Source organism: Ptychodera flava, chromosome 1, assembly GCF_041260155.1.
Source record: "Ptychodera flava strain L36383 chromosome 1, AS_Pfla_20210202, whole genome shotgun sequence".
Classification (NCBI taxonomy): Eukaryota; Metazoa; Hemichordata; class Enteropneusta; family Ptychoderidae; genus Ptychodera; species Ptychodera flava.
In genome coordinates this window covers 49,229,026-49,805,741 of record NC_091928.1, presented here as the reverse complement: position 1 = coordinate 49,805,741, position 576,716 = coordinate 49,229,026, and the positions used below count along the sequence as shown (strand labels likewise).

The 576,716-nt window shown below is 38.3% G+C and overlaps 9 protein-coding genes, 1 long non-coding RNA gene and 1 other non-coding gene across 37 annotated transcripts; 5 read left to right on the top strand and 6 right to left on the bottom strand.

The window, feature by feature from the left end:
* Positions 1-4,311: 4,311 nt before the first annotated feature.
* LOC139145377 (zinc finger MYM-type protein 2-like) lies at positions 4,312-5,622 on the top strand. The gene has a single exon (XM_070716503.1). It carries the CDS (start codon positions 4,312-4,314, stop codon positions 5,620-5,622), a length of 1,311 nt encoding a protein of 436 aa, XP_070572604.1.
* A 35,885-nt stretch (positions 5,623-41,507) lies between these two features.
* Positions 41,508-89,564, top strand: LOC139145367 (perlucin-like protein). Its single transcript, XM_070716491.1, has 6 exons — positions 41,508-41,599; positions 61,487-61,599; positions 62,391-62,543; positions 62,937-63,022; positions 88,611-88,764; positions 89,551-89,564. Exons 2-6 carry the CDS (start codon positions 61,515-61,517, stop codon positions 89,562-89,564), a joined length of 492 nt encoding a protein of 163 aa, XP_070572592.1. The 5' UTR covers positions 41,508-41,599; positions 61,487-61,514.
* Positions 89,565-98,187: 8,623 nt separating this feature from the next.
* LOC139140352 (uncharacterized) lies at positions 98,188-119,178 on the top strand. Its single transcript, XR_011553983.1, has 3 exons — positions 98,188-98,388; positions 117,219-117,305; positions 117,627-119,178. It is a non-coding gene; the product is annotated as an uncharacterized lncRNA (long non-coding RNA).
* Positions 100,454-112,308, bottom strand: LOC139147526 (uncharacterized). The gene is made up of 11 exons (XM_070718679.1): positions 112,185-112,308; positions 109,586-109,837; positions 109,148-109,459; positions 106,470-106,561; positions 106,044-106,300; positions 105,641-105,889; positions 105,494-105,530; positions 103,987-104,385; positions 102,447-102,620; positions 101,998-102,092; positions 100,454-100,640 (listed from the first exon to the last, which is right to left on the bottom strand). The coding sequence occupies exons 1-11, from the start codon at positions 112,306-112,308 to the stop codon at positions 100,454-100,456; spliced, it is 2,178 nt and encodes a 725-aa protein (XP_070574780.1).
* Positions 119,179-140,162: 20,984 nt separating the features above from the next.
* On the top strand, positions 140,163-143,254 carry LOC139140351 (uncharacterized). Its single transcript, XM_070709525.1, has 6 exons — positions 140,163-140,462; positions 140,589-140,894; positions 141,103-141,194; positions 141,363-141,624; positions 141,779-142,026; positions 142,134-143,254. Exons 1-4 carry the CDS (start codon positions 140,420-140,422, stop codon positions 141,429-141,431), a joined length of 510 nt encoding a protein of 169 aa, XP_070565626.1. The 5' UTR covers positions 140,163-140,419; the 3' UTR covers positions 141,432-141,624; positions 141,779-142,026; positions 142,134-143,254.
* Positions 143,255-152,204: 8,950 nt separating this feature from the next.
* Positions 152,205-181,415, bottom strand: LOC139140343 (uncharacterized). Its single transcript, XM_070709510.1, has 11 exons — positions 181,282-181,415; positions 178,562-178,645; positions 176,663-177,453; positions 175,546-176,341; positions 173,085-173,294; positions 172,413-172,721; positions 172,059-172,153; positions 171,071-171,333; positions 156,388-156,636; positions 155,595-156,283; positions 152,205-154,689 (listed from the first exon to the last, which is right to left on the bottom strand). The coding sequence occupies exons 2-11, from the start codon at positions 178,614-178,616 to the stop codon at positions 154,673-154,675; spliced, it is 3,474 nt and encodes a 1,157-aa protein (XP_070565611.1). The 5' UTR covers positions 178,617-178,645; positions 181,282-181,415; the 3' UTR covers positions 152,205-154,672.
* Positions 181,416-188,192: 6,777 nt separating this feature from the next.
* Positions 188,193-572,643, bottom strand: LOC139140318 (uncharacterized). 5 transcript variants are annotated; one of them, XR_011553980.1, is made up of 6 exons: positions 572,585-572,643; positions 205,906-206,314; positions 205,089-205,209; positions 198,468-198,527; positions 189,829-189,989; positions 188,193-188,804 (listed from the first exon to the last, which is right to left on the bottom strand). XR_011553980.1 is itself a non-coding variant. In XM_070709480.1 (6 exons), exons 2-5 carry the CDS (start codon positions 206,055-206,057, stop codon positions 189,918-189,920), a joined length of 405 nt encoding a protein of 134 aa, XP_070565581.1. In that variant the 5' UTR covers positions 206,058-206,314; positions 206,654-206,738; the 3' UTR covers positions 188,193-188,804; positions 189,829-189,917. The 5 variants fall into 5 exon arrangements, 2 of the variants coding, with proteins under 2 accessions (XP_070565581.1, XP_070565589.1); XR_011553981.1 differs by having other exon boundaries at positions 572,578-572,628; XR_011553979.1 differs by lacking the exon at positions 572,585-572,643 and adding an exon at positions 210,027-210,169.
* On the bottom strand, positions 205,331-205,437 carry LOC139146516 (U6 spliceosomal RNA). Its single transcript, XR_011555268.1, has one exon. It is a non-coding gene; the product is annotated as a U6 spliceosomal RNA (small nuclear RNA).
* On the bottom strand, positions 214,049-226,277 carry LOC139140308 (soluble guanylate cyclase 88E-like). Its single transcript, XM_070709470.1, has 10 exons — positions 225,493-226,277; positions 223,561-223,658; positions 221,741-221,969; positions 221,098-221,218; positions 220,278-220,407; positions 219,670-219,816; positions 219,393-219,539; positions 217,555-217,711; positions 216,216-216,415; positions 214,049-215,178 (listed from the first exon to the last, which is right to left on the bottom strand). The coding sequence occupies exons 1-10, from the start codon at positions 226,175-226,177 to the stop codon at positions 214,606-214,608; spliced, it is 2,487 nt and encodes an 828-aa protein (XP_070565571.1). The 5' UTR covers positions 226,178-226,277; the 3' UTR covers positions 214,049-214,605.
* LOC139140299 (soluble guanylate cyclase 88E-like) lies at positions 227,517-241,729 on the bottom strand. The gene is made up of 11 exons (XM_070709459.1): positions 240,944-241,729; positions 239,303-239,400; positions 237,782-238,004; positions 237,363-237,480; positions 236,521-236,650; positions 236,164-236,310; positions 235,731-235,877; positions 234,956-235,112; positions 233,642-233,841; positions 232,279-233,281; positions 227,517-228,658 (listed from the first exon to the last, which is right to left on the bottom strand). The coding sequence occupies exons 1-10, from the start codon at positions 241,626-241,628 to the stop codon at positions 232,526-232,528; spliced, it is 2,661 nt and encodes an 886-aa protein (XP_070565560.1). The 5' UTR covers positions 241,629-241,729; the 3' UTR covers positions 227,517-228,658; positions 232,279-232,525.
* On the top strand, positions 361,944-460,714 carry LOC139140197 (uncharacterized). 23 transcript variants are annotated; one of them, XR_011553963.1, is made up of 32 exons: positions 361,944-362,100; positions 362,191-362,267; positions 362,495-362,552; positions 404,177-404,260; positions 407,637-407,878; positions 409,376-409,476; positions 410,080-410,189; positions 410,802-411,250; positions 412,505-412,574; positions 413,107-414,036; positions 414,645-414,829; positions 415,794-416,017; positions 416,945-417,052; positions 417,436-417,584; positions 418,286-418,484; positions 420,226-420,369; positions 420,924-421,004; positions 421,672-421,821; positions 422,032-422,136; positions 431,974-432,109; positions 432,661-432,836; positions 433,551-434,100; positions 434,584-434,604; positions 435,038-435,273; positions 436,317-436,454; positions 437,961-438,107; positions 441,669-441,803; positions 444,085-444,221; positions 447,153-447,179; positions 454,238-454,386; positions 455,014-455,934; positions 457,048-460,714. XR_011553963.1 is itself a non-coding variant. In XM_070709304.1 (32 exons), exons 1-31 carry the CDS (start codon positions 362,018-362,020, stop codon positions 455,920-455,922), a joined length of 5,436 nt encoding a protein of 1,811 aa, XP_070565405.1. In that variant the 5' UTR covers positions 361,944-362,017; the 3' UTR covers positions 455,923-455,934; positions 457,048-460,714. The 23 variants fall into 23 exon arrangements, 19 of the variants coding, with proteins under 19 accessions (XP_070565405.1, XP_070565416.1, XP_070565424.1 ...); XM_070709304.1 differs by having other exon boundaries at positions 455,888-455,934; XM_070709315.1 differs by having other exon boundaries at positions 455,014-455,065; positions 457,048-457,166.
* Positions 572,644-576,716: the final 4,073 nt, after the last annotated feature.

The following is a 576,716-nucleotide window of genomic DNA, read 5'->3' as shown; positions in this document are numbered from 1 at the left end:
GCTTAAAATAACTAAAACCCATACGTCAAATTTACCCGCATGGTTTGGATTTGAACTCCGGTACGCCGCGCACTTTATTCGTGTAGCAGAGATGCCAGTGCACAAACGTCTCAGCCACATCCATTGAAACGTCTGTTAATTAGGACGACTGTAAGGCAATTTTTAACTTCATTTCAATAGACAACTCATGTCCATGGACATTGTATAAAGTAAACCTTATTGGAGTGGTTTGCAAAAGGCAGCCCTCCGGTTAAGAGGGTCATGGGCCATTACGTAAAGTCAACTTTATTCTAGTGGGCCACCGGTACCACCGGTAAAGAGGGTCGATCATGGCTATTGCATAAAGTAGACTTTACTGGACAGGGCTGCTGAAGGCGCACGGCCATTAAGATTGCCGTGGGGTATTACATAAAGTCAATTTATTGGAGTGGGCCGCCGCAGGCGGCGCGCCGGTAAAGAGGGTGATCATGGCCATTGCATGAAGTAAACCTAATTGGAGTGGGCCGCCAAAGGTGTCTGCCTGTTAAGAGGGTCATGGGTAATAGATAATGTATATTTATTGTAGTGGGGCCGCTGAAGGCGGCCCGCCGGTAAAGAGGGTCGATCATGGCCATGGCATAAAGTGAACTTTATTGTTGGTATTATGTTTATGAAAATGTGGTGACCCCCCCTTTCTTACCAGTGAAAAAGCGATGACCCCCCCTTTGCGGATTCCAAATTCTGATGACCCCCCCCCCTGGATTTTGCCGCCCCCCCCCGGCCGTAAAAACTGAACGGTACCTTATTAGGGTTTAGCACTTCTATTGACAAAAAATAAGAATCTGAAAGTGTCTATAAGGTATGTTGCTACCTTAATTAAATGCTAGAAACAATGAAATTTTCATGCTTGTCTTTAATACAACATCATTAATCGAACGTTGCATTTAGCATGAATACTTCACCCAATACATTAATGTGCATTTAGAGGATACATTGTCTAAAATTCATTAACTCTAACATCTTATTATTTAGGATATCTCCTCGTTCACGGTGTATCACAGTCACTCCCTTTAAGGTTTATGCTATATATGCTTCAATCGCAACTGATGGAAGCTTAGCATAAACTGCGTATAGTCCTGTCAAAATTGGATTCAACCCAAAGCAAATCGCACCAGAATTTTTCTTTTAATACATTTTCGGGATACCCAGAACAATTTACTAAAGTTTAGGAATCTACTTTGGGGAAATATGTCTAACTTGCATAAATCAAATATGGCTGCCAACAGTCCGACATAAAAAACATAATTAATATATATCACATGTTAACACAAAAAAAACGACTAAGGGAACAAACTTTTGCCAAAATCCAGGGGCAATGACACATCCTGGCGTTCCCCTGAGGCCACTTGCGGACTTGAATGACCTCATGGGAGGGCAGCATGTTACCAGGGGATGCACATACTGCCATGGCGTGAGAGTCGAGGCATCATTAGCGGCCTAGAAGGCAGTAAAGGGTCCCTCACAGGATCCAATCGCAAATCGGGCAACGTGCTGCAAGACAACCACTTGGGCCCATGAGTGTAACCCCATGGAACTTTACTGAGTTTTAGTTTTCCAAATATGAAAACACAAAGTTACAGTTCTCAGCTGCTGCTACCCTGCGGCAACGTTACATCTGTGTTTCTGTCTTTTTTTTCTGGCCGCAGCATTGCATGGCACGGCAGATCAACATCTGAGAGATGTTGATGCTGAAGACCCCCAGCTTATTGTTTTTAGGTAACAGAGCAAGCGCATCAAAGGAAAATTTAGTGATCAAACGTTACAAATTTCAAGTCGCCAGTCTGGCGATTTCTTTGACCGTCTGAGTCGCCAATGAGTCAATCAATTAGCCATTTTACCGTCTGGTGAACGGTAGCGCGAACACTGTATAATAATTCACTATTAAAGCAATATCAGCTTAATATCTGTACTAATTTTCATGAAATTTGATGCAGTATTTGACATACCAGCCTATTACGAAAATTCAATAAATGACATGATACTGCTACATATAATGAGACAAATTAATGTGAACATGTATGACATAGTTCAATGTCCAATGTCCAATAAAATAGGTTGATACATGTCTGAGTTATAGCTCCGGACATGAAACTAGATATGAACTGTAATGCTCACGTGTTTCATTATATATTGCAGTTATGTGTAAATTTGAACCTTTGCCACATGTTTGCAACTTCATTGAAAGTATTATGATCAACATAATGAACAATATTCACCACAGATTAACTCTATAGGTCATTAAGTATTCAAATACGCAATTAGCTGAAATAGAAATAATTAATTTCTTTGACTGCTGTCATTGTATCACCTCTTTATATAGCAAGTGTAATTGCCTCTTGTCAAGTCCTTCAAACTATATATTCCAAACTTTGAAAGCTCACTAGATATGCAAACTATAAATAAGCTGACATGAAAACTTAAGTGCGAAATGACTTCCAATATTGGTATAACCTGGTATAATCATCAATGAACATAGGATGTTATGCCAAATTTGATCAAATAAATCCAAGTATATATCCCTAATTAGGAAAGTTAATTAAAGAGGCACTAATTAGGAATTGACTGAATCAAAAATGCTTAATGCCTTTCAATAATCTTAGCCTACATAATGGTATCTTTAATGTAAATAGCAAGTTTCATCAATGTTGGTCATGAAAATTCAAATATATAGCCCTAATTTCAAAAATTCATTAAATATGAAAATTCGGAGCTGCATGACGTAAAAATGCTTAATGACTTTCAATAACGTCGTATCATAGTATCTTTAATATTCATAGCCAGTTTCGTCAACTTTGGTCTAGTCAATACAGATAAATATCCCTGATTATGAAGTTCATTAAATATGCAAATAAGGAATGGCTTAAATTCAAATGCTTTATGACTTTCAATAATGTTCTATCATAGTATCTTTAATGTACATAGCAAGGTTCATCAATTTTGGTTATGTAAATTCAAATATACATCCTTAATTTCGAAAGGTCATTAATATGCAAATTACGATTTGGATAAAGTAAAAATGCTTAATGACTTTCAATAACGTCGTATCATAGTATCTTTAATATTCATAGCCAGTTTCGTCAACTTTGGTCTAGTCAATACAGATAAATATCCCTGATTATGAAGTTCATTAAATATGCAAATAAGGAATGGCTTAAATTCAAATGCTTTATGACTTTCGATAATGTTCTATCATAGTATCTTTAATGTACATAGCAAGGTTCATCAATTTTGGTTATGTAAATTCAAATATACATCCTTAATTTCGAAAGGTCATTAAATATGCAAATTACGATTTGGATAAAGTAAAAATGCTTAATGACTTTCAATAATGTTAAATCATAGTATCTTCAATATGGATACCAGATTCGTCAATTTTGATAGAGTAAATTCAGATATATACCCCTAATTAGGAAATTTCATTAAATATGCAAATTAGTAATTATCTTTCACGTCATCTCTTAATAACTTTCACAGCTGATATATCTTGATGCGATCAACATTTGTAGCAAATCTCATAAAATTGTGTGCAGTCCTCAATATATATGTTTTTTCTAAAATCATAAATTATGCAAATGAGCAAAAAGTATGCAAGCCATACCCACCAAAAACTAATCAGTCCTTGCCATTTGCAAACTTAATCTATGTACCAGATTCGATTCTGATCTGATGAGCCGGTTTTGAGATATTAAGCACACAGACAGACAGACAGACACACAGACAGACACACAGACACACAGACAGACAGACATCGCTGCGTGTGTGAACACGTGAGCAAAAAATCATAAAAAGTGGCCACCAGGCAGCCATATTTCACTAGATTGTGAAACCAATAGACATGCATATTTATGACATAATGAATGTATCAGGATTTTACCCACCTTTGCATGATTTCCTGCAAAATGATTTGTTACGAAGAAAAATAATTTTTCATTTTTTTCTCCTCATGAGCTTATGATACCTCTAATTTACATATTTGCCCTTTTATACATTTCAATTATTTTTATTGCAATTGTTGAAGTCTTTATTCAGAAAACATTATTATTACACCTCACGTATCATCCAGATGCTGTGATTGGCTGATTCTTACTCACGTGACATAGGAGAAAAAGTGATAAAACATGGTTTTGGTGATATAGCCCTGTCGCGTGCGTTGATATAGCCCGCTGGGTACGTCGCGTGCGCTGATATAGCCCGCTACTGCATTTGCGTACTGCGCATGCTTTCTGCGCATAACAAATTGTCGTTCGCTCCCAGCTGATCGTACCGGCAACTATGGCTTCAAAGCGACACGCTGAATTGACACCAGCTCAGCTGGATGACATTTTGCTTCAGATGGACAGTAAGCACACTAGAGTTGCGACAAACGGTGCAGTATCGGTTTTCCAAAATTACCTGAGTTCGAAGTATGGTTACAGTCCCAGGGAGATCGAGACGTTCACAGCGGCAACCCTCGACACAGCTCTGTGTACGTTTTATGCGGAAGTACGGACTCAGAAGGGCGAACTCTATACCAAAAAGTCCCTTCAATCTCTGAGATACGGCATTCAGAGATTTTTTAATCAGCCGCCAATGCGCCGAAACTTTGATATAGTTGATGGCGAAGATTTTTCCAACAGCCGAAAGATGTTTAGTGCTGTATGTAAGCAACTCAAGAGCCAGGGCAAGGGAAACGTTGTTCACAAACCAGCTATACTGCCCGGTGATCTCGCTAAGATAGCCACCTACTTCAGTAGCTCAAACTCGGACGCAAAAGTACTGCTGCACAAGGTATGGTTCAACATAATGTTGTATTTTTGTCGTCGTGGTAGGGAGGGACAACGTGATCTCCGTGCAGAAAACTTCGAGATAAAGACGGACGATTGCGGCAATAAGTATGTAATCCAAGTTGGTAGCGAAGTAACAAAAAATCACCAGTGCGACGACGATGGTGTATCGGGCGGTGTGATGTATGCCAATAATTCACCTCAGTGTCCCGTTCTTGCCTTCGAACTGTACCGTTCAAAGATGAATCGTCGTTGTGATGCCTTATTTCAAAGACCTCGTGATAACTACAACACCGAGGATGCTGTATGGTTCGACAATAAACCCATAGGCAAGAACACCTTGTCAACGATGATGGCAAGCATATCTACAGCAGCAGAATTGAGTCAACGCTATACCAACCATAGTATCCGGGCGACATCAATCACACTTCTGAGTGAAGCAGGCTTCAACAATAGGCACATCATGAGCGTTAGCCGTCATCGAAACGAAGGCAGCATCAGTTCGTATGTCAGGGATACATCGATCCAGCAAAAGAAGCAAATGGCGGAAACGTTATCATCTGCAATTGACACGACCGGCCAAGTTTCCATCAGCGAAAACTACACTCAGAGTTCATCCGTCCCGACTGCATCTGCTACTGCTAGCCATCTTCAACACAACCGCATGCCGTTATCATCCGTCACTTCTCAACCTGTGCCTGGTCAACAGTCCCAACCAAACATAAACATTGATGTTCCAAAATCTGCTGCAGCGTCTCTTTTCGCGGGTGCCATGATCACTGGCGGAAATTTTCACATTTTCCTTGGACAGCAACAGTAAATGCTGGAACGAGTTCTCCTTTTCATAGTTGTCCATTTGGACATTTAAAATATTTTCGGAAACCAAAGATTCAAATTATATAATTTGAATTTCTACATAAATTATATTTTGATTGAAATTAATGAATTCCCCAATGTTGAATGTTCAAACTGTTTTCTGCTGTTCAAATTAGGCCTACAAGAGAAATGCGCCTAAAAGTGTTCCTAAGTGAGTTGTAAATGTTTAAAAGTTCACTCACTTTTAGTTTGTCGGATGTTTGATCGAATATTTATTAGCCATTAAATTAATTAGTGATTTGAATCCATTTTTGTTGTGTGAGTGTCGTTATTTGGTGTGAATCTTCGGTGTAATAAAATAAATAACACATGATAGCGAGGGCAATATCACAATTTGTTGCCTGCCCTCGGGCTGGTGCTCATGACCGGAATATTGATGATGCCCTCGCCTTCGGCTCGGGCATCATCAATATTCCGGTCATGAGCACCATCCCTTGGGCAGGCAACAAATTGTGATATTGCCCTCGCAATCATGTGTTATTATTTAAATAGTATTTGCAGCAAACTTTTGCTCACTTTTTGTCAGTTTTCTAGTCATTTTTTAGTATGGTAAAAGCGTCACGGACACTACACATTCAGGAATATGTGTTTGAAACAAACTATTGTTTATTGTAACCAGTAAACCTGTAAAACAGTAAAATTATGACAAGAATTGGTTACAAACAAATCAAAAACATTTATTAAGGAAGTTTGACATAAAGAATATTTGTAGTACTGGTATTTTTCAACAACCAGAAATTTTTATCAGAAATATAACACTGAATGCAAAAATTCTTGAGATAACTGGTATGTAGACAATGATAACTGGTATGTAGAAAATGCTATACAATGCAAAACTGTCCTAGTAACACTATAAAGTGAACAATAAATGATTTACTGAATATTTGGTTTCCAAGATGTAATTGTGATCTGTATTTCAGTAGCGTCACGGACACTACACATTTGAATACCTAAAGGAGCAACCGCTTTATAAGTTTTAACAGACAATATTAAACACAAATTCTCCATATCAGAAGTCTAATTAAAGTCATGAAGAGTATAATGATATATTTTCTTGCCACAAATAGTGATATTTGAAGGTGACTTGAGTATTTTAAGTATATGGTCAGCATCTATTGTGTATAAGGGGGAAAGAGGTTGCAAATCTGACTATTTATGGTGGTACTGCAGTAGTGTGGGCTCCATTATGGATCTTTGTCAATAGTGATGTATATAAGGGGAGGATTTATGTCCCGTAATGTTATTTTTCTGTTTTATCCCCTTGTTTGCATTATAAGGTTGTATTATTTGTGTTTGATAAAATTTAAGTCGTGTGTTGTTTGTTTATGGAAAGCTATGGCGAGACATAGTCGGATCTAGCATGTGGTGTCTTTTGAATGCTGTGATCCTGAAATCAATGTTTCAAAACCCAAGTGTGTGGTTTCTCCTCGGTCGCAAAGTTCTGTCTTTTCCTAAGTTGATGTGCCAGATATTTTGATTTTTATATGCTTGTTCTTGTTGTCGTTTTCATGTGTTATTGGCTTAAAAAATAAAGCCAATATTTCCATATTTTTATCTTGTGTTGAGATATTTTGTGAATTTTTTTTGACAAGTGTGTCTTTTACGTATTTGTTTCTTTTGTAGGCTGTTATTGGAGGTTCAGGGAAAAGTGTTTTTAATATTTCGTCCTTTTCAAGTTCCTCCCAATATTTTGCAAGATTTTCTTTCAAGTCTTTTGTTTGAATGTATGGCCTATATGTTGTTGCGAAGATTAGATTATTTGTTCAAACTTGTTTCCTTCTTTATTTTTCTTGTACTTTTTGTTGATTTCAATTCCTGTGTTTGATTTCTGTTGTTCTCCGTGTATTCTCTGTAAATTAATTTGCTTGTAATGAAATCAACTATCTCCTTGAAATCGTTTGGGTCATTGGATGTACAGAAGTATCTGAGAATTTCACCTTCAATTAGTCCTTTAAAATTTGATTTGGGGAACATGATTCTCTGTGCAGGTATTGAAATATTCCAATTAGTTTTGTGTGGGTTTTAATATCCAAAATATTTTCTTGGTTGTGCCTTGGGCCCTTCCAAATTTTGACGTCGAAAAATGTTATTTTTTTCTAGTGATTTCTTAACTGTAATTCAAATGTTGGGTGCACTTTCTTTATTCTGTGGCCGAACTCTGCCGATTGGTTTTGTGTTCCAGTAAAAATTATGAAAATGTCATTTCTGAATCTTTTCCAAAAGTGAATCACATTTTGGTATTCAGAGATGATTTCCATTTCCAGTTTATGAAATGCAATCATGGCAATCCATAGCAATGCATTTCAGCCCATTAAACAGCCACATATTTGGCGGTAGAATTCATTGTTGAATAGCCCAAAGACTTGAAACAAAATCTTGCAAAATACTGGCAGGAACTTGAAAAGGACGAAACATTAAATCCTTTTCCCAAACCACCCAATAATAACCCACAAAAAGAAACAAGAACATAAAAGACACACTTGTCAAAACAAAGTTCACAAAAAGAGACAAAACGTTAACAAAAATCTCAACACAAGATAAAATATAGAAATATTGATGTTATTTGAAGCCAATAACACGTGAAAAAACATTAACATCAACAAGTATAACAAAAACAACAAAATATCTGACACAACAACTTAGGAAAGACAGAACTTTGCGACTGAGGAGAAACCACACACTTGGGTTTCGTTCAGGATCACAGCATTCAATAGACACCACAAGATAGATCCGACTATGTCTAACCACAGTTTTCCCTTAACAACCAACACACGATTGAAATTTCATCAAACACTTATAATACAGCCTTATAATGCAAACAAAGGCTTAAAACAGAAAAATAATTTTAAGGGATATAAACCCACCCCTTATATTACATCACTGTTGATATAGATCCGTAACGGAGCCAACTCTACTGCAGCACCATGATAAATAGTCAATTGTGCAAACACTTACACTTCTTATATATCGCCAAAGCTTTCCCTTAACAACCAACACATGATTGAAATTTCATCAAACACTAATAATACAGCCTTACAATGCAAACAAAGGGTTAAAACAGAAAAATAATTAGAAGGGACATAAACCCTCCCCTTATATGCATCACTGTTGATAGAGATCTGTACTGGGGCTAACACTACTGCAGCATCATCATAAATAGTCAGATTTGCAACCACTTTCCGCCCTTATATAATTCAAGAACACATTTTCTTTCGTTTTTAAAAGGATTTATTATGGTCTATGAAGATTACTTCAGATGTCAGGTGAATTTAAATGTAAATGCAGTAAAAAATGGTGAACCACTTGTCAGGTATAGTGTCCGTGACATGAAGCCAGTTTACAATGGAAAGTGGTTTAATGTGAAAGTAAATGAGTTTGTTCAGTGTTATGCCTTAATTTCACTAAAAATAACATTTCTATCTTAAAGATATATTGGGAAATAACTCATAACACTATTTCTGTTCCTTTTTTAACCCCTATACCGTTATTTCATAGGACACTTTTTTTAACATTACAATCTTAAAGGTAGAAAAACATCTTTCACTGGTTTAATGTATTTTATTTGATGTCTTACTCAAACACTAAGTTACTCTCTTATAAAAATGTAACTTCAGCTGGTAAACAATAGAATTTCCAGCTTAAATCACTGTAACAAGTAATGTATGGATTTGGTGTCAGGACACTACGGCTGTCACGGACACTACATTTGGCCCCTTTTTGATACACTGAAAATATACAAGTGGTAAATGGATTATATTTTTATAACACATAAGGAAGGCAAAGAGGGCCACTTTGGCTAATGACATCAGATCTCTACTATCTGAATATGACTGAAAGTTATGAGGGTCTTACGGACACTACAAAATTTGGGGACAAAAAATGTGGGCAACTTTCATGATTTGTCATTCATAATCAATACGTTGACCCTATTAACATTTAGTACCAACTATTCACAGTTGGTCTTGCAATCAAATAGATTTTTTAGGAAACATTCTAGGGTAATGTTTTCCAAGTGATAATAGAGAGATAAATCAATGCTGTTGTCAAAATATAAAAAGCGTAACGACACACCAATTTCACTTGTTATCACGCAATTTCCATTCAAATCCATGTATTAAGATGAAATAACTTGCAAAAGAAAGAAGAAATGCTATGTGATACTTTAAATATTCTGAATAATCGAAAAAATTAATCTAACAGTTTCAAAAAGTGAGTTTACAAAATGTGCTTTTTCAGATGAAACAGCGTATCGCCAATTTTGACCCATTTTGAGGGTACTTTTTTCACTACTCAGCTCAAAATCATCACAAAAACTCCATTTTTTCGATGGGGCCTGTTTGGTTCTACTGGTTGTTTCATATTAAGAACAATGTTTCATTAAATTTTGCTCAACATTTTTTTATATTAGAGCGTAACATGTCGAAATCTGTCTAGAGCACCCTGATTGTGACTGACCCGACACCATTCGGTCACCTCCTTCGTCCATATGTTGCCTAGATCCAATCCTACTAGGATTCGGAAGCAGCAAGAAATCCTACAGGTGTTTCTACCGTACATAAATTGGCTCTTCAATGACCCGGAGGTGATGGATTGTAACCTCTAAACTAAATACATTGTCAGGACATGGTATGATACTACATGCAAAAGTATCAGAAACAACAGCCATGCTGCTTTACAGAACGTTTTGTTTGGCGTCTCTATTCAGTCCATTCATTAGCAAAGAGAATACTATGGAATATTTTCACTCGGACTTTATTTTCTCTATTGTTCACTGAACTCGTTTTTGTGCTAAAATAAATACCGGAGAATACTCTTATTTTTAATTCTTTACACATAAACTGATAAGCAAGAGTGAAAATAAAATCACTGTGATGTCAAAAACTATTGTTTTCAGCAAAAATAGATTCCAGTGATAGTAAAGTATTCTAGAGTACATGTCAAACACCAACAAATGTTGAGCAAAAAACATTAAGTTTATGAATTTGAAGGGCTTTAGGGAAATCCGCCATAGTAGCCATGTCAAGTGACTTAAATATTACTAAAATGGCAAATTATCAGCTACACCGTGTGCCATTTTCCTTTGTCTTAACGGTCGCGGATTACCGACCACGTATCTTTGATAAACATGCGGAGATTATGTATATTCTTTACGGTATAGTGCGCATGCGCTGTCTTCGACGCAATGCTTAGCGTTCTCAACTCGGTCGGTATCGGTACGGCAAACTCTTCCAGCAGAGCAAAGCGAATGCTCAAGTTCAGTACCGTCGAAAACGCAAGTGAGGGCCACAAAAGAAAACCAAAAAAAGATGGCAACGTGCGCAAAGGTCAATGTAAATGTAAAACAGTCCGACCTAGTCACATACTGCAACAACGATCAAGACGTAGAGAAGAGACTGCCGAGTAACGCAGTCGTTTACGGAAACGTGCTCAGTTCAACAACAATAGAAAGTATTTGGCACGCTGCTTTTCGAAAATAGTAGGCTACACTGATTGTATACCTGAGTCCTAAAATTAGCCCGAGCAAGATGAAACTTCTCTTAGTTGCGATAACTAATTTTATCTCTCTGGCTGTATATGCTCAGTATTAGTATAGTGTTAATTTTGAAACTCTAAGCTTCATCTTTCTATCGTGCTGCCTTCCATGTCTGCTCAAGTACGATTCCACAAACATTGGGCTACACCCGTACCTAGCTGCAATAATTGTAGCCCTTGGTTGGTGGGGATTGGGCTTCTGTCGTGCGGCTCGCGCCTTGCCCAACCAGGGCTACAATTCTCCCAATACCTGCTCGTGTAAAAGCTGCAGTGCGGATCTACACTGCATGGTCCAGGCACACACGGGGCCGCATTATCAGAGAATCTCCCCTTACCGTGTGCAAATTTCACCATAATCCTGCTCCCAGATAATGTTAGAGCCCTTGTAACTCCTATCGATGGTCAACTTTACTCCTTGCGGCTGAAAAATGACAGTTTAATGACTCAGGCGCGAAGTCAATTCGAACCTGACCGCCGTCGTTGAACTCTGTACCCAGCCGACTTGTACCATTACATTTTAGGGGTGGCCGACAGGTGTGAGGGACTAATGAAAACGGTGGCACTAGCAGTAGCGCGCTAGTGGCAGTAGTTGTTATTTTAACGTTATCTTTTCGAAGGATTGTAAAAAGGTCATAGGACCGTTTGCTCCTTTTCAATTACTGCAAGAATACAACTATCGCTGAAAGCAAAGAGAGACCAGTGACCATTGAAGAACTTGCCATCTTTATTTCTGAAGAAGTGAAAGAGATATTCACGCCATGCAAAGTCTGTCGTCTGGTCTTTGTCATTTTATACAGATGCTCTGACAACAAGAGGACACCGCAATATAATTATAAGATATCCAATCGATATTTACGGCTACTATACTATACGATATAGATCTCTAAGGCTATAAAATCTTCGATATATATCGGATATTTACCCGCCTAATTAACAAACTCTAGTTTCATCTAGTAGCGAAGTTCGAACCAGACTAGCGCTTGGCCAGAGCTGTAAAGTGGTGAAATGTCTGACATATATTCGCGACTCTTTTTAATCTTGAAGCTTATAGTGGTACAATTTCCGACTGTTTCAAATGTGCTGAAATAGTTCCGATTCATAAGGGAGGCTCTAAGAGTGATGTCAACAACTATAGGCCTATCTCCCTCCTACCAGTTCTTCTACCTAAAATACTAGAAAAACATGTTTATATTATTTTTACAGTTTTATGCATTTAATCTTTTTGTCACAACTCACAATCATCAGACAACGTTAACATCACTCTTGTCACATTGCTTTAGTCAAGTTAACTGACCAGGGTCTATACTTTTACAGAATATGGATGAAGATTTACGTGAAGATTTTTTCATCGTTGATCATAACATTTGCTGAGCGAACTTTCTGTGTACAGGTTTTCTGACTTGTCACTGAAGTGGTTTCGATCATACCTTACAGGAAGAAGTCAATGTTAGTTTTAGGTGTACACGCTCATGTTTTGTCGATTGGTGTGGTGTATCTCAGGAGTCCATTTTTGGTCCACTTCTGTTTTTGATCATGTTATGTATGTCATTTTACCCCACACTCATCATGACATGACTGTAATTAGTCTGGAACATTCTCAACTTTGTGTAAAAATGGGAAGCTTAGATACTACTACTACTGTGACTACTACTACTACTACTACTACTACTACTACTACTACTACTACTAATAATAATAATAATAATAATAATAAAGGGACAAGTCTTCGTTGCGGTGCTTCAAATCTTATTAGATTTATTCAAAACTGTTGAGCTCAATATCAAAGCAGGTATGTAAACATGCTGATTACAAGGAATTTGTTACAAAGAGAAAGATGTGTCCATGAAAAAGCACAGACGTGAAAATGATGTAAAGAAATCCTCATACAACCCGGCCTACTACGTCATAAAGATGTATGTTGACAGACAAGAAAATGCCGAAATTTTAAACTGATAAACACTGCATTATTGAAGTAGTCATGAACAAACGGATGGAGGAATTCCATCTGATTAAAATCAAAGGTAGAGTACGGCGACGTCTTCTTATGCGTACGCGGTACTCTCTCGCTGTCGCGTAGTGAGAGGCGTACGCATAAGAAGACGTCGCTGTACTCTACATCTGATTTTAATCAGATTGGAGGAAGTCGTTCCTATATTGACCCTATTTCCATACTGAATTCATCATGCACACTGTAAAGTTCACTATGGTTCGAAGCGAGACTACATAAATGTCCTGTGAGAAAATTAACCTGGAATGTAATCCGCGTTTGTGTAATGAGTTTATTAAGATAAAAAATGTTACGACCGTACAAAAACAGTAAAATACCTACGTGTAGTATACAAATAGCAAAGTATTTTGCAAAGTATAAGTATAGTTAAACTATAAATAAATATCGGCAATTTCACAGACCCGGCGTGCCGTGGCACAAGGCTAGTCATTGTAGTATCATCTAGAGTCCGGAAATCGCCGATAAATATTCGGTAAGTATAGGCGATTTCACAGACGCAGCGTGCTGAGGCACAAGGCAAGTCATTCTCGTCCAGTGTCGATCGGCGATTTCACAGTAATCCCGAAATCGTCGATATGTCAAACTTTGATACTAGATGGTAAATATCCGATTAAAAAAAATTGTGCAAAGTCACGCCGTCATGGACAAGAATGCCGTTTTGGCACCCCACTTCACACATTGTGACCTTTTTAGTCGAACAGATTTTGCTTGGAACCACTCTTTCCACATTGAACAACAGCGGCATCTTGTTCATGTAGTTGTACCATGAAGGTGGATGGTTGAACTTAGTTGTGAAAGTTGAACTAGTTATGGAGTTTAACTTAGGCACGCTCTGAACAATGTGCATGGGCACTAAGCTCTCACTGCTTTAAATGACCCGTTCCCGTGTAGGATTTATTGAACTAGTACGTAATTTAATATTTGAGAAAGTTGGGAAGATACAGCAGAGGATTTATTGAACTAATTAAAATGCGTAGTTGAACTTCGGCAAAAGTATCTCTCTTTATTCACTAAGAGTTACATATTGTCATGAAAATTACCCATCCTTTCACTCCCATAAGCTAGTCCTACGAGTATGGCAAGAGTGTCCGGCTTTGGCTCCGGAGGCAGTGTAGGACTCGTAGGGCTACCCGTAAGCATGCTCATTCAGCTCCCTCACACCTGTCGGCCACCCCTAAAATGTAATGGTACAAGTCGGCTGGGTACAGAGTTCAACGACGGCGGTCAGGTTCGAATTGACTTCGCGCCTGAGTCATTAAACTGTCATTTTTCAGCCGCAAGGAGTAAAGTTGACCATCGATAGGAGTTACAAGGGCTCTAACATTATCTGGGAGCAGGATTATGGTGAAATTTGCACACGGTAAGGGGAGATTCTCTGATAATGCGGCCCCGTGTGTGCCTGGACCATGCAGTGTAGATCCGCACTGCAGCTTTTACACGAGCAGGTATTGGGAGAAATTGTAGCCCTGGTTGGGGCAAGGCGCGAGCCGCACGACAGAAGCCCAATCCCCACCAACCAAGGGCTACAATTATTGCAGCTACACCCGTACCCGGCAATACACGACATTTATATCAATGAGTTTCCAAGCGATTGCATGAGTTCATTCACATATTAATCTGGAATGCAGATTCACAGGAGCAAGTTCGCTGATTTGTGAATTTTAAAAACAAAAGGGAAATAACTTTTTACTTGTTGCCTTTTTGCGAGAGTTCAGAAATGATTTCTGTGGAAAGTTGTATTGTCTGAACTTGTCAGTAACCTGCAAATTCCAGCTAGACCTCAACCTGAAACATCACTAAAACAAACCAAAGTTTCGAAACGAGCAATTTTTGCTATGAGGTTGATTTCCCGCAAGGCAAACATATGCTCAGAAAATATTAGAACAGAAAAACACCGCAGCAAGCAGCTCAATAAGGCTTGCCGCCATCATATTGCCAGTATACACCTATCCATATTGTTCGATGCCACCGTCATCACCGTGCGTCTATTAGAAACCCCATTTATTAAATCCCGACGACAGCGAGCACACTGTCATTGACTGTGTGACCGACTCCGCAGCCTATGGTGTCCAATCCATGCCAAAATTACTACTTTGATTTTACAACACAACATGCCATTCCGAATTCTATTTTACAATTCAACATGCTATTTCACAACACAACATGCCATTCCGAATTCTATTTTACAATTCAACATGCTATTTCACAACACAACATGCCATTCCAAATCCTATTTTACAACTCAACATGCTCTTCCCAATTTCATTTGACAACACATCATGCACTTCCAAATCCTATTTTACAACTCAACATGCTCTTCCCAATTTCATTTGACAACACATCATGCACTTCCAAATCCTATTTTACAACTCAACATGCTCTTCCCAATTTCATTTGACAACACATCATGCACTTCCAAATCCTATTTTACAACTCAACATGCTCTTCCAATTTCATTTGACAACACATCATGCACTTCCAAATCCTATTTTACAACTCAACATGCTCTTCCCAATTTCATTTGACAACACATCATGCACTTCCAAATCCTATTTCACAATTCAACATCCCATTCTAAAGCTAGCTCTGCGGAGCAGGGCAGTGTTACTGGCTATCGAACAAGATTCAAAATGGCGGACGTGAAATGGTCCCCTCGCACAGAGAGAGAAATGCGAACTTTGCACAAGTCTAAAAACGCAGCTTAGCACATTGTGTATCTAAACAAGATGAGCGTGCTCGAAAACTAGGCGGAGCCGAGTCATAGATTGTCGGATATTGCAGATTGTATAGCTGTGATATCGCAGCGGTATGGTACCTCAATGACCCGAGCGCGTTCGATACACGCCACAAGTACCGCTGCGATATCACAGCTATGCAGATTGCAGCAAAGTGAAACTGAAGACAATAGATAGCTGTGAGCATATTGAAGAATGCTTGGAATTGAGATGATTTCGTCGTTTCTTAACAAAATAGGAGTTTAACGCTATAGTGCAGGTTACTCAGTTCTGAGATAATTAAATAATTTTGTTACACGCATAGCTGGTGCGGTCAGATAGTACAGATTGCTGCAAACTATTTTCGTGTCACAACTACACGCTACTGTAATCTTTTCAAGGTATTCTTGTGTCAACTTTTTTATCTCATAATTCGACGAGCAGCATCGAAAAGTTGGTATCTATTTGCGTCACAATGTATGTTGTACAATGGAGAGAATGAAATGAAAGCCGTGGAGGAGTTTTCTTTAATCTTCGAACACTTCCTTGACAAGTGTTCACAAAATAACTTTGGAAATTGCGAAAGTGACCTCTATTCGCAAATACTGTTAATTTTTAGAAATCTCATGATGTTTTTGTTGTAAATATTTGCTTAATCGCCATTGAGATAATTTTGACCCCCTTATCAAAATTGAAAATTAAGCTTGTGAACTTCATAAAGTGTCTGTCTGCCGAGCTTTAATAAAATATTAAAACTTTTTGCAGCGGAAAATATGTGTATAGCAACACCTTTTATATGGCTTTCAGCTGGCGTTTCCTGTCCTGTCAAAATGTTAGTCTTTTTCGTTTTATGTAAGCTTTGGAAACCACAAATAATAATAATAATAATAATAAAATAATGCAGGAAATCAGTACGGAAGAATTTCCTCTCTGCTTTTGACCGTAACGTACAACTTTTAAAATATCACTGATTAGGTATTTGGTTGTAGGAAAATATATAAATTCCTTTCAGGGGAAAGTTTTCTATTTGGCAACAGGGTTTTTCCTCAGCTTCCAAGGGTTGGTAAAGTAAAACAGAATTACAGTCAACTCGCACTTTTTCCAACCCGCCCAGAACCAACTCGCCCGATTCAAACTCGCCCGATACAAACTCGCCCGTTGTTTTGAGATAGGGTGTTGTAGATTCCATGTACGCTAACCCGATGGCCCGAGGCCACCTATTTTCATGTCATGCCAGGCCAGTAACTCGTGAAAGACGGTCCTGCTGTTCCTAAAGAAGTGAGCCAGTACGCAGTAACTATTCCTATACGTAAAGAAGCCAAACGAAATTTATTCTTTCAAGAGATTTGCAAAACGTGAAATTCGCAAATAAAAAGATTTCCGTGTTGGCACATATTTCAAGCCGCACCTGTGGTTCTCTATGTTAGAAATATTTGTTGTTAGAAATAAAACGTTTTATGCGTACCAGTTGCTGCGAAAACGAGCCCTGCCACTCTTTGATATGTTCTTCCACTCCAATGACCAAGCTACCCGAGTGGCAAAGGCTACCGATTCGCAGCAAGCGTACCAGTAGCTCTGCATGGCAGGGCTGTGTGTTTACCGGCGTTATACGGCCTCCGTATAACGCCGGTAAACACACAGCCCTGCCATGCAGACCTAGCGTACCAGGTACTCATAAAATTGCAAAATAATATCGGGCGAGTTGGTATCGGGCGAGTTGGAATCGGGCGAGTTGGAATCGGGCGAGTTGGTTCTGGGCGGGTTGGAAAAAGTGCGAGTTGACTGGTACCCCGTAAAACAAGGTTCTTTTACAAGGTAAAGCGAAAAAATCTTGTAGATTATATTGGCAATGTCTACTTAGCATGCGCAATGAACTATGAAAATTGTACGACCTGCTCCGTCACAGAACGGAGATAATGTCTGAGCTCGGAGGGAGGTCAGCGGATACTTGGGTGAATCTTGCCTGGTCTTTCACATGAGCCGCGCACACGATAAGCCTCCCACTCCCACGGTGCACAATAGACAAACTGCTGATTTGAACGCGCAGTTTCTTTTCCAAAAACAGCCAATTTTTAATTTAAAATCGTGATCGATCCTAGTTTTCGAGCACGCTCATCTTGTTTAGATACACAATGTGCTAAGCTGCGTTTTTAGACTTGTGCAAAGTTCGCATTTCTCTCTCTGTGCGAGGGGACCATTTCGCGTCCGCCATTTTGAATCTTGTTCGATAGCCAGTAACACTGCCCTGCTCCGCAGAGCTAGCTTTAGAATGGGATGTTGAATTGTGAAATAGGATTTGGAAGTGCATGATGTGTTGTCAAATGAATTGGGAAGAGCATGTTGAGTTGTAAAATAGGATTTGGAAGTGCATGATGTGTTGTCAATGAAATTGGGAAGAGCATGTTGAGTTGTAAAATAGGATTTGGAAGTGCATGATGTGTTGTCAAATGAAATTGGAAGAGCATGTTGAGTTGTAAAATAGGATTTGGAAGTGCACGATGTGTTGTCAAATGAAATTGGGAAGAGCATGTTGAGTTGTAAAATAGGATTTGGAATGGCATGTTGTGTTGTGAAATAGCATGTTGAGTTGTAAAATAGGATTTGGAATGGCATGTTGTGTTGTGAAATAGCATGTTGAGTTGTAAAATAGGATTTGGAATGGCATGTTGTGTTGTGAAATAGCATGTTGAATTGTAAAATAGGATTTGGAATGGCATGTTGTGTTGTGAAATAGCATGTTGAATTGTAAAATAGAATTCGGAATGGCATGTTGTGTTGTAAAATCAAAGTAGTAATTTTGGCATGGATTGGACACCATACCCAGCCCTCCCTCCCCAACACACAACCCCAGCGACAATCCGTATTGTTTTCTTCATAGACACTGTTGGTGTTCAGCGTCAGTTGCTGTTCCCAATTACGGAAAACCCTCCCTTCAGTTTCCGAATAGAGAAAATTATTGATAACATTGAAATTTGTCGTTTTTTTAGATTTTTTTGTTCACGAAACGGGTATATCAACACGTTCAAAAAAGTTAGTCCCGATAACGACATCGGTATCACGCCTTTTCAATAAAAAACATGACGTTTGATACGTTGCCCGTGTGTTTGTCTGTAGAAAACGTAGAAAACGTCAGTGGCGATAAAATGAAGTTAATCTTTTCAAATTGGGCTGGAATAGCCTCAGTTTGCTCCATTTGTCGTTCATTCAGCAGACTAAACATTAAGGAAAGTTGTCTGCTATCTTGACGGCGATGTATCAGAACAAGCTTACTTGCGATCGCAGCGAACTGCACCACGGCGTGGTGAAATATCAACGCTCAGCTGCAGATTTGTCATACTTGTACAGTATATTCCAATAGTCTCGGTTTTAATATATGTCAACAGAAAACTTTAAGTTCTATTCTGGGATGATAGGTTGGATTTTATGAAAAAAAATTGTCACTAGGTGAAATAGAAGGAAAAATTGATCCTGTAATGGCTTGAGAAAAAAATTGTCATAACTGACAGAAGTGAAAAAAATTGTCACAATGCACCTGAAATGAGCAACATTTGGAGACTTTATTCTCATGTATTATTTGCCGGCGTGCCGCCATAGGCAGCGCAAATGTTTTTTCCAGCACTTATGATGTAACATGCACTACATAGGTGTACTTTACACCTCAGTGCACGCAATGTTTTCCTTCCCTTTTCTGACCCAAGAAATATTTCAGGATTTCTGTTATAATATCTCAATGGCATAACAAAAGGGGACTATTTGATTCTGTAAATTGTGAAAATTTAAATTTAAATTTAAACACAAGACAGGAGTCAATAAACTATTGTTACAACTAATATATTATTCTCTCCATATAAATACGGTACGTTAGAAAGATGAACAAGTTGACAATGAAAATTTGAGGAACAACAAATATAATGAAATACAATGTGTGATTCTTGTCTCTGACCACAAAAGATGACTTCCCTGAGAACTTAAAAGGAATTGGCTGTTCTAAAGAAAAAGCAAAGTTAATTTTCTTAGAAAAGTGTTCTATAATATAAAGTTGTAAATATACTAAATTTCCATTTTGTTTTCATTTGTTGCAATGTAAAATTAATACATAGTACCATCCTGTGATATGTGAAACACTAGCTTTCTGATCAAGACACTGATGAATCTCAGTAAAATAACATAAATAAAACCAGCTATGGACTGAAAATGCTCATGTGTTTCATCATATATTGCAGTTATGTGGAAATTTGAACCTTTACCACATGCTTTCAATTCATTGAAAGTATTATGATCAACACAATGAACAATAATCACCGCCAATTAATTCCTAAAGGTCAAGAAGTATACAAATATGTAATTAGCTGAAATAAAAATATTAACGTTTTCTGACTGCTGTCATTGTATCACCACTTTATATAGCAAGTGTAATTACCGTTGGCGAAGTCCTTCAAGCAATATATGCCGAGCTGTGAAAGTCCATTAGATATGCAAATATTAAATTAGCTGACATGAAAATGTGAAACGACTTTCCATATTGTTTTAATCTGGTATAATCATCAAGGTACATAGCATGTTTTGCAAACTTTGATCAAGTAAATCGCAGTATATATCCCTGATAAGCAAAATTCATTAAATATGTAAATTAGAAATTGGCTTAAGTAAAAATGCTTAATGATTTTCAATAATGTTGTATCATGGTATGTGTAATATATGTAGCAAGTTTTGTCAACTTTGGTTCAGTAAATTCAGATATATGTCTCTAATTAGAAAAGTTCATTAAATATGCAAATTAGGAATTGGCTGAAGAGAAAATGCTTATTTACTTTCAATAATATTGCATTATAGTGTCTTTAATTTACATAGCAAGTTTCATCAATTTTGATCAAGTCAATTCAGATAATATCCCTAATTATGAAAATTCATTTAATATTAAAATTAGGTTTTGGCTGAAGTAAAAATGTCTTTTGACTTTCAATAATGTTATATCACAGTATCTTTGATGTATACAGCAAGTTTCAACAACTGCAATCAAGTTAATTCAGCTATATATCCCTAATTGGGAAATTTCATTAAATGTGCAAATTCGGAATTGGCTGAAGTAAAAATGCTTTGGTCCAGTCAATTCAAATATATCCTTAATTAGCAAAGTTCATGAAATATGCAAATTAGGAATTGGCTGAGGTTAAAACGCTTAATGACTTACAATAATGTTAAATCATAGTATCTTTAATATACATACCAAGTTTGGTCAATTTTGATCAAGTCAAATTAGACATATATCCCTAATTAGGAAAGTTTATTGAATAAGCAAACTAGCAGCTATCTTTCATGTCACCCCTTATTGTTCCCACTGCTGATATATCTTGGTGTGATCAACATTTGTAGCAAATCTCATCAAAAAGTGTTTTGTCGTTTTTAATGTATATCCGTTTTTTTCTAAAATCATTAATTATGCAAATGAGAAAAAGTATGCAAGCCACACCCACCAAAAACTAATCAGTTCTTGCCATTTGCTTACTGAATATATGTACCAGATTTGATTCTGATCTGATAAGCCCTTTTTTTAGATATAGAACCAACAGACAGACAGACAGACACAGACACAGACAGACAGACAGACAGACAGACAGACAGACAGACATCGCTGCAACATATACTCACGTGTGTAAGCACGTGAGCAAAAAATGAGTATTAAACGACAGCTATGAAACTTCTGTTCCTGGTACTACTATGATGGCTTAAAGAAAAGCAATTCACAGAGGTCAGAAGTACAGCACTCTCCAGATCATTTAGCTCCTCAGGGATATTTTACCAGTTACCGCTTGTACATAAAAAATTAAGTAGCAGAAGTATGGTTGGTAGACATCTTTCATACAAACTGCTAGTTCTTTCTACTTGCACAGAACAAGATATTAATAGGTACAGTTGTGAACCAGTGACGTGGTATAGTTATGAACAAAACTTTACAAACTTGATGACAAATTAAAAAAATAGTGTCAATGACACTGTCCTCCCATTTTGCAGCGATACTAACTACTAGTACACACATGACATTGCATTACTACAGGTTGATTAAGAAAATTCCATTGCAAGTCCAAATTAATCTTAAACCCCAGGAATATGAAATGCTCCATCTCATAATGACTTTTACAAGTCTGACAGAAAACAACCCTAGGATCAAGACTATCATGTTTTACAGCAATCCAACAAATACTTTGGGAGAAAATGATTTTTTGACAAAAAATGGGAAAAATTGCCCCAAAAATACAAATATGAAAATTTCACCACAATTTGATAAATCTGACAAAGTTACCCTAGGATCATACATACAAGTTTTCAAGGCAATAGGATGAGTGCTTTCAGAAAAGATTTTTTGACAAAAAAAATGGGAAAATCGCCCAAAAAATACAACTTTCAAAATTTCACCACAATTTGAAGAAATGTAACTTAAGTCACTATAAAGAGCCTGCATACCAGTTTCAACCAAATCTGGCCAGTGGTTACAAAGTTTAGCAATTTGCAGGATTTTTCCTTTTTCAACTTCATTTGCATATATTTGACTTTGACATGTTTATTTCGACAAATTCACATCACCACCCCTCGATGCACCTGTCCACCAAATACTAAGATGGTAGGTGCTTCGATTTAGGAGTTTTTAATGTTGACAGACATACATCCGCACATAATATCACATATAATCCCTGTACCTAAGAAAGAAATCCAAACCAGCTGAATGATTATAGACCAGTCGCATTGACATCAATCATTGCCAAATGTATGGAAAGATTAGTAGGTACTCAGCTCAAGGCGTCTGTGTCCGATCTCTTAGACCCTTTCCAATTTGCATACAAGCCCAAAAGAGGGGTAGAAGATGCGAGTTTAACTCTCATTAACCTGATTGCAAGCCATCTTGATAATTCCACAAATTACATTCGTATTCTCTTCATGGACTTTTCCTCAGCATTTAATACAATCCAGCCCCATCTGTTGATCAAGAGGCTTTAGATTTAGAGGTCAACCATACTATCGTGCTTTGGATAAGACAGTTTCTTAGCGATCGACCACAACGTGTTATTGTTAATGGTCACATGTCTGGTGAAGTAACGTTAAATACGGGCGCCCCACAGGGCTGTGTTCTTTCTCCCGTTTTGTTTTCAATTTACACGAATGATGTCATGCTTTCAAATAACCTGTTAACTTTGATAAAATTCGCCGACGACATGGCGTTAGTTGCCAGACTGAAAAATGAAGCTTCACTGTCTACCTACTTTTCTGAAATAGAACACTTATGTTGTTTGGTTTAAAGATAATTTCCTCACATTGAACATCACTAAAACGAAAGAGTTGGTTCTTGGTAATTGTAAATCAAATGAAATGACACCCATTCGTATTGACAGTCAAGATGTAGAAATTGTGACATCGTTCAAGTATTTGGGCTCACACTTAGATAAGGATCTCAGTTTCAGGTTAAACACCGATAACATCTACAAAAAGCTCAACAACGCATGTATCTTTTACGTAAACTTAAGAATTTCAATGTCAGCACTCATGTACAAGTTTCGGTTTATCGTTGTTGTATCGAGAGTGTGCTAACTTTTAATATTATCTCTTGGTTTGGCCATCTCTCCGTCAGAGATAAACGAGATTATCAAGACTTGTTAAGGTGAAGGACGACGAATTCGGACGCGCACACGCTTTAGAACGTTTCTGCGCAGATTTAACTCCAGCCTGCCGCAAATTGGTTATTTTGTAGCGCATGTATTTAACATCTCCTGTCATTGTTGAAATTGTGCTTTTACCTAATTTTTTGACCCAGTGTCTTCGAAATACATGTGACCTATAACCTTGTCATATTTTGACCCCCTAGGAAGCTGGTTTTTATTCAATATGAGCGAAAAATTAACATTTCTCTCCCATTTATATGGCGCAAATTACCCATTCACCTGGAGATATTGTAAAAAGTAGCGTGGTGACACCCTTTTATTAAAAGTGTAAACTAAATGGTATTATTTCAGGAGTTTATTCGCCAAGTTTGGTCAAAATGACACCATTCAAAGCGACAGGAAGAAAGTTCGAAAATTATGTAGTGATATAATTTCGATATCGTCATTTTGTAATCGATATTTATGTTAAAATTTCTTCACAAACATCATGAAAACTATACATTCGATAGATATGGATCTTAAGTCTTGGTATTTATTAAAATTAACTCATTTGCTAAGCGTTTTATGATTGCTTTCTTTAGTTTAAGTGAATTATATCATTTTTATTTATTTCTAACGACGCCATTTAACGTCCGTTTCCATGGAAACAAGCGTGGTGACCCCCATTTTTTATTTCATTTTTGCACTTGCACAACTTCCAAGAATATTTGTGCAAAGTTTCAAGAAAATGACACCACAACTTAATTTTGACGTAATTCGTAGTACTTCACCTTAATATCTGCAACAAACTAGTTTGGGAACGATTCAATGACCTGGAAAAAATGTACACACAGGCTCTTCGGAGGAAAAGCTTGTTGATTTTGAATGACAAATCTCACCCATTACATAGTCATTTCCAATATTTACCTTCGGGTCGCCGATTATTGGTGCCTAGAGCAAAGAAAAATGTTTTTAAGAAATCGTTCATCCCTTCTGCTGTTGCCATTTTAAATAAGAACATGTCAAAAGTATCGTCAGGAAGCAGAGCTTCCATTTTTAACAGAGGATTTTAGGATTGGCTTATGTGTAGTTTGTCGTTTTTGTGTAACTGTTCTTTATGCTTTTTAACGCCTGGTGCCAAAGATAATTTTCCACTTAGATTGGACAATAAAGTAAAGTAAAGTATTATTATAACTAACATACATACATACATACATACATACATACATACATACATACAGACAGACAGACAGACAGACAGACAGACAGACAGACAGACAGACCATAGAGCTTACAGCTTTTAACCTCCAACAGCTGACCAACTTGTCAATATTAGCTTGATTAACTTGATACTACTGCTTATAATAATATAAATGAGAGTTAATTACATTCTAATTAAAGTAAACAAGACTTGCTTATCAACATTTACGTCATTAAAAACAGCATATCTGTCAGGTTATAAAGAATCTTCAGCTGGTTATCTTTATCAGTATTTCATCCTATTAACCAAGCATATTTTAACTTTCAATTAACATTGCCGCAAGTTCTGTTGAATAAGTTGAGCCTGTAGGTACTCAGAGAAAGCACACAGAAGAGACAAATGTTTGCAACTTAAGAAGTTCAAGGTCATCAAAAGCATTATAAGGAATCATGTAACACTATCATCGCACTGTTTACACAGATTGCATAATTGCTATAAATAGCACGAGGAATCTTACAGTCCAGCTTTACCATAAAAACCCTATCACTTTGACCACTCTTTTAATTGATCACTCTATTTTTTCCTCAAAAAGTAATTTTATTTTATCCTTACCAAGTCAACCATAAATGGAAATTGGAACTTTCTCTATTTATTTGACCAACCTATCATGACAAACTATTAGGAGCAATTTCTTCAACATACAGAGCACAATATATGACGGTTCAGAATATTTCAAAGTTGGGATTCAGGAAAGTTTGCCTTTACATTTTAATCCTCCAAGATGGTAAGCATTTCACTATGAACTGTCAAAAAGTTGAACATTCTAATAATTCTACTCTAAAATTATTTTGGGCTTTGTTGATATCCTCATTAATTCAATTATTTAAAATCATATTAATTATTTTTTTCTGGGTGCATTGATAGGGTTTATACAGTACAAAAATTACATACAATGTAAGTCAAATTCAGTTAAAACATCAATTACCGTCTAACATTGCATCATTCCTATAAATAGCACCTCAGCCTGGAACAGCACAATCATAATCTGCTCATTCACACAGGCAGTACTTGACTTTGAATGAATGACCTACTACATTTCACCTATATAGACACTGTACCAAATTTGAAAGCATGACAAAAAGTACCACAAAATTTGCAAATTTCAGCTTGAGTTCACAGAGTCATCTTCAGGTCACTCCTAGAAACCTGCACGCCCAATTAGAAAGTAATGGCATACACAGTTTCAAAGAATATTTTTTTAACCAAAAATGGCAAAAATTGCCCCAAAATACAAATATGAAATTGTGCCATAATTTTGATGATTTCTATTTTGAGTTTTCACAAGGTACCTGCACGCCAAATTTTAAAGCAATCCAACCATTGGTTTAAGAGGAAAAGATTTTTTACTAAAAGGGCAAAAAAAGAAAAAAAATCATTGAAAATAGAAAGCATCAAATATTGACATCAAATCTATATGTTTAAATGATTGGGCCCAAGGTACCTAAAACCCAAATATGACACGATGTTAACCAACCCGTAAAATCCCTAATAAGTCCAGGGATTAGCATAATTAATTGTGTTGACTAATTAATTACAACATGTGTGTTTGAGAGATATACGTCCTTGTAATAGGGTGTAAAATAAATAAAGAGTCACAGAGGCTAGGTCAGGTTATATAACCATTTATTTTATTTACTCCGATCAGTCAGAGCGTGAAGAAGGGGAGAGAAATGATAGAGGAAATACTGTCAAAAACTCATTAATAGTTTTTGGGCCGCCTGTGGTTCAGTGTATAATTTCTGTCTATTTTCACACGATCTGCAATCCCAAAATTTACAAAACTGACGCTAAATGTTTAAACTAAGTACTAGTATAACAAAATTCGCAGAAAACAGCACGCGTTGGACTTCTTGGTTACAATGTGAGACGCATGGGTCGTTTACACAAAACGTCGATTTTCTCTGTTCCGTTTTTGGCAGTGCGTACAATATTCAAATAAGTACGAGTCAGCGGCGTCTGGACAGATTAGCCTGATTTTTCACCTGTGGAGAGTAATAGATATATCTGTAAGATTATGTCTCAGATTTCTGATAAAAGGCCTGGAAGTGAAGATATCAGTACAAATATTAACAAAACCCGACAATTAATGCAAAAATCGTCCAAGTTGACACTTTAAAGGCTCATTGTGCAAAAAGTAAAGTAAATTTTAAAAGTTCAGGGACACTTTTTTTGCCCAGTATAACCAGCCGTTGATTGCCGTATAGAGATCACCAATGCCCATTGGTGATTTAACTTACACTTTTTTGAGTAAAAAACAAAAAAACCACGCAGTTTTGAGTGAAACAACAGTTTGCACAGTGTTGTTGAAAAACTAACAAATTTTCTGAACTCTTCGGTGATCAAGCAGATAAAAAAGTACCACATGTTGGGTGTGTGACCCTTTCTTCTATGCGAAAATGCGGATTGAAAATATGTGTCAATGAGTCACATCCTAAGTGAGGTCACCCCAAGTAAACTGTCTATCAAATTCAAAGCAATAAATGTTACGGTTTCAGAGAAAAAGGCAATAGTTGATGGTCGATAAACGACGGACGACAGACGTAAAATCAGTCCATTTGATAAACTCCGCATTGCCGACAGTGGAGCTAAAAATATTTACTTGGAAGCAACCTGTGAGAGGAAAAGTGCTGACAGGGTGGGTAAAAATACTTGTCGCTATACCCATTTCCTCAAGCCCCCCCCCCCATCCCCCCTAAAAAATCAAATGGGCCACCCTTAAGGGCGACCATGGAATCAACAAGAAAATAGACAATCCTCCGCCTGGAAGTAAATTGACAAACCCTAACGCAACGATATATGCCGATAATCAACTCACCTTTTTATCAAATCCGCCTTTCTTCCGCCTTTCCACGGCATTTCAGCCATCTTTTAGTTGGTCGAAAGAATGCTTCTCGAGTGAAGAATATGCGAACTTTGTACCCGACCATCAACTTCGTCCAAGGTTACCGGGCCAGCTCTCGCAAGCATTGTCAAGCAAAGTGTGTACACAATAGAACACTGAGTCCAGTCCGCATTTGTGGATCATGAATATTCATGATTTTCTGAGGTAAACCCTGAACGGTGCTCTAAGACACATTTATTTCCCCAAGGTAGATTCCTAACTTGCAATTTGTTATTCTAGACTTGGTACCCCTCCACAATGTGCTCTGAAGAATTAAATTCTGTTGCAATTCGCGGTGGTTAATGGTTGGATTCCAAAATCTTACAAACTCACTTGCAGGCTGGACAAGCACTGCGTACACTGCACTGTAACCATGGAGGCACGGGGCCTCAATGCAGTAACACAGTGTAACCAAGGAGCGATTCTAACCGCCCTGTGGCGCGTTTTCTGCAAGGGAGGTCCATTTAAGCACTGTATGGCTCGTGTTGGACCCATAACATATTGTAAATGCCACATACCTGTAATACAAAGGTCTTTACCGATGATCAGTCGATTAATTTGACACAGAAATCACGTATAAAACCCCAGCTTCTCGTAGGCGCAGAACAAAATTCACGTGACGCAAAACCTGTCAGATTTCAGAACAGATAAGCTTAATCGTTCACTAATATTCCGTCGCATGTGGCGCACTACAGAAAAATGTGAAAAACACGAAATACAGGAGAGAGTTAAGAGACAGCCAAAAGGGCCATTATCCATTGTTCCCGGCTAAATGCTGGGAAAAATTGTCTCTGCAGAAGGGAAGAAAAAATTTGTTTCAGGGAAGGCTGCAATTTTCTGAGTTACCAGGCAAGCAGCTGCAGAGAAGATTTTTTGAAAACCAAACTAAAGAAAATGACAAAAGAAAATAATGAAAAATAGACATTGCAAGATATCAGCTCAAAAGTAAGCAACACAATGAGGTCTATCTAATATGCCATTCACATTTGCTAAAAAATACTAGGCCCTTGTCCTAGCCTTGTATCTGACCGACCTAAAAACGGGTATGATAAAGTAAACATAAATTCACTCAAGTGATACACACGAACCTCAACTCTGTACATGAACTGTTTCTTAAAATGTATGAAAATAAACAAAATATTTCAAGAACACCAAAGAAAAAAACAAAAAACTGACCTTTACAACCAAAGACTCACTATGCTATACATCAACATTCTCTATATGCAATCAAAAACAGGCATAGTACAGTGTTCTCCCCCAGAGGATCTGGTTGAGTGGCGACTAATTTACATAACGATAGTGTAATTGCTAAGGTAATGATTTCTCTTTAAAAAAATTGATAGGATCTGGGACATAACTGAATTGTTGTGAATCTTCTTTTATTTATATCACAGAAACGTATATTTTAATTGACTTCAGGTTTTCATTGGAAGCTTGCAGCTGGAGAAATGACACAAGAAGGTCACAGATTTTCCATTTCTGTATATTCTTTGGTCTTCAATCTCTGGTAAACTGAGAATTGTTTTTCACAAAATGTATTGTCATTGTTTGGTTGTTGAATATTGTGACTCAAACACTGATCATGCAACAATGTCATAAAAATACAGTGTTCAATATCATTTTCATACAATTTTATTGAATGCTAAATAAATTGAAACACCTCTCAGATTGCACCGTAAACAACGCAATTTCTCGAAATTTGCCATGCGAGAGGGGGGGACACCCCTGTCGTGATCTTCCCTTAGAGTGTTCTGACAGTTTTATTTAGTAAAATGCAAATCAAAAACACCCCTTAGATTGCACTATGCTGCACCATTGCACACATCAATTTCTCAAAATTTTCCACGCAATATTCCCCTCTGACACTTTTCCCCACAGTCTCTTGTGTGTTCTCCCCATGCACTTTCAAATTCTGCCCAGTCAGATATCTTAGTGAAAACCCTGTCATGATACTCATCCGAATGAAACAATATTAAAATGTTGGACACAAGTTTAGCTTGAGCTTTTATGTCTGTATTTTGTGGTCACTTTGAATTTCAATATGCTGGTTTCATCTTTTTCAACCGTCATGAGATAACAGATAATAATCTAGCAGGGTACAACAGGATTTGAAAAGTCTGTAGTATTGCTGTGTTTTTTTACAAATACATGTATCAGTATTTAACTCTTCTCAGTGAGGGGGGGGGGTTCGGTCAAAATTTCTGAGTTAGGGGGTACTTAAATTCATCATGGTTGGTAAGGTTAGGGGTTTACTCGAAATTTCGTAGTTTCCGATGAGATGCCTCTGACCTCCTTCGGCCGTAAATAATGACGGCTCCCTAAAACGGCTGATACTATTTAAAGAAACGAGACGAAAAGAGATTCTATGGCAAAACGAATCGAAAGGAAACGAAACATGCCTGGAAATGCGTCTACATCTACAAAATTTCCTTGGTCAATCGACGTGGTTGCTTCAGCGAAGCTGGGACAATATTACCCTGATACGACGCTGCGTGTGTTTTAGGGGGTCGTATAACGCCGGGAACAAACAGTATCGTAGGCAGGGCTAGGATAGCATCAACCGAACAAACACCGCAGAAAAAATGGTCATTTCAAGACTTACATTTTTTTCTTCAACAATGGTGTCGGCAAACTTTGTACTAACACAAAGAAAATGAGAAAACATTGTAAATGAATGTAATTTAAGAAATGGAGACAGTTTCTCTGAACCTTTGGATAAGAACCATATCGATGAAGCATGTCCTTTTTTGACTTGAGTTGTGACCGCATATATGATACATGTCATACTATTCCATCAAACTAGTAAATCATAAAATAAAAAATAATTATTATGTGCAGGGCTGTGGTGGGAGGCCGTATATTCTGTAGAACTCCGGAACACACAGCATCGTACGATGGGATGTACCATGGTAGCTCCATGGCTATACTCATTCCTACACCATCATGCCTACTCAGGAAGATTATTTTCGGCAATTCAGTGATCGTATCGCAAAACGCGTCTTCGATCATGTCGATACTGCCCTAGAAAATCCATTTGACATCAGTCTATTTTGAATTCTGTTTCAGTGTAGTATTTCCTTAACCCAAAGTAAATGGCAAATAGGTTTCTGTTATTTGAGACCACGAGCACTATTTTTACTATTGGCACATCGTTGAAATCCAGTAGTGCAGTACTGCTTTTCTAGTCATTTGCGTCTGTCACAGCCCGGGGGGGTAACTCCATGGCTAATAGTACGGGGGGGCTCCGCACGAACATGGAAACCCAAACTGTTGTGATACCAGTTTTGAGCGAAAAAACCTACCCTTTCTGATACCTAGTTGTCGAAACGCAGCTATCTCTTGGCGGGGGAGCGTGGGGTTGACCTTTGACCCGCATAGCAACTCACGCTACCCCGCCAACATACAATACCATACGTATACAGATACGACTCACTCGCCTCGCGTACCAGCACAGTTACGAGTGGAGTGATACGTACCGGCCGCCGCGTACTATGCGTATGCATAGTACGCGGCGGCCGGTACGTATCACTCCACTCGTAACTGTGCGTACCAGGGGTACCAACAGTCAAACCGACAGATCGGAAATATTGATGGTAGATCTGGGATGTAGATACATGGGTTTCCAGTGTTGACAGCATGATTTTTTAACAATTGTCAGTTTTTGTTTAAAACCGGACCCTTTCTCATACCAACACCTCGTGAAAAGTATACCCTTTCTGATACCAAACAGTGCAAAAAAACCACCCTTTCGCGCGGACCCTCCCCGTATAGCCATCTATGGGAGTTACCCCCCCGGGGTCACAGCCAGTCGATCCGTGACAAATGTTACAAGTGATTTACGGAAAGCGGACAATACGCATCTGTCTTTTCATTTACAACAGTGTGGAAAGGTCATCAGGCTTCGAAATTTTCGTCACCAGATAGTGAAAAATGAAAAAACTGCGTAGACAGACGAACGTCATTCCCGAGTACAGACAACTCTTGACGGCGATGTATCAGAACAAGCTTACTTGCGATCGCGGCGAACTGCGCCACGGCATGGTAAAATATCAATGCTCAGATTAGTCATACTTGTACAGTATATTCCAATAGTCTCAGTTTCAATATATGTCAACGGAAAAAATAAGTTCTATTCTGGGAGGATATGGAGGATTTTTAGAAAAAAATTGTCACAGGTGAAATAGAAGGGAAAAATTGATCCTGTAATGGCTTGAGAAAAAATTGTCATAACTGACAGAAGTGAAAAAAAAAATTGTCTTAATGCACCTGAAATGAGCAACATTTGGAAACTTTATTCTCATGTATTCTTTGCCGGCGTGCCGCCATAGGCAGCGCAAATGTTTTTTTACCATAAGGAATTCTTATGTTTTTCCAGCACTTATGATGTAAGCATGCACTACATAGGTGTACTTTAAACCTCAGTGCACGCAATGTTTTCCTTCCCTTTTCTGACCCAAGAAATATTTCAGGATTTCTGTTGCAATATCTCAATGGCATAGGCAATATCAAGACACTCATGAATCTCAGTAAAATAACTTAAATAAAAAAAATGAGTATTAAACCACAGCTATGAAACTTCTGGTTCCTGGTACTACTATGATGAGGAGTACAGCACTCTCCAGATCATTTAGCTCCTCAGGGATATTTTATCAGTTACCTCTTGTACATAAAAATTTAAGAACCAGAAGTATGGTTGGTAGACATCTTTCATACAAACTGCTAGTTCTTTCTATTTGCACAAAACAAGTTATTAATAGGTACAGTTGAGAACCAGTGACGTGGTATAGTTATGAACAACGCATTACAAACTTGATGACAAATTAAAAAAAAATACACTGCTACTCCATTTGAAAAAAAAAGATGCTCGTCTCCCAGTACAAAAAAAATGCTGTCACTCTGACTGGAAAAAAAAATTCCTCCCATACCCACTTCCTCCATACCCCTCCCAAGAAATCAAATGGTTCTCCCCTAACCAGATTGCAACCATTCAGACAACAGTATACAATTAATACGTTAGTTAACTTTCGACAAATGGATTAAACCATGAATTTCCCTTCTGTGTTTCTTGTGTAAATAGCACCCACTGCTGACATCAAGCATTTGTCAGTTCAGTGTATAATTTGTTTCTATTTTCACACGATCTGCAATCCCAAAATTTAGAAAATTGACGATAAACGTTTTAAACTAAGTACTATTGTAATAAAATTCGCAGAAAATAGTGCACGAGTTGGACTTCTTGGCTACAATGTGAGACGCACGGGTCGTTTACACAAAACGTCGATTTTCTCAGTTCCGTCTTTGGCAGTGCGTACAATACTCAAATAAGTACGAGTCGGCGGCGTCTGGACAGATTAGCCAGATTTTTCACCTGTGGAGAGTAAATGAATATATCTGAAAGATTGTGTCTCAGATTTCTGATAAAAGGCCTGGAAGTGAAGATATACTTACAAACATTAACAAACCCGACAATTTATGCAAAAATTGTCAAGTTGACACTTTGAAGGCTCATTGTGCAAAAGTAAAGTAAATTTTAAAAGTTCTGGGACTTTTTTTGCCCAGTATACCCAGCCGTTGATTGCCGTATACAGATCACCAATGCCATTGGGGATTTTAATTTACACTTTTTTGATTAAAAATAAAAAAACAAGCAGTTTTGAGTGAAACAACAGTTTGCGCAGAGTTTTTGATAAACTAACATATTTTCTGAACTCTTCGGTGATCAAGCAGATAAAAAAGTACCACATGTTGGGTGTGTGCCCTTTCTTCTATGCGAAAATGCGGATTGAAAATATGTGTCAATGAGTCACATCCTAAGTGAGGTCACCCCAAGTAAACTGTCTATCAAATTCAAAAGCAATCGGTGTTGTGGTTTCAGAGAAGAAGGCAATAGTTGATGGACGACAAACGACGGACGACAGACGTAAAATCAGTCCATTTGATAAACTCCGCATTGCCGACAGTGGAGCTAAAAATATATGCTTGGAAGCAACTTCTGAGGGAAAAATGTTGACAGGGTGGGTAAAAATAATTGTCGCTATACCCATTTCCTCAAGCCACCCCCCCCATCCCCCCCCAAAAAAAAAATTAAATGGAAAAAATCAAATGGGCCACCCTTAAGGGCGACCATGGAATCAACAAGGAAAATAGACAATCCTCCGGCCTCCCCCTGGAAGTAAATTCACAAATCCCTTACGCAACGACATATGCCGATAATCAACTCACCTTTTTATCAAATCCGCCTTTCTTCCGCCTTTCAATCCACGGCATTTCATCCATCTCTTTAGTTGATTGAAGAATGCTTCTCGAGTGAAGAATATGCGAACTTTGTACCCGGACCATCAACTTCGTCCAAAGTTACAGGGCCAGCTCTCGCAAGCATTGTCAAGCAAAGCGTGTAAACGATACAACACTGAGTCCAGTCCGCATTTGTGGATCATGAATATTCATGGTTTTCTGAGGTAAACCCTGAACGGTGCTATAAGACATATTTATTTCCCCAAGGTAGATTCCTAAACTTGCAATTTGTTATTCTGGACTTGGTACCCCTCCACAATGTGCTCTGAAGAATTAAATTCTGTTGCAATTCGCGGTGGTTAATGGTTGGATTCCAAAATCTTACAGACTGACTTGTAGGCTGGACAAGCACAGCGTACACTGCACTGTAACCATGGAGGCACGGGGCCTCAATGCTGTAACACAGTGTAACCAAGGAGCGATTCTACCCGCCCTGTGGCGCGTTTTCTGCAAGGGGAGGTCCATTTAAGCACTGTATGGCTCGTGTTGGACCCATAACATATTGTAAATGCCACATACCTGTAATACAAAGGTCTTTACCGATGCTCAGTCGATTATTTGACACAGAAATCACGCATAAAACCCCAGCTTCTCGTAGGCGCAGAACAAAATTCACGTGACGCAAAACCTGTCAGATTTCAGAACAGATAAGCTTAATCGTTCACTAATATTCCGTCGCATGTGGCGCACTACAGAAAAATGTGAAAAACACGAAATACAGGAGAGAGTTCAGAGACAGCCAACAGGTCCATTATCAAATATTTTACTGATGATAGGCTTTTCTACATGTAAATATACCATTCTAACGTGTGTATATATATATATATATATATATATATATATATATATATATATATATATATATATATATATATATATATAAGGGTATAAGGGCCTATCTGATTTCTCGGGGGTGGATATTCGGAAAAAAATTGTTGCCGGCTAAATGCTGGGAAAAATATTCTCTGCAGAAGGGAAGGAAAAATTTGTTTCATGGAAGGCTGCAAAAAATGTGCTGTGATGCCCCCTTGGGTGGTAGACCGGGATTCAGTGGTCTCTTGAGACTAAGATTTATAAAATTCCTGATGGGATTAAATAGACAATATATATTACTGTATTTAAATAAATATCAAGTATCAAACAATTAATGAACAATTAACTGTGTTATACTCAGACAATTTTACAAATGTTTTAACTGAAAATGTTTTACTACTTTTAAAGAAGGAAAAAATGAATGAATCATGTAAATCTTTGTGAAACATATTTCTAACAGCCCGTTGATATCTACCTGTAAGACTAATAACAAAATGTTGACTAAAATAATAAAAGTTGCCAAATATGTATGAGAAGGTTCTGAGATAGAACTTTTATATTTTGACCAAAATGACTAATTTTGCCACGATTTATATAAACCTGAAAAGAGAACATCCCTGTTCCATTAGCTGTATCTTCTGGCGATTTTTCCGTTAGTTTTGATTGAAATGACACTGGCTCATGTTGAAGAGTCTGTCAAATAACAGAGAATCGCATATTATTCGGAAACATTACGTGCCCGACAACTAAATAACATGTGATTTTACAACGAAAATTTCAATTTTTGTCCGGACAGAAATACAAACACTGTTGACACGCGGATTCCAACGTAGGCATTCTTCTGCACCTGCGCGAGCCATTTACAGCAATTTAAAAATAAATATTCATTACCTATGCCCGGTACTTACGTCGTAGTCCATTGTCCGAACACGTTGCGTAGCCAGATGTCTGGCAATCCACGACGCAATGTTGTTTTGATCCCGCAATAAAGGTGAACTTGTACATCTCGCGTGATCGCGGCGTCACCATATCTGCGTTCTCCCAAGCACACTGAGCATGCCAGACGCCAACAAACGAGCTCGGAAGGGCAACACGTTTGGACAAAAATTAGCAGTTTATGTGGCTATAACATCACTAATCATGTTTGTTTCTTCGTAAAATAACATTTTGCAACAAATATGAGCCTCCAACATGGAATTTTCCAAGGTAAAAAATGGTCAAAAGTTACAAATAATGGCCCTTTAAGCAATTTTCTGAGTTACCAGGCAAGCAGCTGCAGAGAAGATTTTTTGAAAACCAAACTAAAGAAAATGACAAAAGAAAATAATGAAAAATAGACATTGCAAGATATCAGCTCAAAAGTAAGCAACACATATGAGGTCTATCTAATATGCCATTCACATTGCTAAAAAAATACTAGGCCTTTGTCCTAGCCTTGTACGTGGCCGACCTAAAAAACAGGTGTGATAAAATAAAACATAAAATTCAACTCAAGTGATACACACGAACGTCAACTCAGTACATGAACTGTTACTTAAAATGTATGAAAATAGAACAAAATATTACAAGAACATGCAAAAAACAACAAACAAACTGACCTTTACAACCAAAGACTCAACTATGCTGTACATCAACATTCTCTATATGCGATCAAAACAGGCACAGAAGATCTGGTTGAGTGGCGACTAATCTACATAACAATAGTGTAATTGCTATGGTAATGATTTCTCTTTAAAAAAAGTTTGCTGCCAGGTCGGGTAAAAAATTGTCGGGATTCTATAACGAAACGAATCGAAAGGAAAGGAAACATGGCTGGAAATGCAGTTTGAACGGGAAAAAATAAATCGAAGGGGAGGGGGAGAGGGAGGGGAAGGGGGACACGAAGGGTTTTGGTATTATCATTGTAAATAGATAAAATTTGAAAGCACCATGCAAAAATGAAATATTGTCCTGACTTTGATAAAAATTTGCATCAGATATTATCCTCACGCTCAGGGGACATGTTCGTCGAAGAAGGACGGGAAGGGGGGTATGCGCAATGGAAAATATACAAGCACAAGCAGCAACCGGGGCCTATAACTAATACTGACACCATCAAAGGGATATGATATTCTCTATATTAGAAGAGAACACTTTAACTATAATATGCGAAAATGACAAATTGTCCTTACGTTTAAGGTACTTATCTTAATGAGAGCGCCGCCACTGTTTGGAGTATGTATGTATGTATGTATGTATGTATGTATGTATGTATGTATGTATGTAAGTATGTATGTATGTATGTATGTATGTATGTATGTATGTATGTATGTATGTATTGTGCCGTTCACACACGGGCCATTAAAACGCCTCTTGAACGACTCTGGTGTTATATTGGCTCAAAAGTCATATGTAGAAATTCCGAAGTGATTCTGAAACGTTTTGAGACGGTTTAGCCTGCCAGACGCGAGCCAATGTAGGGATTAACTAGCTTTATGGACGGACTGGGCCTCTTCAGAGCCGTTTTGAACTCCCTTACATGACAGGTATTGTAAAATATAACAAATAACAGTACAAAAGTTGTTGACAGCAACAGACATTATAAAAGTACGACAGCGTTCATATTAGTCATTATTTGTATACCAAAATTTCCAAATAACAGGGCAAACGTTTTCTAAGACAAAAGAATAAAGTCATATCTTCAACTCATAACACTCTTTACTCTAAATATCAAAGTTTACTTACATATATGAATGCATAGTCTGATAATTTTAGGTTGTTGTCCTCCTTGAGACAACATCCTGTAGTTCCTAATACAATCCCATGAATATGAAATAAGCATACCTCGCTCTTGTCATGAGAAGTAAGCACTCGTGTGTGTCCACCACTCTCTCATTAGAATACTAATGTTAACTTGGCGATCAGCGGTACTTCACAAAATTAAAACATGATGAAGAATCGAATCGGTCGGCAGAGCATTAAATCAGGGATATCATCAAACGATTACAATGAAATACATGCTAGCCATGCTAGAAATAATCTTAAAAAACAAGACATTTGAATTCAACAATGAATTTTACCATCAGATATGTGAGTGCAGTATGTATGCGATCTCCAGCTTCAGCGGAAATCGCCGAAATTTCGCTTTACGGGACGGAAATGAGAATAACATATCAACACACAGAGAAAATATCTCTCTAGCTGAAATTCAGAGACGATCTACTTCTTATTTTCATTGGAACTCAACACGAACTTAAAGAGTCAGTAAAGCTAACTTTTGATAATTTTTCACTATTTTTGTCTTGAATGTGACCAATAATACCTTGTTCTACGTAACTGCCCAAAGCATGTTGATATACAGTGTTAAGCTTGTCAACTCAGCCCGTACATGTGTAAACCGCATTATTGTTGAGAAGTGACTTCTGATCCGGACTAGAATTCAAGTGAACACAATAACAATGCAATTTACACATATACATTCTAAGTTTACAAGCGAAATAGCAGGTGTTTCAACATGCTTTGGGGAGTAGAATAAAAAGTAGCTATTGACATAAGCTTGCAAAAATAAAAATAATGAAAAAATCATCAAAAGTTAGCATTACTATAGAAATAACGGGCGACGCGCTGACCATTAACGTTTATTTGTGGGCAAGGGCGAGAGGAAAGCCAAAAATTAACGGGCGAGGCTTGCCGAGCCCGTTAATTTGGCTTTCCTCGAGCCCGCGACCACAAATAAATGTTAATGGTCAGAGCGGAGTCTGTTATTTCCATTATATTATCAGCTAACCCAAGAAACCGTAAAAATTTCCGAAAATTTCAGGAGCGAACAACAACTGGGCCCCAGAACTGAGCAATACGCGACGCACTGTTAGGCGTGCTGTAAAATGTTGGCAATCTGGAAATATTTTCAGAAAAAGGTATCTCAACTAGGCCCACAGGTGCTCCATTTTATTTTATGATTGATTATGATTTATGTTTGAGCTGTAAAGTTACGATACTTTGAGTTGTTAATCTTATTATTCATATTCACGGGCATATAAACAGACCATTACTGTGTATTTGTGGTCAGTCACGTGGTTCAGCACGACCAATCAAAATGCGACAGACAGGGCATGGTAATATAATAGCCCTTTAACGAATTCATATCAAACATCAATAAAAAAGCTATATTCAAGCAATCGTTTATTTACAAAACGCAAATGACCGAGGTATGAAATATATGTTGAGTTGTTTTCCGTTTATTACATTAAATAATGCACTCCAGTACTTTCAGGTCACAGCAAACAGAAGAGTGGTGAAGAAACATTAGCACGGACAAAAGGAGAGCGAAGAAACAACAGATCGAAATTTGAAACAGCAGAAATGAGAAGAAAGGGTGCAGCAGAGACAACAGAAGAGCAGAGAACATGGCAGAGAAATTTTAAACAGTCACTGAGAGCGGAGAACATATATCGTATCAGAGAACTTGTAATAAGAATGGGGTTTCGAAACGGTATCTTTGCCCTAAATAAATCTTCACAGTTGGATTCACAGTGACGTCACCAGAGTCGGAACATCTGTTTTGGAATGGGAAAGTATGTTCGCCTCAAGGCGATTTTGTCTAAAGAGTGTTCAAATTGATTAAATTACATCACTTGCCGTTATAAAACAAACACTCTATCCGCCGTTACTGATAAAAAGTAATGGTGTGACCTTTCGTCTTTAGATATTACGGGTTCAGTAATGAAATTATCACCTTTAAAGGTACACGGTCACCGTAAATTTGAATATTCCATATATGGTAAAGGGGCGGGGCTTAGCGTATTACCCCGTACCACCTGTAGCTGTCGGTCCTCCATATTTTGATACGTCAAAGGACATGCAGACGACGCTATATTCAAGCAATCGTTTATTTACAAAACGCAAATGACCGAGGTATGAAATATATGTTGAGTTGTTTTCCGTTTATTACATTAAATAATGCACTCCAGTACTTTCAGGTCACAGCAAACAGAAGAGTGGTGAAGAAACATTAGCACGGACAAAAGGAGAGCGAAGAAACAACAGATCGAAATTTGAAACAGCAGAAATGAGAAGAAAGGGTGCAGCAGAGACAACAGAAGAGCAGAGAACATGGCAGAGAAATTTTAAACAGTCACTGAGAGCGGAGAACATATATCGTATCAGAGAACTTGTAATAAAAATGGGGTTTCGAAACGGTATCTTTGCCCTAAATAAATCTTCACAGTTGGATTCACAGTGACGTCACCAGAGTCGGAACACCTGTTTTGGAATGGAAAAGTATGTTCGCCTCAAGGCGATTTTGTCTAAAGAGTGTTCAAAATTGATTAAAATTACATCACTTGCCGTTATAAAACAAACACTCTATCCGCCGTTACTGATAAAAAGTAATGGTGTGACCTTTCGTCTTTAGATATTACGGGTTCAGTAATGAAATTATCGCCTTTAAAGGTACACGGTCACCGTAAATTTGCATATTCCATATATGGTAAAGGGGCGGGGCTTAGCGTACTACCCCGTAACACCTGTAGCTGTCGGTCCTCCATATTTTGATACGTCAAAGGACATGCAGACGACGCTGCTAAGTATGCCATGGCTGGTCGTGTGGGGCGCCCTTTTTAAAAAGCGGCCACCCGCGTAAAATCTGTGATTGGCTAATAAAAACAGGTGACCGAATACCTTTAACCTTTGAGTGCTGTAATTTTTCTCTTCAAAATATTTCTGCCACATTTTGCCAATTATTATGAATTTTTTTGATAATTGTGGACAAATGGACATCATATGTTACTAGCTACAGTCATTTATCAAAACTTTGGCAAAAATCTGAGAAAAATTGAGTGGGATATAAAGGGGAGAAAAACTGACGTTGGCGCTCAAAGGGTTAATAGTATTTCGGCTCACCGTCTCCCTTCTCGGAATAGCCAGCGAGAGGACGTCGGGATACAGAAACAGTGTCGAGGCTCATAGTCTTCAAAAATGTTACATCCTGCCAGGAGTTGTCCCTTCTATTGTCTTCTGTCAACCTGCTCCCATCTACCTTCTGTGCCTGTGTAAGTAAATACACCTTCTGTATACAATCTGTTTCGTGGTTATTTACATACGCTTATCCACACTGCATAAGTGTCCCTCCCTACGTAACGACGTATTTATGACCAATGTTCATATCAATGGCCAATACCATGAACACCATAACAATTATTTACTCGTTTGATTTCTTACAGTCCGTATCGCCATCGCACATCGTTCACAAATCTGAACCTGATTATTGACCTATATGCAGAATTTATGTCAAAGTGAATGACCTCTGTATCAATAACATCGTCTTTTAAATACATTGCAAACTGTATTCCCTTGTCAATACAAAATGTTCAATAATTCACGTGAAATGTCACCTTACCCGATATAGTAAACACACTCACCGTGACAGTCTATGAAGGTAGTTCGCGCCTCGAAAATCAGTGACTTATGTTGAACAAAATTTCATCTTTTAAAATACTTAAAGTCGTTTAACATGAAGCCATGGCAATAGCATTGGGCGAGGAAAATATGAGTAAAATTTGCACGCCAAACTCAGATATAATCCAATTCGCCTTTTTCCAGGAAAGCCGGAAAACCCTGTAAAAACATTTAATCAGAGACTGCAAAGACGCATGCGTAGATTACACCCGGTCCTGTATTAAACCGTGTATCTTGTGTAGAAATATCATTGAAATTCCAGGCCAGCTGCGTCCCACGTCAAAGCAGAGCTTACTCTCATCGAAAGCTTGAACTTTTCCTCACAACGATCAGAAGTACACCTTCATACACCGTAAGTAATAATTGTCAACTCAGGTGCCATTTATGTGCAAATGTCTTTCCTCTAGCATGTTTTACGGAAGGAAACGAACGAGATTGTCAGCAAAAAGTCCAAACACCGATGCGTACCTCATGAATTAAGACTGCGTTCAGAACACTTTAGAGGTACTCCGGAAGCACCAGCCTTCTCAGATGCCAGTACTACTACCCACAGAAGTTATGTGGACCGGGTAGTTTGTGAAAGTGTAGTTTATGCTGTGAGTTTATGCTACGTTCTGACGTCACATGTAACCTTACCATCTGTCTGTCATCTGGCTACGTATGAGAACGTCGGAACGTAGCATAAACTCACAGCATAAACTACACTTTTACAAACTACCCGGTCCACATAACGCATGTGCTACTACCATCTGCAGTCTGCCATCAAGTTTGTAGGATTCTTATAAGATCTGTGTGATAACAATCCCAAGTGCCTCCTTCATGGCTTAAGAAGTGATCGTAGAAGTCTGAATAAAACTTGTGTCCCAGTGAGGTTATCGGATCTCAGGTCGTGCGTCCAGGCAATGCTGAATACCTTGGAAGCGTGTCAGGAAACGATATAGTATAAACCGAGTGATAATCTTATTGCCAATGACACCGTCCCTCCATTTGTGGAGGGACCGTGCCCATGACCGGCCCATGACTAGCGACAACGGGAGTTCTAGGCATCGGCCTAAAGCCCGAAGGCGCTCAAAGCAGTGAAGAGTCGACGCCAAATCCCATCCACCACACGTGCAGCGTGAGTAGTAAAATAAAGGTGGTCAACTATGATTAATAAGAATTTTACACCCCATTTTATTCATTTATCTACATGGAGCGAAGGAAAAATTAACCAACCATGTAACTAAAGTGTGATCCTGACCTATATACGAACTCACGCGCAGCAGTGCATTGTCCTGAACTAAGCAGGGAAATTCCCTGCTGAGACAGGTCCTGGACTTGCGCAATACACTCACTGATGCTGGGACATGTAGAAACTTGTTCTGTCTGACCTAAATACATAACATGTATAAACACGTTCCGAAGGTGTACGGGAAATTCCGTGTGAGTCATCACCATCAAACTAGCCTATATAAAGGACTTTTACCCGTGTTGTCAGTCAGTCGCGGAGTCTAGCTGATGTGAATTTTTTCTACTGCATGACTGAGGTCTGAATTTCCGGTAGGTTTTTTGAACACGAAGTTCCTATCGGTGCGAACTTGTTCACCTGATAGATAAAATTTAGTAATTTCCTCTGAACTTAAAATGTGACGGAAGACCATTACTTCAAATAATATGAGACGTTTCAGATGAATGGTACTGATATCTAAAGTGTTCACTCTTTTATCTCTACGTACAAATGTAGTTCCTAAGTCGTTCTCTATTCTATTCCCACCAACAAAACATTCAATACTCATTTCCCCTCCCCGATCTTTATCAATACTTATGATAATATCACAAGTTGTTCTGTTATCTGTTTTCATAGCGTAATATCCAACCAAATCGTCAAACTCGTCTCCCGTAGCTAACTTTACACATCTAATGAGAACTGTACCATGTTGAAGTATTTTCATATATCAGTCATCTGTTGATTTACAGTCTGTAAAGTTAATTCAGCTGCCTCATCACCGACACTTTTAAGACCCAGTTTCTTTAAAGTTGTGTCCCAAAATAATCTAACTGGAACTCCGCTAGCTGTATACGAGCAATAATTCTCCCCCTCGTTTATCCACCTTCTTAGTGTATTATCTGCCTTCATTATTGTATTAAGAGGACTAATTTTAAGATGAATTGGTATACCAAGAAGTGCAATGTATGGATTCGTAGGAGTAAGCCAACTACGAAAATCTAACAATTTATATTTGTTTACATTGCTATCAAAATAAATCACATTCGGAGTTCCTGGTGGTTCAGCAACTCCACCCGCAATTTCACTATCCAATATATCTAAGATGTTACGCGGCACATTATAAGGCATGAATTTCTGACTAGCCGAATCCCATGTCAGAGCAAAAGGAGTAGGATCATTCGAAGCCTTTGTGGCGTCAATTACAGTTTCATCAATGTCTTTAAGTTCGGAAAATTCTACAGCATGTTCGTGGGGTGGCGCCGCGGCATTGGCTAAAACGAAATATTTTTCGCGGTCTTTATAACGAAGGACGTAATCCTTATTATGATTAGCAGCCATCTTAGTATTATTGTTAACTTTAACATCACTCAGATCTTCAAGCTCAAGATTTTGCATACGAATTGTACCTAGACCGAAGCCACTTGGATCAGACATACTCCGTAGGGACCTATATACAGTGAAAATTAAAATAATACCTTGTAATATACACAATCATGGCTTCAGCTATAGGAATGACAGTTCTCGGTGCTGTATTAAATGCAACGGCATTCACAGGAGGAAATATTATCGGGCAAAAGCTTTCCGGTAATGGTGATGCTCTTATTGAAGAGAAGGTCCGACATGATAAAGCATTAGAAAAATTTGAACATGATCGCAACGTCTGGTCGAAAAAAGATTACTACAGGCTGATTGGGAAAGAGAAAATCAAGCAAAGGACGCACATGCTGCGGCAGAATTAAGAGATACAGATGCAGAAATCCTGGAAGAAGCAGAAGCGGTGCAAAGCAACTCTACGTCAAGTCCAGCGCAAGCGTTAGCGCAATTCTCAGATTATTATCAACCCAGTCCTGAGCAAAAGAAATATGAGATGATCTATATTGCTGGAGGATTGGTCGTGGGATGGTTATCTTCCGATAGGGTTCACCGGCCCCGCTTCGGGACTACAATAATTCAATACAAAAGCTAATTGGCCAGTTATTGAAATCGATCATGTTTCCATCCTGATCCGTTATCCAGATACGAATTGAATTCATGTAATCTCCCCCTTTTCTCAATGGCATAGAAATTGCTCCGTTTTTAAAATCGTAAGTAACCTTTTCACTTATTTCTCTCGTATCCCGGATGGGAAGTATTTGTAAACAGTTCGATACTTTCCCCTGTATGTATCCTCCGGAGGCACCCGAACCAAATGAAACATAATTTCCAGTAACATCGACTACATCTGAATGAACTATATATTTAGTGACTGTTAAGAAATCCACTTTCTTCGGACTCATAGTACTTTTTATAACTGGGTTGTTCTCAGGTTTATCTGAAAAGCCGACGACGTTGGCGAAGCTACCTGTGGCATTGAAATAGACTTTAATATCTTTAGCCAAAGTTAGATAAACATGGTTTGTCGGCAGATGTTTTTCAAAATTAATTTTTTGCTTCAACCCGATTGCTTTGTTTAACGTATCGATATTGTAGTTACCTGGACGTATTGATTTAGTCTTCTTTGGTTGGTCACCTTCTTGATATTTTATTACATTATTCGTCGATGTTATGTTATGCCATGAATTATATAGTCCGCACTCTAGCAGTCTTATCTTCGTAAACTGTGTCGTGTCAATACAAGGGTAAAAATTAACAGTAACAGGTTCACCTGTTTTGCTTTCAATCCAAATGATCATCGTTGTACGTTGTATGTATATATTACTAAGTATAAATGTTCGATGAATATTATTATTATTCCGAAGGTGCCCATTACGAAGTATAAGGTTCTGCAGGAATAATATTTTCTGTTCAAGGAGATCTTTGGTCGCAACCGCAGCAGCAGTAGCACCGCCTAATTTTGCCAATCGAGTCAAATTTGGACGACTTGGATCGCCAACCTCTATTTTCAGAAATTTGCTGGAGATCATAAGATATCCCATCGCAAGTCCTGCGATTACAATACCATCGTACATTGTGTTTACAACTGTTTTAATATCCATGATTGCTGACTAGTATATAAAATAAAAAATAAAAATAAAAAATATGGGGAGTTAATCCATCTCATACAATGTAGAGGAGCTGGAAACCTCTCCCTCCCCCTCCCCCTCCCCTGTCGGAACTGTTCCGGAGGGAGCTGCTACGTGCTCTGTTTTTTTCGCTTTCTGGGGAGGATCTTTCCGGGGAGGACAGGGGGTATGTCGAGCACGCCCCAATATAGTCCTAATGCAGTCAATGAAACTCCCACAATTCCTAAAACAAGATAACATTTATTATACCAGCGTGAATTATTATCACACTGTTCTTTCATTGTAGGCGGTAGGTCTGCTACCGCATCGCTATCCCCCCCCTCCCTCTCCATTGCTTTTAGTTTCTTCTCCTTGTTTTTCCTGTTCCATTCCGCTAATTTCTTGCCCGCAGCAACTCTCCCTGGATGCTTCGTCGGTAACGACACTTTCTCTATGTTGCGCTGTGTCGGAATCGTTTCCGTTTGCGGTGTGGGCTCCGTCGGCGGGGCTTCTGACGGAGTCGTTTGCTGAGTCGGCGAAGTTGAATCCATTTATTTCAGGTACTATATTAAACCCGATTTTTTTAAAATTTAAATGTTTACCCGTAATTAACCGGTGGAAATTAGAGCAATCAGGGGCCCCCACGTGTAAGCTATCCGTCCTGATAATCGTTTTATTTCACTGTTTAGAATAAAATCCTTTTTAAGATCAGTGGCATAGTTATCTCGATCATCGATTGGAACTACCTGACTGATTGCGCGGGCTCCTAGATCTATGAAACTTTGAGTGATGGTATCACTTATAAGAGAACTGTATTTCGCTTCATAGACTTTAAAGGCTCGTGTTATGAATTCATCTTTCCACGTTTCCACTTCTCTAACTGTAAACTCCTTACCAAAAATAACTTACTTTGACCACTTGCGATGACACAGAGTATTTTTTCACGTTTTGTCTCTATTATGGATTGAGCGTCAGAAGGCACCGAAGGCGCCGAAGCCCCTTCGGAATGCGCTGCCATATTTGCCGCTGCCGATGACTTTATTAAATTCTCCATTGTTTGCAGTATGTTATCTATTCTTAGTAAAAAATAAAAAATTCGTTTAAACCTGAATCCGAAATAAAGTATTAACATAGTCTGGAATGTTAGTACCCCTAACGTTCCGATAGGGATTCCAACAGGGATTCCGGGAAAATTCTCCTCCATTTAAATCTATATGTATATAGAAACACGAATAATGAGTACAGACTTATTCCCAGTTGCTTTTCAATTGAATAAGACGAGCATACCAACAGTACAGCATGCTGATATTCCTTCCAAACCGGACGGGGGAATAAAACCTATTCTCATGGACTTAGAAATATATGTAACGCCGACAGATAAATTTACTTTTCATCCACGGGATATATTTAAAGATAACGTAATCACTCATCGATCAGCGAAAGAAAGTAATGTCTGGCTGGGCGGTCCAAACATGAAATACTGGGACCAGCAATTAAATTTCGCTGTATGGTGCAGCACTACTGGTTGCGGTATATCATTCGCCCATCTCTTCGATAAGAAATTTCCACCACAAATACGATCATTCTGCCGTTTCCATGTTTACTTTACAGTACGTCGTATCCTTCATGAAATGGGCGTTGCACTTCCAGACGATACCCCCACCTTCAAAGCGGGCGACAATCCGTACAATCTCGTCCAATATGAACTTCTATGTACAGAATTTGGAAATATAAGCCCAACGAAGTCCGACTTTCGATATCGAAAAGGTCAAAATAAAGGTCTTGGTTATGGATATGAATATTACACTAATCGTGGCCCTTCGACAGCCAAAAGCGATATACAACGGTCGGGACTTTTTCCTCTCCGCCGACGGAGGCGTTTTCTATACACATACCATTTTTGGAAAGAAAAAACATGTACTGTCCGACAAAGAACGACCGCACTACTATTTCTTCCGAAATGATGGATCGGAGGGACAATATAATAGTTTCATCCCTCTGACAGGAGACTCCGGACTAACAAAGGCCGGTCTAGCTCGCCTCAACGAAAGCCTTGAAGCCTACGTATATTGCATACTCGGCGCACAAGCGAATATTCGCAGTACCATTGTGGGCGATACTGGCAGTGCAGAGCAAGTCCGAAAAGAATTCGGCGTTCTCCTCGAAGATGAAATTCGTAATACAGACAAAGTAATCAGTTATAGGCGATATCAAGACACAATAATGAATACTGGTGTCAAACTTGATATGGCAGTTTCGCCCAATTTACTTCTCTTGCCGTCTGAGATGGTCATTCTTTCGGGCCCAGCAATCTCAGGTTATAATAATGAATTGCAATACGCAACAGAATCTATGTCCTTCGGAGTGAATGGTGATATAAACACGGAAGTTCGAGAAAGTGCTGTACATGAGATGGAAGGAGGAGGGGAGGGGGGAGATCCTGTGAAGTGGCAGGACGAGCCCGGAGAGTCACCTCACAATGACACGACTCGGGGGCCTCCCCTCCCCTCCCAGAACGGGCAGCATCTGCAGACCCTATTCACGAATATGGTAAAATTGGTTTGTTATCTTTAGCAATATTCATTACTATTGTAGGTACTGGAATAAAGTCACTAAATATATAGATCCAGAGGAAATGTCAATATACGTAACCCCACCATTCAACATGATTATAACTGGACCGACATATTCTGGCAAAACAGAATTTATGTTGGACCTCCTCACCGGTCCGTACTTAAGGAAATTCGAATATGTGATATTCATTTGCCCAACATTCATGAATAATAAAGCGTATAATAGAAGATTCATTTTCACCGATGATAATGTGTTTATATTTCCAGTCGGACTCGATGCAGTGGATGATACATTACAACGTGCATAAAGAATGGGCTGGAACGAACACTTTAATAATCCTCGATGACTGCGCCTCGTCCAAAGATATGAAGAAGCGCAGTAACGTTTTAGTCCAACTTGGTTTCAGCGCAAGACATGACGGATTATCTGTCTGGGTTCTGACTCAACAATATACTAGTATTAGTAAACCATTTAGGGAAAACATACAGATGTTAGTACTATTTTACACACCGAACAAGATAGACAACAAAACTATTATAAAAGAATATGGAATGGAGGTGTCAGAACGGGAAGCCGTGGGCCTAATAAAGCAATTGAAAAGTAGGCCATTCAGTAAACTAGTATTTCGTTTACGGAATCCGTACGACATAAATTATTCGTATAATATAGCAATTATGGAAGCTGAAGGCTCTACCGATAGGAACACCAAAGGCGACACCCCCGAAGGCACTCTTAGAGAATATATTACAACCCGAAAACTGGTTTTGGAGGTGTACAAAAATTGTATGACGCACGCACGCTCCAGCGGGCTCCACGTTACTAAGAAAGAGGTACAGGAGTGGTTAAAAACTCAGCTTACTTATAATCTACATAAACCGGTACCTCGTTCTCGTGGGGGTGGTTCGGGCGGCCGGCGCGTTTTTGTAACATCGATAGACGCCCAGTGGGAAGCGGATCTCGTGGAATTCCCTCCCCCGTTCGCAAAAGAGAATCGTAACATTCGATACATGCTAACAGTAATCGATGTGCTAAGCAAATATGCATGGGCCAGGCCGATACAGTCAAAAACGGCTGATGATACGTTACAGGCACTACAAGATGTGATTAAGAAATCTGGGAGAAGGCCCGACAAACTTCAGACAGATGAGGGGCGGGAATTTACTAATCGAAAAATGCAGGGGTGGCTCCAGGAGGCGGGAATTCATTGGTTTCACACCTACAGTGACAAAAAAGCTAGCGTCGTTGAACGTTTTAATCGGACCCTCAAGACGATGATGTGGAAATACTTTACATATAAACAGACACGTTCCTGGCTTCCCATTCTACCACAACTTCTTGAGAATTACAACAACACCGTTCACGGAAGTATCAAAATGAAACCCAGGGACGTAACAGAGGAGAACGATTGGCAGGCATTTTATACACTATTCGGTCCTGAGTTGGCAGCCGGGGGAGTTGACCCTGAATTCAAGCCGGGAGAACGAGTCCGAATTACAAAATACAAGACCACTTTCAAGAAAGGATATTTACCAAATTGGACAGAGGAGATTTTCGTAGTTTCAAAAGTTGTGTACGCAGCTGGCTTGGGAACTCCACCAGTTTACAAAATAAAAGATCTGAATGGAGAGGAAATACTCGGCACTTTCTATTCCGATGAACTTCAGAGCGCCCTTTCGGAACGCGACGAGCTGTACAGAGTAGAACGAATTTTGAAGACGAAAAAAATTAGAGGAAAGAAATATTATCTGATAAAATGGAAAGGTTATCCAGAAAGTTTCAATAGTTGGGAGCCAGAGGAAAATGTTATTAGAACTTCGTAAGTTCCTGTGCTGGTACTTGTCAAGTACTACGTAAGTTCCTGTGTTGGTACTTACGAAGTACTAACGTAAGTATTTACGAAAGTTACTCAATAAGTACCATGGAGGAAGTCTTAATTTCTTGAAAGCCGAAAGTGTCAGTTTACCACCCCCTTCCACCCCCCACCTGGCCAAGTATTTATCATGTACTGTCGTAAGTAATGTTCACTTATTGCATCTTTTTCGGCCGTATGTGGATGAGGTGGTACCCCCTCAGTTCCTGAACATATTAAGTTTGCAAGATCTTCAAAACGACTGTGCATGTTACCACAGTCCGTTCTTTCGAGTCCCCCTTTTTCAGCTTTATCGATAAGTTCTGGTTGAAGTATAATGTACACAACTGACATAAGCCATAGACAAGTAACTTCAAAGTCCCCCCTTTTCATAATGTCAAGTGCTCGTAGGTCAAACGAAGCATTATAAGCACACACAGATTCACAAGCGTTAAGAAGTTTGTGTAGGTTCTTTAGTGACACTCGAGGTTGTTCTAGTTGTTCTTGACCAGGTGGGAAGTACGCTTTTTCAAGTTCCTCCTCCTTGAAACCGTCTATAAAAATCCCTGGCTGCCGCCGCTCCATGCAATTCCAAAGTCAAAAGCTTGTGGATATTCTACTGGCCCGACTGTCTCGGTATCAATTGTTGGATTAAGTATATTCTTGAGAACGAGGGGGGTAAGAGCGTCCGAATTACCAAACATGGAAGTCTGTAGTCGTGGCAAATTTCTAAGAAAGTCTGTTTGAACTTATTGTGAATCTCTTCTAGTTCTTCTACGGCAGCTATTTCATATTGTCTGGCTCGAGTCAACACATTCCGCCTGCAATAATCCCAAGGCATATCTTTGAATATGATAATGAAACTGGGTAAATGGTCAAATGCTCTAGAAACAATCTTTTTTTCTTCCGCTGCCACGCCCCGGATTCGAGAAAAAGTCAGATGTTGAATTATGGAAGAGTCACAAATAATGTAGTGTTCTGAAGGGGGGCCCCTCCCAGCCTGACATTGTAAACTAAGCGTATGTTCTATAAACTGGTTCTGAAAATCGGCAATCGAAACGTGGGTGACACGCCCATTATAAAAGTCGGCAATGTTGCTGGAAAAACTAGTGTCAAATTCTGGTACGTGATACGGATCCAAATTTATTGCATCGTAACTCTTACCACTTCCAGTTGGTCCATTTATGAATATGTATGACATTTTAGGATACTATATCATAGAAAAAATTTTTTTTAAATTATTTTTATTAAGATATATACGATAAGACAATGACAATCCTTTCTATTTCAACTGCAATAAAAATACTTGAAACCGGAGAAGAGAATATTCAAATCAGTGACGGCAAACTCATATTTGGTGAATCATTGGTAGATCCTTTCATATACGTAGACAGTGAGCTAGAAGTGGTTTTCCCCATCGGACCTAAGTACGGTTCTAGAGATCCTGCTACATGCGATGGGGTGTGTGTCCGTTGGCAACCGAGTCTTCAAAAGTTTACTGATTTAATAATATTCCGTACCCTAGGTGAAAGTTTCGATGCATCTACTGCTAAAAGTTATGCTCTAAGCCTGGCCGCTCACTCCAAGAATACTACTGGATTTTACAATCCATCTAAAGTGTATCAGAAGCGAGGGAGCGGGGCGCAGCCAGTTGCGTATTTTAAATTTCAGTTTAAAAGCGCTACATGTATTGATATGGTTCAAGAAATTGACTGCGGTTTTAAAACAGTGAGCCCATTGCCAGTCCGAGAAAATCCTGCTATTGTACCTCGTAATATCAGGAAAGGTAGTAAGATAGAATTCTTAGCATTTAAACCGCGCTTAAGTAAGCGTGCTCTTTCTTTCACTGTTGAGAGGTTATTTTGTGCTGCGCCTAATAAACCAGAAATTCAAGATGCGGAAGAAATAGTCGACTTAGAAAGATTAGGTGAGATATATAAACAAATAAATGCTGACAAAAATATTATAGTGGATTTTGATGACCTATCATAGAATAATTATTTTTCATTTTAAAAAATTTTTAGGATAGTATATATCATAAAGATGGCCAGTTACATACAGCATTCAAGGGAGCAGTTTTACAAAAAAAATTTCCTGAAGTCAAGCGAGTCAAGGATATCGGGGAGCTGGTGGATATTGAAGGTATGGTCAAAGGGGGAAAGATGTACTCTGTTTATACCGAAATGGAAGTCAAATTATCGGATCCGAAAACTGGTAATACACAACCGCGTACATTGTATGTTAAATTAAAAGATACATACACAAAAGATGAAGAGGGGCGGATGTGGGGCAACAATTAATAGATCGCTACGACCTTATGCTTGATACAATTGAAAATGTTGAGGGTTCTGGTCTCGTTCTCGAGGAGATACTTAATTTTGAAGTAATTCTAGTAGAAGTTTTACTCGGGGCTGGGGCTGGCGCAGTCCAACTTCCCGGATGGTTAAAAAATAAGCATTGTGTTAGCGATCTTATTCTACCGGTGGGGGCTGAGAACTGTTTTCAATACGCCATCGTAGCAAGTTTAAAGTTGACCGACCCCGAGTTTCGTGAAAAGAAATGTGGTCAGGTAAGGAGAAAATGGAATACGTACGCCCCATTTATGGCTGACTACTGTTGGGAAGGTATTCCCACGCCCACGCCCGCCGATATGACTGTATTCAGGCGCTTCGAGCAGCAAAATCCAGGGGTCAAACTTCAAGTATTTCAGATCTACGAAAATGATCCCACTCCCCCGTCCGACATAACTGTGTTATATAGTAGCGGAGCCCCTGTCGGAACGGATCAAATAGCAAATATCTTACTGATAATCGGTGAAGATGCGTCCCGAAGGTGCCACTATGTACCAATTACTGCGTTAAATCGCCTTCGTAATTCTCGTACTAATCGAAAGAATGAGCGCAGACAGAAGTGTATTTGTATGGTTTGTAAAAGAGGTTTTAAGTCAACAGAAGAATTAGAAATACATCAGGTGTACTGTGGAACAGACGACTCCCAGCCAGTTTTTCCTAAGGAAGTATGTCAATTTGAAGGACATCGGAAGAAGGTTCCTTCTCCCTACGTCGTCTATGCAGATACTGAGGCAATTATTGAGAAGGGGACCGGTCGACATATTCCAATTTGTCTTTCGTATGTTATGGTGGAACGGGGGTGGGGAGGATCGAATCCTTCGGAAGGGCGACCACCCACTGTTTATGGTAAAAGAACATTCACAGGTCTCTCCTGTGTTACAGACTTTCTGAAGGATATGAAAGAACGGGCCGAGTATTATTCGAAATCGTATTATTGGAAAATAATACCGATGAAAGATAGATCTAATTACCAGCGTGACGGATGTGATCCAGTCTGTATTGCATGTGGAGAGCCGGCAGGATACCGAGTAGTGAAGGAGGAGGCGACCTTCTATTGCGAGGGATGTCGCCCGTCGAGAACCATTCCTATCTACTTTCACAACCTCAAGGGATACGATGGTTCTTTTATTTTGAAAGAATTACATGAAATAGATGGAGGGGGACAAGAGCCAAATTTAATAGCTAAGACGGGTAATGGTGGAATTATGGGTCTCTCAAAAACATTTATTTTTAGTGGCTCAATTGTTGTCGATGGGAAGAGGGAGATAAAGAGACGTTTCTTTTCTATAAAGTTTATGGACAGTGCTCAGCTGATGATGGGGTCATTGGCGAAGTTGGCAAAAACTGTGCCGGAGCCCCACGGGTGGACGGCGGCGCCACTTTCGTACCCGGACATTCAAAGGGCGAAAGGTTTCTTCCCCTACGAATATTTAGACTCGGTTGACAGACTGGGAGAGAACCAGCTCCCGGAGAGGGGGGAATTTTATAGCGAATTGACGGAAGAGGGGATTTCAGAGTCCGATTACGAACATGCATTAAGAGTATGGGACGAAGTTGGATGTAAGACGATTCGTGATTATATGGAATTCTATTGTGAGACTGACGTTCTACTTCTTGCGAATATATTCGAAAATTTCCGTGACACATGTTTAGAAGCATACAAGTTAGATCCGGCCCATTACATGTCGGCGCCCGGCTTGACATGGGATGCTATGTTACTTTACACGGGTAATAAATTTGGGCTCATTCAGGATGCCGAGCAGATGAAATTCGTACAACGGGGAATTCGAGGTGGTATCAGCCAGTGTAATATTCATTATTTACAGACAAATCATCCTGCTTACGCTGGCGCGAATTACGATCCAGAGAAGCCGGTGACCGAAATAAAATATCTCGATGCAAACAATCTCTACGGCTGGGCAATGAGTCAACCAATGCCTACGGGCGGACTTCATTGGATGACGATGGAAGAGTGGGAGGAATGGGCCGCCGGCGGGGCCCGAGACGGCGGAGCTGGCGGAGCGTGGGGACCTGGTTCCACCTTTCCACCAAGTTTTCTAGAAGTAGACTTAGAATACCCAGCCGAATTACATGAAGAACACAGCGATTTGCCATTAGCGCCACATCACTATGAATTTCCGAGGCAGGGCGGTCGACTGATTACAAGTGTGATGGATAGAGAGAGATACGTCTTACACTACAAGTTGCTGGAATTCTATCTTCGGATGGGAATGAGATTGAAAAAGATTTATCGGGTGCTTGCTTTCGATGAAGCTCCATGTCTCGCGAAATATATTGACTTTAACACTAAAATGAGGGCAAAGGGGGGGACAGATTTCGAAAAGAATTTCTATAAGCTGATGAATAATGCAATGTTTGGTAAGACAATAGAAGATGTTCGAAAGTACAGAGACTTTAAATTTGTTTCGGACTGGAACGGTACGGATAGTGGACGTAAAAAGATTCAGAAGTATAATCCAAAGATGAAACATATAACTTTCATAACTTCCGAAGAGGATGGTGATTCCTGCGACAGTGCCCTACTGGAACTGAAAACGGATGAGCATAGATATGTAAAACCAGTTTTCATCGGCGCCGCAGTACTGGAACTTTCTAAGCTGCTATGTATGAGACGCATTACAATACTTTCGGGTCAAGTTCCTGGAATACGATTAGCCTACATGGATACTGACAGTTTTGTTTACAGTGTACCGATCCCGGATCCGGACGTAACTTTCAATGATATAGTCCGAGAAGATGTTGAAAAGAATGGTGAGAAGTCTATATATGATACTAGTGGGATGAGCTCCGCCCCCAACTTTCCGAAGATTAATAAAAAAGTGATAGGTAAATTTAAAGATGAGTTGAATGGTGAACCTATTCTTGATTTTGTCGGCATACGCTCGAAAGTGTATGCTTTTCGAACTCCAACTTCGGAGACGAAAAAAAATAAAGGGGTGAAAGATGTTTGTGTTAGAAAACATTTGAACTTTGAAGATTATAAAGATCTATTTGAAACTGGGAAGAAGCCGGAGCCGGCACAGTTTGTACAGTTTGTACGGAAAAAGGCTGGAGAAATCCGTAGTGAAAAGCGTAGTAAAATCATGATGGCGCCAAATGATATCAAACGTGTGCAGTTATACAATCTAGACACGGGCGAATGGCTGGCAGAAACATGGCCGATAGGACGGACGACGGGTCATGGTTTAAAATTGTAAAGACTTTAATCTACTATTTTCAACAGTGACCTGAGCATCACTGATAACATAAATGTGGGCAAATATATTATCATTGTGAGCGTCATCGCCACCCCACGAAGCATCTTTCTTCAGGATCTCAAGTTGAATTCCGTCCTTTGTGTTCATTACTTTTAAACCATTTCCATGAAACTCAATATCTTTAAAACTACGCAGATCGATAAACAGACAGAATTTATTCTTCAAATAATCGGCCTCATCTATATCAATTTCACACCAATCTTATCTTCAGCAAAATACCGTCGCACCTCTCGCCAAAATTGTCTTGGTATCATCTTCTGAGCGTACACTTTATTTGCAATGCCTTCGATTGATACAGACACAGATTCAATGGAGGGGTTAAAGAAAAGTTCACTGTTCATTTCTGTCTGATTCTGATTTTTAGTGAAGAGTATAGCGATACCTCTAATGCTACGTCGTGGTACATTTATATTTTCATTGATAACCGTGTCCGATTCTTTGAATGGGATTGTTCTAAAATAATGTATATGCTCGTAAAGGTAACTTTTCCACCGTTGTAATAACCAGCAGTTGACCTCGCGAGATCGAGGTCAGAAATTGTCTTGTATTCCATTGAATGTTTTTTAATTTATAATTGGTTGTAACAACCTGATTACTGACAAGTAATTGGGAGGCGGGTGCCAACGTAATTTCCCATTCGATATGACTCCCTAACGCTTTTGGATATGCAACTCCATGACCTGTTATTAGGGGATGAGTGAGACGAATAGCATATTTGTTTTATATGTATCGAAAAGTAACTTATCGCCCACGACGTTTTGATCTCCATCGGTCGAACCGCTTCTTAATTTTCTTAGATTTTCGTTCTGAATTCCGTACAGTGTCATGTTCGTTCTCTCCTTTTTATGTTTGAAGAGATCACGATAGCATTCAATAAAGTTATATTTACTCAAATCGGAAAGTGTCTGACCCTCAAATGTGAGTTTCATACGCTCCACCAAATTTTTTGCAACATTTTGTACTACTCGGTTATATTCATCTCCCGTTACTTCGAGATCAAAAACCAGGTCGAAAGTATCTGGAACTAAGAGTACTCCGCTTTCTAATTCGGACATCGTATGATAAGTGTCTGGCCTGGATCTGCCTCACTTGGATTATGAGCAATCACGTGATGAGTTCTTTCTGACTTTGTTCCATTCGGTATTCGGTTGGTGAAAGTCGGTGATAATGTTCTATCGTACCCCATTTTTCGTGTAATGTATATAGTAGAAGAAAAAAAAAAAAAAGAAAATAAATCACATCTTACATTTCACTTCGTGTATATAGTAACTTAGAAGGAAAAAATCACATCTTTACATAAATATTTCCGTCTGACTGAAAGATAAATCGATTGCCTGTGTCGCGAATCAATCGAAGGACCCAATATTCTTGGAGATGTTGGACTTCCATTTCATCATTGTCAATCTCCTGAAAGACGTTTATGAATTCTAGTCGCTTAAAGAAGTTAGTCTTTTGACATTCCTTCACGAAAGCTAATATGTTATGATAAAGATTATCATCTTTGAGTCGGACACCTGGATTTGCTCGAAGGATATGTCGATTTACCCGCCGAAGTTTGCACCATTCCAATTCGACAGAGAAACCAAACAGGTCTTTATTTTTAGAAAGAAACTTTGCAATATTCTTTTCACCAAACATGTTGATGCCGTAGGGGAGTGTGATATATTAATACATAATTTTATTTATAATGACTAATGTTAATCCAGTTAAAAATATCCATAGCTGTTCTCCGACAAATCCGACCACCGATCCTGCTGTTTTTAATAGAAAACTGACAAGGGAGCCGATTAAACCTGGTATTGCAGCAGCACTTTTTGCGGCCAAGGTTTTTAACCATTCACCAAATTGCTTTACAATTTCTTTCGCTTTTGTATATACTTTGGGCGGACCTGAACCTCCTGTGTTTGCTCCTGCTCCCCCTGCTCCTCCTCCTCTAGTCACAGCCAGGGCAATTGTTGATATTGTCATTCCAAGGGCAGTCAGTATTGCAGCGATTGTAATACCATTTCGTTTAAATAACTCTGTCAGCTTCAGCCTGAGTGACAATTCTGGATCGGAAATTACATCACGAAGAGACCTAGTCGTAGCTAGACTTTCACGTGCCTCACTGATCTTACCATGTTCGTATTCAATTCGATCAACAATTTTAGCTTCTCTTGTTATGAGTTCAGCTAGTAGTTTCTCGGCTTTTTCTTTTCCTTGGGTGCTCGTTTCAGGATCCTTTAACTGTTTTTCAGCTTCTTTTTTCTCTAGCGTTATTTTCTTTTTTTCATTGTTAAGCTCGCCACTGAGACGCATATTCGCAATCCTTAATTCATCATTAATAGCTTATATATTCGGGGTTTTCATTATTCCATTTTTCGATTTATTTTCGATAGTACGTATTTCATCGGCATTATCGCTAAAATTTTCTCGTAAATCTGTTATTCTATCTCTGAGTCGTCCAATGTCGTAGGGTTTGAGTTTATCGGCCGACCTTTTCAATAACATTTTTGCTTCATTATCAGTCAATTCTGATACAAAATCTGGATCTATTCCTAATATATCTTTTTTAAATTCTGCAGCTCCCTTACCTTTTATTGAGGAGGGCATTAAAGACTTCTTGCCTTTATTTGATGTCAGCCTGGCGTCTCGATAATACAGCTCTCCATCCCTAATACTAGTATTCGTATGCATTAATTCTCGTTTATGCGCATCAGTAATCCTATTACTATCTAAGTATTGGTTAGCCGTTATATCTGTAAGTTCTTCTCTCTGTCTATACAACGACTCACCTGCGGGTCTGTCGCTTGAGACGGCCTGGGAAGAATCGGCTTTTGCAAGGGTTTATCGTTGTTTATGAAGGATGTTTCAGCAGTAGCGTCATCATCATCATTTAAATTTGCATCAACGAAATCCTGGATTGGTATATCTTCTCCTCCTTCTGCCATATTGTATTTCTATATTACTACAATTATTTTTTATCATCCCTTACATATACAGTAAAAATGCACATCTCAGTTGTTGAAAGCGTTGAACAATTGGCTGATTACATAGAAAGAACAAGTGCTGCATATCGACGAAGTTACAAATTGATGGGTCGAATTGATATGGCTCTTAATATTACTAAGGGAATTCTTGTAAGTTCTGCTGTAATAGCAGCAATTCCGACAGTTCCGGTACTGTTAGCCTTAACTCCTATACCTGGCGTCGTTATTGATGTAATACAAGGAAAAACGGGTGTAGCAAAGAGACGAGAGAAATATAAACATTATTATGTTCAATATAAACAGCTGCTTACACAAATACAAGAAAAAGGTGCAACAACAGAGGCTCCGGGGTCAGAACTTATTCAGAACATATTTCATCAGGCGCTAGAAATACAAAAACAAGAAGGATTTAGTCCGCCGCTGGAGCGATATCTACGATATTATGGATTGAATGGATATGAAAGTTAGTTAACTTCAGCTAGACTCCGCGACCGGCCGGCCGGACTGACAACGGGGCTCCTTTATATAGGCTAGTTTGATGGTGATGACTCACACGGAATTTCCCGTACATGTATAAACATGCTCAGCAGGGAATTTCCCCGCTTAGTTCAGGACAATGCACTGCTGCGCGTGCGTGAGTTCGTATATAGGTCAGGGTCATACTTTAGTTACATGGATGGTTAATTTTTCCTTCACTTCATGTAGATAAATGAATAAAATGGGGTGTAAAATTCTTATTAATCATAGTTGACCACCTTTATTTTACTACTAGCGTGCAACCAAGAAACTAAACACCAGTCCTTCACGCTAAAATACGTACTTTTCATAAGATTAGTAAGATACCTGATTGAGTGTCTTTTGTTCAGAAACGACTTTGCTATTGTCAGGTCCGATGCCAATATAAGAATCAACTTATAAGGGTGACTTTAAGTGGGTGTCCATTCGTCGTCTGTAAACTTAGACATTTTGTAGAACTTCTGTTATAGAGGTCATTCACTTTGACGTTAACTTTGTTATATGCACGCTTGGAACATTTCGCCCCTACACTTGTTACCTTTAGCCTAGTGACCGAGAAGTCAAAAACTCATAAACAAAAGCATGGAATGAGAATGATATTGACGTAGCAGTATGAGGGGTTGTGAAGGCATAATCATGATAATGAGTTTACATTTTAATTGTTTACAAATTACCGTGTTATATTAGACGTAAGTTTACGGATACGGGCGAAAAACGGACAACACCTGGCAGTATGCATCCATATATTTAAGAAATGGTGTTATTTTTTAAAAGATTTGTCGCTCAATACTCTGTTTTTGAGCGGTTTTGACTGTAGTGTCACTCTAGGTGACTGTGTGCCACGCGCTGTGGGTTCGAACCCGATCGAAAACTTTTCTGTAACCCGGCGAGCTCTCGCTGGTCATTACCCGATTGGAGATCGGCGAGTGCTGTAATACTTCTTCTAACAAACTCTGGTCCACTTCTACGATTTTGGAATGTACATCCCTAGAGATACCTCGTGCATATTTGAATGTAAATGTTTGAGATTTCCTTTTCATTTATTTTAAGATGTTTTTCTTTGAAGCTAGCCATCGACTAGCTTTGAAAGTGACGTTTTTACTTTGTAGACATAAACATTTGTTCAAATCAGGATGTAATTCGTTGCATATATTAAGGTTTTAGGTCATCATATTTACTCAAAATTAGACTGCACATTCGCAAGAATGACATCATACTTTTTTCCAAATGATTTTGTAATTGCATATTAAGTATTTTGGCACCGTTTTTTATCATTTTTGATAAAAAACATATTTATCCTAAAAGTAAAAGAACTTGTCCAACTTTTATGCACAATTTTTGTATATGTTCTCGTTTTTTCGCTAAACTCCATCATTTCTATTTTTCAATATTCTGTATTTTTTATTCATGAGCATCAGAAAAAAATTGCCAATCATATTTCAGAAGAGTTTGTGTCCTCTACAGTGACTTTGTTTGCCGTATTTCTTATTTTTTTAGAGAAAACAAGAAAACTGATTCAAAAGTTTATTACGTTGGTGGACGAGTGCTGTTGTTCAAAAGTTTGGGTAAAAAGAGGCCGCTCCTACGTGGAAATGTTTTTTTAAATGATAACAGCTGTTTGCTGTGTGTCTCCAACGTTGTGTGTCGTAACTTAATTGTACATTCCAAAGGTTAGATTTGAGCATGCTTCGTATCAGTTTATACGAGACAGAATGAGAAAACAGCACCTGATTCGGCTGGTATGCTTCCTGTTGAAAACAAAGCTATCAGCAAAAATTTACAGCTATCAGCAGTGATTTTAAACACATTTGGGGTCATAGACTTGGCATAGATGTTGGAGGGAATGGTTTAAACTCGGAGGCATCGTTAGCTTGCACGGGTCCGTTACTTCGACTACTCTTGCCTATCGGCACACAATAGAGATACAAAATGAAGCTTAATGTGTCAGTATTCTTTCGGTAGCTCGATCTCAGTTGGACAACTGCATACATAAAGACTTGGTAAAACTTCGTTATTCTATAGTCTTAGAATACGCGCACGTCGGTATAGTTTGGTATATCTTGCCATGGATAATCTTGAAATGCATTGCATTGATTTTGTTCCGGGGAAAATAGAATATTAGACATCTTGTCTTTGTAATGCTAGTGGCAGTATGTAGTCAAACGTTTTCATGATGGTGATCGTTAGAATTAGCAATGTGTTTGATATTCAACAAACGAAAGTACAAGGGTGGATTATTTAAATATCTCATGCCCAGTGAGAGACAAACAGGAACAAGTACGGGCGTAGACATACTCTATATTTTGGATTGAGATTTTATATGAAACACAGAACATTAAATGTGTGAACCGCAAGATTTCTCTCGCGACTTAATTTTAAAAACATACGGCTATTATATTCGTGTTTATTACTTTCGTGACATCAAGCGCTTATACAAATGAATTTTCCTATCCACGGCTCTGATGTATTGGTCGATTAATTAGCTAGTTTATTCATTATTTATTTATATTTTAGATTAAAAGTCTTTGGTCTTTGGGATAAGATGGCAAAGAAATCCCCACCTTTCCATGCCTTGTTATTCGGTCTTCTGGTCATCTTTTGCGGAACCTATTGTGATGGCCGAATTGGTAAGTATTCTGTTAATTTTTGTAACGCTATCTGCCATGGCATACATGTGAATTGTGAACATCAAGAGCGGTGTTTTGCTGTTATTTGCATCAACAGGTCTATGTTTATAACTATTGTATTACGAATTTTGACCTAGTGTTGTCGGATTATCGATGGGTATGATTGCGATTATTTTGTATCTATATGGATATACCGTTGTCAGCTGTTGCACATCCTTGATAAATGCCGTTGGTCATAAGTGGGGATCTTAGCGAAAATGAAAGACGGAGTTTGTGAGAATGCCATGGCAACCTACAGTAAATGTGCGTGTAACAACTATGTTTGTGAAGAATCAAATCATTTGGCCTAATATTTCTATCATGGCTTGAAAATTGTTAAAAATAATCTATCTCTTGATGTGATTCCGGTATCTGCCCAAATTCATCGTTTCGATGTATTGGTCATTCCGTCTTTTTACCATCACAGGTCGCATAAATGGCATTGAGCAATGTTTTCTCCTTGACATTTGTCCTCTGGCATTCGTTTCTGTGATCATTTGAATGCTTACAAACACAAAGGCACAAATTAACCTTCTGAATTCATCTTTTTATTTAGTATTTTCATTTCAGCCAGAGTATATATTGGTATCTATTGTGCATATTGTTCATGATGTGGAACGTAAAACTTTCAATGAAGCTCAAAATTTATGTCAAAAGTTTTAATTTACAGACAACTGCAATGTATACAGAAACACGGGAGCATTTTCAGTTTATATATGGTGAATGTCTTTTATGTGTGTGGTTCATTACAGCCTGTGAGCCTGGTTGGAACTATTTCAAGGAGAAATGCTACCATTCCTACCAATTCCATCTGTACACATACTATGAAGCAAGGACTGTGTGTATTGCATTGGGTGGTACACTGGCCAAGATAAATAATCTTGAAGAAGACCTGTGGTTGAAAGGTGGGGCAATCTTGTACTTGGGTATGAATCGAGTTTGAATAGTAATTTAAATTGTGCCGGTTGGTGTGGGGTTAGAGAAAGTCATTTTTGTCTTAACGGATATAGTCAAATTTACTTCAAAGAGAACTGCTATACCAGAAAAAAGTTTGCATTGATATTAATCGGCATATCTCTATCCCGTTTCCTCTTACTAAGATTCGCTTTTAGACTAATGTTTACGTCGATTTGAATGTGATATCAAATTCATCCGTACACTTAATTTTACATATAATTGACAAAGTTTTATGTAAGCACTGGCATGCTGTCTAGACAGGTTCTAAAACTTCACGCCCCACCAAACTTACCCAGATCATTGATCGCACTTTGTGATAAATTCCCTCTCGTTAATATCAGGGTACACTGAAGGCAAGTTTCACTTGTGGCTCGGTGCTAACGATATCGAACAGGCGGGCGTTTGGAAGTGGGAAGATGGTTCCCCGGTAAGTATACACAGGCCCTATACATTCAATTCAGCACAAAGTTATGTTATACGGTTCCGCGAAAAATAAAACCCAACTCATATCCGATGACATCGAATGAGAAAAAAATACTTGGATTATATAGTAATCACATGAATATTCTCTATGCGTTTCGCTCGATAAAATTATCTTTGCACAGTGCAAAATTATTCACCCTATATGTGCTTATTTCACCTGGATTTCTTTCTTTCCAGAACACGATTGGAACCAATTTGGGATGATTGGATTTTCACATTTTTCAAATTTCTCAAAAGTGTTAGGTGCCGTATAGCTGAATGTTGCAATATAGCAAATTACTCATCAAAGCAAGGGTGTAATGTTAAAAAGAAAAGCAGATGAGATTACATTTGTAGATTAAATCGGCATTCTTTACCATCCAATTATCCCAAATTAGTTCGAATCGTGTTTCAGTGAGTCAAATGGCCCATAGCCCAGGCGATATGAACATGAATAAGAGAGTACTGACACGTGCAAAAACGAGTATCGCCTGAACAGTCAGGTGACACTAAATCCTGGCCCCTTATTGGTCAAAAGTGACAGGAGGCGCGGCATGTCTCAAGGATCAATTGCTTACATATTGGGGAGATCAGAGACTTGAACAACTGAAGTGAAATATTCACTTTGGAATAACAGAGCATGTCCACAGCCGAACATTACATAGCATAACTAAAAGTAAGATGTAATTTCTAAATTTATAGCAATAAAGCAGTAAAAAGAAAGTGAGGCACAGCTCAGAAACTCCAGGTTCCAATGAAACCAGTTTAAAATACTGAGCCAAGACAGATAGTCTAGCCACCAAAACAGTCCCTCTCTGGCTGATGGCTAGATTGAATTTCAATTCAGGTTTGTCAGAATCGATTCACGTCTCAAAAATAAAACCACAAAGTCTAAATAAAATTATACCACTCCAGGTCATGTGACCTATTGTTCTTGCCATCCATTTAACCCTGAAAACACGACTGACACCTATTGTTCTTATGCAAAATAAGTAATCAGTCATACTTTTATCCATATATAAATAAGTAATCACCACACTTTCATGAAAGAAAATCATTATCATATCAATAAAAGTGTAGTGATTACTTATTTAAATATGAAAAAAAGTATGACTGATTACTAATTTGCAAGAGAACAATAGGTCAAGTGGAGATTTCTAAAGCATTCACACACATTCAATAACAAAATGAAGACAGTTTGTTCAACTGATATGTTATAAAATCACATTTTATAATTCAATTTTAACTTTCTTTGGACCATGCTCAATGTAAGCAATATGATTTATTGATGAAGACTGTCTATCTTTAGATTCGGCGTCTTCTTAGGTTCGACCAATCTTGTCTGTTTTGTTACATTGTTTTGTCGTAACTTGAGAAACTGCTTTACTTACAGAATCCTCTGATTTAACACTAGATGGAGGTGGTAGTAATATATTCGACACATGCTTTTGTTGTGCAGTAGACATACATTTGAGGCGCGTAAACCGTCATCTGATCTGTGACCTGTTTGTTCTTTGATAAGCTGCTCATCGAATCCCTGATGGTACAGAGATGTTGCCGCATTCACCTGAAATTATCAAACACAAGACATATGTGACAAATATCATGGAAATAAGTACAGCTTTTTGTAACGTTTGTGGAAGTCGAAAGAAATTATGTGATACCGCCGCACGCACAACAAATTGTTTTGGTCAATGAATTTAATTTTATAACTTTACAGAATTCGTTTTGTGTATAAATATTTTAGTAAAAGAATAAATTACCTTGCCAGAATATCCAGTGTGCTGGCAGTCTGGCCAAGCCATCTTGCACATTTGCTTTGTGTAAAGACGTATATTTTCTGGCAGGAGAACTTGATTATCCCTTGGCAAGGGTCATCGATAGTACAATCCTGTCCGGTGTTATCTTCGCCAAGTACTTTTTTTGTAAGTTTAAGTACACATCGTGGATTTTATGCGCTCCGTAGTAGCGGCTGCTCTTATAGGGCAGTTTGCCCGTGTAAAATCCACTTTGATTGTTTTTACATGGCCGTCCATGGAACTCTAGGAAGTCTCTTGGGTCATCAGATCAGACAAGTTGACAAGGTCCATCTTGACCAGTCGAAAACACGAAAATGGTATTGAAAGCCTGATGCATCCACGAGGCAATCACATGCATCATATAGATTGAATTCCTTCTCGCTAGCCAATAGCCAACAAGATAGAGCGAGGCAAGCAATTTTATTTAACAATCAGACTAAAATAGTTTCCTTCTACACAGGTGCATTATACCACTCTGTAGCCCTTATTCAAATGCAGATTTGCAGTTGACCAGAGCCCTTATCCTACTTGTCTGGGATAGGTCATTCTCCCAAACTCGCATGCCAGGTACATAATGACCTCTGTGAACCTTTCGACGTACAATGGGTCACTCCATTCCATTGTGGGTGTTCAAATCAAAAGTAGACGATTTATTGACAGTAATTTTCATATTTTAGAGAAGATTGGCCTATTTTTCGTGGTATAAGTCGTTAATCGCACCTCGTAGGTGAGCTGTTGTAGTTGTAATCACCACACTTATGGTCAGGAACTTGTAAACATCACTCGGCCTTCGGCCTCGTGATGTTTACAAGTTCCTGACCATAATGTGGTGATTACAACTGTAACAGCACACCTACTCGTGCAATTAACTATACATATACACCCTATGCCATGCTATGTTTACAAGAATTTAAATTTCTGTTCGTTTGAGCGTAGCGAATTAGAACAGAAATGTTTTCTTATCGTTGACATGCAGTAGATTTTTCGTTCACACCTGTGATGCCTTGTATGCTAATGAGAGTATATAAAAGAGAGTGGATAGAAGATTGTCACATTCTCTCGGGCGTCTACACCGTACCTAGCTTGCTTCCCCTCAATTTTGTTCAGCCATGCAAAGTAGTTACGATAGTCATCTTCCTGGCATTTCACCAAATGGGGCGACTTCGCAGTACTCCCAGGATGAAGCCAGACCCCGCTCTCAGCCAGCGCAGCAGTCGCAATCTCTGGCAGACCTTCAAAACTCCTTAGCGCAGATAGTAAAGCAAAACTGTGAGCAACTTCGACTCCAAGTCCAACAAGACCTGAGTTCTTTCAAAGATGAAATGAGCGAGCAGCAAGATGACACACAGGACCGAATGGTCAAACGCATCAAGGCCGCAGATGAAAACTCGTTCAAGAAGAAGGGCAATGCTGAACAAGCCAAGTTCAACTCCAAATTGGCAGCCACGCTCGACAAGGCCAACACCAACCTTCAAAAGAACAAATTTCAACAGGTGGCCGCAGATCTTAAAGAAGGTATGGAAATACTTGAACATCGCCAGAAACTCATAAAAATGGCTGACTGTTCAGAATTTGGTTGGGCGGTGGTACAAGAGTACGAGGCGGACGAACTAGCTTCTGATAGTGGTGACGAAAGAAAAATCCGGAGAGCTGAATACCACGCTTTAAGGAGACGAATAAACTACCGGCGTGTTCGGCGTAACAAAAACTTTGGTCAAAGCCCAGACGACGGCAGGCAAGGAGACTCCAAAGCAGTTTTGTGTCTGGACGTCGCACACCAGGCCCCAATGACGTTTGTTTCTCATGTGGAAAACAAGGCCACTGGAGGCAGCAATGCAAACAACTCAACAGTAAATAATAAAGATAAGTATGTCGATATTTATAAGTCATTTGACGTACAAATTTATCAGATTTGTCAACGCAACATAGTGGACGAGACAGTTTTTCAATTGAAGGCAATAAGACTGTAGTATCGAATAGAGCAGTTGCTAGTCAAAGCACTGGTTTTCCCGATAGTTTTATTTCGGTCAGAGGCAGGCTTGCTAAACATTTACATTTTTGGCAGTCTATAGGTGCGCCACAAGATGTTCTTGATGTTATAACTGAAGGGTATAGAATTCCATTTGTCACCACGCCGTCTGCGAAGTCGTTTCAGAATAACCGTTCAGCCCGCATTAAAGCAGGTTTCGTAGAAAGCGAAATTTTGTCATTGCTAAGTAAAGGTTGCATTTCTCGGACTACTTGTCCTCTAGTTGTCAGTCCTTTGTCAGTAGCGACACAGAAGTCTGGGAAAATGCGTCTTATCCTAGATTTGAGATATGTGAACATGCATGTTTGGAAAGAATCTTTCAAAATGGAGGATTTGCGTACTGCCTTGTTATTCTTACAGAAAGATTCGTACATGTTTTCTTTTGACCTTAAATCTGGCTACCATCACATTGATATTTTCCCGGAACATAGAAAGTTTTTGTGTTTTGCTTGGCCGTTCGAAGGAGTGTTGCATTATTTTTGTTTCAATGTGCTGCCATTTGGCTTAACGTCTGCTCCACGTATCTTTACTAAAGTAGTCATGACCTCTGGTAACAAAATGGAGGGCAGAGGGCATACCCATGGTTTATTTGGACGATGGTTTAGGCAGTTAAGTTTCTCAAGAAAGTTGTCTGTATGCCAGTTATTCAGTGAAAGTGATATATTCGCGGCAGGTTTTGTGCCAAATGAAGAAAAATCCGTTTGGACACCACGTCAACATCTTACTTGGCTTGGCATGGATATAGATTTAATTAAAGGCATAATTTCAGCCCCGACATCTAAATTACATGGTATTCAGTCAGGAATTTCAGCTCTTCTTAACGCACGGACTGTTACAGCTAGGCAATTATCGGTAGAAATAGGGAAAATCATTGCCATTTCTCCAGCTTTTGGTTCTGTGACTCGGTTAAGGACTAGATTGTCATATGATTTCATTGCAAAGAAGTCTGGCTGGGACGTTCAAATGTCTTTTCCGACTGAAGTAGTAAAAGAATTGAGATTTTGGCTTCAAGATTTGTCAACGTTGAATGGCATGCCAATTAAACAAAATTTCGTTTTTAGCGAAATAGTTTACACGGATGCCAGTGACAAAGCAGCTGGCGGTTATATTGCGTCAATTGACGGTCAGATTTCTCATGTAATGTGGTCGCAGGATGAAGCGGAGAGAAGTTCCACTTGGCGGGAACTAGCAGCATTTCTATACACATTACGCTCCTTTGTTGGCCATTTGGCGGGGAAAAGAGTTAAATGGGTCACGGACAACCAAGCCTGCTGTTCTATTGTTAAGGCTGGGGGTTCTCGTTTGCATTTGCATGACCTGGCTCTCAGTATTGATGACATTTGTCGACAACATAGTATTTGCATTTTTCCACAGTGGGTTCCTAGAAGCAAAAACGAAAAGGCAGATGCAATAAGCAGAATTGTAGACTTGGATGATTGGTCTGTCGCACCTGAAGTTTTTCATCTACTAGAGAATAGATGGGGACCTCATTCAATTGACCGTTTTGCCTCGTATTATAATGCTAAACTGCCAAGATTTAATTCACGTTACTGGAACCCAGGCTCAGAAAACATTGACGCTTTTTCGGTCTCATGGGCGCAGGAAAATAATTGGCTTGTACCGCCCATCAGCTTGGTCGCACGTACTATTTTGCATTTGCGGGATAGTAGAGGCTTTGGCACCCTCATAGCCATATTGGAAATCAGCCCCGTTTTGGCCATTGGTTAACAACGTCAACCGTAACTTCATTGACGCTGTCAAAGACTTCATAATTTTTTGCAGGGAAGTAGTAAAGTTTTATTGGGGTTTGGGACAAATAAGAATTTTACACCCCATTTTATTCATTTATCTAAAGGGAGCGAAGGAAAAATTTAACCATCCATGTAACTAAAGTATGACCCTGACCTATATACGAACTCACGCGCAGCAGTGCATTGTCCTGAACTCAGCGGGGAAATTCCCTGCTGAGACTTGCGCAATACACTAGCTATGACTCACCCCCACTGAGCAAAACGGAACGACATTCTATTCTCTCTCTCATTTGTTAGATAGATTCTGACTGAGCCGTACCGGAGCCGGTCTGCTCTTCAACCCGTACCGGAACAGTTCCGAAAGTGCGGGTCTGTGAATTTTATCTGCTGGCTGGTCCCTTTTCACTATGTTGGAGTCGTCGGAACGAGCGGAACCATAGGGATGTTGCGCAATATCCCTATCGGAACACTGTTGTGCAATACCCCTATCGGTACGTTTTCAGGCAGGAACTTTCCAGCAGGGAATTTCGCAATACCGCTTTCGCAATACCGGGCTTCGAATGTTGCTTAGTAACTTGTGATGTCATGTTCAATGTCTGTCATTCTACAGTTTTCAGAAAATCGTTCCGATAGGTTTCTGTGGAATTTTTTCTGAACGACTCTAGTTAACTTGTTCACCCGATAGATAAAATTTTAGTAATTTCCTCTGAACTTAAAATATGTCGGAAGACCATTACTTCAAACAAAATGAGTCGTTTCAGATGAATGGTACTGATATCTAAAGTGTTCACTCTTTTATCTCTACGTACAAATGTAGTTCCTAAGTCGTTCTCTATTCTATTCCCACAACAAAACATTCAATACTCATTTCCCCTCCCGATCTTTATCAATACTTATAATAATATCACAAGTTGTTCTGTTATCTGTTTTCATAGCATAATATCCAACCAAATCGTCAAACTCGTCTCCGTAGCTAACTTTACACATCTAATGAGAACTGTACCATGTTGAAGTATTTTCATATTATCAGTCATCTGTTGATTTACAGTCTGTAAAGTGAGAACAGCTGCCTCATCACCGACACTTTTAAGACCCAGTTTCTTTAAAGTTGTGTCCCAAAATAATCTAACTGGAACTCCGCTAGCTGTATACGAGCAATAATTCTCCCCCTCGTTTATCCACCTTCTTAGTGTATTATCTGCCTTCATTATTGTATTAAGAGGACTAATTTTAAGGTGAATCGGTATACCAAGAAGTGCAATGTATGGATTCGTAGGAGTAAGCCAACTACGAAAATCTAGCAACTTGTATTTGTTTACATTGCTATCAAAATAAATCACATTCGGAGTTCCTGGTGGTTCAGCAACACCTCCTGCAATTTCACTATCCAATATATCTAAGATGTTACGCGGCACATTATAAGGCATGAATTTCTGACTATCCCCATCCCATGTCAGAGCAAAAGGAGTAGAATCATTCGAAGCCTTTGTGGCGTCAATTACAGTTTCATCAATGTCTTTAAGTCGGAAAATTCTACAGCATGCTCGTGGGATTGCACCGCGGCATTGGCTAAAACGAAATATTTTTCGCGGTCTTTATAACGAAGGACGTAATCCTTATTATGATTAGCAGCCATCTTAGTATTATTGTAACTTTAACATCACTCAGATCTTCAAGCTCAAGATTTTGCATACGAATTGTACCTAGACCGAAGCCACTTGGATCAGACATACTCCGTAGGGACCTATATACAGTGAAAATTAAAATAATACCTTGTAATATACACAATCATGGCTTCAGCTATAGGAATGACAGTTCTCGGTGCTGTATTAAATGCAACGGCATTCACAGGAGGAAATATTATCGGACAAAAGCTTTCTGGTAATGGTGATGCTCTTATTGAAGAGAAGTCCGACATGATAAAGCATTAGAAAAATTTGAACATGATCGCAACGTCTGGTCAGAAAAAGATTACTACAGGCTGACTGGGAAAGAGAAAATCAAGCAAAGGATGCACATGCTGCGGGCAGAATTAAGAGATACAGATGCAGAAATCCTGGAAGAAGCAGAAGCGGTGCAAAGTCGTTCCGAAGAGGCAGTTCAATTCTCAGATTATTATCAACCCAGTCCTGAGCAAAAGAAATATGAAATGATATATATTGCTGGAGGATTGGTCGTGGGATGGTTTATCTTCCTATAGGGTTACACCGGCCCCGCTTCTGGACTACAATAATTCAATACAAAAGCTAATTGGCCAGTTATTGAAATCGATCATGTTTCCATCCTGATCCGTTATCCAGATACGAATTGAATTCATGTAATCTCCCCCTTTTCTCAATGGCATAGAAATTGCTCCGTTTTTAAAATCGTAAGTAACCTTTTCACTTATTTCTCTCGTATCCCGGATGGGAAGTATTTGTAAACAGTCCGATACTTTCCCCTGTATGTATTCACCCGAACCAAATGAAACATAATTTCCAGTAACATCAACGACATCTGAATGAACTATGTATTTAGTGACTGTTAAGAAATCCACTTTCTTCGGACTCATAGTACTTTTATAACTGGGTTGTTCTCAGGTTTATCTGAAAAGCCGACGACGTTGGCGAAGCTACCTGTGGCATTGAAATAGACTTTAATATCTTTAGCCAAAGTTAGATAAACATGGTTTGTCGGCAGATGTTTTTCAAAATTAATTTTTTGCTTCAACCCGATTGCTTTGTTTAACGTATCGATATTGTAGTTACCTGGACGTATTGATTTAGTCTTCTTTGGTTGGTCACCTTCTTGATATTTTAGTACATTATTTGTCGATGTTATGTTATGCCATGAATTATATAGTCCACACTCTAGCAGTCTTATCTTCGTAAACTGTGTCGTGTCAATACAAGGGTAAAAATTAACAGTAACAGGTTCACCTGTTTGGCTTTCAATCCAAATGATCATTGTTGTACGTCGTATGTATATATTACTAAGTATAATTTTTTGATGAATAATATTCCGAAGGTGCCCATTACAAAGTATAAGGTTCTGCAGGAATAATATTCTTCTGTTCAAGGAGATCTTTAGTCGCAACCGCCGCAGCAGTCGCACCGCCTAATTTTGCCAAGCGAGTCAAATTTGGACGACTTGGATCGCCCATATCCATCTTCAAAAATTTGCTGGAGATCATAAGATATCCCATCGCAAGTCCTGCGATTACAATACCATCGTACATTGTGTTTACAACTGTTTTAATATCCATGATTGCTGACTAGTATATAAAATAAAAAATAAAAAATAAAATATGGGGAGTTAATCCATCTCATACAATGTAGAGGAGCTGGGTCCCCCCTCCCCCTCCCCTCCCCTCGGAACTGTTCTGGAGGGAGCTGCTACGGGCTCTGTTTTTTTCGCTTTCTGAAGCGGTTCATCTTTCCGAACGGGACAATTATGTCGAGCACGTCCCCAATATAGCCCTAATGCAGTCAATGAAACTCCCACAATTCCTAAAACAAGATAACATTTATTATACCATTTATTATCACACTGTTCTTTCATTGTAGGCGATAGGTCTATACAGTTTGCTTCAGTCGCTACCGCATCGCTCCCCTCCTCCCCCTTCATTATTTGGCGTTTCTTCTCCTTGTTTTTCCTGTTCCATTCCGCTAATTTCTTGCCTGCAGCAACTCTCCCTGGATGCTTCGTCGGTAACGAAATTTTCTCTATGTTGCGCTGTGGCGTAGGGAAGGTCGTCGTTTCCGTTTGCGGTGTGGGCTCCGTCGTCGTTTCCGTTTGCTGAGTAGGAACCGTTTGCGAAGTTGAATCCATTTATTTCAGGTACTATATTAAGCCCGATTTTTTTAAAATTTAAATGTTTACCCGTAATTAAACCGGTGGAAACTAGAGCAAGTATGGGCCCCCACGTGTACGCTATCCGTCCTGATAATCGTTTTATTTCACTGTTTAGAATAAAATCCTTTTTAAGATCAGTGGCATAGTTATCTCGATCATCGATTGGAACTACCTGACTTATTGCACGGGCTCCTAGATCTATGAAACTTTGAGTGATGTTATCACTTATAAGAGAACTGTATTTCGCTTCATAGACTTTAAAGGCTCGTGTTATGAATTCATCTTTCCACGTTTCCACTTCTCTAACTGTAATCTCCTTACCAAAAATAACTTGCTTTGACCACTTGCGATGACACAGAGTATTTTTTCACGTTTCGTCTCTATTATGGATCGATTATTGTCCGACGCTGCGGTTGGCCCTTCGGAATGCGCTGTCGTATTTGCCGCTGCCGATGACTTTATTAAATTCTCCATTGTTTGCAGTATGTTATCTATTCTTAGTAAAAAAATAAAATTCGTTTAAACCTGAATCCGAAATATAATATTAACATGGTCTGGAATGTTAGTACGATTCCGAAGTATGGAAAATTCTCCTCCATTAAAATCTATCTGTATATAGAAACACGAATCATGAGTACAGACTTATTCCCAGTTGCTCTTTCAATTGAATAAGACGAGCATACCGACAGTACAGCATGCTGATATTCTTCCAAACCGGATGGAGGAATAAAACCTATTCTCATGGACTTAGAAATATATGTAACGCCGACAGAAAAATTTACTTTTCATCCACGGGATATATTTAAAGATAACGTAATCACTCATCGATCAGCTAAAGAAAGTAATGTCTGGCTTGGCGGTCCGCACATGAAATACTGGGACCAGCAATTAAATTTCGCTGTATGGTGCAGCACTACTGGTTGTGGTATATCATTCGCCCATCTCTTTGGTTCCGAAGGGAAATTTCCGCCCCAAATACGATCATTCTGCCGTTTCCATGTATACTTTACAATACGTAGGATCCTTCACGAAATGGGTGTTGCACTTCCAGACGATACCCCCACCTTCAAAGCGGGCGACAATCCGTACAATCTCGTCCAATATGAACTTCTCTGTACAGAATTTGGAAATATAAGCCCAACGAAGTCCGACTTTCGTTATCGAAAAGGTCAAAATAAGGGTCTTGGTTATGGTTATGAATATTATACTAATCGTGGGCCCGTTAGACAGCCAAAAGCAATATACAACGGTCATGACTTTTTCCTCTCCGCAGCGACGGAGGCGTTTTCTATACACATACCATTTTTGGAAAGAAAAAACATGTACTGCCCGACAAAGACCGACCACACTATTATTTCTTCCGAAATGATGGATCGGAGGGACAATATAATAGTTTCATTCCTCTGAAGGGAGACTCGGGACTAACAAAGGCTGGCCTAGCCTGCCTCAATGAAAGCCTTGAAGCCTACGTATATTGCATACTCGGCGCACAAGCAAATATTCGCAGTACCATAGTGGGTGATACTGGCAGTGCAGAGCAAGTCCGAAAAGAATTCGGCGTTCTCCTCGAAGATGAAATTCGCAATACCGACAAAGTAATTAGTTATAGGCGATATCAAGACACAATAATGAATACTGGTGTAAAACTTGATATGGCAGTTTCACCCAATTTAACTTCTCTTACCGTCTGAGATGGTCATTCTTTCGGGCCCGGCAATCTCGGGTTATAATAATGAATTGCAATACGCTACAGAATCTATGTCCTTCGGGTGAAGGTGATATAAACACGGAAATTCGAGAAAGTGCTGTACATGAGATGGAAGGAGGGGGAGAGGGGGGGGATCCCGTGAAGTGGCAGGACGAGCCCGAAGCGTTCCGAAGGGGAGCGACTGATACGAGTCGGGGGGCGTCCCCTCCATCCCACCGCCTTCGGAACGGGCAGCATCTGCAGACCCTATTCACGAATTCGGCAAAATTGGTTTGTTATCTTTAGCAATATTCATTACTATTGTAGGTACTGGAATAAAGTCACTAAATATATAGATCCAGAGGAAATGTCAATATACGCTACCCCGCCATTCAACATGATTATAAATGGACGACAGATTCTGGCAAAACAGAATTTGTAATGGATCTCCTCACTGGTCCGTACTTAAGGAAATTCGAATATATAGTTTTCATTTGCCCAACATTCATGATTAATAAAACGTATAATAAAAGATTCATTTTCGCCGATGACAACGTATTCGTGTTTCCGGTCGGACCCGATGCTGTGAATGATACACTAATCTACGTACGGGACGAATGGGCCGGCACGAACACTTTAATAGTACTCGACGACTGCGCCTGGTCCAAAGATATGAAGAAGCGCAGTGATGTTTTAGTCCAACTTGGTTTCAACGCAAGACACTACGGACTATCTGTCTGGGTTCTGACTCAGCAATATACTAGTATTAGTAAACCATTCAGGGCAAACATAAAGATGTTAGTACTATTTTACACACCTAACAAGATAGACAACACAACTATTATAAAAGAACATGGAATGGAGATGTCAGAACGGGATGCCGTGGGCCTAATCAAGCAATTGAAAAGGATACAATTCAGTAAACTAGTATTTAATTTTCAGCATCCGTACGGCATAAAATTTTTCGTATAATATAGCAATTATGGAAGCTGAAGCCGAAGGTACTCTTAGAGAATTATATTACAACCCGAAAACTGGTTTTGGAGGTGTACAAAAATTGTATGACGCAGCACGAGCCAGCGGACTGAAAGTGACCAAGAAAGAGGTGCAGGAGTGGTTAAAAACTCAGCTAACTTATAATCTACATAAACCGGTCCCTCGTACTCGTGGCGCGTTCCGAAGGGGCCGGCGCGTTTTCGTAACATCGATAGACGCCCAGTGGGAAGCGGATCTCGTGGAATTCCCTTCATCATTCGCAAAAGAGAATAAAAACATTCGATACATGCTAACAGTAATCGATGTGCTCAGTAAATACGCATGGGCCAGGCCGATACAGTCAAAAACGGCTGATGATACGTTACAGGCGCTACAAGACGTGATTAAGAAATCCGGGAGAAGGCCCGACAAACTTCAGACAGATGAGGGGCGGGAATTTACTAATCGAAAAATGCAGGGGTGGCTCCAGGAGGCGGGAATTCACTGGTTTCACACCTACAGTGACAAAAAAGCTAGCGTTGTTGAACGTTTTAATCGAACTCTTAAGACGATGATGTGGAAATACTTTACATATAAACAGACACGAGAATGGCTTTCTATTCTACCAGAACTTCTTGAGAATTACAATAACACCGTTCACGGAAGTATCAAAATGAAACCCAGGGACGTAACAGAGGAGAACGATTGGCAGGCATTTTATACACTATTCGGTCCTGAGTTGGCAGCCGGGGGAGTTAACCCTGAATTCAAGCCGGGAGAACGGGTTCGAATTACAAAATACAAGACCACTTTTAAGAAAGGATATTTACCAAATTGGACAGAGGAGATTTTCGTGGTTTCAAAAGTTGTGTATGCGGCTGGACTGGGAACGCCGCCAGTTTACAAAATAAAAGATCTGAATGGAGAGGAAATACTCGGCACTTTCTATTCTGATGAACTTCAGAGCGCCCTTTCGGAAGGTGCCGACGAGCTGTACAGAGTAGAACGAATTTTGAAGACGAAAAAAATTAGGGGAAAGAAATATTATCTGATAAAATGGCGCGGTTATCCGGAAAGTTTCAATAGTTGGGAGCCAGAGGAAAATGTTATTAGTACTACGTAAGTACTTCGTAAGTTCCTGTCAAGTACTAACGTAAGTACTAACGTAAGTATTTACGAAAGTTATTCAATAAGTACCATGGAAAAAGTCTTAATTTCTTGAAAGAAGAAAGTGTCAGTTTACCACCTCGCTTCCACCCACCTGGCCAAGTATTTATCATGTACTGTCGTAAGTAATGTTCACTTATTGCATCTTTTTCGGCAGTATGTGGATGAGGTGGTACCTCAGTTCCTGAACATATTAAGTTTGCAAGATCTTCAAAGCGACTTCTCATGTTGCCACGGTCCGTTCTTTCCAATCCTCCTTGTTCAGCTTTATCGATAAGTTCTGGCTGAAGTATAATGTACACAACTGACATGAACCATAGACAAGTAACTCCAAAGTCCACCCTTTTCATCATATCAAGTGCTCGTAAGTCAAACGGAGCATTATAAGCACACACTGTTTCACAAGCATTAAGAAGTTTGTGTAGGTTCTCGAGTGAGACTCGAGGTTGTTCTAGTTGTTCTTGACCAGGTGGAAAGTAAGCTTTTTCAAGTTCCTCTCCTCGAAACCGTCTATTAAAAATCCCTGGCTACCGCCGGTCCATGCAATTCCAAAGTCAAAAGCTTGTGGAAAATCTACTGGTCCGACTGTCTCGGTATCAATTGTTGGATTAAGTATATTCTTGAGAACGAGGGGCGTAAGAGCGTTCCGAATTACCAACATGGAAGCCTGTAGTCGTGGCAAATTTCTAAGAAAGTCTGTTTGAACTTGTTGTGAATCTCTTCTAGTTCTTTTAAGGCGCCTATTTCGTACGACCTGGCTCGAGTCAACACATTCTGCCTGCAATAATCCCAAGGCATATCTTTGAATATGATAATGAAACTATGTAAATGGTCAAATGCTCTAGAAACAATCTTTTTTTCTTCCCACTCCGTGGAAACGCCCCGGATTCGAGAAAAAGTCAGATGTTGAATTATGGAAGAGTCACAAATAATGTAGCGTTCCGAAGGAGAGGCCCTCCCAGCCTGACATTGTAAACTAAGCGTATGTTCTATAAACTGGTTCTGAAAATCGGCAATCGAAACGTGGCGTCCATTATAAAAGTCGGCAATGTTGCTGGAAAAACTAGTGTCAAATTCTGGTACGTGATACGGATCCAAATTTACTGCATCGTAACTCTTACCACTTCCAGTTGGTCCATTTATGAATATGTATGACATTTTGGTGATACTATATCATAGAAATTTTTTAAAAAAAATTTTTTTATTAAGATATATACGATAAGACAATGACAATCCTTTCTATTTCAACTGCAATAAAAATACTTGAAACCGGAGAAGAGAATATTCAAATCAGTGACGGCAAACTCATATTGGTGAATCTTTGGTAGATCCTTTCATATACGTAGACAGTGAGCTAGAAGTGGTTTTCCCATCGGACCTAAGTACGGCTCTAGAGATCCTGCTACATGCGATGGGGTGTGTGTCCGTTGGCAACCGAGTCTTCAAAAGTTTACTGATTTAATAATATTCCGTACCCTAGGTGAAAGTTTCGATGCAAGCGGGGCTAAAAGTTATGCTGCAAGCCTGGCCGCTCACTCCAAGAATACTACCGGATTTTACAATCCATCTAAAGTGTATCAGAAGCGAGGGAGCGGGGCGCAGCCAGTGGCGTATTTTAAATTTCGGTTTAAAAGAGGGGACGATTTCGCTACATGTATTGATATGGTTCAAGAAATTGACTGTGCTTTTAAAGCAGTGAGCCCATTGCCAGTCCGAGAAAATCCTGCTATTGTACCTCGTAATATCAGGAAAGGTAGTAAGATAGAATTCTTAGCATTTAAACCGCGCTTAAATAAACGTGCCCTTTCTTTCACTGTTGAGAGGTTATTTTGTGCTGCGCCTAATAAACCAGAAATTCAAGATGCGGAAGAACTAGTCGACTTAGAAAGATTAGGCGAGATATATAAAAAATAAATGCTGCCAAAAATATTATAGTGGATTTTGATGACCTATCATAAAATAATTATTTTTCATTTTTAAAAAATTTTAGGATAGTATATATCATAAAGATTATTATGGCCCATCGATTACATGAAGCATTCAAGGGAGCAGTTTTACGAAAAGAATTTCCTGAAGTCAAGCGAGTCGAGGATATCGGGGAGCTGGTGGATATTGAAGGTATGGCCAAAGGGGGAAAGATGTACTCTGTTTATACTGAAATGGAAGTCAAATTATCGGATCCGAAAACTGATAATACACAAATTCGTACATTGCCTGTTAAATTAAAAAATACATACACAAAAGATGTAGAAGGGTCGGATGTGAAAGATTTATTAGTAAAACGCTACGACGATATGCTTGATACAATTCAAGCTGTTGAGGGTTCTGGCCTCGTTCTCGAGGAGATACTTAATTTTGAAGTAATTCTAGTAGAAGTTTTACTCGGTGCCGGGGCTGGCGCAGTCCAACTTCCCGGATGGTTAAAAAATAAGCATTGTGTTAGCGAAATTATTCTACCGGTGGGGTCTGAGAATTGTTTTCAGTATGCTGTCGTAGCAAGTATAAAGTTGAGCGATCCCGAGTTTCGCAAAAAGAAATGTGGTCAGGTAAGGAGAAAATGGAATACATTTTACAAATTTATTGCTGACTACTGTTGGGATGGAATACCATTTCCTACGCCCGCTGATCTGTCCGTGTTCGGGCGCTTCGAGCAGCAAAATCCAGGCACGAAACTTCAAGTGTTTCAGATCTATGAGTCCGATCCCGACCCGTCAGACATAACTATGTTATATAGCGGAGTCCCTGACGGCGGAGCGGATCGGGTAGCAAATATATTACTGATAGTTGGAGGGGAGGCGGGGGTCACTTCGTGCCAATTACTTCATTAAATCGTCTTCTTAATTCATATACTAATCGCAAGAATGAGCACAGAAGGAAGTGTATTTGCCCGGTTGTAAAAGAGGTTTTAAGTCAACAGAAGAATTAGAATTACATCAGGTGTACTGTGGAACAGACGACGCCCAGCCAGTTTTTCCTAAGGAAGTATGTCAATTCGAAGGACATCGGAAGAAGGTCCCCGCCCCCTACGTTATCTACGCAGATACTGAGGCAATTATTGAGAAGGGGACCGGCCGACACATTCCAATTTGTCTTTCGTATGTTATGGTGGAACGGGGGTGGACCCCTTCGGAACGGCGGCCCACCGTTTATGGTAAAAGAACATTCACAGGTCTCTCCTGTGTTACAGAATTTCTAAAAGATATGAAGGGGAGGGCTGAGAATTATTCGAAATCGTATTATTGGAAAATAAAACCGATGGGGGATCCTTCTAATTACGGCAATCCAGTCTGTATTGCATGTGGAGAGCCGCAGGATACCGAGTAGTGAAGGAGGAGGCGACTTTTTATTGCGAAGGATGCCGGCCGTCGAGAACCATTCCTATCTACTTTCACAACCTCAAGGGATACGATGGTTCTTTTATTTGAAAGAATTACATGAAATAGATGATGGTCCCGGACAAGAGCCAAATATCATAGCTAAGACGAGCAATGGAGGAATTATGGGTCTCTCGAAAACATTTATCTTTAGCGCCTCAGTTGTTGTCGGTGGAGAGTGGCCGAACCGGAAGAGGGAGATAAAGAAACGTTTCTTTTCTATAAAGTTTATGGACAGTGCTCAGTTGATGATGGGGTCGCTCGCGAAGTTGGCAACGACTGTGCCGGACCACGGATGGACGACGGTACCACTTTCGTACCCGGACATTCAAAGGGCGAAAGGTTTCTTCCCCTACGAATATTTAGACTCGGTTGACAGACTAGAAGAGGGGGAGCTCCCGGAGAGGGGGGAATTTTATAGCGAATTGACGGAAGAGGGGATTTCAGAATCTGATTATGAGCATGCATTGAAGGTGTGGGATGAAGTGGGATGTAAGACGATTAAAGATTATATGGAATTCTATTGTGAGACGGACGTTCTCCTTCTTGCAAATATATTCGAAAATTTCCGCGACACATGTTTAGAAGCGTACAAGTTAGATCCAGCCCACTATATGTCGGCGCCCGGTCTAACATGGGATGCTATGTTACTTTATACAGGTAATAAGTTTGGGCTCATTCAAGATGCTGAGCAGATGAATTTCGTACAGAGGGGGATTCGAGGCGGTATCAGCCAGTGTAATATTCATTACTTACAGACAAATCATCCTGCTTACGTCGCCGAAGGGGCTGGCGGGAATTACGACCCTGAGAAACCGTTAACCGAAATAAAATATCTCGATGCAAACAATCTCTACGGCTGGGCAATGAGTCAGGCAATGCCTACGGGCGGACTTCATTGGATGACGAAGGAAGAGTGGTTAGAATGTGGAGCAGGCTTGGGAGGGTGGGGACCCGGTTCCACCTTTCCACCAAGTTTTCTAGAAGTAGACTTAGAATATCCCCCCGAATTACATGAAGAACACAGCGATTTGCCATTAGCGCCACATCACTATGAATTTCCGAGGCAGGGCACTCGATTGATTACAAGTGTGTTGGACAGAGAGAGATACGTCTTACACTACAAGTTGCTGGAATTCTATCTTCGGATGGGAATGAGATTGAAAAAGATTTATCGGGTGCTTGCTTTCGATGAGGCGCCATGTCTTGCAGAATATATTGACTTTAACACTAAAATGAGGGCAAAGGGAAAGACAGATTTCGAAAAGAATTTCTATAAGCTGATGAATAATGCAATGTTCGGTAAGACAATAGAGGATGTTCGAAAGTACAGAGACTTTAAATTTGTTTCGGACTGGAACGGTACGGATAGCGGCCGTAAAAAGATTCAGAAGTATAATCCAAAGACGAAACATATAACTCTCATAACTTCCGAAGAGGATGGTGATTCCTGCGACAGTGCCCTACTGGAACTGAAAACGGATGAGCATAGATATGTAAAACCAGTTTTCATTGGCGCCGCAGTACTGGAACTTTCTAAGCTGCTTATGTATGAGACGCATTACAATTACTTTCGAAAGCGGTTCCCTGGAATACGATTAGCCTACATGGATACTGACAGTTTTGTTTACAGTGTACCGATCCCGGACCCGGACGTAACTTTCAATGATATAGTTCGGGAAGATGTGGAAAAGAATGGTAAGGAGTCGATCTACGATACTAGTGGCCTTCGGGATGAGATGGGAGTTCCGAAGATTAATAAAAAAGTGATAGGTAAATTTAAAGATGAGTTGAATGGTGTACCTATTCTTGATTTTGTCGGCATACGCTCGAAAGTGTATGCTTTTCGAACTCCAACTTCGGAGACGAAAAAAAATAAAGGGGTGAAAGATGTTTGTGTTAGAAAACATTTGAACTTTGAAGATTATAAGGTTCTGTTTAAAACTAGGAAGGAGCCCGAGCCGGCACAATTTGTACAGTTTGTACGGAAAAAGGCTGGAGAAATCCGTAGTGAAAGGCGCAGTAAAATCATGATGGCACCAAATGATATCAAACGTGTGCAGTTATACAATCCAGACACGGGCGAATGGCTGGCAGAAACACGGCCGATAGGAATGACGGGTCATGGTTAAAATTGTAAAGACTTTAATCTACTATTTTCAACAGATACCTGGGCATCGCTAATAACATAAACGTGGGCAAATATATTATCATTGTGAGCGTCATCACCACCCCACGAGGCATCTTTCTTCAGGATCTCAAGCTGTATTCCGTCCTTTGTGTTCATTACTCTAAGACCATTTCCATGAAATTCAATATCTTTAAAACTACGCAGATCGATAAACAGACAGAATTTATTCTTCAAATAATCGACCTCATCTATATCAATTTCACACCAATCTTTATCTTCAGCAAAATACCGTCGCACCTCTCGCCAAAATTGTCTTGGTATCATCTTCTGAGCGTACACTTTATTTGCAATGCCTTCGATTGATACAGACACAGATTCAATGGAGGGGTTAAAGAAAAGTTCACTGTTCAGTTCTGACTGATTCTGATTTTTAGTGAAGAGTATTGCGATACCTCTAATGCTACGTCGTGGTACATTTATATTTTCATTGATAACCGTGTCCGATTCTTTGAATGGGATTGTTCTAGAATAATGTATATGCTCGTAAAGGTAACTTTTTCCACCGTTGTAATAACCAGCAGTTGACCCCGCGAGTTCGGGGTCAGTTATTGTTTCGTATTCCATTTGAATGTTTTTTAATTTATAATTGGCTGTAACAACCTGATTACTAACAAGTAATTGGGAGGCAGGTGCCAACGTAATTTCCCATTCAATATGACTCCCTAACGCTTTTGGATATGCAACTCCATGACCTGTTATTAGGGGATGAGTGAGACGAATAGCATATTTTGTTTTATATGTGTCGAAAAGTAACTTATCGCCCACGACGGCAGCATCTGCATCGGTCGCACCGCTTCTTAATTTTCTTAGATTTTCGTTCTGAATTCCGTACAGTGTCATGTTCGATCTCTCCTTTTTATGTTTGAAGAGATCGCGATAACATTCAATGAGGTTATATTTGTTCAAATTGAAAAGTGGCTGACCCTCAAATTTGAGAACCATACGCTCCACCAAATTTTTTGCAACATTTTGAACTACTCGGTTATATTCATCTCCCATTACTTCGAGATCAAAACCAGGTCGAAAGTATCTGGAACTAGTACTACTCGCTTTCTAACTTTGGACATCGTATGATAAGTGTCTGGCCTGGATCTGCCACAGTTGGATTATGAGCAATCACATGATGAGTTCTTTCTGACTTCGTTCCCTTCGGTATTCGGTTGCTGAAAGTCGGTAATAATGATCTATCGTACCCCATTTTTCGTGTAATGTATATAGTAGAAGAAAAAAGAAAATTAATCACATCTTTACGTAAATATTTCCGTCTGCCTGAAAGATAAATCGATTGCCTGTGTCGCGAATCAATCGAAGAACCCAATATTCTTGGAGATGTTGGACTTCCATTTCATCATTGTCAATCTCCTGAAAGACGTTTATGAATTCTAGTCGCTTAAAGAAGTTAGTCTTTTGACATTCTTTAATGAAAGCTAAAATGTTATGATACAGATTATCATCTTTGAGTCGGACACCTGGATTTGCTCGAAGGATATGGCGATTTACCCGTCGAAGTTTGCACCATTCCAATTCGACAGAGAAACCAAACAGGTCTTTATTTTTAGAAAGAAACTTTGCAATATTCTTTTCACCAAACATGTCGATGCCGTAGGGGTGTCATATATTAATACATAATTTTATTTATAATGACTAATGTTAAACCAGTTAAAAATATCCATAGCTGTTCTCCGACAAATCCGACCACCGATCCTGCTGTTTTTAATAGAAAACTGACAAGGGAGCCGATTAAACCTGGTATTGCAGCAGCACTTTTTGCGGCCAATGTTTTTAACCATTCACCAAATTGCTTTACAATTTCTTTCGCTTTTGTATATACTTTGGGTGGACCTGAACCTCCTGCGTTTGCTCCAGTTCCTGCTCCCGCTCCTCCTCCCCCTCCTCTAGTCACAGCCAAGGCAATCGTTGATATTGTCATTCCAAGGGCAGTCAGTATTGCAGCGATTGTAATACCATTTCGTTTAAATAATTCTGTCAGCTTCAGCCTGAGTGACAATTCTGGATCAGAAATTACATCACGAAGAGACCTAGTCGACGCCAGTCTTTCACGTGCCCCACTGATCATATCATGTTGTACTTCAATTCGATTATTAATTTTAGCTAGTCTTGTTCTGAGTTCAGGTGTAAGTTCTGTCTGCTCTGACATAATTTTATCTCTTTCACTGTAAAGCTCATCAAGACGCATATTTGCCATCTTTAATTCATCAACAAAAGCTCTATATTCGGGTTTAGATTGTTCCATTGTTCGATTTTATTTTCAAAAGCTTGTATTTTGTGTGCATTACCAGAAGCATCTTGCCGTAACTCTGTCAGTTTATCTTTGTATATACCCATGTCTTTTGGTGTCATCTTCTCAGCTGGTATTTTATCTTTTCTCACATCTTCAGAATGCAATTCACGTCTCACATATTCGGGCTCTGCGCTAGAGCGACCTCCTAATACTTCTCTAATAAATGCATGTCCTCCTTCTTTACTATTAATGTGGAGAGCTTATAAAATCCACCTCCTCTATCTTTAGACAGCTTGAGGTCTTTATAATACAGCTTTCCATCCCTAATCTCAGATTCCGTAGCCAATACATTTAGTGCATCCGGATCAGTAATTTTATTTCATTTAAGAATTGATTAACCATACTTAATTTTTTATCTACTCTAAGTTTAGTCAAAAGATCCGCCTTCGGGCTATCCAGGAAAGGATCAGCTTCTGCAAGAGCATTATCGTCGTCTATGAAGTATGTTTCAGCAGTAGCATCATCATCGTCATTTACATTTGCATCATCGAAATCCTGGAGTGGTATATCTTCTCCTCCTTCTGCCATATTGTATTTCTATATTACTACAATTATTTTTTATCCCCCTTACATATACAGTAAAAAATGCACATCTCAGTGTTGAAAGCGTTGAACAATTGGCCGATTACTATATGAAAGAACAAGTGCTGCATATCGACGAAGTTACAAATTAATGGGCCGAATTGATATGGCTCTCAATATTACTAAGGGAATTCTTGTAAGCTCTGCTGTAATAGCGGCAATTCCTACAGTTCCGGTACTCATAGCTTTGACGCCTGTACCAGGTGTTATTATTGATGTAATACAAGGAAAACTGGAGTATCAAAAAGAAGAGAGAAGTATAAACATTATTATGTGCAATATAAGCAGTTGTTTACTCAAATACAAGAAAAAGGTGCAACAACAGAGGCTCGGGTCAGAACTTATTCAGAACATATTCAAACAGGCATTAGAAATACAAAAACAAGAAGGATTAGAACAAGAAGGATTAGTCCACCTCTGGAAAGATACCTAAGACATTAGGATTAAATGGATATGAAAGTTAGGTTCAGAAAAAATTCTGTAGAAAATGTTTCTGAAAACTGTAGACTTTCAGACCTCTGAAATCACATGACAGGTACGTTAAAGGTCGCTGCGCATAAATTACATGTGCACTGTAGAGGATGGGTCCACTGAAAAATTTCTTCTCTGTGGTCATCAAAATATAACAACAACTTTTTACCATTCTTGTTAAACCATTCAAAGCTTAATTTACAATGTAATATTTGTGGATAATGTTTGAAATCATTATAAAATTTTCTGAACTGGCTCGCGCGAACATGTTTTAGTCACAGTTCTCTTCAACCCAATCAATGAAATTCTCCTTTTCTTTTTCTTCTCGCTGAAATGACTGAAAGCTTTTTCCAACCACTGGCCGTACAAGTAGTTATCCTGTAACTTCTGTTGATCACGTGCTCTAAAACCATGGTAGAAATTCTTGAAACCAATCTTGAACTCTTCGAATGAATTCGTGATGATTGGTGGTTCCAGTATCTCGGGGATCACCACTCCTCTCTGGTAAGATCGCTTCAACTCATTGAAAATTTCATCGGGAGAAATCACTTTCTTGCGCTTTGGTTTTGGAGTTTGTTGAACTTCTAGTTGAGGCACCTCCGGTTCTGTTGCTGAAAATTGATGATTATTTCCAATAACTATATCACGATAAAATTTCACACAATGCCTAATTCGCTCATTCAGGGCTTCTGGATTATTTGCTGGGAAATATTTATACTCCAATCCATCTAGTAGTAACTCCTCTTCATCTGTAGAGCTTGTAAGTGATAACATATCCACGTCATTTGAATAGTTTCCATCCATTATTGAAATGTGACTGTTTCACAGCTTTTCGTCTGCTTAAATAGCCATACAGATGTTGAAATACCACAGTGAGTCATCTATAAACACTGACGTAAATGTCTATTATATGACAGTGAGTCATATAATAGTGTATTGCTAGTGTATTGCGCAAGTCCAGGACCTGACTCAGCAGGGAATTTCCCCGCTTAGTTCAGGACAATGCACTGCTGCGCAAGCTGTTAATATATAGGTCAGGGTCGCACTTTAGTTACATGGATGGTTAAATTTTCCTTCGCTCCATGTAGATAAATGAATAAAATGGGTGTAAAATTCTTACTGTATCCCAAACCCCAATAAAAACTTACTACTCAGGGATATAACTATTGCAGGCAGAGGAGGCCCTGCTCCTTTGACGGGTCACACTTTTACACGCTTTATAGCGTTAAGATTGAATTTCACAGAATTTTACGCCAATTGGCAGTGAGTGTCTAGAGCATGTATTTGAATGCAATGCTAATTTTCTTTTTCGTTAGATATATACAAAGTTGGCGTCTGGAGAGAACTTGGTAATGTCAAAGACGAATCCCTTCAAAGACAAAGTGCCAAACTACAGACATTTATCATGGCTTCCAGGCAACCATCCACAGTTACGAAGTACAAGCAGTCATTCACGCACTGGAAACAATGGGCTTCCTTGAAATCTGAAGTCAACATCCTCCCTGCCGAACCTTTGTACGTGGCACTCTACCTACAACACTTGTGCGAAGAGTATGGTTCTATTCATAAAGTTACCGGTGCTTTTTATGCTATCCAATGGGCACACAATATGGCTGGAATACCCTCTCCGACAGAACATATAACCGTGAAACTAACATTTGAAGCTGCTAAGCGCAAGTTGTCTAAACCGTCGACAAAAAAGGAACCGTTCACACCGGACCTCCTATCTTTGCTTGTTTCAAAATATGGAAGCAAGGAGGCAGACTTGTCTGATATCCGTTTTTGACGATGTGTTTGCTGTCATTTGCAGGTTTCTTTAGATATGACGAGTTATGTAACATTTTAAGGTCAGATATTATTTTCTATGAACGTTACATTTCAGTTTTCGTTAGGCAGTCTAAAACTGACGTTTATAGGGATGGTAAATCTGTAGTAATTGCAAAATCTGATAGTCCAACATGTCCAGTGGCAATGTTGGTATGTTACCTTGCATTTGCAAACATTCCAACCAACAGCCAGGATTTCATTTTCAGACCCCTTTGCAGGACTAGCAAAGGATTAAAGTTGCGTTCGGGAAAACTCTCGTACACGAGAGCAAGGGAAATACTTTTAGAAAAGCTCAAACCTGTAGTACCAAACCCAGAGTCGTTTTCTTTACATAGCTTAAGATCAGGGGGTGCTTCTACTGCAGCACAAATGGGGGTAGAGGATAGAATGTTCAAACGGCACGGACGATGGCGCAGCGAAAAAGCTAAAGATGGCTATGTCCAAGACAGTCTTGATGCACGCTTAAACGTGTCTCGTACATTAGGTCTATAAAATTCTTCTTACATTAGTATATCTTGTTTTCATTACCAAATTACGCCCGTTCTTTGTCATCTCGGGGGCTGTCGGGTAGACGCGCCACCCCAAGTGTAAAAAGGTGTTTTTTGTGTTTTCTTGGTCTTAGACCAGAATTTAAATTTCTGTTCGTTTGAGCGTAGCGAATTAGAACAGAAATGTTTTCTTATCGTTGACATGCAGTAGATTTTTCGTTCACACCTGTGATGCCTTGTATGCTAATGAGAGTATATAAAAGAGAGTGGATAGAAGATTGTCACATTCTCTCGGGCGTCTACACCGTACCCAGCTTGCTTCCCCTCAATTTTTTCCGAACTAGTGATACATATATGTATCACTTGTTCATTCACGAGAAGTATCATCAGAAAAGTAGATATTGATTCAAAGACTTGTCCAGGTACAACAGATTTATATCAAGATAAAAGTACATATTAGATATCATTCAACTCCTAATGAATTTTGGTTATATTATAACATGTACGTTATGGTTCTGTAAAATATTTCTTTATGAAGTCCATTAAATCGGGGGCTGTCGGGTAGACGCGCCACCCCAAGTGTAAAAAGGTGTTTTTGTGTTTTCTTGGTCTTAGACCAGAAATGTCTATCATCACACACGACAATGCTCTGCTCACTGAAAGGTTTTCTATTGATATGTAATTACTCAGCTAAAAATAAAATGGCGGTAAACATGACTCGAACAGTCTACTACAATCTTGTACTGAATCGGTCATCAAGTGACCTCAGATTTACAATGCATATTCTAATAATGACTAGACTGCTCAGGGTATAGATAGATAGATAGATAGATAGATAGATAGATGGATGGATGGATGGATAATGAAATATTAATATGAGAGAGAGAGAGAGAGGCAGACAGACTCTTAACTGCATATTACTGTCTGTTGTATAATTTATGAAAGATGTCATCAGCATGGGAATTGTTCTGAACAAACATTCGGGAAAATATGACAAAGAACACTGGTTAATCTCGTTGACTGCTTCTCTACAGTACGTACTAATGAATGGTTATTGAAATTCTGATATACGATAGATTACATATAGCAACTGGTACACTAACCAACCAGACAACCTTGCTAGACACCCTGATATTGCAGTTTGTCTGCATTTTTACAATGAATGGAATGCAAAATGGAACGATGCACCTTGCAGTCAAAGAAAGGGTTTCATCTGCGAAAAGAATATAAGTAAGTGTTACCCCTCCCCCTTTATTCCACTTGCCTAGTCTTGGTTACCAAGACTGCATTTCGTGGCTCTCGGTTACCCAAACTGCACTGCGGGGCTCTAATCGGGCAGGATGAGAGCCACGAAATGCAGCCTGGGTAACCGAGACGATCACATACCTGAATCATATGGATTGCTGTAACGAGGTTCAGAACTTACCATGGAGGAATCTAATGTAAATTCGGCCTAGGAAAAAAAATTACGTTTCCGTAACCCGACCCGACTCTGGCCTATAGTTCAAACTTTTCGACCCTAAACTTTTTTGTCCTTTTGAAGGTAATGTCCCGTGAAGTTCAATAAAAAGTTAAAATCACGCTTGGTTTCAATTATGCCACGCAAGCACATGTGATTACTTACATGTACTTGTACTAATTCAAGTGTTTTTCCCCAGACGGCTAGTGGATATTCAAACAAAGCATGCACGGCAAACGTTTTTCGACTACAGTTTTAATTAAGGCCAGGACGAATAAATAAATAGTTCATCAGAATCGACGCCTATACTTTCGGCAATTTTAATATTTCCTTTTTTCTTTTTGAAATTGCGGAAAACATATGCTTCCGAAATGCAAATTATAGAGCAGTTTTGTTGTGAATATTTTTAAAGATATTTTGTTTTCCTCTTGGAGCATGTGATAATGCTCATAATTTGGACTGTCAATACTGCATGCATACATACATACATACAATGCTTCTAATGCTTCTATAATAATAATGCTTCATAATGCTTCTATTTCTATTATTGTGGACAGTTCTTAAAATCTAGACTCCAAGTTATGCAGCAGTAACAATATAACAAGGGAGAGATTTTGCTGCTTGTCAAAAAAAAGTACTGGCCGCCTCTAATGAGCTGCTGCGTAAAACGTTCTTAGTATCCCTAAGTCAATGCCAAGAAATGTAAATTCAGCTTGTTCATTGCAACAGAAGTTCTTTGTCTGTCTCTGTCTGTCTGCCTGTCTGCCTGTCTGTCTGTCTGTCTGCCTGTCTGCCTGTCTGTCTGTCTGTCTGTCTGTCTCTCTCTCTCTCTCTCTCTCTCTCTCTCTCTCTCTCTCTCTCTCTCTCTCTCTCTCCATGATGGCTTTCGTTAACTTGTTTGTGAACAACTATGATGTACTTGTCTTTAAATCGATGCAGGTGACTCTTTTTGTGGTGCCGTCCCTGTCGGAATTGACAGCGGGGAAATACCAGACTCACAGATGACAGCGAGTAGTGTTCATAATTCGAATCATATGTCCCACCAAGGAAGACTGAACTACGTGGGTCCCGGATCACATGCCTGGTGTGCCAGACTGAATACTGTCGGTCAGTGGCTGCAGATCAATTTAGGCCGTGAAAGAACTATTACAAAGGTGGCAACACAGGTGAGAATATTACTATATCAAGCGTACAGACAGACTGTCAGATAACTAAAAAATGCAAAAATCGATAATTCGTTATGTATTATTATCACATTTCTGTATCCAGGGTCGAAATGATGCCGAACAATGGGTGAAGACGTTTTATTTGGCATACAACGATGGTCAAGACTGGAAGTACGTCCAGAACGATGGTCACTCTCAGAGGGTGCGAGACTTTTATTGTGCAATTATAATGCGACCGAAGAAATATTTTTATTTTTCACTTTTACAAATGCAATACTGCATTGAACGTCGATACTATACTGGTTTCGATTGAACGTCGATACTATACTGGTTTAGATTGAACTTGCAATACGTTTCGGTAGAGAGTCCGTCCTGTTAAAACTGTCCGAGTTACAAAGGGAAGTTGATTAATATAGTCGTGTATTTGCTTTTTGTACATGATGAAGGCATCTTGTGTTTGTCTTGCATTTGCAATGAAATATCGATCATTTAAAGTCTTGAGGAAGGTCTAATCGCATATTTTTTCATTTCAAGTATTTTGTATTTCAGCAAATAAAAACAAGTACCCCGATGTTCTGTGTAAAATTCACTGTTTCTCAATGACTTTCCTAGTAATCTTCCAAATCATAGCTCTGACCCCTTTTTTGTCTCTGATAATGTTCTCTTGCTTACCTTTTCAGATCTTTGAAGGAAACAGCGACAGGAACACTATAGTTTATCACGACTTAGTCACCGACGCCTTCACCACTCAGTATGTCCGGTTTTACCCCTTGACTTGGCAAGGACACATGTCCATGAGAGTAGAACTCTACGCTTGCACATAAACAGTATAGTGCAAGTATGTGGGTATAAAAAGCGCTTATCCGGGCGCAGTCGCCTTTCGAGTCGGATTTTCATGAACGGATGCTGAATTACATACAATCACAGCCTTAAATCGCATTCTTATGTTACGTTCCATGACAATTAATTACGATGAAATTTAATATCATGATTTCAGGGGCACACTTTATTTCGAAACAATATTTCTCATCAAAGATAGGATGGAAGCCCCTCATACTGTGGTTTCAAAAAGTAGAGAATCTAAAGTGAAGTAGCAAAAGTTCCACCCAAAGGATGAAGTGGTACTTATTTTGGGTAATAAATCTCAGTATTGTTATTATTGATGAAAATTCATTTTAGTCAAAATCTTGAAACTGCTTTATGAAATTTTATATCTGATTTGACGGTGGAGTTTATTTTGAGAAAAACTCGACATTTTGTTTTACATTGTCTATTCTCATTCTTAAATGGCAATAACTCTCATTCCAAATGTAAGAATGATGTTGCCAAACAATTGTTGTTTTGTTATACAGTGATTAAAGAATGAAATGTGAAAATTTCACAAAACTTGACCCTTTCAGAGTTACATGCTTTTGAAATGTTTGAAAACGGGAGAAAAGGAAGCCAGGAAATCAGGCAATTTGCAAACATTCGTACTTCTTTTTCACCAAATTTTGTTTGTCGCGCGAAAAGGTGTACCTGAAAATATTGTAATCTTGGGTTTATCAAGTTACTGAATGTTAAAGACACCTTTGCAAAACAAGTGATTTTAAGAAAAATACACCCCCTTAAGTAACATTTATATGTTGTAGCACACAGGTATCTAAATTTCGTCTGCAAAAACTGAATGGTTCTAAGAAAATCGTACACTTTTGTGTACAATCGTTGTGATAACAGTACCATGATTCGATCTCGACTGAATAATTGTCTCAATTTTGAGTAGGAAAAAGTGAACTGGGGACGAACTCGACAGCTTGCTCGATAAATATTTTCCGTTTCCCAATTTCGTAATTTTCTTTCTTTTATTGAAACTTATGTATCCGACAAATACGTTATGCATGACCATTATTAAAAGTGGAAATTACCACTGACATTTTCACACGTTTGCAATTTCCACGGTAACTATAACATGTATACTTTATAAGCGAAAATTGTCTCACATAACCTACAATTTGTTGGATTGCATGTCGTTGTTGTTGTTTTCTTGTTGATGAACGCAACTATAACTTCTTTATATTCTTTTCTTTTCGTAATAAATTGACCAAAATGCAAATGGAATTAATAAAATGTCTCTGCTTGATTTTTACATGACCGTACATTTGTTCTCGGATTACCAGTGACCAGCAGTCACGTGAAACTGTGATGAGCCCATACATAGAACGACTTGCGATGTTGCAACCCATAGATCGATGGCTCACTAATGGATCCTAAAGTTTTGCAAGTTTAGCGCTCTGGACTGCCACATATTCTGCTGCAATTTCCGTTTCTTTAAAGGCCCATCAGCTTACCTCCGGGTAATTTTGAAATCAAAATATCTTGCATTGTGTCAGAAATTCTTTATACATCACCCATTAGACGAAATTACCTTTTTGCTGCATTGCAACAACCTTTATCCGTGACAGAACGATTTTACGATTTTCACTTTAATTCTCCTACCATTTTCCAAAAACTGGTTATATTAAAAAATCACGCAATACAACACCGGAATGGGGAAAGTCAGTGTCATATGTTTCTATCACACGTATTTGCGTGGACCATGGCATATAGGTCTGCATCTTCGCTTGCCAAGGTCTCTTGTTCGGGCAGCTGGATGCTCCACGGAATCAGGTAAAGTATCACGTATGAATTTTTCAGCCAACAAGTAGCCCAACTGTGCTTGGACCCACTGCCGCAGTTGTACATTCGGCAGTTGGCCGGCGCCAACTTGGTCTCGTCAGGGGTCTTGTATGTGTTTGTAACATGTGTGACGCGTGCTGTGAAGTTGCAACCTACTTCATTCAAACGATGTAGACCTACTAGATTCATCACGCACGGGGTAGTTAGTGTGAAGACCTGTGCGAGCGGACGATGGTTTACGGTGGCCCAAAACTACCTGTTCTCCGCATTCAAAGTCTGCGTCGCATTCAATTGTTTTCTCTCACATATGTCTCCGCATTCAAAGTCTGCGTCGCATTCAATGTTTTTCTCTCACATATGTCTCCGCATTCAAAGTCTGCGTCGCAATCAAATGTTTTTCTCTCACATATGTCTCCGCATTCAAAGTCTGCGTCGCAATCAAATGTTTTTCTCTCACATATGTCTCCGCATTCCAAGTCTGCGTCGCATTCAATTGTTTTTCTCTCACATATGTCTCGAGGTATGCCTCAGTGTACGTTATTCCGCGAAGCATAATTTCTATCGAACAGCGCTCTCAGACGGTCGCTATTGACAACGACGAACATTGTATCAAGTTATTTTCAATAGATTATCGATCGAAAATTTGTTTGGACGCCGCTTGTGCCGGGCGCTCGTGTGTTGAGGTCACGTCATAAACATTTCCACAATAACCCATATATTGACTTATACACTTAAATATCAACATTGAAGGTATCCGTTGGTTTCCTGTACTGAAATTAAATCGACGACAATTTTTTAGTTTTGGTGATACTTTTACGTACGTTTCGGCACATTTTGGCGCACCTCGGCGTAGTTTGGCGCCATTGTGAACGGGGGGGGGGGACTACACGCGAGTGAGCGAGACAACAATGTATCAATTTCGGACAAAAGGATATCGATCGATAACGTTCACTGCACGATTACAGTGGAGACTCTACGCCCGTTCGCCTCTGTTCTGTGTTATTCTTGCAGTTTACTGGGATTTTCATAGTTAATATTCGCCAAAATTTGGTATAAATTACAACAACCTGACTGGTATTTGGTCTGTATAATTTAAGAGACGCTAACCGATTAAAATGGGTCAATATTAGACCCTGATTCTGCATATGCAAACGCTGTAAGATCGCCATTTTATTGAGGGCAAGAGCAAAAATTCAGCGATCGGAAAAATAAAATGCAACTAAAACAAGTTTCGTCAAGAAATTCAAAAAACTAAAACGACAGCAATTTTGTATATATATCAAGGAAACACCGTGCCACTTTTCACTATAATTGGTTCAGAATTGAGAAATTTGAACGAGCGATAGTTGTACGGTCTGTTCAGTACATTAAACGCAATTGTTTTCTATGGGAAATCGAGCAGAGTAGACACATCGTAAAATGAAAAATACATCTGAAAAAAACCGTTGGTTTAACTTTTTCATTTCGCTGTTATTTTTTATAATATTTGGTATGACACATATCATGAAGGGTAACTAAAACTCTATGGTTGACTCTCCGAACGCGCACTCCACGTAGTGCACTACGGCCCAAAGGCGCCCCATTTTGTACGGTATATAGCGTCCCGAATTTTTGCCACACATACGTGGAGTGCGCGTTCGGAGAGTCAATTTCACCTCCCGCGTCATGTTGAAAATTTCGCCGTATTTCCTTGCTGCACATCTAAATATTAATGAAAGAGCAACAGGTCCTATTTCCCGTATATGCTGCCCTTACAATTATAATATTTGGGAAGAATTTCACAAGGGAATTCCAAAAATACGTAAGCGATAAGAGACATATGCAAAATCAAGTAAAAACACAGTCAACAGCAAAACGATCTTCAACTCGTCATTTCATAAAAAAGAGGGAAACTAAAAAAAATAAAACCATAGAGTTTTAGTTACCCTTCATGATATGTGTCAGACCAAATATTATAAAAAATAACAGCGAAATGAAAAAGTTAAACCAACGGTTTTTTTCAGATGTATTTTCATTTTACGATGTGTCTACTCTGCTCGATTTCCATAGAAAACAATTGCGTTTAATGTACTGAACAGACCGTACAACTATCGCTCGTTCAAATTTCTCAATTCTGAACCAATTATAGTGAAAAGTGGCACGGTGTTTCCTTGATATATATACAAAATTGCTGTCGTTTTAGTTTTTTGAATTTCTCGACGAAACTTGTTTTAGTTGCATTTTATTTTTCCGATCGCTGAATTTTTGCTCTTGCCCTCAATAAAATGGCGATCTTACAGCGTTTGCATATGCAGAATTAGGGTCTAATATTGACCCATTTTAATCGGTTAGCGTCTCTTAAATTATACAGACCAAATACCAGTCAGGTTGTTGTAATTTATACCAAATTTTGGCGAATATTAACTGTGAAATCCCAGTAAACTGCAAGAATAACACAGAACAGAGGCGAACGGGCGTAGAGTCTCCACTGTAATCGTGCAGTGAACGTTATCGATCGATATCCTTTTGTCCGAAATTGATACATTGTTGTCTCGCTCACTCACGTGTAGTCCCCTCCCCCCGTTCACAATGGCGCCAAACTACGCCGAGGTGCGCCAAAATGTGCCGAAAACGTACGTAAAAAGTATCACCAAAACTAAAAAAATTGTCGTCGATTTAATTTCAGTACAGGAAACCAACGGATACCTTCAATGTTGATATTTAAGTGTATAAGTCAATATATGGGTTATTGTGGAAATGTTTATGACGTGACCTCAACACATGAGCGCCCGGCACAAGCGGCGTCCAAACAAATTTCGATCGATAATCTATTGAAAATAACTTGATACAATGTTCGTCGTTGTCAATAGCGACCGTCTGAGAGCGCTGTTCGATAGAAATTATGCTTCGCGGAATAACGTACACTGAGGCATACCTCGGAGACATATGTGAGAGAAAAACAATGAATGCGACGCAGACTTGGAATGCGGAGACATATGTGAGAGAAAAACATTTGATTGCGACGCAGACTTTGAATGCGGAGACATATGTGAGAGAAAAACATTTGATTGCGACGCAGACTTTGAATGCGGAGACATATGTGAGAGAAAAACATTTGATTGCGACGCAGACTTTGAATGCGGAGACATAAGCTTATGTGAGAGAAAAACATTTGATTGCGACGCAGACTTTGAATGCGGAGACATATGTGAGAGAAAAACAATTGAATGCGACGCAGACTTTGAATGCGGAGACATATGTGAGAGAAAAACAATTGAATGCGACGCAGACTTTGAATGCGGAGACATATGTGAGAGAAAAACATTTGATTGCGACGCAGACTTTGAATGCGGAGACATAAGCTTATGTGAGAGAAAAACATTTGATTGCGACGCAGACTTTGATTGCGACGCAGACTTTGAATGCGGAGACATATGTGAGAGAAAAACAATTGAATGCGACGCAGACTTTGAATGCGGAGACATATGTGAGAGAAAAACAATTGAATGCGACGCAGACTTTGAATGCGGAGAACAGGTAGTTTTGGGCCACCGTAATGATTGGTCTGGGGCATCCGCTAACCATTAATCTTGTTCCAATTCAGTCCGCGGTTCAGAAACCTGTTTATTCTTCCTTCGGTAAAACACGAACTTTCTTTTGAATTTCAAATCATGGAAATAATTTATCGTCCCCTTAAACCGGAAATCTTCTTCTCAAATCGTTTGGCAAGGCTGGCAAATGATGTATAACAAGCAAAGGCTACTATGCCATGCTCATGTTTGCCACCGTATGAGATGAAGAGAGGATGCACCATTCAAACGCCGTGTAAATGTCAATGTGAATGAGATGCCCAGCGCTAGCGTTTTTGGGTCTGATAACAATTAAAGATCGACGGTTTTATCGTCAGCTTGTTGGATGTTCTGGTTAATTACATGTTAACGTTACCAGCAACTGCTTCGTCTTCGGAAGAAGCTACTTTTTTGGTCCATATCTCATACTTGTATTCATACCTAAAATTTCTCGTCATTTTGAAAGGTCGCATACATAGCCATTACAATGTAATTGTTATGTCTCATCTCGTCGGTCTTGGAGTTTGCTCACTGCTGAGAGGTACGTTGAGATCTTGGACAGAGTAGAGATGTGGATGTCAATCGATGGTGCTTTATTGCTGAAGTGTAAGTTTACACATCAGAGATACCCAGCTACCTCCGAGTGAGGGAAGTGGGTGATCATCCCTTTTTTGTGAGAAATAGTAGCATCATAAGTAGATTAAATTAGTAAAGCCTCCAATCACTAATCAGCTAGTTTTACTTGATTGGCTAAATTAATTACAATATTCTTCCCTTCGAAGACTACATTACTAAACTTCCTCTGATTGGGCATCGATCATATCAAATTTTACATAATCTGCATCTGTTACATCATTTTTATATAACATACTCCTTATGTAATTGTCCCAGGGTCCTGTCTGGGATGTAGGTGCTAATGACACAGATTCACTTTCTGCTACCTTGACGTCACTGACGCAAATTCGTTTCTATTTCCTTGTTAATTAATTACAACGAAGTTTTGCTCAAGTTGAAGGAAAATTCGTGACGTTCATTAACCCTTAAACAGACTTGGACAGTTCAGCCGTCTCGTTCACTTACCTTTATACAGATTCCGAAATTACAAAACTATATCAAAAAGCCGAAGAAAATTTAGTCTGTCACACCATGAAAGTTATTCCACGCACCTCTCGCAACAGCTTGACGTCACAACGGCAAAGTTAGCCTGTGCATCTGTTTCAAGTTGTCCACACATGTACATGCTGCTACAGTGGCCCAACCTATAGGCCTACCGAAAACTTTTCTTGGTGCTATTTATCACTAGAAAAACTGAAATTTCATTCCCAGCTAGTTGTAAGTACTGATTTTTTTTCTCTCCGCCCACTGATTAGTTTTTAAATTTGCCTGCCCGCTGAAAAAAACTGAGCACGAACACCTTTTGTGCACGAAAAGCTTCGTTGGCGACATCTGGCCCGGAAAACGCTGCTAGCAGCTTTAATGCCTTTTACTCTTGAAATTCCTCACTTTTACTTTTCTTTATATCTGAAGAATTCAAAGAAATATTGTTGCCATATTATAATCTTATGGCAAGCAAACAGTTTGAATCGCTCTCCTTTTCATGGTTATTTTTTACAGTTCTTTTCCTGAAGTAGCCTAAAGCTAGCAAAAATGTTATTTCATGGGATAGCATGATATTTATTTTTAATCACTCACCCATGTACAAGTAGGTTGCAATGGGCTATGCTGCTGTGATCAAATCGCAATGCATTTCATTACAAATAGATTGTTGTAGAACGAGGTTGTGTAACTATGATGACGGTAGTGTGCAGAGTCCTTGGGGAGAAGGGCGGCAGAATGAAAGCTGGCTGGCAGTACTTGTAATCCCCGGTGAAATTCGCTCGGACGATTGAGTTCTGTCGTCCCCATTATTCATACGCGCGGTGGTTGTGGGTGATCAGAGACTAAACTGACTCGGCCTTACGTGCGATGGTGGAGCTAGGACGAGATATGCCCGACGATCGACTACGCTGACGGACCGTCTTGTGAGGTGAGTGGGATTGGAGGAGGGGGGGGGGGGGGGGCCATTTTGGCGGGAAATCCAACGACAATATTGCATTTGAAATCATATTTTCCGATGATTCTTTTGTGCATATTACTGTAAAGTTCTTTAATGAGCTGATGAAAGCTTATAACATGTAATTTTGAGATGACTTTTTGTCATCTTTTTATTGCAAAGTTTATCATTCTTGTAATTCTTTTGTTTTGTATTTCATTTCACTGTCACCATTTCTGCTATGTAGGCCTACCTCCATGCTGTCACGTATGTGTACACGGCTAAATAAATAAATAAATAAATAAATAATGCAGAGCGTCGGGATTTCGGTGTGACGTTTTTTTTTTGGCCTGTTGGGTTTCAACTTTCATAGTCGCCAGTGAGTGAGCCGGATCGAGTGAGTTTTCGAGTGTTTGTGGGGTCCTGCACGATCGGGGCGTGTGAAAAGTCTCCCCGCCAAGGCTGACTGGAAGTGGTGTGTAGTGGGGATTCCCCCGTGCGAAATGCGCGGCCTCATTTGCACACAGGGAGACTTTGACGCGTTTCTGCATCATGCTTCTGGTCTGTCGGCCTGTTTTCCAGGGTTGTCCTAGTCCCGGGCCCTTGCACAGTTTTATACTTGGAGTGTGTGACCACAGGCGTTTATGTGGACTGGGTTGTTTGTGAAAGACTTGTCTGGCCTGCAGGACGGGCAGTTTTATTTGCAGGCCAGACACGTCCGTTTCCAAGGCTACGAATCAGAACGTCGGAACGTAGCATACACAGCATTCACAAACTACCCAGTCCACATAACGCATGTGTGTTTGACAAGGCGACGAAGCCCGATAGTCCCAGAACTTGCAGAAGTGTGCTGAACAGAGCGCTGAAAAGTATCGTGGTGTACCCTATGGTACGGCGAGTGTAACGCCAGTGGAGATGTCGGCTGCAGACTTTAACACTTACAGAAATATCAGCCCGTGTTTTCAAGGCAATAGTTTGGCATGAAAACTCCGGGTAGGTCGGTTGGGCCACGGACCGTGGCTGGCCATGGTAGTGGTCGTTGGGAAACAATTAAATATGACCACAGTCCCTCTATTAATGGACTGTAATTTGACGCAACTTTTTTTTGGACAGTTGTAGATTTGGCGGGTAGTACTGAGTCACATGTGAGTGCGCGCTCGCGTCGAGAAAGTACGGGGTGTCCTGATCGAGGAATGCGAAAGAAGCATGCCACCCTCGTTCGCGGACGACGTTTCAAACACCTACAGTGCAGTGTACACAAGCCTATTCCGTGTATCCCGTACTGTAAGGTGCTCTATTCGACAAGAGGGAAATCTGAGAAATTTTGATTTGGGAGTTGAGTTGAAGTCGTGCAATTTCTTCACTTCATATGTTTTTACAGTGTGATTCTATGGATACAAAATACCAGACATAATATATATGGCAGACAAGAGGTTTACCTGTACAAGACATTTTACATTTTATAAATTAAATCAGAGATATCTGATTCGCAAGTTTAGTTAAAGTAGTGCAATTACTTTATTTTCTTATCTTTTTAAAGCCCCAATAGCTGTGAATGTGTAATAAACTGATCTCAAAATATACTCATTTTTCCAAGAGTTTTCTTTGAGTACGAACCGTTAAAGACTGAAAAAGTGTATAATGCTGTCATAAGTAGCATATAAATTCAAAAGTTTTAACGTTATTTTAGATTTCCCGCAATTTTCAAAAAACTAATGAGGTGACATATAAAATAAAGATTTAAAATAGGAATCATAAATATACATTGATATAAAGTATTGAAATCAAACAAGTTGGTACTCCACTGTACTTATGTTTGCCAATGGATGTAATGGATGTTATGTGATTGGCCCATTTATAATTGTTTGATTGATTTGTTGGGTTTTTGTTTTTGTTACTTTGTTTATCATGCCTTCTCTGTGCCCCAAGCTTCAAATGGGAGTACACAGGTGTTTGGGCAGAACAGGTTCCCCATGTGTTCTGCTTGTGGCTGCTGTCCCTAATAGCTACACTTGGTTACACTGGACCTTACTTGGTTTGTATTGCTTTTTTGTTGACTCTATACCAGCACTTTGCTGTCTCTGTCTCCTTTACCACTGGACCTTACTTTGAAAATTGATGGACCAGTTGGCTGCATTTGGACATCAGGAGCATAAGGAACCATGAGACAAACCGGCATTGTTGGTTGTGGCAGTAGAAGAGGTTGTGCTGCAGATCTTTGCTCAGCCTGCTGTGTTTTCTGGCTGCTGAAAAATGAATTGCAGAGAAGCTTGTGCTGTTTGAAGTGATGATAGCTGATCTTTGGCATCTGGAAGGCCAACAGATACAGATGCTGAAGGTCATGTTTACACTGTAAAAGAACAAACAAATTATAAATTTAAGCTACTTTGAAGATTTTACTTACATTAAAATTGAATTAAAAAGTCACGATATTTATTTTTAACCAAAATTGTGACAAATATGCCCCAAATTTAGGAATGGGAGAGGGTACTTTATTAATTATTGATAGTTTCTACTAATGTCAATTTTCTCAAACTTTGCTAAATAATAGCTTTTTTGTGAATTTTTCAAAACCACATTTTGTTAAGTAGGTCACTGAGCACGATTTTTCACAATTTTGCAAATTGTAACTAGGATTTATAGGTTCTGGCGATAAACCATGCTCTCCCGGATTTGTCGTGTGAGGGCGCTCTTCAAATGCTGCTGACCTGCAGTGGCCTTGTCCAGGCATGGTCATGATTCAAGCCTACCTGTAAACTTTACTGAGAGGGAAATGACGGAACAAAACAAAGACTTTCAGCTTCTTCTACTTTTTAGAGTCTATATATTAATACAGCATACAAAAAAATCACGTAATATTTATTGCCGTGACGCTTATTGGTGGGGATTAGGTTGACTTTGATGTAGGCTGAGTTGTCACACACTAAGTGGAGCCAGGAGCCGAGGCCATGAATCGTTTCCCCAATACACGATGACAATCGTAAGGCAAGCCCACAACTGACACAAGTGTCAAGATTTTCGGCTAGTACACTCAAATCGACAATGCGACGGCCATTCTTCCATTCTCCGGTAGGTCTACTAGTGACACTATCATTGGGATTATAATGCTCGTCTTTCTCATTGTCCACTACCTTCTCTTGTATAGCGAATCAGACGTCACACTTCTGACTTATGCTGTACAGGCTATGGTCATGTTGCATTTTTTGTATCTCTTCGATGAATTCTCGTACCTTCCAGCGTGTTTTGAGGGCACGCTGAACATTTTCTCGTCGTGATTTTTCTCCGTGAGATAGAAATTTTCCTTGACCTGCAGACGACATTTTGTACAACGCAAAAACGTTTGGAACGTCACTATGCGCGCGTGGTTACTATGGATACATTTCTGCACAGAAATCTGTGCAGTACGCTAATATTTTTCCGATCGTACATCCTTAAAAGGACCAATAGAAAATTAGTTCCAATAAATTGGCCAGATGCATATTAGTAACGGCACCCTTACCTTTTTCTCATGGTCACATCAAGTCTGTAAAGTACTGCCATTGCTTTCCTCATTGTATTTTTTGATGAGTTATACATATGTGAGTGATATTTGTGACTACATACCTTGGGGTTATCCACAGGCTAGTTGTTGTCAGTGTTGGTAGTGGTAGTTGTGTTAATAGCAGCAGGGGCTTCAGTAGACTTGCATACGTCAGCAGCTGAAAATAAAATGTAGAGAAAAATGACATTAGAGATGCAGTCTAAACCCTTAGTTCTGGCATTACTGTTGTTTGCTATATACATAATCTCACTCCTCGTCTTGTGTCCCAGTGGTATTTCTTTGGATGTGATTGTTCAGAGTATTTAAGACGGATCACAAAGTTGGCCCTTTGAAGGCTTGTCGCACTATTATCAGCTACATTATCAACTTGTCTTTGCCACAAAATGAACATTAACAAAGAAACAAACCAACCCTCCTGTGCTGGCCCCAGATTTGTTGTGTCACCCTCAGTGGGTGCAACTTTGCCCCATCACTAACTTCTTTCAATGTCAATAGGTTCCGCATCTCTCACAGGTTGCACAGGTGAAATAGATTGTGGTGGAAGCTCTTCAAAGCTGGGAGTCGGGTCCTGGAAAAAGTCGTTGGTGGATGCATCATTGTGAAGCTGGTCACTGTCATCCTCATTGACCACCTCAGTAGGCTCCAGTGCTGCCGCAGCTGGGCTGTCTGGATCTACTGTCAAATTCTGCAGGACCTCCCCAGTTTGTTGTTACATGTACTCTACACCAATCAACTCACCTAAAATACAATGTTGAAAAATTGTAGATCATATTGTCAGTATAATAAATCCGTCTTTTACCGGCAATGTGATACCTTAGTGCTTCTGTGGTGGCTGCTGAAACGGGTTGAACCCTCCTCCAAGTACCGGTACACTTGAAAGAACAAAATAAATAAACTAAATAAATGAACTGAATAAAAAAATAAATTCCCCCCTAAAACATTCCCTCTAAGGAGAGGCAGGACATTTTCATCATCCCCACCAGGACTTGAACCCAGATCTCTTATCACAAAGTGATAAGTGTGTTACATTACACCACAGGGATTTTTTTTTTGTCCACTATCTCCAGTCACAGGCGCTCATATTTAATGTACTAGTAAAACATATAACAGTAAATGCAAGGAAAAATCAGAAAAAATGAGAAAAAACATTGAAAAACAGTCTTTAGTCTTCTTCCTACAAAAGTATGCTTGTATCCTTGAATACCTGAAATATAAAAAACAATATGATTAGGAACATAATAGTAGACTGTTTGTACAACCTCTTTGACCTTTGAAGCTGTTGTCAGGTAATTAAGTACAAAAGGAAAGGTCATGTGTCAAAGGTCACACAAACAGTCTAGGTAGTGAAAATACATGAAAAGTAAAATGGAGTGTTTGGACAGCACTTACATATTAGCAATGATTACAGAAAGACTGACTGAATGACTGAAAAATGGCTGGATGTATGTACCAACATGGCATAGGCTGCTGCTACTCAGACGACAGAAGCTTTGACCGCCACATTGTGAAAATTATTCTAAATTATTCCATATATTATTCTAAATTATTCTAAAGTATTCTACATCTTATTCTAAATAATTCTAAATTATTTTAAATCTTATTCTAAATTATTCAAAATTATTCTACATCTTATTCTAAAATATTTTCAGTTATTCTAATTATTTTATCCCTGACACTTGCATCAAGTATTTTCTAAATTTGCATATTTTTTTATTGTTCTGTACAGCGCACTGTGACATATGAGTAATGTTTTTGTATTGTAACAATAATAACAATGTACCAACATGGCATAGGCTGCTGCTACTCAGACGACAGAAGCTTTGACCGCCACGTTGTAAGTGAGCTACCAATAAAAAACTAGAACAAAAACATACACAGAAATAAAATATTGCAAACCAACAAGCTGGTACTCCTGTGCATTTCTGTTTGCCAACTGTAATAAGGAGTACCAAACTAAATATGAAAACAACTAACCAAAAAAAAGTCAGTCAGCCAAACTAAGAATGTAATAAATAAAGGATATGAATAAATTGTGCTGCTGTCCCTTTAACCCTCCAGCCCTCATCCTCCTCCTGCTTCTTCCTCTTCCTGCTGGTGTATCCCTTAGCAACCATCTGTGCCCTCCATTCGTCAAATGTCACTGCACAGGTTGTGGGGCAGAACCAGTTCCCAAAGTACTGTTGGTGGCTGCTGTCCCTTGGCTGCTTACACTTCCCACACTTGGGTACACCAGACCTCGGCTTGTAACGCTTGGTTGATGGAATACCAGCATCTTCCCTCTGCTCTATCTGCTTGCGATACCATTTGGTACTTCTTGGGACAGATGGACCAGTAGGCTGCAGTTGTACACCTGCAGCACCAGGAAGCATGAAACAAACCGGCATTGGTTGAGGCGTTAGAGGAGGCGGTACTGGACGGATGTTTGCCTGGCCCGCTGTGTTCTCTGGTAGCTGGAAAATAAATGGTTGAGGAACTTGCGGTGTTGGTAGGGATGATGGCTTATCCTTGGCATCCGGTAGGGCAACTGAAGCTGATGCTGAAGGGGTAGGTACTTTAACACCCTGTTGTAGTACTCGTTGTTCACGAGACTTCTCTCGCTTGTTATTCCCCACGGACACCGTCCGGGGGACTTATAGGTTTGGTCATGTCCGTGCATGTGTGTGTGTGCGGTGCGTGCGTGCGTGCGTCCGTCCGTTCACGCAGATATCTCAGAGATGCCTGAAGCGATTTCATTCAAACTTGGTACAAGGATTACTTCATATGTCATACAGATGCACGTCGATTTGTTTTGTGATACGATCCAATATGGCTGCCAGGCGGCCTTTTATTACGATTTTTTCATGTACAGAGCCATAATTCAGGCATGTTTCAACTGATTTTATTCAAAGTTGGTACAAGGATATTGACCAATGTCATAGCTATGCACATCAATTGTTTTGTGATACAATCCAATATGGCCGCCAGGCGGCCATTTTGTTACGATTGTTTTATGTACAGAGCCATAACTCAGGCATATCTCAACCAATTTCATTCAAAATGGTACAAGGACATTGACCTATGTCATACATATGCACATTGATTTGTTTTGTGATATGATCCAATATGGCCGCCAGGCGGCCATTTTATTACGATTTTTTCATGTACAGAGCCATAACTCAGGCATGTTTCTACAGATTTTATTCAAAGTTGGTACAAGGACATTGACCAATGTCATAGCTATACACATCAATTTGTTTTGTGATACGATCCAATATGGCCGCCATGCGGCCATTTTGTTACGATTTTTTCATGTACAGAGCCATAACTCAGGCATATCTCAACCAATTGTATTCAAACTTGGTACAAGGACATTGACCTATGTCATACATATGCACATTGATTTGTTTTGTGATTCGATCCAATATGGCCACCATGTGGCCATTTTATTACGATTTTTTCATCTCCTGAACTACAACTCAGACATGTATCAAGCGAATTTATTCAAAAGTATTTTTATCACAGACCTAATGAAGAGGACTCTATCCTCTCTGAGGACCTGTAATCAAAGCACCCATTAACAAGTGGGGACTGTGTCATCAACGATGACTTGTTATACCTGAGAACAAAGTCAAAGCAAACATTGATTATAGAGGACAATAGTTAACATTTACACAGTTACCAATTGAAAGTCAACGATTAATATTTTTCCAAATATTTCAAACTTACCACTGTGACAGTGTATTCTGGTTGATGTCAACCAGTTGCAGTGATGTTTCCTGCATTACTGTTGGGTTGTCTACCACCTTCGCTCGGATGTTTTTGTACGCCCTACACACCAAGGTCCACCTCAAAGTTCTCTTCCCATCTATTCTTGTTGTTGTGGGATACAGATCACACAGCTTTGAAACCAGGCATTCCATATACCGATTGCAATCTGGCCATTGGGCTGGCCCAGAATTCTCTCCAAGAAAGCACCTGAAGAAAGCACAATAGTTGGAACTTGTTAAAACTGTTTAAATGTGCAAATAATGCAAATCTAGTAAATCCTAGCTCAACAAAACCTTTACTTTTTGAAAACTATCTGTGTGTCCATGCACTATCATTGTAAAGAAGTGGTGTAAAACCTCACCTTTTGGTGCTATCTAAACCTGGCACAACAGATGTTGTCTTTGATGCCTTGAATCTCCCCTTGATGAGTCTTGTCCTATGGCGTGGGGCAAACTGCGTAGGCTGGTGGTCATATGCATGTAGATGTTGCCACAGTGCAATGACCCTGGCTGCCTGTGCGTTGGTAAATGGTGCAGACACCTCTGCAAACTCCGCTAGGTAAGCAGCCAAAGCCTCCACATGCCCATACCCAGGAATGTTATCTGGGCCGACAGACTCCTAAATTAATAAAGTGAAAATATGTGAAATTACTGTAAATATGCCACGTCCATATTCATGACAAAATACTGAAGTTTTTCCACTGGCTCCCAAAAAGTCTGTTAAATACTGCCACATCTTTCCCTTGTGTATTTGGTTGAGTCATACAAATTTGAGGGACTATACATACTTGAGGGTTATCCAGAGGCACGCTGTTGTCATAGTCAGTTGGAGCTGTCTCGAGAGCAACAGGGGCTTCATTGGTGTTGTGTACCTCAGCATCTGAAAATAAAATGAACAGGAAAATGACATTAGAGATATGTTTTCAAACCCTATCTTCTGCAAGTAATGTTGTCGACTATTTACAGGGCTTATTTTTTGAAAATGGCAGGAGAGCTAAAATTCACTCTCCTGAAGCTATCCGGGCGAGTGGTAGGCGAGTGATTTAGCAGCTCCCCTGAAAATAGTCAGGCGAGTGAAAAAAAAATGTGTCATCTCTTGTGATTTGAATATGGCACTGCTTAAATTAGGAGAGTGACTGAACAGGTCCCCTGAAAACAGTATGGAGAGTGCATGAATAAAATTTATTATGAAAACAATATGCACTAGCTGTCTTTCTTATTGTTATGTAATAGAGAAGGGAGAAAATATGGCACAGTACAATAAATTACCCACAAGCATGTTTGCTTTGTACCAACGTCGTCAATTTTCTTATAACATTTTCAGTTCTACATAAAAGCAATAATATGCAGACTCAAGATAATTGATTAATTATATTTATTAAAAGTAAATTGAAATATTGTAGTATAAATTTAAAAGAAACTGTTAAATAACCATAAAAGTCACATTCTGCTGGTACTACAAATGTCACAGTTTTGGGAAGCAAGTTATGACCAACTGAAGGGGTCATTCTCTGAAAAAGATAGCATGTAAATTTCTTTCGTCTTTTCTATTTGGAAAAAATCAATATCCTTTTGTTTCATAAAACTGGTGCAACGAGTCTCACTACTTTCCATCACTTTATTCTGTATTGCTGAGGACAGTGACAATCAGTGGAAAATTTGCAAAAATGCTATCTCCTCTCTCAATCAAACACAATTTTTCTTATTCCTTTGTTTCTTTAAAGTACTCAGAATTTTTACAACTAGTCCAAGAATTTATCTACACATGGGAGACATGGTAGACTTCACAGGGGAATCTACGTTGGTACAAATCATGATGTATTATGGGCAATCTGTAGTACTGTGTATGGGTTATGTATTTTGATAGATGGAACAGGATAAGCAGTGTTCTCCCACCCAAATGTTCATAGCATATTGGCTAACTTTCAACATTTTTCGAACAATAAATATGCAGAAATGTGGCCTCTGTTGTATTCATGGACAAATAGATGAAGTTATACTTTTTAAAAGGACGTGTAACTTTTTCATGATTTTTTTCATACAAGCCTTTTAAAAATACCATATGGTATGCACATTAGATATATTGGCATTTAGACAAAAGCTACCAAGACAACAGTGCTGTCGTCAAACATGTTTGGTTTTGAATATGGAGGTATTTTTTTACCTCCATAGTTTGAGCTACGCCGAGTACGCGAACAGAACTAGATTTTACACTGAATCGTGCTACCAGCAGTCCACAGTCAAGTTATGTTTCATTTGTTTACGTTTGCGGCCCGCTGAAACATTCTGCATGCTCGTTGGTCTTCAACCAAAGTTAACTTGGCCGATTGTTACCGCGATATATCGAAGTGATCACAACTTTACATTTCACGAAACAAAACGAATTTATCATAACAGCCACGTCGAGGTACACGATCCGCGGTGTGTACACTCGAAGGCTTAGAGGGCCGAGGGCAAGAGGTACCATTTTACGACAGTCACAGAAAACTCCTATGCTGTACGCCAAAATGTCGCAAAAATGTACGTCTTTTAAAGTTTTACGGTAGAATGAACTCATGATCGTTTCGTGATCTTTTTTTTTAGAAGTATCGGGCATCTCTCCAACTTTTCAGAGTCAATTTAATTATTTTAAGCTTTCAAAGGACCAAGAGACCTAGCAGTCGCTCAGGCTAAACTGTTTAAATAGAGATTATGCATTTGTTTCCGCGAGTTGCGACGTGTAGTCCCAGTCATCATGTCGTAGACATTTTCTCCACGTTCAATATGATCCTCGTTTGTCACGCATATTTTTCCTATGAAATCTTGCTGCGGCAGGATAATCGTTTGTGTTTTGAACACTTCGAAAGAATATGGCAGCCAAGAAAACGGAGTTGGTTTGAGAATGTGAGAATGAAGGGCTGTACTTTGTACATTTGTGTACATGTAAATTCCGAACCGTAGTGGTGCTATATTGAAGTGCTATAGGCCCGCCGCCGTTACACTATCACTAGACGAGTAGAATTGTAATGCTGTATTACATTGTTGCACCTAAATCGATCCATTCCATTGCTAGAATGTGCTTGCCGAGAACGTAATTCATGCTGAAGTGAAGTGAACTGAATATTGAAAGCATAATTTTATTCGCTACACTGTGCTTCGCGCGTCGATCGGAGAAGATTAGAGTATGTTACATTTTGGATACAATGTGTATACATGTAGTGTGCCTTTGGTCTCCAAAACTTGAGTCCCAGCCGTGGCGCGAGCGGCTAATCGCTCTCGCGGAATTTGATTTGCGCGAGCGGTAGGCGAGCGGAGCGATCGCTCGCCTCAAAAGATAAGGTCTGTATTTAAATTGTGTCACCCATGTTGTTGACTCTCCCAGTGTTAGCCTGTATTCTGAGCAAAGACTTATGACAAAGGTATGTTGCACTATCAGCAGCAACATTAAATTGTTAACAACTGAAAATGAATGAAGACATAATCACACCTTCCTGTGCTGGCTCCAATGCTGGTGTGTCATCCGTCGTAACTTCATCACTGCGTTGAACGTCCATCGGAGTGACATCTACCACAGGTTCCACAGGTGATCTACGTTGAGGCGGAAGTTCTTCTAGGCAGATAGTTGGGTCCTGGAACAAGCTGTCGAGGGATGGACCGGTCTCAACATCAACATCATCCTCGTCCTCGTCCTCTGCAGTGGGCTCCAGTGCTGCCGCAGCTTGGCTGTCTGGATCCACGGTAAAATCCTGCAGGACCTCCCCAGTCTGTTGGTATAAATACTCAACACCAATCAACTCACCTAAAGATACAAAAATAAGAAACATTGTAAATTACAGTGCCAGCCTAATAAATTTATGCTTTACCTTTTATTTTATCTACAGCTTAAAATAAATATTTGTTATGAAATAAGCATACATAGACATACCTGTGTACTTCTGTGGGGGTTTGTAGGATGGACTGAACTCCATTCCCAGTACACTGCTGCCAAGTTGGTTCGCTGCATGCCGGAGTATAGCACTGTGGGAATATGGTTCCGGAACTTGGTCAGTGACAGCAGCTGCTGCCCTGTCCTCATTCCATCGCCGCAAACCTTCCAGGAGGTACGTCTGGAAATGCAGATCGCTAGCAGTTGTACCTGTGAACAAATAATAAATATGAATGTAAGGTTTAAGTATTTCTTTTCTCACAAATTAAAAATGTAAGCAATATATCACCGACTGATCACTGCAAATTGTGTTTTTGACTTAAAATTGGTGTTAAAATTGGTGTTTCCACAGCAAAATGTATTAACTACACAAGTATATATATATATATATATATATATATATATATATATATATATATATATATATATATATATATATATATATATATATATATATATATATATAACTGTACTCTCTGTGCCCAAGTTCAGAGGTTGCCATAAAGCCATTATGGTGATAACCGGGAGGGCACATTGTATACATTTTGTATATATATTTAAAAACTATCTACTGTTGATTGACCAATCAGAGTGCTCAATTTAGGGTGTTTTATTTACTCATAAAGCCTTGGTCACCAAATTCCAGAAACGAATGACAGCGCCATAGTAAAGTACTGTCCACTCAAAAGTGAACATGTCAGATTCTGTAGACATCTGGTACATTTTAATATTCAAATTTGGTAACACAGCGGAAACCAGCTGCAACACAAAATCTGCTGTGCCCTAGGGCATTTATATAATGTGCCCTAGGGCATTTATGGATGTTCCATTACATTGGAAAGCTATTTCACAAATAAAAGTTTTAATTCATATTCTAAACATGTTACATTGACAAAGGGGACGGTTGACGTAAACACATTGAAAACGAAAATATATCAGTTAGGGGCGATAGTTTTTAAGTCAGATAAAACCCTCGTACTCGGGCTCTTCTGGTATATAAAGTCCAACCCTACGATAAAATGTCTCGGCCTGCGGCCTTGACATTTTATCGTTGGGTTGGACTTTATATACCAGAAGAGCCCTCGTACTCGGGCTTTATCCTATACATACATATAATATATTATATATATATATATATATATATATATATATATATATATATATTATATATATATATATCACGTGGTCAACCCCCCTTTCAGCATGAACGTGGAAACAAACATCGGCAGGAAATTCTCCAACTTGTCGATAAATATTTTCCAAAGGGGTCTAAACTTCACAAGATCTTCAACAGAAACACAATTAAAGTGAGTTATAGCTGTATGAGGAATATGGCAAGTATAATCAAATCGCACAATAAGAGGGTAATCTCCGGAGAACAGCGTAAGGACCAACCAGCTGATTGCAATTGCCCCCTGAAGGGTAACTGTCAAGTCAAAGGCGTGGTGTACAAGGCCAACGTATCAACGGAGGACAACGGAGAGAGGGTTTATATTGGCCTCACTGATAACACCTTCAAGACGCGCTACGCTAATCACATGAAGTCGTTCCGCAACGAGAGATACAAAAACGACACCGAGTTATCAAAATATGTATGGAACTTAAGAAAAAAGGGACAAGACTGTGACATTTCATGGTCAATCATTGATAAAGCATTGAGCTACTCTAACATGAACAAGCGATGTAATCTTTGTATATCAGAAAAGCTGCACATTATCAATGCTGACAAATCTACACTGTTAAACAAACGCTCTGAGTTGGTTTCAAAATGTCGCCACCAAAACAAATATTATTTATCGAATTTTAACACTACCTACAAATAGAATGGTTCGTCCCAATCATATATGTAAGAGTGTCGAGCTAGTAATCCTTTCACTCTATCTGAGGATTGCAAGATGCATGAAACTTAAGTATTAGATTTCATTACTTTGTACTTGAAGTAATCTGTTTATTTATAACGCTCTGCTTTTTGCATTGAGCACTGTAATTTCCCTCAAGGACATCTGTATACTTCGATATATATATATATATATATATATATATATATATATATATATATATATATATATATATATATATATATATATATATATATATGTTTCAATAATAACAGTCAATTACCCTGTGATGAACTTTGTGCTGGCTTTTTATGCTTCAATGGCCGCCAAAATCTCAAGTAACTTAAACGCACAGTTGCTGTAAAAAAATACAAACAATATTATCAGTTCAATACCATTTTTCTGTAAATGACAGTGGTAAATTACTTACTGTGGTAGTTCACAATATAAATAATCTTTACATAGCAAGGGTATACCACTTCAATACAAAACAAAATCATTACCTGCTGTACATGCAGTTTTGCCCGTTGGAAAGAGGGAAGTCTTGGATGTCAAAGTGCTTTGCAGTGGTGCCATAGGTCCAGCTTGTTTCGTTTGGCGTTTCAGAGCAGTTGGATTGACAGCAGGTAGGCTTAGGCCGGGTCTTAGACAACCGCTCCTTGGATTTCAACGCAACAACTTCCCTTCCTTCATAAAAAACTAAAGATATCTCTTGAACTTGAATTTATTAATGCTCAAGGGAGCGTTGGTTGGTTTCTCACTATGCAGCTTGTCTACCAGCCACCCAGCATACCCAAGGCCGTTCTCCACCATCCAATGGAATGACTGCCCTCGAAACAAACTGAACTCTGCCTGTGTTGTGCAATCACCGCCTTTTTCCTTCATCTCGGTCACTGCACGTTTCATCACCACATCTGTAGACTGGCATGGAAACGGCTCTTTTACGATCTTGCACAGCCTTTGAGCCTCCTAACTGTAGCCCAGCTTGAACTCACAATGCGCCAGCCTTGGAAATGTTGGTTTGCAATCCATTTCTGTAAAAGTACAACAAATGTTAAGTGCACAAATAAACTTGCTGTGTCATGAGGTTCACACTACACACATTCCAATTTCAATAATAACAGTCAATTACCCTGTGATAAACTTTGGCTAGCTTCATATATGCTTCAATGGCGGCCAAAATCTCTGCATCTGTCAGGTCACTTAAACGCACAGTTGCTGTAAAAAAATACAAACAATATTATTAGTTCAGTACCATTTTTCTGTAAATGACAGTTGTAAATTACTTACTGTGGCAGTTCACAATACACATAATCTTTACATAGCAATGGTATACCACTTCAATACAAAACAAAATTAATATCTGCCCCACATGCAGTTTTGCCCGTTGGAAAGAGGGACATCTTGGATGTCAAAGTGCTTTGCAGTGGTGCCATAGGTCCAGCTTGTTTCATTTGGTGTTTCATTGCAGTTGGATTGACCGCAGGTAGCTTAGGCTGGGTCTTCACCAAAAAACTCAAGATATCTTTTGAACTTGAATTTATTAAGGCTCAAGGGCGTGTTGGTTGGTTTCTCACTATGCAGCTTGTCTACCAGCCACCCAGCATACCCAAGGCCGTTCTCCACCATCCAACGGAATGACTGCCCTCTGAACACACCGAACTCTAGCCTGTGTTGCCCAAGCACCACCAACTCATCTTTCCAATCACCGCCTTTCTCCTTCACCTCGGTCACTGCACGTTTCATCACCACATCTGTAGACTGGCATGGAAACGGCTCTTTTACGATCTTGCACAGCCTTTGAGCCTCCTCACTGTAGCCCAGCTTGAACTCACAATGCGCCAGCCTTGGAAATGTTGGTTTGCAATCCATTTCTGTAAAAGTACAACAAATGTTAAGTGCACAAATAAACTTGCTGTGTCATGAGGTTCACACTACACACATTCCAATTTCAATAACAACAGTCAATTACCCTGTGATAAACTTTGGCTAGCTTCATATATGCTTCAATGGCGGCCAAAATCTCTGCATCTGTCAGGTCACTTAAACGCACAGTTGCTGTAAAAAATACAAACAATATTATTAGTTCAGTACCATTTTACTGTAATTTGTAAATGACAGTTGTAAATTACTTACTGTGGCAGTTCACAATACACATAATCTTTACATAGCAACGGTATACCACTTCAATACAAAACAAAATTAATATCTGCCCCACATGCAGTTTTGCCCGTTGGAAAGAGGGACGTCTTGGATGTCAAAGTGCTTTGCAGTGGTGCCATAGGTCCAGCTTGTTTCATTTGGCGTTTCATAGCAGTTGGATTGACAGCAGGTAGCTTAGGCCGGGTCTTCACCAAATAACTCAAGATATCTTTTGAACTTGAATTTATAAATGCTCAAGGGCATGTTGGTTGGTTTCTCACTATGCAGCTTGTCTACCAGCCACCAAGCATACCCAAGGCCGCATTCTCCACCATCCAATGGAATGACTGCCCTCGAAACAAACCAAACTCTGCCTGTGTTGTTCAAGCACCAGCAACTCATCCTTCCAATCAATGCCTTTCTCCTTCACCTCGGTCACTGCACGTTTCATCACCACATCTGGAGACTGGCATGGACATGGCTCTTTTATGATCTTGCACAGCCTTTGAGCCTCCTCACTGTAGCCCAGCTTGAACTCGCCATTCCCAGCCTTGGTAATGTTGGTTTCCATTTCTGTAAAAGTACAACAAATCTTAAGTGCACAAATAAACTTACTATATCATGCAGGTTCGCACTACACACATTCCAATTTTCAGTTACACCTTTTTTTACATTCTTCTACAAATGTTCACACACAGGAATGGGTAAAACATTTACTGATATTTTATCTGCACTTGAATAAATTTAGCACTGCCACTACTAAATTGCTAACTGCAAAGTAACGAGAATTTCAGGGAAATTACTTGACCTGTGTAGCAAACCTTTGTAGCAGTGATTCAACCCTGTACATTTGGGAACGATTACTGCACAGTAACTTTTAAATTACTGTACAAATTTACAGCAATCCATTACCTAAGTCCAGTGTTTCATCCACAGTTGGATAGACAGGGCTGAATTTTCCCACTTGTCCAGGAAATTTAGGGGTAATTTCACAAGTTCATGGCTTATATACTTCAGTCTCTATAGTGTGACAGCCACAACGGTATTGGGGGGGGGGCTTGTGCCCCTTTGACAAATTACTAGGGGTTCCAACATGTAAACAAAGGGGGAATCCCCCGTAGCCCTGTCTAGATGAAACCCTGAAAGCCTGCCAAGCAATACCACCTTAAATTAGCAACAGTATTCCTGTCCACCTCCAAGAACCACCTTCAACACAATGAAACTCTACCTTTACATTTTTTTCACTAGAAATTTGGATAGCAATCTGTGTGATCATCTATCTGTGGGACCTATTAGCATCTAAGTAGATGCCATCCACAAGCCATGCACAATGGACGGTGAAGCAACAAATTTTCAACCCATATTTTGCATTTCTTTCAACTGCACAGTCTGCATACACTGTACTTGCCATCACCAACATATTACCGATTTTCAAATCCCATTTTTGTGGATCGAAATAAAAATTTGGGCATATCGACTCCTCCCTTCAACTACCAAAGTCAATACTTAAAATTCGCCCTATTTTGTGAGAAACAATTGAGATATTGTGACGTGAACTTACCAGATTCCTCGCTTGTGATGATATAAAGATGCACATTGCCAGTTTCTACAATGAGTCTTTGTGTGTCTATCGTTATAGATTATATATTTGCCGTTTTCGTCTTTCCCCAGAGAAATGTCACCCCATCCATCTGATGGTGCTAATTGCTTGTGCGGATACTGAATAGCTTTGTATTATTCAGGCAGAGTGTATTGAGCAAAGACGACGCAGAGTGAACTCCAAGCTTATCAGCTTTCAGCAAACCATTCTCATGTTTTGGTGTTATCAGCTTGGACTTGTTCGGCAAGTTTCCCTTTCCTGATGCCATAGGGTGTTGTTGTTTTGCTGCCAATGGATGGCGACTTGATGCAAATGCTTCATTACGGATAATACTAGCACAGTTGTCATTATCACACAACCACCTGTTGATTTGTTTTTGGTGGCTAATTGATATAGAGTCCGGCTTATAGTCTTTGCCTTTCTTCTTCGTGATGCCGGAAAAACAAAAATAAATGAGGAGGGGATCAAGATCAGCTACTTTGTCCATGAAGAAAATTACAAACCTCAGTTTCTCGCTTACGAACTTGAAGGGCATTCGCCTTCTGGTTTGATTGCCAAAATTTTGCTGTTTTCAACTTCCAAGGCCTGGTTTGTAGTTTTGTTTACGTTATTCACCTCATCTGGGTAATAAATTTCATTTTTAAGTGTTCAACGTACCGGTACATACCGTCCAGCTGTTCCATGAAGAACAAACTTTGCAGACGACAATACTTACAAACAGAAAGTAGTGCCCTGAAGACCTTGTTTATTAAAGTTTTTATAATTATAGTTTTGAAATGTGAATTATCTTTAAGTTATCTTAAAATACGGGAAAATGTTTTCAAGAAAGGGGAATTCTCAGCCTTAATTTTGCATGAGAGACATTTCCATTTAAATTTCTAATTATGAATCTTCACTGTCTGCAGACTTTGTTAGAATATCTTTTCATAGCAATATTTGTAATTCGCAGCATAGAACAGACACAGTGAAAGCTATCTGAGTCCAAAAAGTAATGGAAGCAACAAAACTATCATAATAAAGTAAAATTACGAGTTGACAGTGGTTGAATTAATAAAAAAAAGAATAAATTCTACAAGTGGTTGAATAATTAGAGATTAGAAAGGTGTGTGCTTTCAGGGTTCGAAATTTGTTTATTTGTTTGGTGGTCAAGTTTGACCATGAGATTCAAATTTTGGTGGTAAATTGCAAATTTTGGTGGTCAAAAAAATTAGTCATTATCAGAGTGTAATTCTTGTGGAGGTTGGGGTCCATAGGGGTGAATAGTGGGCTGACATCTTGTTCTGGAACCATTCCACCATGCAGTGCTGCACGTGTTGAGTTGGTTTTCATGCATGTTGGATGCCCAGTAAATCCAGTGGAAAATTTTCAGTATTTTCACAACAGATCAACTTTACTGCTGCATGAGTGACTGACTGACTGGTTATATGCAAAGGACTTGTGTTACAGATTTTAAGTTTTGACAGAATTACAAACTGTGTAATCAAGAAATGACAATTACTGCTGATAACATGACAATTACTGCATTTTTTGGACTATTATAAAGTTTTGTGCGAGTTTTGTATCTTGATCTGTGTCACTTTAATGACTAGACGAAATTTGCAAGGAGATGTTATGCAACGTTTGCAGACTTAATCACAATAATCATAGCAGTAAACAGTAAAACAAAGAGAGACATTGTCTATCCAAAGGAACACCTCACTTGAGTAGAGTGGAGTGGGGTTGAAGGACTGACATTGAACCACAGTGGAGGGACTGTGATTGAACAGACAAGACGTGTACTACATAACTGCTAAAATATCTATCTCTGAGGACAATATATTGTTTCTGGATACTCCTAGCAATAAACTGTGAGAGGCATGTAAGATTTACATCTCTGCAGTCCACTAGTGTGACCTCCGAAAACTTGGTGGTAAATCTTGATTGACCACCCAAAATAGAATCTGGTGGTCGAAATGAGATAATTGGTGGTCTTTTGACGCATGACCACCGGGTATTTGGAACCCTGGCTTTCTTGTATCAGGTTTTGTAACATTCAAATTCAGTTTCTCTGTAGGTTTGGCATCACTGTGCTCTTGATATCTCTGTACCAATGGTCGATTGATCAGAGAGCATGACACTCTGGAAAGGACAGGATACTTCTGTAAGTATATTGAGATCATTTATTCATTTATAGTTGATAAAAAAAAAATAGAGAAATTTAATGCACAGAATTGGCCTAAATGTACTTAAAAGCTATATTATCGATATCTTGAAATGAAACTCTTGGATTAACCCAAAGTTTGCTATCTGTGAAACCAAGAATTTTATTGATTACATTAATTTCATAAATCATAAGATGACAGATTATTCTACTTAATTTGCACTCATTTATTTTTGTTCTGCTGAAACTTAGAATTATACCATTTTATTTTTTTCATTCTTTGTGGCTCTATTGTTTTTTTGCCCTATTCGTAAATCTCAGGAAAATCCAAATAACACTGGTGGACAGGGACGTGAATGGACAACATTAGAAGCATTCATTATGGTTGTAGCCAGGCTGAGAAGAGGTCTGGAGATGGACCAACTTGCAGATACTTTGGTGTTTCAGCAACAACTGCCAGTCTCTACTGCAACAGTCCTGGATTGAGTCTTTGTCAAGAGAACTCTTTTTTCTTATCAAATGGCCCACACATCAGATACGAGATTCACTTCCTAAGTCTTCTAACCCTTTGAGTGCTGTAATTTTTCCCACCAAAATTTTAGTGTAATATTTTACCAATTTTTCTGTAATTTTTTTTATCATTTTGAACAAATGGTCATCGCATTTTATCGGCTGCAGTTTCTTACCTAAATTTTGGCAAAAATCTTTAAAAAATTGACTGGGATATATTTTTTAAAGGTGACAAAAATTGACTTTGGCGCTCAAAGGGTTTTTAATAAATTCAAAGAAACAGTTGCCATTATTGATTGTACAGAGGTTTTCGTTAAAAAGCTATCAATACCTTCATCACAGAGAATCACCTGGTCATCATACAAACATCATGACACTTTCAAAATTTTAGTTTCTGTATCTCCCAATTGTTCTTTTTCATTTGTATGTGATCTATGGCCTGGCTCAGTATCTGGTCAACGTTTAGTGCAAGAAAGTGGATTTCTTGATAACATTGATGTGTGTGATGATATAATGGCAGATAGGGGTTTCTTATCTGTGATTTATCAGCTCTTAGAGGAGCAACTCTCAAAATCCCTCCATTTGCCCTTGGAAGACAACTCTGTAGTGCAGCTGTAACAAAGACCAGGCGGATAGCTAGTGTACGTATTCATGTGTGTTAGCACGATAGACGAATTTTCAAAAAATTGTATTTATTACAAATTTCGGTGACGTCGAATGCAACTGACCGCACATGTGCTTGATGCAAAAAGTTTTCTGCTTGTTTTGCATGAAAGCCCGTTGTAAAGTTACGTCTTCTAAACCTTGAAAGTCAACCTCATTGAGAGTGCTCTGAACATCCTCGGACACGCCAACAATAACATGGAAATAACGTCTACTTGATAACATACCGATTAAGTCGATAATACAAACTACAGCAACAGATAGAATTCGAGAAAACATGGCAAAAATTTCCCTCATCTCATGAAAACATGTCTCATGGAATCACACTGAGATCATGCTGTCTGCCAGAGAGGGCGCTGTATTTAAATTTTGTCGCTCCAATGTGGAGAGATATGAATAAATAAGCAATGAATATTTACCGCATGTTATTGTTGTTTATTTAATACAATAGAAGGATAGATTATAGACATTACACTTGCAGCCAAGTTTTCCATGTAAATAAAAAGTGATATTGAATTACTACAAGAATCAAATGGCTTTTATTTTGAACTATCATTACAAACCACTTGATAACAGCAACTTGCAAATTGAATACTACATAAATAGAAAGGCATACCTATCATGCTATGACAATTAAAATGCATTGATATACAAGTGTCACAATAAAAAATTAAAAATTATTTTCAAAATTGCACTTTACCTTGTGCCACATACTCCAGGTCTAAAAATTAATTTTTTTCGAAGCTACCTTCTTGGTTGTCATCAGTTGGAGAACTTTTCGTAAATGCCAAATTTATCTGTCCACAAATGCTAGAAAATATTAGTACTGTCCATATATGACCTTAACAACATTGTATGGGCAGTCAAAACGTCAGTTCTCCTTTTTTAACAATAATTTCTGTAACTTGACAATTTTAAAATGACCCCATCCTGGGAAATGACACTTGACAGTTTTATTGATATTTTCATCAAAGGTTGGTACACATACAAAGAAACAAAGACAGTATCACAAGTCAGCTTCCACGTTTGTTGGAACATAATTTGCAATGATATGAATTGGGAAGCCTGTGACATTTACATCTAAATAATATGCTTCAGTGAAGTGATGGTTAATTTATCTTTTGGTGACCTTTTTACCTCGCGTGCGCATGCGCGCAGCGAGGTTATGGTTTAGGCGTTTCTCTGTGTGTGTGTGTGTGTGTGTGTGTCTGTCTGTTAGCACGATATCTCAAAAACGGCTTGGCAGATTCCGATCACATTTCGCACACAATTTGTTCTTCAAATTTGCAAGAACTGATTAGTTTTTGGTGGTTGTGCTTTGCGAATTTATCAAGTTATGAGTAAAAGAAAATTTGTGGCCTGTATAAGTCTATGGGAGGCTAAATAAGTATGTTTGAGGGCGCTATACTAAAACATTTTACACAAAGTGATTTCTGAATTCAGTCACTCGGCCGCGCTGATCGCTAATCTTGAGTTTTGACTGTTGATGCCGTCATGTCGACGTTTGACTTTAGAATCGTGTGGGTTACTCTGGACATAGCGAACCAAAAGCTAGATTATCGAAGGTAAGCGTCATAATATTTGATCAATGCATTTTTCTCTGAGAATGAGATGTAGAGTGACACTTTTCAATCTTGTGTGTGTGTCAGCGAATTTATATTCCGGCATGGTTCCGCTGAGGTCAGCATAATATTATGGCGACGTATTGACAGTCTGTGTCTTTTAAGTTGCTTTTCAAGATTGTATTAGCTACAGAACCAACAATGACAAATTTTCATGAGATTTCCATGTTGGCATTGATGTTAAATCAGCAGCAGTAGGCTAGCTCCTGCGTACAATAGGTCTGCGTTTCCCGGCGGTACGGTGGTAGGCCGACGGCTTGTACCACACTGTCCACAGGACACCACGTGGTAGAGGCCGTGTGCACAACCTGTACGCAGAGCTTCGAATACACTAGACAGAGTTCGTGTTTCCGTAAATTAGGCATTGAACTTGACAATATAGGCAATAACCAGAATCATCGACCATCGCCTGACAAGTGCACCATAGTCAGCTGTACATGAGTTGCGTGGCGTGGTGAGCAGGTTCCCATGGGTATTTATTTTTTGAAACGCGTACTTCAAAGGTCACGAACTCATTTTTTAAGCCGGGCATATGGAGCGCCCTCACACGGCTGTACTTTACATTCTATATTCATATTATAACTTTGAAACATTTTATCGTCCAACTATTCTAATTTTGAGAAATTCGGGAACAAATTTTGTCATCTATTGACACATTTTCCTTCTTCATAAAAGCCAATACCCCAAGAAGTACTTTACAAAATGTGCACGCGAGGCCATTCAGTTCATATCTGGTGACCTTTTTCAAATATTTCTGTAAAACCAAGCAATTTACATTCTGCAACCAAGGACTGATGAAGAAGTATCGTTTCCAAGTATAGCAGTAGTCACATGAATGAATGCATTAACCCTTTGAGCGCCAAAGTCAATTTTTGTCACCTTTATAAAACATACCCCAGTCAATTTTTTTTTTCAGATTTTTGACATAATTTTGATAAAAAATGGTAGCCAATGAAATATATCCATTTGATCCAAAATTATCAAAATAATTACAGAAAAATTTAAAAAATTGGTAAAATGTTGCACTAAAATTTTGGCGGGAAAAAATTACAGCACTCAAACGGTTAAAGTCAAACTCACAAGTCTGTCTGAACTAACAATGTTTTTCTCAGAGTTAAAACACTTCAATATATACTGGTGCATGCCTATATCTCAATCAGTCAGTCAGAAAGATAGTACATTCAGTATTATAACTTGTCTGAGGAGTGTAAATTTTGTTTTTGCGAGTATTCCTAGTTCTGCTTTGTACAGAAAAACTTTGTAATCACCCTGTCCATCATACCAACGTAAAACACACACCTACATGTATTTGCAGATCACTCTAACTGAGCTACGTGACTAGTATCCTTCACTAACTCTTTTCAGTGGTAGCTAAAAACTGAAAGTCGGTGTTCATGCTATCCTCGTTTAAATCTAGAACAGCCCTGTATTTCTTGTATTCTTTTAGGGTGTATCGCCGAATGTCAACAGGATGGGTAATTCGTCTAGTACTCAAAGGGTGGAAGTTCTCTGATGAAAATAATATTCCTGATATTTTTGTTTTAGCCATCAATCATACTTATTATTCTTCAGTTCATCAATTCAAATCAGGTCTAAACATAGAGGGATCTATTAAAGGTATACAGTCACCTATAATCTAAATATGCCCCTATATAGTCAAAGGGGCATTCTTTAGTATTCAAAATGCCCATATGAGGGCGCTTTTTTAAAAAGTGGCAGCCGCTTAAAATCTGTGATTGGTTAGATTTTCTCTTTCCATGGTAATTGTGGCAAAATTTGAACAGGTGACAGTATACCTTTAAAACACTAAATTAACTGCTACTTTGGAATTTTAGGGTTTATATTTTAGAAGGTGGTTTTGGCCAGGATGTTTAAATGCCTGTGATTATTTCTCTCTATATAAGCTTATGTATTTCTCATGCATGCTTTAGTTTCTTTCTTACGTCCCCACTGAACTGCAGGTAAATCATCAAGGGGAACAGGTGCTTGTCCCAGAATTCTGTCAACAGTCTTTGTGGGATCTGCTGCAGAATCCTTCTGATAAGTGTTGTTGCTCTACTTGTAACCTGTCTGAATATCGATGATGTTGAAGGTACCCTTCCTTATTGTGTACCATGCTCACATGGTCCTCAGACAGTGCTTATTTCAACGAAATCAACCTCTTTGCTGTAAGACAGATTTTCCAGGAACATGGTGATTAACTCATCTGTTGAAGCACATAGATTTTCAGGTAGATGGGTTTTCAGAGTGTGACATGACTTTGCAATCATACCAATTTCAGACATGTTTTATTTGGCTTTGTCTGAGCGTCCTTCTCCAAGTCAGATGGCGGCAGTAGCAATGTTACAGCTGCTGCTGTAGGAGCAATCTAAAATGTAAACTGTGGAACTGATTAATAAAGAAGTGCTCATATGCTTCAGAATCCAAAGAGTTGAATGAAAGTCACCTATCTGCTCAGCTGCTATACCTTGATGGTGATTATTTTATAACAATACTGTATGGTTTAAAATATGAGTTTATGTGAAGTAGTTCAAGCAATAGCATCTTCAAATCATATCACTACATCACATTCAGGTTTTCTGGTTATGACTAATCATTTACTTCATGAGTAAAATGAGTGATGAAAAACAATTTATGTCATATCAATGCTGAATTGCATTATTTTACCTTTGCAAGGACTTGAGCAAACTCCTGTTAATTGCTGTAGCTGTGTTAGTGGTGTCCTGTCCTCTGGGTGTCTTTGATCACACCATGTTCCTGGATAGGGCAGTATCTATGCTCTCAGTGTAGAGAGCGCCCTCAAGCGACGGATGTTTCAGTCTAAACCTGTTCCCTGTTGAGCTTTTGCTGCAGATGTGTCAACAGATCAGCCCTTGATGCTCTGCTGCCCTTGTGTCTTTTCTCTATGTGAGGAATTAGAAAGAAATCAAACCCTAGCAAATATATTGAAAATACGTAAATTTGACCCTATTTTTTGAAAACCAGCTTTCCTATGAAGAGAGATTGATAATAAGAAAATACATCTTGCTATCAGTCATAAAATTCCTGTGCCATGATTTCTAACATTAAAGAACTGTTTCTTTGACTTAATATAGCGTCATTGTGTGGACTAAAAATGTTACATTCACGAAGGGTTTCAATGTTTTTTGCATCTCAAATTTTGGCTACAATTCTGTTCACATTTTTATTTTAGGCAATATTTATTTATGTTGTTGACTTGTAATCATTTCTTCAGATATGCAATCATACAAAAGGTATCATATTCAAAGTTTTTGACAGCTTCGCACAACTTTAGATTTTAAAATTTACCTTCTGGATCATTATTTCCGTTAGTTGCCATCCCCTTCATTGCACTTTCTCTGATTGCAAGTGCTTGTTGTCGCATCTCGTGCTTCTTCTTGGACGCCACAGTATCACTGGTTGCACCGGCTACTTGGCTTTCAACGTATGTCAAAACTTCCTGACACAGTTGCTGCACCTCACTATACTGCTCTTCTGTACCTGATCTGAAATTTTCACATGTGAATTGTATGAATCAAGAAATAAAGTGTTCAACAATAAATGTTCAATTTAAAAGACAAACTAATCCCCAAGAGTATTACTTTTGAAAGAAGTCAATTATCAATAGTCACCAAATATTAATTTCAAAAGTCAAAATTGACTGTGAGTTTGATGAATAAGGAATACAGTCTCCATGTAGTGAAAGCAGGCGTTTTTTGATCAAGATTACAAAACAAGCGATCTAAATATCTATATCTCTATCATTTTGTTCACACTTACGTTTTCATTGCCTTCTTATCATTTTGTTTAAACTTCATCAACAATATATAGGTCAGCATGCTCCCTGACAGATCTCAATGTAAAACTTAGTCAACAATAGGTCAGCATGCTCCTTGACAGGTCTCTATGTAACTTTTGGTTTGTCATCACTCCAGCCCCAATGTGTCATCAAGGTGTTGACCACCCTGCTTGCCACTCTGATAACATACAATTCCTATCAGTTCTTCATCTAATCCAGGAATAATAAAGTTCAACACAGAGTCCATTGATGGTATATCGGGGATGTTTAATTCATCAAGGATAAACCATACAAATTTTCTTGTCTCACGAGACTGCAATAATAACAATAATAATAATAATTATAATTTTAATTATAACAATAAAAAATATATAAAGGTAGTATTAAAGTGTGTATATATATATATATATATATATATATATAATTCATCAAGGATAAACCATACAAATTTTCCTGTCTCACGAGACTGCAATAATAACAATAATGACAATAATTCCGCATAAAGTTTTGTTTACACATTATGTAAGAGACATCTGAGATATAAAAAATGTCTCGATATGAAAATATCGAAATTTTACCATCAGTTGGGTTCCAGAATGACATAATATGTACAGTAAGAAAAAATCTTTGTTGGGAATGGATACCATGGATTATCCGCACTTTGTTCAAAAATATCTTCTGATGTATCGTCATCAATATATGGTCCTGTGATATTAAAATCACACACACTGTAATCATCACTGTCACGAATGGAGGAAACTTGACAATCGGACGTTGGTGTCGCTGTACTGTTATCAGGTGTATCTCCCCACTGACCAAATCTTGGGTGCGTTTGATTATCTTACCTGGGGAGCCCTAATTGACGTCATGGGCCAAACTCGGGGCTCCCCGGGGAAGCGGTAAAATCGAACCCGATTTAGCGAACAACAAAATGGCTGACGATCACAACACATACGAACGAAATGCACAAAATTTGACGAACATTACGAATATTTTTTCCACGACTTTATATTTCAGCGTTGGTAATTCTATTCACTGTGGAATGACAGGCTTGGGTTTACGCAGAGAAAATATTCCAAGAATCCAGGGCTACACAGAGGAAGTTGTACCTCAGTACACAATGGATGACTTTAGAAGCCACTTTTGATTGCACAGATCTAGCTTTGAAATAATCTTGAACGTAAGTTACAAATAAAATGAACAGAGGTTGACTAACATATCCCTAAAAGTGAAATTATGCATATTTTCAGTTAAAAATTAATGCGATTATATTGGTTTTTTTACGTAAAATAATTATTAACAAAGAACATCTACATTTTACTTTTTCTTTCTTTCTTTCTTTCTTTCTCATGTTCTTTCTTTCTTTCTCTTGTTCTTCTTTCTTCATTCTTGGCTCTTTTTGCCCCATGCAAATTGAATCTTCAACATACTCGGTTTTTTTTTTTTCATTTTTTAATAATTATTTTAACTTAAATTTCACAATTTTAAATCACAACATTTGCATTTTCAGAGGAGTTTATTGAATCATGCTTTAATACAGAACAGCGATGATCGCAAATGATGTCATTTTTCTTTCATGAATATGCAAAAATAAATATGTCTGCATCTTGAAGAAAGATGAAAATATAACCTGATAGTGTTACAATGAATACTAAAGGTCACACTAATTCATAACTCAGACTACAAGCTGCAACAACAGCAACGCATGCAACAATAACATTTGTCTGAATTTTGTCCGATGTCACGCGCGACGACTATATTAATAACAAACCTGAAATCGTGATTATATTGCATTTTGTTTGTCAGTCATAATTGTTGATTGGTATTTTCAGATAATTTTGTACAAATTCAAAGGACTTATTGGACTCAAACTTATACAACTTTTTTCAGCTGAGTACTGGGGACAAAGTGTCCATCTTTGCATTAATTTGGTGATTTTTGTTTTATAAGAGTTGTCTACTGTCATACTGTCCTTAAATACATTATTTTAATACAATAATTAAGGAAAGATTAATCATTTTACTTTGTCCATTTTAAATTATCTTATATTATTATCTTTATTAGATCAAAACAGCTTCTTTATTCAAATTTTAAATAAAGACACTCTAATTATAGATTCTGATGGAGTATGATGAATTGCCTCAGCCTGGAGCTCCAAAATATCAGGGGAAAGCGCCCTCTACCTGCTGAGAAACAACTGCTGATGTTTCTGTGGTATTTAGGTAAGATTATGTGTACTTATATAACGTTCACCTATTATCATTACACTTGCTGTTATTCGTCTGCTGGAATACTGAGAAATAGTATTTTTTGGTTGCTTTCATTCTTATTCAATTATTCATATGTACAATTTCAAATCAATAATTGTTCACATTGTTTCATTTCTTTTCAAATTTTCATAGTATTTGACCATTTAAGGACTAAGCTCAAATAAAATTGCTGGTTTCCTGTGTTTACTTTAGAATTTATGTTGAACACTTCTATAATTGGGTGTATTATAGGTAACTTTAACCAAAGTGATTTTTACAGAATAATGAAACCTTGAGGTCAATTTCGGATCGCTTTAGAGTCTCATGATCAACAGTTCACTTGTGCTGGTCACGGATACTGAACATTGTCATTGAAAAGTTGGTGCCGCGATACATTGTATGGCCACGTGGTGAGGATGCCCAGTCCACTGTTGAAGGTTTCAGTCACATTTCACACTTGCCATCTGTGCTGGGGGCAGTGGATGGGATGCATGTGTGCATCAAGGCACCTTTTAGCCATTCAGATTCTTTACACAAACAGAAAAAAATTTCATTCAATAATTTTACAGGGGGTTGTAATTCTCCACTGCTTTTTACAAATGTTTATGCTGGATGACCTGGGAGTTGCCATGATGCGCGGGTTTGGAGGAACTCGCCACTCTACAGGGGACTAATGAAAATTGACAACCCAACACCCATCTTGTTGGTGATAGTGCCTATCCATTGACATTATTTCTTATGACACCCTTCAAAAACTATGGACACTTAACTATGGCACAAAGAATTTATAATATTGAACTAAGTAGAGCCAGGCAAGTAATTGAGAGGGCGTTTGGGCAACTAAAGGGGAGGTTCCGGAAACTGGGGGATTTCTTTGCAGACGATATAGAGCTAGTTGTCAAGGGAACAGTTAGTGCCTGTGTCATGCACAACATCTGCTTGATGAATGATGATGTTCCTCAATCAATAATCAATGGGATAGTACGATAGCAGCTTACTTGATTTTCTAGATGAGGATAATAAAAGGGCCAGTAGCTCTATGTACATGTAACTTCTGATATCCAGAACAAAGTGAAAAAAATTATCAAAAATTAATGCCACTGGGCATTTAATTCAGGTCCTGATATAATATATAGCATACAAGCCATGTACCATCCTTGGCAATAACAACAGTATCACAATAAATCTAGTATAAACATTCATTCTTCGCACTCAAACTAAAAATCACACAATAGTATTTGGTTAAGTATGTTTGTTTATTTAACAAGCAGGCCTGTATTTCTAAGATATCCAGTAACTTTAAAATTGAATTATCAAGTATGTAACAGTAATGTTTTCAATACTTGCATCTTTTCAGTAACCTTCAATTTTTCAGGAAATTTCTTTAAAAAGTGACAATTCTTAATTTGCTCATTACCTGTGCTCTGTTTTCAGCACAATATTTTGCCAGTATAGAAAAAATTAAATTGTCTACCTTGCAAGGCTACTTACATCTATATTAGAACATATCTATAACTTTGGGAACTGTGATATGTATGTCACATCTTTCTTCTACTTTCTTCTGCACTGTAATCATAGACCCTCGAGGGTCTATGCTGTAATAAAGTACTTTAAAACAAACATGTGTTTTTGGCAATTTTTTTTAACACTCATGGCTCCAAAATTGTTGCCCCTCAGTCTACATTATCTCCCTCAAGTAAGATAATACATATCTATAATTATAATTTCATAAAAGTTTAAACTTCATATATTTTAAATAGTATTACAATAACAGTCAACATCATATCAGTCTGAACAAGTATCTATAACTTGATTTCCAGAAATTTTGTTCCTGCTCTCTATCGGTCAACACAATTTCCCTCTGGTAAGATAACAAATATCTATAATTTGACCAAAGTTTAAACTATTATATATTTAAGGGTGATCAAGCCACTAAATTTTCACCAAAAATTTTCCTTATTTTTCTTTAACAGTAAGACATATGTGAAGAAGAGATTACAGCAAAAAATCAATATGTCACCGGATTAATTTGCAGCCAGAAGGATTTGAAATACACCCACTTAAAATCCCATTTGAATGACAGTAATTATGAATCCCCCGTATGCATTGCCCAACCTGATATTTACTTTCAGTTCCTTTCTTGAAATGCTGCACTTGTTTTATTTACATGTGAACCACATTGAATAATAAATGAAAGTTTTAGCTATTTTTCCACTGAAAATGTGTGTCAGAATTTAAATTATCACTTCTCAGGCCTTCCAAAACAACAGTTTAAGCTGTTGCAAACTTAAAAGTAATTACCACCCCATCCATTCTTTGTAAAATTATTTAGATTTCCAATCTAAGAATTTTGTTTATTTTCTTATAAATTATCGTTCAGATATTGCACATTATATGCATCAAATAAAAATATGGGGTCATCAGCCTATTTACAATGCTACATCGCTTAACATCACCCCCTCACCATATGTGAAAAGGGAAAAATCACTCTTTGATGAGAAATACGTCCTTTTCAGATTATTTTGTTGGGATTTTTAAATACGCTGTAAATATATCAACATTCAAACATTTAAAATAAGGCTAGTTTTCAATCGGGTTCGAACCCACAACATACGGCATCAGTCGCCTAGCGGAGAGGCCACAGAGAGAACCGCTCGGCTAAATCTCAACTCCCAAAAAAGAGTGGTTCAATAGCCGGCTAAGTTGTTACATTTTTCTGACTGAGACCGCTCCACACGTTGTAGAGTTTGTGAAGCACTCACGCACGCTCACTATCACACATCACACATACACACTTTATCGAAGCGAAGAAACGAATACATCACTTAACTGGGGCGAACGATAACCTCGGGGACAATTTAGTCCACCAGCAGAGCTATCAAACCAGGGTAGAAAATACTGCTAGTTTGTAAAACTTACAACTCGAAGATAATATACTGATCATTCAACCCGTCATAGAGTACGCATTCTATTGTTTGCAGATATGATGAAATAGCGACTCGATCACCCTAAAAAAAAGTACATGTATTACAATAACAGTCAACATCTTATCAACAGCTGAGCTAAAAATTCACAATTTATCAATTAGTTTTGACAGCAGCTCTTCGTTATCATTGTGCATCTGTCTGAGCACCCAATGACTTCTGCATTACTCTCCATTATCAATTCTTTCATTTCATCAATCATTCGTTTTCCCCGTTTCTTTTTAGGGGAGGGTTGTATTTCTGGTTTATTTTTGTGTATGACTGAAGAAACATTCTCTCTATTATCATCATCCCCATCATCATCAATTTCTGTCACTGTTACATTTTCACTGTCAGTGTGTGTACAAACAGAAACAGGATTCTTACTGCCATCAGTGAACAAAGGTCTGACAGACGGGTCATCTCCAATGACGGCAAAGAGTGCATCCTCATACATGAATTTATGTTTACCTGTACCTGTTTCATTTGAATATTACCGGTATCTCCGTACTTTTTTTCAGCAATTTCCATTTATCCATACCGGTACATTTCTCATGAGTTGTATTTATGGAAAATGCGTTATTAATTTCATTTGATATTTTTACCCATAATAGTTTCTTTTTTTGGCACAATCAAGATCTGTACTATTTTTCTTTACAAGATCAATGAGACAACGTATTTGGTCTTCTGACCAATCAAGTCTTTCCTCAGAGGGACTCTTTACATTGGTGTTTTCTGCTGCACTTGGCTGTGATTTGCTTGGCGTACCACTATGTTGTGCTGTTTGCTGCTCATGTTCTACACTCCTGACATTGACACTCTTCTCCAATTCAGTGCTCTGCTGGGCTATACTTTGTTGCTGCTGTAGTGTTGTACTGTGCTGATGTGATGGTTGCTGAGATGATAACAAGGTTCCTGATGCAGACTGCTGTGACCTTTCAGCCTCTGGTACGTCCACTCTCTACATGCAGATAGATTGGCTCTGTTACCGGCCCATCGGGCAATCCATCTGTAGTGTTCAAGTATGATCTAGCCTTATACTTTATGTGATTGTTATATGTATGACGTAATGCTACATACGGGTCATTAGAATAAAGTGTGATATCCGGGCTGAGGTTTTTTACCGCGAGGCCTTAAGACATGCCATACTCACTGTCTGAGTATAGTTATTTCTCTTATCTACCAACCCACTATTCTATATTGGCGACGAGGACGGGATAACATGGAAAGTGCCATCAATGCCAGTTTTCCCTGTTCATTCAGACCCAACGACCACAAGCACCAGATGGAAGAAATATCTGAGTCGGGTGGAAAACGCGTTCATCGCATTCAATATTACTGATGACAAGCGACAACGTGCATTACTACTGCACTGGGCTGGTGAGGAAGTTTCCGAACTCTTTGATACGTTACCAGAAACTGGAACTGATTTCGAAACAGCAAAATCAAAGCTCACATCATATTTTTCGCCAAAAATAACATAGAATATGAGTGATTTGTCTTCAGAGACACGATGCAAAACAGTGGCGAATCGATTGATGCGTATCATACTCGTCTGCAACGTCTTGCAAACACATGTGACTTCACAAACAAGGACCAAGAGGTCAAGTCGCAAATAATACGAGGGTGTACTTCAGCTCGCCTAAGACGTCGTGCCCTAAGGGAGGAGACGACACTTGAAAATTTACTTAGCATAGCTCGTTCATTTGAAGTGTCAGAAGTTCAAGCTAGTGGGATGGAAGAGAAATCAACAAAAAATACTGTAACCGACACAGCCACGGTAAACGCAGTAAGAAAACAGCGCCATCACGGTGGAAACCGAATAAACAAAAGCAAGTGCCAACGCCACCAATGAAGTCGTCAACTTGCTATAACTGTGGAGGCAGCTATCCACATGAATCGGTCTGCCCGGCAAAAGGCAAGTCATGCAGGAAATGTAGTAAACTTAACCATTTTTCCAGATGCTGCCGTTCAAAGGGTAAAACAAAGAAGTCAGACAAAGGGGAAAATGTCAAAGCTGTATACACACAAGTGGAGAGTTCAGAAGATGAGTACTGCTTCACTGTACAACAGACAAATGGAAATAGACCTAGAGTAATGATACACATAGGTGAAACAGAAGTAGGTTCTCTTATTGATACAGGGTCTACCGTAAACATTATGAGTATGGATACATACAATACCCTGAACAATAAGCCCAAGTTACAGAGAGACAACAGCAGCAACGTCTATGCCTACTGCAGCAGCAAACCATTGAACATAATGGGTTCTTTCCAAGCTAAAATAAAGTACAAACTTCATGACACTAAGGCTAAGTTTCTTGTTACTGACAAGCCAGCAGATACGCTACTAGATTACGATACAGCATCAAAACTAGGCTTGGTTTACATTGCAAACCAAATATCACCGGGCACTTCACGCTGTGATCGAATTGTAGCTGAGTACGAAGATAGGTTTCATGGCATTGGTAAGCTGAAAGAGATACAATGCAAACTACATGAAGACAAAACAGTACAACCTGTAGTACAACCACACCGGAGAGTCCCATTCCATGTTCATAAAAAGACTGAACAAGAATTGGAAAAACTACTGAAACTGGACATCATTGAGCGTGTTGGGGATGAACCAACCCCGTGGGTGTCACCAATAACAGTGGTTGAGAAACCAAACAAACCAGAAGAGATCAGAATATGCGTCGATATGCGCGCACCAAATAAGGCCATACAGAGGGAACGTCACATCACACCTACCTTAGATGATGTAATTGCTGACCTGAATGGGGCTACTGTATTTTCCAAGCTTGATTTGAATGCAGGCTATCACCAGATTGAGTTAGCACCAGAGTCTCGTCACTTAACTGTATTTTCAACACACAAAGGACTATACAGATACAAGAGATTGAATTTTGGCGTATGCTCAGCAGCGGAGAAATTCCAGAATATTATAAGCTCGACACTTCAGGGCCTGAATGGTGTGCTCAACATAAGTGATGACATCCTGGTCTATGGTCAAGGTCAAGAAAACCATGATACCAACCTTGAAGCATGTATGAAGCGAATACGTGAGAGAAACCTAACACTGAATCGGCAGAAATGTAAATTCAGCAAGAGCACTGTAGTGTTCTATGGCCATGTATTCGGAGGTGGAGGAGTGTCTCCAGATCCAAAGAAGGTTGAAGCACTGAAAGAAGCATCAGAACCACAGAGTGTAGCAGAAGTAAAGAGCCTACTTGGCATGGCCAACTACTGTGGGAGATTCATTCCGAATTTGGCAACTATATCAGAACCATTGCGTGAACTGACAAAGAAAGATACGCCTTGGCAATGGGGCAAACGCCAACAACAAGCACTCAAACAGATAAAAAAAGAGATCACAAGCAACTGTGAGATGGCATATTTTGATCCACAGAAATGCACAGAGCTACTGGTAGATGCCAGTCCAGTCGGACTTGGTGTAATCCTGACTCAACGGGATGGTAAGGGTGATGTTTCGGTAATCGCACTTGCAAGCCGATCACTGACAGAGGTAGAACAGCGCTACTCACAAATAGAACGTGAAGCTCTAGCAATAACATGGGGAATTCTTCATTTCCACCTATACCTGTATGGGCATAGCTTCAATGTTATATCAGATCACATGCCGCTGGTACCACTATTTAATACACCAACTGCAAAGCCACCAGCCAGAATAGAGCGTTGGATTCTCAAGTTGCAACAGTACAACTTCAAGGTGATATACCACCCTGGTAAATTCAATCCCGCAGACTACATGTCTCGCCATCCGTTATCATATACCAGACCCAGCAGTAGAGAAGAACGGGTTGCAGAAGAGCACATCAATGTTGTAGTACAGCACGCTACACCTAAAACTACACAGCAGAAGATGTACAAGAAGCAACAATGTGTGATCGTGTTCTACAGTCATGCATACAAGCCATACAGACTGGTAATTGGCACAAAGTAAAGTTACAAAGCATGAGCACTAAAGAAAGAAATGCTTTACACAGTCTCTACTTGGTACGAGATGAGCTCAGTGCGTTACCGTCACATGATCTAATACTTCGGGAAAGACGTATTATTATCCCTGAGTCACTACAGCAACAAATCATTGATATTGCACATGAGGGACACCAAGGCATTGTGAAAACAAAACAGCTCCTTAGAGAGAAAGTTTGGTTCCCCGGAATTGACAACTTGGTACAGAAAACAATTGATATGTGTATTCCTTGTCAGGCAACCACTGTGGAAAACAAGCGAGAACCACTACAAATGTCAGAATTACCAACTGGTCCATGGGAGGAGGTCAGTATCGACTTCAGTGACCTGCCAAATGGTAATATCTTCTTGTGATAACAGACGACTACAGTCGATATCCTGTTGTTGAAATCATCCACTCCACATCAGCAGCAGCAGTAATGCCTAAAGTGGACAGTATATTCGCACTATTTGGAATACCTAGAATTGTCCGTTCTGATAATGGTCCACCATTCTCAGGTAAAGAGTTCACAGCTTTTGCCAAAGACTTAGGCTTCAAGCATCGCAAAATAACACCCAGGTGGCCTCGCGCTAACGGGGAAGTAGAAAGATTCATGCGGACCATTAAGAAAATCTATCGTACATCACACGTCGAGGGAAGAGCATGGCGTCAGCAGCTTTATCGTTTTCTACGCAACTATAGGGCAACACCGCATTCCACGACAGGTGTACCACCAGCTACATTACTATTTGGTAGACCAATGAGAACAAGACTACCAGAATATACTACACAGCAGAAGGATGATAGAAATCTACGCCTTCGTGATAAAGAAAGAAAAGCAAGTATGAAGTGCTACGCAGATAATCGTGAAAACATCCAGAAGAATCCAGTTAATGTGGGTGACACGGTCCTAGTCAAGCGAGATGGACACGTTAAGAAAGAGGTAACTCCATACTTAACACAACCATACCGTGTAATGGATACCAAAAGCTCCATGGTAACCGCCTCGAAAGGAGACCATACAATAACTCGAAACTCATCTCAGTTTAAGATCCTAAAAGGAGAGCATAAGGTCAAAGCAGATGACACTGATCAAGTAGGAATCGCTGAAGACTTGGAACTTGGTGATGTAGACACATCTTCATCGTCACCTGATTCATTTATGAGTATTCAACACAGCAGCCGTCCACAACGTCATCGCAGATCACCCTCCTAACTAAATGATTATGTTAGATATGTACGGGTAGATGCTGAGGATCTACCTAAGGGGTGAAGTGCTAGTAACCTCTCCCCCTCATAGTGTTCATAGACAAGTTGTGTTTTTGGCACTTAATTTTTGTGTATTGATAACATATCAATGAGCCATATCATTTGAACACTTGTTTAAGACAGACACGTTTGGTTGATAGCTTATTCTTTATTCAAGATGTTTGTGTTTGAAATTGGCATTCCGGACATATGGCACCAGAGACAGTTTAAAATGAACAGTGACATGCTCTATCTATTTTCGTGGGAAGGGATGTAGTGTTCAAGTATGATCTAGCCTTATACTTTATGTGATTGTTATATGTATGATGTAATGCTACATACGGGTCATTAGAATAAAGTGTGATATCGAGGCTGACGTTTTTTACCACGAGGCCATAAGACGTGCCATACTTACTGTCTGAGTAGTCATTATTTCTCTACCTACCAACTCACTATTCTATACCATCTATTATGGTTTGTAACAACTTTGTATCTAATAAAAATGATAGTAAAAGAAATATAAAACCCATTAGGGAGCTGTCATTATTTATGGCCTGGGGGTTGGAGGAATCAGAGGGGGGTCACTCAAAACATTGAAAGCTAGAAAGGGGGTTGCTTAAAATGTGGAAAGAAAGAAGGGGTTACTCAAATTTTTGTGCAAAATGAATTGAAACCTCTAGCAGATTGCACACATCAATTTCTCAAAAATTTCAATGCAAGAGGGGGAACTCCCCCTATGGTGTTCTAACAGATTTACTCAGTAAAAATACAAATTGAAAACACCTCTCGAATTACACCAGACTGCACCATTGCACACATCAATTTCTAAAATTTTTCCACATAAGAGAGGGGACAATCCCCTCTGATACTTTCCCCCTCAGCCTCCCACATGTGCTCCCTCTTATACTTTCAAATTCTGCCCTGTCAGATATCTTAGTTAAAACCCTGTCATTATACCCATCCCAAAGTAAACAATACTATATGGTTGGATACTGGTTGCAGAATGAGCTTTTATATCTACATTTTGTTGTCACTTTGAATATCATTTTGTTGGTTTCACCTTTTTCAACTGTCATGAAATAACCAATGATAATCTAGCAGGGTACAGCAGGATTTGAAAGATCATTACTATTGCTGTATTTTTTTAAATTTTATAAATACATTTATCGATATACTTCTCTAAGTGGGTTACTCAAATTCATCATGGTTGGCAGGGGGGTTACTCGAAATTTCAAATTTTCCAATGAAATTCCTCTGACCCCCAGGCTGTAAATAATGATGGCTCCCTTAACAGCATTTATCAAGATGACCTTTCTGAGTGCCTTAGTTTACTCAGTCTACTTTTTGTTTCAAACATAAAGGGACAGAAGGGTCGAAGTAATTAATTTTTTTGTTTTGCATCCACTCAAACTTGTGAAAGGTAAACAGTGAAAAAACAAAAAATTTTATTTACTTGTTTCCACGTGTCAGTATTGCAATCATTTCCAAAACATATGCCACTGTATCCCCTACTAATTACTATACAATTTTAGGGCTCTGGGGGGACATCAGTGTTATCTCCAGAAGTCTCTGATTATCATATCAATGAAATGTTCCTCAGAATTGTTTCTTTCAATGTTTTTTTTTCCAGTGGTAGCCTATCATTTTATGGCGGCCATAATGATATTAGAATTTAAAAAATTGAATCCACCCAAGGACGAGAAACATTTTATTGACCTTATTTTAAATAAGGTCAATGAAATGTTTCTCGTCCTTGGGTGGATAAATTATGTGAAAAGTTTAAATTTACAATAAAACAATTTTGCGAAAGTAGAGGTATAAACGATGCAAAAAAAAACTCAATGAAGTTCAAATGTAGTTGTATATAACATGCACAGTAGCTAGCACTGTAGCTGCAGGACTACAGCCCATAGTATTTCTATTGCTAAAAAGTCGTCGGAAAAACTACGGTCTGCAGTCCTGCATCCGCTTGTACTTGTAGCATAGCACTTGCAAACGACAACAGGGACTAAATTTATATCATTACAGATGTATTCCACACGGAATTGACGGCAGTCCAACCTGAAAGATCAGCTTCTATTGCTGTACGTAAATGTGGGAAATGAAAACTGAGTAATCATGTAATTACGACATAAACATCATCAAAACTTCTTAAAAATTATGACATTTTACGCGAATACACGTACATCACACGTCTCGGTGTCCATTACCATTTGGCATCATTGGCCATTTTGCTTCGTTTTAGGGATGGAAACTTTCAACAAATAGGCCTATAGTATTCGATACGATAGTTACTCACTTTTCATAACCATTTCCAGCTTCGAAGCAGGTGTTACAAAAGTAATTTTTCGGCCTTTGTTGATCGCCGTAAAAGTTGTTGTTTTGTCTGCCATTTTTTCCCCGAGGAGCCCAGACCTTCACCTGCCTTGCTCGAGAGCAGGGGCAGAAAAACCTCCCGGATCCCCGAAGTACCCCGAAAATGACGTCATGGGACGGAACCGATGTTACCTCGGGTCACCCGAGGGCACCTCAAGGCGGATAATCGAACGCACCCACCGCTAGTAGGGTTCGATGCCTCTTACTCTGGATATGTCGCTGAAAATTCGACTCTTTGAATGTTTTAAAATGACAACTTCGACAATTGTAGACGCGATCTGGGTTCATCTATTCTCCAAATTTCCTACCAGCGTTCAATATGCAGATAATGACAAATAAAAACGCAGCAGACGACATATTAATGATGACGTATTTCACAGTACCGACCAATCCCATTATTTTTAGTTTCACTTCTTATCTACGCGCATCATATCACACATAGAGACTCATTTTTTTCTGAAGGTAGGTTATTTAAAATTTACACTTTTCAATACCTTTTTTTTAAAAAAATATTAGGCCTACATCGATATAAAATACCAAATTACATGCGAAATTAGCATCGGTATGGATTTTATGACATTGTGTGGAATACACTGTTTTGCAAACGTATAATAAAGTCGAGTCACGCGCAGATAAAAACTACATTTGTAATTTTCACACTCTTCTTCAAAATTCTTGGATGTGGTAAACGACATAAGTTTAAAAGTAGCAAAGCTTCGCGATTATTTCTATTGAAACTATTCATTGTACGCTTGGTTAACTGAATCAAGTGTTACTTTTTCAGTGCGCTGAATAAAATGTAGTTTTTTTGCGGTTTAAACGAATAACAGTGACTGTGACAATTCGCGCCATTATCAGCTGAAATAAGAATACGTGCGCAGGTGCATCCTCGAGCTCCAAATACGATACTTTGTAAAAATTATGATATAGATACTTTGTAAAAATTATGATATAGATATTAATTTAATTGTATTACGATCTCAAACTTTCGAATGGTAAGCAGTCATTAAAAAAAACAGAAGTTTTCCGAGCATCTTATTTTTTTATAGATAGATAGATAGATAACAATATTTATAGAGCGCCCAGTATCCATCAGGGATGCTCACTGGCGCTTAACAGAATTAATCACAATAAGCTCTCTTAAATAGTAAGGTTTTGATTTTAGACTTAAAGCAGTTGGAGCACAGGAAACTTCATCTGGAAGTTGGTTCCATAGAAGAGGAGCAGTGTACATAAATGACCGATCTCCATATGATTTATGCTTTGTTCTCGGGATTTTTAGTTTCAGTTTACAACTAGAGCGAAGAGATCTCCAATAGTTTATGTTGCTCAATAAGTTCTGTGATGTATGATGGGGCTAATCCATTGATGGCTTTATACGTCAGAAGCAAGACTTTGAATTGGATTCGGTAGGTTACTGAAAGCCGATGAAGTTGTTTCAAAATAGGTGTGATGTGATCAAATTTCCTAGAGCGAGTAACATGACGAGCGGCAAAATTTTGGTCTTTTTGCAAAAGTCTGAGTTGTGAACATGGTATTCCAATCAGAAGTGCATTGCAATAGTCTAATTTTGCTGATAACACAGAGTGAACTAGTTGAAGGCAGGTCTCTTCAGACAGGTATTTACGTATTTGACCAATTTTAGTGAGGCTATTATTTTTTTAAAATCACGATGTAAGTTTTCCAGCGGCATCAAAAACAAAAATATGAAATCATGTTTATGTCAACTGTATGTCAATTATTTAACGCTTATACACCATTTTCTATCATATACCTACATTCACGTGCCTATGTAAAGCTATGGGGGAAAGCGCCCTCATTTGTTGCAACGGAATGCCATGCATGTACCATCGACATCGGACAATTTGTCATCGTAGCTACCGTATCTCCCGAGATCTCGTACTAGTATGAGGGGAATCATCTTTTAGCTACAGTCATGTTTCCTCCCAAAGTTCCCTGTGAATTTGGAACGAAATTGGAACGGATTGACCAATCAGAGCCACGCTGGCGTTCCAAATCTTACCCACGCCGTTCCAAATGTTAACCAATATCAGCGGCCGTCGTTATGATGCAAAGGCTTTGAGACGATACAGTATAAAATAGGAACGTGTCGTCCGCCTGATTTATACCATCACAAGCGAGGAATCAGGTAAGTTGACGTCCTAATATCTCACTTGTTTCTCACAAAATAGTGATAAAAACCAGAGCGAATCTTATGTATTGAATTGGCAGTAGAAGAAAAGACTCAATATTCCCAGTTTTGTAATTGAACGGACAAAATTATAGGTGAAAATTGGCGGAATGTGGGACATAGCGAGACAGTATATTGCGGACCTTGCACCTTTAAAAATGCAAAATTATTAGTAGAAAATTTGTCGCTTCGCCTTCCAGTATTTGTGCCACTGTTGGGGCTAGATCGTCAAAAAATCACCCTCCAAAAGCAGGTAAGTTTTTTTGTCTAAAAGCACGACCGAGGGGCTCAAAAAAGAACTTGATGTAATCCTTGTCTGTTGAAAATTTCCGTGAACATGATGAAGGGGTAGCAGTGAAGCATGTTGTAAAGTTAGATAGATAGCCACTTATCCTTGTTTTAATGAATTATAAATATAGGGCAAATGATGTTCCTTTATGTCCAAACTATTTTGAGGTGTCCACCATGTAGATCTTGGGCGAATACATGTATTCTGCATTGTAAAATTTGTGGGCCATGTTTGAAAAATCTTTATAGTAGAAGGAAAGCTATCAATGTTGACATTGGTGGAAAGTTTTAGCACTGATCCTTTGTTGTACGTTTCTCCGATTGATATGCATTTATTCTGTCTGCAAACAAAGCTGAAAGTGTCAACAATTGTTTGTGTTTGGAACTAAGTTGAATAGGCTAGAGCAACCCCATTGTTTCGACGCCATTGTTCATGGGTTGGCTTTAGCTGTGATATCGCAGCGGTACTTGTGGCGTGTATCGAACGCGCGTGGGTCATTGGGGTCATTGACTGTGGCGATGGCCCCAAACCAATGACCCGAGCGCGTTCGATACACGCCACAAGTACCGCTGTGATATCACAGCTAGGGTTGGCTTGTGCATGTCATTTACTTTGGCACCATGTATCGGGGATAAGAAACATCCCTCTCCACATTTGTATTAGGCCAAAAAAATAAATTGTGCTGTTCCGATAAGATGGTTTTCAAAAATAGGGTAGGTTGGTCGGCAGGGATGGTATATATCATCAGTACGGTGGTAAAGTACAAGTATATTCCTTTGGTATATAAACAGTTTGTGTGTGCGTGCGGTGGACTCCGTTGATACTAAATGCTATATTTTAATAAGGCCAGACATGACCATGGCTATATGTTGATGTTATTATTCTGTGGGGTTTTTTTTAGTTTTCATAGTTCATCACATGTGCTGTTGAACAACCAATTGGCAGTTCTAAAATAACATTTGTTGTGCGTGATTTATTGCCGACAATTTTGTTTGTGCTGTACATTTATTTTACCAACAGAAATACAGAAATCTTACATTCATATTTATTATTTGTTCACAGGTACAACTGCTAGCGATCTGCATTTCCAGACGTACCTCCTGAAAGGTTTGCGGCGATGGAATGAGGACAGGGCAGCAGCAGCTGTCACTGACCGAGTTCCAGAGCCGTATTCCTACAGTGGTATACTCCCGCATGCAGCAAACCAACTTGGCAGCAGTGTACTGGGAATGGAGTTCAGTCCATCCTACAAACCCCCACAGAAGTACACAGGTATGTCTATGTATGCTTATTTCATAAGAAATATTTATTTTCAGATGTACATGAAATAATAGGTAAAGCATATATTTATTAGGCTGGCACTGTAATTTACAATGTTTCTTATTTTTGTATCTTTAGGTGAGTTGATTGGTGTTGAGTATTTATACCAACAGACTGGGGAGGTCCTGCAGGATTTTACCGTGGATCCAGACAGCCAAGCTGCGGCAGCACTGGAGCCCACTGCAGAGGACGAGGATGATGTTGATGTTGAGACCGGTCCATCCCTCGACAGCTTGTTCCAGGACCCAACTATCTGCCTAGAAGAACTTCCGCCTCAACGTAGATCACCTGTGGAACCTGTGGTAGATGTCGCTCCGATGGACGTTCAACGCAGTGATGAAGTTACGACGGATGACACACCAGCATTGGAGCCAGCACAGGAAGGTGTGATTATGTCTTCATTCATTTTCAGTTGTTAACAATTTAATGTTGCTGCTGATAGTGCAACATACCTTTGTCATAAGTCTTTGCTCAGAATACAGGCTAACACTGGGAGAGTCAACAACATGGGTGACACAATTTAAATAGTCGACAACATTACTTGCAGAAGATAGGGTTTGAAAACATATCTCTAATGTCATTTTATTTTCAGATGCTGAGGTACACAACACTACTGAAGCCCCTGTTGCTCTTGAGACAGCTCCAACTGACTATGACAACAGCGTGCCTCTGGATAACCCTCAAGTATGTATAGTCCCTCAAATTTGTATGACTCAACCAAATACACAAGGGAAAGATGTGGCAGTATTTAACAGACTTTTTGGGGGCCAGTGGAAAAACTTCAGTATTTTGTCATGAATATGTAGGTGGCATATTAAAGTAATTTCACATATTTTCACTTTCTTAATTTAGGAGTCTGTCGGCCCAGATAACATTCCTGGGTATGGGCATGTGGAGGGTTTGGCTGCATACTCATCCTAGCGCAGTTTGCAGAGGTGTCTGCACCATTTACCAATGCACAGGCAGCCAGGGTCATTGCACTGTGGCAACATCTCCATGCATACGACCACCAGCCTACACAGTTTGCCCCACGCCATAGGACAAGACTCATCAAGGGGAGATTCAAGGCATCAAAGACAACATCTGTTGTGCCAGGTTTAGATAGCACCAAAAGGTGAGGTTTTACACCACTTCTTTACAATGATAGTGCATGAACACACAGATAGTTTTCAAAAAGTAAAGGTTTTGTTAAGCTAGGATTTACTTGATTTGCATTATTTGCACATTTAAACAGTTTTAACAAGTTCCAACTATTGTGCTTTCTTCAGGTGCTTTCTGGGAGAGAATTCTGGGCCAGCCCAATGGCCAGACTGCAATAGGTATATGGAATGCCTGGTTTCAAAGCTGTGTGATCTGTATCCCACAACAACCCGAATAGATGGGAAGAGAACTTTGAGGTGGACCTTGGTGTGTAGGTCATACAGAAACATCCGAGCAAGGTGATAGACAACCCACCAGTAATGCAGGAAACATCACTGCAACTTATTGACATCAACCAGAGTACACTGTCACAGTGGTAAGTTTGAAATAGTTGGAAAAATATTGTAATGCTAGACTCATGTAACTGTACACATGTTTACTATTGGCCTCTATGATCAATGTTTGCTTTGCTTTTGTTCTCAGGTACAACAAGCGAGAGAAGTCTCAGGAGTACAACTGCAGCAGCCTACTGGTCCATCTATCCTGAGAAGTACCAAATGGTATCGGAAACAGATAGACCAGAAGGAAGATGCTGGTGTACCATCAAAAAGAAAGCGTTACAAGCCGAGGTCTGCTGTAGTGAAGTGTGGGAAGTGCAAGCAGCCAAGGGACAGCAGCCACAAGCAGTACTTTAGAAACTGGTTCTGCCCCACAACCTGTGCAGTGTCATTTGACGAATGGAGGGCAGAGATGGTTGCTAAGGGATACACCAGCAGGAAGAGGAAGAAACAGGAGGAGGATGATGAGGGCTGAGAGGGTGAAAGGGGACAGCAGCACAATTTATTCATATCCTTTATTTATTACATTCTTTGTTTGGCTGACTGACTTTTTTTTGGTTAGTTGTTTTCATATTTAGTTTGGTACTCCATTATTCAAGTTGGCAAACAGAAATGCAGTGGAGTACCAGCGTGTTGGTTTGCAATATTTTATTTCTGTGTATGTTTTTGTTCTATTTTGTTATTGGTAGCTCACTTACAACGTGGCGGTCAAAGCTTCTGTCGTCTGAGTAGCAGCAGCCTATGCCACGTTGATACATCAGGGTTAATTTCACAACGTGGCGGTCAAAGCTTCTGTCGTCTGAGTAGCAGCAGCCTATGCCATGTTGGTACATACATCCAGCCATTTTTCAGTCAGTCAGTCTTTCTGTCATCATTGCTTTATGTAAGTGCTGTCCCAACCCTCCATTTTACTTTTCATGTATTTTCACTACCTAGACTGTTTGTGTGACCTTTGACACATGACCTTTTCTTTTGTACTTAATTACCTGACAACACCTTCAAAGGTCATAGAGGTTGTGCAAACAGTCTACTATGATGTCTCTAACTTTTCTTTTTTTTTATTACAGGTATTAAAAGGTACAAGGAACCCACTTTTTGTGAGGAAGGCAGAAGATTTTTGAGCTATTCAATGTTTTTTTCTCATTTTTGATGTGATGTTTTTCCTGCATTTTTCAAATAAACATTTTGATGTTTTAAAAATAACTTGAGAAACATGTAAATGTGATGAAAATAAAATCTGAGTAACTGTGACAGGAGATAGTGGACAAAAAAAAATCCCTGTGGTGTAATGTAACACACTTATCACTTTGTGATCAGAGATCTGGGTTCAAGTCCTGGTGGGGATGATGAAAATGTCCTGCTTCTCCTTTGAGTGAATGTGTAGGTGTGTGCAAAGGAGGGGGATTCAATGAGTACTGCTATTGCACTACCAATACCATAATAACTCTTTTTGTTTAAAAGTCACAATGTCTCTTGTTTTGTTTGCTTCAGTCAGTCAGTCATTTAGTCATTTACTTTTTTTTTTCACTTCTTTCATTTCCTACATTTTCCACACATCTGGTCTTCTTATCTGTTATGAACAATGCCAGAGGGTAGCACCATGTTGTATTTGTAAAGATTCAAATATATACACGCACCATTTATGCTGTTTATCATATAAGTGTATGGAGGCGGCCATATTTGGGTGTGACACCCATTTATTATTTGTCTTACTGAAACCTCCCCATGCAGTTCCACTCAGTGAATTATCATACTTGAGTAAACATCTCTGAGTAAGAACATTTCTATGAACTAATTTTAACCTAAATATAAAATCATGAAAATAAATGTCAAAAGTTGCAGCTCATGTCCTTTATGATGTGTGAAAAAACCAGCATTTTTTGTATGTTTCTTTACAAGCACTCAAAAAACATGGCATAAGACCATTTACTAATTTCTCATTGGTCACCAGAGTAGTATTGAGCTCAGCAGCACGAATCCTCTTGACAGGTGTTAGGTCAATGTCAACTTGACTACTGATGAATTTTCCTGTGGGCAAGTCCACAGAAATTTTGAGTTAGTGATGAAAATAGCGCCCTCAGTGGTGGTTTTGCCAGGCTCATTGGTACAATTGCCATGGGCCTTATAACTCCATATATTACCACAGAATGCTACAGCCATCATTCACAACAGTCTGCATTTTGATTCAAGCAGGCAATTATCTTTAGAAAAATACTTCAAATTAAATTTCAAACCAAACAAGCATCCATGCAGGTATCAAAACTTAAAGGTCTGCACTATTTTTCACCCAAACTATCTGGATCGTTACCGGGAAGTGAATTAGTGGTCCTATTGTACATGGCAGCATCCATGAATTTAGTCGGGGACATTTGTGGTTACTCAAATAGTGTATTGAACCTGAGCATACGTACTCAGTTAGTCGCTGGCATGACTTTTAAAGCTTTCTTTAGATTTTCTTTTATATAATTATGATTGTCTTTCTGCTTCTCTGTACATTTGATTTTCTCTCTCAAATCTCGTATGAAACTTTTATATTTCTGTCTTTACTTGATTTAGATAGTATGTCTCTGTGATTTTCTACAGGCCCATTGCTGCTTTCACCAACATTAAAATTTAGTTATCTCTGCAGACCAATTATACAGTCGTGAAGTTAATTGCCTTTACCATTCGAATTTGTTCTCACACAATGAAAATGAAATTGATTTCTCAGTCTCCTTTGAGTCACTGATGTCTTGCAAAGTTTTTATATATAACCTTTGTGTGCTTTATCAGTCTCTGTCAAGTCAGGGATTTGTTAATGTTTTCATGTATAATCTTTCTTTATTTCTACGTCTATGAAGTTCTTGTTTTTCCCAAATGTTTTCATGTGTGACCTTTTTAACCCTTTGAGTGCTGCAATTTTTCCCACCAAAATTTTAGTGCAACATTTTGCAAATTTTTATGAATTTTTCTGTAAATTTTTTGATAATTTTGGACCAAATCGAAACCATATTATATTGGCTAAATTTTCTTATCAAAATTTTGGCAAAAATATAAAAAAAATTGACTGGGGTATATCTTTATATGAAGGTGACAAAAATTGACTTTGGCACCCAAAGGGTTAATCTCTCAAGAATCCGTTCCCTCATGCCTTGGTTTCCTTTTCTCGATTCCTCTTCCTCTTATGCAATCTGCATGAAGAGGTCAACTGTTTCACTACTTGCATTCATGCTCAGACCAAAAAAGATAAATTGTGCTGTTCCGATAACATGGTTTTCAAAAATAGGGTAGCTAGGTCGGCAGGAATTTTTTTTCCAAAATATTTTTATTTTTAAAAATGCATTTTTCAGGGGTTGGGGCCGGTCAAACACTGGCCACAACATTTCAAGAAAAATGTATCATACATATAAAAGGAATAAAAACATAAAAGACATGCTCATTCAAGCAAAAATCAAATGCCAAGTAATGAACGCATGATTTTACGGGTTTTTTCTTTTTTTTGTACTTCAGTGCTTACTTAGCTCTAAAAAGTTAAGGGTTGGCAGGTAAAAAATGGGGTAGGTTTGGTATCGGAACAGCACTTTTTTGTTCGGCCTTATGTGATTTGTCATAAATCTTTTGAATATTAATATATTTTGGCTTGACATGGCCTAGGGATTGAATATATAACACGATTGGAACTAATTTAGGATAATTGGATAGTGAATTAACGTCGGTTTAATCTGCAAATGTAAGCTCATCTCCTTTATTTTAAGTTACACACTTGTTTTTATGAGTAATTTGTACTATTGCAACATTCAGCCACACGCCACCTAACACTTTTGAGAAATTTGAACAATATGAAGATCCAATTCTCCCAAATTAGTTCAAATCGTGTTATACCGGTATGTTCTAGTCTCTGTTAAGCAGTTTTTTGCCGTAATAATTCAAAATAAAAAACAATTTCTTCAAATTTAATTGTTTCCTTTTTAATACTCATGTTCACCTTAATTGGTATATAGAATTTCAGACTTGAAAAAGTACTTGTATTTCTTCCATGTATAAAGGTTTACTTCACACAGCCAATCTCAATGTCACTTGTGAAATCAGTTATTCCATCTATGTCTCCATCACTCCCCTGGTTGGCATTGGTTATTCCAACCCATGACATTACCATCAGTGATAATACAAAGCTTGTGCTGGGTTAAACTTCAATTTTGCCAATGACAAATATTTAGCCATCCCGATCCCTTAAACCACCTCAGTGAGGTGTGGTACTGCAGCAGTCTTCTTTACAGAGTTGGAATGAGTTTCTTTACCTTCAAAGATTTCAGTTTTCACTGAGTGTAATTCCATAGAAATAACAGGGATCTGAGACATGTTCACTGAATAGATACCATGGCCAGCTGGCAGGAAATTGACTTCAAGAAATTTAACAGAGTAACTTAAATGATTACAACTCCCTGAATCAGCTATGGAATTACAACAATTCACACACTTTATTCCATTGTCAATGTCAATATTTCAATCGGCTGTTATTTGTCAAAAAAAAAAAAAAACTAGAAAAAATTTACTGCTTGCACACTTTTTTGTATGGTGAGATCTGACAGGCTTTATGTTTCTCAGCATAGTACAGGGTACGTAGAGGGTGCTAAAAAAATTCATGAAATCCAACTGTCACCACACACATACATAGATGAGTAGATCTCGATATATATGCATATCAGTACATGCACACATACAAACTAAATACAAACATACATACATGCATACTCACACACCTACATATAGAGACAGACAGATACATAAATATATACATGACATGAACATACATCTATACTAGTACACACACACATATCTACAAACAAACACATATACACACATACCCATAAGGCAGACATACATACTTACATACAAATACATACATACATACATTCATACAAACACACACACAGTAGCAGCACATTGTTCAGAGAAAATTGAAAGTACAAGCCCACTGAAAACGGAGCATAAAGAGTTTTAAAGCATGTAGACAGTTACACACTGAAAGAAATTTCACTTTCAAATTGATCAAACTCATCGTTTAGGAAAGTTAATAAAAGAGTTTCTGTAAACAGAAATAAACATTGAAGGTGATTTGGTTTGTTGTTGTTGTTCGTTTATTAAATAAAGAAATGATTACAGATCGTGTTCACTGTTAAAAAAAATAAGCTCTTTTTGGTATTTATATACATACCAAATATGAGCTAAAAATAGAATTACCTTTCTTATACAACGAAGAATTGCAGTTACATGATAAATAAATGGTTACCCAGCATCAATGAGACTTGTTCATTGTTGCAATTTCATGTGTGTTGGTTCAATGTCACGACTACAATCTAAACATCTATTATCTAATTTCAGCATGTAAATGACACCCCCTCCCCTGCTGTTCACCTTCTGTCAGGCAGAATGCTACAAACTTTGAAATTGTAGCTCGACACTTTACACAAATCAATATTCTATTCCTCCACTTTTTGTCCTCTCTTGTCTTTGGTCTTTCCCAAAATTCAAATGGTAAAACTCTAACTGTACGTAGGCCCTAATGCTTCTACAAACATGTTATCAGTGAGATTGAAACAAAACCAGACACCATGAGTCCGTAATTGACATGTATCATGAATGTTTCGTGCATCAACTTACCCTCCACGACATTCACAGTAGGCAATCATGATTTCGGAATGTTCCTTGTCTATCAGAAACCACAGATCGTATGTAGACTTTGTTCATATGTGTTCTCTCTTTCTAGGTAGGCTTTACCTTGCGTTTGAATCCACCTAGCGAACTGCTGTCTGATATGTGAATACTGCAGGGTATCGTACTATCTTAGTACACTTTGTAGTCTTCAATCCAGGGACAATCTAAAAACGCAGACTTGTACTTTCATGCCGTAGTCCTACCTATGCCATACCAAGTTGTTACTAATAAAAACATCGCAAAGCCCATTGAATGCAGCTTCAATATATAGTGTCTTCAATCGTTTTGAACCCACAATATACAACATCTAGCGGAGAAGCAACAGACAGAACCGATCGGCCAAATCCCAGCTCTCAAAAATCAGCAGTTAAAAACAAGTATCGTTTACAAACATTTCTATTGCACCTATAAGTTGTCATCGTAGCAACCGTATCTCACGAGATCTCGTACTGTGAGGGGAATCGTCGATTGGTCAATATCCGTTCCAATTTCACAGCGAAGCTCTCCGTCTATTGGTCGATCCGTTCCAAATTCGTTCCAATTTCACAGCGAACCGCTCCCCGTGGAAGTGGAACAATCTTCTCTGTTGAGACAAAGAAATTGGAACGGTGAATCAACGAAGCTTCGCTACATAGCTACGCAGGAGATTGTTCCCTTTTCGCAGAAAATGATGTGTAACAATCATTTTTGAAGAAAGATTTCAAAAGTATGCCCGCGAAGTGCCCTAAAAACAGGTTTGTTTAGGTAATTTAGCCGGATTATTTTGCCTCCGCAATGTGACATGACGCCTTGACGGTGATACAGTAATAAGCCCCTTTACAGTTCCATCCGCGGGCCAGCGTTCTATACCCATGATGCTTTGCGAAACTCGCGGCTTCCGAGGGTACCACTTTGAGCGTATCGCCTATTCTTTAACACAGGCCTGTTATAACCGAAATCATTTTTCGCGTGTTTTCACACTCATTCTGCAAGGAAATGTGAGCTACGCAGTCATCTTTTATATGTCGATGTATTTATAGCTTTTGATGCAACAGTTTGCCAATTGCTCAACAATTTTACGGAAATCTGGAAAAAATTTGTTGGATTCGCGTTTGTTTTAAATCTGCGGTCAGAGCAGATGAAGCAAGCATCCCTGATTTTGCAAAATTAGATTTGTGTAGATGCAACAAAACCTTTGTAGGAGACACCTTCCGGATATGTCTCATCCAACTAACGTGGGACTAGTGTATTTCTCTTCTCCGGTCTAATGATTGCCACTTTGTCGTATCAACTTTTACGTGTTTGTTTACATGAGCGGAGTCTCCCAGTTGTCTCCAAGTTATTTTTGTTTTCAATGGAGTTCGTCTGTGGATATTAAAATCACCAGCATTGTTTTTTAAACGTCCTCTTTACATGCTCAATGCTGCCTCTACGTTCAGTTTGACGGCAGTAATACTATTGTATACTTTCGCGTGAAATCCTTGTCAAAAGCAACAGCCGATTATTGTGATCAACATCCACAGGTGTAAATAAATTAAAACGACACAAATTTCTTCGTCATTTCTATAAAACTGCAAAAAATTGGCGAACTTTATATTCAACAGCTTTCAAAAAGACTTACACATGCAAAATGACTAATTAGCGTACTTTTTTTCGACAGAATAAAAGCAAAAAAAGATTCTGGATATAGCAGGCCTGTGTTAAAGAATAGGCGATACGCTCAAAGTGGTACCCTCGAAGCCGCAAGTTTTGTAAAGCATCATGGGTATACCACGCGGGTCCGCGGAACAGTGTAAAGAGGGGCTTATTCACGAGGCCTGGTTTCTCTGTTGCGTTACCGCGCCGACGTACAGTTGATGTAGTTGGTGAGCGCGCGTCTCGTATTTCTCGTATTCAGGCACAGGGCCCTCGAACTCCAATGATGATGGTGATGGTGATGATGATGATGGTGATTAAATATTTAAAAAATGAAGAAAAACAAAAATATATTTGGACTCCGTAAATTTGTTGTTGTTGTTATTATTGTTTTGTTAATTGTTGATAGTATTTGCAGAAAAGAACAGAGTAAGCTTATGCCCTACAATAATTCAATACAGCCTGATATTGAATTTTGCGGTTCATACTTTCTTTTCTGCAAATACTATCAACAACAACAACAACAATAATAATAATAACAACAACAAATTTACTAAGTCAAAATATATTTTTTATTTTTCTTCATTTTTTAAATATCTAATTAACATCATCATCATCATCATCATCATCATCGGAGATCGAGGGCCCCTTGATTCAGGTCCTTTTTTAAGATTTTGAATTCCATGTTTTTGCCAAAAAAAGAACTGGCACTGTGCTATTTGGTCGAAAAACTGTGATCGACCTGTTTCAGGAAGTGAAAGAAAATATTAACAGTAAAGATGTGAAAATACTCAAATTTTGTCAAAATTGTTTTGGCCTCAATTGCAGTCACTAATCAGCACTCAGCAATCGAAAAATGCACCATAAACACTTGTACATGCGGGTATTTGTGTGAATACCGTCCTTATAGTGTAATGGTTAGCACACTTGCACTTGTGGTGAGAGATCCAGCCACAGGGATACGGCATCATCATAGCGAGAGAGTAAAATAATAAATTTATGATTATGAATACTTTGGATAACCAGATATGAACTGTTTGCAACTTCATTGAAAGTTTACGATCAACATAATGAACAATATTCACCACAGATTAATTCTAAAGGTCATAAAGTTTACAAATATGTAATTAGCTGAAATAAAAATACTAATTCCTTTGACTGCATGCTGTCATTGTATGACCACTTTATATAGCAAGCATAATTGCCTTTGGTCAAGGCCTTCAAGCTCTATATGCCAAACTGTGAAAGCTCATTAGATATACAAATTATAAATCAGCTAACATGAAAATGCAAAATGACTTCCAATATTGGTATAATCTGGTATAATCATCAATGTACATAGCAAATTTTACCAACTTTGATAAAGTAAATCCCGATATATATCCCTAATTAGGAAAGTCCATTAAATATACTAATAAGGAATTTACAGTTGCATATTCAATGATATTATTTCTCAGAAACTATCTCATTAATGCAAAATTGGGATTTGGCTGAAGATAAAATGTTTAATGACTTTCAATAATGTTTTATCATAGTATCTTTAATGTACATAGCAAGTTTCGTCAACTTTGTTCATGTAAATTCAGATAAATATTCCCAATTAGAAAAGTTCATTATATATGCAAATTAGGAACTGGCTGGAGTAAAAATGCTAAAGGACTTTCAATAATGTTGTAGCATAGTATCTTTAATATATATGGCAAGTTTCATCAATTTTGGTTAGGTCAATTCAGATATATCCCTAGTAAGGAAAGTTAATTAAATATGCAAATAGGGAATTGGCTGAAGTAAAATTGCTTAATGCCTTTCATGTATGTTTAATCATAGTAACTGCAATACATGTAGCAAGATTCATCAACTATGGTCAAGTAAATTAAGATATATATCCCTAATTAGGAAAGTTCATTACATATGCAAACAAGGAATTGGGTGAAGATAATTTGCTTAATTAGTTTCAAGAATGTTGTATTACAGTTTCTTCAATATACATACCAAGTTTCATCAATTTTGGTCAAGTCAATTCAAATATATATTCACCTTTTCCTTAGTTTATTAAAAATGCAAATTATGACTTGGCTTAAGTAAAAATACCCAGCGACTTTCATGAATGTTGTATCATAGTAACTTTAATATATGTAGCAAATTTAAGTGACTTTGGTCCAGTCAATTCAGACATATATCCCTAATTAGAAAAGTTCATTAATTATGCAAACTAGCAATTGGCTTCACTTAAAATGCTTAATGACTTTCAATGAAGTTAGGTCATAGAACATTCAATATACATACAAAGTTTCGTCAATTTTGATCAGGTCAATTCAGATATATAGCCTTAATTAGGAAAGTTCATTACATATGCAAATTAGCAATTATCTTTCATCTCACCCCTTAATACCCTTCACGGCTGATATATCTTGGTGGGATCAACATTTGTAGCGAATCTCATCAAATTGTGTGCAGTCGTTCTCAGTGTATATACCTCTTTTTTCCAAAATCATTAATTATGCAAATAAGCTACACCCACCAAAACCTATTAAGTTCTTGCAATTTGCAAACTGAATGTATGTACCAAATTTGATTCTCATCTGATGAGCCGAGGGGTGGACCGATAAGTAGCATTTATTAGGTATGCTGACATCATTGACAGAACAGCCCATAACAGCTGAATCGTGTAGCCAATTCAGCGATTATTGGCCGTTCTACACAAACGTAGAATGTTGGTCTGTTTTCAGTAAATTGACATCTTATGACAATTTTCATGCACTTCAATTTGACTGGTGTTGTAGAAGAATCATTTGCAACCCAACATTGTCTGTGGAAATGATATATGTTGGAATATCACCTACTGGACGTGTCTGGACATCGGGTGACTTTTGACCTCAATAAGACAAGTCACACAACTGCTCAAATTGAATTAAAAGCAATTACTCTATCTTTCAATAAATACAAGTGTAACAGTGGGGTTAGGTGTGGCAGGACTATGACGTCAAAACAAATTCGATAATCCAAATCATACAAGGCAGTAAATATATTACCAGGCCCTTTAGACTAAAATATCGAAACAAAATATTTACAAGGTAATGAAGAACCCTCTTGAAACATAAATACAATCATAAGTGGTGGTACAAGGAAACAAAATTAATGGAAACTTAGTGAAGCTAGTGCTGCATATTGTAAGTTCAAAGTTGGGAATACTGTCAAATATCATTTGCATGAAAATGCTCGCTTTTTGCCGTGGAGTTATAGCATGTATTACAAACTGATTCTTTATTATCCACAGAAATATAATTTATGAGACACTGTGATGATATGGGACAATAATTTGTTGAATTGGTCGCTTTAATGACAGATTTTCTGAACAATGCTTGATTACATAATGAACACACATATTCTGGACCTTAAGAATAAGCCCTCTTGAAAAAGATCAACAGAGTCTTTAAAAGATTTACCTCCTTGATTGCCTTAACAAACCTTTTTTTCCCTAAGTTTGGGAAAATTCCTTAATCTACAATGGAAACTATTTTCATTCTCAAAACTGTGAATTACTGCTGATCTTTCATTGCAGTCTTTCTTCTTGACAATATCATATAGGGCTCAGCCCTTGGCGCCGCAACAGCTGGTAAAGAAAATTTATTTCCTTCTGAAAATGCACAGTCAACACTTACACTGTCAATAACAGTATTGATTCAAAATTAGTAACAAGAAAGAAAAAAATTGTTACATGCTATATACATTAGTAGGACCACTACACATTGCATAAACAATAAATTCAAACACCAAGTTTACCTTCTGATGATAACAGTTTACACATGCTTTGTGACACCATGATAATAACCAGTGTCACATCCAGTATGGCATCAACAGGGGGATTTACCCCTTTACCAGAAAATTTAGTCCATGCATTCTATTTCTACTTGTATCTCTAAGGTGTGAATGGCACCATTTCATGGGGGGAGGATTACAAAGAGGGTGCCGGGATGTCAGCAGAGGGGGAATCCCCCATCTTGTCTACATGAAAAATTGTAACAACCCTTTGTTTAATAAGAGATCTATTGTTCCATCATTATCGTTGAAATAGAAACTACTGCCAACCTTGATTTTGCAAGCTAAAAACCATCAGTCTGTCCAAGAACTGACAATATTTGCATCTAGATATTGACACTGGGGGCGCTCTTCTATATGTGAACGTTGATTATCTTCAAATTCAATCCCAGCATCCTTTGACTTCACACAGCCAATCTCAATGTCACTTGAAAAATCAATTATTCCATCTATAGTCACCATCACTCCCCTGGTTACCCCAACCCATGACACTACCATCAGTGATTAATACAAAGCTTGTACTGAGTAACACTTAAAGTTTGCCAATGACAAATATTAAGGCATCCCATCCCTTAAACCACCTCAGTAACGTGTCGTACTGTAGCAGTCTTCTTTACAGAGTGGGAACGAGTTTCTTTACCTTCAAAGATTTCAGTTTTCACTGAGTGTAATTCCATAGACATAACAGGGATCTGAGACATGTTTACTGAAAAGATATCACAGCTGGATGGCAGGAAATTGACTTCAAGAGATTTAACAGAATAATTTTAATGATTACAACTGCCTAAATCAGCTATGAAATGACAACAATTCAAACACTTTATTCCTTTGTCAATGTCAATATTTCAATGGGCTGTTACTTGTCAAAAAAACCTGGAAAAAATTTACTGCTTGCACACTTTTTTGAATGGAGATCTGACATGTTTCTTGTGTTACCCAGCATAGTACAGGGTACATAGAGGGTGCTAAAAAATTCACGAAATGCATTTCTAATCAATGCAAAGGTTCATTTTCCAATTGTCACCACACACACACATAGATGAGTAGATCTTGATATACATGCATATCAGTACATGCACACAATTACAAACTAAATACATACATTATCACACTTACACACCTACATATAGAGACAGATACATATATACATGACATGTACATGCGTATATACCAGTAGTACACACATACACACACACATATCTACAAACAAACGCATACATACCGTACATATACACACACTCAGACATACATACATACATACTCACAAAAACATACATACATACATTCATACGAACACACACATGGGAGATGCACATTGTTCAAAGAAATTTGAAAGAACAAGCCCACTGAAAACGGAGCATAAAGTGTTTTAAAGCATGTAACAGATTAAATACAAAGAAATTTCACTTTCAAAGTGATAAAACTTTCATCGTTTATGAAAATTAATAAAGGAGTTTCTTGAACAGAAATAGACAAAGGTTATTTGGCTTGTTGTTGAATTACTTGACGTCTTCACATCCTTGGTTTCTTCCTCAGTGTATCCTTGCTTTCCATTGCTTATTTAGAAGAGAAACCTGTGGGAAAAATGACAGTAAGTGACCTAATATTAGGCAGTTTAACTTGTCATTCTCAGGAGGCTGTTTGCATTTCAAGCTTTCAAGACATTGTGCCATGAAATTTACATTTGCATTGAATCGGCATAAAAGCAACATTAGCAACTTTGTCTTCTAGCACTGGGAAACAAAGTCAAGGTCATGCTGTATTAGAGGTCACACAAATAGCCTAGTTTGTGAAATAAGACATGTTCGGCAATGAGGGTTACAACAAGGGGAAGTTCACCAAGGATGTTTTTTACATATGTGCTAGCTTTGTGGTCACTTACCCCAGAAAATCTATTTTTGCCATTTATAACTCGTGCGATTTTTTACAAAAACCGATAGAAATTTTTTCACCCTTGTACTCCTGGTTGAGTTTGTATATCATTAATTTAAAACAATATCAAATAAACAAACAAACAAACAAACAACAAAATCTAACAAGAGCTTCTCCACGCCATACGTTTGCAAACTTGAATAATGCAATACAAAAGTAAGGTAATAAAGAAATAGTGTTAGAATCAATCAAAAAGTGCTTTAGAATGAAATATGAATGGCATTTAGCTGTTGTCTCTTCAAAAGCGCAGTTTACGGTTACAGGTTTGTTACTAAATATAGCTGTACAAGCATGACATTGGACACGCAGCTTGAAATGTGGACAAATTTTATCAATGCTGCATGCATGGCTGTTTTTGCAGCTTGTAGCTTGAGTCATAGATATCTTTTTCAGTATTCATTGTTTCACTAGCAGTCACCTACTAAGATGTATTTTTTTCATTGTTACATGTGTAATTTTCAAAAGCGTAAACTAAAAATGCGGACATATAATTATTTTTGCATATTAATGAGAGAACAACGATGTCAACTGTGAACATTTTCCCCACCTTTCTTCTTCCTGTTCTTGCGAGCGTATCCCCTAGCAACCATCTGTGCCCTCCAAGTTTCAAATGCCAATGGATTTGTCTTTGGGCAGAACCAGTTCCCAAAGTACTGCTTGTGGCTGCTGTCCCTAGCTTGCTTACACTTGTGGCACATCATTACACCAGACCTCGGCTTGTATTGCTTCCTTATTGATGCTCCCTGCTCTCTCTGCTTCCTGTACCACCGTGTACTTCTGGGTATTGATGACCGCTGGTGAGCTGGAGAGACAAAACCCTGGGAAGGCAGTCCTTGCTGTAGCACAACACACACTGGTGTCAGGGATGCTGCCGTCAGGGATGCTGTTGTCAGGGATGCTGTTGTCAGGGATGCTGTCGGCACGGATGCTGTCGTCAGGGATGCTGAGGCTTGTGGAGGCTGTGAGATCAATGTCAAACCCGTTGGTATTGGTTTCGGTAGCAGCTTTGGTGGCACTGCACCGTTCTTTTCCTGGCCGACGGTGTTGGCTGGAGGATCAGAAACACATGGCTGAGGAACTCTGGCGGCTGAAGGAGATGATGGCTTTTTCTTAGGCTTTTTCTTCGGCTTTTTCTCAGCATCTTTGCGGGCTGCAGATGCTGAGGCAGAAGATGCAGGCACTCTCACTCTTTTTTGTTTTGCTCTCTTTTCATGAGATCTATCAAGATTCTTGTACCTAGGGGAAAAGAAGACAGTAATTATACACAGGGAATTAGTCTGGCTTTATACTGTTTGCAAATGTCACTGATTATTATGTTAGCTGATCAACGTTCTACTTACCACTGTGTTAGGGTAGCATAGCTAATGTCGTAAAGTTCCATAGATGTGTTTCGCTTAATACTAGCATCATCTAGCACCTTTCCTCTGATGTTGTTGTATGCCCTACACACCAAGGTCCACCTCAAAGTTGTCTTGCCGCCGATTTTTCTTGATGATGGGTATAGATCACACAGCTTTGTCATAAGGCATTCCACGTAGCGGTTACAGTCAGGCCACTGGACACGCGAAGCGTTCTTACCTGGACAGCGCCTAAAAATCCACGCCAACACAAAAAAAAAAGAATTTGGTGTGTATTACACTGTACAATCCCCAACTTATGACATAAGGACAGGGCTTGACAATTTTTTTTCCAGTTCACTTGTCCGTTGGACAAGTGGATTTTCAATTTCACTTGTCCTCTCAAAAATTTTACTTGTCCTCCATTTGTAATAATCAAGACCAAAATACTTGCGACGAATTCCGTAGCGGCTTTCAGGGCTTTCTTATCTGGCAAGTAATTAATGAGATTTTGAACAAAAGTACCAGGAAACTTACTCCCTGTAAAATTAATTCGTCTGCACCCGATACCGCTATCTTGACAGATAGCACCGACATTGCAGATGAATTTAACAGGTTTTTTACAAACATTGGCCCAAGTCTTGCGTCTAGGTTTACTTCTGCCTTAGATTACAAACGATACCTCAGTGGGTGCTATCAGAATTCGTTCTTTTTTCGCCCTATTTCTGAACAGGAAGTCCTAAATGAAATAAACAATATAGATTACCGTAAAGCTGTTGGTTACGATAAAATTCACCCCAAACTAGTTGTCGATGCTGCTAGTATCATCTCCCGTCCCCTTGCGCACGTCATTAACTGTTCATTATCCCATGGTAAATTTCCCGATGCACTGAAAATAGCAAAGATAATTCCAGTTTTCAAAAAGGGGGCCGTCGAGGAAGTCAGTAACTATAGACCTATATCAATTCTCTCCATTCTCAGTAAAATCTTTGAATCAGCAGTCAATAAGCAGTTAATGAATTACCTCGAGACTAAAAATATTCTTTTAGACACACAATTTGGTTTTCGTAAAAAATTTAGTACAAAGCTAGCACTTGTAGACTTGGTCTCTGATATATCAAAGCATCTGGACAACAGTCATCCTACACTTGGTCTTTTTATTGACCTAAAAAAAGCTTTTGATACCATCGACCATACCATTCTGGTACATAAGTTGGAGCATTATGGTATCAGAGGAATTCCTTTACACTGCATGGTTTGAAAGTTATTTATCATGTCGAAAACAGTCTGTCAACATTGACAATGTGTCATCTTCATATAGGGAAATAAAATGTGGCATCCCACAAGGGTCTATTCTTGGCCCAATACTGTTTTTAATTTATATCAATGACATTGCAAACTGTAGCAGCTCTTTTCACTTCAGACTTTTTGCTGATGATACCAATCTATTTAAGTTTTTGGAAGGCAATGACCTCAATCTAGCGCACATAAATTCAGACTTCCAAAATGTCTGTGATTGGTGCCATGCTAACAAGCTGACTATCAGTGTTGAAAAGACAAACTTCATGATCTTTAAAACATCGAGAAGAAAGGTAAATGTGCATGGCAGGATGGAAATTGACGGATGTCCCATAGAAAGTGTTCAGTCAGCAATTTACCTTGGGTTTCATTTGATGAGAACCTTACATGGAAGTCTCATGTCCAAAAAGTTGTAAAGGCTATAGCCCCCAAAATTGGTCTAATTTCTCAGTTAAGGCATTATGTACCAAGACATATCCTTCTTTTGTTATATAATTCACTAATTCTACCACATATTACATACTGTATTGAAATATGGGGCAATACATTTACTTCGTATCTAGAGCCAATACTCTTGTTACAAAAGAAACTTGTCCGTCTGATTACATTTTCTGACTTCCGCGCTCCCTCTGCCATTTTATTCCAACAACTTCGAATCTTAGATGTTCATCAACTCTGTAAACTTCACACATGTTTGTTTGTATATGATCTGCGTAAAGATCATTTTGCCCATGATATACATCATTACCTAAATCCAATTCCCCATGATTACACCACCCGCTTCGCTTCTCTTGACAATTTCTCTATTCCTAAAGTTCATTTGACACAGAGTAAACACAACTTTACGTATGCTGCAACACTTCATTGGAACTCCCTACCAAATCATATCAAAAATATTTCAGAGAGAAGATTATTTGCAGCTGCTTTAAAGGCGTACCTGCTCATGTAATTTACTGTGTATTGTATTTTATTTTATTGAGTATTGTAATCTTCTTGATTTGCAGTTGACATTTAGTAAACTACTATTATGCTCGTTTAAAGGTTTCTCATACGGTTACACTTGAACTCGCTATAGTAAAATCACATTTGTTAGGGTCGTGGACTTGACTAGTTCAAATAGAACTATTTCCATGACCTCACCAGAAATACTTTTTGAGTTTACTCCTTTGCTATGTACGATGTTCGTGATTTTCTGGAGAAATAAATTACAATTACAATTACAATTATCTTGGTAATTTTCGCCGATGTTACCGCCAATTTTTTTCAAAAGTTTACATTGAAGTAGGCCTGCGTACGGTCTGTGTGTTTCCGGCGTCACACGGCCTCCACCACAAGAGGCCGTATAACGCCGGGAACTCACAGACCTGTACGCAGAGCTAACATTGAATTTGAAGGTATAGGTATATATCATACATCGGCTTCCCGTGTTTGGCAAGCATAAATGCCGTCGTAAAAACATTGGTCAGTTTCTATCGCTGGTCGTCGTCATTCGGTTCACGCATTGCGAGTGCATGCGATCGGATTGTTGCAAGTGAAACCGTACTATCGGGCTCAGCGGGACCCACAAAATTTCCACAATCATTGGTCCCCGTCACGATCTCATCTGCGATGCGCCAAACAGTCCAAATGCGGTTGACTAAACTCGTGAGACCTTATCGATTCAACGCGAAACATGTCGTATCTGTCAAGAAAAGCATTTCGCTTGGTTTGGTCATGGAGGTAGTCTCTTCCTACCTCCGCTCCATGCTTTGGCAATGGTGGGGTATTTGAGACACGACGTACTGAACATTTTGGAACCGTCATATTTCAACCAAGGCCACTGTGCTTTCCAAATTCCATTTCGGGAGATAACATCTACGGCGTTTTTCCTCATCATAACGCTTATGTTTAGATCTTTTGTCAGAAACATCGATCATCACATCGAGTCGTCGATTCTCAGACGATCCACTCACGCTGGCCCTCGTGGCGCCGTCGTAAATCATCACAATGTCGTTTCTCAGAGTTACACAATGCCCATCGTCGTAAACTACGTGCCTCTTTACGGCAACAACTTTGCTTGGTTTTTGGGTAGGTCTGCGGAGCGGAAATTACGCTCTGGCTCGCGAAAATGCACAATGCCTTGTTTGCATTAGTGGAAATATTACCGTAAAATACTCATATTTACAGCGATCACTCCACAAACTATCTGCCAACAATGTTCGTCTACCTCGCGAGGGCCGCATAAATGATTTTTAAGTACTGCACGGTCGATTGCCTACTATGGCATTGGGTTTTGCAATTTTTTACCTAATTTGTTGGGGCGGAGCAGTCAGCATACAACAAAGAAATGCTGTTTACGCCAAATTTTGAGCAACTTTTTAATTGGACGATGAAACAATTTCATGTCGATCATCGAAAAATTGCAACATTGTGTGAGTCGGCAAATGAATCGCAGAAGAACGTCACAATTGTATCTAAAAAAGTCAGTGATTGACATTTATTTTGTGTGAACGACAACGCAAATCGGGCGACACGTTCACAAATCGCAACTTAGGTTCGCGTTGATTGCACCAGAAGTTGTATAAACAACTTGTCCGGCGGGCGACCAGATTTTATTTTTGACTTGCCCGAACGTAAATTTCACTTGTCCCGGGCGTCGGGCGATAGGAATTGTCAAGCCCTGTAAGGAGACAATCCACATCTACAAAATATCAGCTGCTTTGCAAAGCTGGTCTGACAGAAAATGAAAATAAAAACGTTTTTGAAAAAATTAAAATTTTTTATGTTTATTCCTGTCTTTTCTTTGGCAGTGCAATGTACTTTTTCTGATTGGTGAAAGGAAAAATACCGTCAAGGACAGTGTGCTCACATTCAGTTTGAATTGGTCTATTCGAGAAATATTTAAACCAGGAAAAACAAGAATGACAAAAGCAAATAAGGTCTCCAACTTAGGTCCTGGACAAGCAGATCCTAAATACATAAGCAAATGTCAACAACAAAAAATAGACAGAGAAGGTTTGATAAAAAGAAAAGGTGGGAGTGGGTAAAAAAATGTAAAAGGGATCTGGTAAAAAGTAATGCTACCTCATCAATCTTCTAGACCCTACCCCCTCCTGAATATCAAATGTTCCATCCCTTAGTATTATATAACGCCAGATGACAGGAAATGTATTTACAACCTTGGGGAGTTTTTCATTAAAGCCCCCACTCAATTATCAGATTTATCTCATATAAATATTATTTCCTTGATAAAATATTCAATGGAAAACAAAAGAATGACAAACTGTTAATGGGCTGTTGACACATTTGCTAATGCGAGAACCAGGAATTGAGAAGGGCGCCTTTAATGAGATGAGTGTTTTCATTCTAATGTAAACAGCACCTCCATGCTTTGATGATTAATTTGAGAAAATTGGCCAAGTGCCAATTCCTCTGTGCTTTGAAATATTTGATACAAAGATTGTACCGCAGTGTTCTCCCCAGGCCATTTTAGCGTAGCGGTCCCGCTACGCTTTCGCCTCTCCCCGCTACGCTTTAAAATATTCCCGCCATCCTTTAGTTCACACGCTAGCGCTCTGCGTAGCTACCAGCTGTTGCATGCATTGTCTACACATTAGCGCTCACTGCAACTTTCAGCCTGGTGAAAGAGTGGAAGGTGTGAAGTATGGTATGCGTCCGATAAGTTGTCCGGAAGTGTTGAGAGGAACGTTAAAACAATAGAAGAATCGGCTGGGTTGTTCACAAATTTTCATTCTACAACGACTATTACGAGTACGACCAAATAAGACCTTTAGTCAGTATGCATCGCGGACAAGTATTGACAGAGTTAGGCGGTGTAGCACTAGCAGGGCCTTTGATCACATCCCCATGCTTTGATCAACAAAATGGACCGCAAAAGAAACAAGAGAAGCAGTTGACTGGTGAGGTTGATTGTGATTTTACAACGATGATCTTTTTTTTTGTCCGAGTACGATCACGATCGCGATCGAGTTCACATTGCATAAATTTCAATATGGCGGCGGCCATGTTGGCCGTCGTGTTTATCGTGTTGACATTGATCCTGGCGATGGCGTCGAGTGTGGTTCCACTCTGACACGTTCTCTGAGAGATTTTACACCTGATTTTCGAGTGATTCTAGTCGTACTTAGTTCATGTCTTGTGATTATCTTGGTGGTATTTTTTAAATCAAGAATCGAACGACGATGTTCAGTGGCAGTGGCAATGGTAGTTACGCGGGGGGGGGGGGGGGGGGGGATGGTCGAAATCGATCCCCGTGATGAAAAATTATTCGCGGTGTTTGTCGTTCGAAAATGATATAAAACTCAATTGCATTTGAATGGTGTAAAGCTTAAACTTGTCAATTTTCCTCTTTGTTGGCAATTTTTGACAATTTTATTTGCAATCTATGTTTAATGAAACTCCAATCAGACGAACCATTGCTTGCTTTCAATCTGAACTTGCTGTTACTGTTTGAATCTTCTGTTTTAATTGCAAAATACTGTGATGATTTATTTAAGTGTAATAAATAAAGAGTTTCCATGATGTTCAAACTGCATACTTGTGTGTTACCGTTGCATTTTGTAGTGAGTGTACATGAATGTGTGGGTGCATGTGCAAGCTTATATCCGTATGCAAATATAAATTAATGATATGCAAATGATTATGCAAATTAGCCGCTATGCTTTGGCTGGATCCTGGGGAGAACACTGTATCGAGTTTACATTACGAATGTGAAATATGGGGCTATCATGAAGCCAAAGTTGTTGAAAATGTCCATATCAAGTTCTGTAAATTGTTACTTTCTTCACATTCATCGTATATTCACGTAGCTGTGAGAGGGGAGCTAGGTCGCCCTACTCTAAGGTCTATACGTCTAGTGAGGATGATAAAGTATTGGCTGAGAATTTTGAAAATGAATGCTGATCGGTATGTTTTGCAGTGTTATCACCTCTAGTGTACTATGGTGGAGGCAAACAAGGAATGCTGGGTAAAAAATCTTAAGAGTTTTATTCACATATGGATTGCTGATACGTGGTATAATCCAGGGCGTTGGAGATGAAAATAGATTTATTTGTATTTTTTGCCAACGATGCTTGGACATTGATTTTCAAATTGGTGTGAAAAGGTAGTTTCACTGGACAGATTGTCTAGCTACCAATTGTTTAAAACTGATTTGGACTTAGAAACATACCTCACCATTGACATGAAACCTGTATTTTGTTCAGCATTACTTAAATTTAGAATTTCAGCTCATTCTCTTATGATTGAAAAGGGAAGACACTTGGGAATTCAAAGAATGGACAGAAAATGTCCGGTGTGTATGGATAGTATTGAAGATGAGTTTCATTCCTTTTCGTTTGTCCTCTTTATGTAGAACTCAGAAATCAATATATTCCAAGTTTTTTTACAGATCAGCCACTATCACAATATAAATTCATAAGAACTATGAACGCTATAAACCTAGTAGTTATAAGGAATTGTGCGAGATACTTGTTCTATGCTTTTGAAAAAAGAGCATTGTTTTTACAAGATTTATGATTGTAATGATTTTGCCTTTTTTATGACTGAAAATCTGTTTGGCAGTATCAGTTCATGGATACACCTTTGACTCTCTAAGTGTTGCTATGTATTGATTTGTAAGCTTGTACATTGGGCCGGTGGCCTGTAGTACTTACTGAATAAATACTACTACTACTACTAAACAGCACTTAAGTTAGTTACAGATAGTGAAATGCCTTCCTTTGTGGGCGGTGATTACAACATCTGGAATGATCCTGGATCCAAATTTCTCATCAGTTCTTGTATGTCTTACATAGAAAAGTTGCAAAATTGGTCCGCAATGAAAAAATTCAACTCAGCTTTGTTTTCTGGATCAAATTTTCCTACAAATTGATACCAAATATGACAACATTATGTTCACAGCCTTCAAAACTGTCTCACAACATATCCTGGGTTGGTGTAGGTCATTTAAGGTCACAAACTGAGAAAAATTACCAAAAATATACAAATTTGGGGGTTCCCAACACTTTGAGCAGAAAATTTATCTAATAACATCCCTCAGGGCTTTATACCAAATTACAAAGCTATCAAACAAGTAATTTTGAGAACAAGTTTTCTTGACCAACAAGTCATCATTATAGAAGAGTCCTTTCATTAATTTGGTCTGTGATAAAAATACTTTGATACAGATGGCGCTCAATGGCCAAGAATGAGTTCCATGGTGATGAAAACATAAAACCAATGTAGGCCACCATCCTGAACAGGGTTCTCAAAATTTTTTAAGTACACGGAAAATTCAGAAAAGTAGGCGGTTTAGCTTCTGTGTGCAACCAGGTTCCCTGGACGGGCGGAAAGGAGGGGGGAGACAGTTCTGAGCAATTTCATGCATTCTCATACAGTGTATAAAGGCTATTCCAACATACACACAGGGGGGAGGGTTTCAGGGAGGGGGTCCCCTCCGTGTGTGCAAGAAATTTTAAAATTTGAAGGCATTTTGTAGTAATTTCATGCATTATTGTACTGTATGAAAGACCATTTTAGCATAAGAGTGTTAAGGATTATTTTTAAATTTGAAGACATTTCTGAGCAATGTCATGCATTCTTATACGATGTGTAAACGCTATTTCAACATACACACAGGGGGAGGGTTTCTGGGACGGGGTCCCCCGTCCCGTGGGCAAAGACATTTTGGAGTAATTTTATGCATTCTTGTACAATATTAAAGACCATTTCTGCATACAGAATAATCATTATCATTGCCATTTACAACATGTAAACAAAGTCAGAAAAATTAATTTGATATCACTCGGGCCTGTCAACTGCATTCAGTTGACAAGGATAATAGCAAAATTTCACCAGAGTGTTGTGTAGAATTATGTTTAGCTCATGACTTGAACAAACATTTTGAAATACAACATAGAGTGGGGCATAGGGTTTTCACAACCCAGATAACGATCCGCCAGAATCCTGACCAGTCTGCTGTACAAAGTGTTTTCCTGATTTAAATAAACTTGATTGAAGATACAGTAAAATTAAACAATTTATTCAATTCAATGAATTATAGGAACACAATTTTCAGTGATTTTAATTCACTGTACTAATTTCACGAATCCGCGAGCTGATTATTGATTTTTTGCTGATGTTGAATATAATTGAAAAAGAGAGCTAAATTTCAGTGTTCATGTTGGATAAAACCTCAAACTAACGACACTGAACGCCAGCTTGTACTACACCGTGTGTGTACAAAGCACCGGTAGTCAATTGTAACACAGTACACACAACGCGATATTGGTCGACCTGAAATTTGACACTGTGATCGACGTAGCGTTTCAAAAGTACGAAAAGTGAGACCAAGTAATTTTTGTTTATTTAGATTTGATCTAAACCTCCCAAAACCAACAGGCAAAGTCAGAAAATTAAAGTTTTCAAGCGTCGACTTCTCTTCCGCGATGCACAAAACCACGGCCCCTCCACAAAACGCGATGTCGATCGACTTGAGTTGAATATTGACATCATGATCAACCATGCATGGATTGACGGTGCGTTTCGAAAGTATGAAAAATGAGACTCAGTAACTTGTGGTCGCTTATGATTTGATCAAAAACCTACCAAACCAATCAGTCAACTACCGTAAAATTCCCAATTGAGGCCGCACCTCTAATTGAAGCCGCACCCTGACTTCGAAACATTGTCTTGGCTCATTGTTAGCCCATTTTGGGTTTTTGAATTGTACCATTATAGAAGCCGCACCCCTTCTCTGAGCCCATCATGAAACAATGCATGCTGAAATTCACACCAGCTGGCTTGCGTCGCCTCATTGACTTGTGCTAATGATTGACAGGTGTCTTACTTACAGAAAAAATACCCAATAAAAAGTTCCTTTTTAACACTACTACCATTGTGCATTTTGTCATTGTAACAAAAGTACAAACAATGCCCCATGTATCGGCACGTTTGTGTGTATGTTTGAACACGGCCGAAGTTTTTGTCAGTGTGGTAAACACCGCCATAGTCAATTACCTGATGCAACAATTTTGAAGCAACGGTGTTTGTGTACAAGTTAAAATAGTTGAGAGATTGAGATACCATGTTTCAAATACGTAGTTTTCATTCAATACCCACGTACCCTTACCGATGCCTGACGTACAACAACACCACCTGCATCATATTGACATAATGAACTGCCTATACTGTACTGTGGCTGCTGAATGACCATGGTGGGTGCATATAAGCTTGTACACGTTCCGTTTTTGATCATGAGAAAATAAAATTTGACCACAAAACAGTTCACAAAAACATGCCAGTAAAGTTACCAAAGGTCATTCACTTGCCTTTATTGCACTATCCGAGTATGAGCCACCGGTTCGGCAACACAAGACAGCTGTAAATCAAGGGGACCCCCATCTGCCATGGACGCTTAATTTATGCTAATTTTATGCACGATTTTTTCAAAACCATTTGATCTTCTATCGCTTTCAAAATCGACTTACACGTCCAAAGAAATTGATTGTACAATCTCTGAATACAGAAGTGACATTTTTGTGAAATTTCAGCGTCCAAAAACCCCTAAACTTGAAACAAAGACATCATGCATGCTGCTGCCAGTGCTGGTCAACATGGCCGACCTTAGTGAGACTATTCTATTTAGGGGACGGGGGTCAGCAGGGTCAGAGAATCAAGAAAGTACTGGAAAAACGTGTCATTTTCCTTACGATGCTGTCAAGGGAACTCCAGTTTCCCATTGTTTTAACATCTTTTAATAGTTTCCTTATTATCTAAAAGGAATTTTACCAAGTTTAACGACCAAATACACTCTCCTAACGTTTCTATATTGGAGTTACACTAGGGTAGGGGCTTTTTATGTGGGTAATTTATTCACGCAGAATTCATTGGTACTAATTTGCATAACAATAGCGATTGCCCCTGCAATGCTTGATGAGCATTGAGAAAAATATCGAAACACAGGAAATGTACGTAATTGAAGCCGCACCCCGACTTCAGTGCGTGATCCCAGGGGTCCCTCAAAAATGTTTCTAATACAAGCCGCGGCTTCAATTGGGAATTTTACGGTAGGCCCTACTCTTACGCAGAAAACCAAAGCTCTCAAGCGTAGACTTTCTCTTCCGCGTTTGAGCGAAACAAAAGTTGGCTTCATTCGGAAATGGTCGGCTATTCGCGGGCATAACGTAATTGTATGTTAGTCCAATTTTCGGCTATACCCGATGTGAACGTTGGAATATCGGGCGAGCTAGGTTGACCTTGAGAGCGATTCCCAGTGTATAGTACAACACATTCGCTGATCGTGGTACTACAGTGATAGCAACAATTTAACCGCGTAAATTGCTAGACTACATATAGCCACATCGGCACTTCTAAAATATTATCTGCGGCTTGCAAGACCACCAAAAAATCTAATTATTGTTATCAAAACCAGAATTTCCGGGCCAGAGAGCGAAACAGAGCTGAAAAGTAGCCGGCCAAAATACGAAAGTAGCCGGTCAATTTGGCCGGCATCCGGCTAAAAATGAACACGCTGCTAAAGTTCATAAAATGAGTCAACTAGGAATTAATCAACAGGATGTTGCAAAACATTTTTGCATACAATCCTAACACTTAACAGATTTTCAATGGAGCCATATTTCATAAAGTTTGATGCAGTATTTACAACACTATGAGATCAACATCTGTATCAAGTCAAGTCATGTGTATTATTGAATGTTCTTTTAGCACGACCAAACATTTACATTACCTGAACTAGTAATGTTTCGCCTGTCCTCTTCGGCAGGCTTTGTCAAACTGTCTTTTTGTTGTCATACCGCTAGGTGGCGCCACCTCATACATACGGTATGTATAAATAAGTCAATGTTCTTGTACCAACTTTCAATAAATTTGCTTGATACATGTCTGAATTATGGTTCGGGACATGAAAAAATCGAAAAAAAAAATGGCCACACAGCGGCCATAGTGGATTGTATCACAAAACAAATCAATGTGCATATGTATGACAAAGGTCAATGTCCTTGAACTAAGTTTGAATAAAATCGGTGAATAAAATAAGTTGAGACGTGCCTAAGTTTTGGCTAAGGACACGAAAAAATTGTAACAAAATGGCTGCCATGCAGCCATATTGGATCATATCATGAAACAAATTGACGTACATATGTATGACATAGGTTAATGTCCTTGTACCAACTTTGAATAAAATCGGTTGAGATATGCCTGAGTATTATGGCTCTGTACATGAAATCGTAACAAAATGGCCACACGGCAGTCATATTAGATCGTATCAAATAACAAATTGACATGCATATGTATGACATTAGTCAATCTCCTTGTACCAACTTTGAATAAATTCACTTGATACATGTCTGAGTATTATGGCTCTGTACATGAAAACATCATAATAAAATGGCTGCCTAGCGGCCATATTGGATCGTATCACAAAACAAATCGACATACATATGTATGACATAGGTCAATATCCTTGTACCAACTTATAAAATCTGTTAAGATATGCCTGAGTTATGGCTCTGTACATGAAAAAATCGTAACAAAATGGCCACACGGCAGCCATATTGGATCGTATCACAAAACAAATGGACGCGCATATCTATGACATTGGTCAATGTCCTTGTACCAACTTTGAATAAAATCGGTTGAAACATGTCTGAGTTATGGCTCTGTACATGAAAAAATCATAATAAAATGGCTGCCTGGCGGCCATATTGATCATATCACAAAACAAATCAACGTACATCTATATGACATATGAAGTAATCCTTGTACCAAGTTTGAATGAAATCGCTTTTTGCATCTCTGAGATATCTGCGTGAACGGACGGGCCCATGCACACACGCACGGACGTAAGCACGGACGGACATGACCAAACCTATAAGTCCGATCGGACGGTGTCCGTTGGGACTAAAAATGACAATATTGTCTTAAAAATACAAATTTGTACATTTCAGGACAATTTCCACATATCTAACTATTGTCATCTCTGTATGTCTGTGTACCAAATATAAAAGCTGTCTGTCCAGGGGTTTAAAAAAGAAAATACTGTTTAAGATATTTTGACCAAATATGACAAATTTTCTCCAAATTAATAATTTTCCCAATTTTGTCATAATTTCAACAAATTAGAAGAGTAACACCCTTGCAAAGATCTCATTAGGGGACGTTTCCATCTAAAAAACAATGCATATTCAATGCACATTCACCCTTGAAATAGGGGTTTCAAGGGGTATGGAGCTCCTAATTAAAGTTATTTGCCATCTCGTAAGCTATTTGCAATATGTGATTAGAGATAGCGATTAAGTGGGTGTACAGGGAAGACATCTCTGCCTTACACACTTCACTCATACAGACAATCGTTCGCCTTGAACTTCTTTGAACATTGTACCCTAATTTTCACAGAATAGGACCTATAGATATACTACAAGCCATATGTTAGTTCAAATTAATAAAAGTAGGAACAAATTCCGATGTCCTGAAATGATAATACTGTTGTCAAGGTTTACACAAGACTGAGTTTGTGCCGCTTCACTGTGCAATACCTTGGCATAAAGTAGTACCGGCCAAGCTATTGGTATCTGAAGTTGTTGACTAAGCGTTATGTAATGTCTGATTATATCTGATATAACTACTTTAGATTGCATATTATCAGTGCAGAAAGAGACCAAAAAAGTGCACAGTTTTTTAGATGCAAGTGTCCCGTCATGTAACCCAAATTTGAGAGCGATTGGGCTGGCGGTTTCAGAGAAGAAGAATTTTTACTGAAAATGAGAAAAATCACCAAAAAATTCAGCAAAAATACAAAATTAAGGATATCTTCACAATATTCATAAAACTGTTAAGGTTCACCTAAGGTACTTGCACACAAATTTTCAAATCAATCAAAACAGCGGTTCTAGAGATATTAATTCTTGACCATTTTCACATTTTGTACGCTCATTTGCATAATTTTAGCAATGCAGACTTCATTTGAACAAAATCCCATCTATAGCCCAGGATGCATCCACATACCAAATACCAAGCTGAAATGTGCAGTGGTTTGCGTGTTTTTGATGTTGACGGACATACTGTACGTACATACATACATACATACATACACACACACATACATACATACACCATCGACTTCAGCTTATACGATAAACTCACATTGGTATAACCAAATGTGAGCTAAAAGGGAAAAAAGGTGAGATTGTCTTTAACATTTGTGAGGCAAAGAATATGGATCTTTGACCATTACTTCTCCATCTCAATGTCCTGATATATGATCAATGTGCCTGCTAAGCCAATTTGACGCAAGGGCAAACCCACCTGATGCAACTGACATTACAAGTAATCTGACGCATCACTGACACAGCCATAAAAAGCCTGCCAATGACAAGAAATTTTCAACAGATTCATGATTCACACAGATACCACATTTCCCAGTAGTTTTTCGTCAAAAAATATCTGAAAACGTCATTTCTGTAAGTCTCCGCATTGATACTACATGCCTATAGTAAACTTATCTTGCCGATAGATCAATGGGCAAGTAGGTAGCCATTGTCGTTTTCATTGTCTTCTCACTGACTCACACGAGAGTATCAGGAATTGAGGAATACATATGACCATAGAGGGCGCTGTACTTCTAACTGCTGACTTTTTAGTTATAACCTGTTCATGCATCCAGTGACGCACAGCATGTAAACTTTTCTTCAATTTGACTCAAAAATACTTTTCACCTCCCCTTAGAGAGCACACTGTACCGGTATATGATAATATTTATATTATAGCCCAAACATGGGACTATGTGTCCAAGGATAGGTGACCATTTGCCCAACATACAGTAAGGAGGGCATATGGTCTCCGGCCCCGAGGGTACATAGTCTATGATTGGGCTATAATGTTTTTATTACATGCTTCTATGACAAATTTTCTCTCCAAATTTTTTGGTTTACGTACAAATGACAATTAATGCTTTATTTCTATTTTAGATGAAAATCTGTTGAAATAATAGAACAATTTTTGTCATCGAATGGCGCATTGATATATTTAAATCACTGTTATTCTGTTTATTGATTTTTTTTGCATAATTTTGTAAAAAAAAATATTTCCTGAGTAAAAGATGTAATTTGATCATTTTTTAATCGTGAGAGTTGTCAAGTTGAAAATAGTTCCGGTTCACTTTCAGTCCAATGATGACTATGCAGCCCACAACATCATCAACGAGCTACCATTGAATCCTATGGAGCGTGCGACAGTCGATGTATGAGGCATGTAATAACAATGCATTTTGGCCAAAACAAAGGATGCATGGCCACGGTGGTAAATTGTTTAAATCTGTGTGTCGGGTTAATGCAAACCACAAATGTCTAAGATATTAATGGACAAGCAATCCATTGAAGGAATTACTCACCTTTTTGTACTTAAAAATTCTTTACCAGACACAACAGATGTTGACTTGGAAGCCTGGAGTCTCTCTTTAGTGAGTCTTGTCCTGTGGCGTGGGGGAAACTGTGTCGGCTGATGGTCATATGCATGGAGATTGTTCCAAAGTGCAATAACCCTGGCTGCCTGTTCATTTGTCAGTGGTGAAGATTTCTCGGCAAACTGCAACAAGTATTCTGCGAAAGCCTCCACCTGCCCATACCCGGGAACATTGTTGGGGACGACAGAGTCCTATAAAAAAGGGAAAAATCAGTTTGAATAGCAGTGGATACATACATGTAGTGACAACTCTTGCCATGCAGTTTGAATCGTTGTGGATACATAATGACAACTCTTGCCGTGCAGTTTGAATAGTAGTGGATAGTGACAACTGCTACCATGCAGTTTGAATAGTAGTGGATACATAGTGACAACTCCTACATGCAGTTTGAATAGTAGTGGATACATGAGTGACAACTCCTACCATGCAGTTTGAATAGTAGTGGATACATACATGTAGTGACAACTCTTGCCATGCAGTTTGAAAAGAAGTGGAAACATAGTGACAACTCCTACCATGCAGTTTGAATAGTAGTGGATACATAGTGACAACTCCTACCATGCAGTTTGAATAGTAGTGGATACATAGTGACAACTCCTACCATGCAGTTTGAATAGTAGTGGAAACATAGTGACAACTCCTATCATGCAGTTTGAATAGTAGTGGAGACATAGTGACAACTCCTACCATGCAGTTTGAATAGTAGTGGATACATAGTGACAACTCCTACCATGCAGTTTGAATAGTAGTGGATACATAGTGACAACTCCTACCATGCAGTTTGAATAGTAGTGGAGACATAGTGACAACTCCTACCATGCAGTTTCCCATTGTCTTACCAAGACTTTAATAAATGATGCTGCATTTGCTTTTCTTTATGTATCATTTGGTGATTTGTCTCTGATGGAATACTTACGTCAGTGCCATCCATAGACACATCATCATTTTTTTCTGCAGTTGGAGTTGTCTTATCAACAATAACAGCAGAGGCTTCAGTAGACTTGGGAGGTTCTGCAGCTGACAACAAAAGGGAAAGAAATATAACACTGAAGTAGCAGTCAAAAGTTCCAGATCTTGCGTTACTGCTTGTTTACACTTACTATTTACATGATAATAGTGCTGGGGTTTTTGAAACTTCCATCCATTTACTCAGATTGCTTTGTTAAAAACTGACTACAAAGCTGCCCCTTTGAAAAAGTCACATTCAATACTGTTAAGCTACATTAGCAAAATTATCATTGCTAAAAAACACAATTATACATAAACCAACCCTTCTGTGCTGACTCCGGTGTTGTTGTGTTGCCTTTGGGTATTACCACATTCTTATCAGATTGCTCAACATCCATAGATTCCACAGGTGACTCTGATGGGGTTAAGAGCTTTTCCACGAAGAAGGTTGGATCCTGGAAGAAGTCGTAAATGGCTCCATCATCCTGATGTTGTGCACCATCCTCCTCCTCCTCCTCCTCCTCCTCAGCAGGCAGTGGTATTGCAGCATCCAAGCAGTCTGGATCAATCGTCATATCCTTCAGGACTTCCCCGGTCTGTTGGTACAGATACTCCAGGCCAATCAGCTCCCCTGAATTTACCAGAACATTGAACAAAATTAGAGCAGAGTATGGGGGGATATTTGTCCTGTACCTCTATTAGTCACCAAGGACAATGTCTGAGGGGCGGGGACTTATACATTTGGTAATGTTTGTGAGTCTGAGTGTGCGTCCTTGCAACTGTCTGTACATCTGTTCAAATTTCTCTGAGATGCCTGGCACGTTATTTGGTCTATGGGTTACTCTTTACATCATACAGATGCATGTTGATTTTTTTTTATCCAAATAACCATCATTCCGTCAATGATTTGCAAATTCATTAACCAAGTGGAGACTATGTCATTGACAATGACATGTTTTAATAATTCTTTGAAAAATACCATACATTTGCATACCTGTGTATTTCCGTGGTACCTGGTGGGATGGGTGGAGCTCTGTTCCAAGGACAGTGCCACCGAGTTGGTTGACTACCTGTCTCAAGATACCACTGTATGAATGTGGTTCAGGAATTTTATCAGAGACAGGGGATGCCGCCCTGTCTTCATTCCAGCGAACCAAGCCTTCCAGGAGGTAGGCCTGAAACTGCAGTGTGCTAGCAGGTTTTCCTGTGAATTATGAATAAACATCAATTTAAAAAGTCTATTTACTGTAACAAGAAAATATCCAACACCAGATCCTTTTCATATACATGTATGTTTGCAATAAATTGTCCACAAATTGTATTCTGCACTACAAGCAGTGCATGAATGTCAAGTACTCAGCCAACATCCCATGTACCGCACAATATACCAATCTGATTTGAATCATACAGTTAGGCCAAGATAATTAAACTGTTTGTTTCTCATCCTCACATGCGTCAATTCAGACCCGCCGCGTCAAGGTTTTTTGCTCATAAAAAAATGAAATAAAAAAGTAGACGCAAAAATACATGACAGTAGTGCGTAACACAGTGCTGTATAAAACAATACTGTGAACAAAATTGACACTAACATTCCATCCAGAACTGTACACATGTCACTGTTATAGTACACTGTCAAAACTGTGCATTGCTGCACTAAAAGTCAAACCACAGAACTGTTGCTATACAAAAATACTAAAGCAACACTGCTGTGTATTTATCTCTGCGTGCATTCCTATGTTGTTTTCAAGTTTTTTCCGCGATCTTGATTGAAGAATACAAAAAATTGAAAGTAAAAAACCTGCAACACCGCATTATTTTTTGAAACGTCTAGGATGAGAAACAAACTTTTTATTTTTCTTGGCCTTACATTTCCACCTTTGCTAGTTCTTTGCTGTTCTCGTTAGCCAATATAGTCACATCACTACATCTGACGCTTGCTATAGAAGATCACATTCAAATCTTGCGATTTGCAGGAGCCAATCAGGACGCATTTTTTTATACAATGTTGCAATCCATGACAAGAGATGGTTGTAAACCTCTTTCTGATTGGTTGTCTTCTGGCTGATGGGCGAATGTGATCTTGTATGGCAGTGGGTCAGATGCAGTGATGCAACTATCAACCGACAAGAACAGCTAGCAAAGAACAAGCCAAGGTAGGAAACGGCACCATCTTCACATCTGAGATCAGATTGACAATATACAACAATCATGTTGAACAGTAATTTGGGATTTTATTTGGTATCCAGAGTTGACACAGCAAACACAAACATCAAAATATATAATACACAGCCGCTATACCTTACCAACAAACTAAGAATATACACCTGCAGACTCAGCATTTCATGAGTCCTGCAGGATATAGACTAAGATATTAGAATTGCTTTACACATGTTAGTATCACCTACCAGGGCTGTAGAAAATTTGTGTTACAGGTGGTTCAAGTAAAAGTAAAGGTGGTTAAGATTGAACATGTCTCGGGAACAGATATTCAGACTCTCAAATTCCTACAATTCTTTTCTGATCTACCACTCGTGGGGACTCATTTAAAGCTCTTGCGGACAAAAAACTTTTCACTGTGTTTAGAAAATCCGAAATTCACTTTTACCTTATAGAGTTAACTCAGGATTGGGGACCATTTTGAATTTCCGAAATCGCAAAATATCACATAATTTGTTTTCTTAGTTCCAAACTTTACATGGTGACCCCTGATTTTTATTGTTGATTTGGTAAGAGAAAGGTTGAAGGTTTCACTGAGGAAAGTTTGAGCAAAAGTTTACGTCTTTCACATTAGAGGAGCATGCTACATTAAGTATAATGTATGGGTACACAAAATTTGTGTAAAATGTCTGACAACCGATTGTTTTGCTGGCTGCTGGCAATATTTTCTATATCCCTGCCTACACTATAGCACTTGCTGGTATAAATGTGAAAAGTACATGAAGAGTGTATCAAAGTTTACCCATGCATTGTCCTCAGTATTTTAGTCCTGATCATCAAGTGAACACTACAATTTTCAAACAATAAAAAAAACACATAACTTTCAAGCTGCATTGTCCTGCATCAGTGACATAGACATTGACATCTGTCCTGCATTTTTTAACGGCTATTATATCACAGCTTTGTCAACTCCAGTGAAATTTGTGGCGTCATCACCACGATTATAACTGATAATGTATCTGATTATCCAGCATTGTGGCCTCATGTTTTCTACATCTGATCCACAAATTCACTTGCATTGCCAAAACTATAAGCTAATAACAAGAATGTACCCCTCCCGGCCCATGATGGACTCATGTAAAATTTGCACTCCATAATGTACTCGGCTTTGCCTCATATATTATAGATGTTGTGCAAAGTTTGCTTTTGTCCATTATGGGAAGGGAGGCAGTAAATTATTGCTGATTTAAAGTTTTGAAGGTGAAAAATAATGCAGGCCATCGTCATAGACCACTTACCTGGAATAAAGTGATGGAGATGCTTGTGGAAAGACTCTAACGATGTGGATCCTCTGGCACACCTGTACACCGGTAGCTGTATATCACCTTTCCTAACCTCACCAGTTTTGGTATAGAGTGGAAAATCTTCTGGATCTTGGATACACTCTATATGTTTCTTCTGGGACTTCCATATCTGCCATATGCGACTACTTTTGAGTAATGGAACACCATTGGTATCAAGTCCCTGCACACCATCAAAGGCCTTCAGCAGTTGGCATATGAGTCTCGTGGTCTCCTCTACACCCCTAGTCTGTCGTCGGCAGTGGTTACTCAGCTCCTGCTTGGTAATGCGCCGCTTGACGTCTTCATGGGAGGGGTTGGTGATGCCCTTTGAGACCATCTCTGCCCGCTTCGCGGCCTTCAGCCGTTCCAAATCCTCCTGATTCCACTCAAATATGCAGCTCGACAATTGCCTCAAAAATGTACGGTATAACTGATGAGACTTGGAAATGCAGCCTGTGGTAATTCTGCGCATGAACTGCCAGATGTCCAATCGGATCCTAATATCAGGCCAGTCAGTAAACATGGTCCTCAGCTTGGAAAGTACACCACAGCAGTCCCTGTCAACGTATAACAGACCTGGTGGCGGTACATTGGCACTGCGGTAACGCTGGACGATACCCTCAACCATTGGACCAATGCCACCTCCCTCTGTTGCTGTCAAGACCGACATCAGTACTTGACCATGCTCATTTCCAACAGTGATAGCCCAGGCTGCTGTACCACCGCTGTGACCGACGAATTTCCTGTCAACCTTTTGAAAAGATAACCAAGCAAAAAAAGAAGGCAAACAATGATCAAGACAGAGTTGCAAATACTATAAACAGCCTTATTCTGTAGTTTGTATCATTGACATTGGGAAATGGCCATTAGAACAAACCAAGTGGTCTGTTTGAATTTGACAGTTTTCAGGATTCACCTGAAACAATATTTTTTGTCTTAGTTGGTATTCTTTACCAGCACCACTGAGATGCAATTGGTAGCCTTGGTCTGCATAAGTCGATTAAAATTTACTGTGTTGACACACCTTGCATATGCCATTGGTGGCAAAGTACATGAGTGTGTCAAAACATACCTTTTTGGTAGAGTCAATTTTCAGTACTGTGCCAAACACTGATGTAATGGAAGCCTTGACCTCATCTAGTCGCTGCAAGATGTCATTGCCATAGACCAGTTGGAACCACTTGCATGTTGGAATTGGCACCAAGGGCGGTGGATCATCAAAAGACGGCAGAGTTACCAGTCCTCTGTTATGAGAATCCATAAAGTCTTTACAGTCTGTTAGGTAGTGAGCGGTCTTCTGCAGCCAGGCCTCATGGTGTTGCTTTATCACCTTGTTTCTCAGTTCACTTGCTCTGTTTCCCAGTCCACGTTGCAGCAAAACCCTGATTACACGAATATCACAGGCATACCTATACGTCAACAGAACAGGAAATTGCAAGCGGTGTCCCATGTCCAGTTGTCTTGTGATGACACCACTCCAACTGATGAACTTCTTCTTACAACGACGACACTCCAGATACTCTGCAGCAAGGCTGTAGTACCCGTCGACATCCAGAACCTGGCGCACACGTTGATAAATACCGGCAGATGTAAGCTCACACTGACAGTTGGGCTGAGGGCAGAGAAGACGGACTTGCCACAACGTTCTCGGCATCCACAGGAGTAATGGCTGAGCAAAGTAGTGGTCAGATCGCGGTGGTTGACAACAAACCAGAGACGGTTGTGGTGGAAACCACCAGAGCCGATCAACCCGTGCCACGTCGAGTTCTACCTTTCCCTTTGATGTCTTGAAGAGAGCCTTTGCAACCCACAGGTGGTCGGCTTTCGGCAGGGTCTGCTTCCAACCTTCAGGTAGGACAACATCTGCAGAATCAAGTCATAAAAGAAGAAAAATCAATCAAATCATGTGTGTGTATTCTAATTGTCACTGGAAAATCAATGGTAGAAAAACCTGGTCAAATTAGTACAGTGGTAAATTTAATAACAAAACAGTTAGTCCAAGAAAAAATAAAAAGTTTGTTTCTCATCCTCGCGCACGTCAATTCAGACCCAACATATAAACCTTTTTGTTATGCTCATGAGGAAATAAAATGACATAAAATAAACACAAAAATACATAACGATAGTGTATTACACACTGCTGTATAAAACAGAACTGTAAATAAAATAACTGACAATAACATTCCATTCAGAACTATACACATATGTCACTGTTATATTAAGCTGTCATAACTGTGCATTGCAGCACTAAAATTCAAACCACAGAACTGTTGCAATACAAAAATACTAAGGCAACACTGCTGTGCATTTATCTCTTCATGCATTCCTATGTTTTCATTGTTGCATACATGTATGTGTTCTTGTTGGTTGAAGACTATAAAAAATTCAGAAGGAAGAAAAACCTGCGTCGCGGCATCATGTTTGCAATATGTCCAGGATGAGAAACAAACATTTTATTTTTCTTGGCCTTATTAGTTGTACATAAAGCCAACACAGATCATGATACATTAAGACTTGCAGTTTGTTCCACATTGACAATAGTGTCATTGGCTGCTTGTAATGCATTCCTGGTTCTACATGTAACTGTAATGTAATTGTTTACAAGTACACGTCTAGGGCAAAAGCATTACTTTACACACTACTTTTTGCTTACAAATTAAAGGGAGGGGGTCTTCAAAATTGCACTCAAGGTCATATGGGACCAAAATGACCAATATAAACATTGCATCCAAAGTACATTTACGATTGATGAAAGTTAAAACATGTTTGTCATAATGTACATCATATAATTTAAATCCAGCCATTATGTTGGGTGAGTTTTTTCTTTGGTACCAAAATTTGCACTGTGACCCCTAATTTGCAGTCTTGATTTTGAAAGAGAATGTGTGAAAGTTTGCTTGAGGAAAATTTGAGCATATGTTTAATGTTTTTCATTTTTGAGACCCGAACTAGTACCTCAAAAGTTTATTACCTTGCGATGAACTCTGGCTAGCTGCACACTCCTTGACGGAAGCCAACATCACCATATCATCCACGTCAAGTGTACACAGAGTTGCTGTAAAACAGGATATACGATGATGATCAAATGAAAATACAAGAGAGAGTTCCCAATAACTCACACTAAGCAAATCACGATCAACAGAGTCTCACTAGTCACACTAAATCCTCAACTATTTCAATATCTGAAGAATCTTACCTGCTCTCCATGCACAATTGACTTTATTACATGTTGCATACATCAAATGTCGCTACATGTACATGGGATTTAATGGTAATTTGTTGATAATGTCGTGGGCTTTATATATAGTCATCATTTGATTTACAGTGAACCACAACTATCTATGACTTGACAACTTCTGGGTTTACAAATGATCAAATTACAAGTGTGTGTGTGTATGTATATATATTATATATATTATATATATATATATATATATATAATATATAATATAGTTCAGAGGTTGCCATAAAGTCATTATGGTGATAACCAGGAGGGCACATTGTATACATTTGTGTATTTCGCTCACTGCTTTAATAGTAGTTAGAGCACTCTGAGATTGTTGGGCAGCCTCTTGCGTAATAAGGGGCGTTCACTGTTGGCACTATGCTTCGCTCATGATACGTGTTGCCATTCGAGCACTCTGGCGAGTCCATATTTCAATCCTCAACAATGTGTAACCGTACTCTCTGTGCCCAAGTTCATATGCTTGAAACTCGAGTAATGGGTACCAAACGTACTTGAGTGTTCTCATATTTATTGTAATATTGCTCTGCATCCGTGCATCGAGCACTTTACACCTCTGAGAAGATACAAACAAGTTTTGGTAAATATATATATATATATATATATATATATATATATATATATATATATATATATTATATATATATAATATATGTACAGCTCATGTTGATTAGCTAAGACTTCTTGATCAATACTTGTCATATATATCCACACACACACACACACATATACACCACACATACATATACATGTATACCATTATGTTTTGATTGGCTAACACTGAAAGGAAAGGTGGTTTCAATTGCTATTTGACCAATTATGTAATTCCAGCGCTGCAAGATCTCATGGTGTACATGGGAATGAGGATTCTGGCATTTGCAGGAAACTGTAATACATTAGTATTCCTGGCCTAGATTACATGTCACTACAAATGGAGAGAAACTTTCTTAGGTCTGTCTCCAGTGGGTATTCCTCAGTGTTGCATATATACTGTAGAGTGGCAACGCCGCATATCGCCCTACTTGAGGTGACACATGTATAGAGAAAAGTATTCAAAGTGTTCAAACTATTAAGCATGAGGGTAGTCTAGCATCTTGACGTCTTTCAGCCTTCGTTCCATACCAAGTCTAGTCACATGATACACTTTTATCAACGTAGAATGCAAAAGTGCTCATTTAACCCTTTGAGTGCTATAATTTTTCCCTTCAAAATTTTAGTACAACATTTTACCAATTTTTATGAATTTTTCTGCAATAGTTATAATTTTGGAACAATCCAACATAATTTTTAATAGGCTACAGTTTTTTATAAATATTTTGGGGATAATCTGAAAACAAACTAGATTAAAAAAAAAAAATAGTCTGCACTATATTTTTTAAAAGTGGGAAAAATTGACTTTGGCACTCAAAGGGTTAATTGTGGATCAAAAAAACTAGAAGGAGTACAGTATGTGACCAAGTTAGACTTGCATCAAGTTTATGGGCATATAAATACCAAAATACAATAAATTGAAGGTATGAACTTTTAGCAAACTGTTGCGTTATTCCGAGGCTGTTGCAGAGATTGCAGGGGGAATGCATTGGCCAGCCAGAAACAGCTATTGAGAAAAGCGAAGTGACTGGAGGCAAGTCTGTGACAAGGGCCAAAAGAGTCTGAGATGCTTGACTAGCATGATGGTTGATGATCCCATAATCAAGACGTCCCTCTCTACCTTACATGTAAAACTTTTACAAACACAACAATGCTCATTGAGGGTTAGCTGAAAGATATACAATAAAAACATCTTATTTTTTTTACTGTTTGTTGTCTTTTCTATTTGTAGTCCTAGTTCATGACAATGTTCAGGAATAACATCATAAAGTTATTATCATTATCAATGTAAGAAAAGTACGACGGACAAAGAGACAGTAACCAAACCAATAGTCAGTAGAGGGCCCTGGAATTCCCCCTCAACTGTCTATAATCAAACTTTACACTGATGACAAGACTTGCACAAAGTTTGTGGGTATATAAATATTCAAACAAAATAAACTGAAGGGGTAAACTTTAGCAGACTCGTTACTGGTCGACTGTTGCGGAGATCGTGGGGTGAATGCGTGAAGACAAGACAGTAGAGGGGGCTAGTGTCTATGGAGTGACCAATGACCACAAAGAACGTTATCACTGTCAAGTTTTCAAACATGGCCGACACTCGTGCATTGTTGTCTTCACCCGCCGATCGACATAACCGTGCCAAACTTGAAGCTCAGAAAACTGATAAGACTAAAACAATGTAAAAACCATTTAATAACCAACTTCTTCACTACTATATCGATGTTATCGCAGAATCGATTCATTCGACAAGACGCTAGACGGTGATTTTTATACTTCCTGTTTTTGTCTTTCAGCTCGAAAGGTCGCTCTGGTATGTATGAGGAATAACTCACTGATTTTCGACATAAACTTACATGCTCCTTGTGAGTAGAGGAACTGTGATGTGTTACACTGGTTACAGCATGCAGCCTTGATTCCTGGTCTGTACCACAGTCCCTGCGGTAAGGGACTGTGTCTGTAGCTATCTTCAGATCCACCTATCCGATCCACAGGGTCAGTGTGTTTTACAATGTAACAGCAGCCTCTGATTGGTTCTTACAAACATTTGGAACCAATTTGGAACGCGCGCCATCCATGAAAGTCCAATTAGGCCTGCCGTCACGTTGCACATGTGGATGCTTGCATAGCATGCTTATGAATACGCATGTGCAGCTGCAGCGTTGGCCTAAGATAACGCTCAGGTCAAGGGTCATCACGTGTGACATTCTCAGATCCTCCGATGGTCGAATTTTGGTAGTATAAATAACACACTCGTTATAGTGAGGCTCGAGAAAGTAGATGAAAGGTACGTCGTTTTGCAAGAATAAAGGTAATTTTTAGTTTTGAAAATATTTAAATGATTTTCTGTAAAATAAGAATTGCATTTCCCCCACCACAGTCTGAAGGTCCGAAAGTTCGAACCTCGGGTGATATCATAGTAGCTACATAGACCCATAAGGAAAGGTATGTTCTGACTTGAAAAAAATCGGCGAGAAGTCAACTAACATATCAACCAACATATTAAAATATTACATAGGCCAGTATGAGATACATTAAAAAGTCAAATATTCACTAGAGGAACTGCATAGTCTCTGTTACCTAGACCACAAACCAGGATAAACAAACCAACAAACATACAAAACCCCCAAACCAACCAAAAAAAACAAAACACAACAAACAAGTACAAAGCCGACCTAACATAAACGAACAAACAAATAAACAACCAACCAATCATACTAACATGACATAAAAAAGAAATAACAAATAAATAAATGAATGAACAAACAACTCCCCAAAATATAATAGAGAAAAAAAATCGAAAAGAATGGGGATAAGAGACTGAACAAATATGGGGTCCACAGGTGATAAACTTAGAAGCTTTAAACTTAAACTCTAGTGTTGAAAAGACAAAAACAAAACTTTTGAAGTCAGTCCTGCAGGTCCACTGCAAAACAACTAACATTGCCGTCTTGTTGGAAGTGGATTGTTTACAATTGCAAGCTAAAATCGCACTTTCTATGTTAAAATATTGAGGGAAAATTATTTCAAGTCCTGAAACTAGTTTAATAAAAGAAACATACCAAAATGAAAGGAAGTCAGAAACTACTCAGAACTGGATGTTTACAGTACACAAATTATTGTCAAGCTTTGGCTTTGATAACAAAGAAAGAATACAAATCCTGCGTTTAAAAGACAAGAAACAAAGTTTAACTGAAACATTTATTGAAATAATGACAAACAATAACACAGCTGTTTCTTTGGCAAAATTTATTTATTGTTGTTTTGAAAAAGAGAAAATTTATATTATTTCTAAGTGAATTTGGAAGTTTTTCTCTTTCTTTCTGACTTGTTCAACTTGAAGTTGAATATCTTTATTGTATGTGCTAATATGCCAGATTGGCATACAGTTCAATAAAGATCAATTCTATTCTATTCAAAAAGTACGTCCAACATATTCAAGATGTGACGTCAGTGTCACATAAAGTTTAGGGTTAGTGATACTGGCATTGCATCTTATTACTTTGATTCTTATTCATTTTATTATTTTCTTATTCATTTTATTATTTAATTGGGTTCATTTGTGTATTTATTGTTTATTTATCTATTGCGTTTTGTTTTGGTGGTTATTTGTTAGTTTATTATTACTTATTTGTCTATTTGGTTGTTTTTTATTTAATTCTTATTCATTTTATCTCTTTGTGTATCCTGGTATCCCTGTGCCAAGGCTGCTCCTGCAGGGCGCTAATCCAGCCGCCAAAGGCACTGCACAGCACAGGGGCGGTTACCCAGACTGCTTTGCGTGGTTCTCGTCCAGTCGCCCCTGTGCTGTGCAGTGCCTAGGGGCTGCTGGGCGAGAACCACGCAAAGCAGTCTGGGTAACCGAGACTGTAACTGTATTTGACTCATCAAATCCACATTCACGTCGTCAGTCCACCATTTGGTATCATACTCTCACGCCCATAACTTTTTGCAAAATAAAATGTGTTTTGACTCTCCCCATCTACTGAAATTATTTCCCAGTCGACGTCCTAATTAGCTATATAGGTCTACTTAGGTAAGCGAATAAAAAATAGTTGTAGAAATGCTGCGTATTTCCAAAATATGTGGAGCTATAGTTATTTTCCGTTCGCTACGGTCAGAATAAAAATAATTAGTGGAGTTTGATATGCAAATGCCAACCCTATGATGAAATGGTTAGCATGCCTATAACTTGAATAGAAAATGCCGGTACAATTCCAAATGGAGAGATTTAGAAATGTTAACAAATAATTTTGAAATTTTAACTCTAGCACTACTTAAGTTAAAACTGTTGATTCCTGGAAAATTCACTCAGACAGTGTTTCCAGTTAAATAACAAAAAACAAACATGAAATCGCAGTTTAAGGATGTACGATCAGAAGAACTGACAGTATTGCCATACTTTTTCAATTATGGATTTTTTAAAATTTCAAAATATGTCAATAACCAAACACAGGAAAGAACAAAAATGATACCATCGTGCTTAATTTTTAAAAAGAGGACGATCAACATTCAATTTTTTGAAATTTAAAATTGAATATCAGTAAAACAAGCGATTCATTTCAAGTTAATACAGTGAATGAACTGTTGACATTCCCATCCTACAATGTCACAAAATTAAAACTTTGGACAGCAGGGATCTTATTTTGAAAGAGGGAAATGTGTAAATTCAATTTTTTACAAACTTTGCTACAATTACATCCAGAGTTTATGGGATTTAAACTTTTATTTGCCTGAGTAAAACAACATTCTAGTTTCGTCAATTTTGTCACACTTTTCAGATTTTTTGTTTTGTCTTATGGCATTTCAAAAACAAGTTGTTTTAAGCAAGTCATATGGCTCAGTTTGGCAAAACGTAGCCAGGAGTTCACATATTTTATTCTCTCTCTGTTTCTCTGTCTCTCTCTCTCTCTCTCAAATCTTGGGGCGCCCTTCTAAGTTCCGGTGGATGAGCTGATCTCATCATCAACCCTGCTGGCTTGGATTCTGTCTGTATCGGCCTTAAAGCTGGCCTAATGCATTAACGAATGACATAAAAAGGTGGAAACTCAACAGGAAAAAATGTTGAATTAATTTTAAGAACTTAAGTATAAGGATTTATCTGCTCTACAAACTTGAATCAGACGGTGCTGAAGTACCCCTAGCTAAACGGGTTACTTTCTGTTTTGATCTATTGATTCATACGCATAAACTTGTAAAGGTAGAATACACAGTACAATAAATTACCCACAATACTCTTTGATTTGTATCCTTGAAGGTTACTTTTCTAAAAACTTTTTCAGTTCTGCATGTAAGCACTAGTGTGCAGCATCAGAATAATTTTTAAATAATATCTAGTAAAAGTACGTTTAGATATTTCAGTGAAAGTTTGAAAATAACCACTAAACAACCATAAAAGTCACATTCTGCAGGTACTACAAATGCCATACTTTTTAGGCAGCAAGTTATGACGAACTGAAGGGGTCATTCTCTGAGAAAACTTAGCATGCAAATTTCTTTTGTCACTTCCATTGCAAAAAAATCAATATCCTTTTGTTTCATAAAACAGGTGCAACTAGTCTCCCTACTTTCCATCACATTATTCTGTATGGCTGAGGACACAATCTCTGGCAAATTTCACAAAAATGCTATTTCCTCTCTCAATTATGCATAATTTTCCAAATTATTTAAAATGAGAATTGAGAAGAATGGTGTGCATAAAAGTACGTTTTCAAAATTTTGATAAATAGTCTGTGAATTTGTCTACACATGGGAGACAAAGCAGACCACTCAGGTATCTCCGAGGATACAAATCGCAATGAATTATGGGAAATCTATAGTACCGTAGAATACACCTCGGGGACAGATATTCGGACTCTCAAAGTTAACAATTCTTTCCTGATCTGGGGGTTCTTTCAAAAGCTCTTGGAGTACGAAACATTTTCAGTCTTAGTTTTTCGAAAATCGAAAATTTCATTTGTCATGTGCTTTATAGGGATGGTGGCCACTTTGATTTTTAAATATCAGTAAATATCAGGTAATTTGTTTCTCTAGTACCAAAATTTGCACAGTGACCCCTAATTTTGATTCTTGATTTGATACGCGAATGGTTAAAGTTTCACTGAAGAAAGTTTGAGCAAAAGTTTAAATTGTTCACTTTCGAGGCGCACATATTTTCCTGAATTTAGCATGTTGTGACTTCTTTGATTTGTTCTAACAAGACAAATAAACAGAGAAAGTGCAATTATGTATCACTTTCTAATGGTGTCATACAGTGATATACACTTATAAATATATGAAAAGACAAATACAAACATACACACGCATCGATATGCAAGTGTATATTGGTTTGGGCAAACAACTGTCGCTTGCTAATATAGTTATTATTAGTTGAAAAATTTATATAATCTACATCAGAAAACCATGATCTAAAACTACAGCAACAAAGAATCATGTAATTCCACGACAAAACATATTCTAAAAAAAACAGACTTAAAGCAGCATTTGCTTTAAAGGGATATAGTCGTTGGAACTGCGCCTGTGCGAGTTTCTTGTTTACAAACAATGTATTTCGTGCACGATATCAAGATGCACCTCATCATCATAGCTGCAACATTTAAATTATACGATGATAGATTATGACACTTGTGTTTTAACTGTCATCAATCACCATTGTGCCTTGGATACATTGTTGCCATGGGTCGTATGGGTCCCATACGACCTTTGAGCGCAGTTCCGACGACCATATCCCTTTAATGATGAATAACAAATTGACACACATGAACTCCTAGGTCAAAGTGTCAATCAACTATATTCTGTCATAAAAAATATCACGGTAAGGTTACAGCTATCAAGAATTTTTTTAATGTGTAGAGACCTGATAATAAGATACACTGCTTCACAGTACATGTCAATATAGGGCACAAGGAAATATCTGTACAGAGATCTGGAAAATCATGCATGTAGTGACTGTAGAGAAGTAAGCGTTTTGAATTATTTACGGTAAAAAAGGAAGTTTTGACCAGTTGGATATACGCACTTGTGTACAAAGAATCACCTGTCAATTGTCACGCACGCACACACACACACACACACACACACACACACATACACACACCTGTACCTACACATAACACATACTACATACATATTGGCACACACAGATACATGTACATACTACATGATTGATACATAGATACACACATAACATTGATACATACATAAATACATGGATGCATAGATACCACATATACATAAGACACACAGTAGGACATTTGTCATCATCCCCACCAGAACTTGAACCAAGATCTTTTATAATAGGTGATAAGTTTATCAACCAATTTACATAATGGGGATATTTTTGTCCATTCATATATATAACACACTGACCTTGATAACAGTTAATCGGTAAACAATCAAAAACTAAATATTTTTCCAACTTTTCAGGGTCCAAATACTAGTATTACTTCATATCATAATCAAGTGATGAAATCCATCAATGCAGGCCAGCTGTATATAGTCCTATTGGTTCTCTTGGCTCGGCAAACTGGGGGCCAAAGACAGAATGACTTTGGTATATCTAGCTTGGCGAGACCGATTTGCAAGTGCGCCACCAACGGTAGATCTTCACGTTTCTGAAAATCTGGAGAGTGTAGAACAATATTTGCTGTAGCCTTCCTTAGTTGACTAACTAAAGTAATGCTTTCAAAGTTAGCCAAAATAGACAACACGTGGTCCTTATCTTATCACGTCAAGGAGGCTTTACATTGATCACATCAACAAATCAAAGAAATAGCCATTTTAAAATCTTCTTGAACCAGCTGATAACTTGGGCTTGAGATTGAGGTTCCATGGTCTATTCAGTCTATTTCAATGTCTAGCCTAGTTGGCATTATGTCAGAATGTATATATTGTCAATAAAATATCAACAGTGAAATACAAACACACTGTCAAAGATGAAACCTTTTACGGATCAAGAACAGACGATGTACCACAGAGTCCTTTAGTCAATCAAAAGAAAACATCAATAGTTGACTTCACTTCATATGTACCATGACATACATGAGACACTATGATGCTGTGGAAAATTAAAACATGCACACAGTAAATGCAATTTCTGTGTTGGGAGGCATTGCTGTATTCTGTGCAAAAAAATGCGCTATATGTTTTTATATTGCAACATCTCTCTACACTTTTTATGTATCACAAAATGTGTGCCATATTGTTTGAGGTGTACCAGGCCAGTGCAGCACTGGTCGCAGCTGAGTGCTACACCAGCATTCTTTTGAAATACATGTGGTTCGGTGCATGTGTAAAATAACATAGCAATAATATTACATAAACCCTTTCAATTCATTTCGTTCTATTGGATGCATCATTGTCAAGTTGGTGCTCAACAAAAATTGATTTTAGAGAGGGTATGCCTTGGGTGGTGGATGTGTATGCTTGATTTCATAACGATGTACTTACTGATTGTAGGTATGCTAGCTGATCCAGAATGAGGCTTGGTTGGATTTTTGCACTTTCAAACTTTCCTTTAGGAGAGGGGGAGGGGATTGAGGCCAAACGCAATTACTTGTGTTTACTGTGCGTGTGCTTTAATTATCCATGACCCCTTACAGGGATTTATCTTAAGGTGTGGGATTTATGTGCATAGCTTATCAATTCAAGGGTTTCTCTTAGAGTGGTTTGATGGGGTAACTTTTTAATGCTGGACGCTTCACGAGTTAAATCTGCAACTTGAATCAGGAACCCTATGGGCACCTCAAAAAATTGGGGGCAAAATCTGTTTGTTCTTGAAAAACTCCTTTATTAACAGAGAAGTTATACAATATACCCTGAGTTTTACATTAGAAAATTCTGTTTGATCTTAGACATGATCATGAAGATTTCAAGTTCTCCAGAACAAAGTAGTGAATTTTTGTCTCTTAAATTTTCGTTCCCTTTACATCATCTTAATCTGGGTTTGCCACTTCAAGACTTTGCTTGTTCACTGGACTCCAAGAACAAGTGTAACTTTGGTGGAATGCTGGCGAAAATGCAATCTGTCAGCTGAAATTGTTCAATTTTTGTACAAAATCACCGTTCCTGACCCATCCACTTTGTTTCCATGACAACAGGCCTCTTTACCCGATTCTGAGTCAATTTTACAGATAAACACAGGAATGGCTCCTTTACTTTTGCTCACGATAGAAATCGCTGTTTTCAGTTTGAAAGCAATCCCTCCTGTCACATCGTGTTGTAGAGAGGATGTTGCTATGGGAACAGTCATTGCTCCGTTTTGGTCAACATGCAAACACTGCAACAATGTAGCATCTTTCTCGTCAGGGGGCTTGTCGTAGATACCATCCACATCAGTCAAGAAAACTACCCTCTTTGGCTGCAACTGCTCACACAGAGTCTATGCAAGGAAAAGAAAACATGATCAATCTCTTACAATGTGTTGCACACCATGCACACATGAGATCAGTTGAAATGCTGAAAGCACTTGCTCTAGCACATGTAGCACTTTCATGATCACGATATTTACAATTATGGGCAAAGTAATTAAATTCTTTGTTTTGCGTCCCCACCCGCGTAGGTTTTTAAGGTTTTCATGAAAAACACACACAGTGTATTTGAATAGGAAATTTTAGGACATGACCGCTTAGCTTTTCTGAACTAAAATTTTGTTACAATTTTTTATTTGCTGCAATCAAATTACATTGTATTAATTTTCTTGTGTGTGTTTTTCAGCCGCTTAGACGCGTACCTTTTCCCATTTAGAGTGGACGCAAAACAAAGAATTTAATTACTTTGGCCTTATGGGCGTGAAGTACAGATAAAAATGGTGGACTGGCAATGAGAATGCATAGAATTGCTTGTCAGTGATTTTCTTGCCTAAAGTTGCAGTTACCAGAGTAAAGATATGAATCATTGAATGTTTGTATTCCTGACCAGCAAATGTAATTTTTGGTCACTGCATATATTTTTTCATTGATTTTGGACTTCCCGCCGATTTTTCATATGTCAGACCTTCCTTTCATATAGCATGGAGGTGGAAGCGTTTATTTAATTACTGCAATGCTTATAGCTCCTGACAAGGTTTGGCTTTAGGCCTAGCACTCTTGGCCTTCAATCGACTATCCAAGAACAACTGCAACCACCTAGTGTGCTTGCAAGTAGTAAAGAACAATACAGTAGCATGTTTTCAGAAATCTTATTGTATAATTCCAGATATAAAACTGCTAGCACTGCATAAATACAGATGGTACACCTTCAGACAAATAAACAAGAATGAATAATGATCTTCCAATTCTGCCAGACTCTGTTTAAGAAACATTCTGCACACATGGTTGCTTCTGAAGCTTGTCTCACTGAGATAATCTGCATCTGCATGACAACAACATCAACAATTATCATCTGTTCATGATAATGTTTCTCACCTCTATAATGGTATCGCCACTTAAAATGGTGCATCCCAGCTGGCTGTCTATGACACAGTCGCCATGCATTATGGGTACAAAGCCACTGTCTAACAGACTGTAAATTTGGTGAATACTGTAATTTCCACTTCTTTGTTGGCAGTTCTCCAACTGCCACATGCCTAGATGCAATATATTGAATGAAAATTAAGTGAATTGTTCTTATTTAGTTGTGCTGAAATGTTCTCTCTGTGCTTCAGAAATTAAATATGAAAGGTTTAATACTTCTTGTTATACTCTGTTATAAGGAGAAGGAGAAATGTAAATTCAGTCCTAAAGTCCTTCCTTTACAAGGGAGAGATGGAGGAAAAGCGATGCACACTGAAAGTTATTTATTTAAGTACAAGTAACTCACTACTCCTCAGGATTTCACTTTCATTACTTTTGATATATTGTCAAGGATTTCATAGTGTATGTGTATGAATGTGTATGTATGTATGTATGTATGTATGTGCATGTATGTATAAATGTTTGATGTACATATGTGTGTAATTATTTATATATGTATTCATGCATTTATGTATGTATTTACGTATGTATGAATGTGTGTGTTTATTTATGTACGTATGCATGCATTGCAGTGTGTCTGTATTGTGTCCGTCTGTCTGTCTGTATGTATGTATGTATGCATTTAGGAACTTGTCTTGATAATAAAATCCTAACTGTACTGCATATCTGATAATGCTGGGTGATGATAATGCTATTGTGTAATTGGGATCCATTAACCCTCTGAACCCCGTTCGGCACTAAACTGCCGCAAGATGACCTTTTGACCCCTGATTTTGCAATACGTTGACGTCAGGTCCTTTCCCGGCCTGAATAGCAATGCCAGCCATATAACACTGAGTCAGAAAGCTAGGGGGGCCTAATACGACTTTCTAAACAACCACATACTGTTTCACATACGAACAGCTTTATCAAGTTCGTGATATCTAAGCGGCGATCGTTAGCGAAAGTTGACAGGAATTTAAAAATGGCGGCCGACGACGGCTACACTTTGATCCGTTATAAGACGGGGGTGTTTTGGGGGATAGTTTTGACCAAAGCCGAGTAGAAATCCGCTCAGAAAGTGAACATCGCACATTAGACCAACGGGACATCGATGTCGATCAAAATGGCGTCCTATGACCACACCAACGGCGAAGAAATTCAGCCGCCAGTAGAGCAACTGGAAGTCCGACCTGTGCCTTCAAAGTAATACGGCACCGCGGCAGCGCAGAGTAAAAAAGGTAGGCTAGTTCCTCTTTATAATTGACAACTTGCAGTGCACAGTTAGATGTATGTATCGATGATGACACTTGGCATAGCTCGATGTTTATTAGTAAACATGACAGACCTCAAAGCAACAAGGCAAAGACAGAGCAACAACAGAGATGATAACAGACGTTGACAGATGCAAGATAGGGCATTTAGGGCATTGTTAGGTTTACTGTAGGACGTGTCCTACTGACTGTAGATGTGTATTGCAGGCGGAACTTACGTCTGTCTTTTGTATTACATATGGTTTTATATAAATATTCCTCATAATCTTATTGTTTTTTATTCATGGATACTAATGCCAAAGGTGAACTATTTAGCTGCTTGTTCAAATGTCAGGAGGATACAGATAGTGTGTGTAAGCATTGTACAAACTTATTATTTGTGGTATAAATTTTATCGAAGCAAATGGGTGCTAATACCTTGCAGATTTCCATCAAGAGTGTATTACATACTCTTATATTTTAGTATTTGCAATATGTAACTGCAACATGTTTGCACTACCCTGAGAGAGAGAGAGAGAGAGAGAGAGAGAGAGAGAGAGAGAGAGAGAGAGAGAGAGATGTGATAGTAATTCCTTAGTCCATATCAGCTTTGTTCTTCTTATTTATTGAATATGCCACCATGAAAAAGGCATGGCTTTGTACTTGGATTATCTTACTGAAACTTATTTGCACAAAATATATAACATTTTAAAAATTTTGTATTTGTTTATGTTTCAGGCAAAGAGAACCTAAAACCAGAAGGCAAGGAGTGTGAAGCAAGCTAGGCAAGGAATGTTTGATCTTATGCAGGGTTTACTAAATTTAGGCCATCATCTGAAGACAGACAACGTTTATACAAGTGTTAGGATAGCAAGACCTTTATCAACAGGACACATGGCTGAGTGGAACAGTCAAATTTAGTTCTGCTCTGCTAGACATGCTTACCTACGTTCAGAGGGAAATGATGTTATTGAGGATAGCTGGCCCTTCCTTGGATGATAGTAAGCCAGTCTGTTTTTCTGTCAACTATTCATTCACCAGAGGACGATGGTCCACCGGTGACTGTATGTCAGCATCAGATGATATATAGGACCGTGTAGATACTCAATTATTTTTGTCTCCAAGTATAACGTTTGGGGTCTGTAGTATTTATTTTGTACAGAGTAATTTGTTTGATAGTAAAAATAGTATCATATGACATTTTGTTACTGTATAGATACTCAATTGTTTTTGTCTTCAAGCATAATGCTTGGGGTTTATAGTCTTTTGTTCTCTTCAGAGTAATTTGTTTGATTGTAAAAGTGCAATTGAAAGTAGAATGAGATTTACTGTATGTGATTTATAATTGAGAAAACAAAATGAGAAAGTTTAGTAGGTTTCACACACAGTACTGTACTTTGAAAAGACAATATACTGTAGGTCTTTCTACATTTTTCTCTTCAATGTTACAGTTGGTAGATGGAAAGAGGAAGACTTACAGATTACATGCATAGCTCAGAATATGATAAAAGACAGTGATATCATCAATATTGATAGTGTTGTGTTCTAAGACCCAATTTTATTATACAAATGATGTACATGCCACAAAACCCACCTTGTCCAGATATGGTTCCTTGTGATATTTTTAGGGTTTTTGGTCTGGTTTATAGTGTGTTGCTACATTATTGTACTTGGGCCTCAGCCCAAGTACATTTGTTTTCATTCCGTGGGAAAAAACTGTAAGGTATAACCATTTCTGGCTGAGACCAGGGAGGGCAAAATGTATTGGCTTCATCTTTCTTGGCATAATAAATGGCGTAATGATGTTAACTGAATGGAAGTGCTGCTCTCAGCCAGTCTTGAATAAGTGAGATGTGAATATAAATGCTTCTCTATCTGAGTTTTGGCCACAAAATCTTCTGAATATAATCAAAATGTGCATCGAAATGCAACAATTAATGCACCCTCCGTTTCCTAGGTGATGGCACGACCCTTGCTACACCCACTGGACGAGCCAAAGTGGGAGGGGTAATTTCGGTTTGGTCGAACAGGAGGGCTCGAGACCAGAATTTAACATTTAAACTTGAAACATGTTTAATCACTGACAAGATGTGGATTAGTGGTAATCAAAGAGAAAGTTTGAAAAGGAAAGGTTTTATATCCCGGACACAATGAAAAAACATTACGACTGGAAACTGTACCCCGGTTGAGAATAGTAATGCCCACAGCGATGGAGAACACTTATCCTTGAGCTGAGAAAACCAGACCATCATTTCGAAATAGAGCTGCAGATTCGAGAAGCTCGTTAAAAATAGCTAGGTACACCCCAAAGGGGTGGTTTCGCGTCTTGAGGGCAAATTTCGCCCGTTCATTTAGAAATCGTACGTTTGTTTTTCCAGGGGAACACATCATTTGACACAAAATTTGCATGAAAAGGGGTCGCCAGTAAGCACGTGGTCAAATCTGGCATAAGAAACAATATGAAATGTTGGGTAAAGCCAGTCCAAAATAAACTGATTTGAACTTTTGTGTTTTGTAATTTATACCACTGCAGTAACATGACTTTTTTTTGACAACATCACACAATGTAATACGTTTTGAAACTGAATACTCCGACGTATTCTGTGTCTCCCTTTGCTAAAAAATACGGTATGCCGATTACCATGTAAGGAGATGATGACGTCAAGACAGATTTGTAGTGCGTTTGGTCTTGGATGGTGCACGAAGTTTTGTCGAGGTAGCTTGTGTATTTATTTTCTAAATGGGAGATATTAGGGTCGATCTAAAGAAGGCCGAAAAATGTTATGATACTCTAAGCGAGCTGAACTCCAATGCGAATGGTTGGATAATTTGGAGGATGTCAGACTGATCTCGTCTCATTAAGATTATTTGGCGGTCAGTATTGAATTTCAACTGCGTCACAAGTTTGCGTCGAACGGTCAACGAACGATATTTTAGAAATCTGGAGACATGGCACATCGCATTTTTATTTTAGTATTTTATATTTTACAAAAGATGTAAGAAGCAATGATTTTGTTGAAAATTCTGAAAAAAATATAGGAAGATTTGATCGCGAACACATTTTCACTTGGGGGTCAACTAGCCCTGCGTACGATGCTGTGTGTTCCGCTACAGCTAACCGCCCCGCTCACCACAGCCCTGCAAAGACCCGTACGTTGGGTCGGTGACTTCATATCCATTTTGGGACTTGACGTAAAAAGCCAAATTACTGCCGAAATTCAGCGTTCTTGGGCCCAAGTCGTATCCCAGCCTACCTCAGCTACTCGATCGCTTCCAAAAATGACAGTCTTTTATTCACTTCTCGTAAATAACCGTCGACGTCGGCAACTCTCTCGCTGGCCCTGCGTACGATGCTGTGTGTTAGCTGTAGCACATAGCATCGTACGCAGGGCTAGGGGTCAACATGGGGTCGCAGCCATGTTGCCTCAAAACTTATTTCTGTCTGCACTCAAAACTCAAAATGTCGCATATGAACCTGAAAAATCGATGTAATTTTGTCAAACTTCGGCGAAATTTCAGCCTATAGACAAATTTCATCTAGGTAAGGTAAATTTACTGAAATTTGATCGACAAATAATCCTGAGCTTGAACATGACAGCTCGCCTTCTCCGGGAAGTCATGCATCCGGCCAGCTGCCCATATGGCCGGGTGCATGAGATTGTTTTCAAGCGACGGCGGCAGACCGTACGGGGCTCTGGATATGAACCTACCGCCGGTGTAGCTGTAATAACTGTTGCGTTGTTTTTAATCACCACGGACGAAGTCCGAGGGGACTTATAGGTTTGGTCATGTCCGTGCGTCCGTTCACGCCTAGTACCCAACCCCATACAGATGCACGTCGATTTGTTTCACAATGCTTTCAAATTTGGCCGTGTTAGAGGACTTTTAGTTTACACCTCCATAGACTCCCATGTATAAGGCAGTTCTCCATAGATTCGCATGTATGATGCCAAGAAAAATAAAAATTTAGTTTCTCATCGTATTCATATTGCCTAAAGGATGCAGTGACACAGTTTTTTTGTCCCCACGGATAAAGTCCAGGGGGCTTATAGATTGGCTCATATCCGTCCGTGAGTCCATCATTGAGTCCATCGGTTCACGCAATAGCGCTGTTCACGGTTACAGTCTGTTACTAAATATAGCTGTACGCGCGCGACATCGGACACGCAGCTTGAAATGCGGACAAATTTTATCAATGTTGCATGCGTGGCTGTTTTTGCAGCTTGTACTCTGAGTCGTGAATATGTTTTTTAGTATTAACTGTTACACTAGCAGTCGCCCACTGAGATGTATTTACGTCGTTTTTGCATGCGTAATTTTCAAAAGCGTAATCTAAAAATGCGGACAAATATTTATTTTTGCATATTAATGAGAGAACAGTGACGTAAACTGTGAACGGCCCTATATCTCAGACATTTTGACAAAATATCATGTGACCTTGGTGACCTTTGACCTCAAATATACATTATTGTCCATAACTCAGTAACCACAAGTGCTAAACCTTTCATATTTGGTATGATGGGACACCTTATGACGCCACATATTGTACCCCATTAATTATGTGCATATCTAATTATGAGCGAACCAATAGAGCAAGAGGTCTGATAAACTTCACGTGACCTCAATGACCTTTGACCTCAAATATACATATTTGTCCACAACTCAGTAACACAAGTGCTACACCCTTCATATTTGGTATGAAAGGACACCTTATGACACCATATATTGTACCTCATTAATTATGTGCATATCTTATTTTGAGCGAGTCAATAGAGCTAGAGGTCTGATTTTTGATATATAGGAATAACTTAGCAATACAATTATTATGACAAAATGTGACGTGACCTCAATGACCTTTGACCTCAAATATATATATTTGTCCACAACTCAGTAACCACAAGTGCTACATCCTTCATATTTGGTATGATAAGACACCTTATGACACCACATATTGTACCTCATTAATTATGCGCATATATAATTTTGAGCGCGCCAATAGAGCTAGAGGTCTGATTTTTGGTATATAGTAATAACTTAACAATACAATTATTTTGACAAATGTCACGTGACCTCGATGACCTTTGACCTCAAATATATATATTTGTCCACAACTCAGTAAGCACAAGTGCTACACCTTCATAAATGGTATGATGGGACACCTTATGACACCACATATTGTACCTCATTAATTATACGCATATCTAATTCTGAGCAAGCCAATAGAGCTGGATGTCCGATTTTGGTATATAGGGATAACTATAGGGTAGAAATCTAAATATGCCCATCTAAATATTAGACATCTACCATCGAGAACAAAAGAAATTTGCTGTAATTTGAATATTTAAGGAGTTTAAGCAATTCCCGCTAAAATAAAGAACCCCTGCCTCAAACTCCACAAAAGTTGCTAGACATATTTTGCCGTTGTCATGCCATTGCTTCGTTTAATAACCAGTTAATCAAATGCCTCATTGACAGGAGGAAATTCAAGACCATATTTGAATAGTAGTATATATTGTCCTCAAAATTACTCTATCACGGCCCAAGTACTCATTGCCTTCAGCAATACTGCCTTGTTTTTACTTTTTTTACTAAAGAAAAAATATAATGTTGTTTTGGTTACAATGAAATTGTGTGTTCTTATGTTTTTGCATGCATATTGGATGAAATTTGCAAACTCGAATAATCAAAGTCTGCGTTTTGCAAAATGATTGTAACATTACTGTTCTCTGTGGTTTGAAAAAAGCTTGTATTGGATTCATAAAAATGATGTTCAAACATTTTCTTGGAATCATCAGTTGTAGAAAGCAGAATCTAATATACATTTAGACATAATTGAGTAATGGGAAGTGATAAATTCTTTAGAATGTCACCAGAAAGAGAAGCAAATATTTGAAAACCATTGTAAATTTAGAATACTGGTGGCCATTTTGAATATTTAATGAGGTCATGTGACCAGTATTTGCATATTTCCTGGCAATTGTTATTCTACAATTCAAAAAATTTTGATGAATTCAATAGTTAGATGTTATAAAATAGGATACTTGACCTGTCTGACCCCAATTCAAGGGCACAGTGTATAATTCTTCACTTACGAGTGAGGACAAGGACATCTGTGTAAGGTTTATCAAATCTGTGTAAAGTTTATCATAATGTATAAAGTTTACATCAAAGTTCATGGTCATGGGACTATAAAATGTGATTCAGCATTGGCATATGATACAATATTGATTATTTTTTACTGGAAAATTAGAAAACATGTAAAAATAATGATAAATTTCTATTGTTGGCGGCCATTTTGAATACTTAATTAGGTCACATGACTAGCATTTGCATATTTTTGGGACAAGTGTTTCATTGTCATTCAAAATACATCCTTACCATTTGAAATATTTCACAATATAAGATGCTGGATTTTATGTTACATTATGCTTTGACTGAACTAACCCTTATACAGGGCCTTTGTTTACATTACTCTTAGCAGGCCAAAACTATACAAAATATCAGTGTTTTTTCATAATTTTTGTCTCAATATTATATGAGTTCATGATGATGTGATAGAAAGCAATGGTTTGGTGATGAAAATGATAAATTAATGAGGATTTCCTATGAATATAAGAAATATGTTGAAAAATACAATATTTTATATGTTGGCGGCCATTTTGAATATTTAATAAGGTCACATGATCATAATTTGCATATTTTTGGGACAAGTATTTTATGGTGATTCCAAAAATATATTGGTATGGGGACAGTCTTTGCTAATTTAAGAAGTCAGACGTCATACTAGATGGTACTTCCAAATGTCAACTCAACCCCAGGGCCTTGGGGTGCAAAGGGTTAAATAACCTTTCACACTGTTAGTACGGGTACAATGTAATACAAGATGGAAATATTAAAAGTAACAATTGTTCAACCTGATTGCTTTATATAAGTTTGTTTTTTCTGAATGAGGTTACTGAGAAATTAGTGATAATAAAAGTATGGCATGTGTGTGATGAACATGAAAGTCTGTGACTGACTGATGTCTTAATTGGATCCATTGCATTTTAGCGTATCGATAAACTGATACAAACAACAGTAAAATCAAAATGGTACAACTCTATGAGGAAAGTGTATCATATTACACTGTCAGGTGCAATTATCAGCTAGGCGGTAATAGAGAATTCAACTCCGTCTGCAAAAGTCAGGCTATAAGTCAAAACAACACCACCCAATCAACAAACACCGGCAGTGGCGTCTGACCTCCTGCTGAACAATTTTTCACTTTTACTGTAACAGTTGTTCTCATCAGTTTTTCAATACACTAATATTCAAGTGGTTGTAATGATCACGTTACTGCAGAATAAAATATACAGTTACCGGTAATGACACCGCTGGTATTTGCAAGTCCACAAACTCCTTGGTGATTATGTGATTTAGCTGAAATATTAATACAAGACAAGAGAATATTACGAATATTACTAAAGATCATCCTTCTCTAGTTTGTTAAAAACTTGCAACAAATTTCAAATACAAAACAAAATTCTTCCTGTATCTAGACCACAACACTTCTTTAAATGAACAAACTTAGCTTATCAGGTTCTATTCCTCTCTTTGTTCATACCCGGGTCACTGCATGGCTTTTGAAAAATTTCTCACAGAGTTCCACAATCCAAACACTGGTGGCGCTCTTCAATCGTTTTCACTTTTCATACAACCACAGGAGCTTATTATGCATAATTTTTTGATAATAATTGAAATTGAAACTACAAGTTTCCTGAGAGAAAAACTGTATTTCCTAACAAAAGAGTCATGCTAAATGATAGTTTTAACGATAGTTTGTGTTACGTCTTCGTAGGAATTTTGTGAAGATTTTGTCATGGAGGAATGTCATGGTTTTGTGATATACTAAGTCGTCTGCGGCCGAAGTGATAGTGGGAATGATAGAGAGAGTGCCACTACTGTTTGGAATGTGAATGTACATACCTAAAATATAGACAATTGGGTAGGCATGGGTGAAACTTTCCTTTACACTGCCATATACACACATACACACACACACACACACTTACACACACACACAAATACCTGCACTCTTAGGAATTTTGGAGAGAATTTGTTTTTAGTAAGTCCATCATGTATCAATTATGACAGTTTGTTTTCCGTCTTGGCACTTGGGCATTCAGAAGTTATTGGCTGTTTCATGGTGCCTCCACCACGGATGGACTACGGCAGAAAACGCCAGTGTTATATAGGGAAACTCCACATGGCTATCTCCTTAGGTAAATAGGGCTTGTGAAATACTAGTACCTTGTATGTGTGCCTACTCTGCCATCATCATGTATTTCGGTCAAAATTGTATGCAGACTAAATTTACATGATCATTGATTCCATCATGATAACCGAGTGCAAGAATATCTCATGATTTCAGTTCATATGATGAGAAAATATGCCTATTGCCTGCAGGAAAGTCAGGCTTTGTTAATGTTATTTCATTTACTTGCTGTAATTTGTTCTCTTTTGTTTCCTATTTGAGGAACCAGTGAAATTTAAACCAGTATACATGACAAGTGATATGTACATGTAACTAACTCTAAGTAAACAGTACACAAGCAAAGGCAGATACTTTTCTTGGAAGTGAAAATTTGTCAAATTTTATGTCAGTGGCCCCATAAAATTTTACCATAAAAGTACGGGTAATGCATTTTACTCAAATAGCCATAAGGTGCAGAGATGGCAAAGGAACTGGGTTTAATTTACCAATAGTTATTTGTTATACTATGGATATTAAAAAAGAATTCAGTGTCTCTAAATTTACCCAAAGGAAGAAGAGGTTTCATCTGTGCTACTGAACTATATAGACTACAATTTTTGAATGTAAGCATACAAAACAGGCTGTGCTGCTAATGGATTATGGTAGGAAGAGTATTTGTTGATTTGATTTGCAAAATAGCATCTCTTAGTTCCGCTGTTTGATTTATTGCTTCAGAGATAACACAGCAGATCTGTCATGACTAATTACTGCACGTACTTTATACTAGCATGTTAACTTCTTAAATACAAGCAAAACATGTTGATAACCGAGACATAAAAAAACTGACGACTTATTTAGTCTCTTTACTTGTCAGGTGTTATTAACTGGCATCTACAGTGTTCTGGTATTAGTGATGTCTCTGCCAAGATCAGAGTCTCTGTTATGTTTTTCTTCCTAGTGACCAGTAGTGACATATCTTTTCATGGTCACTCCACTGACCGTGATCTTTTCCAGGACCATGGAGATATTAAAATGATTAAACAAGTAGGTTACTCTTATGCCTGGGTTAACTGTCAACACATTTTGTTTATACTTACTGAGAAGTAAACAAGTGTGCTGTACATGCGACTATAAACAGTGGTTTAAAATCTGCTGTATTTGTATATTGAGTGTGCATCTTTTACATGAAAGATTGCTGCCAGATTGATGAGATGAAGGCAGGTTTAATTTGGTGCACCTTTTAACCACCATGGTTTGGCCCAGAACCAGTGTTATCAATGGTAATTTTGGACCTGTTTACAGGGAATTGGGGTGAACAGGGTAAGCAAAACTGACGTACCACAGATCAAGTAAGTTCTCACTGGTGAGAAGAAATATTTCAAGTATTTTCTGTATTGATATAAAACCAAGGCCAAGAAATTCTCACACTGACTTTCAGAATTCATGTGTTAATAATATACAGAGGGAATGTTGGTTCAATGGCAGATACATATTTCTAAAATGATTTCAATCTTTCTGAACAACATATCTGATAAGTCATCGACTTGTGCAATTGGTGTTAAAACCTGACCCTAGTCTAGAACCTCTCCTTTGCTTCAGTGCCTACGATACATTACACTGCCCCTGAAACCGTGTCAACTTCAAGGGCAGCGTAGCGCTAGTGTACACTGAAGATAAGGAGGTATTCTACAATAATATGACCTCCGTGCTTTAAAAATACTGAAAGCATTTGAAACAGGATATAAATGTAAATTTACTGTGTTTACCAGAAATTCATGAACAAGGATTTCCTTGTTTGCTGGTTTACTCTATTTCTGTGATGTCTAGCCGTGGTGTCAAAGGTCAACGAGCCCTCTGACTGGACTCTGTGAATGATTTTTCTATAATTTGTGGAAATATTTTTGTAGCACTCCTTTACCTCTCATGTAATACCTCAAATTTCTAGTGAGAACAAGCCAGGAGTCAGTGGCGTGTCAGTTTGCCACTAGAGGGCGCACTACTCATGGACATACATATTTTTGAAGATCTTGGCCTCCGACTTCTCATGTATACGGTGGCCTGGAGCTGCTGCTCATAAAATTACGTCAAAGTTACTAGTGTGCTTTATGTTATATATTATTTTAAAAGTGATTTTTTAACAAAAGAATTCAAGTTAAATAAAGTAATATCGAAAAAAAAAAGAAAAACAATTGCAAATAAGACAAAATAAAGTTGAAAAAATCATGTTTTTTGTTTTTGAAAGAGGAAAAATCAAACTATGGAGTTTAGAAACAAAAATTGAATTGTTTCACGATTTTATTTTGATTGAAAAAGCAGGAACAGTTTATTTAAAACAATATTCTTGATGTTAGAAAAAAAAAATCATAATTTAAATGAAAAAAATTCAAAATGAAATAAAAGAAAAAATGCAAAGTTACATAAAAAAAAATAAAAATTGAAAATAAAAATTCAAATTCAAATTAAAATAAAAGTAAATTCAAAGTAAAATGAAAGCGAAACGAAATGCACTTCAACTATGGCAGACAGCTGCCGTAGTAGACCAGCATCTTTTTCGGTTTCAATAGAGCTACACGCAGTCGAATTGCAACCCTTGGCTGTTGTGTCACAAGGAAAAAATTTTCACAAAAAAAAATCACAATTTGGCAATTCCCTAGAACTGCACAGTGTATACCAGCATGCTTTTCGGGAATGAGATTCACAATGGCAATGGATATGAACGCTTCCCTTGCATAGAGAGAAAACTGGGCTTTGCGTAAGTTTAGAAGTGCAGCTGAGCACATCATGTGCCTAGGCAAGATGGTTGTGCTTGAAAATGCAGATCAAAGCAAGTTTTGGACTCAAAATTGGCTTTAAGTAGAGAAACCTTGGGCCATAAATCCAAGGTGCTGCCAGTGGCTTTGTCGATGTCAGTTGGCAGGGCTGTGGTGGGAGGCCGGTAACACACAGCCCTGCCATGCATAGCTGTGGGTCCATAAGCCCGTAAAGGCAGCAGGAATCCTGTCTGAAAACACCACAGGTATGGACTAACAGCTATGCCACAAAGAGCTATCGAACTAAACCACAGTACCAGAGTTTCTGATTATACATCACAGATCAGAAAAATTGTAACATTGTTTCCTTTTGAGGCACAGGTGGATTTGTCAGACTTTGTTGGGGAAAAGATAAGAAAAGGAAATTAAATGGTATTCTGCAACATCTTATTTGTCACTGTTTCTATGAGCTTCAACTCAAATATAAGCTTTAGTGAGTACTTAGGGGCCGTCGATAATAAAAGCTGACGCACAAGAAACGTAATTCCTTCGTTTTACTTGACACCCCCTCCCTTCCCCCTCAAAACGAAAATTCTTATGCGAAATCAATTTAGTAATTTCTGACAAACCCACCTACACGCACCTCTCCGATCTGCACGCCCATGAAAAAATACCGGAAGGGCACATTAATTAATAAACCTCCACTTTACGCATTTCACTTTGTAAGACAGAACATTTTGATGTATTTTGCACGTAGGAAAATGTTTCACATATATGTTTCAAGTTGAAAAAGCATACAAGTTTTTATTTCACATTCATGTCTTTTCGTCGTCTTTTCTGTCTCCGTATTTTGCACAGTCCCCTGTGGTCTATTCCGCTCTGCGTCTATGCGCCCCGTAGACGTGTGTACATATGCCTGAGAAAAACCGTTTTTTCTCAGGCATATGTACACACGTCTATGGGGCGCATAGACGCAGAGCAGATAGACCACAGGGGACTGTGGTATTTTGTGGTCATTCTGTTCTCGATGAACGCGAAGGTAGTTTTGCGTTCTCGCTGCAAAGTCGCACTTTGAAAACAATAGAAAATCCTTATGCGATTTTGACGCACACAAAACGAAATGAGCTTTTACCCCCTCCCCCCTAAACGAAAGAATTACGTTTGTCATGCGTCAGCTTTAATTATCGACGGTCCCTTAGTGGATATTTGTTACCTGTGGGTCCATAGCTGTGGTGTTTTCAGACGGGATTCCTGCCTTTACGGGCTAATTTTAACTTTTCGTGAAACACCACAGCCAGGGACCCACAGCTATGGGAGACAGGGTGTGTGTTACCGGCCTCCCACCACAGCCCTGCCGACTGACACTGACAAAGCCACTGGCAGCACCTCGGATTTGTGGCACAAGGTTTCTCCTCTGAAAGCCGATTCTGAGTCCAAAACTTTCTTTTCTTTCTTCCTCTTAAAATGCAACTGTCACGTTAGCAGCATTGCAATTAGAGACTTCAAATTTGGCACATAGGTAAAACTCCTCACAAGTACTTTTTGATCACATGACCATAACAATGGGTCTCATGACCTGGCGACCATTTTAAATTCAAAGTTTAAAATTGAGAATTAATCAATCAAAATTCTGTATTAAATTTTTGTAGACCATATAGCCAGGTGCCTTCACGCCAATTATCAAGGTAGCAGGCCCTGTTAATTTTGAGAAGATTTTTAAAGTATTATTTACCTGATTTTTATGATGGAGGACCTTATGATGTCACATCCTAAACCTCATTTATTATGCACATATCTAATTCTGGGCTAGCCAATAGAGCTGGAGGTCTGATTTTTGGTACACAGGGATAACTACGGGAAAAATTTTTTTTACAAAATGTCATGTGACCTCGATGACCTTTGACCTCAAATATACCTATTTGCCCATGAATGAGTAACCACTAGTGCTACACCCTTCATATTTGGGTTGATTGAAGACCTTAGGACGACCCATTCTGTGCCTCATTAATTATGCACATATATTATTCTGGGCTAGCCAATTGAGCTAGAGGTCTGATTTTTGGTACACAGGGATAACTATGGGATAATTTTTTTTTGACAACATGTCACGTGACTTCGATTACCTTGAACGACCTCATATATACATATATACCTATAAATCAATAACCACAAGAGTTACACCCTTCATATTCTGTATGATGGGGACCTTGTGATGCCACATCTTGTACCTAATTAATTCTGCACATATCTAATTCTTGGCTAACCGACAGAGCTAGAGGTCTGATTTTTGGTACACAGGGATAACTTTGGGATAGCAATATTTTGACAAAATCTGTGACCTCAATGACCTTGACCTCGATTTCACAAATATACCCATAGCTAATTTGTTATGTTCATATCTATTTCTCTTATTTCTCCTGTGCGCTTATATGTCTCGAAAGCCAGTCACTGCAGCTTTGCAGGTATATTTTTACTTTGAATTTACTTTTATTTTCATTTTACTTTGAATTTTTTCATTTAACTTTTAATCTTTTCATTTCGCTCTGAATTTTTTTCATTGTAATTTTACTTAATTTTATTTTATTTTCATTTAAATTATTATATATTTTGTTGCTTAAATCCAGAATTGTTTCAAATGAAAAGTTCCTGCTTTTTTTTATTCAAAATAAAATCATAAAACAAATTTTTGTTTCCAACCTCTACAGTTTGATTTTTCCTTTTCAAAAACTGAAAACAGTTTTTTTTCAAATTTACTTTGTCCGATTTGCAATCTTTTTCATTTTTGTTTCGATATTACTTTATTTAACATGAATTCTTTGTTAAAAAATCACTTTTAAAATAATATTTAACATAAACAAAACACATTTATTATTTTGACTTATTTTTATCGGCAGCAGCTCCTGGCCACCATAAGTGTGGGATACAAATTGGCAAATTTTTAAGAAAATGAGGGTATAACCTTGGTTATTTTCAAGTATAGTTAATTAAGATACAAACCATAGTCACAGATGTCCTTGTTTGACAAAATCCCATTTTTACTCTAGCTGCCTCATGGACTGTGCTGCCATGGAAACCATTGGAAACGCCATATTCCCGTGCTTGAAAATGACCGAATGACCTGTGAATAAAAGATCAAAGATCATTTTCAGCCCAGTCAGCTGTAGGCTTTAGTTATACCCACAGGATGGCATCGTATTGGGTCAAAAGTTGGCTGACAGGTAGCAGACCCAAAAATTTGCAAAAATATGGAACGCTTCACGAATTTGCGTGTCATCCTTGCGCAGGGGCCATGCTAATCTTCTCTGTATCGTTCCAATTTTAGTATATGTGCCGCCGAAGCGCGCACATTCAGAGGGGGAATGCGAGCTGTTAATAAAGAATCAAGTGGGTGCTACAACGGAACATGCAATTTTTGGAAAATAGGCACATTTCTGCTTTGTAGCAAGGGACAGACAGGCAGACAGACAGACAGTCAGCTGGCCAGACAGACTTAACATGTTTTGAAATTGGTTGGCATGCTGATAAAGGTATTACTTCATTCATTCTCTCAGTACAGTTAGATTTGCTACAATTACCTAAAATACACTAACATAGCACCATAATGACCAAAGCGACCTTAAAATCCGTTGAAAATGAGTATATTTATAGTATCTCCATTGCACTGCATTGTGGGGAAGATAGGGTATTTGAATTGTAAATATATGTAAATTAATGTTGCTTGTTGATGTTTACATATGTTCAAGTTGACTAACAATGTGTGTGGTGGTTCAAATTGATATGTGGTCTCATGATTGTGGGTTAGAAAGCAACTTACCCTGCCCCATGAACCACAACACATTTGCCATTAAGCTGTGCTATGATCTGTGCAGCATGGTGTATGGCTTCCTTCTTGCATGACTCGAATGAATTTTTATTTGTTATGGCACTTCCACCCAGTTTAACTATGCAATCGACGTGCGAGGGCATGGTGTGGTTTTGGCATGCGATAAAGAGTCTAAACCAAGCACTCGATCTCCAGATTTCCCGTCGTATCCCGATGGCAGAGTGTTCAACGCCAACAAGGAAGCCATACAAAAGACCGACGCTTTCAAAACGCCGGTTATTTAAGGCCAAAGGTCACTGACATCGACCCCCTAAGTTGGGAGGAATAATTACCACTGGACACCTCCAGCTCACGGTTATCAGGTACAGCCCAGCGATCGCTTCCGGCTTGTTCTTGTAGGCTGAAAATAAGACAAGAAAAATAAAAGTTCTTCCTTCTAAATATGGCCGGTTTTCTTGCAATATTTCTGAGACAAAGAAAACCTGTTCAACTTTTGAGACAAACTATAAACCACATGCAACAGGCGCGGCGTTGGTGAACTCAGCGCACGATCGAAAACGGTGTTGTGTTGTAATGTATTGTAGGCGGTAAAGTGTTGGTATCACATCATTTTAGCCAGACCGCAAAAAAAAAATAAACTTCACCATGTGAGAGATAATAATACATCGATCTATTGCTAGATACCACTAACGTTATTTGTGTGACTTTGATTCTCGCAAGGCCAAATTTACTACCCTACCTGGACTGAAAAACATCCCTTCCTTTCCTTGGGACGGCCGACGCGCGCTGGGGCTGTCACGTTCCCACGCCGAGTCGCAAATATAACCCACAGTTCAGTGCGCCAATATTGCAGTTCGACTTGACATGTGACTCCCCCCCCCCCCAATCTCTGTAATTAAATACTTAGAACATTGACGTTTATAAACTTCTGGTGACCTAGTTTCGTCTCAGTGATTACATCAGCTGTCTGAGAGGTAAAGCCAAGATTACTCTACCCGGGTTATCCCTATTGGATAGTAAGTGACCGCGTTATCCCTATTGGATAGTAAGTGACCGCGGGTACAAAATCGGATCGAATTTGGCATTTCACATAGTTCAGAGATTTAGCAGATCTCGGCTTCAAGTGGAACGCTGATGTGCGCGTACTGTAAAACTTTAAAAGTAGCGTCTCCGAAATAAACTGAAAATCACAGTCCCTCCATAAAAGTGTGGAGGGACCGTGTGAAAATTAATGAATGAAGAAGGCACAGTCCTTCCAACGCATAACATCCGTCCTCCTGAAGAGCGAACAAAAAGGTGTTGACCCTGAACTTAACTCCGGCCAGCGGGTAAAAGACGGATTGATCGATGCCAATTTCCTTTACCGTATACATTGAACTTTATTCGCTTCACGGTCCCTGTTCGTCTGATTGCATGCGTCTACGTGTCTGGCGTCCTTTCGTCTGTTCTGCAACGACACAACAACGGGCGACGTTCACCGACAATAATATCTCTGTGAGACCGCCTCCTCTGGCCACTGACTCAAACCCCACTTTCGACAAAATTCACACTCCACTGGCCGTGATTACAAAGGGAGACGGAATTCCAAATGGGAAGATGGTCTACAATCAATCATATTGAGACACTCAGTAGAATTTAATTACGACAAAGGGAAATTAGTTTCCCAAATGTGTATTTTGGAAACCTCTGCCTGGAATCTTTTCGTCCAAGATCACGAGTAGGTCTACATAGCAATGCCGTGGTCAAGTTAAACTATATAAATTGCGTTTTTAAATTGTAATAATAGGGCTGATGTACTGAACGTAATTTTGATGAGTTTCACACGAGAAAACGAGGGCGCACAACGTGTCGGGCTGCGAAGAATCACCTTGCCCCGCGATAACGATAAAATGTGAATAAAGTCCGCGATACAATTCATGTTGGCCTACATTGTGTGCGGTCGTAATACATGGCCACGCACTACTAGCACTGGCGCTAGGCTATGGTGAAGGCGCTGCAAAGGCTTCTCGATCTTCTCACTACAGGCCGGCACAACTGCAGTAACTGCGTTTGCAGTTAGAGACAAGACTAGCGAATTTGACTACCAGGAAACTCGCGTACTTTCAGCTGTTAGGTACCGAAGCAAACCTGGCATTAAACATGAAAGGGAAACGGCGGGCTGAAAAAATTATCGGAACTGGAGAACTTTTCGCTCTAGCTCAGGTGATGATCTTACGGTTTGAATTTGGTCAGTTTCTTTTTACAAGTCGCTTTTATCATGTAAATTTTCCTTTTGTGGGCTACACTTTCATTGTTTTAATCTATAAAGATACGTCAGTCTCTTTATGACAAATTACTTCAATAGTAGCCAACACAAACCTTTGGCAGATTGAAGTCAAAGCATACTGCTTTTCCGTCCATATCAATGCGATTGAGTACGCCACAGCACGTGTGTCACCGTGGAGAGGCGAGGGACGGAGTACAAGAGCCAGACGGAGTACAAGGGCTAGATGTACATATACCAGTTTGTACTTTACATTATCCTAAAGGGTAATGATTAGGGAACATGACTGGGCAGTAGTATAAATATAATCGATATTATATAGTACCGCTGTTGTACAGTCCACTAATGCTCTAGTCGCTAGGCGTTTGCCTAAAAAAATAGGATTCACCGAAGTCACTGGTACTTTTTGTGGTTGGTTCCCCGTTGCAAAAAAACTCCCTCTAGAGTTACAATTGACGATTAATTTATAATCATAAGAAACAAACCTGACGCTTTGATCGGGATTGTTTTCTTCTCTTGATATGATCTTGAACTTGGGTTGTAAAAGAGATATTTGCCGCCGCGCCATTCATGATTGGCACTGTACGTACGTGTGTCCCTCTGTCTGGACGATGGGTGCAACTTGCGATAATTTGACAGTCAACTAGAATGAAAGAGCAAATAAAGCAGGGACGTACTTTTTTATTTCGGTAAAGTAAATAAATATTGGGAGGAATATATTCGATGTCTATAGCCCTTGGATTGACTAGTTTGTAAATAATTCCTCAAGGTGGACAACCTAGACCCCGGCCCGGCCCCTCAACAGGTATAAAACGGTCAGCAAATTTATGGAACGGACGCACAAAACGCCTTAGGTCATCTTATAAGCCAAATGATAGAGATTAAATATTTTAAAACCAATAGGGTATTTTCTCCAAAAGTACTAGGCATCAAAATGCCTTTAGTCAGGCCCACGTCATACATAATGGTTGGACATTACCTGGACAGTGACTCCTCAACCAACCAGCCCGTTTTGCTCTCTGAACCGCGTGAACGTCGTCTGGTTATGGCAAAAAGTTTTCCCTCCAAATCCTCGAAGAAAATCATATTTTTTGGCAAATTGTATCAAGGAAATCACTGACGAAATTCCAGGGTTTAAGATATTATTACAGATTGGCTATTGATTTTTCGGTGATTGTAATGCAACTGTCATTTCTAATCATCATGATTTTGATGCATCAAGTTCCATAGCTTGCGCTTGTTTCGGAATTTATTTTACACGTTGTATAGACCGTATAGATAGTATAGGTTGTAAAATTTGGCGCGCGACCACTGCGGGGGGTCGGGGGTCCTGTTCTGACATTGCTGGCGTGGACATGAAGAATCGCCAAAACAGCACGGCCGGGGCCCCTCAGACACGAGTTCCGACCATCACAAAACAGAAGTGTCCGGACCAGCCTCCTCGTAAATCCCTGGCGCAAACAACGACGGTCAAGACCGAGCAAATCTCTCCAGATGTAAAACTAAACAATTGGCATCACAGTTCTCGGAGACCGCGGACATACCGCATAGAGGTAGCACACGTATAACATGCATAACAAACGGCGAAGGCAAACATGGCTATACTGCTATAATACGCTATCATACATGTTTTTGAATATCTCAGTTCACCATTGCAGTCGCAAGTCGCAAGAAGAAGATACATTTGCTCCCAAATCAAAGAGAAAACCAACTACCAGTAAATCTAACACTTCGAATTCGCATCTCTGACTGGGTCACGGCGCGGTAGCTCAATGAGAGTCAAAATAGTAAAGGACCGTTGCAGTGATTTATAGGCTCGCCTCTGACACTATGTGCAGCATATACTCACCAAAATTAAAGCTCGAAACTCGACTATGAATTTACTGATGCCAAGCACCCTGGGCTTGCGTTGCCTCTGGAAACGGGCGTGAAGTCGGATATCACAAAAAGATGCTGATAGGCGGTGTCGAACGGCCCACGGTCGCGGTCGGTCGGCGGACAAGTTAGGCCCTACACGAATTATCCCACTTTCGGTGGTTATAGTGTGTGTACGACGCGTCGCATGACACGCCTACTCGTGCAACAGGCATTCTAGGGGATGAACCATTATATTGGGGGGGGGCAGATTGATAGAATGCGAAAAAAAAATATTTTCTTATAAGGGGAGCAGTGCTTTCTCTGCATGTTCATTGAAAGGGGCACTTTCTGCCCATTCATTAAAATAAGGGGGGAGACTTGACATTTTAGGGACCGTTCAGTTTTTACGGCCGGGGGGGGGGCCCGGCAAAATCTTGTCGCCGGTGTTCAAAAAAATATAGACCCCCCTGCATTTTTCGCGAAAAAATGATGACCCCCCCTTTGTCAGACGAAAAAATTTGATGACCCCCCCCCCCCCGCAGAAAAATAACCAAAACCCATATGTCAAATTTACCCGTACGGTTTGCATTTGAACTCCGGTACGCGGCGCACTTTATTCGTGTAGCAGAGATGCCAGTGCACAAACTTCTCAGCCACATCCATGCAAACGTCTTTTAATAAGGACGACTGTAAGGCAATTTTTAACTTCATTTCCATAGACAACTTATGTCCATGGACATTTTATAAAGTAAACTTTATTGGAGTGGTTCGCCAAAGGCAGCCCTCCGGTTAAGAGGGTCATGGGCCATTACGTAATGTCAACTTTATTCTAGTGGGTAACCAAAGGTGGCCCGCTGGTAAAAAGAGGGTCGATCATGGCCATTGCACGAAGTAAACTTTACTGAACAGGGCCGCTGAAGGCGTCCGGCCGTAAAGATGGTCATGGGGTATTACAATAAAGTCAATTTATTGTAGTGGGCCGCCGCAGGCGGCCCGCCGGTAAAGAGGGTCGACCATGGCCATTGCATGAAGTAAACCTAATTGGAGTTGGCCGCCAAAGGCGTCTGCCCGTTAAGAGGGTCATGGGTAATACTTAAAGTATATTTATTGTAGTGGGCCGCCGAAGGTGGCCCGCCGGTAAAGAGGGTTGATCATGGCCATGGCATAAAGTGAACTTTATTGTAGGTATTATGTTTTTGAAAATGTGGTGACCCCCCCTTTCCTACCAGTGAAAAAGTGATGACCCCCCCTTCGGGGATTCCAAAATTATGATGACCCCCCCTGGATTTTGCCGGCCCCCCCGGCCGTAAAAACTGAACGGTCCCTTAGGGGCACTTCCTAGGAAGAGCTTCCTCGGTACCATTATGATCGTCACCTATACCAGTTGCGTCGTCTATGTCGCATGCAGATGTTTATCCACAGGGAACTTAGTAATCTTGTTGTTGTTGTTGTTGTTGTTGTTGTTGTTGTTGTTGATGGTGATGATGATGATGACGATAATAAAAAATATTAAAAACAATGTCTCATTCCTTGCTGTTGTTTGTCGATGTTGTAGATAATTGTAAAAGAAAACTGTAATCGTGACCAAAAAACGACGTAGGTCGCCCAACGTCACTCCCGTCCTATATACAACCCTCTTCACAAGATGATAAACCACAGGGAACTTAGTAATCTTGTTGGTGTTGTTGTTGTTGTTGTTGTTGTTGTTGTTGTTGATGGTGATGATGATGATGATGACGATAATAAAAAATATTAAAAAACAATGTGTCATTCCTTGCTGTTGTTTGTCGATGTTGTAGATAATTGTAAAAGAAAACTGTAATCGTGACCAAAAAACGACGTAGGTCGCCCAACGTCACTCCCGTCCTATTATACATAGGACGGGAGTGACGTTGGTCGTTTTTTGGTCACGATTACAGTTTTCTTTTACAATTATCTACAACATCGACAAACAACAGCAAGGAATGAGACATTGTTTTTAATATTTTTTATTATCGTCATCATCATCACCATCAACAACAACAACAACAACAACAACAACAACAACAACAACAAGATTACTAAGTTCCCTGTGCCCCTACCGCGATATATATATGCTAAATTGAAAGAAGCGATCGGTTATTTGCCGCAAAGTCGCACAAGCAAGATGTCAATAATTTGAACCTCATAATTTGAAATGCTCAACTTCACAACATCAAGAGGACAGATATATCGAATGTTGCTTCGAAGAAACCTTCGAAATTATGGTTACATTCGCATGTCTGATTTGCAGTAGTGTTGGTGTGAAGTTGATGGAAGAGCTGTAGTCAATTAATTAGTAGACTGTTTTTTACTTGCAATATGAAGGAAACATTTCTGTTTTTTCTAATATGACTTTCAGTGTTGGCCAGTGTCAGAGCCTAGCCCAGGAGCGCCTGGAGTGACCAGTGTAGGCACAGTCCGGACTTTGGTGTCACGCCACAAAATTTTGTGGAGTGACCGTAATGAACTTTATTGGTAGCATTGAACACTCAAAGCGCTTGTAATCTACGATATCGATAACAACTGAACTAGTGGTTTAATTACAAAGCCGTGGGCTAATGAACTCCGTAATTGATAGGGCGCGGATTATGTAATAATCTTTTTTGCATTTTTGAATCACGGTTACTCTACCCCATGGTGACTGTGATTAGATCGTGAGTTACTATAGATCCGCTGGGATTTCCAGATTCTGGGCAACATCACAAATCTGTTTAAAAATAGTTACTCTGAGCTTCAATACAGAATCGGATATATGGCAAGGGAAGAGACAAACGCCTCTTGAACTTAAAACTAAAAGTAAATTTGTCGACGCTATACCAGAAGTGTTGACACAAGAAACCAAGAAATCTGGTTGTTGTTGTTGTTGTTGTTTGTATTGATGGAACTTTGATCTTGATAAGAATTTTTAAATGCATTACGAAAACGAAAAAAATGTGTAGCCATAGTGATGTGCAAAACAAACGCCAGCCGCCCCCCCCCCCCTTCGAAAAAAGGAATGAAAGAAATTGATTCAGTGGAGCCACTGACTACATGAAATCTGCAGCTATGTAATACGACACTAACAATGTGTAAGACCTGATACAAACATGTGAATAAAACTATTGTAGCAGAATTATTGCACTGGAGTTATCGCGAGATTTCGGCTGAAACCTAAACGCAGCGCGTTCACCTCACACATGCGCCGAGGCCAGTCTTTTATACAAGGCAGTGTACGACTGTTATACAACTCCAGGTCAAGGTTTCACATGAAAAATAACGCTAATGCGTAACAACTTGCTGAAATAACTGCATTTTACAGAATCATCAAAGTGAAGTAAATCTAACTGTATATCGAAATTTCTTACAACAGACACAGAAACAAAATGGCAACGACTAAAAGCCGAATCGGCTGGATAATGTAGGCGCAAGTAATCTGCACCTCAATTGTTCTGGTGCGCTTGCGAAGCTTTGAATATAATTTCATATTGCCAGAAGAAATTACGGGGGCCTGACAGTCACACGGACTCTGTCAACCACAGGGACTGGTGAAAAGGGCAGACTTTACAATGAAACACTGAATTTTTTTTATTTGAGTACTGTCTGCACAACAAACCTGGAGGAATGTAATACGTTCACTTTCAGTAAAACGGTAAATGAAGTCAAACATGTACAAGTGATCACCTCTAATGGTCACCTTGTGGCAGTTCCCATAATCCTTTGTGTTCAAGGTCTCTACAGAACAACTCTCCTGTGTGGTCAATGGCAACATGTCATTACGCTAAGTTTGTACAAAACCTGTGTATAATGGGCAGCGTAATCAGAATCAGAATCTATAAATGGAGGTAAAAGGCTCTCATAGAACTTTGTCAAAAATATGTTTGGATTGAATGTCAATTGAAAGCAAGGAATCAAGTCTATTTTGACATCACATGTGTATCAGAAATAAAATACATGTATCATGATTTTCATAAGATTTATGATATTGAATTTTCATTGCTACTGATATCTTTTCCTAAATCCACTTCTCAGCGTACCGCCTACTATAGAGAAGTGCTGTCATCGACAGGTGAGTAATGCCACACCCGCCCTTTATAGGAAGGCCACCTCCATATAGGGCCTAGTGGTCACTTCTTCTTAGTCCCTTGTGTGACCAATGTACATAGATTTGAAGTCATGTAGTGGCAATGTACCAGTTGGTTATCATTATGTTAAAATTAAAGGTTAATTTCAAAAGTTTGGATCTACATTCAGACATTTCCTAATTGCATAGTAATCTTTTATATCGTATGATCATTTTGTTGGTTTGAAATGTCAATGTACTAAAATCAACCACGTTAAGTCAATTATGGTGACAGTTTTGATCCAATTGTCAATCGCCCAGTTCTTTCAATTGGAAAAAAATGCACATCGAACGGATTTCTTAGCTAGCCTCCAATATCATGATAACTTGAAATGATTATTAAGAAACGTAGAATTCTTGTTTATCGGTTCGGTGGGGAATGGTATTTTATATGGCTTCAACACAACACACTCGTTACTGGCAATAAAATGAAATTCGCCAGCTATCTCGGTCAGATCACAACACAGGTGACACTTTGCGCTCTGGGTAAGTTGGCGTTGGCACCTGCACTTGTGAGGCCAGCATTTGTCTCAGGAGACTTGGTTGCACTTTGCCCTGCACTGCCATCCACATCGGCCTTGTGAGGCTTCGCTGAGACTCTTCCATGTTGTTGTTTCGGCAATTCTTCACTCGTTACTTGAGTTACTTTTCCACCTGCGCCACCGAATCCTCTGCGGGCGCGCTCCACTTCTTCTTCCAGCTGGCGTGTTCGTTCTGCTAACGCCTGCACCATCTGCTCCATGTCCTCCATCGATGCTCCGTAACCCTTCACCTTTTCGTCGCGAGGGAAGTGAGCAGGCGAATGGACGGCAGACAACGGGATATCCGATCTGTACTCTTCTGAATCTCGAGATCGTCGTCGGACGCTTGCGTTGCTGGACCTGCCGTCTTGCACTACAAGTTCCCCGTTGGCTCCATGCACAGACGGAGATCGAGGCACTTTCGGTACAGCCATACCATCTTTATGAACGGCTAGCACGCCTGTCTTTTTCTCTAACCAGTATGTTTTCATTTCCCCTTTACCCTGCAAATAACCATGGATAGATGTGTTCAAACATGTACTTTTTAACGTCACGGTACCGTCCTTTGACGATGGGAATTCACGCGCTGAGTGAGTTTCCGCTTCGCCAGCCTTGTGCGAATCCTGGGGACGTGCATTTAATAGTTTGTGTTACGCTGCAGCGCCCCCTCTCCCCCCCCCCTCTCCCGGGAAAAAAAAAACTGGGGTGGGTCGAATGATTATGGGGAGCGCTCGCATTTTTTCGGAGGGGTCATATTAATTGGCATCATACTGGTCAAAAATTGCATCAAATAATTTCATCAACATGATGCGTTTTCGCGATCGCTGCACTCTTTGCGTACGATATTTTTAAAAGGAAGAAACTATCAAGTAATTACGCCAGAGTAATTTATTTAATAAATTTCCGTTTTGATCACCTGAGATTGGTCAAAGTACTGTAGCATGTTCGTTAGGTGATAACAACATTAAAGACAAACGGCTAGGAGACAGTGAAATGTGTCCTTCGGCGAACGTTGACGTATATCACAGAGAAAACTTTCTATCAATCATGAGTTTGTTTCTCCACAATATGCGATCATCTCCGTCAACCTTTCAACGGGCAATACCGACATGAATTTTTGAAAAACTTGGTACAAGATTTTTCAGTGTTACTAATCTTTATTTAATGTCAAGACCGAAAGGTTACTGTAAAACTTAAACGTTAGCTTGGACCATAGACCCTCGAGAAAAACTTGATAATTTACCAATATAATTTATGTTCACTGGAGAGGCTTGAAAACTTGTACCATTTTAGGGTGTAACGTTTTCTGGTGATAACATTCAAACTTAAAATGTGACAGGGATCCTTTCAAACTTGAGTTGTAAATGGAAAATTAATGTATTGCTGACTTAAACTGCGTCAGGGCTGCATGGAAAACGAAACAGCCACAGCGGATCAACAGTGTGACTTGTTCATTCGGCGTAAAAGATATACATAGTATTTAAAAGAGAGTGACCGTTATAGTCAACTGATAAGGAAACGAATTAATGTAGGCACGAACCTTGACTTGGAGCATTCCTCTCTCGGTAATTTCATAGGGACCGTCAGCCAGGTAATCTTTGGTGACTTGACTGATGTGTATCTTCATGGCTTCACCATTAGATTCCATCCTCGATGCAGTGTTGACGGTGTCTCCGAAGAGACAGTAGCGAGGCATCTTAATCCCGACGACGCCTGCAACTACCATTCCCGAATGTATTCCTGTGCCGGATGAAAAGCAGAAAGAATATCAACAATACAACGGCAGTCCTCTCCACTAGAGTAAAACTTCAAACTCGACACTGGGTACAATTCTGCTTTCCTTGCCCTGTAAGCTTATTAGCATTATTATGCGTTGATCCTTAACTATACTGTCACCTGTTCCAATTTTGCCACAGTTACCATGGAAAGAGAAAATCTAACCAATCACAGATTTTAAGCGGGTGGCTGCTTTTTAAAAACAGCGCCCCCGCAAGGGATTTTGAATACCAAGGAACGCCCCTTCGACCAAATATGGGCATATTTAGATTGCAGGAGACTGTATACCTTTAAAATTGACATTACATAAACATTACCTCGGAAAATTTGGATGTAAGTACACTGTGCGAACTTATGACGTATTTATATCACACAAAACGTAGGTGTCCAATGGGAAGTTTCATCAAAACTTCATAAGCTTTCATGTTACTGCTTTCAGTGAGCTTTTTACATCTTCATGGACACTACTGCTGTCAATAGTGTGCGCATGCGTGATTTTATTTAGATATTCTAAGGCGGGGTTCTTCGGAACTGCGCTCAAAGATCGTATGGGATCCATATGACCAATGTAAACACTGTATCTAAGGTACGTTGGCGATCGATGTTTGTCTTAAATTTACATTGTAAAATTTAAATGTTACAGCTATGTTGACGTGAAGCATCGAGATTTCGTGCATGGATTCGGAATACATTGTTTGCAATTAAACAAGAAACCAACACAGGCGCAGTTCTGACGACCCCCTCCCTTTAACGACTTGGCGCGAGTACGAAAATTGACTTTTCCATTTCAGATCGTTTAGGCAAATGGAAACTACAGTAAGTGTTCAACCTGACGGTCTCTACACGTCTTAATGCTGTCACTGTTTCAATAGACAATGCAGTGAGCTTTCAATGTACAAATAGATTGCCATTTAATCTGAGCGTTTCTCCTTATGCGATATTATTATCATTTCCAAACGCTTAAATGAAACAATGCTGCTGTTCTGTAGAGTCATTTCAGATTATAACAAAATTATAACCAAAGTCATGACAGTGGGGGTATTGATTGCCCTTGAGCATTGCTCCCCTTCAAATCACGCCAGCAACATCATGTTTAGACTGACCTATTCTTATTTTCATGGAGTCACCAGATGCAGGGTCTTTCTGACCACGCATACATTCGACCATATCGAAGGCCATGTCAGTGATGTTTTCTGCGTGGTACTTGGTCTTGGTTGGGGCGCCTGATACCACCATGTATGCATCCCCGATGGTCTCTACCTGCAGAAATAATGACAAGATCATATACTTCGGCTTATCAGTGAAAATCAGAGAATGGGGCCTGGGAAATCACCAGGGTATGGTAAATGGAATGTCTTTGATATTTGGACTTTATGAACGAGCTGCAAGTTGCCATTTGACATTTGATGATAAACCCTTCCAAGGTCAGTTCTGGCGGGTGAAACAAGAGAAGATGTAGTAACAGGGACTTAAGTATCTCTCGTTTTAATACCAGAAATGCTAGCGCCGTTCTCTCTCTCTCTCTCTCTCTCTCTCTCTCTCTCTCTCTCTCTCTCCTCTCTCTCTCTCTCTCTCTCTCTCTCTCTCTCTCTCTCTCTCTTGTGTCTTACTGACACAGCAGCCTAGGGGACATTAGCAATGCCGAGACGAGGTAAAAAAACTTATGTGATAACTGTTTGTCTTGTCAGAAAAAAAGATGGTCGCGAGGATACAGAGCACAATTCATTACCGTACGACTGCAGGCACAACGTCGACTAGTAGAATGTTAGTAAAATTTTTCTTGAAGAACTTTCTGATTGACTTATAACACTGACTGGCTAACAGTGCCACTGTTAAATTTCTATAAACGATAACTTTTAATGTGTGTGGTTTTTTTTTCTTTATTTGTTAAATCACAGTCCCTTCACACACGAGTGTGGAGGGACTGTTTTGCTCTACTCCCAGAAAACACCATGATGCTGAACTGTCTTGTGTTGAACTTGTCAATATAGCATTTGACTGTGTGTGCAGCGTCTAAAGTTATTGTTGACAACTAAATTTCAGTCCGGACCAGTCAGTATACAATCAGTAAACGATAACACGAGGCTATTCACAAAATACCGAAATTTATGTCCGAGTACATCGTACAGTGCAGTGGAGGCATTCATGTCCGAGATGCGAAGCGGTATATTAACGTCGAGGACACCTTATGTACACACGTCTATGGGACGCATAGTCCAAGAGTGGAACTTATACCGAAGCGTACGATGTACGAGGACATAATCCCAGTATTTTGTGAATAACCTCATTATGATATCCTCTTTTAGCTTAATTTTTACAGAAAAAGTTGTAATTATAGCGTTTTGAGGATGCCAGCCGTCACGCACTGTATCGCACGATCGCAAGCAGACTGGAGACGCGTTCAGCGCGTCCGCGGCGGCTCAGCGATCAGAACTAACTTGAAACTTCAACCCGCGCAGCGCAGTGCACATGGCAGAAATTGTGTTCAGCAGCAGGTTTTGGACTGATCATTATATTCTGAGTGACGTACGGACTGTTCAGATGTATATTTTTTGTAAAAATGTAAAATCTTCTCTTGTTTTACCCATCTGTTGACGTACAGGTGTTGGGAGGTCCAAGGTCGAATAGCGTCCAATCACACCGCGTCAAAGTTATCGGCTTCCGCGCCCTCTGATATCGAGCCTTGACTGTACGACGAAACTCCGTAGGTTTCAGACGCAGGTGTATAAAAAACAATGCATATTGTACATGGTGCATTGTGTTTGCATGGCAAATACTCTGTATTTGAACATACATTAGGGAGAAGGAAAGAAAACAAAACTATTACATGGAAATCTTATCAAAAGTAAATGTTGTCGTCCCTTTAAGACAAAAGAATGTGCACAGGTAATACAGGAGGACTTATTGTTAATTTGTGAATTTTCCTGGTGGTATATCTTACCTTGTAGACTCTATTTTTCTCCACGAGTTTATCAAACATACTGTACATACTGTTCAACATAGAAACCACTTGCATTGGTGTGATCATGGAACAGATTTTGGTGAATCCAACCACGTCACTGAACAAAATACTGACATCCTGGAATACCTACGTATGCAAATTACAGAAAACACATATTTTAAATAATAAACACTCTACCAAGTAGCTTTTCTTTCATACAAAGGAAGAGAATGGTATATTGTGATTTTCAGAATCGTTACTTGACCTTTGACCTCACCTCGCAAGTGTTCATGGCAGGTTCTCCTCTACGCAGTCTATCAGCAACTTGTCTTGGTATCATTTGGTACAGCAACGAATCTGTTTTCTTCATTTCCTCATCAAGTTTCTTCATGCTTTCCTCCAACTTTGCACTTTTTCGTTGTTCCTTACAGAGAAAAACCGAGGTTACAATCACAGGCGCTCGTTGGCTGGGTATCTGCTAAATACTCACTCGTGGGTATTTAGGTTGCAGTGGCGGGCATATCGACTACGAGATCTATAGATCGAGCCAAAAATCGATCTATTTAGCAGACTACCCAGCTAACGAGCGCCTGTGGTTACAAGTACAACTGGTCCGGCAAATTTCGCCATCGACTTACTTGTGTTTCCCGCATTGTGTTACTGTATCCATGGAGGTACCTCCATGGTGTATCGCATTGGCGGGCAAGGAAACTGCCCCAGAAGGCAATTTTGCGCAAATGACCGGTCTTGGAGGGCCTAAACCGAACCGGAGGCTTAAAACCATTGTTATCTTGTTTAGACAATGTGACCGAATGAAATCATCAGAACATTCACAGGATACACTACATAAACGTAAGGTTCTCCATCAGAAGGCCGGGAACTTACCTGGTCGAGCGCCATCTTGAGTTCTGCAGACTGTTGAGTTCCAACCAAGGCTAAATCACGACTTGAATCATGTAAGCTGAGATCATTGATGAAAAGTCCCGTACGAAAGAGAGCGTCCAAGTTTGGAATCCTTAAAGGAACAAATGTACAAACGAATGGTATTTTGTTAACGCAGTATTCGAGATGTGACAGAGTCTGTACTACTTTAAAAAAAGTTGCGGTTGATCCATTCTTATGTAGTGTTTGCATGACTGGAGGTTAATGTGTCAGATAACGGCGATGTAATTCCAAAACTCGAAACAGAGTGAAACGCCTTGAATACATTTTCGAATTAAAAAGCTATTCCCATTAGAAAACTTCAAGTCGGTATAACTGCCTTGCCTCCAAACTTCGCCGGCCAAGGGAGTTTCTCCGGGCAGGTACTACACTAAGCGATCTATCAAAGCCATGCGGACGGGACGACCTTCGGCTCTTAACTTCCTCTAATTTGTTTGTGGCGTGAGGACCACTTTCCACAATCTACTTGTTTGAATTACGGCATTGTTATCAGCATAAGCAATGCTGATACCTGCATATATTACTGTAATGTGCCCCAGCATACACAAATTTTCTTTATTTGATACCCAAAACTGCCCGTTCCCGTATTCAATCAGAGTCTTGGCAATGTTGTGTTTGTCACTAAATTTTCCTCCAGGTTATTGAGCGGAAGCTAATCTAATATCTCCCCACCCCGATTCTCTTTTCACGGGTACACACTCACAATTGATAACAATTGGGCTGGGCTAAACCACTTTGGGAAGAGTTGAGCAGGACAACTTACAAAGGTGAGCAAAGATACACCATACAGTTCCACTTGGCCATGTACTTCATTTGACCTTTGAGGTAAAGTCGGCGAGGTTTAGTTCCTCCGTCACCGTCGCCGCCGTCATCGCTACTGTTATCTATAATGAACAGACACACAATATCGACGGTCCCTCATGACGTCATGTGTTGGTTTGCTCAGTGACACACAAATATCATGACCGGACATAGTACATATCATGGGCATGTGCTGTGGGCATGATTTCGCCAGTAGATTTTTCCACAGCCGAGTGCCAAAAGCTGGAGCAACATTCGAATTTTCAACGCTAGGTTACCGAAGTTAACGGCCAAACCGGCACAAGCAAATGTCTAAAATCTGGAACGGACAGCGAAACCAAAGACTGAGGTATGCAGCAGCGCAAAATGGTCGACAAAACTCGTTCGCTAATCTCGAGTATCATATAATTATCATGAGTAAACGTTCGACTGTGCATTTTTATACTGTTCAGATACCAAAGCGAAAAGTTATCTTGATAGATAAAGTCATCAACCATACTATACTCAAGTACTTTGTGATCGTTTTCACTGTAACAACATGATCGGACTGCACTTTGCTGCAAGATTTTTCAAAAATTCAGATCAAAATTAAAATAATTTCTCACCATTTGCCTTATCCAGCTTGATCATTGGCCCTTTAACGCTGCCAGTACCAATATCTTTTTTATTCTTTGCCTGTCTCTGCTGTTTCACTTTATTTTGCAAGGCATCTATAGCAGTCTTTGCTTTGTCGTCTGATGGCGCTGCTTCCGTTTGGATGCGGGCTTTGACAGCTTCGGCCGTCACTCGATCGACCGAGGCAAGTTCAAAGACGTTGTTTGTGTTGATAATAATCTGGAAACGAATGTCTATTTTAAGTTGGCACCCTAATTAAGTGTCAAATTTTTGATGATTGTTTTCACTATTTTTGTTTTAATCACAAGTAAAGTTTGTTCTACTCCCCAAAGCATGTTGAGATTACACAGCATTTAGCTTGTCAACCCAGCCTGTACATGTGTAGACGGCATTGTTACTGTTGACTCACGGGAATTCTGGTCTGGACTGGAATTTAGATGTAAACAATAACATAACGTATTGACACTGTTGTAGCAAGCTAGGTAGGTGTTTATCATGCTCTGAGGAGTAACATGTGACTGACAAGCAAAACAAAATAGTTTAAAAGATCATTAAAACTGACAGCCACTGGCCTTTCAAAATCTTAACTCTTTTGCTTGCATCACAACGAGAAGGCACACCACGTGATGCCCAGTGTCAATCATTTTATGTACGAAATGTGGTACATTCTTCTTTTAAGGTTCAAAGACAAGAAATTGACCTTTTTAAGGTAACGATTCTCTAGTCATTAAGCTCAGAACCCCCGTGAATTATATATTTTCGGAAAGCCCAGATATAGAGGAACATTTTTGTTACCATAGTGTCACTATTGTTTACATAACTATCACGTGATATGTAATTTGCATAACCTTTCAAAAATTTGTTTTCCCTATGTTTTGTTTCAATGCTTTTAGATATGTGGCTGAAATTTGTGTGAGTGCAAGCTGTTGAAACGATCTTCCAAAGTGTGTCTCAGTTTTTTAAACCTTCTTAAACAATTTTTATGCCGGAAAAACTTCCAGAGCGGTGAATTTAACCCTAGTTACTTTCTTTAAAATTGTGCTTAAAAAATAAGCAAGATATAAAAATATCTGAGACACACTTTGGAAGAGCGTTGTGGCAGCCTGCATTCTAGCAAGTTTGAGCCAGATATTTCGAAGTATTGAGACAAAACATAGGGAAAACCGATTTTTCAAAGACTATGCAAATTACCTGTCACGTGACAGTTATGTAAACAATGGTGGTACTGTGGTAACCAAAATGTTCCCCATATCTAGGCTGTCAGAAAATGTATGATTTACGGGGGTTCTGAGCTTATTAACCACCAGAGAATTGTAAGCTTGAAAAGGTCAATCTCTTGTCTTGGAACCTTAACCAAGTGCCGAGCCTCGTTTCATCAAGTTAGTTTTTGGTAAGCTTATCTCACAAAATTCCTTATGCAAACATTGAAAGAAAAGTCTATTTTGCGTTTTTTGCTGAGTCATTAAACCTTAAAAAAGATTAAGGATAATAATGTGAAAAAACGTTTTAAGGGTATATTTGCTTGACTTATTTGTAGGTGTACCCGTGCTGCAACACATTTTTATTCTTTTCCTCTAACAATCACATTTTGACTGTGATGACTCAGCAAAAACTAAATGAGCGAAATCAAAAATACTCGAGCGGGTGTTATCAATAGTGACTGGGCATGCGCTCTATGAACGCAGAGTTGACCATTGAATTCGGTTGCTGTGATAGCTTTATTTTGTTCGTTGACGTGTTTTTCCTTTCCCACAAACACAAGCATTATATGTTGGAAGGGTAATCTGGCAGTTTGAGATATCTGACTTACGTCATCCCAGGTGAAATTAACGATGGGCCGTGTGAGGGTGAACACTTTCGTCAACTTCTTGCCAATAATGTTGGGTAGGATTACAGCGATCTTGGGCCCTGGCAAAAAAGACGTTGGAAAATTCACATCAGTACAATGTTGGAACTCATAGAATGCAATATTGAACAAGACGGCCTACTTGTCTTTTTGTTAAAATATATTCATGAAACATGGCTTTCCCTGAAGTCGCAATTTTCAAAGTAGAGTTTGTTTATTTACCTATGCTTTGCTTGTTTATTATAATAACTTAATACTTTTGCTTACATGTTGACGCACCGATCGTCATCAACAACAACACATTTCAAGGTCGGGGTCGACAGCTGAAAGTCGACTCCGGCACCCTCCGTATTGACATTATCACCAAAGGAGAAGACCATTTAATTTATTTAATGCACGGAACAAACATCGGAAAACGAATTAAGGCCAAATATTATTAACAAACTCTCTAGCAATATTAATCTTCTTTAATTTCCCTAGGTCAACAGCATGTTTAAGATCATCCTGCTTAACTAGCATATTTGCACTTTGGACTCCAATACCCGATCCAGTACAGTTATTCAAGTTTTGAGAATGCTCAATGGACGAATAAAACTATACCCTAGGGGAAAATTTAATACTATGCGGTACGTATGTCGCTATAATATCTCATTAGTTATTTTTTATTGCTTAATTGTGCATCTTGACAGTCGTTCAGAGCGAAAGGGGTAATTTGCCCTCACTATGGTTGGATAACCGTTCAGCTGTATCGTCACATTCTTCAAACGACAGACGTTCCCGGGTTACTCCCACGTTGCCATGACAGCTGACAGACGACAAATGATTCCCTTCGAATACTTACTCTCATCCCGGGCCATGTTGCATTTCCAAACCGTGCTTTCAATTTCAAGTCTTCAAGGTGCATTATTAAAGAGGGAGTTCAATAAGGCTAATTTGATGGTCCCTGCCATATCACCTGATAAAGCGCCAAGCTTGGCGCTTTTTTCCCATGATTCAAAATATATTGAGTTGATGAAGCCCTAAACTGAACTTCCGCCACTATGTTTATCCGTTTTTGCAAAAAATCGCGTTACGAACGGCGAAAATGGCTTTTCCGGAATAAGCGACCCCTAAGCTAACACATATGTAAAAATCAGCCTTGGTGAACTTCCCCTTTAAGTTTCTGAAAAGTTAGTTTTACTCTCGATTTACTTCGATCAGTCTGCGACAGAGACAAAACACATTTCCACCAATTTACATGTAAAGGCAAAACGGTAGCCTGTCTCTCGTGTCTTATTTGTCTATTAAAACATGTCCACTGTGGCAAGTGCCTTGTAATATGTTTTTCCGAAGGCTCGAGGGAGAGCGTCGAAGGCTCGAGGGCGAATGTCCAGCGAAATGTTCGAACTGCAGGCCACAGTGGCAGAGGTGGCTGTCGACAGTCCAGCAAAACGGCTGGAGTTTTTGATAATTCATTGCTCAAGTAAGCGCTCATCTTGTTGTCATCATCTCATGGAATATTTAATAAAGCGTATTCGATTGCACAAACAGCAATTTGTGTAAAACGACAAATTCTAGTTCGGAGTGAACTTCAACTGTCAATAACAGAACATTGAACATGGTACACACAGTCTGTGTTTGACAAGTTGAACTCAACTGCTTATCAGTTTTGTTGAGTTCCTCGTTTAGAGACTGTCTTGTTCCTTAAAGGCACAACTGTCTACCACGTCATCGCCGTTCGCCAGAGTGAACGTGTTTCTATGGGCTTTCAGTCCGTTTCTTATTAAAAATAAAGTTGCAAGCAAATCGATCATCCAAGCTCAGAATAATAAAAGAAGAAAAAGAGAGTGCTCCCATCGACAGCCAGATCTACCTGACCATGAACTTCAGAGTGTGTGATCTAAGAAACTTACTCACCTTGGTAACGGATTGTCATTTCTCCATCGAATACAAGACTGAAAGGAAATATTTCGAAGAAGTCGTCACTTCTCAAGTTCCAATTTTCCCGCGTTGTTAGAGTGGAACCAAACTCGTACTTGTATGCCCTGTTGTCGAAGTGGAGCCGAAACACTGCATGGAACGTTTTGTCATCTTTGGTCACCTCTGAGACGATTTGCACCTTGATATCCAAGTTGTAAAACAGCCTCCCGATTTCTCTCAGCACACCGACGACGTAATGAACGTATCCGTGTCTCCTGCTGCGGTAGTGAAGTTTTAGACCATTTCGCGTCTCCTCGGCGGCAAAGAAGCTCGGTGACTGCATCTTAGGGTAGCTCAAACGAAGATACTCGTGGACATGGTCCAGCCCGTTGAGGAAGTCCCTCATGTGACGGCCGAGAACTCGCAGTATACGGTCGTACTCGTACTGGCCCAAAAACCCGACGAAGTACGCGCCAAAACTTTGCAGCAGCTCTGGTGGGTTAACGTTGGTGATTTCGATGGCTGCGGCGGCGATCTTAGGAATAATCTGCTCATCGTAAACTACATGGGTTGAGAAACTGGCGTTGTGCAGCCCGGATTTCTCTAAGATCAAGGCCAGCGTGTCTTCCCCAAAGCGTTCTTTAAGGTAGTCGCAGACCCCTTCAATGACGAGCCCATACATCTTGTAAATTAGAAATCTTTATGTACTGTTCATAACAACGATAAAACGTATTATGCTAGACCACATTTTCCTCTCCCTGCAATAAACTACATATAATGGTCACTATGGTGACAAACTTAACACTGCCGCATATGCTATTTACAAGAAGTGTTGTTTTCTGAGAAAAGCCAAAAAATCTGCATAATAATTTTTCAATTTTTAACCAGCTATCTGATGAGGCCAATGACCTGGACAATTCCATGCCGATATGGGTAAGGTAGGGCTTGAAGGATGGGCTGGTGTTCATGAAACGGCTTTGAGTTGGTCTTTAAAATGAACGGTAGGTAAAAAAACAACCTTTACAGTAAACAGAACTCTGCCCTTATAGAAAATTGACACCTCCCTGACAAACGCGCTTGAGATCACTGTAAGGCCCAAAACCTTTTAATAGAGCAATTTACACATGCGTCAGCAGCGGAATAACATATTTGAACATCAAATTATTAATTATGTTTGATGATAAATGTCTCGGAATAGTGCAATATTATACGAGATCTTCTATTAGCCATTAGAACCAACAGGTCCCCACTTCTTTTCTTCTGTGTCTGTCAGTTAGCCACACACACGTATATATATATATAAGAGAGAGAGAGAGAGAGAGAGAGATAGATAGATATATATTTCGTCATGTCATTATAACTGAAATTTTGCACACACAGATATATATATATATGCAAAATTTCAGATTAAAATGACATATTGAAATTGACATTAAGGCAAACTTTACTCCTTTACAGTGTATGACTTGGATGCAAAAAAAATGTATTAAAATTTTGTTTGGCTGTTCACTTTCTAATCATGGCCACGCAGAGCAGTTTTCTATAATGCTATCAACAGTATTGTTCTAGCTTAATACTCCTCAATAATTCAAGAAACAGCTTATCTGAAGAGCAATTAATCATTTTAATCTTTCAAAGGAAAACAAATAAGTAACTATAACATTTACAATCTTGAATAATTGATATTGTGTTATTTCGCGCAAGCTTGATTGCTGGGGAAATTTGTTCCAATACTTTCTCTCCATCTGCAGGCAGGCTTTATGGTCATATTATGAGCGAATTTGGAGATATCTCTGTTCTTTGCACACGAGACTAAGTAAACATGTGGCAAAGTCATGCTCAACTAATGATATACTTCTACTTGATATGTTAATAGCATCGTAATTCACCTTAACCTTGGTCTCTCCTCTCTCTCTCTCTCTCTCTCTCTCTCTCTCTCTCTCTCTCTCTCTCTCTCTCTCTCTCTCTCTCTCTCTCCAACCTGCTCTGCCCTCACATTGAAATTTGATACTGAAAGTGTTAATAACCAATGGGCATGTTTTATTCAACTTTTCAACATTCTCCATGCTGTGCAGATACTTCTGGTCCTAGTTATCAACTGTTGAATACAAACTATGATACATATAAACTGGCCAAAGTATCGGTTAAGTTAAAAGTCTTAGAACAGTAAGCCATCAACAACATTAGAACCGTTCCATATGATGTCCTTTCGCTACACTACGGCGCTATAAATGTTTGTCCTATGATGTTTGAGAGATAACAGCAGTCAGTTAACAGTTTCTACAGACGTTTACAAGGCCAGTAGCTGTAACTTTTGACGATTTATGTCACTGTTTTCGTTTTATATTTCAATTAGTTCTTGTTCTACTCCCCAAAGCTTGCTGGCACATCAATTATAGCTAATCAACACAGCATAAATAGGTGTAAAATGCACCGATACTCTTTACCTTTCAAGACCTGACCAGAATTCATTTGTCGACAGTGATAACGATGCGGTCGACACATGTACAGGCTGAGTTGTCAAGTCTATCACTGTGTATCAGCATACTTTGTCAAATAAGAGAAAGAAACTATAATTTACAGCATACTAAAAAAAAACAAGTTATAATGCTAAATGTATACAATACATAACTTGTCTTTCGAATCTTGGTGATGAGTGATGCAACAGTAAAACAAATCTACAATTAGGCGGCAGGATACAAATGAACAAACACTGATTCGAAGGGGGAAAGGCGATAAATGCCAGCGGAAAACACGATAATAAAGGTTAAAATGTCTGAAAATCAATACAATCGAGAAAACAAGTGTAAAAATAACGTTACACTGCTCAGAGCCCTTTCATGAAGCAAAATCGGAGCACGTGACCAAAATGTCGTCTAAAATGTCCCGCAATGCTATAGTGCACTCTGTAAACTGTTCAGAGGCTATGTTATAACGTACGAAAATCGGTGACGCACTGAACCAAAGAACAAGTGAATTATTTAAGTCAACTTTACTCTTGCCAACGCTATGGCAGTCGTAACCTGTGAGGGCGTTTTACTTCGCACTCTACAAGAATTCATAAATTTGCAAAAAGGAGAAACTATCAGGGTGGCATTGGTAAAAAATGTCTGATAAATACATATTTTCTTTGGCAGGATGTATTCATGTAAGCAAATATATTCTTTAAGATAGTGACTCAGTTTCGTTGACACATATTTTCAATCAAAAGTTTCACATAGAAACAGGGTCTCACACCCAACATGTGGTACATTTTCTAATAGGTCTATATTTGAAGAAGGTAAAAATTTTGTTTAGTTGTCAAAACATGCATTGGTATGTTTGCTTAAGTCAAAAACATGTGATTTTGAATTTTTCACTTAAAAGAGTATAAGTAAGAATTGGCAGCACCCCTAAGTGATCTGTTAACGGCACTAGACAGCTGGATATACAGGGGGAAAAACCGTGTTTTGGATTTTTGAAATTCGCTTTTGTTTCTGCACAGTGAGCCTTCGAAGTGTGAACTGTCGGATTTTCGCGTAAATTATCGGCTTTTGTTCACGTTTGTCAAGTTATCGCCACTTCAGGGGGGGTTATCAAAAATCTAAGACACGGTTTTTCAGGTCTATTCATGAAGTGTTAGCATGCGAAGAATCGGGGAAATCCGCCCACGCGTCGCCGACTTACACTCATTTGAAGGTGCGTATACATAGCAAAAATCGGAACTGAGAAAATCGACGATTTGTGTAAACGTCCCATTTTTCACACAAAATCGCCGAAAAAAGTCGGATTTTTGTGCGTTTCAAAAAAAAATCATTCGATCTGGGTCTAGCTTAAATATTGGGCATCAGGTTAGAGAATTTCTGACAAGTCCTAAACATTAGTTCGCCTAAAAATGATGAAAATTGTGTGTAGAAACGTGAGGCTTGTCATCGTAAGCGGTGGGTACTATTTACACGATAAACACTAGAAAGATAATTCAGGGCATAATCTGTTTGTCAATACGTATCTAGCTTATAATTATATTAACTGTACACTGTTTGGTAACGGTTAGAGTCTGGTTGCAAGACAAGAAAAGTTTAAAAAAATCATACAGCCGGACTGGTTTACAGGTCTGCGTTCTGCCGACGACGCGCGCTCGCTTTCTCGCAAGCTTCCGGTCTCACAGCCCGTAATTTATGCACGTACCAAGTGTGAAATGGTTGCCTAGTTCATTTCAGTGCCGATTTTTGTGCCCATAGTACAAGGCGTCACTTGCTTGCTTGCTTTCGGAGATGAGACGACCAACTCTCGATGCTCAAAAAAATTCTGTAGTTGAGAAGTTCAAGGAATACGGGCAAGTCGCACTTGTTTACGTAGTTTTCACATGTGATCTGCTGCAGTCTTTTTGCTCACCATCAGGAATGATACCGGGTTTTTCGTGGGCTATTTCGCTTTCGACTGTGACATGTACTATTATGGTCCCGGGTATGAAACCAAAACCAACTTCAGTTACACGTAAAAGCGATTCTTCATGACATAAAAGAAACGACTGAGGCGATACTCGACAGATTCGCTGATTGTAAAATTGAAACGGCGACGTATCGCCTCACCCAGCGACACTCTCTTGACCACAGATAGAAACAGACCGGCACCGATCGTGAAGGGCATCGTGAAGCGACGTTTCGCGTAAGTTGCTGTGCTCTAAACCGACATAACAGTGTCGGATTGACAATTTAAATACTAAGTCCAAAAGATGGGCTGCTGTTTTAGAACGATATTTTCCAGTGAAGATTAAATAGAGTCTCGTGGGGCGGCAGTGTAATCTACAGTGCTGTACGTTCGCGTGTGTATGGAGTCCGGGTATGGAACTATAGCTCGCGATTGTGCAATACCTTAGTCCAAGCTTAGCCATGAAGCTTGGTCCCTCATGGTCCCTCTTTGTCTGCACAGCTGAAGAGTGCTGCTTGATCGACTGCATCACGACTTTATGAATGAACCGCTATATGACAAGTTTCTCGTTGACAAGGTTTAATACCGATGTACTGAATTATATCGAGTATAGCCATAAATGAGCCACGAAAATCCGGCTACACTTCTGAAAATACACGACAGCGAAGAGATGCACACACCACACTTTACGATTCATAGCGACTCAGAAAGTTCGTGATCCTGTTCCTTGTAAGTTTTTGACACAAATCATATTACTAGTAAAGATACTCCCAAGAAAGACAAAACTTAAATGTAGGTCGTTTAAACAAGTTTAGTCATCATATTTAGGTAAGCCAGTGACAAAAATATACGAGCAGACGATGTAAATATATTTGAAATGATTTATTCGTATATTGACAAAATGTATACACAGTATACAAGTTACGAAGAAGTACTGCACTCACTTCAAGTATTCCTAATCCGCTCACAAATTCCTTTCTAAGATGGTAAATTCAGCATATTGGGCGTGTAAGGAAGGGCATGGATCATTCTTGAAGATGAACTGACTGGCACAAGTAATATTAAATGTACATCCGCGTTGCACTCGTACATGCGGCCGTACAGATTTCTGTAGGTTTTCCTCCGGGAGCTGCGCGAGGTCGATTTTGACCGGATTTTTGGTGGGCCTCGTAACTTTCATGAAGGGCTGTGAGTATTTTTCAGAGCTGAAAAATTTCTCACTTTACACACTCCAGCCTATGTTTCACATTTAATGCGGTACTTCACATAAATATAAACATCCTTCAAATTATGGAAACCCGGATTGACATCTTTATAATTAAATTGTTTAATTTGAAATTTTACCACAACCACCCAGTGAAGTGAAATGGCCCAAAAGCGGAATAATATCAACAAGTGAAACGGTTGCCATCACTCCTTCGCAAACAACTTACTATATGAGTACAGCGCGAATAATGAATAAACAAGGCCTATTTCTGTCGATTTCCTCGCCAGGGAAATGGTAATAATATGTATGCATGTATGATAAAGGGGTTATTACACATAATGCGTCTGCATTTTGGGTACAACAGTCTAATTTTTACATCCATGCTCGAATACAACGCGATATCGACCAAACTGCGTGTCTGCCTTTTCCGGCCATACGTAACAGCTCCGTTGTTTGTCCTTAGGTGAAGGTTAAAATGCCAAGCTTCACTGAAGCTTAATCCCAGGTACGCTTGATTTAAGATTTGGCAATAACCCTGTTCCAAGCTTTGGAAAAAATCCTTATCTCAAGATTTGCAAACAAGATTGGATTAATCTTTATCGACATCAAGCTTGGCCGAAGAGCATTGGCAAACCTTCACCCAAGCTCAGAGTACCGCCAAGCTTGTAAGTTGTAGTAGTAGAAGGATAATCGCGTGCTCAACATGATCACGCGTGCAACCATGTTACTATAGTACCAACAAATGTTTCAATGGCAGTTGTGGTATGAGCTAAGTTCAGAAAGTTTCAAATCGGTCCCAACGCTCGCGTCCATCAGCTTTCCATTTTGCTTCTTTGGCCCCCGTTTACGTTTTCTACACCGCTAGCTGCCATGTTGGAATAGCGTCTTTATGAAGACGTGCGCGCATGCGCAACATAGTGCGTAAAATTTACATAATCTCCTTCAAGGTATAACGATAACGCTGACAGTAATCCGGACCGTTAAAACAAAAAGAAAATAATAACTCGCGCAGTGGTTAGAAGGCCGTGTTTTCACTAAAATTTCAGACCTTTTTTAGTATAATGTTACCTCACAGTTTTCTCTAATAAAAAAATCATATTTTAAGGGTTCAGAAGATGGAATAATCACAAAATTGCTAAAATTGACCAACAAACCTGAGTCACTACCTTAATAACACTGAATATAATTGATAAATGCTTCTACATGTATGTACATGTGTATACATATTGCACTGTTCAGGGTAACGTCCTTCACACAGAAGCGTCATTTTAATATCCCTAAATGTGATTTGAAACGGTAAAATGCTCCTAAATTTTGTATAATAGCTGTGCGTAGAAACGGCATCACACTGTGCCACGGTGGATTGTCGAAGTAGACTTTGAAATACTGTCAGCCGTTAGATCAGTCACTGTCTCAAATCACGACACAAGTAACGCTTTGCGATTTGGACGTGTTGCCTTTTGTCGCTGATGTCGGAACAGATGTAGTGTTGGCAGACCTGTCGACATCTTGTTTGGCATCCCCATCAATTTTAATTTGATCCATGCTCTGTGTGTTTCCCGCTTTTGCCGGCGAATTAGCGTGCTCCCCTCCATTTGTTGTGTTGTTGTGATTAATGGTGATGCTGTTGTGTTCAATCTGCTGCTCTGTCGGCAAATTCTTATTCGTCACGTGACCAGTTCCCGCCGCGGCCGAAGTGCCTGTCTTTGAAGGAACTTGATAGTAATCCAAGTCACTGTACGTCGGACCAAAGCCGCCAACATCGGAGCCGCTAGAGACAGTACCAGTACCGCCATCATCTGTGCGACCGAATCGCTTGCGGGCGCGCTCCACTTCATTTTCGAGCTCGCGCGTTCGTTCGGCTAATACTTGCACCATCAATTCCAATTCCTCCACGGTCGCTCCATGCCTCTCGACCTTTTTACCACCGGGGAAGTGAGCGGGCGAATGGACGGCAGACAACGGAATATCCACCCTATATTCGTCTGAATCATGAGATCGTCGGCGGACTCGTACATCAGCAGCGCTGCCACCTGCCACCAGGAGCTCATCGTTGGCGCCAATCACAGACGGCGATCTTGAGACGTTGGGTACAGCCATACCATCTTTAGAAACTGCTAGCACGCCTGTCTTTTGCTCTAACCAGTATGTCTTCATTTCCCCTTTACCCTGCAAATAACCACGGATAGATTTATTCTCTTTTAATGGCTAGTGTGGGAACTTATGAACCGCTTGATAAGTTAAGCCAGCAGCCCATACAAAACGAATGAATGCATGTGTTTCAACTGAAGATATCTTGAGGATAATATAGCACCATAGATTTTGGATGTGTCCTCAGAAAGTCCACAAAATGTGAAATATTCAAAAGCGAAATGTTGCTAACTTGCACGGCGTTGAGGCTACATGGAAAACAAGCGTCTAGTCACCAGTGTTGACTGGTTACTGCACCAGCTAAAGTTTCTTGTTCCTATAAATGATAGTACACACTTGCGCTGGTAGACCAACCAAACTGCCAGGAAACACACAAACCTTAACTTGGAGCATTCCTCTCTCGGTAATTTCATAGGGACCGCCAGCCAGGTAATCTTTGGTGACTTGACTGATGTGTATCTTCATGGCTTCACCGTTTGATTCCATCCTCGATGCAGTGTTGACGGTGTCTCCGAAGAGACAGTAGCGAGGCATCTTAATCCCGACGACGCCCGCAACTACCATTCCCGAATGAATTCCTGCCAGAGGATGTAGATGGAAAATTATCGGGGATAAGTTCATGATCAGACGTGTCTATCCCTGTCGTAAATGTTAGTGCAGTTACAAATACAACGCATATTAAACGGCGGGTAACTGTGAATGAATTTTTCACTATATTTTTTTTGTATGTCAATTGCCAATTCTTGCTCTACTCCTCAGAGCATGTTGAAATGCCAACTTAGTTTATTTAGCTTGTCAACATGTACACTGCAATGTTATCGTTCACATTTGAATTCTAGTTCAGACCAGATTTCACTTATCAACAACACCAAAACTTAATTTAACTTTAAAACTTAATCTAGAAGATAAACGAAAATCAAACTTTTTACACCTACAATTATTGGTCTGATTTTATGTCAGAATACTTCATGACATCGCTATGTCATTACTGTGTCGTAGGGCATTTAGAAAAGTGTTCTTCCAGTGTGTCTTGTTAGGAAGGACAATTCAGGCCTCGGAGTTATTTGCAGTCGTTTTTTCGTTTTCCAAAGTCGACAATTTTTCTTCACATTTTAAAAAGCTTTCATATAATCCCAGCCACTCCCCAAAAGACCTAGGTTTGCATACGTTTTCCCACCGTTCTTTATGTTAGTATTTTTTTAAATTGTGAGCAACGCTGCAGATAAAAAAACCCGTTTCTGACAAACATTTAGCCAAATTGCCAAAAGTTTGTCAGAGAGGGTTTATTAGAAATGGTCTTGAAAGAGTGAGAAAGGTTCTTGAACATCACAGTTCTTTTATCTTTACCAAGTTCATGATATTTAGCTGTAGGTAGTCTTTTGTATCAATGAACATACAATGAAAAGTTACCGTTTCGGCTATTGCTATTTTACAAGATTATGCTTGTAGTCTGCAGGCACTCTTCTTACAGATTATTCTAAAACTTTGAAACAACATGGTCGCTACTCTCTAAATATTTTCCGTATTTTTCGCCCTATAGGTATTGGAAAAGACGAAATTCATTTATTTCACTTTCCAATGGGATGTAATTCCGAGATTGTAACCAGATCATACTCAAAACTACATCAAAGCCACGTAAATGTATGTCTTGAATGTCGCCCTCTATCATATTAATATCGCGATTTGCCTCACCTATTCTTATTTTCATGGAGTCACCAGATGCAGGGTCTTTCTGACCACGCATACATTCGACCATATCGAAGGCCATGTCAGTGATGTTTTCTGCGTGGTACTTGGTCTTGGTTGGGGCGCCCGATACCACCATGTATGCATCCCCGATGGTCTCTACCTATAGTTGCGATAGTAACAGAGTTATGCAAATTATTAAAATATAATATTTTGTCGCTGCAAAACTAATCTTTTGGTTATCGAGTCACCACACTTGGCGATTGGAATGAGTTGTATTTGAGCACATGAGTACAGTTTCCGATGACATTTAATGCACAACAATAAATCTCCCTCCGTAGGACCACCCTCCATTGGAAATTAGTAATTTGGCAAGGTCAAAGGGTAAGGCCCCTATATTATTTGAACATTTCATGTATTTACAGAACTTGTTGCTTGTGCATTCAGTTTCTACCAACTATTGAACTTATGAACCCCAAAGTGGGAGAAAATGTAATTCAGTTATCAACGATGCTGTGGTGGCTAAATCAGGGTCTTAACTTGACAGCATTGGTCGGGAACTGGGACAGGACCTCCTACTAGAGGAAGTGATACAATTTGAACACTCAATAGTCTGAAAACCATGCATTCAAAAAGCTTTGGCGCCTACCGTCATTCCTGGCTCGACCACAGCATGGCCACACATCTTGAACGTACACTCGATTGTATAACAAATTCAGGGGCCTAGCTAACTGACAGATGCATCATGGGTAGTCGATAACTTTTACGCCGTACATCTTACCTTGTAGACTCTGTTTTTCTCCACGAGTTTATCAAACATACTGTACATACTGTTCAACATAGAAACCACTTGCATTGGTGTGATCATGGAACAGATCTTGGTGAATCCAACCACGTCACTGAACAAAATACTGACATCCTGGAATACCTACGTATGCAAATTACAGAAACCATGAGCCAAGCAATCATTGGATGCTCGATTGAAAACTGGGCGTGAATGCTATACTCATTAACAGTACAGGCAAGTTTTGGTGATTGAGATTTAAGAGGAGACATTTTGGTTTTTTTGAAAATACATGAGAGCATGAATGTTGTTTGATTGTGTACGTTAACTATTTCATGATAAACAGAGTTCAACATTATTATCCATGTATACATACATACATACATACATACATACATACAGACATACATAATTTGGCCTTTGACCTCACCTCGCAAGTGTTCATGGCAGGTTCTCCTCTACGCAGTCTATCAGCAACTTGTCGTGGTATCATTTGGTACAGCAACGAATCTGTTTTCTTCATTTCCTCATCAAGTTTCTTCATGCTTTCCTCCAACTTTGCACTTTTACGTTGTTCCTAATTGAGAAAATCACACCAAAACAAGATACTCCATTAGTTGAATTGTGGGTTATTCATTTGGTTTTATCTTTTGCTTAGACCAGTTTTAAACGATAACCATAATGTCAAATTCTGACTTTGTGGGCGAGCTAACTTCATAATTTCCCAGGCAAAGAAGTCGGGAATTTCACGATTGCACGAACATTAAGCTGCAGGTAAGGGATTTACCTGGTCGAGCGCCATCTTGAGTTCTGCCGACTGTTGAGTTCCAACCAAGGCTAAATCACGACTTGAATCATGTAAGCTGAGATCATTGATGAAAAGTCCCGTACGAAAGAGAGCTTCCAAGTTTGGAATCCTTTTAAGAAAGGCAAAAACGTCATACGTGAATATCACCTCCAGTACATGTTTATTGTATATTATTAGACGTCGTGAGTTCAGTTATGAATGCTTGCATGGGGATGAGTTGAAGATATGTAAGCTTTTATAACACAGCCATATCGAAACATAATTTACAATGCCAGTACTTTATAATTGTCAGCCGTCTGACATATGATGATTAAAGGAACTCGATCGTTAATTTCATCATGAAGTCACGTAAAAAGTACACCGCCAAAAACTGCCACTGTGTTACTTCTGTAACGTGGCTGACACGCGCAGGCGTCTTTTCCAGACATGCATGTTCCAAAATTTTGCTGTGATTAGCCAACTTGAACCTGTTCACCCCAATTCCCTGTGAACAGGTCCACACTCACCATTGATAACAATGCGCTTGGGACAAACCATGGCGGTGAAAGGGTTAAGGTAGAATGCGCCTCGGGAACAGATATTCCGACTCTCAGATTTGTTACAATTTTTTCTGATATACCACTCGTGGGGGCTCATTTTAAAGCTCTTGGAGTGAGAAAATTTTCTACCGCCTTAGTTTATGGAAATTCGAAAATTTTATTTTTTCCCACAGAGGGATGGCTGCCATTTTGAATTTCAAATACTGGTAAATGTTGGGTAATTTGTTTCTCTCGTACCAAAATTTGCATGTTGAACCCTGATTTTTTATCTCTCTAACTTACAGAGGTGAGCAAAGATACACCATACAGTTCCACTTGGCCATGTACTTCATTTGACCTTTGAGGTAAAGTCGGCGAGGTTTAGTTCTTCCGTCACCGCTCCCATCATCACTTTCGCTGTCTGTGAACGAGGATGTAGATTTGAAGGCGGGAAACGTGATTGACAAAAGTATAGTTTACAATCGTGGTTAAAACAGGTTAGCATAAGTAGATGTCGTTCAATGTGCACTTCACATCGTACAAAGGATTGATCGTCACTCGACCCCGAATATCAAGTAGAATTTTTGTCTTGTGTGGCCTATGCCAAATTATGGTGCCAATATTTCATTCGCCGCCATACATCAAACTATTAATCAAATTTAAATGAAGCACTCTGCGTAAGAAATACCAATGTCATCTCATGAACTGTTGTAATTTCTCACCATCTGCTTTGTCTTTGCTAACTTCTGAACCATTTGCGTTATTTACGACAGCTTTCTTTGTTTGTCGCGGATGTTTGTTCGGTAGATTGCCCTTCATGGCGCCGTCATTGGACTTTGCGTTGTCGTCCGATGTCGCTGTGTCGACGATGCGCGCTTGCACCGCCTCGGCTGTCACCCGATCGACTGAGGCAATTTCGAAGATATTGTTTGTGTTGATGATGATCTGTCAACCATAAAAATTAAAATCGTTATACTACGACCAAAATAACTAGTGATTATTTAAATTTCCACTGTCATGAAACATTTATTTTGTCGGTAGGACACTAATCATTGACAACAAAACAGAAAGAAAATCATCGTATTCCATGAATGGACAATCTGAGTACTGAAATTTCTGCAGTCATATTCGAGTATCTGCGCAATCTCACAAACAGCGCTCACGTATATTGCATAATTGTAGAGTCAGACTATCGGATCAGGTTTTCAAGTAAAACACCTTATAAAGTACACTTTGAGTGAGCGCAATGACACATAAATCACCATGGTGATAAACTGAGAGAGAGAATTGTTCTGATGTGATGATTTCATTACATCTTCCATTGTCGGTCAAGCTTGAAGTTACTCATAAACGTGTCAATTTCAACTAAACCTTACAACTTCAGTACAACATTACCCAAATTCTCAAAAAGGAGTCTGCGCTTGGGTGCTCGGAGGTTATTCTGGCCGTTGGTTTGGGAAGGAGGTTATTTTCCTGGGAATAGTTCAGGCCATCATTTTACCTTTAGAATGATCAGTCATAGGGAAATTTGAAAGCCCCACTAGCTGTATCTTTTAGCATTATTTTTAATTTAACTTTCAAACTAAAATAAGTTTGTAAGAACGTACTAATTTAGGTGTGAATACACTTATTGTTAACTACCCGTTGGGACTGTATGTGTAATTTTGAACAAGATAAAGATTACACTGCGATTCAATGTTCGCCCAAATATTAACCCGCAGCCCCATGCGGAAAAGCAAAAACCGTGAATACTGAGCATATCTGCCCTGAAATCTTCACATAAACTGCACAGAGTCGTCCAATGTAATGCATAGGGGTGAATGTTTTCAACTGTGACATTGTATGCTCTCTTGAATTCCTTTGTAATATTACCAATTGTTGAAAATGGCGGGAAATCAAACTGACCGTTAAAATTTGAATGTACTTGTCAAATGCTTTACAAAGGAACGGTTTTCTAATGCAGTAAATGCCCATATCCCTTCAAAGGGCAGAATTCAGAGAAGATCAGGAACGAATAGGAAGGTATTTTAGGTCAATAAATTTCAAGAGTTACAGCTAGTGGGACTTTAAAGATGTTTGCAAAGAATCGCGGAGAAAGATTGGAGTCTACATCCAAATATGGGTACCTGTCCGGGGCGTTATACGTTAAAACATGCACGGACGCGAGGGCGCCTTTTCCTATAGCTTTAGACGGTCACGTGAATCTACGCATATGATAAAGACACATGTTGGACCAGACTTACATTATCCCATGTGAAACTAATGATCGGCCGTGTGAGCGTGAACACTTTCGTCAACTTCTTGCCGATGATACTGGGCAGGATTACAGCAATCTTTGGCCCTGCGGCAGACCATAGAAACAAGTTAAAAACGTTCACGATGAAACTAACCAACTAAAATTACGATGTAAAGGAAAGAGTCAGCTTTGTCCTATTGTTGTCATAAACATGACTTTTTTCAAACGCGCGTGTAAATCCCACTCACTAAAGCCTAGTGCAGGGCCTGTAAACACTGTCTTGTATGGGCAACATGCATCACATTGTTCATGTCGCTGAAAATTCAAAAGTAAGTCGCGACTCAAATACAAACGAGTACAAAATGTGCATAATTTTGACTGTGTGAAGTTAATAAACCTATCAAGCGTTTGTGCTGTCCTTCTATTCCCTATAGCGTCATAGGTGTATGATTGTCCGTAAATATTTGCAACCAAATGACGCAACTATTGACATTATGTCGGCATTTCTGTTCCGCTTGTTAAAACACTTATGCCTTCTATTAAAATATGTTGGAATAGCCTGCAGTCATCGTGTCAACACTGCAGTTTTGCTGTGTTCGCAGAGTGGATTTATTTACGCGTAAGTTAATTCATGTACAATAACGACATTAGCGCGGTATTGGTGGAACTTGTCGACAAGCCAAAGTCCGCTGCATCATGGGTAGTAAATTAGCGTGTACTTGACTCAACGGAACTGTCGTAGATGCTAAAAAATGCATCTTCATGGTTTTACTGAGTTGTTTTAGAAAGATTTGACTTTCCAGACACTAGAGCCTCAGTAGTCTGTTTTTTTTGGTCGTCTAGCGTTAAACACATTTACACCTAACACAGTTGACGAAGCAACTCATATTTCTTGCTCGACCAAAAATGCCAAAATTATACGACAAACATATCAATGATGAAAAGTCTGCTTTCTGTTACCGATTGCTCATTCCTATCATCATAAAAATTGAGTATATGCCTCTGCAATTTGTTTTTATGGGGTGATTTATAATTTATTCAAGTATTATCCATTTATTATTACTATTAATATTACTATTTATCTATTTACCTACTTTCTATTTAGTAATTTTTTAGCGAGAGAATGGAGAGTAGATCCAAACTCGTTGAGTATTTGATGCAAAATGCAGAGCGATATAAACAATAACAAATTGCTCCAAGTGCGAAGTGACAATATAACAATATTCAGGGCGTTGTATATGTAGACTGCATGTCCCATTCTCTTGTTGATGTTAATGAAATATTAAAAAAATAAAGGTCAAAGAAAGCTCTCTCTCAGTCTACCTGTCTGTCTGTCTGTCTGTCTGTCTGTCTCTCTCTCTCTCTCTCTCTCTCTCTCTCTCTCTCTCTCTCTCTCTCTCTCTCTCTCTCTCTCTCTCTCTCCTCTCTCTCTCTCTCTCTCCTCTCTCTCTCTCTCTCTCTCCCTCCCCAGGTCATGTTAGTTTGAAAATGTTTCAACGAAGTCCATTGGTTAATTTTCACTCAGTAAGCTTGCAGACAAGTTGATAGTGTTTCGCGCAGAAAGAATCAAATGAAAAAGTGTTCTCACCGATATTCGAATCTACCTGACCATGAACTTCAAAGTGTGTGATATAAGAAACTTACTCACCTTGGTAACGGATTGTCATTTCTCCATCGAATACAAGACTGAAAGGAAATATCTCAAAGAAGTCGTCACTTCTCAAGTTCCAATTTTCCCGCGTTGTCAGAGTGGAACCAAACTCGTACTTGTATGCCCTGTTGTCGAAGTGGAGCCGAAACACTGCGTGGAACGTTTTGTCATCTTTGGTTACCTCTGAGATAACTTCAGCCTTGATGTCCAAGTTGTAAAACCGTCTGCCAACTTCTTTGAGCTGGCCGACGATGTACCGCACGAATCCCGTTCTCCTGCTGCGGTAGTGTAGCGTCAGGCCGTGTCGCGTCTCCTCGGTAGCGAAGAAACTCGGCGGCTGGATCGCGGGATAGCTGAAGCGAAGGTATTCATGCAGGTTGTCCAGCCCGTTGAGGAAGTCCCTCATGTGACGGCCGAGGACTCGAAGGATACGGTCGTACCCGTAGTCGCCCGTATAACCGACGAAGTACACACCGTAGCCTTCAAGCAGTTCCCGTGAGTCGACCTTTGTGATATCGACGGCCGCTGCGCTGAGCTTGGCGATGATGTTCTCGTCGTAGACCGCGTGGGCTGAGAAACTGGCGTTGTTGAGCCCCGACTTCTCAAGGATCAAAGCCAGTGTATCTTCCCCAAAGCGTTTCTTCAGGTAGTTGCAGACCCCTGCGATAAGAAGCCCATACATCTTGCACGACGTGTTACTTCGATTACTATTCACGACAATGGGATGTAAGAACCCTCGGGGTAGTTTCTCCCACGCAAGGAGAAACAACCGCGCGTAACTATGGGAACTAGCTGAACACACTCACTTCTTCCAGTTCATTTATTTAATGTTCTAAAAACTTTGGACTCAGCAATGTCAAGGTAGTAGTGAGAACGGAACATAACTATATTATTAATCATTTAAGAATTGAAAAATGACAAGCACTTGATAACGTCAATCATTTCCACAACGCCATGCCAACTACACGTGGGTGTTACGACAGTGTGCACTGTAGTGTATGATAGATGCATTCGAACGGTGCATGGTGCCACGGTAGGTGCTGTCCCTAAAAATATTAGTCTCTGTGTTTTCGATTTATTTCTCAGTAAGCTGACATCGTCACGGCCTCATGCCGTTGCGACAACGGTTCCTTGAATAGAAAGAATAGCATTGTGGAGAAAAATCTACGACCGTGCATTTCTGTTTGGCTGCCTTCAGTTCTTTATTGCTGCAAACTCGTCGTGAACTTTGACATAAAGGGAGACACTGTACAACACAAATGCCGTAATGAGAGCAGCAACCAGTCCATCTCGATAAATATCATGCAAGCAGTGTTTTACTTGTAAATATAATTACTATTCTGAGATATTTTGAACTAATTTAAAATTGACATTGGATGGATGAAGCTGTCGGAGATCGTCATACCTGCTACAATTCGGCAAAATTTCCCCGTCGGCCACTACTTTGCAGCTCTTCTTTGCAAGAACCCTCACAACGGGCAGAATGGCCTTCTCTTTTTGCGGCCACAGTAAACCCTCGTCAACAACCGATCAACAGCTCCTCTACCGTTCGTGTTAAATATAGAGATCCTGAAATTGAATTCAAACTGTATCGTCTTTAATCTAGACTCCGAGGTCAATAAAACTATTATCCCCGACTCAGACAGTAATTATCAGCCTTGAATTGACTGTGGCACTCTTGAAACTGTTAGAGTATTCGTTTTGTCTCCAAACGGCCTTTTAAAATCCATACAGTATACAGTTGGGAGTATTGTACCGCGCTAGAAGGAGTTTAGATAAGTTCCGTTTATGTTGTGATTTCATGACGGTCAAAAGAACAAACTAGCTGTAAGTGTTGATGTCTTTCCGTTATTTTTGGTGTTATACGCCAGTGGCCCACTTTCTTGTGTGTTCGGTAAACTGCCACTCCGGCTCCCTTTACTCGTCCCGAACCCATTGTCGACTTGAACTTTAGTTTTGCACACATTTCATTTTGTTTCGCTTTCTCCATGTAAGGACCTATTAATAGCCCTATTGATTTGTCAAAAGTACAAATAAACAAACAAACAAACGAATGAAAAAATGATTAGATGGATGAAGTGGAAGGTGGGTGGATGGCTGGTTGGGTAGATGGATGGATGGATGGATGGATGGATGGATGGATGGATGAAGGAAGAAAATAAAGAAGGATTGAATGAGGGAGCGAATGATGGACGAATTGATCGATGGACTGTTTTTGAGTGAATGACTGGACAGCAAGATAGATTGATGGTGATAGTTTATGGGTAACTACATTTGGTAGGAGCGACATTACACAGAGATGACAACGCGTGTATGTGTAATTTCTCAGTTTAATAATCCTCTTTCCATCAGGGACACACGACAGTTTGTCATAATCGGTTGGGGCTTTGGTAAAATGGAGATACGCGTTTTCTATTTTCGCTTCGTGTGGTTTGAGGAGTTTTACTCCTGGGTTCAGTATTTGTTTTCTACTCCCCAATCGTGTAAGTTTTCAAAAACTAACATGCCCGAATAACATATTAATCAATTAACAAACTCGAATGCAATTCTAACAGTGTACAAACTGATGACGCTGTTTTCTCATTGGACCGTCACATCTCGAAACCTAATGACCCCTCGCTGAGCGTACTTTGTACAATACATTGAAAATCACATTTCTAGGGAGCGGACATGGATTACAGGTTTCCGGGTGGGCAAGTCGACAGCGGAATCACATATTTAGTTTTTATGAAAAAGATTAGTAAATTGACATCATAATCACTATAGGAAATTGGTTAACTTTTGTATTGTCACGTGGTCTGAAATAAACACAATCCATGCGTCACCCGCAAAATGTGGCAAGTGACATTTTTTCTGCATCAAAGACAGCCTCAATAAATTATTCAAAGCTGCCCAGTCGTCAACATTGTAAAACACAAGTTTCGTATTTATCTTGTTACAACCGATGCGGAACTGCATTATTTGAAAGCACGTTTGATGGATTCATGGAGGCGTCGTTTCGATTAGTTCGTCACGTGTAAGGCAATTATCTTAAAGACAAGCCAATATGTATAAAACAAAACCGTAAAATTGACGAATTACGAGAACAACTCAAGTAAGTTAATGCATGGGTGTTTGTACCCATCAAGCCAAAAAGTAAAAATGAGCATCATTATCTTTAAAAACCACCAGATTTGATTGATATTTGGTCTAATTATTGGAATTATTAAATTCTTTTAAAAAATGTCTGCCTAAATCTTGACGAGTTGAGTCACGTGACCAAATCTGATATTTTCCCGCCAAAATTTACGTCTTTATTAATTTTAATATTCCAACCGTAAGCCGTTAAATTTTCTTGATTTTCTTTGCACTTTTGGAAACAACATCTATCGTATTCTTTCAAAAATACATGGCACTCATGCAACTCTATCTATATTTCTTTCTGATATTCAAAATATTCATGTAAAAACGTCAAAAATATTGTATTTGTTGTTTTTTGTGAAGAATGTTATTCAAAATTCAATAATTTTGCATCTGCCACTAGTTCTAACACAAGTTCCCATCCCATTTTACATTAATTAGTCATAATATTTTAAATATTTTGATGTTTAGCGGTTGGAATATTCAGTTATTTGCAATATACAATTTTGGCGGGAAAATAACAGATTATGGTCACGTGACCTGACTTACGTAATATATTATGATAAATTTCAACTTAATCAAATGCGAAACATATTTTTGGCAATTTTCACAATTTTCTGACCAGGTCTGATTAAAAAGTATGTTCAAACTGATTTTACATGTATGTAAGCCTATGCCCATGCATTAACATACCTGAGAAATTAGAATTTTTCTGACACAAGTTGGAGGCTTTCACGCATGTCAAAGACAAAGCAATGGTTTGTTTTCTTCGCACTGAGGAAAAACCATACCAAAAACTTACTGCAGTTGAAGGCCAGTAACTAGGTCCCAGAGTCCGCTAAACTCGTAAAAATTGTTAATTTTAGAACTAGTTTTGAAGGCATTATTCTGGCATGGCGACGCTGGTCAATCGTGAGGGTCACCCATTTCCCAGTTTTTTCTATTCATCGGCGGCTTCCTTCACAGAGTCGGTGTAACCATGGAGCACTTTTTTTAGCTCCATGGTGTGACCACAAAATTTGACCTAAGCGTCCTGGAGGTCAAATGAGCAGACACATCAGACATTGCATTGCAACTGTAAGGGCGCTGAAGGGACGAACCATTAGATCTTGGGAGGGGATGGTCACAATCAGATTGTGAATATCTGCTATTTACAATTGTAAATTTTTTGAACATATTTTTTTCCCTAGTGAGTCATGATGTGCTAATTTTTTTTCGAAGTAAAATGTCAGATTTATCATTTTTTGCGTTCTGATTTTATTTCGCAAACTAGTCAGAAGATTTATTTTTCTTAATTTTTTGCTTTGAATTTTTTTCTATTTATCACCACCCCTCTCAAGATCTAATGGTCCGTCCCAAAGCAGAGAACGCTCCACCTCTAAGTGCGCTGCGTGTGTGAAGACATCTTCTGATAAGGCGAGTTATTTTCACAGAAATTGAAGCAATTTTAAGTAGTTGATCAGATCAAGAAGCACTCATTTACATTGCCAATGTACCAACGAATATAAAAAAGGCCTTTCAGTACAAATTTACACCTTTTTAAAATGCGTTGTTGATTGTTCCTGTCAACGCGGCAGTGTAAAAATCGTTGTATTTAGGACTTACGTCTTGCGCATGCTCCATGTTGACGACATGCGCTCTCTGATTAATGTAATGTAGGCCACGTAAACCCCGTTGCAATTCCACTATATCCTAATTAGTATGTCACCTAATTTTTCACTCAAAATTTCTTAACAAAAAGAAGTCTGGATACTGTTCATGTCCTCGTTTACATTTACATCTAGGAGAAAACCCCCTAAGGTGCTGGTGTAAAATGTTGTTCATACGCAGTGCATCTGACTGAGGCAGGGAAATAGTTCACCCCTATCAGCAGGCAGGGGAATTTCTTTTATTGGCGGGAAACTCGTATGAGTCAAGAGGGCGGGCAACATGTACCGCTGTAAGCTTAAACATCTAATCGCGTGCGCAATGTGGGTTGGCATTCAGAGCTACATAGTGGGAGGGGGCGATTTGTATATGCACGTGTTTGGGGATGGTTTTGCGAAGGAGAGAGTCGGTGAGGGATGGGGACCTGCAGCTTGGAATCTAGTAGGCGGTATGGAATAATTTATGAATCTCTGCAGAATCTGCTTTCACTTTTACTACATTTTATTTCATAATACTTCAGAATGGACATTCACACGTTGAAAAACGTTTGGTATCTGACTTCCAGCAAATGTCCCTGAATCGGCAGGTTGGATGCCCGCGTCACTGTCATACGTAGCACTTGGACATTAAGCCAGTAGTTGTCGGGCAAAATGTGAGATTCCAACCTGACAGCTGGAACTGAAGTGAACATTCTGCGCTTGTCAGAGATGACAATTCTCTTGAATTCTCTTGATTTGCGATCCCGAAGACAAATCATTCAACATGCAATGGCCAATTTTGTAAAGAGCGTCTGATAACCCAAACGTAACTGGTAAATGCCAGCTTTGTCTGACAGAGAAACTACTTTTATAACTCTATGAAAACTCTATAAAAACTCTATGGAAAATCAAAACTCTCCTGGAAGCTTCTGAATAGGTTCGCAGATGCCGTCACGAGAATAAATTCTGACTTTCGACTTCCAAAGCACCTATTGCCAAAATTGGTATCAATTACCGCAAGTATACCCCACGGATATTGTTTTAAATATTGAAAAATTAAAGTCTGTCCGATGATCGCCCACGAGCGTGAAACTCGAGTGAATACTAAATGTGTTTTATGTTGTAGGGCCACTGTCATTCTACATGGAGTACTGTTCTCTCTTTGGTCGACACACTCAAGTCAGTTTAAGAGAGAGAGAGAGAGAGAGAGAGAGAGAGAGAGAGAGAGAGAGAGAGAGAGAGAGAGAACTGATGAAATACTTGTGCAGTATACACTAATTAGCTCACCTGACTCGAATGCCACGAAAACACAGAACTTACAAATATTTCAAAAACGCACACTCACACTGACAGTTTCCAAAACTCTGGCGCCATTGCCAATTTGATGTCATTGATAAGGCGATTTGTTTGAGTGTCTTTCAGAGTCATCTCGTGGTCGTGATGACATTATTATTCGCGCGGATTCAGAATATGTACAGTGTATAAAGTGTAGAGAATATAACACGTTCAAATTAATTACAAGCAGCCGGCTTAAATATGGAATTCATCCTGCAGGTAGAGTCTTTAAAAACGCTTCATTACATATGCCATTTATACTGCTACGAAAGACATATAAAAATGTGCAGTGCTTGATTGGAGTGGCTATTAGTCATTTTACATCGTCAAACAGAAGACGCGTAACGGTCGATTGTTGGCAAACCTGTTGATTCAGATTGTGCCCTACTTATCCATGTAATTTACGACCGTTTGAAGAGCTAATTGAACAGATGTGTCGACCTGAGAAGGCCAGAAATTTGACAAATATGTCCCTTGATGCCATCGGTTCTAATTATTGCTAATGAGTTTTTGTGTGGTTTGCTCATCATTATTAAGCAAGCATTGGAAGTATTCCACAATAACCTTGCACGTGTTTTTTAATAGATAGTAGACCATATACTATCTGACTGTAGTCTTTCACTATGTGCGTCTGTCGATGTCCCTTCCTTTCTGTCACGGTCTCTGTCCAGTGGTTTGTCTGCCTTTGCCACTTTGTCTCTCTGTTGGTTCTCTCCGTTGCCAACTGTTCCTCCTTATCTATCTCCGTCTCTCGTACTTTCTGTCTGTCCGTCTGTCTGTCTCTCATCCACTTTTGCTAAGGACAATTTGCAAAGACTAAGAAGATCATTTATCGTTTGGACAATAAACGATGTCATTTTCCGCGTATTCTTCATTCAGTTGTTAATTTTCCTTTGAATTTTTTTGTATCCGAGGAATTTTGTCAGGTATAGATACATGTACTTCTTCGGCACAAAGGACCATGACAGTATATACTTAATCAAAATTACGATGAAAATAACTAGCTGGAAACAACAACGCCGCATACAAAACTATTATCACCGTTGTTGTTGAACATGACTTCCATCGCTCTTTATTTCAAGCTATGAATTTTTAAAATTTTAATCATTTACATTCACACCTCTCGGTAATAATGTTGTATTTATATCTCTGCACAAATACCCCGAGGGTGTCGATGCTTTGTCTTGTTTTAACGATTAACAGGACACAAGCATTGATTACACCAGAATGAGACGAACCTAATCCATTTCTTTGTAATAATGATATGACGATGGAAAGGTACACTTAATTGTGGAACGTTTGGAGAAAATGATATCAAACAAAAAAGCAAGACAAAGGCGAAATAGAGTTGTTACAGTCGGATTCTTGGTCTCCAAGGCGACAAGTAAAACACACACTTGCCACGGCTGTGCTTGCTTCCTAATGCGTGACAGATGAAAGTTGTTCATCTCGGCAGCTGAGCTATCTCATTTGTAAATGCTCTGTCCTCTCGCTGCACCACACGGCGCTTTGCAATTAGCGGTTTGATTAATGGACGTTTTCGGAGGTGACAAATATAGTCGACCAGCCTCGTAACCGTCATTCTTATTTTTCAAGAGGTAAACGTGGAGTTTATCTTTAAAACACGCGAACAACACACTTGGTAATCTAAATACCTATCTTGCTAATGGACTGTTACATTTTTCATCAAAAGCAAGTACTTGTGTGTATGTTTGTCACATTTAACTTCATCTTCGAATTTCTGATGGTTAAAAAATGTGTGCTGGTAATTATTATATAATAAAGCAAGCCAAACAATATGCTACTGATACTCATGGGGTTGGAGAGAGAGAGAGAGAGAGAGAGAGAGAGAGAGAGAGAGAGAGAGAGAGAGAGAGAGAGAGAGAGGAGATACAGACAGGCAAAGATATAGAGACGGTGAGAAGTACAAGAAGAGGCGGATATTGAGTATATTGACCAGAGAGAGCTAGACATATATATAGACAGACAGTGACAGACAGACAGACAGTGACAGACAGACAGCGAATGACGGTTAGAAGCAAAAGGATGAGAGGGTGGATAATACAAATGAGGTTAAATAGTAAGCCATCGTTTGTCGATGAATCTATCAATGTCCCTCTTGTAAAAAAATTAAGCCGTTGACAGCTGGTCATGAAATGGATGAACCAATTTTAACAAGGAAAAGCACTATCACTTTGACCAACACTGATAGTGAACAGCAAAGATATAGCAAGGCCTCTGAATCACAAGACTCCAATCAATATCAGTATTTTTAGCTAGGTTACAATAAAATACATTTAAAAGCTATTAAAAGAATATAATTTGCACTGATGTCATGTTTGTGTTTAAGTCAATTTCAACGGAACAGGTGTCATTGAACTTCAAGCGGTCAATTTGGATTTTAACAACGTCTTCTAATTCAAGGAAACCTCAAAGGTATAAATCAATCGCCAAAAATTCATCACTGTTAGTGTATATGTACTTTGCATAATTTGTGTCCTCTACGTAAAATGGCTCTTTTGTTCGACTCCCAGGACCATGTCGAAATGCCTTGCGGGTCACGCTTTGATCATAGCCAGTATCGCGTCATTAGACTTGGTTCAAGTCTGTGAGTTGTGAATGTTTGAGTGGAGTGAACGCAATGATTTGTATTTTGCTTTCATGTGAAACGCGCGCGTGAGTGGAGTGGACGCGATGAGTCGGATGAACGCTACACAGGGGAGTTTCACCAGGAATCAGATCTGGCAGAAACAAACTCACTATACTGCGCAGATTCAAAGGTAACGCATTCAATCTCTGTGAAAACCTGGCCTACGCTATACGAAATAGGAGAGACACAAGAGAAACTATTATAAATTATTTTATTTTTTAAAAATTCACCGACTTGAACCAAGTCTATCGCGTCATGTCCAATAGAAGCTTTTTAAAGAAATGAAGTTCAGGCTAGCTTTAGAATTCATCTGTCCTAACAACAACCGACAACATGGTGTGTCAGCTTCAATCACTGAAAGCAGTACGATTCCAGACCGGTACCTCAACTCATGCACCGTATGAGAACAGACATAATCGATTATAATCTTTACGGCCCTGATACGGGTTTTGCGGACCGAGGTTGTACGGCGGAAGGGCCCGAGCGTGCGAGGGCCCGTACGCCGTACGACCGAGGTCCGCAAAATCCGTATCAGGGCCGTAAAGGTTTTATCATATACCTTATTATTACTGAATATCCAGGAAAATTATATATTTTTTCAATCTCTTATGGCTAAATTGAGCGGTTTTTTTTCATTTTTATGGCGAAATTAGACGTGACTCCGTGACATCGTCATTCCATCGGCGAAAGCCCAAGCCAAATCACTTTGCGCATTGATATAAGTATGATGTAATCTATTTACATGTAAACAAACTCGTTCTCAATCACAGCTGTCACTCGCAAACGTACAAACAAAAAAGGGAAGGAGACCTTTGTTAAAGTTACACAAATCCGAACGTTTAATAAACTTTTCAAATATGAACATTAAGTGCTTACAGATTAAAATTTTCTAATGATTGAAACGACTGAATGAGCACGGCAACGTACAATCGAAATAGACTTGAAGTTGAAACACAAGAACGCAACGACACGGACTTAGTCAACGTGCAACGTCAGCAACATCAAAAATCGAAAAACAAATGCAACAGTCAACAGACTGAATCACTGACTATCACTGTCAGATTCGATGACAAATGGACGGCTTCTCTTGACTTTCGGTGCGAGCTTGCTGCGAATCCGTAGCCTCTACCACTCGGGTAGGTTGGTCATTGGAGTGGTAGGGCTACGATGTGTAATACGCAAATATCGCACAGGATACGGCCTTGGCCAGAAATTTTCAAAGGCACAAATTTGACATAACTTTTCAAAAAGGACCGTGTCCGGTGTTCATATAACCTACCCGCTCAATAATTACTCGGTATTTGTCATTTTTCTCTCCTCCAAATGGATTTTTCGCAGCAGGACCGACGATCGCCTTGCATAACCGCCATCTTGAATTTAAAGCTGCTTGACCCATGACGTCATGCAAGTCTCGCAAGTTCCCGTTCCTACTTCATTTGCATTCAGATATCAACAAACAACACGTGCGCTGACTAGTATTGCTGTCTCATCATTGTCGGCTACGTTATGCGAATTTTCGCGTGGTAAAAAGTGAATGAATAGAAAGCAAATTACTTTTAACTTCAAAAATTGTGAATAAAATATGTAATAAGTTTATAAATAAAATAAATTGTTGAATGACACTAAACTTCTCCAACTATTATCCATCATGCAAATTATGTTAAATTCCCCAGAGAAATTTTACATTATAGATCATGATGTTCTCCATCACATGTAACACAAAATAAATGCAATGATCCTTTTATTTACCATATCGTAATATTAAACAAACTTGGTAGAGCTGATGTGTGGAGTTGCCCTTATTTTCCTTTACATCTTTCACATTTTCTGTTTTATGAATGTCTTCCAATGGAGACTTGTCTGTAACCTTTTGCTCTCTCCTCAAAGACTTCTCCACAGTTCATACATTTGACCTCCATAATGTTTCTGAACTTGAACTGAACCAACACCCTAACTTCTTACTAATTTCAAATGAAGGACCACTTATTATTATTATATCCTTTATTAATCCAATATAAAAAATTGAAATGTGTTGTGGTGTACACAGTCTAAAAAGAAATATTCCACAATAGATAAAATACAAAGAGATCACACAGATTAAAAAGCACAGTTCCAAATAACAGACAAAGCACTTGTCGATCAACAACAATACAATTTAAATAATTCTAACAGTAGCCATTAATGAGTTTGTTTTTTTTTTTTTTTTTTCACCTGTTAGAAAATTGGTTTAGAATTCTCACTGCTGAGGGTACAAAAGTATTTCTAAACCTGTTTGTGCGGCACCTTTACTGAATAGTATCTGGTACCAGACCTCATTTTAGTGAAATTACTATTCAGTTGATGCGTTTTGTCAGACAATGTAGTTGTAGATTTGTTTTTTCACTGATTTCATATACAAGTCATCAAAACTATACAATTGTACGCCTAGAATATTCCTAGCAGCTTTGATGATACGATTTATTGAACTTTATTAGAAGAGGAAATACTACCGCCCCAGCAAGAAATACAATAACAGATGATTGACTCAACCGTTGATCTGTAAAACATATGCAAAATGTTCCCGGATACACCAAATCTATGCACTTACGCAGAAAATACAATCTTGCTGACATTACGGTTAACATATTCACATGGTCATCCCAAGAAACCATGTTTGTAAGAAGGATCCCAAGATATCTATAACTATTTACCCTTCCAACCTCCTCACTTTGATTTTTAACGGAGGTGGACTGATTTTGTTTTTCCTGAAATCAATCATCATTTCTTTTGTTTTCTTTACATTCAAAAACAAGCTTAATTTATTATCATCACACCATGTAACCAATCTGTCCACTTCTTGCTTATAGATTGTGTCCTGATCTGCTGTAATGAGGCCAATTAAAGACTTGTCGTCATCATTACTGTCCGCATGTATGGGGGTACAATCAGATGTAAATATGGTAAATAATGACGGTGATATAACCGAGCCTTGAGGCGAGCCGGTATTTGTCAATCGCACATGCGATCGTATTGAATTTACCTTGACAAACTGTGGCCTCCCAACCAAAAAATCTGCAACCCAATAAATTAACTGCGTGTATACTGACATATTTTTCAATTTTCTGATTAATAAGTTTGGTGAAATAGTATTAAATGCATTTGAGAAGTCCACAAATAAAATTCGAACAGATGCATTGGAAGTATCAAGGTGTTGTGTGAGGGTATGTAGAAGACAGAGAACTGCGTCTTCCGTACTCCTGTGTTGGCGGTAAGCAAATTGCAGTGGGTCTTGGTACGGTAATTAGGAGGATTAATGACTTAAGATGTCGTTATGTGCGCCTGCATTATACAATTATTTTTATACAACTATTTTTATACAATTATGTTTATTTATAAAACAAAAGACTCTTTCATAATATGCATGTCAAGCCCCCTCCCCCTTCCAAATTTAAAAAAAATGAAAAAGTGCAAAAACACAACTCATTCCAAATTTCTTTTCTTTTATTCCTTTTATTTACGATATTTACATTTCCGTTTTTTTTTGCGAAAATACGCACAACGTTGCCGGCAATGCGAAGTGTGAAAGACGATGGTCGAGCGCACGTGTGGTCTGTTTACTTGAACGGGAACGTGCGAGACTTGCATGACGTCATGGGTCATGCAGCTAAAATTCAAGATGGCGCTGACTTCAAGGCGATCGCCGGTAACAGTTGGAAAAACCCGTTAAAAGTAGGTAAACTTGAGGAATACCGAGACATCTTCCGATGGATAGATGCTAAATGGACTTTGGACCAAGTCTATGGAAATTATTTCTGTAAAGATCGAAAATTGGCGTTCAAATTCGCGCCGTTCGAAATTCCGTGCGCATCGGCATAGTGCATGTGTAATACTATCCTGTGCGATATTTCAGTTCTTCACATCGCAGCCCCCACTCCCAGCAGAACACGTCAAGGAGTGGCAGGGCTCGTTTTCGCAGCAAGCTGCGAGCGTGATGTTAAATGTACAGTTATTCATTATCGTATGTGCATGGGCGAGCGCGTTTTCTGTCTTCGGTTGCAGCGGGGAGAGTGGTCTTTTCGCGATCGGTGAATTTGCGATGGGTTTCGCCGGGCACTCCGTCTTCACGCCTGTCACCGTGGCAGGCTCAGAACTATACCTCTGCTGATTGGCGACATCTGTCAGAATGCCTGAAATACGGCGGTGGTCATCGATGGAGACGGAGTCATAATGCTGGAGACTCGACACATTTTTATGGCCAGTGATCTTGATGATCTGCTGAGGCGGAACACCGGCTTTGCTTAATAGGGTTTGCACTGTTGTTTTGCGAACGGAGTGGTTTGTTTTGCGTCCAGCAAATGACATAGATTTTGCAGCCCGTTGCATGAAAGATCCAAGCTTGTTTTTACCCATCGGTCGCGGATAAAACCACAGCAAGGAGTTGATCTTATGAGACGGGATCGGTTGAGGTAAACGGACTATCATCGTTGCACGCGTCAATGGGTCTCCGATTGATGAACTCGCGGTAGATCGAAATCGGGTCACGGTCACTTCCGGGAGCTTCAAACACGCGAGGGGGGACGGAGCGACAATCCATATACTTTCCGTCTCTAGTCTTCGTGTCACGCTCGCGAAATTCTAGGAACAAGTGTCCGGAGTTGTCTCTCTGTAGTTTTATATCGCCGAAGGTCAGTTTTTTATGTTCGTCGCGACCGCGGAGTCCAAAGTTCTTCGTAAAGATATACCACAGCGTGAAGATGATAGTTTCACCGTCCTTCTTTCCAAGAACGCCAGACTTCCACATAGCCTTTTCTTCCTCGGGAGAAATTGCCTCAGATGCTTGAGGCTTTCCGCCCATCCCACGCTTCTTGAGTTGCATCCGCTTTGCCTTCAGTGCTTCGTTAGCCAGGTCGAATTGCTTATCATTTAGAGAAACGCCGTATCGCTTTTTCCGAAAAATACCTCTCAATGCTGTGTTTCACGGCCGAGATCGAATCAGGCTCGTAGTCACTCCCATCGTCTTTCTTCATATTGATGAAAAACGCCGCTAGGTATTCATTCAGGGCAGTTGCTGGGATGTCAGACAGCTCACGATGGTCATCATACCGAGTCTCGATAAATCGTCGTACTTTGTTTACATCTCTCTCGGTCGTTCTTACGGTACTGACCTTTCGCTGAGATTTTATGAAATTGTTCACGGAATCCATGTCTTCGTTTCCTATGGCGGATGCGCAGGTGTTTGTTGTTTCAGAGCCATCATCGATATCACCGAACAAGATACTGTTTAGATTTTCTGCGGGAATTTCCTGCAACCACTGCATTATTTCATCAGCTTGTGCCATGGTGTTTTGATCAGCACTGAGAACTGAAGAACGCAGACGACAATTTTTGAATCTCGCGCTGATTTGTTTACAAGTTGGGAAGTGTACAAATAGCAACGCGCATAGCAACCACACTGAAAGTAGTTCAGAACTGCGCGTGAATGTCCATATTTAGACAAAGTGTGCCGGTCCGTGATACGGCAACTTATTACACACCTGTAAGAGCGCCTTTTCCCATAGGTTTACATGGGTACGTGAATCTAGGTATATGATAACATCTCCTTCTCAATGTGCTCGTGTTGTGTTTTCTTGGCTAGTTTGAACGCACAAAGAATAAAAGGAAAATAAACTTGTTTCCGGGACAAAAATAATGATAAAATCAACACAGTTATAGCTTTTGTCCCTCAAGTTTCATAGCTTATCCTATACGGGGCGAACCAAATTATTAAAATCCGAAGCAAGATTACGCTTCATTTGCACGGCTGACGTCATCACTTTGCAGATGAGTGTTCTCATCAAAGGCAGCGTGTAGGCAGAGTTGATTAACGATCGGCTGAGATATTAAAACTATCTTTCCCCGTAAAATTATGCCACCGGGAAGAGTTGAAAGGTCAATTTGTGAGTATCATATACATCAATTCATAAATATCAAAAATATCAATATATCGATGAAGTAACATTGTCATGGACACGTAGTCAGTTACATTTCACAGCATGGATGATTTTTATTATTAATAAATACCTTCAGCATTCCGATCTCTACACCATTACACCAGTTATTTAGGTACTGACTATAGGCTCAGTGCACACTTCGCATTGCAAACACAGTTCCACCATTATAGGCACGGTGTCTGAAGTTTTGAAACGTCGTCGTCTTCATCATCATCATCATCATCATCATCATCATCATCGTCGTCGTCGTCGTCGTCGTCGTCGTCGTCAAACAAACGATGATGTAACAGGACAGCTTGTTTCCCTTCGAAAACGGTTCTCGTCCGCTTGTCGACATACGAGATCACTACCTTGATGGCATTTTGAAATTTCGAGGGACGGCGCCTTTGAAGCACGTGCTTATTATCGCCCTCTCATTCTCTGTCGAATACCAGAATGCATACTATCCACATATTCCTGAACAAATCAACAAACCAGGTATACTTTCGCCCCTCTATCCCCCATGACATTCATATATCTGAGAAGCAGTAAAAATACATTACGAAACATAACATGGGCGATAGCTGTATCTTTTGATATGGTTGTCGTAATTCTATTTAGAAACTATCTTATCTGACCCTTCTTGCTCTAAAATATGTTAAAATACAGTATTGGCCTTGCCAACACAATTTATTCTGTACAGTATATGAATGTTATTGTTCACAAATTAATTCTAGTGCGGACGAAAACTCAGTTATCAGGTTAATGATACATAATATCGGACATTTATACACACGAACAGGCCGTGTTGATATGGGGATAACTGGCCATTTTGACATAATTTTCTGAGTAGAACGGGAAACTGCACCCTGAAAACAGAAAGTAGGTAAGAAAAGAAAATAATCTTCAAAATTACATATAATGGAACATTAACTCAAAGCATTGCGAATTCACGAATTCAGAAAACAGATAAGAAATGGATTATAGACAGATGAGGAAAGTCTCATGCACGCGTAAGAAATGTAAAAATTGTGCAGAGAGATTGTTACGATTACGTGTTTTCTGCTGTGCTCTCTCCGGCTCGAAAAATCACGATGGTCCATTCAAATCAAATGATTGTCTCAGGCTTATCTCAGTGCCGGCACCTTTACGATTCACGAATGTCTTGTAGCCTCTGTTTTGATGTTTAAAATCGCAAGCCAAGTCGGACGTAAGCTTACGTACGGAGACTCACATTCTGGTCGAAGCCAATCACATATAGACACCGCCCTCACGCGTTCGTTATTTATTGAGCTTACACGAGATAGATTTGACTTCGCCTCGTAACTGAGCAAGCATGTGATGTGATTCGTAAAATAAGCCGCAACCTCGCAGAATAATACCATGATTCAATGTTCTCCTAACAAATCGAATCATTTGCTCCTAATAAATGTAAAATCAGCGTTCTACCCTGAAGCCGCAGCTTTCTACCGTGATAAAAAATATACCATATATTTCTGCTGGGTTTTAAAAATCAAACTCTGTAGAAGTGCATGAATGTCTAGCCTTCCATTCGTATACCTTACATCTCTATAATATCCATCAGTTGGACGAATACGCCATATCTGATTAATTGTCGTTATGATGAAAATAATTTCTTGGAATTCTCAGAGGATTATTTCATGGACTGCGGGCTCTGCATGACCTCAAAAACCCACTCCCTTCTACTCTCCAAAGGTTTGTAAATCCGAAAATACGATGACGACATTACCATTTAAACCATAGACCCTAGTTTTCTCTACAGTTACTGTATATGTTTAATCCAAATACAGTAGAAGCGAGGCTGTCTATGTTTAAACTTCCTCAGCAATGCGGCAATCACCGAAATGGATCGTTGGAAGTTAAAACTGGTTTACAGGGGCAAAGTCTTGAACAACAAACGTTTCAAGACAAATCAGAAAGGTTATTGGGTAACATCGATGTACATAGTTTCTACGTCGTAACCTTGGCACAGAGCAATGATTTTCGCACGAGAATGAAAAGTGATCTTAACCTCATTCCTTGTAACGAAATGACTTTGTCACGCGCCTCTGCACCTGATGCGTAGGCTTGAATGTCGAAATACGATATATTCACACCTATTACCAGCCAGGATAAACAAACAATAAAAACAAACAAACAAAATAAATATTACAGAAAACAATAAGTTGACTAAGAATTGAAATAACACAAGCAACACATTCAAGATGCGACATCAATATCATTACTCACCGATGTGATACTGACCACAGGTGCCAGGAATTGCCAGTGTAGTATACGTAGAATGTAGTATACAACTCTCTATGTATACCACACTGGCAATTCCAGGCACCTGTGATACTGACGTCGCACCCTCAATATGTCACGTGACGGTTGTATGCGTTGTTCCGCCTATTTCAATTCTCCCTCAATTCATTGTTTTCTCTTATATTTATTTATTTATGAAATTTATTTATTCCTATTTCTTTTTGGTTCGGTTTTGTTTGTTTGTCAGTTTATCCTACTTTCCCTGTGCTGTTATTTGCGTGTATAAGTGTAAAAGGTAAAGTGTAGAGCGAGCATGTCCCTGTTACGACGATGTCAGTGAAACGGAGACCCCTTTTTATGGTCTATGTATTCATTGTATTCATTATGATTCATATGGTTAAACACGAGCTTGGGGTCCGTTTTCTGCTTTGGAAAGTTCTTCGCCTCCGTTTTCATTGTCAAATTACCGCAGATTCGACATGTGCAACATGTAACAGGAATATTTGTATACGGCGGGGGTGGGGGTTGGGGCAGCTGATGAAGCTGTTCCCGTGGAAAGATGTTCGCAAGGGTTCGCTGGTTGAAGGGCATTTATTTTATGCTATCAATGAGCAGGGGAGGGGGTCACCTGTTTTATGTCAGTGGGCAGGGGAAATTTTGTTTTATTTTTATTTAAGAAGGGACTGTTGAATACTGTGCATTTTGATATGGTTTTTGGAGAAGAACAAGGAATGCTTTACAGTCATTACAAAATACCGGTAAATATATCACGGGTAATAGCTAATGGAGCTTTAAATGCTCCCCAGTTGCAGAGAAAATGCTTGAGTCTTGTCGGTGTTTTGCATGAATTATTTGAGATTTGTTCTATCTTATTGTGTACAAACCAAATATGAGGCCACAGAGCTTATAATTTGCCAGGTTCGCCACCATTCTCTACAATCACTGGTGCCGAATTCATTAGTGTCTGCAATAAATGGTTGTATTCTCCATATTATATGTGACTGCACTGGTAGATTCCTATATTGGCGAGTTGCAGTGCACTAACTCAAAATGTTGTTGACACGTTTGTTAAGGTCAAGAGAATAAAACAACTGAAGCCGTTAACAGTCCCTTTCCTGACATTGTTTCGAGGGTTGAGTTTCTCCATCAAAGTTGACAGTTGGAACATTTTATTGCTTGCTTCAAATCTCATCCAAAGGTGTTGAAAAAACACTACCTGAATATTTTCTTGCTTTTCTAAGTTGTCACTGATATTGTCTTAGTGTAACATCAACATAAATGACATTCACACTCTCTCAACTGTTCAGATCATTTTCAATCATAACAAAGACATGACCATTTGCCAAATTTATCACTTTATTGGAAAATAACAAAAACAACAAATATTACATGAGTCACTATCAAATCTCGTCAAAGAAGAGGTTTATCTATTTCTTTGTACAAACCTGATGATATACATATGCCCTCTGCCTTACATGTACTGAATTATATCATTGGAATGTAAGGCTGGACACAAGGATTTTAAGTACCAAACATACCGACTTTTACACTATAAAATCTGATACTGTCCTCTGCCAGATTATCAGTGTTCAATCAATCTCTGCCTGAATGAGAAAAGTTACAAATGAGAAAACTTATAAAAACAAAATACTGATGGTCAGAATTTTTGAAGTATAATCATGATTAATTACAAAGTTCGGGAAAATAGCGTAGTTAAATCATCATTAAAATTTCCTGTTTATGTAATTTCAGTTTCTATACTATATATGTGGTTTACGCTGAAAACTATGTCTTCCTATTTCAGTGTGATAGCTTTAAACTGAATCAGTAGCTCAAGCTCTGAAGTTTCTCTAGAATTTAATGTATGAACGAAAGTAGTTGAAATAATTCAACGTTGAGGGTGCTATACACCAAAGCCCTGGCGCTCCTCCTGTAGCGTCAGATTTCGCTCCTTTCAAAGGCGAAGTGACGTAAATGCCATTGTCACTATATTTCTGTCACTAAGCTAATGAGGAAAATCTTTACTAGACTTTAATACAACGCTTTAAAATTGATAAAAACTCCGAACTACATAAATGTTTGGACACTGGAAGATCTGCAAGCTGTCGGTCAACAAGAAATGCGGAGGGAAAGTTGCACGACTGGTTTCGATGCTAATTCAATCACCTTTTTGTCTCTGTAAAAACACTACAATCAAAACAAAATATCCAGAAAATTTATTCCCCAGCTGTGGAGCATTTCCCTCCAATCAGAGTGGAGGGACCGTGTCTCAGAGAGCGAGCTCTGGCGTGCTTTGTACACGCAACTCTCAAGATTCACCTAACGCGGAAAGTTACTCAGATATACGGAAGGAGTTTCAGGTATACGGAGCCACGCACATACAAAGACATGAGGTTTTGATAAAAATGAAAATTAGAACGATCTTGGTTTATTTGTCACGAATGAAAATTGTATACCTTCGATACTGACCTCCGTTTCTCAAAAATTATTTTCACTTTCACAGGGGAAATTAAATTATGTGCACTCTGAACAACCCTACCCAGCAACCCTAAACATTTTGTCGCAGTTTCAGAACTACCGTATGCATTTACTAAATTTTGACGGAGCCTATGCCTCTCATCGGTCATGCCGAAGAAATCCGGGCCCAGAAAACAAGGGTAAAGTTGTCCTTTAGAGTTGACCGATTACAGCCCCTCCACGTCCTATCGGAGTTATTAACATGAACGCAGAAAACACCGAATTGATAAATGATACTGAAAAAATGTTCTTGTGAGGATACGAATGTCAACATATGAATTAAACAACCGTTGAAAGCTGACTTTAAATCGTTCTTACTGCTCATTAGTAATTGTTGAAGAGTTCACCGATCACTCGTCTCCTTGTTCTCCATTACGCTGCGTTCACAAATAACGATTGGGGGAGGGGGGGGATGCTGTAGGAATCGCGATTGAAATCTTTTTTTTTCAGACCCCCCCTCAATACCCTAAAAAATTTTCAAATGCCCCCTCTATATGATCAAAATTTTTCAAGTCCCCCCTACTATCACGAGCACGCATATTTGTAAAGGATGTGCGCACAGACAAAATAAACACGTATTGCGCAATTCCGCTCGCAGATGTTAAACATTACCTGTTATTAGTACTTTGTAAAGTCATATTTCTAAGGCAAGTTTTTAAATTGATTCATTTTTAAATGCATCAGTGAACTTTTGGATTTACAGTATCAGTCTAAGCCAACTTGAGTCAATCTGTGTATGTGTACAATGCATTTGTATCACTGACAACTGACTGTCACTGATTAAATTATCACACCTAATACATATTTATATAACAGGTTTTGTCGACAAACTAATGTTGTGTGTTTGATTATGCTGTAGGGAGACAGCAAGAATTTTAGTTGATATATTACATAGAAATAAATGCATGAACTGGGGACCAGCGAATGACCAGCGAATTCTGTGCATATGCAGAAAGGGACTCGAGAGAAATTATAGGGAGGGAGGGCCAGTATTTTTCAAAATCACACTGCACGTAAATTTGTATCATTAAAAATTGATCAATCAAAATTCTGTACATTGATTTTGTAGACAATATGTTAAGGTTGCTATATTTGAAATATCTAGGTCCTATGGTGTCTATCGAACTGTTACTGGTATGGGCGTAAGCCTATTGACAGGTATCAATCAAAATATTGCAAACAGGTTTATTTTGTGGACAAGTCCACTATCCTGCCAAGTTGTATCAATCCAAATGTTACCAAAACACTGTCTTTCGCACGTGTGCAAGTAAACCACAGTCCCACCACAACACATAGGCTGCGGGCAGGCCTACCATGAACGCGATAGGCATACTCGTGTCAGGCCAGGTCAACATTGAGTTTTGAAACACGATACAGTCTTGGCCAGTCTTGGTGTCCTAATCACGGGCAAAAGACGACTCTCTCTTTATACCTCCATGCGTAAACAAATGCATTTCCAGTTAGCCACTGTGACGCTAACCAGAGACTTTCCTTTCTTGTTCAACGAATTTCAGGCTGGAACCACGGTCCCTCCACAAACGTACATGTGACTGAAGGGCCCACTATCGCATAACGGTGATAAAAGCCTGTCGATTCGATGCATTGTGCAGGATCAGGACTCTGCCTCAGCCGATTTTCAGTGCAGTGGCGTTCCAACGCATAGGGCGATACTATTCGTTAAGGGGCAGAAATCAGCACGTGTTGCAATAAAAAGCCGCTAAAATTAGAAATGTCATATGGACATTCCCATAGAACAAAGTGAATTTTCCCCACTCCAGACATGCCGCATATCAGATCTCGGGGAATACTGTTGTTGCAATTCAAACTGGATTAAGTAAACAAAGATAGAGTGCGTATCGTTAACTTCAGTTATCACAGTAAATACAGGGGAATGTTGATAACAACACCAAGCGGTCTTCCTACATGAATGCTGCTCTCTTCCCTTTCAGTCCATTGCACGTTATGGAATACGATTTTCATTATCTCTGGTTTGTGAGGCCGGAAATATTTCTACTCTATTTTTGTCTCGAGTAGACTATTTTGTGTTCTAAATTTTAGCATGGCTGGTAAGATTAGTGCTTGTGACAGAAAATCCATGGCTTCAAATAAAGCCATGCTGATGGTTTGTCAGTATTCCACAGAATATGCAGCGTTTTGTGACGCAACTCGCAACATTGCGCCAAAGGCGGGAAAATAGAGAAAAACTAAAATTATCAGCCAATAGTATTTCACTTTGTCTTTTCGTCATCGACTTTGAGTGTGAATTGCTTCCGACCTAGCGATCACGTGAACGTATGTCTCCATCTGTAGCCAACTTTTCTACCTACACGCTGTGTTATTACCGTAACATTTGTTGTTCCGCATTACTTCAATTTACTTTCTGGTAATGAAAACAATTACTGACACACCCTTTCCCAAATATCACTGTGATTCACCATCAGTTTGTCACAAGATCGCGAAGGTTTTGCGACAAAATGCACAATTGTACCAGTCTTTACATGCCAATAAGTTTCAATGAGAACACGGCCGTAGGCAAACTTCTCCGCTTTGCGACAACTCGGGTCCGAGACAAAGTCGGTCTCTCTGTATCTTGAGGTGTCAAAATTGGTCAAATCTAAAGACTTTATTCCATCTAATTAATTTCAATCCCCGACTTATGTAAGTTTGGCGAAACAAAGGTAGTGTTGAGATGGGTATTGTGGTGCTGCCTGAATATACTCTGGGCATGTATACACTAACGCAATTCCTAGATTCCGTATGCTCTGTTTAATTAGGCCCTCCCTCCCTCCCTCCCTATAATTTCTCACGAGTCCCTGGCATACGGCGCGTGGCACGCGGCACGTGAATTAGGCCTACCCATGGAGATCGCCATTTTGAATCTCGCTGCAGAGTCCCCAAGTTATCTCCATAGACCGTTGCAGGGCTGTGATGGAGGCCGTACAATGCCAGGAACACACATACCTGTACTCAAGGCTAACATGACTCATGTGTTGTGATGTTGACAAATCACCTTCGATTGCCATACACTTCTTGTCAAATTTCCTCGATTTTTTCACTGAAAATGTGTCCGAAATTATTAAATTTCATCATGTTCAAACTCTAGAGAAGTAGCGACAACAACTTTGAATATTTGTCCCCAGAATATTGGTTCTAAATGCAAGAAATCACCAATCATTAGTTTGGAGGTGATGTAAACAGTGCAGTTCGATTGTTTCATCACGCTTGAATGACGATTAAAATTAGTGCGTCAAAACGTTTGAACAAATTTCAATATTTTGATGAAAAATTCAGACACACATCATCTTGGTGTTTCTGTCTACTTAGAAATACATAGATTTCATTGCTGGCATATGTACAAACAGCAATTCTATCACCGTCAGCGGTCACTGCAATGTACCTGGGGTATCTCACTTCATGTTGGAAGAGATGACGTCTCCGCGTTTCATCTCCACTCCACATCGAAATCCTATCATTGCGTCGATCACAAACATAAACATGATCAGCACCATCAACGGCAATGCTGTGTGGGTTGTACAGCTGACTTTCGCCGTCACCGCGGTGACCGTATTGGTACAGGAAATTGAACTGAGCATCAAAACACTTGATGCAGTGATTCCAACAGTCAGACACCATGATGACATCCCTACTGTTGACAGTGACAAAGCGGGGGTGGTTGAATCGCGTCTGGCTATCATCTTGATGACCGCCAAACTCTGCAATGTAATGTCCAGCCTGGCTGTACTTCAGGATGCGGTGACCGTTGACCTCCGTAACAATAACAAACTCCTTCAAAAGAGCTATGCACCACGGATCTGAGCCTGTAGGTAGGGTAATTATTCTGATAACTTTATTATTTTGATCACAAACAACTATTTGCACATTACTGTCATCAAGGATGAAGTAGAGGTTGTCCTGAGAGACAGCTATGGACTGTGGCTGGAATGGCTTGGCAAACTGACCACTGAAACTGCCCAACTCCTTTTCACATGTGTAATCTTTGTTCAGTATGTGTACAATATTTTTGTCTCTGTCACACACCAAAAGTTTATCATTGTGGAATGCCAGACCTCTTAAACCATTGAACTTGTGTCCTTGATGACCAACAGAGTTCTTTTTGACCAACGTTCTGAAAGGTCAAAGGTCAAAGAGGACCATTAGAATGTGACATAGTAATACTATGACAGTAGGTTGTACTTGTGCTGGTATATCTTGAAAGTGAAATTGGATATAGACACAAATGATAGTAAACTACAAGGACAATGATTCAGCCAATCTTTTCAGTGCATCAACATCATCATATCTTAAATTTTGATACCTTATTACCATGGCTGTGTAAGCATTCGGTTCCACACATTGTTTGAGTAAGGCAAATGCTAAGCAAAATTTATCTACAGAGAATGGGGCCGGTTGGATCAGATTGACGCAGTTAATTTGGATGATAGAGGTCACTTGGGTAAGCATGGATGGAAATCACTCACAACACACACTTAGATGATCTTTTAAATTCTTGTATTGAAATAAAACAATAATCATGAAATTTGCTTAAGGACAATGAAAATGCTTGAACTCTTATGCAAGCCAACTTAAACTAGTAAATCTAAACGATTACCAGTCAGTACTTCGGATAATGATCAGTGTTGATAAAGTTTTACTTTTCGATCAGCAAGTGTAAGCACTTAGTGTTCTATTCCAGCTGATTTGTGTCCATTATTCAATCAGCCAGTCAAACGTTACTGATACACGCAGAACAGCCATGTACACTCTTCACTAGAAACTTCTTTAAAATGAAGTAATTCTCCACATGCAGCAGTAGAACATCCGACAGTTCTATCATACTGTGGTTCACAACCTACAACACTTCTTGTGTCTACATGCGTCATAGTGTTTTAGAATGCATCGAATCCGTATAACATAAGAAAACTCTGTATGGCCACTTCCATGTTTAGCGGATCCCCATGAAATGTACCGGTACTGAGCGTTTTCACATTTTTACTTCCACAAAACACTGGAAACACCTTTTGATCATTCTGGTCTTCAACAGTCTTGGAGTTTATATAGTAAACAGTGAACTGGTGGTGTAAATCTCAGTTCATTTATACCGGTAAATGTCAAATACGCACTGAGTTACGTCTTGCTCGAAAAGAGTCGAATTGTGGAGCCTCCGTCCTGATACTTCAGCTTTTAAACATGGATTGCCCTATGTAAACTGCTTACCACTGTCTCTGTGTTTGATAGCAGTAGACCGTCTCTTAATACAAGTGTTCGTGAATTGCTGAACCGATCATATAGCAAACACAGCGACTATGGGCGCCCTAGACAGTACACGTGATTTTCCTACCTCCTTGAATAAAATCGAGCGATACAGCCGTGATCTGTATTTGGTCTCTCTGTGGTCGATCCTCTACAATCTTGGAATGTTACTCTATAGAATTTTACTATCATATTGTAATCTGGAATGTTTCTTGTCTCAGGTACATTTGTTATGCTGCCAAAGCTCTGGACGGCCAAATTTCCACACTTCTCCCTTTCACTTACTTGCATATTAACACATTTAGTAGTGAAAGAAAATTGTTTTTCTCGAGGGTCTATGCTTTAAGTAAATACTGGTTGTTAACCACCGTGGTTTTATTTTACAGCCATGTGTACGTTACTCCATGGAGGTAAATGAGTTCTCTTCTACCTCCATGGTTAGTCGCTCGCTACCATGGCGGAGCCAGGAGCGGAGCTAGTACCTCAACTATATACGGCAAGCATTGTGGAATACCTTGGTCATAACATGCTCTGTGTTTTTGAGTGTCGTTACAAACAGCTATGCTAGGTCTACATAGTTTTCCCGGTTTGATGGACATTGGGTTTTATTTGAAGGAAATTTGTGAAAGCAACAAATTTGTCTTGCTATATTTGGAATCGTAGAGTAATCTTAATTTACTGCCCACACGCGGGGTTTTCAACCTGATGTAATAGTCATTCCCCAGATTTTCAATCGATAGAATGTGTGCGTAAACAAGAAAAGTAAACTCCATGAATGTTTAATAGACGACTGGTATGCATGGCCGATTGCCCAAAATAGGCCATACCCACCACGTCTAAATCTGTGTGGGAAAAGCTGTCATGATATACGGTACTATTATGATATAATAGCAATAAATCACACCCAGCGACGATATACCACTCACCGCTGCCTGCACTCGGTTTTGACCAGTTTATATATATGCACTGCTGTCACTTGTGCATATATATTGTGAACTGATCAAAATGTTGTGGTATGCCATCACTTGGTGTGCAATATTGCTTAAATATACAAGAATCTATATCAAGTATTTTACCTGGTGATTGTTAGTGTTACATGTAAAGTAGTTTGTGCCTCAAAATTGAAACTTAAACTTTTGCTTAACACCTCCTTCAAGCAAACCTTCAACCATTCTCTTTCAAATCAAGAATAAAATCCGAGACCAGTAAGCAATTTTGGTAGTAGGGAACAAATTGCCAAATATTCATCCATAATTGAAATTAAATAATTTAAAAATGACCACCATCCCTGTGTTATCTCTACGGGGAAAAATAAAATTCCCGATTTTCTCAAAACACAGCCGATGAAAACTTTACTCAGTTGAAGAGCTTCAATAAGCCCCAGCAAGTTTTTGAACAAAACAGAACCGTGAAATTTTAGGAGATTGAATAGGCGCATTTTACGTGAACATTGAACTTAGTATATATTTCCTTTCAAACTGGTAATGTTTAATTAGCTTTGTGTGCTAGCCTAATTACAGTACTGGTATGTAAATAAGAAGTTGTGTTGATATCACTCCCCAAAATTATGAAAAAGTGATGATACACTGAATATTTGATGGTGGTGCTGGCATACTAGCATTTATCTTGGTTTGCATTTAGGTTTCATCTGTACTCAAAGTTTGCAGAAGAACAAATGTAATGAAAAGCAATGTACACTACAGATTTCAGGGAAAGTCAGGTAGTACTGAGTACTTAATCTAGCTAATAAATAAATTAATTGATTAATTCATTAATTAATTTAGCTAGCTTGACATGTCTATGTGACATGACAATTAATCTGTCTACAGTATGATTCACATGGTCTGTCAGTTAATGTCAGTGAAATTGTCACACAGAGAAATATTTTGTTCAGAAAATTCATACATGAAAACAAAATTGGTATTATATAATAGCTGGGTAACTCATGGTGACACAGGCCGGAAGAGATCCTGTTAAATTTTATGAATAACTGATCCATTGATATATCTAGACTTACAGGTACTGCAAAAATCTTGCACTGACTGTGTCAACTAAGTGGAAATGACCAACCGAAGTTGGTCATCGTCTTTAAGGAGAATACATGTAAATTTCCTTTGTTACGTCCATTCAAAAGAGTAGCCATACTCTGTGTTGGCCATACTATTGAAACTGGTTTCTTCAATTTGGTACTATGGTAATCATAAAGCTGTCTTCAAGAACGTTTCAATATTTCTAAACATTGCCATCTTCTCCATAGTTTATTTAAAATATACAATGAAAATAATGGAGCCAAAAACTGCATCCTCAAAATTACTGAAAATTGTCTCTTACAGGTTTGTGAGGTACAAACAGTCATTGCACCACCCAGGCCTAATTTCAGACAATATTGTTTACTCTCAAATGATCTTTTTTGGTACAAAATCTTCTTTTCATGATATCTACTGTCCAGGTCACGTTGCATACGGTACAGTTTCGGTACAGTTAATGGTGCATGTACACATTTGGATCTTTACAAATACAACATGCTGCAACCCCCTGAAAGGATGGGAAAGGGATTCACTCTGCTTTGACAAAAAATTCTCGGTTTTTCATATAACATGGCAAGATTTTGAAAATGGCGAGAAATTTAAAATGAACAAAAATCTGTTCTATTTCTTGCCTATTCTGCCAGAAGCAAACGTTTTTGAGGCATAGTTAATGACTTTATTGTTCAATTTGCATATTTCAATGAATATCTGTGGAAATTGGAGGTTGGACAAATTTAGCAGAGTTGCAGCTCATGGGCCTTTAATTACCTGTGTGCTGGCCTTATTACAGTACTGATATGTAGAAATTGTATTGATCATTTTGATGTCACTTTCCAAATCTAAAATAAACTGAGTTCTTAGCCTGACAAAGAGGAGATTTAATACCTAGGACATTTACAAATACTCATCTTAGATGTGATCAATTTATAGCTGCCATGTTAACACATATGTGACCTAATATTCCATTGATCTAGCTGTTTTAATCTGTGTGTCTGTATGCCTGTGTTTCTTTCTGTCTGTCAAGAATAGCAGATAAGATTAGAATGAAATTTTGTATATAGATTTTGTTTGGGAAAGGCAAAGAGTTTAGTCTTTGGTGGGTGTGGCTTGCATAGTTTATGCTTATTTGTATTATTACTTTGGAAAAAAGCATATAATGGCAGTTTAAAATGTGATGAGATTTTCTACAAATGTAGACCACACAAAGATATATAAGCAAAGACAGAGGTTGAGATGAAATTTACTTGCATATTTGCATATTTGATGAACTTTCAAAGTTTTCACCAAAGTTGACAAAACTTCATACCTAGACGTATTGTTTGAAATTAGACAAAATACACTATATACTAAGCTGTATGACAAAAGAGACGATTTCAATTTTGAAATCATAAACTTTCCCTTTTTGTCGAGCAATATACCATCATCTCCAGCTTATGGTGTGTATATTTCACAACTCCTTAGATACAGTAGAGCATGCAATTCATATGAAGACTTTGGAGTTAGACACAGCCTATTAGCTCAAAAGTTAGTGAGGCAAGGATTCTCAGAAAGTAGATTAGTGAAATCATTTAAGAAGTTCTACGGTAGATACGGAGATGTTGTATCAAAATATGACTTGTCTGTTACTCAAATGATGAGTGACAGCATACCAAATTTTGACTCACAAAAGTAATTTGGTGAATTCACCAAATAACAATGGATTTGTCGCTTTGGGTCAATCTTGACGGGTGCAGCTAGCTGGCAGGGTACGCTTACCCGTTCCGGACACCTGGTACCACCACTATTTTGTGGTTCAAGATGACCCCATTGCCTTTGTCATTTTCAATATGTTCCTTGGACCTGGTAACTTTAATAATTTCTTAGTTACCCTGAATGATAACGATTATTGGACCTGATTTGATGTCTATTGCTATGTACATAACAGATACCATACACATTCATGGAAGTCATTTCAGTATTTCGAGATCAGCTAAGTACTAAATAAGTAAGTAATAAAGTACTATTTATTTACCAACTTAACGGACTTTGGCAAAGTTTCTGAAAATTACAGCTAATGAGACAATGATATTGTATCAGTGAAAGATGTTTGCATTTTCATGTCAGCTAAATGAACTGATAATTGGCATTTTTACAGAGTGAATTCCAAATTAGACACATTAAAACAAAAGGACTTGACGATGATGAAATTTGCTATGTCAAGTGATTGTGAATTTATACACTTAAACAAAGTTTTTTAAATAAGTGATTACTGAAGGGACTTATCCAAAAGTGATGACAGTACCATGTAAAATGATGATAAAGTTATATAATAGTAGTGAAAGACATTTTGCATTTTTGCTTCTGCTAATTTATAATTTACATATTGAATGAGCTTTTACAATTTGGCATATAAAGTTTGAAGTACATACCCGGGTACACCAACGGCAATTACACTTGCTAGGTAAGTGGTGATACAGTGACAGCAGTCAAAGAAATTTAAAGTGGCACTCCTACTTGGTAACATTTTTAAAACACTTTTGTTAATGCCAACGGTCGACTGCGCGCGGGTCGCGAGATATCGATAAAAAACATGTCCTCAAAAAAGTAAAAGTTTGAATTCCTGTGGCCCACCTAAATTCAGCTTCCGAACATCGAACGTTCGGCACTGGGGCCATTGTCAACTAAGCTATGGAGTACGAGTCTACGCTGACGCTGCTGTACATCACAGTACCACTCGCGTCGGTGATCGGTCATGCCCGATGGGAGAAAGCCAAGCCTTACTGACTCGGCAAAACAACGTAAAACAAAGTTTGCTGATTCCACCGGAATTCGCATAGGTGACTAGCACCGTTACATTTGGTTGATACATGGCGGGCCCAGCATGTTTTAAAAACTTACCTGAGGTAATGGTATAATTCTGTATATAAAATCTTTACAGGGGAGGTAAATTAATTGCATCATTCGAACTTATGGACTCCCTAGAATATCGTCCATCAGCACAACAACAAACCGTCGGGGTATTTCGGGTCATAATCAAAAACGATCGTAAAACTTCGGGATGTGAAAAATACATTCAGGAAATGACATGTTTTTATTGATATCTCGCGATCCGTGCGCAGTCGCCACGTCAAATATCGAATGTTGGCATTAAAAAAATGTGTTTTAAAAATGTTACCAAGTGGGAGTGCCACTTTAATATGTATATTTCAGGTGATAACATATTTGTATACTTGATTTATTTTTGGGTTTATCTATGGTGAATTCAGTGCAAGCATGCCGTATATACTCTGAGTATTTGCACAAGGGCTTGAGGTGTATTCTGTGGCCATCCCTGCCAGAGCAGTGGCATACACAACAAGCCTTAGTGGATTACTGTGAGAGCAATTTACCCTGAGTATACGACTCTCAGTCTTGCCATTGGGTTCTGCTAATTATACAACAACATTGTAAACACAATATTCCATGTTTCATTGTCTGAAGTTTGCAGAAAGATTTAATATATCTTTAGGTTAGGTGGTTAGGTATATTATACTTAACCACTTTTTAAGTCAGGTTTGATGTATGATGATGTCATCGGATTCTCATAAGTTAATTTCTCCCCTCCCCATCCTTAGATATACATAGGTTTATAAATAAATGCAAGGTACACCAGTTTGTCATTCTGATAAGATGAAAAGTCACACCAGATGTGGTAAAATAGTAATATACTAGTACTACCGGTAATATGGCATACTGATACTTAAAAATCAAAGGAAGTTAATTCTGAAAAAACGTGTTAACAATTGACACTGCTACTTACGAGGCATGGCTGTACTATCATCAGATTTCTCTTTATGTCCAAAGACACGCGTGGAGATCTTGCTGAAAATGCCACAGGAGCCGTTCTTCTCTGTAGATGAATAAGAAATTCCTTCATCAAAAGTAAGTTCTGTCCTATGATTTTTAACACACAATACTGATATTTATAAATGGGTTGAGATTGAGTATCTCTACAATTTGAGAAATTTCTTTTCCAGCAAATGTTAGATATAACTTCCCGCAGAGTGTAAGAAGTCCTGTCAGAGACTGTCGATTTGTTGGAATATTTTCTCGTATCTCTCTTTTTCTTGCAGAAATTGCAGTCAGTTGTATACTATATTATATAAAACCACTGATATCAATAATCTCCTTTGACTGATATCATTATTCTCACTCATTCACATAAACTGTTGTACTGAACATGCAACATAAAAGTTAAATTCTCACAGCTGTGCCTTTCACAATGTTACAATCTTTACTTTCAGATATATTTAGTCAAATTTGGCTGAGTGATAATATTCCTGATCCAACAATTCTGTCGAGAGGAATACTAAGAAAACCTCTTTGATGTCATGAGAGATTGCAGTCCCAGCTACTGCAAATATGGATGAATGATCTTTTTCTCCTTCAATGACCCTTTGCCAACTATGGTCTATTCGTTGATCTTCAATAACTACTGATCATTTCAGTTCTACTACAGTACAAAAATGTGTTGACATTCATTAGAATATTTTTATCAACATTTCTAATCTAAGAATTTGCATATTATAAAGTGACAAACAGTTGGCTAAATAAATATTTCGCATTGTGCATGTTCAGTGACTATCATGATACACTTGCTCCACTTCTTCAGTCAAATCAATGGATATTGCTTATCCTTGGCAATAAAAAAATAAAAGAAAAAGTGTTACTTTTCTGATGTTCTATTCCCATGGTAACGAGTCCTTCTTCATGGAAACTCTTTTCTGCAGCGTGTGCTTCAGGAATTATTGTTGTGTCTTTTCTGATACCCTCTCCCAGCGCCTGTGGTTGTGTTGGTTTGGCTGTCTCCATCTCACTTCCCTCCCTGACAGTCATCTCAGGTTGTGCCTTGTCTTCCTTGATGTAAGGTAGTTTTGTTTTTCTGTGAGCATCATCCAGTGTAGTGCCAATGACATCTAGATCTGAAAACAGGTTTAAAGAACAGATGTAAAGTCTAGAGTAATTTTTGTCTGAATTTTAATGGGCCAGTCAGTGTCTACAACCTTCGGTAATGTTTTGTTTTGAATGTTTATTTCAAGTTGTTGAAACACCCCTACTATTTAGCTTGTCAACACAGTATCTATTCATGTGATTCAGATTAAAGTGGCTTTCACTGATCCAAATTATCAACAGGTACATGTGTGTGTTGTTTCAATGCTGGATAAATCTTGGTCTGAAAGCTTTGACTTTACTCCATGTTCTTTTACATATCTTAAATAAGAAATCAATTTGGCTTTTTCTATCGATCATTAGTTTTATAGTCTTTTTGTCATTAATAGTAGGACAGACTCGAAAGGTCTTACCTTTTATTCCTCCCTCATATCCGGAATATTGACTTCCAACTTTATTTTGGGCTTTCCCTGTATTTTCATCTCAGGGAAAATCTCTTCCAGCCCTGACAGTTTTGCCTCTAGATCACTGATGATCTTTTCCTTCTCTTCCAGTTCAGATAAAATTTGTTATGCATTAAGACTCAATGCCAACATGTTTTGTCAATTCCTTTTCAGTCATGTCTATTGTCTGAGTTAATTTTCTAATGTGTTCTACCAAAGTCGCCTTTTCATGTTTAGCTTCTTCTAGTTGATGATTTAGAACTGACTTCTGAAGATCTATTTCACAATCTCTTTCACTTATTTGTGCTAACAGCTGCTTAACTATGTACTCTGTGATTTGGATCCGGCTAATTTGACATGGAAGTAAACTTCTAGCAAGTAAACTGACATTTTCATGTGATACTGGGAAAGTTTTAACTTTAGTGCCATCTCTGATGAGTCGTATCTCCATTGCTATAATGAAGGAAAAGAACAAATTTGGCAATGACAAACTAACATTACATGACTCATGAAGGCTGTCTTTTGCAAGCAGTGCCTATACATGCATTTATTGAAAGATCAAAATAGCAAATACTCTCTTAAATAGTGCTCAAAAGACACATTGCATTGTTTCCAAACAGACAGATTTGAAAAATAGCTTCAACCAGGCAAACATCCTCGAGGTTTTGAAAATGAAATATTGGCAGGCTCCCTTCAGTATTTTGATATGACATATACATTCTCATCATTCCATCATCAGGTAAAATGTAAAAGAGCTTCACCATCATGCAGATTAACTCAATATTCCACTTTTCACATCCCCTCATGCAACTTCATGATGTCCACTTACTGAAAATGGTTGACAGATTGCTTACACTCTTTTGCATCTATCATTGAACACTCAACTTCATGTGAATATTGATACATCTCATGAATTCATCAGTGTGTTTCCTTTGAAACTTCATGAGTTGATAAGGAACTTCCTAAGAAGTTCCAGACGCCGCCACGCTGGCGACAAGTTTATGTAAACATGTAGATACAGTGTAGCTGACTGTGTGCACCCAACCGAGCGACGTGAACGTCATATTCCGAGGTGCAGCTATTTTTTACATCCATGATTACATGTAATACGTACTGTTACATCAGCGATTTGTGTGATTCGTTCAAAAATAATGGGCAATATGATGCAGTGAGATTAAAACATAAGTTTCAGCCAAGTAAAATTTATGCGTGAATTCCAATACCACAACTGAAAAGCAAATATGGTACTTGATAACAACAGATCGCCGTTACAAAAATGGTTTTGGCGGCATAGTTGACACTTGCTGGGGCACACAACACGGGTGCCCTACATTTATTTTCGCTTACATGGAATGCACAGTGGTCACGGGAACGCTCCATGCTTTAGACTTTTGTTGGTTTGTACATAGACAAACAAAACTCATTGGTAACATGTACAAACTTTATACATGCTACCAATGAGTTTTGTACGTGAAAATGTCATCAGAATTTGTGTTTAATGTTCACTTCCAATACTATGGTGCAAAGATCTTTGTATCTGGTAAACAATATCAAAGTAAATCAAAGATTGGACACTTCTCGACCATCAGAAATCTCGTGTTCACGATCAACAAGTGTCAACTTCCAGTCCAGTTCTACTGCTATTTTTAGCCATACTGAAAGAAAATTTTAAGTCTGGTAACCAAGCAACTGCTGAAGGTCGCGTGCCTAAATATCATGCTCTGCACTGTGCTGTGCAGAGTCCTGGCCCACAAAGAAACGCTTTAAAATGTGTGAAATTGGAAACTAATATTCACATTTCAAGAGAGAAACAAAAATAGCAGTCGAACTTACATTTTGAGAGTCAACATCGCACTGATTCATTTTGAAAGTCAACATCGCGCTGGTTCATTTCCTCACGCCGGCACAAATGTACATGCGTGCCGATTATGAATGATGATGGTCCCATTTTCAAATGAAACCACATTCTCTCGCAAAGAAACGACAAGCACCGGGAGTAATGTTTGCTATGGCATTAGCAGTCGCTATAGTTCAGTGAACCTGTAGGCGAAATCTTGATGAGATCTCAGCTCGCTCTTTATATAGTTGAAACACGGCTCGCAAGCGTTGAACTGGGGATTTGGTGTCAGTCGAACTCCTTTCTCCTGCGATAGTCGTTGGAGATTTTGTTCAACATATCGCGCGTGGTGGAAACCGCAATTATCCATAATCACACAGTCACCGACGGCCAAACACGGATTTCCAAAATTTTCCGTAACTTGAACAGCCTCATCGAAAAAGATCAGTAGCTCCAACCTGTTTGATGTGCCAACGATCACATTGGAATGATTGACAACCGTACAGCTACCCGTAGCACTGACAAGGTTAGGTTGATCGTGTATGTAGCGTTCGATGCATGCCATTGTATTTCCATTCGCCGGTGTTCTGATTTCTGCGTGTCCAAAACGACGATTGCCTGTAGTTCGGATCACCGAAGCTCATCAAACCAATGAATTTGATTTATATTAGTCAGAGACAGTTTCTATGAACTCCAGTGTATATTGACTTGACTTGAAGTTTGGGGATCTACCTATCAGTCACACCTCAAAAGTATATTTTGTCTCAGAAAATGGCAGTTAGAACAATGACCTTTACCTTAGTAATATCGCAGACCACACGAATCCTCTATTCAATCAATTACACATTCTTGACATTTATAAGCTACACAAACTTCACATAGGTTGCTTTATGTATGATATGTATTGGTAATTTACCACATAATGTAACAAATTATTGCCAATTACCTATGCATCAATACAGTACACGTAATAAAAATGAAGGTAAATTCAATATACCACGTGTCAATACATCTATGGGAAAATTTACTATATCGTACACTGGCTCTACTTACTGGAATACCTTACCACAGCAAATCAAAGCTAAACCCAACAGAAAATCCTTTGGACACTCCCTCGCCAATGTGCTAATGTACGATTAGATTGTATGCAGCAGTTCTTGTAATTCTTGTTATTTTTTCTTGTCAGATATGCATAATTTCAATAGTATTTACATATCTTATATATCTCTACCTGATTTACACATGTAACTTTTACTGATCAGATCAGTTGTCTTCTTTACACATTGCCCTCAATGTTTTGTATCTTTTTTCTTTGTAGCTTACAATTCAAATGGCTGGGGAAACGGACCAGACTAGCTTTGCTATTTTTCCATTCCATCTACTCTTGCCTCTCAATTTACTGTACACGCATAATTTTCTGATGTGTAGAACTTACCATAATTGAGAGTTGAATTGAAAACATGAATTGAATATTGTTCGATAGCTGGAGATTCGGCGGCAAGACTTGATATTTTCTTTCGACTCATGCTCAGGTATTTGGTTATCGCTCGGTGAATTGCCGCTAGCGATGGCACGTTTTCGGCCGTAAATACGTTACCATCAAGAAGTTTTCTTCTGATTTCGTGTAAGTAAATACTTGGCTGCCGCCTTTAGTACAACTCGATGTTGGAGAACGTTGTCCACAACTCTGGCGCGTTCTCGCACTGGTCTATCACCGACTGCGTTCAGGGAGCCTGTTCTCTCGTACTTACAGCAGATACTGTGCGCTGTTGATTTAGACACTCCAGTTGTCGATGCAATTTCACCATAAGAAACACCTTTCAAGTGAAGTTCTAATCTAAGATGCGTCTTCGCTTAAGAAATGGTGTCGGAAAACTATGTTGCATTTTGTCGGTGGAAGTGTGTACTGTGCATGCAGACAGGCAGTCGTACAATGTTGCATTTTTATTTGTTGGCGCCGTTTTGTCTGGTGAGTTTGTAGCTATATATTTTATTACATGATTGAGATGGTGAACTCTCTGAGGAAGTTCCTTATTAACTCATGAAGTTTCGAAGGAAACACACTGATGATATCATGAGATGTATCAATATTCACATGAAGTTGAGCGTTCGATGATACATGCAAAAGAGTGTAATACAACTTGAGGAATATAGGTTGCCACACGTTACCTGTTATTGTATGGTATTTTGCAAACAACACTATAGTTATCTAATCCTGAATTTATCCTATGGGATTAATCATAAATTATTACCAATTATTACCTTGGGTATCCATGTCCTCAGGTGCTGCATCATTCAAGAGATACCTTGTAACACCCAGTAGTGCTAAGACATCCTGTCTACAGGATAGGATATGTTGAACTGTGTCTGTATTTGTTGTCAGTACTTGCAGCATATCACACTGCCTTCCTTTCAGTCTGATACACTTCTCAGCTTTGAACATTGTCTGTAGACTAGTCTCAGTGGATGACTTAATTTCCAGTGCTGGGTCAATCTCAAGTAGCAACAACTTTGATGGATCCTTTTCTGCATAAAAATTAATGCAACAGAGTAAGGTTGCAACTCATTTGAATACCACTAATTCAAAGTTTCATGGATGCTTGCCTCTTGATTTTGTTTCTGGTATTGGAATGTAATAGGAAAATGTATTATTTTGTTCTTCATGAAAATCAGTGAACTTTTTGTTACAAAATCAGCTTTCTGCTTACAAAGTCTAATTGTGTCTATAAGTTCAATGATGCAAGTACATCATACTATTGAATGCCCATGATGATATGTTTGATGACATCGGTATTACTGGTTAATGGATTTCACTCAAGTTATGTTTTTGTTGTATTTATTTGGATGAAGTATTGAAGAATTGGCTTGTGTGGTTCTTTTACTGTATTATTAAGATATTTTACTTCTTCAATGGGATTGATGATTTTTATTGTGACAAAGGTCAAAGTAATTACTACCTACCATGCCTACCATCATCCAAATTTTTCTCTTTGGAATTTTCTTCAACATATGTAGTTTCCTCAGCCTTCTGAAACACAAAGATAACTGCATTATCCTACATTTTCTTCCAAACTCTTCCCTTTTCGCTGATATTTCTTAATTTTGCCTCTTTTGATGGTCAAAACATGATTAATATCATAGAGGTAAGACCAACAACATGCAGTAACATTCCATGAGTCATATAAATTGTTAAGTTGAAATTTACATATTTTTCTCTGGACAATGATGGTATTATAGCATATTCCACTTATCTGGTATGTGGCGGCCTTTTGTAAAATATGTGCTTGGCCCTGCAGAATAGTGTAAATTGTTAGAAATCTAGTTGAACCTCTTTTGTCAGTGTTAGACAATGGAAGTCAAGTGGATGAATTTAAATGCTTGTTCAATCCCTTGGATTTAGACTTTTTTCATTAAGTACTGTGAGTAAACTTCCTTTCGTATAATGGCCAATAAGGCTCACAGGAAAAAGCTGACCTCTGAACTCCCATATGACTGGTATGTTTACAAGACCACTGATGTCAATTAAATAACATTTGAAATTACTATGAGTCAATGAATACTTTAAGTTTAGTTTTAACAAAATAAAACTAACTCAGAATTTTCTCCAAGCCATGCCATTTTCAGTACATATCATCCTATTTTTTCTCTGTCATTGCAGACAATCTCTAGCTCTCCAGATACAGGTAACATTGAATTATACTCACGCTAGAACCGATCTGCACCCATTCAAAACTGTCTTCTTCCATGTCATCAAGGATGGCAAGCGGTTGAACTCCACCACCGTCTCCTGCGGTAAAATATATCACAATCGTATTCATAGTCTTCTTAACAGTATTGAAACCAATGATAAGATTTCGGAAAAGCAATATCATACATAACAAATGATATTTATGATTCTCTAATTTCGCATCAACAAGTTGGGAGACAAAATATTTCTTACCGAGTTGAATATCTTATTGTTTTGCGATAGTTGTAAATATTCTTAGGTCCCTGATTTCCAAATTTAAATGAGTACAAAATGAGTTAGTAATCCAGGTACTCAATACTGTATCAATCAAAATAATCACCAGTGTTTTCTTCAGGTATCTCACAGTTGGGTAATGTCGTCAACTGCCTAAAAATTTAGGAGTGATTTGGTTCTGATTGAAGTGACCAATAAATTGTGCGAATTAAAATTATGCAAAGTAAAATTTTAAATAAGCAAATCAAAAGTCAATGAAAGACACTCCTGTTTCTTTCCTTTTCATTTATGTTGTGTAAATTATAAACCTATACAAAATACAAATCATTCACTTCATTCATTCAAGTTCAATAATAATTTTACAATCATGAGGCAAACTCTAATTGATAGTCTTTCAGTTTTTATAACCTCCATCTGTAGATAAGAAGCTTGTATGACATTACTGTGGCTACAGATAAAGGATTAAATAAACTATGTGATGTTACATCATAGTATGAAACCATTTTGCAAAATACCATTGCAATACTCCTTGCAATAGAGGGTGACATGCCACACACATGTGTGTGTTTTAGTGACAACTTTGATTAAATTGGCGGGGAATATCACAATCATGTACAATGGAAATTAACAATGACTACTGTAACGGTATTAATAAAATCATTCTCAATTATTCCAAAATATATTGGGCAGACTATATAAAGACATTAACACTAGTACTTACGATTGATGAAAAAGAGTTCAACTTCCTTGAATCTCTCTGGGTTGTATGTTGCCTTCAACTGCAGTTTGATTCCAACTTTGGAAGCAATCTCTCTCATTTCATCTGTTATCAGTAGTGGTTCAAATGCTTTGGCCAGACTTCCACATCTACAAGTCTGTTTTACTCTGTAGAGACTATAAAGGGTTAGTAACCTAAGCAAGATTCCCAAGGACCCAGCCGTTAATCTAGTTGGATCAACTTCATCACCAAGATTCCTCTTGAAGAGTTTCTTTACTTCTGGACATTCGTCTTCGTTGTCCACTACTTCTCCAACTCTGCGCTTCAGTGCCTGTTTACAGTCTCTCCATGCAGTCTTTAGGCTGTTCACCAGTTCCTCCATCTTTTCCTGTCTCTGATGTGGTGGAAGGGTTTTTATCTCTTCCTCAATTTTATTAATATGTTGGTCATATACATCTGTGTCTAAATCTATTTGTACATCTGCAGATTCTATAGAAATGAAGTGATAAACAGAATATTGAATTATTGAATCAATTTATGTATTATACCATATTGCCAAATAGTGAACCACTAATTAGTACTGGTGCTATCAAATTGTAGCTGTTTATAGTTCATCAATTACTCTTATAGCATCTGGATGTTGAATTTAAAATGGTCATCATAAAGTGGAGCGGACAATACCACTCGATATATCAAGTCTTTAATGGTTAAGGTAGCGACATACCTTATAGACACTTTCAGATATTTATTTTTTCTCAGTTATAGAAGTCCAAAACCCCAATAAAGTATATATTTTCTGAAAGCCCTGATATTCAGAAGTCCGACCGTGCACAGTGCACAGTCATTATTTGCATAATAGTCAGGTAACAAGCGTTTTGCTGAACCTTCCAAAAATCGGTTTACCTCCCTTTAGCGAAGACACTGCAAGATTTTCGGTTGAAATTTCTGCATTGACAAGCCTTAGCAATACCCTTTTAATCCGAGTCTGCATTTTTTCCCCCAAGTCTTCATTCAAATTATATGGCAAGACAGTAACGATTCCTTTAAAAGTACACCTTCAATAGTGCCTAACAAATTAAAAAGGCGTATAAAGGAAATACCAGACACAGAGTTGAAGGATTTTATCAAGGCTCATCAATGCACAAATTTCAAGCGAAAATCATGCAGTGTGTTTGTTAAAGGGAGGAAAAACTGATTTATGGAAGGTTCAGCAAAATGCTTGTCACATGACTGTGTACTGTGCACAGTTGGATTTCCCAATATCAGGACTTTTAGAAAATATATACTATATGAGGGGTTGGGACTTCTACAACTGAGAAAAAAATAAAAATCTGAAAGTGTCTATAAGGTATGTTGATACCTTAACCTACCGGTAGAAAGAATTGTAAGAATGATTTTGTGTTTAGAAATTTAAAAAAGAGTAGTGTAGACGAAGAAATTCTAAGTACATGTACAATGAATCGCATACCTTTCTCGTCTTTCCCCTGTCCATGATCTTTGCCGTCATCTTTAGTTTGCTGCTGGTCAGCAGTAGTTAACAGGGATGCAAATCTAGCATAACTTGTTGATATGACTTCCTTCTTAGCCAAATCTGTTTTCAGATCCTTTGCCTTCTCAAAAGCCAAAGGTGTGTCTAGTAGATGTTTTAGTATAGTCTCTGACATATTTTTTGCTGCATTAGTCACAACAGTACTATCAGCATGTTTTTTCAGGTATTTCATGACAAATTTCCCAAGATGAGAGAACTCACTAACAGCAGTTGGTAAACCAGATACCATTGCTTCCAAACCATAAAGGCTGTAATCCACATAACATGGAGCAGGCAAGCACAGGTGAGACTGTTGTATAGATCTGAGCAGGTATTTTGCAGAATGTCCATGATGCAGTGCGGGGTTGATGGGAGGACTTAACATTTTATCGCTTAGGAACTTTACTGTAGTCTTTTCTCTTTGTTTAGATACACCCTGTAATTTCCAAACAGGAGGATTTGCTTGAGTTGCTTTCAAGAGTTCAGCAGCTGCGGTTCCAATGGAAGCTGCTATGACATCACATTTTTCTATGGCTTCTTCTTTATCCAACTGACCACATGTCAGTATGTGGTGTTGTTGAATTTCCCCTTCTTGAGGATCCCTCCTCAAGTCACAGCTGACGGGTCTCGGGAGAATTTCTTCATGTGGAATCTCTGACAAGTATTTATCATTGACCTCAGCCCTGTATGCATTCTGAAAATACTGGTGGATTTTAGGTCCAATGGAAAATATCAGGTCTGCTTTACTTGCCATATGCAGCATCTTTTCTTCAAATTCGTGTAGCCCGTACTCTTCAGCTTGTAAGCAGTCAGCTTCCGGACAAGTATGGTTGAATAGAACTAACTTTGCTCTTGGAAACAGTTTTTCTCTTATATCAGCAGCCGGAAAACCTGTCATCGGAGCATAACCAATGACATATTTCACATTTGCTAATTCTTCCAGATGTGGGTAGTAGATTTGATGATAAAACAACAAATTCGACTCAGGCAGGCCATCTTTTGGGCCAGCCCATTCGTTAATCTGTGGTGGAATCAGGGTAACACCACAGCTTTCTGCATCTTTCTTCTGCTCATCACTGATTTTGACATCAAGCACAGTAGAGTAGGCTGTCACATCTTCTCCTGTCCTGGCCTTCCTTGCACAGAAATCTTGGATAAGAGCTCTGTGAAATCCTGTCAAACCCAACTCATCTTTATTCCAGGAATTGCCGACAAATAATGCTTCAGGTTTAGAAAACACCTTGTGAAGTTTAGCGTGAGGGAAGAGACTTTCATGTATTGCAGATGCAGCATTATGTGTCCTTTCATACAACCCAACCACATGTGTGATATCTTTTAACTTTGCTAATCTGGGATAGTAATTATTGTGATTGAGAAGCCAGTGTACTCCAGGTGGATCTTCAGCAGGATTTGACCACTTTGGTCTGGTAGCAGGAATCAAAGAAACTCTATGTCTTGCTGCCTCCTCCTGTTGTTCTTCACTCAAATTAACATCAAGGACAGTGCAGTGAATTGCTGAAAGTTCAGTGGGCTTCTTCTTCAGTGTCATTTCACAGAAATCGCTGATCAACTGCCAGGTTGTGGAACCTAGTGCGTCTTTGTTCCATGATGTTGATATGAGCAATGCTGCCATAGTTGCCATACGTTGTCACAGGTCACAGGTAGTATTTCAATATGCTGTATTATCTACCTGTACAATAGTCAAAGTCAAAGTCATAAGAGTTTCTTAACCGATTAAAGCTGCCATTGAATAAAAAGAAAAACTGTTTTTGTTTTTACAAAAGAAGGCCTGTATCAAAGACAAAAGGATAGCAATATACCTTTCTGTTGTAATGACAATATTTCTTGTATCTTAGGTTACTTGCTTTCAGTATTCTTTTTGATAAATTGCCAATACACCCCGACACATGATAAAAGATATAGTTTGTGTTATAATCCACTGAAAGATGTTAAGGTAGCTTTCCAACTTTGCGATGACTTATTTTCAAATGTGAATTTTGCAGTCAAGTTGTGTATTTTTACCCGAGTATTACATATCATCTCAAAGCTCTTTCCCCGAATGTTTTTTGTGTGAGGAAGAAAGTAATGGGCGATGAATTTTTAAGAAGATTTTAGTGAAAGTGTAAAGAAATTGGGTATACATGTAAAAAATATTTTAGGTCCGAGCAGGGGGATTGTTCTCTACGTGTCAACAAGTACTTGCACTTCAGAATACTGGCTACAAAAACCTCTGTCATCAGAATTTTTAAAAGGGCTTACTTTTTTCTCGGAGATGAATCAAACTTTATCAACTGATTAGTCTCACAAGAACGTCTAATTAAGCAGCAATAACCCGACTCTAAAATTGTAATAAAAAACTGAGACATGTGTTTAGAGACAACCTAGACAACCTAGACAAACATCTGTGAAAATCTGGTGAACTTCCGTTCACACAGTCTTGAGTTAAAACTTTTTTTAGCATGCTGCAATGTGATGAAATGCCTAAAGGGGATGAGGCCATTTTTTATTACTGACAATTTGTTAAGTTTTTCCTTTTTAATGACCATAAACAATATATTCGAAAAGAAAACAGTCCAAAACAAGATAGTGAAATCAACTATTCAACCCCAAAGTATATTTATTAAAATCATATTCTATTCATTAAAATTAGTGTCAATGGTTGAAATGAAGCTAAACGGTGATTTTCATAAGCGATGTACCCTTTCAGAGCGCAATCTACTTCAGTGGCTAATGACTAAATAACTGTGGGGATGCTGGGAAGGGATTATGCATTAAAATGTTTGACATATGAATTGTAGAATTTAGGGACTGTCAGCTTCTTTGGCCTGGGGGGGCCGGTGGATTATTTTTTGCCGACGTCAAAAAGTGGCTGACCCCCCCTATTCCAAATTTTGAAAACAGGGTGACCCCCCCTATTCCAAATTTCTAAAACAGGATGACCCCCCCCTCCGGGCGCGACAAAGGTAAAACAAAAGATGGACATAAATTATATATATATATATATATATATATATATATATATATATATATATATATATATATATATATATATATATCATATTTTACATTTTACATATATTTATATTTTAAATAGTCATTCTATGTTTTAGTGAAATTGTTGACATGTCAGTTGTAAGATAGGAATTTCAAAGTGTCAATCTTAAAGTTTAAATACAGTACATTTTGAATGAGCTGTATTTTGAATGAGCTGTGAATGTATTTCACACTTTGTCTGCTTAACCAGATGTCCTGAACTGTTGTACAGAAATGGATGTCAATCATTAATATCAAAGAGGAAAAAGCAGTGAATCAAAAACTTTGATGGGTGTTAAGACTTGCCAACCATCCAATTAAATCTACTGAGGAGCCACAGAGAGCTTTTTTAGCCTAATCTGATGTGTACAGTGTCTGAGAGGACCTTTTCTTGTGTAACATTGAAACCATAAAAGCACAGCTAATAATGACAAAAACTGCCTTTTTTAACTGTTATTTTGTTCATAAAAAAGCATCTTTCTACAGAAAACCTATGAAACAAAGGAAAATAATTGCATCAATGAGAAGGAAAGATATCTTGTCATTTTTCTATCTCTAAAATAAGTCACTGTATCAAATATATATTGTGAAATATTTGTGCATGTTGCTTTCTCATACTGAATTCTCACAGAGAGAACAGAAAAGTATCAGGAATTTGTCATCCTTTTCATATGAAATGCAGATTTCATAATGGTACACTTTCACTTAGCAAACATCAAGATATCTCTGAAAGTATGGCGCCCGAAGGGCGCGCCAAAAAATATGAAACATCCTGATATCTCTGATATATATGCCTTGTATATTAAAGTCATGCACCTGAAGGCATGCTGAAAGATGTATGATATATTAAAGTAATGAGCTTGAAGAGCACGCTGAAAAATATTGAACATACAGATATCTCTGATGTATGTATGCTTGATATGTTAAAGTTGGGCGTGCTGAAAAATATGACTGATTATTAAAGTTACGCGCCCGAAGGGCGCGCCGAAAAATACAACTGAATGATGAATTTTGTGGCTGACACTAGCATTTTAGGCAATGATGAGCCTGTGTCAAAATTCAAAAACACACTGACCCCCCCTATTGGGCATTTCAAAAACATGGTGACCCCCCCTATCACCAAAGTCAAAAACAGGGTGACCCCCCCCATGAATCCACCGGCCCCCCCAGGCTGAAGAAACTGACCAGTCCCTTAGATACTGTTCAACCTACAAGTAACTGTCAGGATTGCTAAGGCATCTCGGTGCCGTGTACATATCCGTAAATACATTGTCAATGTAATTTTATGTCAGCATTCAATCTCGGAAAGGCTTCACTGCTTCGGAAGGCTTTGATCATGCGATCCTGATTATGAGTTATATAGCAAATAGAATATTGGTTGACAACACAATAAAATATCTGCATTTGTAAGTACAGATATAGATTTAAATAATAATAATAATTTATTGTTTAAAGACCACTACACAAAACTGTCTCAGCGGTCTGTACAGTACAGTAAAATTAAAAATATTAATTAAAATAGTAAAATGAAAGTGTAACAATCAAATTAAAACGATTCAGAAAGAAATTAAGTAAAAAATTAAATTTAAGATCATAAGAAAAAATGTGAACTGGCATAAAAGACGAAAACCATACACTTTAAAAATCACACAGTCTAGTATAAGCAGTAGCAGTCGCGAAAATAAAAGTTTTCAAAGATTTCTTAAATAAAACAAATTCCTTGACGATCCGGAGCTCAATTGGCAGACTATTCACAAGTTTAGGTGCGTAAACGCTAAAAGCCCTGTCACCATATATTTTTGAAGGTTGCTTTCCATGATCTTTGATTGAAAACGGACAGAGTCTAACACCTGCACTGTTTCTTGTATTACGAACTGGACATTCAATACTTAAAAGTTCTGCTAGGTATGATGGCGCTGATTTACAATGAATTACTTTAAAAATAAGACACAAGATTTTAAAACGTACACGGTGTTCAATTGGAAGCCAGTGTAATTCCTTAAGTATGGGTGTAATATGACTGCTGAACTTCCGCCTGGTTACCAACGAGCAGCAGAATTCTGGATGTGTTGAAGTTTGCTTAATTTGTATGCAGGTACACCATAAAATAAGCTATTACAGTAATCTAACTTTGATGAAACAAATGCATGTACCAACTTTTCAGTAGAAGACTGGTCTAATATTTGCGAATCTTGCTTATCCTCCAAAGTGAATTAGATGTGACTTTACAAACATGACGAATATGTTCATCCATGAGTCCGAAAGAGTCTAGCATCACACCAAGATCACGCACAGTAGTTGATGGTGAAATCATGGCCTCACCTACACGTACATTCATGGAAGTGGACTGTAATCTAGCTGTGCTACTAGTAGTACGAGGTCTAAACCAAACCACCTCGGTTTTTCCATCATTCAGAGCTAACTTGTTAGCCATCATCCAATTACGAATTTCATCCACACAAGCCTCTACACGTGCAACAACGACAGAGCTGGCGAGGATGTCGCATGCATATACAACCCTGAATCGTCTGCATATATTACAGTATTTAGGCCATGACGTGTGATGATGTCTTCAATCGGAGTCATGTACAAAGCAAACAACACGGGACCAAGTACTGATCCCTGTGGAACCCCATACTTCAAAATACATTTATCCGACACTAGAGATTTTACAGACACTTGTTGCGTTCTACCTTTTATAAATGATTCAAACCAATTTAAAACAGTCCCTTGTATACCAAACCTAGAACGCAACCTGCCTAAAAGGATGTCATGATCAATAGTGTCAAAAGCGGCTGACAAATCCAACAAAACTAAAATAACACTGTGGTGTTTATCAAGATTTGCAGTGGCTGTGATCATGGAGATGACATAAGACCTCGAGTCCATGCTGTGATCCAGTGAGGGGCCATTTTTTCGAACTTTGTGCCCTGAAAACCAATGACACCACTCGACTGTTTTAGAAAATAGTTTGATTTGTTCTTTACATTTTGTGTTGAAGACCATAGAGTCAATCTGGCTTAAGTAAACCAATAGATGGTTGTCCCAAAAAATGTCTGTCATTAGTATTGTTACAAATGCTCTCACAGGATGTCAAATCATCGACAAATCAGCTTTAACATTTGGTTGTAGTATGATCCTTTATCTGACATTCGCAGTCGGTCTCTTGCAATTGTCGATATCAGTGCGTTGTTGTGGACTGTTGATGACCCTTTTTCATTTCTTTCCTTTCATGATGCCTTTATGTTCGCTATAACTAAGTTCTCAAGTGGAACGTACCATTTAGGTATACGGGACGGCCTCCCGAAAATATGTTGAACATTACCAAACATGTCCACTGCTCCGGGTGCTTTATTTCAGTAGCGCTGAATGTCTCAAATAAAATATTTGGTATTTGGCAAAAGCAACTACAAATATACTGCTCTCCCAGACGACTCGTTGGACTCGGATTTTGCTTGCAAATGCAGCCTTTTGGATTCTGATCAGAACTACTGTCCAGTCTGAGGAACAAAACTCAAAGGCAATTTCTTAAAAGCCACTTGACAGTGACTTTTTTACCAGTTTTATTGATAATAATGTTACTCATGCTTAGATGGTAGCACTAAATATATGCTGCTATTTGTATTCCGTACGTACTATTCTGGAATTGCTGTACCCATTTTGGCCAACTTGGATTGAATTAGTTTTTACAGTCTTTTTTTTTTATTTTTGAGGCAGATGACAGTGAAAACTTAATCTCGACAAATACCAGTATCTGCCCCATCAAGCTGCAGTACGGAGACAACATTGTGGCAAGGGGGCTGTCATCATATACGGCCTGAGGGTCAGAGGAATCACCTCTAAATCTGAAATAGTTGTGTAGGCCCCTATTTGTGGACATCTTGGACTGGAGACCCAAACATTGTCCAAAGTTGCCACAATATATGTCTGTGTGTGTGCCCCTCTCTCTGTCTGACTGTCCACAGAAAGATTTTGTTCAAGTCACTGCTTAAAACCAGAGGTCATGCAATTTGGTACATAGCATCATCATTGGAAGATCTAGATTTGATTAGAATTTTAGTGGATGTGGTCTGCATAATTAACAGTCATTTGCAAATTAATTTGTGCATTAGGCTATATCACCATCTGAAGAATTACTCAACCAAACTTAATGTAACTATGCAGGCACTCAACTGTGGTCGTACTATGCTAAATATTTGATGTTTCCTACAAATTGACTAATTTACATATTAAATGCATCTATTTGATTTGGCTCTATATCAATGAGTGCACCAATTATGAGGAGGCTCAAGGTAAATATTGATCATAATTAGGTCCGACTTTTGATGTAAGTCTATAAGCAAGACATACTAATTATTAGCTCATTTAATAGATTTTTGTAATTAGGCTAATAATCATTACTGAGACCACTGCTATTTTGATCATACATAGGTCTACCTCTGTTTTAATGTTTATGAACAATACTTTTTTTTATTAATATTTCTACACGTAATGAATTTCTGTAATTTGGCTGTACATCACTACTGAGTTATTTGATTATGACCAGACCTCTGCATTCCTTGATAATACATAGGTCCCCTATGTGTTATTTATTTATTTATTCATTTACACTTTTTATGAGCGACCAATATACTCTAATGAGTAATATTCTTCAGGGCTCACACCAATAAATACAGCAAACATAAGTTGACAGGATACAAAAAAAGCAAAACAATTCTTTTACAACGAAATGCGAGTCATAATAAAGTCTTTCAATAAACTTTTAAACTTATTTTCATTACATTGTAGTTTTAATCAGCACAACATTCTAATTATCAGCGTATTTGCATATTTAATGTATTTCTGGAATTAGGATATGTTAATATTTAGTGTACAAATTGCGACAGACCTCTGCTATTTATTAATCATACCTAAAGCCGATTTCTGTAATTAGGCTGTATATCAATATTGAATGCACTGATTTCACGTTTGACCTCTGCATTTTATTAATCATACCAAGTTGAATTTATAGTTAGTGTTTGATGGGAATGACATCCCAAGTAATTGCTCATTTGCATATTAATGAAATACTGTAATTAGTTTATATGTCAAAACTCAATGTCTACATCCGGTAGAACGTCTGGTATACATTCGCTATGCTTAGATTACAGTGCTAAACGTTTGATTTGTGTGATATTTCATATTTATCACAATTAGGACACGGGCCTGCATAGTTAATGAAATTAACTTTACTTCACCTACTCATATATCGTAACCGCGCAGGAACAAATAGTTCACGGTAAACGACGAGACAGGAACACAATACCCTCTGCTTGTCAGTGAATGTTTTAGACGTTATCGGCACCAGATGAGTGAGAATTTCAGAAATAGCAGCATTATATCCTTAACAAAGATGGTCTACAGCCATAGTTTGATTGTTACAGTAGGTTGACAATGCAAGAGATGTCTTTGACTTCAACTGTTCGTGATTAATTGATCAACTATTTCGTTTTGACCTAGTCACTTTCAAATTTGTAGTCGAGAAACAGTCATTTTGAAATGAACCAGACTGCGGTCTGACGTAAAGTATGTCAGAAACACCAACGTTGTCCAATAATTGATCGATGAGCGTGTTATTAGCTGATCAAGAGTGTGTCCAGACACGGGAGTTGGTTGATTTACATGCTGCTAAAGATTCTTTTAATTCAGTAGATGAATGAGTGTACCGTTGTCTGATTACTCTGGACCATTCATATGAAAATTGAAATCTCCGGTGATCAATAAGTGTCCAGGTAATGGAACGACGATTTCCAGTAGAGTTGAAAATTCTGATAGGAAATCGTTCTTTGAATTCGCGTTTTTCTTGGATTTCAATGGATGATAGATTATGATAAGACATAAGCATGTACAACCAGATCGTAGACAAACATGAAGCGATTCAAAGGAATTAAAGGCATGTATTGTTTTGTCAGCTACTGTCAAGTTAGACCGTAAAATAAGTACAACTCCTCCGCCTCGGCGATTGGATCGTGGCTGTTGATGGACAGTAAAGCCAGTAACAGAAGATAAATTCTGCAATAACAGGGTTTCCTTGTTCTTGAGCCATCATGTCTCAGTCACCATGAGTACATTTTAGCTCCGTTGTCAGCGACACAGAGCTTATCAAATAGGTTGATTTTCTGTCGTTGTTCGTCGTCCGTCGTCGTCCGTAAAAAATTGCCTTCTCCTCTGAAACCGCAAGTCAGATTGCTTTGAAATTTTATGTGCAGTTCACTTGGGGTGACCTCACTAAAGTTTGTTCAAATCGTGGTGAAATTTGCATTTTTTATTTTGGGGCATTTTTTGCTGTTTTTGGTAAAAAAATCTTCTTCTCTGAAACCGCTTGTCCGATTGTTTTGAAATCTAATATGCAGTTTATTTAGGGTGACTTCAGCTAGATCTGTTCAAATCGTGGTGAAATTTGCATATTTGTATTTTTTCAGGTAATTTTTGTCGTTTTTGGTAAACAAATCTTTAAAATCTTCTTCAAAACTACCAGTCAGATAGCTTTGATATTTGGTACATAGGTTCCTAGGGTGATCTATTTCAGATTTGTTCAAATTTTGCAGAAATATGCAAATTTGCATTTTTAGGGAATTTTTGCCATTTTTGTCAAAAATGTGTTTCTCAAAAGTACTGGTCTGATAGCTTTAAAAATTTGGTATACAGGTTTCTATTGATGAACTTAGTAATATATATTTAGTAACTGATGAAATCTGTAATTTTGTATTTTTGGGGCAATTTTTGCCATTTTTGGTCAAAAAATGTGTATTTCCAAAACTACTCATCTGATAGCTTTGAAATTTGGTATACAGGTTCCTACAGATGATCTTAATGATATTTATTGAAAAAATGATGAAATCTGCAATTTTGTATTTTTGGGGCATTTTTTTCCATTTTTGGTCAAAAAATGTGTTTCTCAAAAAGTACTGGTCTGATAGCTTTGAAATTTGATATGCAGGTTCCTACAGATGAACTAAATGTGGTATTTTGAAATTATGATGAAATCTGCAATTTTGTATTTTGGGGCAATTTTTGCCATTTTTGGTCAAAAAAAATGTTCTAAAAAACTGCAAATCTGATAGCTTTGATATTTGGTATATTAGGATCCAAGGGATTATTGTAATATATGATATATTGAAATTATGGTGAAATCTGCAATTTCTATTTTGGGGGACAATTTTTGCCATTTTTGGTCAGAAAATTTAATTCTCGTCAGATAGCTTTGGTTGACATGTTCTTAGGGATGATCCGATGTGATATATTCAAATTATGATGAAATCTTTAATTGTGTATTTTACCACCTATTTTAGTCACTTTTTTCTGGCCACTGAAATGAGCTTTCAAACATTTCCACCTTCTTCATCAACATGAGTCAAAAATAGTTATGCTCTACATAAACTCAGCGGAGCTATATCGGCCGTTAGGTTGCTTGTCTATTAATGTTGTAGCGATGCTACCAATCTTATCGGTCAATGAGCGTGCATTCCATAGAGCACCAGTCAATCTCAGTTTAGTTTCATTTGAAGAATTTCAGGGGATATTCATCGAATTGGAAAAATATTTCCTGATTAGCTTGATTTCTGCCTGAGTATTCAATACAATAATTTCAGTGGTCCATTTTGTACGATGCCGGCCTCCAGCTTTGGTTCCACGAGGATGAATTGTGTGTGTTGAATTTTTTGAGAGGCTTTGGCAGCCTGTTGTGTCACTCTGGTATTGTTCCATCTCATTGACAGCAAGGCACTACGTGACATCTTCAAAACACCAGAAGACTTGATGATGCCATGATGACCAACAACGAACACTAGGTCCAGAAACACAGTCAATATAACCAGCAATAAGCTCGACATGGACAACACAGATGGAGATGGAAATGATAAACGGTTGACGCAGTATGAAACAATACAGTAACTAAAACTGCTAAAAACAAGAAATTGAAGGATGGCAACACAACAAGTCTTTGCAACTGGGATCAGCACCCTCAATGCTGTCGATTATATGCTTCTACTGCTATATCGACCTACTTTAACATAATTCAAGGAATGTGTACGATATAAAAATAGCATCAATGACACTTGGCTCACATTTGGTTCGATGTGGCAGGCAAGAGAAAGCATGCTTAACTAAGTTTATCCCTGGAACATGCATACCAAGTTTCAAGGCAATCGGATGAGCAATTTCAGAGAAAAAAATTGACCATAGATAAGAAAAAAAATTCCCTAAAAATACAAAAATGAAATTTTACCATAATTTGAAGACACTAGGGTTGCCTCTAGGTACATGCATACCAAGTTTCAAAACAATTAGAATAGTTAATTCAGAGAAAATGTGTTTTTGACCAAAAATGGTAAAAATTGTCCCAAAAATACAAATATGAAAATTTCACAACAATTTGTACAAATCTGACGTAGGCCAACCCTAGCATCATGGATACTAAGTTTCAAGGCAATTGGACTAGCGCTTCCAGAGATATACAGTTTTTGACCAAAATCAGGAAAAATCACCACAAAACTACAACTGTCAAAATACCACCACAATATGAACAAATCTATCTAATGTCACCATCAAGAATCTGCACACCAAGTTTCAACGCAATTTGGTTGTGGTTACAGAGTTTTAGTAATTTGCTGGAATTTCCCTTTTTTACCCAATTCGTATATTTTTGACACTGACATGTTCGTTTGAAAAATCACATCATCACCCTCGGGTGCACCTGTACACCAAATACTTAGATAGTAGGTGCTGTGGTTTTGGAGTTTTGATGTGGAGGGGCATACATTAGCACATACTATAATCATACATATAAACATACAGATGCTGCTCGACCTACCATATGAACTCTCTTTGGTATACCGGTATATACATATACCAGAAATGACCTAAAAATAAGCAAGGTCACCTGTCAAGTGCCAGTCAAGAATAGGATTATAGTATACTTCCATGGCTTTGTCCAACATTTAATATTGTTTCGAAAATACACGTGATTCTATAAGTGCCCTTGTATGATTGTGATGATTATTTGCTTCCAATGCAAAGTTAAAAACTTTTACATAATTAAATGAATGTGTTTGCCTTCAAAAATGTGCCCGGTGACCTGCAAAGTGTCACTTACAGATAGCATAATGGTACAGTTCCACTGCTTTAGCGAACAGTTAGTAATGAATTGAAAAGAATACATGTGACGCCAAAAGTGCCCCAATGACCGCAAAGGTGTCCCTGGATAACTGCAGTGATCAGTATATAAGTTCCCACTTCTATACCAAAGTACTTTTCAGCAATTAAAGAAATGTGCTTGCCTTCAAATATGTGTAAGTTGATCTGCACAAGATCAATTAATAAAATGATTATGGTACACTTTGTTCGTTTTGCCAAACATTTAATAATGAATTAAGAAAATATAGAGGAGTCCAAAAGTGTCCTCATGACCTCAAAAGTATCCCTGGATAATTTGGAAGGTTATATGATGCCGCTGCTATATCAAACTACCCATATGCAATTTGAGGGATTTGCTTGACTTCAAAATATGTATGAAGTGACCTGTCAAATGTCAAAACTAATATGATTTGTCTAACATTTGGTATTGTATTGAAAAGAAAACATATGATTCCAAAAGTGTATCATAACTTCGAAGGTGTCTCCAGAAAATTCTGAAGATTTATAGCTACCTCTGCTGTAATGAACTTCTTTAGTAATTGAGGGATGTGTTTGGCTTCAAAAATGTGCCAGGTGACCTGTAAAGTAGCAGTTACTAATAGGACTGTTATACTCTTTGTTCGCTTTGTCCACCTTTTAGTACCAAATTAAGAAAATATATTTGACTTCAAATGTGTCAACAGAAAATTCAAACTTCAAAGGAATGTGTTTGACTTCAAAAGTGTGCAAGGTGACCTGTTCATTATGAGTTACAGGTAGGATTTCATTCACTTTGTCAAACGTTTAGAATTTAATTGAATAAACACCTTTGACTGCAAAAGTATCCCTTGACCTGAAAGGTGTCCATGGAACATTCTGATGATTATATGCTCCCTCTGCAACATTGAACAACTTATACATAATTTTTCAAGGAAAGTGTTTAGCTTCAAATATGTGCCAGGTGACCTGTAAAGTTTCAGTTATGAAAAATTTGCTGCCATGCTGTGCAGAAAAAAACATTGATATCCTCACAAACCACAATACCGGTAAATCAAATGGTTCTCCCGTCAGTTTCTAACACGATTGTAATCTGCTGACCTGTAAAAGAGATTGATGTCAGAGAAGTATCTCCCTAACGGAATGGTTTTGGCTTTATGTGTGTTTCTAGTTAGTTACACGCATGAAATAGCTATAAGTATAAACTACTGTATGAATTTGGACATGTATAGATGCTCTTTATTGTGGCTAAAAGTGAATCAGGAAATCACTTCAGCGTAAGCGATTTTGCCTTAAATTGCGATTGGTGCAGTTAGTAAATTCTTTCTCAACTTAAGCATAACAACCAGTATTCAGTCTGCAAACTCAGATATTGCTCAGTTATTATAATATCCAAGCTGGTCTCTATCTGAAGTCATGTAAAAATAATAATGTCTATATCAGAATCAGCAGCTTGATCAATTTTTGCTAATAATAATAACACAGAATAATGAAATGTTTGTTCTAAGATAATTGCTTGCATAATAATAATGCTCAAATCCTAGCATTTTAAAGACTCAACACTTCTTTGGAATTTACTTGCTTGAAGATCATACCAGTCATATAGTTAAGTATTTTCAACACAACAGCATACTGTATATACTTACTTGAAAATGTATCACATACAAAGTCTTGTCAGTTAAAAATTTTTGGTGTCGCTTTTCTGTCAAACTTTGCATATACAGAGAAATCTTGACTAATATTGCAGTAATTAACCAGGAGCTACTGAGAAACCTCAATTTATCAGACATTCAGTGACACACTGCATGGCGTGTATGTGGTTCAGAGCTGGACCAACGATATATACTTAATGGTATTTAGACCAAAGTCCAGTTTAAAGCCATAAATATGTAAGCCTGCAGTACCATTCGTATGGCTACTCCTCAACCTTGTTTATATATTAGTGTGTTTGTTAATTTTTAACATATTTTGGCACCAGTTCTTGCTCATATTGTCACGCCATACTTAATACTTCAAAGGCCACTGTTGTAATTTGAAAAACAAGTTCTATATTTCAATTATTTTCATACGAATTCAGTTTTGACTATCTGTAAAACTAAACAACCACTAAATCGGTCAGTCAGATAATTATAGTTTCATGGTGTTTATTTGCCCAAAAACTTCCTTTAGCATGACACTGAATCATCTACTCCTACATTCTCTTTCCTCAAGAAAAAGCTGTTCTTGTATCGTAATTGATTACTGAATGGAATCAGATTGGGTATGAAAGATTCTACTGTGACTGATCTAAAGAATGGCCCAAACAAATGAATCCAAAATGTTGGTATCTTGCATTTTGTATCAAGTGCCATGGTTGGTCGTTTTAAACTGCCTGACTCATTGTACCGTGTGCTATAAGATTATTAATATTCATACATGTCTGATATTGATTTCGCCCCTTGCACAGAATTAATTGAAGGTTTGTGTGATGATAAGCGATATTTGCTAATTATTATATTAAATCATACCAGATGTGAACTGAATAGGCTCACGTGTTTTACAACAGGTTCATTAATAGTAGTACGCTTCACAGAATAATCAGATATCTGTTACATCATTATACCGGTATGTAGCAGGTTCATCAACTTTCGCACAGTACTCTCAGAGTTAAATCACTAATTACAAAACTGTATTTAATATGCAAATGAGCTGTTTATTAACTTGACACTGCTCGATGCTTCATTGGACAATTAGATATCTATCAGATCAACACATGTAGCACGTTTCATCAAATTTAATGCTGTAATTTTGGAGTAATATCACTAATTATAAAGTTCATAAAATATGCAAATGAGCTATTTATTAACTTGACATTGCTCAATATTTCATCGTACGATTAGATATTTATCAGATCAATATCTGTAGCAGGTTTCACCAAATCTGGTGCCGTAATTTAAGAGTTATATATACCTAATTACAAAGTTCATTAAATATGTACATAAACCCTTAACTTCTTACTACTAAATGCTTTACAACACAGTCAGATATCTGTTGGATCAGTATCTGCAGCAGATTTCATCAAATTTGTGAAGTTATTTTGGAGTTATATAACTAATAACAAAATTTCATAAAATATGCAAATGAGCTATTTATTAACTTGACACTACCCAATGCTTCGCAGTACAATTAGATGTATATCAGTTTAATATTTGTTGCATGTTCCATCAAATTTTGTACATGAATTTCAGAGTTATGTCACTAATTACAAAAGTTCATTAAATATGCACAAGAGCAGATAATTGACATGACACTCACAGTATCATCATAATGTTGTCAGATTGTCATCTGTGACAATTTTCATGGAATTTTGTGCAGTATTCTTGATATATGTCGACACTGTCATTACTGCCTCCATATGGAAACCATTGTATGAAAAATAATACTTTCATTAATATGCAAGCCGCACTTACCAAAATCTAATCACTTATTGCAATTAGCATATGGTACTTGTCTACCAAATCTGACTAGAATCTGTTCAGGCGGTTTTTTTAGTTAATGTGTTAACAGACAGACAGACAGACAGACACAGACAGACAGACAGACATCGCTATAATATTAGCACACGTGTGTGAACACCGGAGCTAAAAATGGCCATCATATTTAAAAATTGCCACCTACTTAGATTACATCGCAATGTGACATAATTTTGTTGCTTTTGAATGTTGTAGACTTTGATTAATTGAATGTAACAGGAAGACATGTTTAAGGTTGTATTTGCCTCAAAAGTGACAGACTTACTTTTGCTCAAACTTTCCTAAATGAAACTTAATCATTCTCTTTCCAAATCAACTACAAAAATTGGGGGTGACCGGGCAAAGATTGGAACCTGTGAAACAAATTGCCCAACATTGAGTGATATTTGAATTTCAAAATGGCGCCATCCCTGTGTTAAGTCTATGCGGAAACATTAAATTTTGGATTTTTGAAAAACTAAGACAGTGAAAGTTCATCTTTCTCAAAGAGCTTTAAAATGAGCCCTATCAAATGGTAGATTAGAAAAGAATTGTAGAAATTTGCGTGTCTGAATATCTATCCCCGAGACGCATTCTACCTTTTTAACCTCTCGGTGTAGGAACAATTTTCACAAATTCTCCCCCCCCCCCCATAAAATTAACATAGTCAACGTCAATATCTGTAAATCTTGGGTAATTTGTTTATCAAGTAGCAAAGTTTGCACAGTGACTCCCGATTTCAAATTCTTGATTTGAAAGAGAATGGTTGATGATTCCTCGGGAACAATTTTTAGCAAAAGTTAAAGTGTTTCATTTTTGAAGCGCGTACTACCTTAAATTTAATTTTTGTCATTATGGCAAGAATCTTTGAACACTGGCAAGTTCTAATGCAACTTGCTTTAAGTCTTATTGCTCCACTCCGTAAACCAATATGTCCAAATTAATGTAGTATCATCAAGTCAACAAAGGCTTGATAATGTCCAATGTTTACACATGTAAGTGAAAACTAGAGTATGGTATTTTAACTCTTTAAGAAAGTGGAAAATGAAGCTGTCTTGAACAAAATTATTAACAAAGAAACCAGCATAAATTGATTTGGTGTCAAGATTACTGCATTCTTCTGTTACTATTGCATTTGGTGGACTTTGAGCAGTCAGAAGTACCATATAAATACAGACTCTGAGGCATTTGTTATCATTTGTGGATAATCCATCTAAGTTGTATTCCATTATTAGTTTTGATGCAAAAACATTCCAATTAAATAAATTCTGAAGGTTACTTTTCATGAATTTCATCTTCTGGTGTCAGCCACAGCTATGAACAATATGAGACATATCTCAACTGCCACACACTTCATCGCAAACTCTTTCTACTAATTGCTTTCAGTTCATCACATACTGAGCTACCCCTTTAATTTCCACGGGCATGGTTCATCTTAAATTGCTATAACCTATCAACTGTGTATAAAACAACTCTTACCAACAATTACTCATTAATTAAAATTTGTAGCTAGTAATATATGTTTGGTGGTCTGATAAATGCTACATGTATACTCTAAGACCTCAACATAAAGAAGTTCTGTTATATACTGGTACTTTGAAAATGTTGACAAGAATTTGGTCAAAATATTAGGTATAAATAACCATGGGATGTATAGTAAACCTACAGTAATTGGAAATAGAAGGATGTAGAAATGAGGACCTAAATCATTCTAGGATTAATTTAAATAATTTACCTTTGGTTGTGTTTTAAAGTATCCAATACATATGAACCCTTTCTAAAATTTCTGAAGGGAAAACATCTGAAAATCAAACAGACTTGCTGAATTTCACAAAGATTTGAAAAATGGTGGCAGGTCTGCCTCTTTGGTGGTCGAAGGTCCAATTGTCAGCTGACCAGTCTGTGTTCTCTACCATAATTTCTGTGGTTACATTGTAAATATTCAGTTTAATGGGCGTGACTAGTTTGCATCAGATAATTACATCATGAAATCTGAGGACTAAAACACTTATACAAATAGTTAAAAAATGTAAAGATGAATGTAATTATCAGAGCAATATGAACCCTGTTAGTCCTCTGTAGAGTAAAACGTATACATGTACAATGACATATATTGGCTTAATTTCAAAAGCATATACAATTCACCGTAATTTATGTGAAATAGCTCTGCCTCTCCTGGGTCAAGGATCTAACTGTCAAATGACCACCCACTTTGTACAATGATTTATGTGATGTCAGTTTAACATGGAGTGACTGATTTGAAAAGATAAAGAAAACATTGTAGGTATGGTGGTTCTAGCGTGACCTTATTGCTGTACCTATATGGCTCAGGTTAACACGGATATACCGGTGTATCACCTCCTTGACACCCCTTTCAAAATATCGGGGATCCCTATCAAAAATTTGTACATTTTCCAAATCCACGAAGTGGTCTGTTGATTCAGTGTGGATATGTTGGAAACCTCAGATGTCGTTGGACTGGAAGGAGGCGATATTATATCTGCCATCCCTTAATACAGACAGTGGAAGGAATAAATTACCAAAAGTCTATGACCAAATTGTTGTCCCATGTCCGAAGATCTCGACATTGATATTGGACTACTCTGCTGACGAATGCTGTAGTGACAGTAATCAACTATCAACACAGATGAATTTCCATCAACACAGATGAATTTTCATGCAAAAATGCCTATTTTTATTTATATTCACCCTCAGAGGCATACGTTTATATGTGAGGTTGGATATTTCACGGTCAGGTGAAGTTTTGAAAATCATGCCATTGTAGAAAAACATTAGTCGTGAGTTGCCATTCTCATTTGTATTTGATTTTCTGCATCATATACAAATAGGACACATGCCTACACCTTTTTCATATTTCTTTTGGATATGGTTTCCATAGATATATATGAACTAATTATTTACAATAAAAACCAATAATGGCAATGAATAGAGCATCATCAAAACCCCTAAGTCAGTGAAATGTTAACTAACACTGTAGGACTACTGGCATACTATTTGCTTAAGTAAAAAATGTACACTTTTATAGATGAGGCTTATACATGTTGCAATGAAAACAGGATTTCCCCATTTTCCAAACTATCAACTCTTTCAAACATTATCATTATGGTGTATATAAGCCAATTATGTTATATCTACCTCTTCAATGACGGTTTTTATGATAATAAATTTCTGACTTTTTACTGGAAATTTGCATGGTTACTGTGGTTACACAACTTTGTGATAAGAAAGATATCACTAATTTTCACATGTTGATTAAGACTACCTGTTGCATTTATCAGATTGACCTACCTAGCCCATGATATAATATATTAAGGACACTGGTTCTGCAAGATATTACTTGAAACTTTTCAGTTCAAACTAATTTTTCATGTTGAAATGTTTCAATATTGTTGAAAATTGACATAAAATTAAGGTTTTTACATTTTTGATGGAATTTAAATGTCAACAAATATTAAATTTTGTCTAAAATGGCAAAAAAAACCAGGCAAATTTAGAAAGTTTCATGACTGTATCTCTGGAACAAATGGACTGATTTCGAAAATTTAAAAAGCAAAATGTTTTCTCACAACAATATCATTCTATTTTAAAACACACTAAAATATTCCTGTTAAATTTTTGTTTGATTACCTTCCCCCACCCCAACCCCCACCCATGATAAGTATTCAGGTAAGTCATTTACAAAGTCATTTTACCTCACTGAAGATAATTTCAACTTTTCTATGTCATCATTAAATAAGTTTGTCTTGATCACTCTCAAGAGTCAAGAGATGCCTGGATGAAAAATATTTTGATCATGTTATTTGTGATGTGAAGCCTGAATGAATTTTAGCAAAATGAAAGACAACACTTTTAGTGAGATCAGAAAATTATCAATGTCAAAAGGTACTGACACATTAAAGAACCATACTTTTTTAACATATTCGGTTATTGTTTTATAGAAAACAAGAATGTTTTCTTCTTCTGCCCCTTAAAGTGTACCAGTGTAAAGTGTAGCCATCACCATCAAAATGTAACTTTTTTTACAAGTCTTACGTAGAAATCAATTCTGTGTTCAGCATCAACATTGGACAATTCCACACAAGCTGCACTTTTTCACTTCAACTGTGTTGACAATTTGAACATTTAGGCATTTCAATATAACTTGGGAGTAGAACAAAAATCTTGTTTACAGATATCATGAACATACCTTTTATCTTTATTAATTGATGGGGAATCAGTAAATTTAACAGTGTGACTAAAACCAAGAAATTGATCCATGGCAAATTATCATCACTTCTGTATTCGTCCGAAATGTTCCAAAACAAAGAGTTTTGATTCATCTAATCTCTCCTTTCTTTCCAGACATGTTGAAAGAGTCACTATCAAGAGTCACTATCAAGTACAATGCTATACCTGTCTTGCCATGCATTTTTTCTTCCCGATGATTCCAGAACGATCCAAAACTACATGATGGAGTCAGTGGTCACCATGGGTCAGTGGTCACCATGGGTCAATCTACCAACATTGTAGAGCTGTCACAGATATCAAATTGACTAAGGTACATCATTCATGCACTGTGCTGTAAAATGTCTGCAGCTGTGCATTTAGACTAGATGATGGAAGCCGCGCAAGCCACTAATCCTGATATAAATTCCATGAGTTATGTAGTCATCTTATACAACTTACGAACACTGACATTGCCGCTGGTACATATATTTCTCATCCTTAAGCTGGCAGTACAAGACATTGTCATCCTCCTCAAACAGACATCGATTTTTCGTTTCTTTTGCTGAAATTTAATCTGTCGAGAAATTTTACATGTCCTCTTTAGACGACTGGCAAATGTGGACAATGAAAAACAACTGTTAACACCCGTTAGGTTTTTATTTTAATCAATTGCATTAAAATGGCTAAAATTCATTTTCGATTTTTTTCCTTACTGATGGAGGGGATACCCTCCCTGCAACAGGTCACTCTCACTTTTCAGTTAAAGTTGATGCTATTGAAGCAATACTTAAAGAAATAATTACACGTAAAGCTAGTGGCTCTGACAATAGTTTATGTATTGTCTTAAAAAACTGTTGCAAAGAGATATCTGTGCCCCCTTTACATCATTTTCCAGATGAGTATCAACTCGGGAATTTTTTCTACCAAGTTTAAACATGCTTATAATACTATAACTGTGTTCAAGGGTGGTTATAAACATCTGGTCAATAATTATGGCCCAATTTCCCTTTTGTCACTTATGGGGAAAGTTTCTGAACGTATTCTTCACAACCCTTTTGTTGAAAGCTATGTAACTGCATTTCAACACGGATTTGTTAAGGGGCGATCAATTCAACTAATTTAGTTTCATATGTTGATTTTCTTTCTAAGTCGTTTGACTCCAAGACGCGAGTCCGCAGCATTGATATTGACTTTGCTAAGGCTTTTGACACTGTCAACCACAAGCTGCTTTGTCATAAGCTCAGTTCATTCGGCTCTGTTGGCCTACTTCAGAATGTTTACTTCTTATCTTACAGACAGATATCAAATTTTAGCACACATGTCCCATCAAGGGGTGCCTCAGGGTTTATCCTTTGTACCCTGACCCCCTGCTAACCTGCTGATTTTTAGCTCACGTGTGTAAACACGTGGGCTATTGTCATAGCGATGTCTGTCTGTCTGTCCGTGTGTGTGTTAGTGTGTGTGTGTGTGTCTGTCTGTCTGTCTGTTTACACGATAACTCAAAAACGCCTGAACGGATTCAAGTCAGATTTGGTACACAGGTACCATATGCTACTTGCAAGAACTGATTAGATTTTGGTTAGTGTGGCTTGCATATTAATGAAGTTATGCAATATCGTTTTTTTTTTCCATACAATGGTTTCCCTATGGAGATGGTAATGACAGTGTAGACATATATCAAGAAATACTGCACAAAATTTCATGAAACTTTTCACAGATGACAATCTAAGAACATTATGATGATACTGTGAGTGTCATGTCAATTATCTTCTCATTTGCATATTTAATGAACTTTTGTTATTAGTGACATAACTCTAAAATTCCTGCACCAAACTTGATGATACTTGCAACAAATATTGATCTGATATATATCTAATTATACTTAGAAGCATTAGGCAGTGTCAAGTTAATAAATACTCATTTGCATATTTCTTGAAGGTTTGTAATTAGTCATATAACTCCGATATAACTTCACCAAATGTGATGAATTCTGCTGCAGATACTGATCCGACTGATATCTAACTGTAGTGTAAAGCATTTAGTAGTGTTAAATTAATTAAGGGTTCATTTACATATTTAATGAACTTTGTAATTAGGTATATAACTCTGAAAATACGGCACCCAAGTCAGTGAAATTGGGTACAGATATTGTTTTGATAAATATCTAATTGTACTGAGAAGCATTTGGCAGTGTCAAGTTAACAAATAGGTCATTTGCATATTTTATGAAGTTTAGTAATTAGTGATATAACTCCAAAATAACTGCACCAAATGTGATGAAATCTGCTGCAGATACTGATCCGACAGATATCTAATTGTGGTGTAGAGCATTTAGTTGTGTGAAGTTATTAAGGGTTCATTTGCATATTTAATGAATTTTGTAATTAGTGATATTACTCCAAAATTAAAGCATTAAATTTGATGAAACTTGCTACAGATGTTGATCTGATAAATATCCAATTGTACTGAGAAGCATTGAGCAGTGTCAAGTTAATAATTAGCTCATTTGCATATTCCATGAAGTCTTATAATTAGTCATATAACTCCGAAATAACTGCATCAAATGTTATGAAACTGCTGCACATACTGATACGACAGATATCTAAATGTGTTGTAAAGCATTTAGTAGTATAAAGTTAATTAAGGGTTCATTTGCATATTTAATAAACTTTGTAATTAGGTATATAACTCTGAAATTTCGGCACTAAAATTTTGTGAAACGTGCTACAGATATTGATTTGATAAATATTTAATTGTGCTATGAATCATTGAACAGTGTCAAGTTAATGTAGGGTTTATTTGCATATTTAATGAACTTTGTAATAAGTGACATTACTCTAAAATTACAGCATTAAATTAAATAAAACGTGCTACAAATGTTGATCTGATGGATATCTAATTGTCCCATAAAGCATTGAGCAGTGTCAAGTTAATTGACAGCTCATTCGCATATTAAATAAAGTTTTGTAATTAGTGATTAAACTCTGAGAGTACTGTGTGAAGTTTTAAAAAAACCTGCTACATATAGTGATAACACATATCTCATTGTTCTGTTAAGCGCACTACTATTAATGAACGTGTTGTAAAACACGTGAGCATATTCAGTTCATATCTGGTTGTCTATGCATTAAAGACCTTCCCATGGTCTAGCCTTCACAGTCAGATAAGTGTGTATGATGACGACTCTAACTTCAAGGCTTCGCGAATTCACTCTATAGGTGATTGTATTAGACATGAAGATTTGTCAAAGGTTGCCAGGTGTACTTTAGGGAAGCTTTAACCTTAAGTTTGAATGAAAGCAATCTTCACCAACAAGAGCAATATTATTTTGTACGATTATTTTATCGATGGTTGTCTGTTAAAGAAATGTCTGAGATCAGAGACTTGGGTGCCAAGAAACAATCAAAGTGAATACATACGGTCAAACCTGTCCTTGCGGCTTACCCTAAGAGCGGCCACTCTTTATAGTGGTCACCTTGCAGCGGTCTCATGGCATTTTACATATGAAAGGCCTTCTACAGAACAGCCTAATCTGTCATGAGGCAGTTGCCACATATATTTGCTCCAATTTGCTACAAAACGTGTGTAAATAGTCTGCGTATTTGACTTTGATGACCTCAATAAAAAAAACGCTTTTAATGGAAAGTAAGAAAGGGTCTATATAAACTGATTTTATATGATTCATTCAGAAATTATGCATATTGAACTTCATTACTGCTGTTAAATACTCAGCACACCACACCACACTGTACGTAATGGCACAGCCACCCAATATAGAAAGACCACCTCATGTAGATGTCACATTTTCTTGGGTGACAACTATAAACACGTTGACTGTGTGTGATTTAGTTAGAATAATTGAACAGTTCCTCTGAATCGCTGCTTCAATTTTAGCCAGTTTGGAAATATTTTTGAAATTGTAGCACAGAAGTACTTCAGTAAAGCAACATTTAGGGAACATTGTTTTTTGTTGTCTTGTTGGAGCATGTGGAAATGCTCAGAATTTGCTGTGTCAACACTGCCTGTATATGTAATGCCTCTACTATTGTTGACAGTTTGTAAAATCTAGAATCCAAGTCATCTGTTTGGCATGACTTCTGACTTCTATAATCAAAGACTGTCCCCCATAAGGGACTGGACAGGAATTACAGGGGTCAGTGCTTTTGAAAATGACGCTGCGCGAAAAATAGTGACCCTTCAAAAGTGTTTGCAAGAAAAAAAAGAGACCCTCCCCAATTTTCATGCACAAAAAACCGGTAATCCTTCCCCCCTGCGTGTCACAGTCTATATTAATAATATCTTAATTGACAAATAGTTTGTCATTTGACCTCTGAAATTTTTAACCTTTAAAAATAATCACGAGTGAAATTCCAATATCATATTTTATGTTCACATCTGTTCTTTCAAACATCCTATGCTCATCACGTAAATTGATATCAATTGTCAAACATTTAAAAAAGCACAGATTTAGCTAAATTTGCATTGGAAAAAATTATTCATAGGTTCCTCACAGACTAAAATGTATAGGGAATCAACATTTCAGTGAAATTCCGAAGTCAATTTTTTGCACACACATGCACTTGTAACCATCCTAGTGTAAAAGTACATCAATATCAATTATCAAGTGTTTATTATGATATATACAAATATAGACTTGAGGGTATTTCAAGCAGTCTCATTCCAATTCGTTTGAATGAGATTGTAAGTAGCTTGTGAAATAGTTCCTGCCAGTCCATGATGTACTTTCCTCTGTGTGTGTGTGTGTGTGTGTGTGTGTGTGTGTGTGTGTGTGTGTGGATGCATGCATGCATGCATGCATGTATGCAACATTGCTAAAATCAGTTTAGCAGTTACTGAAATGTTTTTTCTGATCGCAAATATATGCTTATACAAAGACCTTAAATAACAACCTCGTGGCTGTATTTGACATAAAGAAAAGGAATCTTTAATCCGAGATAAACCTGATTACATTGGTACAACTGAATTGGATCCTAGCAAAACATTATATTAATCGTAATTGCCTACAAAAGAAATATGACAATACATAGTCTGCACTAATACGGATTAACTAAACAGTTGAAATAAAAAATATGTATATAAAGATCTTCTTGCTTATTAAAGATAAGTTCGACATTCAGATCATGATGTATTGGTATTCTAATAAAAATGATCTAAATTGACAGCAGAAGATCTTGAATCACTAGTGTTTTAGTTCATGTCCATTTCAGGGAGCTAAATCATTGGAAGGTAGTCTTTGTCCATTGGCAATATTCACGGAATTCACGTCATCAAAGTATGTAGATGTTACGTTCGTAAAAAGAGACCGTGCCAGTGTGAAGGTGAGGGTCGATCATGGCCATTGCATGAAGTAAACCTAATTGGAGTGGGCCGCCAAAGGCATCTGCCCGTTAAGAGGGTCATGGATAATACATAAAGTATATTATTGTAGTGGGCCACCAAAGGCGGCCCGCCAGTAAAGAGGGTCGATCATGGCCATGGCATAAAGTGAACTTTATTGTAGGTATTATTGTTTTTAAAAATGTGATGACCCCCCCTTTCCTACCAGTGAAAAGTGATGACCCCCCCTTCGCGGATTCCAAAATTATGATACCCCCCCTGGATTTTGCCCCCCCCCCCCGGCCGTAAAAACTGAACGGTCCCTTATAGACTTAGTCCTAATTTGTTTTTCACAAAATTTGCAGAATCATGACCTAACACTGCATATTTGTACATTTATAAACATTTCTGGTGTAAAAAAAACTTGTTGGATGATACGCGCATAACTGTGTCATAGATGTATAGCGTAAAAATGTATTCGTCGATGATATCTTGAAAATTTATCAAAGGTTCATGGAACTATACAGTTGCTCGATTTCATGAAAAGACAATGTTTACTTTAGAAGTCCCGGTTTGACTGTCAACAGAACAAATGTAAGTATCTTCGACAACACGTTTGTGGAGTAATCATTAATCACAATTGATGTACTATGTAGAATGCGCCTCGGGGACATATATTTGGACTCCTAAATTTTTGCAATTCTTTTCCGATCTACCTTTTGTAGGGGCTCATTTTAAAGCCCTTGGAGCAAGACAAATTTCAACAGTCGCATTTCACATTGAGTTTACACAGAGATCGCGGCCATTTTGAATTTTAACTACCGGTAAATGTTTAACATTACGCAATTTGTATCTGTATCACCATACTTGCACGGAGAACCCTGAATTTTTTACTTGATTTGGTGAGAAAACGGCTAAAACTTTCATTCACGAAAGTTTGGGTAAATTAAAATTTCAATCTTTCACTTTCGAGGCGAGTACTACATTTAAAGGATAAAGTGAACTTAACTGTAAAAAAGCTCTGTGCACACCCTTATTCACATATCACATAAATTTGTAACATTTAGCCTCAACATAATTGTTCTGCTATAGAACTGCTTATCACCAACTGAAATAGTAAAGGCTGTCTGACCTTTCCTTTTTGTTAAATATTTTTGATACTACTCCGGTCTAAGTTTTAATTCTTCAACTTTTGTTTGAAGAATTGTCAGGAAGAGGTCAATCGTATCAGCGTGACATCGAAAATGCACCAGACAGATCCGCAGACGAAATTTCCCAAGTATTCTTGTGGAGGAAATATATACCAAACCATCTTGTAAAATCTTGTCCAATAGACCACGATTGACCTTTTCGTTTGTCTCCTCGTTTCCGGTTTCGTAGTGAAATGTCACGACTGTCAGTTGAGGAACGCTTCCAACTGAAAAACCCGGGAGAGCTGAAAAGACAGTAAAGTGCAATAACAGAAGTCAACAAGTTAGCAGCAGCAAACAGCAGGCTTATGATATGAAAAAGGAGTCTGATTCCAAATTATTGCATGGTGCCTGACGGACACATCAGTTTAATAATTACATAACATATTAGGACATTTTCGTAAACAGTTCATATATATATATATATATATATACCCATGCCCATATTGCTACATTGTAGTGACGTTCAACGTAAAATGTCAGCCGTGATATTTCACGATAAACGTCGAGATATGCACGATGGACGTTATCAGTTTTAGAGTTTTCCCGAACTACATTAGCAGTTTGTTGGTAAACAACGTAAACAACAAAATGGCTGCCGCTCCCCGCCTGCGATGCGATGTCGCCGACGTAAAAACTTGAAGGGCTTCGAGGAACACGGGTATTTCTGGTTGCAAAATACGGAAATATCACGTTGAGTCTTGAAATGTTTTCCCATGGTATTTTTTTGGTCAAGTTCTAGCAAACATTCTGCCGTTCGCACGGCGCCGGCACTGTGCACGGTCTCCACCGAGCAGGTAGTGAGCGCGTGGCGTGACAGCGATGTCGCGCGCGCGACGACTGTTGACATGGCAACTCTAAAGGTAAGCTAACAAATGGCGTCCCCTCTCCGCCCCGGGGGGGGGGTAACTCCATGGCTAATAGTACGGGGGGGCTCCGCACGAACATGGAAACCCAAACTGTTGTGATACCAGTTTTGAGCAAAAAAACCTACCCTTTCTGATACCTAGTTGTGGAAACGCAGCTATCTCTTGGCGGGGTAGCGTGAGTTGCTATGTGAGTGGCGGGGTTGACCTTTGACCCGCATAGCAACTCACGCTACCCCGCCAACAGATAGCTGCGTTTCCACAGCTAGGCCGTGTTAATAAAATTCTTTGTTTGCCGTCCTTGGATTTTTAAAAACCTACCAGCCAGCCAGCAAAAAAAACAAACACAGAAAAAAAACACAACACAGATCAATCGCATAAACTCTAACTTTTCCATCGGTTTATGGGTCACAAGTATGAAAAAATCATCTGTTACATTTACAATGCAGTGTTTCTTATGCTCTTCATTAGCACGCTGAAAACAATGCGTGGAAACAAAGGTTATACTTGTGTAAATACAACAAGCATACTTAGAGTTAGGTGACTCTGAGTCTGAACAAAAATTCCATATAATAAACAATGGCAATAAACACTATACCAGAACATAATGTACAACATGTACAGTGTGATAGTAATCAACTGGTTGTGTTACGAAGATCTGCAGATTGTCTCTGACGGAGATTTATGCACTCAGTCTGGGTGGTCATAGGTGCCAGTAAAACTATTAATTAAAATAACAAGATCTCAAATATGAATAAAAAGCATATTTGCGACAAATGCAACTTACGTATACGAGGATGTTTACAAAGTTTTGAAGAAAACAAAATATATTTGAATTAACACCTAATGAAGGAACCTAAGAATTTCACGTAATGAGTTCAATTTTGCAACGTTTCTAAGTGACATTTGTATATTAATTATAACACGTAAATTTAAGATTGAGACCTGTATTGATGTTTACGATTGGACGTATATTTTTATCTTTAATTTATATCTACAATGATCAAAACCAAGCTTTAAACTTAGTTTAAAATCCCATTCTAAAATAATACGGGAAAGGACAAGAGAGAAAAATACAACAGACAGGGCAGGAGGACACAACGACCAAAGAGTAGTCCAGGGCATTTAGACAATTGGAGAAGCGTAGCTTGGACAGCACCTGTCAAGCTTGTCTACCGAGAAGTAAAGTCTATATAGTACCAACGAAACACTATTTCGAAATGTTGGGGTAAGCTTACAACAAAAAGGTTTCTTGCAAAACCTGAACATTCCACATATTAAACTGCAAAAGTTACTGAGTATAACAAAGTATAGATGTCACTCAGAAAACAAATGCTAAACATCTCGGTAAAAGGTGAAACTACTGTCTCTTCCATACAACACAGTCCCTCTATCCATAGTGGATAGAGGGACTGTGCATACAATTAGAATTTTTGCAGTAAGAAGAGTGGGTAGCTGAGCAAATCATAACAGCCTCGAGTACAAATCCTCCTTTTTAAGTGTCAAATAAATACAAGTCCTGAGCACTATTTCTGTTGAGTTAAATGCTCCATTAGCTATAACTTTAAAGGCTATTTAATCTGAATTTTGTGTATCAACTAGTCTTTTACCCGAATTCTAATAGCGCTGATCTCGGTGTCAGGTTTGTTACTATATATAGCTGCGCGCGCGACTTCGAACACCGCTGCCTGAAAATCGGACAAATTGTGTTACTGCATGGGCGGTCGAGGTCGTTGTTGCAACTTATAATCTGAGCCATAAATTCATATGAATTAGTGTGATTTTCTGTATGCATTATGACGCTAGCAGGTTTTGATTTCATCGTTCTTGCCGAAAATGCAGACAAATTTTTGCACATTAATGAAAGAAAAATGACGTTAAGTGATCAGCGCTATTGCATACTAAATGCTGAATATTCTGTTTGTCAAGACAGCAATGCCGAATGGCCATTACTATTTTTGAAAACTGAATTCTAATCCGGACTTATAAAATGACCACATCGTTTTTAGCACAAAAACAGTGTTCAAAGTGAAAGCAACTTATACTGCGTACGAACTATTTGGAGCATTCAACAACGAACATTTCACCGGCGGTAACTGCTTGCCCCACCACCGGGCTGCTTGCCCCCTCGTGATCAATCGCTGATCGCGCAGAAGCTGATGGAAATTCAGTTCCATTCCTTATTCGAAGCTAAACCAGTCAAGAATTGTTTTCGATCCGTCTTGTATGGAGACCAAGCCAATACAGCGCACTTCCGCCGATTTGGAAACTTTGAGGGAGAAATAAACTTGTGAAACGGTCGATCGATCTTCACTTACGGTATACTGCAGTCCACTACAACAGGAGGTGCATATGTACACTTTACGTACAGCGGTTGATGTACCCCTTTGCGATAGGTAATCTGATTTGTATCGAAACGATCGTACGACATTTGCGTTTTGAGACATTTGAGTAAGTTGCTGCGTCATTGCCAACAAAGGAAGGACACAACGCGTCGTATTTTCGAGCATACGATCTGTGTTTGTTTTTCATATTTCGTCCAAAAACCTACCCGCACGCGGACGGCAAACAAAGAATTTATTTTACGGCGCCCTATCTGATACCATACAATACCATATGTATACAGATACGACTCACTCGCCTTGCGTACCAGGGGTACCAACAGTCAAACCGACAGTCTACCGATGGTAGATCTGGGATGTAGATACATGGGTTTCCAGTGTTGACAGCATGATTTTTTAACAAATGTCAGTTTGTGTTTAAAACCGGACCCTTTCTCATACCAACACCTCGTGAAAAGTATACCCTTTCTGATACCAAACAGCACAAAAAAACGACCCCTTTCGCGCGGACCCTCCCCGTATAGCCATCTATGGGAGTTACCCCCCCGGGCTCTCCGCGCGAGCTCCGTATCAGATAATTTAAAGTTGAGCAGTTTTTGATCGGTTACAGTTGTAATAGCATATTGCACCTTAAAATGTTCCTTCTGTATGACAATTTTTGTATCCCGGTGTCTTTCTTCTTGGGTTTCATTGAGATATGGACGACTTGCAGCGATGTCGCGCGTGATGTTGACATCTTCGTCGTATACTTTATGAATGAAGCCTGTTCACATAAACATTCTGATATTTATGCGCAAGGCGTAATAAAGTAAAGCCTCAAAATTAAAGGTTTTTCGTTCTATTAGTAAAAATTCCCTAAAATTATGGGCATGGGTATATGATAAATCGGTTATTACCCAATATCGCCTGTTCCTTGTGTCGTATCAGCATTCGTGTCATTTGTGCTGCGTCAGACACTCGACTTCGTCTCGTGTCTGACGCAGCACAAATGACACTCATGCTGATACGACACAGGAACAGGCGATATGGGTAATAACACCTAAATATAGATATAATATATAATATAATATATATAATAAGATTAGATACGCATTGGATTATATAATACGTAGCTTGCGTGACGAGGAGCGTGTACATGCTCAGTTCGCTCGTACAATCTTGTATATATTCTCGATTATTTTCCGTCTGCAACCGCAATGGTGCTGTGTAAAGATTGTGGTACATCTCAGGGTGTTACTCTGTGCCAAGTTGACTTTGATTTGTGTGCGTCATGCAATAAAAAGCGATTTCATGCTGATCGAGTGGTGGAAGACGAAGTCTCACTAAACAATGGCGGTGCCGACGTGTGTTTCGACCCTTCCTTATCAAGTGGGATGACCAGGCGTCGGGTTTTGAGAAGTTCCAGCTTACAGCATGAGAAGGTTCATTCTGACGGTAATATAATAATTAACGAACTGTACTGTGCTTCGCAGCGAACAAAATGGACATACTGCCGTTTGAAGTCATTGTAAAGTTGTGTGTAGACGCATTTGATGATCGTGACATTGAAGCCGCCAAACAGTTACTATATGACATGTGTGGAGATTGTAGTTCGCATCGATTTAAACGTCGACAGGGTCTGAATAATCCCAGTCGAACGTACAAGACATATTGACTCTCTTACATGAGATTGAGCCAGAAAATATCCCATGTTTTGTTGCAAAGGACCTGTCAAAATTACCTCCTGTTAACTTTGATCATATTGACGTGTCTTCACTGTTGTCACAGATGAATCAAGTGAAGCTAGACATTGACAGTCTCAGGGCATTGACAGTATGTCAAGACTTTATTTGACTACATCTAACGATATACGCGAACTTAAAGCTAAAATGTGTGGTTTAAGTCCAGAAAAGTGTACGACGGCAGAATCAGGCAGACCAAAATCTGATCTCTCCGTGGATGATTCCGACATGTCCATTCAGAGTAAATCGCCCATTGTTGATGCTCCTGACGGCGATCAACCACCTGGTGATAGCATGTCTTCGGTTGTATGCGAGTATGGTGTTAATGAGCACGAAAACCCTGCATTGCAACAACAATTGAAATTGCCAACTGAAAGCAGTCAGGATCAGATGGCCTCTGCTAAGGAAATGCCTGAAGATGGTGATAATGATGGTTTCACAACCGTGACATATTCGCATCGAAGGCGCAGACACCAAAATGCAGATGTTGTTGTCAGCGTCAGAGTATCAACTCAGAGTCGTCTTTCACAATTGCCAGTGCACCTTCTTTATCAACAAGGAGAAACTTAATCGAGCCAGCACAACCAACGACCCAGGTAACAAGCCGTCGCAAGTATATGCTTGGAAAGAGAAAACACAGTGGTCTTATACCAGCTACACCACAAAAGAAACGTGTATTCGTGAGTAGACTGAGACCGGACACTAATGCTGAAAATCTCATCAGATATATTAAAGATACCATGCATGTCGATGTTGCTGATTGTGAGAGACTTCCGACAAAATACAACTCATACGCTTCTTTTTGCGTCTCTGTTGACTCAGCTACTTTTGTGTCATTGATGTCTCCCGATGTTTGGCCAGAAGGCGTGTTAATACGTAAGTTTTACCAACCTCGCAAATCCTAAATGGACGGTCTTCGTATTGTTTCATATAACTGTCGGTCAGTCAAGAACTCGCTAAAAACTGTTAGAGATCTGTGTGAATCTCACGATATTTGTTTGTTACAAGAGCATTGGTTAACCAGCGATAATATGTCTTATTTATCTACCATTCACAAAGATTTTGATTTTTACGGTGAGTCCCCTATAGATACTAGTGAAAAACTTTTGATTGGTCGACCATATGGGGGTGTTCTATGGCGTAAGTCAATTGGTCACGCTGTCAAGTAAGATCTTTTCACGACAGTAGAATCATTGGAATAGAAATCAATTATAGTAAGAGTAAAATGTTAATTCTTTGTGTATATCTACCAACTTGTAGTAGAGAAAACTACGATGAATTTACTGATTGCTTAGCAAAAATCCACTCGATTGTTCAAGCGAATGATTGCTACTGTAGTATGGTTATTGGTGATTTTAATTCAGATCACAATTCCTTATTTGGTTCGTCATTACATATTTCTGTAATGACTATAATTACTGTTTTTCCGACAAGCTCTTTTTGCCTGATTATTCCTTTACATATGTTAGTGATATGCATGGCTCCACGTCATGGTTAGATCATTGTATATCTACCTATAGCAGTCACCAATGTATAAAGTCTATGGAAATCTTGTATGACATGATGTTATCAGATCATTTTCCACTTAGTATTACATGCAATGTTGCTATCTTGCCATCGTGTGACTCTAGTAGCTCAGATATTCCCTATTGCAAACCAGGGTTGAATTTAAACTGGTCTAGGGTCAGCATCAAACAACGTGACTTGTACACTGCTGTCTCAGACAGACTTCTTGCTGATATTAATATTCCTACTGATTCACTATGCTGTAAAGATATTAACTGTAAAGACAAGAATCATGCTGACAGTATTTCTGATTTTTATGACAATATCATTAATAGTTTACATTTTGCTGGCACTCGAATTAGCTCAAGTACAGAAAATAGTAAAGGATGTGCAGTTGTTGGTTGGAATGACCATTTAAAAGAGATTCATGAATTGCCCGTGACGCATTTAAATTATGGCGTGAGTCTGGTAAACCCAAGCATGGTCCACTGTATGATTTTAAACGTTGTACTCATGCTCGCTTTAAGTATATGCGTTACGGGCGTGTCGAGCTTATGAAGAGCAAATGAAAGCAGATGCTATGGCCAAAATCTTTTTGGTGGAAATCTCAAAAAATTTTGGCACTCCATTAATAGTAAAAAAAGTGTTCGTCCAGGCCAAACAATGTGGGTGGCTGTACTGGCGAAGCTAATATTGCTGATATGTGGCGTAACCATTACTATGGCGTTTACAACTCAGTGAATACGACACATGACCAGAAGTTTGTGGTTAGATGTTGTTGAAAAGTGTACTCTCGAAAATGATTTCATTGTTTACCCCAGTGACATTAGTGATGCCATAGGGAAACTACAGGCTGGTAAATCTGTTGGCCCTGATCTCTCAGCTGAGCATTTTATGTATGCTAGCAGTAAAGTTTCCATTTTACTCAGTATGTGTTTTACGGCGATGTTTGTGCATAATGTTTGCCCTAGTCGCCTTTCCGATACTGTTTTAGTTCCCATCATAAAGGACAAAAACAACAATATCAATGACAAAAGTAACTATCGCGCGTCCGATTGCAGTTTCGACAGTTGCTTCTAAGCTTATGGAATTAATTTTACTTAGAAATATTGAATGTTCTCTTGAAACGTCACACTACCAGTTTGGTTTCAAATCAGGTCACTCGACCGATATGTGTGTCTTTGTACTTAAAGAAGTAATCAATTACTATATGTTATGTAGGTCATTCCCCCCACACTCATCATGACCTGAGTTCAATTAGTCTAGAACATTCTCAAGGTCACTGCCCTTGATGACCTCACAACCTTGAATTCAATTAGTCATGTTTGGAATGTTCTGGAAAGTTGATTAGTTGTGTAAGGGAGATAATTTTAGAACAGTAATTAGCATGTCAATAAAAGTTCTAGATTGTTCTTATATGCCTTTATAAAAGGGACGTGCACAGCTTCCAGTCAGACTTTTGGGATCGTGTCTCTTGTGTGTTACTAAACTCCAGCAGTAGTCATTCTCAAGACTTTTCAAGACCTTCACTGTCAACGCTGGATTTATACTGTGGACTTTGTGCAGCTTCAAGCCTGCAAGCCAAAGGACTGTTCATTCATCCGACTGACTGTTACAACTCTGAGACTGGAGCTTTGCCGCCCAGCTGAGATAAGTAGTCTGTACACTTTTAAAGCTTGTACTCTGTCCCTGACTTAGCAATTAGTTTTGTTTTCGTAATAAATTTTGTTTAAACGGAAACTGCTGAGTTTCACCCTTTTGTTCGTTTTCTCTGCACGTAACAAATTGGGGCTTGTCCGGGATACGAATATTTTGAGCCGTTTGACAACATTTTGCCTACCTTTTCAAAACTACTGTACACTGTGAACTCAGCGAAATTCAATCATGGCGGAATTCAAGCCAGACGAATTTATGGATGACCTTGATCAGGACACATTTAATTCCCTCAGAAAAGACAACCTCATAGCACTGGCCAATTTCCTTAAAGTAGATGTCAAAAGATCTATGCGCAAGCGAGAAATACAGTTCAAGATTGAAAACATTTAGTTAATTCTGGCCATTTTGAGGAGTCTGCCTTAAAAGATTATGAGCCTGAGTCTTCCTTCGAACTCAAAAAATTAGAATTGGAAATACAGGCAGATTTCGAGCTAAAAAAATTGGCATTAGAAAAGAAAAAGAATTACAAATGAAAGAAAAAGAATTACAAATGGAAAAGGAGAGACAGGCATTAGAAAAAGAAAAAATACAAATGCAGTTAGAAATGGAAGAAAGACAGAAGAGAGGGAATTGGAAATGAAAGAAAAAGAATTGCAAATGGAAGAAAGACAAAGGGAGAAAGAAAGAGAGGAAAAAGAAAAGGAAAGAGAATTAGCAGAACACCGACTGCAGTTAGAAATAAAACGTTTAGAGCTTGGACAGTCAGGAAAATTCTTCCCTTCAGACAAGTTTGACATCACTAAGCATTTCAGGTTAGTTCCCCCTTTCCAAGAAAAGGATGTTGATAAATATTTTCTCCATTTTGAGAAAATTGCTCAGAGTCTGAATTGGCCTAAGGAGTCCTGGTCTATGCTTTTGCAGAGTGCTTTGGTGGGTAAAGCCAGAGAAATTTACATTCAGTTGTCAGTAGAGCAGGCTTCAAATTATGATTCTGTGAAGGAATTAATTCTCAAGGGCTATGAGTTGGTGCCTGAAGCTTACCGTCAGAAATTTAGGGATTGTGAGAAGGTGAAGGATCAAACTTATGTTGAATTTGCTCGAACAAAAGAACAACTGTTTGATCGTTGGTGTTCTTCGGAAAAGGTCAGTCAGAATTATGACAAATTACGACAGCTTGTTTTGATTGAAGAATTTAAAAGGTGCATCCGGAGTGACATCAAGACGTTTATCAATGAACAAAAGGCAGATACATTGGAGGTTGCTGCACGTTTGGCCGATGATTATTCGTTGACCCACAAATCTTCATTTCTCAGCAAACCATCCCAGTCCTTTTCATACAGAAACAATGCAGGTAAATTTAACTCCTCCTTTTCATCTAAGAATTTCTCAAAGGACAGTAGAAAATCAAATGACAGCAGTTCACACAGTTCAAGTAACACTCCCACATCATCAGATCCCAAGTCTCAATCTCCTTCTGACAACAGTTCGGTACACTTTCTTGTAATTATTGTAAGAAGACGGCCATTTAATGTCAGATTGTTTCAAATTGAAAAGAAAACGTGAAGGTCAAAGTGGTCAAAGTGGATCTAAGCCAACCGGCTTTATTTCTTCATCAACTCAATTAGAGTCTAATAATGTGTGTAACACATTGTCTGAGGTTAAACCCCTCTTATCCCCAATTAATGAGGTCAAGGTCAATTCTTCTCAAGATAGCATTATGGGTATTTTCGAACCATTTATTCATAATGGTTTTATATCACTTTCTAGTGATTTTTCTTCCGCTACCCCTGTCAAAATTTTAAGAGATACCGGGGCTTCCCAGTCTCTTTTGTTGGCAGATACCCTGCCGTTTTCTGAAAAGTCATTTTCAGGTTCTAAAGTTCTTATTAAGGGGTAGATTGCAATGACTTTATTCCTGTTCCTCTCCATAATGTCTATTTGTCTTCGGACTTTGTTTCTGGACCTGTGGCTTTAGGTATTAGGCCTTTTTTGCCTTTTGAAGGGATTCACCTTCTTCTTGGAAACGACCTTGCTGGGGACAAGGTCATTACTAATCCACTTGTGACTGATAATCCTACTTTAGATCAGGATCCAGAGCCAATTGAACAAGAGATACCCGATTTATTTCCTTCATGTGCTATTACTCGAGCCATGTCAAAGAAAACTTCCGAGAATCAAAATACTCTCAAAATAATGTCACAGATGTTGACTTAAATGACACCTTTCTCAGTCAGTGTTTGACACGGACCATTCCGTTATCCCTCGTGGATTTGAAACTTCCAGTAAAACTTCTGCTGACCAAAGTCAGACATTTTCTAGATCAAATCTCATTGCAGAACAACACAAAGACCCAGATATTTTGTGTTTGTTTGACAGGGTAGATGATGAAGGTAAAACTTCAGATAGCTCTGTTTCCTATTATACAAAATCTGGTATTCTCATGCGTAAATGGAGACCTCCAGATGTTTTGGTTGATGACGATTGGGCTATAAAACATCAAATTGTGGTTCCAAAGCCCTACCGTGCTGAAATATTGCGCCTGGCCCATGAAACCCCCTGGGCTGGTCACTTAGGAGTCAGGAAAACTTATCATAAAATTCTCAGTCACTTTTATTGGCCTAATCTCAGGCAGGACGTAGCACATTTCTGTAAAACTTGTCACACATGTCAAATGGTAGGAAAGCCGAATCAGACCATTCCAAAGGCCCCTTTACAGCCAATTCCTGCATTTCAAGAACCATTTAGTAGGATACTAATAGACTGTGTTGGGCCCCTACCAAAAACAAGATCAGGAAATGAGTACATGTTGACAATAATGTGTACATCAACTCGGTTCCCCGAAGCCATACCACTGAGAAATATAAAGACAAAGACTATAGTGAGAGCTTTAGTCAAATTTTTCACTTTATTTGGCCTCCCTAAATGTGTCCAGTCCGATCAAGGCTCCAACTTTATGTCTGATTTTTCAACAAGTAATGGATCAGCTAGGCATTAAACAGTACAGGTCATCCGCCTATCATCCAGAAAGTCAGGGTGCTCTTGAGCGATTTCATCAAACTTTGAAAAACATGATTAGGACCTACTGTTTTGACACAGAGAAGCAGTGGGATGAAGGAATTCATTTTTTGCTCTTTGCTGTTAGAGAGTCAATTCAGGAGTCTCTTGGTTTTAGCCCATTTGAGCTTGTATTTGGACATACAGTCCGTGGCCCACTTAAGCTCGTTAAAGAGAAATTCTTATCAGACGATGATGATTGTCTGAATATTTTGCAATATGTGTCAGATTTTCGTACAAAACTCTCTAAAGCATGTGAATTAGCCAGAGAAAATCTGAGTCATCTCAGCAGTCAATGAAAACCAAATATGATAAAAGCACCTCAAAACGGAAGTTTGAACCAGGTCAAAAAGTTCTTGTTCTACTTCCAATTCCTGGCAAACCACTCCATGCTCGTTACTTTGGGCCATACCTAATTGATAAGAAATTGAGTGATTTAAATTACATCATAATAACACCTGACAGGCGAAAACAAAAACAGCTATGTCACATAAATATGCTTAAGCCATATTTTGATAGGGATAATCCTACTATAACTCAGCCTGTCAGTGCAGTCAGTTCAAGCCATTATGAAGATAGTGATACTGAAACTGACTTGAGTGAAAATACTCTAAACTCAAAGCTGGGCTCGGTCAAGCTTCAGAACTCAGAAATCCTGGAGAAGCTGGAGTCTACAAAGTTGGCACACCTCCAGCCAGAACAACAACAACAGGTGAAAGAACTGCTCCACGAATATAAACACCTGTTTCAAGATGTTCCAACGAGGACAAACGTCATCTATCACGACGTTGATGTTGGGGACAGTAAGCCTGTAAAACAGCATCCATACAGACTGAATCCAACAAAAGCGAAATATCTCCAGGAAGAAGTCAAATACCTGCTGGACAATGACTTTATTGAACCCAGTAAAAGTAACTGGAGTTCGCCGTGCATACTTGTTCCCAAATCAGATCACAGTTATCGTATGTGCACGGACTTTAGGAAGGTCAACACTTTAACAAAGACAGACACTTTCCCAATCCCGAGGATTGATGACTGCATCGACCGAGTGGGAAAAGCCAAGTATGTGACAAAATTTGACCTACTGAAGGGATTTTGGCAAGTCCCTCTGACGGATCGTGCTCGTGAAATATCCGCCTTTGTTACACCAGACGGATTGTTCCAGTACAAGGTGATGCCATTCGGAATGAAGAACTCTCCGGCAACGTTCCAACGGATGATCAACGACGTCATATCCGGGCTAGACGGGTGTGCAGCTTACGTTGACGACGTAGTCCTGTATAGTGACACCTGGGAGGAACACATCAAGCTCATGCGGAAGTTCTTTGAGAGACTGAGCAATGCAATGTTGACTGTCAACCTTGCCAAATCTGAGTTTGGTTGGGCTAGGGTAACTTACCTCGGACATACTGTAGGACAGGGTGAGGTAAAACCTGTTGATGCCAAAATCAGTGCCATTTCAAGTTTTCCCATACCAAACTGCAAACGACAACTGATGCGCTTTCTCGGTATGGCTGGTTACTACAGAAAATTCTGTCCAAATTTCTCCACAATTACTGAGCCTTTGACTAACTTACTTAAAAAGAAAGTAAAGTTTGTTTGGTCAGAGCAATGCCAACAGGCATTTGATACACTTAAAGCCATACTGCAAAGTGCCCCAGTGTTGTCTGCACCAGATTTCACTTTGCCATTCAAATTAGCTGTAGATGCTAGTGATACGGCTGCTGGTGCTGTTTTATTGCAAGAGGATAGTCATGGTGTAGATCATCCTGTTTGCTATTTTTCACGCAAATTTAACAAATCCCAGAGAAACTACTCTACAATTGAAAAGAGTGTTTATCTTTGATATTAGCTTTACAGCATTTTGAAGTTTATGTTACTTCTTCTAATCAGCCAATAGTGGTTTATATTGATCACAACCCTCTTTTTTTCTGCAGAAATTTAAAGGCAAAAATCAGAGATTGCTAAGATGGAGTTTAATGTTACAGGAGTTTAATCTTGATATTAGACATATCAAAGGCAGAGACAATTTAATTGCAGACTGTCTCTCTCGTATTTAGAGTTTATTGTTGTTTCACTTTCAAGAAATTTTACTTTAGAGAAAAAAAAAATTGAGTACTTAAATCTTTTTCAAGATTACATTTGCAAAAGAAAGATTTTTCTTTGAAAATTTTCTTTTTTTGAAGAGGGGGTGTGTTATGTAGGTCATTCCCCCCACACTCATCATGACCTGAGTTCAATTAGTCTAGAACATTCTCAAGGTCACTGCCCTTGATGACCTCACAACCTTGAATTCAATTAGTCATGTTTGGAATGTTCTGGAAAGTTGATTAGTTGTGTAAGGGAGATAATTTTAGAACAGTAATTAGCATGTCAATAAAAGTTCTAGATTGTTCTTATATGCCTTTATAAAAGGGACGTGCACAGCTTCCAGTCAGACTTTTGGGATCGTGTCTCTTGTGTGTTACTAAACTCCAGCAGTAGTCATTCTCAAGACTTTTCAAGACCTTCACTGTCAACGCTGGATTTATACTGTGGACTTTGTGCAGCTTCAAGCCTGCAAGCCAAAGGACTGTTCATTCATCCGACTGACTGTTACAACTCTGAGACTGGAGCTTTGCCGTCCCAGCTGAGATAAGTAGTCTGTACACTTTTAAAGCTTGTACTCTGTCCCTGACTTAGCAATTAGTTTTGTTTTCGTAATAAATTTTGTTTAAACGGAAACTGCTGAGTTCACCCTTTTGTTCGTTTTCTCTGCACGTAACATATAGAAAGCATGGTAGTAATGTCATTGTCACTTTCATGGACGCCTCCAAGGCATTTGACAGAGTCAACCACGGGTTCTCTTCAAAAGTTGATTGATCGCAAAGTACCAGTGTATTTTGTCAGATTTCTCCTGAGATGGTATCGAACTCAACAGAATTTTATTCGATGGGGCGCATGTACCTCCAGTGGTTTTACTGTCTCCAATGGTGTAAAGCAAGGTGGGATCTTGCCACCAAAGCTTTTTAATATCTATATTGATCATTTGAGCTTTATGCTGTCTAATTCCAAAACAGGTTGTAACATTGGAGGACTTTTCGTCAATCATTTAATGTATGCTGATGATATTTTTTTTATTTAATTTTTTTTTTATAATAATAATAATAATAATAATAACACTTTATTACCATATGTATAAAAACGAAAATACAATGGAATTCTGGGTGGATCTGCAGAGCTCAGGCTAGAAATAAAACAACAAATAACATAATATCACACAGACAAGTTTAACAAGACACCAAAAGTAACACTACATTCGTTTAAAAGTCGAACAGCTGTTGGATAAAAACTATTTTTGAAACGGTTGGTTTTTGTCCTAATAGATCTATATCGAGTGCCTGACGGTAGCAAATCAAATAATGTATGTGCTGGATGAGTAACGTCTCTAATTATGGAATTTGATTTCCTAATGGCGCGGGTCTTAAAAGCGACTCAAGCGACGGAAGATCATCACCGATGATTTTCGCAGCTGTCTTAACAATCCGATTTAGTTTGGCGCGATCCTTTTGAGTAGTACCACTATACCAAACCGTAATCGAAAAGGTAAGGACACTCTCGACAACAGCCCGGTAGAATTTCTTTAGTATAATTTGTTAACACCGAAGCTTTTCAAACGGCGAAGGAAATAGAGGCGTTGTTGTGCTTTTTTGACAATGTGATCGACATTATTATCCCACTTCAAGTCGTTGATAGCAGCGTGCCCAGGAATTTAAATGTGTGAACAATTTCAACATCTTTGCCAAGAATCCTCAATGGTAGATGATCGATTTTATTCTTCTTTCTAAAGTCAAATATCATCTCTTTTGTCTTGTTTACATTCAATTGCAAATTATTGTGATCGCACCAATCAACCATCTCGTCCACCTGGTCTCGTATGCTGCTTCATCATTATTGAGAATGAAACCCGCAGCAGTCGTGTCATCTGCGAATTTGACAATCAGAGAACTATCATTGGATGAGGCACAATCGTGCGTGACCAGCGAGTATAACATAGGGGATAGGACACGTCCTTGAGGGGCGCCTGTATTTAAAGTGATAGATTCCGAAAGAAACGACCCCATTTTGACCATTTGGGGCCGGTTAGACAAGAAATCTAAAATCCATTTACAGAGTGCATTATCAAGACCAAGGCAAAGTAACTTATTGTAAGGTTAACAGGTATTATAGTGTTAAAAGCCGAACTGTAATCGATAAAGAGCATTCTGGCATAAGAATTGGCCTTTTCAATATGACTGAGTACATGGTGAAGGGAAATAGAAACAGCATCTTCAACACAACGATTGCTGCGGTAGGCAAATTGATAAGGGTCCAATGAAGAAGGAAGAGCAGACTTAATGTACTGTAAAACCAGACGTTCAAATTCTTTCATGATGACAGAGGTTAATGCAACAGGTCTGTAGTTATTAAGCTGAGTGATGGTAGCTTTTTTAGGAACTGGTATGATGATTGACTTCTTAATATATTTGGGACCTTACAAATGTTTAAAGACCAATTAAAAATACCAGCAAAAACTTCCGAAAGTTGATCAGAACATGATCGTAATAGACGTGGTGATATGTTGTCTGGGCCACTCGCTTTCCTTACATTCATTTTCGAAAACACACGAGCAACATCTTGCACAGATATTGACAAAACAGTAGTGGCATTTGTATTAATATTACTGATTTCCCGTGTTCTCAGAGCGTGTTCTCAGTCCTTCTGTCAAGGGAACTCAGAAGTTAGTCAATATTTGTAGTGACTATGGTGATACTCATGATATTTTATTTAATAACAAAAAGACCAAATGTATGTGTGTGAGATGCGATTCTTCTATGATTCGTCACATTCCTTCTGTGTACCTCAATGGAGTTAAATTAGTATTTGTCACAAAGAAGACACATTTGGGTTTTGTTCTCAACGATCACTTTCGTGATGATGACGATATCGAGCGACAGATGAGATGCTTTTATATATCAGCTAATATGCTTATGAGAAAATTTTCTCGATGTACCTTTGAAGTCAAGAGTATTCTTTTCAAAACATATTGTTTTCAATTGTATGGCGGTCCAATTTGGATGAAATATTCTGTTAATATTATGAAGAAATTGAAAGTTGCTTACCATAATGCTGCTCGTCTTTTATTGGGTTATGATAAACGTAGTAGTGCAAGCTCTATGTTTATATCTAACAGAATCAATAACTTTGATGCCTTGCTAAGAAGGCAAATTTATGGTTCAAAGCAAAGACTTCTGAGAAGCAGTAATGAGATTGTACGATGTGTGTATGACTCATTATATTTAAACTCCGAAATGATAAAGTTATGGAACAAGCTTCTTTTTGTATAACTTAACCAAGCTAAAGACAAGTTTTTATTATATCCTCTCCCTACAAGACGTGGTCGGGCCCGGGCCGGACTTGCCCATTGGCTGCGGGCAAATCGGCTGGTCCTGGGAACTAACTTTCAATAGATTGCAGTGAAGAGACTGCTCTGCTACGTACGACACCCCGATCCACCCCTTGTCATCTGCAGGTGATTCGGCGCCCCTTCCACGGTGTAGTGACACTTGTCCCGTCAAGCGGTCGGCACTCCCTATCTCGGCGCTGGCAGTGTTCGGCGGTGACGGCACGAGCGGCCGGTTGGCCTATCTCGAACCTCCCCGACAGTGGCGCCATCGTGTTGTCGCGCATTACGTCTTTACAGTAAACCATCAAACACTTCCTCTTGTCTGAGCCAAAGGTATGGAATTAGTTTGGCCAATAGTGAAATTAAAACAATGAGAGATTGTAATATGAGTGTATGTACCTGCAAGTCTGGAGTGAAGATCCTGAGCTAACTGAATCTTCTCTTTAAGATTTTCTCGGAATGGTGTTACTCCATACAACTGTAGAGGCAGCCACATTCTGAGACCTCTGTCACAAAACAATAAGAGGAATGAATGTTATGGGAAGTCAGACCCGGAATACGAATGGACCACGGTACAAGCTAACGGTGCACGAAAACACGCTGAGAAGTACGTGTATTTCTGTACGCGTTTGTTCACATAGGTTCGTTTGTACCACCATCGCGTGATGTGTTGAGTGTACTGAGAGTGTAGAACACCGGACGTCCTTCAAAAGTTTCAATCCGGAGTAGAACCATTGGTAACTTGTTTGTTTGCTGAACGAGTCCCATTGAGCCTGTACGTCAACCTGTCTATTTTTTTCTCGAGCAATAAAATGATCAACAAGCAGTGGTTGGTCAAATAAACCATGTCACTGTACAATAAAGTTCAATAAAATGATTTGCCATTTCCTTAAATTAGATTCAGCGAACCCTAAGGGAAATGACACAGGACCAAAGATAGTAAGTCAAAGTTGTATCGAAACTGACCTAAAATGCTTTGTGAGTTCAAACGACAGATCTTTGGGAGATTCTTCGTCCTGGTATCTTTTGTGAACTTCTAAAAACATGCCTGGATCGTGTGTCGTGTTTGCGTTACGTAGTTTGTAACCATCTTTCACCACAAGTATACCTATCCCAAATGGTAGGCACAAACCTGCAGGGGCAACACAAAAGTGTTTATTACTAATGGTGCACAAGTGAAAACTGTAAGATTTTTATAGACATATAAAAACATCTCGTGATTACGATTTATGTTCTTATATGATGAAGTATCAGCCTTAGCATTAGGTTCTTCCCTGGAAGACGCATTTTGGAATCATCTAAATCTATTTTAACACATACAAAGTACCCCTTAAACTTATCGTAAGTCAGGTTAAGTACCAATCTGGGGATCCACGATCAAAGAGTCGACTCTGTGAACACCTTTGAAGAGGTGTTTGAATTCTTCTAGAATAACAAAGAATCCGCCATAGGCTGCATCGACGTGGAACCATAGATCGAACTCTTCGGCCACATCAGCTATTTCGTCTATGGGATCGACAGCTCCAACGTCAGTTGTGCCAAGAGTTGCTGATATCATAAAAGGTAACAAACCAGCCTGGTTGAAATATAAAAAAAACAAACAAATATTGAAGACAAGTAATCAATTAGAACATTAGACCAAATTCGATGCACTGGGTTCTATTGAGTTAATTCGTAGTTTTAAATGGTGCTATTGCGAGATAGACGGACAGACTGAATACTGTATGTATGTATGTATGTATGTATGTATGTATGTATGTATGTATGTATGTATGTATGTATGTATGTATGTATGTATGTATGTATGTACGTACGTGCTTATGAACGTACTTCGGTATAGACCTTTTCCCGGTTATCCCGAAATGCATTGCTTTTGCTGTATCAAACACCGTATATGCACTCAAAACAACAAAAACATACAGATTTGTGTTGTACAATGGATTGTTAAATAAAAATGACAGAAATTAGCAATGCCAAATACCCTGTGTATATTCTATCCAAGAGCAACGAAAATATCAGTCAGGGCGTAGTCTGCCGCAAAGTTCTATGAGTAACATACCCTGCGTGTACCCTACGGCTAAAATATTCTATGCGTAACGTACGCTTTGTATACCATACGCGCATTCAGTCGCGGAACCGTTAAAAAACTATATATACTGAAGCTCTCTCTCTCTCCTCTCTCTCTCTCTCTCTCTCTCTCTCTCTCTGTATATATATGGTATGTATTGCCGTTGGAGCACTCTGGTGAGTCCATATTTTCAATCCTCATAAATGTGTAACCGTACTCTCTGTGCCCAAGTTCAGAGGTTGCCATAAAGCCATTATGATGATAACCGGGAGGGTACATTGTATACATTTTGTGTATTTCGCTCACTGCTTTAATAGTAGTTAGAGCACTCTGAGATTGTTGGGCAGCCTCTTGCGTAATATAAGGGGCGTTCACTGTTGGCACTATGCTTCGCTCATGGTATGTATTGCCGTTAGAGCACTCTGGTGAGTCCATATTTTCAATCTTCAACAATGTGTAACCGTACGCTCTGTGCCCAAGTTCAGAGGTTGCCATAAAGCATAGTGATAACCGGGAGGGCACATTGTATACATTTTGTGTATTTCGCTCACTGCTTTAATAGTATTTAGAGCACTCTGAGACTGTTTGGGCAGCCTCTTGCGTAATATAAGGGGCGTTCACTGTTGGCACTATGCTTCGCTCATAGTATGTATTGCCGTTGGAGCACTCTGGTGAGTCCATATTTTCAATCCTCGTGTACCGTACTCTCTGTGCCAAAGTTCAGAGGTTGCCATAAAGTCATTATGGTGATAACCGGGAGGGCACATTGTATACATTTTGTATATATATATATATATATATATATATATATATATATATATATATATATATATATATATATAATTTTTTTTTTTATTTTTTTTATTTATTATTTATTTAAATCAGGCTCAAGGCCCATAGACGTTACATAAAAAAGGGAAAAAAATGGTAGCAGAAAGTACAATTGTTCACATTCAAAAACCGACAAAAATACTAGCTAGTATAAAATATTTCTCCAATGCCTGCACTGATATGAATCTATATATGTACAATTATAAATATTCTTGACGTAAAAATTGTGCATTGTTGTATTCTACTGATAAAATTATGAACACACTTACGCATTAACTCGCCAAATGATAACACAGAGAACGTAACAAACATAGTACTAGCACTACATCGCCTAGAGAGATTAAAAAGCCGTCTGAAACAGTTGTTATTGCAACACGAATTTTGTTGTATGAACTTAATTTAAAATTCGACCAAAGATGACAACAATATAGATTTGAACAGAAAGACTTGAATAACTTAACTTTAACTTGACTAGAGCAATATGCAAATTTTCTGAAAAGAAAGTTGCCACGGATATAAAGTAAACGAACTTGTCTGCTTATGTCATCGTCATCCATAAAACTACTTAGAATAAAAACACCAAGATACTTGTATGAATTTACAAAGTGAGATTCAACCCATTAAGATGAACAACGGGCACATTCAGAAGTTTAAACCCATTCGGAATAATCATCATATAATTTTTTTCTGATTATACAAGATATCGTGTTCACTAGCATAGATCTCACAGACATAGATAGTTTCTGCAAGCCTTTGCTTGAGGGACTAAAAATGATTAAATCATCAGCATAGCAAATATGATTTAAAATTCTACCGCTAAATAAACAACCAATTATACAAGTCGACAAACGAGAGCTCAGCTCATCAATATATACATTAAACAAAAGTGGCGAGAGAATGCCTCCTTGCCGAACACCGTTTAAAACATTAAAAACAGGGGATACAACAGATCCCCATTTAATACAAATTTGCTGATATCTGTACCAAAGGCAATTAGCCTTACAATGATAAGTGGAATTCCTCTTAAAATAAGTTTCTTAAAAAGTGTCCAATGGTGAACACGATCAAAAGCTTTAGAAGCATCCATGAAACACAAAAACATAGGACTCTTATGAGACTTATAAAACTGGATTACTTCCTTCAGAAGATAAATATACTGGTCTGTGGAATGTTTAGCTTTAAAGCCAAACTGATTATCTGACGTGTACAAGTAAGACTCAATATGTTTTAACAGAACATGTTCTAAAACCTTTGAGAAAACAGAGGATAGAGCGATAGGTCTATAGTTACTCTTGTCAGCCACATCACCAGCTTTATCTTTAATAATAGGCACCAAGACAGTAGAATCATACTTGGAGGCAGGTACCCATGTGTCGTACAAGCATTGAAAATAATCGTTAAAAGTACAGCAAGTCTATCACCAGCATATACAAGATGCTCAGATGAGATACCATCAAGTCCAAATGCCTTACCATTGTCCAGCTTTTCAATAGCACATTTGATATCCATACTGTAAACATACAATTAGATGGCTTAACATTCAATAAAGCGTCTTCTACAAATGTTTTATTGCACTCTGTCCTGACTGAAGAGAACAAATCTTTAAAGTGGTCATGCCACATGTACGCTATGTCTTTATGACCAGTGGCTCCCCCTACTGTGTTAGCAAGTGAGACACGACTAGAAGACTGTTGTTCAACATGCTTCCAAAACTGAATATCATTCTTATTAATCAAGTCAGCAGCAAGGGCGTCTGCCTGAGCTGTACGTTCATTATTTTTACACCAGCGCAAAGCATACTTAAAATAAGCTCTAGTAGTTTGCATTTTACGAAAAATGTGTCCTTGTCTTGGTTTTGAAAAACTAACCCACAGCTTAAAAGCACTTCTTGCTTCATCATGGGATGCTTTTACAGAATCATTCCAACCTGGAACATTAAATTGCTCTTCTTATTTGATTGAGGAATGTTCATGTCAGCTGCCTGAGAAAGGCTATGTACAATATTGTTATATAATAAATCGATATCATTACAGTGACTCGAATGCGTACAGTTTACATCACTACAGTGCAAAAGCTCATTTGGAATAACAAGATTGTTCAGCAAATCAGCACACTTTACACGATACGACTCAAGATGACTAGGTTTAGCTAGATGCCATTATACCGACCGACAAAAGTGTCATGATCAAGCTCAAAGTGTGGAAGGTTGTTCACATTTACAGAAACGCACAGAGGAAAGTGATCTGAGGTGTGGAAATCATGGAGAATTTTTACATCAGAAATGGCATTGTGCCCCTGAACTGTGGATAAACAGTGATCAATCCAAGATGTTGTGGTGTGAGAATCACTGAAAAAAGTAAAATGATTACCATCATCTAAAAGATTAACATCAGAGAGAACATACCCGTTATCACAACAAAAGGAATTGAGTTCATTACCAAAAAGACTGTTTTTGTTAACACTAGCATTCCAGTCCCCCAAAATGTAAACTAACGGCGCATCATAGTCAGTAACAATGGAATGTAGAAGACCTAGATGACTTAAAAAACATTCATAGTTTTCACCGTTACTTCTATCATCACATGGCATGTAAACGTTGAGGATAAGTAGTTTTTGATTGTTACATTCAATCAGTAGACCCATAATCCTGTCAGTATCATTATCAAATTTTAAAACTTTTACGCAGTTACCAAAAGTTTTCTCCATAAAATACCAAGGCCGCCATAGGGGCGACCAACGAGAATGCTCCCATCAACAGGCATAGCTGAGATACCATCAGCATAAAACGAGTTATCAATATTCTTTAGAAAACTGAGTTCGTCAGCAGCTAACCACGTTTCTTGAAGTAACACGATATCATAGGATTCACACAAAAGCTTAATTTCATATTCAGAACTTTTCACATTCTTACAATTAAAACTAGCAATTTTAAGACTTTCAGCCATTAAATGTTAAGAAAAGAACACGTAAAGCAAAAGAAAAAAAAAGTCTGTCAATCAAAAAAATTGCCTAACCAAAACGTGTTGCGGCCAAATAGCAGGTACTAACAACTTACTTTTATGTCTATCCTCGACAAGAATTCTGAACGATTTATAAGAATCATGTCTAGATTTTAATTCAATACATTTCACATGAATATTAGTTTTGTTAAACACGTAGTCTTGCAGGTCACCAATACTTGTTGTCGGCTGTAGTCTACTGATGAATATGCCGCCTCTTTCGCGCACAGTTGTATCACGACGAACACCACAGATTGTAGTTGCAGCACCGCTGTTGGTTCCGTATATAACATCATTACCACTACGGTCCGGATTTTGACGTCTTTCCTTGTACTTAAATCTTCTATCCCGTCTACGGTTGTGCACAATCTGGAACCCTTCGTTGTCATCTATACGAGACGCAACATCAGCATAAGATAGGCCGGAGCGAACACGAACAGGTTGCTCTTTATTGAAAAGGTGGTTATCTGATGGCCTTTTCAGCAAAGTCTGATCATCGCCACTTGAATCAGGCACAGATATATTTTCATCACAACTGACTGAGGTCTTAGTAATGTCAGCGGGGGATATCACAGATTTTACATTCTCGTTAGGATTTTCAACAGGCCTACTCGAAGTGACTTTTCTGAGAGTTTCCGCAACGTTAGCTGTAGCTCTATGTACTTCTTTGAGAGTTGTAATATCGGCTTTCATAGAAACAATGTCCTGTAGCATACTGGACATGTCCACATAGTCAATGGAGACAGGTGGAAGCTTAGATAAATCCCTGGCTACAAACACGGGTACTTTTGAACCCACCTCGTGAAACAAGGACATAATATCTGTCATATCTGCCAGTTTTTTATTTTGTCCCTTCCTGACAATATATCTTGGAAGCTTGTCGGTGACAGAACTACATAAGTTATAAAGCAGTTTCTTGCTTCGTCGATCAATTGCTTCTCGTAGAAGTCAACACAGATTTTCACGAGTACGTCATGTGCAATCAGGTCAATTTTGTTGGAAACAAAACAAAGCAGCTCGTTGGCGATAAGTTGCTCATGAACAGGAGTCGTTGCACATGTTTGACTTGCATGTTGTGAATCAATAGTGCTGGAATTCACATCACCACAGCCACCTGTTGAAAGACTGGCTTCAGTAGTGCATGTTGACCCACCTCCCTGGTGACGACGTGCACGTTGACGTTCATAAAACAATCTTGAAGAGGTAGGAAATCGCACATCCTCACAGTGTTTACACAGAAGTAAATCGCCCTGTGAAAGTTTAACCTCTGTACCAGTTGTGCCCAAGGGACACATGAGAGAACCATCGACAACATATCCTTCGCATACAGCCATGGATCTACGGTCCTTGGAACAATAGAAAAGTGTATCAGCCTGAATGGTCAGTAGACGGTTGGGGAAAAAAAACTCGCCTTGTTCTGGTGTGGAGGAATTCCAGTCCGATAAAACTGTTGCTAGATATGTTTGCACGATACTCAAAGTCAAAGGTACTCACTCAAACTATGTCAGCATTGGCAAAAAATCAGCAAATCAACAAGAAATTGCGGAGCTCAAAAGCAGCACGTCCGTACACGACAGTTACGTAAATCTATATATATATATATAATATATATATATATATATATATATATATATATATATATATATATATATATATATATATATATATATATATAGCATGCCTCCTACATCGAATCAAAGGCAACTTGTTGATGACGTCACGGGCCGCATACTTATCATTTGACTGAATGTGAATTCGAACCGGAAGTATTTTCAACTTGACAGCTTTGGGATTCAAAAATGATCAAATTACATATTTTACACAGGAAATAGTGTTTTTACAAAATTATGCATAAAAACTTGATAAACCACATAACAGTGATTCAAATATATTAATGTGCCGTTCGATGATGAAAATCGTTCTATTTTTCAACAGATTTTCGTCTAATATGGAAATAAAGCGTATGATTTCCATTTGTATATAAACCAAAAATTGGAAATGGAAACCGTGTAAGAGAGGCATGTAAAAAAGATTCTAGCCCAAACAAGGGACTATGTACCTGTTACCTATAGGATAGTGATGTTTAAAATCAACTACTTTATTAAGAGGTCCGTAACATTCACGGTAAATATGAACTATGTCTTTCGGGTCCCGTCAGACGTTTCGTGGAGATATTAAAAACAACGGTAAGGACAACTGTGGACACTGTGAATGCTACCTCACATTATCGCATACCTCCTTGTCTTTTCTGATCATATTCCGGAGTTGATCAGGATCCATACGATGTAGCTTATCCATTGGTACATGTCTTACAGTAGCATCAAATAAACCGATAACATTCATACTTTTTTGAAGATTCGTATTTCCTGTAGCGGTTGTGTACACTACGGTCCTAAAACACGGTTTAGAATGGAGGGTACAAGTTTAACTTTTCAAAATGATTTAATTCAGTAAATTTTCGATCGGATTCAAACTCACAACGTACCTTTTACCATTCCAGCCCAAATTCAATAAATCACATACGTCAACATTTCCATTGTTACTGTGAGTAGCCCTTACATCAGATGCGAATTTTAGTATACGTGTTTGCACACATGAGCTATTGTCATACTGCTGTCTGTCTGTTTGTCTGTCTGTCTTACTGTAGACGTGATATTCCAAGAACGGCCCATCTTATTTATAATGTATTTAATGTGTAATTAGTTAGGGATTATTCTTATGGTATATACCTTCCGTAATCATATCCTTTTAGTTCTTTACTATGCCGAGCCGTCAGAATTGCTAAAATTGTCGCTACTGTACACCCAGGGGCAAGATTACCAGCAAAACCCGCCGGGAAGTCAAAGAGATCGGCAACCCACGATATTAGCATATTTTCCATTCGAACTGCTCCGGGACTAGCATAGAATAAACCTTTGAAAAATAGAAGAACAATATTTCACTTTTGACATTTAGCATTTGAAAGGCTGTTAACACCATTCATGTTACAGAGCAAGCTAAGGCCATAGACAGTCTGGTCTGATTGTACTATATGCTCTTCATTGACTGATACTTAACTACAGCTAGTTTTTAATAACATTGTAGTGTGTTACCTTCTAGTAAGCACGCTTTTTAGCTAGGTTACATCTTGAAACCGTTTTTTTAAAGTAATGTATGCAGCCATATGACATTAATGAAAATATGAAATTTTCCTATGTAACATGAAATGAAGATAATTTAAACTTTGTGACTTTTACGAAGATGATGTTTACCGTCTCTGTCTCTGCATTGCATATAAGCTCCGCCATGCTATTTTCAAACTCTGACAGTCTACACCGCCCCTCCTCTTCCACTCTACACCGCTCATCCTCTTCCACAATCTTCTCCATCACACATGTGTTAGAGCAAAGGCAGTTTACATTATGAAACGCGTTACTCACCGGAGAATCTGTTCGTCACAGCGGCCAAGTAGTCTCCCAAGGCAGCGGGATATACGCCTCCTCCGGCCATGAAGCCAAGCTGACCGCCATGACCTTGCAAGATACCGCTTCCCAGTACACATTCTTCATACACCGCCAATATATTATCTATATTAAAAACAATACAGAAACTGAAGACAATTTTTCCTGGTTGATCATAAAAGAAATAGGCCATCCTTTCCTACAAGAATTTCCAATATTAGCAGAATTAAGATCTGCTGAAAGTCAGAAAATTGCTCTGCCATTTCTCAGCACTGTAAACTAAGTGACTGTATGCAGAGACAAAAAGAGAAGTCTTGAAATATAACTGATGGGTGTAACCATTTCCTAAAGTTCCCTTCATCAGCAAATCTTGCATAGCTGTTCATTTATTATCCACTCACCAAGGTCCTTAGGACTCTCTTCAATTGGAAATTCCAGTAGCCCGTCTGCAGAGTCTGATTTGCGGGAAAAGCATGGAATTCGTTTTTCTGCAACTTTATTGAGGTGTTCTTCTGCGAATGTTGTCACTTTATCCGTCAGCGTCCTTCGTCCGTCTGGACAAATTTCGAATGTTCGAGGTCCGAGCTCTCCGACTTGCTCCTCTATTTTGGATTCAGTTTGTCCTTTCGCGATGTAGGCTGTTGAAACTGATTCATCGAAGCAAATGAAAGTAGAAACGGGTAGGTATCAAAATTGGTGTGTAGTATAAGGTTTATCATTGGTGTTAAAACTCAATAGTTTCTCACCAATCGGCTTTAAAGCTCTATTGGCAGTAACTTCTAAAATGTTTCTTGTAGTTATATTTTGCCTGCAAAGGCGGTGGCTTGTTATGCTCCATGATTATGCCTTATGCCTAGAACTCACTTAGTCAATACATCTATGTATATAAAACAAGCTATTTTTAGTCCAAATCCGAATTCGTTTGTCAACATCAACAACAACAACAACAACAACAACAACAACAACGTAATATGTCATACATGCTGCGTTGTGTTGGCAACATTAGTGCTTTGATGTGTGAACAAAGTGTTGGAAGGAAAATTAGGAGAAATGTGCTTGCTTTACAGCAAAAAGTTATAAGGACTATTATGAAATTAAGTACTTTTGTAGACATAAGCGTGATTGAATGCTGTCTTTTGCTGATCTGCCGCTAGGCGCAGTCTTCCTTAACACCTTATGTGCAGTGATTGTCCAGTACAGAAAAATTTAGTCAGAATGAAACAATGCATTTTTAAGCATAGAGTGGAAGAGTGCAAATTTTATGAAGGAATGTGAAGGTGTACTGAAATTGTTCACTTTCAGTTGATGCTAGGGCATTCAAATCCGCATTTCGTCGCGGTCAGGATGAGAGTGTACCATCCTATATACAAAATCATACGTAAACCCTGTAACAGTCATTATTTGAAGTAAGTGAGTATTGCTGCACCCACCGTTACATTCGATGATTTTTTGTCGAAGAATCGACAGAAATAGGTCTATCGCATCTCTATGACAACGGAAATGCATTACACCGACTCGGAGGTAAAATTTCCCCAGGATTCTCGTGGAGGTCATATGAATCGAACCATCTTCCAGCATCTTTGTGAATAGTTCTTGATTCACTCTCTCATTATCTTCGTCATTGCCAGTTTCATAGTGAAATATGACAGCTGTAAGCTGTGAACAGCTTCCGACTACCAATCCTGGCATCTCTGCATAACAGAAAGCAAAGCATTCCTCTTATAGTCATTATAAGGTAGAATGCGCCTGGAGTAAATAAGGTTTTCACAGCCTTAGCTTTGGAAAAAAATTGAATTTTAATTACCTCTTTAGAGATAACACAAGGATGTCGGCCACTTCGAATTTTAGATATCGGTAAAAAGATGGTAATTTGTTTCTCTTGTACCAAAATATGCACGGTGACCCCTGATTTTGATTCTCGATTTTGAATTTTAAAGAGAATGGTTACAATTTTGCTTAAGAAAAGTTTAAGTTAACGTTAATGTCTATTATTTTCGAGGAGCGAACTACCTTAGGTCGACATTATTAAAATTGAAAGACATTTTGAGCCACTACTGGGATAATGAGTTTATTACATTGATGTAACTCATTACATATTCGTGGTTTCGTTAATATGAGGTGTCAGTATGAACACTAATCTTTTTATGAAGTCAACGTTTTCTTGAGCACACTCAAAGAGTTTGGCCAAGTGATGTAATGAAACGTTGGTTACTTCTCAAATGCTTAAAGATGAAAGTTTAGCTGCGTCATTTTCAGGACAATTAAAAGCAAACATCACCGACGATAAATCGTCATGTCACGATTCATAGACAAGGATAGGACGTCATATGAAAACAGAAAAATGTTCCATGTATTATTTCATTTGTACATATTTGCAAATAACAAGAGCAGATTGGTTTTTGTGGTGTGTTTTTGCATATTTTATGATTATTTGCATAATTGTAGAAATACGGATATAGATTGACAGCAGCTGCACACACTTTGATGTGAATTGCTACAATGTTGATTACACTAGAGTATATCAGCGGTGTAAGATACTGAGGGATGACATTTAAGTCACAAACTTCATGAATTTTGCTAATCAGTAATTTATATTTGAATTGACCAAATCGATATTGACGAAGCTTGCTAAGTATGTCGGAAATACTATAACATATTAGTTTTGGAAGTCATTTAACATTTTTTTCATGCCTAATTACTAATTTGCATATATATCGAACTTTCATAATTAGGGAAAATTAACTGGATTGACTTTATAGAAAATAATGAAACTAGCTATGTACTTTTGAGATTCTATATATTACATAAAACATTGTAGAAAGTAACTTAGCATTTTTACATCAGCTTATTACTAATGTGCATATTTAACAAAGTTTCTTAATTAGCTATATACATCTCAAACGACGTATTACAATATAACATTCATGAAAGTTTACATAATGAGATCAGCTAAGTACTAATTTGCAGATTTAATGAACCTTTCTAATTAGGGATGTATATCTGGATTGACTGCATCAAAGGTGACGAAATTTCCTATGTACATTGAAGATACTATAATATCACATTCATGAAAGTTGTGCTAGCTCTATTAGATAAACTATTAACTCATTTGCATATCTAATGAATTTTCATAATTGGGGATATATCTGAATTGACTTGATGAAAGTTGACAAAAAATACTGTGTGCAATGAAGATACAATTATTAAAGTCGCTTAGCATTTTTACACCAGCTAATCACTAATTTGCATATTTAACTAACTTTATGGAATAGGGAGATAAAACTGGAAGGACTCTACAAAAGTTTATGAAACTTACTTTGTATATTGATGAGACAATTACATTGTATTAGTGGAAGACATTTTGCATTATTATGTCAGATGTATAATTTGCATATCTAATGAGCTTTCACGGTTTGGTATATAAACAGCTGGAAGGAATTGACAAAAGGCAATTACACTTCTATAAAGTGGTGATACAATGCCAGTAATCAAAGAAAATTAGTATTTTTATTTCAGCTAATTACACATTTGTACACTCGATGCCCTTAGGAATTAATTTGTTGTGAAGATTGTTCATGAGATTGATCATAAAAATTTCATTTTGTGGCAGAGGTTTCAATTTAAAGTAACATTTTAAAGACAACTGCAATATATACTGAGACACGTGAGTATTTTCAATTCATATCTGGATTTTATACGGAGCACCCACGTAAGTATCACCCATTCTGACAAATATTACATACAAACGTCACATAACCTGATCCCTAGTTCGTCACAAACATCCAAGATACCATCGTTGTAAAATGTTCACTTTATTTATTTAGTTTGTTATATTATTAAATTAAAAGTGTCTCACCCGAAAGCTTCGAGTAAACATAGCGGGCTAGTCGAACTTTTTCTCTCAGGCACTCACGGAAAGCACCGACTCCATGCATCTGCAAGGGTAACCACATTCTGAGAGCCCTACCGGTATGGAAAGAACAAGAAACTCTATATATTGCTGAATTGATGTCGTAGAAAATTTACATGTGGGAAGGCATTGCAGGTTGCGAGATATAATCCAATAAAAAAGAAATACTGAACTCTTAATAAGGGATGTGTTTGGTTTCATATAACCTCGATAGGGAAGATACACTCGATGACTGATATTCCGACTCTCAAACTTTTACAATACTGCTTTGGTGTACCACTTGGAGCGGGCTCATTTTGAAGATCATGGTGAAGTTTTCAAGGCGCTTATTTTTCTGAAAGTCGAAAATTGAATTTTTCGCTACAGAGTTAACCCAGGGACAGCGGCCATTTTGAATTTCGAATGTAGGTAAATATTGAGTAATGTGTTTCTCTCTGGCAAAGTTTTGAAAGCTTCCTCACATAAAGTTTGAAAAAAAGTTTTAAGACTTTTAGTTTCGAGGCACGTACGACCTTAAAGCTTTGGCAGACAACAAAAAGGATTAGTATTTGCACACATTTAAATTGCCACATACAAGCAATAAAGTTGGCGTCACCGAGTGGAGTTGAAATCAACATTGCTTGTAACACGGACTTATACGTTTGTTAAGTTCACAAAGTAAAACCACTTCAGCCAGTATACCCACAACACATCTGAAGTGAACTTGTACTTCGTGAGAAGTGATAACCAACAATTTAGAATTCCTGTGACACAAAGTGACTGCAATACGTTCTATAATGGCGAACAACTTATCCAGTTTTTTTTTTCGGAACACAAAGCTTGAAAAAACTGAATTGTCGAACAATTTACAGAAAGCTATACGTTTTGAAACTAAAGTGCTTTAGCCATGTACATTCAATTTGTTTTTGGCTTCGAAATTCACGCAAACGATTTGAAATTCTCAACAACCGTAAAATGTCTATAGCATGGTCTTGGTCAACAGAGACGCAAAGCAAAATAAACTTAAAACAAGTCATCGTTGATGACACAGTCCCCACTTGTTAATGGGTACTTTGATTACCAGTCCTCAGAGAGAATAAAGTCCTGTTCATTAACAGGGTCTGTGATTAAATATATTGAGATACAGATAAGGCTTAACGGCTGAGAATGAGTTCCATGATGGTGGAAACGTAAAACCAATCTGGGCTACCACCCTAATTACAAAAGGTCATTAAAAAGGCAAATCAGTAATTAAACGACAGGATGTTGCAAAACATTTTTTGAATCCTATTTTTCTACAATTATGCAAATAACCATAAAATATATGCAAACCACACCCAAAAACCAATCCTATTGATGCAGTGCTTCTTGACATTCACCCTAAAAAAAACATTTGTTATGTATGCAAATGAGCAATTAATTTAAACGATACCGCTGAGTGTCACTGGATTGTATTACACACTGTAAAATAGCGGACGCTAGACGCGTCTTTACGCGTTCAAAATGTACATGTCAGTGTTCAAATTTGAACGGCTAGTGTTCACATTGTTAACACTAGTGTTCATATTATTAACAATGGTGTTCTAAACCTGAACACGTAGTGTTAACAACCATCTCCTTTAAGTGTTCAAAAACTCAGCATCACAGAAATTTAACAATACTGTTAAACAATTAACCATCCTTTCTGTTTTTCACTTTACAATGGCTATATTAACTTTACTACTGCCTCGCTGTCCGGCAAACGTACACGGATTTTGGTATGACAAATTTCACTCTAAGTGAAAAATATTTCCGGTCTACAATTGCTGAAAGCATGTTTTTTCTGAAAAAGGAAGTATAAAAAATAATTTTACACGTTTATTACGGGTTGAAATTTTGAAAATTTGAAAAGACAATCAAAAAACCACCATGAACGTTTAAATTTTAACATCGGCGTGCAAGAGGCGTTCTACTTCTAAACACTTGGTGTTCAAGTTTGGTGCCTTTTCTTATCCCATGATGCATCAAAACGGAAGTTGCGACATTTTTCTTCTAAGCGCACGCTGAAGTCGTGATCGTGCGGAAACAAGACCAGAAAGGGTACGTTTTCTCTCCAAAATAGTACAAGGTTTTAGATTTTGAAGCATCTGTATTATTATCCTTTGAAATTAATTGTATTGTACTTTGAAATAGCTTAACAACGTGAAGAAACCTTTTTTCTTTCAGTGGCTGGTATACCAACAACTAGCTGTGAATACGCAGTGGTACTTTTGGCTATGGCCTATCGATCGATCTTACTCGGCTCAAAGGTCATCGCAGCACACTGTAGCGATAACTCTTGACCCGTGCGCGATCGATACGCCTTGCATAGTACCACTGCGTAATCACAGCTAACACCAGGTGCAGCCAACGGAGCTATTCATCGAAAAAGCTATTCCGGAAGCAATTCTTGAGGGCAGGGAAAATTTTAACTTTGATAGGGTAGGGGACATATTTTTAGGTGGCAGGGGAACAAATTTTAGGTTTTTTTTGTCGGGCAGGGCAAATATTGGTTGATTGTCCTGGGGGCAGGGCTTGGCGAAAAACGAGGAGAGGAAAAGCTACTTTTAAAACGGGGACAGGGGAATTTCAGCCATTGTGTTTTCGGGGATGGGGACACCATGCAAGTACTTATACCTTTTAAAGGTTACCCAGACAACTTAGCCTATCGATTGACCCCACATCTCACTCTATGTACTGCGAGATGGAAACCAAATACAAGGCCACTGCAGTATGTGTCTGCATGGGAATGTTAATTTTCTGGGGACATTTTTTCTCAGGGCAAGGGAAAATCGACAGGTTTTTTTTTCATCACAGGGTAGGGTAGCTTCATGTCTGCAGGTGAAATGGAATGACAAAATTTTGAAGGGAATATTTCCAGGGCAAAACAGGCAAAAATATGTGGGGAGCGGGTAAAAATGAAGTTTGAGTGCGGCAGGGTAAGTCGAAAAATTTTCAGTGGGAGGCAAATTGTGAACAGCTAATTAATTACCCTCTTGACTTAAAATTAGTCAGTTCACATTACTTGTCATGTACAATATATCTTATCATAGTAAGGACCCCTTTAAAAGTGCATTGTTCGTTGGCTGCACCTGTAACACATGTCTTTTAGTAGACACAATCGCATGTAAAACATCAATTAAACATCGTAGAGTATACAGTGTATTGTTTCAGCACATGAGAGTTAGGCTTTTTTATTTTAATCAGTTGATGACAAGAAGAAGCAAATATTTTGTAACAGAATTGAAAAGAGGCTACCCTTTTCCTTAACTAATCAGCCCCTTGTCGTTCATAGAAAGTCTCATCTCGCCATATTACCTATTGTTGCATTATTTTCAGGATGTAAAAAATGGACTTAACTGAAAATCGAAGAGTTGTTACAGAAGAGGTAGCTGTCTGGAACCAAATTTGAGAACCCCAATTCATCTCCAATGTAGATTTAAACTTTCAAGGGTCAGTAACTGAATTTTGATAACTTTCTGTAATTTTGTTCTGAATCAATCTAAGCTTTGGTAGCATGCTATGATCAACTAAATGTTGCCGGAGAATAAGCTTTCACAGACGTGTAGTCTCCCTTATCAGATGCAAGGGTGGAATGAAAAATTAAAGCTGAAAGCGACAGAAAATTCAGAGTAAAAATGTCCACTCTGAATTACTGAATTTTCTGAAATTTTCACTCTGAATTTTCTGTCACTTTCTGCTTCAATTTTTCATTCCCCTTGCATCTGATGAAGGAGACTTCAGATCTTTGAAAGCTTATGCCCTGTAACAGTTAATTGATCGTAGCCTGCTATCAAACCTAAGATTATTTTGTATTGTAGCTCAACGCTTTTCTTGTTCTTAGCAACTGGTTTTTAGCTTTGCTGTCAACTAAATAAGTCGATGTGTAGCATTGTACTCAAATTTGTACATAACAAGGTTTTTCGTGAAAACGGTCTGTACGAATCCTCTAATATTTGGATTACAGGTTCCCAGGAATTACCCTTATCAGATATGTTTAAATTATGATGAAATATGAAAATTTATGTTTTTGAGGCTGATTTTGCTATTCTTTTGGTAAAAATCTTCTTCTCTTTTACTGACGTCTTCAATATTCGGTAAACATGTCCCTAATAATGACCTTTGTCAAATTTGTGCTAATTGTGATGAAATATTCAAATTTTTATATTTCATGGCAATTTTTGTCATTTTTGGTCAAGAAATCTTTAAAAAACTTCTTCAAACTGCTAATTTTTCAGCTTTGATATTAGGACATAGATCTCTACTGATAGCCTCTTTCAGATTGTTCAAATTATGGAGAAATTTGCAACTTTGTATTTTTAAGACATTAAAGACATTTCAGATATTTTAAGATATTAGGGACTACCAGAATGTGATATATTCAAGTTATGACGAAATCTACGTTTTCTTTTATTTTAATGGAGATTTTTACCATTTTTGGTAAAAAAAAATTGTATAAAAATTAATAGCAGGATACACCAGAATTTGAAAGGTCTTTACGAATATGTTTTTAATTTCTGAGAAATAGATTTTTGAAATGTCACCGATTTATTTCAGGGTTTATTTAAAGATATTACAAACAAACAAACTTTTTTGTTTATGAAGGACTTTGTTGGACAAGGAAATAGGTTTTACCCTGCCAAGGACCCATTTTCCCCACTTTCTGAATGTTGTGCCTTACTGTGACACTTTGACAACTTGACATGTTGTGTTTACTTTAGTGTGGACAACTATATACCATGTGCACGAGAGAAGCCTTGACTAACTTTTTTTTCTTCAAAATTTACAATTGTCTATACAAGGGGAAATGTCTTTAAGAAGCCATCTTATAAAAATGGAGTATGCATTTCATACATAAACGTGTTTTCAACACAATAAGTAAGCCAAATTGTGAGCTTTTTTCAGATGATTTTTGTACGTTTTAAACAAGTATGAACATAAAACGTAATCGACAATATTTAAGTAAAGCCTGTTTTGTCATTACTTTGTTCATATTTTTTAAAACGATCTGTAGTGTTAATAGGAATTTTTTATTGCTTATGTTGTTGATAGGAGGGTGTTAATACCGTCGGTAGTTTCTTCTGACAAACTTTACATACAAAGTGGCAATGTTTATTTGCCCATTTTACAGTAAATTATTGTATTTTACCGTATAAATATTTTGTGTATTTTTAGAATAAAATAATTTTACTGAATATCAGTGGTCTGTAATGTTATTTCAAGGCTTGAACACCCCCTGAACGCCCAAAATTAAAGGTGTTCAACAAGCGCGCATCATGTGTTCTAGCCTTTAACACACTTATCGTTGAACGGCGTCCATGCGTTCAAAAAGTGTTACAGCCCTTTGAACGCGTAAATGAGTTCAATTTTTTGAGCGGTCTCAGTCAGAAAAATGTAACAACTTAGCCGGCTATTGAACCACTCTTTTTGGGAGTGGAGATTTAGCCGAGTGGTTCTGTCTGTGGCCTCTCAGCTAGGCGACTGATGCCGTATGTTGTGGGTTCGAATCCGATTGAAAACTATCCGTAATTTGAACACATTTCATGTGCAGCGAGTGTTCTGATATGGAACACCATGGTGTTCAATATAATGTCTGACGAACACGTAGTGTTCAAAATCTGCGCACATGTGTTCAAAAATTGAACGTTGGTTGAACACGTAGTGTTAAATTTCTGAACGTCTAGACGCGTTCAAAAGTGTTACAAAAAGGCGTTTAATTGGTGTTCTATCCTTGAACACTTAACTTTACAGTGCAGCACTGTGAGATCAATATCTGTACCAAGTTTCATCAATTCGATGCAGTATTTCTGGACATATCACTCTTAACAGTAAAAGTTCATTGAATATGCAAATTAAAAATAATTAACATGACACTGATAAACTTTTTAAGAAATGGACGCACATATATTACATAGGGGAGTAATCCTTGTACCTAGTTTGAATGAAATCGCTTCAGGTATCTCCTAGAAATTTGCGTGAACAGACGGATGCACGAACATGGCCAGATATATAAGCGTCCCCCCGACGATGTCCATGTGGATTTAAAAAGAAAGACAGCCTGTTTGAAAGCGAGGACAATATTTGAAAATCACCTGAAGTGTTTCGACGTTTCAAATGACAGATCCTTGGGTGAAGTTTCATTCATCTTTAAGTTGTCATCTTGTTCGCATATGTCATCTTCAGTTATCGTGTTGGCATTTCTCAACTTCCAGCCTTCTCTCACTGTAATAATTCCAGATCCAAATGGTAGAAACAAACCTTGGAGAAGTAAATATTATGAAAAAGTTTAATTCAACACAACTGACGACAGTGCACTGAAGATGTAGATGGTGACATATTGGAAGTTATACTGAAACAAACTACAAAATAAGATAGAAATAACCTAATTGATAAAAATGTGAATATGGTGAACATACGAAGCACATGACGTGAGAGGAATAGGGTGTTTGTTTATCGTTAAGCAAGGTTGGAAAATTTAAACTTTTGAAAAGACCTTTGTGGGGATCCACGGTCAAAGAGTCGACTCTGTGAACACCACTGAAGAGGTGTTTGAATTCTTCTAGGAGAACAAAGAATCCGCCATAGGCTGCATCGACGTGGAACCACAGATCGAACTCTTCCGCTACATCAGCTATTTCGTCTATGGGGTCGACAGCGCCAACGTCAGTTGTGCCAAGAGTTGCTGATATCATAAAAGGTAACAAACCAGCCTGGTGAAAAAAAAATAAAATTTATAGACAGGGATTGTCGACGTCTCGTTAGTGTATAGTCCGGAAGGCAATCTGGCATCACCTATGATACAACCGCAAATGGCTGTATTAAAGAACACTGAAAAACATCATCAACCAAGCATTTTTCTACAAAAACGGTTCACGCCGTTACAAATATGTTGTATTAGGGTATAATTCTACATATTTTGTTAAAAATATAACTAACGCTAAAGTGTTTTATACCGAGAAAGACATTATCAGTATGCTTGATTTCCTCATTGACAACATATTTGTTGAATTTGGAGGACACATTTTCCAACAGTGTATAGGAATTCCCATGGGCACTAACTGTGCTCCCTTACTTGCCGACTTATTTCTGTTCTCATACGAGGCAGAATTTATCCAGAACCTTATCAAGCAGAAAAAGGTCTCTGTAGCTCGTACTTTCAACCTAACATTTAGATACATAGACGATGTTATTTCATTGAATAACTCTGAATTCAGTAAATATCTCGCTATGATTTATCCTCCAGAATGGGAGATTAAAGAGACTACAGAAACGGCCTCTTCTGCTTCATATCTGGACATTTTACTTGAATTTCACTCTAATGGTCACCTTTCTACTAGGCTATATGACAAGAGAGATGATTTCAACTTTAGTATAATTAATTTTCCACACCTCATCAGTAATATTCCACTCTCACCTGCTTATGGGGTATACATTTCCCAGCTTATACGATATGCAAGAGCATGCAGTTCATATGGTGATTTTGTAGAGAAACATGGCCATCTCTCTTCAAACTGTTAAATCAAGGTTACACCAGAGCAAGACTTGTCTCTACATTCAAACGCTTTTTGGCAGGTATCGCAAGCTGGTAGATAAATACAATATCTCTCTTCGATAAATGATCACTGATGGCATCGGTGACATTGGGCCTTAGTTAGTGACCACTACCTATCTGACTTACAGATTGATATATGGCGGGTGCCACATGTGGGGCAGGATGCGCTTACTATTTTCGAAACACCTGACATCACTTCTTGGTCTTTTGGCCAGAGGTCCATATATCTTTCTTTCATGAATTTGACTTTGTTTGTACCGTCTATTTACTGTCTGTTCTGTGCTGTTTTGTGTCTATGTTTACAACTATTGTCTTACAAATTTTGACCTAGTGTTATTGGATTATGGATTGGTATGATTGCGATTATGGCTGTATTACAAAGGGGTTAGAATATGAGCAACGAAAGACGCAATTTGTTTTGCATATATTTATGGTGGTAACTAGTACAGTCGTAATTTATTTAATTGTTGTATAAGGTGGATATCGTGAAATCACTAAAGATGGCGAGTTTTATCCTGCATATAATTGTCGAGACGTTCGCCAACAGGAAGAGGCAGTCACTGGTCTCTTTGGTCAAGCAGCGTGCTACGTCCATATAAAAACAAGTAGTGGAAGAGGAATGCCCACAAACGATCGGACGGTATATCGCAATTTGCCTTTTTCGAACCCTTGTGGTGAAACCTAAATATGCGTTATTAATTTCTAGGTTTGCACTCTGCAAGTCGACCAAAGGTCCCGTGTACTACCACGAGAACAGGCTCTGCAGGTTCACATCCTGCCACAAGTGTCAGGCGGTCGGACAGGTAACCGAGACTAGGTGATATCCAGCTCATACAATTACATATCTGAGTGTCAAGGAACAAAGTGGTGATGAGCAATGGAAATTCATCAACATTCACATAGTACTGATTAACCATCAGAGACGAACCACTGTAGGCCTTATGCGCAATAATCTTGACAAGAAACATGACTTAACATGCAGTATAATGTTATTTTAATCACAATCGACAGCGTACCTCTTGATCATGTGTGATCATTCTACGTAACTCTTTCGGGTCCATTCTGAAGTCGTTGTCCATTGGCACTCTCCGCATGATGCTTTCCCAGAGGCCGGTGGTATGCTGTGCCTTCTGCAGGCAGTAATGAGTCGCTTCGGTTGTGTACACAACGGATCTGGACACAGGAATGGAGAAACCAGAGGGTGAAGATGCTCAACAGCTTCAAGGCACGACATGGTTAATTTAACTTTCACTTGGAGCTTTGTTAGATCCCCTTATTCTGTGTTGGTTGTCGAATTCAAAAACAATGACGCGTCATCTCTTACCCATTTCCTATTGTAAAAGGTTTGTGTTATGGGCATGACAACAATTTGCGGAAATAAGCTTGACTTTATATACAATGATGTTATCATCAACGACAGCTCAACGTAATGGCTAATTATACACACCTATTGAAATCAACCGGTTTTAGTTGTTTACTGTGTATCGCCGTCGCCAAGGCCAAGACTGTTGCCATGGAGGCCCCGGATGTTAGACTGCCAGCATAGCCTGGTGGAAAGTCAAAGAGGCTAGCGACCCAAGATATCAACATATTTTCCATACGGACCGCACCAGGACAAGCTCTCGATTCCCCTAAATCATAGAAGGAAAGCCAAGAGTCTAAGGTCTTAATTCACGGGCGTGGAAGAAGTTCCATGACATTTAGGTTTCAAATGTACATACCGAGACATTTTGCACAATTGTTGGTAACAAATAAGCTGGCATACTTAATGTTTAACTCACAACGTACGGCACACAGTCACCCAGCGCAGACATCGCAGTCAAAACCGCTCAGCCAAATCCATACCCTTTAAAAAGAGTGTTTCAATAACACAGCAGAGGCCAACTTTGCCAACTTTGATCAAGTAAATCCCGATGTATATCCCTAATTAGGAAAGTTAATTAAATATGCAAATTAGTGATCGGCTGAAATAAAATGCTTAATGACTTTCAATAACGTTGTATCATAGTATCTTCAATGTACATAGCAAGTTACATCAACTTTGGTCAAGTAAATTCAGATAATATAATATCCCTAATTAGGAAAGTTCATTAAATATGCAAGTTAAGAATTGGTTGAAGTAAAAATGCCTAATGACTTTTAAAAATGGTCAACTTGTATCACAGTATCTTCAATATATTAGCAAGTTTCGTCAACTTTGGTCGAGTCCATTCAGATATGTATCCATAATCAGGAAAGTTAATGAAATACGCAAATTTAGACTTGGCTGAAAATGCTAAATGTCTTTCGAAAATGTTATATCATAGTATCTTTGTAATGTAAGTTTCATCAACTTTGGTCAAGTAAATTCACTTATACATCCTTAATTAGAAAGGTCATTAAATATGCAAATAATAAATTAACTGAAGTAAAAATGCTTTAAATAATGTTCAATCATAGGATCTTCAATGTATATTCAAAGTTTCGTCAATTTTGATCAAAGTCAATTCAGATATGTCCCTAACTAGGAACGTTCATTAAACATGCAAATTAGCAATTAACTATTATGTTACCTCCTTATATCTTTCACGGCTGATACATCTTGATGTGATCATCATCTGTAGAAAATCTGATCAAATTGTGTGTAGTCGTTCTCAATGTATATCCGTTTTTCTAAAATTATTTGTTATGCAAATTAGCAAAAAGTTAGCAAGCCACACCCTCCAAAACTAATTAGTTCTTGCCATTTGCAAACAAAATCTATGTGCCAGATTTGATTCTGATCTGATGAGCTATTTTTGGATATCGGGCCAACAGAGAGACAGACAGACAGACAGACAGACAGACAGACAGACATCGCTGCGACATTAGGTCACGTGTGTAAACATGAGCTAACATGATGACAGACGCAAAGAAATCCCGAGAAAGTACAGTAGAGGAAGACAACATTTGAAGATCAGAACACTCATAAGTATGCATGTCATGTAAGCAGCGAGTTAAATCATGGACCTAGATAAAAACTCGGGTCTATGGTTAAATTCGAAAATGTAGCGGCTCAAATCGGCCACTAATTAAATATATCTACGGCAATCACCGGGCTGTCGAATGAGACTGTGTAGCGTGAACACCATGTTTGAATTAACACAGCTACCTAGACGTATTTCATGTGCATGTGTATCTCCATGGAGGTATGTATAGCGATATAAGAATAGGAGCAGAATCACTTCTTGCTATGTCAATCAAAAGTTTATTTATGATGTTTTTGGTGAATTTCTTACATCACTGTAAATACAGTATTTTTAGCTCACGTGTTCACGCACGTGAGCTTATGTTGCAGCGATGTCTGTCTGTCTATCTATTAGTGTACCTGATATCTCAAGAATGGCTTATCGGATCAGATTAAATTATATATATATATATATATATATTATATATATATATATATATATATATATATATATATATATATATTTATATGTATATATATGTATATATATGTATATATATATATATATATATATATATATATATATATATAGTATGTATGTATGTATGTATGTATGTATGTATGTATGTATGTATGTATGTATGTATGTATGTATGTATATATAAATGGATTGAGACAACATGAAGTTGACAAAACTTGCAATTTGCATATATAACTAAATTTCCCAATTAGGGATATAAGACTGATAGGACCCTAAAAAGTATATGAATCTTGCTATGTATATTGATGAGACAGTTATGTTGCAGAGGTGAAAAATATTTTGCACTTTCATGTCACCTAATTTATACTTTGTATATCTCATGACCTTTTACAGTTTGGCATATATAGCTGGAGTGACTCTACCAAAGGCAATTACACCTGCTATATAAAGTGGTAATACAATGACATCAGTCAAAGAAATTTAGTATTTTCATTTCAGCTAATTACATATTGATACTTAATGACCTTGTAATTAATCTTGTTCATGACGTTGATCATAACACTTTTAGTGAAGTTGCAGACATGATGCAAAAGTTTGAATTCACCGACAACTGCAATATATAGTGAAACATGTGAGCATTTTCAGTTCATATCTGGTACTTTATGGCAGCCTTATTTCAATTCATTCAAAGTGAAAGGGTTGGTCATTTTCTATTTCCTTGAAAAAGTCGCATAACCGCATCATTTTTCGATCCACCCAAAGACAATAAACATTTCATTTACTTTGCTGGGCCAAGGTTGTTACAATTTTTCTGACTGCGACCCCTCCGCACGCTGTAGAGTTCGCACTCACACACCCACTATCACACATCGCACACAAACTTTATCAGAGCAACGAATACACTGCTTTCCTGGGCGAAAGACTGCCTCGGGGACAATTCTGTCCACAAGCAGAGCTATCAACCCAGGGTAGAAAATACAGTAGATTTCTGATCCCATTTGAACTCACAAAGTACGGCACCATTCACCTAGCGAAGACATCGCTGTCAAAACCGCTCGGCCAAATCCCAACCCTTTAAAATAGAGTGATTCAATAAGCGAGCGTAAGGTAGTACGCGCCTTGAAATGACTTACACTTTTGCTTAAACTTTCCATAAGGAAATTGAAACCATTCCTTTTCGAAATGAAGAGTAAAAATTGGCACTAAAGAAAGAAATTTAAACACTTGCAATTGGCAAAAGGGCCGCCATCTATGTGATAACTCCTATTGGGAAAATAAACATTTCGATTTTAAAACTATATTTGCTCCATTGGCTCCAATGGGCCCCCATAGGTGGTAGGATAAAAAGTGTTGTGAAGGTTTGAGAGCATGAAGATCTGTCCCCGAGGCGCATTCGACTTTTGAACTATACACAAGATATTTGAGAAATCATTGGCTTGCATTTTGACGTGACATTGGACGTCCTGAATACCTGCGATCTACTGGTGCATTTTCGCAAGTAATTAAATTCCATCAGGCCGCTGTACCCGGGTTTGGTGACTGGACTGTCAGTGGTTTGTTAAACATCAGGAGAGCGGTATTTATTAGTTCGAACTAACCTACATAACAGTTTGTGACTGCGGCGAGATAGTCCCCCATCGCTGCTGCGTAGATTCCACCTCCTGACATGAAAGCGATATGGCTGCCATTGCTGTGTTCAATACCACTGCCGATGACGTGTTCTTCGAATATCTCTAATAGCGTGTCTGTTGTGAAAAAGACCACAAGCAAGCTAATTCAAGCAAGCTGTCCCCTGTTCAGCTTTCTCAAAGTTAAGAAACATTTGTCTGTCAAATCCCTGTACAATCTGGTGAATAGTTTGCCTTTTTATCTACATACTGGTAATAATATGCGTTATTCTATCATCGACTTCATGTCAACTAGGCTGAGGGAACTGTTCAACAGGGCAAACCACAAAAAAGTCGCATCAAACAAAAAATTCCCCCTGCCACCATAGAGGGATTTTACCTTCAATACATAACCTCTTCAAACATTCACTTTCATTTATTCTCAAGAAGAAGACAATTTTCACAGGACATAGGAACAATATCGACCAAGCTGTTGACTGGCTACTAACTATAATATCTTAGGAATCTGAAATCTCACCCAAAGGAGCATCACGTCGTTACAAAATTAGATATTGAAATGCTCAGCATTCCCCTAGTGTGCCCTCACAAAAATGTCTCGGTCACAAAAACAAAATAAAGAGCAAGTGAGCAAACAAATAACAGGCGTTTTTACACTTAGCAAAAACTGATTCATGACGCGTACGTGTAGTCGTTTTAATGGTGACATTACTCTTAAGACGTCAGCAATATTTGTTCAGACATTGCAATGTGAACGCGTTATTCTGATCACGGTGGACGTTTAACCCTTTGAGAACTGTAATTTTGTCCTCCAAAATTTTATTGCACAATTTTACCAATGTTTTTAAAAAATTTCTGTAATTTCTTTGATACTTTTGGACCAAGTGTACATTGCATTTCATGGGCTACAGTTTTTTATCAAAATTTTGGCAAAATCTGAAAAAATTGACTGGGGCTATATTTTATAAAAGTGACAAAAATTGACTTTGGCGCTCAAAGGGTTAAAGCAACCTATCCCTATACGCCCAGGCAAGAAAGAGCCACTTTTCAAAGTCATTTCACGCTTCGTTCTCCTTGAAAAGAAAATCATATCCAACGTCACGCTAACTTGCTCGACCATTACCAAAGTACAGCGCGGGGACATTACTTTTAAATTATCGTGTTTCTCATCACTTTAGTCACAGTTGTATCGAATCGAAAAATATTTGGCATGTCTGTACTCGTTAAATTTTTGTGTTTTAAAAATTTCCAATGTTTTATATTTCAAAATGTAAAAATATCTATGACCGATCGCATGAGAATGATCCTCCCCGGGAGACGAAAATACCCCACGTCACGGCAACACCCAGAACGTCGTTCGTTTGTCTAGAATTTCTCTTTAGAATTTCTCTTTACTTCCTGTGTGGGTCACGACATAGGCGCACGGCCAATTTTAAAATCGCTTGTCTGTAATTATAACGATGAAACGTGCATTTCATTAATAACTGTGCAAACGCAATCAAGCGGGCAGTTTTTGAGCCATCCAGTGGACAGCGCCCATCAGTGCAGTGCACGGCTACTACTGTGTCTTATACACTCGGCAAATGTGTAATTTTAATTGTTAAACCATGTGTGCCAGACAGCCGAGCGGCCACAGCTCCACGCGCTGCTCATTTTATACCTCAAAGCTACAAGCATGATTTCCGTTTGCACAGTTGTTATTATTATTATTATTACTCCTTATTTATGGAGGATAATCTGCATGTCATTACCGATATCCTTTGGCCCATCTTCTATGCGGAGCGCCAACAACCCTGCTGCTCTATCAGCTTTCATGGCAAAGCAGGGAAGTTGCCCCTCTTTAACCTTCTGCGTATGTATTTCACAGTTATTAATAAAATTCATGATTCACCATTAAAATTACAGAAAAGTGATTTTAAAATCCGCCGAGTGTATAAGTAACAGTAGAGCTGAGCGTCCACAGCCGTGCACTGCACTGATGGGCACTGTTCACTGGATCTCTCAGAAGCTGCCCGCACGATTTCCGTTCGCACAGTTATTAATAAAATGCATGTTTCAACAATAAAAGTAAAGACAAGTGATTTTAAACTTCGCCGTGCGCCTATGGTCTGACATTCTCTTTGATTCTCGTTGATTATACTCATCCTTTAAAGCAGATCACGAACCCACTAGCGCATTTCTATATGTTCAAAGTGTATGTAAATGTCTTTACCGATATCCTTTGGCCCATCTTCTATGCGGAGCGCCAACAATCCTGCTGCTCTATCAGCTTTCATGGTAAAACAGGGAAGTCGCCCCTCTTCAACCTTCTGCATGTGTTTTTCAGCAAAATTTGCGATCTTCTTAGTTAACATTCTTCGAAGATCAGTCGGTATCTCCAGGCTGACAAGCCCAGAGTGTTGTACCCCACATTCCATAACAACGTCCTTTACGTATGGCACGAGCTGACCGTATAGATGACCCAGACGTTTGCAAAAGTGAAGGACCCTAAGGCTAAGGCGCTTTAAGTAAAATTCTTTGTTTGCCGTCCGCGTGATGGTAGGTTTTAAGAGAAAATTAAGAAAACAAACACATTTTTTACACTATTAGAAATAAAAAAAGTATTTTTCCAAAAGAAACCAACTAAAATTTTAACTTATGTTAATAGACTTGTGTTTTTTGTTTGTGCTTGTTTTTTTACCTAGCTGGCTGGTAGGTTTTCAAAAATTCAAGGACGGCAAACAAAGAATTTTCTTTTAATGACCTAATAGCTTCTTTACAAGGTTCCATGATGCAATGCGCGCTAAGTATACAAAGCGTACGTTACTCATATTTAAATATCATTACACCTCACTCATTCAGCGTGCGCTGCCATTGGTTAAACATGACTCACGTGACATGTAAAAGAACGTGATGATGCCCTCTGCGAATGTGATGATGCCCGCTGCGAACTTGATGATGCCCTCTGCATTTGATATAACATGGATGACGTCATGTTACTTACTGTGCATCCTTTCTGCGCAAAACAAATTGTCGTTCGCTTGTTGTACTTTGCAGTTGGCAACTTTAATGGCTGCGAAACGTCATGCAGAGCTGTCACCGGCACAGTTAGACGATATTTTGATGCAAGTAAACAGCAAACGAACGAAAATGGCGACAAGGAATGCAATTTTTGTGTTCAGCGACTATGCAAGCAACAAATTTGGATACGCCACCGAGGATATCGGCAAACTTTAGCGGCAACCCTAGACTCGGCACTGACAACATTTTACGCTGAGGTCCGGACTCAGAAGGCGAACTGTACTCGAAGAAGTCTTTGTGTTTTTGTTTCTTTGCATGTTTGCGTGTTCGGTGTAATAAAAATAATAACGCATGACAGCTAGGGCAATATCACGATTTTTTGCCTGCCCTCGGGCTGGTGGTCATTATCGAAATACTGATGATGCCCGAGCCGTAGGCAAGGGCATCATCAGTATTTCGATCATGACCACCATCCCTTGGGCAGGCAATAAATCGTCATATTGCCCTCCCTCTCATGTGTTATTATTTAAATAACACATGACAGTGAGGGCAATATTTAAGCAATAAAGCACACCCGGCGACGGTATACCACGAGATTTTGACCAGTTCACGAAATATATGCACGAGCGATAGCCCAAGTTGCATATATTTCGTGAACTGGTCAAAATCTAGTGGTGTACCGTCGCTGGGTGTGCTTTATTGCTATTATATCATAACAGAATGTTGAAATTCTGGCGCGTAACGTCAAAAAACGGATTTTTGCTGAAGCTGAGAGCTCGCACGTATGCCAGCCGTGTTATATCGCCAATATACCACGGTTCTTTTCGCGTCTCGACCAATCAGATCGCTGTATTTGCGCCATCAATATATTGGTATGATATAATATTATATTATTGCCTGAATATATGGGCTTATGCATAAGCCCAAGAGCTTGCGTGCATGCTTGAGGTCGCGCAAAGGCCACAGAATAAATCCAGCGTGGCATTGAAGGTCTTGAAAATCTTCACATTAATACTGCTGGAGTTTCCAAAGTCTTGAAGTAACACGCAAGTGACACAATGCCAAATGTCTGACTGGAAAACTGCGCGGTCCCCTATTTATACTCAAATGGTTTTGTAAGAGAATATAAGAACAATCTAGAAATTCTATTGATATGCTGATCACTGTTCAAAAAATATCTCCACTTACACGGCTAATTGAATTTCTAGAAGGTTCCAAACGTGACTAATTGATTCAAGGTCGTGAGGTCGTGGAGGACAGTGACCTTGATAATGTTCTAGACTAAGGTCATGAGAGTGGGGAGAAATGGCCTACATAACACATGTTATAACATGTTAAAAAGTTTAGATGATCCCGGTAGAGAAAGATAGGCAACTCAAATTAAAAAAATGCTTCATAGATATGGTTTTGGTATTGCCTGGATTGAACAACAAGTTGGAAATTCAGATATTTTCTTAAGTTTATTTACAAAGAGGATCAGATCAAAGAATGGCATCAAGAGATCACAAACTCATCGAAATAGACACTGTGTTGTAAATTTGAGTCTTTACTTGAACCCGTAAGATACCTGAATATTCTGAGCCAGAGGTATAAATTTGTACTGTCAAACTTTCATTGTTCTAACCACAAACTCAATCTTGAAACAAGGCGACATTTTAAATTCCATGTCAGGAAATGTTATGTATTCATTGCAAAAATGTAAAAAGATATCGAGCTGTCGAAGATGAATTCCATTTCGTATTTATCTGTCCACTTTATGAAGAAATTAGAGAAGAGTATATACCTAGGTCTATGAGATTAAAATCCATAAATTGGCAAGTTAATTGGATTTTTATCATCTCTAAACCCATAAATAATTTGTCAACTTTCTAAGTATTTATTGTCAGCCTTTAAACTTGGAGATGATACTGTTCCGGACCTATAGGTGTTATGCGATTTATAATAAATACCTATTACCTGGTCATGTGTAACCAGAAACACATCGCTATTCCCCAAGGCCGTAGGCCGAGGGGTATAGTGATGTGTTTCCAGTTAAAACGGCCACGAGGGGTAATATAAAAGGAGCTCTATAGCCCGAATAAAGACTAGGTTATAGGTGTTTTATAACACACCACACGCTCATGTTTTATTATGTTATAGTTTTAAATGTGTTTTGATATTTTGCACGGCAGCAATCCATTGTGACAAGTTTACTTGGCGATATTTCAACAAAGGTTGCAGTTGTATGTGGTACCAATTTCTTTCAAAAATATTCTAAGCATGCCAGCAACGTCTTTAGTTGCACTTGAATCTTTTTCGTCCATGAGCTGTTCAAGTTCCTACGTTGTTGGAATGTTGGAAAATCTATTTTAGATAGAGGCTCGTCGTTCATCCCGGACGCACATAACATTCTAGTCACCCGCCATTGTTGCAAAGCTGCAGACGACACTACGGTCACGTGACCAGGCACTTTTCCAAATTTGGTCATTGTCAGGTGTGCAAGTATTTACATCACATGACTAGAAAATTCACTTCATTGGCAGAATCTTGAAAAATAGCCTATTCTTGTCTGGTTAACGAAAAAAGGTATCACTGAACTAAAATATGCATGGGCTACCGGCCATTGTCATCGCGCTACCAACTTCAAAAAATTAAATTAAAAAGTTAATTTCGAGCCCTGATTGTAAATACTTTACAATGGACCGAGGCTCTGTGTTGAAATAAATAAACTAACACTAAAACTGAATCTGATTCACTATACACTGCAGTCTATGAGGAAACTATGAATGGCTTTATTACAATACAAAACTTGCTAAATCTGTGTATTTATAGACATTTGATAATTGATATTGATATTCTTGATTAGATTAAGGTGGTTACAAGGGCAGGTGTGTGCAAGAAATTCGATTGTGGAATTTCACTGAACATGTTGATTCACTATACATAGTAGTCTATGAGAAAACTACCAATTACGCATCGGTTATCATTTACCGAATTGTTATTCAAAGTTGTTTTGACCTCAACCTTCAAGCTGTTATTGATGACACTAAGCACTATTCTAAATAGTTTGTATTCTGTCAAAGTCCTCAAAAAATAAAAATGTACTTACGGCGACATGAACGTTTTACACTGACCTAGACTGAGAATTTTATCAAAAATCAGTTATCTTCCAAATTTTAATTGAAAGGTTAAGTTGAAAGTTTTAGACAAGATAGAGGACAGTCAGAGGGGTGAGTAAGTCGAAATCATGACAACCTAAGTCTTTTGCCTCAAGGTGGCTGCTTGAATCATCAATAAATTGTTTATATACCTTAAAAATTGCACCCGAAGGGCGCGCCGAAAATGGGAATGGCAGGAAATGAAAGTGTCAGAAGGTATTTGAAAAGGAATTAGGTATTCAATAAAGTTTCAAGTCCCTTCCCCTTTGTAATGTCAATTTTTTCAGACCCCCCTTGGCATGTTGTAAATGTTTTCAAGTCACCCCCGAAATCCCCCTGCAGAGGTCTTTGTGAATGCAGCCCTATATTAGAAGAAAATTATTTTTGTGTTGTATTTTTGGAGCATGTGGAAATGCTTATAATTTATTTTGCAAACACTGCCTGTATATTTTGCAAACACTGCCTATCCTATTGTGGACAGTTTGTAAAATATAGAATCCAAGTCGTCAGTAACGATGTAACTAGTCAGAGATTTTGCTTATAGATTCTTAAAAAGGAAACAAGTCGAAAATTTTGCCTGCAGCCTCTGTAGCTTTGGGAAAAAATCCCGAGGAACAATTTTTTTCTCTAGCTTTACCAGCATGTATGAAATTACTTCTATTCTTTGTCAGTTTGGTTTTTCTTTCCTCTAATCAATATTATAGATGAAGCATTGATTTCTGATAAAAGGTCAACCTCAGTAGCAAAGAGCAACATTAGAAGTAAAAAATGTTTTTGTACTTTGTTAAAAGGAATTTATGGAAATTTATGACAATGTAGAATTTATTTCACTTCTCCAAAACGTAAGTTGGAATAAAGTACATTAGTCCTGCAAACACTATTGTGTGCAATATACGATGTTATCATGTCCAAAGATATTCATCAGCTTGGCAGATTAAATGTAGAATGAAGTTTCTATAACACAATCAGTCAACGTTTTTCAGCGTATTGAGCTTTCGATCTGTCATGGACGACGATCTTCGTCAGAAATACAAAAAGAAATGAATAATTTATAGTTGACCACTAGATGGCGGTGTGATCAACTGATTGTAATATGTGGTATTTCAAGACCCCCATCTCTGTTTATTTGTGGATTGTGACGTCAAATGTTAATGGCTTCTCGGATCTTCCTTGGCAAGTCATACTGTGCTGAATCAATGATAGCAATGGAATTCCAATGGATATCTTGATGGAATTGCTGTGCATGTTGGAATAAGATGAAATTGTCTTACTAATATCTCAAACGGATTTCCGATGTGCGTCAATTCTTGTTTTAAGTTGTCTACCTGTCTCACCGATGTAAGTTTGGTCACAATCCTTACACGGTATCTGGCATATTGTACCACATCGCTGTTCCGGGGTTGTTTTGTCCTTTGGAAAAACAAGAAGGTGCCGCAAAGTTTGATTGGGTTTGAAAGCGACGGATATGCTGTGTTTCCTGTAAATTCTGCGGAGTTTCTCTGAGATACCTTGTGCATAAGGCAATGTTATCCTACCTTTCGTTGATTTTTTGACTTTTTGGCTATCCTCAGTTCGGGAGATAAAGCAATCATATGCCGATGTTGTTTTAGTGCCCATAATGGATAACCCACGCAAGAAAGAATAAAATGGTCATGACCATTTATTCATTCTCGCGTGGGTTTCATGTATCGTGTCTTAAACAGGGGTCGAATACATGAATGTCAAACAATATAAATAGTGTCTCGTATCAAACAAAATTCACGAAAAATGACCGACTTTGTTCCTTTAAAGGCTCCAGTTCAAGAAAAAAATGCTCGAGTTTTTCAATGTATTGTTTTAGATTGGTTCTATCTTATTGTGTACAAACCAAATAGACGAGTTGCAGTGCACTAACTCAAAATGTTGTTGACCCTATTGTGTAAGGTCAAGAGAATAAAACAACTAAGGCTGTTAACAGTCCAGTTCCTGACATTGTTTCAGGGATGGGGTTTCTCCATCAAAGTTGACAATTTGAACATTTTATTGCTTACTACAAGCCTCATCTAAAAGTGTTTGAAAAAAAAAACACAGCCTGAATATATTCCTGCTTTTCTATATTGTCACTGATATTGTCTTGGTGTAATATCAACATCAATGACATTTATACTCTTGCCACCGTTCAGATCATCTTCAATCATAACAAAGCAAGACATGGCAATTTGTCACATTTATTACTTGATTTGAAAATGAAAAAAAACCCCCAAATATTACATGAATCACTATCAAATTTCATCAAAGAGGAGATTTCTATTTCTCCAGATCTGTACAACCCTGATGATATGTAAATGTCCACTGCTGTACATGTACTGAAGTATTCATTGGAATGTAGTGCTGGACATAAGGATGTAAGTTACCAAACATAACAGCGTTTACACTATAAAAGCTGATACAGTTCTATGCCATATCATGAGTGTTCAATCAATCAATGCCTGAATAAGACAATGTGGAACCATAAAAAACAGAATACTGATGGTCAGAATTTTCAAAGTACAATCATAATTAATTACATAGTTCGGGATGATAGCATTGTTAAATCATCATTAAAATTTCCTATTTATGTAATTTCGTATTCTATACGACCTTATTTGTGATTTATTCTGAAAAACATGTCTTCCTATTGTAGTGTCATAGCTTTATAAACTGAATCAGTAACGCAACCTCTGAGGTTTCTGTAGGATTTAATGTATGAACGAAAGTAGTTAAAAGATTTCAACATTGGGGGCGCTATACACCAAAGCTCTCCTCAGCTGCAGCACAGTATATTAAAATGTACCTTCACATTTCGCTCACTTCAAAGGCAAATTGATACGAAAATGCAATTGTAACTTAGGCGATGAGGAAAATTTTTATATTTTTGGGGGGACTGTCCGAACTACATAAACGTTTGGAGACCGGAAGATCTGCAAGCTGTCGGCAAACAAGAAATATGGAAGGACAGTTGCACGACTATATCCATGCTAATTTAATCATCTTTTTTGTCATCAGTACTAACACCACACAAAATATCCAGAAAATTTAGTATCATTAGTTCCCCGTCTACGGGTCATTTCTCTTCAATCGCTGTGGAAGGACTGTCTCAGAAAGCGAGATCTAGGGTGCTCTGTACTCGCACTTTCAATTGGTTACAATTTCTTGTAATAGGTATTGGCTACCCCCAGTGACACGGTACCCGCAGTGACATCACCACATCTACGGCGCAGCGCAGGTGGTATACATATCGTGGGACTACAGATGGCTATCATTAACCTCTTAAACAAAACAAAACGAAAATCGACAAAAACCACAAAAAACAAACAAACAGTGAACTCTTACGTCGATTTGTTAAACGAACGTGACTGAAATGGTTGAGAAATACGCTTTAAATATCAGTTGTAATTCCTTCGTGTTCGACTGTCAACGTAGCCCCAACACTGCGAATGTGTAATAAACCGATCTCAAAATATCCTAAACTAAGAGTTTTTTTTAAATAAGACCTATTAGAGAATGAAAAAGTATAAGCTTAACACTGTCATAAGTGTCATGTAAATTCACTCGTTTTTAACATCTTTTTAGATTTCCCGCCATTTTCGAAAACTAATCACATGACAGAGAAAAGAGAGATTACAACAACAAAATGTTGGTCATTGTGTGTTGTGCATTCAAGTAAATGGTATTATGCTTGTTTCTTTTATGATCACGATGTGTATGCGCAGGAAATACTGCATTTTTGTACTTTTCTGTGGGGGCGTCATTTTATGAGTAAGGCGCCCTTTGTTACAACATATTAAAACGCGTAGGCATGGTCCAAATCAGCGTGCAGTGATACTTCTGTATATGTCATTCAGTTAGCACAGTTACACGAATCAACTTTGGTTTGAAAATAAAATAATGAAAATAATGCATACAATTCGCAGCTATTGGGGCTTAACAGGTATAAACACAGGGTACCCAGACATCTGGTTGTTGTTTGTATTGTTGTTTATGTCATAAGAAACGCTACAAGGACACTATCATTATTTGACAAGATACATGTCTCTGCAATGAAGAGAGTGTACTAGTACGTTAGCAGAGGGTTGTATCGGGTCAAATACTATGATAGTGTCCTTGTAGCGTTTCTTATGACATCTACAAAGCCAATTCTATAGTCAGGAATCATCACCACCCACTTTACAAGGAATTCAATATTTTACCATCTCGCCAGCGTTATAGGGTTCCAATAACTAGAACAAATAGATCAAAACATTCGTTCATTCCCACTGCAATTTCTGTACTGAATCAAAACAGAAACGACTAGTCATCTCTGCTTTTATATAATGTGTTTTAACGTCACTGACCTTTTTTAAATATAACATGTCTTATCTGTGTAACTTTTTGACTTGTCCGCTGTCGTACAAAGAATTGCCCATGTTTTGGGATAATAAAGAGCTATTGTAATTGTAATTGTACATTACGTTTAAAACAACAAAAATAACAACATAACAGTTATGTTCGTTGCATTTTATTGTCAACAACAACAACAACAACAACAACAACACGACTAATACACATTAACAACAATACAAACAACAACAACCAGATGTCTGGGTACCCTGTGGTATAATGACAGTTATCCAGATATACGAAACCGGGAGCTGTTCTAGTCGGGAGCACTAAAAACTGCTAGTATCAACTACGGTGGTGCCTGTGTTCGGGAGAAGAAAGAGAAAATTTGTTGGAGGGTAGGGCAGCTTTTCAAATCGTGATGGAAGGGCAGTTGCAAACAGCTTTTATTTTCTCCTCGAAACTTTTATGATGCCAAAAATTCATTTATACGTTATATTTAAACTTAAATAGAAGCACTGAAAACAACTATGGTTACAATTTCTTGAAATAGGTTGGTTGGCTGTATAATTTAAAGGGATAAAGTCGGCCATTTTCCATGAATTTTGTTTGATGCAAGATACCACTTACGTTGTTTGACATGTTGAAAGATACTGAAAGAACGAGTGACCATGCATATATTCGACCCTTGTTTTTAGAAAAATTAAATGAAACCATTGCGAAAATGAATTAATGGTCAAGACCATTAATTCATTTTCGCCATAGTTTAATGTATCGTGTCTAAAATCGGGGTTGAATATATGCATGGTATTCATTCATTATCTTTCAACGTGTCAAACAATATGAGTAGTATCTCGTGTCAAATAAAATTTATGAAAAATGGCCGACTTTTTCCCCCTTAAAAGATTATGTTCTCCGGGACGTCAAAGTAGATACAAGTGGTCAGACCAATGAGAGTGTGTTTCTGAAAGCAAAACGAGTTGGTAGTTATTGAAGCCACGGAAAATAAGTAGGTCAAAGTGAGCATGCAAAGACGCACAGTGTTGACAGTCGGTCCGACGTTCTCGAACTCAATAACTATTAACTGCCGACGAGACTGAAGAAAGTGTCATGTATCAACCATGACTGGTCGATGGTCTCATTCTCTTGTTTAAACTCATTAAAGCCAACTTATAGAAATTATTTAAAGTAATAATAAAAAAGGCATCAGCATTCTTGAGATCAAAGGAGCCATGTATACTGGTGCGAGCTTGAAAACTTTTAAAACAGTCCTTGCACTATTATTCTTTCACGAAGACTGACCCACATGACTTCAAGTAACCAATGGGATTGGGCGGTCACCTTGGTGTATCCTGAATGTGTACCTGTGAGGACTGGCTGTTCTTTCTATGGAGTAGACTCCCCACAAGTCACTTATGAAAACTGTATTGCAAAGTCGCCAATGCAGAAGTTTCCATGTTTTCTTTCTCTAATTTGTTACTATAATCAAAACATCTCACGCATATGTGCATGAAATCGACACTTTCGGCTAACCACCACGACGCCTTCTGAAAATCACAAACATGTTTGGGGTGGCACCTAATTGATTACTCTAATTGTCTGACACCAACGATGTACACAGGTTGTAGTTTACAAATATGGCGGAGAGACTAATCCACCAACCTCTCCCGGCTCCGTGGAACTTCGGCGTTTTAGCTGACGGGCGCATCTTTTTTATCAAGTAAGCAATTCGTTTGATAACCGGTAACTTCAATGATATCAAAGTTGTGAAACTTCGTCTTGACAAACTTTTCTTCTGTTCCGTTGGCAGCGACGAAACTCGGACGACAACATGGTTGCATCCAGTGACAGGCGAACCCCTTGCCACCGGAAACAAGCCCCGACGAGGTGAGATTCACAACTTACTTCAAAAATTAGTTAATCTTGCTGAACATGCAATCAAGCGACCCTGTCCCTTGCTGGTGAATTCTATATTTGGTATAATGTATGCGTGAACGCCAACACTGGATCTGTCAGAGTCAGGGCATGCCGCCGATCGAGTCGATCTCCGAGTTTTGGCACCGCGGGTATGCACTGTGCCAACTGAACTTTTGATTTCTCTGGTTCTTTGACAGATCTGCCCCGCGGATGGGAAGAGGCCGTGACCCCAGAAGGTGCGCCATACTTTGTGAAGTAAGTGGTGCCTATTAATTTTTGTGAGCACCCACACATATCATGCATATACAACACCAGACCGTTTCTTGTTTAGAAAGCAACGAGCTCATTTATATGACCCCGCTGTGTTTACAACGATTGGGTCGTCTGCGATATTCACCGCAACAGCTGTTTGTGAATAATAAACGTGATTGATTCAGCCGTTCAGCAGCTCCCCGAGTTTTGTTCACTCTCTCACCGGAACCACGGCTGGAGACGATAGATGACGTTAGTAGCCCTGTAACCTAGTCGTTTGTCATTCCAATTTTACAAAAGAAATCCTCGAGCCCGTTACTGATCATGTCTGTTCAGTCGATTACTGACCCATCATTGTAATCAACTGGAGGGCATATTGTCTCTTTGAAACCACTGTCAATTGCTATTCTTAGCAAACACAAAAGGCCGCAGTTGTGGCCTCTCTCAAGTATTAACGCTTTACGCTGTTTTTGTTTCAAAAAAGGTGTATAGTTAATAACAAGTCGTGGGCGTGTGTTCAACTGCTGTTTCTAATCTGTGGGTGTATCTATGTCTCACCGAACTTTGAATGTGAACTTGGCACAGGATTGTCAACCTTGATTTTGTCACTGTCACCAGTGACAGATACGGTGTGGTATTTCTCACCTGGCCCTGAATTTTTGTGGACATGGTCGTTCCCTGGGCAACACTTCATGCTCTCATGCATTTCGTATGAGCCATTTTATATTTTGTGAAAGACATCAACTAATTTTACAATATGACTCAGGAATCTGTTTCAGCCATAGGACAACAATCTTGAGTTCACAACTTTTGGTCATGCTGGTGTGAACATCTCAGACATTGTCAGGTAGTGTGTACCAGTTACACATTCCATACACAGTAGAACTGTATTTCGAAGCCTCATTCTATCGGCCCGGTCAGGAAGTCCCCCAATTTTTTATTCATCCTTGTTTTTGCCCTCCAGCGCCTTTGACTCACCTGAAAGGGTGGTGACCCATTAAACAGTTTACAGAAAGGTGTTGATGTCCTTTAGATCTGTTGACGCAAGCCGTCTAGCATGTTGACGTAGTTTAGTCAAATGAGATTGCATTATGAAGCAAAACACACCTTTACACTTCCGGAGTATAAAGCCCCTGACACTTCAGAACATTTCCTATCAGAATTAACATGACTCCATTGCATTAGAAACAGGGTGTTGCTTTCAATGAAAGTATCAACACCCCCAGCTCTTTCATCGGCAAGAAAGCTTTGTTGTTTTCTCTGGCAAAGGTGAAATTTTATAAGAGGACAACGTGGGCAGAATGGTTAAAGGGCTAACCTGCTGTGCCCTTGAGTGTCTTACATACTTTTTTTGCAGATAAGTTCCTCTATATGTTTGTTTTCAGATGTGGGGGAACTTTGCCAAAATCCTACCCCGTTTTTGAAATGTTACATGCCTACAACATGGTGCAAACAATTGGGCTATACCATTACACCATGATGGTAGGGTGTTAACAGCTTAATGTCGACAACAGTAATTGAATTCATCAACCATGGAAAAGCAGTATAATTATGATATTAATCAGAAGAAATTCATTTTCACATATGCTTCATGCATGCAGTGGTGATGTGTCTACCGTGATATTAATACTAATTACAGCCACTTTACAAGTCACAGTGTCCCTCAAAATTAACTCAATGAAAGTGACACATTATGCATTACTTACACATGATGAACATCTACGCCATTTCAATTCATAGAAGACTTGTGTACTTTCATTGACACCGGATGCTTCTGCATCTATTCCCAAGTCCGGTATCATTCTGGTTTTCAGGAAGTGTACTAAACCTTTCCACCCACATTTTCTTGAATGTGGACTCAAGCCACTTGTTCAGAAATGGAAATGTGTCAAAGTTTGTTAGCACACAGGTGACAGCTGACCTTGAGCTGTAGAATTGTAGTCCATGAAAAATACTATGTCAGACTGGGTATAAATTTTCCCAACATGTTCATTTATTTATGCTGCCTTGCTTATGATCCTATAGCTGATGAGCCAACCCTGTTAATTGACCTCTCTTGTTATGCATAGTGGTGCAATCATACCATAGAAAAACATATTGGTTTTACCAAATCTTAGTATGAAGTGTACGACTTGTCCCTCTTCAGACCTAAATGGTAAACTCCAATATAATCGGTATAGGAGTGTTTCCTGTAGATACTGTTTGCTTTGGGTTGCATCTCTGTGATAGTTAAAGAACTGACAATACATGCTTGTCTGGACAGCTGGTATTTAGGTAACCTATATTTCAACCAAAATTTCAGTTTTAATATTTGCTTTCATGACCCATATTGGCACGCAGTCCTTGATATAAATCCTTTGATGGACAGTCTGAAATGAGGTAATAAAGGCAATGCTTGGGGTCAATCACTGTGTGTTCAGTTTTAAAGAGTTGGGGCTTAAGTCACACACAAACCAAAGCCGTTGTTCTTTAATAGCTCAGTATATTCAATTGTAAACCACATTTCTTGTATTCTCAAACTTTAGTGATCTGTTAAAACCCATTAATTTTCTTTTATTAGGTACATATTATGATTATTAGGAATTTGAAATGGCCGTTGAATATAATGATACTGTATATTATCATACATGCTATGCCTGTATTGCCATTCTCCTATTGTTTAGACGCTACTAGTATGAACCCGTATTTTAACTAGTGAAAATACGAATTATATTTTCACTGTAACCGAACTACTCTCAGCTACGCGTACGCGTGACCTTCGCTGGGATGTTAACATACATGTAAAACTTAGACGTAGACTTGTGACACTTCGAAACGTCATTGTGAATGTGATTTATGGTCAAAATTTTGTTCTTTGCAGTCAGTTCATGGGCATCGCGCTTAGGTACAAGTAGTTGTACCAAAAACATACAAACGAACGCATTGAAAATGTAGATGTTTTGCCGACCCGACACTGTCATCGTTCACGGCCAATCCTATACGGTGGTGTTTTCGTCTACTTTGCGCTGCCGAAGATTACGATCTCGATTGACGGAACCGCTACATGAAAAGTTTCCTGTTTACGAGTTTAAGTATCTGAGTGATGAATTTCATCGTTTACAACCATAAATGAGCCATAAAAATGCAAACCGCACTGAAAATACTCACGACAGACACGTTAAATTTCCGATTGGTACCTGTCAGTGAGATTCACAGGTCATGATGGTGTCCGGTCCCACCGGTGCGGGTTTCGGAGACAATGTAAGATACTAGGGAAAGTACAACTTTTGTTTAGGTTGTTGTGAAAGAAACTTAGTTCTATTTAGGCAAGCCAGTGACGAAAGTATACGAGCAGGCGATGTAATTCGTACAGCAACAAAATCACGAGACGAGTTACGACGCTACGGCTTACAATGTACTCACTTCACGTTTTCCCTAATCCGCTCACAAATTCCTTTCTAAGATGGTAAATTCGGCATATTTGACGACTGAGGACATGTATAATTCTTGGAAATAAACTGACTGGTACGGCTATTATATCCACTGTGCATTCATAGATGATGTCGCAGAGCTGCTTGCTTTATGCTCTCAGCTGCTCGATCGACATGATCGAGTTTGAAATCGAACGTTGGCGCGGCGCGAGTATTTTGACCCAATTTTGGCCGGCCTCATAACTTTCGCGAAGGGATGAGTGTATGTTTCAAAACACGAAAACACACTCATTTTACACACTCCAGCCTATTTTTACATCCACCGCCATTTCAAGTAAAAAATAAATCTTTTTCAAAGTGTGAAAACCTGTGTCGACATCTTTATATTTAAATTGTTCGCTTTAAAAGTGTGCCATAAACCCTCCTTTGAAGTGGAATGGCCCAACAGCGGAATAATATCAAGAAGTGATACGGTTGTCATCACTCCTTAGCAACCAACTTTTTATCAGTACAGCGATGAGCAAGCAAGGTCGATTTCAGTTGATTTCGTCGCTAATTTCGGAACGTCTGTAGGAAAACAGTCATAACCAAAGCATGCATGTATGATAAAGGGGTTATTACACGAAGTTTGGGCGATACCGTGTCGTATTCTCGTGATGTGTCCGTATTTTGACTCGTTGCTGCGCAACTCGTCAAAATACGGACACATCACTCGAATACGACGCGGTATCGCCCAAACTTCGTGTAATAACCCCTAATTGTCATTTGACTCTAAGAATTTGATACATGTAGTGCAATATTCCCAGATCTACTTTTGAATCATTATTGAAGAAAAATTATTTGATACTAATGATTAGTCATTTTCACATTGTAACAAAAAAATGGTAATACCCTAGAATACTGAAACTTGAACTAAAGAAAGAAAAAATCCGTCTATTTTGGTCGATAAGTGCCATCTGACAATTTCATTTCCTTTCACTGAACGTAACTTAGAGGAAACTGTCAGGGTAATAAATCAAGCGATAATCAACAGACAGTGTGATTTCATGAATGCTGGATTGATGAGGAACAATGTTGTGCTTCTACAGTAGTGGTATATGCACATATAGAGAATGTATACATTGCAGTCATGGTATGGTACACAGTTCAATCTTTCATAGTTTCATGGTAATCAAACTATCAAATTTTACGAAAAAAAAGTAGTTTAAAAATTGTTTTGAAATGTGTGAAAAAGTGCCTCTTCACAGGGAATGAACTGTGTCATTTGATTAAAAAAAGTGTGAAAAGGTTTAGATGTGTATAAAAACTGCCTCTTTGAATTGTACATGGAACAGTGAGTCATATTGTACTTATTAGTCCCCACGGACACCGTCCGGGGGGACTTATAGGTTTGGTCATGTCCGTGCGTGTGTGCGTCCGTGCGTGCGTGTGTGCGTGCGTCCGTCCGTTCACGCAGATATCTCAGAGATGCAAGAAGCGATTTCATTCAAACTTGGTACAAGGATTACTTCATATGTCATACAGATGCACGTCAATTTGTTTTGTGATACGATCCAATATGGCCGCCAGGCGGCCATTTTATTACGATTTTTTCATGTACAGAGCCATAACTCAGACATGTTTCAACCGATTTTATTCAAAGTTGGTACAATGACATTGACCAATGTCATAGATATGCACGTCGATTTGTTTTGTGATACGATCCAATATGGCCGCCAGGCGGCCATTTTATTACGATTTTTTCATGTACAGAGCCATAACACAGACATGTTTCAACCAATTTTATTCAAAGTTGGTACAAGGACATTAACCAATGTCATAGATATGCACGTCATTTTGTTTTGTGATACGATCCAATATGGCCGCCAGGCGGCCATTTTATTACGATTTTTTCATGTACAGAGCCAGATCTCAGACATGTTGCAACCGATTTTATTCAAAGTTGGTACAAGGACATTGACCAATGTCATAGATATGCACGTCATTTTGTTTTGTGATACGATCCAATATGGCCGCCAGGCGGCCATTTTATTACGATTTTTTCATGTACAGAGCCATAACTCAGACATGTTTCAACCGATTTTATTCAAAGTTGGTACAAGGACATTGACCAATGTCATAGATATGCATGTCGATTTGTTTTGTGATATGATCCAATATGGCCGCCAGGCGGCCATTTTATTACAATATTTTCATATACAGTGCCATAACTCAGACATGTTTTAACCGATTTTATTCAAAGTTGGTACAAGGACATTGACCTATGTCTTACGTATGTACATCAATTTGTTATGTGATACGATCCAATATGGCCGCTAGGCAGCCATTTTATTACGATATTTTCATGTACAGAGCAATAACTCAGACATGTTTCAACGGATTTTATTCAAAGTTGGTACAAGGAGATTGACTAATGTCATACATATGCATGTCAATTTGTTATGTGATACGATCCAATATGGCTGCCTTGCGGCCATTTTATTACGATTTTTTCCTGTCGAGGGCCATAATACTCTAAGGCATATCTTAACCGATTTTATTCAAAGTTGGTACAAGGACATTAACCCATGTCATACATATGTATGTCAATTTGTTCTTGATATGATCCAATATGGCTGCATGGCAGCCATTTTGTTACAATTTTTTCGTGTCCTTAGCCAAAACTTGGGCATGTCTCAATTAATGAAGAGGACTCTATCCTCTTAGGACATGTAATCAAAGTACCCATTAACAAGTGGGGACTGTGTCATCAACGATGACTTATTTAGTGAATTCTTGAAATTTGCTAGGAGGTGAAATCAGCCCACTTAAGGTGAAAATATGTCAAAAATTCCAGGTATCTGATGTCATCGTCATGTCGAAATCTTTCAATTTGGAATAGCAAAATAAATGTGGCAAAATAAAGTCTCATTGAAAATTGTTTTATTTCTGCAAATATTACCATTTCTCCAATCCCATGAATTTGTCAGGATCTTAAAAGAGGACAGGAAGTGACCTTGCGCATGACCTTATCAATTTATCAGTGAACCAAAAACACAAACAGGGAAAATAGTTATGAGGTTAAATAAATAACCATCAACAAGGCTGTAGCACAACATTGCAGTCTTAAAGGAGGTTCTTAGCGGGAGTACCATGCAAACCTCAAGCGTATTTGTTTTATTTAGTGCCATATAAAACCCTGGTAATGGGAAAATAATAGCTTGAAACAGGCCACCTGTAATACAAGCGCACCCTGTGTGTACAGTTCACTGCTGTGCCCTTGAACAGGTGTAGTGGTACTGAGGTTACAGGGCCAATTTATCCCCCTTTCAATTATTTTTTTGAATCATAATTTTTGCTGAGAAAATATTGAACCCTTTTATCCTCATTCCCCCGTACAAATTCAAATGTAAAACCATAGGATCATAGGAAGTGAAAGTGTTGCACTAAGCAAAATCTTACGGTAAAAGAGTTAGAGATGAATTTGAAATGACTTTCTGTAAATATAAATGACTTTCTGTAAATATAAACAGAAGACCAATTTACCTGTTGGTGTGCTAGAATGGGGTGTTATATTTTCTAATTGTAAATACCGACAACTATAGATTTGTCTGTTAGACCAATAGATGATCTCTGACTTTGTTTTATATTAGTTTCATGCCAGTAATTCAAAAAAATAGATACAGATTTAAGTCTCAACTTACTGTCAAGGTCATGACCTTAGCCTTGCGTGGTTTTTCCATTCAAACCAAAAGGAATGCATACTTTGTTGGCTTGGTTCTTGGTATAGGGTATAGTACTGTAGGCTACTACATCATATCAGCTGTAAGTCTCTAGACAAATTTTACAAAATTAGTTCTAAAAAATTTCCATGTACACTTTCAGTACTGGAACTCACAGACATATGTGTCAATTTTTTCCATTGTATCATTTATAGGGCAGAACCATTTGATTTCAGGGGTGTTGGAGGTGGAGGAAATGGGAATTTGACAGCAATTTTTTTTCTGTCACTGTGACAGCAATTTTATTCTATTGTCAGTCTGTTTCTTTTCTCAAGCTATTACATGTACAGGAGCAAAGAATTTTTTTTACTCCTTCATGTGCCGTCAATTCTTTTCCCATAATCCTACACTCCACATCACCCAGAAATCAAATAGTTCTCCCGTTACAGGGATATCAACATACAAGTGTGATGTGAATTAGTGCAGGGCTGACTCAGAGACCATATCCTCATTTCATATTACTCCAGAAAATTAATAAAGACAAAAATCTAGAAGTTCCCTCGTACAACAAACAACAACAAAAAGAACAATGACAAAAACACTCAGCCTTGGAAGCAGTATCAGACATTTTGATATCAGAAGTTTTAAGTTTTGGCTTGAAACACATACATGGCATTCCCATAGTGTGAATTCAACACAAACTATGCATAGACTGGCATCAAAACAATAACTTGGGCAGACTTATGTCGTAAAATTTATAAAAAGAACCACTTAGTTTTTATGAGGTTATGGGTTCACATTATATTGAAAAGAGTGTCTGTGGGTGGTTTGCAGACTGGTGGATAGTGTATACAATTCTTGGTCTCTAGTTTGTAAAAGGATTATTTCCAGGTGTTCAATCAGTATAGAAACAGAATTTGGTCTGTTCTCTCTTTCTAAGCAAAGCTTAGGTACAAACAAATTTCTCATCAGGTAACAGAGATGTAGGTCTGTACATCATGAAGTAGTAGACAACGCACATAGTCAAACAACAAACAATCATTTTCTCTGGCACTGTCAAAAACCTGTGCATGTGTTCAGTTCATGTTTCTGTCTAAGAGATGTCCTGATCAGAAAGGTGACCCTAGGACAGGTTAAACTGGCTTTTTTGTTACAGTGTAACTTTGCCTTGCTTAGCATATGTATTGCATGATGAATATGGTCATTGAGCTAGAAACGTTTTGTCCATGTTGATGTTGTGAATGCTACAAATCTGTGATTGTAAATCTCTCTGCAGCTGATTATTGGAGGGGCAAACATGGCTCAGATATATGTGTAAATATTCACATCTAATAATCCCTGCATAATTACTGATACTAAGTGGTTAAAACAACAAAATAATGATAGCATTGATACAAGATAAACCCTACTCTAGTGTATAGGCTTTCAGTTACATCATGGAGCTCCATGGTTACATGCATATGTACAAATTCTGGCATTTTTCGGATGGGATTAAAGAGAAGGCAAGTTGTTTCCACCGATTTACAGTTCATTGGAATTTGAAACAACAACGCCAACATGTGCCCAATGTCACAGAATATGTCCGTTTAAACCTTCTCAGTCCCCAGTTCTCCTCAACAGTTGATGCGTGTGAAGTAAGTGTTCATTAACACTTTGTCAATCTTTGTTCTCCTCTGAAATCATTTATCAACTAAATAAATTTCCTGTCAGATAAATTTGATAATATAGAAGGAACCTTGAAGGCCAAGAAACTCTAGTATTCTCACGCTGCCCTGAAGTAGATTCACAAACCCGCCCATCTGATTTACACAACAAATGTCCCGCAGTGATCCTCCAAGCTATTTTGTCAACATTGTCCAAAGCAAGCTTTGCTTGCATGCCAAGGGCACGGCACTGACAGGGCTGGTCCAGCCAAGTGTAAATGTAAACAAACTTTTACCACTGTTACCATCTATTTAGATTGTTCAAAGTCCCTCATTGATTTCTGGTCAGCAGTAATTTTATTTGTGTCACGGAAAAAGCTGTGAACAACAGCTATACATGCCTGAGAAGTCGCAGTAAAGCTCGTTCTTCGTGGAAGTTTTTAAAAATAATTTCTAAGCATGAGTGCACATGCCATAAATTTGTTTGTAATGACCTTAGCGTGAACCCACAGGCCACCTGGATACCGCCATTGGGGAACTCAGCGTAGCCAAGTGAATAAAACTACAATTGTTTACTGGCTTGCTCAGAAATTTCATGAGTCCCCGAGGTCATAGCTACATGTAGCTGTTAGCAATCTACTAAGAGAGTTATAACTTCTGTGGGCTTCTTTGCCATGGAGACACATTCAGGTACAGTATCCACCACGAAAGTGAAATACTGATAAGTTTTGCTCCAGTTTACCTTAATGAAATTTTCAATCACTCTCTCACCTGATCAAGAATACTAGAGAAACAAATTATTTAATATTTACCAATATATAAAATTAAAATGGCCACCATTCCTGTGTTAAATCTATGAGGAAAATAATATTTTTGATTTTTAAAAACCTAAGACGCTGAAATTTTTCTTACTCCAAGATTTTTAAAATGAACCACCACAAGTGGTAGATCAGAAAAGAATTGTAAAAATGCGAGAGTCCAAATATCTGTTCCCAGGTGCATTCCACCTAAATTGGTGGTTTTACCTTACGTTTTGCAATGCATAAAATTCCAGCTAAAGCACTGTTTCATTCGTACGATTGTAATTCACTCAACAGATTGATTGTACAATGTACATGTGTAAAAGAAAATAGGCATTTCCAGAATGGCCGTAAAATATTTAGCTTCTTTCAGCTTCATTGGTACTGTAGATATAGAAATTTCAACCTGTATTTGATAGCCATAGCGTGTAAATTATTACTGTTACTGCTATAATATAATGTTATGAGTTGTAAACTTTAGTGGTTTCTACCGTTGTCCTGTTATACTGCTGTGTACATGAGAATGTACATGTACACTCAAACACCCTCAGTCTCTCAGTTCTCTCTGCAAAAATAACCATTTCCCTCAAATGGAAAGGTGTTATTGAAGGAAATATTAAACAAACACACAGGTTGTACAGGTCAGGTTGGGGTCACGACCCCTAACAAAGAGGTAGATCATCTTTCAACATTGCTATGTCTTAAACCTGAGTTCACAAAAGAATGTCTCCATTCTGTTCAAAATCATCTGAATATAAAAATCCTGAAAATATCCAAATATTTTCTTATGATGAAAATTAAAATTTGAGAAGGATTGTACCATGCAGTGTGGGAAGACTTTCAGACCTGAGAGATTTTGTTTTTGTTTTGAAAAGGACCTGATATTTGAAGAGAGATTTCTGTGAGACATGGCAGGAATGTGTTCATTGAATGAGATCTTTCAGACACTGGACTCTACTGTGTCCGGCAACGATGGCGCTGAACTGCTGGATTCCATGGCTATTTAACTGCATATCAAAATGAATGTGTTGTGACGCACTGCGCCAGAAATAGCCGCATATCTTGGACAAAATAGTTTGCATGTGAAAAAAAAAGAAAGGTAGCTCTCGCTGATTTGTACAGGGAACCATTTCGTCATAACAAGTGTGCATGTACTTAGCAGAAAAGTTCAGGCATCTTGCACAGTTGTTGAAAATTATCAAGATAACTTCCAGACATGGGGTAAGTTTGCTTCAGAAATCCAACTTGTTTACCTATTTAAGAAATAAAATGAATTTATAAGACAGTTGAATTATTTCAAAGAGAAAAGCTTTGTATGATACTGTAAGGTAGACTGCTATGTGAACACACATTGTAGGGACACGGTGACAGTGTTATAGAAAATTTCAACAAACTGGTGATATTTTATGAAAATCAATACAGGTATTAAATATTCATGTTCACAAGTAATGAAGTATCATTAAGGCCTATGCATTAATGAATGAATGAATGAAGTTTATTTTTCTAGAAGTGTAGTAGATAAGCAGATAATGAACAAAGGATACATTTGGATTAATGTACAGATAGATGTAAGAATATTAATATGCAGAGATATACTGAATTCTTTGTAAGTGGCGAGCCTGTCCCATTTTACAATTGAAACTTCTCATGCCAAGAATATTGCTGCGTTAGTATTTCTGGTTTTCGTTCCAGTGATCACATTGCCCGGATAATATCAAAACCACAGATATTTGAATCCATTATGACACTGTTCCCATGTAAGCGATCAGAGTCATATTGTGATGTTAATATGATGCATTGACCAGGTCTGTGGGGAACTATATGTCATTTAAGTTGACTGTGTAATGTAACATCTAATTTCTAATCATTGTTGTCCTCAGCCAAAATGATTTTATTTTGACAAATTTTTCATTAAATCAAGTTTACCATGGTACACTACAATGGGCTGATTGTTTTTAACATATCAGCTTATCACAAACAAGTTGAACACGCAGCACTAAATACAAACAATTTGAATGGATTCTGATTAAACGGCAGGTGTGATTTAGACTTTGAATGCCAACAGTTGTGATATTATTCAAACAGCTATTTTATTGACGTGTTCATTAAACATAATAAAATTCAAAGTTTCTTGCTTCAATGGAAATATTTGTCATTAGTGCATATTGGTGTTGGAGTGTACTGAGTCTGTATTTGGAGCAAAAGTATACTGTTTGACATTAATCTAACAATTTAAGTTTCTGCATTTTATAAATACATGTGATAATTTTGATTTGAGAGTGTGTTTAAAAAGCTTGAGTTCGGTAAACTCCCCACATTGATCACTGTAATCTCATGGTCAATAAATTTACTACGTTATAAGTAGGATGTGGTTGTGGTTGGATACTGATAAAGAGTTATACTAGACGATTGCGGTGGGCGGATGACGCTTGTAGGCAGTGTAACATTCCTCTGCAGTTACCGAACTCAGGAAACAAAAGACCTTTATACCATACAAACGTGGTAAACAATGTTTTTGGGTCAATTCATGTAGGGTTGAATTTCGTGTAGTGTCAGTGGTTCCAGCGTGTCAGTATTTCAGTGTAATTGAGGAAGGGAGGTGTTTCAGTGTGTTGTAGAAAGAGACAGTAATTGAAACCTCATTTGTTGAGGGTTTTGTTTGGTGAAAAGTTGTTTAAGTTTCGTATTAATGATGATGATGATGATGTCAGCAATTGCATGTCTTTCTGGTGTGTATCATTAGTATTGTCCATCCATATGCCTGTCTTAACCCCTTTACCACCTTGGTTTGGCCCGTTAACATTACAGATTGGTGATTGCGGATCTATTCACTGGGGTTTGAGGTGAACAGGTTAAATGGTGTGCCCCACCCTTCATCATGTCTAATTGTCTACATTGACCAGCCTTCAAGTGGACATTGCTCAAATCAACTTGTTTTTTTACTATCAGGGGATCATATCAATGAAACATAAAAAATGTGTAAAAAGTTTAGGTTTGGCAAATTCTTTGCTTTCACAATGCCTTTATTGAACAAGTTGAATTTTAGTGAGTGTTACATTTGTGCTAAGGACATCACCAGTAAAATTCATGTCCAGAATATAAAATAAAAAATTTGTAATTTTGATATTTTCAAGAATACATATGGAAAGATGACTTGTATGTACGTCATCAAATGAAACATGGAAGATATGTAGTTGAATCGCAAATTCATTGAAAATTGAGCATTCTTTTGTTATTTGTAAAATTCAGTCCAGTAATTGTGACCGGTAACCATTTAACAGACAAAGTATAATATATATTATAGCCCAAACATGGAACTATGTGCCCGAGGGTAGGTGACCATTTGCCCGACGTAAAGGAGGGCAAATGGTCTCCTGCCCCGAGGGTACATAGTCCCTTGTTTGGGCTATAATGTTTTTATTACATGCCTCTCTTACAGACATTTTTCTCTCAAAATATTTAGGGTTATTGGTAAATGATAATCAAATGCTTTTATTTCCATCTTAGGTGAAAAACCGTTAAAAATGGAACGATTTTCACCATGGAATGGCGCATTGATATACTTAAACTACTGTTATGGGATTTATCAATTTTTTCCGCAAAATTTTCAAAAAATCCGATTTCCTATGCAAAACATGAAATTTCAACATTTTTACATCAAAAAGTTTTCAAGTTGAGAATAGTTCCGGTTCACTTTCAGTCCAGTGATGACTATGCGGCCTGCGACGTCATCAACGATTTACCATTGAATCCTATGGAGGGCGCGACATTCAATATATGAGGCATGTAATAATCATTATTTTTAACCCCTCTGCACACAATCTTGAAGAAACACATAATGCTAAGGCTGGCAATCTGTTACTCAGGCATGATGTAGCATACATACTATACATGTTCAATGTAAAGTTATTGTATAACCCCCTAATCTTTACCATGGTTTGGTTTAGCCCTTTTGTTTTCAGTGGTTGAGTTCGAGCATTTCATTTGTAAATAGGGGTGTTAAGGATTAGGCTAATGAGTCACTTAAGCTTTAGTACTCAAGCTATTCTATCAAGTGACAGTAATGCTGTGCAACATGGCTGTGCAAACAGTTCTCCTCTCCTAATCCTGCCAAATACCCTATTGTGAGAAAATCTAGTTTGTTGTGATGAACGTTGCTGGAATTCACACTTGAGTGAACAGAGACGACAGTGACAGTCGTCATTGAAACCAATGCTCTGAATTCTTTTCAGAAACTTCCACTAGCATTTAAAAAGAGGTTGGGTTTTAGTTTCAGGGGATTAAGACACAAAGCGTGATTGTTTTCCATTTGTGTGATTTGAATGGAAATTTCTTCTGGCTATGTTCTTTTGTAGTTAGTCACAATTTCTGTGATTACGTTTGCCTGATATTCAGTCTGTCATAAAAGAGAAGTTAAGCACTGTTACATAAATGGCCATTACAATCCCAAGGTGCCATTTGATGTCATCACTGGCATTCAATAAAAGTTGTATTCCAATGTATCCAACTGAGACTGCATGGTGACCTTTGACCTTAGCTCACAGTGCAAGACTGACTTCAGGCCATCTGTTGCTTAGAAATGGCTTCAGTTTAAAACTCAGCTCACATTGGGTCATTCATTAATTATTATGTTTTGTACATTGCCCAGCTAAACAAGAAACACCAAACTGTAATATTGGATGCCAGCTAAGCTTTCAATTTAACCATTCAATTACTATTGGTATAATAAAATTTGATCAATTTCTGTGTAGTAGTGGGGGCCTGTCTACTGCTGGTACTGGGATAAGATGCAACAGATGTCAATTGAGAATCCCATGGCGTACTGTACATACAGCCTCCCTGATAAATAATGTACTTTCTGAGTGGCAATCTGCTGACAGGTAAAATGGATAAACCATGTTATTTTGTGGTGCCATCTGTTGGCTTGGACAAAAATCTGATTTAACTGCAAAGGTCAGGCTTTATCATCTCACATGGCAAACATCTTTGCAAATATTCTTGTAATAGCACCGACAGCGATTTCAGACACATGTACGCGACATCAGACACTACTGCTTGAAATTTGGATAAATTTTATAGTTGCATGCGAGGCTGTTGTTGCAGCTTGTAGTCTGAGCCATTAATTAATGTGAATTAGTATCCATTGTAAAACTGCTAGGTTTCATTTCCGTCGTTATTGCAGAAAATATGTACGAATAATATATAATTGATGTAGTCTGAATAGTCTGGCATAGTAGATATGAAGTGAATATTTAAATTCAATTTCACAAATACAAACTTGTCTGTTTGTTCCAAGTTCATGAAAATACTTATAAATTAATGGAAAAACAATTAAGTCTGGATCTGAGGAATTTCTGTGGGCAGTAATTTACAATTTGATTTGCCATATTTGCACAAGTTAAAAGAATTCCAAACATTCAATACTCGTACATTAGTTAGTTTAATATTAGACCAAGAGTTGTGGTCCATGAATGGTGTACAGTGTACATGTATGTGTTCCACTGATATTGCTTCAGGACAAGAAACACACACATACACAAGTGCCTACATAGGTCTACAATGTAGGTGTATTGAGTTTGTCTTTCAATACAGGGATCCTTCTCTGTAGCAATGGTGAAATTAGGTGAAATTCTAAGTTAAATACATGTGTGTAACTTTTAGCTTGAAAAAATCTGTCCTTATAATATTTGGAGAAGTGAACTGATAGAGAGCTGTATATGGTACATGTTAGGCTGACTATCTGTGTACACTATTGAGCAGAGTGACCTTATAGTAGGTGCATACCTTTACCATAGTGTAGGGTGGGCCATCTCTTTTCATCTTTGAAAGTAATCAGGAATGTTTGGCATGGCTGACCTCTGTTGTGTCAAAGGTCAAAGCTTTTTGTTGTTGTTTTGCTCAAAATTTTCCCAGCCATGCCCTGTCAAGCGTCGGGTCAGCTGTATTAAGGTACAATACAAGAGGAACTGCCTATATGTGTATGATGTAGTGTTGAGTGCATATCTTGTACCAACTGTGCTGTCCTCACAAGGCCACAAACAATCCTTGTCCTGTTTATGGCAGACTTTATGACTCTGAGGAGTTGTAAAACTCAAGGGTACCTTGTCTTCATAATGCGATGATTGTTCTTGAAGTAGACAGTAGTCATGTGTTCATCCCTCTATTAAATCAAGTTTATAGGAAATAAGTGCCAAATAAGCAATTTGAAAGCAATGACATTAAAGGGATATAGTCGTCGGAACTGCGCCTGTGCGAGTTTCCTGTTGACAAACAATGTATTTCGTGCACGATATCAAGATGCACCTCATCATCATAGCTGCAATATTTAGTCCCCACGGACACCGTCCGGGGGGACTTATAGGTTTGGTCATGTCCGTGCGTGCGTGCGTGCGTCCGTCCGTCCGTGCGTCCGTCCGTTCACGCAGATATCTCAGAGACGCCTGGAGCGATTTCGTTCAAACTTGGTACAAGGATAGTACCATACCTCATACAGATGCACGTCGATTTGTTTCACAATGCGATCAAATTTGGCCGTGGTAGAGGACTTTTTAGTTTTCACCTCCATAGACTCCCATGTATAAGGCAGACCATAGACTCCCATGTATAAGGCAGACCATAGACTCCCATGTATAAGGCAGACCATAGACTCCCATGTATAAGGCAGACCATAGACTCCCATGTATAAGGCAGTCCATAGACTCCCATGTATAAGGCAACCATAGACTCCCATGTATAAGGCAGTCCATAGACTCCCATGTATAAGGCAGTCCATAGACTCCCATGTATAAGGAAGTCCATAGACTCCCATGTATAAGGCAGTCCATAGACTCCCATGTATAAGGCAGTACATAGGCTCCCAAGATAAATAAAAATTTAGTTTCTCATCGTATTCATATTGCAAAAAGGATGCAGTGACACAGTTTTTAGTCCCCACAGATAAAGTCCAGGGGGCTCATAGATTGGGTCATGTCAGTCCGTGAGTCCATCCGTTCACGCAGATATCTCAGACATTTTGACAAAATGTCACGTGACCTTGGTGACCTTTAACCTCAAATATACATATTTGTCCATAACTCAGTAATCACTAATGCTACACCCTTCATATTTGGTATGATGGGACACCTTATGACGCCACATATTGTACCTCATTAATTATGTGCATATCTAATTTTGAGCGAGCCAATAGAGCCAGAGGTCTGATTTTTGGTATGTAGGGATAACTTAGCAATACAATTTTTTTGACAAAATGTCAAGTGATGTCAATGACCTTTGACCTCAAATATACATATTTGTGCATAACTCAGTAACCAAAGTGCTACACTCTTCATATTTGGTATGATGGGACACCTTATGACGCCACATATTGTACCTCATTAATTATGTGCATGTGTAATTTTGAGCGAGCCAAAAGAGCTAGAGGTGATTTTTGGTATATAGGGATAACTTAGCAATACAATTTTTTTGACAAAATGTCACGTGACCTCGGTGACCTTTGACCCCAAATATACACATTTGTCCATAACTCAGGAACCACAAGTGCTACACCCTTCATATTTGGTATGATGGGACACCTTATGACGCCACATATTGTACCTCATTAATTAGGCACATATCTATTTTGAGTGAGCGAATAGAGCTAGAGGTATGATTTTTGGTATATAGGATAACTTAGCAATACAATTTTTTGACAAAATGTCACGTGACCTTGGTGACCCTTGACCTCAAATATACATATTTGTCCATTACTCAGTAACCACAAGTGCTACACCCTTCATATATGGTATGATGGGACACCTTATGACGCCACATATTGTTCCTCATTAATTATGTGCATACTAATTTTGAGCGAGCCAATAGAGCTAGAGGTCTGATTTTTGGTATGTAGGGATAACTTAGCAATACAATTTTTTTGACAAAATGTCACGTGACCTCGGTGACCTTTGACCCCAAATATACACATTTGTCCATAACTCAGGAACCACAAGTGCTACACCCTTCATATTTGGTATGATGGGACACCTTATGACGCCACATATTGTACCTCATTCATTATGTGCATATCTAATTTTGAACAAGCCAATAGAGGTAAATGTATGATTTTTAGTATATAGGGATAGACTATAGGATAGAAATTTTTTTTGACAAATGTCATGTGACCTCGATAACCTTTTACCTAAAATACACGATTATGTCAATAAATAAGTAACCACAAGTGCTATGTCCTTTATATTTAGTAGGATGGGAGACCTTATGACAACACATGCTTTACCTCGTTAATTATGCCCATATATAATTGTGGGCAAGCCAATAGAGCTAGAGGTCTGAATTTTGGCATATATGGATTAATTAGCAATACAATGTTTTTTTTCAAAATGTCACGTGACCTTGATGACCTTTGACCTTGAATATGCATATATATGCATAACTCAGTAATCACAAGTTCTTTACGCTTCAATTTTGATAGGATAATAGACCTTAAGATGTCACATCTTGTACTTCATTTATTATGCACATATGTATTTCTTGGCTGGCCAATACAGCTAGAGGTTTGATTTTTTTCCCGATTTAGAACCATAACTTAGACATGCCTCTTGTTTCAAATTGGGAACAATGACATAGACCTATGTGTCCATAGATCTGAACATATACACTTTAGTGATACTTCTTAATGACCTCATTTCCCTGCCCCCTAAAGACTAATACTCCTATTACAAGTGGGGACTATGTCATTGTCAATGACTTGTTAAATTATATGATGATAGATTATGACAGACATGTTTTAACTGTCATCAATCACCATTGTGCCTTGGGTACATTGTTGCCATTGGTCGTATGGGTCCCATACGACCTTTGAGCGCAGTTCTGACGACTACAGTATATCCCTTTAACCCTTTCACCACCATAGTTTGACCCAAATCCATTGTTTTCTATGGTAAAGTTGGACCTGTACACAGGGAACTGGGGGTGAAAGGGTTAAGGTAGAATGTGCCTCAGGGACAGATATTGGGACTTTCAAACTTTTGTAATTGTTTTTGGTCTACTGCTTGGGGAGGCTTACATGTATTGTGAAGTTTTTGGAGTAAACAAACTTCTTACTGGCTTAATATTTTTGTAATGAATTGAAAATTGAAAGTTTTCCTCACAGAGTTGAATACAAGGCTGGCTGCCATTTTGAATGTCAAGTGTTGGAAAATGATGAATTATTTGTAAAATACATGTATTTTTTAGCTTCATCAGTCATTCTTACTGAACTTTGAGTGAATTCTAAAATGAAAGTTTACAAAACTACACTTTGCATGTACAAATAAATGTGTGATAATGATAATCTTCTGTATAAATTATTTTGAGGTCTTTAATGTGATCTTTGAGTGGAGGGAATTTATTTATTAGGCTTTATGGCTACTTAAATAATACCAAGTACATGTACTGGGACTTAACCATCTTTAGCTGCAATATAAATATGTACATGTACTTAAGATAAAGGAGATTTACTGAAAACAGTTAGAATGGGTCATGAATTGCACACATTTATACAAACCTTGAGTTGAGCTGTAAATGGTACAGAATTTCATTTCTGAAATAATCTGCAAAAACACTCATATTTATCAGCATACAAATCTGCATGTACATGTTAGGAGTTTGCAAATTTCCTTGTGTGTGTGTGTGTGTGATTTGTACAGTTTAGTCCTGGATAGTGGTTGTCCAACGCTTGTTGGTTTTGAAATCAAGAGAGGGACTGTGTGTTGTATGGTTTAGTGTACTGTGTGTGGCGTGTCAAGTGTAGGAACTTGACTGATTTGTGGAGTAATTTGATAGTAGTTGGTTGTTTTGGTGTAAGCCGAAGATTATTTTGTGAATTGTTGCATGTAGTTGATGTGACATTTCCAGCATGGCATGGATTTCAGAATGTTATGGTTCATTTACATGTAGAATCTGGTGTGTATGTTAAAAATAAATGAAAAAAATATAGTTTATGCAACTCCTGTTTCTGTAATTAATCTGAATCACACCCTCCACCCCCTCGGTTCCAAGTACAGTGGTCCGACTCAACCCAACCAATCGTGAGAACTGGGTCAGACCAGACTGTAGTGTTATGGTATCAGAGGGTTGATGTGCTACTACTGTGAAATACTGTCCTCTCCTCCTATGTCTAGGAGCTGTACAGTGTATCTTGGAAGAATTCTAGACTAGGGTTTTACATATTTTACTGATTGTCACAGGTCACAACTTTCATATTATTTTAGGTAATTCAAGTGATGAGAAGTTTGATGCTGTTTATATTTTGAAAGTAAACAGTTCGTGGCGTCTGACACAGTCACACTCCACCCATGACTCCATCATTTAGGTTTCACATGAAAAAAGTATAACATTGAAAATAAATATCAGAATTTTCAAAAGTCAAATTTCTTCCAATACTATTGCTGTGTACATGTACATGTACATTGTGTGTCTAAAGACTTGTACACAATTTGATGTGCCAGACAATTTAACATAAATAGTACATGTACATGCTGTGGTTATGTAAGTGTTAAATATTATAGTGTGCAATCAATTGTGTATTGAATATTAATTGTCAAGACCAGGGTTCCGAAATAGATTATCAAATTTGAATAAATTACAATGCAGTTCATGTTTAATCATCTTTGTTAAGTGCTTTTAAACCATATGTGTGTCTGGGTTTTTCACAGGTGGAAATTAAATTACATGTCTGGATTGTACTATTGCATAGACCCTGGAGTGAGACTCTGCTCTGTTGAATACACAAATAGGATGTGGATAGTGTTTTTGTCATACTGGCTGTTTAATAATGATGATAGATGCTCGATGTATACAGTTCATAGAATTGTAAAATCTCCAATTACAGCCTTCATATGCTGTACATGTGTGCGTGCATAAACCCATCATTGAAAAATTTATCTGGGACCCATGTCCATTGTAAAACTCTTCTCACCTCAGGGATCGGATGGAGTGGGGTGGTAGGGGAGTAAGGTCATCAAAGTAATTGATTGTAGTGATAAACTATTACAGAAAAGGAGTGAATTTTGTGACAGACCACATCTGTTAAGTTTTTTCAGTCAATATTTGGAAAGAAAAAACTATAAAATCAGCACAATAAATTCAGCACTTGTCCCATTGCAAGTGTTGATGACATATTTGTTTTACAGTTTTCAGTAAGTTCACTGTTACAATTTGGAAACTACACGCAAATGGTGTTTGCAAGTTAAGGAGCAGTTTACAGGGTCAAGATGTCACAAACTTCTGACACCTTCATATACAGTGTACAATGGAATTTCATTAAGTTTTAAATGCAATACTTCATTCTGGCAAAGTACAATGGACACATTTTCTGTGTGTATGACATCAAAGTACAGTGCAATGGAATGTGTCAAATCACTGTCTTGCACTGGGAAAACAGCGGCGTTGGACCACAGCGCAGAGTTGAGAGTCCACCATCCCAGATATTGTCTATGCACATTTCACAGGTTCGTGGCATTTCATAGCGTCTTGAACAAAGTAGCCCACTCTCACACAGAAAAATACCACACATAGTTTTATTTCACCAAGACAAATGATAGTGTTCAGTGATGTCAGCCAACAGTATCAACAAGTGTGTACAGAACAATAGACAAACCTAGATGATGTCATGCCAGTATAAATGTAATCAACACTTGAACAAATCTAGATAAGATTTCTTTAGTATTTTTTCCTGTCTATTTGACAGTCTTTCACAATATATATATTGTTAGCATGATGTGATTACAGAATATAACAGAACAATTATAATTTTATTCTGCTTAATGTTATCAAAACAACAGAAAGAGTTTCCCTGTGCCGTGTCAGAATGTGATGTTTGGCTTTTCAAAATATTTATTGTGCCTGTGCTTATGACGTCTGACCATGGTGGGCTAATCCGTACATTGTACTATAGACATTAGAAGTCTCGCTGCTACTGTCTACCAGTATGATTGTACCTGTATGGTCCATGCAAGTGTAAATGTGGGACATTGTCTTGATTGAACTGAACATGTGCCACAGCTAGGCTCCTACAGTGTAGATGAAGTTTTACTGGCACAAAAAGGATTTCCAGAAGTAAACTGCAAAAAGGAATTTACAAAAGCATCAATGAATCAGAGATGTCTTTGACTGTCTCACACTTTCCCAGTCCTCTCTTCCCACGCCACACACCCCAAGTTTATTTTCTTCTGTGCTTTTAAAAAAACACAGCAATATACATAATCATGGCTGAATGGAAGTTTGTTTCATTTTCAGGAGACGAGCCTGACAAATATAAATGTTAAGAGGTACATTAAGTACATGTATAATTTGAAGTTTTACTCCATGTACTGTATACTGTATGACTTTTCTCATAGCTGATAAAAGTGGAAGAACTGTGAATTCTTTATCAAGGAGAGATGTACAAATGTATGTGTGGATGTTGTGGTTCAATTTTAAGGACAGTTTTGCTAGTATGAAGTGTAGGTCCAATGATTGGCCCTATGGGAAAGACCTACAGTGTCTGTAACAGGTTAAGAAAAATAAACGCCTGACTAGCACTGAGTTCTTAACATCATCAGTCACTAACCTAACGCTTAACATATGCATCCTGCTGATGTAAATACTTGCTTTTCCATATGCTTTTTGCATGCACAATTTGCAGTGAGTGAAATGTCAGGGAAGAAAGTGAAATATGATGAACTAGATAAGACAGATAATCTTTAATTAACCCTTTTAGTGCCATAGTCAACTTTTGTCTCATGTATAAAAAGTAACCCACATAAATTTTTTCAGATTTTTTCCAAAATTTTGATCAAAAACTGTAGCCAATGAAAAGTGATGTCCATCTAGTCCAAAATTGTCCAAAAAATTACAGAGAAATTCATAAAAGTTGGTAAAATTTTACACTAAAATTTTGGTGGGAAAATTTACAGTGCTCAAAGGGTTAACTGTTTTGGTAAAGTGCAAATGCTTGTACATACATAAGGGTTTCATTATTCATATTATTTGCTTTGACTACATGTATATAAAATGTTCACTGGAGAAAGGAGAAAATATCATAGCCATTTTAATTATTTATTTTGTTTACAGTTGCAAGCACTTTGTTAAGACAAGCTACATGTAGATGATACCCCACAACATGTTCTCACGAAAGCCATGAAAATTGGTAGCAACAACTTTAAATATACACATACAGAAGCCCTCTAGCCACAAAGGTCAGAGGTCAAGATGACAGTAGACAGATTATGTTACCACTGATGATGGATGGGACTGGGGAAACAGTAATTGCTGGTTTTAAACTGATTTATGTGGAAATCCCACATTGGCAGAACTGTCAAAGAAAAGATGTGTAAGCTATGTGCTTCCTTTGTGCATACTGGCAGTAATAAATCTATGTCTCAGAGGTTCTCATTGGAAAATTCACGGTGCTGAAGATAAATATTACCACAAGATGAAAACATAACATAAGCACATTTGTAGAAAAAACTTATATAGTTTTGATATGTCAGTAATTATTTCTGTTGACAGGTGAAAGTTGATGCAAATGTAATGTCCATATTCTTGGTTTTAATCGATTGAGTGCTGTAATTTTTCCCACCAAAATTTTAGCGCACTACCTTACCGATTTTTATGATTTCTGTAATTTTTTGACCTAATACTGTATGCTTCACTTTTCATCAGCAACAGTTTTAGATCAAAATTTTGGGAAAAATTTGAAAGGAGTTGAGGAGACAAAAATCGACTTTGGCATTCAAAGGGTTACACGTAAATCTTGCAGAAGTGAAAATCCATGGTGTATCCTACTGAGATGCATGCATGCATTGTAACTGGTATCTGTATGACGCCATGGAAATGGCAAACCATTGAAATAAATTGCATTCAGTACATCACAGAAACCTACAGAAACTGTCCAATTCTCCCAAGATTCACACCACATTCAATCACACTGTCAAACTCCTGGAATTTCTTGAAAAGCGTCCAGTCTGCATCAAGATTAATTGCGACAATGCATTCTTTGTTGAAAACTGAAACAAAACAAAACAATGAAACGATTCCAGCCTTTCTTTCATCGGAAGACAAGAGATGTGACTTATTCCCGGACAATTGATTCAGTTGAATCAAGCAATCTCACGGTTTGACCCATGTACACGTAATCAGACTCAAAAAGCAAAGAAAACTGTTACTTTGTCCGATAATCCTGTACAGATGTGCAGTGTCTGGCTAATGTGGAAAAATAGCTGGAAGGCAGGAAGAGACTGAAAGGTCTTTTAAATAGACTTGCTAAAGATCAGGAAAATAGACTCTTTCATATTCATTGGTCAAGTATAAAGTGTGAATTGCTAGTGTACGGAACATGTACATGCCTACCAGGGACTTCTCACTTTTAATACTGGGCTGAAAATACAAGTGCATCTCTTTCGCAGTTTTGGTTAAAACTTGCAGTAAAATGGCAGGGTCTTTGCATAATTCTGCATGTACTGCTTTTAATTACTACCACTGATATTGTATAAAAAATATACATTTGAATTCAGTGTGGCTGTGCAGAGTCTAAGGAAGATCTAGTGAAATGCCAGTTAGTCTGACAAAATCACACAGATGGTTACACTACAGCCCGTTTCTTGATAATATGGATGTTTTCTAGATTTTTTGACAAGGTTACTGTAGAAATTATAAGATTCTGCAGTTCAGTGTGAAAAAAGGGTTTAATTTTGGTTCTTTAGTGAGAAAATGATTGACTTTATGAACACATGTCTGTCAAAATTGTTCAGACTCATAGGACATGCCAAGGCAAATATCTAATTTACATGTTACTGAGCAAGCAAGTTTATTATGGACTCAAGCCACAGACCTAATTGCATACTGCTAATTAAACTGCTAATTATACTAATTGTATTGAATAACTTTGTCAGTGAGAGGCAATTTACCCCAGCCTAGGACACCAGTCTGTCATCTTTCACAAATCATGCTGTGTTATGTCAGCCTTCATTCCACACTAAGTGGTGATTCCACAGTGACATTCTGTTGGCCTGATCCATGGTTGCGATAAGAGACAGTCAGAATATCTTGATTGCATTGTTTTAGACAAGTGTCTAATTAGGTTTGCTAATCAAATTACTCACTTTGAGAAGAGACAGGATCACAATTCTCAATTTGTTGACAAACCTAATATCAATGAAATGTTCTCTGAAGTGGATTTGGTCAGTTCGTGGACAACAAAAGGTAAGGTACCACTCTGAGGGAGGTTTGTTTTCTTTCCAAAGGCTTGTATTAGCTACACTATTTGATTAATGAGGAATTCTGTCTCTGTCTAAAAGCTGTATCAAATGACACTTTCAAGCATTTCCTGTCTTGTCATCATAATTGCATGTTTGTGGATGACCTGGTGTGTGACAGTATTTCGACTCAAAACATTTAGAAAGGGGATACTTGGAGGGAGTATGATTCGATCTGCGTTCAGTGTGGACTTTAGAACTCATAGAATTCTTTCATACTGTAATTCCTAGATATTGTTTGCGGACTAATACACAGTGTAATATACGGTTGTGTTAGACATGCTGTGTTAAAGGGACAAAGTTGGCCATTTTTCATGAATTTTGTTTGATACGAAATACTACTTATATTGTTTGACATGTTGAAAGATACTGAATAAATGGGTGACCATGTATATATTCGATCCCGGTTTTAGACACGATACATGAAACCATCGCAAAAATGAATTAATGGTCATGACCATTAATTCATTATCACGATGGTTTCATTTGTCTAAAACCGGGGTCAAATATATGCATTTTTTCCACTTATTTTCAGATGAAATGGGCCAGATTGATTTCGCAGTTTTTCAGAAAAAATAGCAAAACCATTGCATTTCTATGTATGAGAAATTACTACAGGTACCATATGATGTTCATGTATTATAACACCAGTACTGTATGTCCATATGCCAAGTTTATAGCTTGGCTGTAAGGAAGTGTTTAATTTACTGTAAATCTTGACAGCCTGTCATAGATCCTCTCTAATGCCAGCATAAATTCACTTGAATGTACTTGAGTTTGTCGCCCTGGCTATAAATCAACTCTACTAGTACCAGTTGAAGTTTGTTTATGTCTATGTATAATACTCATAAAAATTGCTGAGCTATTAAACCAAGCACAACAGTGTTCCCATGACCTGTATTACAGATACGTATAATTATATGGCACCATTTTTGATGATTCTATTGTGGATAAATATGCATATAGGTAATGTGAACCTCAATTTTCCGATGAAATTTGTCTGTAAACTGTAAACTATAAATGAACGCGAGGTATCTGTTTTACAATGACTGATTTTTAAGACCAAACGTTTCAAATTGACTACATCTTCAACTGTCTATGACAGACAACTCTTACAATGCTGTTATTACAAACTGTCCATTACAGGCAGGTTTCAGCAAAATATTTGGACGTGTTTAGATGACTACGACCCTCTTGCAGTTTCATGGTCTGATGGAGTAGAGAATTACCCAATGTTACATGTGTGATATTTCTGCTCGCTCTAAATCACGTATAAAAAGATAAACAAATCACTCTGTTTTAGAATTGAATATGTATTTCTGTTGGCATGGGGTGGAGTGGCTGATCTGATCAGTTAGTGTGAAACTTGCCCAGAACAGAAAAATTCATTAAAGAGGGAGGTGTCATATTACCAGATAAGCGAAGAAATTCTGTTTGAGTCGGACTTCAATTATAATTTACACACTTGATGTGTTTGCTGAAATTTCAACAATTGGTCATGGACCAGTAATTCATCATATTGTACATCGGTAGACATTTCTTTCTCATTTTGTTTTGGTCATTGTCATGGTACAGTACTGAAGTGTGGTACTCTGTGTACACCTGTGTCTTTGTTCAACGTTTATAGATTGTGCTGCGGGCTATAGACATTGTCCTGTATGGTGTGACTGTAGCTGTTCTGTGTACAGCCGGAGTCCACTTGTGTGCTGTTGGCCAAATCTATTTATGTTAAAGCTCCATTGCTCCATTGGATGGGCTTTCTAGCATCGTTCTATTTATAAAATGCAGTTTATCATTCCACTCCCAAAATGTACATGTAGGTCTGTAAACTTCATCAGCTGCTAGTCATACCATTGAAAAATGTGCAAATGTGCAAAAAAATTACCATGAGCAAGTGGGTTAAAGACAAACAAAAACAAACACCAAACAAAACAAAGCAAAAAAAGTCTCCTTCTTGTTTCCCCATAGAAGTTTTCCTAAAAATCTGATTCTGAGTTCCAATATTTACTCTATCTTCTTGGCCCCTCATTGCCGTGGAAGCTCTATAGTTTTAATTTACAGTTATTTTGAAGGTCAACGGAACAAATGTATTGACATAAAGAAATACTTGTTTTCTTCAATTTTGATAACCAATAACAACAATGTCAACAACATCAACAACAACAAATAATAATAATAAACATCAGATGACTCTGTTTGCTGTTGTTTACAGCTTGTAACAGTTGGTTGAACAACCTGTCTGCAATATTGTAGGGGAGGGTTTTTCGTACGATAAAACTTGTTGATTTTTTTGAAAACAAATACAGAAGTTGTACAGAAAAATCTTGTCAGTGCCAGACTGCCCTGTCTCAAGGGATAGATTTTCCAGTGTACAGGTCCATCTGAAATCTAAATACTTTTTACTTGAGGTTACTCGTATTATATCCAGTGCATACATGGACAGCTGTCTGTCTATACTACAACTAAAGTGAGTAAATTTCAGTGTCAAAAGAGGTGTGACTTGCAGTCTCAAATGTTGACATTCACCCAGTGTAATAGCAAAACTCATGACTTGTTCATTGAAAATAAATATGTGGCAATTCTTAGAAAGATGACTCACGGGTAACTGTGTTTTTAAAAGATCTCAGTTTGATAAAATTTGAAATGCATTCCATTTGTACCAGTTTGAATCCGTCTAGTGTCTTTGTTTACAGTCTTGAAGTTGTCACACTGCTATTTGTTGCATTCAGAGGTTGGTACAGTGCTGTTCATGTCTCTTCGCTCACATACCATCTGTGTTTACACAGCGTCCACTTGATGAAGGGTATTGTTTATTTTTGTCATCAAACTGTGTCAGCTTCAGGGCAAGACAGTGTGAAGTCTGACTCTCTCTGTCAATGGGTTCCATCAGTTATCTCACCTATGGACTTGTATCTGTGAGATGTAATGAACTGTCAGGTACTGTACATGTGTACCAGCTAGTTTGTTATGATTTCCAGTAGAGACATAAAAAATGCTGGTATTGCCACCCATTTGAGAGTATCATCTGGGCATTTGTACATACATAAAAGTGATGAAAAATAACCATCCCGGTGAATGTTAGATTATTGTAATTTATTTCTGCAGCAGTTGTTACTGTCAGCAGTGTGTGAGCTAGAAAAGTATTGGTAAGTTGAGTGTGTAACACAGTATTACAAAAAATTACCTTTTTATTTGCTGTTTGAAATTTTTTTTCTCCCAGGAAATGAAAAAGTACAAAGTAGTACATCATGTAAAATATAAGATGACATCTTTCCTCTTCATGACAAAAAGGGCAAGTAGCCGTAAAGTTTGATGACTTTTGAAGCACCTTAGTCACAGTAATAGCTTGTCAACTCAGCGACAATATGTGCATAATATGCTGTTATTGTTTATGTTTACATTCTAGTGTACCAGAATTCACTTGTCAACAATAACAACACTTGTACATACTGAGTTGACAGGCTTAACTGTGGATCTGAATATGCCGTAAGGAGCAGAACAAGAAACTGATTTACAGTAAAAAGGAAAAAAGTAAAAAAAAATGATCCAAATTTTCAGCTACTGGCTCTTTAACAATCATGTCGTTGAATCGGGGAAGGATTAAGCATCAATTGCCCTCATTTCTTTTCTGTGTATGGATAGAGAACATTGAGAAAACCATTTCCTCAGACTTGCACATCATATACAAACACTGGAAAGTGTTTTATTGGACATAAATACTGTATGTATGCTAGCTTTGGCAGTATTGCTGGCTATGAATATAAATGTTTGCCAACTGTATACATGGATGCACCTAAAGATCTTGGTAATATTTTGTTTTTCAACTTGACATTGACAAATGCAGTCAGTAGCTTGTTCTGTACAAAGTTCACAGTCCAAGTTGAAAGTTCAATCAATGTTTTCTTTACCATCAGATCATGCCAGAGAGCAATAATTCATCCTGATTGACCCATGAAGTACGTGTAGCTGGTACAGAGGTACAGTTTAGACAGAGCAGTCTGAGATAATGCATGTAGATGCAAAACTGATTTTGCATCTACTGATACGTACTGGCAGTAGTTGCTTTTGAGCAATAAAAGTCACCAACAAGTACTGCTAGGTCTCACAGTTTTGCTTTACCAGTGCAGGCTTTTGCTGTAAACGTGAAATCATAGACTTTTAATGCTTTTGTTTGTTTTATACAATGATGTTATCGATACAGTTCACAAATAAAATTGCTATTATATAAATAAATAATTGTATAATTTATGGACCATAAAACTTTAAGTGTTCTCCACATCAGAAAGCAGTGCTGTACTTTCAACTGCCTTGCAATGAGCTGTGTGTTTGAGATATGGTCAGTCATAGTCAGATTCTGACCAATGACATCATAACCTGGAGTCCTTTTTGAGGAAAGTTGGGCACCGTATACAGAAAAAAAAATGTCAATTTTGAATAAATTGAGAAGTATGTTGAATTGTCAGTGAAATATTTAACTGGTTGTAAGTTTTCATATAACTGTTTGTAAGTTTTCGTATAACTATAATGTAATTTTTTCAAAGTTACAATTAGAAGTTGTAGTTTTATAAGTAGTATATTGTATTTCTACGCTAAAATTCAGTTGTCAACGATAACATTGAATGGACTAGTATGGTGACAAGTTGAACACTAAACTAGGGTCTTAGATATAACGAGGGCATTTCTAGGTGAATTTTAGGATAGCATGAAATTGTGTATATTACAAACAGAATAAAAGTAATTGCAAATGCATGAAAAGCTGCAGCATATGGTGTTTTCAAAAAGTGTTCTAACTGTATTAATGAGAATTTTATCAGAACATGTACAGTATCTTGTAAACATAGTGCATGTGGTTTACTACATGTTTGCTTTGACAGATTAATGCATATTTGTTCTATTAAGATAACTGATTGGATTGTAAGCCGAAAAGAAAGATCTTCACAGCAGGGCTTTTGTCCACTGTCAAGTCCAAGTCTGTTACACGTCCTTATCTCATTTGCAGCTGATAATGACAAGACAACAGTGTTGCCATCTTAAGATAGACTCAGGGCAGGGTCAGAGGTTAACGTTTTCACTGATAAACTTTCATGCAACCCTGTTGTTCTCTGTTGTGAAGTTGGGCCACTGCATTGTGAAATGGGGATGCAAGGGTGTAACCCATCACTCCTGAAGCAGAGTACGTCCATTTTACTTCCCCTGGAATTGGACCTTTTCGTACCCACATGCACATTTAATATACTAAAGTAAACAGTGAACAATAACCTGTCATGGCATTTTCCTGATCTAACTTAGACATACACAGCAATAAAGTCAACTATCAGTTTTAGATGACATACATGTATACCAGTTTTGAGTTATTTATCTTCCTAAATGTTTTCACACTCTGATGGCTTTTCCAGCTGATGTTTAAGTCATCGCTCTTCATACATGTATGAAAATGAGCGTGCAGTATCCACAAGAATTATAAAAAATCTGGTTTCAGCGTCACTGATTTCATTTGACTTTATGGCCTGTGCATTTAACTGTGTGGAATTTAACTAAACTGTTTGGGATGTTATGCTGTATCATTTGTCATTCAGAAGAAAACGATTGAATAGGTCATCTTATGAACCTTATGATTATAGTATCAAGCACTTTATAACTCAGTCAAGCCTGACAAATGTACTAGAGAATGGTTTATGACTTGATTTCAGAGCTGGAGGAGCAATGCATTTGGTGTGCTATGTGAAACACTTTTTTCTTGCATTTCTTGTAAATAAAAAGTAAGCAAACAACAGAAAAACCAGATAAAAATTGAAAAATATAATAATGAAATTACCAAAATTACCATTTTTTGTCCTATACGTTTTCCCTGAAAATCACTTTTTGTACCATTGTAGGTTTATCAGAACAATCTGCTTTGTACTTACTAAAAATGCATGAGTACATGTACAGTACAGTGTACAATGAAAATGTTACAGAGGTATACATACCATATATCATTGGACATTCCTCTTGCTGATAAATTCATTGGTCTGGCATTCATTGATGTGCCATACCAAGTGTGTCACTATTTTATACATGTACCAGTTTACGCTGCTGTTATACCATTGTTTTTACCATACACATATTTGTCACACAGATATTTGACTGTTACAGAATAATACAGAATGGATGGTGGCTACAAGAATATATAGCTGTAAATAATCAATTACTACTGCCGTGTAAAAAATGTGTCTAAAACTTTTATTTGTAAACCATTCACGTCACTGTGATTAGAGTGCCACTAGGGTCGTCCATCATCGATGTTGGATTCAGCTGAGACTAATGCAAGGAATATGAATGTTGGGAGGTATTTGAGATGAAAGTGTCGGGTTTCACCGGGTCAGATCAAATAGACCATTAGTGATTCATGGGACTGCAATCAGCCTGCTTATAACAGTTGTGAAAGTTGAATTGTCAGCATAACTGTGTTAGACCCTCAGCCCTCAAGGATCCGTCTGGCCACATGGAATTCTTCCGTTCGTTTCCGTATAGCAGGAAGTTATGATTCTGCTCCAGTACTTTGCCGGTATTGATTGTAGATAATCAGATTGAAATGTTTGGAAAGTACAAGGTCCAGTGTGACATAGGGTAGGTGTATTATTTCTGGGAAGTTTTTAGAATCAGTGGCTGATTTCTTCATTTGGGTGCATACATGTACAACTTAATGGTTACTTTATCACCTCTCTTGACATCATTGCTTATTCATCTACATGTTCTGTCATAGCTTATATCATTTAGAAAGAAAATTGGCATTTTAGTGAAAAATTTAGCCTTTGAGTCATGCAGTGCCTCAAGTTCAAATATCTTGGTCAGATTTAAGTTCTATTGATATGTCGGTACAATACATGCATGGTGTGTGAAATTCACATGTGTAATATTACACGTGTGTGCAAGATACAATGAGCCTTTAGTTTGAGACACAGTGTGACATCATTGAGATTTTATCTTAGTGCACACAAAAAAAAATGTTAGTTCTGTGAAAAACATTTCTTGATATGAGAAATTGCAAGTATAAAATCAGTAAATGTTGGCATATGTATTTTTGTTCTTAATTACATATACATGTACATCGAACAGACTGGGATATTCATATTGCTGACATTTTACCCAGTGTCTGTGTCAACAGCATGTTTGATTTATAGTGCAGTCTTTCACCGTCTAAGCTTTCCTCCAGTTATTAATGAAACAAGGTTGATTTGGTAAACATTGAGAATGCAAGTCGTTGACCCATTTTCATCATAATTCAGAATTGATATCTGCAGCGTCTTGTTTTAAAATTATTGTATGCTGACTAAGCTATTGCTTTGGCTTGGGAAATTAAAGTCCCTTCTACAACTGTAACTTTCGACACATTTACCAATGTGTTTGTTCTTTTTGTAAGATACAGTTTCCACTCTCAAAATTCTGTCAAATGTTCACTCATCAATACAACCAGTGTAATGTTCAAAGTTATCCTTGACAACTGAGATCAAGTCCGAGACCAGAATTTATTTGTCAACAATAACATTGCATACTGTATGTGTTGTGTTTGCAAGGCCAACACTCAATGTATTTCTACAAAACCAACGGAGAAAATGCAGAAGAAGAAAGCAGCATTTTGAAAATTTTGCCAGAGGTTTTAGTCATTTTAAATGTCCTGTCAACTCAAGCCTTATGAGTCTGTAACATTTGCAAAGGCTAGTTTTGCTGCTATAATAATTCATATAACTTATATACCAACACTGTGACAGTTCCATGCAAATTCGTATTGTATTGTATTTTTTTGACCTTTTGTTCACTGAAAAAAAAAGCTTTTAGTTGATTGACATGAACTTAAATATAAAATAATTCCAATATACATGTATGGGCTATGGATGTTGTCTTGCTTTCATACAGTGACCCAGCTCACACTAAACCACATATATGTACATTAACATGTTTGAAATATTATATTGCGATTTATCCTTGAAGCTATTTTTAGTGAATTTTTCCATCTGTTCAGAAATATTCATGGTGATACTTGTATTTCTAAATGTGTGTAATGGCGGCCATCATATTTGTTGTCCTTTTACGTCGGGTCTGAATGCTTTTTCTGAAGTCTTTTTTTGTGACAAATTTGTGACGTTTCTTTTTTCACTCTATATACATACACACACTACCAATACATAAAGACTTGCAAGCTGGTTCATTCGCTGAAAAAGTCACCTCTATTCAGCCTTTACACTGTGAATTGTGTGGCAGCCTAAAGCTACTGTTGTCCTCGTTTGCTGTGTGTGTTGAGGTCGTGGGTCAAAGGTCGTCCACGATAATGAAAAAGCTGATACGCGCACAAACACTGTCATAATGTGATATTATTGTTGGCCTGCATCCATCATTGGAGGGACATTTTAGACTTGAATTGGAGGGATATTTTGACTTCAAGTGGACGGTTACTTTTGTTTGAATAGAAGAAATTTTTTCAGGAAACTGAACGCTGTTCACGGTGAAGTTACTATGCTGTATTGTTGTCAGGTTTGTGTACTATCTTTATCACCTTTTGAAAAACAATATCCTTAGTGGTACTCTTTATTTGATTGTTAAACACGTTATGGCACATATTATCGGTTCAAACTGGAAATTTTACAGTCAGTGCTAATGGTTTTGTAATCTGTGAAATAGTTACTTTTTGCATGTACATGTACAGTGGGAGTTGAGAATCCTGCCCCCACACTCTCTCAGTGCCTGGTATGCATGTATCACCAAGACCAACATGTGACACCAACAAGCAAAAATCGCTATGCACATGCATATTGCTAATGCTATTATTCACCTTTTGTGTTCAGTGTGTGAATTCTATGCTGAAAACAACCTGGATTATCAGAGTGTTTGGTTCTTACATTGAATTCACTCCAAATATTGCTAGACTGCTGATATTTTACATGTACGTGATATTTTTGAATGAGAAAAAAAAGCCAGTTTCCTCCTTAACGTTATTGATTCATTGTCTGAGGTCTATTTCAATTTAATTTGTTTGAAGTAGAGGTCAAAATGAGGTCACAATAAATATCTAAAACAAAGACACATAATGCATATACATGTATGAAGTGTACGGCCATGTATATTTAATTTTTATAGCGATACAGTTACTTCAGACAATTGATCAGCCTTTCCCTGCCCTATCGGTATACCCTGCCAAATAATTACAGGTATGACTGCTATGTATGCATTTCAATCAGTTATTGTCATTCACATATTACAAATATATCAGAACTTGTAATTATCGCAATTGATAACACATTATTGGTACGTTGACTCTGTGCCATGTAAAACCGACATGTTGTCCCGTAGCGTGACCTCATCAAATTTCTAGGCGTATTCTACAAGTACATTCACCATTCATCCTAGTACGTGTAGAGAATTTTTCCATTTCAAATATAATGTACATGCCTTTTATAACTTTAAGTTTTCACTCCCAAATGAGGACTTAAAATGCAAAACATGAAATTAAAGTAAACAAAGTGAAAATCATTCCAGCGGCTTTGAGCAGTTTTACCGTACTTTCCTGGTTTTATTTATGCATTAACTGATATTTTCATAACATGACTGTGGTTTTCAGGGATTGAAACTAAACCTGCTGATAGTGACAGCATGGAAAGTATAATTCTTGGCATGGCTCATAGCTTATACAGTATCGGTTGCATACATGTATCCGTTTGTATCGGCATGTATAGGGAAATGTTACTCATATCATGTTCAAAGGTCCATCAACTTAGCTTTACACCTTGGGGGAAAAATAAACAATTATTGTAAATATTCTTTGTCCAGTGACCATTGACCTTGAATACCATAAAATATTTGTCAAATTTTTTTCAGTCAACATATTGTGATCAAATTGGTTGCAGTGTCTGTTTGCACTGTATATCCTACTTCATAATGTACTTGTATAAAAGATTTTAAATTCAAGTGTTCTGAATTTACACTGGTACTAATTTTAAAGTCATATTTTTCGACATGAATGGAAATACTTTGTTTAAATAATTCTTGTCTCCTGACAATAAAAATTTAGTGTGCTGATATTTTATGTTTTTAAATCATGAATTTTCGAGAGGTTTCCTAAATAATTTGCTTGTAATGAGGGTCATGTGACTTTAATATCTGTTCCTGCTCAGTCAGACATAGAACAAATAATTTGTCACATATATAAATTCTCTTTGAAATAGCATTCACAGCTAGAAAGTACATGTACAATGTAAACCAGCACTACGGATACTATAATCGTTTGACCAAAAATCTGATCAAAAAAGTGTCATGGCTGCTTCTTCCAATGTGATAAGCTTCAAATGTCTGTCTGTGTTGTTTGAAGTGTGGTTGCATTGAGTGTTGACACTATCAGTAGAGTGTACAAGTAGGTTTATGAATTGATTTTGCTAAAAGAGAGAAATTGGTTCACTTTATGGTAAATACTGACGCATTCACATAACTATGAAGTTCCGAATAGGCATCTCGCAAAACTTGAATCGAACGCTAATGTGATAATTAACTTTCACTACCATGTAATGAGTTAACTCTTCTGAGATATGTTCAATCAGGAAATAAGCTTTCATAGAATTGATTTCAGATTTAATTTTTGACGATGTGTGGGATAAAAGATGGCAAAGGATCAACAATGCTTGACCTAATTTAATCAGGCAGCGCATCAGAGTTGCTATTCAAATAGCAAGTTCTATTCAAATGAAAAGATTATTCAGTACTGTGCTCATCAGATTTGGAATGCGTTATGGCTTATTGTGTTGATAGTACTGCGTACGATAAAAAGTGCCTTTTGTATGATAAATAATGTTGATAATACCGGTAGTGCATCAGGATTGCGCAGTTGGAAAAATGGTAAACGTTTAATGTTGCAAATTCCTTTGACGCATATACTCTAAATTAGAATATATCATTTAGTGATTTATCAAACTCAGCATTCTAGTATTTTCAAATTTGTAATAAATTGTGATTGCACCCAATGACACGATACAATGGTGGTTGATTGTACAGAATGTATTTTTTCAAACTTTGGTTGCGAGACATTCCCCTTAAAGATGTTGATAGCAATGATATAAACAATAAAAACAAGAAAATACACCAAAACAATAACAACATTGATGATAATACAATGTAGTGATAGCAATGCATCAATAAGTGTTCATATATTCTAATTTGCATAAAATGGTAATTTGACATATTTCCAAACAGATAGATTAGAAACAACCCATGATGTAATTAATCTACTGCATGGGTCATTGTGCACTAGTTTGCATTTTCAACTATATTTAGATGTATTTTTACAAGGACACAATGACCTTCAAACATTTTCGTCCAGTCTTTTGAAAATGGAGATTGTCAGTGCCAATTTTTTTAGAGTCATACATGCATGTTATCTATAAAAATGACAGTAGGAAGGATCAGTTATTGTGTATTCCGACATTTGTTGACAACAGTTGATCTCCCAAACCATGTGCCATCCAATATTTTAGATAAAATATGCATGATGTGTAAACAGTTATAAATATCCATCAGGAAAATCCATACTGAGTATCCATGACTAGAAAACATGGATGGCATTCCGGTTTGTGAAACGCTTGTCATTTGTTATTTTTACTTTCACAAAGTTGCATGCTTGTCATTGCTTTCGATGTGATCATAAAAAGATTTTGTAGTTCATGGTATGATAGAGTCAGAGAGTGAACTACAAGAGGTCACTGACCTCTTGTGGGTTCAAAGGTCAATGAAAGAGCTGACTTCACATTTCTCTGATGATAGCATTTCTGCTAAAAATACTGTGAAGATTTCCATGAATGTTGGCTTGTCGACAGAAACTGCAGTAAAAAGTAGCGTGTCTACGGCATTTCTGTCCCAAGTTCTCTGAGATGCTTTTGTACTGTATGTACAGTGACATGTCATGCATTAATCAGTAGATGAATATACCAACTTGAAAAGTCAGGGCTATAGAATTTTAATATTTCATTAGACTGAGTTGAGTAGAAATTAAACCATATGCCACCATGTCTGGATTAATAAATGACTTTCTGGTAATTTCTAAAGATAGGTTTTGTATTTATAGGCACAGTGCATCCTTGTGAATCTACGGCTATACATGCACATGTCATGTGTGTGCAAATGTGAAAAAAACTTGAAAATTGGATCTTTCAAATGCATTTGCGCTGTTGGTATTTAATTAATATTTTTAATTGATACAATGATTTGTTGTATGGTTCAAATTGAACTGTTATTGAAATAATCAGTTTAATGAGGATATTGTTTGAACACCAATAAAGACATTGTGGTGATTTTCATATTTTTGGACTCCTTTTGAAAATTTAATTTAGCAACTTTGCTCCTTATTCTATCAGATATCTGGGATCAAGCATATTGTAGCTGAATGTTGTTCTGTAGGTCCCTAAAGTGCATGTTTACCTGCCATTACGTTGTGGTACCAGTAATTCCACATGAAATGATAAGGGTATACATTTACATGCCCCAGGCTACCAATGATAAAATTCCCAATGGGAAACAGATGGAGGAATATGGATTGTATTTCAGTATGGTCAATTCAGCAATGTCGTCAGTGTAACTGTGCATTTGCTGTGTGTCCTGTACATGAAATTACACCATGGATATTTCAATTTTGCACGGTAAATTTGATCTCAGAAATAATTTTCTTTTACATGTATACGGGGCACATACATGTTTTGGACAACTGAATACAAAACATGATGTCCTTAAACTTATGAATGTCTTGCAGTCTCTTAAATCAATTTGGTGTGGTTATATCTTTGCATTAAATGTAAACAAAACAGCTTCATGTACTTAAAATGACAGGTGTTTTAGTCAACAAGCAATAACACATACATACCAGTGTTCTCCCTGAATAAGGTAACAGGGGCGTGCGCCCTCTTGTAATTCCGAGCGCCCCCTTGCCAGAAATGAAAAAGATTTATTTTTTTTGAAAAATAAAACAATAAAATGTACGGGGAAAAAAAGTTGACAGTGATTTACAAGCAAAATGCGAGCGTGAGCGTCGATCCTGCAGACTGCAAACGTAATTCTCATCGATCTTGCAAATCTCGCGAGTTTGTGATGTCATCCGAGATCATAAGCCCATGTGCAACTCATCGAAGGCAGCCATATTTGCATGGCTCAGTCCGTAACGTTACGTTAGCCACGGTCCTATAGGGACCGTGCATTAGGTAACCGACTTAGCTGAGTAAACATGGCAAGGAGCTGGAGGGTAACCAAGGACAGCAGAGTACACTGAAGTTTTTGTAGGAGGTTAGAATTTCGTTTGTGTATTCCTTCCCAAAGCAAAACAACCTAATTTTAGGCTCGATCGGACGTGTATCAGGATGAGAACACGTGAGTGTTATGGTGATAACTTTGACATCGATGAATAAATGTATGTCTCTAGACGTACTCGCTATGTTTTCTTTTTCAAAAAATGTAATCTTCATTGAAATCCGTGAACTGTAATAAAAGTTATGGAACACTGTTTCAGATCTCTTTTCCTTTGAGTTTTTTATACGAAAAAAATCTGAAAAAATGCTCCCCAAGCCTGAGTTTATGGTCACCGTGATCATTTTGACATCAATGAATAAATGTATGTCTCTGGGTCCTACTAATTACTGCCCGTCACTGCCCGTCAGGAAATTAGCCTTCCAATTACTGTAATCATCGATATTTCAATACCAAAGACCACTACTCTTTGTAAAAAACGAACGAAATAATATTCCAAGATCCGAAAAATGTTGATTTTCGAACGAGTAGCAACGCTAATCGTGTGATCGTACATGCATCACCATTGGCCATACATACTGCCCGTCGACGTCCGACCACTGCCCGTCACTGCCGTCGGGAAATTTACCTTTCAACGACTGTAATCAGTTGATATCTCATATCAAAAACATTACTTACTATACAACCAAACAAAATTGTCGTCCCAGACCCCAACAACGTTGATTTGCGAACGAGTGGCAACGCTGATCGTAATCGATTTCCGAACACTGCCTATCATCACTGCCTGTCGAGTAGAGTTAACCATGGCTACCTCCATGAGTTAACTTAGCGCTCCAATATTCACGTTAGTTCTGAGACAGGACCCGGGCATTTGGAGTAAAACAGACTCTTATTTTGTAGCTTTCTATTATATAAGTGGTCTTTGGTATTGAAATATCGACTGATTACAGTACATGGAAGGTTAATTGCCTGACGGGCAGTCGACGGGCAGTGACGGGCAGCAACGGGCAGCGACGGGCAGTAATTAGTAGGACCGTATGTCTCTCGCTATGTTTTCGTTTTCAAAAAATGTAATCTTCATAATTGAAATCAGTGAACTGTAATAAAAGTTATGAAACACTGTCTCAGATCTCCTTTCCTTTGAATTTTTTATACGAAAAAAATCTGAAAAAAATACTCCCCAAGTGCCACCAAATAACACCATTTTAATCTCTGTTTTTCAAAAGCTCCAATGGCAGGAGGGGGGACACCCCCTCCTGACCTCCCCCCGCGACCGCTAAAGCGGTCGCTTGTGGTGCTTCGCACCACGTCTTCGCCCTCTTCTAAAAAAATCCTGGGGAGAACACTGCATACTCTGCTACTGTACAGTTCAGCATTTCATATAATTTATATTAAGTCGTATTCTATCACTGGCGTTCTGATTAAAGAGCTGTTTGTCTGGGCACCATCCAGTGTTGTCAGGGTTCTACTTCAACCAAAATATGATAATTAACCCACAGCTATGATAGACATTGTGGCATGTACATGTATTTGTATACAAATTCATACAGGCACCTTTTCCATCAGCTTCTAAAAATAAATTCTGTTGCCGGAAGGCCAAAGTATGCTTTGTGAATAAATTATTGCCAACTTTGCGATGCATTATTAATGATACAAGTGTTTTAATTGAATTGAAATCAAATATGACAGCAGTTTTGAGTGCTGTTTATTTGTAGATACATAAACAAATCTAGCTTACTGTAAATCATAGAGGAATTTTTCATACATTCATCCTGCACTCTAACAATGGTATCGTTTATTGATAGAAACTGGTGTTCTTTGTTGTTCTATGGCCTTTATATATGTAAACACATAAAGTGTGATTATAGAAATAAGTACTGTTCAATCATGATGCACATACCAAGGTCAATATTGCTATTTTTAACAAGTCATAGAGAAGGTATTTGATTAAATAACATAAATAGACTTTTTCTAGGGTCTGTGATTTCACATGCTGCCGACATCACAAAAGATGGCTGACCATATACATGTGCACTGTACATCTGATTGTATTTTTGAAATTCCTCTTTCAAAGTTTTATTGTTTTTCATTTCAATAAACACGTAACAAGTATGGCATGTACATATACATGTTTATGTTCTGTCTTTCATCGTAAGGCAGCGTTCTTAATTTTCACAGCTCTACATGTCATTGGATGACACCATGTCATGACCATATCATACAAATTTCTTTGTAATGCATGCATTCCACATGATGAACACAGTGTCCTATAGAAGGCAGAGATGTACTGTAATGTTTTTCAGTTGATTTTATTTTCTGTTCAGGATGGGCATTCTTGTACTGGAGGGATATTTGTGTCTGTTGATGTAGTTTGGCTGTCATTCTGTGGTTGTGGTTAAAATGTTCTCTGTTGATATGTTTGGTCACATTACACCGCAGTATGAACATGAGAAAGCTCTGTGTGTCATTTTACAGTTCATCCATGGTACCGTTCACCGTTGTTCACATTTGTTAATCATAATGTGTAACTAAATTCTACCTGTATGATAGTAAAAAGTCAGTAGCAGTATAACTTTTGATAACTTTTTTCACTATTTTTGTTTTGTATGTCAGTTGCAAGATCTTGTTCTAGTCTCCAAAACATGTTGAAACACTTTTACCTGTTAACACAGTCAGTACATGTAAAATACACTGTTATTGTTTACACTGGAATTCTAGTCCAGACCAGAATTCACTTGTCAACAATAACAATACAGTCTACATATCATGCAGAGTTGACAAGCAGAATACTGTGTATCTCACCATGATTCAAGGGAGAGGAGAACAAGAAATTGTAGTTAATATTACAAATCAAAAATTGAAAAAATAATCAAAAGTTACAGTTTCTGGCCCATTTAGCGTCTCATTATATCAGCACTATCGTCTATTTTAAACACATGTACCAGTAGATATATTGCTATGTGTTTTTTGGTAAGGTTGTTGTCCTTGAATAACCTTGAAAACTAGTTTGATTAATTGCAATTACAGTACTGGTGTTCCAGTATGCTGTCCTATGCATCTCTGGTTATGAATACCATAGTTCATAATTAACTGACACTCATATTTTGTTCCATATGGCAATATTACAAACAACATTTACGCCCATGCAGTCTGAGTCGTATATGAACCAGATTTCTAACTGTTACAAAATTTTAGCATTACTGAATGCTAAAAGTGTACCATAGATGTATGAACTGTATGTACATGTACAACAGTATGATATTGTTTTTTTGTCACAATAATCTTGCAGGCAAAAATTATCAGGTGTAAAACTACCATGAGGATGAGTTGTTTGCATACAACACACATATATGTGTCATTCACTGAAATACGGAAATTAAATTTCCTGCTCAGCGAAGTATTCATCTCTTTATGGTCTTGTGAAAAAAATAAATTTAACAAGACTCATACCAACTAGAGCATTTTCTACTGGTACAAGAACCTTTAAATGATTGTCTACTGGACATCAGTGTTAACCAAAATTTATTTGTTTTTGTTTATTTGTTTATAGTCATAATGAGAGGAAGACAACTTTCAGTAATCCAAATACTGGTAAACCAGAAATTGCTGATGATTATCACTACCTGGTAGAGAAGTAAGTACACATGGCATTTCTTATTGGACATCTTTCATAGTGTGTATGCCTGTACCGGGTATGTTCCTGAAAGTTAAGGAATTAGTCCTGGAAGTGTATATCACTGGATTCCTGGAATCGGTCCCGGAAAAAAGGAATTATTTACTTCTGAAGACTCCTGGGAATGTTGATAAGTCACCTGTGATTTGTAAAGAAATCTCACTGTCTTGAATGTCAATCTGTCCTTGAAAAGAGTCTTGCCACAGTGGGAGCTCTATTATAGTATGTTGGCAATCCAATATTACAAACTTCTGAAAAATGATATGTTCGACCTCAAACATTTTGGAAATTGGATTAAAAGGCCCTCTAATGTCAAGGAATTTACATTAACTTTGATTGTATCAACTCTGTATAGTGTTTCTATTGGTGATGGTATTATTTTACAAGTTTGAATGAAAAGGAAATGTTAAATTATGTCAATGCCAAGTCATTGTCCCTGATAAAATTAGTAATCAAGAAATCAATTAATTAATTACTTGCTCAGCTTTCTCTTTATAAGACTGTTAAATCTGGTAACCAAATACAAATCAACAGAATTACACTGATGATCATTTTCAAAGAAATTTTGGTGATTTACACTTGAAGAATGGTCTTTCCATGTGCGATTTCTTTCACATCACACCACAAACGCTCCTATCCGTAGAAAACTTGAAGCGTAAATCAACAAATGAATGCCAGCTATGCATGGCAGCTTAATGTCAATAGCTGAGTCATGAGATTTCAGTCGTTGAAAACAAAGATATGACATTCTGAATGTCAGATATCTCACACTGAGATGTGACCAGCCACACTGCAGTGGTTTCTGTAATTGAAGAAACTGGGACGGTGTTGGTTTCTGTGGTCAGAACGTTTTGTAGCATTTAATGTAAGGTCAGGTCAAGAAACAGAATCCAGTTATTGATATCCTTCATTCTGAATGTTTTCTGTTTTGATGTTTTGTGGGGTCAGGTGTATGTATACATGTGTTGACAATTTGAAACACACCTGTAATTCAATTGTTACAATGTAACTTTCTAATTCTGTGATTGTTAATATGATTGGCCAGTGCTCGTTGTTGGTTTCATCGGGAGCCAATCAGAAGCATTCTTATAATGTACCGTAGCTGTCACCTTAGGTACAGTAACGACACTTTCGATTGATCACAAAATTACACTTGTCAGCGTGCAAATATTCCTGAAAAATAGGCACCCCATGCATAGAGTTGTCTTTCGTCCTCAAAATATCATCTTTTTGTAAAAGTATGTACACAGGGTACAATAACTTGATATAGTCAGCACGAATATTTGAAACTGACTCATCTTTCATGCATACATGTACATACATTTGCATAATTGACTATGATGGCCATATGCAAATTTTAAGGCATTAATTCATGTGACCTTCAACTCCATGCTGATTGGCCCATTTAATTGTTATAGAAATCAGTCATAACAATTCGACTTCAAAAACTCATGGTCACTGCTTTTAATTTTAGCTCAGACATGTACAGGTATTTATAGTATGACTTAACCCTTTTACCACCATAGTTTTACCCAAACCCATTGTTATCAATGGTGATTGTGGACCTGTTTACTAGGAATTGGGGTGCACAGGTAAATCAAAGAGGGAATACAATTAATGGACAAAAAAATCTGGTTACCTTGGCTAAAACAAATGACAACAAAAAACTTAAGAATGCTGGAAATTTGTCCTAGGGGGTTCATGTACTCGTACTGTACAAGTGCATTAATGTTTTCTTCAAATGGCTCCCTTACACAGGACAAAATTAAATTACTTCCATGAGAATTATCAGGCCTACCGTTCTGCTGGTGCACCGAACTGTATCAAGCTATTTTGCCAACAGCATAATATCTTGTGAAAAAGTTGTTGAAAATAAATTTTGAAAAAAATATAAGTACCTGTCGTGTGTATGTTACTGACACATATCATTAGAAAAAATTGTTTACAGAGCAATAACTAACTGAAAAAGCAATTGAGTACATCAACCAATCAGAAGCTGTCACAAAAAATACATTTGCATATATAACGTTAATTGACTTCAGTCAATTGAAAAGTATTGCCAGGAATAGCGATGGTTACATGCATGTAAAACATCCAAGTGCAATGTAATATTATTCATGTATGCATATTGTTGTTTAGCATATTTTAACAATGCAAAATGAATGGTTATAGCTTGGGAGTATAGTCCATGTACCTTGGTCTTGCACTATATGCTACTCTGTAAACATATACCGGTACACATACTAGAACAGCAGTGTTGAAATATGCTGGGAGAACAGTGGATTTTTTGATCAGGTTTGAACGTCATGACATGCCTTCACATACACACTAAGATCTTGAAGGACAAATTTCAACTGTTTCGTGAACAGCTTGGTATTCACCCATAGTAACCGAGTTAAAACGACCCCCTAGTGTGTGTCTGACATAATACTACCACGACATCTCAATGCCATAGTGTCTAGTTTTTTCTTCCCCACTGAGAACAGTTCAGTCTTTGTGTATATAGAGCCCAGAAAACAATCCCAGTGTTTCGTCTCATATGTGTATACTTCAAATACAACAAATTCTCCTCAGTCAACACAAATTCATTTACTTAACTTTAAAAAATTTTCTCACAATATTTTTTTTACAAAAATTCAAAAAGTTTCAATCATTATGTTTCATTGTAGATAACTTTCAAGTTACGATGTTGGTTTTCTTAGTGTATATGAATATGTATTTAAATGTCTAATTTACAGACAAGAATTACATGTACACAAATTTATGAGAGTGCTTTCACATTGCTGTGTATGTTGTTTTTTCTGTGTTCATCTTTAACGAAATGAATAACACATTAAGTTTTAGAAATATACAGAGGAAGTTGTGGACAATATTTGAGTAGAAAACAAAAACATATGTACAGCATCATGGCAATATAAATTGGACTACATGTACTTGTGCTAAATCATACTATTACACTATCCTTTGTACACATCATTTAAATTCAACTTTAGCCATATAGCGACATATCAAGTGACCAAGTTTTGATAAATTAGGATAAAATCAAATATTTGATTTCTAGCTATAATGAGAAATTTATGCCTTTTCTTCCAAAAATAAGAGAAATTTGTAATTTTTCACAATCTTTGCACTTCTCTCTTAGAATTCCAGTTTGCTTGATCGCTCTTGGCTGTTATTTGAATTTAAAGCGGGAACTGAAGAAGATTGAAATCATACATCAGAGGCATTAAAGAATTTAATGAATAAAGTTGTCCATGCGTCAAGGAATTTAAGAGCCAAAGAAAACATTTATTTTTATCATTTTTGACATCAATTTCCATTTCTGTTATTTTTCCAGAACTCCCAAGAAGGATCAGCTGAGCACCGTTGGCTCTGTCTCATCATCCAACACTGAAAACATGGAAAAGCCAAACTTTGTGAATAAAACCGTGTCCAAGAAAAGCGTGCCCACTGTGAGGAGAAGTAACAGGTCCACCATCACTCTGAGTGGCTGGTTAAATAAACAGGACAGCAGTGGACTGAAAGGATGGAAACGACGGTGGTGTGTTCTATCAGATTTCTGTCTATTCATCTATAAATGTAAGTACTTGATAGATTTTGTCATAAAAAAAGAATGGACAATAAATAATTGTAACTGTAGCAAATGAAAGCAGATGTTTCACAGTGTGTCGTATATTACTCTTTGTTTATTGTCCCGTGATCGTGTCGATTCACATGAGAATTTGATAACATTAGGCATATCAGCATCTTGTAAACGTCTCATTTAAATCTCAATTTTATCACCCAAAACAAGTTTCACGTAGCGTGAGAAAATATTTTCTTGTCTATTGTTAGAAGTGAATACAATATGTCAGATACACATTGCAAGAGGTTATTGTGTGAAAACTTTGTCTTTGTCTTGTACCTTTAGCCTTTGAATTGTGTGTTTAATTCCCTCAACAGTTACATGGCACACACACATATAAATACACATACACAATGAGGATTTCCTCCAGTCACAGTTTCTGATTCATGTCAGCTGTTGCCTGACAGTTGTGAGGATTTTCAACCAAGCTTGGCCTGTTTTTTTTTAAAAACAAAAGTATCACATGCATGTATACAGATACAGATAAATTGGTTTCTTGTTCGACTAAGCTGTCAACACAGAATATTTGGATGAAAATGTCCCATGTTATTGTTGACAACAATTTTGGTCCTTACGCTGGAAAACACAATCATTGTTCCTTGGATTTTTTGATAAAGCTACAGAGGCGGAGAGTGATACATGTATCTTCCAAATTTTTTCACGGACCAACATAATCTCCCATACATCGCTACTGCTGACTTGAAGTCTAGATTTTACAAATTGTCCACAATAGTGGAGGCATTACATCTACAGTCAGTGTTGATAGAACAAATTCTTAGCATTTCCACATGCTCCTCAAAGGAATCAAAAACACCATCACCAACAGCACTAAAATTATTGCAGTGCAGAAGTATATGTTCACATCAATTTCTAAAACAAAAATTCAAATTTGCTATAAAGTTGATTTGATTATTCATCCTGGCTAGAGTAGAATTTATCGCCGGTAAGATTGATGTTTTGTATTTTAGCATAGATAAAGAAGAAAAGGTAATTGTGCTTGTTTCTAGAACAAATTGATGTAAATATTATCACAAGTTACAGCGATTATTCCCTTCAACCATCGCCATTTCTTTGTTCAAATAAAACTGACATCAATGCAGAGTGTATCAGCTATCTTTCTAATCAAAGAACCAGTTACAGCATGTCTCTAACATGTCACTTCTTTCAGTAACTTGCAATTTCCTTTTGTTTCAAAATACACAACTCCTTTTCAATTAGCTCTGTTTGTAATTTCAATGTATATTTGTTGTTCATGTATACCCATAACATCACAATTTTCTCATGGTTTTATCAGAAAAATTGTGTAAACAAAAGGTTTAGTGAATACAATAATCAAACCTTTGTTTTACATCGCATTTTCATTGTTTAGTGAATGTTGACGATTTTTCTATTTCTAGCTTTGTGTTCATTTACACAACTTTAATTGTGGTTCTTGTTGTTGTTATTTACAGCTCCAGATGATGAAAGCATTTTGAGTTCAGTACTGCTTCCAAGTTATCAAATCAGTCAGGTGACAGCTGAGGATAAAATACACAAGAAAAATGCATTCAAGGTGAGTACATCAAATCAAAAGGTCAAATCAAGATCTCCTCTTCCTGTCTGTCTGTCTGTCTGTCTGTCCCCCTTTCTGTCTGTATGTTTGTCTGTCTGTGTCGAAATCTGTCCCTCCTGTCTGTCTGTACAAAATCTCATCCTTTCCCTTCTGTGTCTCTCTCTATCTCTTTTTCTCTGTCAAGATCTCCCTCTATCTTTTGTCTGTCTTTCTGTCTGCCAGTCTCCTCTCCTGTCTGTCTCCCCTTCTGTTTGTCTGTCTGTTCCCCCACTGTGTCCCTGTTCATCCGCCCGTCTTTCTTTCTGTCTTTTTGTTTCTCTCTCCCCTTCCCTTCTTCCCTTCTCTCCTTGACAATTGCTGAAAGTACAACCTATGTTAAAAATGGCATTTTGTTCATATGAAAAATTACTCAAAAGTATGTGAATCACTAACAGGTACATGTATACTATGGTTTATTCTTCGCTGGTTGACAAAAACTTGAGTGGAGCACTGTGTTAATGCATGTAGACCAGTACTGAATTGTGAAAACAGGTTTTGATTTACCTCTTGTAATCATCGCTTGACATTGACATTTCCTTGTCAACTCTCCTGATATCTTACCAGTGTGTGCATGCTAATATGAGGACATATTACTTCTATGCTGATACTGAAGACGACATGAGGAAATGGATTGAAAAGTTGAAACTAGCTACAGTACTACAGAGGGAAGGAGGGTAAGAAATCTTATAATTCCTCATCTAAGATTAATGTTTTGAATAACAGGGAAAGTGATTTATCAATTGCTTTAGCATACCTACATCTGTCCCATAATCCTTTCACCACTATGGTTTGGCCCAAATCTATTGTTATCAATGGTGATTGTGGACCTATTTACAGGGAATTAGGGGTGAACCGGTTAAAACTGAGATGAAAAAGCACTTTTCACGTTCTGCTTTTTGATGAAAATCAAGCGTTTAACCTTCCCATGGAGTTAAAGAGACAGTCATTTTGAATTAAAATGTTAGCTGTATGATTTACTTCTCATTTTGACCGCAGGTTTTTGAACGTGATAGAAAGACAGGACAGTTTAAGTTACAGATCACCAATTGTTAAAACTTTCGTTTTTGGGCTGTTTTGCAAAAAATGACCAACTTAAAACAGTGTTGTGATTATGGGTTAACTACTGACAACTGTGTAGACAATAGGGTGGGGTGATGTGGTGTGGAGTGGGGATAGTTAAATAACCAACATAAAGCGTTTGGCTTAAATAATCTGAATCATCACTTTGACCCCTTTGCTTGATGCATACTTCTCTGATGTAACCAATATTTCAATCTGATTTGCAGGGATGATGGCGGGGACAGTAGAACACCTACAGAGAATGGCAGTCTGAAACGTTTCTTTGAAGATGAGGATGACGCCGGCTTCAAGTCGCACCGCTCACCTCGCATGTATGATAATGCAGGCTTCAGAACGCAGCCTAGATCTGCGTCAGATAGATATGATGATCATCCCAGATACAGGTCACCCGCGGGAGACCAAAGGATTACTGGAAATGAATACCGACAATCCCACTTTGATGATCGCCGACCGCGACCAGAAGACGACGATGATGATGCTGGGTTTAAGTCATTTTCATCAAGAGGTAGTCGCGACACACCGACAAATCGCCGACCTAGGTCAGCTCAGGATCACACTGACTCTCCACATACACCGTCTCATTATCAGACAATGGAGCCACTATATGATCGCCCGGGCAGCCGTACGCCGAATCCATACCCATCAAGACAGTCAGGTAGATGCTTGCTATTATCAGATTGAAAAACATTTTGCATAATTAGCTTGATAGAGGTGAGCAATATAGTGAATTAAGATATGAGGCTATCAATTGATGTGGCAAGACTGATGGAGATTGGGTTCACACTTGACAATTTTAAAATTAATGTAATCCTAGGGGGTCTACTTGCTTGATAATGCTGTGGAAGTCCACCTCCCCTAGAAAACCCCATTGTTTTCGAAATGACGGTTTTGCACTATGTTCTTAAGTTAAATTTGATATAATCCTAGGGGGTTTAGTTGCTACAAAATGCCATGGAAGGCCCCCTAGAAAACCCATTGTTTTCCAAATGATGGTTTTTCACAATGTTCTTCAGTTGTTCAACGTATTAATTTGATATAATCATAGGGGGGATTTAGTTGCTACAAAATGCTGTTGAAGCCCCCCAAGAAAACCCCATTGTTTTCTAAATGATGGGTTTGCATGTAATGTTCTTCAGGTGTTCATCCTATTAATCTAACAATCCTAGGGGGTTTAGATGCTACAAAATGCTGTTGAAGACTCCCTAGAAAACCCCATTGTTTTTCTAAATGATGGGTTTGCATGTAATGTTCTTCAGGTGTTCATCCTATTAATCTAACAATCCTAGGGGGTTTAGATGCTGCAAAATGCTGTTGAAGACTCCCTAGAAAACCCCATTGTTGTAAAAGTAAAGATTTAACCCAGTGCTCTTCCCATGTTCCTCTTATACACTGCAACTGGTGAATTTGCTGTAAAAAAAGCCTGATACATTTGTGAAGGCCGGTACAGATTTGTTACAGTGAATAGACACTGAACCATGTGTATGTGACGCATGATCAGTAATTACTTCAAGTCTGGTCGTGAGATATCTGAATTCAAAGAGAGTCATCTCATCCCTGTCCTGAACTGAAAATGATACATGAGAACTATCCAGCATTGTTATCCAGTGGCTATAATCATCATCCCGTACTATGGATACTATGAAAGATAAATCTTTGCATCATCTTATTAAAGTTACCTCTCATAGGTTTTCATATCATACATTTATAAATTTATGTCTGCCAATTCTTGCTAGCTATGATCAGGCAATTTAATAATCGTGTGTCTCTGCCCTTGGTGTATTCATATAATATATAGCAATATTCATCAGTATAGATCTCAGTCATATAACATTATGCATGAAGAAATTAAATATTGTAGAAAGTTCCGTGTAGAAACTTCTCTGTATTATTTTTTCTCATCTCATTGTAGGAGCATCTCAGAGCAGAGACACTGCAAGACCAGATCAACTGAGAAGAGTTCAAGAATGGCATAACCCAAGGTAATTACTGTAGGCTGTCCTACCCCCTAAGGAAATGGTACAAACCATGCATGCAACCAGGCAGGGAATGTCACCATTCAGAAATTACAGTTGATGCAAAACTGTTGGGGAAAGTGTCACTTCCTTTGAGAAAAGTGAAGGGGATTTTGGCAACATCTGATATATACAAAACACGATGCACGTGATATGTGCAAGTGAAACACATGAGTCATTGATTGGATACGTCTTTGACGTGCCGGAGACGATACGGTTTCTAATCCAGCAAATATTGGTGGAGTATCTTTCAGACACGCTGTGAATTTGTAAACTGAAAAAAATTACCCTCTTCTTCACATCTCCCAGAGACCTTTTATTGAAGTGTGAATCATCACATCAATTTTTTCAGTTTTGTTGAACTTACGTACGCTCTTTCAATCCTAGTTTCCATAAATGTTTGTGCAGTGATACCAATTGGTTCATGAAGGATTTGACTGAATTGCAGTGGAGACGACCATCTCTTCAACATTAAAATTTTGCACTGTTCTGCCTACAGGCATAGTTTGGACTCGGGCAACAGTGGAACCACAAGCTCATCCATGCCACACAATGATGTGCGCCCTCACAGTCGAAGCCATACCCTGCCAGCCCACATGCCAAGTCCAGGACTACGCCTGGAGAGGTACGATACTCCGCCTCATAACACCACTGTAAATGTACCACCATCTCAACGACACCATCCATCTCCGTCAGGACAATATCCATCTGACAGGTACAGCACAATGCCAACTCACGCATCACAGCATGTGCAGCGGGAACGACACTACCAGCAACAGCACCAGCCCACGTCGCCGAGAGCGGCATCGGATAGATACAGCACCTTGCCTCCTCATGTTTCTCCACAAGTTCACAGCCACCCACAACAACAGCAGCAGCAACGGCAAGAGCATAGGTACGCAGCAAGGCATGAGTCGGACAAATACCATACCCTGCCGTCGCGGCCGCCACAGCAGTACGCCCCAAGGTCTCCCGAACCATTGGATCCGCAAGAACTCAAGCGTCAGGAATCACTGAGACAGCTTCAGGAGTGGCACCAAAGGGAACAGGAAAAAGAATCGATGAGATCATCAAATTCTGAAGCACTGAGGACTTCCACACAATCTCTGCCCATTGAAAGAACTCCTTATCATCTGTATGATAGCCACACACCGAGAGGTGTGCCAACTCCAAAGAGACCCCCACCCCCCAGCAACTACCCGTCGGAACACGCACACAGGAGGAAACCTGTGGAACCACTTGTCTTCAAATTCCCAGAAAACAACAACAACTTGCCCGTCGGGAAATCTCCGGAGCAGAGGTCATTCTTACAAAGTCCAATTGGAGTCGACAGTGAACAAAGGTCTATTTTACAGAGCCCCTATCCATATAACATAGTGCCTGGCCAGCATCCCTTGCATAATGCCGCAGCACTTCAACAAAGTCAAAGGTCAGTGTGGTACAACTAGATAGCATACCCTAACGGCACCCAGAGTGGTTTCCTCTCATCATCTGTACTGTGTCTACATACCACTGTGTAGATGTGGTGAAAAAAGTTACTCGGTCGCCCCAATTTTTAATATGAGCAGGTCTTACTAGGATGTGTAGCATGTACAATGATATATTGTAAAAATGTTATATGGAAGATGATATTTTGGATGTAAAAAAGGTGTTTGAAGATTGGCATAAAAGTCCTTTAAAGTCCTTGAATTTAACCCTTTGAGTGTTGTACCTTTTCCCACCAAAATTTTAGTGCAACATTTTGCCAATCTTTATGAATTTTTCTATATCCGTTTTGATAATTTTTGATCAAATGGACATCACATTTAATTAGCTATAATTTTTAAACAAAAATCTGACAAAATTTGACTGGGGTATATTTTGTAAAGGCGACATAAATTGACTTTGGCACTCAAAGGGTTAAGTGACTTTGAGTGTCAGGACCCTGTACTTATTATTGGAAAGACTGTGCTATTGAGGGCCATGCTATCAGTGAATTTAATGAAAGGACGTTATTGCTTTTCCATAGTTTCACAACTGTGCATTTGTCTCTTTAAGGTCTGGATACTACTCAGACACGGATGCACTGCCACAATCTCAAAAACGACATTACTACGACAACCATCCATCGCCACGGGACAGGCAATATCCAGTACCGGAGAGGGACGTGTATCCAGACCAGCCTAGAGTTATAGAGAACAGAAATCTGTACACACACCCTGAGGAGTCTCCCAGTGGACTCAGTAAGTTTAATATTATTTTGACAAAAAATAATTTACCCTTTTTGGGGATACCCAGAAACTGTAGTGTCGGGGCCACTATTCTGCTAAGTCAATGCAATTCAGGTTTGTCTACATGTAAAAGCAAGCCAATCCAAGTGATACACAGCGTGTTGAGGTGAGTTTACAGGAGAACTCAAACTGCAAAGCTGAGCACAAGTATACATGTATCTTATATTCTTGTATGGGAGACATGCTAATTGGTAATAGTTTTGTTTCTTTGGTGCCTTACACCAACTTAGCATGATGGCAGACCATTGGCCCAGCAAGATATGTGTCAACACAGTGTGTTCTGGTAAACCCATTTAGTCGGTGAATGTTACTGTGATCCCTGGGCCCATGTCAGTATTAATCAAGTTCTCCATTGTGTGTTTAAGGTAGTATGCACCTCGAAAGTGAAAGACTTAAACTTTTTCTCTAACTTTCCTTAATGAATCTTTCAATCATTCTCTTCCAAATCAAGAACAAAAATAGGGGGTCACCGTGCAAATTTTGGTACTAGAGAAACAAATTACCCAAGATTTACCAATATTAGAAATTCAAAATGGCCGCCATCCCTGTGTTAACTCTATGGAGAAAATAAAAAATATTTGAATTTTGAAAAACTAAGCCGTTGAAAAGTTTTCTTTCACCAAGAGCTTTAAAATGAACCCCCACATGTGGTATATCAGAAGAGATTGTAAAAGTTTGAGAGTCAGAATGTCTGTCGCCGAGGTGCGTTCTACCTTAAACAGTGTTGTAGTATGAACAAATGGCATTAAGGTTATCAGTGTTTGCAAACCTTTACACAACACTGAGATAGGTACTATTAATCCTTTGAACCTGGCTCAGACAAAAATGTCTGCATGATGTCATAGGTCACCAGGGGGTCAGGGTGCAAAGGGTAAAGGAAAAAACTGACCAAATGGATATTCCATTCTTTCTTCAGGTTTAGAGAGATCACCTAGATCACCGGGCATGCAACACTCACGATCTCTGAGTCGCACTCCGGACACCAGAGACGCCCCTCTGTATCACGGTTCCAACACAAGACACCTGACAGATGTCATGGACTTAGAAACAGGGCATTCTGAACATCCGTCAGGACCGCAGCAAAAGAGGAACGAAGCTGAGGCACTGGTCGATAAAATGATGCAAAAGATGGAGAGAAAGGTAAGCTGAAAAGAAGAAAAATCATTGAACGGGTACATGCTATCCTACCTGTACATTGCTGAGATTTGGTACAGTCCAATTGTACTGAGCAGTACCATTGTTGTTAAAAGGTAGATGATTGGTTTTGAATATTGGCAAGTTCATCATCATACTGAATCCTGTCGTAGTGTATGATCTAGAAGATAGCCAGAGATAATTGTTATTCTCATTGCAATTTATTCAGTTTATTGTTCTTGGTCCTCAGAATCAGCACAGTGTAACCTTGAGCTAGGCACGCAACTTACTGTCTCACATGATATTTATTAAAGGGACATTGGCTGTAACTTTTGACTAATTTTTCACTGCTCTGTTTCAATGTATCAACTACAGAATTTTACTATAATCCGATCATCATGACCAATGCCCGGTGTCTTGCTTGCCAACACAGCCTGTATATGTGAAATGACCATGATTGTTATTGTTGATAAATGTATTCTGGTCCGGACCTGAATATAAAATTTGAACAATAACAATGCAGATTAAACTCATATGGGGTATATTTATGAGCTAAATATTAGGAATTTCTTCCTGGCTCAGGGATTCAAACCAGAAACTGCAGATGATACACAGAACAAACAAAATGAAAAATATGACCAAAGTTACAGCTAATGGATCTGTAATGGGCACCTTATTCTGACGTTGAGCTTCCAACTGTTGGGTGATAGCAGGAATGAATAAAAAAATTAAATAAATGTCACCGATGCAAAAAATTATTCTAACATTTAGGGCAGGTTTTCATAATATTACCCTTGAGTGTTGTTCCAAAGGGAAGAATGATACAAATCTTCAAGTCTGCAAGCATTCAATATTTCCAGCTTGATTGTCCACTAGATACACCCATCCTAACTGTGAATACAAGATAAAGAATATGCTTTCTTTGTTATGCAGCCTCAAGGAAAACAGAAGAAATGGCCGCGGAAGCAACCAGAGCTGATGACAATGAATGGACACAGACTACGACTGAGTATATCAGCCGGTGATCTCATGGGTAAAACAGTAAGTACTGATACTCTACAACACTCCCCCTGTCGATTTTATTTTATATGACTCTAAACCATGATTGTGAAAGGGTAAATACTGTTAGTTTAGCCTGCTGGAGCGTTTCCATGGTTATTGCTCTCTTGCAGATTGTGCAACATCATATTTGTTGATTTTAAATTTGATTTGTGATCATAAATGAGTCATTCTGATCAATTGATTTTGATCGTTAATTTTGACGTTATTCACTGAAAATGATACAGTTGGTAATTGATCAGTGGCAAATGATTGATATAGGTGACTGTTTACTTTTGATCAGTGTTCAATAATCGGATGAATCCAAAAAGTGATAGATCCATTGACTGATATTAGTAATGAGTTGATTTGTCTTTCTTTGCCAGCATGAGGAGCTGGTCTTGCTGTTGATTCAACTCCGGCGCAACTATGCCCTGACGGAAAAGAACCTGGATGCAATTAGAAGACAGCTGGAACTGGAGAAGGATTTCTTAGCGTATCCCGACATGCTCCCAGGGCAGTCCATAAGAAAACAGTGAGTATGGTATAATAATCAGTGTTGGAAATTGTCAAAGTTAATGACCAGACATCCAGGCCAGTAGCTTTGTAAAAGTTGCCTCCTGGAGAAAAACAGTAATTGCCCTAATACTTATATCACATATACTATTATGGTATACCTGATAAACCTCACCTCTATCACATTGCCAAAAAGTTGACCTGCCCTAGTCAGATATTTCCTATTCTGCTTAAATGTTGAAGATTTTTCAAATGAAAAAGGTGCTTTAGGCAAATTCACATTAGTACTGTTATACTTCTAAATGGAAATTTTCCTTCACTGTGTTCAAACTTCAAACAGAGAGTTTTTGATGAAGCAATGACGGTTTGATTTATTTTATCTCCTGTGGCAATCAAGTTATTATAGGTTTGAGTTACAAGATTTTTGATATTTTACTCACAGCTGTGTTTTAAGTAAAATGAAATATTATTGCCAGCTGTAATTCTTTCAACCCCTATTTCCCCATGCAGTGGTCCAACTTGTCATATAAAACAATGGAATTGGACCAAACCATTGTTCATGAAAGGGTTACAGAAGACAGTGCTGTGATTGAGTCACTAAGCAGTTACTGTACTCTCTTTCTTGTGACAGAATCAAATTACAGTTTGAGAAATACATGTTGTTCTGTCAACAGTGTTTGTAGGAAATAATTGAAGTTCAATGTTTTGTGTTGTCTGTAGACATAGTGACCACTTCCAACGGTCACGGCAGGAACTATTTGAACACCAACGCAAGTATGAAGAGCTGAAAGAACAGAATGATGATCTTGAATCAAGACTTGACGTCACTCGTCCACTCATCAATCTCGTGGACAACCTAGTCAAGATGGGTAACCTGTATGGCGGTGAGAACGCAATGGTTGTACAGGAACTCTATAAGGTAGGGACTTTGCAAATTGTGACACTAGGTGGCGCTGTTTCAGGTGTATGCCAGATTCAGCACAGTAGCTGTGACTGGTGATAGTGGATTTCTATCCTAGCCCAGTGCTGGCATAGAATTCAATCAGGATTGTGCTTTGTATGTTTTGTGTCGCATTGTCAATGTGTTTTATGAGCTTACACATTCATAAATCATACAATCTAGTCTATGGTGAACTGAAGGATGTTCCTTCCTGCTGTATGGATACTAGATGGTGCTGTACACTAACGTATACATGAGGTATGCTGTTGGTTGGTGGTTATTTCAGAAATTTTCGATATTGCATGTCTCTGAAAAATATTGCTGTCAGAAATCAGGGAAGTTGCACAGTACTGTCAGGATGATATATAATTTCGTTATTTCTGATAACTTTGCTTTGTATGGAATGGTAGACTTGGAGGACACTCATTGAATATCAATGAGTCCACACCACTGAACGATGACAATGCATGGAGTAAAAACAATATTTCTATGTAGTAGCCTGATTGCAGTGGTGTTGCTGTTTCCCAACACAATAGTCCTGTGCTTTAGACAACCCTTCATTGAAACTTGTACAGTAATGTTGGAAACTGAAAGTTATAGACTGCTGGAATTGACATTTCCAGAGAGGATGCTGTTTGGGGTTTAACTCTGGATGTTGTAGAATGTCAACCAAGATCCAGCATGCCTTGCATGATATACCACCCCAAAGTCCTGCATATGTAGTTGAACATGAAAAAGATGTCTGTTGGAGCCCCTTCTGTAGCTTTGAAAATAATTTGAATAATTAGATTTCCAGATTAAGTATTCATTCTCTCTACAGGTTGCATTCCTTTTGTCAGAAAGAGAGAGAAAGATATCTATACATCACACTAAAATGAATGAATGAATGAATGGAAAAAAAATGGGATTTATACCATTCATACTTCAGAACACCCGTTCTAATTAAAGTGGTGAAGTCCAATTTCACATATCACAGTGTGAACCAGTGTAGAGAGTCACTTTTTTATGACAGGTACATATTTATGTGGGTAAGCAAGGGGTTTTAACCTTAGCTGCTGTCTTCAATTGAATTTTTAATTAGCTCACATTTGGCATACCAATGTGAGGTTATCTTTTTTTAACCCACGACAGCAGTACATTGCCGTTGTTTTTAAAAGGTTGGCTGCGCCAAGGTGTAGAAAAATGGGTTAAAATGGCTATGCTAACATGGTGATGGTGTCTTCACGCCAAAGTCTCTTCAATGCTTTGCAATGCAGTGTCTTTCATACATCTAATACTTACAAACTGCTATCATGGAGCAAAACACATTTAGTCTGCATGTACGTTGCTTTGCAGCTTCCATATTTTAACACCATTAACCTGAACGTCAGGCTGTCCCTCTACCTGCTTTGTCATCCAAATTCTAATCTTGCCTTTTTTGTTTTGAAAAATTATTTAAAGTAATAAATTAACAATTACGCATGTTGTTTTTGTTATTGTTTCATAGCTATTCACTTGTCGTGTTTCTTGAGAACGTCGTTGAGGTCATAAAGTACAATGGAGGGCGATGGTGTCTTTGCATGATTTAAACTGATTGATCATCCTACAGATGGAATTCTGGCCTCACCATCCCTTCTTTCCCAAGAGAAAACATCCCTTTTTGTGCAATGGGACCTATAATTTGCCAAGCAGTTGTTTTTTGTTTATACATATCCGGTTTTTCTTTTCTTATACTTTTTAGTATCAATATCAATTGCGAGGCGACCAGTTTACCCCTCCTAAGAAACTAATAGAATTTTCCAGAAAACTCCAAGAAGATAAACTGGCGCTTGATCACGAAGCTGAGCTTAAAAAATTGGAAACTAAAGATGATAAGGACCTGGAGGTAACTGCACTAATGGTCAAATAATGCACTGCACTGAATCATGGGAAATTTTATTTGGCAAAAAATTGCGTAAGAAAAGAGCATGCTAGTTGTAATCATTTAAACATTTTGAGAATGTGGATAAAAGAGTGAGCAATGTACACTTTACTCTGCCAAGACAATGCTAATTATAAAAACAAATGGCTCAATATAATATTGCCACTGAGGGCGCTAGTCAGCGCTCAACTTGCTGCCAATCCTGCAGTAACTAGAATGGCTCTAGTTTCAGTGTTATCAACTCTTGCAATAATATCTTCATATGCTGACAGCATTGCAGTGTAGAAATCATTTTGTGTGAATGTTTGAATCATATCATCACCGTTCTCTGTGCAACACAAGATTAGTGAATGCAACATTTCACTTTCATGATACATTAGGAAAAAACATAAAAGCAAAATATACTGTACATCTTTTTTTTTCCTGCAGTCCTCCTGATACTGCACATATATGGCGTGATTTTCGGAAGTGTGAAATGTTCTCATTCTGAATTTTGATTGAATTTTTCTTTTCCTCAGGAGAAACTTCAAAGGTTATATGAGCTTGACGTTAAACTCCAAGATTGTTCTACATATGTGAATGGTTTGAGGGATGATATGGTGAGTAAACTTTCCCTACCATTTTGGCAATCATGGGAATCCTGCATAGTGGATGATTCCATCAGTGAACTCAAAGAAAGACGACATTGACGTTTCTGCAGTCTGAACGTTTCATGACTAAATAGTTGCCATAGAGGGCAGGCTTTTCAGCCCCATCCCCATTTCAATTTTACCAGTGCATCCCCTATAGTACAGGAGGGTTGCCAAACTACAGTGATGTCACATGTGACAATTGTTGTTTCTCTGCCAAACCATCTAGATAGGTCCTTTTCTTTCCCTTGTAGAATATAAAGTTAGATTTGAATGTGATGCACTCATTATTTTTGTCATTCTCAGTTGTTATTGAATCTGAGTTCTGAAGCAAAGGCTAACAATAATTTTTCTGAAAAGGCTTTTTTTAATAACAACCACTTTTTCTGTGTTATTGAACCACTCTTTTATTGAGAGTGGGGATTTAGCCGAGCGGTTCTGTCTGTTGCCTCTCTGCTAGGCGACTGATGTCGTATGTTGTGAGTCGAGTTCGAACCCGATTGAAAACTAGCCGTAGTTTCTCTCTGTCAACACTTCATGTTGGTTTCATACTGTCACTGTGTACATACAATCTGGCAAACATTTCCAGTAATGTCACTGTTTTAACCATAATGATGATTTGTTTTTTCCTAACCAGGACAAGATAGAGAAGGCCCTTGACAGGGTCAACAGACATCTAAGACAGTACAGTGACAATCCAAAGGAGTTTCATGAAATCGACTGGCAAAGACAAAACCTTGAAAGAGATCTTGTCAAAGTGAGAGCACAGCTGGCTGAAGGGAGCAAGGTAAGATTGATAGAATTGCCATTTCCCTTATGACCTGAGGCAGGTACCAGTACTTGTAAGTTAAAAGTCTGTCTATTGCAATTTCTCTGTGCATAATCTGATTGGCTAATCACTGAACAGAACTATGGAAAGTCTTGATGGCTATCAGCAGGATTGATATTCACTTCATTTCCATGCCATGTAAAGAGTGATGTAACTGTTTTGTTGCAGGAACTGGAGAACATAACGGCAGAGAATGCTAAACTAGAACATGAAATAATTCTACTCAGAACAAAGATACAGGAAGAGGCTGCACAGAACAGAAACAAATCACCAGTGAGTTTGCACTCTTTTACATATTTGCCAACCCTCTCACCACCTCGCTTTGGTTTATTCCCATTGTTATCGGTAGTGTGGGTGGAACCATATTTATGCTGATGGGGTTAGAGGGTTAGGTTTGTCATAGTATGTGCTAGTTTTTCAGCCACACCATTCAACAGCCTGTCACATGACAAGGTCAGCGAATCACAAGCCAGTAAGGAGGATGAGAACTTATGAAAAGATTTCAAAGGAAGATTTGATTTTTTTTGAAAGATTTTAATCTTTGTCACTGATGGTAAGATTCCGTAAATTAACAATATGATTCAAACAATTGCTTGTTCTACCTTTGTGTTAAACTCATAGAAGAATGAGAACAATGATATAATTATGGTAATAGATGAATACTGTCTGTTCTTAAAAGATTCCAAAGTGATATGATCTGTCATATTGCCATGGATATACAGTACCAGAATCACATAACTTGTAACCGCATTTTGCGGTACGCGGCAAACATGCGGTAACTGTGCGGTAGCATTGTTCTCTCCCGCAAGGTCTGCGGTATCTATTGTTTCATGCCCACTTCTCATTGTTTTATTGCCGCAAACACTGCGGCAACGCGTTTGCGGGAACTCACTGATGCCTCAAAACATGCGGAACAGCAGTGCGGCAACACACTGGCAACTCAAATGCTGCGGTAACACCTAGTTGCGATCGCATTCTATTGTTCTAAATGTTGAAACTTGTGCGGCAACTGAATGATTGACAGCTTCAAAACCACAGCTGAAGAAATTGCGACTCTGTAGGCCTACTACAAACCAAATATAAATGCAAATTTGAACTTCACGGAGTGGTCAGCTGTAGGCCTACACAGCAAGACAGGAAAGGTGGCAACTTAGCATGCTATTCACAGTAATTGAGCACCAAATCGCCAAAATTGTAAAGGGAAATATAAATCACGTCTTTCTCTTTGGTACACAACAAAATAAATAGCCTATCACTGTAAAATATTTCTCTGGCTGGGTGGGCCGGGTGCGGTATGTTGCGAGTTTGAATCCGATCGATAATTTAATAAATTTCTTAAATAAAGATGACATCGCTGATCTGAGAGAGACATGATGTCGAAGAGAAATTTATTCGATGATTGTGACCATCAGGTGAGTCACGGTCCGGTGGTAAGTTGACGCCACAACACATCGCAGAAGACATGTTTTCTATTTTTCAATGCAAGAAGTGAATGCCGTTGAACTCGGAACTGATCACTGATCTGTACCAGTCATTTCAACTTTAGTGGTTGGTATATGCTCAAATACAGTTTTAAAATTTCCACAAGTACGATCCACGACTAAAATGCAGAATTTTTGTTGAAATAAAGCTTTCCTCATTTTCACTCATAAATTATCGTCAACCGATCATGACATCCGTTCCATAGCTTCATGTTTGTATCATGCGAGGAGGTGAAAAATGACCATGTACTCCCTTGTGACCGCGTCAAAGTTTGTAGAGATAATGTAGGATTAGTGCTATAAAGCCTTCAATGACAGTAAATTGCGAACAATAATTCTACAGACGCATTTATTTCTCTTCGGACGGGTGAAACCTCAGGCACCCATGCGCTGCGTAATCTGCTTGATCGATCGTGAAACCATGGAGTAGAAGCTTCCTACCTCCATGGTGAAACTAACAGGGAGTCTGTAAATACAACTGGTCATCAGTGTAGTTCTCATGACTTTCCTATTTTACATTGTTTGTCCTAACTTTTGTCACTGTCATTCAACAATCTGTGGAGAGACTGTGCTCTAATACTATAGAAATATACTGCCATGGTAATATTTAGAACTGTCGTATCTCCTTATGTTTCCCGGTCGGACAAAGCCGCCTCTATGACAGTACGGTCAGATAAGTCCCCGCAACCTAGTATAGAAAGAATTGTAGTCTATACACAACGATGTGCGCTGTGGCATAGGCAGTTACCCATGTTTGCGCTTTGAAATGCCCGATCGGACAGGTTTCGCAGTTTACGGTATCAAGACCATCTTTGTTCATAGACCTTAAAAACGGATCCGTTTTTTAAAGTCTATGCTTTGTTACTATTGGAAATAGATATTTTGGCAATTTTACTGTGAATAAGTGGCGACTTTTACCTGTATGCAATAGACCTTGTGTGTTCCGTTAACGGCAATCGAGAGCTGGGCCCGGGGAGCTGGGTACATACTGAGCCAAAAAAAAGCAGTCTTGGATTTTAAATCGCTTTTGTTTTCGCACAACGAGCCTTCAAAGCGTCAACTTGACGAGTTTTGCATAAATTATCAGCCTTGTTCACGCTTGTCAAGCTGCAAGCTGTATCTTCACTTCCAGGCTTTTTACCGGAAGTTAAACTGGCAACTGCATAGCTGGCCAAGCCAGGCGATCATCCCGCGATCATCCCAACTGCCCTACAACTTAGCCCGACGGTCTACTGATATTTAGTCCTTCAATTTACTATATGTTTTGATATGCCCACAGACTTGGAGCCGGTTTGACTGGAAGTTTGAGAAACGGTCTTTCAGACTAAATATATTCATTACAGGTGAAAAATCCTGCACCAGAATTGAAAAGTTAGTGTTACTTTCGCCGAATAACAGTGTACACGACCCATATCTCCTTGTAATAACCCCACATCAGTTGAATTTTTTTGGATTGTTTGTCTTTTTTCGAGATTAAATTCAAACTGTAATTTCTTAGAACTACGTTTTCTTCACCCCAGAATTGCATACGTTCTTTGAATTCGGGCTTGTAAACCCTGAAGATCTCTGCGTCGAATATTTAAGCTAATGCTAAGCAGACTTAGAAATAATAGTTTAATGGCCGGTCTGTACGCTTCTTTACAACGATTATCGTGAACTCACCAAATATTGCAAAGTCAGCCGTGATTCCAGTCTCATCTGTCCCGTGTGAATGGGGGTTCAGTACCCAAAACACGATTAAAAACATCGAAACGTAATTATCTGAGTGAAGATGCCGTAAATGATCTGATAGTTATAACCATGGAAGGCCCAAAACTTTACGCATTTGACTTCAGAGCAGCGACGATAGAGTTCAGGCAGCAAAGAGATCGTCGGAAGTTGTAATCTAAATGTAATTAGTCAGAAACGAATACCGTCGTCAGAGAATAGAACAGAAGAGTATTAAAGATTGTAAAACTCGTCCAAAAAAATTGTCACTGCTGATGTTTATTGAACACTTTATTCATTGACTTTTGAACTAGTTTTCGATATGGCGTATACAGCTGTTTTATAAGTGCTTACATGTACGCATTTTTGATACATTTTACGCGAATAATAAAAACATTTGCGTACAGCCTTACGCAGGTTTGAATATCCTAACGGAAGCTCTGTAGAAACCATTTATTATCCCTCGTAGAATTAATAGGAAATAACACAGCAAAAATAATTTACTAAATTACTGATCGATTTTATGGAAGACAATTCACGCGAGACAGTTTGCTGCTTGGAGACTGCTTCAAAGCACAGGTAGATTTGAAATTTTCTAGGGTCCCGACATCGTCAAAAGTTCACTCCTAAGCTGTTCAATGCTGTATATCACTAATACATGTAAAATACTCAAACAAGTCGGACTTTACTCATGTGAAAATCACTGTCAAAGTGGCCGGGATTACATGCGATAAGTGACATGTCCACATCGCGACCAGCCGCTCGATAAAACGCGCCTGGGAAGTTGACTTGCATGTTTCCTAAAAAGTAGTCTTTGCACACATCGGGAACCGGCTGGGGATATTCATCGTCGTAATAAATGTGCCTCTTTACGGCAGTAGCTCAGCGCTACCCGTTTTGGCGTAGGTCAGCGGAGCAGAAATTATGCTGTGGCTCGCGAGAATGGGGATATGGCGATTTGACGAAGTAGCTACAGGCCCAGTCTGGCATGTTTATGGAAACATCGTGTGGGCATGGCACTTAGAAATCTACGTGGACATTCATGCCACGCTGCTTATTACAGTGAACAAGGAAAGACAAGATTTTACAGTCATAGTCTTTTCGAAATTGTTTCAGAGCGGTCGGGTCGCCGATTACACATCGCTATGTACATGTTACATAAGTGAACAACTCACATACCAGACTTGTTGCAAAGCATCCGGCCCTGACTATCTTTCAGAGCGAACGTTCACTTTATCTCATAATAATAATTAAAGAATGAAAAATATGGACAAGGTCTGGTCTTTTCAAGTTTAGTTTAGAACTGATCAAAATCCTATGAATTGCATTGTCACTGCGATTTGCGGTTGAATTTCTTTGTGACTTGGCAACGACATTTTTGCATACCCCTGCTTTTTACCACTTCGTGAAAATGGTATCACCCATCCAACGCTATATGTACGTATATCGATCATTATACAAAGAGAACGCATAGAAAAAAACGACGCTCGCGGTCATGGGTTCAAGGACATTCACAAGGAGACATCCTCTTCGAGTCTGTCACGGATATTTTACTAGTTTTGAAAACTTATAAAAGCCAGTGTTCGAAATTCGTGCGCATTGCAACCACCCACCAGGACAGGTAACTTGAAAAGTTGTCTTCCCGGGTAAAACTAACTCGTTCTGAGATGATTATACCTCGCAGATCAAATGTAGTAAAATTTAAAATACAAAACAAATAAAACTACCAGCAACAGACACTGTGCTCTCCATCGGTTTAATGTTCTGTTAGAAAAATTACAAATTTGGGTAAAAAATAAACAGTGAGCACCAAATAAATCCAAGAGAATGGTGCCCCGTCAATTTATTACATTTTAAACCACGTGTCCTTTATACTCAGGTCTTGAACGGGAGCGCTATAGCGACAAGGAAATGAGAATCAACTTACATCTCAATAAAATTTGTTTGAAAACCTAGAACTTGCATGTTTTCCTTTACTTTTTTCACGTACGACTTTGCTCCTATGTCAACGTGATGGTACGCTAGTTTATATCTTATATCACGGGTGGAGGGACTGTGGTTATATGAGTCCGTACCAGCTAAGTCAACGGTAACAATGTTGTAGAAAATTGCAAGTGATTTCATCAGCGAACTGTTTTGCTTATAATTCAGTTTTATTTGTCTGTGAAAAGATCTGACTTGATGTTTCCGAGGTAGCCGAATTGGCGTACTATCTTACCGAGGCGCGAAGGCCAAGCTTGTCTGTCCAGTGTCCGTTTTTAAAATTATCTGAGCGCTCACGCATGCACTGTGTTCAGAGAAGTATTACACAGTGGAACTAAACTGGTCACTAAAACGCTGGATATTCATTCTCTGTGTGGAACAAAAAACTAAATAATTAAATTTAACAACCGACATGTCATTATGTTGAAAAATCCAGTTCCGAAAATGAGCAATATCGCGGAAGTATTGATACCGTCATCAACTACGCAACCTGTCAGATCGGGCATTTATAGAAGCAAACATGGCTGCTACGCTCAGAAGTAAGCTTATTAGCTTGTGTCTACCGGTATTTCGTTGCCGCTACGCAAGACGCAGCAGTGTAAAATACAATTATGGGCTTCGGCAAACGGAGGCAGGTGTATGATCGTGCTGCCGTAAGGTGACTCTATCCGACCGGGGAAAGATCACGAGATACGACAGTTTTAATATTACAATCGAGGTACACCTCTATTATATTACGAAGCACCGTTGCGTCTCTCTCCATGTGTTCGTGAAGGACGGTATGTCAATATTAGTTCAAAGTAAAGAAATTCTAGTATGAGAAAGTCATATCGATGCGATGTGCAGTGATGTTTTTAAAGACCTATACCGAGCAAGCTCCAGAAATAAATCTAAGATTAATTGCGCCCCTGAAGTATGTACGATTGCGTCGTTGTGTGCATTGTTACGTTGTACATGATTTTTGTGTATTCGTTTGGAATTATCAAAGTCGGGAATGGAATATGCATGGTCATGAATGTCCGAGGCAGCTCATGAATGTGCACTTATAAAAGTACATGAACATTTGTTCTCCCAATCACATGAAGGCGCGACTTTGCACAATTTTTAAATATCGGATATTTACAATCTAGTACCAAAGTTTGACATATCGACGTTTTCAGGACTGCGGTGAGATTTCACCACCTCACAGTTCTGGCCAAACCCGACTTCCAAAGACTGACTCTAGCTTCGATACTAGACGATACTAGATTCTGTCAAATCGCAAGTAAATATCCGATATATATCGGAGATTTAAGCCCTTTATAGATCTAGCTAAGCCAATCTAACTTCGATATTGTATAGTCTAGTAGCCGTAAATATAGGATATCATATAAAAGTGCAATGCCGCGGTCGCGGTGTCCTCCCCATCAATCTAATTGTTTAACAGCATGTACAATACTGCATTACCAGTAGAATTACGACATTGTCTTCCCTGTAACGTTTGCCGACAGTGACAAGGATAAGTTATCTCCGTCCGAGTGTAAGAGCACTATGTCATTGTCACGTACTGTAAAGTGACAATGACATGATACATGTCAAGCAACTGACAAGGTAACCTTTTCAGAATACATTCCTCTACAAAATTCAGAGTATGTTGCGTCACCACTGAAAGCGTTGTTGACAGCCAACACGAGAGTACATATCCATCGAAATTGCCTTGGTTAAAATCGAACAGCAAAGTGGCGTAAAACCTACCTATGGTTGATTCCGCCAAAGGTAAATTTCGTTAACGTTCACATTACAATGAAATGCTTCTGTCATGATCTCAAACAAGGGAAAAGGAAGAAGATTTAAACCTCTTTTGGTGAGTCATTTTTAGCGGATTCATTTTAGAAGAAATATTTATCACTGCAGTTATTTTCGAAATTACTTTAATCACGGTCCTCCACAAGTTGTGGAGGGACCGTGCTTTAATCGACATATTGCCACTTTTATGACAACGTTATGTGATCAAGGTCATGCAGAGTCCAAAGGTCATGGGGGCCATGCTTTTGCAATGACGATGCAATCTACACTTTCTCGATAATTTCGCGGGTTATTTATCTTACTTCTCGCCAATGTTTTCGACCTAACACGGTCCCTCCACGTGGAGGGACCGTGGACCTAACCATATGACATGCATTGCATTTACAACTATCGCGTTATTTTACTCGAATGAGAATGAAATCGTTGGGTTTTTAACAATACCGTAGCCGCTACGTGCTACTTCTCTCCATATGGTGCGGAATAAATGTGACTGTGAGACCGTATTTAGTATCGATTCGGCCCCTTGACAATCATCTGCTCGACAATTAAGCCGCGAACGAGTAACAACTTACAACTGCGTAGATATGGGTTTTTTTTTCGTAAAACGAACTCATCAACTAATCACTCCGTTTTATTGTGTGGTGTTTATCTGAGGCATAACGCAACTTCGGAATGATTATAAAGAAAGGAAAGACGAAAAATACAAGATCTGGGTTTTCGTAATTGATTTTATTCCCATGATAGCTGTTATTTCTTGGTCTTTTCATTATATGCCTGTGTAAAAAGGACGAAAGTGGTTAAAACAATAATACAGTGATCGAATAATAATGTATTTAATAAAAGTTTGTTGCCAGACTTCGAACTCGCATTTGTTATTTCATTCAGAATTAACAACGCAACTCTGAAATTGCCGAGCCATTCCCTCTATGTTTGGAAGTTCCCTTTTAAACATTTCGTTGGTATTGCAATCAATGATAAAGAAGACGTAAAATGTCGTTTGCGGACATGACATGCTCATCGAAATTGCAGGAAAGCTGGGTAAAGCCTGCCTATGGTTGATTTCCGCCAGAGCAGAGGTAAATTTCGATTGGATTCAAACATGAATTCCATTTATACCTGTCCGGTTATTGTACTCAAATGGGAATTAAATCGTTACGTTTTTAACAATAGCTGATACATGTAACCTCTCCGAACGGTGCGGGATAAACGTGAGACCGTATTTAGTATCGAGTCGGCCCCTTTACCATCATCTGCTTGACATCTATGCCACGAACGAGAAACACTTACAACTGCGTAGACATGAGTTTTTCGTAACAACGTACTCATCAACTAATCACTTGTTTATTGTGTAGCGTTCATCTAACGCATGACGCAACCTCAGAACATCATGAAAAAAGGAAAAGACGAAAAATAAAAGATCTGGGTTTTCGTAGTAAATTTTATTTCCTATGCGAGCTGTCGTTTCTTGGTGTTTTTTTTAATCCTATGCCTATGTAAAAAGGACGCAAGGGTGAAACAGTAATACAGTAATCGGGCAATAATACATATGCATACAGTGTAATAAAACAGATTGTTGTCAAACTGAAAGCTCGCAGATACATGAATGAACAGTGTTTCTGTTCATTTTGTCAACAATACCACAACTGTACATGCTACTTCTGCTACTTCGGTATTAGCAATTACTTCGTGGCATCGGGCCAGACCATTCGATAATGATTTTCTCGTGGACATGCACAGTGAACAACGCATGGTCAACTCGATATCGATAATGCAATGAGTTTAGCTGGGCAGTTTTGGAGCAACAACATATAATCAATCGCTCTTTTCTCTAAATGTTTGCACTATTAAACATTGACTGGGCAAAAAGTTGCTACATTTTATGATAGTAGACGAAAGGAATTGGAGCGTCAAGAACGTGACAAAAACGCGAGGTAATAGGAGTATTGTATGTACATTACGAATGGCACTTTTGACAATCTTTCCATTGTGAGATGAGCTGCAAGGGTCGTGTTTTCAACGCGTCTCGGACGCGTCTCGATGCGTCTTGAACGCGTCTAAATGCTATCAAAAACCAGCCGAGTCTGAATGCAAGTTTTGCTGTATACTGTACATTACCGTACACTTACAAAGAGTACAAAGGAAAAAAATGCAAGAAATGCTTTCAGGTACCCAACTTTGCCGAGATCGCTATGGTGAAAACTTGTGATCGTGATCGTAAACTCAGAGGGCGGGGCAAAAGCAAACCTTCACAAGAGGTCTGTGCGGCAACCAACTTGGGGTCATTAACACCTCGTCAATTGCCGCAATACCGCACGTTCTTTTGTTGTACTTGTCGCAACTGCTGCGGGAACTATTGTTCACTTACCGCATTTACGGCAATCGAGGACAAAGAAAATCAACAGCTAACAAAAGAGGTGTTACCGCGAAGTTACCGCACCAGCAGGTAGGCCAACAGCGCGGCAAAAGCTACAAGTTATGTGATTCTGGTACTGTAGTGATAGTATGTAAATCACAGATAAGTTTGTAGCACAGTAGCTTTTATGCAAACCTTTTCTGTACTTGAACCACAGAGATATGTTACATTCATATAACTGAAAAGAAATATTTCCAACTTTCTCCTTCTTATCACATGAACTGGCTCGAATCACCACCTGTGTGACGTAGAACAGGACGGATAAGAAATCCGAATTACCCTGTTGTACGTCATCAACCGGAACTTTTTTCGTGCATGGTACCATTCATACATGCAGGTGTCGCAACACAGACAGATTTGTCGTGATCGATGCCATGCTAGCTCTCACAACATTTTTACCAAAAGGTGACCCGATAAATCCAGACATAAGGCATATTTGTCCAACCAAACTTTGAGTCGCTAAAACTATAGCTTTTCCCGAGAATTGAATGGAGATACCGTCGACCGTTTTATTTTAATGGCTCAGTAACTTCGCGGCATGAGTCGAGTCGTGTAGGCTCAATGTGGACGTCGTACCTGGCGATCCCGGTACTCGTGTTTTTGCGGAGCCGCACAACTTCTCGCCTTCAGCTCGAATTTGTACGGCTCCGCAAAAATCACGCGTATACGATGACATCAAACAGAGAAAAATACCATGGATTATATATAATTACATCCAACGTTGTTCTCTTCAACCCCCAGTCTCAGGATACATTGAAGACCAGGATGAAGATGGAGAGAGAACTGAACAGAGTTCAAATCGTTATCGATGACCTGGCAAGACAGAGAGATGCGCTGCGATCAGAAATGGATAAAGTCAGGGAGATGGCTGCAGATGGTGAGTTTTACCTGTGTATATTCATACTGTCACCATGTCCAACTCTTGAATACTCTGTCTATAAAGTACGTCTCCTCATTATCTTAAAGTTTGAATTTTAAAGTTTGAAATTTTTTATGACCTTTGAAGGGCAACACCAGTAAGTTTCGTGATCTTTTCATTACTTTGTACCAAAAAACCCCACAAGACTTTTCAATTTATTGAACTTTGGTCAATAAAAATCTCGGGCTAATGTGCAGCGTTGAATAAGCTGCTATTCATTGGGTAGCTGAATCTTACCAATATAATTAAAACAATACAAATAGAATCCCTAAGTCGCCGTGAATAGTGACAATGGACCAATCAGAAAAAGAGCTCATTCAATGCTGCACATTAGCAGAAAATCTCAGGGGGTAAGTATGCATCAAAGATAAATGTAATTTTCTTCTAATATGACGTCTTTACACATATTTGAGACCCTTTAACTTGCAAATACAACATTGTCACTATAGTAAGATCATTCATACTTCAAGTGAGTGCATAAAGTTTTGTGAAATGGAACTCTGTTTCAGACGCTAAAACCAAAGAGTTGAAAGAGAAGATAGAGAAAACGCCAGTGGCAGTTCGTCACCACGCGCCTGGTCCGTACATGGTGACTGATTTGGACACAATGCAATCTGCAGATATCAAAGACACAAAATCAACAACTACTTCACCTCAGAGGACAGATAGTGTTCCTAGAGTACAGGTAGGTAAAAGCTGAACTTCTTATTGCAGCCACCAAAAAAATTCATACACCAAATTGATAAGTGTCTGTCAGTATCAAATGCAATGCTCCAATCTCTGAAGGAAAATGGCAGGGAATTTTCACATTGGTGTTAACATTGAACAATCGTGGTGCCTGCTTTGTACTATATATAATGAGTTTTCCTTAACTTGCCACTTCATGGACAAAACCATTTTTCACAGCGACAGTGGGTGACAGTTATTTTATTGTAAATGTTGTTCTGTCATATCATACATAGAATTTTGAGACAGACAACTTATCATTGGGATGGACCACTTGATTTTTGTAACAGATCTCTGATGCCTGAACCCATTCTCCTTGAGGCCTCATGCCATGTCTTACCTAAAATGGAATGGTTTCATGCATCATACTTGATCAGTACACTGAACATACCTTGCACAGAAGGAACATTGGCTCTCTATAATGTAAAGAAACAATTGAAGTTCCGTGCTGTTTTTATAGAAAGATTGAACATTGCAGGGGGTTTAGTGGAACCTATCAACTTTGGCATACAGACTTTTTTTGGCGCCTGTAGTAAACAGATGTTTTGACGAATCAGTGTCATCTATTTTGTCATATGATGGACTTCAACCAATGAAAATTTCTTCAAAAGTTCACCTTACCTTCAACATGTAGCCATGTGTTATAATATCAGGTAATTTTTCTTGTCAACAGAAAATGAAAGAACAAGTGCAACAGTCTCCAGCCGTGTCGGCAACACCGCAACAAAATTTGTCAACATCTGTGCCAGCTGCAGTCTTGCCTGAACCGCCAGCACCCTCGTCAGTCTCTACCAGCAGCAGCAAACAAAAACCAGTGCAAGCCATTTCTCCGATGCAACAGCCGCCGCGTCCACCGCCACCAAGCTACTACGACCTCATGACAACAGTCACGTCCTCGACGCCTTTGGGCAGCGAACAGCGCAGCGCCACCTTGCCTGTCAGCACCCCTCAGCAGTCCACGTGGTCGGCTCCCAGCCGTCCTCGCGCAATCAGCACCGGTGACAAATCAAAGAACACCGTCAGAGTCATCAAACGGGAATCGGAGAGACGGAGCAGAGAGAAAGAGAGGAAGAAAGAGAACGATGATGTGTTCCGTGGACAATCGTTACCTACAGATAGGAGAGCAACCGATCCATCGCAGAAGTCGATGACCTTACCAGCTAGAGGTTTCAGCTCTGTGCCAAGATCACCCAATGGAAAAAGTTACTCTCTTGGAGGAAGATGTAAGTAAACATTTTTTGCAATCTCTGCACTTCTATCACCCTAATATCTTCATAACCAAATGCTTCACACCTATTAGCTGAACTCATCTTCTGCAGAACTTGAAGGAGTTATACCATTGTTTTGCATGTCATGAAATATAGCCCAAGTTATTTTTGCCATGGTAAAATGTAAGAAAATGCCAGAATTCACTTCAATCAGCCTTCCAAGTGTATTTTACAAATCATCAAGCTACTTTGGTGCATAGAATGATGTCCCAATGGTCACAGAATGGTCAAGAAAATATATAGTAAAGAAAATAAATGAGTATAGCATGGATTTGTAAGCATTTACTAATATACATATGTATGTGTATGCAATAATGTATGCACATGATGTAGATCTCTGTCTGTCAAAACTCTATATTAACCCTGGAAGCGTAGACTCTCACTGTCCATTCTAATCATACTAATCAATTGTTCCATTGTTGCAAACTATGGATCCAGACTTTGATGACTGGGACCAAGGTTAGTGGCTTAACTAACTCACAGAGTTGACCATTGTGAATATCTTGTTTGTGTAATCATCAAAGGTCATCAAGAAATATTTTTGGTGAAAATTCATATGGGAATATAGGTTGTCATTTATTCATTATGGAATGCATACAATCTTTATTTTGTCATTAGTTTGGTTACAAGTTTTTTGCTGTGTTTCTGTAAGGTTGTAAGGTTACCATAATTTTCCTTTACAATAGTGTGGTTTGGCAGATAATCTGTATTATTATGAAATTTGATTAAGGATTGACTTGCAATAAGTAAATTGATCTGTTACCATGGATACTTAGACAAGAAGATCATCAGTTGAGGGCAAGTCATACTTTGTTTCAGATTATAAAGTCCACAAATATCTTGTTTAAATACACAGTTGATTTACAATTGTCAATTTTTATGAAAATGACAGATGGTGCCTATCCGAGGTTCACAGACCAACTGAGAACCACCGGCAGACCCATGAGTGCAAACGCTTTGTTGAATACATCAGAAAGCACTACGCCAACACAGAGAACAGCGCCAGCCGGAGAAGAGTCGTATATAACCACCAGTGCAGCAGCGTCATTGCAAACAGCGCCCCCTAGTGGTGAGTACAAGACTCCAACTGGCAGACCGATGGGACTGCGAGCTACAGATGGAGTGCAGGTCAGTGTAATAGTTGTTATTTACCATGGTTATGCATAATAATACATCATATTTTTAAATATTATATAAGTATTCATTCATTCAGTTGATAGCTTTTACTTACATTTGAGAATTTCTTCCCCAATGAATTTTCTTTTCAGCATTTCTTGTTTGTAGAATTTTCAGCAGTTACTTGACTACATCACAGAGAAATATGATAATCACCAAAGTTAAGATTTTACTTTTGCTTTTTCAAAAATCATGACAGATAGCATTCTGCCTGAATGATGTTGCATTAAAGTGTTAAATTATGCAGACGTGGTAGAAAAATCAAACTGTATATGTGTCAAAGCATGTTTCGTGTCAAAGCACAGTATTTGTAACCATAACAAATTAAAACAACTTGTTTTGAATGTCCACTTGTATTTTAATGCTGCACAAATAATTTATTGTTATTGTAAACTGTACCTGTATTGTTTGTATGAGTTTTATATATCAGAAACAAGGTCTTCAGCATTCAATATTTTACGGCTGAAATAATCACAGAGTGTCAGTGATGTTCAAAGACACTGATCCAGCTTTTACTTGTCTCTGAAAATGACAAATACAGCACAAATTCTAGATTGGAGACACATCTCCGTGATTTTCATCCTTTGCACCAAATATATCTATATAACTCAGAATCCAAAAACACAAACACTGATTGGGCAGGACCAAAAATTTACCAAGTTGAGGCACAGCTTGTTGCCTGAATTTGACAGTCAATGTATTTTCCTGTAATGGTTTCCTCGCTGATTTGCTGTTTCATTTTAAGGCATAAATTTCTGTTGACCTGTTTATGATTAAAATGTCACTCTTCTGTGATTTCAGCGGTATTGCTGTATTGTTTTCTGACACAACACATCAGGCTCTTGATTCCGAAACATGGATGCTTGAAATTCATAAGTGTTTGTCCATTAATTAAAAACAATGATATTAAATGCTTTTTCCCAGTTGCTATGTGAGGCATGTGATTAAGTTGTGTATTTTTTATGTTTCTCCACTCACTGAATTTTCACCTGCAGCCCAAAAAGCGTTCAAAGAGCGCCAGTGAGCGACTCTTTCGTACTAACCGTCCCAAAACGTTACCAGGAGGTTTAGACTATGCATCAACACAGGATCCGTCTTCCCCTGTCTGGACCACTGATCTGGATCACAAGAAGGCATGTTGTGAATAACAAAGAGTTTGTTGTAGTTTTTTTGTGTGACGTTGCTCGTACTAACACTGCTTTTGACCAGTCCATCCCCCTTCTCTTGTGTGGTATAGCCCTTCAGATTGTTAAAAAATGATGAGAGGGCCATACCACATCGGAAATGTAGGGATGGTGGAGTTTACGCTCAGTTTAATCATGCCTGCCCAGACTGACCCACCCCCTACTTTTATGTGGTATAGCCCTTCAGATTGTTCAAAAACAATGAGAGGGTCATACCAAACAGGAAATGTAGGGGTGGTGTAGTTCAGTTCAGTTTAATTGTGCCTGCCTTGTAGTTTCATACTAACATATTATTTTTTCCCATCTTAGATTATAACTTTATGTGTGTGCTGTTATTCATTTTATCATTCAGACCCCAACACATGCAATTATCTCTGTCCTGTCAAAACATAACAACTAAGATCAGATGTATCCTCAATACACACATCATTACAAGTTTTAAAAACTTGGCAAATCGGCCAGCAATCGAATGCTTTCTCTACTTGTGTGATTAGCAGACCAATGACACTGACTGTCCACTAACCTGAGTTCTATAATCACTTTTAATACTATCCTATAAGCATTCATCTTCTACCACTGTGATATTGCTAGTCAAAGTGAACCATACACTCATCCTAAAATTGTGCTTAAAATTCAGTTGTTGAGTTAGGCATGTTGTGTACCAGTTTACAAGTTAGGCATGTTGTTTGTCTACATGAACTCATCCCAATTGATGCAGACATACCTTATCTCCAAATTTGCCATCAGACATTTTCAGTCAATTTAAACAGGGATTTCAAACAGGGTTTCAAGTTTTATATCATATACAAAATCTCACTAGACTCAACCTCAGCACATGTTTATAAACCTAGTTTACCTTATCATGATAGTAAGTTGCTAGAGTATTGTTTACCAAATGTAGTTTCTCAAATGCGTAGGTTTTAGTGAGCCATAGATTACTTATACTTAGAGATATCTCTATTGTAATATAAAGTTAGTTCAACTTCCGATTGTATCAACATTTTGCTGGTCATAGTGTATGTAGTTCGTGTAATGTCTAGATTTTATGACCCTCTCATTAGAATTATTTGTACCAGTAAATGTTAGTCCCTCTTTCTATTTAGTTCCAGACTTAAATAGCTTCTCTTTGGCTTTTTTTAGAATAATTCATAAGTTTGCTATTGTCTATTTACCACTTTATAGATATCCAAAACCATATTATCTCTCTTCACTAAAACCTGTCCATAATCCCATGAATTAAAGCTTTTGAAGTAAAATATGTGTGACACAGAAGGAGTATAGTAATTTCTTTAAGCCCTGCCACTTTACAAAGTTGCAATGACGATAACAATTTCATATTATTCCATATTCTGTTAAATAGCATTTTATTCATATATTACAGTTCTAATACCTGGAAGTGTCAGGTCTGATTTCACACTCACATACTCAAGACATTCATTTCCTCTTCTTTCACAGAAAGCTCGTGATGATCTAGCTATCTTGGAAATTGAGAGGGCTATGAAATCACTTGACCTACCCCCTGGATCTGGAGATGTTGCACCTGACTATGTCATAGGTGAAAACAAAGGTGTTGAGAAAGATGAGGCCACTGGGTTTGGACTGGTAAGTTTGTGTTCACACCATCATGTTTAGTGGTTCTCTTTCATCAGTGTCAGGATGGAATCATTAAATACTGTGTTTAAAGGTTGTAAGTGGTCATTGAATGTAGCAAATACTGTGTTTTAGGGGTTGTAATTGGTCATTGAATGTTGCGAACATGTGAACGTACCTGTACGTGCATTATATGTACATAACATACCTAGTATGTGAGTTCATACGTACATAGGAAGATACCATGTATTACAACAATACACATGTATCCTCCTTCAATATATATGGAATAAATGTATACACACATATATATGTACATAAGTACATAGATACATGCATAGATACATAGATACATAGATACATACATACACACACACACACTTACACACACACACACACACAGGTCTTTAAGGTTGACTGTTCACACTTGCATATTCATCACACACATTTTCTTCAAAGTACACACAGAATGTGTTGACAACCTAGACATTAAAGTTGCCGACTCATTTAACCACTGGCTTGGAAAACATGAAAGTCTCTGGGGTCTTACCAAAGCGGTATCTCAAAATTGCAAGAAAAGCATACCAGGGGTTATATATGGTCTTGGCAGAGACAGAACACTAATTGCCAGAACACAGGGTGCCAGTTTATGACCTCTTTCACGTAAACAGAAAGACAATTGACTGCACTTACACATACAAATTGACCACTCATACACAACAATTAAATGAGTCAGCACCGTTAATGTCTGGCTTATCAACAAAGTCTGTGTATGCTTTACCGTAGAAGAAAATGTGTGTGATGAACATGCAAGTGTAAACGGTCAACCTGAAAGACCTGTACATATATACATACAGACAGACAGACAGACATATACAATTGAACATAGAACTCATAAGGAGCCATGTACAGAAAACACCAGTGAACAGTGTGTTGAATCTGAAGCTTTAAAAAATTCACCTCATTGGTCATTTCGTTGTTCAGTGGGTTTCAGTGTGTACCGTATCCAGTCTGTGACATTTCATCCACTTGTTCAGTATGCATTTGAATCTCTAGTCTGGATTGCAGTGTATTATCAATAGACTGATGACTGTGTCATCTGCATGTATCACATTTCCAATGTTGTGTACTTCTCTGTCACAGGTAATAATATGTTTTCTGTTTTCATTCCTGTCGTAATGTGTTTGCTGCCAACGGTAGACAGTGGTAATTATAGATGGGTGGCATTAATACTTTTCATTCATTCCCTCCGTGTCTTCTTTTCAAGATCCTGTTCTAGTCTCATGAAAAATCTGAATAGCATGTTTTGTAGTTTTTTCTGACTTCTCTGTGACTTTCCCCTATGTCTTGTATGATCTTTCTTCAGTCAAATCAGATTCTGTCTTTCCAAACCTATTACGCTCTTGTGCATGACTTTTCAAAACTTCCGTTTCTCCCCTACGACAAAAGTAAATGGAAATACAATAAATGCTCTGCACAAAGAATATAAATTGATGAGCTGATAGCTGCAATGTTTTATCATATTATTCTTGTTTGCTCTGGAAAATAAAGTCGTTTTTACTTGTCCCTTAAATATGTTGGGACCAAGATGCTTTGTGTACAATGTGCTGTACCGGTATCATCGTTGACATATGAATTCCAGGCTGGACCAAATTCAGTCATCAACACCAATGTTAACACTGGATGTACACACATACAGGTTGTTTTAACAAAGTGTACACTGTACATTTTGACATGATTTGGGGAATGGAACAAAACATTGTATTACACAAACAGAACAAATTATTGAAAATACATCAACAGTTACAGGTACATGTAAAGGAGCTTTGAAAACACCTCTCTCAAAAATTAGTTCACTGTGACTTCTGTAATATTAGATTAGGCAGAGAGAAAACAAAGAATACACATGTAACATTGTACAGGAAAGGTTCAAATATTTTACAAATTTGTTCTCATCTCCTCTCATACCAGTGATATTGATGCTGCATGTTCTAGAAAGTTATAGATTTCAGCAATTGTCCAGATTTCAAACTTTGTCAGCATGAACTCTTCCACACTTCTATCCTTGTCAGTTTATTTTCATTCACATTTCAAGAGGAAATTTTAATTTTATAAATTGCCTTGTGACACTTATTAAGTTAACTGATCTGGAAGAGCTGTCTTTCTTTAAAAATAAAAGTTACACAATTTGCATATTTGTGCTCCTGACAATGGTTTGCAACATTGTTGCCATTTTTGCTAAACTTACATATTGTCCATAATTATTATGCATGGTCATATAATGTCCATTGCCAGGCTGGTTAAACTGAAAGTTTTCAACTATTGCTCATACTTTCCACAGTGAATATTTGAACATATTCATAATCAAGAATATAAATCAGGAGCTACTGCGCAAATTTTGTACTGAAGAAAAAAAAATTACCTAAATTTTACCAATATTGAAATTAAAAATGGCCGCTTTCCCCGTGTAAACTATGGAAAGTAACTAATTTTTCATTTTCTCAAAAAACCATGGTAAACATTCATTTGCCTCACAAGCTTCTTAATGAATCCCAACAAGCTTCAGTTGTAAAATTTGAGAGTCCAAATATCTGTCTATGAGGTGCATTCTACCATACATAAATCCTCAATATTCTAATATGTAAAATGAAATTTTACAGTATTTAGTTAATAATAAAGATTTATTAGTATTGTTTAAGCATACAAATCAGCCGGTGACTAATTATCAGTGGAACAAATTTGTATATCTTGGATAGTGTGCTATGTAAGCTGTGATCCCAAACTCATAAATGACCAAAAATAGAGTCTTGGAAAGTTGAATATATTAGTAGGAAAGAACCATCATATCACCATGGTGTGGCGGTAGTAGGTGTCCTTAGTCTTAATGATTCAATTTTGAGTTTATAGGCAAAATATAATGGAACTTGAAGCACAAAATTGGACATTTATTTAAAGAAATATCCTTGCACAAACAAGGTTATGACAAGAGAAATCTTAATTGAATAAAATGATATATTTACGGTACAACACCTATTTAATTTAACAGCGAGTTTTTTTGACTGTAGCCACTTGCATTTCAAGTGTATGACTCACCAATAAAAATACTGCAGTTGAATTTCACAACTTTACATAGTTAGATTAAGTTCAATGTCAATAAAAGTGCCATCAATGAAGTATGTGATGCTATGGGAGTGTGTGTACACAATTGACTGCCTTGCTTTATAAAAAGGCAAACAAAAATAAAGGCCAAAGTGTAATATGCATTAAGAAAATCCAAAACAAGTGATAATTCCAGAGCACCACACATTTGACAAGGTACAATGACAACAGTTTTTAAAATTTCAATTTCTTCATGGTAAAAATATCATTTGCTATACATCTTTCTCTTTCTTGCATCATCATCATTCTTCTTACACAATATTCTCCTATACAGACTAACTGTACATATTTCTTTCTCTTCTTTTCCTATTTCTGTTTCCTGTCCGTCTGTCTTTTCTCACTGTTTTTCTCGTCCTTGTCTTTTGTCATTGCGTCATTTGTCATCTATGCTATCCATTTGACCCCCCTACCCAGTGGGCGTTATCCGTCGACAACAACAACCTAGCGCCCTCACCAGACAGTGGCGAGCCATTGAGTCCCAGTGCGTACCTCCACGCCAAGAAAAAATACCTCCGCGACCAGTTCTTCGGGGCTGATCCCTTTGATAAGGTGCTTATAGATTTCTGCTCAACTTTGACCCAGTCACCGCCATTTCAATGCACATAGTTCCATCTGTTGAAAGCAATGGGGTTTTGTCAACTTTTGGTAATTGAGGGTGTATGGGTTAAAGTTAGCATACTTTGTTGGTGGATTTTTACTGGCACGTATTTTAGCTGGACTCTTGCTTTGCTATCACCTTCTTTGTCAGTGTTCTATTGCACAAGATTGCTTCAAATATTCCATTTGTAATTTTATTAAGGTTGTTTGTAGATTCTGATTAAAATGCATTCAGGCAAAGCCCTGACTTTGCATTATTTTCAGAGTCTGCACCGACCACCTTCACCTACAAAGTGAATAAGGTTCAGTCTTGATAGTGTGGCATTCATAACAGCACATTTGCAGTATGAATATGCAAATTTCTTTAAATATGGTGAAGGGTGAACTGTCGGCCATCTTGTAGAGTAATAGTAGCTCCCATTTAAAAAAAATTTGTTTCACATCGCAATATTGCTGTTGGTGTTTTTATTTTGCTGCCATTTTGTTTACTCGCAATAAAGATATGATATTGAAATGGTTATTTATCCACACACATTCTGGAAAAATCTCTCCGGTCACAAAGCCCCATAATCAGACATTATTGCTTGGTGTCACTCTTGTGTAGCCAGTTAAAATGTGCAAATCTAAGATGGGGTTTTCCCCTTTAGATGGAGGTCTTCCAAGGAAATATCTAAGAATGTTTAACTCAGAAGTTACTGATTGAACTACCTTGAAATACAAAAAATCTCTCATCTAACTCATCTCTGTGAACAAAGTAATATTTCATTTATGTATTTGAAATGTTTTTTAGTGCTGAGTATCAACATTGACATTGTGTGAATTGTCAATACATCACAGCAGAAGTCAATCAATATCTGATATTTCCTATAACCCACTCTTATCCTCTGTCGAGTATTTTGAAGTGTGTTTGATCTTCTACTCCCGGTGTTGTTCCTGAAATCCATCAAGGGCCTAAAATACTTCTGAGTGTATTTGTTATCCTACCTTACACTCTTACTGTGTATGCTGAAGATGTTCCTGTGTACACACATGCAATTCTTTTTCACTTGTGTTTGCTTTGTGAGATTGAATTATAATATCCAGAAGAATGCCGTTTTCCCATAATTCCCGGTGTGCTAACCCCTCAAGACCCTGCTCATTGACAGTGTCTTCCTCCGCCCTTTTGCTCCATCATGCGACTCACTTTTCATCTCAGAATTGCCACAGACATGAATTCGCAACTGGGCATGTATACTCTGGTTTTACACCATATTTTACTTTAATTTATCAAAGATTGTGACCTTGCATTGCTTTTCTTGAAGCATTTTATCTTTATTGGCCATGTGTGCAACAAGCAGTTGAATATCCGTACTGGTGTAGGAATTGAGTAATACATGGAAATTGAGTTGCTACATTTCAATTAACTAAAACATTTTCTAAATGATGTAATATTTATGAACTTATAAAACAGTATATGAAAGCTTTTCTTTACCCAGCTAGACCTAAACCCTATACAGAGGATTGGTTCATGCACTGTATGTTTTCAGAAAGCCAGCCCTTAAACACTTAAGTTGCTGCTTTTTTCTGAACAAAAAGAGAAAATTTGGTGTTTTGTAAAGTATCAGTGTGAACAGCACACGTTTCATTTGATCAACATAGACACTCTACTGAACAAACTAAGTTGCATTTTCTAAATTAGTTTCATATTTAACCCATTGAGCGCCAAAGTCAATTTTTTTCACCTTTAGAAAATATGCTTAAGTCAATTTTTTTTCATTTTTTTGTGAAAATTTTGATAACAAACTGTAGCCAATGAAATGTGACGGTCATTGTGTTCAAAATTATCAAAAAAATTTCAGAAAAATTTATAAAAATTTGAAAAATGTGGCAGTAAAATTTTGGTGGGAAAAATTACAGCGCTCCGAGGGTTAAAAAATATCTTTATTATGCTGCATCTGATATGGTGTTGAACCGAGTAGAGAAATTTATAAAACATTTTGCAAGATGCAAACTTACTTACAAAAACCATTGCATCATTTTATATGATCATACTTGTTTGGACCAAAAGAGAAATTTGTAATTTTAATTTGTCATGATCTTGAGTAAGACTCAGATATGTAGGGTGGCAATCACTGTGCTAAAGTTTAAATTATGAAAATAAAGCAAAGCTATATAACAGAAAAGAAAGGAAGGCAAACCTTGTCCAAACATTGCATAGCATATCTGAATCTTTTGTCACTCTTTTCATGTTTAGCTTGGTCTGCCTCCGAAAGTTCTGATTCCAGAAAGGTATGTCCCAGAAACGGAAGAAGATGACAAAGTATCACCGGAAGAAGCTGCCAAGAAGGAAGCAAGGGTTGAACATCTCAAAAAGATGTTGTCAAACCATAGGTACGGTTATATCTTCTCATTCTTTGTAGAATTTCAGCTCTCCTGTACCCTGATTTTGACATCAGTAAAACTGGCTTGATGAGCACAGCATGTTTTCCCGGTTTGATGAGCTGCTGGTTTTTCTTCCTGTACCATACCAGTAAGTGTGTGTGCTTAGTTCCATTAATACACAACCATAACTGGTCAACTGGCAACTACTGCCAACATATTGTATGTACCATATTTCATGTGTAGTAATATCTGTTTGTCAGTAGAACAAAACTTCAGTGCTGTTTAGTTCTGATTTCGGTCTTCACTTTCCCATTCTTCTCATAGAAACTGATGGGAAATATCATATTCCTGGGATTATAAGATGTTGAACTATGTTCAAAAAAAATTTCAATGAACATTTCCTGAAAACATTTTAGTCTCTGTGACTTTTTAAAGATACCATTGTTTCTGTGATGGGTATCACAAATAGGAAATAAACATTTGTCTGATACAACTTGTCAGGTATTGGTTGCTGACAATTATAATATTGTATTTTCAATCGGTTAATGTTTCTCAAACACCCTTATACATTTTCAACACAAAACCTATTCTTTGAAGCGTACTTTGATATAGCAGACATAGTCGGCATATGATCAGCTTGCTGCCTGCAAATCAGTCATCCATACAAAGTGAACAAAATTCACCTTTTCTCTTTATTTCACCTTATCTTCCCTTCATTTCCAGTTTGCAATACATACTGCCAACTGAGGCATGTTGATAAATGAAATGAAATATTAGACTTGTGATTGGTGCAGGGCCATACAAATGTGATTCTTGAATGCCTGTATAATTGCAAACTTAGTTTCCAAGCTCCACTTTCAATTCATGTCAGAAAAATAAGTTTATAATTGGGAATTGTGAAAAAAATAGTAGTTAATTTTTTCAAACAATAACTAAATGGTAAAAAAGGCATTTCTTTGGTGGTGAAATGGAAAAAATTAGCATTGCTACAGACAATTTTTGTATCTGATAATAACAGGAATTTCATATGAAAAAAACAATGTTTAAAATAATTCTGAATAAGGGTATTTTATGATTGATTGATCATTGATAGATAGATCAGTGATATAACATCAATCATGATAAAAACCTAGTGAGAAGAGAATCGCTGACAATGACACTTTGTAGTGTGTCGTAGAGTTGGTTCAGTACTTGTCACCCTGATAGAAATGAAGGTCTCTTACCTGTGTTAAATTTGTATCAGCCAGTTACAATAGTTCATGTTGAAACTTGAGTCTTAGGGAAAGTTTTAAAGAACTAAACAACGAAAGTAATAATAAACATGAAGTAAAGAATATAAGGCAGTGTTTTGTTTCAGCTGGAGAATTAAGGGCATGCAGTAACAAAAGATCCAATTTGTACCAATGGCTTGTATATACTCTTGTAACATCTTGTTCACTTTTCTTTCAAATGAAATAATATAAAAAGTATGCACACAATACGTATTTTAGGCATCCATACACTGAAAAGTTGGTTGTTCAAACAATGAAATGTTGGTGTTTCCAGATTTCTAAACTTAGGAATTGATATGCACAGATTAGTATCCAATACGTGATATATTAAGTTTGATATTTTGATGGTAGTTAATCCTCTTTCTACCAGGCTCCGTAGCCAAACCATAGAAATAAATACTACGTGGGAGAAAGAGGATAAAATGTCTCACTCCCACGAGACACAACTTGTCAATCATCATTGATTTCAACTGGTAAATGAACACATCATGTTATAATGAATTAAGGTCTTGGGTTGCAAATAACTGAAGACAACAAACTTAAAGGGGCAGTCCCTAATCCCTTGTTCTCCCATTAGTTCTTGTTGACATTAAGTATTTATATGGTGTTAGCCCTTTGTTTTCCATTGAAATATTTATCAAAGTTATCAATTTGCATTTAGATATGGCTGACAAATAACCTGCCCCTTTAAGTAGTTTTTGAAATGTTTACCCCTGAAAACAGACAGGGGCTGTAGGGACCACTTGAACAGGAAGTATGTTATAGACTGCTCTAAAAGACCGTAACTATGTATGCATGGTTTCTGTTGTGGAATGTTTTGAAGTCTTGTTTTTGTGTGCTATATGTCATATAATTGCATGTGTTATTGTGATCCCCATCTGCACCTTGTCATTTTTTAAGGCTACGTAAAGCCTCTTACCTCATTTGTACTTATCATTACTTATCATATTATCATTACTTATCATTACTTACCATGTTATCATGACCATCAATGAATGTATTTGACATCTGAATGCACCACTGTCTTCCAACAGGTCAATCCATTTTGGAATGTCAAATGCAAAGAGCAAAGCCACTTGAAAACTCTTCCAAAAATCAAGGAATAAAGATAGACTTTCTAGCACAATTCAAGCTATCAAGCTATTATTAAGAATGCCTGGCCAGTAGTTTTGATGTTCCAAATAGTATGAAGTAATTATTATGTGATAGTAGTATATTTACAATACAAATGTATTCTGATGGACTTATGCACAAGAAGTGATCAAAGTATCTTTTCAAAGAAGCAAATAGACTGTTATCTCTAACAGGAAATTAAAGTTTGAAATGAGTGATAAAAACTTGTTTAGACCAGTAGCTATCATGTGTGATACCATGTAATATTAATACATATTTATGCGTAGTTCTGTCTATATGAACTGCATGCTGTACCCTACACATTGATAAATTATGCAAATTTATCAATTATGCAAATTTATCAATGCAAAAGTCGACCTGTTGGAACAGAAACCTGCTACCCTTCCCATATCATGTGTGTCTCTGTATAATTCTGCCTTTGTCTCTTGTTCTCTGTATTCATCTTTATGCATGTTGTTTGTGGAACATCTGTCATGTCTCTTGTTTCTCTTTTTTTGTCTCTTTTTCGGTTGTGCCGTATTTTCCTCTCTTGTAGTCTACAAGACTGGCACCCCAGGGAATTGTAAGTAACGGCCTAACTCCACACACTCCATGTGTAGATTTAGTCAGAGAAGACAGAAGTTTGTGTCAATATCTCACCTCTTCTCACAAAATTAATATATGTAGTCACATCTGTTACTAAGTCTGAAACACCAATCCCCGTGACAACCACAGCAATTTTTTTCCTTTCATGTTTTGTCTTATTCTTTGATTTGTAGCGTTTTTGTTTTTTTGTTTTTAGTATGCACATATAAATGTTGCATTGTAATAGGAGTTGCCTAGTCACTATGAAGCATTTTGGTTTTGTCTAAACACACCAATAGTTGCTTAACTAGACCATAGCTGTAGGATAAATTAAATGTCTTTGCAGTAATAAAAGTTAAAACTAACATGGATTTTGTGTTAATAGTGATCATAAGTATAGTTTTGTATTGAATAGATAGATCTGTTATGAAACTGTTTTCCAAATGGGCATGTGTTTGCTATGAAACAGTATCATGAAAATCATAGTGAGTCATGCAAATACTAACTGTCTTATCCTTTCTGAAAACCAATGAATGTAGGACATTTGGCTGGAAACTCAGTAGTATCTATTTATTTGATGTTTCAGATATTGCTTTTTCACAAAATAATATTTTTTGGTTTCTTTTAGCATAATTATAATCAGGAATACATAATTATAATCAAGAGTTACTTTTTTGAAAACCACCATTTTCTGTTTCAGTAATCAATGATGGTTCCTTCACAGAAATACTTTGGTCATCTATTGACATATTTACTTATTTTGCATTTGCCTTTCTTGTATTTTGCATTCTTTATATTGGTCTTGTACACAGCCATGTGACACAATGGTGTATTTTCCCTATGCATGGTAATATTCATAGATTCCAGGCACACTGCTTTATGAACTTGCCCACCACAAGAACTTGCTATTAATCTGGACACCATCTGGCATCCCCCTTTGCGTGGAGCCCCTCTACTCAAAGCTTTAAGCTGATCTGAACGTACAATTTTAAATGGTATACAGTCTGAAGCTATTGCTCTCAGATAAAAGTTGTCCTTTAAGAATCTTTGTAGGATTTAATCCAACAATCATGGTTATGATTGCTCACAACATTTCATTTTAATATTATTTACCCTTTACCGGCAGCGCCCTCTATTATCGATCATATATGATCGAAATTGCGTGTACGTCGGCTTTCCCGCTGTTCCTATAGCCGTTCTGACGATGAATGAGCTGATTCACCATATATGGCAAGGGTTTACCCTAATAAGGCAATATTCGTTTGAATGATGTCATTTTTTTCGAATAAACATGAGCCGAGGCTCTCCGAAGTTAGCGTGGGTTATCATGTATACGATCTTGAGTGTAGACTTCCAACGCAGATTTCTGCGTGATATAAAGAATTCGCACAGATCGAATTTCTTCTAAATCACTGTAAAAATGAGCGACACTGACGACAGCAGCGACTACCCTAGCAAAAGTTCACCCGAGGAATCTGAATATGACGATGGTTTTCGAGCAGGATGATAAATAAGGTGAGTTTCAGTGATTTATTGCCGCAGCGTATTGAATTGAACGTGAAAAAAATTCAAATTGACGGATCCACCTACTGACATAACGGACATTTTGGAAAAAACTGCATTTGCGATTGAAAAAAGAATGAAATGTCAAATTCTAAAAACGCATATTGTTTCAAAATATTATGATCTCATTATTTTGGTGACTTTTATTGGCGTTTGTAATTTCTGTGGGATTTTGCGAAGTTTTCAAAGCCGTTACTCAACTGACAGTAGCAGGTCAGCGTAACAGAAAGGTCAATTTGTGTGACGCCATTTTGTGTTCACTGCTGCATTAGCAAGCGATTCCGCTTTTGATGAGTACATGAATTGTGATCGGCCTGTTCATTATAATTTACCGTTTTGAAGGATATTTTACTGTTTGGAGTATTTAGTGAGCTTGGTATGTTTTTTTAATCCGCTTTTACGTCTCCCCGCCGTACCACAGGCGAGGTACATGTACGTACGTGATGTAATTGTAAACAACATGAGCACGTGGCGATCCGTCGCATTGAGCATGAAGGTCACTGACAAAATGTATTGAGGTTGGCAGCTTATTGCTTTTTGGGTCGTTTCGTTCAAATTTCAGAGAAACAGTCGTCCGCCTTGTAAGTTTTTACTAGTTACTGGCAAATTCCAGACTGGTGCTGGTTACATCTGCACTCGATCAATAAACAGCAAACCCGGAAGTTGTACCACTGTTTACAAATTGAAATAAAAGACCTGAGAATCTCAATAGGCGATTACAGAAATTCACTGTGGGGCAGATATTCGCATAATAATAGAACACAAAATTGTCTATCAGTTTGATGTTGTAGTGTTCGATATCATCCATTTTATTATTTCTTTTCTGATCATTTCTTTCCTAATCTTTTCAAATTTCCAGAGTGTATCTAAGATATGGATATTCCGGCCATGGTGATTTAGACCCAAGTCTGTGGGGATCAATCTACGGCATCTTACCAGACAGGGAATCCATCATCTGACACATGCTATCAATTTTTTAAAGTTATTCTTTACATTGGAATTGATTGGCCAGATTGTGAGTACACAAATATAGATGCTCATCACCATGTGCAAACCAGGCAAAGTTATGGGGAACCTGATGGAAGCTGGACTGACCTTACACCAGATGAATGGTACAAGTTTATCGGCCTTCTAATATAGGACTAAATCAAAAGTTACAGCTACTGTGCCTTTCAATCAATAATAAGAGACAATCAGATCAGGGGGTGATTCAGAAAGTACAATATAAATTTGAAAGTGTGATTTTGCCCATCCCTGTACTTGCGTCCATGTTCAGATGTGCTGTAGGTGGTTGATGTGATACCTATATATATTTTGATATAGTTTCAAACTTCATTGCATGATATGAGTCAAGTTGACTTACAAATCACAAAATATATTTGATATAGTTTCAGACTTCATTGTATGATACATAGACTCTCGCCAGTCGCTTGCACCGCTTGGTTTCGCGTATTGGCGTAGCTTCGGTATTTGCTGGTACGTACAAGCGACTGTTACGCCTCACGCAATCCCCCTTGCTATTACATATTCATGAGGTATCGCATCATAGTAATGGGTGGGGTAATTATACCATATTTGGATAGTGGAAGGTCATCCTTCAGGTCATACATTCATGTGGAGTATAGTATAAGTTGAGGTTTCCAGTTTCTGCCGTGATCGTAAAAGACTAGAACTTACTGAATAGAATGAATCAATTTTCAAACTTTTAAAACTGATTTTTAGCATTGTATTTGTAGTCAAAACAATTGGGGTTCGGCCGTCCCTGGATTCCGTCTAAGTGTCGTCGGGCCGCGGGCCGTCGACCGTGCTAAGCCATACGGATAAAGTAAAGTGCTGTGAACAGAGGGAGACTGCCGTTGTTTGTAACGCCTTGTCGCGATCGTCGCGTTGCTCGTGTATTGCTCTTGCCCGTCATATACATGTATCCAGGCATACTGTGCCTGAAAACCTAACCCAACAAGTTTCTATGTCAGTAAAACAACTTTTTGATTCCATGATCCCCACTAGCTGGGCCCTTCCTTTACCACAGCCGCGCTGTGTTTTCATGTCAACAATCATTGTCTGGGAAGCGCGTACAATCGAGGAATAGCGCTGCAGTTTAAGCCCACCCTTTCCATGTCACTCGTTGTGACGTCACCGTCGCTTTTTTCATACGGTTCTATGAGGGCGCATACAAGGTATAACAGTCCTATTGCCTTTGGCACTCGATCTCGCGCCTTCGGCACTCGGCCTCGCGCCTTCGGTGCTCGATCGCCTACGTTGGATTGCTACCGCACTTTAATAAAGTGAATCCGGTCAAAGAAGGCACGAGGGACTGTCGACAGTCTATATGATACAAGTCAAACTGACTTACGAAACAATTATATTTTGATACAGTTTCAAACTTCATTGTATGATAAAAGTCAAACTGACTTACGAAACAAATATATTTTGATATAGTTTCAAACTTCATTGTATGATACAAGTCAAACTGACTTACGTAACAAATACATTTTGATATAGTTTCAAACTTCATTGTATGATACAAGTCAAACTGACTTACGAAACAAATATATTTTGATAGTTTCAAACTTCATTGTAAAACTCACCTGCTGTAATGCCCTACCTTTTGCTGCTGCTCATCTGTATAAGGTCATAGTTTGTTAGATTGACATGATTGAGCCAGGCTGACTAACAAATCATAAAGGCAAAATTTATGAAATGTATTTTGATGTAATTTCGAACTTCATTGTATAATTCATTTGGTGTAAGGTCAATGTTCATCTGTCATGATGTGACATGACTCAAGTTGACTTACAAATGAGAGGTCATGGAATGAAATATATTTTCGTATAAGTTCAAACTTCATTGTACAATTTATCTGGTGTAAGGTCATGGTTGATTTGCAGAATGTGACGAGACTCAAGTAGAATTTTGAAATTTTTTTTTTTTTTTGAAATTCCAATTTACTGCCAGTCATGTGGTCAGTTTTTATTTCATCAGTTCAAGGTTATATGTATATATTAGTCTAGGGTAATTCATTTGTAGTGTAGCAAACTGAGCAACATGAGCAATGTCTGCAATATGGCTTTGTCCATTCTTTCTGACAAGTGTCTGAACTTGAGATAGAAATGTGGATGTAAAAGTTACAGTTTTCTGAATCTTTAGCAAGGGACTGATGTATGTGCTCTTATTTACCCTTATGTTCTCATTTGCATTTGTTATCATGTACATCATTCTGTTCAGTGTTCACTTTCAATTGTGAATAAGAATTTACATTTGTATTATCAATATAAGATTGGATCAGTACTGTTTTTATCTGGTTGCAAAGATACAATCATGTACCGTATTTGTACACGAAAGCATTGACAAAACTAGCATTGCCACAGTATGTGACCAGAGTTCAGGTCATTGTAAGCACTGCCATTTACTCTTCTGAAATATTTCATGCTAAAACTGGAACAAGATAGAGTTAGAAAATGTATGTGTTCATTATCAACTATAATGTTATCTATGCGGAAAATAAATTCCAATGTGTTGTCACGGCTATGTTTGTTGCTTGCAATTTTTAGTTAGAGACTATCATATCCTAAGGGAACAAGGAAGGAAGGCTTACAAGGAAGTGTTGTAAAGCTTTATTTCCTGTATTCAGAATTTGTTCAGAATTCATTCAAGTGTGATGTACACACATTATACTTGTATAGTGAAATAAAAAGGTTTGGTTCACTCATACATATAGTGACTGTGTGTACTGATATGTTTGCAAGATTGTTAGCTGACATGCTTGGGCCGGGGATTTTTGAAGTCTTCAGTCATTGTAGGTAACACATATGATCCCAATTGTGACCTTACATCCTGATATTGTTGGTGGTTTGAGTCTACTGATTTGAAATTACACCAGCCAATTTGAAACTACACCAGCCAAGCTGGACATTTCTACATGTGTAGTCTCTCATGCTAGAAGCAAAAGGATTCATTTTTCTCCACTACTGAAATGAGAATTTCTGAATATTGAATGATGCAAACCAACAAATAATACCGGGAGTAGGATCACCTAGGTCATAGTAGATATGGAAAAATATCAGCACATAACAAGTATGCAGTCTTTATTTACCTCTTTGAGTTTGACAACTCCACAATTGCCCATTTTGAAAGTTTGCTTTCATGAAAACCGAAACCCTGTACAGTCTCCCCCGTCCCTGGGATATATTATCTTGGTCCTCATATCTTGCATATATAAGGAAGATTTACATATAATTTGCATATAAATGATCAAAATGAGAATAATATTGGTAAGAATATTGGTATTTGTTCAGAGCTATATGATAAAAATTCAAAAAGGACAACATGGAACATGAATATAAATTATGACCAATCAAAATCGTTCTTCAGTTGACCTGCCTTGCCTAGCAGTTGTATGCATACAGGTTATCACGCGACTTGTTAAATCAACTGTAACTTTTTCATTTTTCACTATTTTCTAATGGAATTTTTTTCTGGTAATCCATTGAAGTGCACATATTTCATCACCAAAAGTGATTCAGATAATAGTGAAATAATGGTATTTTTCTCAAAAATTGGGTTTTTATGGCGGCCATATTGGATAATTTGCATATAATCTGCATGTAATTAGCATATTTTTTGGTCTTTCAAATATATATTTTGACTGCTTGCGACAAGACCAACTTGATGATACCTCATAACCCCACAGGTATCATGTCAAAATTTTATCAGTAAGTAGGTGTTTTGGGCATACACATTTCCCATGCTTAACCATTGGGCTGCTAAAGGGTTAAAGGTATCTAAATGTCTTAGACTTGTGTATTATGACTAACCCTTTCAATGAATGATTGTTTGTAGCATAATTAGAGCGCTGTAGTCACTGTAGTTATATTATTTTTTCCTAGTTGCACACATGCACACAATTGTTACATTAGAAAAAAGCACAATATAGCTTGATCGTTCAGTTCTTAGTGATGCAGTGTTGTCAAAGATTATATCAAGATAGAGAATAAAATGATGTTGTTCCACAGCTAAAATACAGTTGGCATGATAAATGCTGTGTTCTTTGCAATGAAATCTGAAAATGTGAAAGCAATAATATTTCTGTAACCCTCAGACTCCACGCACAAAAATTTATTGAACAAAGACTAACCAAATATACACTTGGTACACTGCTATAAAGATTTCCAACTAATCCCATCAACTTTGATTATCTGACTCATTCATAAAAATAATTTTTTTTCACTGAGTATCATAATACTATAAAAAGTACCTTCTAATATGAATAAGAAGGTTTTCAAAGGGCCCTTTATTGATGAACTCTGTCCCTAATCTAAATGCAAATGTCTCCTTAGGTTACTAGTGATTAAACAATAAATGCTTCTGTCTGCTTATCATTGTACATGCCAATAATTGTACCAACTCTGGCTTCTGTATCCTGTGTGGCGGTCATTTACATGTATACATGGAGGCCTGACATGAAGTAAACCAACATCTGACTTTCTTTCTCAGTATGTCCGACTGGTACAAGATGGATCCGGAGGCTGAAGTGGAGGGTGTCAAAGAGAAAATTGAGGAGGAGAAACACCGGAGGGAAGAATTGTTGACAGTCAGAGCTGCCTTGGCAAAAGAAGTGAAAGAAGCAACCAAAGCAATGGCAGGTAAGGATTCATTTTAATCCTGTACTTAATGAATTATATTATTATTGCCACATTGTTTAAAAACTTGTTCATTAACAATGTTTCTATAAATCACAGGTGTATAATAAAGCATGTTTACAAAACAAAACATGATTTTATTGCAGCTACTGAATATGTTTCACTCATGAAAAATTTGGAAATGTGCATAGAGATTAATTGTAGTGCATTACCTTCTAGTTGTGTACCTTGTTAGGGAAAGTGACTTAAAGGGGTTTGTTGTCAATTTAACTTTACAAAATAGCTTCAAATCACAGTATTTTTGTATATTCTGACTACTAACTGTCTTTCATTTTATTGAAGAAGAGTTTATTTGCAGAACTGAGCAAGATTCCATGTGTCAGTACACTGCTGGTACTTGTCATCATCTTATGACAACAAATTAATCATAAAGCATTCACAGAAATACATGTGTAATGAAACAATAAAGCTTACATAATTTACAGGACTGTTCTACAATAAGAAAGATTTAATGTTACAGCACTAAATCATAGACCATATAAATAGAGTGTGTGAATGTTTGGAATGATAATTGAAATCATAATTGCTTGTCGATATATTGTCATATTTGTTTTCATCATTTTCTTCTAGTTGTAAAAGACCAAGACAATTAAGAATGTTCTTAGACAGAACAAACAACTAAGTATGACAAACTTGTCAATTCGCCGGGCGCTACTTCATTGCTGATAATAGAAATCATTACCATTTCATTCCATTTCCAATACATTCAATATTATTATTAGACACTCTAGCATTGCAACCATATGTGATCTGAAAAAAGGTGGCTTGCAAACAGTGATGTATCTTTTTTAAGTCAAAGCTAGGGATCACATTCCTGAATTATGATTATCTATAAAACTTCTCACTTATCTATAAAAATTTGTACTTGGCCGAGCAGCAAAAAGTTGAAACGTAAAAAGTTGTGGTTGAAGCTTAAAAACTCAAGCTTGATTTTCAACAAAGAGTGTGCCAGCATCATTAAGATTTTGACTGGGTATCAGACGTTGCTCCAAATAAAGAGATAGACCCATTTATTTTCAGAATTGCTAACTAGAAAGATCATATCTTATTGCAGAGAAATATTGGTAATTGAAAGTGCCTTTTTATGCATATTTTTCATAAGAAAATTGATATTTGATATGTATGTCATGTAGATTAAAACAAAAGTGAGGCAGATTTTCACAAAGTAGCTTTCTTGGCATATATTGAGTAACAAAGATTGAGGTAGTGAAGGGGTTTAATGTAATTTCTTAAGTATAGTTTTGTTTTTAATTTTACTGGCATATTTGAATAAGATGGTTTACATGTTCAGAAGTACATGTCTACTTTATACAGAAATTTGAAGAATAGTTAGTTTACACAGAAAAGAAATTCTGAGAAAGATTGTCATAGTGTTAAAGACAGACTTCCTAAAAAGAACTATATGGATGGTTGTCAGTTTATGGGATTACCTCTTTACCAGCAGCATCTGCATCAGGGACATCCCAGCATGCTGTATGAGCCAAGAATAGGGTAAGCTGAAGGGCTTACTGTCCTATCGTGTTGAGGGAACCTTGTTTGCTAAGCACTCTAACAGTTTTGCATGTCTGGGCAGTGGCAATGCTCATACTGTTTTCTCACCACTAGCTGCAGTCAGCATGGAATGGGAAAGTGGATAATAACCTTCTGTCGCTGCACATGATCTCTGAAACACAAATTTAATCAGTAATAGAAATATCATCATCACTGTTCTGTTCTTTCATTTATCATTCAGAATGATTTAGGTTATGGGAAGCTATGTGCTGACGCTTGTGGAGCTCATTGAAAAGCAGCCTGAATTCTTGCATATATTGCATGCCTGAATTTATGCATGTACTAAACTAGTCAATTAGCCTTCACTACACCAGGATGCCAGTGTAGGCTACGTCATGTTACTTTGGTTACAAACCAATATCTACAGTGCATGGGCAAACTTTCCAAACACTTTATTGCATCCTGTCCAACACAGATGTGCCATCTGGCAGCTTACGTCAATGACAAGGACTTTTGTCTTTCTGTCACAGCACTTTTGACAAAGTGATACTCTACTTATCCAAATAAAGAAAAGTGTGATATGCAATTTCTTTAAAGTGTGGCATTCAGACACCCTGTCTGAAGTTATGGTGATTTTTGTATTGAATAAATGAAACAATGTTTATTACACCTTGCCTACATGGCTGTGTGTTGTATAGGTTTCACCTCGTATGGTAAACAATGAGTAAAGAAATGTTATGTTCATAGAAAAAGCAAAATCTTATGCTGTGATGACTCAAAGCTACTATTCATGCAAAATGCTCAATAAAAATGCTGCTTTTCATAAGTGGCTGTATATGGTACTGTTATTTGTAGAAAAGTGCAGTACTTTCATAGAAGTTCAAATTCACTGCTGACTGTGCCTTAGAGTAATTCGCATCACACCAGACAGTATTATTGTTTTTATCACAGTTTGTCAGATCAATGTCGGTCTCATCATCAGTGCTACAGTGGACATGCGCCTGTTTCAGACAAAATCACCATTGCGCATCTTCTAGTGTTGTAGAGCACTCAATTACCGGGGACAATGAACCTGATGTGAAAATTAACAAAAATATTTTCTCCTTTCCTCAGCCAAACACCAACCTAAAGCAACCACAGACTGGCAGGTGCATACGCACATTACTACGACGACAACGAGTTCATCGGAGCCAGTTGCTAATGGTGATTACTACTCGCCGCACCAATCAGAAGAAAAATATGCAAATCTTTGATTTGAACCAAAGCATCCTATTTTGAAGATGTTACAACTCTTCCATATTTGGAGTCTGGAAATTTATATTAGCAGGGAAGCAGTGATTGATATGTTGGTTTTTGAGGAGTGAATAAGAACTTGTTATCACAGAGTGTACCCAACTGTCAATTTAAGATTTTGTGCCAGTTTGCATGATGTCATATGCTGTTAATATGTTCCCATGATGGCAAACAGCATACACATAAAATATGGAGTACTACTGATATTTTTCAATAAGTAATTTTAGAAGTAGATGAAACAGGTTTATGGATTTTAGTTATTTCAGAAAATTACAAAGTCTAGCATTCTACATCTTGCAAATTACCAGATTTTTGCAGTAAACTGGAAAATGACATTGACAGTGAAAATGTAACTCCTGCTGATTGTCAAATAAATGCACTATAATTATAAAAACAGACATTCTTCTTTCATGACGCTAGACAGTAATGAACTGCTCAGAAATGTCTTTACACAGAATTAATTGTACAAAGACAGTGTTTGTCAATGATCAGCTAAGTGCATTATGACTCTATGGACAAGAGGCGACAGTGACTATCAAAAATTTTGAAAGCTTTCATGTAAGGGGTTTATTACAATTTTACTGCTTTGGGGAAATGTCAGATTAATAAAATATGTAGAAAAGTATTGAAAAACAATGGTAGTTTTATTTTTCACAAATTTTTTGATATTTATACATTGTGTTGATTCCTTGTATTCTGTTTCTTTAGGTCACTGCCAGTTACTGTATTTCTCAATGCTTACCTTAATTTGGTTTACCTCTGTAAATAATGCTAAGATTTTGCAGAAACGTTTGCCTATGTGGAATTTTGAAATTTGCAGCATTCTTAGTCAGATGTTTTGTACAATATTAAAATTTGTGCAGTTCTTTCATATTTTAGGTCAGTAAATAGCAAAATAGGAAACAAAGATTAAATGGCAATATGATTTCAATACTGCGGTCTGATTTTTTGATATATTTTCGTAAAATGTATGTTTTAGATGTACGAGATTTGAGGTGAACATTCATTGTTGTTATTCTTTCCTCACAAGGTCTAGCTAATCACATGTTAACTTGTGTCTGTGTCAGCAAAATAAAGGTATTCCGAGGAAAGATGCCCCTCTTGCTTGGAAGAATCCACAAAGTTATTTGGCTTCTTAAAGAAGGCAATGCCATCACTTGGTAATTTTTGTATATTTATTCAATCAAACAGATAGTTATTGTTATGGATAGAGTTTGAGCAAGTTTTTTAGTGATGTTTGAATAATGCTGCTAGATCTCTTTTGAAAAGATTTCCTTCAACAGTTGACATTTTCATACAAGAAAAACTGGACTTTTTTGAATGAGGACATTTGAAAAAGATGAAGTCCTTGTACATAAGTGAATTTTATTTGTTTTACATTAGCTTGAAAATTATGCAGAAAAAGTTTTATAATAGTAAAAAGAAGGAGGGTAAAACTTTCAAATGTATAGACAGTAGTTGTAGAGATTTTGTTTTGGCATATAAGTAATGTAGATAGTTTACTAGAACAATTAGTTATTTCTGTACAGATTTTCTCTGACCTTTTTTCCTTTTCATTTACAGTACAATTTTCAGACTTCTATTTTACACAGTTTTGTCCTTTGCATATCAATAGACTATATGGCTTTGCAAACTGTTAGTGCAATTTTGGACCTGTCCTTTTGACATGAAATATAGGGATGGTGGTTCTGATACAGACTTCTAGATGTGCCTTGTAGAAACTGTCTTCCAACTGCAAGTGATGCATAACTTTTTATATTTGATACTCAGCTGTTCTCTGATCCAATTCTATCAATTCTCTGTAACACCGAGCGTTGAATGGCAATGAGGAAACTACATTCATGTAATTTTTGATGATGAATGCTGCATATGCAATTAAGTAATTTGCAATTGTACCAGGCTTTAGCATTTTAAGTCGATGGGCTGGAAATTACACTGAAAAATCCGTTGTTCTAGGGCACTCTAATCACTCATGGGTGGGGGTGGTGTCGAGAGCCTTCAAATGACAGATATTTCAGTTTACGTGAAAAGCTGCTGTTTTTATTTTTGTGAGTACATTATTAAATGGATCAAATGTACACGTCAAGGAATTTGATCAGCACTTTACATAATGTTGAATCTATTTTTGAAATGTGATATGAAACAAGGTTTCGATGGCAAGATGGCAATGCATCACTGGGTCATTTTTTCAAGAATAGATTAATAAGGAACTTTCATTAAAGTCTTCAGAATTTGAGAAAAGTAGCAGCTGTGTCATGCTTTATTTGAATTAAGAATTATGTTGGCAAGATATGCAATAATGCAAATATGATTGGTACACAACTTTTTGAGCATTTTAATCATTATATCGTCTTTATTGCAATGCTTTTCAGTTGGTTTGAAAATGTGTGATGCAGTCTGTTCGTTGTTGACACAGTTAGACATTTTGTTGTTAAACATTGATGAATACTTTAATGAATAGGAATGTGAAATGAGATGAGGAATCAGCAAAAGTACCCTACAACTCTTACAGAGAAGCCAAAGTATTCTGAGATGGCTCTGGGCAGTGCACTGTTGAGGTCCTAAACTAGAATTTTTTGAAAGAAAGTTCCTTGTTTATTATGAATTGATAAATACATTGTGTCAAACAATGGACACTTTGTATATAAATCTCATGTTCTCATGAATTGATTTCTTAGTGTCCATGCTACTTGGTACATGATTAGGTCAGGCAGTGCATGGTCATCTTATGTTTGCTGCAACAGACTGCTTTAATTGCTCCTAATGCACTCATATTCAGCTAAAGACCCATATACTATCTGGATGAATGTGCTATAGCAAACCAATAAAAGTCTCAATAACAGATTTTTACAGCTATAGGACCAGACAATCTTGCATGAATTTTCCAAGTTTCTTTCTGCAGAAATGTGAAATATTTACTCGTTTACGATTGTTTTGTTGAAAAGCAGCTTGGAGATTGTTGTACATAGCAATTGCTTTTCATGGTTAATGATTACTTGTGCAGTAAAAGGAATCGTTTGCTTACGAATGCAGGGTTCTTCACTCTCTGAAATGTGTTTTAAAGCTATCATATAATATACTATATTAACTTATATAAAATCTTCAATTTTCTCTTTCAAATAATGTATGGCGAGAAACTCTTTAAGTAGTTCTACCTTACTGCAAGATTTGTTTATTTTTTACTTTATGTAGTTCCAAATAGTAAACCCCTTTTGGGGAATGGAAATGATTTTATAGGACTTATTTGTAGACATGGCAAGCAGTTGTATTTAATGAGTAAATTTTATATTTGCTTGGACCCTTTCACCTCCAATTCCCCTTTACTGTGGTCCAACTTTTTAAAAGGAAACTATAGCGTTGTACCAAAGTGCAGTGGTGAAAGGGTTGTCTGTGAGAAATAATTGAAATAGATGTATGGAATTGTGAGAAGAATTTAATACCATAAGTGCCCTTGAAAGCAATAAAAAAGCCTGTTATTTCTTCTTAATTGTTGATGTTTTTATTTTTGTGTATCAGACCATGCTTTGTTTGCATTTCCGAAGTTTTGGAACTTTAAGGTATGCATTTTGAGTATGCTCTTCGACTGGCGAATACGATTGGGTGAAGCACAAACCCCCTGAATCAGGGGGTCAGAGAGAAGTTACCTTCAGGAAAATTGCATAAACCGTGGCCTTTGTGAGAATTCATTTTGTGATTTAAAAATATGGCAGCACTTTGGCGCTCCCATTTGAGTTATTGAATATTTGATATTCATAAATGCAAATTTCACCATTGTATATGAACCAAATCTGAATCATACCAGCATGAAATCACACACCTTGGCATATAAAAAATCTAAAAGAAAATTGGGTCGCTAAAAAATCCCAGAGAACCAAAAGATGCATCTTCTTTGCCTTTTCTGTGTAGTTCATCCTGATCTTGTGAAAATCTTTGTAGGCTGTATAATGATTAGTGTTATCTTCATATTGTATAAATTCTCACTTTCTAATCTACTGAAAAAGCCATCATATGCTTAATAAGCACCTGGTAATCAACGTATATATTTACACGATTCGCTGATTAAGTTAAGAAAGAAAAAACAGACATATCAGTAAGCAAGTAAGCCATGCGTTGACTATATCTACTTAAAACAACAGTATCCACAGACCAATATATTGGCAGGTGATAATAGGCGACTAGAAAGCTTTACTCTGACTTATCAACTCAAAAGTGACGGTGATATTGACTCAGACATTAAAAGATGCACATAGCAGAAATACTTAAGAATGAAATATTAGCTAGGGCTTTCGAGTGTCCCCCATAAATCTATTGGACGGTCACATATTGCGAAAACAATTCTCCTAAACCAATGGCCTTAACAGTTTACATGTGGAGATTATGCAGTCATATATTATGTGTAAATAAAGTCAGCTTAGGAAGTTGGGTAGGGAGTTTGGAAGTGTCAGAGAAGTGTTTAGTGAAAATTTTGCATTGACTAGAAGTTCGCCATAAAGGATCACATGCTCACTATGGGGCAGTAGATTTTGCCTGGCCTCGTACACATTTTTTCAGCCTACTTTCTAATCTAGTGAAAAAGCCAAATATTTCAGACATACATTCGCCTTTGGAGTGGGGTCCTCTGTAACCAGGTGTCTTGCCCCTGAGTTAGCCTTGCACAATTTTAATATATTGCACTGTTTCTCACCTATCTAATTAATTCGATGTGCTTATGCACGTTAAAATCCAATGCACTTGCGGAAGGTTTTAGTTAAATGGGCCGTGCACAGGTCAGCAATAGCTGTAAGCATGTATATTAAAAAGTCTCTGCCTGGAGGCCATATGGGATCGCATCTCAAAATTAGTAAAATTGAACATTGATGTTATATATGTGACCTCAAACATGCACATCATACAATCGACAGTCAATAACATTGGCATAAAATATGAAAGTTTATTGTGCTTGTGTAAAGTTTACAATAATTGGCTGAGAGAATCGTTTAAGAAATGACTCCAAATATAAAACAGTAATAAAATGTCAACCTTTTAGTCACTTATTATCATAAAATCTAATAAAATGTTATGCATATTTGTAGCACACATTCTACACCCAACTTTTGAAATGATACTATCATGCATTTTCTTGAAAGCAAATATTCTTTATTAATGAATTTGCTGCTATACTAAATCTCAACAAATTCTCCAGCTTCTAGAAAATTACAAGTCTACAATGTTCTTCTATTATCTGCTACTGTTTGAACTTCATTTGAACTGCTGGAATTTATCATGGATACAATGAAGTTGCAGTTCTTACAACAATCTTCCTTATTTTATGAGAAAAACCGTATTGTGTGACTTAAATTTTCCAAAGTAGAACTTGAAAATGAATTAGAATCACTTTAGAGAACAATCTCGAATATTGTGTGCATTTACTTGAAATATATTCATATGATATAGTGTGCAAATAACGTTTGAAATCCGTTATTTGAAAATGCAAGAGTAACATTTGCAGTATTTTACGTTGATGGCCCCGAATAAAAATAATACACAGGATATACTTCAACTATATTTGAATTAAGCTATTAATATAACATAGGACTCCCAACAAAACTTGAATATGCAAACCATAGTGATATATTTTATGTCACATAAAAGCTACTGCAACATCTTTTTTGATAAGGATCAGATCTGGCAGTTGTAGTGGGAGGTGAACTCTCACACAGAAATCCACGGATTCAAATTTCCTTAAAAGGATAACAAGTTTCAGTTGTAGAGTCTACAGACATATGAATGAATTCATATTATTTACAATAACGGCATGCAAACTATATTTTCCTTTTTGATCACAAATATAAATCTGCAAACACATCCTGCTTTTCGCCCGCTTATATTATATCAAATTTATGATACAGTAATGTAGGCCCTAGGTATTGCCCTTTTTCCTTTAACTCAAAATATAAATGTTATTTCCCAATCATACTTTAAAATATCAGTTTAATTGGATCAATTTCGCTCACAAGAAACAGGAACAAGGGGATAAGTTTAGAGTAACTGTCTAGGAGTACATGTCCGTAGGATAATGATCCCTGAATTCTGATGTAATTTGCCAAGTGGTGTTTGAAAAGTGGCCATTCGCAATTGCACTTTTCATCACATCCATATGTTACAAGTATTTTTGAAGGCGAAGCCATCTACTTCAATTGCCATGTTATCAGTATTTTGATTAAATTAATACAAATTACAATGACAAGCATGAAAATGTTTTAAAAAGCAATTTGTATTGATACAAATTGGCATACTTACTAAACGCATATTCTAAAGCTTTAACAATCATTGTGTGAAAATCACACTTTGAATGTGGCTTCTGAAATCGCTGGCATATTTGTAATATTTTATTTTCTATGACTGATTATGACAAAAATGTAGCTCATTATTGCATACGTACATAGCTCAATAGCACTTCTTGTATTTGAACGACAGAATGCGGTGAATTCTGCTCCCCTATAGGGACGCCCGCAGAACACATCGCAAGCCCTCCTGCAAATATTGTACTCCGAGTACAACATACTTACACCCTATCGCCAAGGGACTCTGTTAAATTGTGCTAATTACACAGGAGGACTGTGAGGTATAAATATCATGATCACTCAAATGGGAGATGAAGATTATGATTGTCCCAATTATAATAAGGGTTTTCATGTGTTTAATGTGTATGCCGGAGTAGACATTGCGTTCTTAATTACAAATAATAAAAGTATTTGACATATCTGACATACAGTGGTAACAACACTTTATCTTTACATGTAACCTCTGCGTCAAAAGGTCTGAATTTCAGTCGTGCATATTATATGTTGAGAGTAAATAGCTCTTCTGAATTCCTTACAACTTTCCCTACATTGATTGTAGTTCATAGCATGAGTACTTGTGATACCGATAATATGTGTACCGGTATGTTCATCACAAGTGATTTCGCTAGAAAAATAACCACTTGTTATGTTTTGAGACATTTAAAACATTATTCTCCAAGATAGTTAAATTTTGCCTTACAATGTTTAGGATAATGACAAAATGATTTTCTGTAGTTTGTTTTGAATGATAAACATAATCTGGATACATCCTGTGTTTGAAAAGCTATACTAAGGTTACTTATGGTATTCAAGGTTTGAAGGTGACAAGCAAAAAACTGGCCCCTGTTTGACTGTAATTAAGATATGCACAGACTGTGTACATGTTGCTTACAGTAAGAATGCTGCAGAAACATTATGCAACATTAATGCCGAGATCACAAAAGCCAGAGTCAGACCAATGCATCTTATACGATGTAGCTCCAAGGCCACATTATCTTCAATTTTATTACTTTGGTGTCACAGATGTTATGTAAGCTTACTTTCCAGAACCATGAAAAATCAAGGCTTTCTTACATTTATTTTCTCCGCGTTTGCAAGAGGGTTGATTTCTGTATCTATATATGATATAACATTTGAAGTTTTTGTGGCTTATCAATCTGACAAAGAACCTGGCGATCGCATTACAAAGAAAACCGCCTATTAAGGAACCGACAGGTGGTACTACAATTGGTACAGGAATTATAGCCCGACCAAGCATCGCTCCTCCTACAGATCCGACAACAGCACATACAAAGCCTGACCCTGCAGTGCATTTCCTGACAAAGACTTCCCTAAGCTCATTCGTTTACAGTCTAACTCTGTTAGTGATCCCTTTCGGCTTCTTAAGCTCATAAAGTAGGAATGCACCTTCTACAATGACAGAAGCTACTTCGACTAAAATACCTGTAGTTCCAATACTAAGTGAAGGGGGAGCGATATGAATCGGAATTTTTAACAACCTTTTGCTAACAGTCTTTAAAAAGGGGCGAGCAACCATTGCAACACTAGAACATGATGATGACTTTATCGAAGCAATGATGGGTAGCCCTTGCTTTGAAATATCCACCACAATTCTACCAAGAATCAGTTTCTCTAACTGCTGACTTTTGCTTTTCCCGGTTTTGCATTGGGTTACAAGATGCTCACAGTTGTTTCACACAAGAGAATACCGTTTTTCACCTAGCCTTTTTTGCACTGTCTATGGTAATTTCCGTCTTGTTGCACTCTACATATTTTACTCGAAAACAATACATCCTGTGCAGGGTCGAATTCTTTCTTCTCCTCAGTGACTTCTGCCAAAGAACCGGATTTTATAGTTGACTTGTAGTGGATTACTCGCACTGTGTTGTCTTCAGAACCATTTTCAACAGCCAAATAGTGATGGTAAAACACACCTTTGAAACGTTCTATCATGAAATGGTCGCCCCTACGAATATCAGGTATATGAAAGATACGTTCCCCGACATTTGCATTAACAAGGCTCCATGACACAAATCTTTCACAGGTGTTTTCGCGAAAAGAATATTTACTATTCCATAATTGACTTCTTGCCTTTTTGATAGCCTTGTTGAGATCGTGACTGGCATCAAAATCCTCATGAACTTCTCTAAAGATCTTTACAGTACCCCTAGACAAATCTTCGTCATTCACTTTCGGATTCTCTTCAATCACTCTTCGTGTTAGACGTTCGTACAAAATGTGAGTAATGACTCTTTGAACATCAGTGACGACTAAATATTGCGTGTTGCTATCATCTTGTACCATGAGATAATCGCCGGTTTGTAAATGTAATTCGTGATTAATAAGCCCTTCTTCCCATTCTCCATACTTAGTGTCCCCTCTCCTACCGAGGCATGTTTGCTTAAACCGTTCAAAGTTATGATCAGTCTCGCTACCGACCAAACTCATGGCGTTTGATATGATTTCATCTGGTTCAATGCCGGGAGCAACCAAACGATAAACCGCTTTCCTTGTCAGGTCGCGATGTTCTTCTTCTTTGATACTCGCATCATTTTTTCCTTTGAATGTGACAGCCTTTATACTAAATACAGTTATCTGCAGAGAATGATGACGAATATGTTTGGCATCGATCAGAATGTGATCACCAGTACCTATGGCTTTAGTGATATAGATCTGCTCCCACCTTGGTGTGATCGCTCTACACCACTTAACAAAGTCTTCGGCGGTATTTTTGGTTTTCAATGAAAACTTTGCCTTTCTGATTTGCTTTCTTGCTTTGTTAGTAATCTCTTCGATTAGATTGATTGTGCTTTTATTGGCACTACCGTATCCAGCCTCACTGCTGTCATCTAGGCAGTGCATATGGTTACCGCCGCCGCTTGCATATTCTTCGTGATGACCCCCTTCGTTAATAGACAGATCACAACTTAGGTGCTCTTCTGTAATTTCCCTGAATATATTTTGCCTTTTTGGATCAAGTTCAACGTCTTCTTCGCAAACTTCCTTCTTATTGTAGTGAATTACCCATAGCTTTTTACCGTCTTCCCTTTTAGTAAGTGCTAGGAAATGTTTCTCTGAGGTGCGGAATTTTCCATGCGATTTCAAAATAATATGATCGGTCGGACCAATTTCTTCAAGACTTCCAATGCGTTCTTGATAACCTTCTTTGGACTTGCACCAATTCACAAAGTGCTCAGAATTGTTACTATCCTTTGAATATTTAGCCAAACCAGTTTGAGTGCGTGCCTTTGCTATTATTGCATCCCTGTTCTTGATCACGACATGGTTATGATCACCATGATCATCATCATCATCATTGGCATCACCACCACTGCCATCATGATCATCATGATCATCATGATCATGGCATCAGCATCAGCATCATCATCATCATCATCATCATCATCACTTACTACATGATGCACGTCATCATCATCATCAACATTGGCATCACCAGCTAGATATACTTTTTCTGTCGACAGGTCTACTTCAAGATTTTCTTCAACAACTTTTCCTTTTCGGTATCGAATAACTCTAATCTCTTTTTTTAACCTACTGTTGTCAGTAACGAGCATGTGTCGTGAATGTAGTCTTGTCACTTGAACAAGGTGATCAGTTTTTTTAACAGTATCAAAATTCATTAAACGCTCTCCACAAACTACTTTCTTCTTGCAAACCTGCGTGAACCAATAACAATCATTTCTCGTTCTATGAAACTTTTTCTGATTCAGAAAACGTTTCGCTTTTTCTGTTGTTTCCTTTGGACTATTAAACATCTCTTCACTACTTATTCTGGATGCATTACTAATACAGCGCCAGATATATAACTTTTGTATTTCACACGATGGTAAAGTTTTCATTTTGACACTACGCATGGAGTATTCGATTATTTTCAACCTTTCAGATGCAGAGTAATCCTCTGCGACTAATGCATGGTGGTCATGAAGACGAACATGGAACATAATATGGTCTCCTTCTTTCAATTTGTGCAAGTCTTTTACCATTTCAATTCTGGGTGATTCATTCATACAACAGTGAACAAAATCTTCACAGTCTGAGACGTTTTCGTCTCGAACTTTCTTTTCATATAGGTGACGTTCGGTCTTCTCATTAGTGCAATCCCTTTTTTGTCGAGATCCTTGACATTCATGTCGGAAGACTTCCTTACTCTTGAGAGACTGTATAGGAATCTTGGCTTTGCCCAATAGTCCAGACTGTCCGTAATGTATTGCCTGGAATTCGTCACTTTCCTCACTATCTCCAGCCACCAAATATTGATGATAATGGCCAACCAATCTATCCTTGAAGACTATATGATCACCGACCTTTAATTGTCTTAAGTCAGGTATAAATGTATATTCCTCATTGCCGCTTTTACACCAGGAAACAAATGTTTCGGAATTATTGTTGCCAAGTGTAAATTTGGCGTTACCTCTAACACTTTCAGCTCGTCTGATAACGGCTTCAATGCAATCTGTAGATTCGTCGACACATTTAAAAAAATGTCCATATTTTAATTGTAATTCCCTTTCAATCACACCGCCAGAATAGTAGATTGATTTTATGAGTACGTTTCCGCTCGTATCTCCCGCCCCGCTATTTGAAGGCTGCCTAACATTTGCGACTAGTAAATGTCTAGGGCTGCTTATCCCTTCCTTCAAAATGAGATGGTCCCCTCGTTTTATGTCAAGCAACTTTGTGACGCACTCAGTGTATCCCGTTTTTCGTCTGCACCATTTAATGAAACCTTCATTGTTATTAGCGTCAAGACAATACTTCTTTTGACCAATCTGACTCATGGCTTTCCTAACCATATCATCGACACTGTTGCATTTAAGATCATTTTCAGGACGCACCATTATCTCAAATAGCCCGTGTTTTGCTGTCACCAAAATTGTACAAGTTTTAACTTCACCTTTCTGGTAGCATATAACTTTGGCATCATTGCCAACATGACAGTCTTCAAGAACTAGGTAATGTTCTGTCGAATTCTTTATTAAGTGATCACCTTTAGATAACATATCTCCCTCAGAAACATTTTTGCTGTATTCGGTTTCACGATAACACCATTCTACAAAGTGTTCAGAGTTAATTCTTTCTTGACAGTATTTTTTACAACCAACTTTACTTTTTGCCTTTTTTAAAGCTTTTTGAATTATGTGTGAAATTGTAGACTTGGATTCTAAATCATCACCATGTAAATTTTCTTTGTCAGCTTGTACTTGACGAATACGGATGACATCTTTGCCATCGACACTTGTGAGTTTTCCCTCTATGACTCCCTTCTTTCCTGCAAGTGATGTGTAATGGACGTATTCGATCCCCTTATCGGTAACTTCAGTAACCAAAACATGATGTAGATGCATACCCATCATTACCTTGAAAATGAGAATGTCGCAGGTAGTATTTCACTTATGGGACGCAATAACACATCTTTCTTCCATATGTGTTCTCTTTAAAAATGATTGTTGACTTAAAGAAGTACCAAAAAAGATAAAACAAATGAAAGAGTTTAAAGATGATGTGGATTCTAACTTAATACCATGTTCCTAAAAATAAACGCAAATATATGTTGTACATACATACATACATACATACATGCATGCATGCATGCATACATACATACATACATACATACATAAATACATACATACATACATACATACATACATACATACATACATACATACATACATCTACATACATACATACATACTACATACATACATACATACATACATACATACATACATACATACATACATACATACATACATACCTACATACATACATACATACATACATACATACATAAGTAGTATGCAGAGTACACCACCACCCTAGTGTAGGACTCTTAAATCGACAAAAAGAGGCTCCCACCCCAAAAAGTGTAAAATCAAGGGTCACTTTGGAAAAGCCTAGGAGCCTTTCTTTACCAAGTTAAAAAAATGGCTCTTTTTAAAAAGTGCCTATCCCCTTAAATTGGTAAATTGAAGCTCCCCCCCCCCCCTAAAACAGCCCCGGTTTGGACCAACTTTAGAGGATAAATGAGTTCACTTCCCTCAGTATATTTATGACATGATAAACCTGTAAACAACCTAACAAACTCATAAACAACCTCGCTAACAAATAAGCAGCCTGACGAAGTAACAAGCATCCTTGCTGACAGAATTTCTGAGATGTGAACAAATTAACAGACTTGTGCAGGATGGGCAGCTGCAGTAGTGGCTCAACCTACATGAACACTGTTGCCTAACTCTGACAAGTGAATGCAGACATGAACACTGTTGCCTAATTCGAAAAGGAATGCGATGGGTGGCCGACAGAACTTGTTCAGAATCGCTCTTATTTCTACCAGCAGGAAAATCGTGCGGGGCAAACACCTCTGTAGCCTTCGGAGATATATCTGGTAAGATGAAGGGCAAAGACGAGTGCAAGTGGATACTATTGGGATCTGTCATTACGTACAGCCAGAGCTGTAGGGACGAATATTGCTACATTCACCGAGCCAGGTTGCAGAAGGACAGTGTCACGACAGCATGCCTAGGTTGGTTAGGAGTATGGAATAGGCTTCTTTTTGTAGGGGGTGTGGGTATGAAAAGGAAAAAAGTCAAAGTCAAGTATAGGAATCGAAGCAGGGTGGCAAGGGAGAAAAGGCAGGATATGAATGACTTGAAGAACGAGTTGCCATTTTGGCTGCTTCCCCTTAAAAAGGTCTTCTCCAATCGGATCAAACTGTTTGCACAAAGAAATAAAATATATATTGGGACCCCCTCAATAAGCGATTGATACCAAGGAGGTGTGGGAGACTGGCAGGGGCAAGGTAGAAGTGGCACTGTGCAGCTCTGTCGAAAAGATTGGACACATCGCTGGCAAGCAGGTCCGGGTGTGGGGCTTTGCCGCAAAGCAAAGATAATGAGAGCTGTGAGGCCTTTGGATCGAGCTGCGGCTCCTCTCGCTGCACATCCCAGACTCTGCAACTGTGTGCTGCAATTGGGTGCCAAAGGCATTGCGCGATCCAGAAGGACACATGCTGAGCCTTCCAGCAAGAAGGCCCTTAGAAAAACAATCACTACCACTAATGGCTGCCAGTGAGCGATGATACCCAGATGCACTTCGAGATTGACAACAGCGAGGCCTTCTGCAACAGAGAGGGGACAGCAGGTGTATGGATAGCAGATCACAAGGCTCTTCGTTTTTTGACAAAATGTACACCTGATTCATTAGTTTCAGCAATGTGGTGCCTCATCCCGTTTTATTAATTTTCCTGGACTTCTATGACTATCATTTCGTGTGAAGACATTTAACGGGTAATCATCAGTCTCTTCTTCTGTGTTAGCCTCGCCTCGTTGAGGGTAGGTGTTACGGATATATTTTATCTCACACAAAGGTTAATGAACTAGCGGTCATTCACACCGGTAAAATAGTTAATTAAAAAAAAGATCTTAATAATAAGTTGATATGCATACAAACCGTATTTGCGACAAATGTACATACGTTTGAATGATGAAAATAGTCAACATACCATGAAGGAATGTGAGAATTTATGTGATGGTTTTGCAATGTGTCAGAGTGACGTTTGCATGTTGATGGTAACATGTCAATATAAGATCAAGAGCTGTATTGATGTTTATGATTGGATGTATCGTTTTATCTTTAATTCATGTCTATCGTATGATCAAAGCCACACCTTAAAGACAACGTTTAAAATCCCATTCAAAAACATACAACGAAGATAGTTGCTTGAGGGACAGGAACACAGCGGACCCAGGACATTTAGACAATTTGAAAAAGCATATCTTGGGCGAAGGCAACTGTCAAGCTTGTCTATGTAGTACCAAAGAACTCTGACGTCTCGTGTAGTCGATACACTGAAGATCCCTAGGTACCTCTCAGCAGGCCAAAGCGAGTCCATGAGAAAAAAACAAAGTATTCCCATTTAAGAAACGTGTAGTAACATAGGCAATACAGTGCTTTACCAACATTGCTGCCGCCTTGTGCGTTTCAGCTCAGATTCAGCAATCATGTTGTTCGAGGATTTCTTTCGATGACGACTGCATTTACTATAACAGTGATGTGGATTTGATAGCATAATATTCTAACCACCGTGTGAAGAAGCCAAAGTCACTTGAAGGTAGTACTATTGATTTGTCTAGACTTTGTGTCAATGTTGGTGATTCAGACAGTGTGCATTTTCAGCCTATGATTGAATCCATAGAAATATTTAACTCAACTGTTGGCAACGGAAACAGTCAAACCTACAGTTTGCGGTGGTCTGATACCAATGTTGCTGAACTTTTCATGATTTTAAGTTAAGTCAATCCAAGAAGAAGAAATTAAAGGATGCTACACTCAGAAATAATCCTGAGAATTTACAGGTTAACGATAGAACATAATTCAATATTGATGGTTTGGTGAAAAAGATACTGTGCGACGCACTACAAATATAGAGTTGTAGTAGATCCACCAGTGTTTCCAGTGTTCCTGATCGTACCCAGTACCACATTTAACAAAGAGATCGATAGTGAACAGATGTCAACTATTGCTGTTTCCATCTATAACAGGGGAACAGTTATGGTCTAAGGTAGTGCAGCTCATCTTCGACTGAGGATCAGATCATTTGATACTCTAAGGTCGATTGATTGTACAGACTGCAATGAATTTGATTCAGCTACTGAACCGTTATTAGTAGTTACCGCTGCTGATGATGACGACGTTATTGATGACCCTAGAGGTGAGCAGATAGCTGCCATTAGAGATATACATCATCCATCATCATTGAGGAGAGTACACATGACTAGACTTCATCTTGCAATGATGATATTCACTTGCAAATCTGATGTTACCATTCTACCTGATGTCACCTCAACATTCAAGGAAGAATCTGTTACAAGATCGTCTGAAAAAGAGAAAAGCCACTCAAGCTTCACACTCAAGGGACCCAGTTGCAGATTTAGACAATGAGTGGTCATCATATAGTGATGACTTGCACGTTCCTGGAAAGCCAGTCTTTAATGCTTCCAAAATTCTCAAAACCAACTCTTTAAGTGATAAACGTAATAACTCCGTGATGGTCGTCGTAATATTATTGAGGTATGTTTTAAGATTTTCAATAAGTCTTGTATCTGTATTGCAAGATCTTTCTCAGACCAAAGAAGACTACAGGGATGGAATGGCTCGTTTTACAAATAAGTTATAAGCGAAAAAGGAGAGACTTGATGATGAAGAAAAATTTTCTCAATTGAAGAAGAGTGTTTGTTGAGTGAAATTGATATGCTTCGAAAAGAAGTAAAATCCTCAGAGTTGATATGTAATGTATGAAAGTCGATCTCCTTATAAAGTGTAATGATGCTGGTAAAGTCAGTAGAGTTTGCCATATAGATAAGGCTAACATAGCAGTCTAGTCAGATACTAAATAAATAGTACTGATACTAGTGTTGGTACAAATGTTGATGTTGCCACACAAAAAGTGTATGAAGTAATGTTCGAAATATTTGTAATGGTATTGATATGCTGTTCAGCCTAATTTTGTGAGTGACTTGTCACATAGTCATGATGTAGTAGATGTAAGTACATCTAACAGATATGGTGTCCTACCTCAAATGAATGATTCAGATTTACAAGGAGGCTGCCAACCTAAACCAGCCAAGCAGAATGCTATTCGTCCTAGTACTTATAGTGACAAACAGGGGTCTGCTCATTCCAAAGCTAGCAACCGTAATATGAAGTCAGTATTGTTGATTTCTGATTCAACTGGGAAGTTATTGATCCCAGTCGTATCTTACCAGGCTCTTGTAAAGAGAAAGCTTTCAATTTCAAAGAAGTGAAGTCTGTCCTGTATTACCAATAAGATTGTAACAGATGTTGTTATCAATGTGGGTATGAATGATGTCTCTGATTTCCATCCTGGTGATTGTAAGAGTAACTTCAATGACATGATTGATACTTGTAGATATCACTTTCCTACATCAAGAATCTATCTTCATTAATAGTATTTTCCCAGACATGATGTCGAGATTCTACGTGTATTGTGTGAATTGAACAACCACAGACAGATGTATGTAGTAAGGTCTATCGATTGAAATTCACTGATACTTTTGAGGTTTTCAAAGTTGCAACAGGAATCTGTTCAATCGCGCTGGTGTACATTTGAACGGTAAGGCACTGCCTGACTTAGCAATGTCCAATAGGAATGCAGTTTATGGTAGGAGCAGTCATAAAATTAAGAAAAGAAGATTGTTCAGTAGTAATAAGAGTCGTTTTGAAAGTAAAATAAAAATGTAATTGGATGGTTGTAATCATACCGATTGTTGCAATACAGTAGACTACGGTCTTGCTAGTCATGATGCCTTAGATCATTGTCAATATTTATCCAAGTCATCTGTCAGATCATTGCACGATTTCATGGGCTTTAAGTTACCTCATTGTGTTGTTACAAGAGAGTAATTGTATTCGGAATGAACTTCCCCATTCTTATCTTTGGTCAAATCCTAATCACTTCATGCAAGGATTAAATAAGCCAGTTGGTAAGAACTGTCTTAATTCTCGAACAAGCAGAAAATATGATACTGATATATGTAGCATTAATATGCTGGTCAGTGACTTTGCGAACATTATTCAATCTGTATGTAAGAATCTCAAAAAGAGAATTCACAGAAAGAGGAAAATTAGCAAGCATGGCATGACCATACATGTCACAAATTAAAAAGGGAGATTAGTAAGTTAGGAAAAGAATTACACAAAACCCTAGATGACCCAATTTACGAGGCTTATTCATCCAGTATACTGGTATTTTTAGTAAGTATCGCCATTCTCTCAGTCAAACACCTGATTTTAGCCTTATTAGCTATTTCTCAAACTGTTTTTTGTCACATATGTGTTTTGTGGACTCGCCACACTGCTCCTTCCGGCGTCCAGTATGCTATCAGACGTAGCATGCCTCTTGAGATAGTCTCTATCTGCCTATCAGCTCCTTCTCTGCACACGGCACACAGCCTCAGTCGTCCTCTGTTCATGCCACGTTTCATTAATTCAGTTTTTGTTTTTGCTGTGTGTAGACTGCCGTCAATTAGTCACTAATTCTGATGCTTATTCACATCTTCAAGTCGAAGACCAGTGGTATATTTCCGTGCGTACATGAATGAACATACATGCTATTGCCGGGCAAAGGATGACGCTCACAAAGGCTCCAGCGACTTTGGAACGTCCTCGAGTTCAACCATAAGTCACCGACCTCTTTTATTTTGCTATAAATCTCTGGAAAATTCCCGCTCGTCTAGCGTCTGTACTAATTAGAACATACTACCGTACGTTGGAAAAAGCTGCAGGCTGACTACTGACCAAGGAGGTGGAGTAAGACTTTGGCACATCTTCGAGTTCAACAGTAAGGCATCGGACTCTTTACTCTGCCTAATCTCTGACAAAATCCAGCTCGTCTGTACGTTGGACAAGTTGCAGGCTGACTACGAGTAATTGACTTTGTTGGCCATATACCCCCATGGCGATGGTTTTCCTGCCCTATGTTGAGCCAAGCTCTTCTGTCACATTCGACCACTCAATCAGACCTATCGTACCCATCCAGCCCCCGCAAGAATTTCATAACCAATATTCAGATGCCTTCGAATCAACAGGACACAAACCGCCAGACGCCGTCAAGAAGCGAAGGTAACGACGGTCATAGTATACCACATTGATGCCAGACTCGGTCGACCTGCCTGTTTTTGGTGGTGGCGGGCCAAGAAACCTCCTCAAACCTGTTAGATGTCAACAGTTCCCATCGCGTACATCATATCACGCAAAACCAATGTCCAGCAAGAATCGACAAGAGGATTATTGACTTACCGACTCTATCAGTTTTCCGAATTCAGAATAGTTATTTGTCATGCATAGTATTGTCCGGCCCGTCATAGGACAGCTGCACAAAAACAGGGGGCAACAACGGACTTTGACATTGTGACGTCACGTCCTGGTATACGTCAAATCGCAAAACAAACTCAGTCTAAGGACCAAAGATGGTGGCCGCCATGGTGTCAAGTTGCCACAGCGTCACTCAACTTTATGTCGAGCAAATATCACAGGCGACCAAAGTAATATCTGCATGATTTCAAGCCTACTAACGAGTCATTCCTACCAGCAGTTCACAATGATCTACACACGGCTTCACTTCCTGTTTGACTGGAAAACTAAAACAAGGTACAGTTTCAAGACTGCGAAGCGAACAGTTCGATTCGTATCAACATGACATCGCAGACATAATTGGACGCATGTTACTCCTGTTTACGCGGTCAATCAACAATGACTAGCAATTTCTCCGAGCATGTAAATATGCGGTAGCTCAAGGCTACCTCTACGTGATGCACTTTTCAGACTGCTAAGCGAAGAGTTAGATGCGTATCAACATGACACTCCTGCATTCGCGGACAATCAAGTCAGACTAGCAAATAATTTCAGAGCATATACATATGCGGAAGCTGAAGGCTAACTCGCTGTAAAACATCCTATCTGTGGCCTACTGAACAGTTGTCTCACCAATTGGACGTAACCTACTCCCAGCTACCTATTGGATATTACAGACCAGTTTTAACCTGTCAGTTAATGTGTCACCAAGCGCAGCTGCTGGATGTCACCCGATGATTTCCCTTACTTCTACCCTTGATTACGCTACTGTGCCACAAGAAAGAACCAACAAACTACAGCTGGAGATCGAGAACGACCGGTCATTCTATAATGGCTTTCAGACTGATGTTTGCCATCTCATTTGCATGTTCTGTCTGCAGGGGTTGACTTTGCAATGAATCTTGCCTTCTTTCTTTATTCCCATGCTTTCATCTTTTATCATTCCTACATGTAACATCTGTTTCCACTTGGGCTCATACAGCTTACCTGTCCCCAGGATCCCTCCCCTTAGCCGTATCACCACTATGGCGATCCCTTGGCTGCGAGACACCCGTCTTCGTACAATTCATGTTTCCACCTTGTCTCGCACAGTTTACCTGTCCCCAAGGCTCCAAGCCGTATCACACACATGGTAATCCCTTGGGCGCGAGACACCCTGTTTTCATTCCATCCATGTTTCCACCTTGGCTCGCACTGTTCACCTGTCCCCAGGACTCCCTCCCCCAAGCCGTATCACCAACATGGTGATCCCTTGGGCGTGAGATCCCGTCTTCATCCATCCATGTTTCTACCTGGGCTTGTACAGTTTACTGTCCCCCAGGACCCCCTCCCCACAAGCTCTATCACCACTATGGCGATCCCTTGGGTGTGAGACACCCTGTCTTCGTACCATTCATGTTTCCACCTGGGCTCGTACAGTTTACCTGTCCCCAAGGACCCCTCCCGAAGCCGTATCACCACCGAGGTGATCCCTTGGGCACGAGAACCCAATCTTCGTTCCATCCATGGTTCCACCTGGGCTCGTACAGTTTACCTGTCCCCCAGGACCCCCTACCCCCAAGCTTCTATATCCAGGATAACTGCGTGGCGTTTAACTTAAGCACGGGTGTTGTTACAAAAATCATAAACAGATCGTGTAGTTCTCTTATAAATATGTCATGATCGTTGGTTTCATCATTGCTCATTTTTTATTGTAGGTTAGTTGGCTACTTGTATTTGATTATTTTTGTATTGTCAATTTGATAGTACCTAGCCCTTTTTGCTTGAGATCTGCTAAGGGCAACTTTACCTTTGCAACTTTCTAGTTCTATGCCCTTTATGCTATAGATTTGCCTTTTCATTTTGTGCTTTCATTTATAACTTTATCGGTGTTTCTGTTTTTCTTTTTGCAGCAAAGCCTCTTCTCTTTCCCTCAACTTAGTGGTGGTGTGTTCACAGGGTGGAATCTGTGTTTTAGCACAGATGTGTTTTGCGATTACACCTAGCTATCTGCCTACCCTACATCTTCACCTCCGTTCCCCTAGCCAATCAGCTCTCATACCTGTGACTGTTATAAATTTTCCTTCCTGGTCAATCAGCCACTTTTGCACACGACACTGCATCATCAAGCCTGTGTCTCATCGCTCCCATTCATTCATTCATTCAGCCGCTGGATTCAGTCACACCAGCTCGGTCAATCCTACCGCCATGCCCTTTCTCCTCCACTACACCCGTATCCTTCTGATACCATCCCGTGCATGGTAGCCACCTATCAACACTCAATCTGTTACCTTTCATGTTTCCACCATACCCTCTTTCTGCAGTCACTTCGGTCATTCTTCCCTCGCTTTGGCATCGGATTCCATCTTAATCCCCATTCATCAGGAATTCTGCTATTTCCCACACTTTTGGCCTCGCAGGATGGATCAAAACTTTGTGCAGTTGTCTGACCTTAGCTCCAGGTCATCAACTGCCCCCACCTTTCACTCCGCTTGCCTGACTGAAGGGGCCCTCGCCAAGTTTTGAAGTGTTCAAATTGTGTAGTGTTTATGTACTGTATTTACTTTGTTTTTTAGCATTTTTGAGTTGTAGCATTTTCTTGAGAGTTTGAATTTTCCTGTATGTACACAAAGTTTTCCGCAGGTTCCTTTCATTTGTAATAAATACTGTTAGTTATCACAATGCAGTGGTGGCGTGTCTCACAAATCCACAAAGTGGTCTGGTGATTCAATGAGGATATGTTGGGAAACCTCCAATGTTGTAGAGCTGGGACGCCGGTGTTAAAAAAATATGGTTTTTAGAGATCTCTCCATTTCACCGTTCTTCTCCGTTTTGTCCTTGGATACACCCAGTAACTGGCGTAGCGTTTGAGTAGGTTTAAAACAAACCATTATGCCGTAGAAGTTAAAAGTCCGTTTCAGGGCCTCAGAAAGCCTTCACATACGGTATAAATTACCAAAAGTCTATGACCAGATTTGATGTCACGTGTCCGAAAGGTCACGACATTGAGATCGGGTTATTCTACTGATGAGGGTTGTAGTGGTGCAATCGAAAATTTTAGTGAATAAATCTAGCATGTTGAGATAAAAAGTTCAACTGACTGTAACTGGCTACCTACACAGATGAATTTCCATGCAAAAAGTTATCATCTCGTTAGACCAATTCATTTCTTTCTCATGTTGGTATGAGGAGAGTTTGTAATCTCAGCCCCGCTTGTTTAATTTATTTTTCAATGATTTACAAGCTTCACTTCATAACAAATGTATTGATACTCCTTTTTGCCTATTTGAAAACTGCCAATGCTTATGACTGCAGGTGACATTTTATTGCTATCAACCTGAGGGTATGGTTTGCAGCACTCACTCAGGTTGCTTGAATGCTTTTGTAATATTGGACCAGTTTAATGTCATATGGCAGCTATTAATAATTCTTAAGAAAACAAAGATCATTGTCTTCAATGCAAACTTTAATCCATATAAATATAGTGTTTACATTCGGATAAGAGACTAGATATGTTTACTCGTATACTTACTTAAGTATCACTTTTATCCCATCTGGAAATTTTAAAAAGGCAAGCTTTCTCTAAAAAATTAAAGCTATGCGTTCTCTATTTGTTTTTATGAAAACCTTTCACTCTAAAAATTTGACACTACCTCGTTTGACTCTCTAGTGAAACCAGTGTTATTGTGTGGGTCAGAGGTTTGAGGGAGTTTTTTATTTAGACAAGTAAGTTCAAAAAAGTTTAGTGATTCATTTCTGAAATCTAATAGTAATTTGAGATTGTTTAGATGAAGGCATGCAGACACATTTTTGGTGTCAATAAAAGTGCATGCATGCCTTTTTGGGAGAATTTGGGCGTCTTCCACATTTTATAAAATGTAACTTTGAGAAGGCCTTTTTTCACCTCTTTCTTGTGAAGCTTTTTCCAATCATGTCATTCTTTTGTTTTGTATTTTATTTTATGCCAATGTCCCGTATGTGTACAAGGCTAAAATATATAAATAAATACCTGGGCGGCCATACAGATTCACCCCCTCCATATCCTAGAAACCCTTTCGCCCCCGTATCCTAGAAACTTCCAGCATTGCGAGGCCCTGCATATAGGTGAAGAGTGTATTTTAATTGTTAGGTAAAAGAGTGGCAAGTTGGGCCAGGAGAGTGGGGGAAACGAGTCATGGTAGTTTACCAGCTCGTTTGGTATGAAATAAGTCTAAGAGGGATTGCCAGCTGGACTACTTCAGAAATGATTAAATTTGTTACCTGCTGGATGATCGTGACTTCATTACCCTCAGCCAGAGGGGGTGCAGATAGAGCTTTGAAAGGTTCTGTAGACACAAGTCGCCAGTGAAAGAGTTCAGTCTACTTTTCTGGGTCAGGAAAATTTTGTAAGCACAATTTATTCTTAGGGAACTGGCACCTCTGTAGAACACATAATAGACGTCATACGTTTTACCCCAGGTTGCCTAGAGAAACAAACACAAGGAACAACAAGTTAGGTGCTATTGTAGTGCCTTCATCAACAAGGATATCGAAGTAACTTATCCAAGCACCAGGCTCTTGTCCAACCACTGGCCTCAAAGCCATCATACCCCAGACTCGTCTTGATAAGCAAGGCTGAAGGCCTCCTATGGTTCTTTTCTGTTTGCCCTCTCCATGCCCTGACGTCCGGGTGAGAGCATTATTCTGAGGATCACAGATGTTGTCTCCATGCCAGCGCCTATCTATATGGAGACACAACATCTTGTATTTCTTCATCTTTCAGAAGAAGTGGGAAGTATTTTGCGTCCAGAAGGATGATTTTCTTGTGGGTCATCTTGCTGGTATTGACCCTTAGTGTGCACGTTTCAGGTCTTTTCACTTAATTTGTCCAGTCTCATTACCAAATAAGTCAACACGAAAATCAGTACCAACAAATCTGATGGCAACACCAACCTAGTATTTGTTCATTGCTTTAAGCAAAACTTCCGCCAGTAATTGATCAAACTCGTTTTCGGTGCTCAGCTTGATGCAATCGATGAGAAGTGTCCCGCCAGTGATGTATGATAGTGTTTCGATCATTCCTTGCTTAGCTATTTGCAGGTGGAGGGTTGGTTCACCTGCTGATTTCAAATCTAACATCGCGTTGCATCATTAAATAGATCGGCCATGCTATATAACTACTATATAGCAGTAGCCACTGTTGATAATGCACCTTAGTTCATTGTTCGAATTCACCATTTTTTTTTGTCTGGAGTCAATTTCTTTGTAGAGGTATATGAGTGAGAAGGCGGCGAACCTCTGGACTAGGTCTTGGCAAGTATGTTCGGAGATCCTACAGCTTGAACAACTTATCAATGTTGTCATATATCAAGATCTTAGGCATACTTGGCGGGATTTCCGGTGGAAAATCCTCCACTGGGGTACCCATAAGATCCAGCAGACTGGTAGCAATATCGTACAGCACAAACTTTTCAGTTGTCCTGCTGAAGCTTAAGGCAAAGGGGTTGAGTCTCCAGCAGTCTGCCAAGTCTCGACCGAGTCAGCGACACCGGACAGGTCCGTTAAAGCAGTCTGATGGTACTTGACACGCTGCTATGCTGCTGGACAGTGGCTGGGGCGAAGATAAATGACTGGCTGGCATGCCCGTATTGCAAGACAAAGTCTCCATGTTGTTATTTTGGGCATTCTGCAGGCTTCCCATGCTGATATCTATATCTAATGTTATCAAGCTCAGACGTTTCAAGGGCGACAACTGTCACCCAAGCCTGTAGGTGCTTGCAATGTTTATATATATATATATATATATATATATATTATATATACGATATATATATCTATATATATATATATATATATATATATATAATATATATATATTATATATATATATATATATATATAGATGAAAGTCCGGAGCTGGATTGTAAGATTAAAACATTTATTCGCTACTCAGAGTTGCAGTCATCAGGCAACTGCCAATACAAACCAATACATTCTAGAGAAATGAGAAAATAGAACAAAGGCATTCTGAATGGAACATATCGTGATGCGCGTATTTACGCGCGCGTATACGTGTTTAATTTATGTGGATAGCATAAATCTTTTAGAGTGCCTGCAGCAAGAAATTAGCTCATTTCTTTTGTTGAGCGTTGCCATGGTTGGTCTACATATGATAAAAAACGTTTCCCACAAACCCAAGTTGCACTTCTTGTTGGTATTGGAGTATGGCTTAGCTTGTTTTACCTTTCTCCATTTGATTTCATATTCAATGTTCTGGTCTTTTAAGTTCCAAATATATTTACTTAACTCAGTTGCATTTTTATAGCGTTGGTTTTTGAACGAGCAAATATGGTTTCTATATCTAAATTTAAATGTTGTATCACATAGTCCGATGTAAGTTTGTTTTGTGTCCGATGTAATGACTTCCGCTTGGTATACTATGTGTTCATCATTGCAACTACCATTCATCGGGCATTTATTATTGCAGTTGCAGTTTGTCTTATTCTCTTCACTGGGGTTTAAGTTGTTTAATTTAGCCTTGTTGTTGTTTGTTATTATTGTACCAATATTACTCATGCAACTATAACTAATTTTTAGTGTATTTCTCGAAAAGATTTTGTGCAAAGGATTTGATTTGGTGAAATGCTTATCGATCAGACTAAGGAAGCATTTTCCTATATTAGTATCCACGCTTTTTCTGTATGGGGGTTGTACCACGTAATGTTTCTTTGTCTATTTCTTTTCCTTTTAGGTGGTTCTTCTTTTATTGTATGTAAGATTGTAATCATCCCCTCTTATCCAAGGCATCCTGTTATGCAGATTTGGTGTTGTCGAAAGATTCTTTGTCAGATGATATTTTAGACAGTCTCCTGTTGATCGATTCAGGATATTTTTCAGGATGGATGGTGGATGATTAGATTTGCGGTGTACATACAATGGCACATTACCCAGTTTCATGTATGGCGTGTGCTTACCACTCTTCAGGTCTAGCGTCACATCCAGGAAATTGACAATGGTTGGTTAGCCTCAACTGTGATCTTTAAACAGTTGTTGTGGAAGATTTCGCAGATTCCTTTCTTGACGTTTTCAATCTATTGCGGTTTTCCCTTGAAAGCTGCTAACCTGTTGTCCCTATAAAGCCCGACATTTTGGCCGTACTTTTCAGTGAGTAGAGACAGTATATAGCAACCGACCAATTCACATATTTCCGCGAATGAAGCCATGGTCACATCGCATTGGTCAGATGACGATTTCTTCTCCCATGGTATGTTGGTTTCGAATAACAATGAGCGCCTGGCCTGCATGATGATGTCACGTTCTTGGTTACGATGTCATCCCTAGACACAGGAATTTTGCTCTGAGTATATGCTGGCGGAAGCCTAATCAAGTTATTTTCCTCTAGGTTAGTGCACTAAAGGCCTTTGATGATATGGCTATCAATCCTGTTTTCCCTGTAATGGTATGCAGGTTTACTGCAGTCTTCTTTCCAACAACATTAAACTGTAGTTTGACTTTCTCTGTACAAAATACAGTGTCACTTCCGTTGTCCAAAACTGCATATGTCTGAACACTTAGTCCTGTGGCTTTACATTTCAATTTGACTAGTGTTACCATTGGTTTATAAGTATGCCGTCGTGGCTGTACAGTTCGACATGTAGCATCAACCATCCTTATTGTTGTCGTTATGGCCCACTCATTCTAACCACTACTGTCAGAATAATGCAATACAGTGGGATGTTTTCTTTGACAAGTCTCACAAGTTAAATTGTTTGTACAATCCTCAACAAGATGTTTGCATATCTGAGACAGCCAAAGCACAGGCCCTTGGATCTCAACAACTGTTGCCTTTTTTAGCAAAGACCTTGCAATTCTGTATTTTATGGTCTGTATCCTTGCAGCATGAACACTTCAAATTATCGCTGGTCTTCGGTTCTATCTGCAGCAGTTTTGTTTCTGTACTTACAGCCAATGTAGACTTTGTAACCACCTTGTCATTTGTAGAAGTATTGGTCAGGTCACCATACAGCTCTTGGGTCACTATCTTGGCTTTCCTGTATACAAATTCTACCGAGTCCTTGAACATACTAGTCTGCTATGTAGTATATCAAATGTTTTTGTGCGTCATCGTTCCGGCAGCATATATGGCAACTTGTAGACCAACATCTGCAGGTTCCTGTTGTGGTCAAGCTCTCTCAGATGAGGCTCTCCTTTCAATGTGTTGTCACATTTTGTCAAGAACAAAGCCTACTCCATGACAGCAGATTTGTCTTCAGATTTCACTTCAGGCCAAGCTTAAGCTTGTTTAGTGTAAGCTTTTGCCATCACATATAGATTCCAATACTCATCCTTTACAATTGTCTTGCATGTTCATAGCCTTCTTTTGGGTTCATGTGTATACAGCTGCTTACAATCTCTTTAGGTCCGCCTTCTGTAAACTGTTCAAGATAAGAGAGACGGTCATCTGGTGCCTCAGTGTTCACTTCTATACCATGTCGAAATGCACATATAAAAGCCGTATACTTCAACGGATCACCAGTGACACGCTCTATCTTCTCTGGTGGGAGTGCTGCGCATTTGTTGTGCTCTATAAATAGTTTCTTTACAGCAGAGATGTTATGATCACTGTTGAAAGCACAGGCATAGTAGTTTACGCCCGATGTTGGTTCAGGATTCTGTCCAACTGTACCACTGTCATTAAGCTGCAGATTTGTATTTCCTGTGTATATTTTCATTGTAGTTACTTGCCCTTTGCAAGGTATTGTTGACCGGACTTGCACTGGTTTCATCAACACCAGTCTTACTGTCATATGTATGGTAGCTGCCCACATTATAACCATTGTATAGCTTCTATGCTCCACATGTATATCACCATTTACATTTAAATAGGCGTCTTGAATAATTCTGGTAAGCCCAAATCCCAAGACTTTCTTCATCATTGCTTTCAAAGTGACGATAACTTCCACCTTGGCATTCTGTTCTGCGATTTCTGTTTTTATTTTCAGTAATTCCTACTGTTTCCGTATTTCATGTTGATCTTTTTCTTGTTTCATCTTTATTTGTGTTTCACATTCCTCAGAGATTGTAATGCTGCTATTCGTGCCATAAGCTCAGCTCGTTTTGCAGCAGCTGCTATTATTGAAGCATTGCTCTGTGTGCTGGAAGTGTGCGAAGATGTTACACTTGACCTCGATGACCTTCTAACATTCACCTGAGAAATGCTATCTTCAGCTTTCACAGTTTCTGCAAACATATTCTCACGAAGACCATTTTCCATGAGCCATGCATTCATTTTCTGCAAAAATCATCATAAGCAGTCATACGAGGCAATGACCAGCTGTTATAATCGGTTTGACTTTCATCCTGATTGAGTACACAACGGTTTTCCTGGTCAACTTGTTTGAAGTTTTCATATGTTCTTCTGAGTTCTTCAAATTTGTTCTTTACTAATACTCCATTTACTTTATCTTTCAATAATTCCGTTATCTGATTAATCATACACATCTGATCTAGTAGCCTTTGATCTATTTCGTTCGTCTTCTTTAAATCTTTCAGTCTTAACAGAGACACGTTTTTCATTGACTGTGTTTGCCGTTAACTGCTGTTTACCTTCTGGTGCTATCGCTGCTTCCATTTTGGCATTAGTATTCAATGTTGTAGACATTGCCGAGCTCTCATTTGTAAACTGTGACATCAGCAAGTACCCCAGAATACAGAAAATAAACAATGTGTCTGTCAAGCATGAGAACAGAAGCGATAACTCTCAGTAAAATCCGAAGTGGAAACTGCCTTAATTCGAGTATGTTCATCTAACATGTGCACACGCATATATTTTGTTTTCTTTGACACCATGTAGTCCGGCAGCCAAATCCACTTTTTGGCCTGAACCTTTTTTTAGGGTCTTAAGTTTTTTAAAACCGGATTTTGCTCGTCAAGATAACCTAAGTGAAAAAAATAATTACTGGATCTCTGTCAGTATTGAGCAGTTTTAGATAATGAGCATAAACAAAATGGCTGCCAAATTATCACAAATTACCAATGGAAGCAATAGAAATAGGCCTTACATTGTTAAAGTCTGCTGGTAAAAGCACATTTCTGTTAGTCCTTCAATAAAAAAATAGGTTAGTAATCATAAATGAATAAATTTAAATACTAATTTGCGTAAATTAATACATAAACCATATTTTATAGGAAAGCTTGAACTGTACCAAAGTAGATTGATTATAACCCAATTCTACAAAGAATGCTAAATGAATTGGTGCGGCAGTAAAAAAGGGAAGGCAGCTCCACACACCATACTATTTTTGTTGATGTTCAGTGTTTTCCTATGTTCTCTTAATGTTTAATATTTTTGTCTTCTATAATTTTGGACACAATGTTGGGACACTATGGCCAAACAAAAAGTCTACAACTAGGTTAAAGTAGGCTCCTTGCCCTATACGGCTCTCTCAAAAATATACACAACAAGAAGAAGCACTCTGTCGTCTCATTTGAACCGGAATAACACCAAAAAGTCTACAAATATGGGTAAAAGCTTGCGTCCCAGGTTTATCTTTTTGTGGTAGTGACTGTACGACTATTTTGTCGACTTCTGACCAAACTGGTTTCAAATCACATGCCCGAACACAAATATAACCGCCCAATAACTGGCAAACAAAGCTACCAGAAAAGTCTTACAAGGATACAAGCTCTAACAGAAAGAAACCAAATACAACAAGCAAAGAAGCTCCTCGAACGTTTCGAAGAAGAAGTCAAATAACAACTTACACATAAACTCAAAAATAAGTTGTACGTCCAAAAAGAAAAACTTCTCCAAACCAAACAAAGGGCCCTATTTCAGAGCCACCAAATTTTTCAGGCAAAGAACTAACATTGAAATACGATGGCCAGGCCATCACACTCAAAATACACACACAGAAAATTCAACACATTGAGGAAATCTTCTCTAATAATGGAATCAAAAGACAAGAAAAGAGTTCAATAAAGAAAGAAACAAAAAATAAGATGCAAACAGGAATACCAAATACAAATACCTGAGATGGACCGTGACGGCAAACGAATTTCGCTTGTGCTGGTGGCTTTATGTGAATTTTTGGAGTAGATACTGCGTTTGTGTGGTCCCTTTATTAAAATATCTCTCAGAACACAAACTATTAACTCCTGAAATAACATCATTGAATAGAGGTTTAAATTTATTCCTACATAGAAAGCCCTAATATAAAACATCTCATAAAAGACACAAATGATTACATTCGCAGAATGCGAATAAAATTTATCATCCGGCACAAACTATCGATCAGTCACCCATTCAAAGTGAAATCACAAACAACAAAAATCCCACAACTAGAGAACTACTTCGAGAGGACAAAACTTCCAAAGTCCGAATTCATTTCAACACGACCAAATCTAACATAACATAGGCAGGAAAAATGCCGTTAAAACACTCTCAAATTGATCCATGATATTAACATAAAACCATTAGACCACAGAAGCAGAATTTCCTTTTGGAAACGATTCAGAGATCATGTTTATATGATCTATACGGGAACAGAAACTGAGCTGAATCTAAAAATATGGCTAACATCAATAAGTTAAACTGAACTTTCAAATTTACGATAGAGTATTCTCCTCAACGTGTCATTAATGATTTACAAAGGTCAACGACCCAATAAAGGGATAATTCTTGGCACAAAAACTCACACCAAAACGTACCATTTCAATATATAGCCAGAAACACGTGCAACCCGAAAAGGTACTTTTACTGGTTTATATAAGGTGAACTGCTGAAATATGCCCGTACAAGTAATAATAATCAAGACTTTGACAAAAAAGTTGAATTTTTAACACAAAAATTTCAAAAACGAGGTTATAAGACTACAGAAATCGCACAATCAAAAAGAGAAGTTTGACACACAAACCACGAATTGTACCTCAAACAAGAGAAAATCAATAATAACTAAAAACTAACATATATTATACATATACAACCAAATACAGTCAAAAATTAGAACAAACGATATAAAACCAGCACTAACAATGAAATGGACATTATTGAAAGCAATGAACGTCTTCACTTCTTGTTCTCTGAAAAACCAACAATAGCATACAAGAGAAACAACACTTAAAAGATGAATTTCTCGTAGTAAGAGCCAAAATCAACGTAAAGGACAACGAAAAAGAGAAAAAACAAACAAATAAACACATAAGTATAGAACAAAATAATTCAACAACATCCAGATGAAAACAAGCCATACACAGACATTACAAATATACAATCTCACACAGGATTGGATTCAGATCCCAATATATCAATACAAGTTTCGTTAGTTAGTGAACAAATGTAATTCTAGAGGTCATACACGAACAAAGTTGGGATAACAATATTAAAAGATTATGAAGAACTCACATTTAAGTGTTTCGAAATGCACTCTTACATGGATCACAAATTATTTCTGACGCTACAGACATAACGGCGAATCATCGTAGTACAACACTACTGTGTCCAAAAATTAATTAAACATAAAAATACACATATTAAGAGTAACATACGAAAAAAACTGAACATTCTCAAAATAAGTATGGTGTGTGGAGCCACCTTCCCCTTTTTACCTTTAAAGAACCCGAGTAACTTTGGCAATATCTGTACTCCTGACCTAAAGTCTTTTCTGAAGATACACAAGTATGACTTATCATGGATTAAATGTGACTACAGCAGATTTCATATCAACTTCAAAAATAATGTGTGAATCAAAACGTTTTCTTCTTAAATGTACATATAATGGATTGATAGTCGAGGTAAAAAAGCTCCCGCCTTACTTAATCATTGGTTCGGTTAGAAATCACAATTAAGGTTGGTTTTAGCAAAGTTATATTGATTCCTAACTTACTAAGAAACATAACAGAGGCTCTGTTCTGGCAAAGTGAGACACAATTACCAGAACACTGTCAGCATCAGTTTATATCTTTTTACAAGTAAACAGACAAATACTTGACAAGTACTTGGGCGAAGGCTAAAGTAGTCGGCTGACTAGTCGGCTGCTTACATGTCTGATTATCAAAATTAAATTTGCAATGGAAAAATATGTTTATGTACGTGCAACTATTAAAACAGGGATGTGAAATATACTGTGTAAAAATAATTGCACAAAGTACAGTAAATGATAACAATGTATAGAGTTACACTTCACAAAGTAATGTTAACCGGTGGCCGCCATCTTGAAATTTTTGCAAATCAGCATGTCATTCAAAAATATATGCCAACATTTATCTTCCAGTTTGCCGTTAGCAGCAGCTTGGTTATGAAATGATAAAAACAAAGTTACAGTATGTATAAAACCATTTGAGTCTTCTTTCTCAGACAAAGTAAAATAAGTTGGCGGCCATTTTGATTATGCTAATTTTCTCAAATTTCTCAATGCTGACAGAGGGCCAGTGGTTATATTTCTTTTTTGTGGTGGTCTTGACAAACGAAATCCACTAAGAAAAAAACTTAAAAACCACAAAGCAAGGTTTACCCCACTGGCTGCCGGACTAATGTGCTCGCAGTTCAACTTTCAATGTCTTTTGCCAGAACTTTCAGAACTGTCCTATCACCGTTCTGCCAATAAAAGTAACAGTTTTTACCATATAGACGTAGGAGACCCTTTACATGGCACTGAATGTTTCCTCCACGACTATAGATTCGAATTTATAGTTGATAACAAGAGTTCCGTTTATTCACATGGGTTGACGCACACCAGCCAATATCAAACGTTCTGACCAGTAGAAATGTATAGATGTCAAATACCTTTAGCGAACTGCACCATTTATTCCACAACGCTGATCTCAAACACTTAAACTGGAAGTAACATAGACACTGTAAGCTTTTACACATCTCCTTAATTTCGTGAAGTCGTGAACCAAAGTGTCTTCAGTGGTCGACGCTATGCTTCTAGCCTCAATGTCAATAAACTAGCCCCATATGGCCGATGGGGCGCAAACTCAAACGTGGATAAATTTTGTTGAGACGTCCTGACAGGAATTTACTCCTTATGTCGATGGCAGTTGTGTAAATTCGTTTTTCTTTCACCTAGTCACGGAACAGGATGTTTTCATAAGTAACCAAGTCCTTAGAGCCATGTAAAGCGATTGGGCTAACATCATACACTCTAAACTAGTTGTGCATGCCACACCCTCCATTGTCACCCTCTGGCTCATGTTATCAACGTTTCATTAAGCAAAGGAATCGTTCCTCGTGAACTGAACACAACCAAAGTTATTCCCGTTTATAAAAAGGGGTCTCTCGAAGATGATAGCATGGTAAATATAGACCCATCTCAATCCTCTGTACTTTCAGTAAAATTTTTGAAACCATTAACTCAGTATCTTGAAGCAAAACACATTCTTAATAAACCATGTTCCGAACCGCGCGAGACATTCCGAGATATCGCGAGAATATGTGGTTCGCAGTGGACGTGTTCTCGCAACAAAGGACAAACTGCGTAAAACAGGACAAGTCGCTAATTACGTTAAACACTGCATAAAATATATGAAGTTGCAATCTTTACTCAGTTCTGCACTTTTTCTAGTTCCATACAAAGTTGGACTGTATTACTAAGCTGGAATCCTGTTTCTACGGGCATGTATTAAAGTCTCGCGAGATCTCGCAATCAGCGGAACATCGTCTATTGATACATAGTTTGGGTTCCGTAAAAAATATAACGGAAACCATAGACAGTAGGTCCCCCCCTCTACTGGCTTGCATAAACTCAGCCCTTGTTGATTTGCTCTTCTACATCAGTGACTGTTTAGATAATGGTTACTTTGCATTTGGCATTTTCAATGATTTTAAGAAAGCTTTTGACGCTCTCGATCATGTTATATTGGTTCATAAATTACAACACTATAGTGTTTGAGGTATGCCATTGCAGTGGTTTACAGACTACTGGTTGAGCTGTCAGCAATCTGTTACTATTAATAGTGTTTCTTCTCCCATATTCATAAATACACTGTTGTGTCCCTCGGACAAATCTTGTTCGCAATTTACATCTTGCAACTATATTGTAAACTTCACTGGTGCCTTCTGTTTTGTCTTTTGCAGATGACACAAATTTATTTTTCATTGGCAACGTATTGACTGAGTCAAGTTAACTCTGACTTTCGCAATGTCTGTGATTGGTGCCGGGCAAAGAAACTGACCATCAATATTGAGAAAACCAATTACATGGTAGTAAAAACTTGCCGAAGGAATGTGATCATCGATGAGAGTCAAGAAATTGATGGTTATAAATTGCATCGGGTTTCTTCAGCAACATACCTTGGTATTGATCTTGACGACGACATTAATTGGAAAGCCCATATCAAACCATTGCCCCTAAATTTAGTATCATATTACAACTTCGCCGTTTTGTTCCTAAGTCGATAACTGACTCCTTCTCTGGGTTCAGACAGAGAATGTCTACCAGGATATGATCTGGGGCCTCTACACATGTGTGACTACCTGGGACAGCACTTCTTCCACGGCCAGGAAAACAAGAAGGTGCTGGGCAAGATGGAGGTCAAGTGCGCTTGGTATCTCATCGCCGAGCACAAGGGCCAGGAACACCAGATGTACTTGATCCTGGAAGCACGGGGAGTGGTCATAAAGGAGGCCAATGGCGTGAAAAAGAGCATGCACTGCATAAAAACCCTATAATACTTACTGTATTAACACGGATTATTGCCTGTATTTTAGCTCAAGAGTGCATATACAGATGAATACAGTCAGGAATCCACTTTTTGTATTCAGCAAGCCTGTATTCATGTGGATTTATGTGAATTCACGTGTATTATACTATAATACAGGTAACTCATTAATGTGAATTTATCTGAATTATTGGGTTTTCATGCAGTGATGGTGATGCGGCTCATCTGCCATAAACAGTACAAAGAGGCCTTCTTCAGCTGGAGGACCTTCTGCCATGGCAAGGAGGTGCTGTGCTCCGTGGGCGACCATATCTATGGACAGCACCTGAACAAGGGTTCTGTGTCACCCTTCAATTGCAAGCGCTGGATCACTGAAAATGAGGTGCACACCCTCACCTAGGCACCAAAAAGGAGGCTAGCACACCTTGGATTGTAGGACTGGCCAAGAGTTGTTCCTCACTTTGCAATTCTTCTTTTCTCCATTTAAAGGCAGGGGGAGCCTATAAATACCCCCTATCTCCCTGGGCATTCATAATCTAACATGAGTGGCACATGGGAACAGCGTCAACGAATGCTCCCGAAAATCTGGAGCTTTCAACAACCATGGTGTAAATTAAAACACTGTTCCAGCATATTACGTTTTGTGAATACTTGTGGCATCACCTTGTTGGCGAAATTCTCTCATTTTATTCCATTTTAAGTTGATTTTTGATGCCAAAACTGCTTCGATGCCGTGTTCGAAGCGTCCAACAAACAATAGATGAAAGCATTCAAACAGCTGCCAATCACAAGGGGACGCGCAAAGGTGCAAACGATCAAACATTTGTTGTGTACATCGGATCGATTACGATGTCAACAATGAATAAACGATTCTTACTACTGAACGAAAAAACTTGACCAACGGTTACTGAACACGAGTCTCAGATGAGTTGAGACACAAACGGACTACTTCATTGTTCCAAGCAGATTGCCTCTCCCTATTTGTTTGTTGATCTGTGTACCTGTAAGCCTATGAATGGGTGATGTGTCTTATGTGTATGTTGACCTGCAGTACGATATTTTACTATAGATCTCTGTTGGAGGTATGTTGTGGCCTACCCTGCGTACGATGTCGTGTGTTCCCGGCGTTATATGGCCTCCCACCACAGCTCTGCTGATTGCCATGGACAAAACCGGCAACATGCGGATCTAATTTGGACGGAGCACGAAAAACTACTTTTCGAACTGTTTTCGGCCGAAATCAACTCAATTCCGATCTATGCAGCCTACCCCAAATCACTCAACCACTCACAGACTGCGAAAACAATGCTCTCGTGACGTCCCAAACCGTTGTTTGCTGACGATGCACGGTCAATGGCCTATGCAGTTGAAAGCCATTGCATACGTTCATGCCACGATTATACATGTGCCCATGAACTGCATTATTTCCTGTTAGTCTAGTCGGAAGGTAGGGTTCCCATGCACCCAATGGATGTATTTTTAACCTACATTTTTGTAATCCTTAGGGTCTATATTTAATGAACTTTGATGTTCCCAAAATCAAATAGTGTCCCATGGGGTTCATTTGGCGCCATCTTTGCCGCCATCTTTGCCGCCATCTTGGATTTCAACAATGGAGTAGGGGTCACGTATTTACCGCTCGACGGAAACAGAAACAATAAAATACTATAAACGTTACATTTTTAGATAGCCAAGATCATGGACTTTTCATTGATATATAACTTAATAGGGATAAATTAATATTCGAACGACGATTAGACTTATATCGGCCATTAACCGTAAATCGTAAAATTTGCTAAATTTAACACCCAATAATTAAGTTCCCGTTCCTTTAAACAATTTTTCATAAGGTATTTATTTATTTTTTGGAAGAACTCGGTGCAATAAACAAGAAAAACAATATTAAAAGTATTTGTCGTGAGATTTAGTGGGTGCATGAGCTCCTTTTACGTATTACGCGGTATGCTATATATCCGTATGAAACATAAGGGGTAGGGGTAATGTTTACCTTTCTGTTTCGAATCATGAATGATGAAACCATACAAATGTTACACTTTTGAAAGTGCTGCATCAGACCTTTCTGAAAATATATAGATTTATAGGGAAAAATTGCATATTTAAAAGTTACAAAGCTTAAACCTTTCAGTTTGTGTCGATTTTAAGTGATTTTTTAAGAACGAAATTACAACATATGGGGTAGGGGTAATGTTTCCCTTTCTGCCTCAAACCATGAACTATGAAACCATATAAATGTTATACTGTTTGAATGCTTTGAAAGAGGTCTTTCCAAACACGTATAGTTTTATTGGGAAAAGATGCATATTTGAAAGTTACAAAGCTTAAGGCTTTCAGTTTGTGTCAATTTTAAGTGATTTTTTTGAACAATATGCACAAAACAGTTAGTCCGTTGCCAGGTCTCGAAATCACCCCTCAAGGCATTTTACCCACTATGATTTTCTGTTAACTAGTATTCTCAGCTGTCATAATCTGCTTATATTCCATTTAAATGATGGTGGGTAAGAGTGTAACGACTTATTTTGTAGAGGGCTGTCACGCCCTCAGTAGTAGAATAGGAATGGGTTAGGGGTAACATATTTACCCCCAGTCGAAAAGAAAAACAATAAATTACAATAAACTATACATTCTTAGAAAGCCCGATAATCCCTTACCATTGGTATACAGCTTAATGGGGATAAATCAACATTCAAACATCGATTATGTTTTATATCCTCCATGAAATGTAAATTGTAAAATTTGCTTAATTTCAAACCCAATAATTAAGTTCTTGTTCCTCCAAACAATTTTACAAGGCATTATATATTGTTTTAAAACACTTAATGCAATAAAGAAGAAAAACAATGTTGAAAGTGTGTATCTTGGGATTTAGGAGCTTGCAGAATATGTAGTATGTCACATACCTCTCTGTAATAGACTTATGGTTTGTTATGCGTTGAGGAAGAGAATCCTAATAAGAGTAAACCGTAGCTTCTGGCTAATTTTTGTGTCTTGTGCTTTCTGCGTTGTTTGTGGAGGTCATGAGACTTGTGTTTGAATTTTTTTTTTGAGTTTTTTCGTGGTATTATGTATCGGAGTCTCATTCTCAGTATGAATTCATTTGTGTCTTCTAGGACATTGATTCTTTTTGGACCTTTTGATGTTTGAATAATTTCAAACCTTTGCAAAGAGCGTTAATTTCTATAATTGTTTGATTTGTGTGAAGAAAGATTCTTAGTAAATCCATTTTTTGTTGGTCGCTGTGTTTCGTTTTTGTTTGATGAGGACTTGTGTTTGAATTTATTTTTCTGAGTTTTTTCGTGGTATTATGTATCGGAGTCTCATTCTCAGTATGAATTCATTTGTGTCTTCTAGGACATTGATTTTTTTGGACCTTTTGATGTTGGAATTAATTTCAAGCCTTTGCAAAGAGCATTCATTTCTATGATTGTTTGATTTGTGTGAAGAAAGATTCTTAGTAAATCCATTTTTTGTTGGTCACTGTGTTTCGTTTTTGTTGGTATGTTGTAATATTGTGTTTGAGATATTTTGTTTGTCATTTGTGCATATATTTTTGCTTTTTTAGTTTTTATTACGCCTTTTGTTTCTGAGTTTTTACACAATTTCGTGTGTGATCATGTTTTGCCATTGTCTTTCGGTAGTGCTATTTAAACCGATGTGTGGGGTATAAAAGGCCCCTAACTTATTGAAAATTCATAATGACGCTTGAGTGACAACTGGCAATAGCTAGGTAGACCGCTCCCTTAAAATCAGCCTAAACGATTCTGAAACAATAATTATTAGCAAACACCTAGGCCATACATGTATCCGCAAAGTTCACAAAGTTTTTAAAACTACGACGACTTGGGGAGAAATCGCTTCTGAACAAAGGGAATGGCCCTCAAAAGGCAGTTGTTCCATGATTCAAACAATTGTCACTCATTCGGTGACGCGCAGAGGTGTAAACTGGTCAAACATTGGGCCGACTCGCAGCGATTTCGAAGCTGTTATCCAATTGGGTGGCTGAATCTTACCAATATAATGAAAACAATACAAATAGACTCCCTAAGTGGCTGTGAATAGTGACAATCGACCAATCAGATATAACCTTGCAATCACGCTGCGAGTCAGCCGCAAACATTTGCTGTGCACGGCATACGAGAACAATTACGATGTAAACAAACCATAAGTATGCTTAGAGTTATATCAGCGGGCAAAATGAAAACTTTGTGTAAATGTCATAAACTCTTTCGCTAGCATTTATGGTGCAATGACATCACGAAAGTGAACTATTTTCAGACATGACTTAGCAAGAGGACTATACTGGTAGTACGATGTATTCTTGCGAAAAGCGCGTAAACTTTTTAAAACAAAACTGTAGGCAGAGTCTGTAGTTTACACCGAGAATGACATCAAAAAACAACCTTCAAATCATGATGGTAGCCTCCATGATCAATTTAATTATAGTCAGTCGAAGAGATCCACGTATTTAACAACTTCCAAATCTACAGTCGACCTCGACGGAACCAAACAGTTGGTTTGGATGTATATGCTGGCCACGAAAACGGTCGTTTTTACACGTGGAAGTGACATGTCGTTTTCGGAAAGCTGGTAAGGGTTTGATATACCAATTGCTACGGAAATAAACATAACTCGTGATGAGTTGTCGATGTCACCCGCCGACCGTTATCGCTATTACAGGTATCGTGGTACGCGAGATTCAAGAAAGTATAGACCCGTACGTAATGTTGTGAACTTCCTTTATTTTCTGATTTTAATAGCGATCGGTCATGACGTCGACGTCGCCGTTTACTGATTTCCTACCATTTTCCTGACATGTTCCTCCTTCCATGCTCAGGTGGATACAGTTTAGTCAACATTCATCAGTAATTCACCATACCAAATTGCCAATTTCGGATTATTTGTAATTTTTCTATAAGTTTTTTATTTTTTTTGTTAATTATTCGACTTTAGACGGCGCCAATATTCCGTATGTACAGTAGCTGAATCATTCACATAATGAACGTTGATATGTTATGAAACTTCGGTAAATTCATTCAAGCAAACTCTTGTTTAATTAAGGTAATAGTTTTCCTTTCTTTCTTATTTCGAGTATTTGCCATGGCATAACTGGAACGAACCAAGAAACGAAGGCTGTACGTATCTATATTAGTCCGAGCCTGAGCGTGATCTAAGAGCAAACAGATCCGCAGATAATGCGAACGATCGCAACCGTTACCAACAGACTCATTATGCAGAGCCATGCCCCAAAACGCTCAACTTAACTTGGCACTAATCATGATTTCAGTCCATTTCCAGCCGGGCTTTAAGGGAAGTGCGGTGGTACCATAGTATAGGAAGGAAACCGACCTATCGTCGTTGCTGTGAATGTTTGTGTTGTTTTTAGCCTCTTTTTTGCGGTGGTACCGTAGTATAGGAAGGAAACCCGACCTATCGTCGTTGCTGTGAATGTTTGTGTTGTTTTTAGCCTCTTTTTTGCCTATTTGAAGAATCATCTTTGCAGCCTTCCATCCTGCGTTCTGTGTAGCGAGTGTCTTCGATCGCGCTCTTAAGTTTGTGATGTACAACTGTCTTGAGTCCCGGTGCTTTATTGGGTGTCGAGGTAAATAGTTAGAGATCAGGGTGATAAATTGGTTGCCGTAGTGTCTTTCCAGGTGTTGCCTTTTGAAGGAATTCAGCAACTCGGTATTTTAGCCTGGTAAGTATTCTTTAAGGTGTACCTGTAGGCTACATGGTACTGAATAGGGGCCACTTATAGATTTCAACACATTCGATACTCTTGGCTTTCGCTTATTCCCCGTTGTATGAATAACTGGGATCGGAAATGGGAAAGGCTTAATTAATATCCATCTTGATTACACTTGATTCAGCATGACTAATATTTTGCATTTGCCATGCAACTAGCCATGCCCGTCCCTGGGATCGCGAACAATGCCTTTAACGAAGCTTTTGAACGTTTTTTGTGAATTGTGTAAGAATATCCTCTCTGTGGAGTATAATGTGTGAAGCCGTTGTCTAGCTCTCTCGACTCTGATGATTATGTTGACTTTTTTTTTTTCAGCTGGTGGTGGCTGATCTAACTCGAAAGTTAAATCAATCTATCTAGTCTCTCTGATTCGATCACGCTGGTGGGAATGGTATCTTCAAGCATTGACCCTAAAACAACCGTTTTTAGGGTCTTTGCTTTAAAGACGTCAGGGTCTAACATTTGTTAAATGTCATCCATGATAAGAAACTAATGATAGATTCACTCACAAGGCATTTTAAACATTGAGGTGTCAATGGGAATACAGTGTTTGTTCGCCTTCTTTTTACTATTTAGTTGCGTAATTTAAATGTGTTCTGTGACATTTGGCTTTTCGGGTTTTAGTTCCAGAATTATTTTGCTATTGAATTTTAGTACCCAGTCGAAAATGTAATCCTCATTGGGAGTATATAGTGTTCTGCGTCGTAAAAATATTTCGAAAAATGGTTATGATCTCTTGTTTTCTGGTAAGGAAGGTAAAGTTTGGTCGATCCATCTTATCTTACTATGGAGAAGCTATATTGTGGATTATTGGTGCAGATTGGTTTTGAGCAATAACAGATTCTCTCGTGTTCCCGTGTGGTATTAAAAGTAACACTATTAATAGTGAGCTCTGATTTGCCCAGACGGTCACGTGACTGTGCATATATTTACGATATACTGTAAAGTTGGCCATTCCTATCTCCAAAGTGGGTTTCTTTCACATTGTTTTTATTTTCATCACAAGTTTCAATATACTGATATAATATAGCGATAAACAACCCCTATAAGTTGGGTACACCACTCGAGCTCGGTTTTGACCATTTCACTCCTTATACACACGAGTGAAGTTCGTGCGTATATGTTGTTTACCGGTCGAAACCGTGTGGTATCCTTTCCAAGTGGTGCTTTATTGCTTGTATATCTCTTGCGATACAATTAAAGACAAGGGATTGATTGTTGCTGATGTCATATCAACTTACCATGACGACTATGACATCAAATTCAGTTTTGTGGGTTTGAAATATATAATTTTTTGACTTATCATAGCTGTTAACTTTCTTTCACTAATTTGAGTTATTGAAATGAGTAAAACGTCTTTTATTTACCACCATTTTCACTTTTTAGTGCTATATAATGCCCTATAGAGTATTTTTCTATGTTCCTTTTAACAAGTAAATGTCAGTAAAGTAACACAAACTTTTGAATTAGGCGCTGTCACTGCATAATTTTTGAGTTTACCCCATCGAGCCATATCTTCTTGGAAAAACAACTGCGTTAGTGTTTCAGAGATATTATATTTATGTGGCTTCCTTATTCGCTGCGTTTGGTAGGAGAGGAAACATTATCCATACCCCTATCCCTTAAATGTATATTATAGAGGGATGTACGACATACCATATATTAGGAAAACAATCGACGCATCCCATAAATCTCAAGATACACGCTTTTAATTTTTTTTACTTCTCTATTGCATTAAGTCCTTTCAAATAATATATATATAAATACCTCATAGAAATTGTTTGGAGGAACAAGAACTTAATTATTGGGTCAACGGACTAACTGTTTTGTGCATATTGTTCAAAAAAATCACTTAAAATTGACACAAACTGAAAGCCTTAAGCTTTGTAACTTTCAAATATGCAACTTTTCCCAATAAAACTATACATGTTTGGAAAGGCCTATTTCAGAGCTTTCAAACAGTATAACATTTATATGGTTTCATAATTCATGTTTCAAGGCAGAACGGGAAACATTACCCCTACCCCTTATATTATAATTTTGTTTAAAAAAATCACTTAAAATTGACACAAACTGAAAGGCATAAGCTTTGTAACTTTCAAATATGCGACTTTTCCCAATAAAACTATACATGTTTGGAAAGGCCTATTTCAGAGCTTTCAAACAGTATAACATTTATATGGTTTCATAATTCATGGTTCGAGGCAGAAAGGGAAACATTACCCCTACCCCATATGTTGTAATTTCGTTCTTAAAAAATCACTTAAAATCGACACAAACTGAAAGGTTTAAGCTTTGTAACTTTTAAATATGCAATTTTTCCCCATAAATCTATATATTTTTAGAAAGGTCTGATGCAGCACTTTAAAAAAATGTAACATTTGTATGGTTTCATCATTCATGATTCGAAACAGAAAGGTAAACATTACCCCTACCCCTTATGTTTCACACGGATAAAACAGAACCTGCATTGATATGATGCCGTCAGCCACATTTTGAGATTGCTTGGTCTTCGTGATCTCTGCCCAAACAATGTAAACAGACAAAAAAATCGGGCAAGTAAGTTTGTTCCTCTGGCAAGTAAAATTTCTGGAAACTTGCCCGCAGGGCAAGTCAGTAAAAAGTTAAGTTCGAGTCCTGCAATTGTTCGATGCAGGTGCAGAATTAGGCCGGGTTGGATTTTTGCACTTCCAAACTTATTTAGGGAGGGTGTGAGGACACACGCATTTAGTTTTATGCGCATGTTTTAATTATCAAAAGCCCCTAAGTTGTTAAAGATACATATACTTCTAATGTAATAAGTTAAAGGTGCTAATTCTCTTCAAATTTTTATTTCAGAATCTTCAAAGTGATGGCTATCAATAAAGTGTACCGGTACATTGCCACGACATTTTGAGCTCAAGAGTTGATTTGTTTACATTGCCGAGGAATTTGAAGCTGATGTGTTCAATGAAGTACAGGTTTTGTTCACTAATGTACATTGCCACGACATTTGTAGCTGAAGCGTGCAATGAAGTACAGCTCTTGTTGACTATTGTACATTGCTGGGACATTCGCAGCTGTGGTGTTCAATGAAGTGCAGCTTTTGTTGACTAGTGTACATTGCCACGACATATGTAGCTACAGCTTTGTTGACTAATGTACACTGCCACGACATTTGTACTTGAAGTGTTCTATGAAGTACAACTGTTGTTGAGTAATTTACAATCCCACGACATATGTAGCTGTAGTATATCTGTTCAGTGAAGCAGAGCTCTTGACGTTTGTAGCTTAGGTATGTGTTCAGTGAAGTAGAGCTTTTTTGACTAGTGTAGACTGCCATGACATTTGTTGAGGCAGTGTTCAATGAAGTACAGCTTTTGTCAACTAGTGTACATTGTCACGACGTTTGTAGCTGAAGTGTAAATGTTCAGTGAAGTACAGCTCTTGTTGACCGGTGTACGATGCCACGACATGTGTAGCTGAAGTGTTCAGTGAATTGCAATTGTTGTTGAGTAATGTACAATCCTACGACATATGTAGCTGTAGTGTATGTGTTCAGAAGCAGAGCTCTTGGTGACTTTGGTATTGCCACGACGTTTGTAGCGTAGGTGAATATGTTGAGTGAAGTACAGGTCTTGTTGACCATTGTACTCTGCCAGGACATGTGTAGCTGAAGTGTTATATGAAGTGCAAATGCTGTTTAGTAATGTATAATCAAAAGACATATGTAGCTTTAGAGTATGTATTCAGTGAAGTAGAGTGGTTGGTTATTCATGTAATTGCCACGACGTTTGTAGCTGAAGTGTAAAGTTTCAGCGAAGTAGAGTTCTTTTGACTAGTGTACACTGCCACGACATTTGTAGCTGAAGTGTTCAATGAAGTGCAACTGTTGTTGAGTAATGTACAATCCCACGACATATGTCGTGACACTTCATTGTCACAACATTTGTAGCTGTAGTGATTACTGAAGTAGAACTCTTGTTTACTAGTTTACTATGCCATGACATTTGTAGCTGGTGTCGATGGAGTACAGCTGCTGTTGACTAGTGCACATTACCATTACCACGACTTTTGTAGCTGAAGTGTTCAATGAAGTACAGCTTTTGTCAACTTTTACAATAAAGTTTACTACTTTTCACGAAAAATCTGATTGTGTGTCTTAAATTTTCCACATTAGAACTGGAAAATATGAATTAGAATCTGTTATATATGGCATACCGCGTAATAAGAAAACGAGCTCATGCACCCACTAAATCTCACGACACATACTTTTAATATTGTTTTTCTTGTTTATTGCACCGAGTTCTTCCAAAAAATAAATAAATACCTTATGAAAAATTGTTTGGAGGAACGGGAACTTAATTATTGGGTGTTAAATTTAGCAAATTTTACGATTTACGGTTAATGGCCGATATAAAGTCTAATCGTCGTTCGAATATTAATTTTTCCCTATTAAGTTATATATCAATGAAAAGGCCATGATCTTGGCTTTCTAAAAAGTAACGTTTATAGTATTTTATTGTTTCTGTTTCCGTCGATGGCGGCCAAGATGGCGGCAAAGATGGCGCCAAATGAACCCCATGGGACACTATTTGATTTTGGGAACATCAAAATTCATTAAATATAGACCCTAAGGATTACAAAAATGTAGGTTAAAAAATACATCCATGGGGTGCATGGGAACCCTACCGTCCGACCCGACTATGTCGGGTTGGGGCAATTTAACTAAATCGCGATTGATTCATCTCTGTCGGATTTGACAAAAAAGAGACACTTGCCATAGATTATAGCAGCAAATGTTGACCGTTCAGACTGAAATATGATGAAAGGTCTGAAGATCGCCGTGATGTCGTTCTTCTCTATACGTTTTTCTTAGCTTGGTTTTTACTAAATTGCTCTAATATTATCTGACTTTTTTTTGAAATCTTAATCAACTTTTCTTTCCCAACCAGGGCACAACATTACCTTTTTTACTTTCATAGTAACCTAGGATTCATTTAATTCGCAGATTAATATACTCTTATGTTCTTCCTCGATTGTCTGTGACTGATTTTGCTATCCCGATATCGATATTGCGTTCGCACTCAGGTGACTTGAAACTCACGTCATTCACTGAAATAGTGTGAACTGATTCTTTGTTTGTAAAAATCGTCAGAAATGGTCCAATGACCGTGTTAAAATAGACACAGATGTAAAACCATTGCGAGGAAAATAGTAAGAACTTCACGTTGCAATATTTGCTGTCGTATTTCTCAGCAGGAATAATCATTTTTTACATGTTGTGTTTAAGAACAGCAAGCAGGTGTTCGGCGGTCAATTGCTTCTATCATTATGATCTTGATCGCAGCTATTTGGCGAGAAGACAGCGGGTACTTATAATCTCGCAAAATTATTGATATCATGTCTTTGTATAGAAAATTTTCGATCGGAGGCAGCTCAAATCAACAGCCGTGGTATATTGGGAATCGTGTTCTCACTGGACACCGAACTACCTGCTATCAACAGTACGTTATGTATCATTAATCTTGTCTAATTCTGCCCCGCCTCTTGAAAGTTCAAAACTAGATTGTTTTACCCTGACAAATAATACAGCGACCTTGCACACTAATGATCATTCCACTGTTTCTGTTGGGAATTGTTGGTTTTTTAATTTGCTCCGTGGCCCCAGTAAGATTTTTTCAATACGATACACAGTTTGAATATTTTGAAGAAAAATTTAGTGTATTCCCATTTTGTGGGGTAAAGTTGTCTGGAGTGAAAGTTTGAGTTGACGCTGATAGAGTAGACGTCGAGCCCGGCACAGTTGACTGAGATCCGGTCGGTTTGGGGTCGTTTAGTCCAGAAACCTGCAGAGTTCTGTATGATCACCGTTCGGCATTTGGGTGAATTTTTTTAGGTCAAAGTCATTCAGTAACAATATACGCCAGATTCCTTGTGTTGTTTTTGTCACTGTTATACGCGACGTATACGGATGGTTTTCGATTAAAAACGGTAAAAATATCCAGTGCTCATAAATGCGTGCAAAGTTTATTCAGTGACTATTTACGCAGCAGTCGTAAATACGACTAGGATTTACCACCACGTAACAACTGTAAACACCGCATCAACAGTCCATACGAAAACTTTGTGTTGAATCGAGGGAGATAACAATTGCGGTAGGAAAGGTCAATCCACCATCCGTCAAAGTTGTTGATCGGAAAAATCTTCACTGTACACCAATTACATTAGTGGCTGTTATAGTTGTACACGTAGTTCCATGAGCTTTCCCCTGTCCCTTGTTACGAGCTATGTTCAAAGTGCGTCAAGCTACGAATATTTTCATGTATGGAGTTATAGACATCGGTGAAGTACCGGGTACATTGATTTTGTTCAAAACCACTGCCTGTTTGTTCCTCATGTTGTTTTTTGTGTCCCTAACGTCGACTGGCTCTACGTGCGTACAAACATAGCAGTCGGGATTAAGATTTCCTGGATAAATAGATACACTCATAGTTTATTCCGCCTCTGACGCAAAGATACACACTGTTTTACATGTGCCACTCCTAGGCCCTGGGATCGATTTTCATACCTTTAAGGAGGGCGCTGCACCCAACACAGTGTATTTTGCTCAAAAATCACTGTTTGCAAATATTCATTCAATTTTTATTAATTTGTTAACCCAAGATTAAAATATTGGTAGGGTTCACCTCTTAGCTTGTCAAGCAGTTGTAAGTTGCATGATACATAAGTGTTAATTTATGCAAATGTATGCAAATTGGCCTCTTCTCAGGCCAATTTCAAAATTACCAAAGAATTTAACTCCACTATGGCTGGTTCAAATTTTCTGAAATTTTCACATTATGTTCTTTAAATGCTACATAACAAAACGACTATTTTGTTTGGCAATAAAGTTCTTAAATTTTGAGTAAGAGGCATTTTAATTTTGCTAATCATGATTTTAATCCTTTTTTTCAATGTCAGTCTTTCAACCCTTGCCATTTTAGAATGAGGATAGATAATGCAAAACAAAATAGTTGTTTTTTACTACATATACTCTTCTTTCTAATGAAATATTACATTTCAGAAAATAGTGTCAAGTTTTTGACTTAAATTAATTTTTATCATTAATACCAAAATTGAGGTTTTTTACCCCAAATATACACCCACTTCATCCTACGAGTAAACTACTGCTACCAAAATAAACTTTATATTCTTTGCTTGACTTTAGATTCTCTGCTTTTTGAAAATATATAGTTTGAGGGGATTTCCTTGTCATCTTTGATGAGAAATATAGCTTTGAAAAAAACTGTGTTGGCAACATGCAGCTCCACCTTAAAAGACAAAGGCAAGTACGTACCAAATCAAACACTTAGTCAAGCAGCAGTCAGACAGTTTGTCAGGCAGCAGTCAGCAGCAAGTCAGAAAAAGGTGGCAGAAAGTAAGGGGAAAATTGGTGTCAGGTCAGCAACAAGTGACAAAAGTACAGCCTTGAGAAATACATTCATATGCCTTCAAGCCAGCAGGCATGTGACTTGCCCTAGTCAAAGGACCACAGGGCCATCAACCAGGCCTGTTGTGGCAAAGGGCAATCCCATTTTTGACCAGCTCTCAGTGTGTATTACTTATGAAACTTGGGTTTATCAGCCATAAGAATGGGTCATGCCCTCATCTCTTCCACAAAGAGCAGCAAGTCCTCATCCGTGATAGTCATCTCTCTCTGCCCGTGTTCCTCGCTCTGTGTATGTCTTTCCATTTTTGCATCAGTTGCGTCTGCTCTATGTATGCCTCTCTGTCCATATTGAATTTCCCCAGCAGCCTATCATTCCTTTTTCTCTGTGCTTTGAAGGCTTCCCCAGGGTATACAGTTATTAGGCAAGTACATTGCCACTGTGAAGGAGGTTGCATTGATTATCATCCAAAATGCCATCATCAAGAATGTCCCTGCCATGCTTTGTGCTCAAAAGAGTTGAGTCTTTAGGAATAATGTCTTTTTGCTCGAGTAAGGCTTTCACTGCAATAGCCCGTACGAAAGATCAAAACTTGCTACATATTAGTACATATATGTTACAAATTTGATACACACTTTAATTGAACATGTGAAATATGCACCAAGTTTGTACTAGTTTGGTACACACTATGGGATTTTCACCATGGTAGTTGTGAAGTTTGTACCAAGCTTGTAGATATATGTGAAATACATATCAAGTTTGGTACGAACTTCAGATTTTTTTAGCTGTCCCACGTGGCACTGTTTTGTCACAGAATTGATGATCGAACTACGTACCCTGTGTTCATTGTACAAAATGACAAATTAATTCTCTTTTATTCAAAAAAATTTTAAATACTCTCGGTCGTTAAACACATATGAATTAGGTTACGCGTAGAATGCACAAATTTATCAAACCATGGAGGTAGCTACCTCCATGATTAAACCATTGCAACATCATGAATGAAAAACATAAAAAGTCAACTAAATCTTAGTTCATCTGCCATTTTTTCAAACAATTTCCTTGGACATATTTTAAATGATTACGATCCAAAAATGGTACTCGAATTCCAGTTAAAGACTTTTTTGTTCAGTTTACAAGTCGTAACCACTGAAAGTACCTGTCATGTGTCCGCCAAAACACATTCACACTGTCATACCAGTATGCTCAGAGCAGGGAAAAGTCATTGCCAAGGCTATAAATCATGATCGTAACTTGCATTATTACACATGTCCAAAGACCATGGATCCCAGCTGACACCAAATGTCTTCAAATGATTGATTTCAAGTGCATAAAAGTTGGTCAAAAAGTAATATACTCTCCCATTTCTCGAGAAACTGATGTTTCAGATAAATGAGAGCATCGAGGTCACAGGTCACACAGATTATAATTATGTATTTGAACTTCGACCTTACAAGATCACATGTCGTGAAGAGAGACACTTGATTGGCTCATTTTGCCAACACCAGCATTTGAACTCCAATACCATAGCAAGTCATGCATTGCTTCAGCTGTCAAATTTACAACATTTTTACCCGCCGTTTTGGGGAGAAATTGTGGATTATTTCTGTCATCGGACGATTACAGGAACAAAGAAGAGATTTGTTGTTTGAAGGACAATGCCTGCGTTCGACACCGAGAGTTCATGTAAGTTAAACACATTCAGTGACAGTGGATCATGGATGTCCGTTATACACTCAAATGGCCTTGGACAATTCCGCGGGTTTTCAGTGAGGTTTCAAGCAAGAGTTTGCTGCTTTGAGTTTTACACTTTCCATGCCACAGAGGACTATTTCAAACCAACCACTGTTCTTTGAGAACATCATGACGACAAGAAGTGAGACTGTCCGTATCGATCATTGCATTGGTACTTATGATAGAAACTCCACTGCATGCTTTGCTGCGGACAAATCGGACATGGCAGAGTTATTTTCGTCACAGTTGTCGGTACCTACGGTGGAAGAAATATTTTTGGACTCGGCAGAACTAATCTATCATCCAAGTGATGTAGAATTTTATGGGAATTTGGTTGTGTTTAGTTGTTTGCTTTTTGAAGTTGGACTGAGCACTAAGTGTCTGTTCAAATATCACTGTTAAGTCAAGGTCATCACATACTCCATGGAAGTTTTTATTTTTTGTAGCTATGGACATTTTTTTCCATGATTTTGCGTTTTGATTTGAACATGTAATAATACAACATTAAGTTAAAACTCTCATGTTTTCCATGTACATTCCATCGGAAAGGTATTTTGAAATGTTTAAAGTGAATTTTATTCGTCAACAAAAGTATATGTCACAAAAATTACAAAATTTTTTGAATAAGTTTTCCATAGTTAACTATCTATGAGACTTTAACATAATATTTTTTCACCATTCAGTTTTTGGTACACATTTAAAAAATTGTGATCTGTAGATCTTCTTCAAAGAGACAGAATTTACCATTTTTCAATCTAAATTCCATGGTCAGGGAATGTTTTGAATATAGTGTAATGTACATATATGCCAAAAAGAATATATTTTACAGCTCATTTTAAAGTACAAAGATTGTATGTTTATTATAGAGAGATACTGTTTTATTCTACAGTAATATATTGTGTTTTTTAGTTAACAAAATTTATTGTCTGAGAAGTTTTTTCTTTTTTACAGCTAGTTGAATGTGTTGTAGGGTGAGTGCGTGTTGGATGTAGTAATATCCTCTCAACTTTTTCATAGATGTTCAATCTAGCATCTGGATACATGACTTGAAGGTGAATTTAGAATCTGCTGCTCACATGGTAAACATATCTAAAGAGTGTACATTTATATTAAAAAGAATCATTTGTATACAATACAATGGGGAGTAGCAGCACGATGATGTCATGTACCACATGTTGTGTGAGCATTACTTTGAAAAAGACGCTGTCAGGAATTACAATCATCTAAATCCCTGAAATGTTACCTGGGCAACAGTATGTCTGCTGTTGCTAAGGCAACAGATACCACGCCCCAGATATCAAATTCCCCCCCCCCTCGCATCTACAAGCTTGGTGCACACTCACACAAACAAAAAACAAAATGACCTCTACATTCTCTGTACAAACTTGGTGCAATGTTCATCACACTCTCCACACATACTTGCTGCAAACTTAGCCTATTTTTGAATCAAAGTGTATATAACTGACTAGCAAGATTGGTGCTTGTTTGGATGTCAGAATTTGTATCAAGTTTGTAACAAATAAGGAATGCAAACTTGTGGCAAATTTTGATCTTTCGTAAGGGAGCCGCTCGAGGACCCTTTTCAAAGTAGGTCTCCCAGGGTCGTCTATCTCTCATAGAGTAGACTACAGTCAGTCCTGCTAGCGCAGACTCATCGTACACAATTTTGACAAGGACCTTGTTGTCCATGGTGACATAAAAAGACAAACATAAAAATAATGTAGGAATTTTCCCTGCCTGCCTCAAAGGCCAGTGGTGCATAAATTATTCCATTTTGTGAAGAAAAATTCTGCGGATCAGGAGGAGAAGGGCCTAACTTCTTCCTTTTCTGATCGCCCAGAGCCCTTCTCGTTTCTTGGAAGCATGACCTCCTTCACCTTCACAGTTTCTGCAGGGCAATCGTCACTGCTCGTTATCTCTGATGAGGCCACCTCCATCTATGCTATTACCAAGACTCTTTTGCCCCAAGTTTTTATGTAGACGTATTTGGCTTTGATCAGGCCAGTTCTGATGCCAGCGACAACGGGCCCCTGGCATAAACCAAGGCCCTGAGCTTATTCAGCTCACTTCTGACAAGGAAATTGTCGCTCCAATTTCTGAGACACCCCCTCCAAGCTGTCGATTGGCAGCAAGCAGCATATGCCCTTACTAGCTAAAGAATGAGGTTCTTGATGACATTCTTGCTCATGATACCATAGGCAATGACCCCCTCAAGTCATAGTGGGATGACCCACGAATAGGTGATGATAGACGATTTTAACTACTGACTTTTGCTTTTGGGGTGATTACGCTATTAAAGTAATCCAAGGGTTTTGATTGTATTTTGATGTAGTATTTAGACCTTAGATTTCATGATTTCTGTACGAAAGCTCTTTTATTTATAACTATTGACCTTTTTGCTGATAGAAGGGTTAAATCAGTTCAATGAAAGGAGACGCGCATGTATTTCACCCAAAGTTTGGCGGGTGTAATACGGCAAAGGAAACTTGATCATGAAAAACTTTGAATATGGCCGGTGTCGATAAGGTCGACGTGAGTGGAAGTCTCTACAAAATCCGAACCATCAGCGGAATCGCGTGATGAAATCGCATTCGAAGGGGACGCGAGGGAAGCTGGATGTTAACTGACATTATTTGAGCTTGTCTTCGTGAGATCCCGGCGTGTGAAGTGGTATTTCTATGACCCAATTGAATGTCAAGTCTGCTGTACTTGACCGAAGCGTGGGTGCTCGCCGAAATCGAACACTTCTTTGGAGACACTGACGGCAGATATCCGACGATTAAGGATGCTTGCACAGGTTTCTCAACGCTGATGCTACACGTCTTAGAAGCTGATGTAAGTACGATTCGATCGATACAAGTCGCATGAAAATCAGACTCAATTTGATAACGTTACGGCCATTTGAAGTTCTCTGAACTGGGCGTGAGGAATGCAACGACCCGCATAACTCAACGCCAACGGATAAACTGTCGACGGATCATCTTACGAGCATATGATTAATCGACCATATAAGTGATTTTTCATTCGCAGAACTGATCGGTGCTTTGTTGTTGAGTTCAACTTCACGTTTGAAGGAACTCGGAGCATTGTCGACGAACGAATTTCCCAGTGGAACTCATATTCAACGAATTAGCGTAACGTTCATGGGTTATAACTGAGACGTGCGTTGCTGACTCTTATGCCCATTTACACGCTACTGAGAGCTGTTTGCGGGACGACGCCCTCATCGGTGAAAGCCGACGTTGGTTCTCGCTTTTGTTTATGAACTTTTGAGCTACGATTGAAGTGACTCTTGGCAGGCGAAGATACGCTCGTTTTCTCCAGGAACGTGTACCTGCGATGGAATGCTAATGAGTTACTGTGTTGTCAACGTTACCACATAGGCGATTGGACAATTAAAGCAACGGATACTGTACTGTTGTTTGTTTGACAAGTTCAGAGCCTTTGCCCTGATTTGTCCGCCAAGTGAAAAGCAACGAGTTGCAACAGCTGAACATTGTCACTATGAGTGTTACATGTTCTCGACGTCACATGTTTTCGATATCATTTTGCACTTCTGAATCAATGTCTTTTATTTTTATAGCATTTAGACACATCAAGTGCTGAATCGATTTAGGGATAGCACGTTTCTTTTGTTAACGATATTGTAATTTGATATTTTTGCTCGGTACCGGTACATTTGAATTTTATTGGATCGTTATTCATTATATTTTGTTTATTATTCTTTTATTTTACTTGTGTCTGTGTCATTTGTCCAGTCCCTGCACTCGTCTTGGTTTACACCTACTTGCGACGCAACTGCATTTTCCACGAATTCCGCGACCCAACTCACATGAACGAATTTGGTGATTGCCCTTGTTGAGTTTGCTCCTAAGCAGCTAGCCCGTGAATAACACCGAAATAAAGCAAGGGTAACACTCACATGGGCATTGAATGCCGTCTCATAGATGGGGTAGTGTATGCTGACGAGCTCAGGCTTCATTTTCTCAATGGATTCTTGGATGAAAGCACGTCTTTGCCCTGGCCACTGGCAAACACTCAATGCAAGCACTGCCTTTTCCTTTCTTCTGAGTCTTCTTCCTTTCCTAAATAGGTTAGGCCGCTTGGTAGCCTGCTCCATTCAACACATCCTGCATGTTTTCAACCATCGCTTCTATCCTTTATCATGCAGGTATAAATTTTCTGTTTTATTTGTCACAAAGTTTGACATAAATTGGCAATTTTCACAATTTAATGAGGTACGTGTTGTGCCACCTTTATTGTTGCAATAGCAACTGTACTGCTCAACTAACTGTTGCAAGCTGAAAACCAGCATCACAATTAAAACTAACAATGTTTGACATAGAGGGAGCACGAATAGTGGAGTGTTTTGATCACGTTATGTGAATTTTTCTTATATCATTTTATTTTTCGTTTTATAGTTTTGATCTGTTATTGTGTTGAAAGATAGTTTTCACTTATTGCTACCACTTTTCCTGTCTGTATCCGCAGATGTACACCCTATGGAATCTAATAGTATAAATATTAGGGCTACAACTCGACTTGTTCACAAGAGCTACATTGTGGTCCCCACTAGGAATACCTGCTAAATTATAGAACATGAATTTAGCAATCTTACCGATTTATCTATCTTCATTTTTCCATGTGATTTTTGAGTAAATATAAGTTTATATGGCTAGCGCCCAGGTTTATATTCTCAATAGGAAGACCTCCACGCTTCGAACATTTTTGAGCTGGCGAAAATTTTTAACTCAAGCTTGAGAGCTCAAAGCGCCACAGTGTTGAACAAGTGTAAAGCTTGAGATTGATTTTGATTGTTACCGTATGTATGGATTAACTGTGCATGCACACGTTCTGAAATATTCTTTTTAGAGTTTGTGTTCATCCTGGGTGCCTGAACCCTTGTTCCAGCCTCGGTCCTAAATAGTGAAATTACCCATTTGTATTTAACTTTTGCCTATCATAATGAGGTTATAAAAGGTGCGCTCGGGTATTTGGCTGCAGATATGAGACCTTTTCGGTGAAAATTAGCATATTTGGTTAAATTATCTGATCGCTTCGCTCGGTGATTATTTCCCGCCAAATATGCTAGTTTTCATTCCGGAGTTCTTATATCCGTAACAAAATACCCTCGCTTGCCGTTTATAACCTCTAATTGTAGCCATAACGCGTGTGATGTATGCAGCTCACTGCTGTACCCTATGACACTTCTAGTGATTATCATAACCTTGCATCGGCCCGGTTCCACAAGGGTCCGTTCTTGGCCCTATACTATTTAATGTATATACATCTCCTTTGGGGAAATTAGTTGCAAGTCATGGTTGCCTGTATAGTTTTTATGCAGATGATTCATCATTATATATGTCTTTTAAGATCAATGAAGCTTCTGTGACAGCCAGCAATCTTGAACTTTGTATTTCACAAGTTAGGTCCTGGATGTCTGCTAATTTCCTTTGTTTGAATGATGGTAAAACTGAATTTGTAACTTTCTCTGCATCTTCCAGTAATGCTTCAGATGATAGAATACAGGGATACGGGTCGTGACACCCTGATTCCTGCTCAAAGTCAGGCAAAAAGTCTTGGAGTTATCCTGGATTCTGGTCTTATGATGTACCCTCATGTCAACAATATCTGCTGCTCAGCTATTTTTCACTTAGGACGCATTGCAAATATTCACAAATATCTTTCTAGATCAGGGGACCGTGCGTTCAGTATTGCCGCCCCCTTTTTATGGAACAATCTTCCAATTGAGGTTCGTCGCTCCCCAAGCCTGACAAGTTTTAAATCAAGTCTTAAAACATTTCTTTTTAATTCTGCTTTTAACTGAACTTATCCATTGTATTTTTTTATGTTTTTGTTTTGTTTTTAATTTTTGTAACCTTTTTTAAAAAATTGATTGTATTTTACCCAGCGTCTCTGATCACACTATTTGTGTGGATTTAGTCGCTTTATAAATGAATAAATTATTATTATTATTATTATTAAAAGCAGAGCTGGCAAAACCATTACTTCTGCTTTGCAGCATCAATCTGTAGCTAGTGACTGTGTCTTGGTTGGCGATCCCATCTTCAAGGAGCTCACATAGCACCTTCTGCACCTGTTTTTAGCCTCCACCACCACCAACGATGATGCTTCTTATGCGAGCTTGAGCCCCCCCCCCCCCCCGTACACAGTAAACATAGGCCTTGATACTTTCTTTGCATCTGGTTGTGCATCAGACTGCTGCCAGTGCCCCCACTGACATGCGCAGGGACAAACAAGTCGCATTGCCCTTCAACTGGCCCCATCGTTTCTGAAGTAATTGTAGAGGACCTTCTCGCTGTCTGGATTCTTAGGTGTCTTTCTGCCCGAAGAGTTCCCTTGTGTAGAAATATTTGTCATGGCAGATTAAAAAGTCCTGGCCATTTAACTTTGCATCTTTCCTTAGTTAGAGGCCTCTGTGGGTGACATACATGTAGGCATTGCCAGACTCCTTTCACCTCGTCTTGTTATCACTAATACTGATCTCCCAGTAGAGAGCTTCATAACTAACCGTGTCATAGAGGTTGTTGCAAACTTACTTAAAAGTGCCATTGTCAGGCAGTGCATCCTCCATCTCATGGAGAATGTGCCTGGTGGTGAAATACACGTGGGAAACAAAAGAGAATCTGATCTGGGGATTGGGGGTGCAGGAAGGAGACCAACAAGTGGTCTTGAAAAGTTACATCACAACCTGTCTTGGCTCACTAAACAGTCAGGTTTAACTGCCGGGGCCAGTACTGGGTTTCAGGTTGAGCAATGAAGCCTTTGCCTCCTTTGCGTTCCAGTGGGCAAAGATGTTGCTCTTAAATATGACTCTGAAGTGGGTGACGAACTTTTCTGTCCTGGTCATGTAGATTTTAAGCCTGGTAAGCAGCACCTGGAGATCACCCACAGACGGTGACTTGGCCTCTTCCACTGCTTGGGCCACTGGGCGCAGATCCTAGTTGATCTTGAAACTGTCAGGGTAGCCGACCATCTTCCTGATATATTTTGAACATGTTTGTTGCTTTGAAACTGTCAGGGTAGCCAACTCTTCACTATATAGCCATTAAGCCATACTTCTGAATATACCTTTCCAGACGGGGCAAAGCTCTACAGATATATTTGATATCAGCTGAGTATGGCCGTCCGTCCACTTGCTGGCTGGAGCACTGTGTGTCTTATTTCTTTGAGCAGCTGCTTGTAAAGGGTGTAGTTCAGTTTGTGCCTTTATCTTTTCCCACCCACGTTTGTACTCATCTGGATGGCCTCAACGACAACACCAGAGAGGGCTTTGCCCATACAGCCACTGGTAGGGCAGGAACAAAAAGTAGCCAGCGTGCTGCTGATGAGCATGCCTTTTGTGATGTTCAGGCCCACATTGATTTGGCCCATCAACTTGTAACTGCGCCAGTAAGCAGCAGCTGTTCTTTGAACATAATCAGCCAGCTTGGTGGCATCTGTAAAGACTGAGACATGCACCATGGTTCTATAATTTTACAAGCAAATCAACATGCTTTTTGTGTAATGGATCAGCTTCGTACCCGATATTCATGTACAAAATATTGCTCTTCAATGTCCTCTGGATCTTGAAACACATCTATGAAGTCCACCCCATTAAAAAGGTTGGCGTTTTGGCAGTCAAGCAGAAAACTGAGAATGTTGTAGTATACGAGCTAGCTGGTGAGCCTTTTGCCAGGATTGCTTGGAGGACATGTCACCATTTTAGATCAATGAACCAGCCGAAGACTTCTCTGTGCTTTTGAAGAAACTATTGGATATTCCTTGCACTGGATATCCTCGCTATGAGTCTATTCACCTTATAGAAAAAAGTGCCGTAATGAAAATCAACAGCTGTTGACCCATGAAGCCCGCTACGTTGCCAGCAGTTTTAAGGTCGAAACTGACGATGGTGCCGTTCAATCCTGGGATAGGTCCAGCACATTTAGTTGTTTGACTGCTTCTTTTACCATGCTTTGCCGAAGGGGCCCTTGCCCGCGTCACAATGGCCTCTAACACCTCGCAAACCACTGACACTTTGTAGACAACAGAGTTAGCAGTGCTTTGATACTGAGCCCTTTCTATTTCAGCAGCCCTTTTGACTTTGTTTTCAGCTGGATCATTGAAAACTTCTTTCAATGGCCTTGTTTGAGCCATTAACCCATAGAGTTCCTGATATTTACCATGTAGCACCTCGATAAGATGGTTGATTTTGGAAGATTTGGCTTGAAGCTCAGGTGTCAGCTCAGGGCATTCCACCAGAGAGGCAACGGCTTAGTATTATGTCTCTCTTGGCCAGATACTTAGTTGTTAGGGTAAACTCACTTTGCAGTTTTACCTATTTGGTGTTGAGGTGATTAAATTCGGCAATCCTGTCCTCTATTGCCTGTAATCGTCTCTTTATTGCTGCTGGCAACGATTTTGAGATCAATAAGGTGATCTCGCAACTAACAAATGTCTTCAGTGGTGAGTCTTTGGGTCTCTAAGCTCCAAGAGCCAAGTGAAAACTTGACAGATGTTAGGGTCTGTAATTGAAGTCAAAGGACCTCACAATTACTTGGTCAAAATAGGGTCCATGAGTAAACTGGTTCATACAGATCATATGGTGAAAACCTATGAAGAATGTGAACCATATAAAAGAACCACTGTTAAGTGAGTCAAAATTGTGCGTGAGGAATTTCAGTACACTGCCAGTAAGGGAAATGCTTAGAGTAGCTCCAACTGAAAAATCCAGCGTATTAAAACCTGAAGAAAATACTGCCGGTAATGATAAACGTAATTATGGCAAATAACGCCAAGTCAGAATACATAATGAGAAAACTTTGCATATCCAAAGCAAAATGGATGATTCAACATGCAAAATCAGTTAAGTTGCAATTGTGCAAGGGTAAAAACCCTCGAGGCAGCTTCCAACAAACACTCTCCTCGTCGGGGTAATAATAATAATAATAATAATAATAATAATAATAATAATCATAATAATAATAATAATAATAATAATAATATCCAGTATGTGTGAACACAGCCTTGTTGCATTTTCTTTATTTTCATGCTTTGTAATATGGTACGTTTCTTTAGTATGACTCTAGCGTGGAAAAGCCTAACAGGACAAGCATGGCAGCCTACTTGCACGGATCCTTTTTCTCATTCGGTAGACATCCGAACTGTCGCTTTATGTCCCTCACTGTAAAATGCTGCTTTTGGGTATCATTTAACAATATTGCCATGATTTTGTTGGATTGATTTACATAATAATTTTGAAGTTTAATTGACACTTACCTTAAAGTTTTCTCGAAGTTATATAGCAACGAAACCTTCCAGGTATGATTTAAAATGATTTTGGTCTTCAAATTGGCAGACTGAGGACAAACGCTTGTGACGTTCCGTGTGAAATGCTGATTTGCAGGAAATAATAATAATAATAATAATGATAATAATAATAATAAAATTTTATTGCTTGCATATATGTAAAATATGTAAAGGGGAATATATAGATCACTGAGCAAGTCCCCCCATGTAATCAACAACATTATCATTGGTTACATTCTGATATGTCATCGTTCATTAATGATTTGATTGTTCGGTTAAGAGTATTAAATAGAGCCCGTTATAAGCGATGTCACGTTCGAATTCCTTGAAAAGGTCAAGATGCCAAGGTAGGCACGGGTAATCATTTATATAATAGCACGAACATACTAAAACTCACGCTACATACAAAAACTGAACATGTTTTAAAGCAAATGTTGAACTTCATTCCACGAGTTTAAGAAGGTATCTGATAAATAAAGTCCTTTGAAGGCGTTGAAGGCATTTTATTGCCATTGAGGACCAAAGTAAAGAAACAGGCTAGACCAGTCCAGTAAATTATATGCCAACAAAAGGCGCAAACAATTCTATATATCTTCATTCTCGAATATTAATCAGATTGCTCACTTGAGTCACGAAAGGTTTCGTGTAATGCTTGATTTTCTAAATACAATTTTTTAGACAAATTGTTGTCGTAAAATGGTATTTTTCCTAGTTTCTGGCCGTCAGCTTTACTGCAGTATGTAAACTTCTCTTTCTATTTTGTGGGGTGACAGTCTCAGACTCTTTGCAAAGCTAGTTTTGTCGATGATCATTCGCGGTATCAGGCCATGGGGCAATCAGGCCCCAACAGCTAGTGTAGAACATATTTAGCTGCCGTAACTTTGAATTAAGTGTACTACCGTGTATGTAGTTTTTAAGAATTTCCACTGCGAGCTCTGTTCATTGGCGTATATGGTGTGATGTTATACTATTCTATTTGTTAAATGCATCGACTAAACACTAATTTCAAAAATTCTTCATGAAAAAATTAACACATTTTGTAGCTTTCAGCGAGGCATTTTCTTATCGTATATCCGACTCACAAAACTATCATGTTGCATGTGAATAGATTGTTTTTTGGGAGGGGAAGTAATAGTGCGACATTGCATTAGTATGTGGCTTTTCAACGACCTGTGTAGGATTGAAACTACGTTCCCTTACTTCAGGTAGGATGTATGCATACGGAGATAATGTATAAGTTCAAGTAGGTTGACATGCACCGTCATGTTTACCCCTTCTTCTCCGAACAAGATGTCAGATTTTGCACAGTTTAATATCCCTAACTGCATAAATTAAATATCACCATATTATGGCACGTTTCTCCATTGTAATCGTAGCATTGAAAAGCCTAACATGAGAGCGCACAAGAACCTACTATGTAACGCCCACTCTTGTAAATGTTTTTATCCCTCACGTAGTCAAGGCATTTAAAAGGTTGGTTCAAGATACTATGAGGAGACAGTAGGTAGTGTGAGATGTTTAATTGATACAAGAAATGATACAAAGACAAAGGTTTGGCAAAAATCCATGGATGATGGCACACCCAGGCGTCGTCACCACCTTCGTACCGAGTCCATTCCTAGATTTGAATGGTCTTGGGGTAGGGGCAGCATGTAACCAGGATGCACGTTCTGACACAGCGGGGGCAGCAAGATGTTGTGGCAGCCTGAACAGGGGTCCGTCATGGGATCCAACATCAGTCAGCGTGCTGCTGGGCACGCACTAGTCAGGCCAATGACAGTAACCCCATGGAACTTTATTGAGCTTTAAAGATCCACTAGCTGTATCTTTTAGCATTATTTTATTAATTTTACTTTCAAGCTAAGTAAGTTCGTGAGAATGTACTAATGTATATGTGTGTATACACTTATTATTTAGTACCCGCTGGGACTATATATGCAATTTCGAACAAGATAACGATTGCACTGCCATTGGATGTTTGCCCAAACATTAAATAGCAGCCCATGCGGAAAAGCAAAAACCGTGGATAAAGTGCATATCTGCACTGATATAACTGCACAGAGTAGTCCAATGTAATACATTTGGATGAATGTTCTCAACTGTGACATTGCATGTTCTGTTTCCTTTGCAATATTACTAAGTTTTAAGAAAAGCAGGAAATCAAAAAGACCTTTAGAATTTGAATTTACTTGGCAAACGTTTACAAAGGAATGGTTGCAAAATGCAGCAAAAGCCCATATACCTTCAGAGGGCAGAATTCAGAGAAAACCAGGAGAGAATAGGAAGATATATTGAGGTCGACACATCTCAAGAGTTAGAGCTACCAAGGCTTTAAGTTATCCATTATAAGAATAAAGTTTAGTTCCTTTTATTTATGAGCTGCTGCCCTACAGTGAAATTACATTTTTATGGTGGAGGGTAGGTGGGAGTTTTACGATGTAAACTTAGGCATGGAAAAAGGTAAAATGGCCGGTTTGTGATATTGACTTGTGATACGTGCATGGGTAATGACTCAGCAGAGATGACGCATGTAGTTTAGCAATGATTGAAGGAAGGAAGCAGCAGATTACGTTACGCCTACATTACATATAAAAAGTGATAAAAGGCAAAGCAGTGTGTGGTTGCCTGCACAGATCAGGGGTCTTGACCTTTGCCTCTTATCCCTTTCGAAAATTAACCATCATTATAGCAAAGGCATAATCACCCATTAACGTGAAGAAACGACACAGAGGCAAACGTTTGGCCAAAATCTAGAGGTGATGGCACATCAAGGCGTCGTCACCACCTTCTCCCGAGGCCACTCGCAGATTTGAATGACGTTAGGGAGGGCAGAGTGCTACTAGGATGCACCTACTGCCACAGCAGGGGCGTCAAAGAATAAAAGCTGCAAGGACGGCAGTACAGGGTACCAATCGCACATCGGACACAATCCTAAAGTGCACCCTACAGGCCCATGAGAGCAACCCCCGACATTATTGGCAAACCGCAGGCACAACTGGCTGAGGAGCAGCAGCACAATGCAGCTCCCCCTGGGCTGGTGAGATGATCACGTGCCACTGCATGATGCCTGGTAAAGTATGTCCGTTGTTCCTAATATTTCATATTTCTACAGTTCACATTTGTACTGTTGCACCATTTGCAGGGAATGCTGAAAATCAAATCTTGCGCCGAGTTATTGGAGTGTCATTTTCCTTGTTGCGAGTGCCTTCGGTGCAACATCGAGAGTCTCTCGCGGTGTTTTGATGTAGATCTGGTACTTGTCACTCCTCGGTCTGCTTAGTATCTCGATGAGCCAGTCAGGAAGGCCGGCTTTTGTGGCAGTTGTAGTGGCATTGCTGCGGAAACAATATATGGCATATAGCCTAGCGTTGGCAATCTCTGCCAGTGTTAGCAGTTCCCACAGGCACTGATTCAATCTTTTCAGCAAATCAGAATGCTGGTCCCAATATAAATTTGGGTGAAATTCATTCATTAAATGACTGGACGTGCAAGTGGGATATTGCAACATATTACCTTAGCCACTGCTACAAGAACTGCGTATTTTTGTCAATATTAGAACATCATCAAAGAGTTATGCTTTGCAAACTTTCTATGAAATTTACAAAATAAACAATTATCACGTTTTTCGAAATTAGCAAATGCATGTTTAATATTTGACTAAGAAATGAGCTTGTCAAAATATAATGAACTTTTGGCTCTGACCATCTCAACAATCGTCATGAGTACGAGCAACGAGTGTCTCTATGCTCAGGTGATGGAAGTTCAACAATAGGGTACAATTCAGGAAACTTACATGGTGCATAACATGCCATGCATGGACAATACAATAAATTGCTCTATTAAATGTCCTGAACATTTTGAACGATTATCACTCTTGAAGAATAAAATGACCTTTCACGACATGTATGTCTCAAGTCCGGAGTATTGTCATTGCTGAATGACGAACGAATGTTCTTCTTCCTTGGCTTGACTTGTTGACAGCTCCAGCAGCATTGACGTGGTTTTGAACTTGAAACCCGTCAATGTTTCCTAAGAAGACATCCCTGTTGGTGAAGGGATGATTGGTACTCGTCTTGGGTTATCCACTATGCTTAGCCTTTACATGTTCTTTGATGTTCATCGACAGACGCTCTTTCGAGGAAGACAACAAGCACGATTGGAAACTAAATGGGATAATTTGATTGGCACATTTCTCTAAAATTTAAGGAATTTGTTAAATATTACACCATATTTACTAACCATCTTTAAAAGTTTATTCAAAATTTGCGATGTTGTGCTCATATTATGAGTAAGAATCATTGTATGACTGCATCTAATGCAATATCGTTCAATACTTATGAACATTATTTATATTTGTATGAAAATATGCGAACTTGTCTATACTTTCTTTGGTAGTGAAATACTACTTTTAATCTCAATTTGTTACTTTTCCCCAACCAAAATAAAGTTTTCGATCGATTTACGGTTTAGTTAGTCAGGGTCATTTCAAAAGTGCCCTGACTACATTTAGTGTTTTTTAAGCCCCAAATCGACGAAAAAGTAAGGGACATTTTAAAAATGCCCCGGCTCAAAGTCATTATTAAACACATTTTGTGCATTTTGTCTCTTTTTGTATGACATTTACACAAAAATACCACCTTTTCATAGAAGTGAATACGATTGAAGGGATATACAATAATTGACGTGTTTTGTTGTTTTGTTCGATGAAAACAATATTTTAATTTTTACAGTATTCTATCATTTTGTAAAATTTAAGCTGTAAAAATTCAATTTCATCAAACCTTTGTTAAAATTACTCTCATCCAATTATCCCAATTTAGTTCAAATCGTGTTAACACAAAAACGTCTGCAACATAACACATTAGCAGCATCACGTATTTTGGTCAGTGGACAGTATTTTCTATTTTATTGGCCTTTACAATGTCAATGAAGACCCGAACACCATTTCTCAAAGTTGGAAGAACTTTCGAAGAGCATTTGAAGGGAACGGACTCTGAACCTTGAAGTGTCCTTTTTACCGCGAGAAACTGATCATTTAGATTGCCATCATTAAAAAATGATGGCACTTCGTTTACTGATACATCATGTTTTCGCAGGCCGTAAAATACTGCCAATCGATCAATCTGCTCGATAGTGTAGCTGTGTTCATCGTCATCTTGGTACTGACTCATATAAAAACGCGATCCAGATAGCTCAGTATATCTTATGTGTATATCAGTATATCTTATAGACTTGTTATCAAATGTGTTCTGACCGACATTCTGACTTTGCTGTATGCAGTCACGTTTGCAGCACGCCAGTATATGTGAGTTGAATTCTGTGAAACGTGCCATAATCCTGCTCGAACTCCTGTTTGAACTGTCTTTCAGTATTACCAGATATTGGTTGAAGGAGAAAGTTGCAAGTGTCGATATTGTCGTATTTACATTTTGCTTTATTTGGTACAAATTGAAACCCTCCCTCTGAAATACTAAGTTTAACCTATCTATAACTGGTAGAACATCAGTTAAAGAGTAGGTCATAGCGACAAATGAATACGGTGTGATCAATTGTAACAAACCATCAGCAGTTAGTTTTAATCTTGCGTCTTCATAAAGCTCTAGCACCAGTGCAGGCCAATTACTTTCCATTGACTTTTCAGTTCGCGGTAAGGAAGCCATCTCACGGAACACATTTTTAAGACTAATAAAATCACTGGAGTCCCAAGAGCTTTATTCAGTTCAAGCAATCGTTCGTAACAAGTGGAGCAGTATCCAAGTAGTTATCGATCGAATTGACCGCATTTTTGTATTTGCTGACCTGGTTGATGCTTTTAGCATCCGATGACACAAGCGTGACTATGTGGGCGGCACGGTGAACCTGAATGAGAGATGGGCTGTATACGCCTACACAATTGTGACACACAATCATGACAGATACTCTGTCTGATCAAAGTCCGACGACCTTGTACTTATATATTTTGCTCAACTTGTCTACTTTTCTTTGGTGGCAGCGTCACTGCTGCCAACAGCAATGGTTACATTTCCAGAGAAAATGATTTTACTAAAATCGTTCTTTACGATCTGGATAAGTAAGACAAGTTTTTTATTTACTGTTATGTTAACATTTTCTTCAACGATTACAGATATGACTGGATTATCGGCAATTTCCTTACTAAGCCGTATGTCCAAAACTTTCGCATTTATCTCACACTGTGGTGTTTGTACAGGGCACCATCAAACACCAATTGTACCGGACAACCATTTTTGTGCTGCAACTCCAGAATTGACAAAATGTATCATCTGCATGGCCAAGCGAGCCAGCAACTTTAAAAAATCACTGGCCGTAAAGGAAATCAACTGGTCCGATCCTCAGGTCAAATCCAAGCGTAGTGCAAATTTTTGACCCGCGCTCTGGGGCCTAGAACATTTGATTGAAAAAATACACCACTGCATCATCATCAAACTGTTTTGTACCTTTTAATTCTTTTATAGGAAAACAAATGACAATAACAATCAAAACCAAAAGTTTGGGCAATGATCTCAGTGCCAAAAAAATTAGAAATCAGAGAAAGCTTAAGCACAAACACAAAAACTGTTTCTATTTCTTAAAACAGCCTTTCACAACAAATATTTCTAAAATTGAGAAACGAGCAAAAGCGTGGGCCTGAAATATGTCCCAAACACGAAAAAGCTAAGCGCTTGGAACTCCAGTCATTGATGGGTTAGTTTTGGCACCTCAAAAACCGGATCACACAAAAGTGGAGTCATTAAACAGTTGACTCCTTCAAAAACGATCTGGCTTCTCGAGGGAAGATGACTATCATCAAATCCCAGGAAGGGAATACAAAAAATTAGGGCAACTGATGGACAGAAAAAATACTGAATTGATAAAATCGACGTCAAAAGACAAATCAAAAATGTTATCTTTACAGGTGACCAAGGCAAATGGCCATAACGGAAAATCACAATCGAAGAGTGATTTTGCACATTGTTGAAATATCGGACATTGACTTTCCAGTATCGACGTTTGACGTCCAAAACATTTCTGTCAAACATAACAATCTATATATCGACTGTAATATCGATACTAGACAATACGGGAAAGACTTGCCTTCTGTCGCGGAATGCAGGGTTTGCGAAATTGCAGATATACCTCAGGCTGATACATATCGGCGATTTGGGGACTCTAATAATCGATACTAGACAATTCTAGAATGACTTGCATTGTGTCTCGACACGCCAGATCTGTGAAATCACAGATATTTACTTGATATTTATCGGCGATTGGGATTCTAATATCGATACTAGAGTAGAGTGACTTGCCTTGTGTCTCGGGCAACAATTGACATTAGAATGCCAAAACGTTTTGATGATTTTGTCATTGGACAGGGATAACTGAATAATTCAGATAGTGAGTTTTTATCATTGTTATTGTTGAACTGAACGAAAATGATGATACAACTCACTCTTAAACACTCTGACAAACTGATGAATCACAGCAGTTCTTCAACAGCGTTCAATTGTTTGTGGTTATTCAGTTTATTCAGAAACATATCAATGGTCTAAAAAAGGAGGAATGTAGTTTCCTGAATTCTACGGACCCTTGACCTGGTTTTATCCAGGAAACCGTTCGATGTTGTGGCTGTTTTTCTTAATCATGCATTCACATGGATAAAACATTGTAATCTGATAACACAATGTGCATTATTGCCTATCAAGGCAAATGTTATAAATACCCTCCCACTTTTGCGTTTCAGGAATCTAAAAATCATTCTTAACAGCAGATTTTGTTTATAGTCCGGGTCCCATATCAACATACGAGGAATATGGATTCATTGTCGTCATATACCTATAGTGTGACGTCATACTATTTGGATAGCTGGGCCCACGAAGAAATAGAAAAGTATATAACTTTGTGGAGAACTTACACTGACAATTGTAATTAAAAACCTGGAATGCCACATTAGCATCTCGTAATAAAGACTTTAAAGTGGTGCATACAATCAACATATCTGTGTGCCAGCTTCATTTACTGAAAGCATTACGATCCAGTCTGGTACCACAACTCGTATTCTCCAAACTACGAGCACAACAAATTATTGGAGTCTCCGGAGTAGCTGAAGCAGCATTACTATATGATACTGAGGACCGGTAGCATAGTCAATGAGCGACAAGAACAAGAATTGGATGAACCAGCTGACGTACCACTGAGCCATCAGAACAAACGACTCTATGGTTAAATGTTATATTTTAAATCGAAGATAGATTTTGGCGGATGGAGTTGAACCATGACCGAGAGAGGTGAATTCGAAGGTGGGTTGCTGACATGGACGTTCGACGAAGACAATATAACACTTCTAATGTTGGCGCTAACGTCATGCCTCGAAGATAACACGTGGACGAAAGCTCAAGAGTGGTTTTTACAGAAATAGATGAAGAGGTTTGAATGTGTGTAAGCCTAGAACAAGTAGGACATGCCAACGTCAGCGATGTTTGTGGCCCACCTTCCAGTTATGTATAATTCACGGACTGATGACAAATAAACTTACCATTATAAGAATCAGTATTTCGGAATACAGAAAATGTCGATATCGACATGGAAAGCATACAAAATTGATAAAATGGCAACGATACGACGTTACACATAGGAACTGGAAGAGACAGCTCTGGGAAGTTTGAAGTCTTATCCAGTCCCGATTATAGGGAACCCACTTATAAGGTCCGACGACGACGAAAATAAGGTTTAAAAGATTTTCAAGTTTTGGTGAATCTTTTTACTGATACTTCAGAAAGTACCCTTTTTAAAGGTTAATATTCTGAACGTGTATGTAAACGAGGCATCTCTCTTTTTTTAAGTTGTTGTTTATTGATGGAATGTTCTTGTATTTTGTTGTTATATGATTAGGTACACTTACAGACGTTTGGTTCTTTTGTTGTTTCTCTCATCAGTTGGCTAGTATTGCCAATGCTAGTGATCCGTAAGTGATACAAAGGCCCTGTTCGATTTATTTTTGGTGTTTATTTTGAAGTTGCTTGTTTAATGATATTTTATTTGGTGTTTTTTTTGTAGTTTTTGGATGAAGACTTTTGGAGATAGAAAGAACCTCGCATTTTGGAACAGGAATTGATATGACTGCAGTCTAGTGATGCCAATCGATCGTTGCTATGGTGACCGTAGGCCATTGACACCTTTGACGATGGTATCAGGATACACCAAACAAAATTACATTACACTTATCAACGTCCAGCTTCAAATATATCCTAACTTTCACACAAATTCAAAATATCTCATTAATGATATACCTTTCATTATCTAACGATTTGCTAGGTATAGTCTAATTTCATCTTTACCGAACACACAACTTTCCTCTGAAGGGAAGAAAAGCGTTACAAAAACAAACTTAATGAGGAAGTTACTCAAAGAAACAGAAACAGAGTAACAAAGTAAAAATAAGGAAATATTCATACAAAAACAATAGAATGAATAATCTCATCACGATAGCGAGAAAATAATGATGATTTCATTCCTGATAAGTGCTCCATTCGCAAATTCATACATGTAGATATGTTCTCTGCTATAGGAATTGATATGGTAGTATTTTTCATAAAGAATTCAAATTTGTTAGGCATATCATAAAATGTTTTGTTATATTTTGCAGCTCCAGTAAACGAGAGATTTCTTTTGTTGGTGTAAAATTTGCAAGAAATGATGAAATATTGTTCATCTTCTAAACATTTAGTGTTACAGCGTCGGACGGCTCTTTCATGTACCGCCGTTTTATTGTGGTGTCCTGTTTCGAATTTAATGCATGACTACTTAAGACGCTGCACCCAACACAGCGTATTTACTCAAAAATCACCTTTTTCCAAATATTCATTAAGTTCTTATTAATTTGTATTTGAATTAGAATTAGAATTTGAATTAGAGGCATTTTAATATTGATCATTATGATTTTAATTACTTTTTCTGAGTGTCTGTCTTTTAACACATTCCATTTTCGAATATGGATAGATGCAAAATAAAGTAGTCATTTTTTTCCACATAAACTCTTCCATCAAGCTAAATATTAAGTTTAGAAAATCACGTCAAGTTTTTGACTTAAATCAATTTTTATCAGCAATACAAAAATCGAGGTTTTTTAACAAAAATATACACCCACTTCATCTTTCAAGTAAACTACTACTGTAACGCCCCTCCATGTTGAGATTTTATCTCGAAGCGTCCGTAACGTGGCCAAGCCATGTGAAGTTCATCGATTCAGATCGTACGAGAAGCAGATAAGAGATAGTGTGATAGTTTAATTAATTATTTGTTAAGATTTCAATGAGAACAATCGACAACGGGATATTCCATGGTGTGATCTTATTGAATCTTAAGAAACGATCAAAGACTGACGGGAAAATTACCACATGATAACTTTTGTAATTATATAAGTTTGAAGATGTATTTAACTTTGTAGAGAGCTTAGACTAGAGACATTTAGAGAACAGGGCTGAGACCGGGAATGGCACGGTCGCCATCTTGCAATAAAGTACAAGGTTGTGTTAAAATCTGCATCTTGATGTGTCAGCTTCAGTTACTGAAGCATAACGATCCAGACAGGTACCTCAACTCGTAATTCCCCAAACTACGAGCGCGACAAGTTGGTGTGAGAATCTGGAGTATACAGAAGCAGGACGAATATATGGTTCTTAGATCTGGTAAAATAACGGGGAACAAGAACCAGGCATGGCAGAACAAGCAAAAATAGACTGAACCAGCAGCATGATCAGCGATATGATAACCACCTCCAGCAGCGCATCGGAGAGTTGCTTGAACAGGTGCAGGGTTTGCAAAACCGAGGGCGAGAAGACTGAGAAGCCGAAATGGATGCTCTAGGTAGGCATGTTGACAATTTGAGTATTGGTGCAAATATCATGCCTCCTCGGTATACTGGGCGAGAGAGCGACTGTCCTCAGAAATGGATGAGGAGTTTGAGCTGTACGTGAACTTGAGTCAATTACGGCCAAACAACATCCGTGATGTCTTTGGTTTGCTGCTGACTGATGAGGCTGAGCGTTGCCTTAACTCACAGACAGGGAAGTCTTGGGAGATTGGGAGGCCCTTAGAAATACTTTCGTAAGCGTTTTACCCAACAGACACCAAGGTGGCGTAATGACAAAGAAATTTGCAGCATTCGCCAGGGGCCAAACGAATCTGTGGAGATTTATGCAGGTCGCCTGAAAGACAAGCATGATCGGTATGGTCGAACCAAATTCCTCCAGAGATTGCGGCCAAAGCTGAAGAAGTTTGTCGCTGGACGGGACCCCAAGGACTTCAGGTCGGCTTTCACATCCACAAAGACTGGGGAGTTAATGGTTGATCTGCCCGAAGACAATGGTTCTTTGACATCGGAACTGACAAAGATCGTCATGATGCTGGCAGAATAGAATAGAAGGCTTGTGGAAGAAAAGAAGGCCACCGTACCGCAGGTTGCAGTGACAAGTGGGATTTCACCAGCACCAGTACAAGTAGATATGGTACGTTCCAATTTTAGTGATAATTATGACCAGAAACAGAACACAACGGAACAATGGCCAACATATCGTTTCTGTTTCGACATCGCAGAGTCAACGCCTAACTAAACTGAATGTATTTCCTATCCCAAACCTTACAGAGTCCTTTGAAATGATCGGTGATCGAAATCCCCAGTACTTTTCGACGTTAGACATGATGTCCGGTTTCTGGCAAATTGCCATTGACTAACGAGACACACACAAAACGGCCTTTGTCTGTCATCATGTTTGATATGAATTAAATCGACTTCCCCAAGGTATGAGAAATTCGGCTGATTCTTTTCAACATACTATGCAGTTTATTTTCAGGGATATGTTATGGCATTATGTGTTGGTGTATTGATGATTTGATTGTCTTCACAAGGACGCTTGAAGAACACTTGCAACATCTCGACGTGGTTTTGTCTGGCGTCTTTGAGGCTGGATTGAAACTTCGTCCTCAGAAGTGTTCTTTTAGTAAGAAACAGGTGAAATTTCTTGGTCATATCCTCAACAAAGATGGAATTTGTGTTGATTCGAAAAAGGTGAGTGCTGTTCGAGATTTCCCTGTCCCCAAGAATGTTTCCGAAATACATGCCTTTTTAGGATGTGTTGGCTTTTATCGTCGTTTTATCAAAGATTTTGCAAAGATTGCTAGTCCCCTTTACAAATTGTTAAAGAAGGAGGTTAAATTTTATAGGAATAATAAATGTCAGGAAGCGTTTGATACTTTTAAACAAGCCCTTATTACTCCCCCAGTTTTAGGATTTCCACGTTTCGGCCAACCTTTCAAGTTATACACAGATGCATCGGCCTATAGCATTGGTTTTGTATTGACACAAGACAAAGTTGGAGTAGAGAGACCTGTTGTTTATGGTGGGCGTTCCCTCAGCACAGCACAATAGTGATACACGACTACAGAAAGGGAGGCTATCGCAGTTATACATGGTTTGGTCCAATGCGAACCTTACTTGCATTCAACGAAATTTCAAATTATTACAGATCACGCAAATCTTCCTTATTTGTTCAAAGTCAAGAAACCTTCGGGTAGAATCGCTCGTTTGACACTTAAGGTACAGGGTTATGATTTTGAAATTGTTCATAAACCAGAGAAGTCTATCGCGCATGTAGAAGGGCTGTCTTGTGGGAAATACTCAGAAGTTTGTGACAATAGTTGCAATTTCAGCGGTAGAGATTTCATTGATGATGAGAAATCGGAAGTAGATATTGATTTCAACGCGACAAAATCAAAGGAAGATAACAATACAGGTATGTCTACGGAAATTCAAAGTAGCGAATCAGTAGTCCTAGTAAATAAAATAGGTATTCCGTGCGATGATGATGTTGTAACGGATGTACGACAATTGGATGTACGACAATTGTATACGGAGACTCAATCCAAAACAGGCGCAGAATTACAATCTAGTGACGACGTTGACGATGGAAATCTAGATATTAGACGCTGTGATTAAATAAATTACTGATTAAATACTAGAGGAAGAGGCGTTGACACGGATTAAGAATTTGCAGAGAAAAGATAGTCAGTTAAAAAATTGGTTTAATTTTATCGAGAAAGGCATATTACCGAATGACGATAAATTGGCGCGATACATAACATGCAATAGCGACAACTATGCAATCATTGACGATGTGTTATACCATTACTGGAATACGACAGGTAAGGCTGCAAATAACGAGAAATGCGTTAGACAGGTTGTGGTTCCCCAATCATTGCAACTTTATATCCTTCAGAGGATGCATGATGACATTACAGCTGGTCATCAAGGTGTACGCCGTACTTTGGAGACAACAAGGTTGCGTTATTTCTTGAAAACAATGATCAAGTATGTTACTGATTACGTAAATTCATGTGTGAAATGTCACTCGCGCAAGCGAGGTCCTCAAAGTAAAGCGCCTTTGCTCCCCATCCCCGTGTCCTCGGTTATGCAACGAGTTGGTATTGGTTTTCTAGGTCCCTTGGAAGAAACAAAACAAGGCAATAAGTATGTTTTGTTGTTTACGGGATATTTGACAAAATTTAGTTTGGCATTTGCAACCCCTGATATTAAAGCTGAGACAGTTGCTAAGATTATGTTTGAGTAAATCCTTTGCATGTTTGGTTTCCCCAGTATTTTAATCTCAGATCAAGGACGGCATTTATGTCACAAATTGTCAAAGAAGTTTGTCATTATTTTGAAATTACAAAGCGATTCGCAAGCCTTACAACCATTCATCTAACGGGGCCGTGGAGCATTTGAACTCTAGTCTTCTGAGTATGTGGTCCATGTATGTTTCAGAAAGAGAAGCTGATTGGGACCAATATTTGGCTTCCATTATGTTTGCGTATTGATCAAGTCCACATGACACGACTGGAGTCAGTCCTTTCATGGCAATGTTCGGATATGAAGCGAGACTTCCGGTAGCTGTAGAAATCTTACCACAACAGTCAAGATCAAAGAATATAGATATCCATTTCAAAGACATAGCACAGAAAAGAAATTTAGCGGTTTGGTTAGCCAAGGAAAACATACAAAGAGCGCAAAATCTTATGAAGGAAAGACACGACTGGAAATTCAGCAAGACTCTGAAGTTTAAAGTAGGTCTATTTACACACTCCAGCAGTGGCAGTTGGAAAAAGTCCAAAGATCGCCCATCCCTATCAAGGCCCATACACAATTAGCGGGAAAGTCTCCCTAGTAAACTACCGTTTACAACCAATAGGAAATCTAAAGCCGTACAAAAATGTTGTTCACGTTAATCGATTGAAACACGCTTATTTGAGACCACGCCGACTGTTAGATTCGCCATCGAGTCAGTACAGCACTGATGATTGTGAGACAAACGACGACGTACACAACATGCCACACCCAGCAACTGTAGATTGCCACTTAGAGTTAGATACCGAGATACCGAGATTTACTTCAGTGCCAGTGAAACGCCCCTCGCTTCATCTGAAAATAATCAATGAAACAAACAACGTCGCCGCGAAATTCGCGCCAAAGAACGATTGAGCAAGCTTTCTGTATCACAAACTGATGATGAGTGTGATGATAATGATAAGAATAAGTACTTTGGTACAGAGAAAATTGAAAAATGTAGATATCACAATGGAAAGCACGAATATATGATAAAATGGTATGGATACGACATGAAACATAACACGTCGGAACCAGAGGAGAATCTTAATAATGCAGCTTTGGAATGTTTGAAGTCAAATTCAGTCCCCACTATGGGTAAACCCACTCATAAGGTCCGACAGCAACGCAAATAAGCATGCATGACTTTTTTGTTTTTGGTGAGTTTCTGGCATTTTGGAAACCACTGTTTTATTAGGATAATACTCTGGACTTCTATGCAAACGAGGCACCTTTCTTTTTGGAGTGTTGTTTTGTTTTTTGTTTTTTGATGAGTTTTGATGTTTTGTTGTGTATCTCGTGATAGGTAGTGATCCGTAGGTGATGCAATAGTCCTTAGATTTGACCAAATGGCCTGAAGAATTGAGATTTTGGAGATGAAGCCATAGTGAGGTTTATCACGTTTAGTTTTGGAGATTTTGAAGCTGTTTGATGATGTTTTGTGTCGATGTTTTGCTTTTGTTGTTTTATGTTTTATGAAGATTTTTGGAGATAGAAAGAAACCGGCATTTTGGCACAGAAGTTGCTATTTGCTACAGTCTAGTAATGCCTTACGGTCGTTTCTATGGTTACCTAAATCTTTGACCGTGATATCAGAATTCACCAAGCAAAATTATGTCACCCTTTTAATGCCCACCCCTTTTCAGTTCACTCACCTTTCACATAGATTAAAGAAAATTTTCACTGATACATAGCACGATTTCGAATGATTTTAGACGATTTCCTGTCTTTCATGTAGAAAAGTTGAACTTTGAGTTTGTAATTAGATGTATATTCAGTGATTTTATTAATATTTCTGTAAGTATTTTAGATGCATTAATGTTGGTCTGTAATTTTCTAGGTGCACGAATGATGACTTCATGCTAACTTGTAAAATATGTGATTTTTGCGTATTTTAACCACACTGCCTTACAATTAATGTATTTTTATTTTAAAGGGACATTATTTGTATCTTTTGACTTTTTTTCATTTTTTCGATGACTGAAATCCCTGGTCAAATCAATAGGAGACCTAAATTGTGACTATGGACGGCTTCAAGGATATGTAAAACCACCTTCTTGCTCTTTACGGCAAGGTTCAATGTTGGTAAGGGCGTCCGCGCGATTTGAACCAACCGCCATTATTGAACCCAAGCACATGACCAATATTACTACGCACACGTCAACCATCAAAGTACAGCTGGAACGTGAACGGCCTGTGACCTACACACCAACTTCAGCACAATGGATATCGAGGAGCACACGGCGCATAAACAAATGCACGTCTCACAAACTACTGTCAAATAGTGAAACAAAGCAGGGAATTTGCTTGTAAGTTTGATTTTAGTATCGATGACACAGACTGTGAACAAATAAAACCATAGACGCAATTGGGTCAATGGTAAAACTAAAACTATAGTGAAAGTTGGTACAGAGTAATGCATTTTCTGTGCATTTGATCGTTAGCAAATCTTCGTCAACTTTTAAGATTTTTAGGGCATTTCATTGCCATCATTACGTTGGTCCGTTTTACAAAAACGAAATGATCACTTGTTGAACTTGGAAACATCGCGCTCGGACTGAACAATCAATCAATCACTTAATCAATCTTTGTTGTACTCGACACATACTGACAGAGAGTATGGTATGGTATATCAAGATGTGTTACAAATGCAAGTGAACAATACAAGAGAAAGAAAAACAACAATTCAACTCAAAAACATGCAATAATTACATTCATTGCAGCTGCTTGAGCTCAGAACAGTGCACGGTGTAGCATCGGTGACATCGTGACACCGTGCCGGGCGAGTACTGTCATTGATACTGTTTGCGATTGGAGTCACCTCTCGACACACAAGATATGTTTGAATGTTGTTATTCTCTGTGCATCGTGTAATTATTTGTATCAGTTGTATCGCATTTCGAACCAAAAGTGAATACATCACACTGACAGTTGTTGAGACCCTATACGTCGCTTAGGGACTGGTCAGTTTCTTTCAGCCTGTTGGGGCCGGTGGATTTTATTTTGCTGACGTCAAAAAGTGGCTGACCCCCCCTATGCCAAATTTTGAAAACAGGGTGACCCCCCTATTCCAAATTTCGAAAACAGGGTGACCCCCCCGGCGCGCGACATAGGTAAAACAAAAGGTGGACATAAATTATATATATATATATATATATATATATATATATATATATATAATATATATATATATATATATATATATATATATTATATTTTACATTTTACATATATTTATATTTTAAATAGTCATTCTATGTTTTAATGAAATTGTTGACATGTCAGTTGTAAGATAGGATTTCCAAAGTGTCAATCTTAAAGTTTGAATACAGTACATTTTGAATGAGCTGTATTTTGAATGAGCTGTGAATGTATTTCACACTTTCTATGCTTAACCAGATGTCCTGAACTGTTGTACAGAAATGGATGTCAATCATTAATATCAAAGAGGAAAAAGCAGTGAATCAAAAACTTTGATGGGTGTTAAGACTTGCCAACCATCCAATTAAATCTCCTTAGGAGCCATAGAGAGCTTTTTTAGCCAAATCTGATGTGTACAGTGTCTGAGAGGACCTTTTCTTGTAACATTGAAACCATAAAAGCACAGCTAATAATGACAAAAACTGCCTTTTTTGACTGTTATTTTGTTCATAAAAAAGCATCTTTCTTCAGAAAACCTGTGACACAAGGGAAAATAATTGCATCAATGAGAAGGACAGATATCTTGTCATTTTTCTATCTCTAAAATAAGTCACTGTATCAATTATATATTGTGAAATATTTGTGCATGTTGCTTTCTCATACTGAATTCTCATAGAGAGAACTGAAAAGTATCAGGAATCTGTCATCATTTTCATATGAAATGCAGATTTCATAATGGTATACTTTCACTTAGCAAACATCAAGATGTCTCTGATTTATTAAAGTATGGCGCCCGAAGGACGCGCCGAAAAATATGAAACATCCTGATATCTCTGATATATATGCCTTGTATATTAAAGTCATGCACCTAAAGGGCATGCTGAAAAATGTCTGATATATTATAAAGTAATGAGCTTGAAGAGCACGCTGAAAAATCCTGAACATACAGATATCTCTGATGTATGTATGCTAAAAATTGATATGTTAAAGTTGGGCGTGCTGAAAATTATGACTGATTATTAAAGTTACGCGCCCGAACGGCGCGCCGAAAAATACAACTGAATGATGGAATTTGTGGCTGACACTAGCATTTTAGGCAATGATAAGCCTGTGTCAAAATTCAAAAACACACTGACCCCCCTATTGGGCATTTCAAAAACATGGTGGCCCCCCCCTATCACGAAAGTCAAAAACAGGGTGGCACCCCCATGAATCCACCGCCCCCCCCCGACTGAAGAAACTGACCAGTCCCTTACGGCCTACGTGTCTCCGACCCACTCCCAAAAGTGGGCTTTGCGAACGTTTAGAAGCGCAGCTGAGCACATCGTTAGCCCTGCGTACAGGTCTGTGTGTTCCCAGCGTTATACGGCCTCCACGCCGTATAACGCTGGGAACACACACCAGTACAGAGGGCTGATCGTGTACCCAGGCGAGGTGGGTGTGCTCGAAAACAAAACTCAATGCAAGCTTGGGATTAAAAATGGGTTGTTTTTGGTGGAGAAACTGCACGCCGCAACTGAGGTGCTGCCAGCGATTTGGCACAGTCCTGACATGCAGAACTGGCTTTCACCCAACAATATACATGATGTACGTGTCAGTCGCCAAAGTACATTGCTTCAATTTCGCGATCACCTCGACAATAACGTGACTGTCTACTGACGTTTATTCCTTCATTTTATTGTATTTTCACATTTCTATGCCCACAGGCTTTGGGCTAGTCTACATATGCATATGGAGGAACAAACGAGACGAAAAAAATTCGTCATTACAGGCCTTGTAGTCGGCTTCTTGCAGCTTGTAGGCATTTGAAATGCCCATTATAAAATGTGCTCTTTAGCAGCCAAGAATAGTGCATCTATACAGAATTGGCCGTCAAGAGCTCCATGAAAAACTGACCGTCAAAATGTAACTGAGCAAACAGCATCGGTAATAGGGAATCCCGAAACTGCAAGACTTTCACTTCGCGTGGTTTATTTTTTTTACACGCGGATGCTGAGATAGCAGTTAGCAGTGTGGTCTGATCGCAGGTCAACCTTGCCATCTCTGAGGTTAAAAGTAGCCCACCATAAACCTCAGACCCATGGTTTTTCTATACAGTGTACGCGAACAGGATGGAAGTTGTCTATATTCGACCGTTTTTTAGACATCTTTCAGTAAGTCGAACAACATTATCAACTGCTCGTTTGCAACAATATAAGGTCAAAAGATACAAATAATGCCCCTTTAAGTAGTAATTGTTAGCTATCGCCAAGCTTCTTCACTCGTGCTGACCAGAGAGGACGCTGGTTATAAAAAAGGTGGGAGAGTGTAACGCCCCTCCATGTAGAGATTTTATCTCGATGCGTCCCTCATGTGGCCAAGGCGTGTAGTTCATTGACTGAGATCGTACGAGAAGCTATGAAAGCCCATAAGGGACATGTTTGAAAGCAAAAATTAAAAAATTATCTTGTGCTCACGAGAAACTATCTCGTGATCACAAGATCTTTTCTTGTGAGCACGAGATCTTTTCTTGTGATCACAAGATCTTTTCTTGTGCTCTCAAGATCTTTTCTTGTGATCACAAGATCTTTTCTTGTGCGCACGAGATCTTTTCTTGTGATCACAAGATCTTTTCTTGTGCTCTCAAGATCTTTTCTTGTGATCACAAGATCTTTTCTTGTGCTCACAAGATCTTTTCTTGTGCTCTCAAGATCTTTTCTTGTGCGCACGAGATCTTTTCTTGTGATCACAAGAAAGATCTTGTGATCACAAGATAGTTTCTCGTGATCACAAGATCTTTTCTTGTGAGCACGAGATCTTTCTCGTGAGCACGAGAAACTATCTCGTGAGCACAAGAAAAGATCTTGTGAGCACGAGATAGTTTCTCGTGAGCACAGATAGTATCTTGCGATCTCGAGAAACTATCTCGTGAGCACAAGATAGTTTCTTGTGAGCACAAGATAATTTATCGTGCTTTTGTGGTTGGCCTAGGGAGTAAAATTCAAGGCCTTGCATTTTGCGGCCATACAGTTAAAAAATTATGTATTGAAGCTCAGAGGCAGTATATGACACTACAATTTCAAATCTCATGCCAACTATATAATAACGGAATCAGGGATGCTTTAATGATCTAATTTATACTCAAACTTGTCCAAAATTAGGTTGAATGGCTTCTAAATTCGACTGCAGAGGTCAACTATAATGGTTTATCAATCACACAGTGAAGTACACTGACTGTTATAAGTTAACAGTACTCTATTCTGTAATATAATGTGCTACCAGTATTTGTATATTACTTTTACTTTGATCAATGTCAACTTTAAATTGTATATGTTCATTTTTACACAATGTTAACTGATCTTATCGTATAGTGAACATTGAAAGTGTGATCAAATTTAGCATTTATTTGTAATCCATAACTTTCAGGAAATGAATAATTCAATATTCAAGTTTATAAATGTCAACATTTTCATGGCCTAAGTTTTAACTTATCCAAGATCCATCAACTAAGTGACTAGCTATTTCTTTAAAAGCCAATTTTCATTGTGTAAAATATTACAATAGATTGATACTACAAGATCTTTTCTTGTGCGCACAAGATCTTTTCTTGTGCTCTCAAGATCTTTTCTTGTGCTCTTAAGATCTTTTCTTGTGCTCTCAAGATCTTTTCTTGTGATCACAAGATCTTTTCTTGTGCTCTCAAGATCTTTTCTTGTGCTCTCAAGATCTTTTCTTGTGATCACGAGATATTTTCTTGTGCTCTCAAGATCTTTTCTTGTGCTCTCAAGATCTTTTCTTGTGATCACAAGATCTTTTCTTGTGCTCTCAAGATCTTTTCTTGTGCTCTCAAGATCTTTTCTTGTGATCACAAGATATTTTCTTGTGATCACGAGATCTTTTCTTGTGCTCTCAAGATCTTTTCTTGTGCGCACAAGATCTTTTCTTGTGATCACAAGATCTTTTCTTGTGCTCTCAAGATCTTTTCTTGTGATCACAAGATCTTTTCTTGTGCTCTCAAGTTCTTGTGCTCTCAAGATCTTTTCTTGTGATCACAAGATCTTTTCTTGTGCTCTCAAGATCTTTTCTTGTGATCACAAGATCTTTTCTTGTGCGCACAAGATCTTTTCTTGTGATCACGAGATATTTTCTTGTGCTCTCAAGATCTTTTCTTGTGCTCTCAAGATCTTTTCTTGTGATCACAAGATCTTTTCTTGTGCTCTCAAGATCTTTTCTTGTGATCACAAGATCTTTTCTTGTGCGCACGAGATCTTTTCTTGTGCTCTCAAGATCTTTTCATGTGATCACAAGATCTTTTCTTGTGATCACAAGATCTTTTCTTGTGATCACAAGATCTTTTCTTGTGCTCTCAAGATCTTTTCTTGTGCTCTCAAGATCTTTTCTTGTGATCACAAGATCTTTTCTTGTGCTCTCAAGTTCTTGTGCTCTCAAGATCTTTTCTTGTGATCACAAGATATTTTCTTGTGCTCTCAAGATCTTTTCTTGTGCTCTCAAGATCTTTTCTTGTGATCACAAGATCTTTTCTTGTGCTCTCAAGATCTTTTCTTGTGATCACAAGATCTTTTCTTGTGCGCACGAGATCTTTCTTGTGCTCTCAAGATCTTTTCATGTGATCACAAGATCTTTTCTTGTGCGCACAAGATCTTTTCTTGTGATCACAAGATCTTTTCTTGTGCTCTCAAGATCTTTTCTTGTGATCACAAGATCTTTTCTTGTGCTCTCAAGTTCTTGTGCTCTCAAGATCTTTTCTTGTGATCACAAGATCTTTTCTTGTGCTCTCAAGATCTTTTCTTGTGCTCTCAAGATCTTTTCTTGTGCTCTCAAGATCTTTTCTTGTGATCACAAGATCTTTTCTTGTGCTCTCAAGATCTTTTCTTGTGATCACAAGATCTTTTCTTGTGCGCACGAGATCTTTTCTTGTGCTCTCAAGATCTTTTCATGTGATCACAAGATCTTTTCTTGTGCGCACAAGATCTTTTCTTGTGATCACAAGATCTTTTCTTGTGCTCTCAAGATCTTTTCTTGTGCTCTCAAGATCTTTTCTTGTGATCACAAGATCTTTTCTTGTGCTCTCAAGTTCTTGTGCTCTCAAGATCTTTTCTTGTGATCACAAGATCTTTTCTTGTGCTCTCAAGATCTTTTCTTGTGCTCTCAAGATCTTTTCTGTGATCACAAGATCTTTTCTTGTGATCACGAGATCTTTTCTTGTGCTCTCAAGATCTTTTCTTGTGCGCACAAGATCTTTTCTTGTGATCACAAGATCTTTTCTTGTGCTCTCAAGATCTTTTCTTGTGATCACAAGATCTTTTCTTGTGCTCTCAAGTTCTTGTGCTCTCAAGATCTTTTCTTGTGATCACAAGATCTTTTCTTGTACTCTCAAGATCTTTTCTTGTGATCACGAGATATTTTCTTGTGCGCACAAGATCTTTTCTTGTGATCACGAGATATTTTCTTGTGCTCTCAAGATCTTTTCTTGTGCTCTCAAGATCTTTTCTTGTGATCACAAGATCTTTTCTTGTGCTCTCAAGATCTTTTCTTGTGATCACAAGATCTTTTCTTGTGCGCACGAGATCTTTCTTGTGCTCTCAAGATCTTTTCATGTGATCACAAGATCTTTTCTTGGCGCACAAGATCTTTTCTTGTGATCACAACATCTTTTCTTGTGCTCTCAAGATCTTTCTTGTGATCACAAGATCTTTTCTTGTGCTCTCAAGTTCTTGTGCTCTCAAGATCTTTTCTTGTGATCACAAGATCTTTTCTTGTGCTCTCAAGATCTTTTCTTGTGCTCTCAAGATCTTTTCTTGTGCTCTCAAGATCTTTTCTTGTGATCACAAGATCTTTTCTTGTGCTCTCAAGATCTTTTCTTGTGATCACAAGATCTTTTCTTGTGCGCACGAGATCTTTTCTTGTGCTCTCAAGATCTTTTCATGTGATCACAAGATCTTTTCTTGTGCGCACAAGATCTTTTCTTGTGATCACAAGATCTTTTCTTGTGCTCTCAAGATCTTTTCTTGTGCTCTCAAGATCTTTTCTTGTGATCACAAGATCTTTTCTTGTGCTCTCAAGTTCTTGTGCTCTCAAGATCTATTCTTGTGATCACAAGATCTTTTCTTGTGCTCTCAAGATCTTTTCTTGTGCTCTCAAGATCTTTTCTTGTGATCACAAGATCTTTTCTTGTGATCACGAGATATTTTCTTGTGCTCTCAAGATCTTTTCTTGTGCGCACAAGATCTTTTCTTGTGATCACAAGATCTTTTCTTGTGCTCTCAAGATCTTTTCTTGTGATCACAAGATCTTTTCTTGTGCTCTCAAGTTCTTGTGCTCTCAAGATCTTTTCTTGTGATCACAAGATCTTTTCTTGTACTCTCAAGATCTTTTCTTGTGATCACGAGATATTTTCTTGTGCGCACAAGATCTTTTCTTGTGATCACGAGATATTTTCTTGTGCTCTCAAGATCTTTTCTTGTGCTCTCAAGATCTTTTCTTGTGATCACAAGATCTTTTCTTGTGCTCTCAAGATCTTTTCTTGTGATCACAAGATCTTTTCTTGTGCGCACGAGATCTTTTCTTGTGCTCTCAAGATCTTTTCATGTGATCACAAGATCTTTTCTTGTGCGCACAAGATCTTTTCTTGTGATCACAAGATCTTTTCTTGTGCTCTCAAGATCTTTTCTTGTGATCACAAGATCTTTTCTTGTGATCACAAGATCTTTTCTTGTGCTCTCAAGTTCTTGTGCTCTCAAGATCTTTTCTTGTGATCACAAGATCTTTTCTTGTGCTCTCAAGATCTTGTGCTCACGAGATAGTTTCTCGTGAGCACAAGAAAAGATCTTGAGAGCACAAGAAAAGATCTTGTGCTCACGAGATAGTTTCTCGTGAGCACAAGAAAAGATCTTGAGAGCACAAGAAAAGATCTTGTGCTCACGAGATAATTTTATCTTTTCTTCATGTAAATTGAAAATCGACAAATAACCATAATGGAGATTAAATTTGTTTGAGAGACAATTTTTACCAAAATGTATCCTTCTCACAGCAGTATCAACCTATTCTAATATTTTACTGAAATTTGAAAGTTTGATTTTACATACAAAAAGCTAATCATCAAGTTGATGGATTAGTGATGAAGTAAAACTTAGGCTACGAAAATTTTGACCTTTATTTATTATAATTTATTATTTGTTTATTTCGGACAGCATTCGTCCATATAAATTACACAAAGGAAATACAGATACTGTGATAAAAAAATGGTGTTGCATATACTATCCATACATAAATTCATTCACTAACCATGAAAGATCGACTTTCTCCACAGGTTACGCAAGTCACAACTGTAAAACAGTACATCATTAACCATTCTTACAATTGTATTTTCACTGTAAGATATACTGAATATTCAATATTAATTTGCTGAAAGTTATACATTGCCAATAAATTTGATCACACTTTCAATGTTAACTGTATGATAAGATCAGTTAACGTGTAAAAATGAATGTATACAATTTAAAATTTACATTGATCAAAGTAAGAGGAATAATATACAAAGACTGGTAGCACATTATATTACTGATAGAGTAATTGTACGTGACTGTTTGATTGATAAACCATTATTGTTGATCTCGGCAGTCGAGTTTAAAAGCCATTCAAACCTAATTTTTGACAAGTGGGAGTATAAATCAGATCACTAAAACATCGCTGATTCCGTTTATTATATAATTGGCACGAAAATTAAAATTGTAGTGTCATATACTGCCTCTGAGCCTTAGATACGTAAATTTTAAACTGTATGGCCGAAAAATGCAAGGCCGGGAATTTTACTCCCTAGGCCAACCAAAAAAGCACGATAAATTATCTTGTGCTCACAAGAAACTATCTTGTGCTCACGAGATAAGTTTCTCGTGATCACGAGATATTATCTTGTGCTCACGAGAAACTATCTCGTGATCACAAGATATTTTCTTGTGCTCACGAGATAGTTTCTCGTGCTCACGAGAAAGATCTCGTGCGCACAAGAAAAGATCTTGTGATCACGAGAAACTATCTCGTGATCACAAGAAAAGATCTTGTGATCACAAGAAAAGATCTTGTGATCACAAGAAAAGATCTTGTGCGCACAAGAAAAGATCTTGTGATCACAAGAAAAGATCTCGTGCGCACAAGAAAAGATCTTGTGATCACAAGAAAAGATCTTGTGCGCACAAGAAAAGATCTCGTGAGCACAAGAAAAGATCTTGTGATCACAAGAAAAGATCTCGTGAGCACAAGATATTTTTTTTATTTTTTGCTTTCAAACATGTCCCTTACGGGCTTTCATAAGAAGCAGATAAGAGATAGTGTGATAGTTTAATTAATTATTGGTTAAGATTTCAATGAGAACAATCGACAACGGGCTATTCATGGTGTGATCTTATTGAATCGTAAGAAACAATCAAAGACTGGTGGGAAAATTACTACGTGATAACATTTGTAATTATGTAAGTTTGAAGATGTATTTAACTTTGTAGAGAGCTTAGACTAGATACATTTGGAGATCAGGGCTGAGACCGTGAACGACACGGTCGCCATCTTGCAATAAAATACAAGGTTGTTTTAAAATCTACATGTTGGTGTGTCAGCTTCAGTTACTGAAAGCATTACGATCCAGACTGGTACCTAAACCCGTAATTCTCCTAACTACGAGCGTGACACTGCTACCATTCTATATTTTAGAGTCTCTGATTTATGAAATATAGTATGACGGGGCTTCCTTGTCATATTTGATGAGAAATATTGCTTTTTAAAAAAACTGTGTTGGCAACATGCAGCTCCACCTTTATCTAAATTTGACAAGACAGTCTCGGAGTTCAATGTTATTGATAGCAGTAATGTTATTTTTAAGTTCATTTAAATATTCTGTATGTTCTAAATTTATTTTGTGCATTTTCTGTAGTTCTTTATCATCTTGGATTTCTGTATCCCACTGTTCATCATATGTGCCTTTAAGTTTGCCATACAGTTTGGTAGATTCATACCTGGTCATAATATAATTTGGTTTAAATTAACCAGCTGCATTTCCCTAATGTTAGTACAGATTGATTAAATCTTGTCATACCACATTATTTTCAGAATGTTGTTGAAAAGTAATGCTTTTTTAACAGACAGTGTTCACTATTATTAAGTTATTAAAGTATTTAATCATCTGGTTTTGAATGAAAATCTCGATAGGATATCGACTGAGTCCGCTGTATACTACCAGTTTTAATATGTTTCTTTAAATTCCTAACAAGAAGCTTCTATTGCTGATTTGGGGTACACTCGTTTCCCCATACCTTACAACCATACAAAGGAATTGGTCTGATGAGTTTATCAAACAATGATTGTGCTAAGGGACATTTAGATTTCTACCATTTTTTCATTTAAAAGTACACTGTTTTCATACCCTTTTTTAAGATTTCCCTGTCCTATTTTAAATTTTCCTTTAAATTGCACCTAAAACCAAACCATGGTAGTAAAATCCTTTCCCAAATAAAAATATGTGATTATCCAAATGTCTGTTTGTCTGTCTGAAAGTATATAATTTTATTATAATTCGAGACTTGGAACTTAACGTTGGCCACCTCGTAATAAACATCTCAATTAAAATGGTGCACCAATCAACATCTTGGCATGTCATATTCAATTACTTAAAGCATTACGATCCAGACAGGTGCCGCAACTGGTATTCCCGAAACTACAAGCGCAACATTTGCATCAATCTATTTCTTTGTCGGTAGACATAAGAACTGTTGCTGATTGTTGATGGAACCGTTATGGATTTACATAATTATACTAAGCGTAATTGACACTTACCTTTTATAAATGTAACACAACGACCATGCCTTCCATGGTATTGTACAACGTGAAAAATAGTTTCGTCTTCAAAACTGGCAGACTCAGTACAGCCGCTTCTCACGATCTGCCGTAAATGCTGATTTGCAGGAAGCGAAACACATGTAAAGGGAAAAATTACAACAGTTAGCAAATTCCATCCCTAATTAATCAACAACATCATGATTGGTTACATTCTTACATGTCATCTTTCATTAATGATTGAATTATAAGCTAAGAGTATAAATCAGGCTCCTTGGAAAGCAGTGGTCATAATCTTTGACACGGTCAAGATGTCAAGGTGAACAGGGTAACCAATAGCACCGAATACACTAGAACTCGAGGTACATGCAACGCCTGAACATATTTTGACACAAAGTGTAGAACTTGATTTCCCGAGTTTAAGAAGGCACCTGACAAATAAGTCCCGTAGGTGGCACTTCTATAGCATTAAGGACCAAAGAAATTACACAAACTAGCCTAGTCCAGTTAATCTATGTTAACCCCGTCGAAACCAAGCTTATCTTCATTTCGTAAAAATAATTAATCACGTCTTCTGGCATATCTGGCTTATTTTGCTGACATGAGTCACGGATGTTTTCATCTAAGGCGCCGTAAAATATAGTCATTGCTTGCCGTCCACGTGAGGGTAGGTTTTTTGGACGAAATGTGACAAACAAACACAGCTCGTCTGCTCAAATATACGGCACGTTGTACCCTTCCTTTGTCCACAATGACACAGTCAGACTGCCATCACGCAGCAGCTTACTTAATTATTGTCGCAAAACGCGAATGTCGTTCAATAGTTTCGATAAAAATCAGACTACGTATCGTAAAAGGGTATATCGACAGTCGTACATAAAGTGTACATGTGCACGTCCTGTTGTAGCGGACTGCAGTTTACGGTGAGATCGATCGACCGTTTCACAAGTTGATTTCTCCCTCAAAGTTTTCAAGTCGGCGGAAGTGCGTGAAATTGTTTTGGTCTCCATATAATACGGATCGAAAACAATTCTTGACTGGTTTAGCTTCAAATAAGGAACGAAACTGAATTTCAATCAGCTATTTCGCGATCCACGATTGATCACGATATTGGATCTGTACCAGGGCAAGCAGATACCGATGGTGAAATGTTCATTGTTGAATGTTCCAAATAGTTCGTACGCAGTTGAAGTTACCCTTACTATGAACATTTTTTATGCTACAAAAAGATTGGGTCATTTTATAAATCCGGATTAAATTCAGTTTCAAAAAATTGCAATTGCCATTTGGCTGTCTTGACAAGCAGAATATTGGTATTTTATTATGGAATAGCGCTGATCACGTGTTCACACACATGAGCTAATGTCATAGCGATGTCTCTCTGTCTCTCAGTGTGTGTGTGTGTGTGTGTGTGCGTCTGTCTGTCTGTCTCTGTCTAATTACATGACTACTTAAAACGGCAGAACAGATTCAAGTAAGATTTGGTAGACAGGTACCATATGCTACTTGCAAGAACTGATTAGGTTTTGGTAAGTGTGGCTTGCATATTAAAGAAGTTATGATATATCATTATTTTCATATAATGGTTTCCCTATAGAGACAGTAATGACAGTGTCGACATATGTCATAAAATACTGCACAAAATTTCATGGAACATTTCATAGATAACAATCTCAGAACATTATGATGATACTGTGAGTGTCATGTTAATTATCTGCACATTTGTATATTTAATGAACCTTTGTTGTAAATAGTGACATAACTCTGAAATTTCTGCACGAAATTTGATAATGAATAATAATAATTGATCATATATATATATAATTGTACTTAGAAGCATTAGGCAGTGTAAAGTTAATAAATTGCTTTTTGCATATTGTATGACGTTTTATAATTAGTAATATAACTCATAAATAACTTTCCAAATTTGACGAAATCTGCTGCAGATACTGATCATACAGATATCTGAATGTGTTGTAAGGCATTTAGTAATGTAAGTTAATTAAGGGTCCATTTACATATTTCATGAACTTTGTAATTAGGTATGTAAGTCTGAAATAACGGCACTAAATTTGAGAGAAGCCTAAATGTCTAACTGTACTATGAAACATTGAGCAGTACTAAGTTAATTAAGAGTTCATTTGCATACTCAATGAACTTTATAATTAGTGATATTGCTCCGAAATTACAGCATTACAACCATTTTCAGTATTAGATAGCGAACCTACTGCAATGAACTGTAACAAGTCATCGTTGATGACACTGTCCCCACTTGTTAATGGGTACTTTGATTACAGGACCCCAGAGAGGACAGAGTCCTCTTCATTAGGTCTGTGATAAAAATACTTTTGAATAATTGGATTGATGCATGTCTGAGTTGTATTCAGGACATGAAAAAATCGTAATAAAAATGGCCACATTGCGGCCTAATTGGATCGTATCACAAAACAAATCAATGTGCATATATATGACATAGGTCAATGTCCTTGTGCCAACTTTGAATAAAATCGGTTGAGATATGCCTGAGATATTGCTTTGTACATTAAAAAATCAGAATAAAATGGCCACACAGCAGCCATATCGGATCGTATCACAAAACGAATATGCATGCATATCTATGACATTGGCCAATGTCCTGATACCAACTTTGAATAAATCGGTTGATACATGTCTGAGTTATGGTTATGGACATGAAAAACGTAATAAAATGGCCACACGGCGGCCATATTGGATCGTATCACAAAAAATTGACATGCATATGTATGACATAGATCAATGTCCTTGTACCAAGTTTGAATAAAATCGGTTGAGATATGTCTGAGTTATGGCTCTGTACATGAAAAAATCGTAACAAAATGGCTGCACGGCAGCCATATTGGATCGTATCACAGAAAAAATTGATGTGCATTTCTATGACATTGGTCTATGTCCTAATACCAACTTTGAATAAAATCAGTTGAAACATGCCTGAGTTATGGCTCTGTACATGAAAAATCATATAAAATGGCCGCCTCGCGAACATATTGGATCGTATCACAAAACAAATTGAAGTGTATATGTATGACATAGGTAATGTCCTTGTACCAAGTTTGAATAAAATCAATTGAGATATGTCTGAGTTATGGCTCTGTACATGAAAAAAATGGCCGTACGGCAGCCATATTGGATTGTATCACAAAACAAATCGGCGTGTATATCTATGTCATTGGTCGATGTCCTTGTATCAATTTCGAATTTTGAATTTTGAAACATGCCTGAGAAATGGCTCTGTACATGAAAAAATCGTAATAAAATAGCCGCCTGGCAGCCATATTGGATCGTACCACAAAACAAATCAAGGTGCATCTGTATGACATATGAAGTAATCCTTGTACCAAGTTTGAATAAAATGGCTCCAGGCATCTCCGAGATATCTGCATGAACGGACGCACGCATGCATGGACGCACGGATGACCGGGTACGACTTGGAAATTGCCGTTTTTCCACTCGTTTGCAGGTCGGTAGTTCAAGTGAAGCCCAAAATTTGGTCAGTGAGATAAATGTCAGTGCCTATGATAGCACATTTCAATCGATCGCGCGTGAATGGGTGTTTTTTCTGGGCCTTGAAGGTGGCTGATGAGCCTTGATCAGGGGCATCTCGATTCCACCCTTGGTTGTATAATAGGACGGGAGTGACGTTGGGCGACTTACGTCGTTTTTTTTGTCACCATTACAGTTTTCTTTTACAATTATCTACAACATCGACAAACAACAGCAAGAAATGACACATTGTTTTTTAATATTTTTTATTATCGTCATCATCATCATCATCATCATCATCATCATCATCAACAACAACAACAACAACAACAACAACAACAACAACAAGATTACTCTATTCCCTCTGCTTGAACGGCTGTGGATCATACCTGGGGACCCTGTTGATGGATATCACACACAGGAAAGAAACGGCCGTCATACAGCCATTTATGATTGAATCAATACAAAAATCGGCGTGCATATATATGTGATACGGATAAATATAGGTAGCAACTTTCAATGCAATCGCGCAAGGCATCACTGAGAATTTACGTGAACGAACGCACAGTCGTCAAATATAGGAAACAAAATGGCCGCCACGCAGCCATTTCAGACCGGATCAAAACAAAATCAATGTGCATATGTATAACATATAGAGTAATCTATGTACCAAGTTTGAATGGAATCGCTCCTAGCATCACTGAGAAATATGCGTGAACATACGCACCACCATCAAATACAGGAAACAAAATGGCTGCCAGACGGCCATATTGGATTGTATTGTAAAACAAATCGACGTGCATATGTATGGCATAGGTGATAATCTTTGTGCTAAGTTCGAGTAAAATCGCTCCTGGCATCTCTGAGATATCTGCGTGAGCGGACGCACGCACGCACGGACGCAAGGACATGACCAAACCTATAAGTCCTCCCGGACGGTGTCCGTGGGGACTAATAAAACTGCTTAAAGCGCAGTGGTCGTCGCGCTGCGCATCCTCCTGAGGGGTCCCCCTCTGTTGTAAACAAATCCAAGAACGCCGCACATGTTACGGGTTGATTGTAATGTTTGCGATATTGCCGCTTGTTAAAATGGCGGCTGATCTGTCACAAGCATACCAACTATCCAAATGTAACAAGCAATAAAAGGTCAATTAATCTAAGTTAAATATCTGCTGAATATTGAACAATGATTGCACGCTGGATTGAGATCACATTTGCTCATGATTTTCTTGAATCAGTTGAATGGGGCTCGGCTACTGTTATCGCTCGAGCCATAGAGCTAGACGTACGCATGTATACGCCAACAGACTATCAACGACCGGGCTCTAGTTTTCGACATCGCTAGCAAGGACGAGAGCTTTCATTTCAAGAGGCCCGACAGGAGTACAAAGACAACAACCCAAACTACAGAAATCTACAGCTCGCAGAGCAATGCCCGCTGCAGCAAGAAGCATCTCTGCATCTGTTCCGTTCCGTGGTCTGTATGAACGTCCGTGTCACACCGGGTATATGACGCGCTACACTCGGCTGTGGAGAATCCAACTCAGCTACAAAGTTTTCCCCGTTTGGGGTGCAAACGAGAATTCCGAGTACAGGTATCAAGTCAAGCGAAGGACCTTTCATAGGTCTTCTTGTTATGTGGGGGTTATCTCACTTGAAAGAGGATTCAGACCTACCCGGCAATCAGGAGGTACAACAACGAAGTTTGCCCAGCACCGGTAGGCCTACACCAGCTAGCGGTTGGATCACTGCCATGACCGTGCACAGGACCGGGGCACAGGATCTCTCGATACGTCTATGCACGGTGTAGTCGTGCAATTTCCCTGCCAAATGCCGCGAAAACCCGCTCGTTTTGTTTGTTTCCTGTCATTTTACTATTTCTTACCACGTAATACTAGGAGAAGTAAGACATGGTGATCAACAGTTGGTTGTGGGCCAAGTCGTAGCGGGCCGGTACATTGTGGGACCGGATTCTCTATATCCGTGTACGTCAACGCGGTGACCGGTCTCCCAACAACATCTCCCGTGTCCTGCTCTGGCTTGCCGATCATGGTCTTGAGTGTAATTTTTGTGTTAGGCATTGTGCTTGTTGCTGGTCTACATATATAGGCAATGTTGATCATTTTAGTTATGTATTTTCACTGTACTGTACATAGCATTGTGTACAACCAGCGTGATCGCGCGCGATCAAACCTTTTTGTTCACTGTGTCTGCGTGCAGTAAACTCAGCGACATAATGTGCTGAGTGTAGTGTCCCAATGTTCGTAGCTCTACATGAGTTTATAGATAGAAATACACCACTGAAGTTCGTTTCCGATCTTAATATTTTACTATTGCATGATGTTGAGTCTTACAAAGGCCTTAACAAAGTGGGGGACTGCTCCCATCTCACTCCTATTGAAGTTGAGAAGACTTATGTTTACAAAAATTTATGTTTATCAACAAAAAAATCACGCACGCGCAGCGCGACGACCACTGCGCTTAAACTAATTAGGTTAAGCTGTAATTAAGAGTTTATTTGCATATTTAATGAACTTTATAATTAGTGATATTGCTCCGAAATTACAACATTACAAACATTTTCAGTATTAGATAGCGAAGCTACTGCAGTGAACTGCAATAAAACTGCTTAAACTAATTATGTTAAGCTGTAGCTGGCTGGCAAAGTCGACAACATTAACAGGGTCAAATGACACGTGGGCAAATAAATTAACAGAAACTGCCCAGTAATACCACACTACACTGACACGCCAATCTGGTTTGAAACATTTAACTGCAAGAAAACAAAGTACTGGTTATACAAATATAACAAAGTTGGAAGGCAAATGGGCACCTGATTGCCCGTGAAAACATGCACTTAACAATCGCTTTGAAAAACTCGATAATCTTAACTTTGAAAAATAATCTTTGAGTTTAAAATTAAATACAAACGATAAATGGATTTCGATCTGAATCTACCACTAGCAAGACATTTTACTTTGCGAGCTAAAAAATTTCAATACTGTATATATATATACTGCACTATGAAATAAAAACAATCCGAGGGTTTGAAACAAACGATTGTGTGCGAAATTACAAGTGAAATTCAAAATACTATTATATTAGTGTGTGTGCGTGCGTGTGTGAGTATGAGTGTATGTGTGTGTGTGTGTGTTTGTGTGTGAGAGAGAGAGAGAGAGAGAGAGAGAGAGAGAGAGAGAGAGAGAGAGAGAGAGATAGAGAGAGACAGAGAGTTTTTGTGTGGTATTGTGTTACAGTACTGAATTTTTCGACAAACATCGATTTTTTATTTTTCAAAGTCAAAGTTATCTAGTTTTTCAAAGCAATGTCAGTTCTCATGCGCAAGTAACTTGCTGATGCTGTTTTACTGTATCGTAACAATTTTATACTTTTGTGAAACCAGTATTTTTGTTTCCTGCAATAAATATTTCAAACCAGATTGACGCGTCAGTGAAGTGTGTCATAACTGGGCAGTTTCTGTTAGTTTATTTTGACTGCCCACATGCAGATCTTGTGTCATCTGACTCCGTTAATGTTGTCGACTTTGCCAGCTAGCTACAGCTGAAACTAATTAGTGCAAGCGGGTCTATTGCAGTTCACTGCAGTAGCTTCCCTGTCTAATACTGAAAAACTTGTAAATTTGATGAAACGTGCTACAGATGTTGATCTGATAGATATCTAATTGTACTTAGAAGCATCGGGCAGTGTCAAGTTAATAAATAGCTCATTAGCATATTTTATTAAGTTTTGTAATTAGTCATATAACTCCGAAATAAATGCACCAAATTTGATGAAATCTGCTGCAGATACTGATCTGACAGATATCTGACTGTGTTGTAAAGCATTTAGTAGTGTGAAGTTAATTAAGGGTTCATTTACATATTTAATGAACTTTGCAATTAGTCATATAACTCTGAAATTACGGCACCAAATTTCGTGAAACTTGATACAGATATTGATTTGATAAACATCTAATTGTCCCATGAAGCATTGAGCATTTTAAATTAAGTTTTGTAATTAGTGGTTTAACTCTGACAGTACTGTGCGAAAGTTGATGAAACCTGTTACATATAATGATATAACAGATATCTGATTGTTCTGTTAAGCGTACTACTATTAATAAACCTGTTGTAAAACACGTGAGCACATTCAGTTCACATTGGTTTCTTTCATTGATATGCAAAATAAATATATGTCCGCATTTTCCGCCAAAACGATGAAAGTAAAACCTGCTATTGTTATAATGCATACTAAAAGTCACACTAATTCATATGAATTTATGGCTCAGGCTACAAGCTGCAACAACCAACCGCGCATGCAGCAGCAAAATTTCAGACAGGGGTGTCCGATGTCGCGCGTGCAGCAATATTTAGTAATGAACATGATATCGAGATCAGTGCCATTTTGAGTCAGCTAAAAAGTACTTTATACGCAGAATTCAGTATAGCCTATAAAGTTACGACTGATGGGGCATTTAACTCAATAGGAACAGTCCTAAGGATTAGTATTGACACTTTGGATGCTTAAAAAGAGGATTTTCGCTCAAGGTTGTTAAGATTTGGTCAGCTACCCACTCTCCTTACAGCAAAAATTGTAGTTGAATGAAAGAGACAGTTTCAACTTTTACCAAGATGTTTAGCATTTGTTTTTTGAGTGACAACTACATACTTTATTATACGAGGCGCCAAACGTAAAAAAAAATAATTTACACAATCACCCTTATTTTAGAGATAGAACAGCTAGGAAATGTATATAGAGAGGAATTTATATATATATATATATATATATATATATATATTATATATATATATATATATATATTTATATATAATCCCATGGTATTTTTCTCTGTTTGACGTCATCGTATACGAGTGTTTTTCGCGGAGCCGTACAACTTCGAGCCGTGCAGCTCCGCGAAAAACACGAGTATACGATGACGTCAAACAGAGAAAAATTCCATGGGATTATATATTTATCACATGAACAATCTTCTTATTTTTCTTTGATGTGGATGGATCAAAATTATTGTAACAAATTGCATGATTTTTATCGCGATTTTGTGTTTTATTTACGCGGATTACTTACATTTAATGAGTAAAGCGGTCCGTCACCCAGGAGATGTGCAAATGTTTACAGGTATACTTTCATTCATAAATCCCATTAAGCTAAAAATTTGATACATGGAATGGTATCTCCACCAATCAGACATATGGATTCGGTCACGTGCGCGTGTCAATCATTGTCTCGCGCTGGAGCGATGCCAAGGCAAGTCTGCCATCGGCGGACATAGCTTTCACTGCGGTAGCGACGGATAACGATAGTATTTTGAGTTATTTAGAATATTTACAATTATTTTATAAAGCGAATGCAACGGCACGATCGAAACAGTAGTGATCATTCTTAGAGATGCTGTGGCTTTTAAAATATCACAAGTTTATGGCCTTGGCGAGCCCGAAAGTTTCAGATCGATGACACAGTACACACACAGTGTACGCTTGTAGGCCTACAGTGGGCACTGCGCGTCACCGCCTCCGCCGGTGGCCATTTTAGTCGTCAATGTTTTCGTCATACGGACTTTGATATTTGCTGTGACACATATAAGTTTAATTACTTTTGAGCTAATGTGAATGAAGTGAATCTGAAAACTCTTCAGTGTTATACATTTTCTTCCCCTTCTCTTTCTTTCTGAGCCAATGTCATTATTGTGAACACGGCTAATAAATAAAATATAGGCCTAGGCCTATATATCCCCCGTAGGTACTTCCCAATTTTGTTACTTGACGGGAACTCTGTAATCTGTTGTGAGTGTTGTCCGAGTCAACTTTCGAAATGCATCGGATTCTACAGCGCTGCACTGCAGAGTTTACGCTACAGGTCGACAGCTCAGGTTTGATTCCGATCGAGAAACAACGGAATAATTTGTGTGATGAAGGAAATTTATCGTTGTTCGTCGATATTTGTGCCTTCTATGTCGCTTTCCCGAAGTTTATACGGAATTCATTTATTAAGTTGAACTTTCGTTGAGGTGTGTCTTTCGAGTTTATCGCCAACCGGGATCGCCAGGTACGACTTCGCTTGGCGATCGCCAGGTATAGTACGACGCGACGACGTCCACGTCCACATTGAGCCTTGCGACTGGAGCCGTGACGTTACTGAGCCAAACGATCGACGGTATCCTCATTCGATTCTTTGGGATAGCTAAAGCTTTAGCGACTCGAAATTTCGTTGGGCATGCCTTCTATGTTTCCGTATCTGGATTTGTCGGGTCACCTTTTTGTCAAAATGTCATGAGAGCACGGTATCGATCACGACAATCGGTCTGTGTCGCGACGTGCTCGTACGAACGGTACCATTGCAGGAAAAAAAGTTCCGGTTGGTGACGTACAACAGCAGTAATATGGATTTCTTATCCGTGCTGGTGTACGTCACACAGGTGGAGATACGGGCCAGTTCATGTGATAAATATATATATATATATATATATATATATATATATATATATATATATATATATATATATATATATATATATATATATATATATACATATATATATAGATATATATATATACACATTGGCCATACATATGTATGCATACATATACATACACATACGCATATAGGATATTCATTTATACACACATACATACATACATACATACATACATATACATACACACACGCATATAGGGTATTCGTTTATACACACATGCATACATACATACACACATACATACATACATACATACATACATACATACATACATACATACATACATACATACATACATACATACATACATACATACATACATACATACATACATACATACATACATACATACATACATACATACATACATACATAGAGCCTGGACTTGGATAAAGGTCGAAAATTTACATTAAGCCTCGCTTTCGAGACATACAGTTGAAAACGAGGTTGAATGTAAATGTTTTCAACTGTAGAGCTGCAAAATTTTATACATATAGGCCCTCGTTTTCATAGAGCTGCAAAAATTTTATATATAGGGCCTCACTATCGTAATACAACTGCAAAATTTTATATACACGTAATACAACTGCAAAATTTTATATACAGTCTCGTTTTCACACAGATGGGACTCGGAAATTTATATATATATATATATATATATATATATATATATATATATATATATATATATATATATATATATATATATATATATCTCCTCGTTTTCGATACATGATAGCGACTTCCAAATTTTTATATAATGTCGGTCGCAAGTTGATTTACATAAAAGACATTGTGTTCACATTGCTGCCCACAGCAGGGCTTGTGTGTTTCAAAAGATCATAGAAGAACCCTTGTAATCGAGCCTACGATGCTGTGCATTCCTGGCGTGGAGTGATGGACGGGAGGCGGTAGGCCTCTCGCGCCGCGCTGGGAAACACGGTATCATATGCAGGGCAATGGAGCTAAGAAGGTACAATGGCAGGGCTAAGAATGACCAGGCTAGGTGCAATTATTGCAGCCCATATGCCGTACGCTGGCTTTTCTGAAGTGTTTTCTTTGTAGCGCTGGCCTGTAGCAGCTGGTGCTGCGCAGCAACATATTAGAAAAAGACCGTGCACAGCCTCCCGTGAGCTGCCATTTTTGCGGCTAGGCCCTGGCAAGACTTAAGCTTATACACCATATAGTGCTGGCGCGTGTGCTTTTCAAGTGCATTTCAACTTTCTGGTTATTTTGTGCTTGTAAGCTAGCGACAACAATAATCGTAGTATTGCTATCAGGTGAGATCACCGCTGATAAGGGCTGTTCGTAGAGATAAGGACAGACGCTACGCATCGACCACACAGCGCTCGTTCACTGAGGTCACTGCAGTCGGCTGTGCAACCTACTTTCGCGTCCACAGAGTTAAGAGAATAAGGACAAAAATTTAATACAGAAATTTTGGTGCAATAAACCCATGCACAATGATGGATGAAGGCAAATTTGGGTAAAAAGACAGCAATTCTTGATCTTCGGCTTCCCTAAGTCTATGCTAGAAATGTGAATTCTGTAAAGAAGGAACGAACAAAAAATGAAATAGCTGAAGACAGCAATGAAGTTGAGTAGGGAAATTTAACAATGCAATGTATTGAAAGGTGGATACCGTAAATTCCTAAAAGAAACCAGTAATGAACTTTCAAGTTTGTGGAACACGTCTGTTTGGTTGGAGCCGTGACAGTGAACAAAGAAAAAAGAAAAGTGGGCTCCCTAGATTTCAGATGAATGGTCGGCCCCTTAACAGGGGTTAACTACCAGTCTTGTGATCTTGATTTGAGTCTAGCGCCCTCTATAACATTCTATATTAAGTTATTAAGTTCTGTCCCACCGAACAACATCAATATGAACGAACTGAACTCTGATATCTATGCTTTCAAAAGAAGTTGTCGTTAAGCTTACGGATTTAATTTTAGGAGAAAACGAAAGAACAACAGAAATCGGGAAACACCAGCAAAAGAGGGTCCATTCCCAAAAAGAAATCGGAATACCACCCTGCACCAGGTCAGAATCAAACGCACCTGGTGAGAGCCAAACGCTGGAATTATTCCTAAGTGCAGTTAAGAAAGACATACTAAATGAGCCAAATTGGAAAAGAACCTAGCCGAACCTCACAACGCCGGAACAGAGAGCCCTCAACGACCTTAAAAGCAACAGTAACATAATCATCAAACCTGCCGATAAAGGAGGAGTAATGGACAAATCGTAGTACATCAGAAAATGCGAAGAACAGCTAAACAATGACGCCTATTACACACAACTAGAGAGCGATCCTACAGAAAAATACATGACAGAATTAGAACGGGCAGTACAACGATGGAAGAGAAAAAATGGATAAGCCACAGCATAGCCAAAGAACTCATTCCAAAAGAACCAAAACCAGGCCACTTCTACGGACTTTCAAAAATACACAGACACGGGATACCACTCAGACCAATAATACCACGATGCCAAGCCCTCACAAGCCAGCTCTCTAGATATGTCGACTATCACTTACAACATCGTTAAATCTCCGCCATCTTACATAAAAGATATGAACCACGATCTAGAAGATCTGAAAAATAACGAAATATCACCAAACACAATCATGGTGTCCATGGATGTAGTATCTCTATAAAGTAACATCCCTAACGAATTTTGTATACAGGCAGTCAAGAAACATATGATAGACAGAAACATTACAAACTCACCACCAGAACTGATAAGCGAGATGCTAACATTCATACTTAACAGGAACTTCTTCAAATTCAACAGGAAGTTCTTTCTACAAACAATGGGTACAGTATATGGGGACAATGACGGCACCATGATGCGCCAACATCGCAATGGGGCAAATAGAAGACACCATACTGAAACAGGCAGAACACAAACCAGAAAAGTGGAAATGCTTCATTGATGATGTCCGATTTCTCATGAACCACGGTGTAATGAAGCTGACAACTAGTATTTTATTAATAACATTCTTTCGTAATCTATAATTCCTTATTTGAATGCAATCTTTCTTTAATGCTCTTTCAGTTTCAATGTAATCTTTCTGATAGTTTATTCAATGTTTACCATGCTACAAAATGTTGTTTGCTAGATACCCAAGCTGTTAAATTCCATACCCAAGCTGTTATAATCCATACCCAAGCTGTGAAGATAGTATCAGTCTCAACACACTAGCCAATGACAGTACGTTTATAAAGCATATGACAAGTCATGTGATAGTAAAGAAATCATGTGACAAGTCATGTGACAGTAATTAACCAATCAGATGAACATTAGCATGGGTAAGCATTAGTGAATGGTATAATGACCCAACTTAGGCTTTGTAAGGTAGAACGAGCTAGAGCTGGACCTGAGCTACAGACTGCAATAAAGAAGTTCTGCTGTAAAGTTACACCCGTGTCAGTGTCTGTACATGTATAAGCAAGGGCCGACGCTACCTCTTCATGACTCGACAATCTACTTCTCTTTCACGAATATAGCAACACCGTACATCCAACCATCAAATTTACAATAAACTATGGTACAGAGAAACTGCCATTCCTGGACACAAAAGATCAACGAGAACTGCAAAATAGCGACCACAATATACACCAAGCCCACCGACAAACATTCAGGGGCCCCACCATTCATCTGAAACATAGGGAGCCAACTTTTCTTTTTTCTCTGTTCACTGTCACGGCTCCAACCGAACAGACATGTTCAACAAACTTGTTAGTTTATTTCTGGTTTCTTTTAGGAACTTACAGTATCGACCTTTCAATACATTGCATTGTTCAATTTCCCTACCCAACTTCATTGCTGTCTTCAGCTATTAGTCCAGTCAAAATAGGGTTAGACCCACCACAAATTGCAACAGAATTTTTTTCTTCAGAATGCATTTCAGAGAGGTACCCAGAACAACATATTAAAAGTTTACTTGAATCCACCTTGGGGAAATATGATTAATTTGCATAAATCAAATATGGCGGCCAACCATCCTACAAAATAACATATTGGCTATATATCACATGTTAAACAAGCTATTTCAGTGATTTCAAAGTCTGACACAAGGCATTGGGCTCAGAGAATCATTTTGGAGGTATACTGTTTCATATTGGCACTTCAGTAATTTGCATAATTCAAATATGGCGGCAATTATTTGCATAGGAGATGCAATGATTTGCATAGGTAATTTGCATAAATCCAATATATTGGCCAACATTTCTACAAAGGACATTGTTGGTCATACACCACGCATTAAACAAGCTATATCAGTGATTTTAAAGTTTTAATATTTTTCTTGGGTACGAAGAAACACTTTTAGTGGCTCAATTTTTACAAAGACCCTTTGATAATTTGCATAAATTAAATATGGCTGCCATATTAATGCCCCATGGCATAATAGCTTCTAATATAAATAAGGGTTTGGCATTGTTTTTTAGCACTAGGAAACTATCAAGAAAAAACTGTTAAGTCCTTGGACATTCATTTAAAAATTTTGATTTTTCTGTATATGACGTCTGTTAATGATTGTTAGTTTTCTGAATAATATATTCTCTTTCTGAATATAACATTGGATTCATCTGTGTACGGCATTTTCGTAATTTGTAAGGGTGTTTAACACTGTACAGTGTCAAAACATGTAATCTGTAATGTTTACTGTTAAAAAAACGTGTTCAAAATCTTTAGTTTTTAATTTAGACTGACCCACCTTCTTATGGATGAGTGCATCTTTATAAGATCCCCTAGATGATAGGCAAGAAGTCATCACACATAACAGCAAAAATACAATAAACACAACAAATCTAAAAAACAGAAAAAATGGTATGACCAAAATAAAAAATGCCATAATACACACAAATTGAAACTAAGCACTATTGCAAACAATGTCAGATTCATTAAAACTTAATGGACACACAAACTCAAAAAATCTGAAAACTGCATGCTTTAGCAAAGGCTTACAATTAATCCAAACACAGAATCCTACTGCTACACAACACAAACAAGTACATCTAAGTCATTTTTCCAAGTGTCATTTTTCCAGATGTACATGTTTGTATCGTGTAACAGTTGGATTCTGTTGGGCTAATGAGTTGTTTGAATTAATTTTAAGCCTTTGCTAAGCATGCAATTTTCAATTTTTGTGAGTATGTGTCTGACATTGATTGCATCAGCGCTAAGTTTTAATTTGTCTGTATTGTAGCATGTGTTATTTTTGGTCACATTATTTTATTTTTCTGCGTTTTCATTATCTTTGTTCTGTTTATTGTGTTTTTGCTGTTATATGTGATGACTTCTTGCCTATGGTCTAAGGGGATGTACCAAAGATGCGCTCGTCCATAAGGAGGGGTTCAGTCTAAATTATAAACTAAAGATTTTGAACACGACTTTTTTAAAACAGTAAACATTACAGATAACATTTTTAACACTGTAGAGTATAAAACACCTATGAAAATCACAAATAATGCCGTACACAGATGAATCCAATGTTATATTCAGAAAGAGATTATTATTAGATGACTAACAATCATTAACGGTTGTCATATTTAGAAAAATCACAAAATAATGAAAATTGCATGACTATCTTACTTCTCAATAGTAACCGCATATCAACATATACGTATTTTAATCCGTTCAGAAGTCATATATGTAGGTCTACCAAATTTGCTTTTACATTCTTTTATAAATACAATATATTTATGGAGTATTTTAATAAGTTCAGGTATTATAATAATCTTTTATTCATTAATTGATCATTATTGTAAGTATTGTCCATGCCTAAGAAATATACTTTTAACTTTTAAATCACTGAAATAGCTTGTTTAATACGTGGGATATGACCGAAAATGTCTTTTGTAGGAATGTTGACCGCCATATTGGATTTATGCAAATTACTGAAGTGACTATATGAAACATTATAACTCAAATATGATTCCCTGAGCCAAATAACTAGTGTAAGACTTTGAAGTCACTGAAATAGCTTGTTTCATATGTGATATATGGCCAATTATGTTATTTTGTCGATGGCTGGCAGCCATATTTGATTTATGCAAATAAGACATATTTCCCCAAGGTGGATTCGAGTAACCTTTTGATATGTTGTTCTGGGTACCTCATTAAAATGCATTCTGAAGAAAAAAAATTCTGTTGCAATTTGTGGTGGGTTAGGTGTCTCGTAGATTGACTGGACTGCCTAATATACGCTAAATATCTGCGTATTTGTTCTCGTATTCATTGAGCGAGTAAACAAAATGTTATTTTCGTTCCCTTTTCTCCATTGTGTCTGTATTGCCTCTAATGAAGGTCGTCCGTGTACGTCCGAAACGTTAGGAAGAATAAACATCTATTGTATATGGGTATTGTCAGCTATTTTTCACACCTCATCTATCCATTATCTACAAGTACCTGCTGCAAATTTCACATATGGACTGTGGTTGGACTGACCCACTTGATATTTACCACTACATATATGTATATTAAAAATTCCTCTCTTTTATACATTGCCTTGCTGTTCTATCTCTGAAATAGGGGTGATTTTGTAAATTATGTTTTCTAGATTTGGCGCCTCGTACTTTGTTATACTCAGTAACTTTTGCAGTTAATATTTGGGATTTTCAGGTTTTGAAAGCACACTTTTATTCTACCCAAACATTTTGAAATTCATTGTGTACAGGTTGTGACAACAATTATTACTATTCGTTTGTTTTTTTTTGTTTTTTTGGTTGTCTTGGCCTGCTTTTACTCATGGACTCGTCTTAGCTTGCTGAGAGGTGCTGGTAATCTTCAATTGACTACACGAGATGTTCAGAGTTCGTTGGTACGACTTTATTTGTCGATATGAGTCCAACTTACGGAATTACGCCTGTATTACGACGGAATTACAGCGAAATTATGGAATTTACAGGTTACCAACAGTGATCGTAAACTCTACTTACATTGTAATATGACACGTTTCTCCAGAAAAAAACTTTGGCGTGGCAAAGGCTAACAGGATAGCGTATGACAGCCTACTCGTATTGCGTTTTCTCAGTCAGTAGAACACCCAAACTAGTACTATCGATTATGTCTATCGCTGTACCATATTGATTTTCGGTGTTGTTAAGCGTATGGCTATGATTTCGCTAGATGGATTTACATAATTATTCTAAAGTTTAATCGACACTTACCTTTTATAAATGTACTGTACGGACCAAAACTTCCATGGTATAATGTGAAAATGAGCTTGGTCTTCAACCTTTCAGACTGATTATAAGCGCAATTTGGCGGCAATAAAATAATAACGGAAAAATACATACGTCACTGAGTACGTTCCGCCTTAAAGTAATTAACAACACCATTTTTGGTTACATCCTGACATGTGATCTTTCAGAAAGGTTTATATATAAGCTTAAGAGTATAAATCAGGCCCCGTGCATCCCTTGTCGCGATCTTTGAAAGGGTCAAGATGTGAAGGTGAACACGCGTCGGATAACCACGAGCAGGAATATACTTGAACTTACGCTACACGCTTGGTCTTCAAACCTTTCAGACTGATTATAAGCGCAATTCTCACTACTTTTGGCGGCAATAAAATAACAATGGAAAATACATATGTCACTAAGCACGTTCCGCCATAAAGTAATTAACAACACCATTTTTGGTTACATCCTGACATGTGATCTTTCAGAAATGTTTGTATATAAAGAAATGTTTATATATAGCTTAAGAGTATAAATCAGGCCCCGTGCATGCCTTGTCGCGATCTTTGAAAGGGTCAAGATGTGAAGGTGAACACGCGTCGGGTAACCACGGGCAGGAATACACGATGGCCGAAACGTGTTTTTTTCGCAAAGTTTAGACGTTCATGACTAATTGCAATAATTAAATGCACTCGTGGGAATATGAACATCTAGTGGGCAATGGGACATTGTTGTGATTGGCAGAGGGCAGTGGTGGGCAGATCATAGATACTTGAAAGCAGTGGACATCTTTATTCCGTTGGAGGGTATATTTTCCGTATATGCTGGTGGGAGGGCAGTTATTAACAGCTCTACTTTCCCTTCCAAATTGTAATGTCAAGGTCATGTATATGTAAAATTGTCCGAATTTACAGTTGCTGCACCCGAACTAGGCTTTGTTTGTTCTCAAAAGATAGAAGGCATTCAGCTATTTGCATTGTAGTTAATATTTCGCCACATGTTTTTTTCTCTAAGCACTGCTCCAGTTGCGTTTCAATGACTCGGCAATTCAGGCCCGCTAACAAACAAACAAACCACTTCAGTAGCAGACTCTATTGAAAGAATGTAAGAGGCTATTAGAATTTGAGGCTTTTTTTTGGTTCTCAACCTGCTTTATCAACGTAGAGCTGGTTAGAGTACTGAAAATACGACAGCTGTAAAAGGATCAGCACATAGTGCCTTAAAAGTTCGTATGACTTAACCGGATATGTACGACATCTGGGGCACTATATGGCGGTATCTAAGGTTCCGTGCTGTAGGGTGACAACCTACGACTGTTAGCAAAGTTTAACCGTGATAAACCCGTGATTAACCAGTAATGAGAAGCGACAACAAACAGTACTGTAGCATCATTTAGGGACTGGTCAGTTTCTTCGGCCTTGGGAGGGGTGGATTTTTTGCCGACGTCAAAAAGTGGCTGACCCCCTATTCCAACTTTCGAAACAGAGTGACCCCCCCACGCATATGTATATATATATATATATATATATATATATATATATATATATATATATATATATATATATATATAATATATATATATATATATATATATATAATTTCGATGGTCTCAACAAAACACAACTTATGGTTCTTACAGTGACAAACTTGTGCCTTGTTCACAAGCTTTTTTAAGGCATCGTCAGGTCAAACTGATGAACAGAATCCAGGGGTAAACCTCAAACACAACGTTTTGCTCTCAAATTAGAGCTTCTTCAGGCGTTTTCTACAATGAAAAGTACAACAGAAAAATTACAATGGTTGAATTGTATAGGAAAATGAACAATGTAGAGTTACAAGTATCTTAAAGTCTTTAAATGTACACAAATGACAGAAGAGAGACTCACCTAGAGGTTTTTGATACGGTCAAAACTGTCTGGACCGAATCCAAGCACATATTCATCAAATTACAACACGATCACTGCCGAAGAGAGAAACATAATCTTGCTGTCACTGCTTAAACCAATATGCGGAGACAAGGCAGGCCTCTACAGAGACGACGGCCTGGCTGCACTTAACGAACCACCTAGGAAAATGGAGAACATAAAGAAACAAATATGCGCAGTTTTCAAAGACCACGGCTTCAGAATCACCATAGAAACCAACAAGAAATCTGTCAACTACCTGGACGTGACCTTCGACCTACGCACTGAAACTTTCAAGCCTTTCACCAAACCAAACAACATCCCGCTATATGTCAACCACAGAAGCAACCACCCACCCTCCATAATCCGTAACATACCAGAATCCATCAACAAACGATTGACCAGCATATCATCAGACAAACAAACATTCGATTCAGCCATCACGCCATACCAAGATGCACTCAAAAAGAGCGGCTATGACCACCAACTCACATTCAAACCCGTACAGCGACAGGAAAAACGCACACGAACACAAAACATCATATGGTTTAACCCACCGTTTGATAATAGCGTCAACACCAACATCGGGCGCAAATTTCTACATTTAATCGACAAATGTTTCCGGCACGATCATCCACTCAGGAAGATATTCAACAGGAATACACTCAAACTAAGCTACAGCTGTATGCCGAACATGCAAAGTATTATCACTTCACACAACAAATCAGTACTTGCCAAGGAAATGGAAAACAAGAATACAACCGCAACCATCGCCAGTAAAGAAAGCAACTGCAGAAAAAAGAGCAAATGCCCATTGCCAGGAAAATGCCTCACCGAGGGCGTGGTTTACCAAGCAACGGTCACCAGAGATGACAACAACACACACGCAACATACATCGGACTGACGGAGACTCCATTCAAAACACAAGATATAATAACCACATGCTATCACTCCGCAACACAAAATACAGAAACAGCACCGAACTGAGCAAGAACATTTGGTCACTGAAAGATGCAAAGACAGAATACAGGATTGACTGGAAAATAATAAAGCAATGCAATCCTTCTCCAACGTCACTGTGCCTCCACGAGAAATTCATACTCCTCAGATATCCAGAAATGTGCTCCCTCAACAATAGAAACGAAATAGTATCGACCTGCAGACACAGGAGAAAATTTCTCTTGTGCAGTCACTAATTATTCAACCTTTTGCAACAAACAGGTGCCAACAAAAACAAAACAAAAGAAATCGTTTCCCGCCTAAAGTTTCAGTCGATCACAGCCACCCGATGAGTGTAGGCGGCTCTGCAGCCTATACGAAACAAATTTGTAGTGGAAATGTAATATTTTAGATTATCCTGATCAACTCAGTTGTGTATTTAGCTCTACTCTAGTATTGAGCACTCTACTCCAGCTGATCTTGAACTAAACAAGTATATATATATATATATATATATATAATATATATATATATATATATATATATATATATATATATATATATATATATATATATATATATATATATTTTGTTGCCGGCTGTTTGAACAGTTGATAAATTCAGCTAAGGAATTAACTCGCTGAGAGGTAACACAGGATGCTACTACACAGAGACGTCGTAAGTTGAAGTGCATATGTTTATTGAAACGCTGTCCGCTTGACCAACCAGAAAATCATGCTCTTACATCTCAAAACCTCTCATTAAATAGACAATTTTTCAGGGCGTAACCTGAACATGTAAAGTAGTTTATGGGAAGTAACTGTACATTGGCTAAAAAGTGTTAAGGTATTTGATTGGATAAAAGATAAAAATCCAAATACTTGATTGGAAAAAAGTTTGTAAGATATTCAGAATTATTCTGCTGAGTTGGCATCCCAACCAACGCTGTTTAATATTTATAATATTATTTCGACAAATGCCGACTTCTAAAAATAATAGTTACTACCGTTGCATGGTCAAGATTTGTGGAGCCAGAATTTGATTATGTATGTATGAGCCATTGTTTCATAAAATGTCTGATTATTAAAGCTAAGCGTTTATGGGCAAGGGCGAGAGGAAGCCAAAAATTAACATGCCAAGCCCGTTAATTTGGCTTTCCTCGAGCCCGCGCCCATAAATAAACATTAATGGTCAGAGCCGAGTCTCTTATTTCCATTATATTATCAACGAACGGAAGAAAACCGTCAAAATTTGCGAAAATTTTCGGAGCGAACGACAACTGGGTCCCAGAACTGAGCAATACGCGACTCGCTGTCACGCTCGCTGTAAGAAATTGACAAAAATGAGTTTATTCAAAGCCTAAGCACATAGCGAAAATATTCCGCCAGGTGTGAATTCATAAATATTCATGAATACAACAAATTATAAAGTAGTCCCCAGGGAACACAAGGTGTCATTAAGTAATATTTAAAGCCTAATCACTTCGCTCAATGATATTGCCTATTGTATGAAGGATTGGAAAGGATGCGAGCATCGTTGCTTCACACAAAACACAACGTATTCCTTTACTGAAACCTAGTCTACAATAAACTCTCAACCTCCCAATCCTTATTCTCCCAATCCTAATTCTCCCATTCCTCATTCTCCCCATCCCACATCGATATAAAATAAGGACATTGAAGAAATCATTTCACAAAAACTTCCCAGCCATTATACTATACCCCGACTTATATAACCTCCGATACCAATCTGTCATAGATAGCGGATGCAATGAACTTGCCGAATTATTTGCATGACAAATTCTTCTGACGTGTCACAGGAGATGGGGATGGGTGGTCGTAACACTCCCCTCTAAAGATGCCCTTGAACGGAGTTCTGTACTCCGATACTTTTACCCCTTCAGAGAGCCAAAGTAAAATGGGATTACCTGGCAGATTTTCAGTCAACAAATGCTAAGCTGCAAATGATTATGTACTTCTCCTGCAATGAACACATTTAGGTTTCTGAGGGTCAAGTCGTCATGGGAAACTTACTCCTTCCTGCCAAAACTGCTTCTATGTAGAAACACGCGTGTCTGATCCCCGTCTGGGGGCGCCCTCTGGCTTACCCAGGTAAAGGTTATCCGACGCTAAACACTGATCAACTGTATAATACATCTTTCAGTTTGGAAAGCCAAACTGAGCAAAAAGCCCTTGTAAAATTTATAGAGGGCACCCCCAGACAGGATCCTGCAACTGGCAGGCGGCCGTAAGGCCAGGGCTTTTAGTATTCGCCCCCCTGTCTAAGGGAACCACTACTGAGAAACTACAATCTATTTTGCATTTACACTTTAATGATCTTCTGCAAACTTATACCACAACAAAATTCCCTCAGGAATTGACACAACAGATAAAGAACTGCAACTCTGTCGCTGAGATGTACTAACTGACTTCTCCAACTCGTCGAACTTTTTTTTTCTGTAACTCTGACAGTTGGAGCCGCATCTACAAGCACATACACAGAAAGGCAGTTTCACAACAGCACACCTCAAATGTCTACAAGTTTCCTCTCCGAAAACTGCAACGGTGGGCATCACATACATCACCTTACTATAAGCTTACGTTCAATCCCTCACAGGGAGAAATCCGTCACGATTTAGCCATGGCCGTGGCCGTGACCACAGTTACTACATCTTCCATACTCTCGCACGGAAGATAGGGTGGGCGTCGCATGCAGCCACCTTACTGTACATTCCGTCCCTCACAAGGGACTACATCATTCCCTCACAGGGAAGACAGGGTGGGCATCGCATGCAGCCACCTTACTCTACATTCCGTCCCTCACAAGGGACTACATCATTCCCTCGCAGGGAAGACAGGGTGGGCATCGCATGCAGCCACCTTACTCTACATTCCGTCCCTCACAAGGGACTACATCATTCCCTCACAGGGAAGACAGGGTGGGCATCGCATGCAGCCACCTTACTCTACATTCCGTCCCTCACAAGGGACTACATCATTCCCTCGCAGGGAAGACAGGGTGGGCATCGCATGCAGCCACCTTTCTCTACATTCCGTCCCTCACAAGGGACTACATCATTCCCTCGCAGGGAAGACAGGGTGGGCATCGCATGCAGCCACCTTACTCTACATTCCGTCCCTCACAAGGGACTACATCATTCCCTCGCAGGGAAGACAGGGTGGGCATCGCATGCAGCCACCTTACTCTACATTCCGTCCCTCACAAGGGACTACATCATTCCCTCGCAGGGAAGACAGGGTGGGCATCGCATGCAGCCACCTTACTCTACATTCCGTCCCTCACAAGGGACTACATCATTCCCTCGCAGGGAAGACAGGGTGGGCATCGCATGCAGCCACCAAATATACATTCCACCCCTTACGGGGAAAAGAAAAATGTGGGCGTTGTAAGAAATGTGGGCAAGAAACTCTTAGACTTCATTTACTAACTCGTAATATATGCATTTTCAATTCTCTCACATGAAAGTAATGGGACAACTGTGCCCAACGTGGGCTAAACTTGCAATAGTATAATTTGCCGTACAGCTAAAATGAGTAGCCCACTGCCACACACAAATTGTAATGATGAAGAGCTATGTCACTGTCATCATGGGTGTGCATCCATGCTGTCATATGGTCTTTGTAATATCTGACATAAACTCCATCCACAATACTCGGCTCAGTCTAAAAATACACGTACCTGAACGCTTTCTTTACCGGGGGTTGGACATCCCCACTAATGTTGGTGAACGCTATACCGGCAAACGCACGTGGCACAGTAAGGGGAGCTGAGTGCCCGGCACAGGTGGCCATGAACGTAGCAACTGCCAGAACTAGTCGTTGAGTCTGGGTTTCTCCATGCGCTGAAATGCCTGGGCATGGCATATGGTGTCCAATCCATGCCAAAATTACTACTTTGATTTTACAACACAACATGCCTTTCCGAATTCTATTTTACAATTCAACATGCTATTTCACAACACAACATGCCATTCCGAATTCTATTTTACAATTCAACATGCTATTTCACAACACAACATGCCATTTCAAATCCTATTTTACAACTCAACATGCTCTTGCAATTTCATTTGACAACACATCATGCACTTACAAATCCTATTTTACAACTCAACATGCTCTTGCCAATTTCATTTGACAACACATCATGCACTTACAAATCCTATTTTACAACTCAACATGCTCTTGCCAATTTCATTTGACAACACATCATGCACTTACAAATCCTATTTTACAACTCAACATGCTCTTGCCAATTTCATTTGACAACACATCATGCACTTACAAATCCTATTTCACAATTCAACATCCCATTCTAAAGCTAGCTCTGCGGAGCAGGGCAGTGTTACTGGCTATCGAACAAGATTCAAAATGGCGGACGCGAAATGGTCCCCTCGCACAAAGAGAGAAATGCGAACTTTGCACAGTCTAAAAACGCAGCTTAGCACATTGTGTATCTAAACAAGATGAGCGTGCTCGAAAACTAGGATCGATCACGATTTTAAATTAAAATTGGCTGTTTTTGGAAAAGAACTGCGCGTTAAAATCAGCAGTTTTGTCTATTGTGCTCCGTGGGAGGCTTATCGTGAAAGACCGAGATTTACTATATGGCGCATCTGATACGGATATGGTCCCATCGCATAGAGAGATGAAAGTGGGCTTTGTGTAAGTTCAAAAGCACAGCTTAGCTCATCGTGCATCTAGACAAGTTGAGCGTGCTCAAAATAGGAGATCGATCACAATTTTGGGTGAAAAAAAACGATTGTTTTCGGTGGAGTAACCGCGTTGCAACCAGTGGTTTTGCCCACAGGCTCTCGACTCATTGCAGGCGAACCGCCAGACGTCACTGATAGAGTTCTGAGTTTATTGTTGATGCAACGGACTGACATAGATTTGAAATTTCTTTACATGGTCGGGATTGTTACCTTGGTGCGGTTTGCTCCGAGCTGAGACATTTTATAATTTCTGTACTATACATAGCGTGTCAGATATTGCAGATGGCTTCAAACTATTGAATTTTCGTATGTATGGACTGTAGATACAGTTTTGAGAGTATCGTAGATGCAACAGACTGCGATTTGAAATTTGTTTTCATTGTCGGAGTTTTAACCTTGGTGCAGTTTGCTCTGAGCTGAGACATTATTTTATTTTGTACTATACAAAGCTTGTCAGATATTGCAGATGGCTGCAAAGTGATTGACTTTTCATATCTGTGGACTTTGATCCCAGAGTCCTAAGTGTATTGGAGAATGCTACGGCCTGAGATAGATCAGTAATTTCTCATCCTTGACGGAGTTTAACGTCAGTGCAGTTTGCTCCGAGCTGAGACTAATAATTTTTGTACCTTTGCAGATAGCTGCAAAGTGATTGACTTTTCTTATGTGTGGACTTTCATAGAGTCCTGAGTGTATTGGAGGATGCTGCAGACTGAGACGGATTGGTAATTTTTTTAGCCTAGACGGAGTTTTAACGTTAGTGAAGGTTAAGCTTACTCGGAGCCGAGTCATAGATTGTCGGATATTGCAGATTGTATAGCTGTGATATCGCAGCGGTATGGCGTGTATCGAACGCGCTCGGGTCATTGAGGTCATCGCCACAGTTGCGATGACCTCAATGACCCGAGCGCGTTCGATACACTCCACAAGTACCGCTGCGATATCACAGCTATGCAGATTGCAGCAAAGTGAAACTGAAGACAATAGATAGCCGTGAGCATATTGAAGAATGCTTGGAATTGAGATGATTTCGTCGTTTCTTAACAAAATAGGAGTTTAACGCTATAGTGCAGGTTACTCAGTTCTGAGATAATTAAATAATTTTGTTACACGCATAGCTGGTGCGGTCAGATAGTACAGATTGCTGCAAACTAATTTCGTGTCACAACTACACGCTACTGTAATCTTTTCAAGGTATTCTTGTGTCAACTTTTTTATGTCATAATTCGACGAGCAGCATCGAAAAGTTGGTATCTATTTGCATCACAATGTATGTTGTACAATGGAGAGAATGAAATGAAAGCCGTGGAGGAGTTTTCTTTAATCTTCGAACACTTCCTTGACAAGTGTTCACAAAATAACTTTGGAAATTGCGAAATTGACCTCTATTGGCAAATACTGTTAACTTTTAGAAATCTCGTGATGTTTTCGTTGTAAATATTTGCTTAATTGCCATTGAGATAATTTTGACCCCCTTATCAAAATTGAAAATTAAGCTTGTGAACTTCATAAAGTGTCTGTCTGCCGAGCTTTAATAAAATATTAAAACTTTTTGCAGCGGAAAATATGTGTTTAGCAACACCTTTTATATGGCTTTCAGCTGGCGTTTCCTGTCCTGTCAAAATGTTAGTCTTTTTCGTTTTATGTAAGCTTTGGAAACCACAAAATAATAATAATAATAATAATGCAGGAAATCAGTACGGAAGAATTTCCTCTCTGCTTTTTGACCGTAACGTACAACTTTTAAAATATCACTGATTAGGTATTTGGTTAAGGTAGGAAATTAAATAAATTCCTTTCAGGGAAAGTTTTCTATTTGGCGACAGGGTTTTTCCTCAGCTTCCAAGGGTTGGTAAAGTAAAACAGAATTACAGTCAACTCGCACTTTTTCCAACCCGCCCAGAACCAACTCGCCCGATTCAAACTCGCCCGATACCAACTCGCCCGTTGTTTTGAGATAGGGTTTTGTAGATTCCATGTACGCTAACCCGATGGCCCGAGGCCAGCTATTTTCATGTCATGCCAGGCCAGTAACTCGTGAAAGACGGTCCTGCTGTTCCTAAAGAAGTGAGCCAGTTCGCAGTAACTATCCCTATACGTAAAGAAGCCGAACGAAATTTATTTGCAAAACGTGAAATTCGCAAATAAAAAGTTTTCCGTGTTGGCACATATTTCAAGCCGCACCTGTGGTTCTCTATGTTAGAAATATTTGTTGTTAGAAATAAAACGTTTTATGCGTACCAGTTGCTGCGAAAACGAGCCCTGCCACTCTTTGATATGTTCTTCCACTCCAATGACCAAGCTACCCGAGTGGCAAAGGCTACCGATTCGCAGCAAGCGTACCAGTAGCTCTGCATGGCAGGGCTGTGTGTTTACCGGCGTTATACGGCCTCCGTATAACGCCGGTAAACACACAGCCCTGCCATGCAGACCTAGCGTACCAGGTACTCATAAAATTGCAAAATAATATCGGGCGAGTTGGTATCGGGCGAGTTGGAATCGGGCGAGTTGGTATCGGGCGAGTTGGAATCGGGCGAATTGGTTCTGGGCGGGTTGGAAAAAGTGCGAGTTGACTGGTACCCCGTAAAACAAGTTCTTTTACAAGGTAAAGCGAAAAAATATTGTAGATTATATTGGCAATGTCTACTTAGCATGCATGCGAATGAACTATGAAAATTGTACGACCTGCTCCGTCACAGAACGGAGATAATGTCTGAGCTCGAAGGGAGGTCAGCGGATACTTTAATGATTGAGGGTGAATCTTGCCCGGTCTTTCACATGAGCCGCGCACACGAAAAGCCTCCCACTGTGCACAATAGACAAAACTGCTGATTTTAACGCGCAGTTTCTTTTCCAAAAACAGCCAATTTTAATTTAAAATCGTGATCGATCCTAGTTTTCGAGCACGCTCATCTTGTTTAGATACACAATGTGCTAAGCTGCGTTTTTAGACTTGTGCAAAGTTCGCATTTCTCTCTCTGTGCGAGGGGACCATTTCGCGTCCGCCATTTTGAATCTTGTTCGATAGCCAGTAACACTGCCCTGCTCCGCAGAGCTAGCTTTAGAATGGGATGTTGAATTGTGAAATAGGATTTGTAAGTGCATGATGTGTTGTCAAATGAAATTGGCAAGAGCATGTTGAGTTGTAAAATAGGATTTGTAAGTGCATGATGTGTTGTCAAATGAAATTGGCAAGAGCATGTTGAGTTGTAAAATAGGATTTGTAAGTGCATGATGTGTTGTCAAATGAAATTGGCAAGAGCATGTTGAGTTGTAAAATAGGATTTGTAAGTGCATGATGTGTTGTCAAATGAAATTGGCAAGAGCATGTTGAGTTGTAAAATAGGATTTGTAAGTGCATGATGTGTTGTCAAATGAAATTGGCAAGAGCATGTTGAGTTGTAAAATAGGATTTGTAAGTGCATGATGTGTTGTCAAATGAAATTGGCAAGAGCATGTTGAGTTGTAAAATAGGATTTGTAAGTGCATGATGTGTTGTCAAATGAAATTGGCAAGAGCATGTTGAGTTGTAAAATAGGATTTGTAAGTGCATGATGTGTTGTCAAATGAAATTGGCAAGAGCATGTTGAGTTGTAAAATAGGATTTGGAATGGCATGATGTGTTGTCAAATGAAATTGGGAAGAGCATGTTGAGTTGTAAAATAGGATTTGGAATGGCATGTTGTGTTGTGAAATAGCATGTTGAATTGTAAAATAGAATTCGGAATGGCATGTTGTGTTGTAAAATCAAAGTAGTAATTTTGGCATGGATTGGACACCATACATGGCAGTCGCCGAGGTTGCACTGTTGGTATGAAGGGTGGAAGCTGAAACCATCCTGAGCTCGTTGTCGTCGGCGCCCTGGCTGTGTGAGGAATGACACCTTGTGTTCCCTGGGGACTACTTTATACTTGTTGTATTCATGAATATTTATGAGTTCACACCTGGCGGAATATTTTCGCTATGTGCTTAGGCTTTGAATACCTCATACAGCCAGGGCGCCGCGCCGACGACAATAAGTGCAGGATGGCTTCATACCAGCAGCGCAACCTCGTCGACTGCCCAGGCATTTCAGCACATGGAGAAATCCAGACTCCACAACATAACCAGCTTCAGCAGTCGCACAGGTTTATGGCCGCACATGCCGGGCACTTAGCTCCCCCTACTACAGTCTGAAAGGAGCCTATGAAATTTGCATAAAAGTTCGTGTTAGAGAGCCTCGTTTTCGTTACGCTGACCGCCACTGCAGTGGGGGATAAAATACGGCGAAAGGGTGGTCTTTAAATATCGACGTGCAGCAAAACGTACAATAGCTAGAACTATAATTTTTACTTTCAGTTGTAGCATACATACTAATGATCTGTTTTCCTTGGGTAAACTCACAAACTTGAGAAGATTTTATTTAAATCGCTACAAAGTGGGTGGCGAGGTCGACCCGCCAAATGCGGAAGTGAACTTCACCTTTTTCGTAAAACAGCTCGATAATGACCTTAGAGGTCTTAAGCCAAGCCGAAAATTTCAGAAATATTCATTTAACTATTATCAACATTTGGTGAAATTTTCATGACCGTGCGACCATGGACATGTATTTGCGGCAGTGTTGAATGTTGGCATGCAGTTACCATATCGCTGTATACGTACATCTCGAGGGTCTATGAGTATACGAACACCCGTTACGCTACGTACACTCCACGCTGTTTACGGCGACCAAACCACTTGTAGTTCACACGGCGCGGATGTTACATGATTAATCTTTCATTTTTTTCAAAGTTTACTCCTATAATCTCGGGTCACTGATGTTATATATAAATAAGGTATTTAATTAATGTCACATTATGACCATCAATACTTAAAAAATTTTTTTGCTAGTTACATGAGTTATAAAATGTGCCAGTCTAGTTCGAGCACGCACGGTAATGCTAGCAGGGATGGCCGCAACGCGCAGCTGTTTACCGGCTATCATTCTAGCCGCATCTATATTCACGTACTCGTGTGCGGGATACAGAGTAGCCGTATTTATCCACGGAGATTTTTTGCAGTCGATGTTATTTCCTACAGTTTTTGTATGCTTGCTAGCTAATAGAATGCGAAAACGGAAAAATCACTCATAAACGAAACAGCACTGCTAGTCAGTACGACGGCCCGGGTGTCTACCACTATACTACGTGTACGGCCGCAGACAGTGATAAACGTAGCCCTTCTGTCACCGTAGTTTTTTTTTTCCATTTGCACTGTCCACGACTTTACCGAGAAGCCAGCCAGGCAGATTGTGTTGGCCAGTGAGGTAACACAAGCTTGCAGTCTTGCTTCCTCGTCACAATCATTGAAAACATAAACAGAACCGAAAAAATCTGCCAAGTTAGCCGGTGAGGACCGAGAAAGAGCTGAAAGAGTTTACGTGTACACTCACGCTGCGCTGTAGGTCGCCATGTTAGATCATAGGGGATTCAATCTCCGATGATGACGATGATGATGATTAAATATTTAAAAATGAAGATAAATAAACTATATTTGGACTCAGTAAATTTGTTGTTATTGTTGTTGTTATTGTTGTTGTCGTTGTTGATACTATTTGCAGAAAGAACAAAGTATGCGCTGCAAATTTCAACACAGCCTAACTATACATGTGCGTCGCAAATTCAATACAGCCTAACTATACATGTGCGTCGCAAATTCAATAGGCCTACAGCCTAACTATACATGTGCGTTGCTGCCTAACTATACATGTGCGTTGCTGCCTAACTATACATGTGCGTTGCAAATTCAATACAGCCTAACATTACCCAAGGGGTGTCACTTCATTGCCACACACTTTTTTTCGATCGCCAAAAATGCACCTAGCATGCATCGAAATCGGTAAAATTCGACGTAGGGTCAAAGCACATTAGTCCTTCTCAATAATACTCCAACATTTTTACCTCTTACCGATGAAAAGTCGAGAAATCAGCAAGTTTTTCAGCGTATCTGGACGTCTCTTACATTTCAGATTTAAAAGGCGCGGCGGTGTATTGAGTCACGTGGCGCTTTTCAAATCGAACCAATAGCAGAGCTCGCCAAAATGCACCCAGCAAGCATCGAGAGCGGTAAATTCGATGTAGGGTCAGAGCCCGTACTGAACGAATGGGCCCAGCGTGAAAACCCGGCAGTAACGTAAGTTTCTCACGTCTTGGAAGACTATGGGTGACACTGTCTGCGTGCGTCTGCATACGAAATTCTGGTAACTTTAACAGTTCCAGTTCACCAGCAGCAAGAGATCGTTTCTTTCCAAAGATGTGAGAAACTTACGTTGCCTCCGGGTTTTCACGCTGGTCCATTCAGCTCTGCTATTGGTTCGATTTGAAAAGCGTCCACGTGACTCAATACACCGCCGCGCCTTTTAAATCTGAAATGTAAGAGACGTCCAGATACGTTGAAAAACTTGCTGATTTCTCGACTTTTCATCGGTAAGAGGTAAAAATGTTGGAGTATTATTGAGAAGGACTAATGTGCTTTGACCCTACGTCGAATTTTACCGATTTCGATGCATGCTAGGTGCATTTTTGGCGATCGAAAAAAAGTGTGTGGCAATGAAGTGACACCCCTTGGGTAATGTTAGGCTGTATTGAATTTGCAACGCACATGTATAGTTAGGCAGCAACGCACATGTATAGTTAGACAGCAACGCACATGTATAGTTAGGCTGTATTGAATTAGCGACGCACATGTATAGTTAGGCTGTGTTGAAATTTGCAGCGCATACTTTGTTCTTTTCTGCAAATAGTATCAACAACAACAACAACAATAACAAGAACAATAACAACAATTTACTGAGTCCAAATATATGTTTATTTATCTTCATTTTTAAATATTTAATCATCATCATCATCGTCATCATCGGAGATTGAATCCCCTATGGTTAGATTTAACACATGAACGTCGCTGTATAGTCAACTTCAACGAGACTTATTTCAAAAACGGAGGCTTAAGCCACTGAGATTTTTTCAGATCGTATGGACCTACTCAAGATACGTCCCCTCCCTACTTCTCATGGAAATTTGACTTTGGATATGCTTTTGCGGCAGTGTTTAGTGAACGGCATTTTCGGTCGCTCGAAAACCATGAAAATAAGGCTAACGCAAAAACGAATCGATAAAACCCCATAAAAAATCATCGGCGAACACTAACTAAGAGTACAATTCAGCCGCTAACTGGAAACAGGACAGATGCTAAACGAAGGCTGAGATATCTGCGGATAAAATTCTGGCGAAAAATGCCATAACCGTCACTCACTGGCTAGAGGGCGCTGTTCGAATTTGAACTAAATCCCTAATTATGCATGCAAATGAAGTACCCTCCTTCCAGACTGTACTATGCCACGTGCGTTTTGCCGGTATGGCGTCCACCAACATTAGTTGGATGTCCAACCCTCACTGGTAAAGAAAGCGTTCGGGTACGTTTATTTTTAGACTGAGCCGAGTATTGTGGATGGTTTTGTGTCAGATATTACAAAGACCATATGACAGCATGGATGTACATCCATGATGACAGTGACATAGCTCTTCATCATTACAATTTGTGTTTGGCAGTGCTACTTATTTTAGCTGTACAGCAAACTATACTATTACAAGTTTAGCCCATGAAGGGCACAGTTGTCCCATTATTTTCCTGTGAGAGAATTGAAAATGCATATAATTACGAGTTAATAAATGCAGTCTAAGAGTTTCTTACATCGTTTCTTACACCGTCCACAATTTTTTCCTCGTGAGGGATGGAATGTATATTAAGGTGGCTGCATGCGATGCCCACCCTGTCTTCCCTGCGAGGGAATGATGTAGTCCCTGTGAGGGACGGAATGTATAGTAAGGTGGCTGCATGCGATGCCCACCCTGTCTTCCCTGCGAGGGAATGATGTAGCCCCTGTGAGGGACGGAATGTATAGTAAGGTGGCTGCATGCGATGCCCACCCTGTCTTCCCTGCGAGGGAATGATGTAGTCCCTGGGAGGGACGGAATTTATAGTAAGGTGGCTGCATGCGATGCCCACCCTGTCTTCCCTGCGATAGAACGGACGATGAAGTCGTGGTCACGGCTACGGCTAAATGGGGACGAATTTCTCTCTGTTAGGAATTGAATGTGTAGTAAGGTGATGCATGTGATGCCCACCGTTGCAGTTTTAGGAGAGGAAACTTGTAGACATTTGAGGTGTTGTATTTTGAGACTGCCTTTCTGTGTATGTGCTTATAGATGCGGCTGCAACTGTCGGAGTTACACACAAAAAAAGAAGTTTGACGAGTTGGAGAAGTCTGCTAGTACATCTCAGCGACAGAGTTGGAGTGCTTTATCTGTTGTGTTAATTCCTGAGGGAATTAATTGTGTTGTGGTTTAAGTTTGCAGATCATTAAAGTGTAATGCAAAATAGGTTGTCGTTTCTCAGCAGTGGTTCCCTTAGACAGGGGCGACTACCAAAAGCCCTTGCCTTACGGCTGCCTGCCAGTTGCAGGATCCTGTCTTGGTGCCCTCTGTAGATTTTACAAGGGCTTTTCGCCCAGTTTGGCATTCCAAACTGGAAGATGTATTATACACTTGATCAGTGTCCAGCGTCGGATAAACTTTACCTGGGTAAGCTAGAGGGCGCCCCCAGACGTGGATCGGACACGCGTGTCCCTACATAGAAGCAGTTTTTGGCAGGAAGGAGTAAGTCTCCCCTGACGACTTGACCTTCAGAAACCTAAATGTGTTCATTGCAGGAGAAGTACATAATCATTTGCAGCTTAGCATTTGTTGACTGAAAATCTGCCAGGTAATCCTATTTTAACTTTGGCTCTCCGAAGGGGTAAAAGTATCGGAGTTCGGAACTCCGTGCAAGGGCATGTTTAGAGGGGAGTGTTACGACCACCCATCCCCATCTCCTGTGACACGTCAGAAGAATTTGTCATGCAAATAATTCGGCAAGTTCATTGCATCCGCCATCTATGAAAGATTGATACCGGAGGTTATATAAGTCGGGGTATAGTACACCCGTGGCCACTTTAGTGTTGATTAAGCCTGTCTGGTGCAAGCAGAAATTCTGTTTGTATAACGAAACAAAGTGGTGATCGGTGTAATAAATGTAAGGTTCACTATCGGCACCCCACTGTTAGGATTGAGATAACGTTCTACTAAAATGTCTCGCCGCCGATCACAACACTGCACTGTAGACACGCTGTAAGTCTGCACTCCGACAATGAACATCAATAACAACGGTCGCGAATATCATAGGGGCAAATCCTTCAGTGAGGACGTAGCAAGCTTGATTGTTCAAAATATAAGAGATTGTAGTGGCAATCCGGCACCTAGCGAGGTATCACGAGGAGCTTACAAAGAAACAAGCAAGCGTTTTAAGATAAGCGTGGAGGGAGCCAGAAAAGTTTGGAAGAGATGCACATGTATCAGGACAGGTTCCCTTCAACCGGGATGAGAAAAGTGTCGTTCATATGGTTACACACATGTGAATACATGTACATGTAAAATGCTACCCCGACTGTACTTTACTCTTACCTTTTCTCTCGTACCAAGTGAAATTGGAGTACGTTTATTCACAGTTTGTAGGAAAGAAACATGGCTTAGTGCAAGTGAATGTTTATTTCGAAAGTTTTGCAGTCAAGACGGGCGATGTCTGTAATTTAATCGCTAACACTTTCAAATTGGCATTTTCTCAATTCCCGCGTCTGAACAGAGTCTGAACACGACACTTGCGATACACGATGTAGTATCGTTGGTTTCATTCACTGCAATATTGAAATCGGCGCAAAATGTGTGATGTTTTCTGACACTGACTGCATTTGAAACACATGAATTGTAGCAGATACTGAGTACTATAGGGCAAATGCTGTGGTCAACGTCATTTGTATACAGTGTATTTTATAATCACTCCGTAATTTCAGGCTAATCGGTGTGTCCACGGGGTACCATAGTAGGATCATTATCACCACTGATACAGGGTAAAGTAACCGTTTTATCACCCTTCTGCAGACAGATTTCTGCTTGTACCAGACAGGCTTGATCAACACTAAAGTGGCCACGGGTGTATAATGTCTTGA

Bases quoted from the DNA above. Each gene is read 5' to 3' on its own strand.
- LOC139145377 (XM_070716503.1), top strand. From the start codon at position 4,312: ATGGCTTCAAAGCGACACGCTGAATTGACACCAGCTCAGCTGGATGAC.
- LOC139145367 (XM_070716491.1), top strand. From the start codon at position 61,515: ATGGCAAAGAAATCCCCACCTTTCCATGCCTTGTTATTCGGTCTTCTG. The intron at 61,600-62,390 runs GTAAGTATTCTG...GGTTCATTACAG, and splicing joins CTATTGTGATGGCCGAATTG to CCTGTGAGCCTGGTTGGAAC. The intron at 63,023-88,610 runs GTAAGTATACAC...GATATACGATAG, and splicing joins AGTGGGAAGATGGTTCCCCG to ATTACATATAGCAACTGGTA.
- LOC139147526 (XM_070718679.1), bottom strand. From the start codon at position 112,308: ATGAAGGAAAAAGGCGGTGATTGCACAACACAGGCAGAGTTCAGTTTG. The intron at 106,562-109,147 runs GTGTGATTATGT...TTTTATTTTCAG, and splicing joins ATTGGAGCCAGCACAGGAAG to ATGCTGAGGTACACAACACC. The intron at 102,621-103,986 runs GTTAAAGGGACA...GAGGTCCTGCAG, and splicing joins AGGAGGATGAGGGCTGGAGG to AATTTGACAGTAGATCCAGA.
- LOC139140351 (XM_070709525.1), top strand. From the start codon at position 140,420: ATGGAGTTCAGTCCATCCTACAAACCCCCACAGAAGTACACAG. The intron at 140,463-140,588 runs GTATGTCTATGT...TTGTATCTTTAG, and splicing joins ACCCCCACAGAAGTACACAG to GTGAGTTGATTGGTGTTGAG. The intron at 140,895-141,102 runs GTGTGATTATGT...TTTTATTTTCAG, and splicing joins ATTGGAGCCAGCACAGGAAG to ATGCTGAGGTACACAACACT.
- LOC139140343 (XM_070709510.1), bottom strand. From the start codon at position 178,616: ATGGTGATGTTGGCTTCCGTCAAGGAGTGTGCAGCTAGCCAGAGTTCA. The intron at 172,154-172,412 runs GTTGGTTTATGT...TGTCAGCTGCAG, and splicing joins ACCGGAGTCAGCACAGAAGG to AACCTCCCAAGTCTACTGAA. The intron at 156,284-156,387 runs GTAAGTAGAACG...CTTTTCCCCTAG, and splicing joins TATGCTACCCTAACACAGTG to GTACAAGAATCTTGATAGAT.
- LOC139140318 (XM_070709480.1), bottom strand. From the start codon at position 206,057: ATGCCCTCGCACGTCGATTGCATAGTTAAACTGGGTGGAAGTGCCATA. The intron at 198,528-205,088 runs GTTTGTATCTTA...TTAATATTTCAG, and splicing joins CAAGGACATCTGTGACTATG to CTAAATCACATAATCACCAA. The intron at 189,990-198,467 runs GTAACTGTATAT...TATTGCATCTAG, and splicing joins TACCAGCGGTGTCATTACCG to GCATGTGGCAGTTGGAGAAC.
- LOC139140308 (XM_070709470.1), bottom strand. From the start codon at position 226,177: ATGTATGGGCTCGTCATTGAAGGGGTCTGCGACTACCTTAAAGAACGC. The intron at 221,970-223,560 runs GTAAGTCAGATA...ATTCGTTTCCAG, and splicing joins TTAATTTCACCTGGGATGAC to ATTATTATCAACACAAACAA. The intron at 220,408-221,097 runs GTAAGTTGTCCT...TGTTCCTTTAAG, and splicing joins GTGTATCTTTGCTCACCTTT to GATTCCAAACTTGGACGCTC.
- LOC139140299 (XM_070709459.1), bottom strand. From the start codon at position 241,628: ATGTATGGGCTTCTTATCGCAGGGGTCTGCAACTACCTGAAGAAACGC. The intron at 236,311-236,520 runs GTAAATCCCTTA...TTTCTCAATTAG, and splicing joins TCAAGATGGCGCTCGACCAG to GAACAACGTAAAAGTGCAAA. The intron at 235,878-236,163 runs GTGAGGTCAAAG...TTGCATACGTAG, and splicing joins CTGCCATGAACACTTGCGAG to GTATTCCAGGATGTCAGTAT.
- LOC139140197 (XM_070709279.1), top strand. From the start codon at position 362,018: ATGGCGGAGAGACTAATCCACCAACCTCTCCCGGCTCCGTGGAACTTC. The intron at 414,037-414,644 runs GTCAGTGTGGTA...TGTCTCTTTAAG, and splicing joins GCACTTCAACAAAGTCAAAG to GTCTGGATACTACTCAGACA. The intron at 444,222-447,152 runs GTACGGTTATAT...CCTCTCTTGTAG, and splicing joins AAGATGTTGTCAAACCATAG to TCTACAAGACTGGCACCCCA.